The sequence below is a fragment of the Chelonia mydas genome, chromosome 12 (assembly GCF_015237465.2).
Source record: "Chelonia mydas isolate rCheMyd1 chromosome 12, rCheMyd1.pri.v2, whole genome shotgun sequence".
NCBI lineage: Eukaryota > Metazoa > Chordata > Testudines > Cheloniidae > Chelonia > Chelonia mydas.
The window spans coordinates 39487515-39951820 of record NC_051252.2 but is presented as its reverse complement, the minus strand read 5'-3'; the positions used below and the strand labels follow the sequence as shown (position 1 = coordinate 39951820).

General features: G+C 55.4%; 23 protein-coding genes across 73 annotated transcripts; 10 read left to right on the top strand and 13 right to left on the bottom strand.

Annotated features, from left to right (window-relative positions):
- The first annotated feature begins 15466 nt into the window (after window positions 1-15466).
- On the top strand, window positions 15467-27193 carry TERF2 (telomeric repeat binding factor 2). Of its 7 annotated transcripts, none has more exons than XM_037878058.2 (11): window positions 15497-15740; window positions 15917-16012; window positions 17456-17586; window positions 18794-18880; window positions 19206-19352; window positions 20555-20629; window positions 20714-20820; window positions 22216-22614; window positions 24598-24683; window positions 25557-25609; window positions 26244-27193. In XM_037878058.2, exons 1-11 carry the CDS (start codon window positions 15548-15550, stop codon window positions 26400-26402), a joined length of 1533 nt encoding a protein of 510 aa, XP_037733986.1. In that variant the 5' UTR covers window positions 15497-15547; the 3' UTR covers window positions 26403-27193. The 7 variants fall into 7 exon arrangements, with proteins under 7 accessions (XP_037733987.1, XP_037733984.1, XP_043381856.1 ...); XM_037878057.2 differs by having other exon boundaries at window positions 20672-20820; XM_037878059.2 differs by having other exon boundaries at window positions 15467-15740; window positions 20555-20820; window positions 22372-22614.
- Window positions 27194-28170: 977 nt separating this feature from the next.
- On the top strand, window positions 28171-34964 carry TMED6 (transmembrane p24 trafficking protein 6). The gene is made up of 4 exons (XM_007062444.4): window positions 28171-28627; window positions 31822-31948; window positions 32254-32405; window positions 34318-34964. Exons 1-4 carry the CDS (start codon window positions 28367-28369, stop codon window positions 34549-34551), a joined length of 774 nt encoding a protein of 257 aa, XP_007062506.2. The 5' UTR covers window positions 28171-28366; the 3' UTR covers window positions 34552-34964.
- A 467-nt stretch (window positions 34965-35431) lies between these two features.
- Window positions 35432-38687, bottom strand: NIP7 (nucleolar pre-rRNA processing protein NIP7). Its single transcript, XM_037878063.2, has 5 exons — window positions 38550-38687; window positions 38109-38195; window positions 37597-37735; window positions 35933-36073; window positions 35432-35811 (listed from the first exon to the last, which is right to left on the bottom strand). Exons 1-5 carry the CDS (start codon window positions 38603-38605, stop codon window positions 35692-35694), a joined length of 543 nt encoding a protein of 180 aa, XP_037733991.1. The 5' UTR covers window positions 38606-38687; the 3' UTR covers window positions 35432-35691.
- Window positions 38688-38781: 94 nt separating this feature from the next.
- On the top strand, window positions 38782-43040 carry COG8 (component of oligomeric golgi complex 8). Of its 3 annotated transcripts, XM_043525919.1 has the most exons (6): window positions 38782-39274; window positions 40271-40481; window positions 40712-41530; window positions 41890-42058; window positions 42349-42655; window positions 42704-43040. In XM_043525919.1, the coding sequence occupies exons 1-5, from the start codon at window positions 38946-38948 to the stop codon at window positions 42627-42629; spliced, it is 1809 nt and encodes a 602-aa protein (XP_043381854.1). In that variant the 5' UTR covers window positions 38782-38945; the 3' UTR covers window positions 42630-42655; window positions 42704-43040. The 3 variants fall into 3 exon arrangements, with proteins under 3 accessions (XP_043381854.1, XP_037733982.1, XP_037733981.1); XM_037878054.2 differs by having other exon boundaries at window positions 40274-40481; window positions 42349-43040; XM_037878053.2 differs by having other exon boundaries at window positions 42349-43040.
- A 194-nt stretch (window positions 43041-43234) lies between these two features.
- On the top strand, window positions 43235-45659 carry PDF (peptide deformylase, mitochondrial). Its single transcript, XM_043526468.1, is given in 4 exon segments — window positions 43235-43292; window positions 44465-44584; window positions 44587-44670; window positions 45304-45659. Coding segments are annotated over 4 exon segments (420 nt in total). The 3' UTR covers window positions 45462-45659.
- Window positions 45660-49553: 3894 nt separating this feature from the next.
- VPS4A (vacuolar protein sorting 4 homolog A) lies at window positions 49554-56745 on the bottom strand. 4 transcript variants are annotated; one of them, XM_037878062.2, is made up of 11 exons: window positions 56512-56745; window positions 54970-55081; window positions 54345-54492; window positions 53972-54033; window positions 53490-53609; window positions 53071-53227; window positions 52660-52808; window positions 52044-52125; window positions 51268-51487; window positions 50884-51024; window positions 49554-49999 (listed from the first exon to the last, which is right to left on the bottom strand). In XM_037878062.2, the coding sequence occupies exons 1-11, from the start codon at window positions 56530-56532 to the stop codon at window positions 49898-49900; spliced, it is 1314 nt and encodes a 437-aa protein (XP_037733990.1). In that variant the 5' UTR covers window positions 56533-56745; the 3' UTR covers window positions 49554-49897. The 4 variants fall into 4 exon arrangements, with proteins under 4 accessions (XP_037733990.1, XP_043381857.1, XP_043381858.1 ...); XM_043525922.1 differs by having other exon boundaries at window positions 50884-51132; window positions 54970-55114; window positions 56512-56688; XM_043525923.1 differs by having other exon boundaries at window positions 50884-51132; window positions 56512-56687.
- A 1715-nt stretch (window positions 56746-58460) lies between these two features.
- Window positions 58461-106695, bottom strand: SNTB2 (syntrophin beta 2). Its single transcript, XM_037877709.2, has 7 exons — window positions 106217-106695; window positions 82713-82926; window positions 75979-76189; window positions 72463-72605; window positions 70157-70350; window positions 65485-65669; window positions 58461-64761 (listed from the first exon to the last, which is right to left on the bottom strand). Exons 1-7 carry the CDS (start codon window positions 106686-106688, stop codon window positions 64669-64671), a joined length of 1512 nt encoding a protein of 503 aa, XP_037733637.1. The 5' UTR covers window positions 106689-106695; the 3' UTR covers window positions 58461-64668.
- On the top strand, window positions 68325-68740 carry LOC102931539 (cytochrome c oxidase subunit 7A2, mitochondrial-like). Its single transcript, XM_037877711.2, has one exon. The coding sequence runs from the start codon at window positions 68340-68342 to the stop codon at window positions 68634-68636; it is 297 nt and encodes a 98-aa protein (XP_037733639.1). The 5' UTR covers window positions 68325-68339; the 3' UTR covers window positions 68637-68740.
- A 5044-nt stretch (window positions 106696-111739) lies between the features above and the next one.
- UTP4 (UTP4 small subunit processome component) lies at window positions 111740-124480 on the bottom strand. Of its 2 annotated transcripts, none has more exons than XM_043525952.1 (17): window positions 124370-124480; window positions 123825-123990; window positions 122705-122896; window positions 121659-121743; window positions 120898-120987; window positions 120271-120482; window positions 119728-119899; window positions 119534-119625; window positions 119013-119109; window positions 118012-118076; window positions 116958-117080; window positions 116494-116653; window positions 115911-116017; window positions 114890-114985; window positions 114096-114281; window positions 113220-113330; window positions 111740-112385 (listed from the first exon to the last, which is right to left on the bottom strand). In XM_043525952.1, the coding sequence occupies exons 2-17, from the start codon at window positions 123981-123983 to the stop codon at window positions 112272-112274; spliced, it is 2061 nt and encodes a 686-aa protein (XP_043381887.1). In that variant the 5' UTR covers window positions 123984-123990; window positions 124370-124480; the 3' UTR covers window positions 111740-112271. The 2 variants fall into 2 exon arrangements, with proteins under 2 accessions (XP_043381887.1, XP_037733408.1); XM_037877480.2 differs by having other exon boundaries at window positions 111740-111945; window positions 124370-124476.
- Window positions 124429-128250, top strand: CHTF8 (chromosome transmission fidelity factor 8). Of its 4 annotated transcripts, XM_043525962.1 has the most exons (6): window positions 124429-124562; window positions 125550-125651; window positions 126583-126756; window positions 127440-127476; window positions 127737-127854; window positions 128026-128250. In XM_043525962.1, exons 4-6 carry the CDS (start codon window positions 127454-127456, stop codon window positions 128248-128250), a joined length of 366 nt encoding a protein of 121 aa, XP_043381897.1. In that variant the 5' UTR covers window positions 124429-124562; window positions 125550-125651; window positions 126583-126756; window positions 127440-127453. The 4 variants fall into 4 exon arrangements, with proteins under 4 accessions (XP_043381897.1, XP_037733416.1, XP_037733417.1 ...); XM_037877488.2 differs by lacking the exon at window positions 126583-126756 and having other exon boundaries at window positions 127322-127476; XM_037877489.2 differs by lacking the exon at window positions 126583-126756 and having other exon boundaries at window positions 124435-124562.
- On the top strand, window positions 128247-131003 carry DERPC (DERPC proline and glycine rich nuclear protein). Of its 12 annotated transcripts, none has more exons than XM_037877484.2 (2): window positions 128247-128745; window positions 128788-131003. In XM_037877484.2, exons 1-2 carry the CDS (start codon window positions 128247-128249, stop codon window positions 130029-130031), a joined length of 1743 nt encoding a protein of 580 aa, XP_037733412.1. In that variant the 3' UTR covers window positions 130032-131003. The 12 variants fall into 12 exon arrangements, with proteins under 12 accessions (XP_037733412.1, XP_043381890.1, XP_037733413.1 ...); XM_043525955.1 differs by having other exon boundaries at window positions 128247-128824; window positions 128867-131003; XM_037877485.2 differs by having other exon boundaries at window positions 128247-129021; window positions 129106-131003.
- On the bottom strand, window positions 130899-153735 carry HAS3 (hyaluronan synthase 3). 4 transcript variants are annotated; one of them, XM_043525961.1, is made up of 5 exons: window positions 153189-153735; window positions 147801-147860; window positions 140661-141281; window positions 137314-137415; window positions 130899-136389 (listed from the first exon to the last, which is right to left on the bottom strand). In XM_043525961.1, exons 3-5 carry the CDS (start codon window positions 141279-141281, stop codon window positions 135466-135468), a joined length of 1647 nt encoding a protein of 548 aa, XP_043381896.1. In that variant the 5' UTR covers window positions 147801-147860; window positions 153189-153735; the 3' UTR covers window positions 130899-135465. The 4 variants fall into 4 exon arrangements, with proteins under 4 accessions (XP_043381896.1, XP_007062507.1, XP_037733415.1 ...); XM_007062445.4 differs by lacking the exon at window positions 147801-147860; XM_037877487.2 differs by lacking the exons at window positions 147801-147860; window positions 153189-153735 and adding an exon at window positions 145492-145577.
- A 2863-nt stretch (window positions 153736-156598) lies between these two features.
- On the bottom strand, window positions 156599-242848 carry TANGO6 (transport and golgi organization 6 homolog). Of its 6 annotated transcripts, XM_043525949.1 has the most exons (19): window positions 242707-242848; window positions 241033-241685; window positions 235124-235240; window positions 231420-231570; window positions 230313-230449; window positions 230032-230194; window positions 226048-226130; window positions 217106-217218; window positions 215240-215416; window positions 212654-212780; window positions 211134-211325; window positions 208174-208308; window positions 202042-202578; window positions 200904-200984; window positions 200696-200753; window positions 188755-188907; window positions 174338-174489; window positions 166444-166557; window positions 156599-157845 (listed from the first exon to the last, which is right to left on the bottom strand). In XM_043525949.1, exons 1-19 carry the CDS (start codon window positions 242780-242782, stop codon window positions 157669-157671), a joined length of 3396 nt encoding a protein of 1131 aa, XP_043381884.1. In that variant the 5' UTR covers window positions 242783-242848; the 3' UTR covers window positions 156599-157668. The 6 variants fall into 6 exon arrangements, with proteins under 6 accessions (XP_043381884.1, XP_043381885.1, XP_037733710.1 ...); XM_043525950.1 differs by lacking the exon at window positions 211134-211325; XM_037877782.2 differs by lacking the exon at window positions 200904-200984 and having other exon boundaries at window positions 242707-242847.
- A 3016-nt stretch (window positions 242849-245864) lies between these two features.
- CDH1 (cadherin 1) lies at window positions 245865-289134 on the bottom strand. 3 transcript variants are annotated; one of them, XM_043526196.1, is made up of 17 exons: window positions 288970-289112; window positions 288704-288709; window positions 287914-288031; window positions 262609-262832; window positions 260768-260911; window positions 260039-260188; window positions 258886-259030; window positions 257941-258116; window positions 256867-256995; window positions 255869-256054; window positions 254685-254929; window positions 252757-252899; window positions 251233-251457; window positions 250169-250393; window positions 249767-249897; window positions 248714-248857; window positions 245865-247571 (listed from the first exon to the last, which is right to left on the bottom strand). In XM_043526196.1, the coding sequence occupies exons 1-17, from the start codon at window positions 289024-289026 to the stop codon at window positions 247359-247361; spliced, it is 2661 nt and encodes an 886-aa protein (XP_043382131.1). In that variant the 5' UTR covers window positions 289027-289112; the 3' UTR covers window positions 245865-247358. The 3 variants fall into 3 exon arrangements, with proteins under 3 accessions (XP_043382131.1, XP_037733456.1, XP_043382132.1); XM_037877528.2 differs by lacking the exon at window positions 288704-288709 and having other exon boundaries at window positions 287914-288028; window positions 288970-289134; XM_043526197.1 differs by lacking the exon at window positions 288704-288709 and having other exon boundaries at window positions 288976-289116.
- A 13449-nt stretch (window positions 289135-302583) lies between these two features.
- Window positions 302584-324776, bottom strand: CDH3 (cadherin 3). Of its 2 annotated transcripts, none has more exons than XM_037877527.2 (16): window positions 324583-324776; window positions 323783-323897; window positions 315023-315234; window positions 314263-314406; window positions 313568-313723; window positions 313298-313442; window positions 312567-312742; window positions 311924-312052; window positions 311222-311407; window positions 310666-310910; window positions 310040-310182; window positions 309259-309483; window positions 306105-306323; window positions 305555-305685; window positions 305138-305284; window positions 302584-303597 (listed from the first exon to the last, which is right to left on the bottom strand). In XM_037877527.2, the coding sequence occupies exons 1-16, from the start codon at window positions 324670-324672 to the stop codon at window positions 303388-303390; spliced, it is 2673 nt and encodes an 890-aa protein (XP_037733455.1). In that variant the 5' UTR covers window positions 324673-324776; the 3' UTR covers window positions 302584-303387. The 2 variants fall into 2 exon arrangements, with proteins under 2 accessions (XP_037733455.1, XP_043382130.1); XM_043526195.1 differs by having other exon boundaries at window positions 323783-323902; window positions 324585-324707.
- A 19507-nt stretch (window positions 324777-344283) lies between these two features.
- On the top strand, window positions 344284-351313 carry LOC119563718 (B-cadherin-like). Its single transcript, XM_037878100.2, has 8 exons — window positions 344284-344400; window positions 344728-344871; window positions 345689-345838; window positions 346847-346991; window positions 347764-347939; window positions 348885-349013; window positions 349754-349936; window positions 350876-351313. Exons 1-8 carry the CDS (start codon window positions 344284-344286, stop codon window positions 351116-351118), a joined length of 1287 nt encoding a protein of 428 aa, XP_037734028.1. The 3' UTR covers window positions 351119-351313.
- A 1356-nt stretch (window positions 351314-352669) lies between these two features.
- On the top strand, window positions 352670-356093 carry LOC122462597 (5-hydroxyisourate hydrolase-like). The gene is made up of 3 exons (XM_043526431.1): window positions 352670-352959; window positions 354683-354818; window positions 355450-356093. The coding sequence occupies exons 1-3, from the start codon at window positions 352952-352954 to the stop codon at window positions 355537-355539; spliced, it is 234 nt and encodes a 77-aa protein (XP_043382366.1). The 5' UTR covers window positions 352670-352951; the 3' UTR covers window positions 355540-356093.
- Window positions 356094-356175: 82 nt separating this feature from the next.
- On the bottom strand, window positions 356176-369845 carry GAS8 (growth arrest specific 8). Of its 5 annotated transcripts, none has more exons than XM_037878071.2 (11): window positions 369715-369845; window positions 368638-368730; window positions 367072-367269; window positions 366534-366740; window positions 365418-365472; window positions 364403-364608; window positions 363825-363992; window positions 363279-363365; window positions 360326-360535; window positions 357158-357223; window positions 356176-356498 (listed from the first exon to the last, which is right to left on the bottom strand). In XM_037878071.2, exons 1-11 carry the CDS (start codon window positions 369715-369717, stop codon window positions 356349-356351), a joined length of 1443 nt encoding a protein of 480 aa, XP_037733999.1. In that variant the 5' UTR covers window positions 369718-369845; the 3' UTR covers window positions 356176-356348. The 5 variants fall into 5 exon arrangements, with proteins under 5 accessions (XP_037733999.1, XP_043382365.1, XP_007053281.2 ...); XM_043526430.1 differs by lacking the exon at window positions 369715-369845 and adding an exon at window positions 369067-369251; XM_007053219.4 differs by lacking the exon at window positions 369715-369845 and having other exon boundaries at window positions 368638-369039.
- Window positions 369846-372580: 2735 nt separating this feature from the next.
- On the top strand, window positions 372581-387165 carry DBNDD1 (dysbindin domain containing 1). Its single transcript, XM_037877535.2, has 4 exons — window positions 372581-374963; window positions 380711-380857; window positions 381324-381464; window positions 383863-387165. The coding sequence occupies exons 1-4, from the start codon at window positions 374933-374935 to the stop codon at window positions 384024-384026; spliced, it is 483 nt and encodes a 160-aa protein (XP_037733463.1). The 5' UTR covers window positions 372581-374932; the 3' UTR covers window positions 384027-387165.
- Window positions 387166-387888: 723 nt separating this feature from the next.
- LOC102929869 (AFG3-like protein 1) lies at window positions 387889-407710 on the bottom strand. Of its 4 annotated transcripts, none has more exons than XM_037877533.2 (17): window positions 407504-407710; window positions 406690-406777; window positions 405351-405419; window positions 404759-404865; window positions 402761-402910; window positions 400761-400829; window positions 400255-400379; window positions 399880-400150; window positions 398755-398892; window positions 396873-397026; window positions 396349-396456; window positions 395241-395366; window positions 394015-394125; window positions 392615-392730; window positions 391874-392074; window positions 391556-391750; window positions 387889-391309 (listed from the first exon to the last, which is right to left on the bottom strand). In XM_037877533.2, exons 1-17 carry the CDS (start codon window positions 407615-407617, stop codon window positions 391091-391093), a joined length of 2361 nt encoding a protein of 786 aa, XP_037733461.1. In that variant the 5' UTR covers window positions 407618-407710; the 3' UTR covers window positions 387889-391090. The 4 variants fall into 4 exon arrangements, with proteins under 4 accessions (XP_037733461.1, XP_043381861.1, XP_037733462.1 ...); XM_043525926.1 differs by lacking the exon at window positions 407504-407710 and adding an exon at window positions 407107-407343; XM_037877534.2 differs by lacking the exon at window positions 404759-404865 and having other exon boundaries at window positions 407504-407677.
- A 1253-nt stretch (window positions 407711-408963) lies between these two features.
- Window positions 408964-425960, bottom strand: DEF8 (differentially expressed in FDCP 8 homolog). 7 transcript variants are annotated; one of them, XR_005222211.2, is made up of 13 exons: window positions 425407-425960; window positions 421297-421422; window positions 420250-420347; window positions 419878-420027; window positions 419421-419562; window positions 418827-418991; window positions 417870-417997; window positions 417166-417279; window positions 416707-416787; window positions 415624-415764; window positions 414933-415042; window positions 410786-414207; window positions 408964-409204 (listed from the first exon to the last, which is right to left on the bottom strand). XR_005222211.2 is itself a non-coding variant. In XM_007053259.4 (12 exons), the coding sequence occupies exons 1-12, from the start codon at window positions 425441-425443 to the stop codon at window positions 414105-414107; spliced, it is 1395 nt and encodes a 464-aa protein (XP_007053321.3). In that variant the 5' UTR covers window positions 425444-425960; the 3' UTR covers window positions 408964-414104. The 7 variants fall into 7 exon arrangements, 6 of the variants coding, with proteins under 6 accessions (XP_007053321.3, XP_043381863.1, XP_043381862.1 ...); XM_007053259.4 differs by having other exon boundaries at window positions 408964-414207; XM_043525928.1 differs by having other exon boundaries at window positions 408964-410950; window positions 425407-425607.
- A 7057-nt stretch (window positions 425961-433017) lies between these two features.
- Window positions 433018-443137, bottom strand: TUBB3 (tubulin beta 3 class III). Its single transcript, XM_037877982.2, has 4 exons — window positions 442797-443137; window positions 437110-437218; window positions 436004-436114; window positions 433018-434420 (listed from the first exon to the last, which is right to left on the bottom strand). Exons 1-4 carry the CDS (start codon window positions 442851-442853, stop codon window positions 433345-433347), a joined length of 1353 nt encoding a protein of 450 aa, XP_037733910.1. The 5' UTR covers window positions 442854-443137; the 3' UTR covers window positions 433018-433344.
- Window positions 443138-456164: 13027 nt separating this feature from the next.
- MC1R (melanocortin 1 receptor) lies at window positions 456165-457263 on the bottom strand. Its single transcript, XM_037877983.2, has one exon. It carries the CDS (start codon window positions 457150-457152, stop codon window positions 456205-456207), a length of 948 nt encoding a protein of 315 aa, XP_037733911.1. The 5' UTR covers window positions 457153-457263; the 3' UTR covers window positions 456165-456204.
- Window positions 457264-464306: the final 7043 nt, after the last annotated feature.

Sequence of the window (464306 nt, the reverse complement as noted above, 5' to 3'; positions counted from 1 at the left end):
TTGGTATTCAGTTACACTGGTTTATCTTTGCCTCATTTTACTGGTGCTGTCTAAGGAAATTAATCAGGACCAAGAAGCAATCAAAGAATTAGTAAGGAAAGAGATGTTTTAGAATAGCAGCTGTGTTAGTCTGTATTCGCAAAAAGAACAGGAGTACTTGTGGCACCTTAGAGATTAACAAATTTATTTGAGCATAAGTTTTCGGGAGCTACAGCTCACTTCATCAGATGCATACTGTGGAAAATACAGTGAGGAGATTTATATACACACAGAACATGAAAAAATGGGTGTTTACCATGCACACTGTAAGGAGAGTGATCACTTAAGATAAGCTATTACCAGGAGGAGAGTTGTGGGGGAGGGAGAAAACCCTTTGTAGTGATAATCAAGGTGGGCCATTTCCAGTAGTTAACAAGAATGTCTGAGGAACTGTGTGTGGGGGGGAATAAACAAGGGGACATAGTTTTACTTTGTGTAATGACTCAACCACTCCCAGTCTCTATTCAAGCCTAAGTTAATTGTATCCAATTTGCAAATTAATTCCAATTCAGCAGTCTCTCCTTGGAGTCTGTTTCTGAAGTCTTTTTGTTGAAGAATTGCCACTTTTAGGTCAGAAATCCAGTGACCAGAGAGATTGAAGTGTTCTCCGACTGGTTTATGAATGTTGCAAAAAGAAAAGGAGTACTTGTGGCACCGTAGAGACTAACCAATTTATTTGAGCATAAGCTTTCATGAGCTACAGCTCACTTCATTTGAGCTTATGCTCAAATAAATTGGTTAGTCTCTAAGGTGCCACAAGTACTCCTTTTCTTTTTGCAAATACAGACTAACACGGCTGTTACTCTGAAACCTGTCTTCATGAATGTTATAATTCTTGACATCTGATTTGTGTCCATTTATTCTTTTACGTAGAGACTGTCAAGTTTGACCAATGTACATGGCAGAGGGGCCCTGCTGAAACATGATGGCATATGTCACATTGGTAGATGTGCAGGTGAACAAGCCTCTGATAGTGTGGCTGATGTGATTAGGCCCTATGATGGTGTCCCCTGAATAGATATGTCGACACAGTTGACAACGGGCTTTGTTGCAAGGATAGGTTCCTGGGTTAGTGTTTCTGTTGTGTGCTGTGTGGTTGCTGGTGAGTATTTCCTTCAGGTTGCTTCAGTGTCCACTTCCTGGACACTACGGTGCTAATAAGCGATGGTCACATAAACATCACCCTATACTGGAAACTTACTGACTGCTATTCGTACCTACATACCTCCAGCTTTCACCCAGACCACACCACACGATCTATTGTCTACAGCCAAGCTCTTCGATACAACCGCATTTGCTCCAACCCATCAGACAGAGACAAACACCTACAAGATCTCTCTCAAGCATTCTTACAACTACAGTACCCACCTGCTGAAGTGAAGAAACGGATTGACAGAGCCAGAAGAGTACCCAGAAGTCACCTACTACAGGACAGGCCCAACAAAGAAAATAACAGAACGCCACTAGCCGTCACCTTCAGCCCCCAACTAAAACCTCTCCAATGCATCATCAAGGATCTACAACCTATCCTGAAGGACGACCCATTGCTCTCACAAGTCTTGGGAGACAGGCCAGTTCTTGCCTACAGACAACCCCCCAACCTGAAGCAAATACTCACCGGCAACCACACAACAGAAACACTAACCCAGGAACCTATCCTTGCATCAAAGCCCGTTGCCAACTCTGTTAATGATAAACACCCATTTTTTCATGTTCTGTGTGTATATAAATCTCCCCATTGTATTTTCCACTGAATGCATCCGATGAAGTGAGCTGTAGTTCACGAAAGCTTATGCTCAAATTAATTGGTTAGTCTCTAAGGTGCCACAAGTACTCCTTTTTAAGGAAAGAGAGCCATTGTGTGAGATGCACCAGTTGCGATAGGAGTAGGAAAAAACATTCAGCCAAAGAAACATCTCATTCATATTGACTTCAGACCAATTTTGTGCTCTTACAGTGTATCGTCTATCCCTCTACTCCTCCAGAAACAGGGAGTTATATATTAAACTCATTTATACCACTCATCAGAATGGCACATTCTTACTGTCCTTTGATATCCACTGGGGTGGATAAATGTTTTCCTCATGCAAGCTGCATTGCACAGGATGTGATATTTTTCACAGCCCTGAGCTATTCAGCTAGGTTGATCTAATATTTAGGCCTAGACAAGTGCTCAGGTTCTACACTGTATCTATCCAAAGGAAGCTGCTCTCCTGTATTAATGCATCAGATTTCCTTGTGTCTGACAATTACTATATAGACCTTTATCATAATTCTTATTCTATGCTCTGCTGGCACAAACTACTAAGGGCTGTTCTACATGACAAAATTAGGTCAGCTTAACTATATCACTCAGGGCCGTGAAAAATTTCACACTCTGTGCAATGTATTTAAACTGACCTAGCCACTGGTGTAGATGCCACTAGGTGTACGGAATAATTCCTAGTCACCGCCCCGTGGAGAGGTCAATGGAAGAACCCTTTCCATCACTGTGGTAAGTGCCTGCACTACAGGGGCACATTTTTTCCAGAGCTGCTTTGTGGAGACATGTATGTGAGCTCCTGTGTTGTAGTGCAGAGTCCTGGGGAGCAAGCAAGTTACAACTCTATCTTGTCTTCATTTATATACAGAACGAAAACTGTGTTATCGCTTGCAGCCTCTCTAGTCCCCTCTCTCATCATCCTTTCCTGTCCAGTGCAACAAACATCCACCTTTTCCCCTTTCAAACACTTCAGACGTACTCTTAGACAGCCCACCCTAATCAGACACATTGAGTTCTTCCATATTTATTTGCCTAAAATAAAATAGCAAAATAAAGCAATAAACTCATCCTTTGGCCACTATTACTCCTTACCGTTCTTAGACACCAATGGGAGCCTGAACATTATCATTCGTCTGTCTAGATAACAAACATGTTAGTGCAGGGATTATTTTCCTCTGTTTTGTACACACAGCTGGTGCTCAGTAAATGATAAGAGAGAAAGAAGCCTGTGGTGACCAGTATGTTCCTTGTAATTTTCCTGTTTTGTTTCCCGTCCCCTTTACAGTAACTCAGGCAGAAAGGCAGGCATGAGACACCAGCAATGTGCAGGTCTTGGCCTCTGGAATGTTTTCTTTCATCTCTAATCATTGCACTGGGGCTCATAAATCAAGCAGTTGGGACAAAAAGCACAAACATGGCTGTGATTTGTTCCTCCCTGCTGAGGTTGGGTTTTGGGGCCTTTTTGTTTGGGGTTTGTTTTGTTTTTTTCATAGAGAAAACCAAACCTTTCCTTGGTGGGGGATTGCTAATGATTCTGGGCTGTTAAGAGATGTTCTGGAGCAAATAATTTCTTACATTTCTATAGGTCCTTTAAAAATGAGACATTAAGGTGCTTTGCAGACTTTGTGTGAGACTTCGCTGCCCTCTAGGATGCAATGCAGCACAGCGCACACCCTAATTGTTCCTGAGTACTTTGGCTAGCTGAAACTATTAGAGTAAATTAAGTCGGCCAGAGAGTAATTTACCTGAGCTGGAATTTGGCTGGCACACCAAGACTAACATTTCTACCTTGGCAAAAACTGTCAGGGGATTTTTTGTTACCATAAAGTGGCTCAGACCTTCCTCCAGAAATAAGTACTCCAACAGTACTGGGGTCTTTCTTCAACACCAGGCTGAGCCATGAGGTTCAGCTGTCATACAGAGGGAAGAATGTCACGTATTCTATAACCAACACCACTTCTTGAAGCACACTGGGGATTTCTGTGGATATTTCTCATCCACGTGCCAGTCAGGCCCAACACTGCTTAGTTTAGGGATCTGACTAGCAGGGGAGTCATTTGCTATGTGTTGGAGGCGTTGGTATAGACTTTTCATAGGTCTATATGCTCCATTATCTCTTCCACTCCTGCCCTCTGCAACTTTGCAGGATATAATTGTGATGCTGGCAGACCAAGTGCCAGCTCATGGCATGGCCCCAGGCCTCACTGAACACTGACAAATGCGTAGCTGGAAACCAGTCTGACTCTCCTGTCTGTTATATTGTTAAGATAGATATTAGAGTTGTAAGAATGTGTTTGGTGTTTAGGCCTTATGAATAAAGCTACGATTTAGTCTCAGGTACTTTTAGTAAAAGTCCTGGGCAGGTCATGGGCAGTAAACAAAAATTCATGGCCCATGACTTATTCTATAAATACCCCAGACTAAATCTTGGGGTGGCTGCTACTGTGATGTGCACCCCAAGGGGTCACTGCTGCGAGGGGCACACCGCTGCTCGTGGGGGCAGGGCCAGCAGCACCAGCTGCCAGGGGCCGCCAGAGCAGCCGCTGCTCTGGCTGCCCCAGGGACCACTGCTTGGGTGGTCCCCAGGGCCTGCTGCCCTGGGCCACCCAAGCAGCGACTGGTGCAGCTAGCTGTGGGGCTGCCCAAGTGGCTGGCTACAGAGCACTCCAGCAGCAGCCGGTGTGGCTGTCCCTGAGCTGGCTGCTTGGGTGGCACTGGGGGCAGCCATACTGGCCGTTGCAGAAGTCACAGAGGTCTCAGAAAGTGATGGAATCCATGAATTCTGTGACCTCCGTGACAGACCCTGAGCCGTACTTCTGAATAACTTGTAGGATGCTGCATAGTCTCACTCATCTGTACACCATGTTATAAAGCAATAGCAAATGTCTGCAAGGTAAACCTCATCAAACAGGAAAGGAACCATCTGTAATGCAAATGCAAAAGTAAAGTCCTGCCCAACAAGAATGTCTTTGAAACTAAGTGAGCTATTGTGAAACATCAAAAGAACAAAGACTTTGTTAATTGCACTCCTCACTCCTTCCAGGAAGAGGAGACCTGCATATGAACTCATCCCATCAGTTGGGCTCTGGGGAGAAAGAGAGAAAAATCCCTGACACAGAGAAACTTGGTTCTTTTTGCTGCTTGCACTCTGAAGGGGTAAGAATCACTAAGCATAAGCAAAAGCCCCTAGTTGCTTTGCCTGGGTTAGCCCTAATGGACATATGGAGTTTGTTATATTTTGGAATCTAAGACTAACTCATTTGTGTGTCTATGTTACTTGCTTTAACCTTGTAAATAACTCTCATTTCCTTTTCCTAGTTAATACATCTTTAGTTAGTTTATTACAGGATTGGCTACAAGCATTGTCTTCCGTGAGAGAACTGGGATACAATTGACCTGGAATAAGTGGCTGGTCCTTTAGGACTGGGACTAACCTGAATACTCTTGTGATTTTTCATATAAGGGACCATCTGTCAATGAGTCAGGTTTGCCTGGGTGGCAAGATAGACTGGAATGTCCAAGGGGTCCATCTGTGACTCCATGATAAGGCTGTTATAGTGCTTGTTGAGTTCACACTTGTTACTTGGTTGGTGAAATCCAATTATAGAACATATAACCAATTTGGGATTTGTGCCCTATTTCCTGACAGTCTGCCCTGAGGTTGGCACCCGTGTTCGTGAGCCACTCCAGACAGCGTGACAATAATATAATCACATATCATATTATGTGTGCTGACACAATTTTGTCCTCCCCCGCCTGAATTTTTCAGAAATGACATCCCTCCTGACAAGATCCTCATTCAAGGTCGGATATCTACAGGCTGCTAAGAGGACCCACTTCATGGAGTCAAGCTGCATGTCTTCCGTAGGTGCCCAAATCCATGTCTTACAATGTCCTTTATGAGTGTGCTAATTAAATGAACCCATTCTAAATGGCTGGGATTATTAATGGTGCCTAAATAGATCAAACAAAGGTTAAATTAGATTAAACAAAGGTGCCTTCATAACCTGGGAGTGATATCTTGGAGCTTGTTATTCCAGTTTTCTAGTCCACGTTTTGAACACTGTATGGTCCAAATTAGACCGGTTTAACCCGGAGCTGAATTGGGCTCCTTGTGGAACCCCCTAATTCAACCGTTTTCTTGATGCTGATGGTGAGAGTTAATGCCTGACAGGCACTTGAAAGGCGGTCCATGAGTTCTTGTAGTAGATCTTCATTGTGGGCTGTGAGGCATAGGCACCGACCCTGTGGGTGCTCCAGGGCTGGAGCACCCACAGGAAAAAAAATGGTGGGTGCTCAGCACCCACCAGCAGCTCACCTTCCAAAACCTTCCTCTCCCCCCAGCACCTCCTGCCCGCCAGCAGGACCCGACGATCAGCAGCTCCCCCTTCTTCCCAGTGCCTAGTGCCTGCCGCAGATCAGCTGTTTCGCGGCATCAGGAGGCCCATGGGGGAACGGGGGAGGAGCGAGGGCACAGCGTGTTTCGGGGAGGGGGTGGAAATGGGTGGGGAAGGGGTGGGGGTGGGAAGAAGCAGGGCAGAAGCAGGGTGGGGGTGGGGCCTTGGGGAAGGGGTGGAGTGGGGGTGGGGCCTTGGCGGGGCCAGAGGGGAGCCTCCCGTCCCGTCCCCTCCCCTCCCCGTGGCAGATTAGAAACTCGGTGCCTATGCTATGAGGGCAGCATCATCAGCGAATAGAAGTTCCCTGATTAGCACCTTTTTGACTTTGGTCTTTGACTTAAGTCGGGACAGTTTGAAGAGTTTCCCATCTGAACTTGTGTGAAGATATATTCCATCTTTCATGTCCTTAAATGCACAGTTCAAGAGTATTGAGAAGAAGATTCCAAAGAGTGTAGGGGCAAGAACACTTCCTTGCTTTCACTCCGCTTTTCATCCCAAAGCTGTCCGAAGTGGACCCGTCAAACTGGACAGTTGCTCTCATGTTGTTGTGGAATGAACGTATAAGACTTAACGGAGTTGGTGGGCATCCTGTCTTTTCTAGTATTGCAAATAGACCTGCTCTGCTGACAAACCAGCTAGAAGTTGTCCAAAAGTTCAGCTATTTAGGTTCTACGGTGACCATCAACCTCTTATTGGATGAAGAACTAAATGTTCGCATTGGAAAGGCTGCCACCACCTTTACCAGACTAACTAAAAGAGCCTGGAACAACTCAAAGCTTACTATCAAGATCAAAATGCTAGCGTACCAAGCTTGCATCCTCAGCACTCATGTATGGTGGGGAAACATGGACAACTTATGCTCATCATAAGAAAAGATTGAACAGTTTCCACCTACGTTGTTTATGCTGCACACTCAACACCAAATGACAGGATAAAGTCACCAATGCAGAGGTTCTTCAAAGGGCAAATTTACCGAGTGGGACAGCCCTGCCCAAGCAAAGACAACTGCGCTGGCTGGGCCCTCTGAGTAGTTTGGGAGACGGACGCAGACCCAAGGATATGCTCTACGGGGAGCTATCAGAGGGGACAAGAACAACAGGATGGCCCAAGCTTTGCTATAAAGACACATGCAAGCGAGATGTGAAGGAATTTGGAATTGATCCTGACCAACAGGAAATTTTGGCAAGTGATCGTAACAAGTGGCGCCATCATCTCCATCAGGGTATCAAAGTCCATGACAGAAGCTGGCCCCCCAAAGCTTGAAGAGTAAAGAGCCAGTCAGAAGCAAGCAGCTCCCAAGATACAGACATTTGCAATAACAGCCAAAGATCATGCAAATCTCAGATTGGACTATTCAGTCACGAGACATTGCAAACCATCTACATCATAGGCTGCAATTCCCAGTCTCTCACAGACGAAAGGGTGCCAACAACTTGAACTGGGCTCCATAATATAAAAAAGCATTGTTTATTGATGTTATTTATTTTAACCAACTGAACACAGAATAGTAGAAGATAGAAATTGAAAAGACCTATAAGGTCACATGAGTTCTTTCCCTCCTGTTCACCCCCATCCTTGCAGAAGCCATTGCAGGATTGTTCATTACCCTGTAGTCTCCAGAGCTTTGTCCAGTTCAGTTTAAGTGACGCAGATGGTGAGGCTTCCACTATTGCCCTTGGGTAGTCTAATAGATCTCACTTTTCTGATCTTCAAGCTAAAATGAACAAAGAAGCTCAAGCTCCTGAAACCTCTATAGTCTGCTGAATGCAGTTGCATCAACCTTGGCTGAAGCTGCTGCATCTAATAGGAGCAATGTCTCTCAGGAGGGTGAGAAGGCTGCTGTGTTTAACAGATCCTGGATGCTTTAGGATGTCCCAGCCTGAAAATTAAGAATGTATTTAAAAAAGTTAGAGTAACAATCTTACAGATGTTTTCCCTTGCTAATAATGTCTCCCTTGGATCATGAGTAGCCAATACAGCTCACTAATACCAAACTGATCAGCTGTTGGGCCATGGTCTTATGGGTTGAGACCTGAGTCACCTGGCTTGCTCCATTAGCTCTTGCCCATTTTATACGGTAAGGGATCCAAAGCAAACTGTATCATTCTGTCATCCTACCTCACAGAACAGGACACAGTATGGATCTGTAGATTTCTCTGTATCCTTCCTAACCCTTCAGTGCTGCCCTTCGAACCCTTCGAACAAATTAACCTTGTGACAATCAGGTTATAATTAGTTCCATTCTAACTGCCCCATGACTGTGTATACACTGTAGAGGTCACTCAACTCAATCCAGAGGTGAAAACACATCATCCTCATGCTCTTGCAGATTTTAATTATTTTTACTTTCCTTTGTTTGTTTGCCAATAGCATTTCTTTCCCTCCCAGTTTTATTGTTTTCCATTTGACACACATTAATTTTTCTTGTTTGTTTTTCCTCCTCTTTCTCTTCCAGTGAGCCCCTGGAGGGGAGGGAAAGGGTGTGGATGTCCTGAAAGCCAAACAGAACTCCCATTTGTAATGACTTTTCTAACTGACTAGAAATGGATGAACAATCTTTTTTGGAGCCTGTCAGTGCAGTGCTTCAAAGAGGGGTCACTGTTAGGCACTAGGAATCTATGTAGGGTTATTGTTTGCAACAGGAAATGTTTTTATAGGAGGCACACATCAAAGAGATAATTTAGGTCCATTGGGGATTAGAACTGGCATCACATAGGAAAGGAATCTAACAGAAAAAGAATGTTGGGATTGAAAACAAGAAAGGAAATAATGAAGGCAAGGCAGTCATTGGCTGTAATGTTATAAACTAAATCACTCACATAAATTATTTGTCGATGGGAATAAATCCTGCAGTATGTTAACTGGAATATTGAAAGGAAGATGTCTGCAGTTAGGATTTGCATTAGGAACAAAAGAGGGGCAGGACGATTGATCCTCCTAAAGTGAGTTCAGTTTCCAAGATTCCTGGAAGGAGTATTATATGTGAGGGGAAGAAGAAGAGTTGTTGTCAATGAAAGAAGAATTTACAATACCACCAAATATACTAAACTAGAAGAGAACGAGATCTATGAAGAAATTAGGATGAAGCGAGGATATCCTCAGGTCTGGGTAAGCACTATTGTATAGTATGCTAGAGAGTGTTACTCCCTTCTCTCTTTCACATATTCTTAAATGCAAATGAAGAAAGGGTAGTACATAAGAACGGCCCTACTGGGTCAGACCAAAGGTCCATCTAGCCAGTATCCTGTCTACCGACACTGGCCAATGCCAAGTGCCCCAGAGGGAATGAACAGAACAGGTAATCATCGAGTGATCCATCCTGTCACCACTCTGAACTCTAGGGTACAGATGTGGGGACCTGCATGAAAAACCCCCTAAGCTTATTTTTACCAGCTTAGGTTAAAACTTCCCCAAGGTACAAACTACATTACCTTTTGCCCTTGGACTTCATTGCTGCCACCACCAAGTGTCTAACAAATATATAATAGGGAAAGAGCCCGCTTGGAAACATCTTTCTCCCCAGAATCCTCCCAAACCCTACATCCCCTTTCCTGGGGAAGGTTTGATAAAAATCCTCACCAATTTGCATAGGTGAACACAGACCCAAACCCTTGGATCTTAAGAACAATGAAAAAAGCAATCAGGTTCTTAAGAGAAGAATTTTAATTAAAGAAAAAGTAAAAGAATCACCTCTGTAAAATCAGGGTAGTAAATACCTTACAGGGTAATCAGATTCAAAACATAGAGAATCCCGCTCGGCAAAACCTTAAGTTACAAAAAGACACAAAAACCGGAATATACATTCCGTTCAGCACAACTTATTTTATCAGCCATTTAAACAAAACAGAATCTAACGTATATCTAGCTAGATTACTTACAAAGTTCTAAGACTCCATTCCTTTTCTGTTTCTGACAAAAAACAACACACAGACAGAGAGAACCTTTGTTTCTCCCCCACTCTAGCTTTGAAAGTATCTTGTCTCTTCATTGGTCATTTTGGTCAGGTGCCAGCGAGGTTATCCTAGCTTCTTAACCCTTTACAGGTGAAAGGGTTTTGCCTCTGGCCAGGAGGGATTTAAAGGTTTAAAGGATTTAAACCCTTCCCTTTATATTTATGACACATCCCCTGTCACTCATTCCCAGCTTCTGGCAAACAGAGGCTAGGGATACCATTCCTGCCCATCCTGGCTAATAGCCATTGATGGACCTATCCTACATGAATTTATCTAGTTCTTTTTTTAACCCTGTTATGGTCTTGGCCTTCACAACATCCTCTGGCAAGGAGTTCCACAGGTTGACTGTGCGTTGTGTGAAGAAATACTTCCTTTTATTTGTTTTAAACCTGCTACCTATTAATTTCATTTGGTGACCCCTACTTCTTGTTTCAGAGTAACAGCCGTGTTAATCTGTATTCGCAAAAAGAAAAGGAGTACTTGTGGCACCTTAGAGACTAACCAACTTATTTGAGCATGAGCTTTCGTGAGCTACAGCTCACTTCATCGGATGCATACTGTGGAAGCTGCAGAAGACATTATATACACAGAGACCATGAAACAATACCTCCTCCCACCCCACTCTCCTGCTGGTAATAGCTTATCTAAAGTGATCATCAAGTTGGGCCATTTCCAGCACAAAATTTCCAGCTGAAATTGTGGAAAAGCAGCATCACTTGCCCCATAACCTCAGCTGTGCAGAACGCAATGCCATCCACAGCCTCAGAAACAACTCTGACATCATAATCAAAAAGGCTGACAAAGGAGGTGCTGTTGTCATCATGAATAGGTCGGAATATGAACAAGAGGCTGCTCGGCAGCTCTCCAACACCACTTTCTACAAGTCATTACCCTATGATCCCACTGAGAGTTACCAAAAGCAACTACAGCATTTGCTCAAGAAACTTCCCGAAAAAGCACAAGATCAAATCCGCACAGACACACCCCTGGAACCCCGACCTGGGATATTCTATCTACTACCCAAGATCCATAAACCTGGAAATCCTGGGTGCCCCATCATCTCAGGCATGGGCGCCCTGACAGCAGGATTGTCTGGCTATGTAGACTCCCTCCTCAGGCCCTACGCTACCAGCACTCCCAGCTACCTTCAAGACACCACTGACTTCCTGAGGAAACTACAGTCCATCGGTGATCTTCCTGATAACACCATCCTGGCCACTATGGATGTAGAAGCCCTCTACACCAACATTCCTCACAAAGATGGACTACAAGCCGTCAAGAACACTATCCCCGATAATGTCACGGCTAACCTGGTGGCTGAACTTTGTGACTTTGTCCTTACCCATAACTATTTTACATTTGGGGACAATGTATACCTTCAGATCAGCAGCACTGCTATGGGTACCCGCATGGCCCCACAGTATGCCAACATTTTTATGGCTGATTTAGAACAACACTTCCTCAGCTCTCGTCCCCTAACACCCCTACTCTACTTGCGCTATATTGATGACATCTTCATCATCTGGACCCATGGAAAAGAAGCCCTTGAGGAATTCCACCATGATTTCAACAATTTCCATCCCACCATCAACCTCAGCCTGGTCCAGTCCACACAAGAGATCCACTTCCTGGACACTACAGTGCTAATAAACAACGGTCACATCAACACCACCCTATACCGGAAACCTACTGACCGCTATTCCTACCTACATGCCTCCAGCTTTCACCCTGACCACACCACACGATCCATCATCTACAGCCAAGCTCTGCGATACAACCGCATTTGCTCCAACCCCTCAGACAGAGACAAACACCTACAAGATCTCTATCAAGCATTCTTACAACTACAATACCCACCTGTGGAAGTGAAGAAACAGATTGATAGAGCCAGAAGAGTTCCCAGAAGTCACCTTCTACAGGACAGGCCTAACAAAGAAAATAACAGAACGCCACTAGCCGTCATGTTCAGCCCCCAACTAAAACCCCTCCAACGCATTATTAAGGATCTACAACCTATCCTGAAGGATGACCCAACACTCTCACAAATCTTGGGAGACAGGCCAGTCCTTGCCTACAGACAGCCCCCCAACCTGAAGCAAATACTCACCAACAACCACATACCACACAACAGAACCACTAACCCAGGAACCTATCCTTGCAACAAAGCCTGTTGCCAACTTTGCCCACATATCTATTCAGGGGACACCATCACAGGGCCTAATCACATCAGCCACACTATCAGAGGCTCGTTCACCTGCACATCCACCAATGTGATATATGCCATCATGTGCCAGCAATGCCCCTCTGCCATGTACATTGGTCAAACTGGACAGTCTCTACGTAAAAGAATAAATGGACACAAATCAGATGTCAAGAATTATAACATTCATAAACCAGTCGGAGAACACTTCAATCTCTCTGGTCACGCAATCACAGACATGAAGGTCGCTATCTTACAACAAAAAAACTTCAAATCCAGACTCCAGCGAGAAACTGCTGAATTGGAATTCATTTGCAAATTGGATACTATTAATTTAGGCTTAAATAGAGACTGGGAGTGGCTAAGTCATTATGCAAGGTAGCCTATTTCCCCTTGTTTTTTCCTACCCCCCCCCCACCTCAGACGTTCTGGTTAAACTTGGATTTATGCTGGAAATGGCCCAACTTGATTTTCATACACATTGTAGGGAGAGTGGTCACTTTGGATAAGCTATTACCAGCAGGAGAGTGAGTTTGTGTGTGTGGTTTTTGGAGGGGGGTGGGGGGGTGAGAAAACCTGGATTTGTGCTGGAAATGGCGCAACTTGATTATCATACACATTGTAAAGAGAGTGGTCACTTTGGATGGGCTATTACCAGCAGGAGAGTGAGTTTGGGGCGGGGGGGGAGGGTGAGAAAACCTGGATTTGTGCTGGAAATGGCCCAACTTGATGATCACTTTAGATAAGCTATTATCAGCAGGAGAGTGGGGTGGGAGGAGGTATTGTTTCATGGTCTCTGTGTATATAATGTCTTCTGCAGTTTCCACAGTATGCATCCGATGAAGTGAGCTGTAGCTCACGAAAGCTCATGCTCAAATAAATTGGTTAGTCTCTAAGGTGCCACAAGTACTCCTTTTCTTCCTACTTCTCGTGTTATGAGAGGTAGTAAACAACACTTCCTTATCTACTTTCTCCCCACCAGTCATGATTTTATAGATCTCAATCATATCTCCCCTTAGTCGTCTCTTTTCCAAGCTGAAAAGTCCCAGTCTTATTAATCTCTCCTCATACGGAAGCTGTTCCTTACCCCAGTCATTTTTGTGTCCCTTTTCTGAACTTTTTCCAATTCCAATAGATCGTTTTTGAGATGGGGTGACCACATCTGCACGCAGTATTCAAGATGTGGGCGTACCTTAGTAGCACAACTTCAAACTGAGGGTGGTACATAAGCGAGACTCAAACATAGTTCATCCAAGATTATTAATGGGACTCAAAAGGGTGGTGTCAAGGGAAGACAATATTTTCTGGGCCTCTGAGTTTTTGATACTATATTCTGGACAGTTAAGAGAAAGAGGTGGTCACTCAATTCCTGCTTTTATATGTTGAAAAAGCTTTTCAATCGTCATTAATTTGTTACTAGCAATTAGGAGAATGCTTTTAGCCAACTTGTAGTTATGTGTATAAGGAAGCTGGAACCAAGGCGATTACAAAGCGTGGAGCCGCTTTTAATCAGGGCACAGGGACCAGGCAGGGGTCGCGGGTCCCCGTCTTTCACTGCTCGGCTCCACAGGACAGAGGAAAGGAGGGCGGCTGATACTCCCGAGGAGTGGATGGTGGGTGCAATAGGCTGAGTGACCCCCAAAGGACCCCGTGGGTGCAGCACCGGGGAAGGACTTGGGCCGGTCTGTTTGCAGGCAGGGGCTGTTATCACGTGGACCAGGCCTGACAACGGGACGGGGAAGGGCTGGACCAGTGATGAGCTGCCAAAATCTTAACAACGGGTTCCCTCCTCACCCCACGAGGGGGTCGTTGCCCACCCCCGCCCCCCGGGACTTCTGTCCCATCCAACCTACCCGCGTTCCTTGACGCCCCCCCAGGACTCCTGCCCTATCCACCTCCCTCCCCTGACTGCCCCCAGAACTGGGCAGGACGGTCTCGTGGGCCACCATAGTGGGTGCCCACCCCTAAGAGCCAGAGGCACCTGCTGGGGGGCGAGGTGGGGAGTCCTGGAGATGCTTACCTGGGGCAACTCCCAGGAAGCATCCGGCAGGTCCCTCTGGCTTCTAGGGGTGGGGGAGTGTAGCTGGGGGGGAGCAGGGGGAGCAGTCACTCCCCCACTGATCACATCAAAAGTGGTGCCTTAGGCACCAACTCCCTGGGTGCTCCGGGGCTGGAGTCCCCACGGGGAAAATTTGGTGGGTGCAGAGCACCCACCAGCAGCTCCCCAGCCCGCGCTCACCTCCGCTCCTCCCTTGAATACGCTGCCCTGCTCTGCTTCTCCGCCCCCCCCCCCCCCGCTCCCCGTAAATCAGCTGTTTGGCGGGAAGCTGGGGAGGGCTGAGAAGCAGGCAGCGGCTTCCCACTCAGGCCCAGGGAGGTGGAGGTGAGCTGGGGTGGGGAGTGGTTCCCCTGCGCCCCCCCTCCGGGTTATCTGATGTGGCACGGGCAGCCCTCCTTGCGCCCTCCCCAGTTCCCCTCCGCCTCCCTGGGCCTGAGTGCGAAGCCACGTCCTGCTTCTCAGCCTGCCCCAGCTTCCCGCGCGAACAGCTGATTTGCGGGGAGCCGGGGGGTGGGACGGAGAAGCAGAGCGGGGTGTCGCGTTCAGGGGAGGAGGCGGAGCGGAGGTGAGCTGGGGCTGGGCGCAGGGCGGGGAGCTGCCGGTGGGTGCTCTGCAGCCATCAAATTTTCCCGGCGGGTGCTCGAGCCCCGGAGCACCCAGGGAGTCGGCGCCTAAGGCATCACTTATGCCGGTGGTTAAATTTAGAAGCCCTTTTAGAACCGGTTGTCACTCGTGGAACAACCGGGTCCCGCGAACCGGCTCCAGCTCACCACTGGGCTGGACCCACTGGCTAATGTCCAGGCTGCGGGCGGGACCCGGCTCCCCCGCAGAACACGGGCTTAAATCCCCCTCCGCGTGGGCTTTGCACAACCAGCCGGGGACTGCATGGCTCCTCCAGGCCCGCAGGGGGCGCGCAACGCAGGGCAGGCCGGGAGATCCGGGCGGTGGGTTGCGGGGCATGTTGGGAGCCGCCGGCCGCAGTGCATGCCGGTCGTTGTAGTCGTCCGTGGGCCCCCCTTCGCAATAAGAGGAGGAAGTGTAGGGGGCGCTCGCTTTCCCTCAGGAGGGGAGAGGGCAGCGGCGGGATGCCGTCACTTCCGTCGGGCTGTGCGCGTCACTTCCGAATCCTAGCGCGGGATGGCCGGCGGGCGCGGGCGGGTCTCCCGGAGCCGGCGGGGGCCCATGGCGGCTGGGAGGGGCTCGCTGGGGCTCCGCGCCCCCGAGGAGACGGTGAACCGCTGGGTGCTGCAGTTCTACTTCCACCAGGCCGTGGGGGCCTATCGGGCCCGTCGGTACCAGGACTTCCGCGAGTTCCGCGACGTGATGCAGGGTGAGGGGCCCGCCGGGGGAGGGGCCCGCCGGGGGAGGGGCCGCCCGGGGGGGGAGGGGCCGGGCCCCGGCCCGCCCGGGGAGGGGGCTCTGGGGTCTAACGGCGGGGCCGGGGGGCGGGGCGGTGTTTCTGACTGGGGTGTCCCAAGCTCTCTGTCCTCTTCTCTCTCTCTCCAGCTCTGCTGCTGCGGCCCCTGGTTAAGGAGCCTGCAATCTCCCGGCTGCTCCGGATTATGCAGTTTCTTTCAAGAATTGAGGAGGGGGAGAACCTCGGTACGAGAGAGAAGCGCCACAATTCGTCTTACTGGTGCTCAGCCCTGTTCCCAAAAGCGCATTCACCTCACTGTATGGCCCCTGCACAGTGCAGCGTGGGACCGTTCTGTTTAAATCAGTTTTTATCTACTGTTTGGCCGAGGAGAACCATCTACTCTATTTGGATTTTTTAAAATTGGAGTTCAGGTTTGGATAAAGGCCTCTGAAACTTCTGTTGTAATTCCTTGAAGTAATTTGCTTGTGGTTTTTTTATTTATAAGGATCATTTCTCCAAAGGAGAGGGCATGGGCCTGATAATAGTAGGGATAGTGCGTCTGACCAGAACCAAAATAGTCAAAAGTGACTTTTCTCAAAGGTATCAGAGGGGTAGCCGTGTTAGTCTGGATCTGTAAAAGCAGCAGAGTCCTGTGGCGCCTTATAGACTCATAGACGTATTGGACCATAAGCTTTCGTGGCTGAATACTCACTTCTTCAGATGCATGTCTTCTCAAAGGGTAGTTAATGTGGAGAGTAAACAATCTGGGAAATAACGAAGTAATTTTCACTCTTTTCAGTTATAGGAATCGAACACTAATAGGTAGAACTTTCAGACTGAAGTACGATTTCTTTTTTCTTTTTTTTCTTTCTTTTTTTCCTGTTTAGCATTGTCACTTGAAGGCAACATGTGGGGTAAACTTCAAACATTCTGTTATTAAGAGCCTAAAACCCAAACAAAAGTTTTTGTTTAAGAAAAACCTGGCTTCTTTGCAGGGATTCTATGTTTTCTATCTCTGTCATCTGGAACAAAGTCCCTTCCACTTTCTTTTACAAACAATGTATAGGTAAATCAATTTCATTCTTCATTTCTCCTGTAATAGAACAAGAACACAATGTTTGATTGAAAACTCTGTGAAGAAGGCTTTGTTTTTGCTTTCACTTGGAATTAAAACATTAAGTAAAGCAACCACGTATATCAGTCTTAGATCTAGTTGTACTTGAGCAAAACTTAAACTTGGGGATCAAATTTGATCTGACAGCAGTGTCCTTTCAGTATTATGGCAAGAACTTTACTTTTGAATTTCTTGATGTTTGAGCATTTAAAGTGCATTAGTGTAGTCTTATGTAACTTTTATTCAGTGTGTTAATTCCTCATTTTTCTCTTTATAGTATAAAGTAAAGCAAACCTCCACATACTCAGCTCACAATGGTTATTGCTTTTAATTTCAAACTCACCAACTGTCATGTTTCTTTTCGAGGATCTCTCATACCTTCGATAGCCTTTCTTGATCATAATTGTTTTGTTTGTGCTGTTCTCTGCTTGTCCATTACTGCAGCATTAGCGATCTAACTGAGCAAATCCGAGCCTATTTGTTTTGGCTGCTTCCTGTGGAGGATTTCTTGGGCTCAGGTAGATTTGTGTCTGTTTTAAAACCAATAGGAATGAATTGTTTCTTTTAATTGTAGATTGCACCTTTGATACAGAGTCAGAGCTCACCCCTCTTGAATCGGCAATCGGTGTGCTGGAGCTGATTGAAAGAGAATTTCCTGTGTCTGAGGTGGCAATGGAATCTGTTAGAAAAATGGTGAAACAAGCTGTAAGGGTCAAGTTCTTCTTTTTCATTCAAATAATTTAGAGTTTTGTAAGCTTTAATCTAACTAAAAGAAAAAAGCTTCCCTTACACTGAGGGTGGTTGTCCCTTCTCAGGTCTTCCCTCCATCATTTGCCTTACTTCTGGGAGCTTTCCATTGTTAGGAAGATAGTAACCTATCAGGATCTGTAACTCTATTAAAGGTGAACTGAAAAGCAGAACTTTTCTTTTGCTATTACCATTTTCTCTATTGACTATATTAGAAATAATGCATCCTTTCTCATTTCTTTTTACTGGAGGACCTTTTAAATGTAGAACCAGAATGCTCTTAGAGTCTAAGAATCCCTTCTGAAAACTTGCTATTGCAACTAGTCATCCCCTGCAAACTGGTCTGTTCAATTTGCTGGCCTGGGATAAAGTTTGCATGTATGATATATGTAAAATGTAACTATGATGTTTTATTGCATATTATACTACAATAAACAAACCTGAGGCTACAAGACACTTGCTGAGCCTCATCAAAATGTCTTTGGCACATTTTCTCCCGCTTCGTACACCCACATGCTGTCTACTTTCACTTGTAAGCTCTTTGGGGAGGGGCCATGTCAGCTTCTTTTAGTATTGACATGCCGGGTAACTCTGGTCCTGTAGAAGGCTATTTGTTTGTTTAAAATTAAGCCAAGGAAATTTAGTGAGAACTGATGGGTTCTCAAACTTCAGGGGTGTCCAGCAAAATACTTATTGTAAACGCAGATTAATTGAATGGCACCATACAAATGAAAATCAGGTAACGCAATCCTTAATTGTAACCTTGCACTAATGGGATAGTTAGAAGGGTGTAGTAGGATTTCAGGTTAGCAGCTCATTAAGGTGTTTGCAAATAGCGTTATTTCTATGTTACTGGGATAGTGTTTGGAAGGAACATCACAAACTTTGTTTGCATTTTGCTTTTGCTGTTCATAGAATCATAGAATATCAGGGTTGGAAGGGACCTCAGGAGGTCATCTAGTCCAAGCCCCTGCTCAAAGCAGGACCAATCCCCAATATTTGCCCCAGATCCCTAAATGGCCCCCTCAAGGATTGAACTCTCAACGCTGGGTTTAGCAGGCCAATGCTCAAACCACTGAGCTATCCCTCCCCCAACATGTTTGTGAAGCTGATTTAGGTGATGTGGTTGAATTGCTACAACAGAGATCCTTTTTTTCCTCTCTAGGCTGTTACTGTTTGTATTAAAAAGAGAGAATTTGATAAAGCCTCAAAAATTCTGAAAAAAAACATGGCAAAGGATCCCAGCACCCAGGTGAGTTTGATTATGTGAGTGTTTGGGGCGTGAGATGGAGTATCTTGTTGGCTGTGCAATATGTTCCCAAACATGTATTTCCTTTTCTTTGCTTCTGTCTGCTGCTTACCATTGCATAGTCCGGCACTGAAAGCGAGTCTAGTTGGCAATGCTGACACAGACTCCAGACTTTTTGGACTTTTGCTTCCTGATTTAGATCAGTGTAAATTAGTTGGTAATGTTGTAGTGTCAGTGGGGAAGTCCCCTCTCCACCCAAACCCCCAGCTCCTGTGTTTGTAACTTGTATTATTTGTACATATTCAGAATGTTCTTGCCTCTTGACTAGAAACTGAGGACAGAGTTGCTCAGCATTATCCGTGAGAAGAATTTGTCTCATACGATGATCCGAAATTTTTCCTACAAGACTTTTCAGCAGAGTGCGTTCCAGTTCTTGGAGACCTACCTGGAGGATTCAGAGCCCTATCTCTTGACCGTATGTGTCTACCCTGGCTACCCACATTTCAGCCCCACCCAGCTGTCACCCCTTAGGGTCTGCAGAAAAATGGCATGTGATGCATGTCACCTCTAACCCCTCTGTACTCTGTTCAAGGGATACACCCTTAGGTCTCAGGCCTCCAGCTGTCACCTCTCTATAGGCAGAGTCTTGTGACGCTCTCCCTTCTGATCTGGGATTTAGGCTTGCATTTCTCTGACTATCCCAGCAGTCTGACCTAGCTCCCCACCCCTGGTTTCACTCTTTTTCCTGAAGGACAAGGAACCAGCTAGCCTTCACAAAGCAAAGCACATTTATTTAAGAACAAAAGAATTAGAGGAAAATTTGTCATAAAACCGTAAAAAGTCTAAGTGCATATTAAGCTTACCAGAAGCCACTCGTCTTTCGCATGAGGGTCTGGTAAGAGTCAAAGTCCTTCAGACCCTTCCAGCAGGGCTTGCCCTCTTGTTAAAGGTTCAGGTTAGTTTCAGGTCAAGAACAACCCCCCAATCCCCCGCTTTAAGTTCACCTTTTGTACTGAAAGACTTTCTTTGTTTCCTGGGCCTCTGGAAACTGGTCTGATCCACTATTTGTAAAATCCTTTGGGGTTATACTGCACTGGTAGTGTTTACCTGTCCCACCTCCCGTGATTGTAGATCCTTGGGGAAACTTGGTAAATCACCTCTGTGCAGTTAGAATACAATCTCTGGCTCACAGAGGTGAAGATAACTTTTATAATGTTGATACAATGGTCTCAAATTATATGAATTGGAAAGAAGTTACCAATTTGTTTCTTTGTCTTATTGACATGTAATATTTTTGACTTGTACTCAGAAGTCAGATACACATGTCTGGCTCTAAAGTTTTGGGACCAGAGCACCAAGGGAATAAATTTTTAGCATTTAAAATTCAGACCCTCTCTTGAGGTTCCATGCTATAAAATTACTTGGTCATTATTATAGTTCTTAATCAAGGTAACTTAACTCTGCACATATAACTACTGCAGAACACCTGACAAATGACCACAGTTATCTTATCTCCAATATACCAAATAGCACCTTGACCATAGGACAGCAAATAATTGCAGGGAATGTGCACTTAATTAAATTAATTAATGTTCCATGCCTGTGGAATGGGAGTAAAATAAACGCAGTTCCATGGAGTTCTCTTTGTAATTATTATGCGCTTTCTTCCTGTCAAAGATGGCGAAAAACACTTTGAATTCAGAATATATTGATGAAACTAAGCAGCTGGCATTAGCTCCAGACTCTGTGGAAGTAGCTAAGCAACCACCAGCCGCGGCTCCAGACTCTGTGGAAGTAGCTAAGCAACCACCAGCTGCGGCTCCAGACTCTGTGGAAGTAGCTAAGCAACCACCAGCCGCGGCTCCAGACTCTGTGGAAGTAGCTAAGCAACCACCAGCCGCGGCTCCAGACTCTGTGGAAATGTCTTCAAAGGACTCTGGGAGGTGAGCAGCGATGGTGATGCATTCGCAATGTGGAGAGGAAATCTGACCACATGTGGTGAATGAAGTTTGCCAGAATTTTGCTTCTGAACTGTAGCACCCACTGCTTTCACTGTGTGCAGACAGCTGTAATTTTTTGCCATGTGCCAATGCAGTGGTGCTGCCCCAGGGGCTACTACTTTAGGATTTTTCACCAGGCTGTCTATCTCTGAATTAAAATGTTGATCTTTTTTCTGAAGAGTACCCTAGTGAGTGTTTGGACTAAAGGAAGGGAAGGAGTCCCCTTGTGACAGGTGGTGAATGAGAGAGGGTCTTACGTTTACAGAAGGGTTTTGGTGTGTCCATGGTTCAGAGGACATAGGTTTGGTTAATGGCATTTAGTTTGCCATTCTTTGGAGGGATAAAACAGATGGATGCTGTGATCTGAGGTGTCTATAGTAGCCGACGCTGAAAATGCCAAGGTCAGGGCAGGCTGCAAAAGGAGAGCATGTTCTCCCAAAACTGGTGGTTAACACTGAAGTTAGATTCACCAACTAGTCCCAAACTGTGCTCCTGATCTCCCATGTTGGTTATCAAAAAGCTAAAAAAGAAATCACACAGCCCCCTTTATTGTATTCCAGTTCTCTGACTCCCAATCAGCAAATAGTGAGAAGTTTTTTTAAAACTCTGTTCAGCACACAGAATGTTCTTCTGATTCCCCAAAGGGCCAGCCACATTGCCAGATCAGTACTAGTCTGTATCTTACCCAAAATACCACACTGCCAGCGAATCCTTTAGTATCTAAAACTAAAGGTTTTATTATAAAAGAGAAGAACGAGAAGAGAGTTGTTAAATGGTCAAAGCAGTCAAATTTACTGTCCATTTTGATCAATTTCATGGCCAGAAGGTTTTAAAATTAGTCAATTTCATGTTTTTAGATGTTTACACCGAAATTTCATGGTGTTGTAACCATGGGGGCCCTGACCTCAAAGGGGACTGTGGAGGGGGGGGAAGGGAGAGAGAGGATTGCCACCAGCACTTCTGCGCTGCCTTCAGAGCTGGGCTCTGAAGTCAGCAGCCATAGAGCTTCCTGCAGCTGGGAGAGGTACCCAGAGGTGGGTCTGATCTCCCCCTGAAAGTGGCCGTGCTGGGGAAGAGGAAGTCCCATCCCTGATAGGACAGGACTAGCGGCTGGAGCCTGGTGCACGGGAGCAGTCCCTGGTTGGGGTACTCCTAGTCCTGTCTCTCCCCGTCCCCTCCAATAGCTAGATTTCACAGGGGAAGGTCTGATTTCATGGTCTGTGATGTGCTTTTGCATGGATGTGAATTTGGTAGGAGCTTAGCTGTGATTTTAGTGAAGTAGAGCATTGTATTGTTGAAATTGTTGATGTAACCTGCTTAGCTTCATTTATTTTACAGGCAACCGCCTGGAACTGTAACAACATTTGGGATTTCTGCTCTGAGAGAAGCTTTCAAGACCTTGTCAAATTCCCAAGATTCTGATGCAGCCTTTACCAAACTGGATGAAACAGACTTTTCTTTCCCCAAGCAATTGTCCCCTTCTGTATCCCACAGACTCAAGAGGCACAGAGAAGAGGAGAATCCACCCTTGGAGACCTCTGAGACCTCAGACATACCTAAATCACCCCCAAAGAGTAAACGCTTGTTGACTATAAGCAGACTGATTATGGAGCAGGACAGCCAGAGTACTGAGCTGAGTGAGACTCCAGACTCATCCCAGGAGCCGGTGGTATCTTCTGCATTCAGGACTCTTGTTCGAAAGCCACATGTTCAGCGTGTGTCTTCCAGAAGTCCCAAGTATGAAGCATATCTGTGACACTGGGTATTCTAATGCAGACACAATGTTTTGATATCATATAGCTAACATTGCTACATTAAACAATATAATCTTATCGGAGCAAAACTAGAACGTTAAAAATCCCTCCCTTTTGCAAAAATGTGGAAATGGATAGTTTAAAGCAAATGTTCTGTTACTCCTGTAGATCATACATGTGGTTAGCAACGTGGGAAATGGGAAAGCTTACCTCCTACATTCCAATAACCTTAATGCTGACCCTTGACATCCTTGCAAACTGCTTCTCAGTGTATGCATCTGACTATGTAAATCTGCAGTTAGTAATACACAGGTTGGAGTTTGTGGGTATGTTTTGTGGGACAGATTAAGGTAAATTTTCGTGTCAGTGATGAATTTAAACCATGTAGGAATTTTAAGAGTAATAGAATATTGATGCAAGTTACTTTAATTCTTCCACACTTGTTTTGTACCTTGTATATGTATTATATGCAAGTTAGATGGGGGAGTGGATGGATGTGTGGGAACAAAGCGTTCTCTGGAGCCAGGCTTCTGGGATGCATGTTTTCTGCAGGACTTGATGAGGGTGTAGCAGGGTTCCCTTCTAATGCATCTTGGAGGCTGTGCAGACGAGGGCCTCTGCTTTTGCACACGTAAGGCGGTACTGTGGATCTGCAGGAATGAAACAGCAGGGAATTCCCTTTCCTGAGCAATACTTGGGTTCCCCAGGAGAGATGAGGCAAAGGTCCATAAAGTTCTCAGACTTAGGAGCACTTCAGGGTACTGATTGCAGAGTAGACCCTACTGAGCTGCATGAAGTTTCATGCTTGAAAAGAGACGGGTTGAGAGCTTAGCATTTCAGGTTTTATATGCTTAAAATGTTAAGTGCCAAAGCGCTAAAATGCTCGGAAGTTGACCGCCACCAGTGTAAAATGTTCTGTGCAGTTCAGTAGGGTCAGCTGATCCCAGTGCCCTGCGGCGCGCCCAAGATTGGCATGTTTCCAGCGCTCCCAGACTCCCTGGCTCTTGCCTCTCGTTGTTGACGAAGACCCTAGCTCGGTTGCAATGCTTTAAGTGGCAGCGGTGCTGATGGTGATGGCTATTGGTGACAAAGGATGTCAACTTTTGCTTCAGAAGTTTAGCTTCAAACCTTCCCCTGCCCAAACGCTCATATACACCTGTGTGAAAACGCTTGCGTGCTGCCAAGGCGACGGAATGCACAAGCGTACCATTAACAACAGGGAGCGTTTGTCTTCATGTAGTTGCTGTAATATGAAAACTAATCAAATCTATTTGCAACATATTTTAAATACACCTGATTTCAGCTAAATCTTCTGTAAGGAGTTGAGTACATGCATGTGAGCGAGAGAAATAAGGAACATAATTGGTTTGGAACCAGCTGGCCTTGCCTATAGTAAAAATTTCATAGCAGCCTTGTGGAGCGTATGACCCTTGCTAAGTGTTCCTGCCCCATTCCATTGTCTCTCATGCCACATGCACGGCACCTTCTTGGCAGCTCAGGTGTTTGTATCAGTTTGCAGCAACTGCTTAATTCTGACCTAGTTGGCTCTCAGTTGCTTCTTGTGTGTGTTATACAGGGATCTGTTAAGGTCCAAAGAGAACCTCCTGTAGTTATTAAAATGGCACCGAGTGGCTTTGAATGCCAGACATACACATGGCACCCTTTACCTACAAACCAGTCCAATGGCAGCGAACTGAGATGCATGTGTTGTGGAGGTGAAGCAAACATACATAATCCAGCTGTCAGGCAAGCTCCCACGTTTCCCAGTGCTGCACACTGATCTTAGTCTTGACTCATTGGTACCAAGGTGGTCCTGGACCATTTTACCAGTGGCCTATAGGTAATTAGTCAGTGGTCTGTGGTCCTTTTGGATGTTTGATTTCGCTGTCTGCAGTGACTGTCACTTCAGCCCTCATTATTCAGGCTGGCTTGTTGCAATTAAAATGTGTGTGGTGTGTGTTTTCAGGCCACTGAAAGCAAGATGGAACACCTCGAATGGGCAAGAAGAAAAGGACACTTGGAGTGAGGAAGATGAGCTCTTCCTGGACAAGAGTAAGTATGCTATTTTTGCCATGCACACGCTTTAATTGCTGGTCCCCACCATGCTGTTGGCCCTGGGACACTCTGCTGCCTTGAATACTTGACAGAAACCAAAAGACTAGAAATCCCGTAACCCAGGAAAGCTTGGGCCTGTGGTTGCTGTTATAGGACTGCAGCAATGGAGATGATGTCCTTTCTTAGGCAGGCCCAAACAATGGGAAGCTGCTAAATCCATTGTGTACCTGATCGTGGAACATCAAGCAAGTACCCTCTCATTACAGTTTCAGACCTGAGATAAAACTACCTGTCAGTCATTGTCTGCTATTCTAGTTTGAGACCCAGCCCAAAAGCAGTTCCATCCCTTTAACAGCTGTAGGGTGGCAGATCAGCATTTGCTGGCTTTTTTCTAAAGATGTAATTAATTCCACCTCAGACTTTTCTCCTGGATGCTGTTTAACAGCTGGGATCTTCCCTGCTGGGACCTGAACATGGTTCCATTTATGAACAGGGATTTCTATTGAGGAAGCTTTTTGGATCAGGCTGTCTTTTTTTCTTTTTTTCTCCTTAGACACATTTGCTAACCTGAGACAAGTCTAATTCCTTTTGACTCAGTCTTAGTTATTATATTTCTTTAGTTACACTTCTTATGAGGCAACCAGGGCTTGGATCAGAATGGCCAACTGTCCCTTCAATACATGGAATTCTAGCAGCTAGAGGAAGTAAAGGCATTTGTTTCTGTTTTCCATACCCTGGCCAAGGGTGTTCCCCTGGTGGCCATGCCGCTCTCTCCCTGTAATCGAACAGGCTAAAACCAGTTTCTCTGGGAGATGCATGCACAGCAGAAGGTGGATGCTGAAATATGGCTCTTCTTGGTTTATTTTTCAGGGTCCCCTGGGAGAAATAGCCACAGCTCTTCAATCCTCGGTTCCAAGAAGCAGGTAATATGGAGCCCTCCAGCTCTGTTCAGCAGCCCAAAGCAGGGCTCTGCACGGGTAGTGAAGCAATAGCAAAGGTTGGGAGGGGGAAATCCCTTTTGCTGTTCAGAGATTTCTAAGCCTCTGGAATCAGCTCAGTTAGAAGAGTCCAAGTGATTGATGCACACTGAATGGAGAACTCTGACAGATATTTACTCAGGGACTGGAGTACCTTGATCAATGCTTGCGTTATCTAAGCGTTGAACTTACGAGGGGGTGAGTTGGGTTGCACGGATCTTTAAATTGGGAGGGCCTGGCTTAAGTTTGTCCACTAAAAGCCAGGAAAGTGGTAGAGGCCTAAAATACTGTGTGCCGCTTACCCTGGCTGGCGTCTGCTTCCTGAACCGCTCAGCAGGTAAGTGAGCTAAAGAGGCGAAGAACCAGAACACACTCTAGAAACCACATAATTCCTAAATAAGCCTGCAGCTAGTATTGAAAATATAAATACACTTTCAGGAGGTGCCGGGGTTGTAAGAACTATGTTATAAGAAGGTGCTGATAGTATGGATGAAAGGGGGACCAAGGAGGCTAAGAAGCCTTTAGTGCAGAAGTGATAAGACCTGTGCTGTAAGAGTCACTCCTTGTTCTTCTTTTGCAGAGGTGGACTGTGCAGGAAAGCGAGTGGATCAGAGAAGGAGTGAAGAAGTTTGGAGAAGGGAACTGGAAAATCATTTGCAAAAAGTTCCCCTTTGAGAACCGCACCTCGGTGATGATTAAGGATCGCTGGCGGACCATGAAAAAGCTGGGACTCCACTGAAAACAGGAGTTGAGGAACTCTTCGAGTGACAGTTGCTCTCATTTCTCTCCAAAAGATGGACGAAAGCAACACCTGCCATGGGAGGAAGGTTGTAGTCCCCTTCCTAGCAATGTGACAGGAATGATGTGGAGAATTGTTATGGCTGCTTGGCAGAGCTGAATGCTACAGCTGGAAGAAGCAAAGTTTAACTAGAGTTTGGGAAACCTTCCTAGTTCTTGTATTTAGCTGGAGTCACTAAATTTAGATCTTTGTCTGTCAACAGAAGCAAGGCAGCCTGAGTAACTATGGAAATAGTCTTGTAGTAGAAGTGCTACAATACTGACATTTTGTATATGTTCAGAAACAGCAAGGACTCTGGCAGCCTTTGCCCTGTGAGCATTAGAGCTGGAACCTGAGTGGACTGTAACTGGGATCACCGCTTTCTCTACTCAGGTGTTGGTTGAATGGCAGGGTAATCCTGTCACTGACTGTTTTATCTCTATTAATATTCTTAAACCAATTGTGAATCACTTGGCTGATCTCCATTTGCCTGTCAGCCCCTCCGAGAGGGGAAAGCAGTGGTGTAGGAGCTGTTGCTGAGTTGCACCGGCAGAAGTCTGGCGTTTTGGCCAGGGAACTGGCATTTGTTTCCACAATTCTCTGCTTTGTATATTTTTATATTGAGTGGGGATTTCTTCCTCCACATTTTTTTGATGCTTTAAAAATAGATGTTTTGTCTTTGTGCTCATTAGTTTCTAGAATGTTTGGAGCCAGATGTCACCAAGTTAAAAGTTAGTGTTCAGTTGGTTTGACTTTGTGTTTGAGTTGCCTCCTTCTTTGCAAAATTCCCTTCCTTCTGTCTGTTTCCTGGAGTAGTGCATTATCTCTGAAAGGTCTCTGTGGATCTCTGGCAGGCACCAGACATGCCTTGCCTTCTAGTGCGAAGTCTAAACCCATTGTGTAAAATAAAGCAGTTCCTGTGTTGGATATAACAATTGCAACAAATTTGATTTGCATCTCCCCAGCATTCTCTCCTCAGGTAAATAGTCCCCCTTGAAAAGGGAGAAGCTTGGCATATCCCTGGGTCAGTGGCCTAGTGACAGCTTTGTGGGACACCCTGTTAATGACCAGAATTTCATCCTGCATTCACTTCCTGAGCCAGCTGAAGCCGGGAGCATCGCATCAGCAACTAACTGAATTGGAGTGCCAGAAATTGGAGAGCCTATCCAGCGGGATGCTGCTGCTTATTAGGGACAGGTGGATTTCAGAGGCACTTATGTATCATCTTTCCCTCACTTTCACCAACACTCATGCATTTAATTTCCTTTGGTTCTAGCTGCAGAAATACCCCAATAGCAGGGGTCCTGTGAGTTGCTTCTATTGTCACTGGTGCTGGGTAGAAGTCCCCTGCTTGCCTTAGCTGTGTCCTTTGGCACTAGCAGTTGCTGGAACCTTGCCAGAGAAACTCATGGCTGTCTGGATACAAGTGGCTCAAGTAATCTCTTCAACTTCGCTGTTAGCCAGACTCTTTCTCCCTGCCCTTTGCCCTGTCTTCTCTGGCATATTGTTGCTCTGTGATCAGTGTCTATAGTTCTTGTACTAAATAAAGTTTCTAGGAATGTTTTAACACACTAATCACTATAATCAAGTCCTTCAGACCATGGTGTAGGCTGTAGACAGAAGTCTGAGTGCAGGGCACCCAGCCTGCTCCCAGAACAAGCAGTTCCCCAGGAAGGACCGTTTGTGCCTCGTGACGTTTCTGCAAAGTGGACTTCAGGGTTTTACAAAATGTTTCAGACTGTTAAACTCTAATGAGGACAAACTGCGCAGCTGCCTATGCAGGCCTGGTAATTTCACTGAGATTACCTTGAGGAGTTGAACTCCTTCCAAGTGCCCCTGAGGTTTGGATAAGTGCAGCTGTGTTTGGCAAAAGCAGGGGAGTGAGGAGTGAAGTTAATGATTATCCCCCTTGCATCCTGGGACCCATGCTCCTGCTCTGCCCCAGCCACAAGGCAGCCTCACAAGGCAGTATGGTCTCGCTCTTTCCTTTGGCTGTGACTCTGGGGCTGCTTAGTCTGACAGGCCCTGCCAGGAGCCCGAAGACTGAGCCCCTGAGTGGCTCCAGTGAGCAGCCTCTCTTCCGTGGAGCTGATCGCTATGACTTCGCCATTGTTGTCCCTGCGGGTGGCACCGAGTGCTTCTGGCAGTTTGCACATCAGAGTGGCTACTTCTACTTCAGCTATGAGGTGAGTGCTGGGGACCCGAGTGCTGGGGAGGACTCTTGCAAATGGCAGGTTTTCAGCTTAATACAATTTCCTGGTAAAATAAATAACTTCCTGCAGCCAGACAGCTGCGTATCCAACGAGGAATTGCCATAGTGGATCCATCTGTCATGGTCTCTGGCAATGGCCAGTACCAGCTGCTTCATGGGGAAAGTAGAATGGATCCTGTAGTCAACAATTAGGCAATAACCTGCTCTTAGAGAGAGGCTTTCAATCAGTAGCTGGTTTAAGTAGTAAAGCAGGAGGGCTGATAGCTCCCAAAAACAGTTACTTTAAAAAATCCTAGTTAGTGTAACTCTGGATGTTCTCAGTGTTCGCTTAAATCTCCAGCCTTTTTTGAATCCTAAAGTTTGTCTCAGCTCTTACAGATTAACTGTTCATTGTGTAAAATATTGCAGGCAGTTTCTGTACTGTAACATTTGCATCGCATGCACAAAAGATCCCTAAGTGAAAAAAGGACAAACTCCTGAATCTTTCCAGCTATCAGGATGGCCAGCTGTCTGGGGTGCTGGGTTCTTTGGAGCACTCAACTTCCACTGGAATTTGGCAGCTGTTGGTTCTAATTGCACTCAAAACGACTAGCTAAGGATTTTTTTATAAGACTAAATGATCTAATGGTCCCTTCTGGCTTCAGAATCTTTAAAAATGGTATCTTCTATATCAACTTGCTGCCTTTCACTTTCAGTGTCTGCTTGCTGTTGTTTTCTGAGTGGGTGTGAATAGGAGTGCCCCATCTACCTTCTCCACAGCTCTATTTTGTCCCTTCTAACGTCTCCTTTGAACTGAACAGTCCCATTCTTCTTGTCCTCAAAACTTCCATCCCTGTCCCTGGACCCCCTCTATTTTTCCTGTATCCCTTGAAGTAAGGTGATGAGTACTGTGTTCTATCCTGGTAGCACACAGGAGTTGTCCTCTAGTCCAGTGCCCAATCTCTGACAGTGGCCAGAACCAGATACTTCAGAGGAAGGTGGAACCAGCCTTGTATTAGGCAGGTGTGGGGTGATTGGCTTGTCACCTCCCCACACACACATTAGGTGTTTTCCTAATTCCTTAAAGAGATGGGTTTAAATCCTGAAGCATGAGGTTTATTGTCTCTCCCAAAATTTGTTAGCATTAACTATTATAACTCTGGATATTTTTGTTACCCATATAAATGTCCAGTCCCTTTTTGACTCTTGCTAATTCTTGGCCACAGCAACATCCTCTGGCAATGAGTTCCGCAGTCTAATCTCACAGGTGGAAGTGTTTGCTTCCTGTTAGTTTTGCATTTTTCTCTCTCATTTCATTGACTGTCCCCTACGTTATGAGAGGGAGAACAGAAGCCCTGATCTCTCTCTCTCTCTCTTTCTTTTTAGCTGATGGTTTATTAGTGATTCATATAATGGCATCATATTTTTCTCATTCTTTAAAGCTGTTCTTTAAACATCCCCTTTTAACCCACCTGACTTCCATTTTCCCGCTTACTGCCATAGTTTACTCTCCTTTCTATTGGCTTCACTGGAGTTGGATTTCTTTCCCCTGAACAAAAGGGTGGCTCAAATACCTTCTTCCCCTGCCCCCATCTCACCTTCCTGTTTGGTTTGTGAAGGGGAGCGCCTGCCTTCTAGTGACCTCGCTTCAGGCTGAGTCTAAGGACTGTTTTTAGGGCATTTTTGACTAAATTTCTTGTAAACTCCCCCTTACTAAAAGTTAAGGCCCTGCCATGCTGCTCCTGGGGCGCTCCCCTCTGTTGAGGAAACTGGAACTTGATTGTATTGTGGTGACTATTAGAGGCTCAACTAGTGATTACTTCAGGCAACTCCCAGCTTTGGCTTTGACATCAGTGGAGAGAATGTCTCCTTGTTCTGGAGAATGTGCTGTTCCGAAGGTTCCTGGGGAACTTTGCCAAGTTGGTAGCAGAGGGGCGAGTGCTAGTAGCCAGCTTCCAGTGTTGATCGGATCTTCGCTTGGCAGGAGGTTCCATAGTGCATGGACTCAGCTAAGCACTCACAACAGGAGACCTTCCTGTCCCCTGGGGTGCATGTGGAAGGAATATCCCAGGTCTCCTGCTGCATGGTTGTTTATCTGGGCTCCAGCCTGGGATGGAGCCCTCCAGTCCTCTTATCTTAAACCCTGCAACTTCCCAGCTTCTGTTTACACAGGCCCGACTGAAGTAGAGCTGGGAGTTTGTGCCTGGCACTCTTGTCACTATTCGGGTTTATCAGCGGCTCCCTTTATCTGTCTGCGTGTGGAGCAAAGCAGCTGGGCTGTAGGCAGAGGGGCTGGAGCTGTTCCAGGATTCGGGGGACTGAGCTGGTGTTCAAGCCCAAGGTGCTCCCCCACCCTTCTTTTAGCCTGTTCCAAAGCAGGGGAGATGTGCAGCTGGAAGTACTGATTGCTGCATGCGTAAAGGGCAAGGAGGGCTGGGTTGAACCATAACAGCTCCCGCTCGGGGGTGACTGTACATGGAGGGAAGCGAATTCACTGCCCAGTCATGGAATGTGTTTGGGGGCCAGCCCTGTGCTAGCTAGATCTCTACTAGCCGTGGCACGGATCAGTACACAGACTAGGAATGAAAATACCAGGGTTGATGTCAAGGTCCATTGGAAACCCCCAAAGTGGTTGGGGAGAGAGAGGGGATTGCGGGAGAGGAGAATTACTGTCTAGCGCAAAACTGGGCCAAATCCTTGGTGTCCTTGCACTGACTCAGCAGGTTCTCCTTGCCCCAGCCTTCCTTTCTGATCCTGCATCCCCTGGAGCTTGGCCTGAGTGCACTGGGAACCACTTAGTTGCCAGGTGGAAGCTCTTTCACCCTGCAGAGTGGTAGCATTCTCCCCATTTCACTGACAGGAACTGAACCATCCAGCCATACACTGTGTGGAGAGCCAGGACTTTCCCAGTCCTGTGCTTGTTCCTCCAGATGGTGCCTCTGTGTAGCCTGTCTGGTCTGCTCAGGACGCTGTGGCTCCTGTAAACTCACGGGCACCCACTCAAGGTGAGTTTAGCTGTGTAGTAAATGCCACTAAGATCAGTCATGGGCTTTGCTGCCTTTATAAGCAACATGGCCCCATCCATTTCCATGGGAATTCCCAAGGACAGCATCAGTCAGGCTTGTTCTTTGCTAGAACTCAGACCTGCACCCAAAGTTCCCTGTTCTGCTCCATATCTCTTGGCTTCAGGTACAACGAACTTCGGGAATTGGACATGACAGACACGTCTTGGCCACTGCAAACGATCCCAAAGGCCTCCAAATGGGCACTTCCCAGGATGTACGAGGACAGATGAACTTCCCAACCAAAGAGACAGGTTCTTGCCACCCCGCTACTTCCCTGGCCTACATGAGATCTGGACTACTCCAATCCAAGGGCAGCCTGCAGATCATTAATGATCTAAGCCATAGGCCTGTAAAAGTCTTGCTAGACACAGCATGTGTGATACTGAGCTCAGAACTTGACTATACGGGCAGCCAAGCTTTTCTGCAGCTGCTAAGCTCAGAGAGACCATGTCTCTGCTGCAGAGAAGGGGCAAATGGGAGCTAACAGTGGGGTAATGTCTGATTGTCACCGCACCTGTTGCTCTCCTCTGATGCTTGGAACCACTTCTCTCTACAGGTTTTTACCAGCTGTGCTTGAGCAATCGGCTCAACCATTTCGGTTTCCTGCAGGTTTATCTCAGCTTCGGTGTGTTCTATGAAGGCTTTGACCTGCAAAACTTGCCAGACATAGAAAGGAAGAAAATTAATGACACACTGGAGGCAATTGAGGTAATGTTTTATTTGCACTGTCAGCTGCCTTGGAATCAATTGCAGGGCTGAGGCAAGCTCAAACGGGCATCTTGGTTTTGAAAATGAGGCACATGGAAATAAATGGGGAGCTAAGGATAACTACTGCTCCCAGGAAACATACAAGGGGCAGCAACTGGAGTAGTGTTAAACCAGTCAGACACTTGGCTCTGGAGAGAGCCAGGAATGGGGGTGTGTGTCACATTCTGGGGTGCAATCCAGATCAGTGAGTAACTCTGTCATTGCCTGCCTTGTAGCCCTGGGGGCCTCACAATGCTTTGCTGCTGTAGCTCCCAACCTGCAATGACCACAAACAGCATGCAGGTCACACCTTGACTGTCTGTGTATAGCCAACCAGCCCTGCAGCCTGTCAGCAACGCTCGTCACCGTCTGGCTTGGTTACTACCTGCAGGGTGACCCCAACACACTCCCAGTCCTGAATTTTCCCCAAAATGTGTTCTGTGCTGTCCAGCCCTCTGCTGAGTAGTTCAGGTATTAGAAGCCCATTGCCCCTCTAAGGGGTCAATACTCAAGTTTGCTACCTGAACTGGAGTTACCCAAACAGTTCAGTTCAAACACAGCATTGGATTAGTTCTGATTGTAGTTAAAGAAACTCATTTTATTTTTTAAAGACATTTTAGGCGAGTACAAGTATAAGGCATTAAAGTCAGAAGTGGTTACAGGAAAACTAAAGCTAAAGCACTGTCTAGTAGCTAAAACTCAACAAGCTAGACTTGGTTGAAGGTAAAATCCTTAGCAAAATTGCTGACAATTCTCCGATCAGGATCTCTCCTAAAGTCAAAGGACTGGCTCCTTTGTCGTCTTAGGTGAAAGAGAGGCAGCAAGAGCTTTGGGGTGGTTTTGTCCCTCGCTTTTATAGTCCAGCCACCTTCTGAAGTGGATTCTTCTGAGGATTAACCCTCAAAGCAAAGTTTATTCAAACTCTAAAGGCGGCGACATGGAGATTGGTGGTGAAAGTGGCTCCATGATCATTCTTCTCCCCTGTATATGCTGAAATGCGGCTTGTCTCCTGCCACTTCCCCGTTTTGCAGTCTTGAGGACACTGTTCACTCCTTAGATCTAAATTGAGGTGCGCACATTCCTGTGCTAAACAGATCTGTCCTGAACAACTTCTGCCTAGCCAGGGCTGTGCTATCACCACCATACAGGGGGAATTCATAACTCAACAGATCATGTTGCTGCGTACATCTCACCAGGATATTGACAAGCAAGTTATTAGTTTCCAAATGATACCTCACAGGGCCTATGTTCAACACAGATTACAGTAGTGTGTAGCGTGTGAATACAGTGGTGCTTTCGGTCACAGGGGGTTGTGTGAAAAACAGGAAGGGTGGCTGAGGGAGAGGTCTATGTCAATGGGGCATGTGAATTTGGATGGGGCTTGCTGCTGGGGATCTGGATGGAATGTATCACTCAACAGGCTCCTGTTCTGTTCCTGAAACACTCTGCTCTTGTCATTCAATCCCAAATGGTGAAAGATCTGTTCCTGCAGGCTCTGTGGGAGGTCTGGGGGGCTTCCATTCTGCCCCTTACTGGTTCTCACAGGAGCTTAGCAACTGCCAGACCAGATCAGCCCTAAGGTTCATCTACTCCTGTATCCTGCCTGACAGTGGCCAGCACCAGATGCTTCACAGAAATATTCAAGAAACCTGGCAGAAGGCAGATGTGGGATAATGTCCCCATGAAGGTTTCATCCCAACCCCCACTACCAAAGATTGGCTTAAGCCCTGAAGCACATAGTTAAAGCTATTCCAAAACCATTAGCATGAACAATAATATCCATTGGATCTTGCCAAGTTCGTGGCATTGAGTACCACAGTCTAATCAAAGGTTGGGAGAAGTATTTCATTACCTGTCCTTGTGCTCTTTGCAGGAGAGCACCCACAAGCTGCAGGCCCATGTCTTCCACATGTGGCGCTTTTATAACTTTGCCCGGATGAGGAAAGCAGCTGACTATTTCATCCTTCAGTCCAACTATGACTATGTGAACTGGTGGTCACTGGCTCAGAGCCTCGTCATTGTCCTCTCGGGAGTCCTGCAGCTGTATTTCCTGAAGCGGCTCTTCAAGGTGCAGCCCACTACTGCCACCAATAAACCGAGGTGCTAAGGCCCCTAGCTTACACCAGTGCGGGACCCATGCAGCAGGAAGGACCAAAGGGCAGGCCCGTAACACTGCAGAGCACACTGAACTCCATCTCATCCTCCTCTCCCCTTCCCCCCCCCCACCGCCTCCATGGAAGAATGGGAGATCCTACGTGTGGAAGGAGCTGGGCTGTGGGATTTTTCAGGTACAGAATTCCCCGCAATGCCCTAGTGTCCAGCTGGTGCTTTACCTTACCTTTGTTCTCTACTGGGCCTCTAGCACAAGACCCATTTTTGGGGGAGGGAGAGGGGATGGTTCACTGAATTCAGTGCTGGGTGGGGCTAGTTTTGGCCTAATCTACCCAATGGTCTAATAGTGAAATGGCTTGAAAAGCTGTTCACATATTACAAATAAAATAAACAGTTCACACTGTGAAAGTACTGTCCTGTCTGAAACCACCATCTTCCAGGAACCAGGGCTGGTGGTACTGCCCCAGGAATTAGATACCTGCTCCCTACCCTGGAAGCCACTGCTACAGCACCCACCTAAACGGCTTCTGACTAGCCCTGGGTGTGTGGTTATGTGGTCCTCGAGTGGCACAACCCTGTTAGCTCCCCCACCCCCCCTCGCACCCAGGTCTCTGTTGGGGAACAAGGCAGAAATGACCCTGGGGAAGGGGAGGAATCACTTTGTTCCTGTTGACTGAAACAGCTGTGTTCACCTCTGTCTCCTGTGACACAGAAGTTCCAGGTAGCCCTAGCACCCATGGAGGGAGTAGGTGGCTGCATGAAGGTGATCTACCCCCCCTCAGCAGCTACTACAGAGACAACTGCCTTTAGTCTGAGAGCCTAAGAGCCGTCCTGGGCAGGGCCTCGGCCCAAGTAGCTGAGGTCTTTCACTAGGCCACGCCAACATGGGTTTTATTAGATAGAAAACAAGTTTTATGTAATCCCTGTCTCCTCTTCAGGCTGGGACAGGCAGGCCCTAGAGCTCACAACAGTTATGACTAAGTCACGGGTAAATTGGTCTGTAATCCTCCCCAGCAGCCTGCAGAGCCCCATGCCAGGAGAGCTCCCTGCTGCTGCTTTGAGTTCTGATTTCAAACACACTCCATTCTTGCCATGGGCAGCTGAATCCTCAAAGCCTTGTGCTGCTGACTGCCCTTTAAGTCAGTGTCTCCTCGTGCCGCACGTACTCCCCAACATCCGCCTGATGAAATACTACGATTGCCATGGGGTCCACTTTCCGGCAGTCCTGGGTAGACTTGGCCGCGACTCCAAAACCCTGGGGAATTGAGAATAGTGAAAGTCGGGCACCCACTTGTATTAACCCCCCTCTACTCAAAGCAAGTTCATCACAGTTTTCTGAAGAACGGTCCACTCCCCCTACCAGCACTGTTGCTTACCAGAGGAACATCGGCCATGGAATACACCACCACACCCTGGTACTGAGCTGTGTTCTCGGTGATGCGGCCTAGGCCAGATTTCAGCACGTGGTTCCCATAAAGGAAGGACTGCTCTGCTCCAGGTTTCACCCACACTTTATACTGCAAGAGAAAAGCACCCATCCTCAGGAGGCAGAGCAGTTGCTCACCCAGATCTTCACAAGTTAAACTTATTGCTGAACCTGCAAGGTTCCTCCTCATACAACTGGGCACAAGGGAAGAGACACAGGTGATACCCCACTTGAGCCTTACTTCATAAGTTGGTATCTGGGCATGGGAGACAACAGAGAAGACCTGTAACAGTTCACTGTTTCCTTGTGCTCTTCATGCAGCCATGTAAGGGGACCAGAGGCTGAGGCCAGCAGGGGTTTGTGCCAGGGAAACTCACAGAAAGCAGATTACTTTGTAGGTAGAGCCCCAGTATAAGGTAAGCCAGAAAGCAGACAGTTGAGACTGGAGACAGTTCCAGTGCCACAAGGGGGGTAAGTAGGGAGGGAAATATTAGCACTAAGTAGTTAGTAGCACCCGAAGACCCTAAATGGGACCGGGGTCCTGGGCACTGTACAAATCTATTAAAGACACACTCCATGCATCCAATCTAGAGAGACAAAGGGTAGGGGGTATGGGCAATATAAAAGCAAATGAGTATGGGAAAGAATTGGTCTCTATTGTGTAGTTACAGGGTCTGCAGATATATTACACCCTTTTCCCACCCAGGCCCCTCGCACCAGTAATGTTCCCTCTAATTTTTTCCATCTATGCGTGGAATAAATTTTATGATGTGCAGATGTGCACCACCAGTAGAAACAAAAAACCTAGATATATTTTAAAAAAGTTAAATAGGGACAGCAAGGACAGGTTAGGCATTTTAGAACTCACATTTAAATTTAATTCTTTGAGTAGCAAGAGAAAAAAATTATGAAATGCACAAACCAGTCAAAACACTAAAATAACACTTTGAAAGAATAAAATTACAGAGAATATATGTGCATTGCAGGAAGTACCAAGAAGTAACAACAACAATAATACAAGTATATGTTGGGAGGTGCGTGTGACACAGACTGTGTATGCGCTGGCTGCTGGGAAAGTTTTTGAGAGATGCCCCACACTGTCTCTTTAAGGCACTCATAGAAAGCTCTTCTGCTCTGTCCTGAGCCCTGTTGTCTCCCCTCCCCTCCCCTGCTCTGTGGAGATGGGGCACATGGGTGGGGAGAGAGACAGAGACTGTGTGAGCAGGCTGCTGGGGAAATCTCAGAAATAGGCACTCAGTCACTCACCCTTCCCTGCAGAAGTTCCAAGTCCTAAGCCAGGCTGTGTCCCCTCTACCCTGCAGAGATGGGGTACAGGAGCTGGGGAAGGGGGATCAGCACCCTCCTCCCCCACCCCTGGTCTGCACAGCCAGCAGGAGGGTCCCGGGAGCAGCTGCAGAATGGAGCAACATGGGTGGAGGGGGACCTGACCACATGCTGCCACTGTGCACGCTCTGCTAATCAGCTGGGCAGCACTTAAATCTCTCCTGTGCTGCTTAAGCAAGCAGCTTACAGGGAACACAGCACACCAGTATTGCTAAACATGACTAAGGATCAGGTTGCTGCCTGAAAGCTTCTCCTTAGCAAGCCTCTCACCTTGGCATAGGGAGCAAGGTAATCCAGGGCAGTGACATGGAGCCGGAACTTCTGGGTCTTGGTGAACTTCCCAAAGCAGGTGCCCAGTGCCACCAGCTTGTCCCCAGGGATACTGGTCGCCACCTTCAAGATTCTCTCACTAGAAAAGAGCAAATGCAGCAGTGTGATTAGTTCTCAGAGAAGCTCAACACCTAAAAGAGAAGTTATAACCTGCACCAGGCACCCCACTGTCAGCCAGAGGCACGATGGGGCAGGGCAACTTGGCTGGGGACCTGCAGTGCATGAATATCTGCCCTCACAAGAAGCATCAGCCCCTCAATCTCCAGGAAAGGACCAGGAGGCAGAGCGCCCTGGGGGCCAGTCCCTGCCCTGAGCCAGGGGAGCTTGTTAGGAGCCAGGTGGACTCCCACTGAGACAGCAGGGGCCCAGTCTGCAGAACTAGTCACTTCAGTGGCAGCTGCGGAGCCTGCGCTTGTGCCCCAGGGACTCCGCAGCCCGGCTGCGCCACCCACCTGACATAGTAAACCCGGTCCTTGTGCAGGCGGAAACAGTAGGAGCCGTCGGGCCGGTCCACCAGCAGCTGGATGTTCTCGCCGATGCTGTGCGGAGAGAGACCGTAAGCGCTGGGCCCCGGGACGGACCACCTAGGGGCCAGCCCCCGGGCCGCGCCCCACTGCCCAGCCCCAGCCCCCCGGGCCAGGCCCCCACTGCCCAGCCCCACCCCACGGGCCGCCCCCCACTGCCCAGCCCCAGCCCCCCGGGCCAGGCCCCCCCTGCCCAGCCCCAGCCCCCCGGGCCAGGCCCCACTGCCCAGCCCCCCCCCCCCCGACCAGCCCCCTACTGCCCAGCCCCGGACCAACGCCGACCCCCGCCCGGGCCAGGCCCCCACTGCCCTCCCCCCTCCCCCAGACCAGCGCCCCGCCCCCGGGCCAGGCCCCCCGGCCCCGCCTCACTATTTCGCGAGCTTCTCGAACAGGGCCCGGGTCTCCTCCTCCGTGAGGGGCCGCATCGCCGCACCCGGCAGCTCCGGGCTCAGTCAGTGCACGGCTCCACGTGGGGGAGGGGGAAGCCCGGAACCGGAAACAGCTCTGGGCCAGTAGAGCCTGGAACGTAGAGCGGCCTCCTTCCGGAGTGGTGGGGCCGGCGTGCCCCGCTCAGTGCCATAGAGTCCGGGTGTCACCGCAGGCCCGCGCGCCGGGTTTGGGTTCGCGGAGCTGTAGGGGGCGCCAGAGCAAGTGTCTCCAGAGCAGCGGAGTTGCCGGGGTGGCGTGGGTAGAGTGCCCCCCACACCATAGAGTCCTGCACCCTGTGCACAGCGCGTAGCTGCGTGTCGTGGCGCTCTCCCCAAGATGGCGGCGGCCGGCGCGGCGCTGGAGGAGGCCAGCCTGCTGGCCTGGCTGTTCCGCGGGGCGCCGGGGCCGGCGCCGGGGCCGGAGCTGGCCGGGTACCTGGCGGAGCTGGCGGGGCTGGGGCTGGAGGCGCTGGGCCGCGAGCCGGGCCGCCTGGCCGAGGAGCGGGCGCTGGCCGCCGCCCAGACGCGGCACTTGGCCTTCGCCCACTACAAGATCTTCATCCGCTCGGCCGAGTGCACCAGCGAGACGGGCCGCGGCTTCGGGGGCATCGAGCGCGGCCTGGCCCGGCTCCTGGGGCGGCTGCCCGGCTTCCAGGAGAGCTGCAGGTGGGCCCGGGGACGTGGGCCCGGGGCGTTGGGGGGGGCCGGGGGGCACCTGGGCCCGGGGCGTTGGGGGGGGGGCCGGGGGGGGCGGGGGGTTGGGGGGGGCCGGGGGGGGCGGGGCGGGGGGGGGGGGGGCGGGGGGGGCGGGGCGTTGGGGGGGGGCCGGGGGGGGCGGGGCGTTGGGGGGGGCCGGGGGGCACCTGGGCCCGGGGCGTTGGGGGGGGGGCCGGGGGGGCGGGGCGTTGGGGGGGGGCCGGGGGGCACCTGGGCCCGGGGCGTTGGGGGGGGGGCCGGGGGGGGCGGGGCGTTGGGGGGGGGCCGGGGGGCACCTGGGCCCGGGGCGTTGGGGGGGGCCGGGGCGTGGGGGGGGGGGGCCGGGGGGCACCTGGGCCCGGGGGTTGGGGGGGGCGGGGCGTGGGGGGGGGGCCGGGGGGCACCTGGGCCCGGGGGTTGGGGGGGGCGGGGCGTTGGGGGGGGGGCCGGGGGGCACCTGGGCCCGGGGCGTTGGCGGGGGGCGGGGCGTTGGGGGGGGGCCGGGGGGCACCTGGGCCCGGGGCGTTGGCGGGGGGCGGGGCGTTGGGGGGGGCCGGGGGGCACCTGGGCCCGGGGCGTTGGCGGGGGGCGGGGCGTTGGGGGGAGGCCGGGGGGCACCTGGGCCCGGGGCGTTGGCGGGGGGCGGGGCGTTGGGGGGAGGCCGGGGGGCACCTGGGCCCGGGGCGTTGGCGGGGGGCGGGGCGTTGGGGTGAGGCCGGGGGGCACCTGGGCCCGGGGCGTTGGCGGGGGGCGGGGCGTTGGGGGGGGGCCGGGGGGCACCTGGGCCCGGGGCGTTGGCGGGGGGCGGGGCGTTGGGGGGGGGCCGGGGGGCACCTGGGCCCGGGGCGTTGGCGGGGGGCGGGGCGTTGGGGGGGGGCCGGGGGGCACCTGGGCCCGGGGCGTTGGCGGGGGGCGGGGGGCACCTGGGCCCGGGGCGTTGGGGGGCTGAGTTCTCCTTCCCTCCAGCAGGAGCTTCTTGCGGGACGCTGAGGAAATCGCCTCCAGCCGCCGCATGAACAGCCTGACACTGAACCGGCACACAGAGATTTTGGAAATCCTGGAGATCCCGCAGCTGATGGACACCTGCGTCCGCAACGGCTACTACGAGGAGGCGCTGGAGCTCGCTGCCTATGTGCGCCGGCTGGAGAGGAAACACTCCTCCATCCCCGTCATCCAGGTTCGTCCAAACAGCGCTGCCCATGCTGGAGGGGCTGCAGCCCCTGGGCATGGGATGAGCTCCTCAGATGGTGGCTGGCATGGGTCGACTTGCCTCCACGCAGCGGGTGGGGTCTTGCTCTGAGAGGAGTGTGCTTTGCGGGGTGATGTTTGGAGTTCAGGTTTGGGGCATGCCCCTTGAAGCCGTGGTGGGCTCTCTCGTAGCTCCGGTCTCTCTCTCCCTGGCTCTAGGGCATTGTGGACGAAGTGCATCAGTCTTCACAGCTGATGCTGAATCACCTGATCCAGCAGCTGCGCACTAATATCCAGCTGCCGGCTTGCCTGCGTGTCATCGGCTACTTGCGGCGCATGGATGTCTTCACGGAGGCTGAACTGCGCATCAAGTTCCTGCAGGCCCGGGACGCCTGGCTCCACTCCATCCAGGCCTCCATCCCTGATGATGACCCCTACTTCCACATCACCAAGACCATCGAGGCCTGCCGCGTCCATCTCTTTGACATCATCACGCAGTATCGCGCCATCTTCTCGGACGAGGAGCCGTTGCTGCCTCCCGGCGAGCATGCGGTCAACGAGAGTGCCATCTTCCATGGCTGGGTGCTGCAGAAGGTTTCACAATTCCTGCAGGTTCTGGACAATGACCTCCAGCGGGGGGTGGGCAGCCGCTTGGACTCACTGTTGGGTCAATGCATGTACTTTGGCCTGTCCTTCAGCAGGGTGGGGGCTGATTTCCGGGGCCAGCTGGCCCCGGTATTCCAGCAAGTTGCATTTGGCACTTTCAGGAGGGCAGTTCAGGAAGCTGTGGACAAATTCCAAGATGAGATGAACTCCTACACACTGATCTCTGCTCCAGCTGTCCTGGGCAGCACCATCCCTGTAGCAGTGCCAACCACCCAGCCAGGAACCCTGCAGCCTCCCATGGTGCTGCTGGACTTCCCACCTCTTGCCTGCTTCCTGAACAACATTCTGGTTGCCTTCAATGACCTGCGTCTCTGCTGCCCTGTGGCTCTTGCCCAGGATGTGACGACTTCCCTGGAGGCTGCGCTTGGCAAGGTGAGGCAGGCACCTTGACAGGGCATAGCCGTTTCTCTCTATCTCAGCTTTTTGTACTGGGTTGTCAAGGATGGATCTTGCGGTTCCCTTCTGCACCCACTTCCCGCTGACTGAATGAGCACCCTTCCCCTCCCCTGCATTTCCCCTACAATTGGGAAGCTGAATCAGACTCGGGGTCCAGTATCAGAAGATGAATTGTGTAGGGCAAGGTGGTGGGTCAGTGGCTGCTCTCCAGGGCCAGTCCCATCATACTGAGCAGCTTGGGGAATGTGAGGCTGTTTGGTGTAGCTGCCCAGGGTGGAGGTTGCGGGATGAGGAACTGAAGGTGCTTACATGCGCTCTCTCTCTCCTTCCTGCAGGTGACTAAAACAATCCTGGCTTTTCACCGGGCAGAGGAGGCGGCTTTCAGCAACCGGGAGCAGGAGCTTTTTGCTCAGTTCTGTACAGTGTTCCTGGAAGACCTGCTCCCCTACCTTAACCGTTGCCTCCAGGTCCTCTTTCCCCCAGCCCAGATAGCACAGACCCTGGGTAAGAATTCCTTCTTCCCTCAGCAGAGAAGTATGAGGGAAGTGCCTGCTTTCATGCAGAGCCAGGGCGGATCTGCTGAGCAGGTTGGGTCCCAGAGACCCTTATCTTTGATCCCTTCACTGCCCTGCTGTGGTTCCCATGGGACATCTGTTGGCTGAAATGCTCAGAGCTCCCCCAGTGAAGTCCAACAGTCTACAGGGATCCCTGCCTGAGCTGTGTGGTGTTGTCACTGTCCCCATGTCCCTTCCAGTTGGGCTCTGGGTGAGTTAACTCTCTGTTCTCTTGGCCAGGTGTTCCTCCCACTCAGCTGCACAAGTATGGTAGCCTTGGCTGTGTGGACGTGAATGTGATCAAGGAGCCACTCGCTTTCATCCTGCCAAAGAGAGAGGCCATGTTCACTCCAGACGAGGAGAAGGAACTGGCCCAGGAGACCCCAGCACCTGCAACAGAAATTCCAGGGCCAGAGCAGGGAGTAGAACCCAATGCGCAACTGCCTCCCGTGGGTGGAGAGGAGAGCAGCGTGAATGCAATGGCTGTTCTTCAGCCTGATGACCCAGTAGCCACAACCTAACAGAGGGAGGGGACTGCCCCAGCTTGCCCTCCGTGCTGCTTGCATATACTGAGTGATTCTGGCCTTCCGCAGAAGCCTGTGGGAGTCTTGCACGTAGCAAGGTATTGAACAATGGCACTGAGTGTGGGGGTGTAGATAGAGATGAACAGGAGCATTGGCTGCGTCTGCTGATGGGAACTGCACAGAGGATTACAGGCTACATCATCTGTAACTACTTCCTTGGCTTCATTGTAACCATCAAGTGTGGGCAATGGCCCCTGCAGGTTTCCTGGTGCTGTCGGGGTGAAAGGAGGGCTGGGCCCGGGCCCTGTAACATAAAGAGTGAATGCTTTCTGACTTTGAAAGCAGGTTCAATGATGTACATACCTCTGAAAAAGGCTGATCATTGTATAAATAAAGCTCATTAGTGTATTCTATGTGGCACCTGCCTTCCCCCCAGCCCTGGCTGCAAGCAGCTCTCCCCCCGCCTGACAAGCGCTCAGCTGTTGAAGACAGTCACAGCTGCTGACCTACTGCTATTACCCCCTTTGAGCTCAAACGTCTGGTAGCTCAAGAGGCAACCGTCGGAGAAAAATCTGTGTATTTTTCATAACACTGTAGCTTGCATGGAGCGGGAGGAGGTGCAGTGGTGTACAGGCCCATCTCCAGGCATGGCTGAGTGGGGTAGGAGCTGGTGCTGGTCCTTGGAAGGCTCTCAGATGCCTTTGTGTTTCTGGAATCTTCAGCTTGGGGCTTAGTCCAGCACTTCTCACAGTGTGGGGATCCCTACAACACCTAACATCCAAAACCCAGCGGGGACAGCTTGTGCCCCCTATTGTATGGGGGTGGGTTCCAGGTGTACTTTGAGCCCAAGTGGGGAAGGGACTGCTGGCTTAGGGCAGGGCTGGGGGTTGTAGGCAGTTGGAGGGTGAGAGGCAGGGGTAGAGAAGGTATGTTCTGGGGTATGCCCCTTCCCCCTGCCTGTGGTTTCCCTGTGCAGCGAGGGGCCCATGATGCCCTCCTTTGGGAAGTATAGTGCCATGGGCAACATGTGAGGTGGAGAAAGGCCACCCAGCAGCCTCTGTTCAATGTAGCAGATCTATCCCCTATCTTCCGTTGTGCCCAGGGCACCGACACCCCATCTTCGCCATGCTGGGGCTCCTTCCTGGAGGCAGACCTGCGGCATCGGCAGGAAGTGACAGGGAGCGCGTACAGGCCCATCAGCGCGGGGCCTGGATGGAACAGTCTGCATGCAGGCCACTCCGAGGCATAGATCGCCTACAAGTCGTGCAACACTTGTAGGCGATCTATGCCTTGGAGTGGCCTGCATGCAGACTGTTCACGCTGTTTGGGAGAAACCCATATCAGCGATCGTTGCAAGATCTGCAGGCCAGGGTTGTGAGTTCAATGCTTGAGGGGGCCATTTAGGGATCTGGGGCAAAAATTGGGGATTGGCCCTGCTTTGAGCAGGGGGTTGGACTAGATGACCTCCTGAGGTCCCTTCCAACCCTGATAGTCTATGATTCTGTGATCTCCTGGCTGCCCCCGGGGACCAGGGCAGGGGCCGCTCTTGCTCTCCGCGGACGGGTGCTCTGCCTGCCCCGGAGCCCCAGCGAGCGGCAAAGCCCTGCGGCCGCCCGCGCTGGCTTGGAGCCGGTGACGCCGTCCGCGGCCGCCAGGGGCTGCGCTCTCGCCAGGAGACTACAACTCCCGGCATGCTCCGCTCCTTCCGCTTGGGCGGCGGGGTGCCGCCGGCCGCGAGAGGGCCCCGCCGCCGCCCGACCCGCGCGCCTCGCCAGCCCCGAGGGGCAGGGCCGCATCCGGGCGCCGCGGCGGCTGCCCTGCCTGGGGCTGAGCGCCCAGCTCGGGGCCCTGCGGGGCTTCGCGGCTGCTCCTGGCGCACAGGCCGCGCCTGCGGGGGGCCCGGCAGCGGGCCCCGTTCCCGCTCCAAGGGTTCGTCAGCCCGACGCTGAGGGTGCCGGCGCCAGCCTGCTCTCCTTTCCCGAGGGCGGCGCGGGCTTTGCCGCCTGCGCGCCCCGCTGCCGGGCGGTGCCGGTGTCGGGTCGGCTGGCGCCGAGCCAGGAGCCTCCCGGCGAGCAGCGCCCTGCTGGAGCGAGCCTGGCCCGTGGGCCCCGCCCCTCCCCTTCCCAGCCCCTGCCAGCTCCTGCCCCTGCCCCCCCCCCCCCGGCTCCCCCACCCCCCAGCCTGCCCTTCCCATCACCCGCCTCCCTGGCTCAGCCCACCCCACCCATCCCCTTTCCCTCCTCCAGCCAGCCTTGTCCCCTCTCCTGTCCCAGCCCGTCACACCATCCCTGTGGCAACCCCTCGCATTGCCGGGCAGCGCTGGTCTCTCTTCGGCCCCATGGCACCAGCCCACTGGCCATAGACGCAGGCTGCAGGGTGCTGGCGAGTTCGGCGTTCTGGCAGGTCCAGGGGGCAGCAGCCCCCATCACTGAACCAGGCAGCCGGGGATCTTTGATGTGGTAACTGTGCAAGTGGCAGCAACTGCTGCTGGCGTGGGGAGACCCCGGTTCTGCAGTGCTGATCAGAGTGGGAAATGGCCCGGCCTTCATCCCACCCTGCCCCTTGGCAGGGCCCAAACACCTCCCACTCTGCCTGCGAGCAGCTCCTAGACAGGGTGAGGCATGGGGGCCTGATGCTCAGCTTCTCACCTGGGCCATGTTTGCTTCTGCAGGCCTGAATGAGGCAGGAGATGCCGTTTCTTGGCAGGCAAGCGGGTGGGCGGCCCGCATCCTCCAGCATGAGGTGGACCACCTGCAGGGCATCCTGTACATCGACAAAATGGAGAGCCGGACCTTTGTGAACACACGCTGGATGGAGCTGAATGCGTGAGCCCCCTCACGCAGCTGAGGCTGCTGTGCCCAGAGCAGGGGACTGGGTGCTGCATCATGGGCAGCTGGAGTGACCAGCTTGGGTTGTAATGGGGCGAGACTTCTGCTCTGAGTGAGGGCCAGATGGATGCACTCTGGAGGGAGGAGGAAGCTGACTCTGACACTGACAGCAAGGAAAATAAATGTGTTGCACAGCTCAGCTGCAGTCTGAGAGCCTGTGGCCAGGTGGGGGGGCCAACCTTCCCCTTTCCCTCTGACACTATGGCTAACACTTTCTCCCTGCTGGGAGCCGGAGCTGGCAGACTGGTGCATCTCCTGTGCTTCCCTAGCAGCCCCTGCCTAGGGCTGTCACCTGGCTGCACAGGGGAGTCCTGCCATACTGGTTCAGGTTTGCCCATCACTTGGAAGGGTAGTTTTATGATGTGCACCCCCAGGGACCACACTGAGATTAACTTGTTTGCCCATCTGTCAATGCACTGTGTGAAGCTCAGGCCTTAGGGGGAAAGGCCAGTGGATATAGCCTTCCCTCCTGTCAGCGGGAATACTGTCTCCTCCTGCTGGGAGAGGTGGCTAGCAGGTACCACACCAGTGCTGGTCCCTGCAACCGGTTGCTACCCACAGTGCCAGGCCTCTGTAGCAGGGAAGGAACACGATTGCTGAGCCACAGGCCAGGGAGACTCATCCAGCTTTATTACAGCAAATACAGTGAAAATCTTTCACAATTCCAGCCAGGGTTCCTTTCCACCCCACGTGCCTCACCTCCTGCCACCCACTATCCCCTGCAAGCTGGATGAGGGCAGGCCCGCTCCCTGCTCACGGGCTGGGCTCATCCAACTACCTGTGGCAGCCAACATGTAAGAGAAGCCTGACACAGGGCAGCTCCCCTACGAGCCGCAGACTCTTCCTGGCAGAGGGACCCTAGCAGGCAGCTGTCTACCTGGGCAGGGGCTCTCCTGCTGTCAGGCTGCAAGGCCTTCAGCAGGAGTTCTCTTCCCTACTGAGAAGCCAGACAGCAATTGAATGAAACACACATGTGCCAGGAACAGGCCATCTTAGTGCAGAGCAGAGCTCTTCCCAAGAGCCACATCTGCTGCAGAGATTTCATTACAAGATGCTGCACACATTGAAAACAGCCCCCCGGAGTGCTAAGCTCCCATGTAAATCCAGCCCTCAGACGTGGACGGGGTGAGCCCCATTTCCCCAAGGCAGCCAGTGGCCAGCCCAGGGCACAGTGAGCTGGGTGGATGGGTTGGGAATTAAATTCAACTAAAAGGGCAATGTGAGACTATGGTCATGGAGCTAAAAGAAAAACATTCAGGTTACAAGTAGCCTATGGGCAAACACCAGCCGTGACAGCCCTGCTGGGCTAGCCCCTCTGCTGGGCGGCTCAGCAGCTCCGCATTGGGCACTTTCCCTGCCCAATCTGCACCCCTCGCCCCCGCCAGCACCTCTCCTGTAGGCAGCCGTGCAAGCTGATCCACCCCCACAGCAACCTGCCTGGCTGGGGCCTGAGCTGCACCACCCAGGCACATAAGGCAGCAGCTTGGATACTGCAACCCCCTGACTAGGCAGCAGTAGGTGTGGTGGGGGGGTAGATGGAGGTGGGACATTAGTTAAGCACCGGGTGCCTCAAGCTGATGCAGGGGCCTTGCGCCAGGCACCACCCCCCACCTCCAGGCTGGCTACAAGCCTCCGAGAGGGACTGACAGTAAAACTGGCCCCAGAGGGTAGTGGGGTAGGAAGAGCAATTGCTGCTTTTCTCCTCCCCACTCCACCCTTTAGTGGCACCCAAAGCTCTAGGAGACGTGCCAGATTTGGGCAGGGGTGCACCCTGCGTGGCTGAGGGAAGGGCCGGGGGTCAGTGGGGTTTGCTATGGGCCTGGAGTTTGTCCCTGCCCATGCTATAGCCAGCATGAGGTGGCATTAGCAGGACCCAGACCTACATCATGGTGCAGAGGAAAGTGCGTGGGCAGCACCCCAGTGCCTGTGGTGGAGGCCCCTCCCTCCCAAAAGGTTAACAGCCCCTCATCCTTCTCAGTGACTGGTATGGCGGCTCCTCCAGGAACATGACTCCAGGGTCACCCCAGAAACAGCCAACAGCAGCCAAGAACTCATGGCACTGAGATGAGCACAGCCCTCAGGCTGCAGGACCCAGAACATGGCTTGGCCCCAGCAGCGGGCAACATGACTCCAGGGCCCTTACTGGGACAGGCCCGAGGCTTTGGCTCAGAAGCAGCATCACCCTGCCTGCTTTCACCAAGCTCAGCACATGGCAGCCCCTTAAGTCCTGCTCAGCATTGGCAGGAGGTACCAAAGTGCTTTAGAGACTCGTTCCCCCAGCCCTGCATTATCCCTGTTTTACAGAGCAGCAGCCCCAGCGCTCAGTCTAGACTCAGGAGTTCCTGGCTCCCAGTCCTGTGCTCGCTCACTCAGTCCCCAGAGCCTGGGCCCAGCTTCCCGCAGGTGGGGGTTAAAGCTTTCTCATGGCTGTTACCCCAGCCCTAGGCAGAATGGCTGGGGCCTTTCCACTTGCCCCGGCTCACCTGGCCCCGGGAGGGGCAGGGAGTCTCACACTCCAAGGAGCTGGCTGCAGATCTGAGCACTTTGTGAGGACACAAGCTTTTGTGCTCCAGCCAACTGATCTGCCAGGCCCCAGGGCTGTGAAGCAGGCGTCTTGTATGAGTGGTGCTCTGGGATCCTGCACACAAACAGCAGCACAGAGAGAACTGCCCCCATGAGCTCTGGAGCACAACCACCACCCTGTTACTGCCAGCAATGCCGGCTCTTCCAGCCCATCTGGCTCCCACCCAGCGAGTGCAGATGGGGCACTCCCACAAGCAGGCTGCAGCCAGAGCACACAGCAGGTCACTGCAATGGGAGCAGAGATGGCCAGGGGGTTTGCTATACCAGCCAGGGCGTGGAATTAGCTTATTAGGCTAACGAAGCTCCTCAGATCCTGCGCTGGGGCTTGGCACTTGAACACTGCTAGGAGACGAGAATCAGGCGAAGCAGGACAGGGAAGTACAGCAGCCAAGGGGCTGCGGATTGTCACCCCCCTTTGGAGGACGTAGCCCTCAGATCTCCCCCTCCCCTTGACTGTTATGCAGCCACTCTTGCCCCACATCCACCCCTTCAATTCTTATGGGGATCCTCTAATGCCAGCAGGGCGGGAGGGTGAAGCTGAGTAGCCCTGAGCTCTCCGGCAGGGCCTGCCTTTGAGGGGCCTAGGACCCCAGCTCGCAGCAGGAACGAAGCCTTAGTAATCCAGGAATTGATGGGATTGTGGGCTGCAGCACACAGGAAAGCAAAGAGCAAGGCTCACGGAGGGGATGAAATACCAGCCTCCCGGGGCACTGTACAGCAGGCAGGAGAGGTTCCCCAGCCATGGAAAAGCAGCAAGCCGGGGAGGACTCCCTTGGACTTCTGTTGTGCAGAGCAGCTCCTTGCTCCCTGTGTCAGCAGCACTGCAGACGAGAGATCTCCCTGCCATGAAGGGGTGCCAGGAGCAGACACCAGCTACCCAAGGAGAGACACCGCGGCTCTGCCCTGCTACAGCAGGGCCTAGCTCAGGGGTTCTCAAACGGGGTTGCGACCCCCCAGGGAGTCGCAAGGTTATTACATGGAGGGGTCTTGAGCTGTCAACCTTCACCCCAAACTCCGCTTTGCCTCCATCATTTATAAGGATGTTAAATATATAAAAAAGTTTTCTTAATTTATAGGGGGGAGCACATGCAGAGGCTTGCTGTGTGAAAGGGGTCACCAGTAAAAAAGTTTGAGCCACTGGCCTAGCTGGAGACAAGGCAGCCTTCTGACCCCCCATGTGCTGCCGAACCTGACCCAACCGTGCATCCAGATCCATTTCCTGCTCGCAACATAACAGGCTGGGTAACGGGAGGGTGCCTCAGCACCGCTTCAGCGTGGGGCCATTTCAGTGCGGGGAGCCTGGCACATGGGGCCTAGCCCAGGGGCTTTAGTTCTTCTGCTCTTTGAGGCAGAGGAGGGTTACACCCCACACGGCTGGCCTCTTGGTCAGTGCGATCAGTGCATCATCATGTGGGCTCAGCTGCCCCAGGAAAGTCCTGTTTCGGCTGGCGAAGCTTTTGGATCGTTTTTATTTTTGTATAAACAAGACAAAACAAGCAGCATTAATTTAAAAAAATTTAAAAAAAAAGAAAAAAGCGGGAAGGAGAGTCGGGTGCGGGGGGGCTGGATGGCCCCTGGGCTCTGCTCAGCCCCTTCCATAGGCTGGCAGGGCAGTTCTGCTGCGTAACGTGCCAGCTGGGGGCCCACAGAGAGGTGGGTTTGTAGGAGCTGAACATTAGCCTCCCCTTGGCACCGTCCGCCTGCCAGCACGAGGGCTTTGCAAGCGCAAACACTGCCGCTGCAAGGGGTGCCCTGCCAGCCCAGCCACCCCCACACGCCCCATGGCAGAAGCTTTTAACCTTCCTGTCCAAAGTCCTCTGAGAATTTCTTCACCTTCAAGAGGTCCTCGGCGTTCACGGTGGGGCGGGTGGTGGCCAGCGAGCGCAGCATGTCTGACTGCAAACAAGGGGAGAGGGCAACTGAGGCCGAAGTGCAACATCAGAGTCTGCGTTGCTTTTACCTGGACACCCTCGGAAATCCTACCCAAGTTTCTGGTTGTGGGGGAGAATCCCAGGTCTAAACGCCCTAGCCCTAGCCCAGGCAGTGAAGCTAGCACCTTTCTGTCCTGAACAACAGGCATCTCCCTAGAGGGTCCCCCAGGGCAGGCGCGTGGAATGGAGGCCTGGGAGCCAGGACTCAGGTTCGATGCCGTTCCTGGTCTGACCTCCAGCTCCGTGCATTCTCCAGTCTCTCCCTTGGGACGGCCATGCTTACTGACTTCCCAGGGGTCACAGGTGGAGGAGGACGCTTTCCTCTTCCAGCAGGCATAAATCACGAGGAGCCCGTGTCTGCTCTGTGGGTTCCCCTGCCCTCCCCACTCCAGCCCATGACACTGCTGCCCTGGCCACTCTGCTGCCCCAGCTCTCAGCACAATAGAACAGTCAGGGAGAAAGGCCCGGGGCTCTCAGCCAAGCATTCCAGATGGGACAGTTGCAGGAAGGCTGCAGGCAGAAGGAACAAGCAATGGCTCAGGGATGCCCACTGACCCTTTCAGCTACATGGGTTGACTCTGAAGCCTAATGACGACAAGGTGAATATTTTACGCTGATCATTTCACCAGGAACATCCAGCTACTCTGGGACAGTGACTTTGACCAGGATAGCACCTCTTCCCCCAGCCCAGCAGGAAAGTGGGAGGGCAGAGTGAGGCTGTTTGCACCAGCAAGGGCTCTGCTGGCCTGAGGGGTATTGCACGCTGACTTGTGTCACTGGCCAAGTGACAGTCGCTCTCATCCCAGCCATCCTCTGGCCCAGCATGTCTGTTCCTAACGAATTACTTACCATGCAGATCACTGGCTCCAGCAGCTTGTCACTAGGCACCTCCATCCAAGTCATCTCAATGGCCCCAGCGTCTCCAGGCGAGCATGGGGTCAGGAGGTCATCTACGGTTATGCTGGGATTGGTTCGAGACGGGCCTCGCACCTGCAGCATGCCAGAGAGGAGGTGCACTGAGAGGGCAGGTGCCAGGGCTGGCTCCCCTACCAGCCACGGGGGCCTCTGCCAGGGGCCCTCTGAGGCTGACCTGGGGGACTGAGGAAGGATCTCAGTGTGAGGGTGCAGTGCACACCCAGGTGGCCATGGAGCCCCCTCCCTTGCAGGCCAGCGGCCCCAGACTTGGGTGCTGGAGCCCTAGGGGAGCAGCAGGTCCCGCACGCCTGCTCTCACCTTCTTGAAGTGTGTGGCCGACTGCACTTTGCGGACTGGCTGCATGAGGGCATCACGCACGATGATGCTGATGTCGGCTCCCGAGTAGCCATCCGTCCTTCTGGCCAGCTCGTGGATGTTGGCCTCTGTCAGGTGGTGTGGTGTGTTTCCCAGGTGCAGCCTGAACATCTGGGCTCGGGCTGCCTCCTCCGGCAACGGGATGTAGATGCGCTTCTCAAACCTAGGCACCGACAGTGGGCAGAGCAGGTGAGCGGCCGCCCTCGTTCCTGCCAGCAGCATGCGGTGCAGATCACCGCAGCACTGACAGGTTCCAGTAAGAGCTGCAGGCAGGGGGAGGGAGGGGCCTGGGCTGTTGGGTGGGGCTGGGGAGCGCTGAGGCACTCAGTAATGTTGGTTTCAGAGTAACAGCCGTGTTAGTCTGTATTCGCAAAAAGAAAAGGAGTACTTGTGGCACCTTAGAGACTAACCAATTTATTTGAGCATGAGCTTTCGTGAGCTACAGCTCACTTCATCGGATGCCTACTGTGGAAACTGCAGAAGACATTATATACACAGAGACCATGAAACAATACCTCCTCCCACCCCACTCTCCTGCTGGTAATAGCTTATCTAAAGTGTTGGTGACAGACCTAAGCCTGCCCTGGGGCAGGCCACACTGTGTTCTCTGGGCCACTCCCAGAGGGGGGGCAGTGGCTCCTGGCACATTCAGTGTGGCTGCCCTGAGCCAGGCACAGGAGAGCAGCTCTGGCTGCTGGTTTCCAATAGCTCCCACTCACCTTCTCCTAATGGCCGAGTCTAAGACCCAGGGGATATTTGTGGCACCGAGGACCAGGGTCCCATCATTGTTATTACCAACACCTACCAGGAAGAAGAAACAGCGATCAGGGAGCAGGCAGGACTGACTCCTCGGAGGGGCCGGAAGAGTGCTGCGGCTGGAGGGTGACAGTCAGGGCCGGATTAATCACCTGTGGGCCCCGGAGCCTGGACCATGGCCCCATCCCCACGCTCTGCTCTGTCCCCTGAGGCCCCGCCCACCACTCCCACAGGGTGGAGGGGGCAGAGGACAGCAGATGGGACCACAGGAGGAAGAGACAGAGTGTGGGTGGAGCCACTTCTGAGTCTGGGCCCAGCACCATTGCAAACCCAGTACTGCCAAGTCAGCCAGCTGCCAGTCCAAAACACACCCTTCGCCCAAGCACCCATCAAGGCTGCCCTCGGCAAAGGGAACGAGCAAGCTGAGGACTAGAGCAGCTCCTCGTTCTTCACTTCTCCAGGGCTGCTATGGCACCATCTGAGCCAGTCAGCCCCACAGTGAGTGCCAGCCGGGGCCGAGGAAGGGGGTGAGTTCTGGGGGACCGGAGCTCACTCACCCCGAGCCAAGGCCCCACCCACCCTGCATCTGCACCAGGAACTCCGTCTTGATCCTGCGGCCAGCCTCGCTCTCGTTCTCATTGCGGGAGCCGCACAGAGAGTCCACCTCGTCGATGAAGATGATGGAGGGTTTGTGCTGCCTTGCCAGCTCAAAGAGATTCTTCACCAGCCTGGGGCAGAAAGACCTGGGGTCAGCACTAACAGACAGGCAACCTCCCCTCCAGCCCTGACCCTGTAACCCACACGTCCCCCTCAAGCGGGGGAGCGAGGAGCAGCACCCTCGGGCTGCAGGCAGGGAGCTCCCCCCACTGTCACTGCTTAGCTTGTTCTCATTTACCCCACTGCATCTGGAGTCACTTTCCTCGGGAGACACGCTAGTGCCTGTGACAGGTGTGGCAGCCTCTGAGCAGCGCAGTCCAGCCGCTAACTTACTTCTCGCTCTCTCCCAGCCACTTCGACATCAGGTCCGAGGATGACACGGAGAAGAATGTGGAGTTGTTGGCCTCGGTTGCCACGGCCTTGGCCAGGTACGACTTCCCCGTGCCAGGGGGCCCAAAGAGCAGAATCCCACGCCATGGGGTGCGCTTACCTGCAACACAGCACACACTGAGCAGGGGCAGAGCTGGCCCGTTCACATGCACCTTGCTGCTCAGGGCTCTGCTAGGGCTGTTGGCCAAGGAAGTTTCTGGGTTCTGCTCAGGCTGGGGCCCGTAGTACCCCAGATCCCAGGGCGTAGTCTCCGCACGGCACCAGAACTGGTACCACAGGGGCCACGGTCCCTCTCGGAGGGAGCAGCAGCCAATCCACCCTGCCCCAGCCTCACCCCCGAGAGCTACCGCAGCAACCCTCACCTGTGAATAAGTGTGGGAATTTAATGGGTAAAATCACAGCCTCCTTCAGAGCCTCCTTGGCGCCCTCCAGGCCAGCCACATCGTTCCACCGCACGTTGGGCTTCTCCATCACAATGGCACCTGCAAGAGGAAGGCAGCTCTCCCTAGCGGGACAAGAGACGACAGCACTGCCGTCTAGGGGCTCGCCTGAGCCTCCCTCCCCCCACAGCGCCAGCTGCCAAACTCCATCCGCCCCAGCCAGGCTGTCATCACGCATGAGGGACATCTCCTTCTTGCTAGGGCTCACGAGGAGTCTCCAGTGCTGCCCAGCGGCCACAGAGTTAGAGGAGGAGGCAGCCCTGCGGCCCTGCCCTTCATCTATAGCCCCACAGACCCTGCACCAAGCAGCATGCGCCAGCTGCTTCCCAGGTCAGGAACTCCACCTTGCAGCGCAATGCCGTGTTCTCAGCCCCGGCGCTGGACTCTGCGTTCAGGCCTCTTACCCATCAGCTGCTCCTGCAGCTTCTTCTTCTCCGGATTCTCGCCCTCGCTGTCACTGTCGCTCCTGTGGAGAGGATGTAGTCATGGTAAGGCCAGCGAAGCCCCAGGTCCCGCTATTGGGGGGAAGTGAGGATCTGGCCCGGCTGTGCCAGAAGGGTCGAAGCCTCACAGTGCTGGCTCTTGCCAGCCCCAACAGGAGACCCCAACGCTCACTCACAAACTACGCAGTGTGGAGAGGGAGAAGTGCTGGTTTGAAACCCACTGCCAAAGTCACTCCCAGGAGAAGAGGGGGCACCCAGGGGCCTGGGGCTGGACTCTCCCATTGTTACAGGGCATGAGCATGTTTAGGGGGTGCAATGGAGACTGCACACATACCCCTTGCTATCATTTGGAGACTCTTTGACAGGCTTCTTGCTTTGTTTGTCTTTGTTGCGTAGATAATCCTTCAGCTTCTCTGCCCGGTCCAGGTACTGCATGCACTTCGCCCGGATGCTCTCCTTCGCCTTGTCACTGTGAGCCTCATCTGTCAGGGCACCCAAGACACAGTGAGCAGCTCTCCATGGGCATGGAGTGAGGAGAGCCCTACAGCACCCACCCGTTTAGGACCAGCAATGGGAAGAAGAGCTCTCTTCGGGGCCATGAGACACCACCAGCTCCCACCATGTAGGCAGCTGGAGAGAATCCACCAAGAGAAGCTGCCCCTAGAGACAGACGCAGCCAGGGGAAGCCCCACCTCCCTTTGGATAATCCCGCAACTTCAGGGTTTCTGAACCCAGCTCTACAGTTAGATCATTCCCCAGAGAACGCATGCACTCGTGGGAACTCTCAGCCGGCCATCTGGCTCTGCAACAGGTGCAGGCTGATCTCTTTGGGGATATGCTATTCTGGGCAGGCCTGACTCCCAGCAGGGGGAAATGGGAAGAAGGATCCCAAGAGGAATAGCGAGGGAAAGATCTTACACAGGCTGGCCAGCAATGCAGGAGAGACAAGCCAGACTCACATTTGATGGCATGTAGAAAGTACTCCACTGCATGCTGGTACAGCCGCAGAGCCTCCTCATAGTTCTTGGCCTTATCCTCCTCAGTCGCTTTTGTTACCAGATCAATGGCTTTCTGCAAGGAGAGAACACCGCTCCAATGACACAGCTGCCCCAGGGCACAGGAGAAGGAGCTATCAGTGAAAGAATAAAGAGTTTCCCACAGAGGTAACGGGTTTTTGCACACCTCCGAGAAGCAGCAGCTGTGCCCAAAAGCTCCTGGCGCCTAGAGTCATCTCCTCTTTCTCACATGAGCCTTCTGCTCACACACAGCAGACAAAACTCACAAGCAGCTCCTGGGCTGGACAAAGCCACCGATTTCAGAGAGCAAAAACCAAGCCCAGACCCCATCTCCATCTGCAAGGGCAGGGCAGCACGAGGAGGCAGCTCCTGTGCCACTGGGACCTTTAACCAATGCCACCGCCGCTGAGCAAGGGAAGGAGAAAGAGAGGCACCCTGGGGCCTTGCAAGGAAAGCCCTGTCCACATACAGAAGTTGTAGCACCCCTGTTTAGTGAAAGCAAGACAGCTCCCTTATGTGGACAGTTACCCTGGTATAAATGTATTTATACCATAGCCATGCTCGTACAGGAAGGGGGATACGCTGTCCGGTAACAGGCACCTTCACCTCACTATAGGGTTGTCCTGGTCCAAGCGTTTTGGTAGAAAAGAAAGAAAGAAACAGCCCAACTCACACATGATACAAACACGGGGCGCAGCCCTCCCGCTGCCCACAGGCAGAGCGCTCAGTCAGCGAGAGTCACCCCAGAAGGCCAGGGGCCGGGCACCCGCTCTGGGGGAAGCTGAAGAAACAGCCCCTGCCTGCGGCGCCAGCAGGGCGCCCCCGGGCGCTGGGGGAGGCTGGCGGGCCCCAGAGCAGGTGGCCAGGCGGCTCCGCGGAGGGGCGCCGTGCGCCGGGAGAGAGACCCGGTGCCAGGTCCCAGCAGGGCCAACGCCACCCCGGGGCGCGGCTGCGAAAGGGCCCCGGCGCCGGGCCCGGGCCCAGGGCCCCTCACCCAGGGCCAGTCCGCACTGCCCCGGCGCGCCCAAGCCCCACGGGTGCCGGCCAGGGGCATCTGCCCGCGGCCCGCCTCGGAGCCGGAAAAGCCCCCCGCAGCCTGCACCCCACCCCCGGCCCCTGGGGCTGTCGCGTCCCGGGGGCAGGACCCCTCGGCGCCCCCCCGGGCCCCAGGCCCACAGAGCGGGGGGGCAGCCCCCAGGAGCCACAGGTTCTGCCACGTGAGGAAGCCACGGGCCGGCCGGCAGCGGGGGGCCGGGGGGCGCGGGGCGGGAAAGGGCGGGGCGCGGGGGAGGCGGGCCGGGAAGGGGGGGCCGAGGGGGGTCCGGCCGGGCTGGGGAGGCGGCACAGGGCGGGCCGGGGCCGCGCTGGGGCCCGGTCGAGGCTCCCGGGGCCTCCCCGCAGCCGGGCCGGGGCCTCCCCGCAAGGCGCGGCCTGGACACGGCGCGGGGGCCGGATGGCCGGGCCCGGCTCCCCGCCGCCCGCTACCTGCAGGGTTGACGTGGTCATTTCATCGCCGGTGCCGCCCGAGTCCCCGGGGCGCTGCGAGCGGCCTGGATCCGGCTCCGGCGGGCGGCCCCGGGGCGGGCGGGAGGCGGCGGCGGCGGCACCGAACCGGGACCCACCGGCCGCGCAGCTGCGACGCGGGGAGCGAGAGCGGCGGGGCCCCCTGCAGGCCGCGCCGGGAACTGCAGCGAGCGCCGGGCGGGGCCCCGCCCCCCCAGCCCCTGGCACCCCAAAGCCTGCCCCCTCCCAACAGACACCCCACCCCCTCCCCCAGCAGGGAGACACCCGCACACCGCCCCTCGCCCCCCAGCGTCGGGCCCAGTCACGCTCTGCAGGGCTTTGTTTTCTGTAGGTGCCTATGACCCCCTCATCCCCGCCCGCCCCCCCGCACAGAGCCCCCCCCCCGAGGGATGGACACAGCCCCCCCCGCACAGAGCCCCCCCCCGAGGGATGGACACAGCCCCCCCCGCACAGAACCCCCCCCGAGGGATGGACACAGCCCCCCCCCCGCACAGAGCCCCCCCCCCGAGGGATGGACACAGCCCCCCGCCTTCCCCTAGCCTCTCCCAGAGTTTCAACCTACAGGGGCCATTAGCTCATCTCCTCTGATCTCCTGCGTTACAGGGGGCGAGTCACGTTCACACCCAGTTACCCCTGTGCTGAGCCCAGTAACTTGCGGCTGGCTAAAGCCTCCCCCAGAAAGTCGGCCTGGCGGATGCTGGAGATGGAGAACGCACTGCTTCCCTAGGGCGTTTGGTCCGGGGGCTAGTCTCCCTCCCGGCTCATACATCGAGCCTAACTTTTGTTTTCCGCCCGGGGTGTTGTTACAGCTTCCTCTGCTGCACAACACTTCAGGATACAGCATCTTCTCTGGAGAAGAGATCACTGAGCCACGGTTTTTCCTTGGCAGGTCCCTGCGCGGGGAGGGAGGTTACCAGCCTCTTTGCTGACACAAAGAGTCCCAGGCTTTGCACTCCTGTGTCTAAAGTGGCATTGTTACCTCCTCATCGCTATCTGCCTTGAACCAGGAGAGCCCCCTCTAATGGACCGTGCTTCCCCCACTTTGGCATCTGGCCGCTAGAATGCATACATCCATTCACACTCAGTCTTGGGGCTTTAATAACCATGTAGAATCTAATGGACACCACAGTGCCTTACCTTTCCTTTTCCCAGAGACAGAACTGGCCCGCCTTCAGTGGGTGAAACTTGCCTGGTCCCAGGTGATTGTCTGTACACGCAGGCCTTTCCATGGTAGGCAGACTCTTCCATTGTTAAACCCTAAAACTTTTCTGAATACTGTGTTGTCTGGGTGAGATTTCTTACCACCTGGTACATCACAGCAACAAACAGATGCTTATTGGGCCATGGGCCTCTCAATGCAGCCCCATTCATCCAGGGCTGCTTTAAGGCATAGGTTCTGTAGGCCAGTACCTAAGATCCCAGCTCCTCCAATCATGTGCTTATGTGAGAATTTCAGCTTTAACAAAAAACAAAAACACACACACTTTCTTGCCCTCATGGGGGAGAAGAAAAGCTTGATGTAACTGATGCAGGGACAGTTCTCTGAGCCGGCAGAGAGCCCATGTCTCAAATGGGTGAATTGCCCCATGAATCTCCATGGGGCATGAACACCACACATCCACTGTTGTCCTGGGGGTTCTGCCAAGCCCCCTACCTGCCCCTCCAACACAGAACCGTGTGTGGCAGGAAAAGCAGAGTCTCCTGTTCTAGGATCAGGTGGTCTCCCTGGCTGCCAGCTTCCAGGAGTGCTGCACAACTGCATTGCTTGGTGTTTTGGGGTTTTTTTTGTTCGCTCCCCTAACCTTGTGGCAGAGGAGGGTAGGGAGTAATGTTTTCCATCTTGACTGGCAAAACAGCATCTCATATCCCAGACAGAACATGTTCCATAGAGAAAAAGCAACATAAAAATCTAAAAGCATAAAAGCCTTTATTGTTATTTACAGTATAAAGGTTACACTTGCCCTTAAGTTACATTTTCATTGTAATGTACAATACTATACAGTTAACATGCAACTCAAGGGACAATAGGTTGTCTATGCATCTATATTTATAGAGTACACATAAAGCTTTAATGTGATTGTAGAATACACAAACTCCCCTGCTTTTCACCATTGGGTTATTTGGATTTGGTAACTTGGAAGTTCCAAAAGCGTGAGATTAAAAACCTCAAAAAAGGAAGAATCGTATAAATAGTGAACTACAAAGAATACAAAAATAGAAATGATTGCATGTTATTTTAGTTTTTCTATGGGAGTGTTACAGTCTGTGCCTTGACCATATCAAATGGCATAGAGTTTGCACAGGTTAAAAAACAGTTTATTTGTAGTGGTTCTGTGCAATTTATTCTTCAGATGACCTGGGGCCAGTTATACTTACAGGGTTTTTGTCTTTCGCACCTGGGCCTTGTAATGCTCTATTTACCCAAATTGTAAACTTAACACAATACACTGTAGTGAGATCCCCAACACTGGCTGATCCCAGACAGGCAGATATGCTACAAGGAAAATGGAGCTCCACAAACACTGATGTGCCAAAGGATTTTTTTTTTTTTTAAATTTTCTTTGGCAGAGAAGAGATGTCACTGCAAATTAATTTATTTTAAAACCAGGTAGAACTAGCCCTATAGTTCCCCCAAATTCTAGAACATGAAAGTGAAATCAATGTTTTGATGTACTATATTGCAGGCCAGGATACTGTAAGATCAGCAGCAGAAACAGAATTAACTCATGTAGCAAAATCCTGGCAGCATAAAGGCAAAGGCAGAGGTGGGCTGGCTGTAGAGAACGGTTACTTAGCCTTACACCAACCATGGTGCTTCAAGATGCTCTGTACATGTGGATCCCATGAAGCACATGCACATCTGGAGCAGGATCCACAGCCAGACTCAAAGAACATTTGCTTTTACTAGTTTCACATCCGTTTTCTTCATTGCTTATTATCTAATGCAAAGAGGCTACTGGCCTCCTTTTAAAGGAAAGCGTGGCATGGTTTCTACATGTGATCAGTGCTTAGTTTTTGCCAGGGCTGAGCCCCAGCACCTCCGGGCTTGGTGCATCAGTTATGAAAGTAAAAAAATAGCTTGAGCCCTGGCACCTCTTTCATTACAAACTAAGTCCTGCATGCAATGTCTGCTCTCAGTTGTATGAATCAGCCACAGGAATAGAAATGCTGTATTGGGAAAAGCACAAGAATCTGCAAAGATTTTGCAGAGTATTAACTCTGGGAGTCAATCCCACAAGTGCTGTTTGAAGAGGAGTTGGTAGGAGGAATTGATTGACGAGAAGGAAGGGACTTTAAAATGGAATGGAATGGAATTTAAACTGGTCAAAGTCTACACAGTTTGTGTAAGGTTTTGCAAGCACCATTCACTAGTTTAATTACACACCACCATATTGCCATCCAGGCTGACGGCCATATTTAAGACACTTGCCTGCTCTTATTCTGGATAGAAAACACAAGCTCAGCCTAGATATTCTCCTCTCCTCCCTCTGGTTTCCAAGGATAACCTGGGATGCCTCTCAGTAGTGTAGCTTCCATATGGAATGCGGTAACAGAGCTCTCCAGCTGCCGAGGCATGGGGCATTTTCTAGCTTTCCAACACACCGCCTCACTCAAAATCCAGAGGTTTGCATAGATTTGAGACGGGGCAGGAGCAGAGTCTCTTGCAGACATTCTGGAGCCCTTTCCCTCACTTACAGGGAACAGACAGGGCAAGCTCCCAGGAGTTTGTACATTTCTCCATGTCTCTACACAGGCTCTGGGAAGAGGGGAGTCTGCTGCCACCAGAAACAAATGAGGCCAGTTGAGGCACACAGTGGATGCCCACTGCAGATAAATCTGGTAACTCAACGCTGCTGGGGAGGAGCTGGGACACAGTGGGGGCTTGAGCATTAGAAATTCAGTCTGCAGAACAGGCTTTTAATACCAAGTTAAAACATTAAAAACCTTAAAAGCTAAGAGGACCTGAGATTCCAGAGTAAGCGACAGCTCACAGCATTCCAGATGGGCATGCAGCATTCTGTAACAGGGCAGATATTTGGCATGAATGAAAGACAGCCCTGGGGAGAACTAGGCCAAGTGCAAACTGGCAAGTTTCCCCAAGTACCTCTGATCCGCAACAGACCTGAGCTTCCTTTCAGTGGACACTGATGCTCACGTGAATGAGAAGATGGGTCTGGTTTGGACACAGGTTCTCTGGGGACTAGGCTGAGAGATCTCAGGGGCTTCTCTGGTGAAGCAAGTCAGGATCAAATTCAGGCTTTGTGGCAAAAGGCTCAAAAGTGATTGCTTAAACATGACAGAATGTAATTCCTAACACAGCGAAGCCTGGGAAGGAACCTGGGTCTGTTGGGAGACAGTTCCAGGCTGGCAGCAGGAGCCTTTCTGCACATTAACTATACCATGTCTGATGCAAAGGGGAAGACAGACCATACTGTACTTCACTCCAGCTGGCCATGCACAAGGGCACCAACTCAGCCTGTAGTGGGCGGTTATGACAAGGCAGGTACTAAGTACTCCCCCACCTCCCACAAAAATCGAAATCCAATCGAAATGAGTGAAAATAACCTCCTGTTAAGCCAAGCGTCCATCACGTGCAATTTGATTTGGCGTCTACTCTGGACATTTCAGTTGCCACCTCAGCCAGAGCTTTGCTAGTGAGAGGCAATTTGGGAAGAGTTCACCCCACTGACAGCAAGGCATTTACACTGAAGTTTTGCACAGATCATGAGCAGTACTGACAATCAGTGACTACCACCAGAGCTTAAAATAGCAACCACTCAACCTTAAGTGTTAGAGCAAAATAAAAAAGCAGAGAAAGTCTATAAGTCCTTCCCTGAAATTCTCAGGGATAGCTAACCCCTTGAAACCAGCCAGGGCACAACAGAATTTGCATAGCAGCTTATTAGGTAATTTGCAGAACAAAGGAATAATATGGGGAGAAGGGGGAGGCTGTCCCATTTTATGTGATATACTGACACTTCTCACACTTCCAGTAATTATACAACAGGGGTGAATATTCCCCTGCTGATGGACCCCACCTTTACCCTCGGAAACCTGGTTCCTAGCAAGCCATGTTTTCCTGGGAGAAGGAGGGACCTTGTCCAGAATTCCAATTTAAGTTGACTTGTGGCTTTTGGTAAGAGACCAAACTGGCCTAGCCTCTAATTGTAAAAATATTCTAGATGCTTTACAGCCACCAGCGTGGTGAAGCTGCAGATTAAAAAAACCAGGACATTTAGATAAGAAAGTAGTCTAACATGGTAACAGCTTCATCACCTTGTGGAGTTGAGTATTTCTTTATGGGTTGGCTAAGAAACTGAGGCTTCGGTCTACTGTCCCTGCAGTAGATTTTTCAGCATGCAGACTCTGTGCTTTCCAGCACTCGCTGTACTGATGGGACAAACCCCAACCATACTAGAGCTAAAATATCCACTTTAAGAGCAGCTAAAATAGATTGAAGAGCTTAACAGCCTTGCGTGGAAATGACAGCTCTTCAGATTGGTCCACAGAACGGATAACAGTCTGTTGGGTGAACACAAACCTATCCAAACCAGAACTGTGCGGGAACTCACACTTTATATTAACCTTATATTCACTCCATAAACTCCAATCAGCTAAGACACTATTCTAAGTATTTTATAACCTGGCATGATTTGTTGTTTAAACAAACATGTTTCAAATGAATTGTTTTTTGTTGGTTCCTAAAACAGCATTTGGAAATGAGCTGCTAGGCATCGGGCATAGGCCACGTGGTTGTGAGGGGCCTGTGAACCACACTCCCTCCCTAGGGTTTCAGCAGGCTGCTGTGCTGGCAGGACAATCTGGGCAAATCAGCTTTGCTTCACCCCTCACTTAAAGGAAGCGTGCCCTCCAGGATCACTGCTTCACACACTGCGAGCCCGTTCTGGGGAAGGCCAGGCTCGAGGCGGCATCCTCTCGGGTTCATCTTCAAATGTTTTGTGCTGTGAATTCTCACCCTAAGTCAAGCAGTTGATCTGTGCCACTAAGGAGATGGGCTGTAGAAGGGCTACCGTACCGGCCTGCAGATGGAGTGAGTGTCCCACAAGGCTCTGGCCAGTCTCGGAGAGCTCAGCACACTGGTAACTTGACAAGCTGAATCCCAGGAGTTAATCCTGAGCAACCTACACTGGGAATCGAATGCTCACAACCATGAGCGCTAGAGAAGCTCCAAAGAAGCAGGCAGAGCCTCAAAGGACGGTCCAAGCCACCTGTCGTGTGCATAGAGTGGAGCTCCTGGAGTCCCTGCCCCCATCTCTGGGTGTCCCAGCTCTTCCCAAGCATGAGAGAAAACAGGAATCTAGGACGAGAGCTGGCGGGTGCAGGCCCCGCTGAAGGTCTGGGTTACGCAGTGAAATCTGTTTATCAGAGTTTTGAGCCAGGCTGCATTGCCAGGTGCCCTGAGTCCTGTTGGGAAGAGGTCAGTGATGTGCTGGGAGGGGGCTTCCAAAAGCCCTGTGTTAAAATACTGCCACCAGAGTGAAGGAAGCACTGCAATTTCCCTGCCTCTGGTGGATGAGCTGCCTCCCCTCAGCCCTGCAGATGCTTCAGAAGAGCTTCTTTAGGAATGAGATAGGCTGTGCCAACGACAGGTATTGCAAGCATTCACACAGCTGTGTGGCTTGAAAGCTGGTCCCTCTCACTGACAGAAGTAGGTCCAATAAAAGATACTGTCCCCTGACCTTGTCTCCCAGGTATTTCAAAGTCACAGGCCCGTCACCCACCTCTCTGCAGCACACACACCTGGGCACATGGGCTTAGCACAGGCTGAGGGAGACAGGCAGCCCAGCACCAGGAAAGGAGAGAGGGTGCTGCTAGGGTCTCAGAAGAAAGTTACCAGGCCCAGATGCTGTGTGCATCACTATATGGGCATCAGCTGCTTTATGCATTCCAGCTCATTTCAGAACACGCAACCAGCTGGCTTTTCTGTGCCACTGATCCAGCCAAGTGGCATGAGTCCTGTCACATTTGACTATCAGGGGCCTCGGTAAGAAGCATCAATGAAAAGCACCATCTAAGTGCTCTGTAGTCAGGATGTTACCAGGTGCCCAAAGCAAGTCAGAAAAGCGGCTGAAATCTCCCTGATTATCCATCCCACTCAGCAAGGGGGATCTAAACCCACTGGCTAGTGAGAAGGGCAGGCCTCTTCCTTACCAAGGACCTCTGGGAAGGTGGCTTTGTGGCAACAGAGGGAGCTGGATCAGTCCTTCAGAGTTCCCTCCTCTGACTCAGTGACTAGGGTCAGAAGCCCAGGGGAAGGGGCTATGTACTGCATACCGTTCCCCAATATTTATCAACTGCAAAAGGAAGAGGCAGGGATTCACCAGCTCTCAGAAGAGTCCCCCTCCCACCACGAGGAATCCTCACCAAATGCAGCCTCACCTACACAACCCTGTGAGAGCTGCCACACAGCCGCAAGTCCATCTTTGTAATGACTCACTTCTCCCCAGGGGAGGCCAGGCAGCTTGAAACGAGCTGAGAGCAGGGGCTCATGGAGCACTCTTCCAGAGCGAACAGCACTGAACTCCCAGTCTCCTCATCCCCATCTCCAGTAAAGCACCACCCACCTTCCGCCAAAGGCACATTTGGTAAGCAATAAAAATGACTTTGTACGGATTGGCTATAGTTCCAACCCTAACCAGCTCCCCCGCTCACAGCCCCATGACAACGGCTCTCTTCTTGCAGCAGACAAGTGCCAGATGCTGGGCTTTACGTCGAGTCTTCAGGGTGACAATCGAATCCCAGGGGTGTCAGGAAGAAAAGTCTCTGAAATTGCCAGCAGCCAGGAAGTGGCTGGAAAGGGAGAATGCCAGAACTGTGTCTCCTCAGATCTCAGTATTGAGCTACCAGCTGCAGCCTCCTAGGCATCTTCTAGTCAGGTAGAGCAGTTATTCCAGGGGATTGTGGAGAGGCTGGAATTTCTGGCTATGGCTCTAAGGAGGGCAGGAGCTTCCTTCCACACTGTCACGGTTCTGGCATGAGTCAGTCTTTGTCAAGGCACTGGTACTGCAGGAGGACACCGCAAACTAGAGTCTTTTGTGCTTTTCTGCTGCTGGGACAGTAGATGTGTTGTTCAGAACTGTTGGGACCCTCCACCTCTTACACAAGCAGTCCCATACGGGTGACTTTGGCTGACAAGAAAGTGTGCAACACAAAAACAATGGGTTTGGGACAGGAGTGCAGGTCCAGGGTCTGGAGAGAAAGCACAAGAGACTCTGTCAGTCCCACACATAGCACAGGGCTATCCTTGGAGCAGAAGAGACACTATACAGGTTGCAAGCAAACCACCCCAAGACAGAGACAGCAGCCTGGGTGCTCACTGGCAAGGTGTTCAGCTCCCACTCAACAACAGAGACTAATGGTTACAAAGAGCTTCTCACACAGCAGGGAAGAGCAGACCCTGAGCTGAGCTTGCCCCCTGGGAACCGCCAATCCCCACACCCCCAATTCCCAAGGGGTTGGAAAAGCTGGGCCCAAAGCACAGAGGGCCTGTAATCACCATTGAGGCTGCACTGCTCAGTCTGGTTTCAACAAGCAACAGACGACCAATCCACCTGCCCCTTGGGATCTGGGAGTGATGTGTCTGCACAGTAACAATCAGCCACCAGCATGGTTTGGGAAGGACTGGCTCTCCCAGTATGTCTAAGTAGACAGGGATCCTTTGGCCCAATGGTACCCAGCCTTGTGAGAGTGGAATCTCCCAGGGCAGCTCTCTCAGGCCCTGTAAGAGTTCAGCTCATGGAGGTGAGGGCCATAGGGGGTGGATGGGAGTGTCTGGAAGGGAGAGACAGCTGAGACAGGTTTTGAGCACCTGAAATTAACTCAAGTCATACAGTAGTTTGACAATGGACAAACCCGAATCCTTCCCACCCCACAAAATACAGCATCACGCTGCATCCCCAGCCCCGTTCTCACCAGCTCCCCCTCAGGACCACCAAAATCCAGGTAGAGGTTCCTGATGCCATCATCTGCAGACACTCTGAGCTTCTCAAAGGGGTAGAGGAACAGGGTGTGGGTGGAGCATGCCTCCTCCCTGGAGAGTGTGAATCCATTTTCATAATGGACTGTGAGCTTCACCTCCTGGCCATTCAATGTGCAGCCTGCACATAAACAGAGCACAGAACTTCAGGAGCAGCCAGCCAGCTCAGAGAACATGCCCCCAAGCCTTTCCCCACCACTGCAAAGACAGAGCCCGCAACCGCTGCACTGGACACTGTGTCCTAACATTAAGAACATAAGAACGGCCATACTGGGTCAGAGCAAAGGTCTATCTAGCCCAGTACCCTGTCTTCCAACAGTGGCCAATGCCAGGTGCTCCAGAGGAACAGGTAATCATCAAGTGATCTATCCCCTGTCGCCCATTCCCCGCTTCTGGCAAACAGAGGCAAGGGACAACCTCCCTGCCCATCCTGGCTAATAGCCATTGATGGACCTATCCTCCATGAACTTATTAGTTCTTTTTTGAACCCTGTTATAGTCTTGGCCTTCACAACATCCTCTGGAAAGGAGTTCCACAGGCTGACTCTGTGTTGTGTGAAAAAATACTTCCCTCTGTTTGTTTTAAACCTGCTGCCTATTAATTTCATTGGGTGACCCCTAGTTCATGTGTTATGAGAAGGAGTAAACAACACTTCCTTATTCACTTTCTCCACACCAGGCATGATTTTATAGACCTCAATCATATCCCCCCTTAGTCATCTTATTTCCAAGCTGAAAAGTCCCAGTCTTATTAATCTCTCCTCGTTTTGTATGCATAGTTGGGATTATGTTTTCCAATGTGCATTACTTTGCATTTATCAACATTGAATTTCATCGGCCATTTTGTTGCCGAGTCACCCAGTTCTGAGAGATCCTTCTGTAGCTCTTCGCAGTCTGCCTGGGACTTATCTTGAGTAGTTTTGTACCATCTGCAAATTTTGCCACCTCACTGTTTACCCCTTTTTCCAGATCATTTATGAATACGTTAAATAGGACTGGGCCCCAATACAGAACCCTGGGGGACATCACTATTTCCCTCTCTTCATTCTGAAAACTGACCATTTATTCCTACCCTTTGTTTCTTATCTTTTAACCAGTTACCGATCCATTAGAGGACCTTCCCTCTTATCCCATGACAGCTTACTTTGCTTAAGAGCCTTTGGTGAGGGACCTTGTCTAAGGTTTTCTGAAAATCTAAATACACTATATCCACTGGATCACCCTTATCTACATGCTTGTTGACTCCCCCTCAGAGAATTCTAGTAGACTGGTGAGGCATGATTTCCCTTTACAAAAACCATGTTGACTCTTCCCCCAACAAATTACGTTCATCTATGTGTCTGACAATTTTGTTCTTTACTTTAGTTTCAACCAGTTTGCCCAGTACTGAAGTCAGGCTTATTGGCCTGTAGTTGCCGGGGTAGTCTCTGGAGCCCTTTTTAAAAATTGGCATCACATTAGCTATCCTCCAGTCATTTGGTACAGAAGCTAATTTCAATGATAGGTTACCAACTACAGTTAGTTCTGCAATTTCACATTTGAGTTCCTTCAGAACTCTTGGGTGAATACCATCTGGTCCTGGTGACTTATTACCTTTTAGCTGATCAAGTGGAAATTCTTCACCTTCACTACACAATTGTGCACCTAGCCTACAAAAGCAATTGTGTACCTAGCCTACAAAAGCATCACCAAGGGACACCAGGGTGTTTCCTATCTCCTGGGATGAGACTGGCAGTCCCCTTTGCGGAGCCAGGAAATTCACCATGCTGCCGACTGCCCAGAGAGCACACAAATGGAACCACTGCACAGAAAAAGGGAAGAGACTGGGGACCAGGCGGGGTTGAATGGACACGTCTCTGGGACAGGGACGATGTTGCCTGGTACAGCTAAAAACCAGGAGCAGAGACTGGCAGATATCACCAAGAGAAGAAATACCTCTGGAAAGTTAAAGCAGCAGCATGGTGAGGACACTAGCAGAGGAAGCATCTCAGAAAAGCAGAAAGCCTGGGATCTCAATCATGTAACTAGATGGGTGCATGAAGACTAATGTCCTGCTGGAGACTGGGATGGTTTGTCTGTCAGAGCCACTCTGGCTGTGTCCCGGGACAGCTCAACCTGGAACATCCTTGAGGCACCAGCATGACACAGGATCTGCGCCCAGGAAGAGCAGGATTGCTCAGTTTGTGCCTTCACAGCCCGGCGGCGAAAGGGGCGGGGAACATAGGATGAACTAACTCACCAAGAATGCACAGGGCGGTGGCTTAGCCTGTCAGTCTAGGCCTGCCTTCCCCTCTCCAGTCCCTTTCAGAAACCCATCTCATCCAATACTTAAACATGAAAAGAAAGCTCTCTGGGGTTTCTCTGCTCACTGTGGACATAAAGAGCTCACAGTAACGATCAGGGATCAGAGACACCATTAACCTATTCTGAACTCTCCTATCAAGGGGAACCTCCAAAGGACAAGACGTAGGTTTGGGACGTATAAAGACGCCCTGAAAGCATTTTTAAAAGTTGTTTTTTTCTGCTGGTCTTTTACTGTTAGTCATGCTAGTGTGGCTCTCCAATATTTGCTGGAGGACTCAGGATAGAATGTGAGCCTTTCTCAGGACCTAATGTTAGAGCGGGACCTGACTTCACAAAACAGCTTTTCTCCCAACTATCTGCAGGCCTTTGAGTTAACAAATAAAACTCTAACAGTTTCGATAAAAATCTATTCTCCTTGCAGCAATTAAGCTGCTATTGCAGCAGGATGAAAGCTGGCCTGCCACCTCATGTTAGTGCTTCCCAGTAAGATGACCGTGGCAAGCAAGAGGCTCAGCAAAGGGACCAGGGCCAAGATGCTGGGGAACCTGCTGGCTCTTCAGCAAATTTCCCAGAGGACCATAAGCACTGCTTCACGCAGACAAGTTGCGAACACAGTTCCAGAGAAGCAGAAGCTTTTTCAGGAGGATAATGGAATGCCAGTGCATCTTAAGGGTGGACTAGCAGATGGTTTGCTGTATAGAACCGCCATGGCTCTAACGGTTTTTGGAACATGCTACGCTGTTTATGAGCTGTTTGTAGCTGCAATGCCCAAGACAGTGAAATGATTCCAGTTTACAAGATGCCTCCTTAATTAACATCTCTTTATCCAATTTCACGTAATTCTTCGGGGATCTTGCTTGTCCTTGTCATAAATGGTTGATTTCATGTTTGGGATCAATATTTACTGTCACATGTTAACAGCAACCAATAACGCAGTTTTTACATGAAAAAAAACAAGACAAAAACTACAACAATTAAAGCCTTCAAAAGGTAGAAGGACCTGTAGAATGTGTGCTATTCTCTTCAGAACACTAGAGGGAGCTTTTAAGCCATAGGTAACAACAGACCCAACCCCCCCTCTCCTCCCCCTAGAACTTCGTTTTTGGCTGTTTCCATCTCTCTGCTGTTGAGCCCTCTCCTGCCCCAAGCTGGAAGACTCCAGCTAGCAAGGCTGAAACTAGCTTTTCTAGGTGCACAGGGGCTCAGGACTTCAGCAGAATGACTCTGCAGGGACATGCCAATTCACACCCGCACTGGCTGGACTGATTTCCTGCGCCCAGGGCCGTACTGCCCAGCTCCTCTCTGTTCTCAAATTTATAGGCAGCCTCAAGTGTTCAGAATGCAGGAACAAAGCTGGCTTTCCCAGTGCTCAGCTCCAGCTGCATGCCAGAAGCATGTCTCAGAATCACAGATTCTGCCAATCACACTGTAGTCACGGCACCTCCGGATATTAATGACGTTGTCCTTACGCTGGGGAGATGGACTAATGGCCAGAGTCCAGACGGATAAAACTTTCCACTCAGGCTTGTCTGCCTATCAAGAGAGCCACACATTCCATATAACTCAGGAAACCAGCACACACCTGGAAGTGCTGAGGCAATGAAGGTGTGTTGTGCACCACCAGGGGCTGAGAGATAATTGGCTTCCTTTTGATTAGGCTGCTCCATCAACCAATTAGGTGCGAACTTTAATCAACCTTCCAGTTTCACTGCACTATCACCATCACCTCCCACTAGCCTCAGCTCCAGAGGGACACTGGCCATCTCTGAGCACATGAAAGCACTCGGATCTTCCTATGGAAAGAAGTAGAGAAGGGCAAGGGATTCGCTCCAACAGTACCGGGGCTTTGTTAGAGACTAGCAAGAGTCCCTCAGTTATAGCAGAGAACATCCCTCACTCAAGACCCAGAGCTCTGTGCAGTCCACGTGGCCCCACCGTGACCTCCTGTGTCACTATCTCCACCAGAAGCGCAGTCACCGAGCTGAGACTCCAGGCAACGCAGTTTAGCCTGAACAGACTGGGCACCTCAGTGTTAAGTTTCCTACACTTACTTTTCTTGGGTCCCTCTGAGTCTTAATTCCAAACCATGTCCAACAGCTCTCTCTTGCGTGTTTGTGAATGCTAGGCGGCCCCCTATCCAAGCCCTCACAGGCCTGACTCTGCTCAGCTAGGGAGAGCTGCTGGGACCCCAGCCCAGAGGGTAGGTGATCAACTGATTTCTTGGCAGTTGAGCAACTCAGGAGGGAGAAGTGGGGTTCCAGACAGACAGTAACTGCTCCCCGAAACAAGATACCAGCCAGCATACCTAAGGACACCTCCTTTATCAGCTCCGCAGCAGCATGGCAGCCCTGAACTAGCATCCTGGTCCAGGAGGAGAGGTCCCGATGCGTCTCCACCCTGAAAACGTGCATTTCAATGCCCTGGCGAGAGCCTGTCCTTGTTGCAAAGGTGAGCTCGGATCCCGGAGGTGATCTGCGTCCGGAGCCAGAGTGAACCAGCCTGCGGATCACATGGGAGAGCAAGAGGGACGTTACTCAGAGAAGAGGGACACCAGTGTGACTGCACAGTGGCCAGGGAGACATCGTGCAGGGATACTGCTGCTTCCCATCATGGCAGGGAGCAAGCTGTGCTTCATTAATGACCCTCCATCACAGGACAGGGAGGGAGGTCTCCGTGGGAGGTGGCTGCTTTTGTTCGTTCATACAGATTTATTGGCTGGTGAGTGGCCGAGCTGAGACTTATGCTGCTCCTAAGCCACTGTTTGAGCCAACTTGCTCCTGGACAGTGACCTGGGGAAGCCACATGCATGGGTCACACAACACTCGCCTTTCCACGATGCACACATCCAACATCCAGTCATGCGTCACGGGTGAAAAACCCAGCACCAACCAGCAGCCACTCCCAGCTTGATCCCTTGCCGCCTCCCATCACACACAGCCTCCTCTCTGTCGATGTACCGAGGGGCGCCTCAGAAATCTGTCCACCAGAGAGGCAACCAGGCAGTAATGGAGAAGGTCAGAGCACACTAGGGAGACGCTGCTCCCAGACTGAGTGAGGCACATTAGACAGCCGAGGACTGAATTCTCTGTTTAGGAGGCAGTGCCCAGGGGAGGAGGCAGTAACACAATTAACACGCTATTTAAACTGCCCTCCCCTTACATGGGCAGGAGGCTGGCAAAGGCACACTCCTTAGTGCATAGGGCTGGGGGTTCTCTGGGCAGATGCACTCGAGAGATGCAGCTAGCTCCCCTCCGTCCTCCCAGCTGGTGCAGCCAAGGGCTGCCTGGAACCAGACAGCTGGAGCCCAGCCCTGTGGAGGTGACAGGTGACAAGCTGAGCAGCGACATGGGACAATGGGCAAGACGCCCTGCATCTGCAGATGCCAAGCAGGGATCAGCCTGTTCCAGGCCTCAAGCCAGATGTTACAGAAACGCTCAGACTGGAGGAATGTTTCCTCCTATGGTTCTGGCTGCCGAAGGCTTGGCAGGGAACATGAACTGATCCAGCGGCAGGAGCTGCACATGCCCCTATGGGTGTCACCGGGAGGCTTGAGCAAGGGATATGAACATGACACCAAGGCACCATGGAGCCTGCTCAGGCAGGCGGAACCTTTTCTCTGGCAGCATGACAGCACCTCCAGCTCCCAGCAAGGCTGGACTCAGGCTGCTAGCAAAGTAGCACAGCCAGGACGACTCACAGGGAGACGGGGCTAGAAATGAAAAGGTAAGTAGCCAAGAGCCCCCTTCCACCACTCAAGAAGCCCAACACAAGATGCAGGCAGACATCTCACCATGCCGAGAGCCTGCAGCCCCTCCCACGTCAGGGGACCCCTGCTCTGATCACAGCAGCTGCACTCCCTGCTCCAACAATAACAAAACACTCTTGTTTTGGAGGTTGTAAAGGCTGTCTAAAATACAGGCTTGTCAGCACACCATGCCCCACTCCCTTTCACTTGTGGGACTGGCAGCAAGAGTGGGCCTAGGAGGAGAACGCATATGCATCCTGCCCCATAGCTTATCATGGAAGGAGTTAGCAGGGGAGTAATGACACCGAGGTCTCCAGATAGAAGGCTAAAGCCTGGCTTGGACTCCAGAGCCCACACCGCCACCACCCTCTCCCACAGCCCAGTGAAATTGAGTGAGGGTGGGGGAAAGCAAGCAACGAAGGGAGGAGGGATGGAGTGAGCAGGGTGGGGCCCCGGAGCGGGGCAAGGGTGTTTGGGTTTGTGTGGTTAGACAGTTGGCAACCCTAGCCCCAGCAGCCAGGTGAGGAGCTGTTGAGAGGCCTATCAGCAGCACACACGGAAGGACCCAAGCCATGTTATTCCAGTTAATGCCCTGGCTGGAGCTGTGGGCTGAGGCAGCTGTGGTTTAGTGGACTGAAGACTGGGCAAAGGCGAGAGGTCTGATCCTGGCAGTCAGACTCACTGCATGACACTGGGGAAGTCACGTCCCAACTCTGGGCCTCAATTTCCCCTGAAAAGCTGCAGCTTTACAAAGCGCTTGTAGCCTGGTGGGTGAAAAGCGCTAAGTGGGAAAGGCTTTCACTGTATGGGGCAGGGTTTCGTTCAAAGAAATGTCCCCCCAGTCAACTTGGAAGCTTTGATCCTACCTGGTAGCAACAAGAGGGTAGCTGTGGCAAGGTGATGCCCATGCGTCTCTTGTCCAGGGCATGCAATCATAGAGCAGCAAGTCCTTTTCTGTCATAGCCATGAGGATGGGCCGCCACTGTTGCCTTCCTCCATCTAGTCTAGCCTGCAAGAAGTCAAGAGAGCTGTTAACATGCAGTCCAGGAAGCAGTGAGTGCTGCCACAGGGGGCAAAGGATCCTCATTTGGGAGTATCTAAGATCTGCAGTTTGGGGCCAAAGGACATTCCTGATTAGTGCATCTGTTAAAGAATTCACAATGTGCCAGTGGCAGAGGGGAGAGCCAGGCAAGGGGAGAGGAGCCTGAGTAACAGAGCAGACAGGGCGATGCAGACTAAGGAAGGCAGTAGTGAACTGGGTTTGGAGTTTTTCTACTCTCAGTTCCTGCCTCTCTCTCTCTTCCTCCCTCCATCCCTCCCAGCAGCAGAGCCCAGCGCCTTCCCCTCTCCGTGGGGCACACTGGGTTCAGGCAATGTGTTGTAGTGCTCTTGTCTGATCCCATGTGGAATCAATCCAGGACACTTGTGCTCGCCTCCCTCCCTGGGTGAGGCGATCTGCTCAGAGAGATCAACAGCACTAGGGCGAAAAATAAGCTGGAAAACTAACGAGAGTGGATTTCCCTTCATGCCCAGAGCCAAGCCCTGTCTGAAGCAAGCAGCATGCTGTTGCGCCGTACTAATAACCTGCGCCGTACTAATAACTAATAACCGTACTTGCACCCTAAGGAGCAGGCACCAAAGAGTCTAATCTGACCCTGGGTCAAGTGGGCTCTTTATTACTATGCTGTGGGAATATATTAACTCGTCATCTGAGGAATGCCAGCAAGGCACTAATGGGCCCAGCCACCCGGGAGTTCCCATGCCAAGGACGGCTGCAGTCCAGCTCTTATCAGGCCAAGAAAACACTTACGAGGTCAAGGATAAACTACAACTTTGGGATCAGCAAATTCACGTAAGGGCAAGTCTGGGACTATAGTTCTAACTCCTCGGTGACTGGGCAAATCCCATGGTCGAGGGCTCATGCTGCGTGGGCATCAGACTGACACTCAGAACCTGCCACACACATCCCTGCCTGGGGGCACTGCTAGATGCTGTCAGTCAGTCCCGATCACACAGCAACTGAGAGAGCCCAGGCCTATCAATGGGATTCACCACCCTAGCAGAAAGCCACGCAGGGTAAGCGCTGGCTTCCACTCACTCAGACTATGACCCATCACATGGGGGCAGGGAACAGGACAGGAGCACAGCCCAGAGGGGTATAAGCCCAGCTTGCTGTGAACCTGGCCAGCCCTCTCTAGGCTCCTCGGGTGGAACGCTCCACGGGTGGAATGCTTCTGGAGTCACAGACTCCTCTGGTAAAGCCATCCCAACGTTCCAGGCATGGGTACCACGGGCAGCCACAGTGCCTCCTGCAGCAGCGGGACAGTGAGCACAATGGACCCTGACCTGATGTTACAACCAATTCCTTGTTGTCACAGCAACACTTCAAAGGACACAGTCCCACTGGCCTGTGGGGATCGTCCCACTGGAATAGTGCTCTGCCCCGTGTGGAGATAGGCCTACCTTCCTTTAGCTGTTAAAACGCTCACCTGCCTGAATACCTTGAGGGAGACTGTTCCCATTGCTGGGTTTTCTGCACTGTTGCACAACATACAGCCCTTTAACTCTGCAAGGTTGTGGTTTTCATACTGCACACAGGAGGAGTGCATTGCTTTATAATATTTACAATAGAAATTAACCTTTGCAAACCCTTGGAGTTAGGTCAACATGACTCCTACGTCAGACTGGGAAGTGGAGGCAGAGTGTCACTGACTTGCCCAAAGCCATAGTCTGTGGCAGACCCCGGAACAGATTCCAGACCTAACTCTTGGTCATGTGCCTTAGCCACTAGCCCACGCATCCAACAGCTGACATCAAGTGACTGGCTTAAATACACAGGACATTCCACCCCCACAGACACACCTTTGTCTCCTCGTATCTGCAGGAACAAAGGCTCTAGGCCACTCTGAAGAGGATCTAGGAAGCTTGGAGCTGCCAAAGGTTTAACATCTTTAACTGAACACAGCCCCGGGAAGGAAGTGCAGGCTCAGTGAAATGTGAGGGAGTGTCATGTTCACATTGGTTCTCTCACATAACCTTGCCTATATTAGTTTCAGGGCCCAATTGCACAGCAACGTAGCTGGGAGCCCAGCTGAGCATCAGGTACGGGACCTCAGGAAAAGTCCATGGACTTCACAAGACTGCTGGGTCAGAGATTTTCATTGAACCCGAACTGTCCCTCCCACGGGCCTGTGAAGAATGACCTCTGCTTTACCAGGTCTTCCTACTCACAACAATGCTTTGCTTTGCATAGCGCCTTGTACCCAAGGATCTCAAAGCACTTCAGTATAAGCAAGTTATTTCCCCTAGCTCCAAGGAGGGTTCTCAACCCCATTACTAGATGGGCAGAGTGGTCGATTTGCCACAGCCACGTGACTCAGTGACAGGGCTGTGCACAGGCCCCGGGTCTCTGCTTTAACCATTCTTCATCCCCATCAAGATTACGGCATTGCCAACCCTTTCCTGCCAGTCTAGTTACCCAAGGGGTGCATGCACAATGGTGCGCAGATAGCCAAGCATCAGAAGCTAGGGAGTTTTGCTAGCCTAGGGTCAAGTGTGAAACTGGCATGTGGAACACGAACTCCCACCCAGAAAGGAGGCGTTTTATTGCACACAGAGGCCAGTAAGACAACTACATACGCCTAGCGCCTTTAAATAAAGGGGAAGAGCATCAGGTGAGGTTTTGACCAAAGGGGAAATGAATTATTGAGGGAAGGAGAGAGGACAGACACCCTCAGATGAGAAACCCTGGAGCCCTGTGTGCATGCAAAGCTGCTGACTGAAGCACCATCCTAGTGCTGCTAGGAACGAGCTCAGGCTTGCACTGACACTGCTGAGAGTCAGAACAGACAAACCCTGCACACAACAGGGATGGGAAGCCTGTGAGGAGGTTACAGCCCCGTCTGCAACAGGCAAACACTACTACAGCACATGCCCCTGCAGGGTGGGTAGTGGGGCCACACCTCCAGAGGAGAGGAGGGTTACTGGAGCTGTGGCCTGCCGGGCAGAGATGAAAGCTGGCTCTGAAACATTAAATGGGTCAGGATGGTTTTAGGTACAAGTTACATTTCCAAAACTGGATTGGTACAAACCCCTCCCTGGACAGGTCTCTAATATAGCTCCGGCTGCCATTGGATTCCATTACTGAGCTGGCTTCTTGGCTCACAGTAGTAAGTAGAGAAAGGAGAACAGAAAACACACGAGCCACTACCAAAGTGCTGTAATCTCTGCAGTGCTGACCTGTTCCCATGCCTGCCAATGAAAATGAATCTCTTCACAGCTACACCTTAAGCAGAGTGCTAGACTGCACTGCCACCACACCTGTAAAAATGAGTTCTACCCGAATAAGGTCAAGACATCAGGGGCCCTCCATCCCAGCATACCTGTTCCGCCAGCCAAGCGATGTGTTTGACCTCCTTGCTACTTCCTGTGGCATTGTTGGCACCTAGCATGGCATTGAGTTCGGCCAGCACCTGAGGGAGGAGGGCCATGATGTTTGTGTGGATGGCCGTGAACCAGGAATGTGCTGTTGCTGTATCTTTGCACCGCAGGACCAGGGTGTTTCTGCTGTCCGGTGAGTGCAACTCTATCAACCTGAATAGAAAGAGAGAGCGCTAGGCTGAGAAGTGCAGCCAGGGCTAAGGCAGAGGGGGAACGCGGAAGCCCTGCAGCAGACATTCCCTACATCAGTGGGGTTTGGCTCCCCAAGAAAAGTACACATGAAACGCTCAAATGAACCCTCAGCCCTTTGGTGCCTGCTAGGGAGAGCCCCTGGCTGGGGTCAGCTACAAGCAGCCCAGGCAGTGCTCACACAGACTTCACCACAGACGGAGCATAGGGCAAAGTTGGCTCCGTGGCAGGATGGAATTCCAGTGCTGCATGGCAGAGCACTGTCTGGAAACTCATCTGTCCAGATGCTTATGAGACCCACAGCCCTGGAGGCGGTGACGATCCCTGCTCTGATAGGGCAGGGGGATACCTTGTGAATCATCCTCTCCATCAGATGGCTGAAAAGCTGTGCTACTGATTAAAAGATTACAGAGCTTTCTAACCTCAGCTGTCAGGCAACCCTGCCAGGGGCTGATGCAACATCTGAGCGCCCAGGAAGTAAGCGAGCACTCGCCCAGTGCTTGCCGGCTGCTCAGAGAGTTATGGGGGCAGCAAGGGCACCCAGGTTCTGCAAAAACCCTCTTGCGGCAGTTCAGGAGGGGGGGTGCCCAGCCCAGATCCCTACCAAGCTTCTCACCCGATTTTTCAGGCATAGGCTATTAGAGAGACAGAGACCAAAGGACGAGCTGGCATCTCTCCCCTCCAGGAGCCCAGCTGGACCTCGGGGCAATCACCTGGTGACAAGCAGCTACAGGGATGAGATTGTAACCGCAAAACGTTTGAGACTGGCTGTTAAGTGGAGTGGAAGTTGCACGAATGCCACTCAAAGGCAAGCTGCCTACTATCCTCTTAACACAACAGAGAAGCAGGCGTGAGACCACAGAACACACAGAAACGAGTCAGTGTGCTTAAAAGTACATTGGGGCTGGCTAGCTTGAGACAGGAGCGTGTGCACCGCTCCTCGCAAGAAGCCACCAGCGTGCAAAGTCAGTGCAGAAATCCAGCTGCAGAACTCCGGAGAGGCAGCAGATACAGCGTGACAAAAGCCTTTTGCAGCGGCAGCTTATTTCCACCTGGATGAGTGGGGGTTGTGTAATTGGATTTGCATTCTCCAAACACAGGCTACATGCAGTTCTCTCTGATCCCGATGGGAACCCCAGGACAACGCTCTGCCCTTCCCACTTGTCTGTGCTGCAGGACCCTAGACAGGGCATTGGTGCTGCCTTTGTCTAGGTCCAGAGCACAGCTGAGACCTCTGGTCATACAGCTCCTCAGCGGCTCACCTCCTTGTCAAGTTCTGGGAGATGGAGGGACTTTGTGCTCGAGTCTGGCTGCAAAATTCTACTTGCCAGCGTGCTGCTCGCCTGGGAACCCGGGGGTACAGACTGGCTTAGTAACCAGCAGCACTATGCAGTGAATTGTGAATGGTATCAGGGAGCCCAAGATCTCAGTAAAGATTGCCATGGTGCTAGCCCCTTGTGAACTGCTGCTACTTCTACACTTTCCACAGTATGCATCCGATGAAGTGAGTTGTAGCTCACGAAAGCTTATGCTCAAATAAATTGGTTAGTCTCTAAGGTGCCAGAAGTACTCCTTTTCTTTTTGCGAATACAGACTAACATGGCTGTTACTCTGAAACCTGCTACTTTTAGTGCTTTCTTGGTACCAGGCTGTAGCTTTGCGAATGCTCCAGTGCTAGAAATTCAGTCTCGCAAGGACAGAGAAGCAGCACAGCAGATCCAGACACTTGGGGTACACAGACACTGCAATAAAAGTCCTGTGGCACAGCCATGGATGGGCCAGGTGAGCTGACTCGGGCTCGTGGGGCTAAAAATTGCCATGTAGATGGTTGGGCTCAGGCCTGAGGTTAGGCTCTGAGACCCTCCCACCACATGGGGTCTCAGTGTCTACACAAAAAGAACAGGAGTACTTGTGGCACCTTAGAGACTAACCAATTTATTTGAGCATAAGTTTTTGTGAGCTACAGCATCTGATGAAGTGAGCTCACGAAAGCTTACGCTCAAATAAATTGGTTAGTCTCTAAGGTGCCACAAGTACTCCTTTTCTTTTTGCGAATACAGACTAACATGGCTGCTACTCTGAAAAGTGTCCACACTGCAATTCTTAGTGCCATAGTCTGAGCCCCATGAGCCAGAGTCAGTTGCCCCAGGGTCTAGGATTTTGTGCCATGGGTTTTTGATTGAAGCGTAGTGTACCCTTGGACTACGCTCCTCATCCCACACAGAAGCTACAGGGGAGGCATTTCAGCACAGATCATCGAGCCCTGCAGGTCAGCAGTGTGCATGTGTGAGAGCTCATTTGGTTTTCCACAGCTATGCAGACTGGGTTGCTTGCTGGCTCTCCAAGGACAGACAAAGCCATCATTAAGCTCTTGGCCACTGTTATTTACACCGACACTGCATTCTCTCCCAGCTACAGTATTCCACTCCCATTCTTGGCACTGGTGCCAGTGCCAAGGGGCCTTGGCTAGCTCAGCCCCATGAAAACCCCCCAGCATTAGGGCATGCTGAAAACGCCAAGTCTGCACAAGCACCTATGCTGGCACGAACTCCAGCAGCCCCGGAAAGGGTGGCTCACCTTACACCAGACATGTTAGCCTCGTGAGTACGTACTGCTCTGCGGAAGCGGGCTCTCTCAGTTGAGAGCAAATACTGTTCCGAGTTCAGGACATACGAGCAGTTAGCTCTTACTCGCCCATGTACATTTCCAGCAATGTAATTCCATAGGCATTCTAAAAAGACGCTATTTTCCTGGTCCCCGTCATGTTAGTACTGAAGGCATTACGGCTCTTTCACGTGTCCACCCACCAACGCAAAAGTGCGCCAAGTTGTGCAGCTTATAGCAAAGGGGCAGAAGACTTGGAAGAGATGGCGTCATATTCCCCACCACCTCGTTTAAGAGGAGTCTGCGAGGAAGATTCTGCCCTGTTCAAAAAGGGATGCGCCAGCCGGAAACCTTAGTCATTCCCATCGTGAACCAACTCTGTGCCAGGACAGAGACGCTGGTGGGGCAAAGGTACCATGTCAAACGATCTCTGGCCAAGATCTTCTCGTGGGAGCACTGAGGGAGAGTCCTGCAAAAGGCAGCCTGCATGCTGCAAAACCCTGTAGCTTAGCCACAACTGTTCCCAAGCGCTGAGTGGGAGGCAGCCTCCCAGCAGGGGTGTGTGGGGAGCATGGGACGGTGAAGGGACACCACCCTGGAAACTGGTCCTGCAATAAGTGTCAGGCCCAGGAGAACAGGTAATCAGCCCTGCAGCAGTGTACGTGGGGCAGCGCAATCCCCTGAAGATTCAGAGCTTTCTAGCTACAGCAACTTCCCCATCAGTGAGAGCCTGTCAGCATTTCCCTGGTCCCTAGCACCCAGGGGAGGGCTTTGCATAGGTAATGACAGATACAACGAGAACAAGGGGAAGTGATTCATGTCATTTCCTCCCTCTAATGACAAACCCAACTCAGAGCACAGCAATGCAACCCCACTTTGCATGGCAGGGCCCAGCCACCTCCTGGGTAAATGGGGAATCAGTTCACATGCTCAGCAACACGCTGAGAGGAGAAGCAAGTTCCAAGCAGCAAGTTTCCTGCAGCAGAGCCCAGTTTGGGACACCGCTGCTTATCCAGTACCGCCAACCAATGATGCTCATGTGCCCCGCCTCCAGGCCTGAGCCCGCTCACACAGGCCACGCCAACCTGGCTCCAGAGGCTTCATCCGTTTCTACAGAGTTTAACCTTCCTTTTAACAAAACCCAGGTGGTTGAGGAAATCCTTCCAAATGCACCCAACACAATCTGCAGGGATGAACCACAGGTCCAAGGGCCAGTTCAACAGGTTAACTCTGAATCCTGATGACAATCCTGTGTATATGCCAGTACTTAACTCTCTTTTAAACAGGAAGGTGCAGCTGCTTTGGGACCATGGGCTAGGTGTGACATTCCAACTCTGCCCCGGCTGGACCTAGGATACAGCCACTTGGCAGATACAAAGAAGAGGTGCCAAGAGCAGAGAATGAAAAACACACACAACCAAGATTTCCCGCCGCCACCCCACACAAACGGGATCAATAATAGCATCTAACTGCCCCTGGCCACCACTCACTGGCAGGACTACACGCAACACTGCCCCCACCTGACAGGGCAGACAGGCACTACCAGAGCAGGGGAAGGCCTGGGTGAGATTCAGCCCAAATCCATCTGAACTCCGTTTTAGAAGAAGGTTGAAGTGCCAGCAAGGCAATTCAGATGTGGGGGTTTGCATCCTTCCCTGAGCTGGAGCCTTCTACCCCAGGAGGACAGCAAAATACAAACACTGCCTGTCCCACGCAGCAGCCAGCCAGCTCTCGCTGGGGCCTAGGGGGAGGAGGGGCGCTGAGTGGAGAGACCTGGCTGGCAGCCAAACCACTGAGAATTTCCTGCAAGCTGCAGTTATAATTTGATGAGTGAATCAGGAGACTGGCCTCAGGAGCAGCTGTTCCCACCCTAAGTCTCATCTAGTCCATCTTCTGCTGCCTAGCTGAAGCCTGAGCATCGTTTCCAGAGCCGATCCCAGGCACACAGAGCAGCAGAGGAACTGCCATTTCCGCTGGAGTGTGCGTGTGGCACAAGGCCAGGTATCTTCTCCGTGGAGAGAGTTCAACACGCAGATTAGCCAAACATCCTGCGGACACCCAGTCAGCCTGCCTGCACCTCCCAAAAGGCACCAGGAGAGGACACTTTGTCTGCCAACCCAGACGCTAAACACACAGGCGTTACATGTAAGCCTGGCTGCAAGCAGAGACACAGCTGAACTAGATGCCCGGAAGATGGACCACAATCCTCCTTCTCCAGACTCATCTCTGCTCTGACTGCAGAACGAGTGGCAGCGGGGTCTGCAACATCTATCTGCACAGACGGCCCCTGTGGCCATGGACCTCGCTGCTCCCCTCACCTTCCTGCCCCGTGTAGGTCAGGCGCTGGGTCATTTAGCTCCACAGGCATCCTTGTGGGTGTACAGCATCTGGCACAAAGGAGCCCTAACTGTGTTCAGGACCCTGGGTGCAAACTAATACAGCCAAAAGAGGAGCCTGGCACTTATACATCACCTTCGACCCAGGCAGAGCAATAAACTTGGGTCACGTGCACTAGTTAAGGCTCCCAACCCCCGCTATGGCAGATAAGGAATAACCACACCCACCTATAAAACAGCTACTTCTGGGGTGGAACGCAGGCTCCACACTGAACGCTTTGGGGCAGGAAGTCAAAGCTGCCAGATCCTGCTGAAACTTATGAGAAATAATGACCCCTTTATAACACCTTCCAGCTGAGAGCTCAGCTCTCCAAAACCAGGCTGGTTAACCCTCACATCACCCTGTGAGCGCAGTATGGTAAGAACTGCCCCAGGGAAGTGACACACCCTTGCTAGGTCAGAGAACCCTGAGCTGCAGGCAGTGTCAGAACGCAGGTCTCCTGACTCTCAGCTCCATCTTCTAGCCAGGCAGGATCAGCCCCCTTGAGGTGAAGTGACCTGGCAGAGACTGAACCAGCGGCAGGGTTACCACCTCGAATGTCAGCAAGCACCAGTCAGGCCACCAGCTACCCAGCTCGCTCAAGCAGTGTCAGCCTTTTTTGTAGAAAGCCCCATGGCTGCTGCCACAAGGCCAGCTGCAGGGGCATTCGCACTGCTGGGGGACCCAGCGCACACCTGACTCCCACCTGTTCATCACAGGGATGAGCAGAACTGCTCTCCCCAGCTGCCTGAAGGAACAAACCCATGCCATTGGATCTCGCGCATGTAAGGGGGCCTACAAGGGAAGAGAAACATCTGTGCCCTTTCCTGACGTACAGCCAAAGTCTGGTGTGTTTTTCCTGGTTGGTTTTGCATCAGGAATGCAGGTGTCTCATATCTGTCTTTGTTTGCTGGAGGATTCAGAACCAATAGATCTAGCAAGACTAGGGTGACCAGATAGCAAGGGTGAAGAAATCAGGACGGGGGTGGGGGTAATAGGCACCTATATAAGGCAAAGCCCCAAATATCGGGACTATCCCTATAAAATCGGGACATCTGGTCACCCTAAGCAGGACTTTGGCATCACAAGGGCTTGCAAGTGGGGGGGGGGCGGGGGGAAGAGAGGGTTGAAACCCTGTTTGTCTTTGTAAGCACCCATTTAACTCCAGCTCCTATGGGCACCAGGGAGAAAAGGTCTCAAAGACTCAGACACTCCTACCCCCATAACTAGGGCCTGGGACACTGGCCTCCCAAGAGCCCTCCAGGAAAACAGACACGAGGCTCCACATTCCTGACATCCGAATAGAAGCCAAGCAGAAAAAGCAGCTTTTTCAAAGCCTCCCACACGCCTTTACACATTACAAAGCAGGAAAAAAGGGATTATTTCTCACCTTGCATATCCCGCCAGCATGTGTCAGCACTCCTCTCTGCACCCAAAATGCCAGGCAGATCGGCCCAGAGCAGCCTGCTACGCCCCAAGGCCTCTGTCTCCCTAGGCTCCAGCTCACCTGTTCTCCAGATCCGGCATGCTCAAGTTCCTAGCAGCGAAGCACATTTTCAGAGGGATCACCTTCCTGTCTTTGGTGCCACTGTAGTGCTTCGGTGAGCCGGAGTCCTCACTGCCACTCAGGCTCGGTGACTGGGGAGCTGCCCCATCCCACGGGAGGTCTGACACCAGCGATGGCTTCTTAATGTAGGGAGTCACTTCCCGCATGAACTTCACTAAGAACAGGAGGTGGGAGAGGAGAGTGTTAGCACCTGGGCCACCTCAGGAGGGGTGCACAAAACACTGAATGCACCTGCACAGAAAGGTAAGGCAGCACCTGAGGATCTGTGCAGCCCAGGGCAGTGTGCTAACTCCCCCACCAGCAGGGAGCAATGGTCTACACTCACTGTGAGGGCAGTGCCTGCCGGGCAGGGGGGGTGGGGGGCGGCACACTAAGCAGGCCTCAGACCATAGTCTACTGGGAGGACCAGAAGTCGGCTGCTAGGGATCTAGCTTAGACTTAGAGTTAGTTGCTCCCACCTTCCAGAGAGGACAGGTGAGAGAACCTGCCCAGCTAGCCCCTCATACAGATGCGCGCAAGCTTTTGCCCCTCTCCTCTGCAGGTTGGGGCTGGGAGCGCGCAGTGGGGTGCTCTGGGAATCTGGGGAGAATGGTCTATCTGCATGCCAGCTGCACAAGAAATGGAAGCAGGCCTGTTAGCCCGCTGGAAAATGTGACCAGGGCTTTGCAGAGGGAAGGGCTAAGATCAAGCTGTTCCCCTCCCTTCCTATTAACCAAGCAGTGGGGAGGGGGAGCTGGGGCACGGAAAGTTTACAGCTGCAGAAATTTTGGATAAGTATCTGAACCTCTGGATGTGCTTCCCAAAGCAAATGCAGGCTCTGCAGCTGTGGGGCTGTCAATGACTACACTAGCATTCCCCTTATACCGTGTAGGATACTCTCTGAAACTGGGTTCAGCATATGATACAGCATTTAAACAACAAAGTGGTTTAGATTTTTAAAACCACAGGAAATTCATGGTTCAGGCCAATATGGTCCCCAACTCACTCTGTTGAGGAGGAGAACAGAGTCCAGACAGCTGAATGATGGTTCAGAAAAACTGAGCGACCTGGGAAACGCAGCTCTTTGGTATTTAATTGCTTTGTTTATTTCAGGGATGAGTGTGTCAGAGGCTGGAAGGGGTACTGAATTCTGAGGTTTATTGGATTTTTTAAATAATTTAATTGTTTCTGTCTCAGCAGCTTCCTGGACCCCGAGAAGCTGCATGAAGCCACATTTAGTGCACACACCAATTCCTGATATACAACATTCTGGAAAGTTAGGCAGACAGCTGATGTATGCAGTATTTTTGAAGAGGGCTCCATCTTTGGTGACACAGGGATAGCTGCCGAAAGACATTCTCCTGAATGTGAGGACTTTTTAGTCACTACTTTTTGTGCTTCTAAATTGACTTTTGTACATCTTTGCTGCCGGTGCTGTTCCGGTAAGGACCAAACCCTCTGTCCACATTCTAACCAGCAGTGAATTTTTGTGGCATATGGATTTAGAATGGGACTAGCCTCATGAATGGCTCAGGGCTTGTCTATGTAGGGTGGCCAGATGCCTAGTTTTCAACCGGAAATTCCAGTCAAAAAGGGGACCTGACAGTGTCCAATCAGATCTATTGACCGAACACCCAAAGTCCAGTTACTGCAGGATGGGGAGGCTCTGGGTCATCACCCACATCATCCCCTACTCAGCCAGGGCCACCTTCTACCTGCGTTGGGCAGCTGCAGCTCCCAGCCCCGGCTCCGCAGGCAAGTCCCTCCTGACCCAGGCAGGGAGGTGGAAGGGGAAAAGCAGCAAGCAATGGGGAAGGGGGAGTTGAAGGAGGAAGAAGAGTGGATGGGGGCGAGGGGTGGAGCCCCAGGGGAAGATGTGGGGCAGGGGAGGTTTCAGTACTCTGTTGGAGTGTCTAGTTTTTAAATATTACCAAGTTAGCAAACCTATGTCTACGTGAACATTTAGTTTGTGGCAAGCCAGGGTACAAATGTACCCCGCACTACCCTGCCACACACTAAAAGTTCCCGAGTGCACTTTAATGTGCCTGCTTTAAAACAGGGTCAATCAAAATGCACTAGGGAATTTTGAGTGCATTGCAGCAGGGTCCAGATGGACCGTAAGTGCTTGGCAGGCTAGCACAAGTTTGCTTTACACCCGCTTGCCACAAACTAAGCGTTCATATACATACACACAGTTTAAGTGGGGTAGCAGATTGTACTGCGCTACATAGACTAATGCAACGATTGATCTGGATTTAGCCACCATACAAGGCAGACTGTTCCATAAAACACAGCACGCTATATAATTAGCTATTCCACAGGTACAACTGAGACGGTCCCCTCTAGTGCCTCCCCTCCAGATCAGCTAATGCACAGGAAAGAGCAACATGGACCCACCTTCCCCTCAACTTCAGCATTGCATTTCCATGACTAGGCTCAATGAAGCGGGAAGGCTCTCTCTGCCCTGGCCTTCTGTGCGCTAAGCCACCATCCTGGCTGGGCTGAGTAAGTGCTACTCATCTAGACAATGATGGTTATTTATTACAGCCACAAAGCTTTCGTCAGCTGGTTCCCAGAAACCACTAATTTCCTTCTACAACACAATTAGCACTCCATCAATCCTGCATTCATGCTCTTCGATCCTTCAGGAGCGGGTCAGCAATTCCCAGCAGTTCCCAACCAACATCCAATCCAAACTCTGTAAATGCAGCTTCCAGAAGACACCCCAAACTGGCCTGCATGGGCGTGGACCTTGGGGCAAAATTCCAGTCCCTTCCCAAGCTGACTGTACCTATTTATGTTGCCCTGCTCCAGTTCTCTGGCCATCCCTCCCTTCTCAGCATCAGACTTCAGGCTCAAGCCTGAACAAACCAGTTTCAGGCGGGAGTCTTCTAAACCTGCTCCTTGAGGATGGCCAGCTAACCACCCCCCCCTCCCCATTCTGGCTATGAAGAGCTAAGCCTTGCAGCTTCAGGCTGGGATGCGGTCTAATTAAACAGAGGAGCTGACCGAGAGAAGCCCCTGGCACCTGCCCAGAGCACACCAAGATTTAGAATTTGGCTGGACGATCAAAGACTCCACAAAAAACCTTCAAAATCTCAACAGCTTCATTAAGCAGGAAATCTGAATCAAATTCCATTGGAGTGGGAGCCTGTGCCACCAAGGGCTCAGATAGCTCCGCCAAATCAGCCAATGACCGTGCAGGGGACATGCTCTTTATCCTTTATCCCTGGTCAGAAAGAGGAACTTGCCAAAGCTACTAAAAAGGTGGAAAACAGTGTGCAGTATTGTCAGCAAAAAACAGAACGCCCAGAGTTACCACACCGATTAGGGAATTGCTCCACATTGCTGACAGTTGCCTATCCAGTCCAGCTCTTCTCTGCAATGCATTCTGCACCATGTTACAGTGGTGGAAGGTTCTTTCCCTTGCACGTGCTCCCTCTCAAAGAATATTGCACGACTGCCCTAGAGTAATCTCATTACTGATTACAAGACAAGGAGAAAGGGTCTATGATTCCAAGGGCGAGCTGGCTCCAATGGTGCCAACAGTGAACGGTGCAGAGAAGAATGATGATATAACATGCTGCCCCGCAAAGACTCAGATGTGTGGATTGGGACTTCATTTCTGGGAAATTTGAAGCTTCAGAACAGCCTGAGGCAGAATCTCCACAGCAGGCATAGCCTCCTTGCTCCTTCCGCTCCCAGTCAGACAACTGCACTCAAAGAGCAAGAGGTTAATGGCTAGTTGATTGACATCCGCTGTTTTAGCCCTACTGGAGTGAAACAACAGAGCCCCACCATGAGTTCTTCAAAGAGGGAAGGGGAGCAACCAGTCCCTCCTTGTTCAGACTATTACCACTACTAAGGGCAGTGAAGACTTTTCTGACCTGGAGAAACTCCTCCGCATTCAAAACAAGGGCTCTTCATATGAAGTTCAAATGCACAATACCTCCAACCTATGAGTCGTGTCCTTAGAAGGGTGGAGGGACCGGACAGCTCATCTCTAGTTACCGGCAGCACAAGGAACGGAACTAAAGCAGGAAAGAGAATATAAACCAGCACAATGGATGTGACCAAGGGGTCAGCTGCCATCCCATCCTGGATCTCATCTGTAGCCATGACTGCGGAAGGACGACGTTACCCAAGTTTCCAAAGCTTTTGACACTTCACCACTAGCCTAGGATCTGCTGTTCACAGCTGCCAGGATTCTGTCATCTTTGGGGATTTTCTAGCCAAGTTGGCACAGCTCCAAAGGCTTCTCCGGTGTCAGCAGTAGGAAGGAGAAGGGGGAGCCATTTGTACATTTCCCCCTAACCAGATCACCTCCCCACAGAAGACATGACTAAAGTACAGCTGAGAAGGAGCATTTCCACAGTAGGCTAACAGACTCACCACTAGCCTTACCTACACTAAGGACATTTTGGAAAGATTCCTCAATATTGCTAACGTCAGTCCGGAAGAACCAGTGCTAGCAAATCGGTTAGACTTGCTCCCCGCAGGCATGGATGACACAGTGTTGAAAAATGTACTAGCAGCAGGTAGGCTGTCTACATTAGGGTTTCCAATGTCGGTAACTCCAGGGAAGGGGGAAGCAGTGCAAAGGGAAAAAAAATTCACAAGTTTCCTCTAGTACAGATAAGGCCAGTCTCCTGCCAAACATGTAGGGGGAAAAAGCCCTATGAACGAGGGTGGATTAAAACAGATTTTTTTTTTTTTTTTTAAAAAAGGATGTATTTAAATTGGATTTTTCTTTGTAAAATAAACCTATTTAAAATTAAATATTAAATCTGAAAATATGACAACCTAAATTAAGGCCTCAATTTACTATAATATTTTAAAATAATTTAAATAAAAAAAATCAAGCCGTACATTTGCTATTGAAGTTTTAAAGGAAGTGAAGCCACTGAACAAGGGGAAATCACTGGCTAAGCACCTGGGACCAGAGCTCGAAAACACTATGCCAACTTTCTGACAGCAGAGTCACTTCTCTAGGAGGTGGCGGGGGCAGGACAGCTCTTTTTCCTCTTCCAATCTTTGAGTACAAATGAGGTTCAAGAGGATGAGATCTAGTTTAAAATTTTAAAGGACATGGTGACCAGAAACAAATCAGCTCAATTCATTATCTACAGATAATACTTCCTTCTCTGTTAGTTTTAAATGCAAAACCTGTTTTGATAAGAATACGTATGACACATCAACACAAGACAAAGTTGTGGTCAACACTGGTGAAGCCCTTCACTTTTACAGCCTCATGCTGTTCCACTCACCAAAGCAGGAAGCTTGGGTTATTACAGTCTTGTGTGATGTCTGACGGGTTCGGTTACAGAGACCCCCTTGGGACTGTCACCTGATGTGCTGAGAGTACCTCTGAGCCAGTTTTCTCTGCCAGCTTGGGCCTCCAGAACCCTGCCTTATTGAGCCAGACACGCAAGTCTGCTGCAACACAGACCCAGGGTCTGACCCAGGCCCGCAAAGCTGCAGACTTAACTGAAAACGGCTTAGCAAGTGCTCCTGTCTCTAGCACTCAGACACCCAGCTCCCAATGGGATCCAAACCCCAAATGAATCCATTTTACTCTGTATAAAGCTTATACAGAGTAAACTCAAACTGTCCACCCTCTATAACACTGATAGAGAGATATGCACAGCTGTTTGCTCCCCCAGGTATTACTTACTTACTCTGGGTTAATCAATCAGCAAAAGTGATTTTATTAAGCATAAAAAGTAGGATTTAAGTGGGTCCAAGTAATAATAGACAGAACAAAGTAAGTTACCAAGCAAAACAAAACATGCAAGTCTAAGCCTAATACAGTAGGAAACTGAATACAGATAAATCTCACCCTCAGAGATGTTTCAATAAGCTTCTTTCACAGACTAGACTCCTTCATAGTCTGAGCCCAATCCTTTTCAGACCAACGTTGTGGTTTATGGCCTGGGTCCAGCACTCTCTCACCCCCCCGTAGTTACAGTTTTGTCCCAGTTTCTTTCAGGCATCTCTTTGGGGTGGGGAGGCTCTCTCTTGAGCCAGCTGAAGACAAAATGGAGAGGCTTCCAGGGCCTTTTATAGTCTCTCTCTTGTGGGCAGAAACCCCTTTGTTCTTCCGTGCAAAGTCACAGCAACAAGATGGAGTTTGTATCCACCTGGGCAAGTCACATGTCCATGAATGATTCAGCTTTTTGCAGGCTGACACCATTGTTTACATGTTAGTTTGAACATTCCCAGGAAAGCTCAGATGTGGATTGGCACCTCCCAAAGTCCATTGTCAGTTGAGTGTTTCTTGATTGGGCACTTATTCAGAATAGTCCTTTCTCAAGAAGCTGACCAAATGCTTCACTGATGCTACTTAGAATCAAACACACTGAGATACAAGTGCATAGCCAATACACACACACAAACAGCGTAATCATAACCAGCAAACTACCACCTTTCCATAGACACCTTACTTGACCTCCTTTTGTACAAGATTTGATGCAACTATAGGACCTTGGTTGCAACAATGATCTATACAGTCACAGTTCATGTCAATAACGTCACAACGTTCTCCAAAGATCCTGTCCAAATCCTCCAGCAGAGACAGTGAAGGGATGACCCAAAACTTAGAGCAGAAGTAGTCAGAGATCTTTCTGAATCTGGGAGAAGCAGTTTGGTGGGTTTTTTGCCACTTAGACCTCTGTAAGGCCTTTCAGGGATAACCCACTAAGTGCCAACCATTTAACATTAAATATGTTAACTACAACATAGGTGAAGGCTGCCTCACGTAGCAGACATATAGCATGTATCCACCTAAGTAGGCACTGATCTGGCCTCCGCAGGATGGACACACCTAGTCCTGAATTAAGTTAGAAAATGTTGTGCTGCATTTAAGTGCCCAAAATTAGGCACCCTACTAAAATGGTCTGATTTTCCGTGCATGGCCCGCGCCCACTGAAGTGGGAGCTATAGGTGCTCAGTACCTCAGACAAGTGACCCACTGTCAGCAGGGTGCCTACTGTGGCTTTGGGCACCCAGTGTAAGAGTTCTGGCCAGAGCTACTTAGGGCAGGGTTGTTTTGTGTTAGCCTCCTCACTGGTACTGGGCCAAACACATTTTTTTTCTTTCTACAGCCCCGTCAGTTGTAACATACTTTTGTGGTCAGATGAGCCACACTAAGAACACCAGCATTCACACGGCAGCTCCTCTGAAGCTGCCATTAGCAGCGGTCACAAGAGGAGACTCCTGAAGTGGTTCCTGTTTAACAGCTGCATTGTGCAAGACTTCATTGAGGACCTAATCCTGTGCTCACTGAAGTCAGCGGCAAAACTCCTATTGACACTTCAACAGATGCAGGATCAGGTCCTAACACGCCAAGTTCACCTGTGTAGCTATGCACATGCTCTCCCCAGCCCTTCAGAGAGGCTCTCCCTGCATGAACCATTGACCTCAAGGGCTCTGGAAAGGCACAGATGTTTTTGAGGTCAAGAACACTCCTGATGCAAGTAGGCTTGGCACAATTCAATTTTTTTTCAATAACTGAATGATAACATCAATGTTTATATTTAAGCATTTTTTATTTTTATCTACTTTAATTTTCACAGCAGTGGGAAATTAATGACAGTACATGTTGAGATTCAAAAAATTAAAGCCTCAACTTAAAATACATCATCAACCTCACATGCCAAAATACTCAACGTAAATATCCTTAAATCAAACTTTAATGTTTTCAAGCAGCATTTTTCTTACTTTGCCTATGTGGAAATTTCAGTAATTGATGGGAATATTCTTTTTGCTGATCTGCGTATGTATGATGAAATTGACCTTCACTGTTAAAAATCTAATGCTCCCATGCCCACCTAAAAGGCAAGGAAATAGTGAAAACATCTCAGCATTCATATTTTAAATGTCCTAGCTCTGGAGCAGCTAGGGATAAAGCATGTTCGCAGGTAGAGAATTGGAGGAACCCAGATCCTGAAAACAGACAGTTGACAGTGAATCCTAGTTATACATCTTTGAAGAAGGGGAACAAAGCTGAAGGCAATAACTAATGAACTACAAGTCAGCAGAGAAGAAAAAAGCAAACTAGCTATAGCCCACTATGAACTGAAACTGTCTACGGCTTTGGGAAAATATCTGAAAAGCCCTCAAAGTCTTTCTTAGTCCTCTCCACATCAAATATTTGCAACCCAATTCATGAAAGCACCATTAAAACCCAAACAATATGCCATCCTACTCCAACAACACACACACACAGTGGACAATGTGCACTGCTAACATAAAACAGGACGCTCAGGCATTCAGAGCCTCTGAGGCAGAACAATTTGCTTTATTTAGAAGTTCAGGGTTTCAGTAATGAGAGTGGCTTTCCCACAGTCTCGACCACAAGGGGGCATCTGCCCACTACATTTTTGGGGATGTCTCCCCTTTAAATCTCTCCAGAATACAAACAGGAGATAAATCAGTATTACAGCAAAACCTGCACTCCTTGCTCACCCCATTCAACACAGAGAATTCTGTGAACTCTCTTGTTTCTGATAGTTATTTTCCCCAAACAGAGAAATTAGTGCCAAAACCCTTACAGTGGACCCTCAAAGTAACCTAAGCCACAAATGCACCCAACACATATCGCCTCCTTCGCATGTTCCCCCAATAGCTGCACAAGAGCTGCTGACAAAGGCTCACCAGCTTACATTAGTGGCACACTTCTTGAGCTTCTGTATCATGAGAAGTGAAAATTGTGTGGCTATTTGCATCTGACTTTTGTCTGGGTGTGATCCAAATGGGCATCTGCAATTAACCCAATCATGTCAGATAAGAACATAACCAACAGCAGCAAGGCAAGTGCAACGCTCCGTGGTAAGACAGGACGCAGAAAGCAGAGACAATGAGTTGTGATGACAAGCTAGCAGAGGGGCTGAGAGAGAAATAGTAGAGGGATTACACAAGGGCTGTGCAGCCAGCTGATTCCACTAGTTGGGATTCTAAACTACCTACACATTAGCCAGACGGTCTGATCCTCTGATTTAGGCTTATGGCATTTGGTGGAACTGTGTAACAATCAATATAGAATGATCCAATACCAGGCTCTCCTGTAATTTATGCTTAGAAGTGTTACACATTAGATTTCAAATTTGTTTTTGCCTTTTTCCCCTGAGGATAGTAGCATGTTCTCAGAGGGTAAGAACAAGCTTTTGATACCATGCACTCTGCTAAAGGAGCATCCCGATGGGACTGCTTAAGGCAGCAGAGCTGTCCAGCATGGAGGAGAAGCGACAGCATTAAGATGCTAGGGCAGGGATGGGCAAACTTTTTGGCCCGAGGGCCACATCTGGGTATGGAAATTGTATGGTGGGCCATGAATCCTCATGAAACTGGGGGTTGCAGTGTGGGAAGGGGTGAGGGCTCCGTCTGGGGGTGTGGGCCCTGGGTGCAGAAATGAGAAGTTCAGGGTGTGGGAGGGGGCTCCAGGATGAGGCAGGGGGTTGAGGTGCAGGTTGGGGGGAGGTGAGGGCTCCAGCTGGGGGTGCAGGAGGAGTCTCTGGGCTGGGACCAAAGGGTTTGGAGGGCAAAACGGGGATCAGGGCTGGGGTGGAGGAAGGGGTCAGGGGTGCAGACTTCAGGCAGTGCTTACCTCAAGCAGCTCCCAGAAGCAGCGACATGTCCCCCTCTCCGGCTCCTATGCAGAGGTGCGGCCAGGCAGTGCCCCCCCTGCAGCTCCCACTGGTCGCGGTTGCCAGCCAATGGGAGCTGTGGGAGCCACGCAGAGCCACGGCACACGCGGAGCGGGTCAAGCCCCTGACCCCGCTTCCCAACAGGCGCTCAAGGGCCTGATCCTGGGCCGTAGTTTGCCCACCTCCGTGCTAGGGCTTTTCAGTTTCCACTTCCCTGCCTGCCTGCGCAGGTGCAGGAGGCAGCCTTTTAGCAGTAATGCCAGAAGTGGGCATGTCAGGAGAACATGCCACACGTCTTCAGTTCCTTTGCAGAGCAATTCTTTTTTCATGCTCAGGAAAAGGAAGCGATCCCAAACTGGCACAGCTGATTAATAGATTATTTCACCTCTCTGGTCTCAGCCTGTTTCCCAAGTTTCAGTCTCACTCAAAGTGATCAAGTTTCAAATGTCTCAAAGATGGGGTTTTGTAACAGGAACACCAGCAGACAAGGAGACGTCTGGCCTTGGGGCGTGTCACTTACTGGCAATGCTCTGTGCAATGAGTTTTGCAGTAGCCAAAGCCAACTCTTGAGAGGAATTAAGAATCCTCCAACTCAGAACCCCAGCCCCTCTGAGCACCACTGACAAGTCCATTAGCCTTCATGTGTCCTGGCTTAGCACCGCAGCACATTATCTACTTCTCAATCGCATTCCCCAGCGTCCAGGCGGTCTCCAACCTTGGGAAGAGTTTGCCTCAGCATCACTCACACTGCTCCACCCGTCCTTCCAGCTCAAACCCTTGGTCATCACTCCCTCCTCTGCTCTGGCCTCCCCCCCTCCCCTGCCCCATTCCACTCCAGGTGTTGCTGTTAGTCCTACCTATGATGACCAACCACACCCTCTACCACTCCTGTCACTGTCAGAAGTCTGAGCTCATCCCGCTTCCCAAGGCCATACCCACCTCCAGCTATCACATGCACAGTGCAGCCAGTTGTCCGGTGGCTCCATCAGCCTCGGAGGCCGCGGTGGGGAGTTCAGTCACCAAGCCTGGCCATGGGCTCAGAGCGAGCTCTGACACTGCTGAATTCAGTACCAGCAGGTGCTGCTCTATCCAGGCTCCTCAACGGCAAAGGGAACATTAAAGCAAGGCCCCTCCAGCATCTCTCTGGATTCTGCCCAGACACAAGGGGAGTTCTTCAAATACAGGCTGCAGAGTCTTCACAGACTGTTCCAATCTCGGTTCTGATGACAAGGTATGGGCACACTTCTGCTGAAGGCAGCATCCCTCTGCATTACCACTCACTGGATTCCCGGGCTCTAACACATCACCCCAAGGCGGCATGAGACAAAGCCAGGCTCTCACGGTGCTTGATCAGAACTTTGCATTCGGTCACAGCCCCCCAAGCTGCCTTCCAAAAGGCAACATTTTCAACTAACCAGGAAGAAGAGAGTCAGTCACCAGAGGGTTAACGCTGCATTGTAGCATCTCCTTACACAGCCAATGAAGTACCAGGGGCTGGGGGGGGGAGGGAGCAGCACTAATGCAGCCAGCTCCACCTCTGGATTAGATCTCTGTCTGTGACAGGTGCATAGACATGGTTAGCCAGGCCCACCTCCTCAGGACCCATGCTTTGTATCCAGGGGCTGTTGAGCTGTAAGAGCAGTGGGTGTTGAGTGTTAGTATGGCAAAGAGCAAAGGAGCCAAGGCCATGCAGAAAAGTTTCATCTGGTTATATGAGCTTCAAGCCAATAACCCCTGCCCTCTTCCTTCGGCTCTGTGCTCCCATCAGATTGGTTCAGCTGAGCGGCATGGCTGGACCAAGATCCATGCTGTGATGAGAAGCTTGCCCTTGCTGAGGGCAGCAAACTAGAGTTAATATTAACCTCCTGCAAGCAGACAGAGCACTTATCCCAGGATTACACAGCTCCATGCACCTTAATCTTCCCCTCGCTACTGGAGATGGGTGAACCCTGCGAGGTGGAGCACTAATCCAGCACTCTGCAAAGGGGCCTGCTACACAGCTGGCCATCAGATGTGGATGTTGGTGTCTTTGTTCTAAGTTGCTTTCCAATACAGTCAGGAAGTTAAATACCACCAAAGCATAACCCACATGATGGAACGCAGGTGGGTCATTGAAACCCCACCCTGACTTTCAAGGAAGGGCTAAAGGCTTGACTCTTTGAAAAGGAAAATCTGTGAGCTGCTGAGCCTTCAATGATTTTTGAGTGAGTGAAACGAACCTGATCAGATAATGCCAAAGGCTGCTATGAACATGGCAGCAAAGTTTGTGCACAACCAGAACCTCATCACGTCTGACTGTGCCAAATGCAGCTCCAGATGGGGGAGCCTCATTCAGGACTGGCCAGGTACAGGAAGGTGAAGCTGGAACTGTATGGTCTAGAATTGCATTTGGTAACTAAAACCCATGTCAGTGAAGGGCTGGCCTCAGCAACAGGCACAATATCCCCTCTGCACATGGAAACCTGGTGCTTCAATTATTGCAGCTCTCCTCCCAGCTAAAGGTGTGCCAAAGGGGACCAATAAAAGGCAGTGTGACCCGACCAGTTCTTGGAGGGAAGGAGAAGAGTCAGAGCTTGTCACCATCACTTTCAAGAGTTGCATAATGTATTTTAAGATGGGCCAGAGAGGATGCAAGATGCCCAGCAAGGACTCGCAGCTTGGAAGGTCCATCCCTCTCAGGACAGGCCGGAATTCCTTGTTTGTGTCTGCCCATGTCTGCTAACGCTGCTGCTGTCAGGATTACATCTGGGCCTCAACTGTAAGCCACCCTCAGTGACGGATTCTAACGCTGCAGATTAATTTGGTGTTTGAGGAAGAATGCGTTACAGCATTTCACAGCTTAAATTCACAGAAAAGGAAAAAGCCAACACAGCCCTTCGATAGACAGGGACTGCTGTCCTCTAACAGCTAGAGCCCGCAATCCAACAGGGACAAAACTGGGAGCTCGGTTATCATTCAAGTGTGCAAGCTATTGAAGCCAGGGAATTGGCTACGACCTAGCACCCTACTTTCCTGAGGTTAATATGTATTTCACTGGGACATGAAAACAGCCCCAAATCAGTGGTTCCTTCTGGCCTTACAAATCCATTAATTTATGAACTGCATGGATGGAAATACCGAGAAAAAGGAGCTACCAAAAGTGAACACAGAACTTCTAACTGGGAGAGGAAAAATATACAAATAAACATGAAAAAGCTGCCTACACGGCGAACAAGTGAGCTTCAGAGTAAGAGACTAAGGTTGGCCTCTACACTATAAACACAGCCACGATGAAACAATTGTAGCAAAGTCGAAGGCAAGAAGTTTGTCTGCACAACAAGGGCTATGCTGTAACAGTGTTAACCACCTAGGTTTTACCTCTGCTAGGCGACCAAACTACGACACAGTAAGAACAGGCTTTTCCCTAGCCACATAGCCAAGAATACACCATGGAGTAATGTGGTTTGGCCTCAGCAGCTTTTCCACATGGTTATTTTTGCAGCGTACATGAAGGAAGATTTGCCAGGGCTGGTTGGATTTTTAACCCCTTTTAAAAAAGCAGAATCAAGCACTGTGATATACTCTGTGTTGGAGGGAACTCTCAGGTTTTCAGGGAGAACTTTGCACAATGCCACTTTTCTAACTGGGCGGACAATACCAGGTGCTCCATTGACAGCCTTTGGAAAGGGAATTAGCCAAAGGGATAAGGAGAAAAGCAGGAGACCAGCAACCAAGATCCCCCCAGTGACTAAATACCACCCCCCATACAAGCTACTCTGAACCAACCAAAACTTGACGTGGTGCAAGACTTGGTAAACAGCTACCCAACGAACCCATCAAAATCTCTGCTGCATGCCTCAAGCAGTAAAGCCCCAACAGTCAGGCACTAGCCCCAGCTATGGGAATACATGGGACTATTCAAACACTGGAGGTCAGCCTACAGGAACAACAGGGACTGGCTGCATTGTAGGTGGCAAAGGCGACTGTAAACAGGAATGTGTTAACAAGAACCTAGACGGAGGAGCCAAGAATGCAGGAGACATTTTGAGATGGATGCACTTGTGTGGGGGAAGATCAGTCTTCTGCAGACAAGCTGTGCTTCTCTCCCCTGATATGCTGGCTGGACATCTGAACAAAAGATTCTGGACTTCATTTCTGCGTTATGAACAGATGCCATACGCTCTCTCTAATTACAAGAGAGATCATTTTGTCACATATGTGCCCCTTCCCTCCTCCTACTTCTGAGGCCAGTCAAACATTAACCCACTGCTCCCCAGGGAATATCAGGCCTGATGCCTGCATCTGTTCATAAGAAATTAGAGCTTGATCTGGTTCAGCAAGGGTCAGCTCAGTAGTCTGATACCAGCACAGGAAACATCACCAGGGAGGAAGGGTGGGGTGAGCTGGTGATGGTCACAGAAAGACAAGCGCTCTGCATTCCCAGCAGCATTCAATGCAGGTTTGAGTCCAGCACCAACCTGGAAGTGCTGGAGAGCAGCAGACCCCTAGAGCAGGTCGAGAAGGAAGCTGAGAGAGCTTACTGACGTACTAATATAAAACTGCAAAAGCCAGAGGCTGGTCTGCAGTTGTTGCTCACAACAGTTTTGCTGTCTCACTATTGCAGCAGGGCAGGTGGCTGCACTTTCAGGCTTGTGGTTCTGAAGCAGCCTTGGCCATGCACTCCTTAGTGCAATGCTTGGAAGACACCAAAGCCACTCACCTGCTGAACTCCAGTACACAGGCATTCAGCAGTGACTCTGCTGTCAGCTGGGAGCAATAACGACTGGTAGCCCAATGAATCATTCCTCCCTCCTATGCACACTAAAAGCACCTGCACTTCGAGAAACACCTTCTTTGCTTTCAAGTGAACGAGGTAAAAGCAAGGCAAACCCTGCTTCAGAGGATTTCATGCCCTTCTCTCATTTAATCCTCTTCCCCAACCCCATTATCTTCTCTAATTCCAATCTATTGTGAGTGCTGCCGTGTGCCAATTAGTCTGACCCTAGCAAACTGCAGCTGCCATTTTAAAGGTGCATTGTGGTGAGCGTGGCGAGTCAGCTCTGAGCCAGAAATGCAGCCGTATCTGCGAAATGGTTTCAGATAGTTTGGGAAAGGGAAGCAACTCCCAACACTTTACTTCTATGGAATCACAAAGTACATCTAGGGTGCCTGCTGCTGCAGCCTAGCGCCGCGGAACCCAATCCCCGACTGCAGCCTCTGGGTGCTACTGCAATACAAGGAACACACATACCGATCACCTAGTTCTCCTTAACCACCTTGTTCCTGAGCTAGTACATCTATGCACACAGCCCTGCCAGATCTGGCCAGGAAAGTAGAGCACTTACTCATAAGGAATGAGCTAGTGCAGTGACAAAGCCTCACACTCGCTAGTGATATTATACAGAAGAGTCAGTACAAATACAGCCCTCAGAACTTCCCCAGACCCCAGGCTCTTTAAAGCTTGTGGGAGGAGATGGTAGGAAAGTAGGAAGCTGCTATGGTATGGACGTTGCAACAGGACATTGACTTCTCCAAAGTTAAGGCATCCACAGGTGCAGTCTGAACTTCTCAGGAACTTCTGAACTCCTTTAGAAGCATCTGATCCACAGACCCCACCTTACAACAAGAAACCTGATCCTGTAAACCATTAACTGTTTGAGTAAGGGCTCTCAGGCTCTGGCCCCTTGCCGTGAAAAGGACAAAGGAAAGACTGGAGGCTGGAGTTGCTGCAAAGAAAGATATATGGTCTGGGGACATTCTAACTGTGAATTTCTGTACTGGCAAGTGTTTGGGCTTCTTTAAATTGCACCTTAACTCTGAACGTCTTGGGTTTCTGCTGCTTGTCTGGTGTATGGCTACAGCTCTCCTGTAGGGTTCACCACTTGTAAGTTACCAAGGTGTTCTACCAACCTCAACTCCAGCTTAAAGTTCATTGCCTGGGATTTAAGATAAAGTTTAACAAATGAGGAAGTGGTCATGTGTGTTTTGAAACCCAGGTTAGCTCTATGCCCTGATGCAATGGAAGCTGCCTTAGGGCTGAGACTTTCTCCACCAAGTGTACTAGGATCTTAACCCCTTCCCACTCTTGTTCCCTCCCTCTCACACAGCCCTTGATGAGGACTCCTAACTCCACCTGTCACTGCCAGGGGTTGATTCATCCCCAGCTATTCAAACGGCCCTTGGTTACAAGCATAACAGATATTCTGCCCATGCCAGATGTTAGGGAGGGGGGCTGTAAAAGCTGCTGTTGAGCCAGATCTACCTTGGTTAGTTACTTCATTCCAATTACGGAGTCCTGAATTAAATGTTTAAAATAGGCTCTCCTCACCCCGTAAGCTGAACTGCTACCATCACCGCAAGAGTCAGTTGTCTCCCAATGGCTGCTTGGGGAGCAGATTTTCACAAGTCTCATTCATACCGGTAGGCAGTGACATTATAAAACCAGGCCATACTACAGCTTAACGGTGACGCTGCAGGTCGTCCCTAGAACACAGAACGTTACAAATATTCAGACACTAAGTTTATTGTTAACCAGCTTTAGTAAGAAGAATTAGGCCTTTTGCAGACTCACTTGCCAAATCTCGGCAATAACTGGAGTGTTTCAGCATTGGCTATGGGCCAAACATGCATCTGCTGGCAAAGTACATGAGTGGGCATGCCTTCCAGCAGCTAATTAACAAGGTGGCACACAAGCACAAAGACAGCAACAGTTAGCACTAAAGGGAACCAGAAAGGTTTTGATAAGGTGATTAGAACACACCTTTAAATACAATGATGAAGATACTGAGCCTCAGTAGCTAGAAGAACTCTTGTGTGTTTGTGTCCGTCATCAGGGCAGTTTCTTTTAAGCAGTTAGCTAACCAAGCTATCTAAAGCAGTATCAACTGCAGAACCCTGTGGGGAAGACTGTGCAGCACGTTACTCTCTGGGCAACAAGACTAGGGGGCCTCGGCATGTGGCTTTGACAGACAGGAAACATACCTAGGAGATAAAGTGTAGAGAACTCTCAGTGCCACTTTTCAGTACTGCCACAGCCTGCAAGGAGGAGCCTCTGAACTTCACAGCTGGTACGTTAAGATTCCTTAGAACACTTGTCATGCTTGGTTGATTACATACCCTCTTCAGGGCAGTGTTAGCTCAAGTTAGCCCAGCTCACACCACAACACAACCCTGCAGCTCCACAGGGATGAGAGCAGCTGGGTTAGCAGCACAGTGTTTGGATGAGCAGCAGAGTAGCCGAGTCCTGCCCCTGCATTACTGGCTGAGCATCAGCAGCGCCCTGTTGATGGCACAGCTAGCTGGAGTTTAGAGCTCCACTAGAGCTTTGTGTGTGTGCACAGGAGCCTGGTTAGGAGCACTTGCATTATACCATGAGCTAACACCTTAGCGAAGACAAGCCCTTACTCCCCTAGCACCCCTCATGGCCGGAAGTGACTAGAGACATGGGGTTGCCAACATGTCTTAAAAAAGCTGCAGCTCATACCCCACTAGCCCCTCCACAGAGAACCCTCATCCCTGGGGGCTGCCAGCAAAGCAGCAAGACCTGGAGAGGGAAAACTGTGGAACATGCAGAATTTTATCTAGATTGCGGTGGTCTTGCAGCTCTCCTTCCTCTTTGTGAGCCACACAGGCTGAATTTTAACCTGCCCCCTTCCCTGGAAGTTCTGCTCTGAAGTCTCAGGAATCTGCTTTAGAATTAATAAGAGGAAGAGCTTCCCATCCCCCCGCTCAGAAAACCTTCTGATCAAATAGTGCACTAAAACACATTCACACACAGCCTTGATTCAGAGGCAGTCCTGGGAGGGAAACACTCAGCATGGGGTCCACCCCCCAGAAACACAGTCTCTCTAACCGCTCCCGTAGCTAACCAGCAAAGGAGGGGCAAGCACTGGGCTACAGATGAGCCCAGTGCCCTGCAAGCATTGCACTGGCTACCACTCTCAAGCGTGAGAAGCAGCGGACCACCAATACAATTGCTGTGAACCTCTAATTGCTGCCTTCTTGTCCCTGGATGCAGCTACTAGCTCTGGCTTTTCCAAAGCAGTTGGATGGCATTTTCTTCTCCTGGTATGATGGCACTTCTGTGCCGATCTGTAATATGCCAGTCTGAGGTACTCGGTCCATCCAAGGTTAGAGTCCCCAAATAATACTACTGCACAGATTCTATCAGGTCTCTAACCATTATATGACAGGGGCCTTTCTACAGAAGGCCACTCTGGCAGGGCTCAGCACAGATGAGCATGAGCAGCCTACTGACTGGACCAGTTACCCAGTCCTCACGCTAACTGCCCTTTGCCCACACCTCATGAGACCTCCACATAAGAGATGCTGGAATGTAAGAACAGACACACTGGGTCAAGACCATTGGTCCAGCTAGCCCAATATCCTATCTGACAATGGCCAATTCCAGATGCTTCAGAGGGAATGAACAGAACAGAGCAATTTCAAATTATCCATCCTGTCATCCAGTCCCAGCTTCTGGCAGTTAGAGGTTTGGGGACACCCGGAGCATGGGGTTGCCTCCCTGACCCTCTTGGCTATTCTCCAGGAACTTATCTAATTCCTTTGTGGCCTTCATGACATTCCCTGGCAATGAGTTCCACAGCTTGACTGCGTGTTGTGTGAAGAAGTACTTCCTTACGTTTGTTTTAAACCTGCTGCCTATTAATTTCATTGGGTGACCCCTGGTTCTTGTGTTACGTGAATATACAAACCCCAGAAAGACTCTCACTTGAGCCATGTACCAATGGATCACTAGATAACGTACAGCTGATGCACTAGCAGATTTACAATCCCCACTAGAAAGCAAGAAGCATCTTGTAATGCATTCCGGATTGTAAAGTGAGGGAGGCTGACTTCTGAGCTCTGGCATCTCAGAGCCGTCTCTCTTATGACTGAGGTGAAATGTACAGGACAAACTTCTAAAAATGTACAGTCACTTGTTCTTCTGTACAAGAGGCTCAAAAGGAACCTTACAATATGAGACAAGGAGCGAAAGGGGAACAGATGGAGTAGGAGAAATATTAAGTCTGGCACATAAGACCTGAATAGAAACTTTCTCTGCTTCTCATCCAATAATTAGAGACCAGCCTCCAATCCCATCAGCTAAAAGTAATGCCATGGAGAGTGTTTAAGTGACAAGTGCATTTTTTGTTAAAAGCAATAACTGTGATTGGAGCTAGTGAAGTGATGTGAAATCTTTTCCCAGCCACCGCAGAGCAATGCTGACTTCTCTCCAGAGGTCCCAAAGGCTCAAATTATCAGGTTACAGCTGAGCTGGGGGTAAATCAGCATTTTTTGGCAGCTCTAGTCTTCATGCTGGGGTTCACAACAATTGTGCATCAGCTGGAGCCCTTCATGTTATAACTCTAGCAACCCGGCAGCAGCACTACTGAGTCCCTTTGAAATTCAGAAGGGGGTTCAAGGATATGGGTAATGGGCTGCATAGCCTTTTTACTCTAGGTCACCAATTCTAATGCAGTCCAGGCGGAACATGGCCTCATTAGACCCCATATAATGTCTGTTTGGTGCTGTATGTGAAAACGTGTGTTCTCAAGCCAGTTCCACAGCCCAAAAATCAACATAAAGCTGACATTTATGGGCAGCCATAGCAAAACAAACAAATGCCAAGATGGGAATGTGCTGAACTGCACTCTGCTACTGAAGGAGGCATCTACACTGCCAGTGCCCAGAATGTACCCAACTACAGCCTATGGGCAGTTCTTACACATCTCTGTACCCTGATGGGAATCAGTGCATTATGCTCGGCCTGATACTGTAATATATTACTACACTGTGACTTTTGAATGGAATCCCCTTGAACGCAGCAATTTTATCTTGGCAGTCCCAAAGCACTGACCATCCACTGACCTGGAATTACTCGTTCATGCTCTTGGAAGGCTGGGTTATTTTATATTTCTTGTCTGAGCATGTCAAATAATGGTAGTGCTAGAGTCATATTTGCTTTGCATGGCAGAACATTATGCAATCTCTTGTCATGTTGATCACTTTTACACCAATTACTTCCACAAGGACTGAACTCTTAAAGCTCTGTGGCATGATGCTCTGCTACAGAGACAAAGCCAAAGGGAAGTCCTTGTCCCTTATACATGTATCACCAGTCACTGGCTGTGACAGAAAAGCCCAGGAAGTGCTGGAAATCTCCCGGCAAAGTTTCATGAGATTTCTAGCCCAGTTTGCAAACCAGAGGTTCAATGCAGCCAAGCCTTCCACTGCTGACTCAGGACTCTACCACATGTCAGCAACTTTCAGGCTTTACATTTTAAAGGGTTAATGTAATCGTTAGCAGCAATCACTGGAAGAAGGTACCTCAGAATCAGCCACATGAGCACAGGAAGGATTTAGAAAGCTGAACTAGAATTAGAACATCTAGCCTCGGACTCCTGCAGGATTTACTCCGACAGCCTCAGGTCGGCTGCAAGACAGTAGATTCTGGAGGCAGCAGCTACACTTCAAACCCACCCCTGTTCTGGCAGCCATCTGTCAGAGTACAGGAACATAAGAAAGGCCAAGCTGGGTCAGACCAGAAGTCCATCTAGCCCAGCGTCCTGTCTTCCAACAGTGGCCAATGCCAGGTGCTTCAGAGGGAATGAATAGAACAGAGCAATTTCGAGTGACCCATCCCATCATCCAGTCCCAGCTTCAGAAAGTTGGATGTTTAGGGACACCCAGAGCATGGGATTGAATCCCTGACCATCTTGGCTAATAGCCACTGATGGACTTTAAAAGGAAGCTCTATTGGCAGCTTCAGGCATCAGTTCTCACTAGAATCATAAATGTCGTTGAGAAAGGCAGCCCAGGGAAGGCAGTAAAAGAGCAGACTCACTCCCTCTGGCTCTCCAGAGCTCAGAAGCTACCTAAACAGCTCAATGTGGGAACTGTAGGTCTTAAAATGGAATTACCTCTCCAGAAATCAAGGTTTCTCTGTCTGCTTTCCTGATGCATCTGCAAACTAAGATTCATTTTTCTGTTCGGTTTTGAAAAGAAATCGCTCAGTTTCCCCTACTTGCAACCACAGATTACTAATGACAGAGTCACTCCCTAGACCAGCAGATAATTTATGCTCTCAACGCCTTTTAATCACAAAGTTGTATAATAAATAAAAAGACAATCTAAAAATACCAACATCTTCATATCACAGCATGCAGACTTCAAGGAAGCAGCTTCCCAAAGGAATAGCAAACCTGAACCACATTTTACCTTCAGAAAGAATCAAATCTTTTCACAGTATTAACAAATTATGCGTAAACTGCCTTCTGCCTTCCTGATACAGCAGTGCACTGGACGGCTAAGACAGTGAAATAAAATCCACCCCATAATTTACAACCCTTCTGAACATAGCTTTATGGTTTTCTTATTGCTATAATCTTTCAGATAATGCAGTCACCCTCATCACTAACAGTGGGTTAGCTTGCTGCATATTTCAGCTTTCCACAGATAAATTCCTCTTTTAAGACCCTCTGGATCTGCCTCCAATCACCAGCAACTCTCCCATCACATTCTTTGCAACAGTATGTAGAGGCTTTGCTTCAGAAAACAGGTTTGCAAGAACTTTCATAAAAGAAGGCTCTTGACAAATAAGTAGTCTGTCCAAGTCAGGATGTTCAGGGCACAGGAAATGATGCTGTGAAGCCATCCCAACTTCTTTCAGACCAGTTCTCAAACTTTTGCATCGGTGACCCCTTTCACACACAGCAAGCCTTTGAGTGTGCCCCCCCCCTTATAAATTAAAAACACATTTTTTACATTTAACTATTATAAATGCTGGAGGAAAAGCGGGGTGCAGGCAGACAGCTCATGACCATGTAATAACCTGGGTCACGACCCCATTCCAGACCATCCCATCCAACCTACAGTCCCAAGGTGTGAGAACTCAATGTTCTTTGCAGAATGCCACCCACACACAAGCAATCAGAAGTTTGATTCCAGTAACTTTACAGAACAATCTTAAATCCATCACCTAATACTGCAGTTTGCTTTCCTTCATAAAAGTTTTAGGCCACCAATGACTTTCCGTTAGAGAGAAGACTTATTCCCACAAAACGAACACAGCAGCATGGGCCTCTAGTTAAGGGAGGACTGTTTTGAAGAGCCCATAGCATGTGCCTCCACCTTCATGCAAACAGAAAACTTTGGCTGGTTGCTTTGCAGCCCAGTGTTTAAATTTAGTCTGTTCCAGTGGTGTTGGAGTACATCATTCACAAACCTTACTGCTCAAGCACCCACGGACAAGTCTGTACAGCTGCATTTTTAGTTACAGGCCCTCGGCTATAAGGGACTTCCAACCACAAATACTACCTTACGGGTTCAGTTGCAGACGCTAAGCCACTCAGCAACTGCAGAATAGCAGCAGCATCTCTACTGGAGGCAAAGCCACAACAACAGACCTGAGTATCAGAATTGCACTAAAGCTTTCACCATGGGCTGGGGCTTAGCAGCCAGCAGATGCTGCTACTAGCATGTGAGCCAAGCTGTGAACGATCCCCCTCAGAAAGAAAGGGAGGCACCAAATAACATCTTCACTTGCGGTTTGTGGCCCCCAGGCTACTTCTCATGAATTTCCCTAAAACAACAGACAAATCAGGCATGGCCTTACACCCACTACCACATCTTTCAACCATGGGAATGCAAGTACACTTCAATATAGGAGATCCACTACAAGGGCTGGGGTGAGGACATGTCCCCGCTAACACTGGGCTACTTAGAGGTGACAGACTGTGAAAGAGGAGTTTCACTCCAGCAGCCCTACAGACAGCATCTCCAAAGAGGACTCAATGGCTATCCCCACTGCTCTGCTTCTGTATTACAGAGAACCCAACCGGGACAAATGCCACAGAGCAGGAGCTTTGAAATGCAAATGAAGGAAAACTGCATGTGATAGAGCTGTTCAGTTTAGGACCACACACGAAATCAGCAGGAAGGAGCTTGTTTTGAGGCACTAACTTAACCTACAGAGCTGCACCTGTGAACAAAGCTCCCCTGCCCAGGGACGGGGTACGAATGAGCACAGTTGCAGGAAAGCAAGATTCTGCTGGACCAACCCAAAGTAACCAAGTATCTAGTTCAGATGTAAACACTGGGCTGCTGCTGCTCCTCCTACACACATACTCCCGCCCTGCAAGACCCCACCACTGAGGGGATCATACTGCACCATGAGCCAGAAAAGCTCTTAATTTCATCGCCCACCCTTTGCCTGTAGGCCACACACAGGCAACCCTCCATGCCACCAGGAGTTCAGAGCCCGCACGTACGCTAACAGCAACATGACGGGTCTGGACAGGCCAGAGCAGGCGGGGGGCCTCGCGTGCGAGGCGCTGTACGGACACATCGGCCCACGCAAGCCGCGGACCGGCTTCAGGGACTGGCCCGGGGCCACACCGGGGCTGAGCACTCGGCCCGACCCCCGTGTCGCCCAGGGGACCCAGGCCCTGTCCCGGAGCCGGCAGCAGAGCCGGGGGGGTGGGGTTTGTCTCTCACAGACTCCGGCCGGGGGGGGGGGGGGGTTGTCGTCTCTCACAGACTCCGGCCGGGGGGGGGGGGGGGGGGTTGTCGTCTCTCACAGACTCCGGCCGGGGGGGGGGGGGGTGGGTTGTCGTCTCTCACAGACTCCGGCCGGGGGGGGGGGGGGGTTGTCGTCTCTCACAGACCCCGGCCGGGGGGGGGGGGGGTTTGTCTCTCACAGACCCCGGCCGGGGGGGGGGGGGGGGGGTTGTCGTCTCTCACAGACCCCGGCCGGGGGGGGGGGGGGGGGGGTTGTCGTCTCTCACAGACACCGGCCGGGGGGGGGGGGGAAGCTCCGCGCGCCGCCGCGGCCCCCGGTACCTTCCAGCAGCACCTCGCGGCCGGCCCGCTTCAGCGCCTGCACGGCCTGGTCGTGGGTGGCGTCGCGCAGGTCGGTGCCGTTCACGGCGAGGATGGCGTCCCCCAGGCGCAGGGCGCCGCAGCGCTCGGCCGCCAGCCCCGGGAAGATGCGGGAGATGAGCACGGGCATGCGGTTCTCGCGCCCGCCCTTGATGCTGATGCCCAGCCCGCCCGCCTCGGCCTTCACCACCCGCACCCGCCGCACGCCCGGCGGCGCCGGCTCGGCCGGGGGCGGCGAGGGCGGGCGGGGCTCCGGGCCGCCCCGCTCGGCGCCGTGGGGCAGCCCGTTGGGCGGCGCGGCGGGCTCGGGCGGCGGCGGCTCCGAGGTGAGGCTCAGCGCCTCGCCGCTCAGCTCCGCCGCCACCCGCACCCAGCGCTCCCGCAGCAGCAGCTCCAGCAGCCCCGCCTTGGCGGCGCGCGTCCACACCGCCATCCCGCCCGCCCGCCGCGCGCGGCTCCTGCGCCGGCCCGGCCCGCTCGCTCCGGCCCCGCTGAGGAGAGGGCGGGCGCGGCCCGGCCCTGCCATTGGCGGAGGGGCGGGGCTCGCGCTCCCGCCCGGCCTCCTTCCCGCAGCGGGCGGGGGCAGCGCGTCGATGGGAGCACGCGATTGGTGGGGAGCGGGAAGGGGGCGTGCCTCCAGACCTGAGCCCCGCCCCCAGCGAGGGGCGGCAGAGGGCGGGCTGCCCCAGCGCCGGAACGACTGTAAGGGGCGGGGCTTATGCCTCAAGCTCCTCCCCTACAACCGTCACAAAACCGCCAGGTCGCTAGGGGCGGGGCTTCGGCTGCAGGCTCCTCCCCTCTCTGCCCCGGGGCCAAGGGGAGGAGAGCTACAGGCCCCCATCCCAGCAGGGTGCCCAGCCACACTGGGTCCAAGGGCAGCAGCTGCCCCCACGCCGTGGGGCCCGCCCGCAGCTTGGGCTTTCTGCACCATACCCAGCAGGTGGGCACCGGGGGCCCTTCCCATGGCGTAGATCATACCCCCTCCCCCCTGCATAAGATAGGCCTCCCTCATCCTGGCACACCTGAGCCGCCACCCCACTGCCCCCAGCCAGCCGCACTGCCTTCAGCACCCACCTGGGAGTCGCTGCCTCTGTCCTCCCAGCCCTGCCCAAGGTGGACTTGAGTCCAGGGCAGGGGACAGCTATGGCAGAAAACTACCATCTCCCCTGGAGACTGGAGCAGATCAGAGGTGAAGTTGGAGGCCCAGTTGTGGGAGCCCACAGAGCCCTTCTTACCCTGATAGGCGGCTCAGCGTAGCAGTGAGATAAGACCCAGCTGCTAGAGGTCAAAGCTGTAGCGTGGGTTGGAAACAGTTCAGTGCAGCCTACAGTGCAAGGCTAAACAGTATTAATAATAGAGGAAGAGGGGATAGGAGTATGGCCACTAGGTCCTTCCCTCCTGAAGAACCAGAGTGTAGCCAAAGCCTAGAGGGGAACACCTAAGGGTCTTCCAGATCACCTCGCTTTGCTTCAGTTTCTTGCTCAAGGAAAAAGGTAGCCCTGAGCAAGGGGAACATAACCAGGTTTACATAGATGGCATTAGTGTAACAGCAGATCCAATATTAAGATAGAAATTTGGTTACGGGCCTACTTGAGAGTAGTGCAGCCCCATCAGCCTGGAGCTTGCTAACTTCCTGCCTGAGGCTGGGCCTTGGCTGCTGATCCTTCAGAGCAGGAGCACTATTTTTAACTCAAGCATATGTAATCACCAGTGATCCCAGACTCCTGAGGACACCTATTGAGAGAAGGGAAATACAAAAAACTCCTTCCAGCCCTTGGGCACTAAGCGTTCAGGCCCAGTGCACTGTGACTGCAGGGGTCAGGGAAGGTGGTTCAGGAAGCAAGAACCACACTAACTTGACACTCCATTCTTATTCATGAAAATGAAGGGAATTGTGAATTAGAGCAGTTCCAAGGTTTCAGGGGGAGGCAGGATATAGGCATTTTTGCTTTAGAAATCAAGTGGCCAGAGTACTAGGAAAAACTCAGTTAAAGAAGTCATCTATCAAGACTAAGCTACATTTCCCCCCCTGTGTTCTAGCCCTGTCGACTGCTCAAACAGCAGTAGATACAAGTTTTATTCGCACAGTCAGGTGTTTTTGCACATCAGACCTCTACTAAATATTATATGCAACAAACAGCAATAACCCATGCAATGTAAGTTACTAGGATTTGGGAATACTATTTTATAAGACTGGTATCATGTTTAATAGGTGGTTTCTCAAGTGCTTCAGGATGAAGTGATCACAAACAAATGATAAGTATGGGGGGGTATTACTTAGAATGTATCAGGACTGCCTACTCCAGAATTACAAGCACCGCAGGGTTTGAATGTTAACATGATTGCTGTGTAAGACCAAAAAAGCTGGGAAAAGCAACAACTGCCCTTGTATAACTGGAGGCTTGTTTTAGGTATCCTTCCTGTTGATCAGATGTATAAATAGTACCAAAGGGCGGTAGCATACAGTATGGGGAGCGGGGGCTGCTTTCCACTGTAGATGGAACAACCTACTCTACAAAGCAATTCTTTGCAACTGTGGTTTCCTGCTGAAGCGTGTGAGTGGGCAGAGACCTGCTCTGATTCACTATTTAGTATAAATGTTCTCACCACACATGAGCTTTTGCAGATGAATTGAAAGGTCATCTAATTTCACTGGAGCTGCCGAAATCTGCGGAGCTGCTATTCTGTAATTTACCTGCTGAATGAGTTCTGATGGAGAGCTCTTGCCTCCTCCTCTGGACAGACGATGCTGTAACTCAGTCCAAGGGCTGGCCTTTGGTACACCGATGCCAACAGGGCTGCACGATAATCGCAGGTGCTGGAAGGCCAGATGGACTGTTAAAAGGTGACATGCCACACTGAGTTCCAGCGGGAGGGGAATTAAAGTAGCCACAACAAGAGCCTCTGAAAAAGGAGATGAATGGAAATGCCAGCCCAGCGGAGTGGGGATGGCAGCAGTCACATAAATGCAGTCTGGCTAAGTATTATTCCCTTGGGGGAGAAGGGGGCAGTCATGGAGCCCTAAAGATGATGTCCTGTTTGTAACCAGGCTTGGGCTCTGTCTCCCTTCATGGATCAGCAGGGAAACTCAAGCTTACAGTGATCAAGGTTTTGCAAGCCTGAGCATATCTCTATTCATCACATTTTGTGAATTAACCTCCTTTCCTTCTGACACCTACCAAGCTGTAACAAGCTGACAGCCCAGAGGGAGCCACCCACGCAGTCCTTTACTTTGCCTCTCACAAGCCTGTTGCTTTGGCCAGAAAATCCAAATTCAGTTTTGCAGCATCTTAGAATCATGGAAGCGCAGGGCTAGAAGGGGACATTGAGTGGTCATCTAGTCTAGCCCTCTGCGTCAAGACAGCGCCAAGTACATCTCAGGAGAGAACAACTCAATCTCTCTTCTCCTCTCTTTCATTAGCAGTATCCTAAAAGCTAAGGGAACAGTGCCCCCTGCTGGCACCGTGTTAGAGCAGAGCAAACCAGGGTGCTGTTTGATGATATACAAAGGCTGAGTGGTCATCTTCCTGCTTGTTTCTACACCACAGAGTTCAAAATATCACCCTTAAAGGCTAGGAAAATGCATAACAGCAGTTCTCAGACTGGTCAGCAAAGTGCTGGCTGCTCCCATGGGGCTGGCTCTCCAGCCCAGCTGTTAAGTCATATTAAGAGAGACAACCAACATCCCTTAACACTTCCCTGATACTTCTCTTCCATGTAAACATCAGCTGGAGTTGGCACAGGAAGGTTATGGGATGGGAAGTGGGGCTAAATGATGGCAAATGGGGGGGGGGGAGGGGGAGTGGTAAATGGAAGGGAGGCATTCACAGCACAATTTAAGGCACAACCCACACTACGAAAAGAGCCTGAGAACTTTTGGGGTAGAACAGGGGTGTCCAACATGGGGTTCAAGTGGCTCATAATCACTTACTGAGCCAGATACACATCAGATTAGTGTCCAGGTTCTGGGACAAGATGGAAGTCTGTCTATGCTCCTGGAACAGAAGCTACGAGCAGACTGTCCTTTTGAAATGTAGTTAGTAACATTTCAGGCCAGCTCTGCCTCATGCAATGCCCACTGTGGAGAGGACTGGGTCATTTACCACCAGCCAAGGTGCACCTGGCCATGCTGAACTATGTAGGTGCTGGGGCATGCAGAGGAAGGGAGAGGTAAAGTGGGCTTGGAAGAGGAGGTGGGGTGAGAGGCCTGGAGGGGACAAGGAGCTGCCTGCAGCTGCCTTTGCGGTGGTACATGTGAGTGCAGGCAGCAGCAGACAGGTAGCTACAGCATGTACACAACAGCAACAAGTCACTACCTGTATGTGCAGCCCTAACATCTACTCCGGGCCCCCCTCACAGGCCGGGAACGGTTAGCCCAGAGCCACTTAGACAAGCCAGCAGCAGCCAGTCAGTGTCCTTGAGTTACGATTTAACTGCCTGCAGCTCCATCTAGGCCCAGATTTGTACACTTGCCCATAAATAAGCTGCCAACTGGGCTATGTGCACGTGCAAGTTCCACATTCTAAGATGGGTCCCTGCCCAGGTACGCCGCAGTGACTTTCATCATGGCACTCGCAGTGAACTGGACACAAACCAAACCCAAATCAAGCGCCTGCGTTCCACAGAAGAGCCACAGTCACTTGCACATTTCAACCCACGCCCCAGGTACAGGCACCTACTGAAAACAGGTCGCCAGCTAAAAGAACTCCGGCCTGGTCTGCTTCCAATCCCACGGATCTCCTCCCGCCAGAGCTCCCTACAAAGGGAGAACTGAGTGTGAAATTTGGTTGGATGCAGGGTTTTTGGCACCAGCCGAAGTGGCTATATTTGTTGGTATGAATTTGGGCAAGAACTGACTACATCTGGCAGAAGCCACCGCAGCTTCCCTACCCCGCCCTGCATAGCAAGCGGCCCAGCAGCAAGACAGGAGTGGATGGGAAGGTCCAACACGTGCTGAGGTGTCACCAGAATGGATTCTAGCATCTCATTTCGGCTGGAGGTCTTTTGGGACAGGGATCGCATTACCCCCTACATCTGCGCAGAGCCTGGCTCGACAGGCTGCCAGTCCCAAGAGCGACCAGTGGGTGCTGCTGAACATTACACAGCAGTAATGGAGGGTGAGAAGAGTTCCTTTCCAGTCTCAGTTCTGGGATCAGACTGAGACCCACCAGTGCCCACCAACCAGCCCTGCTGCTGGTTGTCAGTGCCGCAGGAAGAGTGCCACCACCTAGAGCAACACAGCCAATGCCGACCGCGAGCCCGGGGTCTGCGATTACCAAAAAGGGGGAGAAATTGCTGGAACCCTCCAGGAAGTGGGGCCTGGGGTCAGGTCCAGCCTCTGCTGGGTGGGAGGGGGATGAGAGAAGCCCCAGGGGCCCATGCCTCCAGCACACATCCCTTCTTTGGAACCTGACCTTAGAGCCATCTCGGTTGCTAGGAAAGCAGGGAGCCCATCTGGTCAGAGGAGATTCGACAGCACAGCCCTACAGAACAGCTGGGATTTATTATTACGAGTGTCCTCAGGGAAGCAAAAGTACAAAGAGTCTCCATGGGCAGAGCACCCAGCTTCGCTCTTAGGTGCCAAACTTCTTCTGTTGGACGGGTGGGGGCAGCTGTATCTTGATGTCCATCAGGGGCCGCTCCACCACCACCAGGGAGCCCTCCTCCAGCAGGTCCACAAACAACAGGGGCTGCAGGGCAGGAAGAGGGAGACAAGACTAAAGCTCTTCTGGGAACAGCATAAGCAGCTCTGACGAGTGCATCCCGGAGCCTCTGCAGTAACATGAATCAACTCTCCAGCAGCCCTGCCAGACCAGTTCCTAGCCACAGAGTTCAGGAACAGCGCGCTCCTCTGCAGCCGTCGGCCTAAGAGCCTCTGAAACCCTGCAGTTCCCTACACCAGGCAGCCCCATAACCTCAAATCAAGTCCTCTCAACCTACTGCTGTGTAAGGTCAAAGGGATGGGCACATATTGCTCCGTAGCGACCAGCCTCCAGCAAGGCAGCTCTGGCTTGGCTCAAGAGGTCTGTGCGATGAGCAGGCAGAAGGGATGCTGCTTCATAGAAATGCACCCCCAGCAGCTGGTAAGCAAGCCTGGGAGATCACAGAGGTCTGTACTGCTGGGGAGGAGCTGAAAGAAGAGGAATACCCCTCCCATACCCCTCCCAAGCATGAGAGATTTCAGGCCACAAACACCTGGGCACAAGAGCGGTCTCAGGCCCTCTCAGCAGGAGGCATCCAGGCAGGCAGAAGAATTGGTCTGGATAAGCTGCAGCAGAGGGGAGGGACTGCTGCTGGGGGGAGTTAAGCCACAACCTTGTCAGAACATCTAACAGAAGCAGCTCCAACACAGTACCAGACCCTGGGGAAGTTGAGCATCTGCCACAACTGCCCAAGACCCTGCAGAAGGGAGGGAGAGTTACACACAACTCCCATGGCTGGGGGGGGGGGGGGGGACGACGGACACGACACTGTCCCATCAGCATCACGGCCCCTGTGAGAACTGACTGACCCTGGGGGAGTTCAGGAACTAGACAGGCCCAGTACTCCTCCAACAACAGATCTCACACCTCCCTCCACAGACTGACAGGGAACAGGTGTATCCAGCCTGCTCCAACCTCCATGTGTCAGCCAGCTGCAGCAGCCCTGATGTCTACCCCAAAACCCATGGGGATCAAGTTCAGCTCTCTGGCACCACCCTGCTGTTTCCCGAGCCATCCAGCTAGCAGGGTACCCAGGGGCTGATCTTGCTAGCCTGGAATCTCAGCTCTGGCATTAGTCCCCCGGGGAGTAAACATCCCACTAGGGAAGAGGTGCAGCGCAGTGCCTCCCAGCACATATGCATGAGCTTCAGTACAAGGAAAAGCTCTCCTGGCTCCCGTACCAGGCTGCAGGGATGAGCTGTGGGCCCAGCAGGCAGCCGTCCATCCCTCGCCACAGGTGGCCCTCACATTCGCACACTCACCTGGTACTTTTTGCAGATCTTGAAGGCGTGAGCATAGCCCCGCCTGGCCTTCTCCGAGAGTTGCTTCAAGGTAGTCTGATTCATCAGGGGGGTTGCATCGTCGGGGAGAGGCTGGGGAGAAAGCCCACACTGTGTGTCTCAGCCTTCCAGGGATTCCACAGAGCCCCCCACCCCTTCGTTTGGTCCATTCCTCCCGCTGCTCCCACCCAACAAAGATCCTCGGGGGGGGGGGGGGGGGGAAATTGCTTTGGTGGGACAGGCCGAGCACACGGACACAGCCACTCTATCAAGATCAAAGCCCCTCGGGGAGCCGTTCATCGGCACAGGCTATGCTAAAGGGAGGCCGCTAACGGGGAGCGCTCCCCATCCTGCGCATGACAGGACAAGCCCCTGTATTGTGCAGGTGCACACTCAGCGCACCACTCCTCAACCTGCTGCCACCCCTCCCAAACCAACTGGCACACTAATGTCCCATGTGACAGCCCCATGCCTGCCAGGGCACGACCTGCCACCCTAAGGCCGAGCACCATCAGCAGCTACAAGAGCCGCTTCAGAAGGTATCAGGAAAGCACACGTGGGGACGCACGCCACATACGCCTCTGCACCCCACCCTGCCGCACTCCCCTTCCTTGACAGCCAGGATGTCCCAGTCGCCATGACAGACTTGGCCATTGCTAACAAAGCAGCTTGTGCAAGTCACAAGAGCTGCCGTGCAGCTGTACACCCACAGGAATGCCCATCCCCTTGCGCTCCAGGGAACGTCCCTTGATCAGACATCCAGTGGGGCAAGGCCCTAACTGGCAGAACTGCTTTCCCTGCTCTCTCCACCTTGTACCACAAGCTGCTTCCCAGAAGTGACCCAGGGCCAGGGCTCACCAGTGACTTGTCGAGGACGCAGAACATGTGTGTGTCATGGAGGAGGATGTGCGCTGGTTGCTTGGGGTTAAAAGTGATATGGGTGATGGGCGTGTCCCGCTCCAGCCAACCCTTATGCAGCCCGTGCTGCTGCACCTTCCTGCTCCACGTGGTGTATTCTCTGTCGGGGATGCTGAACTCAAACACCTGCAGAGCACAAGGGCAGGGCAGGGAGAAGCAGGATTACAGCCACAGAGACAGACGGACATACCCCTGGCCAAGGCTCTCCTCCGCCCTGCCCCTGAGCCCAGATGAGCAGTCAGCACCAACCTCAGTGTAAAAGTACAGGAACCGCGGGCTGCTCCACCTCCCCACAGCCCGGGCTGACCTGACCCAGCATCCCCTGCAGGACCGAGGTGACTGGTGCCCTGTCCCGGCTAGTCCAGCCCCAAACCGCTCTGCTGGCAGTGAGAAGGATGGTGCCCACAATGGGAAGAGTTCCCTGTCACAGGGTTGACATCAGACATTGCCAACTTCACATCCAGGCTGCGGCTGGTAAATACCAACGTCCCTAAACCGGGACTCCAGCGACTGCAACGGCAACCCACAAACCAGTCTAATGGGTGCATTCATTCCTGACAGCCTGGACGCATGGGATGAACTCTGATGGCAGGCACGGCGCCCACCTTCCTGACCCCAGGGCCATGGGGGGATGGAGTCCGTATTACCCAAGCACGGGCAGTTAACAGGAAGCAAAGCGGCAGGCGAGAGTGGGAAGCCTGTGCAGGAGACGAGACCCAGCGGAAAGCTCCTACCTGCTGGTCCGAGTGGGTGATGACGAGGTTATTGGTCACGGGGTGAATGGCCAGGGCAGTCACTGCGCAGTTGTACGCGGGCACTGTGCAGTGGGGCTGAGAAGAGAAAACAGGGTGAGATACGAACATCCGTGGGACTGAAAGGCCAGGCTCGCTGTGTCTGATCAGTCCGAGCTGCAATGCGCACAGGATCGCAGCAGAGACTCCCAGGATTCGGCCCTCTAGAAGGGAGCAATGCAGCTAGAGCAGTGGTTTTCAAACAATGGAAGGCACTGGGTCGCGGCAGCTCTGGTCAGCACCGCCGACCGGGCCATTGAAAGTCCCATCAGTGGTGCTGCCCAGCTAAGGCAGGCTAGTTTCTAACTGTTCTGACATCGCACTGCGCCCCAGAAGCGGCCAGCAGCACAGGTGCGGCTCCTATGTGGGGCGGGCACAGGACTCTGTGCACTGCCCCCGTCCCGAGCACCAGCCAATGGGACCTGGGGGGGTGGGGTGTGCCTGCAAGAGAGAGCTGCACAGAGCCGCTTGTGCACCGCTGCCTAGGAGCTGGACCTAGTGCTGGCCACTTCCAGGGCACAGCGCGGTCCATGGTGCCAGGACGGCTGGGAAGCCTGCCTTAGCACCCCTGCTGCACCGCTGACAGGGAGCCGCCGGAGGTAAGCATGCGCCCCACGACCCCCCCCCCCGTCAAATCCAGAGCCCCCTCCTGCACCCCAAACCCCTCATCCCCGGCCCCACCCCAGAGCCTGCACCCCCAGCCCAGAGTCCTGACCCCCTCCTGCACCCCAAACCCCTCATCCCCAGCTCCGTTGCGACACAGACTTCAACAATTTTCTTCAACTGGGTTGCCATTAAAAAATTTTGAAAACCACTGAGCTAAAGCACCCCAAAGGAGCCCATGCACCAAGCCGGCTGGTCTCCCGGCTACGGCTGACCCCCGTAGGCGATGAACCACATTCAGGTTCACCCTCCCACCACAGGAGGCACCCGTCCCACAGCTCTCAGCAGCCGCTGCCCTCACCTTGAACTGTCTGAGGCTGTAGATGTTGATTTCCCAGTCGCCACCAGCAGCAGCCAGCCAGTCCCCGTCCGCGCTCGCTGCCAGCAGGTACACAGCCTCGGCGCTCCCTGCAGGAGAGTCAGAGCGGCCGCACTGCTCAGCACTGTTTCCTCTCCAGCGCCCATGGAGGTGCAGGGCACTTGAAGGCACCCCAAATCCAACCCCCGTCCAAAGCCATAGGGGATCGCTGCCCCCCACCAGGCTCTTCTGCAGAGGTCACATCAGGGCCCCAGGCTGCACTGGAGGCAGATTGGGGGGCAAACCTGGCAGAGTCCGAGGGAGTGTGGACGAGACACGCTCCATTTCAGGGGCAAGGGGCTCCAGGGCACTCTGGGCATCTCAAATGGGGGGTAGGAGTTCATAGGCTCCCTCGGGGGGAAAAATGCCCCCCACCAGCAGAGCCCCAGGGAAGGCAGTGGGGCTGGAAGGGCTCTGCCCAGGGCTAGCCTCCCCTACTGCCGCAGGCACAGGTTTGGGGAGGGCTGGGGATCCTTTGAAATTTGCTCCAACCTGCAGCCACCCAGGAGCTGCAGGGAGCGCCTACCTGAGTTTGGGCGGAGTGTCTGCAGATGCCCGCAGCTCCCTGGCTCCAGGAGCTTGAGGACATGAACGGCACCCTGATCAGAGGCCACGAACAGACTGGTGGAGTCGGCAGAGCACAGGAGCTGGTGGGCGGAGCTCAGCAGCTTGGGCACCTTGGAGACCTTGGAGAGGGCAGGAGAGCAGAGTCAGCGCTCACCTCCTAGATGCAGATGGCAAGGTCACGCCCATTGCTCAGGGCTCCCTGGCCCTCCAGCTCACTACAAGGGGGCACTGGACTGAGGTCCTTCCCTTCCCATCGCTGTCTCCCCTCCCCCATTCCATCACACACCTCGCAACCCCACAGAACCCACTCTAATGCCACCCCATCATTGGGACACGAGCGACGGTCAGTCAGGGCAGAACGGATCAGAGAGGAACAAGCCCCCACACCCAGGCTTAGCCCTCGACAGCAGGGCCTATACTCACCCGCTTGACGCTGACGCTGCCGTTCTCCCAGTGCACTCTGTGCAGATGAAGCTTGGAGGCCGTGGAATATGCGATCCAGCTGCCGCACAGCGAGATGCAGCTGCAGCAGATGTGCTCGGGGCCCTGGGAACCACACAGAGTGCCGAGGCTGGGTTGGCCAGACCAGCAGGCCACCCTCTGTTTTAGCCCTCATTTTACCTGCACCCCCCGCGCAGATGGGCACCCTCATTTAACAGTTGAGAATGGCTGCCAGCAGAACTGCACTGCGGAGGTCAGAGGGACTCTCCCCACGGGAAGGAGTCCCATAGCAGCCATGCTTTCCCGCACACATCCTGGGGAGCGTGGGGTGCGTCTGCCTTTCACTGTGGGTCTGTCACATGCTGGGTCCCTCTGGGACCAGGACTCACAGTAACCAGACAAATCAGCTGCAGCTTGTCCCACCAAGAGGGAGTAGGCAGGGCCGTCCAGGGAGCGAGAACTGCCAGTGGGATGGCAGGGGCCTGCCTTCCCCATCACACGGGTCTCCCCTTGCTGTCAGAGCCGGATGCGCTGTGCAGAGCGTTCCAGCCCCCAACCTGCCCCCTGCGGCTGAGTCATGGGCACAGCAGGAAGCTCGTTTCCGCACCTCAGTGCGGACAGCCCCCAGCGAGCCTGCAGCAGCCGGGAAAGCCCCCTCTGCGCCCTCTCGCTCCCGCACCCAGTGGGGCTCGACAGCAGACGTGGCCATGAGGGAGCGCAGTGCAGCGGGAGGCAGCGGGGCTCCGAGAGAACAGGCCGGTAGCGCAGGGCTCCTGCCTCACAGCATCCGCCAGCGCCTTGGGCCAGGGAGACCACAGGGCGGGCAAGGCTCACTCAGGGGCCAAGCCGCACTCTTATTTTCTCCGACTCTCCTGTAACTCTCACGCTACCCTGGGCGCCCCTGCACACAGGGATCTGGCCAGGCAGGCACAGCACATGTGAAAACTTATAGCTGGGGACAGCGGGGGCCTAGGCCAGGCCCAGCCACCAGGGCAACAGAGAGGTGGCACCCCTCTGAGAGGCTGCTCAGCCTTACCTTGCTCTTCAGCTGCAGCAAGTGCTCCGGGGCACGGGAAACTGGCAGGATGTCGCCATCCTTCCCTGGGAGAAGAATCAAGAGCACTTAGTGCAGACAATGTTCCAGGAGCTCGGGTAACCCCTGACCCCCCCCACGGCACAGACGGGGAGAGATTGCTGATGATCCGTCCTGGCCTGAACCCAGCACTCCCAGCTCCTCCCACAAGATGCCGGGAACGGATTCCGTAGCAGGAGCGGGGAGCTTCGCCCAGAGAGGTGTCCACCCCATGGCTCAGCTCTCCCACACTGAACTCCACTGAAGCATTCCCAGCACTTGTGCCAACCCCCGTGACACAAGCCAGCACGCCAGGGATTCGGTGTGTCGAGTGACATTGAGTACAGTGGTTTTACATGGGCAGCACATGATTGCTGCTTGGCCATGTGCAGGCAAGAGAGGGGAGTGGCACCAGCCTCCCCGCCTGTGCCCCGAGTGGGGAATGCTTCCGAGTGTCACTTGTCAGGATGCTACCCAGGCCCCTGCACGTGGCTGAAACAGCCGATTCACAGGCAAGAGGTTACGCTGGAGCCAATCCATTCAGGCCCCTCCCAGGCTCTGGGAGTCCCAGCGGGGCCAAGGCAGGGGCTCTTTGACCCTCCAATCACAAAACTACATCTCAACTTCCATGACCAGGAGCATTTTCTTTCTGGAACCCTTTTCAGGCTGGACTCATCTGCTGGAGACTGACATACTCGAGACACAGACAGCGGTGGGCACTTCCTGCGGGCCATGCTGGCATGGCACAGCCATCGTTGCCCTCTCTGCTAAGGCTGCCAAGAGGGGGCCGGTTAGATACCGCAGGGGTGGAGGGGGTTGGTGGCATGGACCTTTGTCCCCTAGGAATTGCACTGGACTCGTTTCATGGATTTTCTAGAAATTCCCTTTTGGGCACTTCACTCTGCCAGATCCCAAGGACAGATTCGGTTTTCAATCAGCACTTGGGAGCCCTCATGTGATCTTACCTGCAGAATTGGTGGCTCCGAGTCTCCAGAGCTCCAGGTGTTGGGGGAACTGGAAGAGGAGGAGCCCAGCCTTCTTAGCGCACGAGACAAGGCGTCGCTGCAACCAACCAACAGTCAGACGGTTATGAGGCCCCTGGGTAACGGGGCAGGGCGAGGCAAGCCAGGCCGGACGGTTAGAGAGACCAGCATGCACAGCTCCTATTTGTGGGTTCAGAACCCCCTGCAGCGATGGGAACCCAGATGCCACAGGATCAGTGCATGGCACGTGGGAAGCCGGCCAGACTGTCACTCAGCACATTCTGATGCCCATTCTCCCCAGCAGCTCAGCAAGAGGCACGGGCCGCCCCCTGCTATGGGACTCCCCAGCCAGCACACGGTGACCCCACTGGAACCAGAAAGGAGTATGAGTGACACAGGCCCGCATTTCTGGGGACCCCAAAGCAAACGGGAGTCGGTGGCTCCAGCAAGGGGACCTGGTGAACGGGGCTACCAAGGCAGAGCTCACAAGGCGTGGCACTTACGTGGGGGAAGGTGAATTTCCGGAGGGCAGCATCATAGCCCTTTCCATGCATCTTCTCCATGAGCGGGCGGATCACCAGCTGGGCATCCAGGCCTGAAAGAGGAGGAGACACCCAGGTGGCTAAACTGTGCTGAGCCAAGCCCAGGAGAGATCAGAGCCCCCCTTCTAGGCTGGTGCAGCTTCCTCGGCCCGTACCTCCAGAGATAAGTGCTGTCGCGCTATGTGCCACGGCCCGCACATCATGGGTGTGATGCTGGAAAGGCTTTGTCCGCACCCACTTGCTCTCAGCACTGCCCCACTTCACTGGCAACAGCTGGAACTGGTACACTGCCCCCTCCGAGGTGCCCACCACGATGCTGTCCTCCTCCTGGGGAAGAAACCAAACAGCCATCACTCGCCGTGCCCACAGCGAAGGGTGGGGATGTGAACCCCCATCTCACTAGGTACTGGACAGAGCCCAACAGCTCCTTCCACGCTGGCCCAAGAGGGTGGGAGATGGGTGAGCTCTCAGCCGCCATCAGCCAGGGCGACATCCACCCCAGCAGCCTGCAGTGCCCTTTAACCAGGTGGGGATGGCTCCTGGCCAAGCCGCTCTGGGTCAGCCAGTGTCACAGAGGATGCTGCAGATAAGGGGTGAGATCCCAGATTGCTAGCGTCCCTGCGCAGAGCCCACATAGTCACCACCCCTCTGCCCAGCCCACGCACAGGGCCACCCAGGAGCCGCCAGACCCCTCCTACCTCTGACACAGCGAGACACAGAACAGCCGAGCTGCTAACCGGGTGGGTCTCCAGGAGGGTTCCTTTCTCTGAGTCCCAGAACTGCACCTTCCCCACTGAATCAGAGCTGACGATGGTGCCGTTGGACAGGAACGCCACACTCCACACGATGCACTCGCGGCTGTAAAGCCCCTGCAGGCGCCGGTCCACCAGGATCCGCTGGATGGCATGGCCTGTGAAAAAGACAACCCCGGATAGCAGAGGTGAGGGGGGATGGGGGGCTTACAGCTCAGGGTGGGGGCAGGGTGCATGAGCTGAGCCCCTCGCTAACATGACAGATATGCCAGGCCCTGAGCCACTCTCCTCCATGGCTCAGAAGCCCCATTCAGCTGCATCAGAAGTGCCCGGTATGTGGACCAGCAACCCCACCTGGCCTGGAGTCCGCAGGGCACAGCTGGCTCCGTCTGCTGCTGTTGGACTCTGCTGGGGGAAGGGAGTCAGCAGCAAGGCCGCAGGAGTTGGAGGGTGAGCACATGGCCCACATGGACAGCAGGTGCTCATGGGACACCCCACCAGCACATCCAGCACTCAGGGGCACCTGGACGCTAACACTCCCCACTTATACCTCTGCTGGGCGCTCCTACTCACCTGATTTGACATCAAAGACTCGGAGAAGGTCAATGGAGCCAACAGCAATGCGGGTCCCGGAGGGATGCCAGGAGAGGGACATGACACGCCCTAGAGAATGATACAGCAGGGAAGGAGACCTCACATGAGCCAACCCAGACCAATGCCCCTCACCCCCAACCTTCACTGCAAGCCTGCGCTCAGCGATTGCCTTGCAGTCTCATGACTCGGAGTGCCGCACAAATAGAAGGCACTGTGCCTTCCCAATGGGGGTGAGTGTACAGGGCTGAGACAACCTAAGCTAGAAGACAGTTCAGAAGCAGGGCCAGATAGACCCAAGGAAGGCTGGCATGTTTCTCTCAGAGAGGTGCGCACCAGCCTCCCCTTCACCACACCCACATCCTGGACTCCTGAGTGACCACACTGTCCCTTCTAACTGCCCTCTGCTCACAAGGCCCCATCCATGGCCACCTGACTGGGGAAAGAGGGCAGGCTGCGACTCCTGCTGCTCAGTGTGGGGCTTCTGGAGGGCTCCCCTGGTGGCAGTGGGTCCCACCTGGAGCAGATTCAACTCATCTAAGGTGCTTCTTTGGAATGCAGAAACACAAGTCCCACGGCTGACCCAGGGCGGGCGGGACAGGCTTCAGAGACAGCTGTGGAGGACCAGGCTTGGGGCATTTAAAGGGAGCAGGAAGTAGATTCTGTAGCCTCCCTTCCACCACTCCCCCCAACCAAAGCTCTCCCCATCAGCCTCTGCCCTGCTCTGTCCCCGTCAAATCTACCTTTCTGCCGGTCCAGGCTCCTCTCAAACTGGATTTTATCAGGCAAGACTTGGAAAAGCTTCACTGACCCGTCCTCACAGCCAACCTATGGAGGGCAGGCAAGCGAGGAGACAACACGAGAGAGATGATTAACACCCTTATTTGGCTCACGTGCCACCTGTCTGCTGCCAAGGGCAGGCAGTGACAGGCTCCCCAGTTGCCTGAACATGGAAGCTCAGAAGCAAATTCAGTTCCAGCTCCCAGCACAATAGAGTGCTTGGCACAGCGACCCAGTAAGGCCAGGACTGCTCCGTACTGCCAGCCCAGCCTGCCCCACTGTCTGGTGAGGAGTATTGCTTAGCGCACCAAACTCCTTTACCTCCATCTCCACAAGGAGAAGAGCTAGGGCTTTACCACAACTCTGCTCCCTGCTTGTCAGAGGTTTACGTTCAGCCCCTTCTGCGTTCTGGAAGAGCCCGGGGCTGGGCAGCCCGGACTCTGCACTGAAGTAGTTCTGAGAGCAAACTGCCCTTGGGCCTCCTGGGCACATCTCACCACAACTCAACTATGATGCCCCCCCACCACTGATGCACTGCTAACAGCCCATCAGCTACCAGCAGTGGGGGGGGGAAGGGAGCCCCACAATCCCTACCCCACACTGGGGTCTGTGGTAGTGGGAAGGGGCTCTGCACACCCACCCATGATAGGGGGAAGAAGATTCTGCAGTCCCTGCTCCATCACCCCCCCCCCACCAATGTGTATGATTCTCCCCCTCCCCTAATCTCAGTACTGTCTGCGGCTTGCACCAAGCAGTCCCATTGCCTGGCACAGACCCAGTCCATCACGCCTCGTGCTGCTGGACAGGAGCGTAGCCACTGAAGACAATCCGAGTACGCACATGGGTTTCAGAACACCAGGGAGCTGGCTAGTTGGGAGCAGCAGCAACGGAGGTAGACCTCATCCGCTCCATAGGCCAGCAGCCCCAGAAGTGACATCCTGGCCCAGTGGCAGAGCCAAGCTACAGAGCTAGCAGGCTTCCCTGGGAGTTTTCAGGCAGAGGTACTCACTGCCAGCTCAGTGCCACTGGGATCAGCCGCCATGCTCCAGATGGGGCCCCCAAAGCCATCCAGGGAGTACTTGACTCGCAGCTTCTCTAAATCATACTCGCTGATGTCTCCACCCAGGCCTGCTCCGAAGAGCCGATCTCCGGCTGCCCAGCACAGCGCCTCTGTGGATCTCGTCTCATGGCCTGGGATACCCTGAAAAGATGCACAGATGAATCACACCATCCTGCTTCCCCTGGAGCCCACCCGGGCTCAGACAGCCCAGGTCTGAGCACCATATAAGGAAAAAGTCTCATTTTGTGTCCCCCACCCTCTGCTCCTATGGATTTCCCCTACCTCAATCCCCAATGGGAGGGCCAGGGCTGAGAACGCCCCCAGTCAGTGCCCGTCCACTGTTCCCTATACACTAGCTAGTAGAGGTTAATCACTCCCAGGCAGCCAGTACAGCTGCACCCTTCCCTATAGTGCTGTCTGCTGGGACGGCCCCAAGCTCCTCCCTCGCCCCTAACGCATGGCGAGATCAGCAAAGCCACTGGGCCCTGGGCCAGCACGTATCGTTGAATCGGCCGCGGCACAGCACCCTGAGCAGCTCCCAGGCCCTCCCTCGGGCACGTATCTGACTTCTCCATTACCCCAAGGGTTTTGCGGGGTCAGGAATGATCCATTCCCATCCCTCTATGAAGTCTCAGCCACTGGAGCGGGGTGCTTGGTTAGCTGAGGAGACCTGCGTTCCATAGCAAGCGAGATGCTGAAGCACAACCAAGCCAGTGACGCTAACCGCTGCTCGGCACTGTGCTACACACTTGGCAATGGTGACAGCTGCCTGCTCAGGCCCCCGGAGCCCAGGCTTCGTCTAGGGGCCAAGCAGGTGAAATCAGAGCAAGCAGTGAAATCCTAGAGCTGCTAGGGGCCGGCATCCTGCTTTGGGGAGGTGTAGGGGGGCCGCAGCCCAGGCCCCTCTCCCAGACCCATGCACGCACCAGTGCGCGCCCAGGCCCCCGATTCTCTCCCCAAGGTACCGGGCTGGAGTCGGGCCGGGATGACAGCTCTGGGTAGGGGCTGCCCGATACTTTCCAGCAGCAGCTGCCCATGGATTTACCGGAGGCTCCGGGTGGCCCGTTACCTTTTCCTGGAAGTAGTTCGCAGCGAAGTTGTAGACCTCGAGGGCGCCGTTCGTGCGGGCCAGGGCGAGGCGGGCGGAGCGGGTGCTGTGGGCCACGCAGCGGATCCCCGCGGGCACGTAGGCGAAGAACCGCACCCGGTGCACCTGGAACTCCCCCATCCCGCCCCTGCGAAGAGGTGGGCAGTGGGTCAGGGCAGGTCCCAGCTCCGGCTCCTCCTCCCCTTGTGACCCCCCCGTCCTGACCTGCCCCCCGTCGGTCCCCTCGCCCCGTCCTGACCCACCCCTGGTCTGCCCCCCCACTAGCCCCCCCCGTCCTGCCCGACCCGCCCCTCGTCTGCCCCCACCCGCTGGTCCCCGCCCCGTCCTGACCTGCCCCCCATCGGTCCCCTCGCCCCGTCCTGACCCACCCCTGGTCTGCCCCCCCGCTAGCTGACCTCCCGCCCCGCCCCTCGTCTGCCCCCCCGGCCTGCCCCCGACCCGGCTCTCGCCCCGCGCGGGAAGGAGAGGTTCCCCCGGCCTCGCTCCCGCCGCCCGCAGCCCCTCACCCGCGGCTCCGGCTCCGGCTCCGCGCCCCGCCTCCTCCAGCTCCTCCCCACGTGCGCGCCCCGGAACCGGAAGCGACGGGAAGGGTCCGGCCGAGCGGAAGTGCGCAGCGGCGGGAGGTTCGGTTGTTGCCGGGAGACCAGGCAGCCCCTGCACCCTCGCCAGGGCCTGCTGCGTCGACGGCCCCTCCTGCAGGTCGGGACGAGGGACCCTGGGGCGAGGGGTGATGGGGGAGGGGCGGGGGTGCAGGGGTGATGGGGGGAGCGGGTACTGAACGGGTGGGGGAAGGGCTGGGGGAGGGGCTCTGGGGAAGGATGAGGTGGGGAGAGGGGCTCTAGGGAGATGGGGAGGGAGGGGCTAGTGAAGGGGCTCTAGGGAAGGATAGGCGGGAAGGCCTGGGGGAGGGGCTCTGGGGAAATGATGGGAGGGGCTAGTGAAGGGGCTCTAGGGAAGGGCTGGGGGAGGGGCTCTGGGGAAGGGCTGGGGGAGGGGTTCTGGGGAAATGATGGGGGAGGGGCTAGTGAAGGGGCTCTGGGGAAGGATAGGCGGGAAGGATGAGGTGGGGAGAGGGGCTCTAGGGAGATGGGGGAGAGGGGCTAGGGAAGGGGCTCTGGGGAAATGGTGGGGGGGGCTAGTGAAGGGGCTCTGGGGAAGGATAGGACGGAAGGGCTGGGGAAGGGGCTCTGGGAAAGGATGAGGTGGAGACAGGGGCTCTGAGGAAAGATGGGGAAGGGCTAGGGGAGCTGGGGCAGGGGGCTGAGCGATGCTGCAGGAAGGAGAGCAGAGGCATGAGGGTACAGCTGGGTAGAACCTCACCGGGGTGTGGCATGAAGAGAATTTCTGCGCAGCCTATGGCCACCATTCCCAGACGGAGGTCTAAAGCTCTCCCTTATCCTGTGTCACACTGAGCCTGTGTACGCCTCAGGACTGTAGCCTGTAGAGCACCCAGCACACTGCTTGGACCCAATAACAATATTGATTGAGTTTTATGGGGCACATCCATTTTTTGTACTGTCCCCACAGGAAGTATCATTTCCCCACACAGCCTTAGTTTCATTGCAGAGACAGTTGGCTCCTGATTAGAATGCCTGTACTGGAGGATTAAATAGGAGGCGGGTCATGAGAGGGTTTGGGAGTCTGATATTTCATGAGCAATTGCAAACAGGGAGTGTTTCTATGCAGGAGTTTCACGTCTGGCTGTAGCAAATGCCAACAAGAGGCAGAGGAAAGGAGGATTATTAGTAACGGAACTCCCTTTCTTGGGAATAAGGATATTCTGTGAAAGTAAGTTACATTTTAGAAAGTAAAGATTTCCACTAATTGAGTCAAACAGCTACATGTTCCACCAAAGAGGTGGCTGTGTTGCAGTGGCCTGTGTTGTGATTCCACTGTGTAAAAATTAAAATTTGTAATACAGGCTGGAATGATTCAGGCTGGAAAGTACTATAAGATCTGTTTAATTTTTTAATAATCATTTTAAAATAGCCCTTTTTCTACACAACTCTGATGCAAGCACCCCTGGAATGTTCCATTCAATTTTGGACACCAAATTGTCAAAAAGATATTAACAAATTACAAGTAATTAGGTGGCTGGAGGGATTAATTTATGAGGAAAGAATGTAAGAACTAACTTCGCTATGTGACAATAAAGGTGAGGGACATAAATCTTCACGTAGCTAAACAGTGTAAACACCAAGGAGGGATAGAAATTGCATAGGAAAGTAAAGTGGATGTACATAGGAGGAATAGGATGAAATTAAGCAAGGGGGAATTTAGGTTGAATGTAAGGAAAGCGCTAATGACAGTGAGATGTATATGGCTGTGGAAGACTCTCAAGGAAGCGGCAGAAACCTCATCATTTGGGAAACTTTAAATTAGATCAGACAAAGCACGAGAAAACGTCCTGCCTGGAGTAGTTCTGCTACGGCTCTTTGGAGATGGACTCAGTTGGAGCAAAAGGAGCTTTTCCAGTTTTAATTTGCAGGAGTCTTTTATTGTTATGAGTTAACCTAATAAATAAATCTCCAAGAAATGATGAATTAGCCTCTGTAGAGATTAATACTTGGAAGTCTGAGATATTAGTGCAAATTTCTTTCCCCTGCAAACTCCCATGGACCTAGCTTTCACTGCTGAATAGTCTGGGGGAGTTCACATCACACACTTCAGGCTGCCTGAATTATTAAATTACAGATAATAAGATAATGTTTAATTCTAGCTTTACAGGGGAATTTTCACAGTCTGGGCTGGTTGGCAGTGGGACCTGGGCTGGTTGAGCTCTGCTTCTGGGGTGTTGGGATCCAGGGCCCACCATACTAACGATAATGAAGTAAAAGACAGGCATCAAACTATTTACAGCCAAGGGAACTACACAATCTTGCTGATCTAGAAGGTACTTGGAGATTGCCTTTTCTAAGCACTTTGGTGACATGACATCAACCATCCAAGCAAACTGGCTTTGAGACAGCGTGGTGTTATGTAAAAGAGAGGGCTGCTGGAGCCACGCGTTAGTCACTAGTCTGCCCTTGTGTTCAAATCCCGTCTGTTGTTGCCAATGAAAATGATCTTGGAACATCCTATCTGGTAGTCCAGCCTCTTCAGTTGTTTGTTACAATCAAACAAACATATTGTGGCTTGGAGTGTAACCTCAAGGGTCAGGTATGTGCCAGTCCCCTGCTAATGTTGCAGTCAGGTCATTAGGCCATGTTCTTGATGACTCTCCCTGCTCCTGGGAGGCTCCCTCTGGCTGTTTTGGGGAGCACAACATTCTGTTGGGCATAACACATCACCCATTGTAGCTGTAAAGGAACATTGTCTGAGTTTGCCAATAGGTGGCAGTAAAATACAAACTAATCGCTACTCAACCCATCAGGGCACCAAGGGAGCCTCTGTGTCAAAGGGTCTCTTGGGGACTGTGCCATAAGTGGTTCAAACAGTGAGACTCCTCCCCTCCCCAGGTCCAGCTGGGTGGTCACTTCTCATCTAATGAGACACTAGTGGCCTAGGAGGTTCAGACCAGGTGCCTGGTCCCTCAGTGCCATTTGCTGATGAATCTGTGTCTCCTTCGCTTTGCAGAGGAGAAGTGGAGCATGGTGCAGATTGTGATTTCCAGGTGAGTTTGGCATGACTCCTTCCTGTGCTAGTATGAGGAAGTGAGGAGTTGTCAGTTTCTTGTGTCTCACTGGGGTCTGAACACGCTTCAGCAAGGCGCTAGGTCAGTGTGTAAACCCAGGTATTGCGCAGAAACCAGAGAGCTAGTGGACCTGGCTTGCAGGCTTGCCACATTTTTCTGTAATGGAGCCTCTGTCTGGACATCCTCCTCCTGGCCCTTTGACCCTTAGGACATTGTAACCCCCAGCCCTTTGCTTTCAGTGATGGGGCTGATGGCCTGGCAGAGTGGGTGCTGATGGAGCTGCAGGGAGAGATTGAGGCTCGCTACAGCACCGGACTGGCTGGAAACCTCCTGGGAGACCTGCATTACACCAGAGAGGTGAGGGAGCTTTCCTTACAGGCTTGGGAGAGCAGCTGCAGGGAGTCCTCTGCCAAGTCAACTCCCACAAAGGCTGCACCTGGTTCTGATGTCCATCTTCTCGTGGAAGGGGTAAGGAGCCAGGTCCCTGCAGGGTTCTCACCCTGTGCCTGTTATCTCTTCTTTCCCAAGGGGGTCCCTGTGCTCATCGTGGGCCATCACATTCTTTATGGGAAGGTAGTGCGCCTGGAGAAGCCCTTCGCCGTCCTCACCAAACGTGGTGCCAGCGAGCACGGCTGTGACCACGGCCCCACGGGGGCAGCTGCCCACTATCTGGTGACCGCTCTGATCAAGACCAAGCTCCTCTTCAAAACCCGCCCCAAGCCCATCATTACCAGCGTGCCCAAAAAAGTATGAAAGAGCCCCGGCCCCATACCAGAGAGCGTCCTGCCCCCTGGACACGAGCCCAGCTTCTGTCCCGAGGGCAGGGGGCTGGGCCCATGGGGGCAAACTCAGCTCCCTTCCCTAGAGCATCCGGACTCCTGGGCGTAAATCCAGCTCCCATCCCAAGAGGAGTTGGACTCCAAAACATGAGCCAGGCTCTCCTCCCAAGGCCTGGTGGCCTCTTGGGTACAACTCCAGCTCCCATGCCAGGTGGGGCCATGTCCTTGGGCCAGAACTGTGCTCCTGGTGTAAGGGGGACCAGACTTCAAGACACAAGTCAAGTTCCCTTCCCCAGGGCAGGTGGCCTCTTGAGCATTAGCCCGACTCCCATCCCAAGGGGCATGGGAGCCCTGGGCCTGAACCCAACTATCCTCCCAAGGGCAGGTGGCCTCCTGAGCACTAGCCCGGCTCCCACCTTTCTGGGAACTGGAGCCATGGGCCCAAGCCCAGCTACCCTACCAAGGGCAGGTGGCCTCCTGGGCCCAAGCCCAGTTCACACCCCAAGGGCAGGTGGCCTCCTGGGCCCAAGCCCAGTTCACACCCCAAGGGCAGGTGGCCTCCTGGGCCCAAGCCCAACTTCCACCCCCAGGGGCATGGGTGCCATGGGCCAGAATCCAGCTACTCTTCCAAGAGCAGGTGGGCTCCTGGGCTCCAGCCCAGCTCCCATCCCTAAAGCAGGTGGCCTCCTAGGCACTAGTCCGGCTTCCATCCCAAGGGGCACTGGAGCCCTGGGCCCCAGAGCAGGTCCTGTCCCGATGGCGCCCGGCGCCCTGGGCCCCAGACCAGGTCCTGTCCCGGTGGCGCCCGGCGCCCTGGGCCCCAGACCAGGTCCTGTCCCGGTGGCGCCCGGCGCCCTGGGCCCCAGACCAGGTCCTGTCCCGGTGGCGCCCGGCGCCCTGGGCCCCAGACCAGGTCTCGTTCCTACAGCAGGTGGCCTCCTGGGCCCTAGCCCAGCTCTTGGCCCAATGGTGACCAGAGCCCTGGGCCCTAGCCCAGGTCCCATCACAAGGGCAGGTGGCCTCCTTGGCACTAGTCCGGCTCCCATCCCACGGGGCACTGGAGCCCTGGGCCCGAGTCCAGCTCCCATCCCAGTGGGGACGGGAGGTCTGGGCCGAAGTCCAGCTCCCATCGTGAGGGCAGGTGGCCTCCTAGGCCCAAGCCCAGCTCCCATGCCGAGGGGGACTGGAGCCCTGGGCCCAAGCCCGGCTCCCATGCTGAGGTCAGCTGGCCTCTTTGCCACTCGACCAGCTGACACCCTACCTATGAATCCATTCTCCTTTCCAAGGGAGGGAGGCCCCTCAAGTGCAACCCCAGCTACCATCACAGGAGTTGGCTTACCCTTGACCATGAACCTGGCTTCCAGCCCAAGGGCTGGTTGCCTCCTAGGCATGAGCCCAGCTCCACTTCCAAGAACAACTAGCTCCCTGGGTATGAGCACAGCTCCCATCACACGGGGGCCTGCCATGCTGGACACTAGACCTGCTGGTCCCCTAGGTCAGTCTCCCTTCCCCAGGGCAGCTGGTCCCCAAAGTGTAAACCTGACTCCCTTCCCCAGGGTGTGTGAGCCCCAGAGCATGAACCCAGTCCCCTTCTCCAAAGCAGCTGGCCCCCTGGGGCCAAACTCAACTCCCTGCCCCAGGCCAGCTGGCCCCCTAGGGCCAAACCCAGCTCCCTGCCCTAGGCCAGCTGTCCTCTTTCCTAATGGGATATTGCCATCTCCCATTAACAACACAGCCAGGCTGCGGTGGTGCTGATTCTCTCCTGTCCCGGGGTCTGTGCGAGATGATCAAGAGTGCAGACATACTCCTGACACCTGCCTTGCCAACAAGCTGGGACCTAGCACAGTCTCAGCTTTTCTCAGAGCCTTGCTCGGTTCTGGACTCCAGGGGGCCATAGGCCAGCAGCCCCTCGTCCTCCTAGATGTGGTGGAGCACTGTGTGTTTGTGACCTACTCCTCAGGGAATGCAGATCTCAGGCCCAGCAACTCCAGCACTGGCCCCTTGCCTGCACAGCAGGGAGTCCAGAAGCCCCCATCTCCTCTGTCTGGTAGTAGTGCTCAGAACTGGATGAGTGAGCCAGAGTAGCCCGTTCTGAAGCATCCCCTTGGCGTAACCCCAGCCACGCAGCTGCTGGTGGACACAGCAGGTGGCATCACCTTTCTTGCTCAGCCAGGAGCCAACTGACTTTTCGTTCTGGTTTTGTGTTCCTTCTTGCTGCCCCTTGAATAAAAGTGACAGGAGGGTCAGTAGGCCTGCACTATCTGTGTTATCCCAGCGCCACAGGGGTGGGGAGAGGAACAACAACCCTGCCGCAGCCAGGAGGGATAGGGCCACTCCAGACACTGAAGCCTCTTTACTGCAGCAGGGGTCAGCTGGTATTCAGCTACTGGAGCAAACCCTTGGGAATGTTTGCCTCCACGGTGAGCCCCCTGCCCCTGCCGGACAACGATATGGGAGGAAGTGGCTCTGCATGGACAGTTGCAGGAGCCTGTGTAGCAGGAGCATAGGCGGCACTCAGTTGCCAAGTCAGGCCCCTGGCAGAGGTGCTAGAGCCATGTGTGGGGACTCATTTATAGGGCCAAGAAGGCAGCTGCCCCCCCAAGACATGCTCCCAAGCCTTCCTGTGTGCAAATCTCTTTATTGTGACAAATCCATTGTGATATAAAAACAGACCTTTTAAAAAAAAATGAAAAAATGACGGTAAAAAATAAATAGATTTACAAACAATGGTAGCAATAAGTGTAAATATCAAAGAGCTAAAAAAGTCTCCTAAAAACCCTGTATTAAATAAACCCCCCCAAACACTCACCTGGAGTAAGGTTTTTGCCCTGAAAAGAGGGCCCAGGGAGACAGCTGTGGTGCAGCCAGGAGCCAGGCTACACACAAGGAATGTGGGGACACTGCTGGAAGGGGCAGGGGTGGAAGCTGCTCTCCCAGGCCCAGAAGGGAGCACATACCTGTAGTCTAGATCCAAAGCCAGGTCCCTGCTCAGGCCTCCACATATGCCAAGGGAGGCCAGGCTCTCCCCCGCTGGCACTTGAGATGAGGGGAGGCTGTAGTGACATGCGGGGAGAGGCACCTGTTCCAGAAGCCCATAGAGTACAATCCCCAGGGCCCTCCCTCCGAAGAAAGCACAGAAGTCTGGGAGCAGAGCTGACTGGACCCAACACAAAAGCAAAGCAGCCGTGATTAGCTCAGGAGGGGTGCAAAGCAAGCAGTGTCTGCTGATTACAGTATTGGGAGCTGGGGGCATCCACTTTCCTGAGGTAACTGCCCACACCTGTGGTCTGTGTCAGACAAGCAGCCTGGCCAGCTGCTGGAATCCCAGCCCTCAGCATTTGCCTTGCCATTAGCAGCCTGGTGCCATGGCAGGTTAGTCTCTGCTGGTGCCTTGTTAGGTACTCTCGTTAACGGTCCCTGGGACCCAGCTGAGCATCCTCTCAGGCACAAGGAACCATACAGCCAACAAGCTTCTACAGCAGCAGCTTGCAGGCTGGATGTGCTGCCCACAGCTAGAGTAACAGCTTTGCTGTGGCACACCAACCGAGAATGTGGGGCAGGGTGGGGGATGTGTTCTCAGCTCAGACTCCTGTCCCTCTTGTATGCGATGGGGGTGATTAGAAGCTAGCTCCTCTCCTAGGCACTGGAACCTCTGCCCTGCAGCTCCTGAGACTAGGGGAACCCCTGGCCCACTAAACCTGGCTCAGGAGCAGCACAGGGACTTGAGCCAACATGCAAAACTATTCCATGGGGCTGGGTCCCCTGCAAGGGCAGTTGGCACCCAGCTTTGTGCCCAGCACAGCACCTTGCATTACTCAGTAGAGGTACTAACTGGCTTGGGTCCTCATGGCAGAGGCTCCTGGAGGACTGATGCAGCATCCAGCTCACCAGGACACAGTGTGAAATACGTTTTTTGGCTACAGCCACCCTTTCAGGCCCTGGAAAAAGCCACCTGAGCACTCCTCAGGCAGAGTAGAGGGTAGGCAAAGAAGCTGCCAGCAGCCATTCTTTGGCAGGCTGCTGCTGACTGTGGCCTCTCACTGCCCTTCTGTTCTTTGGCAAAGGAGGCAGAATTCGCTGCTGCTCTCCCATGGGGCAAACCTCAAACCCTACCAACACCCACCAGGGGCCAGAGAGTGGAAGCTGGAGAGGGGGTTAAGGGGCTTTTGTGGTGTTTCTTCAGCAGAAGGGGCCCTCCCAAACTCCCTTCTGCACAGGCTGGGTGGCTGTTCCCAAAACTCTAGGCCCTGCTTTCCTTCTACCTCAGCCTCCCCTGGCATCGCGGAGTCCCTGCATGAGGCTCCTCAGCCAGGACAACAGGGGCAAACTCTTACTTGCTACATTCCTGCTCTGGCTCTGCTTGCTCCAGGCCTCCCTGAGCATCCCTTTGCCTCTCCACGCTGCCCCTCCCACTGAGCTGTACTGGGCACAGACGCCCTTATGCAGAGCAGCGCTTTGGTTTTGTCTGGCAAGTTATCCTCACACGGGTGCTAGAGCAGCAGCTCAGGGCTGGGCACCAGAGAGGATGTGGGGCTAAAACCACAACCAGCGGCAGACGCTAGCGGGGGCAGGGATTCTGACTGAGGCTCTTGGCGGAGGCTAGCTTAGCAGTGGGGCCCACAGTGAAGATACCAAACGGTGCTAACCCCTGGAATAGACAGAGCACATAATTAACTGCCCTGGGAGAGCACCTGTCTTCCAAGGTGCCCACATACCCCCATCCCCCTCACAGCTGGGGAAGAGACTTGCCCAAGTTTGCCTGCATTGGTGGCAGAGCCAGGAATAGTACCCAGGCTCCCTGGGCGCAGACCATGTGTCTACTTGTGTGCGGACACATGAAAGCAGTGACGACAGGGCAGGGCCGTACTGAGCCGCCCTAAGGATGGCGTTCCCTCACCTTTACGGGACGGGGATCGAGTAGCAGTGCCAGGCTTGGAAGAGAGGGGACCTGGCCCTCCTGCGTGGTCCTAGTGCCTCCCTCAACACAACCAGGAGCCCTGACCTGACAAGCAGGGCGGAGGGGAAGCACTGAGAGGCTAAGTAATAAGCACCGTCTAACTCCATCTTTATGCTGCCCCCTCCCCATTCCTATCGCCAGCCGAGGCAGCCAGCCTTGGCCTAGCTCCATTGCAAAGGTGCTCCCCCTTGTACAGCGGGCCCACGGGAAAAGCTCAAAGCCATGTAACCTTAGTGCAGCCGCTCACCTTTCTGCCTTCGCCTTCAGCTGCTGGCACAGTCTTGCCCACGGGTCACCCGTAAGTGCTGAGTAACACTGACTGGGGGGGCAGAGGCAGGCATCCCAAGAGAGGCCCCAGGTGACCCTACCGCGGGCTTTGGCACCGTAGGACACGAGCTGTACGTGGCACTTTACACACAGGGCCCCAGCAGCAGGCTGGGGAGGGTTACTGCTCTTGTGGCCTTGCTGCTGGTGTGTCAGTCGTATGGACGTTGCTCTGAGCACAGTAAAGGCTAAAGCTGGAGCCATGCTGCCTCAGCCTTTGAGGAACAGACACGCCAGGGCGTGGGCTGGGTGGAGCGCGCACCACTGCCCCCCTGCAGCGACCCCAGGGCACAGCCCCACTGTGTGGAATGGGACGGAAGAGTTGCCTGGGGGTCAGCGGCACAGCGGGCAGAAGGGACAGAGGAGCAGCCATTCATACCACCATCCCCGCCGTGGGCTCACACTGCCACTCAGGCCCAGGGCTTTGGGCCAGAAGGAGCCATGGGAGAGCGCTCAGCCATGCAGCAGATCCCTGCGGGAGGCCAAGATCACTGGAGTTTTCAAGCGGCTCAGGGAAAAGGACGTGGTACCTGACTGAGGAAGCCACTTCAGAACAGCAAAGAATTGTCCAGTCCAGGTCATGTTCAGGTGGCCCAACTGCTGCCAGCTGGGCCCTCACAGGGGAGGCTCCTTCCCCCTGCTTTGGAAAGTCATGTTGTCAAGGTGGAGATCTCTCTTCACCGCATCAGGGAAAGGACCGCAGTGTCCTTAGCAAAGCACCATAGCATTAGGATCCCCCCCTTCCCAGCACAAAGCCTCAGGAGAGAAAGGAGAGCCCCAGGGAACACTCCATAGTTCACAGCATTAAATCCACAGGCAGCCAGTCCTGTGCAGGGAGTGGGGGGCGGGGGAGGGGGAAGATTTCTGCCCTCTTAAATATATTGAATATTTATGGACCACTTTCCTGCCTGGGGAGAATGCCAGACTGCCAGGGAATCCAGTGTCTGGGCTCTAAAGCACAAGGGCGGGAGCTCTTGGCCTGCCAAGCACAGCTTTGCCTGCAGAGACTTTGGGGCACTCCTTCTGGCTGGGGGGAGGGGTTGGGGGGGCGGCCTTCGCCTGCTTGGACCTCGTGAGCCTCGACTCCCATGGGCCAGTTTCCACTGCCAGAGCTCATGGACCAGCACTAGAGGCACAGGGACCTGACTGAGCCTAGCTCGGAGCAGGCCCTGGCTCTGGCTAAGCAGTGCCCCTCTCAGCCTCTTTTGCGGGCCCCAGGCAGGAACCAAGTCCCCGGCCTCCAGGGGCACACATTGCGGCCAGCTTACTGCGTCACCAGCTGTGCTGCCAGTGCAGCTAGACAGCTCCTGATCCACTGGGCAGGACGGAGTGTTGGCAAACTTGGATTCTTTTAAAGTATGAATTCATTTCAGTGAGTACTCCCGTCCCTCGCTGGCTCCTGGGGATCAGGCCTCCCCTGGAGCCTTATTGCTCAGGTTGGAGTCTGCAGGCAATGCCTCCTCTCCCACCTCCGGTCCAGGGCCTCTCCACCAATGGAGCTCAGTGCAGCTCCCACAGCAGGATTTTTTGCCCTGGCAGGTGGCAGACAGGAATCTCCACAGGAGCCATCGCAAATGTTGGAGAGGCCAGAAGCTGCCTCAGGGGATTCCCCACTCCTCCAGCAGTAGAATGGGCCTCAAAACACTGGAGTCACCGCACCTGTGGGTGGGTGTGCGTGGCCCAGGCTACTTGGAGCGTTCTCTGCTGGACAACAGGCAGCTTCTCTTCAGGTGGCATTCAGACTCACTAGCCCAGGAACTCATTCCTTGGACAGCAATTTAAAAACCCACAAATAAAATCCCATCTCCTCCCCCGCCCTCCACCTGGCTGCCCCCAAACAATGCATGGCGGCAGCACTAATCCTTTCCCATTGCACTTTCCCCACTTCATCCAGAGCCCCCCCACCTGTCACACCTCGGCAAAAGCCAGACTGCTCTGCTCCTGCCGCTTCCCACAGCGCCGGGCAATGATGGCCATGTAGAGCATGAGGAGCGCCATCCAGTAGCAGCCGTACAAGATGGCGCCAGAGATGAGGAAGGCCAGGTCCGTCTCGCTGAAGAGGTCCTGGCAGTACGCTGTGTAGGCCAGGCCTCCCAGCAGGACAGCGACCCACACAGAAACGGGGATGAGGCCGATGAAGTTGACCACAATGGTTTTGCGGCCAGAGGTGCCCCAGCCCGACTTGTTGATGGTGGCAATGGCGAACATTTTGGCTGGCAGGAGGCTGGACATATAGAGCAGGGAGTAGAGGGACATAAAGATCATCTCTGCATTGCCCCGGAGGAAGCAGGCGTAGGTGGCCTTGATGATCCCCACCAGCTGCACGGTCAGGAGGAAGAGGAGGATATTCCAGATGCGGCCACGGTAGAACAGCTGGATGACCGTGGCAATGAGGAAGAAGGGGAAGAAGCCAGTCACCACGGACTCATAGGTCATCCAGAGGTGGTGCTTGTGGAACCATAAGGCGTTGTAGAGCCACTCCCTGAAGTAGGACTTGCTCCAGCGCGTCTGCTGGTTGAGCCAGCGGAGGTATTTGGTGGGCGTCTCGGTCAGGCACTTGGAGCGGGCGGTGTACTTAGTCCTATAGCCAAGGCTCAAGACACGATTGGTGAGGTGTCGGTCATCCCCAAAGCTGCACTTGCTGCCAAGAAACTTCTGATTGTACCAGTCCTCCAGGAACTGCTGCAGGAGGGCGTTGCGGTACATGCCCAGGGGGCCGCTGATGCACTGGACGCAGCCGAAGTAGGACTGGCAGGCCCGCTCCACGTTGAAGGCCATCCAGTACCGCACGCTGCTCAGGAAGGAGATCCACGAGTCATACTTGTTCAGGATCTGGGAAGGCAACACGTGTAAGGAGACACCATTAGTAAATAGCCCTGCAGGGCTTCCCTCCCCAGCCGAGGCAAGGAGAGCAGCATCTGCACTGCAGCCCAGTGTCTCCCATCCAGTAGCTCCCACAGTCTGCCCTCACCCCAGGGCTTGCCATTGCAGGGGAGCCCTGCTGCAAGAGGACAGCAGCCCAGGGGGGCAGGTGAGAGGCCCTTGCTCTCAGAGCAACAGCAGTAGCCAGGTTTTCCTGTGCACGCAGCCAGGCCTGCAGGGCAGAGACCAGCACACAGACAGGCACTGTGGCCGTTCTAAGGAGAAATGAGGCTCTTGGGGAGGTGCCTCCAGGACCTCAGCCCTGCTGCCCAGTTATTCAGGGAGGCGGTTCCCTGCCTTTCACTAGGCACTTGCCAGCCTCACACCAGTCACAGAGGAGCCCCACAGCAGTCAGCAGTGCAATGGGGGCAGAGGGACATTGCCCCTCCCCTCCCCAGTGGTTGTGCCTACGGGGTGAGGATAGAACCTGCACTGCCATGCAGAGCCGCCACCCCAGGTGGGCCTCATGATCACTGCCAAAGCATGTGCCAGCAGGCTGGTGCTCTGCCTGGCTCTGAGCCACAGCAAAAGCTGCAGCCACCCTCCAGAGCAGCATTCCTTCCTGGGCTGCTCCAGGATGCTCCCTCTACCCTAGGATTTTATAGAGCCTCTTGCCTTGGCATCCCCATGCCTGGATATGCCCCTCCCTCCCAGTACTGGCACAGGGACTTGTTCCCCACCCACTCAGCAGCAGCACAGCCAGGCTCACTTTGAACCTGGCACCCAACCCCAAGCGATCCCCCCACCCTATCCCCGTTGGCCCAGCATTCCCTGGGATTTCAGGGCAGTCTCACTCAGCTCACGTGCCATTGGCTACAACCCTTGTGTTTGTACCTGAACATCTCCACCAACTGCGCCCACCTGCGGATCCTCCTCCAAAATGCGCAGCATCTCCACTGTGCAGGCCGGGTCCAGGACCGTGTCTGAGTCACACACCTACCGAGCAGAGAGAAATCGTCACGGTCTGCTCAGCCTAACCCTCCTGCTCCCTTCCACGCATGCCAGGGGAGCCCAGCCTCCAGTCCTGCATCCAGCAAAGGCTGCGTCATTTAGAACTAGACCCAAAAGCACCGCAGAACAAGTCCTAGGGGAAGAGACCCATCCTGCCACGGACACGCTGGGGCCTACAGGGACTGCTCCAGGAGTCCATTCTGAGAGGCTGCACAGGGCGTACAGCAGCCAGACAACCTGACTCAGGAGCACGCAACATACAGGCTCCTGCAGGGGAACAGCATGGCACTGCCCAAATCACCTCTCCACCTTGCTCTGGGCTCACAGAACCATGCAGAGCACAGGGGCAACTGGGCCCTAGTTCTGAGCCCCAGGCAGGGGCTGTGCCAGAGGGGGCTGGAGGGAAGAGAGACATGCCTCTATGCTATGAAGTTTTGGCAGCGAAGAGGAGTCTGCCGCTAGGGGGCAGGGGTGCACTATGAGGCAGAGGTGAAGGGTCTCACTAAGGGGTGAGGGGGAGAGGTCATGAGGTAGTTCTGCTTCCAGGAGCTGAAGTGGCAGTGCTAGAGGATCAGTAGGGAGACCTGGCACAGTCCAGGCATTGGGCATTTACTGCAGGGTTAGCATCTCACAGGGCCCAAAGAGCAAATGGCCATGGCTGGGGCATGCGTCCCCAAGCAGGGAACTGCTCGGTGCTTGCCGGGGAACAGCAGTTCCTGCTTGTGGCAGTGCACGGAAATGCCATGCACCTTGGGAGCACAGAGACGGCCTTTCTCCTCTTTTGGCAAAGCGCCCTCCAGCCATTCTGGCTAATGCATGGGTCCCAGAACAGCCAGTACCTGGGAGCCTGCCAAGTCCCCAAACACCTGTGCAGGGATTCCTCAATGGACTGACGCAGTTTTCTCATGCCCGACACCTTGGTAAGAGCCACCTGCACCGTCCTGGAGCAGCGAGGAATGGGCAGAGGCCTGACCTGTGAGGGAGGGCCCCACACATGCAGAGGGGTCTCAGCAGTCAGGCCCTCTCTGTACGGCACTGGGGGGTCAGAGCAGGGATCAATGCCAAAAAAGAGGGTGACAAACTGAAGGGAGGTCAGAGAAGAGCAAGGAGAGGGATTGGTTCGGTCTCACCTAGCTGGGTCTTTGGAGAGCCGGGGCACAGGCCAGCCAGGGGGATTCACTCATAAGGAGATCAGGGAACGCTTCCTAATGGGGGCTGTGGAATCATCTCCCAAGGGAAAGGCCTGCTGCCCCAGCCACTGAACACTGGACTGGACAAAGACCTGGAGCAGAGCCTGGCCCTGGCAGGGAGGGTCTAGGGTAGATGGGCTTTTCCACCTAGGATTCTGTGGCAAGCAGGAAACCATCCTGAGCTCTGCTCTCCTGTACCACGCGGGTTACAGCCCTGTCCTCCTCCAGCCTTGCCCATCCTGCGGTCTCCTCCATCGCCGCCTCTTTCTAGGTGGCCTGTACATCTGTGGCACTACGGACCTGGTGCATGAACACTGGCTCTCCAATGCACCACGTCCAGGGCAGGGTGGCCCTTTGCTAGTGCCTCACTGCCAGGAAAGAGGAGCAGCGATCCCTCCCCAGGGACGATGGCCCTGCACTCCCCAAGTCCCATTCTTGGAGTGGATGTCTCAAGGCAGGAGTGGGAGGGACCCAGTCTGCCTGCTTGGCCACTGCCCACTCAGCGCAGGCTGGCCCAGGCAGGATCCTCTGTGTGACAGCTGCTCTGGACTCTCTCAACCCAGTGGGAAGAGAGGGTTGCACTGCCTTGTGCTTGGCTATCTCAAGGGTTTGCAGAGAGAGCTCCAGCACCCTCCTTCCCCAAAGAGCCAATTTCTGCCTCCCGCATGCAGGGCTCCAAGCGTCTCCTGCTCCTGTGAATACAGCTACTACTCACTGACCCAGCACATGCTCTCACTTTCCTGAGCTGCTGAGTGACCTTGGGGTGCACTTTGGGACTGGGTGTCAGTTTAAGGGATGCTGCCAAATGGGTTAGTCCCACACATGGTATTCCCCCAGGTTGAGTGCTATTCCCCTGGGCAGTTGCGCAAGTTGTTACCTGGCACCTAGTTACCTTGTCACCTAGTCACCTCTTTTCCTTCCCTTAGCTTCTCCCTAACCCTGGCCTAAGGAGCTTGTATTTCCCCCAGGGGCAGGTTGCACAGGCTCACACCTCATAGCTGCTGCTGGGACCCCAATAGGAAGCACGAGGGGCGAGAAAATTCAAATCCTGTTCTTGGGAGAGCTCCAGACCAGACCTGCAACCCAAGAGCATCTGAACTTCTGGGCATCTGTCTATTGGACTAAGCCTTTTGAGCCAGGGTTACCCCTCCAATGGCTCACATTAACGACCCTGGGTAATTCAGTCCTTGCTGGGCGGGGGGATCACTGTGGGAATGAGGTCTTTGTACAGAACAGAGCTGGAGAGAGTCCAGATCAGGAACACATGCCCCGCCAGCAGGCAATAACTGGGTAAGCTGGAGGAGCCCTACGGAGCAGAGCCCCAGGCTCCCTGCACACAGCTGGCCAAGCAGAGGTGGAACTGGCAGTAGGCAGGACACGAATGAGCTGGCAGGGGCTGCACAAAGGAAAGGGACAGGACTGAGGACAGTGACTGTGCCACGGCTGCATCCCCCACGTGCCCTGAGCAGCCTGCCTGAAGCACGGCTACGTACACAGCCACAGTGGGCATGAGCCAGCCCAGACTCCCTGCTCTAGCACTGCCTGTTAGAGGATCTCAAACAAATCCGGTCCCCTCCCTGCCCACAGGAAGGCTGGGCTGGATACGGAGAAGGTGAGTATGGAGCCGGGACTGGACCCTGCCATGAGTCAGCTGGGAGTGCAGCATCCCAACTCTCAGCCTTCGCCACTAACCCATCCTTGCTCTGGCTCTCCAGTCTGCCTGACCCAGCCAATCCCTGGTGCATCAGCTGGGACTCTTGGCCTAGCCTTGTGTTCCCTCCTGCTCAGGCAAGGTACAGCGAAGGCTGTGCTGTCCCTGTCCTGGGGCAGCAGATTCCGTCGCCCCAGCCCCTCCTCACTTAGTATTTCAAAGCAAAGAAAAATGAAACCACTTCCCACTGGTTAGCGTGAGAGCTGCGTGGAAAGCCCAGCCAGCACAGTGTGGTCACCGTTCCTTGCAATGTGCCCTCCAAGGTGGGAGTGTCACCCCTCTCCCGTGCTGTTACACCCTCCAGCTGTCCCCAGGAGCTGGCCACCCACCTGGATGTAGTCCACGGAGTCCCCGAGTGCTTGGAAGGCTGTGTACATCACCTCGCGCTTCCCCCCCCACTTCTGCAAGATGCAGGAGTAGGTGCTGTTCCGCACCAGCTGCTGGATGTGCCCCATGCCCTCTTGGAGGCTGCTCTCCGTCTCGCCCTCTCCCCTCTCATGGAAGTTGCTCTTCCAGACGTAGCAGCCTGTTTTCTCGGAGCCCAGGATCTCATTGAAGATCTCCAGCATGTAGGTGTCATCCTGGCCATTGCCATCCACCACCATCACCACCTGGAGGTCGGGGAAGGAGATGCGCTTCACTGAGCGCAGGCATTTCTTCAGGTAGTCAGGGTCCTCCTGGTAGGCGGCGATGCAGAGCGCCACAGAGCGGTGCAGCTTCAGGGGCCGCCCCTCGAGCCGCATGTGCCGGTGCTCCAGGAAGGCAAAGAGGCTCTGGATGAAGAGGTGAAGGCCCAGGATGGCACCATACAGGCCGAAGGAGAGGTAGTGCTTCTCGGTGTGGATGAACTGGTATCCAGTGATGTAGGCTGCAAGAATGCCTCCCAGCACCACCAAGGCGAAGAGGCTGGTACCAAAAACACGAAGGGCTGTGGTGAAGCTCACTGGCATCTGTCCAAAGAGAAGGTACCAGAGGCTCTGTTAGGGGTGCAACACAAAGCCCACAGAGCAGGCTGAGGTCCAGGACAGCAAGGCCTCGCTCTTCACATCACAGAAGCAAAGGTGCTGCCCAGGGGTTCCAAGCAATCCTTCCTCCAGTCGCCCAGCTGTCAAAGCAGGGGGCCTTCATTCTAGTAGCATGCCAAGTGGGTACTGAAGGCAGGACCAGGGGAGGGTGCTACAGAAGGAGAGGGGGGTCCCATTCCCAGCCAGCTCCAGCTAGGATGAAGCAATAGTCCAGAGCCCTGGGCCAGGCTGAAGTGCATTGGAGACTTCGCAGTCCCTTTCAGGCCAATAGGGATTGCCAAGTCAGCCCCCTAGTGCCCTCCTGCTCTCCAGGTCTCAGACAAGGGCCTGCCATCACTCGGTGCCTCGGTTAGCTGGCAAGCCCAGCCCTTTGCGGCAGCCTCTGTCTGCACTCTGGAAAGTGCCATGCACACGGCTGTCGCCACACCCAGGGCGGCGCTGTTCAAACGCTCAGGACACTCACTTTCCCCAGGAGTGAAGGAGCTGGGGTCTGTTCTAGCAGCTGCCAGAAGTGCTGGCTAACCCCCTCTGCAGGGATCCCAAACTCCCCTCTCCCCCGTGAGATAGGCTAGTGGGTTATGTGGGAGTCACCTTCAGTTCTGAACCACCCAGGAGCAGTTCACAGCCAGCTACTCATGCAGTAACACTCAGTGTTTGGTTGTATCTGCGACTGTTTCTCCTGCTTCACAACCCACGCCACAGGTGACCTTTCAAGGGGAGAGAGAGGTTGGCTACTCTCCCTACAGTTTCTGCATGTGAATCCCAGCCAATCTCAGGTCTCCTCAGAACTAATGCTAGAAATCAAAGCATCCTCTCCCCAGAAGTGGCCAAAGAGTTTTCACAAAGCCAGACTATGACTTGACACTGGTTCTGTATCCCAGAACCAGGCTGGCCCACAGCATTTCAAACACAGGAGGAAAGGATTATTTCCCCTCCCAACACACATCACACACACCCCGCCCCCCATGCATAGAGTTGCGTCTGTTACCCCAGCCAGATGCCCACCTATCGTGTGCTGTTGCTGGCCATTCAAAGGCAGGCCCTTGGAACAGCTCCCCTCTGCAGGGTGTAAAATGCCAGCAGCCAGGAAACCCCCACACAATTTGAACACAGGCTTCAGGTTCTGGGCTCTCAGGGCCAAACACTTCAGAGAGCGGAGCGTGCAACTGCTTGATGGTGCATGACACATGGACTGCATAACAGTGTGCAAAAACAAATAGGCAGCCATTTGCACAAGCAGTCGCAGCAACTGCATGCCCAAGTCAGACACGCAGCATTGCTCCCCAGACCTGCAGCATTGCTCCCCAGACCTGCAGCATTGCTCCCCAGACCTGCAGCAAAGAGGAAGAGGTCTGTCTCTCGGCATCCCTAGTCCCTAGTGAGGAGGGGCTGGGCTATCAGTCCCTTTCCTGATCTAATGCAGCTACCCTGCTCCATCCACGCCCCCTACAATGGGGAAGAGTTGCCTTCCCCAGTCAGCCAGATGACATTCTGTTCCTCTGGGACGGGCCCAGCCAAGGGAACGGGTGGAGCCAGAGAGCCCCGCTCTGCCTTTGGTCCTTCAGGTGCAGCCTCCCCACACTCAGCAGTAGCCCACCTGCTAGTATGGGTCTTGTGACGAGACCAGCTACGGCCTCCTCAGCCACAAGGCTGCTGACCACAACACCGGCCTGGAGGAGGGAGGTTCCCAGGTCTCCATCAGGGACACAGAGACCCTCTGTCACCCAATGGTGGCTGCGGGGCAGGACGCAGGCTCTCACGCTCCCCTGGAGGGTTTGTTTGCTCCTTTCTGAGCACTGTTACTGGAATAAATCCCAAAGCTTAGTACAAAGCCAGTGCAATGGAGGGACTCGGCCCCATATCCTGGGGCCTCAGGCCTGCTTGCATTTGGCTTTGCACTTGCACTTACTACCAAGCAGTGTCAGAGGGACGAAGAATGTCAGCAGCCAGAGACACTGGGAGGCTCTCCCAAGCTACAGGAAACCAGAGCCCCCAAAGCCTGGACAGGGGGGCTGCAGACAGTGGTCTCGCCCTGGGGAGCCAATCACTGGTGGGAAAGCACAGAGCCATGCGTCCCCAGGGGGAAGAGCTGGAGACTTGACCAACAGCCTTTCATTCCCAGTCACACAGGTGAGCGAGGCTATCTGATAACAGAGGGCGTACAAGGGGGGGAAGCCAGAGGGGTTGCTGCAGAGCTGCCAACAGCCATGCAGGCTATGGCACCTGGAGCTTTTCCAGCTGATATCCAGGCTCCTCCCCAGGCGCCTGCACACCCAGGCTGGTGGTGCCAGACCCCACCGGGGCAGAGCTCCTGGGTTTGCTGAAGGACAATGAAGGGCATGAAGGATGCCTTCATCCTGCTCCCAGCTGACCCGCAGCAGGACAGACTGTATGCCATCGGCATTCACTTGTACAAATGGCACCGATAGACCAGCCAGGTGCTCGCTGCCCTTACAGAGGTCCTGGGCCCGGTGGGTGTCTGTGGGGAATAAACACAGGGAGTCCGCTTGGCAATCCCACTCCTAAGAGGAGTCTCTGCTCTTGGCCTCCATGGGCTTACGAGAGAGGAATGACTGACCTCCCACCCAGCTCCAAGCCCTCTCCTGCCAATAGCACTTCACAGCTATCCCAGCGCCCCAGGTCAGGCCAATCCCTGTGTGTGAGGGGTAGGGACCCACCAGCTCTGCTGGCCTGTTTCTGCACCACATGCGAGGTGCCAGAAGGCAGGGGCTAACCTGATGGGTGGAGCAGGCAGGTCCCAGCCCCCCCACCAGCCGGGGAAGGCTCTCTGATAGTCCCTCCCACTGGCCCCTGACCCACCTCGCCCCCAGAGCCTCTCCCCCAAGCCAGGCAGGTTCTCTCTTAGTCCCCCACTTGCTCTCCCATGGGCGATGGGCCCTGGGCCCTGGCTGGGCAGGCTCTCTCTAGTTCCACCCTGTCCCAGATTCCCAACACACACCTTCCTCCCCCGCACGCCAGCCCGGCCAGGCTGTGCTGCAGATTGTTTCTCTCAATGTATTAAAGAAAAACTTTTTAGAAGTTTGCCTTGTACCGGCCCACCCCAGAGCCTCCCCCACCCTGCAACAAGGCTCCTGGGGACTTCCAAGGGAGGGAAGAGGCCTGTTAGGTGCGGTCAGCTCCATCGCTCTAGAGGCCAGGGCAGGACTGGTCCCTGCAGCCCATTGGCTTGTGCTTTCTCCAGCCTGGTGTCCCCTGAGAAGCAGGGAACATGCAGGTCGCGAGGCAGCCGGACTCTCTGTTCGTCCACCTATGTGTTTCCCTTGGCTATGGGTCACGTGCAAGGCCTCAGAGGACGAGGGACCAGGCAGAAAGCTGGGCTACGCAAACCACCAGCCTTGGCACACCAGGGGCTGAAACCCAGTGTAAGGAAGGGTCTATGAGCCCTGTGAGCATCTCCCCAGCACTAGCTCGCATGGGTCCAGGGCACTCCAGGCAACCTACAGAACTGCTGGAGTGCCCGGCCTTTTGCCCCAAGGGCTGTACGGATCTGGGCATGGCTGATGGACAGTGGCTCCCAGGGTGGGAGACCAGCGCTGGGGCCTGGAGCAGCCATTCCCACAGCGGGGATGGGGGGAGCAGGCTCAGCTCAGTTCTCTTGGCTGGGAGAGCACCAGGGAGAAGAGGTCCCCAGGCAGGAGAACCTGGAGGAGGATTTCGGGGGAGCCCCGCGGAGGGCTCCCCTCCCAGGGATGTGCAGCACCCTGCCAGCCTCCCCGCCTGCTGAGGGGTCCCTGGGGGTGAGCTCTGCGCGGCTCAGCAAAGCAGGGCCTGGGGAGGTGGGGCCGAGAGGGGCCCGGGCACCTTCCTGGCGGAGGCTGCCCATTCCAGCTGGCTGCCTCAACTGGGCGGGGGCTGGTGGCCCAGGTACCCGGTGACGGGCACAACGCAGGGACCGGAGAGAGGAGCCGAGCTGGGGCCGGCAGGACCCCGGAGCAGCCTGCGAGGCACAAGGCAGCCGGGGAGCAGGAGGCGCCTCTCACCCTGCAGTGCGGCAGCCCGGTCCGCAGCTCCGGAGCCCCCGGCCGGCTCGGCCAGCCCCCGCCGCTGGGGCACGGACCCGGACCCGGACCCGGACCCCAGGAACCAGCGATCCCGACCGCCCGCCCCCGCTCACCGTGCCGCCGGGCTCCCCGGGACGCGCCACTCCCCGCCGCCTGCACCGGCCTCCGCCTCCCGCGCCGCTCTGAGCCCGGCCCGGCCGAGCCGCCTTTAAAGGAGCGGCTGAGCCGGCACCGCCCGCAGCCCCCGGGGGCTCCGCCTGCCCGGCCGGGAGAGGCGCCCCGAGGCCGGCGGGGGCGCCCCTCTCGCCCGGCTCTCCACGGGCGGGCGCCGCCCTTCAGCCCCCAGCGAGCCGCCCTGCCCGCCCTCCACGTGCTCCTGCCGGCCCGGCCCCCGGGCGCGCTGGGCAGAGCTCCCGCCAAACCAGCGGCCCGGGAGCCCGGCACGTTCCCTGGTGAAGCAACCCCCAGCCCCGTCAGCCAGGCTGGGCTTGTGCCCCGGGCACCGGGCCGGGTTCTGTCCCTGTCTCCGCCAGGCTGCCGCGGGACCCCACTTATTCTCTGGGCCTCAGTACCCCGCTGGCCCTGCCCTGGCCAGAGGCTCCCCTCCTGCAGGGCCAGGGAAGGGCTTGCAGAGATTAAGGATGAAGATGGAGTTTCCCGGACAGCCGGGTACCTGAGAGCCCGGCAGGAGAGGCCCCCAGGAGCTGGTGCCCGAGCAGGACCCGAGGGGCTCAGGAGGGGGTTGAAGGTGCTGCGGGCAAGGGAAGCCCTTCCCAGGGGAGGGGGCGGCATGCAGCGGCGCACAGGCCAGGGGGAGGGGAGGTGGAATGGGAGTGGGGGGAGCATGGTTGCCCCCACACCAGAGTGAGACCTGGAGCCTAGCTTCGGGCTGCAGTTCTGTTTCTTGTGGCCAAATGCATGCAAGCTCTGATCCAGAGCAACCCCGAAGGTTACAGATCTCTGCTGGGTTGGGGCAAGTCCCATTCAGTGCACTGTACCTCTTGGCTGTGTCCCCTTCCCCAGGCCTGGCTCCTGGGCCCGAGCAGCGCGGCGGAGACTGAGCTCCTCATCCTCTGCACACAGCACCCAGACTGGAAAGGGTCTCTCACGTCCCCACGCCAGGGAGGGGCAGGGTGCTCGGGGCCAGCTTCCTGGCACACAGCCGCTCTCCGCCACCGGAGACACAAAGTTAACCGCCCTGGAGCTGGAGCCAGGTGTGTCGGGGGAAGTTACAGAGATAAGCGAGCACCAGGCCCAGCTCTTGGATTAGTGTCGCCTTTCCATGAAAAGGGGCATTGCCCTGAACCAAACTTTGACCCTTTGGGCTGAAATTCTCCGGAACTGGGCTCGGCCTTCGGCTGCATCTATTGGGAACTGGCAGCAGAACCAGTTCCGCCTTTTGGGGTGTGAGAGGGGAACAAGATACACCTCTGGTGCCAGTGCTTCATTTCCCCCCCCAGCCAGCACTCTTTGGGGCACCGCCAGAGGTGCGGGAGGGAGAGTGGAGGTGTGCAGGGGGGTACCTGTGAAATCAAAGTCCAGTGCATTAGTCGCAGCAGAATTCAAGGACAAACACATTAGGCAGGAGTTGGTGCGGCAGGGCGTGTCGGAGAGCTGTGATTGGGGCAGATGTAGCCATGGCTGGCAGGTAACGAGCTTAGGCCCTGGCTACACGACCACCCAGCCAGTGTTTTAAGGAGAGATTGTGCTGGGAGATGACACTTCCTGTGACCTCTGCTGCTAAACTAGAGTGGGGCTTTGGGGGACCTGGCCAGCTGGGAGAATAAAATCATTAAAAGAGCCACCTCCCTCTAAGAAGACAGAAAAGAATCCTGCAGAGGCCTGTGTGCTCCGCTGAGGGTGTTGGGAGGGGTAGGAGCCTCTCTCCTGTTCCCTGCTGGGATTTCATTGGGTTTGACCAGAACCTTGGGCAGACTGAGGGTCCACACACTGCCCCCCGGCACTGCTCTCCCAGCACGGTGCAGAGCGGCAGGGGATCCCTCTCCTCCGACCAGGCAGCTGGAGCCTCCTGCACATGACAGCTGGAGGCGCAGGCAGACAGCGATGGGGCTCACTTTGTACCAAGCAGCTGACTGGAATTCCCAGAGGTGGCAGTTTAATTGACCCATCTGATTGCTCCCATTTTACAGACCTCGCTTTACGTGAGCCTGTAGCAGGACCGGCACAATGGGAGGTTTCCTCTGGCTGACGTCCCCTAAGGATTAGCCAAAATCCACAGTGGAAAGTCCCTGCTCTGGCTGCCAGCAGAGCACCTGGCGCAAACTGCTCTGCAGGTTTATGACTTCACTGGCATCACTGAGACGTGGGGGGGATAAGTCTCCTGACTGGGACATTGGTCTAGGGGGTGCAGCTTGTTCAGGAGGACAAACTGGGGAAAAGGGAGGGGGGTTGCAATACATACCAAGAACTTATACCCCTGTGCTGAGGTCCAGGAGGTGAGAGACAGAGCAGTTGAAAGGCTCTGGGTGAAGATAAAAGGGGGGGAAATAGGGGTGATGTCAGTAGGGACCCAATTAGTAAGAGGAGGTGGGTGAGGCATTTCTAGAACAAATAGCAATATCCCAAACACAAGATCTAGTAGTTAGGGGGCACTTGCCCTGCCCAGACAGCAGCTGGAAATGTAATACAGCAAAACACAAACTGCCCAATAAGTTCTTCAAATGTCCTGGTGATAACTTCTGGTTTCAGGAAGGTGCAGGCTTAGGGTGACCAGATGTCCCAATTTTATAGGGACAGTCCTGATATTTGGGGCTTTTTCTTATATAGACTCCTATTACCCCCCCACCCCCTGTCCCGATTTTTCACACTTGCTGTCTGGTCACCCTATGCAGGATGTAGGCAGGGGGGCCGCCATTTTAGGCTTGATCCTGACCAACAGGGAGGCTTTGGTAGCAAACCTGAAGGTTGAAGGCAATTTGGGTGAAAGTGATCATGAAATGACAGACTTCAGGAGTCTAAGGAAGGTGTGAGAGCAGCAGAATAAGGACAATGGATTACAAAAACACATTTTAACAGACTCTGAGAACTGGTAGGTGAGGTCCCATGGGAAGAAAATAAAAAAAAAAAAAAAAGGGATTCCAGAGAGCTGGCAGTTTCTCAAAGAGACAGTACCAGGTGCAACAACAAACTATCCTGATGCAAAGGAAAGACAGGAAGACTAGTCAGAGGCCAGAATGGCTGCATCAGGAGCTCTTGAATTACCTGGAAATCAAAAATGATCCTACAGAAAGTGGAAACATGGACAAATTGCTAAGGAGGAGCACACAAAAAAGAGCACAAGCATGTAGGGACAACATGAGTTACACCTATCAAGGGACATAAAAGGCAAGGAGAGCTAATAATGGATGACCTCAAGATGCCAGAGGTGTTTACTGACTATTTTGCTTCAGTCTTCATTAAAAAGGTAAATTATGACCAAATACTTAACACAATTAATATTAACAAGGAGGAAGAAACATAAGCCAGAATAGGTTAAAGAATATAAAGATAAGTTAGATGTATTGAAATCGGCAGAACCTGATGGAATTCATCCTAGGGTATTGAAAGAACCAGCAGAAGAAACCATCGAGCTGTTAGCAATTATCTTTGAGAACTCATGGAGGACAGGAGAGGTCCCAGAGGACTGGCGAAGGGCAAACACAGAACTAATCTTTAAAAAGGGGAACAAAGAGGATCCAGGGAATTATAGACCAGTCAGCCTAACTTCAATGCCTGGAACAATACTGGAACAAGTGATGAATCAAACAATTGGTAAATATTAGGGATGTTGATTAATTGCAGTTAACTCACGTGATTAACTCAAAAAAATTAACTGCGATTAAAAAAATTGTGATTAATCAAACTGTTAAACAATAGAAACCAATTGAAATTTATTAAATATTTTTGGCTGTTTCTCTACATTTTCAAATATACTGATTTCTATTCCAACACAGAATACGAAGTGCACAGTGCTCACTTTCTATTATTTTTATTACAAATATTTGCACTGTAAACGTGACAAACAAAGGAAATAGTATTTTTAAATTCACTGCATACAAGTACTGCAGTGCAGTCTCTTTATCGTGAAAGTGCAACTTACAAATATAGATTTTGGGGGGTTCCATAACTGCACTCCATAACAAAACAGTGTGAAACTCTAGAGCCTACAAGTCCACTCAGTCCTACTTCTTGTGCAGCCAACTGCTCAGAGAAACAAGTCTGTTTACATTTGCAGGAGACAGTGCTCCCGCTTCTTCTTTACAATGTCACCGGAAAGTGAGAACAGGCGTTCGCATGGGACTTTTGTAGCCAGCGTAACAAGGTATTTACATGCCAGATACGCTAAACATTCGTATGTCCCTTCATGCTTCGGCCACCAGTCCAGAGGACATGCTTCCATGGATGGTGTTCGTTAAAAAAATTATGCGTTAATTAAATTTGTGACCCAACTCCTTGGGGGAGAATTGTGTGTCCCCGGCTCTGCTTTCCCGCATTCTGCCCTGTATTTCATGCTATTGCACTCTCGGATGATGACCCAGCACCTGTTGTTTGATTTACAAACACTGTCACTGCAGATTTGACAAAACGCAAAGAAGGTACCAATGTGAGATTTCTCAAGATAGCTACACTCAACCCAAGGTTTAAGACTCTGAAGTGCCTTCCAAAACCTGAGAAGGAGGAGGCGTGGAGCTTCCAGAAGTCTTAAAAGAGCAACACTCTGATGCGGAAACTACAGACCCCAAACCACCAAAAAAAATAAATAAATAAAATAAAAAAAAAATCAACCTTCTGCTGGTGGCATCTGACTCAGATGATGAAAATGAACATCCGTCGGTCCGCACTGCTCTGGCTGGCTATCGAGCAGAACCCGTCCTCAGCACGGACGCATGTCCCCTGGAATGGTGGTTGAGGCATGAAGGGAAATATGAATCTTTAGAGCATCTGGCACGTAAATACCTTGCGACACCGGTTACAACAGTCCCATGCGAACGCCTGTTCTCACTTTCCGGTGACATTGTAAAGAAGAAGCGGGCAGCGTGATCTCCCAAATGTAACCAACCTGTTTGTCTGCGCGATTGGCTGAAGTAGGACTGAGTGCACTTGTGGGCTCTAAAGTTTTACATGGTTTTATTTTTGAATGCAGGTTTTTTTGTACATAACTTGACATTTGTAAGTTCAACTTGCATGATAAAGAGATTGCAGGACAGTACTTGGATGAGGTGAATTTGGTGGTTTGGGTTTTGGTTTTTACAGTGCAAATATTTGTATTAAAATAAATAGAAAGTGAGCGGTGTGCGCTGTGTATTCTGTGTTGTAACTGAAATCAGTATATTTGAAAATGTAGAAAACATCCAAAAATATTTAAGTAAATGGTATTCTACTGTTGTTTGACAGTGCAATTAATTGCACAATTAATCATGATTAATTTTTTAATCGCTTGACAGCCCTAGTAACTATCTAGAGGATAGTAGTGTGATAATGAACAGCCAGCTTGGATTTGTCAGGAACAAATCGTGCCAAACCCACTAATTTCCGTCGTTGACAGGGTTACTGGTGGAGTGGGTAGAGGGGAAGCAGCAGAGGTGATAGATCTTGATTTTAGCAAAGCTTTTGACATAGCCCCAAATGACATTATCATAAGCGAACTGGGGAACTGGGATCTAGATGAAATTACTATAAATTGAGAGCAAAACTGGTTGGAAGACTGTACTCAAAGGGTAACTGTCAGTGGTTCAGTCAAACTGGGGGGACGTCTCTATTGGGGTCCCACAAGCAACTGTCCAGGCTCGTTCGCATCAATGATTGGAATAATGGGGTGCACTATATGCTTATAAAATCTGCAGCTGACACCAAGCTGGGAGGGGTTGCAAGCACTTTGGAGGACAGGGTTAGAATTCAAAAGGATCTTGCTACGTTGGAGAACTGGTGTGAAATCATCAAGATGAAATTCAGCACAGGAAAGTGCAACGTGCTGAGCATGGGAAGGAAAAATCAATGGCACAAGGACAAACTGGGACTAAGCGGGTAGGCGGCAGGGCTGCAGGCAGGGATCGGAGGTTAGAGTGGGTCACAGAATGAACGTGTCAGCAGCGTAAGGCCACTGGGAAAAGGCGGACAGGGTCCTGGCGTGTCACAGCAGTGTCGGATGTGAGGGCCGGGAGGCCATTGTCCCGCTCTGCCGGGCACTGGCGCAGCCTCAGCTGGAGTCCCGTGTCCAGTAGTGGGCGCTGCGCTTTGGGAAAGATGGGCACACGTTGGAGGGAGGCCAGAGGAGAGCCACAAAAACGACCAGCCAGGGCCACCAGAACCAACCTGCCCCCCGCCGCCTCTCCCTGGTGCTGTCGGTCGTTGAAGGAGAGGGGAGATACCCAGCTCCCGGGGCAGCCGCCGGGGAAGGGGCACGTTGGGGTTTGTTCTGGGCTGGCTGCTCTAAGGCACAGAGCGCTCAGCTCCGCCCGGGCCGGAGGCGGCCTCCGAGGGAGAGAGAGACCGTGTTTCCTAGCTGACTGCCAGGGGCCTGGGTCAGTCCCAGACCGGGGCTCGGGCGGATGTCGGACGTGCCGGCCTGAGTCCTGTTCCCAGCAGCCCGGCGGAGCAGGCGACGGTCTCCTCGCGTCCCTCTGCTGCGGGCCCGGGCTGCGGGCCCCGGGCTGCGTGGCCAGCCGTCTTGTGGCTGGGCTTGTGCGGGGTGTGCTCGCAGGCCCCAGCGGGACGCCCCCCTGCCTGCACCCGCCTGGGGCAGTGGGCAGCGAGGCCCCTCCTCATTCTGAGGCGCAAAGGGCGAAAAAATCCCCCCCACTTCCCAGCAGCGCCATTTCCCGCAGGCTTCCCCCCACCTTGCCACTCGCACAAAGCCGGAGCTCCAGCCCCAGGCCTTCCCCTCGGGGACCCGGGGCGGAGGGCAATGGGGCGCCGCAGGGACTGTGAACCGGCCGGGGGCTGCGCTCCGTGCCTTGGCGGGTCCCTCCCGCTGCGGAGCCCAGCTTGCCCTGGGGCCGGGGACCCTGGCAGGCGCCGGGGGGTTGGAGCAAGGCGAAGGATGATGGTCGTGACCAGCGTCCTGGCCTCGGGGCCCAGCTCCCCCCAGGAGGCGGAGAGCTTCTCCTGGGGCCCGGCTTCCTCCTGCGGAAGCTGCTGCTTCCGACCGGCAGCAGAGCCCCTGAGGGGAGGCGAGCTCTCCCGGTGCGGGTGGAGGCCGGTCCCCGGCCCCGTCTCCGGCGGCAGGCAGGCCCTTGCCCGCGCCCGTCACGGGCAGAGCGGGCGGCGCTGAGAAAAGACCCGCCGCCCTGAGAACTGCCTGGAGAAATGCCCCCGGGGGCAATTGCTCGGAAGCCCCGGGCAGCCGGTGCCCCGCGCCGGCCGGATGCACCTGTTACACCCCGGCTGCTCGGGGCGCGGGGTCAGCCCGCCGGCCGCTCGGCCAGAAACCCGCAAAGGCCCCGTCGCCGCGCCGCGCCCACGCCCCTGCAGCCGGGTCCGGCGTCGGGCGGCGGCAGGGAGGGTTTACACAGAGAGCCGAGGCTGGAACTGCCCCGCTCCATTGTGTACGGGCCGGGGGGAAGGGCAGGGACTTCTCCCTGCCTCCGCTGTCGGGCACAGGACAAGCGCGGCACCCTCTGGCGCGATGCCCGGGCGCAGGGAGGTGCAGGGGGCCTGGGGGCGGGGAGCGAGGGCGCGTGCACGCACAGACACACACACACACACACACACACACACACGTAACCTTTATGCTCCTTCCCAGGTAGCGTTTGAACAGGTGCGGAACCCCCGGGCCAACTCGCTGTAAAATCGCAGCGCTGCAAGGTCTTACCTTCTGATGCAAACGCGGCTCCCAGACGCCTCACCTTTCTTCCCTTCCCGGGGCTCCCTGCAGAAGCGCTTCCCAAGGTATAAATAAAATTTCCGTCTTCTCCTGCACAGAAACCCCCTTGTCTGCAGCGGGAGAACTGCAGCCAGCAGCCCAGGAAACAACATTAAAAGAGACTTGTCATTCAGAAATCTTCCGCTGGTGCGAGCCCGAGGCGGGGCGAGCTCAGGCATGGACACTGCCGAACGGGCAGGTCCCCGAAGAAGGGGCCTCCCCGGCCAAAGCCGCAGGGCAGCAGAGCCCGGTGGAAGCCGGAGAGGGGCGGCCCAGGCGCGGGCGCTGACCCCGCGGCACCCCGGCGCACTCCCGCAAGCCCGAGGCGCCTGCACCCGGCGGCCGCTTCCCCGCAGTTCAAAGCCAGACCATAAAGCGATTCCTAGACGCCATAAAACCATTTCTCCGGCCCCCGCCGGCGGCGGCAGATCAAGGCGCTGAGCCGAGGGAACGGGCTGGTTGCCGAGGGTGCGGCGGGGAGGCAGCGAGGGCTGCGAATCAGCCCCAACCCTGGGGGTCCTGGCACCCGGCCCGGGATCGCATTTCCCCAGGGCCCGCGCAGAGCACCTGGCCCCGGCCTGCCCCGGGGCTCCCAGGGGCTTTGAGCAGCCCTGGCCCTGCCCGCCGGGGGAGGCCGCTGGCCCAGCAGCTACGCAGCCGTGGCGATGGGCAACGAAAGGGCTCGGTGCTTGCCACAGACCCGGGTGTCCCAAACGCCGCCACTCGCAGGGGCACCCGCGGGAAATCTGCCCTCGTCCATCCGCTGCTGCGACAAGGCGCCCAGCCCCGCTGGGGCAGCGCGCCGGCCCTGTGATCACCCCGGGGGCGAGGAGCGTGGGCCGCGGGCTGAGCTGGGGGCTGCGGTGCAGGTGCCCAAGGGCAGGTGTCCTGGCAGGCTCCGCTCTGAGCCAGCATGGCTGCGGATCACCAGAGGGGCTGGGGACACGGCCGTGCACGCCCCAGCAGCCCTGGGCACCGGGGAATATGGTAAGGTGCTGGGGGTAGCAACTAGCAGGATTGGGTGTGACGGGACATCTAGGGACCTTGTAGCTCACACAAGTGTTCAGCTGGCTCCAGGCAGGGACCCGGGGCCTTGGGCTCACACGGACGAGATGCTGGGTCCAGGCAGGGACCCGGGGCCTTGGGCTCACACGGACGAGATGCTGGGTCCAGGCAGGGACCCGGGGCCTTGGGCTCACACGGACGAGGTGCTGGGTCCAGGCAGGGACCCGGGGCCTTGGGCTCACACGGACGAGGTGCTGGGTCCAGGCAGGGACCCGGGGCCTTGGGCTCACAGGGACGAGATGCTGGGTCCAAGCAGGGACCCGGGGCCTTGGGCTCACACGGACAAGGTGCTGGGTCCAGGCAGGGACCCGGGGCCTTTGGGCTCACACAGATGGGGTGCGGGGTCCAGGCAGGGACCCGGGGGGCTTTGGGCTCACACAGATGGGGTGCGGGGTCCAGGCAGGGACCCGGGGCCTTGGGCTCACACAGATGGGGTGTGGGGTCCAGGCAGGGACCCGGGGCCTTGGGCTCACACGGACGAGGTGCTGGGTCCAGGCAGGGACCCGGGGCCTTGGGCTCACAGGGACGAGATGCTGGGTCCAAGCAGGGACCCGGGGCCTTGGGCTCACACAGATGGGGTGCTGGGTCCAGGCAGAAGCCTCGGGGATCCCAGGTTTTAATGTTTGTTCTCAGGTTATTTCTAAGAGGTCAGTATGCAGCTGCCCCAGCCCCAGCAGTGCCCAGTCCTGCAGAACCTGAGCCAAAGGCAGCTCCTCTCCCTGTAGGGAGCTGGAGACACAGGCAGAACCTCTGCACTGACCCAGTCCATTGCAGAGAGATTTTGGTGCATTTTCTGCCAGCCAGCGTGAGGCTTCCCCAGGGAGCCCTGCAGCACCTTGCCTTTCGGGCTGGAGGGCCAGGCTCTGGCTCAGAGGCGCGAGCAAGGGGCATGTAGCATGGCAGGTAGCTGAGCCTGCCCCAGCTGGCTCAGCAGAGAAATCTCCCATAAACCGGCCGCCCCAGAGCTGATGTCTCCTCCCCACACTGCCCGCAGCCTCAGACCGGCTCCCAAGAGAGCATGGAGAAGAATCCTGCCCGGTCACTGAGTCAGTGAAAGCAGGGCAGCAAGTCATTCTCTCCTGACCCTGGTTTGGTCTCCACCTGTGCTGGAAGCCTGGGCCCCTGGGTCACGCCCAAGCAGGAGGGAGGAATCAGACATGCCACAAGCCCCCACCACATCACTTCCCAATCCAAGGCCCCACTGTTTTTAAGGGAGGCTCCAGGGACCAGTGGAGCTGGATGGAGCTTTAGCCCAGTGCCCACGATGCCGGCCCCTCCCTGGCTCACCCCATGCAGCTGACGTGGAGGACTGGGCTCAGGGCGAAGAGGCATGCAGGGCTTCGCAAGCTTTCCCCACATCTCAGAGAGGTGTCACGGGGGCCTCCCTGCCCCTTCACCAGCCCAGGAACCCCACCTCCTCCTGTGCCCGCCCATTGCCGCCAGGTGGCAACTACAGCCGCTGCCTAAGTGGAGGTGTCCGTTAAGGAAGTGGTCAATGGGTTTGCTCAGTGCCAGGCCCTCAAAAATCACCAGTCAGGCCCCCCCACAACACGAGATAGGCTTCAATTCAGGAGAGTTTGACAAAGACTGAACCTGGCTCTGGTTCTTGGCCTTCTCGCATTTCCAGCTTTTCTTCACCACCACGAGGGCCACAACCCTTCTTTTAAAACGCACAAAGCTGAGAGCCTCCTGTAGGCATATGGCTCCAGGAGCGGGGCTTCAAGAGAGGAGCTGCCAAGGAGGCAGTAGCCCATGAAGCTGCCAGCTCCCTACAGCCCAGCAGCAACCGCCCTCAGCTCGCAGACAGGTCTTCGCACCTGCTGGTCCCAAAGTGCTCAGCAGGTGGCCACTGGAAAGCTGCACCTTCCCGCCCGCAGAGCGCTGACCTGCTCCCAGGCAGGGCGGGAGAACACAGGCCTTGCAGGTCTGACCTGGCTGAGCCTGTCCGACAGATCAGCGCAAGTGCGGTCTGCATCCCCTGACTGCACAGCACCCATCCGCCCGGAGGTGTCAGGTACCAGGCTGCATGGACAGCTCGAGGGGAAGGAGGGGCTGGATCCTACTTTGCATTTCCCAGGGCACTGTCCAGGTCAATTCCCTTCCCTCCCCTCTGCAAGAGAAAACAAACCCATTTCCTCCGATTTCCCTTCCTCGGGCACAGACACCGCAGGGCACTCGCTTGGTCTGGGCTACGCTCTCCAGCATGGTACCGGGGGCCAGCTTCCCCGGGGGAGAGCAAGACAGCATGCTCTGCCGTGCCCCTCCCTCTGCCCAGGAGATAGGGACCACGCAGGTTGACTTTACAGGTCGTGACATTGACAGAGGTCCTTTATAGCCAGCTCAGGGGGCCCTGCCACCACAAGGTTGGCCCACACTTTAGGTATTGTTAAAAACAACGTCAAAGATACCCCACCCGCGCCAGGCACCGCAGCGGGGGCTCATGGGGGAGGTTTTGTAAATAATTCCCCCGGAAAGGTATTTGAAACCCAGCCCTGCAGCACAGTGCTAATGCCGGAGAGCCCCCAGTGAAACGGGAGTGAACAGCAGTGCAGAGCAACACGCACCACGGTGAAATGCAGGGAGGGAACCTGAGAGCGGACTCCCAGTCCCTGCGTTTCACCTCTCGCCGAGGAGCCAGTCCCACGGGCGTGGAGAGGGGCTGTTGTTTGGAATAAGGTCTCTGCATTTTGAGCAGCGAGTCCCCCCAGTCTGAGCACATGGGGGGCAGGGGGGGCTCTGCACCTGGCAGGCCGGTTGAACTCTCTGGGATGTACCTGGGCCAGAGCCACCCCGATGCCAGTGCCTCCTCCCTGTGACGTGCCAGTGGTTTCATTGGCAGCTGTCCCGTTAAACATGAACGGAAGGCAGAGCAAATGGATTCTTCACAGGTGGGGAGCTTTTCCTGCCCTGCCTTTGGGTTCCGTACAAGTTTGGTTTTGGTTTTAAAAGCGACTCCCTGCATGAGTTCCTGGCATGCTCGTCAGTGAGAGAAGCTGCCACGCGTGGCTGTGCCAGCCCTGAGCAATGCTGCACAGGCAGGGAGCCCTCACTGTGACTTTCTGATTTCTTGCAGATTCCATGTGGCCTCATTCATAGCCGAGGCAGACAGGCCAGAACACATACTGGCAGGCCCCAAGTCACACAGGCTGGGGCAGGAGCCTCTGGAGGACTAGCAAATTCTAAGCACATCCTACAGTGTGTTAAATGCTCTCAGCAAACCGGGAGGCAGAAGGGGACGAGAGACGAGGCCGTGAGACGCAGGAATCCGGCCTCTCCTGGCACTGCGTGCTGGCATAGACAAGCAGGTGCGAGTCGGCTTGGAAGTCGTGCTGGGGGCACTCGACCCTGCTGGCCTGTTGTCCTGCTAAGGCAGGACCACGAGCTTCTTTTCTAGCGTTTGGGGGGGAAACAAGACCCTCCTCATGATGTCATCGAGCTCCTCCAAGGCCAGCTGAGCGTGAAGCACGGTGACCTCATCCCGGTCAGAAGCCACCACTGACTTCAGCAGGCGGTAGAGATCCCGCAGCACATCCCTGAGAACCTGGGGAGAGATGGACAGTCAGCACCTCCAAGAGGCTCATTATCTGCCTTCACATTAGGAACAGCCAGCCATAAGCCACCAGTGTGTCCCATCGGGGCAGGGACCTGTTGCCTTCTGTCCAGCACCCCAGCCTCAGCCAAGTCACAGGACACTACAGCAAATCACAGCAGTAGGATCACTTGGACAAATCCCTGCCCCTCTGTGCCTCAGTTTCCCCACATGTCAGAGAGGGACTATGATACAGCCTCTCCTCTGTAAACACTGAGAGCTACAACCGAAAGTGCTCACTCCCCACAGCAGATGCTGAGCCACTGGGTTTTCCCTAAAACAGGCCGATGGTGGCTTTTCTCCCCAGGGCAGGTTTCTAGCTCCTCGGCTCGGGAACTGAAGCATGTACAGATTAGCCACGTTGTCTGGCTGTGCGCGCCCACCCCTTACTAACCCACTTGCCATGTGACCCGCTGCTCCGTAGGAGCATTGGCTGCCCCCACAGGTCAGAGCTGCATGCACAATCCAGCCTGGCTGACGGGGGAGAGAACCAGAGAAGGGTGTGAGCACGTGTGGCGTTCATGGGGAAGGGATGCACAGAACCAGGCTTTCACAGCTTTGGAGCAGGAGGTTCTAGATCTCTGGAATTTGGGCAAAGGCCTTTCTGGACGTGCACATGGGTCAGAAAATCCCATCTCCTAATGGCAGGAGTAGATGAAGTCCAGAGATGCCTGAAAACACAAAGTCCTTCCCTGCCCTGGTAGTGAGCTCGCTAACACCTTGGCGTCCATTCTCATCCTGGAAAGGGCCCTGGGGCAGGGGCTGCCCCCCGGGGTGGGCTGACACACCAGCAGTGGGCTCGGCTGAAGCCCAGGGACACCTTCCTGCAGTGCTGCGTGATGCTCAGCTCCATATCTACAGTGGCACCATCCCGCAGGGAGCAGGGCAGGCTCTGGCCTGACACACCAAGTTGGGGGGGGGGCTCAGGGCTGGGGCAGAGGGTTGGGATACTTGATGGGGTCAGGGCTCTGGGCTGGAGCAGAGGGGTTTGGGGTGAGGAAGGGACTCTGGGTCTGGGGCGTGGTGGCTAGGACAGGGGATTGGGACACGGGATTACCTCGGGCAGCTCCCGGGCAGCCGCACAGCGGGGGTGCTAAGGCAGGCTTCCTGCCTGTCCTGGCACCGTGGACTGAGCTGAGCCCTGGAAGCGGCCAGCAGCAGGTCCGGCTCCTAGGCGGAAGCGCGCAAGTGGCTCCACGCAGCTCTCGCCTGCAGGCACCCCCCCCAGCCCGGCCAATGGGAGTGCAGAGCCAGAGCTCAGGGCAGGGGGAGTGCGTGGAGCCCCATGGCCCCCCTGCCTAGGAGCAGGACCTTCTGCTGGCCATTTCCAGGGTGCAGCACGGTGTCAGAACAGGGAGGGACTAGCCTGCCTTAGCCAGGCAGGGACCGCCAATGGGACTTGTAATGGCCTGGTTGGCAGTGCTGACCAGAGCCGCCGCGAGCCAGTGCCTTCCATTCCATGACCCAGTACTGGGTCACGACCCACAGTTTGAAAACCACTGCCCTAAATGATCCCCCTCCCCTCCTTGGCTTTTGCACCCTTTGGTTATCCAAAGGCTTTGTCCCCTGCACCCCCTCGTCCTCACTGTGTTACCCGATGGCACAGCAATGGGTGGGAGAGAACTCGTCAATGGCATCCACTTCTAGGAGGAGCCGAGCAAGGGCAAAGTGTAGTGCAATCCCAGCCTGTCTCTGGGAATTCCCAAGAGCCAGAGAACTATTTCCTTTAACAAGGGAAAGGTGGCCAAACAAATTCTGCTGCTGGGAACACCAAATAACTGGCAAGGAGAGCGGGAAAAGTCCTTGCCCCTGAATAAAAGGGCCATTCCTCAGTCACTGCATTTACATGAATGCCCCCATGGCAATGCCCACGGCTTTCCGAGATGTAGCATTGACATGTTTTACCTGTGACACAGGAAACTGTCCACAGGGCTCCTGTGCCAAGTTCCCCTTTCCTCAGTCTTACTCCTGAGCAGGGGAATTCCACACCCCCTGGCAGGGTAATCCAGCGATCAGCAGGAGAGGCCAAGGAGAGAGAGACAAGGCTGGATGCCTTCCTTGGAGTGAGAGGCTCACAAGCCCATGACCACCTGAAACCTATCAAAACCTCTCCCTCTGGCTGTATTCCTGTAGGTCACCTGCAACTGGCACAGCACTGCCCAGCCTGGGTTCCCCGGCCACATGGGGCCAGGCATGAGGGGAGCAGACTTTCTGCACAGCCAGCTGAGAACGTGCTACCGGAAGGGTTAGTTTTACACACAGCCCAGGGCACTGCCATTTCCAGCACGAATGACATGGGCCTTCCACCAGCGCCACCTCCCCTTGCTGTGGAGAGGGATGGGCAGGCAGGCCTGATACGGAGGCAGAGTCCCTCATGTTCACAAGCTGAGGGAAGAAGGTGTCCCATGGGGAAGGGAAGAAGCAGGCAAGTCCTTGGGTTCTCACCAGAGCCATTGTCATTCATCCAGAGGCTCAAAGGAGCCAGATACTTTGAATGGCCTGGCCTGGCCCTCCCTTCCCCAGTGCCTGGTGTTTCAGCTGTTGGCTCTGAAGATCAGAGGGAGGGTGTGCGTCTTCCGTGCAAAGGGAAACGGGTGCCAACAAAATGTACCAAAAAGGGGAGACTCCAGGTACCTGCAGCTGCTGTCAGCCCTGCCCAGCAGAGGTGCTGCGAAGGAAGTGAGGGGCAGCTGGAAAGGACATGCACAGCCAGAGGGTGGGTTGGGAAAGGGGATTTTACCAGTCAGGCTCACTAGTGTGCAAGTCCTTGGGCCTTCTCCACTTTGCTCTGCATCCAAGCCTTGAGTTCGGTGTTTGTGGTGTTTCTGTGGGACCACAAGGCTGCTAGTCTTCCCAGTGCAACACGGGGAGCCCCGGAGCATGAAGCCCAAGGGGCTGCTGCTATCGCCAGTCCTGAGCAGCAGAGCTCAGAGCCACTCTCATTCCTCCCCAGGAATACGGCTGCCCACGGACAAGCTGCCAGCATGGCACGGCCAGGAACAGCTTTGCTGGACCCAGGCCATTGCTGGCCCTAGCTCTCTCCCCCCATTATGAAGATCCAGTGTGGTGTGAATGGAACACTGGCCCAGTTATCAACAGGTGAGTCCAACCAGGGGTCCCCAGGGCGCCCTGCCGCTGAAGGGGGAGGAAGCTATTGTGTTGACAGGGCTTCTCCGGGATGCGATAGATTGGAACTCAGTTCATGCCTTATCAAACTGACCCACACGTGTGACAGGGCATCTAATCTTCATCCTGAAGATCCCCTCCCCGTCGCACACCTGACCTCTCCCTCGGCCGTGCATGCGGCGGGCACTTCCGCAACTGCACCACTGATCCAAAGGGCAGCTGGCACCACATGCCTGCATGAGCGCCACCTACTGCTCTTTGGGGGGAAGTTCACCTACTGCACTTTTAATGCCAGACTCGCTCCACTCCCCTTCGCAGCAATAACCGCACATCCTGCACCCGCTGAGCACCGAACGCAGGATTTTTTTTGGGGGGGGGGGGGGGGGGCGGGCTTTCTACATGTGTGTGTTTTGGAGGAAAGTGGGAAAGGGGAGGTTCCAGGAAATTTGCCTATATTGGGATTCTTGAAACAGCAGCTAGGCCTCAGCAGAAACCCCTCAAAACCATAACCAATGCAACACCGCACCTAGCATGCACATTGTCAAACCTCCTATCCCTCCCTAGTACATGCCCAAGGCACTAACTCCATTTCACAGATGGGGAAACAGACAGAGGTCCCAAAGCAAGTCAGGGTCACAACAGGGATTAGAACTCAGGAGTTCCTGACTCCCAATCCTGTGCTCAGTCCACTAGGCCACATGCCTCCCTGAATTCAGCAGGCTACCTCAGTAATTTGTACACCAACCACCACCTAAAGTTAGTCATTCAACAGGCATTGCGCTGCACTGGGATGGTAGCAAAACTCTTCCACCTTAACCAGCAGCTTGTTCAGGTACAGCAACTTCACTGGAATCCTCCTCCTGGTAAACTGCCATATAATAAATTTTATATAGCATGTTGCTCACACAGGAATAAAACCTCACAAGCAGCCAAACAACAGGGAAGAAATGAAAGGCTGCAAGACTGACAAGCACTCCCCCACAGAGAAATTGACACATCTGGCTACACTGGGACAGATAACCAGGACTGGACAAATCCACTTTCCCATGGCAAGTGGGAAGCATTCACTGGAATGTGACTGGGCACAGGTAGGGGTGTGTATGTGAAACTTCAATTTCTTTATAAATTAATATTCCATTGCAAAAGTTGCTAACTCTAACCCTTGGGGGGGGGGGGGGGGGGGAGGGAAAAACCTTGGAAATATGAACTGAATGTAAAGCAATGCAGTGTCAACTTCCTGAGACTGCAGACAGCTCCAGTGCCTCTGCTGTAGATCACAGCTTTCCCATACGGTGGCAGAGGAGATTAACTCCACCCTGGTCAGCTTCATGGCTTCTATCCAGAATTCTGTCCCTAGCAGTGCAAATAAGAATGTCAGTTTCACTCTGCTGCGGGAGAAAACTACATATGGGCACAGCAGAGGCAGGTGCTAGTACGATTCACTCTCCCTGAGTGGAGGCTCAGGGAGGGGGAGAGCTATAGAAATCTGTCCCCGCTTGCAGACACTCTTGAGGGGGTGGAGGGACAAAGAGCAGCTCCTTTTCCCTGTAAGCAGCTAGCAAGAGGAGAAATTATCAGACACCTACTAGGTAGAGGTGGATACAGACAAACCTGCAATAGGAACGCAAGTAAGCATCCCAGTCAGCACCCAGCTCTCTAGCTTCCAGGTTCCAGAGAGAAGCATATTAACCACACACAGCCGAAGCACACTGGAAAACTGCCTATGAGTGACAGGAAGTGGTAAAGCAAATGTAGCTGCTGTAATAGAGCTGAGATTGCGATGCTCTCAATCTCTGGTCAATGGTATCAGCCACAGGAAACCTGCCCCAGCTGCTGAGAGCCCCAGGAGAGACGTTTCAGAGTAGCAGCCATGTTAGTCTGTATCCGCAAAAAGAAAAGGAGGACTTGTGGCACCTTAGAGCCTAACAAATTTATTTGAGCATAAGCTTTCATGAGCTACAGCTCACTTCATTGAATGCATCTGATGAAGTGAGCTGTAGCTCACGAAAGCTTATGCTCAAATAAATTTGTTAGGCTCTAAGGTGCCACAAGTCCTCCTTTTCTTTTTCCAGGAGAGGTGGTGTTCCATTCCCAGCAAGAACTGTGACAATACTCAATGCTCTGAGCCTGGAGCAGAGTGAGCGCCAGCCCCAGGAGGGCAGCTTGCTGATGCCACACGCTGTCTGTTGGAGGTGGGGGAAGCAGAAAGGTTAGAGGCAGGCAGTTAGCGGGGGAGGAGCACCAACAGGCAGTGCCCAGGATGGGGGGGCGTGTTCATTTGTTTTCTGCCTATCAAGGACCTTGATGACTGTTTTTGAAAGTTTGCAAAGGAATAAAATTAACCTGGATGTGAGTCATCCTCATATAAATGTTCTTTTCATTTGTGCACTACAGTGAGCCTCTGTCTATATGTGGAGCACTTACTGTGGGAATAGCTCTGCAGAGGAAACAGTCTGGATCAGCCGATAGCCCATTCTGCAGCCAGTGTCAACACACACTCAAAAAGGTGTTAAACAACTTGTGGGTGGGGGAGACATAAGACAACAAAAGGCAGGAAGCTGCAGGGCAGCTCTCAGCCTGTGCAGGGACCACAAGGAGGTGAAGCTAGGACAGTAGCACAGTCTGAACTCAGAAGTCCTGGCTTTAAGTTTTGTGGCCCATCCAGTGAGCACAGCATGTGCGGGGTGTGACAAGGGGCCAGCCCAGCCCCTTGTGGGGGCTGCCCTGCACTTGGTTTGGATTGCTTTCCCCAGGGGTTGGTTCTCCGGGTGTAAGCTACAGTGACCTGCATTGTAAAAAGAATCTGCAGTGAGACAACCAGGCAGGAAGCTGCTGCTTGGAAAGGCAGAGCCCCTCCAAGCCCCAGCAGCAGCAGCCAAGAAGCAGGCTCTGCACCAGGCCTCAGATCCAGTCACCTGTTGCCAGAGTGCTCTTGGCAGCCATGAGCACGCTTCGCTGACACTAAGGAGCCGTCGTGTTTAGACCCACTGCTGGGCTGGACCTTGGCGTAAGAGCTGTTGCCACCATTGCACGTTGTCCAGCGTGCTGGTGTAAGAGAACAACATGCAGCTTCTCAGATGGGATCTGCTCTTTGACACCAAAACATTCAGCTCTGACGTGGGATTTCTAGTGAACTCAAGAAATCCAGAGAGACACTTCCCAGATTTTACATATTACCGCATCAGCATTTACAGGGAAGCCTTTACAGTGACGCGCTGTTCAATACCCACCCACCCACCACAGCGCCCATGTCTGGGGTGCTCCAACTGCCCCACAAAGGGCTGCACTGACAACGTGCCTGGAGTACCAGCACTGCACCCAACTGGCATGCTATCAGGGTGGTATCAGCTGTCACGCTCTTGAATACAGAAGTGCAGCTGGTGGAAACTACAGATCCCCATGTGCCAGAAGCTGGGACTGGACAACGGGGATGGATCGCTCAAAACTGCCGTGTTCTGTAGATTCCCCCTGAAGCCTCAGGCACTAGACAGGATAACGGGCTAGATGGACCGTTGGCCTGCCCCAGTATGGTGGTTCGTATGTTCTTAATACTCTATTTTGCCTTGTGGAGGCCAGAAGGGCCAGCTCTCAGCACAATAAAGGAGCTGCACTGTAAAACTCTTGGCTGTGCATATTGGCCATGCGTCACCTCTGCCCAAGCCAGTTCTGTTGTATAACAAGCCTACTGCCACTCATACGGGGCTAGCTCGTTCAGCAGGACCGAGTCATTTCTGGCAGCACAACTCCCAAAACCCGCTGTATTGCAGTTCGTTAGCAGGTCCCTCTCACACTGACCCCGTGAGCCCTCCCTATAGGGTCCCACATGCAGGAGGTGGCACAGAGCAGCTTGGCACTACCCAGCAGGATTTTATGGCTAGAAATCCACTGTGAGGGAAGAATCCAAGGGGCCTCAGCAGACAGCAAGGAAGGGCAGCGTAGCCTGAAACCGCATGGCTCTCTGCTGCACACTGAAGTGCCCAAGACGATCGTGTATGTTATTACAGGGGATGGAGCTTGGCTCAGACCAGCTCCTGACTTCACAGAAGCACAGTTCAAAGGGGATAAACTAGCTGAAAGTTCAGCAACACCAGTGAAGAACCAATCCTGTTCTGACATCTTTGGCGGAGTGGCTGGGTCATTCCACACACAGGCTTTACAAATGTGTGATAAAGAGCTGGGCTTTCATCCAGGGACAGACCAAAGGAGAGGCAGTCACCACAGTCTCTCCCATGGGTGAGGGCTCACTGGCGCTTTGCAGACTCCCCAGCTGGCTGGGACCTCCCACTGCATGCAGCCTGCTGCAATAGAGATCCCTGGACAGAGCAGCAAGCCTCAGCTCAGGAAGCAGTGGAGGGATCTGGGGAGCTCATGTGGACAGCAAGTGCTGCCCATTCTGTGCAGTGTCTCCCCTTCTCCAGGTGCTGGGCCTGCTCCTGACCCCAGCCGGACGCTGTAGCTTTGGTGGCTTTGCTCTCTCCCACTCTCTGCAAACACATGGAAGATCGGGAAAAGGAACAGAGCAGCCCGGGGCTAGCAGGATGGCCTGGGTGCTCTCGTATGTCAGAACTAGCATGGATTAGACAGTCAGAGATGGGAGTGAAATCTCTGGTCATGGCAGGAAGACAGCCTTTGCTATAGAAATGCAGGGAGGTTGCTGTGGGGAACAGCTGTGCAAGCGAGGAAGCTGGGATCAGTGTTAGTGCAGAACATTAACAGTGGGTGCTAGGAAGTAGAGGAAGTCTGTGGCTTTTAGGGTAATTACGGTTCTCTTCATATTTCACTATTCATGCTCCTGACTCCTGAACAGGTCTGGGCATTAGGAGCCACGAAACCAGGACAGAGGGCTCACGACTTCTAGAACTCCTGGGTGCTGCAGAGGGGGCACTCCCTGCTGGGGACTGGCACATGCAGACAATAAGAGGAGACACCGTTGTGCACTAATCTTAGAGCTCGGCCCAGGAGCTAGGCAGGAAACCCTGCAGGGGGAATGAATTCCTACTCACCGTTACACTTTCATTAGCTGTTGCCTAGACATGGAAATTTACCTTGTGAGTTATTAGGCTCCCAAGAGCCACACCTTAGGTTTTACTGCCCACAAAGTCTAGAGGAAATGTTTCTCGTAACCCTTCCCAGTGACTCAACTCGCACAATCAGAGCCTGAACGGCTGCTATCTAGAGATTGCTTCAGAGATACCCAGAGAGTTCAGTAAGTTGCTGTATGAGAGCACATTATGCTCACCAGGCTTGGGATGGGTGCAGCGGGCAGGACCCTTGGGTCTGGAGACACTTGGGAGTTTCCTTGCTATGTGGCAGGAACCAGGTGCGTTGACCGTAGGCTCCAGGGAGAATGCGTGAGCAGCATGGTGCCAGGAGTGAGGGTCAGTCTGCCAAGAGGCTGCTCTGGGAGCAGGGATGGAGGCTTACCTCAGTCACTTCCTCACCGAGCCCACGGAGCAGCATCACCACCACATGGACCGCAGCTCTTCGGACTTCAGCCTCGCCATCTGACTTAACTACGGCTGTCAAACAGGAGGTCACCTGGCAGGGCAAACCGGGGTGAGAACTCTGTTAGTGTATGCAGTGCCTTTGCCACGTTCCGTCGTCCCCACCGCAGTGTCTCTGGGCGGGGCGGGGCGGGGGTGCAGTCAGGAACCCGTCAGCACACCCACACATGATGTGGAAAACATATCAGTGACTGTAACATGCAGATCCACAAAGGCATGGCATACACACAGCAGGGAAAACGCCGCAGCAACAGCCCCCAGGGCCTGCCCACCTGCAGCTCCAGAGCGGGCAGGAGAACTCGGCGCAGAAACAAGCCCATGGAAACCAAGGCAGACCTGGCCCAGCAGGCTAGAGAGCACCCCATGACATGGGTCTTTACAGAAGCTGCAGGCAACGGGGGCTGTGTCAGGAGTGGGAAGACTCCTGACACAGACGTTATGCTGCTCTCCTGCCTTTTCTGCCAGCCGAGCTAGGGGGCTGCTCATTCAGCATTCCCTGCTGGTGCGGGGGATGACATCCCACTCCCTGTGATTTCAGGGGATGGGACGGGGGAAATCCTCTTGACAATTTCAGAAGACCTCTGGCCTCTCAAGCTGGCTCCCTACATTTTCAAACCCAGGTGCCTAAAGTTAGAATCCTAAATAAAATGACCGAATTCTCAAAGGTGCTGAGCTCCTGAGACTGCCACTGACTTCAGTGAGAGCTGGGTCATTTAGTACCTTTACACAGATCAATTTAGTGGCCTAAATGTGGATTTGGGCACCTAACTTTAGGCTTCCAGATTTGATTAATTGCGCAGACGCCACTAGGCTCCCCGCAGATTGGGAGAGGCTTTGCTCTGTGTGTTGTCAGGGCAACGGGGGCTGCAAAGCTGAGCTGGGACCCAGGAAAGCAGCGGAGACTGTGCGACGAGAAAGCTATTGTATAACAAAGGATTCTAAGCGTGGCCAGGTCACGTACTCCCACTCCTTAGAAGGTCTGAGAAGGAATGCTACTTGCCTAGGTGTTTATAAGGTACCTCATGGCCTCTGAATTGCTCAGTGGCACAAGACTGGTTTTGGTTCATATATTCCCTTGTTTGGGCATTGGCATCCATGATGTCTGCATTTCTCGGGGCCACTGGATGGTGCTGCGATTCTCTCCCCCAGGAGGCGGGCACTCTCTCAGCAGTGCCAAATGTTGTGGGTCGTAGGGAGACACTGGGTATTTTATTATTTAAAATCCCCTTTCGGATACTGCAGGTGATTTTTATGACCCAGAACAGGTACTGAAGAGTCTGTCATACAGACTGACCAATCCAAAGTGTGTCTCACTGTTATAAAGTAGGTGAAATGGGGGCACAAATTGCTTGAGTGAGACTTCCTGGAACAGCTACATCTAAAAACCTGTGAGGAAAACCTTTTGCCCAAAAGGAAAGTGTCTCATGCAGAGAACATGGGCAGCCCTGGATCACTCCTTTAGTGAGCAAGCGAATCTCCACCTTGAGGAGAGAGACTTCACTTGCACAGGGATTCAGCTATGCAGACTGCGTGTTTCTCTGCTGTTCAGCAGGCAGGCAGAGTTTAAAGAGTCTAATTAGATAATCAGCAACAGCAGGGAGAGTTTGCAGAGCTAGCATGTTCCTGAAATAGCTGACATGCGGTGCATTGGCATCTTGTCAAACGCTATCACTACCAGATTGATGCGTGAGCAGAGGCAGGAGGGAAATATTCATTACATCCTTCTGTCTTGCGGAAAGGCGTGCTCTGCCAGCTGCTTGCGGACACTCTGCTTTGGCATTGCTGCAGACCACACAGCTTCTGACCACACCAGTGCGTCGGCTTGCCTCTGATGCTAGCCGATCCCCCAGAAACGTACGGGCTAAGAAGGGTTTCCCAGAGCAGCCTCTGAACAAGTGGTGGGGAACCAGTCTCAGCAGTTCACGGGCACAGGTAGACCAGCAGAGAGCTGAACAGCAAAGTCCTACAAGTCACATCCCAGCCTGTGACCCGGAGTGTCTCCATGGCCCTGCCTAGATGGGCTCTTTTCTTGAGTCGTGCCTGGGAGCATGACCTGCCTTCCTCCTCACATGTGCTGCCATAGTTCCTGGGAGATTCTAAGCCACCTGTCTCCAGCTTTGGGGCCGAGACAGACCCAAATTCCCAACATCCAGCGCACACTGCACTTGTGCCTAAAGCTGTTCTCTTCCAGTAGATCCCAGCTTTGCAAAGCACTACCTGACATTAACAGACATGCTCCACTTTCTGTGACTGGTTGGTGCATTTCCAGACAGAATGGAAAAAGCATGAGAGTATCAGCAATTTGTTCAAGGACAGTGCATCTCACAGAGGAGCTGGCTGCTGCAATGCCTGCTCAACTCGGCTGGACTCCCGCCTTCCGCAGAGCCAGAAGGGGTTTACACGGCAGCCACAGAGGGGCTGCACCAGATCTGTCCACATACTTATTCATGCCAGAGATTAAGGGCTCAGGGAAGAATGGAGCTGGAGCCAGGGCTTAAAGTGATCTGGAAGCACCCACAACAGACCTGCACTAGTTTCACACAATTGTAGGGATCCGACAGCTTGTTTCAGGCACATTCATAGTGCCCACTCACTCATCAGTGAGTGGGTCACCTTCGGGGGGCGGGGTGGGGGGCTGCGACCCTGCAGGACTCAGCCCTAGGGCAATCTCCGGATGGAGCTCCTCAGTCTTCTCTTTCTGCCAACACACAAGCCCTTCAATCCTTGGACCAGCTTAAACACAAAACTACTGGAGATCTACCTGAACAGTAACAAGATCCCTCCTAGCTTTCCAGCCCAGTGACTATCTGCCCCAGTGATTCTTCTGAGGTTGGCAGGGAGATGGGAGCCCGCTGCCTAGCACTGTGTGGGAAGGCACAGCCCAGGCTTAAGCCAACACAACGTTCATATGGGACCACACAGCTCACAGGATGTATTACTACAGAAACACTGGAAAAGCAGCTTCTTCGGGCACTGTGGGAATGCCCCGGCCCGCAGGCTAAACTTGGCATCTCCACACTGCTGCCAGCCCTTACGCTTACATCCAGAATTCAAGCAGGCTGGGACTAACCCAGCCAATCCCCAGGAAGAGCCCGTGCTGGGAGGCAACTCACAAGCAGAGGGGATTGCAGAGAGCCTCCCATTGCTGCTGCAGCAGTTCTCTCTTCCCTGAAGCACTTCCACCTGCCACAGGGTCTGAAAAGGGATCAGACCAACTGGGCACAGAACAGAGGTGACCTGTTTGTCCTCTGGCATGTGCTCACACTTCTGCCTGCCTCCCAGTGAGCACCTGCCTCAGCCCTATCCTTCTGCTCACTCAGCGGGGATGGCGCTGATCTCAGCATGCCTAATATGTAGATAGCTTTTAAACTCATTAATAGTCTGCTCATTCAAAGGAGCATTACCACAGGCCCCATCTCTGCTCTGTAAACCCGGCGCTGCACTGACACGTCTCTGCGGAAACCCACAGCAGCACGCCACTGACCCGTGTGCGGCTGACGGGCCCTGATAGGTGGGCTCTCTTTTATCAGCATTTCCATAGCACTTGTTGCCATAGTACCGGAGCTCACAAGCGACAATGATACGGCCTCTCCCTGCTCCTGGGGGGGTGCTTATAAATCACATTCATTTCTGTCAGCCCAACACAATGCCTTAGGAGAAGAGGCCCTGAAGACTGCAGTGCACTATTCCAGGCACCTCAGCTTCCGATTAGGAAGCACAGATAAAGTTGTATCAGCACCTGGCACAGGCCATGAGGAGGAGAGATTCCTAGTTCTCAGCACCCTGGGGAGACTAGAGCTCAGTATCATCCCAGACACAGGCCACCAGACTAGGAGTGTCCCTACTTTGCACTGGATGGCGCAGACGCAGGCACCCTGGCCTTTAATATGGAGATGCTGGATGCAAAGAATGTGTGTGAAGAGGAGGAGAGGCTGGAGCATGGCATGGTCTTGATGGGCAACACTTCCATTTCAGCAAAGGCACCAGGGAGCTTCGCTTTTATGCAAATGAGGTTGATCCCTGGGATCCTGGCAGGTTGCCAGGCCCACCCTCACTATCTACTGATGGGCCACACCTCTCTGTGCAGGGCATGGCGTCACTGGGCCGCAAACACACCTGGGCCCTGTGGTCAGAGAGGGCACCGCACAGACACCGCTGAGCAGGCAACAGAACTGCTACAAGCTGCACTCAATGTCGTCATCTATTGTCCACGGCGCTAGTTACGGGGCTCTAAGCTGCGGGAACATTGCTCTGTTATTTATATCCCCACAGTACCTAGGGGCCCAGTCATGGAGAAAGAACCCCTGGTGCTAGGCCCTGTACAAACACACAGTCCCTGCCCCAAAGAGCTTACAGTCTCTAGTGTAGCAGTTCCCAACCTGGGGCAGGGGAAAGGAGTATACAGCTGTCTGGTCACATGGTGCTGGCTCTTCTCCTCCAGCATAATAACGACTAGCAGCTGGATATAGCGAGAAACACACTAGGAAAATATTTAATGTTATTTTCATAACATTACGTTATTAATCTACTAAATTAAACAGTACGTGATTAATCCAGTTGCCACCGAGGTGTGAGAGCACACCTGGAAGGGAGGTGAGGGCTGGTGACTGCAAATGGGAAGGGAAGGGAAGAGGCAGCTTCCCGGATCCTCGTGTGCAAAGAGTGCGAACGTGGAATGACATTTGCCAGTTCACTACTTGATCTACGTGTGAAAGTGCTCTTCACACATGCCTACTGAGAGGCCATTTTTGGTTGGTTTGCTCCTAAACAATTAAAGCCCTGGGCCATGCACACACCTGGGCTGCACATGTCCTCCACAAAAAGGAGTGACGTGTGGGAAGGGAACAACTCTGGGAATGGCCTGTTTGCAGACACACTGGCTGTGCAAGCTCAGAGTCTTCTGGGCCTCAGCAGTGTTCAGGGCTGAGTGAGTGACACGGTGTTCCTGGGGTTAGTGCCAGAGTAGCAGGTTCACTGCCTCCAACGCACCAAACAGTTACAATCAGCCAGGGAAAAACGAGAAACTCACCTCTGGCCCTGAAAAAAATTCAAGGGAGAACAGCAGCTGGGGGAACTCCACCTTTGTTGTGCCTCTGATATAAACGCACCTTGCCTAAAGCCTTTCCTCAAAGTGCTCAGACTGCAGCACCCCAGCCACTAGGATAAAACTGGCACAGAACTCTCCTCTTTTGCAGCAATGAAAAGCATAATGAGATGCTATTAACTGGGACGAGGTGCCTGTAGCAGGTACAAAATATGCTTTAAGATCTTGTACCACAGTGAAATTATTATAGGCAGGGCTGGTAGCCTGACGCTTCCCATTATAAGACCCTGTTTTCCGTTGCCAAACTTTAACTATTTGGGCTGAAATTTTCCGTGCCAAGGGTCTGCCTCAGACTAATTAAAGTACCAACAAAAATTGTTCAACTGATTCAGAGAACAAGAAGAGGGAAAAATACATTGTTCTGCCCATGTTTAAAATATTCTTTCCGTTGTTTAACTGAGAAGCTATAGTGCCTCCACGTCTGACAGCAAGGGCTTGAAATGTGGCACGGATGGTGGCTTCCCCCAGTGTCAGAGCTGTGCATGTTACTGCTCCTGTGAAAACTGCCCAGATTTGGTAAAGTGATAGGCCACTGGAAATGCTCAGTTTGCACATGCTCTGAAGGGACCAACAGGTAAATTCTCTGAAGATTCTGTCTGCACAGAGCATGCTCCAGGCCAGGGCCACAGAGGCTGAACGGGACTTTCCCTGTTCTTGTTCCCAGCTGGCCGGGAGCACTGTGGTGCTGGGTACCGGAACTGACAGGGAGACTCTCTCCTGTGATCCACCTGCCAGCACCCCAGCAGGCTGGAGGAGGAAGCTGCCTGACTTGAATGCAAAGGGGACAAGAGCTGAACATGTGAAAGGGGCAGCAGAGGGGGCAAAGTGCTGGGGACAAGACTGGGAACTGGGGAGTGGGAAAACAGGTGAGCAGAAGACAGATTAGACAAGGAATCTAGGGGCAGGGATGACTAGGACTAGCTAGGTATGGAGTTGTGGGGGGATGGGGGACTGAGGTGAAGAGTCAAGGAAGAGTGACTGGGAGCTGTGGGGGAGACACTGGGAACCAGGAGAGGGGGGAAAGGGGTAGCGAGGAGACTGAAATTAGACAAGACGTCAGGGGTAGGAGACTGGGATGAGGAGCCAAGGGAGGGAGACTGGGAGCTGGGACTCAGATGGTGAGCTGTATTCTGTATCAGAACAGGACTTGACTAGCATGCAGTAAATAAGACCTGGAGTCACACACCAAACAATGAGGATAAAACAAAATATCGAATAGCTGCTCATTCAGCAGGCACCGTCCATCCTGTGCACTGAATGAGGGAGGGGTCCTGAGGGAGGGGGAGCTCAGTGATTTGAGCACTGGCCTGCTAAGCCCAGGGTTGTGAGTTCAATCCTTGAGGGGGCCACTTAGGGATCTGGGGCAAAAATTGGGGATTGGTCCTGCTTCGAGCAGGGGGTTGGACTAGATGACCTCCTGAGGTCCCTTCCAACCCTGATATTCTATGAAACAACAGCATGGGAGCACTTAATTAAAGACTATGTTATAATGCACACACACAAGGGTGCCAAATCAAGGTTACAGGCAACCTTAATTCTGGCATTTCTTAACCAGAGTGCTTGACTCTGCAACCTTTACATTCTTTTGCGTGTTGTGACAGATCCAGACCAGTGGGGTACAGGAGTCTGGTAGAATGCAAATATACTGGCCACTGGATGAATAGTTTTCTGTTCCTTGAGTGACCAGAGCAGGGGCTGTGCTAGAGCAATCAGGAACCTGCTAGAACCAATTAAGACAGACAAGCTAACTAAGACACCTGGAGCCAATTAAGAACATACTAGAATCAATTATGGCAGGCAGGCTAATCAGGACACCTGGTTTAAAAAGGACCTCCCATCAGTTAGTGGAGGGCATGCAAGGAGCAGGGAGCGAGAAGCCATGCTGCTGGAGGGCTGAGGAGTACAAGCGTGATCAGGAGGAAGATCCTGCGGTAAGGATAAAGAAGGTGCTGGGGGGAGGCCATGGGGAAGTAGCCCAGCGAGTTGTAGCTGTAGCTATCACGCAGCTGATACAGGAGACATTGTAGACAGCTGCTATCCACAGGGCCCTGGGCTGGAACCTGGTGTAGAGGGCAGGCCCGGGTTCCCCCCATCCCCTCAACTCCTGATCGGACACAGGAGGAGCTGACCTGGTTTGTGAGCAACACCAGAAGGGAAGGTCTAATCTGGAAAGGGATCTGGCCTGTCCCCGACCCACTAGGTGAGACAACAGAGACTGCGGAGATTGTTCTCCATTTCCCACATGCTGGCCAGTGATGAGGTTAGCTGAGTGAACGGAAGGTTTGAGCCTCTAGCAGAAGCGGCCAAACTGAAGGCTGCCGTGAATCTCTGAGGTGAGCAAATCCGTCAAAAAGTGCAGGACCCACCAAGACAGAGGAGGAACTTTGTCACAGTGTATAATATATAAACAGACAGAAATGGGAGATCCCGAAGACCTGCATTCAAAGGACATACTGCTCTGAGTATAAACAGGCCTCCTCATTCCCATCTCAGCCAGCACGAATGGTTTCTAAGATTAGGAAATTAAAAACGCACCTGCAAGATATGCAGCAGCCCTAGGAATGCTCCTCCTCCACCAATCCCATGCCTCCACTCTGTAGGAGAGGGGTCGGCAGGAAGACACCTGTAACCATGTCATTAAGGCCGCTCTCCAGTGGCAACAGATACAACTAAAGTGCTATTATATAGGGGAGATGTACAGTGTTGATACCTCTTGAATCACGGAGCCCAGCTGGAAGTGAAGTCTCTGGCACAGCTCTCCCAAGTTGGACAGACTGCTAGCCCTCAGGGTGCTATCCGGGTCTCTTGCTCCTCTCAGGAAGGCATGAATCAGAGGAGCTCTGTACTGGCAGCTCATGTCCCCTGCAGGAGAGAGAAGAAGAAAGCACAGGTTTAAAGAGATTTGACAGTCTTCAAAAGCAAATAGTTTAAAGGCCAGGAGATGCTTCCACTAGTGGGAAGGACTTTTCAGAACTCCTTTCCCGCTATGTTGAGCCCATTCCTGGTGCAGTATTGAAAAGCCCTTGCTTCAATTCAGTCGTTTTAGTTGCCAGCATTAGAAATTAGTGGGTCTAGTAGTTTTAACCCCTTCATGACTGTTGGAGCATGGCTGTGTTCCTGTACCATGCTTTCCTGTAGAGTTCCCGGATGTAGCTCTGAAGCAGCTTCTCTCCTAGATAATGCAGGTGAGCCAGTGATCAGCTCTTATTAAATGACTCGTGTTCTCACTAGCAACGCACCACGGTGCGGTCTCTGAGACAGGGACTCCGCAGACCTAGTCTCTAGCAGCAATCCCAGAGGCACACAAGAAAAACAGCCCAAGAGTGGATCATCAGCCTTCTGTGGAATCTGAAACAGAGACCAGTGTCTGGGGCTTTCACTCTGCTGCGCATGTTCTCGCCATTGTCTGTAATTTCTGTCAGCCTTTACAAATTCAACACTTACAACAACAAAACAATTTCAAAATCAGAATGAAGTGCTAAAGGCTAGAGTTTCAGAAAATTCAAAGGTGCACATAATCTATATCTAATTAGCATGTGCCAGTACTGTGGATGTGCAAACTGGGTAACTGTGCACACAAATGTGTCTAATTAGCTACCTGCATGCACAATTATCCAATTTATAGGCATTAGGACATGCATCCTGTGTGACTAAACCGAAAATCAAGCCAAAAGCATTGCGAAAATGGCAGGTGCATTGCCATGCATTCTATTTTCTGAAAATACAGATCCAAACTGTTACACACTACAACTAAAATTAATTTGGGGCACTATTAAAATATAGGTGCAGAGACAACAATGCAGAATACAAACACAGAACAATTACAGACCAACAGGGACAAAAAAAAAAGTGTGATTCCATGAGTACCTGAAGACATTTTTCTCTCTGGCCCACAGGTGGCAAATGAGAGTTGTTCTGGCCTTCAGGTATTTATTACAGTGCGTCTTGTGATGCCAGCTACTAGGAATCCACAGATATTACCGATACAGAGGGACACACACACACATCGGAGCAGAACTGAGGTCCAAGACCTGGGTGAGAGTTTCTCAACCAAATACACTGGCAAAACCACTTGTTAATGGAAGTTCCACACTGTGGTAGGCTAACAAGCTCTCTACACAGGCAGCTACTGCACCGTGGAGTGGGGGAAATTAACACTTTTAGATGGCCAGTGACTTCAAGTGCCTCTCTCGGGGCTTCCTGCCACAGCCCTCCTAGTATCTGCTCCCCGAAAAACTCTAATCTTGGCACCAAAGCCATGAGACCACTGAAGCGAGAGCATGCACTTAATGGGAAGAAGAGAATTCAGCAATATATTTCAATGGAGATGAAGCAACTGTGACATTGTATCAGCACAGGAAAGGGTGAGCCAGTAAAGTGGATGCTTCACTGATTGTTGACACCAGAATCCCTAAAGATGGCATTGAGCAGGGATCATCTCTGAGCAGGCCAAGAGAATCCTTCCATTGCAGCTGGGGAGCAGCTCTCTGTCTTTGATATTTCCTGGGCACCCACTAAATATCAGAGCATCCCTGTGGTGAGCCCTCACTTTGGAGTCACAGATTTTAAAAAGAGAGGTTGGATCTTGATCTTTTCATCTGACCTCCTGCCTTACCTCAGAGCACAGAGGCTGGTGTGACGGCTCTCATCTTGCCTCATTAGGCAGAGAGCTCAGACTCCATGCTCCCAAGGGGCGTTTGCTCACTTCCGGTAGTTTTTCAGGCCCCAGTGATACCGGCTGCACATCCGAGACTATGGGTGTGGGAACACCAGACAGAGCCAACCTGGTCAGGGGCTGTGCCCTTGGACATCAGAGCCATCAGAAAAGGGCAAGCGCTTTCGAGAGAAGAGCGTCGCTCTCACCTGGATCTGAACAAGATGCTAGCACGCTGCCGTGTGCTGCTCTAGGCCTAGCTGATTCTCAGAGCCAGGCAGCCCCTAAACATGCCGCTCTGCTGCTGACCTACTACACGGCCAGATAGCGGAGATGCCTCTCACATGCACTTCTGCTTGATGAGAAGAGGGCATTACTGCACGCACATGCATTTCAATTCAACTACTAAAGCATCACCCAGGGCTTATGGGACAAAGAGGCAGAGTTGCAGTCCTGCTTGTCCTAAACCAGGCCCAGGAGACAGTCCAGAGAGGCACAGGAAGGGATCAAGGGACAGAGAAAGGTAGGGATGCAATTTTGCATAACTGATGAAAATGTGCTAATGAGACGTACAACCCTCTTGTCCAGACACAGAACGTTCAGCGAGTTGTATTAGGGTGGGAGACAGAGTGCTCGAATGGCAGGGGTGTCAGCCCAGCCCAAAGCAGATATACCCCAGTCTCTGTGCAGACAAAGCGGATTCTTTAAGGAGACAAGGCACCCAGGCCACGGGTGTCTCACGTGGGATGCACCCTGCTGGAATCCGCTCATGGCTTCTTGATGGGGGAAACAACCCGTCTGCCGCCGCCTTCTTCTTATGCGACACTAGGGACTGTGAGCGGTGCTGCTTGCTAGCACTGGCTTTATGAGCCAGGGAGTGGTGCAGATGCTCCTTGGAGGAGACCCTTCTCGGTGCCGGGGCATCCCGCACCGAGGCTGCTGGTGCAGCTTCCGGTACTGGCTGAGGGCCGACTCCATCAGGAAGAGCTTCAAACAATAGTCCTGCTCCCTCTTAGTCCTGGGTCTAAAGCTCCTGCAAACGGAGCACTTGTCTGTCTGACCTTCTCCCAGACACTTAAGACAAGCAGCGTCGCCTCTGGGCGTAGGTTTCGTACACCTCTCGCATGACTTAAACCCCTGTGACAGTGGCATGCCCCGGTATCTGGGGAAAACTGGGGGGGACCCCCCCCGAAGTAAGCGTAGCTAACTATGAAATTACAAACTACTGTAACTATCACTCTATGAAACTATTTACAACTAAGAAAAGGGGTAGGTAGGCACTTGTGAATGCAAGAGACTGAGCTGTTCCCACGACTGTCACAGGCTGTAAGAAGGAACTGAGCAGGCGGCAGGGACCGATATACAATGCCATGAAGACGCCACTCCAGGGGACTCCACAGCTGGGTACCACTAGGGGAAAAACCTTCCGCCAATCGTGCACACGGCGCGCACACACCTATTGGAATGGATATGAGCCATCACTTGAAGAATGAATGGTTCAGAGTGGGCAAAGCGGGCACTGTTGTCTAGTCCTTCATACTACGAGAGCAAGGGGACACACACAGCTGAAACACACCAAAATTTAAAGCTGATAAAAAGGGGTTAATAAAAAATGTGCCAAGCAGAGTTATCGTGCAGGACTTGCTGCCACAAGATACCACAAGGCTCAGCAGCAGTCACACAAAGATTTAACATTTCTATGAAGAACAAGAACATCCACTATTACAGTAGGCATGGTAAACTCGGGCTTCTGCTGCCAGACATAAGCCAACCGCATTCTCCAGTTCTGAACAGCAGATGGCTTGTACCAAGGACTGGCTTCCATAACAGGGGACCAGAGGTGAGGTGTTCTCAAGAGCGCGTCTCAATGCATTTCCAAGTCATTGTTAACTTCACCTCTCTTTGAATTCAAAGCGATTCCCTCCCAGTTCAGACAGCAGCGCAGAACATGCAGCGTTGTATCAGCATCACACAGCCCAGACTGCTCATTGGCATCCTCCAGTTCTACACAGACAGACTTCAGCCAGTTACTAGTAGGGCTACCACCACTGCAGAGTTCTGGGAACACCATAAACTAAAGCAATTGTGCCCTCGCACTACATGGCTACCCATCTGTAACATTTCTCTGTCCATTACATTTTCACACCAGACCCTTCGTGCTTCCTCCCATTCTGCCCCTCATATTTTGGAGGAGCTCCCTGGAAACATTGCAAAGCTACCTCATGATCCCCCTTCAAATCTCTCCGTAAAACTCTCCTTTGCCGGCACATCTAAAAACACTTGACAATGGTTCGGCTGCTGGGTGTGCTGAGACGACACCCTGTCATGCTGGCCAGCACTGTTTCCTTGTACTTCCCTGACTCTTGTCTCCATCTGTTTCTCTTGTCTTATAGTTAGGATTGTCAGCTCTTTGAGGGGCAAGGGCCAGCTCTTTGTTCTGTGTCTGTACAGCGCCTAGCACCATGGAGTCTTGGTCCAGGACCGGGGTCCCTAGGCGCTACACTAATATAAATAATAAATAGAAGAATGCTACATTCCTTGTTCTGGAATTCACACACTGTACCATGCAGCAAAGATGTCTATACCCCTGGAGGTAATATTGTAGGGTTTTCTCTGCACTGGTCAGCACTGGTAGGCTAGGACCTCCCCTGCATTGCACTGAAAGGCCCATGCCATTGAGGGAAAGCTAATTACTATGGCTCTCTCTTGCTAAAGTGACAGCACCGGCAGGTTGGTGGATTAGTTACTGAACGAACAAAGCAGCTTCCCCTCCCCCTGCAGAGCAGGGCGGATAATCCCTGACTAACCAGAGGAAATGTCTCCCCTGACATAGCTGTGGCAGATTTAATGTGCCTGTGATGAAGTAAATCCTTCAGGAAACCTCAGAGAGGGAAGGAAAGAGCTTTTTCCCCACTTGCCCCATCCGAAATGAGGCTTGCTGATAAGCAGGGTGCAGCCAGTGATTCAAAGTGACACACACAGCAGCATCAGGTTACACAGATTCTATTTGCTTTTCTAGTACTTTCAGCCAGGTAACAGATCTCAACTTGCCTTGAACTATCTGCTGCCATGGGCCAGAAGCAAAAATCTACTTCATAATAAGGCTGAGACAAAGAGCTAAAGCTGGTGCAAAGCTGGGAAGTTTGTGTGCCACACTGTCACTTACAATAGCCTATAACCAAGGGCTCAGCCCTGTCCTCAGAGAGACAAGCAGCCCAGCGCTGCATCTCCTGTAGAGTCCAGCACCACCGGAGATTTTTCAAGGCAAGCGGTGCCTGCTACCCAAGATGAGAATTCAGCCCTAACCGAGCAGAATATAGCGCGAAAGGTTTCTCCTCCAAGGCAGCTGAGTCTGTCCCACAATTGACACCAGCTGTGTCACAGCAGGAGGGGAAGAGGAGAAATCACCATTTAATTTGTCTGTGCTGCATGTGGATCCACACGATTTCCACCTCCACTGTCTCCAGAGTCAAACAAGGGAGGGTGTAGTATACTACAGAACAGAATGAAGGGCAAGGTCCCTAGAAATAAACCCTGATTTCCAGTCACCAACTGACTGCGTTTCCCGACTGACCCTTCTGTCGGGGCTTGGCTAGCCAGCCAATTACTGAGGAACATTTAATCAGAGTTTCCGCTGCTGTAGAAATCTGGTTGATTCGATTGTCACACACTCGGGGGCTTTTATCCCAGAAACGTACCCTCTCTCTGCACCAGCCAGCTCTTGCCAATCTATCATTGCTACTGCCAGCACCACTGGGAGGGGGAGGGGATGGTTTAAACTGTTTTTTCCTTTTTATAATTTTGCCTCATTGTCCCACTAGTTGTCAGTGATTTTCTGGTACTATCATCACCTAGTGAGGGGCCAGTTATTGGCTGGACAGGGCCACCAGGAGGTGCCCAACAATACTCTGCTGGAGCTCCGTGATTAGCTGAGAGGATCCCAACCTGGAACCCTAGAGCCATCTTAGGCATGGTTACTGAAGCTGCAGCAGAGACATACAGATAATTTATTCGTAACCACTTAGAGCCGACAATTACAGCCATAAATTCAGGGTCTAATATCCTGCTGAAGGCAATGATCAACTGATTGGACTTTTATTCTGTATTGAGGCTCTTGTTCCAGCCCAGATTGCTACAGTTTAACCTGCTATGAAGATTGTTTCCCACTGTCTTGAGGGCAAATGGGAAAGAATGATGCATCCTCCTTTTCCTCTGGAGCAGTTGGGAGGCTGAGATAACTAGCTCCCTGGCCGCCTCCGCACCGTGCACATACTACCAATGTTAAACCACCTGCATGCTGAAGCAAGCTCTCGGTCTTGATGGGACACGTGAGTGCAGCCAGTACAGCATCACTAAAGCACTCACTGGACGGGCAGGCTGCATACGTTTCTACAAAAAGAAGAGGAGTACTTGTGGCACCTTAGAGACTAACCAATTTATTTGAGCATGAGCTTTCGTGAGCTACAGCTCACTTCATCGGATGCATTCAGTGGAAAATACAGTGGGGAGATTTATATACATAGAGAACATGAAAAAATGGGTGTTACCGTACACACTGTAAGAAGCGTGATCACTTAAGATGAGCTATTACCAGCAGGAGAGCAGGGGGGGGGAGGGGGGAGAAAACCTTTTGTAGTGATAATCAAGGTGGGCCATTGTGATCACTCTCCTTAAAGTGTGTATAACAACACCCATTTTTTCATGTTCTGTGTGTATATAAATCTCCTCACTGTATTTTCCTCTGAATGCATCCGATGAAGTGAGCTGTAGCTCGCGAAAGCTTACACTCAAATAAATTGGTTAGTCTCTAAGGTGGCACTAGTATTCCTGTTCTTTTTGCGAATACAGACTAACACGGCTGCTACTCTGAAACCCCCATACATTTCTACAGTCGTCCATAGTTCTGCTTTCCTGGTTTGCGCACTCGCAGCCACCCAAGTCTATATTTCTCAGTGTCCCATGCACTTTGGGGGACATTAGGCCATTACTGTTCTTATCTGAGAGAGTTCAGATCCCTGGTCACCTGGACAAGCACAGCCCGACAGGGGCAGTACAAGCTTCCCACCAGTTGCTCCCCAGACCTGCTCTTACATCTCAAATCTGAACGGAAAGACCTCAGCTAGGGGTAAGAAAGATTCAGTCTTCATGGCTCTCCCGCGCTTGGCTTCTCTGCCAAGGTTGACAACTAATGCCCGTTGTAATGTGGGCACCTGTGCACTGAGACCAACCACCAGTGGGTAACAACTTTTGCTCCCGACCAGCCAAGGAAGGGTATTCTGTTCAGCACTGCAGTGACACAGCCCATTACGGCAGACAGACCGTGCCAAGTATTTCAAAGTTACAGGAGCCAAACATGTACCCATGGCTGCGCTGCTGGAAGGGACAGTTTGTGCCACCAGCCGCACAAGAGCCCCAGGGAGGCAACCGCAAGGCAGTTTTCACCCTCTTAAAGAAACAACGGCCCCAGTCCACGCCATTCGCTTCAGATTAGCAACCACATGGGAGGAGTCAGATACCACTGCGGTGGGCACGGCCTAAGAACCTAAATGGAGTTAATGGCCTTTGGCTAAGCCAAAGTAGTACTACCGAAGAGATCGCTACGACACTGGAAATGCTCTTTGCCAAGGATGTTCCTGCTATAAAAATCAACGTGGAAAGAATTCACGTGTATTTATTTTTGTTGTGAGAGGTTGGGTGTAATCTCAAGCGGCCTGTCCATTTCTACTGGATCATAGAATCATAGAATATCAGGGTTGGAAGGGACCTCAGGAGGTCATCTAGTCCAACCCCCTGCTCAAAGCAGGACCAATCCCCAACTAAATCATCCCAGCCAGGGGATGTAACCATGTACATTAGCTTGGTTACAACAAATGCTTCAAATCAATATTAGGTAAATGAGATGTTAACACAAAAATGTTACCGGCGTTTTGATTTCACATTAAAATACAAAGTTCTTCCAATGGCTAATTTTAGTTCTTGTACGGATTGGCAAACTCCACTCAGCTACAGTCATTTGATGTGATCAGACCATTGCAAGTAGCCTTCCCTCTACTCTGAAGGCGACAAAAGGGCCAGTTGTGCTGCAGGATTGTCTCCCCGGAGGAGATGGAGCTCCAATTCATTGCAAAGTTGAGCAAAAATATAGAGATAAAAAGACGGGTTTAAAATGCTGGATAAACTCTTTAGTGTGTTGCAATATGTACAATTTAAAGACATACAGTTTAATTTAATTTGGTCTATAAATACTCAGGCCAGTCAGCACATGCCAAAGACTAAATGTCTCAGGGACTGTACCGGTAAAAGAGTGTAGTCTGGAGGAGATGGGTGAGAGCTTGGCAACATCACAGCTTGCCCTCCAACCCCCAATGTCAGTAGCCCCTGTGGTGCTCTCCTGACAGTGACACATGATGGCTGAGGCACCCACGTGCCAGTCACAACAGAGCCCCTGTTCTGCCAAGGCTCAACAAGGGGCATCGCAAGGTCGATCTTCTACCCTGGACGAAGGGCTGCAATCGAATGCCAAGCAGCCGATCCCTCCTACATGGCAGGTCCCCGATGGGTAGCAGAGACAGTCACCTACGAATCCCAGCCAAACAACTGAAGTCAGAGTTGAGGCTACAGAGAACTATTGACCAGTTTAAAACATTAGAGGATAATAGTATTGAGGCAAAAGTCAAGACGACCGACCATACCAAGGGCTTGTGTATGCTACAAATGGTTGACAGGTTATGCTGGCAAAGCCCCCTAGTGTAGATGCAGCACACGCCCAGAGAGGGAGTTTTCTGTCAGCATAACATCACCCCCCTCAACATCAGTCAGAAGCACTCTTCTACCAGCAGAGTTGCTTCTCCTCTCGGGGGGGGTTTTGATGGCATAGCTGCGTCAGCTAGGTGGTGTGGTTTTTCACACAGCTGCCCTGACAAAACGTTGTAGTGTAGACCTGGTCTTAGAGTTCAGAAACGCTGACCATCAGAGTCAGGGAATACTTAGCTCCTCTTCCAATGCAAACCTTGCCTCTGTCTAGCTTTGGGATTTAAGGTGCCTGTCACACTGGTATCTAAGTGTACACACGTATCTTAAACCTGACCCCATTTCCTGAGCATCCCTCACTGAATTTTCAAGTATGGACCACAGGCCCCGCCCCTGCTTTTCCCAGACAAAGCTCTCCATGACTGGCTTGTAAACTGCAAACCCCTGTCTCATGAGAGGCTAGAGACAAGACCTTCCCCAGGGCCTTGGAGTATGTGCCAGAGACCACAACATCACACATCTCCCTGTACATAGCATCCACACAAGACCCTGCTCCCCAGCTATTTCTCCATTATTGGCCAAATACCCGATTCTGCCCCCATTCAACCTCCCAAAACTGGTTAGGCCTCTACATTAGCGATACTTGCTAGAGCCTCAGTCCAGAGACTAGGCTGAATGCAGGAAAAGCCCCAGTCTCCCCATCACGCCCTGCCAAGATGGGCCTGGGAGCCTCCTCTACTCAAGAAAGGCTGGAAGAGTAAATGCACACTGTCACTGTACAGCAAAATATCTTGCTGTTGTGATCCAAAGAATTCATTTCATGTTGCCACTAGTGGGCTCTTGCAATCAGTAAGAGGAGGATTAATAAGAGATGAGAGGGCAGAGCCAAAGCTGGAGTGGGAACCTGCCCTTTCGTATTCTTAGCATTGTTGAACACCATGCATGATGTTCAGATCTCCTGACTTTCCAGTCTGGTTTGGTAACTGCAAAGCTCAGGGAACAGTTTCACGAATGGTCTATTTAACACAGCCAGCCCTACATTTTATTTTTTTAAATTCAGCCTCTTGCTCCCTGTTCTCTCAGATCTGGAACACGGCAAAGGCCACCAATCCAAACCAGCTCCCTTGCTTTGGGGAGGAGGAGGAGGAGAGAACTGCAACTGGTTTGTTTTTTTTAAAAAAGGAGAAAAATCGGCAATGAGCAGGATACAGCATTGACACACTGCAGTGTAATTATGTTATTAACTTTAAAAAAAGGGCCCTTTGCCAGTTGCAGCTCGTGTCTACGAGCCAAAAGAATTTTCCTGCAGTTGGTGGTTTTTGGAGAAGGTTTAGGATAGCAGTGTAAAGAAATCCAACCAGCAAGAGGTGTAACTCTACCTTGGAAAACAAAAAGCCCTTCAAATCACCATACGGCTGAGTGGGAAGCTGAGAGTTAAACATTCTAAATGCTGCAGAGACCACACAGCAAGGGGGAGTTTCTGTCAGTGAAAGACAGTGATGGACTGGTCTACACACCTCCCCCAACCACTGTCTACCCACTGAAGGGGAATGGCTGGGAGGGAGGAAGGTAAAGAAAGAGCGTCAGTCATTCAAGAGTTGGATCAACCACTCCCAGTGAGGAGACAGAGTCAGGGTCTGTTTTGCGAAGTAGGGGAACATAACTTATGCTCTGTGCTGAATCTGCAGAATCGCTCCATGGTTTCAAGAATCGCTCATTTGTTCGAGATTCCTGGGCATAAGGATATCGCTCAGGACACTGCATTTGAACAATAAGAGGATGGTGAAAGCACAACACTCCATTCCAGGCAACTTGAGGAGATGGGGGCAATGAGAATGCAAACCTCCAGCTAACCCTTCCCAGTTCCCACCCCAAGAGTGATGAACCTGCAGATCCCACCAAACCAGCATTTCCATGTTTTAAAGGGAAAGGTCTAGGGAAGAACACCGGACCAGGAGAGCAGAGGACTCAGCAGGCTCTCCAGCCTCACTGCAGTCCATCATTCTAACATAGTCCCACAGTTCTTCTGCAGCAATCTGTAGAAGAGAAGTTTTCCCTTCACCAGGGAGAGGTCTGTGCTACAACTCGAGTGCAGAGAACAATAGCCACAAAGGGTGAGTAGTAATGGGGCGGGCTCCCAGAACACAGCACTGCTGATCAGCGTCTTAAGATATTCCATGTCTGTGAGAACACGTCCCCCAGCTACCTTGCCCACACCCGCGCAATCACCAGAACATCCCTGCTGCTGCTAACCCAGGCTCAGGTCCCCCAGTGGGAGCAATTCTGGGAGGCCCAACAGCATTTTAAGTATGCATTGATTAGTATGGCTCTCAGCAGCTAGAGGCCATCGTACTTACAGTGTCAGCAGCACCTGGCAACTCTGGGCTCCCAATGCTAGCATCCGTGGAGCTGGAAGCCTTAGCCACCAGCAGTGCTGGCCAGGGCAGGATTTCTGCCTCCATCACCGCAGCCTAGCAGCAGCCCAAGGCAGTTTTATTAATCACTTTCTGCACCAGGCCAACATGAAGGGGGCACAGATGGGGAAGCATCTGGGACAGCTGATAATGTACAGAGTTAAGTTCAATAAAAGGCTAGAAAGGAATCTAGTCAATGGATGCAGCTGGCTCTGCAGTGAAGGAGGAGGAATACTGTCTGTTCTCTGGGGAGCTCACACCACAGGGCTGGGCAGGGGAAGAGAGAAGGCAAGAGGCAGGTATTATTTCCCCTTATCAGACAAGCAGGTCTCCCAAACATCCAGAGGCACCAGACTGACACATACAAATAACTCCCCTCCCATAAGAGGATTTTTTTTTGTAACAGCAGAACTTGAGGGCACACAGTCACCATCATGCCCAGACAAGCCACAAAGCTTCAGTCCCAGGGGAGCCAGGAAGTGCTGGGCAATACCATTTCGTTTTATAACGCATTGTTAGCCATACAGGAAGCAGGTAGGCAACTCCTGAGCTACCATTGACAGGGAAGTGAAGCAGAGGGAGAGTTTATGGTGCAGTAAATATCACACCTGGATCAAAACATATAGGGAGCTTTGTTGGGCTTCCCAGTGTTTGTTGGGCCAGGGAAAGCGGGTAGAGCTCTCAGAAGCTGGACATTATTGCTGAAAAAACTTTGCTTCTCCTCGCAAGGTTTAGACTAGTTACAACACAACAAGCGCCAAGGCTCCAGTATCCTGAGATGGAAGAGAAGCCAGAGCTGGGTTTATGAGGCAATTGTCTCAGAGAAACTAGAGGGATCACTACTTCTCTAAGGAGCAGAAGGAGATACTAAGCTCCAAGGCACCCTGCTTTGGGACTGGTGCTAGTTACAATGGCATCGGCTGCAGGCCCTGCCCGGCCAAATCCTGAAATCCCACAGAGGGAAGTTGTTTAGATCCACCTGCCAATGGGCATCACGGATTACTCTGCACTCTTCATTCAAGGGCATCACTCCTTCCCGGGAGGATCGGGTTCTGGAGGCTCAGCTGGTTAGCAGGCCTGGGTCTCCAGGTTAGCTCTTGGGTGAACATAAGCGGTGTGGAGGCAGTATGTTGAGCCCTGGACTCCCCTTGCGGTTCCAATACCTCTCCTCTGGGGGAGAGCTGCATCCAGCCCTCCTGATTCACAAAGGGGAAGCCAAAGCCTAAGCACCTTCAGGTCAGGAGAGGAAGGGAAATCCTGGCTCCTTTTCCTTTTGGTTTGTTTAGCTTAGCCTGTGAAGAGGCAGGGCACACTTTTAGGTATTACTTGTTACAGCAGCTGCCAGAAGAGACTTGTCCAGCTTTATTTTATCCCTCCACCCTGTGTGTCTTGGCATCCCACAACACCCGCTCTACAGTGAGACTCTGGCAGCAGCAAGGACAAAAACCACCAGCATCAGCAATGTCTGGACCTTCCTGGGCTGCAAGTTCCTGCCGTTCTGCTCTCTGCTGAGTAACTTATGATTCAGTTGCCAAACTCTATCATCGACTTGAGGTGCAAGACAGGTAGTTGTTTAACATGACAGCACCTCCTGCCCAAACCTTCCCTTCCCTTCCACAGGGAAGGACTGAAGTTTGGAAGAGTCTAATCAACCAACTGCAGCTCACAGGTCACTAGCCCAGCTGATAACTTTCCCCTCTGATTTTGCCTGGGGTAAATACATGAAGAACCATAGAAATGTCAGGCTGGAAGGGACCTGGAGAGGTCATCTAATCCAGCCCCAACACTGAGGCAGGACCAAGTTAAACACTTGTCCGAGATGGTCTAAGTCAGGGGTCCCCAGTGTGGTGCCCGTGGGTGCCATGGCACCCGCCAGGGCATTTCTGTGCGCCCGCAGGACAACCCGCCGCTGAAATGCCGCCAAGAAGCGTTGCCATTTCTCAGTGGCATTTCGGTGGCGGCACTTCTTCCCGTTGCCACTTTTCGGCCACGGCATTTTGGTGGTGGGGTGTTTGGCGCCTGCCACAGTCTTCTAGGAATAGCAATATGCTATTCCCACAAGAAAGGTTGGGGACCACTGGTCTAGGTTGTCTAAACTGTTCTTAAAAACCTCTAGTGATGGGGATTCCACAACCTTCCTTGGAAGGCTGTTCTAGAGTTGAACTACCCTTAAGATTTTCCTAAACTACAACCTAGGATAGAAATCTCAGTTCTTTGTAAAACATGAAATAGGTTAACATTTCTACCAGCAGCTATTTAACTTAAAGGGACAGGCAATCTATTTGGATCATAAAGGGAAGGACATGGAGCCCAATCTATTGAGCATTTCCTTAAAAACGATCATGTTAGTTCTATGTCTCCATGACATGCTGAGAGCACATTACACCAGTGCTCTGTGCTGACATCTTACCCAGGGGACTATCCTTCACCCTCTGCAATACCTGCCACTGCAGTCATAATACGCAGAGGTGCTCAAGCTGAAATCCCATTGGTTTCTGGGTGGTGGGCGGGACATTCTTTACAAAGGCTTCTGGATGCTGGATTTGCTTCCTCCCTTGTTTTGTCAGGGTTGGAATTCATTAGCCTTCTGGACACACTGCCAGGCTCATTACCCCTGTAGATATTTGGGGAAGGAGTGGGTTGGTGTGCCTGCTGGAGCTGTGGGTTGCATCTGGGGCTTTTACACAGCAGTGCGATTCTAATGGTTGAACATTCATTTGGGCATGGCATGTAGTTCTGATAACTATTCTAATGTGCTAAAGGCCTGATTTTAGGGGTGTGCATTGAAGTCAGCAGGAGCTGGAGGTGCTCAGCGCACCTGAAAATCAAGTCACAAATGAGTAGCTTTAAGTCAGGGCGACCAAAGTGCAGCCGTCACACCAAAGAGACGTTCCATCTTGATCCAAGCAGCCTGGCCACGAACAGTAAAAGAGGATGTTGCTTATTGTCTTCTTCATTTTATGCCAGATAGACACTGCCCTCAAATTCCGAGTGTGACCTCAGCTGGATAAAGTCTGGGCACATCTGGTTTAAGTGACCAGTACTAACCCATCAAACTTACAGAAGAGTCACTACTGGAAAGTGCAAACTTTTCACAGTATGTTTTATTTTTGTAGATCTGAAAAAAAAATTCAATAAACTAAAAATCTGCAGTGAAAACTTCAACTTCAAAGTTTTCTACCATCTTCACTGGAACATGGACACACAGACAGCAATAAAAGCCCCTGGCCATACACAAGAGTAATGGTACAAGTGGCTCTGATGCAGTAGTTGGTACACCCTCCAAAAGAGAAACTGCTGTAGACTCACCCAGTGCCCGGGTTACCCGCATCAGCACCTCTCCCACTTTCATCCTGGTCTCTGCAGTCTGGGGTCCTGTGGTGCCTGGTGAAGTGCAGCCATACTGGGCCAGTAGGCAGGGGAGGATTTGCTCTGGGTACACATCTGACAGAAGGGCAACACCTGACGTTCAAAACAAAAAGGGGTACATGATTCAATCTAAAATATAAGGCAGAGGATGGAGAGTACGTAGTATACACAGTTGTTAGGATAACTGAAAAGAGAATAGGTAGGAGCACCTGGACTGTATGGACCCAGGATGTCTAACCATGGAGCACCAAACCACAGTGAACTTACAGAAGAAAATCAATCTCAGGGTCTATTCTGGATTTACTACCTCTCTGCTCAGTGAGCTTCTCTGCCTCAGAGGGCTCTACCCTCCAGGTCAGTCCCTCCCTGGGGCAACAGACTCCCATTCAGCTACACCCAAAACTACCACTTTACTTCTCAGACCAATAAAATGCTAAGAGTATCCGGCCCCAAGGGCTAATCACCTGTGGATCTGTGAATATGGGTGGGGTGGGAAAACTGGTCTTGCAGCTGCAAAATGCACCCTCCCCCTCCCCATCTCAGCTCCATTAGTGACTGAGCAGAGCTGTAAAATACCATGGTTCCCACCTCCCATTAATTGCTGCTGGGCAACTGTTAGCAGTACAGGTTACTGCTCCAGCCCTTTGTGTGGTGGATGTAGCTGTCATCCATGCATCTCAATCATAGCTGTAGGGTACCAGCAGACATGCACTGGGAAACAGAATGAGAAGGAAGAGAGCTTGCAGATGGAGATTTTTACAGTGATTAGAAGAGGCAGGTTGTAGGCAAACCTTTTTATTTGCACAAGGCAGCGTCAGTTGATAGTTTGGGGGATTTTAATGGTCTTTGTTCACTTTGGCATCTCTAGCACACGTCAACACGCTTGCCAAACAGTCTCCGTCTCCTCACACTTGTAAGCCTGAGGATCACGGTATCTTGCTGTATCAACCTGGGAACCTGAAAGGTAGTTCTGCTCCTGAAGGTTCTGGGCCAGCCCATCACTCCCACTGTCACCCAAGAAAAAATGGCACTGACTGTGCCCTTGGAGAGCGGGGCCAGCTAATCAAGCTACAGAGTACTCACTCCTCCCCAGACCTATCTGCAGCGAGTAGGCAGGGGTGACCAGTGCGCAGCCAGACTGACAGGAGATGTTAACCAGGCAAAAACTAGTTACAAAACTGAAGGGAAGGAGAAGGGTCGAAGCATCACTGAAAGCCGCCTGAGCTGGCAAACAGCAGCACTGCGGCACTTAATAGTGCTCAGCTAAGCGCCGGAGACAAATTCACCCTGTAGCCTAAGATGGACTCTCTTTGACCTGCCTTGCAATGGGGATTGTGGGAGAACACTAGGGAGTTTATGACCCAACATAGTGGTCTCCTTTGCACCCCTCACTGCTCTCTCCTCAGACCCTCCCTCAAACACCGTACCTGGGGACTGACAGCATGTGTCCTACCCTGGCCTCAGTACTCCAGTCTCTGGTGAGCCAAAGTTCCAAGGCAGGTCCCCAAAATCATGAGACTGGCTCAAACAAGAATGAAGGTTGGGGATTTATTTGCTATCTACTTTGAGCCTTTGGAGTGTACCTGGGTTACATTACATCTTTTCTCCATGGCCAGGAGGGCTCCAAATGGAGTGAGCCCCTTCTGTAGGCACATGACTGAAGGAGCTGGGGCTTCCAGAACACCCCCAATATTACGAGCCAGGCCCTAGCAGCCCGAGGGTTGGTAGGACTGTCCAGTGCACCATTTTCCAGGGCTCAGTCCTGTCGCCAAAAGCTGACAGCGCTGAACACAATGTTGCGCGTAGCACAGACCAGGACAGGCCATATTCAGCATCCCGTCAGTGAACACAATTGCTGGCATCTGGATTCAGCCCTGGCAAGGTTCTTGCAGCATGGTGCTGGCCTGGAGATCACTGGCAAGGCAAGAGTCACAAACAAACAACAAAGGCTGAAGTTGAACACAAAAAAGGCAAGGCCTCAAGGTGCGCTGTACAACAGACAAGGCATTGGGGCAAGGCCAAGGGTTTTGGCTTTCCCAGCAAAGACCAAAAGGCTGGGATGAGAAAAATCAAGGCATCAGCACCAAGTCACAACAGGAATTCAGCCTGGGTCACATCAATTCAATAAATGAATCAACCTTGGCCCCTACCCCTTTCCTCTCCCTTTGGCCGTACGCCTATGAGCTCTGCAAGGCAGCTCCCACATCCCTATCTCCTCGGACACTTCTGAGCGCTCATAAGAGACCTCAACCCCATCGACATCAACAAGGCAACCCCAGCCAAGCTTCCTCTAAACACAGCCCCTTCGTATCAAATCTCTCTCACGTTCAGCTCATGTGGTCTGCCTGTCGAACCGTTTACTCTCCGGTTCAATATAACTTCCAGCAACCTACTCCCGTACACTAAGGCTTGTCTACACAGTGGGATAGTAGGCTCTACAGGGGGTAGGGTGGGGTTGATTTCTAACGCATAACACTTTAGGGCACTGTAATTGGCCTGCGTAGACCCTGCTGGTGCGCTTTAATGGAGTGCTGTTTGCGTAGAGTGCATTGTCCCACAAGCCCTAACTAGTTCAATGAACTGCTCCTTACATAAGCCCACGGTTGTGGTCCTCTGGCATTGCCGGTCTATTAATAAATAGCTTTTACAGGGGCTGGAAGTTTACTATGTGACAAGTTTCTCTTGAAGATCAGAATGGGCTCGTGTCACATGAGTAACTCATCTTGTACGGCTCCAGGTTGAACACCACAGCAGATGAGAGGAGACAGCTCACGAAATCTGTTTCTAACAGTCTGTGCACTGTGTATCTCTCAGCTCTGGAGTTGCTATTTCACCTTCTTAGTAGAGTACGCCCCCCTCTCCCCAGCAGTCTCCAGATTACATGAAACCCATGCTAACAACCTAAAGATTCCTGGAGAAACTCATTCTAGCAGAAGACTGGAAGTTTTGAGAGTTGGCTGGGTTTAGCTATGAAATGAATGTACATCTTCGCCCACACACGTGGAGTGCTGGAGGTACTGGAGCAGGGGAGGGGAAAGGACACAGTAAGTTAATAGTATTCTGGAATCCTGGTTAAAATTTGGTGTCAGGCCCAGGTGCAGTGTACCTGGAATCTCCATGCAGACCCTGATGGAACTGCAGGTAAAGACCGGGACAGTAGGGCCTGTGCTTTCTGACACTGTGTGATCCTGGCTGCCGAGTTGTAATTCACTGTGATGCCTACAAAAAACTTGACAGCTGTGCGTGGGGGGAAGTCAGGGCTGGGATAATGCAGGGTGCTGCCGACTAGGATGGAGACGCACTGGCACCGCTGGGTGGGAGAGACCCAGACTAGAAGAGCAGAGGGTACTATCGGGCAGGAATGAGTGGCATCGGAGCTACGGCCTTTATTTGAATGAGTAATGAGCTTCATATGGAGTATAAAACTGACATGAAAGTCTTGCTGATATAACTGACATGACTCCTTTTAGCCATACCCTAATTAGGTAGAAAAGAAGAGAAATCCCTACCCAATGCCCTGCAGACAGGAGAAAATGAGGCTGCTGGAGCCGAAGCCTCATCTCAAAGGCCAGGAAGTACATGGATTTTTCCTTTTTAGATCTGTAACCACCTCCGTCACACAACTTCCCCCCTGCCATATAAGTAGATAAATCGCAGCACTGGCAAAACCAATGGGAAACTGTTTCCACTTGCTCTGCAGAGAGGAAAACTAACAGCAGGTTTTGCCCACGCAAAAAAGCTACGCCCAGCATTGCACAGCCCTCCTACCTGCAGCCAGAACAGATTTCTCTAGGATCCATGCCTGGGTCTGAGCTTAGCTCTGAGGAGGCCCTTGAATTCCAGGCCCCTGATCATTCTCCTTGTATGTCTCAGCCCTGCCTAGTTCTGGAAGACCCTTTCTGAGATGGGGTGGCCAGTGCTCCACACGGTGTCCAAGTGAGGCTGCACCACTGATTTACAGGACATCCGTCTGTGTACGCAGTGTTGTAGCTGTGCCGAAAGCTTGTCTCTCGCCAACAGAAGTTGGTCCAATAAAAGATCTGACCTCACCCACCTAGCCTCCATGACCCTTCTCTGTATCATTCACCATCCCATTCCTTATGCTTTCTGACATTGTTTGATCCTGGCTGCTGAGTTGTAATTCACTGTGATGCCTACAAAAAACTTGACGGCAGCTTGATTCCTGGTGTGCTGAGACCAGAGCCTGTCATGCTGACCAGTAGTATCTCCTCGTCTCCTTGTCCTCCACCATCAGGCTGTTTTCTGTTGATTCTTGTCTTACACTGAGAAGGTCAGCTCTTTGGGGCAAGGATTGTCTTTGTTCTGTGTCTGTACAGAGCCTAGCCCCGTGGCATCCTGTTGCGGGACGAGGGATCCTAGGCACTACAGTAATACCCATAATGATTCATAAACTAACTCAGAATTTGAGTTTAATTTTCAGGCTGAGCTAGAGACATGACCTAGCTGGTTACTAAACACACCACACAGCTCCTCTGCTCAGACCCCTGAACAAAGCCAACATGCTATGGTTAGTTAGCATGCTATCAAGCTGGATGCCCATGTTTGAGAGAAATTATTTAACTGTTCAAAGGAGGGGAAACTGAGGCAGACATCCCAGTTCTACAGCTGGTGGAGGGGGGGGGTGCTCCATGTGGAGCCATCCTACAACAAACATACTGAGAACCAACCAGCAGACAACTAGGATGGTAGGAAAGGATGAGTCCATGAAGGGTGTAAGTGCTCTCTCTCAGGACTGAGCCACAGATTGAAAACATTGGAGACTCTCAGAGGCTGAGAAATAGGGAATCTGAACATGCCTGGCCGTTTTGTCTGAACGACCCTGAAGGGAAGCATGACCTTATGGTTAAAGCGCAGTACAGGAGCCAGGAGACCTGACGGTGTTCCGAACTGTCATGCTTCGTCCAGGATTTGCAGTTCTGGAACCGAGCTCAAATGACTGCACTTATTTTGGGTTTGACTGTCAACGTAATAAAAAGCAGATACTAGTCAGTGAAAATTATATAGTGGCACAAAGCTTTCCTGGCCCTGACAAGCACACAGGCAGTGGTGAGGGCTGACAAGCAAGATCTAACTTCCTCCCATCCTCAGAGTAGCAGCCCCCACCCATAGACCCCATATCATAAGTATCAGTGATCTAACACTCCCTGTCAATTACTGGCCACCAGCCTACATAGATACAGTGGGATAGTGCCAGACCCCTCTCCCTTCCTATATCATGCTCTGGGGTGAGACCTGATTTCAGTTCTCAGCAATGCCTACACAGCTTGCAAGTTCCAACACACTTGCAAGAAAGCCCTACCGCAGAAGCAGAATGTGTCGCCCAGAGGAAAAGGGAACCTGCCGAAAGCATCCATCAGCTGCTCTCAACCTATGCCCTACATCCCCGAAGGCCATTTACAGTGTAAGACTGACAATGCTTTCTAATCTTAGCTAACCTGTTACTTCTGTGTATATTTAGTGACTCAACGCCACAAGAAACTGTCACAGTTAATCAGAACCATAAGCGGCTGCTAAACATGTGAGGAACTGCCCACAGTACACGAATCATTCAAACGCTATCTAAGCATGCGTGCGTATTTCACCTGCAGGGCAAGAATAACCTCATCACACTCAAGACTGTACAGGCAGAGAGGAAAGTGTACTGATAAGCTAATCTTCCAGTTGTTTCGGAAGGGTTGCTCTTCCAGTCATCAATTACAAGAAGCAAATATGGTATTTCTTCTCTGGCTCCTACTCCAGCCAGCAAGAGAAGTGGGGACAGACTGGGGTTTGGGAATTTTTCAGGACCCAGTCTTAACCACCCCAGACTGCCTTCATCTCAGATTTCTGCTGCACTGCAGAGGAGGTTCAGAGACAGAGGTAACTAATTGTACGGTCCTGTAGTGGGGCAGCTGCCCCACTCTGATAAGCAGGGGTTAAAAGCAGCCAAGCTAAGCTGATTGGGGAAGCAGCCACAGCTGTGGCCAGCTCAATTAGGGCCCAGCTGGCCCTGATAAGAGGGCTGTGGGCCAGAAGCTGGAGGAGTCTCACTCTAGCCCTGGAGTAGGAAGGGCAAGCTGCCTGAGAGGAAGGTACCTGAAGTGGAGCAGTGCTGGGGAAGGGCAAGGGAGCTGGGGAGCTCCAGCCTGGTAAACCCCCAGGCTGCAGGCCTACCAAAGGTACTGGGGCTGCAGCGGGGCAGCCCGAGGATAGGCAAAGGCAGCAGGTCCTAACCCCTTGCCAATGATGAGTGGCCATTACAGGCTGCAGTCGTCACAGTGAGCGGGGGCTAGATGATGACTGGCAGTAGCCACTGAGGCAAGGTGGGGATAGAGGGTTGGGGCTTCCCCTGGGAGGGGGACCCAGAGTGTGGGGGCACTGCCAGGGGACAGGACCCCAGGTAAAGGGGCACCGGGGTCCAGGAGGAACACACCGGCCAGGAGGAAGCGCTCCATATGCTGGAGAGCCAATTCCTGAGATAACCAGCAGGAGGCGCTGCGCCGGTGAGTCATCGCTTCGCTACAGGTCCGCAGGGGTTTTCTTCCTCCATAGTTATGCGTCTCTTAAGCAATACATTGTTTACCCCTCTAAGAATCTAATTGATCATGTCCCTAAGACTTTCCTTCCAAAGGAACAATGCTACCTTATGCACCCAACCCAGCGATACACAAGAAAGATCTGTCTACTGAGGAGAGAGACCTGGGTCAGAGATGGAAACAATGCACATCTATGAGACTGACTAGGATGCATGGCCTGGTTCCCCATCTGGCTCAACAGTACTAGATTTGTGTGTTTAAGATTTGGAAGGATTAGATGCCGAAAGGTAGAGTTCTAAGGTCTTATTCAAGATTCTATTACAGATACACCCGAAAAGACGGTTGCAGGCAAGTGACAACTCTGTCACACGTCAGCCTTGTCTACACTGGAAAAGTACAGATATACTGGTAGAGCTACCCCAGCAAACCCTCCTAGTGGGGGGACAGTTTATTCTGCCAAGAATGCTTTTGCTAGTTGTGATGAAATGGTAATGTTCTGTAATATTTTTATGAACCCTATGTGTATCTCAGTGTCCCCCTGTACTTAACATTGCTACCAAGTAGGTGAAAAAGGGGTAAGTCTGCTGTTGGGGCAGCTAGAAGGCATGAGGTGTGTGCACCACCCCGCTGCCTGGGTGGAATGAATGGGTCATTAAAGACCTGGTTGAAACCAACCCAAATAAACGGGATCTACACAGACAGTGAGAACCCCCCTCCCCCCACAATGACTGAGCAATCAACGCTTAACAGTGGGAAGCGCTCAGAGGTGGAGTATGTGAATTCAGCATGGCTCTGCCTTAAAACGAAGGACAGAGGTGGCAGGCAGGGATAAAGAGTTCACTTCTGGAAGCGGCTGGACGGCTCTCCCCTGGGACTGACAAAGGGTCAGAGAGAGCCAGAAATGGGGTCCACAGCAGCTTGGATGGCAGATGGCACTATCTTGGCCAGACAGACCATGTCTTAACCTTTATTTCTCTATGCTAACCTGAGGACTTCCAGTGCTGCATTCCAGGTGACTAATAAACCCTGTTCTGTCTGGGAAAGTTTGCCTCATGCAAACACCTGCCGAGGCCCATTAGACTTTTACACTCTTCAGGGACTCTACCAGGTGTCTGTTAGTTGGACGCACAGGGCAGAGCTCACAGTATGAAGCGGGAGCCTAGAGGCTCAAGTCTAGGAGCTGGTGGGATTGTATGGCCAGCCCTGAAGGAAAGAGTGGGACCCACTGAAGGGGTTCCTCCAAGAGCTGGGGTGTAGCACAGATCTTGTGAAGACATGACACGGGGTACAGTTTGTACCCATTCCCCAAGCAGAACAAGTGACACTGGCATAACTTAAGTGTAGACCAAGCCTGAGAAATGGAAGTTTTGGTAACAGCTGTGGCCGCGGACCTGATGACTGCAGGAGATGGTGTGCACGTGTAACCATCTCCCCGGGGTGCCAGTCCAGGGGCCTCGCACTCATCCTGTGGCAAGCGCTGAATCCCATTTTTAATTCTGGCCCATGGACCAAAGTGTCAGTCTTGTGCAGCACACATCTGTCCATCCACAGGGGCACCCCAGCAACATCACAGAGATCCAGGGGAGACTCTGGTCTTTATGTAGCAATGAAACGTTGTACTGCTGTCATTACATGTTTTGTCTGGAACCCAACTGTCTTATTCGGCAGCCTGTAGGGAAATCTGCTCCCCCACAGGATCACCATTATTTCTTCACTGTGTTTCCCTTCCTTGTCTCTCTCTTAACTGCGTCTGTTTTTCTTTCTGCACATCCTTGTCTGCAGCAACTCCCTGTGGCCACCTTCCTCCCCATTCCATGCACTACAGTGATCGTTAATTGAATAGATAATGGTTACATTAAAGTGTCATCACTGGGCTCCAGGGTTAACATATAGAGGAGATTAATAGGGCTTTGGGGAGTTCAGACCTCTCTCTCAGAGCCACTGATTCAGGCTGTCTGCAGAGTCAAGCAATCACTACTACACTGCTTACACTTAGGTCACATTTTGGAAGGGTTTTTATCAACCCTGAGAGCCAGAAACAACAATTTTTTTTTAAAATAATAATGAAAGCTTGTGTTGTGAATGTGTCATTTGGGCCTCATGTCTGACATTGTTCTAGTCACACCTACAAGGCTAGAGATCCGTTAGGGGTAATAGATGACCATCATTCCCAACGGTTATGCTATCTGGCATCCCTCAAGCATCCATTCCCCGTCTATCAGTGGTTTTATTGAGATAGTGTCCCCATTACTAAGTGGTGAATACTAAAATAACCCGCCCAGGTACCCCAATACGAGATTTCCTGGAGTGCCGAATAAGATCTCTCCAGATGATCTCTCTTCCTGTGTCTGTCCTCTTATTGCAGGGACTCGGTCTAAGGTAGAAAGCAAAGTCAGGAATCTTGGCACCATTTTCGGCAGCCATTTCCATGGAACAGAATGCATGGGCAAGCTATTAACCTCTCTTCACATGCGCAGGTTTCTTAGGAAGAGATTTTATTTTCCCCACCATGACCTCCCAGCAGCAAATATACCCAGGGAGCCGTACAGCTTGATTACAGCAATTCCCTCAGCAGGACTGCTCCAGCACTTGCAGCTACTTCAGAGTGCAGCCGCGCAATTCCTTGCTGGATTCAGCAACTAATCCCATCCCTGCCATGGAGCCCCCTTTAAAAGCGCATAGCAGCACTACCCAAGAGTTTGGAACAGACCGAAGAACGGAAACCACAGGGGATTGTTTGGATAGGTAGCACGCAATAGGATTGGAGTCCGGATACCACAGCTTTTCTTCGCAAGTAGCTCTTTATTTGTTCATTGTCCGTAAAGCATGTTGGTACAGCTTTATGCCAGATCACCTTGCAATTCTTTATAAGCAGCTAAACAAACATCTGTGTTCCTCTAGAAATGACAGGTTTCCCCTTTTAGGAGAGCCCAGGTATTTTCACCATGTGGTGGGATGGCTTATGCTTTCATAGTTGGAGAACCAAAGAGCTCAGGAGAGTTTCTGGTGTCAGACTCCCAGTTCCAAATGTGCCAAGAGGCACTTCAGCCTAGTCTACACTACAAAGCTATGTTGACCTAATATCCACAGCTACATATGTCTCTCACTGAGGTAGCCTCCCTGTTACATCGAAACAGTAACACCATCTCCCCACACGACATAAGACCACTGAACTATCTGTGTCACCTCCAACAGTCCCCCAGCAGTTGTCCCACAATGCTACTCTCCCTGGGACAGCAGCTGCTCGGGTCACAATTTTGGAATCCACTGCCCACGGGTCACAGGTACCAGAAGCCTGCCCCCACCCTTCCCTTCTCCTGTGTATTTCAGGAATGCCTTTCCCTGGTGGCCCAGTTTGGGGAGCACACCTACTAGCCAACCTTTGTAAAAATCTAAGAGTGACCTGTGCTCTATTAACAGCTGCATGCACTGAGTAGCACGGAGGTCACCGTCCCCGCATCCTGTGCTACTTCCCTTCATTCTGATGGAGAAGCCTTGTACCATGTCTGTGACAGCAACGAATTGTTTGCCCACTCAGCTGAAGAAAAGGTATTTACCACTGTGAATTCTAACACAGCCACCAACACGCTTTCGTGGACTGTCTAGATTAGCATTTATGATCATGTTAGTTAACGCAAGTTAACTGGCAATCAACTGCCTTGAGTTACAACATGACCAAAGCTCTAGTGTAGACAAAGCCAAAGAGATGTTAGCGCCAGGAGGCCTGCGATCCCAGGAGAAATTCCATACGGATCCAAACTGCTGACTGGGAGGCATAAAGCCTGGATTTCCCAGCCACTGGCTCTCTGGTTTCCAGGGAATTCTTTCCTGCCTTGCCTCTGACTTTCTTGGGAATGTGCAGTGTTTGAGGATGAGACACTCACTAAAGCCACAGCACATCCTCAGCAGGAGAATATAATCAATGGCTTTATTGGTAATGAAACTAAATAAACAAGCCAAACCTTTCAGCTGATGTATGCTAGCAGTTCACAGATAAGAGCATGGGTGGAACACAAAGGACTCATACATATCACAAAACAAATGTTAGTTAACCGTAGTGGGAAAGATGCCCTCCGGTATGGCTTACCAAGGAACGGGGTTTGCCTCATCTGAACAGGGAAACATACAGCACCTGTGCCTCCATGTGCATTAGTGACACCCGAGTGGGTGGCAGGAATCATGAGCTACTAGTTCTATTAGACCAAAAATCTGTTCCCCACTTCCAGACAATTGTACAACCGCGATTTCAACCATGAGATGGTGCTGGGAACAGCTCCCAGGCAGAACCTGAAGCCATGTAAAATGTTTGCTTTTCCTTTTGTTCTAAAAGCAAATCTTTCCCAGCAAGACCCGTTCTGGGAACAGCTGGGCAAAAGATGCAAGGACAGTTGTGTTCTCCTGGCTTAAATGTGTTGGAATTCAATCACCGCTCGTTCATTTCCCTTTGCAGTCATGATGATTTGATCTCCAACTTCAGTTCCGTGAAGCAGCTTTGTTGTACTCTGGGCAAAGTACTGATGGCAGCCAGAGAAAGCTTTACAGCCCAAGCCACAGAGGACACAAAGACAGACCCAGTTGTGAAGAACTTCACAAGAACCGGGCACCTTTCCACCTTTTGGACTATAATGGCCTCTCAGACACTCAGAGAAACTGCCCTGAGAGACACTCCCACAAATTGGCCTAAAGACAGCAAGATGCTGCGGGGAACAAGGCCCTCCCTGACATTACAATAGGGGTTTCAGTACAAATCAATATAAAAAGAGTAGAGAGGTGCAGATGGCACAAACAGGAAATTTCTTTTTTCCTTACCATGCTGCAGACAAGTGACCAGTGTCTGTGTGATTCTGCAGCAAGAGAGGGAGAAAGAGAAGCTAACCCCTCACTGTTAGCAGGTTATCCAGAGACTGGGGTGTTTACTACTGCTGGCAAGGAGGAGACAACAGATTGGGCAGAGAAGTTTCCTACCTAGGCCAGTCTAAAAGTATTGTTCTGCCAAGTGCAGTTCACACATTAACCCTCAAGGAGCCCAGGAGGTAGGAAATATCCCTATTTTGAGAGAGGGAAACAGGCACAGAGGTGAAGGTCACAGAATATGAGAGTGGCATAGCTTGGATTGGAACTCAGCAGTTCCTGGTGCCCGATCCTATGTTCAGATCTTGCCCCACCTATCTCACCCAGGCAGTGATCATTGTGCTACTCTCTTGGTAGCGGTCTTGGCTCAGACACTTCTCGGAACTGAAAGGAGCGAAGGGTTCTGCATGACAGACACAGTGTGCACGTTTAACTAGCAAATCCTTAGAAAAATAACAGACACCAAACTCAGGCAACTTGGGCACTGCACTCACCTTGAATAGCAGAAAGGTACACAAAGGAGTCCTCATGTTCCATATTTTCCAAGAAAACCTGGAGGACAAAGCACACCAGTTACTTTCTTAGGGGTGTGAGACCCATGTTCTCACCTAAGACAGCTCCAGTCCCACACACTTGGGGGTGTTATCCATACTTCCCCATTTCTCTGAGCTGACCGTACCCCTCTGAGTGAAGCCTCTGTACGTTGTGGTCAAGCTGGAGTTGCAAGCAAGGCCCTGTGTGATCTGTGGGGAAGCAGCTTTTCTCTCCATCTTGTAGGCAAGTCTGGAGCAAGAAGAAATTTTGAAATTCTAAACTTTGACAGCAACTAGCTGTTCCACTGCCTCCTGACCCCAACACACGCCTCTGCAGCCAGCAGTGAGGGACCAGTACGTTGTCTGGATGCTTCTGCCAGCAGTGAAATAGTAAATGCTGACAATTTAAATCATCACAACTAGGCTTGAGAGTTAGCACCCTGCTGAGATGAGAATGAAGACATTTACACCTCTCAGAGCTGTCATATGGGTGGATTCCCACAGCATCATGGACTGCACGTGGCCCTGGTTAAAGGGTTTGAGCCTGGGTCATGGTTGCCAGAAAGGTAACACTGATTCATGAAATCTGCCAGTGAGACACTGACTCCTCAGCTGCCCATCACTACAGCAGAGACTTCCAGCTGTGGGGTGGGGAGTGGCTCAGGAATCGCCTCTGAGCCCTGCAATGCATGGAGGACAATTTGTTTCCTTAGCTATTCACAGGGAGGATGCGAGGTTTTCACTTACAGAGATCCGTGGGCATTTTCCTGCTTTAACTCTGGTTCCTCTCCTTTAGCCCGAGAAAAATGGAAGTTACCTCTACTCCACCCTGAACCCAGGAATAAGGGGCAGAGGCGGGGCATGAGAGGCCAACATGGGAATAGTGCCTGGGGACATTAGCCATGCTGGGCCAGAGGAACCTTGTTAATCTCATGTTAGCAGGGTCAATAACTGGGTCTACCAAATCATCACGTTTACCACTTCATGGAGCGGGGAGGAGAGAGAACAAACCCCAACGGTTCAGGGGGAACACAGTAAGAGTTGCTGGGGCCACGAGGAGGACGAAGGCTGAGCTCTTCAGAAAAAAACTGCCAACAAGGGACCTGCATGCTCTTCCCAGACATGTGTACGGCCAGCCTGAGTCACTCCCCCAGCGCCCACATTGTCCCAGGTGTGTTGTCATGTAATAAGTGTGAAGACAAGCCAGTAAGTGTGACACTAGGTTGAGTGTGGCATAGTGTCGAAGGGAATCAGCACATTAAACAAACACGATCTGCAAGCAAGCTTTAGTCCTGAGTTCTGCCTACCTTGAGGAGTTTCTCCTGAGCCTTTAGTCCGTCTGGATCCCTCTGCTCTAACAAACGGGAAAGACGCCGCAGGGCAGCTGCTCGTACTGGGATTTCCGGGTCATAGGCTGATAAGAGGAGCTCCTGAAGCTGTTGTGGGGTGTGGTCTGCTGTAGGAGTCCCAACGGGGCACTCTTTCTGCACAGTGGATTCCCCATTCTTTCCTTTAGGACTGGGGTTACTGGTCAGGCTGTTGTTTGTGTGGCTGCAATTTTCATTACTCTGTGGCTGTCCCAGGATGAGCCCGGCTGTTTTGTCCTCAGGTCTTTCTGTGGGGTTTGTGTGGGTCTGTCCTCCTGACCTGCTTGACCCTATTTTTCCCCCCAGGGTGCTCTGGGCAGCAGTGCCAACAGTTTGGGTGGAGAAGGCTCCATGAGTACAGATGGTGATGCGCAGATCAGCTGCAAGCTCCTGGATGACAGGTTCAGGATGAATGCGGGAGATCTCCTCCAACAGGGGCACCAACTGCTTTAGGATGGCAAAGTCACCCGATTTCAGCTGAAAGAAAAACACAACTGTCACTGGCATGGCCTAAAATGAGAGATGCACACATGGAGTTACAGCAGCTCCTGAGAACACTCCCCTGGGCTGAGGGGCCCAGGAGAGAGCGTGGTGGGAGACAGTCTGATGGAGCTGAATCTAATAAGAAACCTCAGTAACTGCACAGCACGGATGTGAGCCTGATGGATCAGATAATAGTGTGCCCCAAACTGGGAAGTGTGACCATTGGGTGGGGTGGGACAGCAGCTTTTCACATTGCCCTATCCTGTCCGAGATGTGGCTACAGAGGTCCAGAACACCTCGTCCTTGTCTGGTCATGCAGCGTTTCAGACACAGAGATTTTGCGTATGCTGAAAGCGACCGGCAGTAAGCAGTCTGACTGGTTTCTGTAAAGCCTCACTGGCTCCTTCTCCAGCGCATCCTCTACCAACGCCTGCCACAGTCTGCTTGCAGTGCAGTTCAGCCACACGGCACTAGCTCCGCTGAGCGGGGCGCGGGGGGGCACTCCTCCCAAGAGGCATTTACTCAGGCCCCACGTTCACTACAGCACGGACAAAAAGGAGCATGAAATGTGCAGGTGCAGTTGTGTGAGCAGTCACTTGACGAGCGGCACACACAGATCACATGTAAAAGTGTGCACAGGTAATTAATGACCATCACAACACTCTGCAAGGCCCCGTCTTCAGCCTATGCTTCTGAGGACGGAGAGAGACGAGGGCTAGTTTCATGAGTGCAGATGGCGATTGGCAGCACGCTCCAGGTGTAGGGTGAATGCAAGTGATCTCCTGCACTTGTGCTAAGAGGGTATTTGTTCGTGGTTTGAGTTAATCTTTGGTTATTTTTTTCTTGCCTAGAGGCGAGGAGCAGCTGCTGGTTCAACCTTTATGTGACTATTTTATGACAAAGGTGCTCGGAGCCTTTTGTGTATGTTGTAAATCGAAACAAGTGATTGCCTCGCCCTCAGTATCTGCTAGGAGTCATGTGCAGGGAACCAAGGTGCCTGCTAGGACCAGGCAATGAGCCCGATCATTTGACAGTTCTCGAAAGCACAGCAAGTGCGTCACCTGCCCCTGAAGCCTATTCCAGAGATGAACATGAACTAGGACACAAAGCACTTTTCACAGACTGTAGATTCCCAGAGCATACGGCCAAAAGGCACCACTGTGATCATCTCACCTGACCTCCTGTATAACACAGACCATGGCTTCCCTGCATTAATCCCTGTTTGAACTAAAGTGTATCGTTTAGAAAAAGATCCGATCTTGATTTAAAATCTGCTTCCCAGTGGATAGCTTTTTACTTGTTAAATGACACTGACAGGGTGAAAGTGCTGGGTTATTAGGAAATACACATGAGAATTATAACATGTCCCCACTTTGGACCAATTGCCTTTGTAGTAGCCAACACCTCAACAGATCCATTGAATGGAACTCAGCAAAGGGTGAAGATGCTACTTTAGGGAGAAAATTGCTCTGTGCGTGACAAAATAAACCAAGTGGCAATTTCCTGGATTTAGCACACAGCACCGTAAAGCCTAAAAGAAACTCGGAAAGGAGAAGACTTTGGAGGGCAGGAGCAGGGGGGAGGCAGCAAAAGTCTTATATCAATCCCAAAGGATTGCAGCACATCTCCAAGGACGGGGCCAATCTCGTCTCCACCACCAGAGCCAATCCCAGTGCTGCCTCTAGTCTGTCCAGGAGATGTCTGCTTGGCCTTAAAACTTTACTATCAGGTCAGGAATCTTCAAGAGGCTCAAGAAACCGATCACTCCTCAGGAGAGGAAACGTGCCCTTCGAAGACACGTGATTGCACACCCTAATCAACAAGCTAGCAGGAGACAGACCATCTCCAGATCTCCCAAAGAGCCTCTCCCAGCAGAGCCCATGTGCCTGGAATGCCTGTTTGGCAACAGTAACCTTTGAGCTTTAGGACTGACCGGATGAATCAGGCTCCACAGCCCCCTTTGGAGATGGGAAAATAAATATTATCCACTTTCTTCTGGCTGGGAAACTGAGCTCCTGTGCAGTCAGGTCTCGCCCACACCACGCAACAAGAGAACACAGAAATCCAAACTCCCAGGCCCGCCGCTGAAATCACAAGACCTCAACGCCTTCTGAATAAGGCTCCATTGTCAATGCCTGGTATTTTAGCATCTCATATGCTGGGGAGACTCGGGGAGCAGGGCTCTCGCACCTACTCTGGTTTTCACTCTCTGCTGCACCAGCGACATCCTTTCCCATTTGACAAATATTTTCTCTCGAGGTTGCAGTGATTAAGGTGCATTTTTCATTTACTTCCTTGTTTAAGGAGCAGCACTGATTGACCCGCCTAGCTCTGGCAAAGTGCCAGCAGGGGGAGCATAAGAGCTACAACCTCAGAAAGGACGTGCAGGGCAGGGGCAGGGAGGCATGAGAGAACCACAGGGTTCAGCAACACAAGGGTAGATTACAAAGCTGTCCTCTGCACGCTCCTCCCAGGCCCTGTTTTACAGTGGGGGATGCACTGTGCCCAAGCTACTCAAGAGCGTCACTGGGTAGAAGTTCCCTCTGAAGCTGTAGCAACGTGTCATGGATCTGCAAGAGGCACTGCAGGGTTTTGCTAGCAGCATGTATCAGGACGTGGAAGAGGATGGAAAGAAGTTCTTGCACTGCATTTCAAAAATCAGAGACTAGGTGAGTCAGGTAATATATTTTACTAGACCAGCTTTTGTTGGTGAGAGACAAGCATACAAGTTTATACAGAGCTCGAAAGCTTGCCCCCCTCACCAACAGAAGTTGGTCTAATAAAAGATATTACCTTACCCACACTGTCTCTCTAATATCCTGGGACCAACACAGTTTCAAAATTCAATCATTAGATCTGGGAAAGCAAAGACTTGAGTAGTGAAGCTAATGGTTTGCCAGTGGTTTCAGGAGATTTTTTTGCACAATTGTGCAAAACACTTAATTGAAAACCAAGATAGATATCCTCTGTGATGGCCATTTGAGACAATACACTTAGCCCTGCAGGGATACAAAATTTGCAAAAATGGTCTGTGAATGCAGATATTCACAGATATAAAGCAGATATCTGTAGATTCGCAGGGCTCTAAATGTTAACCTAAATGTCTGCTGTCAACCACCATCTGCCCTGGGAAACCTCTCTCGTTCAATTGACTTGGACACATTAAGTTGCTTCCATTAACAATGGCTAACGAGCTGATATGAGCTAGTGAGAATCAGGTCTGGCTTAGGGGCCCATGTACAAGTGTGGAGCCCTGCTCCGCTACCTCATCCACCGTGGGTCAGGGGCACGGACCTACAGTGCACATTCTCTGCGTCTGAGGAGGTGTAGCTCTGCCAGAGAGAGGAGGGTAAGGGGCAGTTGATCAATGAGAAGACACCAAAAGGAAAGCAGAAGTCTAGGTGAGAAAGCAAAACAGAAAGGGCAGAGTCAGCTTCTGCTCTGAATTTACACGGTGTTTGGCTGTTTTAGCTCATAGCTAGTAGAAGGGACAATGGCCCTCAGTGCTTTAGGCTCCCCTGCAACGAGAAGGGAAAGAAATCAACCGTGGCACATGCCCACCTTATGCGAGTGGAGCTCTCCCAGGCAGTGGTTCAGAGGAAGGTAAAACCCTGCCAGGCCCTGGACAAAATTCCTTCCCAGCCTCACATTTAGCTGTCAGTTTAACCCCATGCGTGCAGCCAAAAAGTCAATAGTAACACCCAGTCCTACTTCTTCTTCGTGTACGCACAACATGCCTCAGGTGGCACGTGACCAGGATTCATCACCAAATTTAGTCCACTGGTTGGATCATCTGGGCTGGGCACTGATGGGGAGTGTGACGTGAACACTGATCCATGCCCCTCACCCCAGTCCCACTGACAACCTAAAATGCTGGGATTTGGCAGAGTGGAGAATTGACTTTCTGTCTTCCTCTTGTGCCCATGTATCATGATACAGTCATTAACCACACGACCACAGGCTACTGCTGAACATGCATAGCGTCAGACCAGATTCCCGCTGCTGTACGCAAGTGACACCATGCACCACTTTTTCACACTTACACTAACTTCACTGCCAAGGCTGTCCAGAATGTTTTCACTGAAAGTGTCTCCTCTCCCATTAGTTATTCTAGTAACTTGGTGAGCAAACAGAGACAACAAATTCCCTTTTCCATCAGCAGGTCAGCCTTCCTTTGGTATAATTCGGGAATGAGGCGGTTGACCAGAAAGTGAATTTAGCTGCAAACTTAGGTGCTCAGCAAATGTTCACTATTATTCCCATGCCTGCTTAATAGGTGGGAGGATGTCCTATAAGTTTCATTTATTGTGTACTTTTCATGTAAGTGACTTTCAGGGACTGACAGGCATATACAGAATAATGCACTTACAAGATGCTACACGTGAGCATCTCAGACTAAAAACATGAATATTTAAGGAATACAATGTGATCATGTAGAGACTCAGATCACGCACACCTGCTGGTAGAGTCAGGGTTCTGCATGAAACTAATTGGCACTTCATCACTTCTGAGCACTCAGCTGCACAGAGTTTTTTGTATGCCATTTCCTAGATTTATTTACTTTAGAGAAAAAACACACCTCAGGAAAGGTTGATTCTCCAGGACTTGGAAGCTGCTGGCATGCAAAGTACATGTAAACTCCATAATCTGGAACTAAGTGGCAAAATATCACCAGAACAACCTGTCCCCTGGACCCTAGGAGTCCCAAGACAGGGCCCTATTCTCCCTTATGCTTTAAGAGTTGTGTAGCTAGGGAAAACATTTTCTGCCTTCCCCAGAAGCAGAGCTCCTAAGGTGCACCCCAGAGGGGCTCCCTTCTGTGCACCTTACAAGGCGCATGCAGGATCACTATCCTCTTCATACTTTAGCAGATTTACAGAACTAAACTAAAGGAGAAGTGTAGTAGTTTGACTAAATATGCACCCAGGCCATGCTCCTTCACTGGGTCTGTTCACAGATTTAGGGTTTGGTGGCTTTTTTGTTAGAAACACACCACATTGTAGAGACCTTGGTTAAATGAACAAACTGAAGGAGGAAGAGGCTGAGAAATGAAGTAGGATCCAAACAGTGCAAAGACCTGCGTGATGGCATGAAAATGCTTCCAAAACAGGTACAAGTGTAACCTCTTTAGCAACAGGTAGACAGCTCAATTGTGAATCATCTGGTCCCTTTGTTACAACACAGCTACATCCTTTGCCACATTACACTCTAGGCCACTCCAGTTGATGCAATAGCATGAATCAATTTCTTGGCATCACTCTCAGACAAAAATTAGCAGATGTGGGGGAGAGAAAAGGGACGGGAGCATTGTAGCATCCAAACCACAGCCTAAGAGTCATCCTGGTGAAGGGAAACCATGTCTGCACCAAGGGGCAAGGCACAGGAGTGGGAAGAGTCTCTATTTTCAAAATTTCAAAATAATCTGATCTAAACTAACCATCCAGTTTCAGAAATTCTAGTTTTTCCTCTCAGCCCATGCACAGGCTGCCATGCATGTTCCAGAGTAGCCTGCATTGCTGGTCAGGGGCTCCAGAGGCCCTTTCATGCATTCAGATCACAAGCGCACACCCCATTGTGTTCCTGGCTTACCTGCACTGCCCCTCCTAGCATGGCAGCCACTAGTCCCATGGACATGCTCAAAGTCTGCGCTTCCACAGTGCCCTCTGAACCCTGGGCAAGACTTGCACATGCCCGCTGCAATGTAACTGCCACAAATTCCACCACCTGCCAAAGGAAGGGAGTTTAGGGAACAGAAGAAAAGGAAAGATCACATCATTCCAGTTAGAGACACAATAATCCTTCAGTCCCTAAGCCAAACTCTATCATCACACCCATGGGACTGCACCCCTATGGGCTGGCCCGCAGTTTGGAAGACTGGCTGCCGTGCACTGCACACTACAGGAGCCGTGGTCCTCTACCACGGGAGCCAGAGAAAGACGTATTTACTTGGAAGCGGAACTTCTGATTCTTTGTTTGGCACTCATGCAGTGCTCACTGTTGTACCATAAACAAAAACAGACCGTTCCTGCCCCAAAGAGCTCACGGTGCCGGACAGGCTGGGAGATCCAGGGGAAAAGGAGACAGTGCAGCTTTGCTTAATTTATTTATAAATTCATTTGGTGGGCACCAGGAAGCCATAGGAGTTTGAGAGATACTTTGAGCAAATTAGAAGTGTTTCTGAAGATGTGAATCCCCAGCAGCTGCTCATATATTATGAGCTTGGCCTGTCTAATTTTCTTTGCTATGAAAAGCACCTCAGCAACATTATGCCTCAATGTTCTGGCCATTTTAATTTTAACAAGCAGACCTGGCTGTCAGCACCAGGAATGCAAGGCTGCAGCCAAACCAACAGGCCTTCCCCCTCCCTCCAGTCCTTTAAATTTGAGAAAGAAAACTGATATTTCTGAAGCTTGATACTTAAAATACAACACTCACATCCCCCGCCTGAGTCATACATCGCAGGTTTTAGCCCAAAGCCTAGCTAGAAACTCCTTAAAAAGCGCACACTGACAGACTGGGCTATAAACAGCAACAGTGGCTTGGCTTCTGTCAAGGTTTTCTGAGTCCTTTATTCCAAGGGAAGCAGCATTTTTCTTTGCTTCTTTACTGCAGCCCTTCACAGTCCCTGGATGACTATAATGCAGCTCATTGCATTCATTAGCAGGCCTCTCCGAGGGCAGGAGCCCTGCAAGGTTTCCAGGGATCAGTATGTTAGCAGCCCCCCAGGAACTACCCCTTTCTGACCTTAGCTGAGCAAACTGCCAGTCTCTGCAGGTGACTAGGGGTTTGTGCAGAGCAAAAGGGTAGGAAGTGGGCAAGAACCAAGGAGGTGCTGGGAAACAAAGGGCATTGGACTCATCAGCTGATCACTGTTGGGAGGGATGACAGAGGAGGATTAAGGGTTCAAATACATTAGGAAAAGGCTAGGGCTTGAAATATTAACTAGGTAAATACAGAATGGGTAGGAGTTACACAGTGCAAAATATTAAGAAAGGACCAGGTTTAAAATATCCTGTAAGGAACAAATAGAAAGCTCAGTAAAATAAGGTTAGATTAACACCAGCACAAATCAAAGTCATGCTGGCTAGCTACGGGGTCAAATGGCAAAGCAGGCATTCAGCATGGATCAAATATGGTCATTGAAACAATCCTCCTCTCTCCCCTTTCCTGTAGGCTGTCTTTGACTGTAAGCGCTCTGCAGCACGGACTGTGCCCTTCTCCATAGTCAGCACAGTGCTTGGCATCGTTTGAAGTATTCAGTGCATAAAGAATAATTGGTCTTTTCCAGAAACACACTGCAGGGTTTCCAGCCCCCAACAATTATTCCTTCTCTAGGCACATTTCATCTGTTCAAAGCACTCCCCAATTATGCAGAGTAAGACAAGGCCAGGGGATTAGACCTCACATGCTCCATGCCGAGTCTGCAGTCAAGAATAGGGTCAGACATTTTCCCCCATGGTTCACAACTCTCTGCAAGAAGGTTTAAAAACACACACACATTTCTTGCCCGACTGGTTTTGGCCTTCTCCATTTTGCAGCCCAAACGTTTGATCTTCTCTTAGCTTCCTGCATTTCTAATGGAGCTTGACATTAACATCGCTCTTCTGCTCACTTCTTTATTTGTCCACAAGCAGCACTGATGCAGCCCAACTCTGTGAAGAGGCTCATTTAACTGCTGGTGCAGAGCCAGCACGGAGCACCCGAGCGTTGATTTGTGTTGGGCATGGAAGACTACTGGCTATTCATATGTCATGCAGGGGTTTCAATTCAGAGTAATGTTCTTTGGGGTAGCTCCCATTTTGGGCCCCACGGCAATAAGGCAGAGGGTATCTGGTCACCACATTTCCACCAGCTGGGGGCTCCTTCCACCCACTTGCAGCAGCTCAGGCCACCTCTGCAGCTTGGGTAACATGGGAGCGTCTGAATTCTCCCAGCGTTATTCAAACTGCGAACAGAAGGCCAGCTGGCTCTGGGAACGAGGGGCTGGGGGACAATATTGGCGCTCTTATGAGCCCAGAAGAAGGTGCTGTTGGAAATGCTGCAGGAACACCAAGTACGGCAAGGCCCCTGAGACCAGTGGTTCTCAGCCTGGGGTCCGCAGACGATGGCCAAGATGTCCGAGGGGGCCCACACCTCCAGTCCCAATTTTTTAGGGGTCCACAAATGAAAAAAAGGTTGAGAACCTCTGCTCTCGATACTCAGCCCCTGCCTCTTCCGCCAGGGTGCCCACCCGTGCACGGTGCAGCAGTGCTGGCTGGGGGAAGCTCAGAGCTACTGCGGCCTCCTTTTCCCAAGCCGAAATCTTTGAGGTTTCAGGTGGAGATTCTCCCCTGCAGTCACAGAAGGAAACGCCCCTCCTCACTGCGTGAGATTCAGCCAACGGAAAGGCAGCAGCCATGTCTGACTTCACGTCACACTTGCAGAAGGGATTCAGCCAAGACATATACAGGACCCACCTCACGGTCGTTCTGTGAGCCTCAGGTCGGATGGCATTGGCCATATGCAGTGCTGCTGCCAGTGCCATGCCAATGGGCTCTGCCATGACCTACCTGTACAATGTCTGTGAACACGGTGTCTGAGACGCGCTCACACAGCATGGCCACCAGCTGCAGAACAAGCAGCTGCTTCTTCTGCCCCATGAGATGCTGACTGCGGTATTGCTCCAGCTCCACCAGACTCTCACAGGAGAGGGGATCGTCATCCAAGCCGGCCTCATCGTTTGCAGCCACGTGAGTCAGCTCCTGCCAGGGAGGGGAGTGCACGGCCGTCAGAAAGAAAGCTAAATACAGGAAACTGGTTTGAGGGCCACCGGCAATGACAGCCCCATCCACACAGGTAGGGGCAGCCAGCAGGCAACCTGCCAGCAGCTAACATCCAAGAACAAGGTCAGATTTGAACAGCAGGGCAGTATCACAGAGCAGTCCGTTCTACTAAAGTAGCTGCTAGGCCTCAACCCTGGGCTGCCATCCTCACCCTAGCCCAGAATCTTCACTCCAGGTGCAAGAAGGCAGGGTTGTTCTGCACTGAGGCCTTGGGGGTTCTTCTCCAGCCATTTTCCCAAAGCCCAAGCTTTCCAAAAGGATCTCATGCTGGTTCTGTTTTCCAGGCCTGGGATCTCCCACCCCTCTCCTCATACTGCCACCACCGGCCCCAAATGCTGCAGTTGACCTCCTCACACGTATCAGGTGCAGGAACACTAAAAGCCTCCCTCTAAGGACAGTCGCTTTAGGGCTGTAAATCTGCCAGGGCCTTGCTTGCCCATTTGCTTTGGCACTGGCCTCAGATACACCAGAGACCCTTTGACCTCCAGGCAAACTAGATTTTAACTGTATATTTCCTGATTTATAAAATGAACAGGAGCATCGGCTGAACACATTGAGAAGGGCTTTGTGGTGGTGGGCTGTGGTGCCCAGGCACCCCGCTCGCTTAGCACAGAAGTGCCCCTATGCTGCCAGTGCCCCTTCCCAGCCACACACAGGATGAGCTCTTCTGGGGGCCATTGAAAGAGGCCCAGCAGAGGAGCGCAGCACTCATAACACCATGGCACCAACCCCAAAGGGGGCGAGCAGGACACGGATTATACACTCTGCCTGGCAGCAAAGGAGAGCAAAGCATGGCCCAGGCCTAGCAAACACTGAGGAGGGACCATGGCAGTGGTTAGTCGGATACGAAGCTGCAGGAAGAAAAGGAAACGCGGGGCAGGGAGCTGGGGAAGTGCCTTTCCTTCTCGAAAGCCAAGGAAGTGGCAGTCTGCAAAGGTAGGGATTATTCACAGCTTAAAACCCACCATTAAACTTCAGACATGTTCCCATTGTCAGAACAAGGGTTAACGCTTTCACACAGACTGAGGACTCCATGCACCCCCTCAGGGCTTGGCGCTGGAACTGTCGGCTCTTTACCCACCACTCCCAGGAGATTTAAGTGGCACTTCCCCCTTCTCCCAGTACCCTCCCCACATGCAGCATGGACCCACCAGGCATGTGAAAGTTAACCCTCTGGAAATGCAAGGCACTTCCTGGACCCTTGCACCCGGCAGAGTCCAGGCTGCTAACAGACTGTAGCTTCTTACCTTTAAGCAGCAGATGAAGAAGTCTCCAGCTAAGCCGCTCTTCTGGCAGAGAGTCAACAGGGCCACCAACTGCTCCATCTGCCACTGCTCCGAGGAGACCTTCTGGTAGAGTTCCTCCTCCTCATCGCTGAAATGCAGCCAACATTTCACCCGACAGGAACCCACCCAGAGTCTCTTTGGCACTGGTTTTTGAACTACCCCTGGAAAGAGCATTTCCCTGGCACATTTCATCCCCAAGTGCTGTAGGTATTTCCAGAACACTTCCAAGGGTCTTCCTTTCATGTCCCCATTAAGATGCAGCAGCCAGCACACAGCAGTGCTACACCCCAGTTCGTGACAGGAAGCAGAAAACACCGTATCCAACAGAAACGGCAGGGACACTTTTACAGAGACAATGTTATCTGAAGATGGAATTTGGCCTGGGCACCAGGACTACGGTCCCTATTCATGCAAAAACCATGCAGGGCTCTAATGGTCAATGGTGGCCCCTGCTGCCTAGCCCATTCTTGGTGCTGCTTAAGCTAGTCAGGGGTCAGAAATCTGGTTTTAAGACTCAAACAAGCATGAAAATCACTCCCAACCCCAGTGGGAGAGACCACAGGCGGTTGAAGGTGTGCCAGCAACAGGATGGTCTGTCTGCCTTCTCTTTGGTCAACGGCATTATACGACCTCTCTTCCAGAAGAATCCCTAATCTGTTGCTGTATGCCAGAGCCTTGTCCATGTTCCTGTGAGGGAGAGTGCTGGGGTATGAACCCATGTTCCAGATCCAGCAGGTAACTCCAGCAAGCTAAGCTCTCCTACCGACATCAGGAAGAGTTCTCAGTTGTATTTAGTATCTACCTCAGTATAAGATCCACTCCTTCCCATCCTGAACTGGCACCCTTGCTATCTCATCCAGGTTTATAATGTGGTTTCAAGCTGTAATGAGCCAAGCCTTTGGTGAGGAGTGCTTTCCATGCAACAGAATCAACGTGAAGTCGCAAAAGCACAAGGGACTTCTGGCTTATCTATCCAGCTTTATGTCTCAGTATTTCCCATGCCCTCCCAGCCCACCTGTCACTCCAGGTCAGGGGAAGCTGGGGCAGCGTTTACACTGTTTCATCACTTCCAGGTTACAGCAACACCCTGTGCTGCACTCCCTGAAAGGGGACGGATGGACAGACGGTGGCTGATGAAATATCATTCAGTCTGGGGATGAAGTTGAAATGGCTGAGCATTCAGTTCACTAATTAACCTATATTCATTGCAGGGATGACCAGGGTGGAATCTATGCACACAAAATATTTAGCACATACATAACTCCTCTGTGAAGAGCTGGATGAGCATTAATTAATGAACGCAGCAGCCCTACACTTGTTTTCCCAGCCATAAATGAGGGAAATAGATACACCGAGGGGAAGCGAGGCTGTGTCAACATGCAGAGTTGCACCAGTTTAACTTAAGCAGTGATTTTAAATTGATTTAGTTAAACCAGTGCAAACCCCTGTGTGGCACTTATTTTAATTCTAATTAGGTTCATTCAAGTTGAAAGCACAGGTTTAAACTATACTGGAATAAGAACAGCCACGTGGGGTTCTGCACCAGTTTAACTAAATGGATGCAAATGTCTGTGTGCAGACAACTCCAAACTTGACCACCCAGCAGGCCAGTGACAAAGCAGGAGTTCCTGGCTCAGCCCTGGCGTTTTCCACCAGGTAATGCTGGCTCATCGATACATGCCCCAAGCAAAAACTATTTCTTTTAAAATTGAGTGTACTGCTGGTGACGGGCTCTGTCCGGATAGTGCTGGAGCCTGTAGTCTTCCATTTACCCTCAGAGCAAACAGACCACGGGCAATGGCTGTGTAACGCCAGGCACGAACGTGCCTGACCCCTATCCTGGAGGGACCATCTCCAGGAGCACCGGGGGTGTTCGGTCACTATGGCTCATTCAGTCAGTCTACAGAGGCTGTCAACAAGGGGGTCAGTTAATACCATGCTGATGGTGACAGATGTCCACTCCATGCATTTCACACATGCATCCAATCAGCCATTAGCCGTGATGACGTCAGACACTACCAGTCTGGTCAGAATTTGAACCAGTGGTTCAGGAGTGAAAGACCATTTCCTATTCTCAGTCCCCTGAGCCATCCAGCCTCAAGACAAAGGGTTCCCAAGAAGAAATTAATAATGCTAATAAAAGCCAAACATGAATTTTATTACTGGTTTTGTAGGTGTATCAGGGCTAAAAGTCTGCTCCAGCTTCACACCTCATTGCTCCAGCAATGTTTGGCTCCGTTTGCCTGTAAAGTTCAGGCCATCCATGAAGTTTCACCTGCTAGAGTTTGGCACTCAGCCCAAGCCAACTGTCTATCCCTGTCTAGTGGTGACAATCCACAGGGACTACACCATCCCCCACCACATCTTGAAACCCTCCCCCGTGCCCCGCTTTCATATTCTGCACACGTTGTGGAACTTTGCATGGGCACCCCTTACTGGCTGAGCCATAAAACAGCCCAAGGTGTTGAATGACGACAGTTGTTCACCCACCCCCCAGGCAGTGGGTGTAAGGCTGCTAACACAGGGTGTCATAATGTAGACTCTTACCTGATGGTCTCTTTGACAGTGATCATGGCACCACCTCCACCAGCTACTTGAAACTGGCACAGCGGATGGAGAAACTGCATGGTTCTACCCAGTCCTGTAAACCCTTCCAGCATGGAGAGCGCCACCTCTCTCTCTGACTTCTCCAAGACCCATAATAAAATCTCCTGGCATGGTGAGCTGTCAAGAAAGAGAGGCCATGACAGAGTCCATTTTCTACCATTGGCATGTTGCCTTGTAACAGACACATGGGGCAATGTAACAATGATGTTTTGTGAGCTCCAATACACAAACACCATCAGAGTGAGCTGGTGGCACCGGGAAGATGGCAGGTGACCACAGATACACCTTGGAAGGTTCCCTATGTGCAGTCTCACAGATACAGTAAATCCCAGGGAGGTGACAGTTATTTATGTGAGCTTATAAGGCAGCTGCAATGATTCACTGGGCCTGAAGACTGCCTGCAGTCACACTCCATGCACAGAGCTATTTCTGTGCCAAGGCATCAGAGGAGGAGGAAATTGGGAAGAGAGTGAAGTGACATAGATGAAGTGAGCTGTAGCTCATGAAAGCTTATGCTCAAATAAATTGGTTAGTCTCTAAGGGCCACAAGTACTCCTTTTCTTTTTGCGAATACAGACTAACACGGCTGCTACTCTGAAACCTGTCACATAGCCTATAAACTCAGTAACAATTGGATGAGCTCCAGCAGCTGTTTCATGAAGGTGCCAAATTCTGGAAGATTGACCAGTGCTGGGCAGCTGCAGTTCAGTTACCCTTGCTGAATTCTTGGAAAGATACAGCACCCTGGTAGCCCCACTCTCCCTGCAGCTGGTTTAGTTTGTTGTTTTCATTCTTTTAAGGAGGTTCCCCTGCACCTCTGAAATTATTAATGATGTCTTTCTGATGGCAAAGGCTGTGTCTCCACAGAGCTTTTCGTCAAAGCCCTTGTGCCTCTACTGATATTCGGAATGGTGGAAGGGCTTTGAGTAGACCTCCTGGTAACATCATTATCAAACTGTTGTCCAACCCTTCTCAAAGCAGGCTGGGAGGAAAGTGGCAAAAACACCAACAGCTGGTCTGCACTCGTGCTGCCAGCACATGACTGGTGCTACTCCAGGGGCGGGAGAACTGAACGAAGAGCTCAGTGTAAACAAAGGTTCAATGGCCAGGAGAGGAGCAGGTCCTGTGCACCTCTGGGAAGAAGGGAATCAGCTCAAACGGGAAAGAAATGACCTTTACTTCAAACAGCCAAGGGAGCACAAGGACATTCAGGTCCATATACTGGAATTTATTTAAAGTTTTCCCCCGTCCCTAAGTTCTACTTGCACACAAAACACCCTTCCCCGCCCCCCGGCAAGCCCCTCGCCTCACACGCACACAGGGCTTTCTGCTGTCCCTGGGCAACCATGATCCCTCCTTCCTAGTCAGTTTCACATAGGCCAGACAGTGAACTAATTATACCCCCCAGTAATGGCAGATTCCCAGCACCCTGTAGGTAGACTTGTCACCACCTCAAAGTACTAGTTTCCAACCTACCAGGAACCAAGTCGAGCACTATATCTTACCACACCAAGTTGGGGGGTGGTTCTGGTCTGCTGTGTGAGTCTGACATTCATAGTCAGGGGTGAGTTTGAATCTAAACTCCTTGGGGCTGCAAGCTTTGTCCATACAGTGCCAAATGTAGCACTGGTGCTCGGCACAGGAGCATCTTCTGGACACTTCCATCTCTGCGCAGCATAAGGCACAGATTTCGCTGTCTTTTACAGCTGGGCACCAAGCGGGGAGGATTCCCCCACCCCAGGATACAAAGCTGTGTGCCGGGCTTTACCACTTCACCTAGCAGAAGGGTTTTGCCACATGCCTTACCGTAAGTGTGACACGTTCTGCTTGGTGAAACAATAGAGAGAGAAAATCACTCCCAGAGCTGGCTGCAAGGATTCCAGCAACACGTCAGAGGGCTCATTCCCAACCACATACACCTATGGAGAGAGAAAGGTCAAATGTCTGCCTGGAGTGCAGAGGAAGGGAAGGGTGAAAGGCACATGCATGCCTGGTAGGGACTGACTTCTGAATGTACACTGTGCAGGTTACTGCTCCCAGCCCTTCCAATTCTGAGTCCATATCCCTTGATCACACCAGACTCCTGTTTGCTAATAAGCACGGAAAGCAGCCTTCATCAGCACCATCTTCTCCAGAGTCATCTAGGAACTGCCAGAGCTAGCTACAGTAGGGCTTCATGCTATTTGGATATTACAGCCAGTTACTCAGGACGGCTATCACTCAGGGGTAGGGGATTAAAACTACAGACTGCAGTATTTGAAGAGAGAAGTCTTTATAAACATACTGCACCCAGAGCCAAATTCCCACGGTCAGACAGATCAGTCCCTCGAAAGCGAAGGCTGGAAGACAGCTGGGCTGCTGTGTGCGGAGTGAGATATCCAAGGAGAAGGCAGAGGGCCCCCGACTCAGGCTGCTGACAGGCAGCACTTAGAGGAGACTTCAGAGTGACACTTTCTCCTCCCTCCCTTTATTTCCAAAAGGCACCTACCCAGAGCGCTGTACCCGGATACATTTCAAATACCATCATAACCGCCCTCAGCAACCTCTCCCCACCTCCAGACCAGTTACCAGCCACACAAATCACCCCATATCTCTCTTCCCTGCCCCAAAGCCCAGGGAGAGAAATCCTGAAAAATCTTACACTTTACCGGTTTGTATTGAACTATTTCTCTAAAAACCCTGATAGGATGGCTGCAGTTATATCAACAACTCTACAGACACCCAGTGCAGAAGGCTATAAGAAATAAAAAGCTGATTAGTTACACAGTTACAATTTCAGAGTGTGTGCATTTTTTAAGGTAAATTTCCAATTAACAGGTATGTGGGTTTGTTAAAAATGTTTTTACTGGGAGAGTGCCAGGAAGAGGCAAACAAAATATCGACCCTGTTAGCAAGCTGTTTGAATGATCTTCAACTCAGCAGCTGGGACACTGTGCTGCTTGGAGGACACTGTTCCTTTAAACAAGACTATTCCTTCCAGCTCCAGATTCCCCTTTCAGCTGGAGGGCAAGCAGCAGTTCTTAGGGTTTGATCTAATCTCAGGGCTCACTTCCAAGCGTTGCTATTGCCTGTCAAATGCAACATGCCAGCCCAGAGTGAGAAAGCAGTTTAGGTGAGGAAGGAGATTCTTTTGATAATATTTTGGCCTATTGTTTTGATGCAGAGTGTTTTGCCCATGCTAATGCCTGTGGAGCCGTGCTTCCTAACCAGCATCTTTGGTATACAAAGGAGCATTTCCCACTCTAGCATCAAATGACACTTGCTAGGCAAAAAACCTGCACACTTGCAAGCAGAAGTCTCCATTGTTAATCTCTCTGCTGTCAGGACTAAAGCACGCTGCCATTAATGAGGGACCCACACTCTAGGAGGTTAGTGGATCCCTCATCCCCTGCAGCTAGAATGAAGCTTTAGATGGGAGTCTAAAGTGATTCATTTTCATGTTCTTAGAACTACTTCCTCTGCAGATCTTTTTAAATAGATTTTAAGGCCAGAAGGCAGGGCTGGATTTAGGGGCAGGCAACCCAGGTGACAGCTTGGGGGGTGCTGTTTTTGTCGTTAGTGGCAAAAGGGAAAATAGAACGTTTAAAGTAAAATGTTTCAGGTATTCCATATGTGGCTTCATTGTGGAGGCATTTTCATAATGAACACCAGCCACAGAGCAGCCCCCTGACTGGTCTCTGCCTGCTAGCTAGTTATAACAGATCATTACTACCCAAAACACTACAACAATCACAGCGTTTAAAACAGGGGTAGGCAAACTTTTTGGCCCGAGGGCCACATCTGGGAATAGACATTGTATGGCGGGCCATGAATGCTCACAAAATTGGGGTTGAGGTGCAGGAGGGGGTGATGGCTCTGGTTGGGGGTGCAGGCTCTGGAGTGGGGCCAGAAATGAGTTCAGGGTGTGGGACGGGGCTCCTGGGTGGGGCTGGGGATGAGGGGTTCAGAGGGTGGGCGGGGGATCATGGCTGGGGCAGGAGGTTGGGGCACAGGGAGAGGCTCAGGGGTGCAGGCTCCGGGTGGCACTTTCCACAAGCGGCTCCCGGAAGCAGCGGCATGTCCCCTCTCCGGCTCCTATGTGGAGGCGCGGCCAGGAGGCTTTGCACGCTGCCCCATCCACAGGTGCCACCCTCGCAGCTCCAATTGGCCGTGGTTCTCGGCCAATGGGAGCTGCGGGGGCAGCGTGCAGAGCTGAGCCCCCTGGCTGCCCCTATGTGTAGGAGCCAGGGGCCATGCCGCCGCTTCCGAGAGCCACCGGGAGCGGCCCGCAACCCTGCTCCCCGGCTGGAGCGCCAGAGCAGGGCAAGCCCCAGACCCCGCTCGGCAGCGGGAGCTCAAGGGCCGGATTAAAACGGCTGGCGGGCCAGATCAGGCCTGTAGTTTGCCCACCCCTGGTTTAAAAGCTCAGACTGCCAAGGCTTCTGCAGAAGATCCAATCATTAGCTTCTTGCCGTTAAACTCCATTGCTCCAGATGCTGCCCTTCTAGCCCAGAGCCTGGGACTCACAGCAGAGAGCAAGTTCCCCTGTCAGGACATGTGGCTAAGCCTCAGAGCTGGCTCACTGCAGATGAGTAACAGTCTGAGACTAGTTTGAATCTTGTTTTCTGCTAGACCCAAAGAAGCCACTTGCTGTTGTGGTCACAGCAGAGGATCAAGCTCCAACCTGGGCTGAGCCACTAGGGCTTTTCTGTTCCACACCTTCCTACACCAAGCAGGGTGGCTAAAGGATGCCCGTGGGGCTCTACAATGCAGCCTGCTGCCTCTCCCACCGATTACAGGTCTCAGCATGCAACGCTCCATCTCAATCCAAGCACTGCTCTGCATACCTAGACTTTCCGGGCTGTAATTCAGGGGTCTGGCAACATGGCCATTTACTCCTTTTACCCTCTCTACAGCATTTCATTGGGCAGAAGTGACGTGTGGGAAGAGGGGATGAGGACAGTAAGATACCTGCCCAAGCCTCTCTCACCACATCAGATTTCTGGACATAGTTCGGAGCAAATGGATGCAGAACCTTTAACAACCTAAGAAAACACCACAAGGGAAGGTTAGTTCCTCTCCACAGCCATAGCCCTGGGACCTGCATTCCAGACCACCACACCCAAAGTCACCACTGCTCCAAAGAGCCCATCTGAGTCCCTCGGATAGCATGCATCACACTGGCACTTCAGCTAAGAGGCAATCGATTTAATTGAGATGGAGCAGTTTTCTCACAGCAGCTTCAAGAACAATCAATCATTGTTGGGAGGAGCTCCACATAAAACGCTGAGTCTGCACTATCCTCCCTGCCTGCCGAGATTTCTGCAGTAACATTAAAGACAGTCGGTTATTGGCACAAGCTGACAGTGACAGGCCCATTAGGGTAGTAAGCTCATGTGTCCATCAATTTTCCTGTCCTCTTGAGTTTGTCTGACCACCCCATCTCTTATAACCTGAACAAGAGCGCCCCCTGTGCTTTGGAGCAGGAAAACCATCGTGTTTCAGTGAGCTTTGGTAGCACTTGGCCCAATCACCATAAATCTTGGCCAGCTCATTCTCCTTCTCTTGATCTATACCATACAAGAGCAGGTCTTGAAAGCACACTAGTAAATTACACTGCTTGGTAATGATGCTGAAAAATGGGTGGTGACTGCTGACCAGATTACTTGTCTGCAGTGCTGCAATTACACAACACAGAGGAATCCACATGTTGCAGAGTAAGATGAGGGTCCCTGCCATTGCGCCAAAGCTGAATTTAAATTTAGAATTAAGCTATTACTTTTTCCTTTGCACGTGGTACAGCATCATACTTACACTGAGAATGTTATAGGATTTCTCCAAGGGAATCCAATGGCATCAGGAATCTGGAAAGCACTATACTATTGACCGCCCCTGATTCTCCAACTTCTGTTGTCAGGAGAAAACATACTGACAGTAGCAGAGGTAAAGAGAACTTTGTTTCTTTCTCACTATTCCTTCAGTGTTTTGAGAGGGACTACCCCAGATGGAAGGAATGCATCACGAAAGAGGGGAATTACACCCATACTTGCTTCCTGCCAAGCATTGGGTAAGCACTGATGGTAAAAGCTAGGTTTTGTGGGAATTAAGACATGTTAGCCCTCTTCTGGGAAGGTTAAAACTGGAAAACCCCTGACAAATTGCAGCTTGACAAAGACACAGTATAAATGGAGATGGCTCCCAGCAGCTAGAATGAAGCTTTAGATGGAGTCTAAAGTGATTCACTTCCATGTTCTTGGAACTACTTCCTCTGCAGATCTCTTTTCATAGATTTTAAGGCCAGAAGGCAGGGCTGGATTTAGGGGCAGGCAACCCTGGTGACAGCTTGGGGGCTGCTGTTTTTGTTGTTAGTGGCAAAAGAGAAAATAGAACGTTTAAAGTAAAATGTTTCAGGTATTCCGTATATGGCTTCATTTTTCACTAACCTCCTAGAATGTTCTAGACCTTTATAGAATCTTGTGGAACCTTCCAGACTTTCTGAGAACTAGATTTTGCTTGAACCTCCTAGAATGTTGTCAGCCATGTCCTCATGGGTACATAAGGGGCAGGGCGTCGCCAGTCAGTGAGATATGAGAACAAACTGAAGTGAATTGACAGCCCAGCTGCGATATTGTGATCCTTGTTTTAGTGTGTAATTGTGAAAGTGTACGTGTGTTTTAAGACTTGACAAGTGTAGGCAGCAATTAATAAAGGACATTTAATGAGAAGCCAGAGATATCGATCGAACCCCTATCTATGCAACAAAAAATACGGTTCTTTCTTTTGCCATGCTTAACACGTAATGTTTGATGACTTTCTAAGACTGCTCTCCCTAGTGCTGTTTTCCCCCGTAGAAAATAAAAGATGCCCTCAAAGAAGCCTTCAGGAGCTCAGTATAGGAAGCAAAAAGCTCAATTGCAATATAGTTTGCAGCAAGAAGCAAATCTGATAGGAAAATATCTGAAACAGAACAACACAGGGTTAACATTCTAAGGCGGTCACCTGCTACAACACAATTTAATACTGGTCCACCCAATGTTGGGGCACCGTTCAATCTCTTGATGCGAGTACATTTCCGTTACTCTGAAAATTAAAAAGTTTCTCTAAGCTTAGAGGAAACAATTTTTTTTTATTTGCTTATATATGGCATGAATAAATATAGCTTTACAGATCCTAGCATGCAAATTATCTTATAATGAGAGGGATAAATCATGCATGCAAATAGTGCATCAAAGTTGAGAATTGGGCTACAAATGCAATAAAAAATAAGGTATTCGAAAGTTTAACAAATGGAGGGGAGGCACCGAAAACACTCCTCACCTGGGGCACCATTTGGTCTAGGGCCAGCCCTCCCAGAAGGGACCATTGTGATCATCTAGTCAGACCTCCTGCAGAGCACAGGCATAGAGCCTCACTCAGTGAGCTCTGCATCAAGTCCATGAATTCTGGATGAACTAGAGCATCTCTTCTAAAAAGAGACATCCAATCTAGATATAAAAACTCCCAGCAATGGTGAAACCACCATGTCCCTAGATCAGTTCCAATAGTTAATTACCCTCACTGTAAAATATTGACACTTTTTGAACTACTCAAGTTTAGTTCCAGGGAAAGGTATCAGATAACAGCCCTGGAGACTGAAGTTTCCTGTTTATCCAGGAAGAGGAATGACAGAAACAGCTCAAGTTTCCCCACATTTCACTCCACCCATATGCCTCAGTCCTGATTTGGATGGCAAACGACAGTGAGGAAGGAACTGTCCCCATAGAATGTCTGGTACCACTATTAAGGCTGCCCACACGATCACTGACAGGTGTCAGTTGTGATGTGGACAGCTGCACAGTAAAAACTGGACAGAGAAATTCATTCCACACAGGTCTCCAAACAGCTGCCAGAGGGCAGTGCCCTGGTCACTTCCACCCTATGAGAGATCCTATTAAGCAGCCTGCAGCTGCAAGAATACAGGAAAGCACCTCAGTGCCTTAGTCCTTTTCCAGTTTCCAGAAGCAGTTGATGCTCTAGCCTTCTTTTGCTTTTTCCAGCCTACTCTACCTGGGGCACTTAGACACACATCCCTGGCCAATAAGTCACTCCATGAATTCTTCATCCAAGCCATTTCCTGACTTTGTACACTCTAGTGTAACACTGGGCAGCCAAAAAGAACAGTGTATCCTTTGTGGCTGAGTGGTGACATTTCTTTTCCTCCCACGTCCTAATAGGCTTTACCTCTGTTTTGTAACTGTATTCAGCCTGACAACAGCCTTACAGTAAGTATAACAAATATTTCTGTTCTGTATCTGGGTAAAACAGATGATGTAGTCATTCATATGGTGATGTGAACAATCATTCCATTCCGCCAGTATCCCAGGAGGATGTTAAACTGCAGCTACTAAAGTTAGACATTTTTAAATCAGCAGGCCCAGATAACTTGCATCCAAGAGTTTTACAAGAACTGACTCAGGAGCTTTCTGAACCACTGATGTTGATTTTCAATAAGTCTTGGAGCACTGTGGAAGTTCCAGAAGACTAGAAGAAAGCTAATATTGTGCCAATATTTAAAAAGGGTAAACAGGATGACCTGACTTATTTCAGACATGGCCTGACATAGATCCCAGGCAAAATAATACAGCAGCTGATCCAGGACTTGATTAATAAAGAATTAAAGGAGGGTAATATAATTCATACCACTCAACATGAGTCTATGGAAAACAGATCCGTCAAACTATATTGATATATGTTTTTGATGAGATTACAAGTTTGGTTGATAAAGGTAACAGTGTTGATGTAGTATATTTAGACTCCTGTAAGGCATTTGACTTGGTACAGCACTACATTCTGATAAACTATAGTAATATAAAATTAACATGGCACACATTAAACGGCTTAAAAGCTGGCTGCTAGGAATGCAGAATGGTTAGCTATCCTGTGTAAAGATTTAGATTCTACAATCAGCTCCAAATCACCCAGAGACAGCGTACCCAAAGAAGCAGGGATGCGAGATCAGAATAGTAACTCATTGCCTGCTGCAAGACTCTCCAGAAAGAACAAAGCCTATTTTACCTCAAGTGTGCCTCCAGAGCGACTCTGGCTTCTGGGGAAGGAGCCAAACAGCAAGTTCTCCTATGCTGAATTAGCTCTGTGACCCTTTCCAGTAACACTTCTGGGCGTCGGTGCTTGAAAGGGTCCGGAGGTGTCTCTGAGTCACGTCAGAAAAGTAGCAGTCTCCCCACGGTTGTACTTGATACAGGGTTATTCTATGGATTTGTCTACATGAACATGAGTTCGCAGCAAGCTAAGGTGCAAATCTACCCCGCTGTAGCCTGCTATGGTACACCCACATCTTGATTACTGCATGCAGATGTGGTCGCCCCGTCTCAAAAAAGATCTATTGGAATTGGAAAAGGTTCAGAAAAGGGCAACAAAAATTATTAGAGGTATGGAACGGCTGCCATATGAGGAGAAATTAATAAGACTGGGACTTTTCAGCTTGGAAAAGAGATGACTAAGGGGGAATATGATAGAGGTCTATAAAATCATGATTGGTGTGGAGACAGTAAATAAGGAAGTGTTATTTACTCCTTCTCCTATCACATGAACTAGGGGTCACCAAATGAAATTAATAGACAGCCAGATTTAAAACAAACAAAAGGAAGTATTTTTTCACACAACGCACAGTCAACCTGTGAAACTCCTTGTAAGAGGATGTTGTGAAGGCCAAAACTATAACAGGTTCAAAAAGAACTAGATAACTTAATGGAGGATAGGTCCATTAATGGCTATTAGCCAGGATGGACAGGGATGATGTCCCTTGCCTCTGTTTGCCAGAAGCTGGGAATGGGCAACAGGATGGATCACTTGATGATTACCTGTTCTGTTCATTCCCTCTGGGGCACTTGGCATTGGCTGCTGTCGGACGACAGGATACTGGGATAGACGGACCTTTGGTCTGACTCAGTATGGCCATTCTTATGGACTAACTGTCCACATAGACCCTGAAGCACATAAGCAGTTCGATGATGCACTTTGATCTAGTCCCATTTCAAAGAGGATTAGATCAAAGCACATTAACAAACTGTTAATGTGTGTCAGCAGGATCCACACAGACAGCCTGCTGGAGGCTATGGTGGGGTGGAAGCACACCCCAGCTTGCAACAGACTAATTGTTTACATAGACAAAACCTTACTGACGCGGCCCAGGAGTGCGGGAACCTTGGTAGAAGTGGTGGGGCCACGAGGCCCTGCCCCCGAGCCAGGCCAGAGCTGGAACCGGCTGGCCACTACTAAGAGCCACCCAGGGAACCCGGGCTGCTGTGGGAAGACTTGGACCCTCCATCTGCCCTGGGTGGGGAACCAGGGGGCCCATCTCAGCCCACCCCACCGAGAAGAGGCTGGTGCTGCTGGCAAGGGCTGCGCTTCATGGTGGGAAAGCTGATCACCTTATCTTCCCCACCACAAAGTGCAGCCCCTGCCGGCACCACTCTGTGCCTGCCTGAGGCTTGCAGCTTGGGTGGGGTGACGCAGCCCCCCTCCCTTTAAACTATGCCCACATTAAAAAGTTGGCAGGCATGGCTCCTCTGGTTCTGGCGCTCCTGACTCTGCCTTATTTCAGCATTGAGACTGCACTGGAGATTTTGTTCTCTTTTATAGTTTAGAATATTCATCTTAAGTGGGCTCAGCAGGGTCCCAGACTTGAAGACTGACTTCGGATGTACAGTTTTCTCTTCAATCCTTAGGCAACAGCTACACATACTAGAGATCCAGATGAGATACTGTACCTTGAACACATCTTCCACGCAGCGGCTGAGCTCTGCCTCTTTCACCAGCACAGTCCCTGCTGGTAAGTCTTCCATTGCCATCTCTAAAAAAAACACAGAGCATGAGCATCCAGACTCTGCTGCCACGTGCACCTTCAAAGAGTAGCCTCTGGGAGCAGGAGAGTGACACCATCCTGGCACATGGCTACAGCATCCAAAGCAGTTTAGTAGAGCAACACTGGACCCACATGCAAATAGGTTATAGGATAATAGATGGAGGGAAGTGAAGAGTTAAGGGTGAAATCAGCAGCCCCCAGGTCTACTCTACAAAGTTAGGCTGACATAAGCCACCTTGCGTTGATCTAGTTGCACATGTGTCTACACTTAAATTGGTCTCCAATTCATGCAAGTGCTCCATTACGCTGACATAGTACCACCACCTCCCCGAGTGGCATTGAGCCATGGAGCATGTATTGAGGTTGATTCAGCATGAGTGTAAATGCTGCGCTACCTATATCGACCCTAACAGTCCTCCAGCAGCTGTCCCACAATGCCCAACACTGACCTCTCTGGTCTCCGTTGTGAACTCCACTGCCCAGGGTCAAGCAGACTGGAAGCATGCCAGCCCCATCCCCCCCTCTTTAAAGCCCTACAAATTCTTGAAATGCCTTCTCCTGATTGCCCGGAATGGTGAGCACACCTAGCAGCTCTCCATTATTGCATGCAGCTGCCCAGCTGACCATGAAGGCTACGTGCGCCACACACAGAATCACAGGACTGGAAGGGACTTGAGAGGTCTCTAGTCCAGTCCCCTGCACTCATGGCAGGACTAAGTATTATCTAGACCATCCCTGGGATTCCACAGCCGCCCTAGGCAATTTATTCCAGTACTTAACCACTCTGACAGGAAGTTTTTCCTAATGTTCAATCTAAACCTCCCTTGCTGCAATTTAAGTCCATTCCTTCTTGTCCTATCCTCAGAGGTTAAGGAGGATAACTTTTCTCCCTCCTCCTTGTAACAACCTTTTTCGTACTTGAAAAATGTTATGCCCCCTCTCAGTCTTCTCTTCTCCAGACTAAACAAACCCAATTTTTTCAATCTTCCCTCATACGTCATGTTTTCTAGACCTTTAATCATTTTTGTTGCTCTTCTCTGGACTTTCTCCAATTTGTCCACATCTTTCCTGGAATGTGGCGCCCAGAACTGGACACAATACTCCAGTTGAGGCCTACTCAGTGCGGAGTAGAGCGGGAGAATTACTTCTCGTGTCTTGCTTACATGCTCCAGCCTGGAATAGACAGGAGATATTGGATCCCCTGGGCCTGTGGGGAGAGGAGGCTGTGTAGGCACTGCTATGGACCAGCCATAGAGATATCAACATCTACGAGCAGATTGCACGGGGCTGCAGGACTAGGGACCAGCAGCAGCGCCATATGAAAGCGAAGGCACTGTAGAAGGCATACCAGAAGACCAGGGAGGCCAACAGTAGACCCGGTGTCAAGGTACAGACCTGCCGTTTTACAAAGAGCCGCATGCCATACTTGGTGGAGACACCACCAGCACCCCGCACACCACCATGGATGCTTCCAAGGAGCCAAGCCACAGGCCTCTAGCCTGAAAAGTGAGGAGGAGGAGGGGGAGGAGGAAGGGGAGGAGCTGGGGACATGCGACCAGGGGATTCAGCTATGCTGCAAGTCACGGCCTGTTTGAGACTGCACCACAGTGTAGCCAGGGCAAGGGGGGAGGATGTGTGGGTAAGGACGTACTGTAAATTTATTTCCCATTACAGTGATGGCAATGTTACAAGATAGGTTTCAGAGTAACAGCCGTGTTAGTCTGTATTCGTAAAAAGAAAAGGAGTACTTGTGGTACCTTAGAGACTAACCAGTTTATTTGAGCATGAGCTTTCGTGAGCTATGCATCCGATGAAGTGAGCTGTAGCTCACGAAAGCTCATGCTCAAATAAACTGGTTAGTCTCTAAGGTGCCACAAGTACTCCTTTTAATGTTACAAGAGACATTGACAAAACCACAGCAATTTTGTGCACTCAGCTAACATTAACTGGAAGCGAGAACACCTGATAGTCAGGAATAACTTGGGTGTTGTGTAAGCATACAAAATAGCTGCAGCTGCAGTTCTGCTGATAAGGATAAAAAGTAAAAATTAGAAGAACCAGGAGAAAGGGTTGAAGTGTGGATAGCTGACGTTAGATCTAGGACAGTGGTCACCAACCCCGTCGATCACGATCGACAGGTCGATCCTGGGGACTCTCCCAATCAATTGCTATCTCTGGTGGTGTAGCAGGGCTGCCGCAGCCCCACACTGCTCCCAAAAGTGGTCAGAGTGCCCCAGCGGCCCTGGGTGGGTGGGGGAGCACAAGGGTCTCCGTGCACTGCTCCTGCCAGCAAGCACCACCCCAATTGGCTGGGAACGGGAAACTGTGGCCAATGGGAGCTTTGGGGAGGTGCCTGCAGAGAGGGACAGTGTGCAGAACCAAATCCCCCTACCCCCAAGGGGCCACAGAGGTGCGTTGGCCCCTTCCGGGAGCAGCGTGGGGCCAGGGCAGGCAGGGAGCCTGCCTTAGCCTCGTTGTGCCACCAACCAGGAACTGCCCACGGAAAGTGCCGCCCAGCGGGAGGCCACACTCCAACCCCAGCCCTGAGCCCCCTCCCAGAGCCAACATCCCAAACCCGCTTCTGCACCCCGAACCCCAGCCCTGAGCTCCCTCCCAGAGCCAGCACCCCATACCTCCTCCTGCACCCTGAACCCCCTCCTGCACTCCAAGCCCCTGCCCCATCCCAGAGCTCCTCCTGCACCCAAAAACCCTCCCAGAGCTTGCACCCCTCACCCCCCACCCCAGGCTCAGCCCAGAGCCTCCTTCCACACTGCTAACCTCTTGGCCCCAACCCAGAGCCCGCACGCCCTGCCAAACCCCTTCCCCAGCCCAGTGAAAGTGAGTGAGGGTGGGAGAGAGTGAGCGATGGAGAGAGGGGCGGATGGAGTGAGTGGGGCTTTGGGGAAGGAGCGGGGCAGATCCTGGGTTGCCCTTAAATTTAAAAAGTGGTCTTGGGCATAAAAAGGTTGGAGACCATTGATCTAGGGGTTCCTGATTAGGAGTTTTTGCTAAATTTATGCCTAGGAGCTGCTTGCTGATGACAGGAAAATTGTTCATTTGCAAGGGTTACTATGAGTTATGTGCTTTGTTTTGAACAACCTATAAAAACATAAGTCACAATATGTAAATTGGAGAAGTTTATCTACTTGCTCGGAGGCTGACATCCCACGCCCCAGCAGCTAGGAGGAAGGGTGGCCACTAGAAACCTGCCACTGACCACTCGACACCACCTCAGGCTTTGGAAGTAGCAGAAGCCCTGCCACTTGAGTCATTTAACAGTGTGACAGAGACTGAACAAAGCTCTGAAGAACATAACGTAGCACCTTTGCTGGGTGAGCAAATGGAGCAGGTGACTTAGCACAGGAAGGTATCACCCATCCCACTGCACGCCATACTATAAACAGATTGCGCTCCTCCCACCACTTCCCACAGCAAAAACCAGGCCTCCATGCACGAATGTGACTGATTTCAGAGAACAAAGTCACTCCTCAAACCTCTTTAAGAATGGATCATATGTAGCTATCATGGGGTGGAATCAGAATCTGGGACGTGTCTCAAATTCAACCCACCCAGCTGTTCCTTAAGCAGCACAACCAGAAAGAGGCAAAGGTCACAGCAGGCTATAAAGACAAAGTGTTCCTGGACCAATGTCTCTTTCTACATGTTCCAGTTTGAGCCTAGACACTGAGCAGCCAGACAGACAATCAAGAGGAACCCTTGATGGAAGGACCAGGACCCCGGATCTGCAGAGAGATTACTCCATGGGATTCGTTTCAGGGGGATGAGCCCAAAGATGTATGACAGAAAGAGAACCGATCTTCCCTTCTCAAGTGAGAGGGTTTGCCGGATATGTTATGGGACCACATGACCAAGACAGATGGACCGTTACCTGCCATATCCCAGCATTGGAGAAGCGGCGCTAGCATGGGATGGAGCAAATATTTCCCTGCCAGCTGAGGGCATTCTCTGGCCATAGTGAGAAGGGAAGTGGTGGCAACTCTCTGGAACTGGTGTGCCGTCAGCGTATCCTGAATATGCAACAAGTCTAGAATCTGGAATGGAAATTTCACATACAACACAGGTCAGGAAACAGAGAGAGCATACAGACTATGGGCTAAGCACACAATCCCCTGCTCATGCTCTGGTGAGAACGGGGAAAGAAGGGCATACCTGTGGGCACACCTGCCGGTAGTAATCCTCCAGGGACAGAGACTGCTGAGGACAGGAAGCCAAGATCCTAGCAACCATGTCACACTTTCTCCAGTCTGCAGCTGCTGCTTCAGCGCCACTGCCACCAGCTACCCCGACTGAAAGCAAAGGAGAGCGGGACACAGACCCCATTAGACTCTGGCATTCCAAACAACAGCTCAGTGTTTTCTGAAGCCGCACGTTCAAGGCTAAAAGTTGGATTTTTGTTTTTAACAATCTCCTCAGCCCAGGTGTCTTTCAGATGACTGCCCTGCTGCTTTGGAGGAAGGGAACAAAGTGTTATCAAAGGCCTTGGACTCCAGCAGTCAACTCCAACTCACAAGCATAACAACCAAGCCCTGGAGGCAGGTGGTGATCTCAAGACCCTCTCAGAGAGCCACAGGACAAGACTGACCACCCTGGCCGGGGCTCTGGGAGTGCAGGCTATGGAACACACGTCCCAGGGGTCAGGTTCCCAGAGGTCAGGTCAAGAGGTTAGTCTTGGAGAGAAACCCCTTCCTGGGCTAATTGGCCAGAGGGGGGCAGTGGTAAGCCTTGACATCCCAAACCCTATTGGGTGTGGAATCGATCTCACTCCTCTCCCAGATGATCATCATTTACTAACAGAGAGCACTGTTCCCGTGCACCAATGCCCTTTACAGAAATAGGAGCTAATAAAAAGATCAACAATACAGATCTTTAAAAACAAACTTATTCTTCACAGGAGTGAGGAACTGGCATTTCATATGCACAGGTATTTTTGCCCTAGGTTTTGTCATTTTATTTATATTTTCTCAATAATTGTAGAGGTTTCCAGGCACACAACCCAGAAATGTAACACACCCTGACAAAAGGTGTCTTGAAGTTCAGGAGGTCAGTACTCCCTTTTTAAGATCAGAAGCAAGCATAACCCGTGTGTGTAAGTATTTATAGTCTAAATAAAGAGGAAATCTCTTATGTGAGGGTCCCCATAATGCTATTCCAGCTTGTTATTTCATGGGATGGAAAGATCTCTGACCCACCCTGGGAAGTCTCATTTCATTCATAATCTGTAAAACAGAAATGACAGTGTCTGAGCAAAATACTTACTTCCTGCTCCCTCCATGATGCCCCGGACCACAGCCTGAACCCCACTGGGTTTCATGAGCCTCTCCGAGAGCAGCTGTCCACAGAGACGCCGAAGCCAAGCTGGAGCTTGGGCAAGGGGCTGCTTCACCTCTTGTCCAGGGGACTGCAAGCACTGAAAGGATATGGAGAGGGGGATAGGAAATGTATTTTCTTTAGAGAATGGTGCAAGCTCTCACAGATGTGCAAGACGACATGCTCTCTGCCATGAAGGGCTTTGATGTATGTCATGGCAGGAACACAGCACAGAGGGGAATTTTCTAAAAATCACTTCACCACCCAATGGCACCAAGATAATTAGGGTTTAATTAGGTGGGCTGAGCATCCCAGGAGCCTCTCCTCCATGCAGATATTTCTTTCCCTAAATTACATTCTCCTTGGGTTATGCATCAGCTTTGACTGTCTCACTACCAGTGAGACACACAGGGGGTTCTCAGTATGAATCAGGGCTCATTGCGCTCAAGAGGAGAGCAATTCCAACTCCAGGGCACAGTAATAAAGCACTGTGGTGAGAAGACAGAGAATACAAATCTATAGGTTACGTGGTCAAGAAAGGAAACATCCCGAGTGTGTATCAGTATTAGGACAGGTGCTGTTCCAGTACAAACACCAGTGCCATCTAGAGTTTGCAAACCTAGAAATCATGAAGTCTGCATGGACAGCATTTGCTGTCACCTGTCATACCAACAGTGGAAAAGGTGGGTGCATGTTTGCTTTATTGAGGAAGTAGCTCACGGGATTCTCTCACCTTTTTTCTTTACAAGGCAGCCCTCACTTCCAGGTTAAACAGCTACATTAAATAAAAAGGGTGTTTATGGAGGAAGAAAGATCAAATAAGAACGAATCAGTGCAGATTCAAAGCTACTGGCAACCCAGGTCAAAACTGATCAGAAGTGTCCAGCTGCTTTATTTAATGAGATCTGACACCCCGAATCCTTCAACGGACTGTTCTTTCATGTTGCTTTAACCTAACACTCCAGAGGGAGAGGAGCAACCTCCATCCTAGACAGCAGCTTTCTTTAAAGAGCAGCTGCCCTCCCTTTAAGCCTCCAGTGCTAAGTGAAAACAGTTGCAGCTCAAAATTATCAACTTTGATTGACACCTGCCAGTCCAAACAGATGGATCAGCATAATGCTATACAGTTGGAGCACAAGAATACTGCTGACACTATTCAGATAAGCAATTAGAAAAGGTATTTAAAAGACTATGTATTGAGGATCCATACAAGATTCTCGAAAGGAAAAGCTAATATTCTCCTTGCCAGTAAATCTAGCAGTATAAGCCAAGAGTTTCTGAACACACAATTCCAATTTAGGGGCAATACTGTACTGTGCATTAGGGTTTTAAAACCAAGGCTCAGATTTCTCATTTCACCAGAAGTGGTACACTGAATTCCTGACAGCAACATAGTTCTCAGTGCGCTGAATTCCCCTGGTTCTCCCAGTTTACAGCCCCACAGAGCACCCTGAAACATGGCCTAGTTTAAATTGCTACATGGGAGGAAAGACGTGCATCTAGCTGCAATTCCTCTGTCCATTTAAAGCCAAGTAACAGTCTTTTCTGATGAAGTGAGCTGTAGCTCACGAAAGCTCATGCTCAAATAAATTGGTTAGTCTTTAAGGTGCCACAAGTACTCCTTTTCTTTTTGCGAATACAGACTAACACAGCTGCTACTCTGAAACCAGTCTTTTCCCAGCGGTCCTGTACAGATTGAAATCAGGAATTGTCAATTTCACAGGACAATCCCACATTCCCCATCTCCCTTTTTGTTTTTGAACACATTGCACATAGCCCTGGAAAGTGTGGCCATAATGGATATTTACTCAAGGTAGCGCCTCATAGCCTGAAGATAAATCGATGCCTGTTTTGCCAGAGTGACATAGGAAAGTTACAGGACAAGACACTTCACCAGAAGGACAGCCATGTTGGAAGCTTGACAGAATACAAACTGCTGAACTGATGCTGTACTGGCTTTGACGGAAGCCGACGGTATGTACATACACTCCAGGGAATTCTGGGCAAAGCACAGCTAACCCGATGAACAAAGTATTGCCAGGAATGTCGATTTACTATTCATAGAGCACCCAAAGCGTACAAGGTGTTTCTCAGAACAATTTCTTTGCAAAGAAGAAAAGGTGGAGCTGTAGTCAGCTTGTGGAATTGACAAGCGCTGTATTCTAGCTACACGGGTAAATGCACAAAAATTAACATTCCAAATTATGGCTCTCACAGCAACACTGCTTTATTGCAGGCATCACAAGTAGAATTTTTATTACTATTTTATGCCATAAATATTTATGTTCAGTGTGACAGGGTCACTGTTGCTGTAGGAGCCACAATTTTGCTGATTTTTGTGCATTTATATTCTAATCCATAATGTTTTATTAACATATGTTTGCATTATTCATTACTAGTAAGATAGCCAAGTTTCTAGGACAAATAGCCCAGCCAATCTCAGAGTGGAGGAAGTAGGCAATAATGTGTATTTAGCACAAATTCAGCTGGTTTGTCAGGAAGCATACAAACCAGCCACAACGAGCCAGATTCATCCCTGCTGATACAGCATTATATTTGGTGAAGCAACATAGAAAGGATGGATCCAGAGCATCATCTTCTCTAGGGAAGAAGCTTCTGCGCTTCTATTATCTTTTCAAGAAAATAGATTCACTCCTAGTATGTAGCTTGAATAAAAATAAAACAAAGCTTCCAAATGCAAGTCTCTGCTGCATATTCCAAGCCCCACATCTTCATCCCACTGTTTGGACAGGTAGCTAGGAAATTGCAGTTTAATGCTTTAGCACAGGGGTGGGCAAACTACGGACTGGGGGCCACATCCAGCCCTTCAGACCTTTTAATCCAGCCCTCGAGCTCCTGCCGGGGAGTGGGGTCGGAGGCTTGCCCGACTCCGCACGTTCCGTGGGTCCCAGAAGCAGCGGCATGTCCCGCATCCAGCTCCTATGCGTAGAGGCAGCCAGGGGGCTCCGCACGCTGCCCCCGCCCCAAGTGCTGGCTCTGCAGCTCCCATTGGCCAGGAGCCATGGCCAATGGGAGCTGCAGGGACGGTGCCTGCGGACAGGGCAGCGTGCAGAGTAACCTGGCCATGCCTCCGCATAGGAGCCAGAGGGGGGACATGCCGCTACTTCCAGGAGCTGCTTGAGATAAGCGCCACCCAGAGTCTGCACCCCTGACCTCCTCCCGTGACCCATCCCCCTGCTCCAGCCCTGATCTCTCTCCTCCCTCCAAACCCCTCGGTCCCAGCCTGGACCACCCTCCTGCACCCCAAACCCCTCACCTCCAACCCCACCCCAGAGACCGCACCCCCAGCTGGAGCCCTCTCCCCCCGCCCCCCGCACACCAACCCCCAGCCTCCTCCCGCACCCTGAACTCCTCGTTTCTGGCCCCTCTCCAGAGCCCACACCCCCAGCCGGAGTCCTCATCCCCACCCCCCGCACCTCAACCCCCAGTTTCATGAGCATTCATGGCCCGCCATACAATTTCCATATCCAGATGTGGCCCTCAGGCCAAAAAGTTTGCCCACCCCTGCCCTAGCATATCATATTCCAGCTCCTGTACCACTGGAAGGTGCAGGCACTGGAGACAGCCTCATGAATCAGATTCCCTTCCCTCACCTCCTGACCAGCTACAGAACCAGTTGGCATCCTTGGTACCTGTTTGGATCCACCCTGAAGAACAAGCAGTTCCTGGACTACTAGCGGTTGGTAGACTCGATCCAACACACTCTTCAAGGCCTCCCTGCTACGGGTTCTCTGCTCTTCTGTAAGGCCCTGAAAAACAACAGGTCTCTGTGCTGGAATATGAATACAGCACAGACAAACAGTAAAGCAGCACAGGGCACGTATTTTGCTAGGTCCTGGCTCCCTCTACTGGACCATTAGCAACGTATAAGACATCGACTGGGAAACATCCAGGTGGGTATCTAGAGACCACTCTAAATTCTGTCTGACACAGGATGTTTTTTAGTTAAGGCAAATATAAACAAAAACAGTTCAGGAACAACGGTTACAGGGGAACTGCCACACACACTCAAGGAACAAATGCAAAAAACAACCCTGCAAGAGTAAAAAGAATGCAGGCAAAAGTCCAGCAGCAGAGTGGGGTCCATCCTGTTTATTGCACTGAATGCAGCGATTACTTGCCTTGTGGGCAGGTGGTGTAGGTGCATTCGGTGCAAGCAGCTCGTGGCTCTCAGAGACCGAATATGAGCTATTGAAATGAGAGTTTCCGAACTGGAGGAGCTAAGAGAGACAGCGAGACACACAGATGAGACTTTGCGGGACACAGGTCTGGTCTACACTACAGTTAGGTTGACATAAGACAGTTTTCCTTGGCCTAACTCTAACTGTCTACACTAGAATGGTGCACCCACCAATGGAAGTCGTCCACTACACTGACCTAATAACTCCATCTCTGCGAGAGGCGTAGCACTCAGGGGTTGATGTAGTAGGGCGACACAGTGTCTGTGTAGTAATTGCGTTACTTACATTACCCGTTGGCTGTTGGCCCAGTACGGGACTCACAGCTGGATCCCTGACAGCACAGAGCCCCGTTGTCGGGCAGCTGACAACCGGGAGCCCTGCTGCCACCTCCCAGTGAGGGATTGTCAGGGGAGGAGAGCCCGGGCTTGGGCTCTCCTCTCCGTCGCATCCCGTACTGGGAGGTGGCAGCGGGGCTCCGGGTTGTCAATACCTCTTCTCGGCTGTCAGCCCTGGCAACAGAGCTTACAGTGGGATCCTCCCCATCCCCACCTCAGGGCTGAGAGTCTAAGCTGTGACACCAGCACTGGGCTCATTTACATAGCAAGGAGCCTACCAGCAGTGAAATTGACATTCTTGTCTGTTTCAGGGCTGCTATTATTTCACATTTCCTCTCTGGCTCTGGCTGTCAGCCCCAGGACAGGAGTCCAGCTGTAAGCCCCACCTTGGACCGGCTGACAGCCAGAGAGGAACAGTGAAATAATAGCAGCCATGAAACTGACAAGCATGTCAACTGTGAAATTGAGCCCTGTGCCTGGCTCACAGCTGGGGCTGTCGGCCCTGAGGCAGGAGGAGGGCTCCAGCTGTGAACCCTGTGTGGCTATCAGTGCCCCACACTCCGGCTGTCAGTGTCCCACAATGCCCCACTTCAGTTGGTACAAGCGCTACTGGTGAGGATGCGCAGCACCGGCAGAAGGAGGGTAGTAATGGACACAAACAGCCGATTTAATGACTGTATTGGCTGCAGGTCGACCTAACTTAAGTTGACCTAATTTTGTAGTGTAGACAAGCCCAAAGTAGAGCAGTTCCACCCCCACTATGACAGTCTCTGTGCTGCTGAGGAGGAGGAAAGTCTCAGGGAAGGGGAACATCAAGCTGGAGCGGAGTGAAACAATCCCAAAGTTGGGACCCTCCTTCCAGATGATGTCATAGTATTCTTTCATACTGAGGATACCTTTCTGGGGTAGAGGGCCCCTGTTATTAGGAAGAGACAGGTAACAGTAACGGGGGATTTGATTATTAGAAATATAAATTGTGGGGTTTTGATGACCAGGAGAACCATATGGTGAATTGCCTGCCGGGTGCAAAGGTTGTCAACCTCTCAAGACATTTAGACAGCCTTATGCATAGGATTAGAGAGGAGCTGGTGGTCATGGTACGTGTAGGTAACACTGACATATGGAAAGGTCGAAGAGGGATCCTGGAGACCAAATGTAGTCTGCTAGGTAAGAGATTAAAGTTCAGGACTTCCAGGGCAGCGTTCTCTGAAATGTTTCCAGTTCCACGCGCAGGGCCAGTTAGACAGGCAGAACTACAGGGTCTCAATGCGTGGATGAGACAATGGTGTTCGGAGGAGGGATTTAGGTTTATTAGGAACTGGGGAATCTTTTGGGAAAGAAGAAGCCTATACAGGAAGGATGGGCTCTGCCTAAACCAAAATGGAACCAGATTGCTGGTATGTAAAATTATAAAGGTCACAGAAGAGTTTTTAAACTAAGGAGTGGGGGAAACTGATAGGTACAGAGGAGCACATGGTTCATACATCCCATATGGGAGGATTTATTAAAGGGAATATTCTGTATCCTTGTAACGAGGAGAGGATAGAAGTTGACAAAGTACAGGTAGGAACTGAAGAGAAACAGACAACAAAAAAGAGTCCCCATTCAATTACATCACACGAAGGCAGACTAATTTTATAAGTGCTTGGATACAAATGCAAGAAGTCTAAATAGTAAGATGGGTGAACTTGACTGCCTGGTATTAAATGAGGATACTGATATAATAGGAATCATAGAAACTTGGTAGAATGATGATCAATGGGACCCGGTAATATCAGGGTACAAAATATATAGGAGTGGGTCACACTGGTGGGGGAGTGGCACTGTATGTGAAAGAAAGCATAGAGTCAAATACAGTAAAAGTCTTAAATGAATTAAAACAGTACCATAGAATCTCTATGGATAGAAATTCCAAGCCTGAATAATAAGAGTATAGCAATAGGAATATACTACCAACCACCTGACCAGGATGGTGACAATGATTGTGAAATGCTCAGGGAGATTAGAGAGGCTACGAAAACAGAAGACCCAATAATAATGGGGGATTTCAACTATCCACATATTGACAAGGAACATGTCACCTCAGAAATACAATGTCCAGACACCAGTAATGGCTGCTTCTTGGAGCAGCTAGTCCTGGATCACAGAGGGAGAGAGGCAATTCTTGATTTAGTCCAAAGTGGGGGACAGGATCTGATTCAAGAAATGAATATAGCTGAACCGCGTGGTAATAGTGACCATAATGTAATTAAATTTAACACTCTTGTAGGGGGGAAAATACCAAAGAAACCCACCACAGTAGCATTTAGCTTCAAAAAAGAGACCTACACAAAAATGAGGCGGCTAGTTAAATGGAAATTAAAATGAACAGTCTCAAGAGTGAAATGCCTGTAAGCTGCATAAAAACTTCATAAAAACACAGTAATAGAGACCCAAACGAAATGTATACCCCAAAATGAAAAAAAAAAAAAACAGTAAGAGGACCCAAAAAAATGCCAGCATGGCTAAACAACAGAGTAAAAGAAGTGGTTAGAGACAAAGACATCCTTTAGAAATTTGAAATCAAATCCTGCTGAGGACAATAGAAAGAAACACAAACTCTGGCAAGTCTAGGCAGGCCAAAAAAGAATTTAAAGAACTGCTAACCAAAGACACAAAAGCTAACAACAAACTTTTTAAATTACATCAGAAGCAGGAAGCCTGGCAAACAATCAGTGGGGCCATTGAGCGAGCAAGGCACTGGAGGAGCACTCAAGGAAGACAAGGCTGTTGCTGAGAAACTATGAATTCTTTGCGTGGGTCTTCACTGCAGAGGATGTGAGGGAGATTCCCACACCTGAGTCATTCTTTTTAGGTGACAAATCTGAGGAACTGTCCCAGATTCCGGCGTCAGTAGGGATGTTTTTGGAACAAATTGATAAATTAAACAGTAATAAGTCACCAGGACCAGATGGGATTCACCCAAGAGTTCTGAAGGAATTCAAATATGAAATTGCAGAACCACTAAGTGTGGTGAGTAACATTTCGCTTAAAACAGCCTCTGTACCAGATGACAGGCAAATAGCTAATGTAATGCCTATTTTTTAAAAAGGCTCCAGAGGAGATCCTGGCAATTACAGGCCAGTAAGCTTCACTTCAGTACTGGGCAAACTGGTTGAAATTGAGGACATGGCTACATTTGCAGATGTAGACCACTTTGAGTCAAACCAGCCTTCGTAAAGCGCAATAGGGAAAGCGCTGCAATCTGTCCACATTGACAGCTACAAGCGCACTGGCGTGGACACATTAGTAGCTCTTGCAACGGCCACAGAGAGCAGTGCATTGTAGTAGCTATCTCAGCATGCAAGTGGCTGCAACATGCTTTTCAAATGGGGAGGGTGGGGTGGAGTGTGACAGGGAATGTGTTGTGTGTATGTGGGGGGAGAGAGAGTGGGTTTTTGGTGGGGCTGAGGGCATGTCAGCATGCTGTCTTGTAAGTTCAGACAGCAGCAGACACCCCTTAAGCAAAAGAGGCAGTCACGGAATAAGAAGGAAAGTCCTTTCACAGTTCAGTAAATGGTTAAAAGCTACAGAAAAAAGGGTAGGAATAAATGGTCAGTTTTCCTGGTGTAGAAGAGTAAATAATGGGGTCCCCCAAGGATCTGTACTGGAACCAGTGCTGTTCAACATATTTACAAACAATTTGGAAAAAGGGGGTAAACAGCGAGGTGGCAAAGTTTGCACACGATACAAAAGTAGCAAGATAGTCAAGTCCAAACCAGATTGTGAACAGTTACAAAAGAGTCTCACAAAACTGAGTGACTGGGCAACAAAATGGCAGATGAAATTCAATTTTGATAAATGCAAAGTAATGCACACTGGAAAACTTAATCCCAACTATACATACACATTGATGGGGTCTAAATTAGCTGTTACCACTCAAAGATTTTGGAGTCTTTGTCGATAGTTCTCTGAAAACATTCTGCTCAATGTGCAGCAGCAGTCAAAAAAGCAAACAGAATGGTAGGAAACATTAGGAAAGAGATAGATAAGACAGAAAATATCATATTGCCACTCTATAAATCCATGGTACATCCACACCTTCAATACTGCACACAGTTCAGTTGCCCCATCTAAAAACAGATATATTAGAATTGGAAAAAGTACACAGAAGGGCAACAAAAATTATTAGGAGTACAGAACAGCTTCCATGTGAGAAGAGATTAAAAAGACTGTTCAGTTTAGAAAAGAGACAGCTAAGGTGGGGATAAGATGGAGATCTGTAAAATCATGAATGCTGTGGAGAAAGTGAATCAGGAAGTGTTATTTACCCTTTCACATAAAACAAGAACCAGGGGTCACCCAATAAAATTAATAGGCAATAATTTTAAAACAAACAAAAGTAAGCACTTCTTCACACAACACACAGTCAACCTGTGGAACTTGTTGCCAGGGGATGTTGTGCAGGGCAAAAGAATAACTGGGTTCAAAAAAGAATTAAATAAAGTTCATGAAGGACAGGTCCATCAATGTCTACTAGCCACGATGGTCAGGGATGCAGCCCCATGTCATAGGTGTCCCTAAGTCTTTGACTGCAAGGTGCTGGGACTGGACAACAGTGGATGGATCACTCTATAAACTGCCCTGTTCTGTACACTCCCTCTGAAGCCTCTGCCACTGGCCACTGTCAGAAGACAGGATACTGAGCTCGATGGACCATTGGTCCATCCCAGTGTGGCCATTCTTATGTTCTTATGACAAGATCAGATTTGTGGTTCAGCTAGCCCAGTATCCTGTCTCGGACAGTTGCTGGTATCAGCTGCTTCAAAGGAAGGTGCAAGACACCACACAGAAGGCAGAAATGGGATAATCTTCTCCCCAAGGAAGGTCTCATCTTGCTCTCTAATAGTGAGAGATTGGCTGAAGTCCTGAAGCACAAGGTTTTATGTCTCTTCCAGTTAGCTGTCTTTGCCCCAGAAAAATGGAAGCTATAGGATGGGGTCTATACACAAAATTAAGGCAGGAAATTCTAATCAGAATACACACCTTTAGTTGCTCCAATGGCCTGGCTTGCTCACCCTTTCCTTTGGTCGGGCAGAATCCTAGCTGGCACAGACCTGCTATGAGGTCCCCAAGGTGGCGGGTAAGGATGAGGTTGCCTAAAGATGGGTGCTGTGCAATCTGCAGCAGTGCAGTACAGCTGCCGTAGAGCCTATGCATTGCACTGGGGGAAGCGTTGGGAGATACCACATCTTGAACAACAGCACTGAACTCTGTCCTGTGCTTCAGCGGGATTCCAACCCCAGGCAAGAGATATGGACAAAGGCCCAAGGTAATCACAAACTGCAATGCAGACTGAACAGTCTTCTGCTGGGAGATGCTGAGCGTGTCAGGGCTGAGAGCTGGAGCAGCTTCAGCGGTCCTAGGGTTTGGTTTGGCTGGATGGTAAGCAGCAGCTAAGATGATCATGCGCTTTTTCAGACTCAGCAGTAACAGCAGGACTTGACAAGTAAAACTCCAGGTCACATCTGTAGAGCTTTCTAGCCAAACAGCCTGCTCTCTGACTTCAGCTCTCAAGCTCCACAGTTCATTCCACTGGGGATCCTGACCAAGCTTTTCCTCTAAAGCAGCCAAGTTGGAGTTTAAGGTTTCGAGCAGATCTGCATGTTTTGCCGCCTGGAGAGAACCTGAATCTGTTCCTAAAAGGAAAAACAAATAGGTCACGTACAGTACGAGGACTGCGAGAGCGGTGCACCTGCCCTCCACTAAGCCGTATACTGTCCCTTCATAGCTATTATTATTAGTTTTCTGCTGCGGCAGGCAATGGGGGGCGGGGAGGGGCTGCTGCGGGCAATGCGGGGGTGGGGGGCCCCACACAGGCAATAGGGGGCAGGGGGGCTGCTGCGGGCAATGGGGGGGGCAGGGGGCTCCACACAAGCAATGGGGGGAGGGGAGGGGCTGCTGCGGGCAATGGGGGAGGGGAGGGGCTGCGGAGGGCAATGGGGGGGTCGGGGGGGCCCACACAGGCAATGGAGGTGGGGGGGCTGCTGCGGGCAATGGGGGAGACGGGGGGGCTGCTGCGGGCAATGGGAGGGCGGGGGGCCCCACACAGGCAATGGGGGGCGGGGAGGGGCTGTGGAGGGCAATGGGGGAGGCGGGGGGCCCCACACAGGCAATGGGGGGCAGGGAGGGGCTGCTGCGGGCAATGGGGGAGGCGGGGGGCCCCACACAGGCAATGGGGAGCGGCGGGGGGGCTGCTGCGGGCAATGGGGGCGGGGGGCCCCACACAGGCAATGGCGGGGTCGGGGGGGCCCACACAGGCAATGGGGAGCGGCGGGGGGGCTGCTGCGGGCAATGGGGGGGCGGGGGCCCCACACAGGCAATGGGGGGCGGGGAGGGGCTGCTGCGGGCAATGGGGGGGCGGGGGCCCCACACAGGCAATGGGGGGCGGGGGGGGCTGCTGAGGGCAATGCGGGAGACGGGGGGGCTGCTGCGGGAAATGGGGGGGCGGGGGGCCCACACAGGCAATGGGGGGCGGGGGGGGGCTGCTGAGGGCAATGGGGGGGGCGGGGGCCCCACACAGGCAATGGCGGGCAGGGAGGGGCTGTTGCGGGCAATGGGGGAGGCGGGAGGACTCCTGCGGGGGCGGGGCGGTAGAGACCCCCAGGGCGTGTGGGGGGGACCCCAACATGCGAGCCCCACAGTCCCCGCCCCTCTCACCGGTGCCTCCTCCGGGCCTCCCCATCAGCAGCGCCAGCGCCTCCACCACCCGCTCCAGCTTCAAACTCCCGGCCATAGCGCCCGCGCCCACTGCGCCTGCGCACAATAGCGCACCGAGACGCCATCTTGGGAGGGTCAGACTCGTACCGCCCCCTTGGGGGAGGAGCGGACTGGCCCTGCCGCCATCTTGGGAGGGTCAGACTAACGCAGCCCCACGATTGCAGCCCTGTTCGTCCGAATCCGCCACAGGAGGACTTGGGGCACCTTAGCGACTAACACATTTATTTGAGCATAAGCTTCCGTGAGCTGTCTTCCCGCCATCTTGGGAGGGTCAGACCGTGGGCAGTTAGTCAGCTTGTAGCATGGCTCAGGGCTCGGCCCTTCCGGCCGGGCTCCCGGGGGTCGTTCCTCTGGCTCCTCTGCAGCCGCGCTGCTACACGCCCCGTGTCCCCCCATGCAGCCAGGCTTTGCACCAGGGCCCCCCGGTACAGGGTGCGTGGACAGGGCCTCGCCGCCCTGCAGCCGCCCCGCTGGGCCCTAGCAGACGGGGCAGCCCCGGGCTCGGGGGGCCCCCTCAGCCGCGAGACGCCCAGTTCAGGGACGCAGCAGACCAGTTCCATCTAACCCGTTGTCGCTGCGCCAGTCCCCCGAGCGAGGCCATCCAGGTGCTGCTGGCAGCCCTGGGGAGCGTAGACAGACCCTGGTTTCCCAGCAGCCCAAGTCAGTTCTGTCCCAACAACTCAGGTTTCACTCCTTGCTTACCAGACCCCCTGCACTGACCAGCCTCCAGCCCTCCACCCAGCAGCTGACAGAGGAAGGCTAGCCTCTTGCCTCCATTTCCCATCCCGGCTCAACAAATGGAGGATTGACCCACCCACTTGCTACTTTGCTGGACTCCTGCCTCTTCTAGCTCTGCTCAGCCATATGTGCCCCATATGGCCCTTTGGAGAGCGAATAGGTGGATAGTTACACGTGCACACCTCAGGGCTGGCCGCACAGGGCACCAGTGTCCTTCGGTAGTGTGTACAGTACAAGGAACCTGAGGCTGGAGCCCAGTTCTCCAGTTCAGCCTTGTGTCCAGTGCACCAGATATCATCATGTCCCACGCGGCGCCCGGGGTCTGTCAGGAAGAAGCTGAGAGCAGGGTAAAACTGCGTTCACTCTCAGCAACCATTCAGTTTTCCTTACGATTTCTGCTGCTGAATAGCCAGCATTGATGGTGTGGTTCACTATCATTCAATGGTTATGTCTATACTAGAATCTTTATTTGGTGTAACCATGTCACAGAGGGGGGTGAATTTTGACAACATATCTACACCAGCAAAAGTCCTTGGGTAGATGCAGCTATACCAGCATAACTTATTTCACTTGGAGAACTGGCATGAGTTATACCAGCAAAACAATTCTTGCCAGTGGAAGCTGCCTCTATACTGGGGTGGGGTGGGGTGAGGGGGTTGCTGGTGTACTTGTATAGTTGGACCAGCAAAACTTTCCTGGAGTAGGCTGGGGCTGTCCTATACCATTGCAGGGAAATGAGCTGTTTTGAGTTAGCCCCAAAACTCAATTAGTCTAGTTCTGACCTTTATTGTGCCTTGTTTGTATAAAATGGATCCCAGCCTGACCCCTCCGTTGGTGTATGAAGCAATAGCAGGTGCTTTTCCAGCTGTTTGAATGAGAATGGTTAGCTAGTTCCTGCTCTGCCAGCAGCACTCCAGGTTTCGCCCACAGCGTGCGGCCATTCCGAAAGCCATTTTCATACAGAATAGCCAGAGGCTGAGGAAAGCATTTGTCTTTTGTTCTTTTCCAAAGGAGCCAGCCGAGGTTGATCAGAGACACCACAGCATTGCTCCTTAGGGGACAGGCTTGGACTTCAGCTTTGGAGTTCTAGAGCAGCGGTTCTCAAACAGTGGTCTGCGAGCTCCATTCAGCTGGTCCATGGATCATTCCCTCTCAGGTGCGTGCCTGGGCAGCCACACACGAGAGAATGAAGGGCCACCCACCTAACCAGGGGAACCGCGCCAGCGTGACTCCACTAATTAGGTGCCTGGACCCTGGAGAAGATCCACATGTAAGGTGAGGTGGTGGCCTTGGGGGGAATAAGGGGTAGGTGGGAGGGGGCAGTGGGGTGAGAAGAGGGGGTGGGGGGAATTTGGGATGTGCAGGGCTGGGCGGCCAGAGAAAGAGGTGACTTTCCTGAGCTCCAGCGCTGTGGCTGCTGGGGAGAGATGGCCCTCCTCCCCAGCCCCAGCTCCGTGGCAGGGGAGAGACCCCCCGTCCTTCCCAGCCCCAGCTCGGAGGCTGCTGCAGTGGGGGAGAGAGGCCACATCCATCGCATTAGAAAAGTAAGACTACGGATATTAAAATATGAGTTGTGTGCTTTTATTTGTAGAACCAAAAAACTTGAATTATTATTAAGTTTTCTTATATAGCGCTTTTATCCAAAGCGCTTTACAGTAGTTACCTATGGTACAAACAACATTTGGAAAGATCATTAAGTGGGCTGCTGAGACCCTCAGCAATTTTCAAGTGGTTCGCGGAAAAAAAAAGTTTGAGAACCAGTGTTCTACAGAGTATTCACAATGAGCTACGGGCAGCAAAACCGGTTCGGAGACTTTTAGCCTTGACATTAAAAGAGAAAAGTATTTTTTTAAAACAAATGTATTAAAATGTTATAAAAATGTACTCAGATTAACACGAAGCTATTGCTGTTCTCTGAGCTTCCTTTGTGTCCCACCATTCCCCGTCACAGAAAGGTACAAAGTATTAAGGCAGCCAAATACACAGTTTAGAAACCAAATAAAGCCATTTCCTTTTTCTAAAAGCTCCATTGCACAGTAATTACACTGCACACGCTAGAGATTAGACAACACAATGAAGGAAGTGGCCACAATCTGGCATTATGGAAAAATATAAATCGGCCTATAGCTATTAAATCAAATAAGACATTCTGCTAAATACTACGTGAAAAGAACATGGCATGGTATTGGCTGGTAATTTTATAGATCCTCTCTCCCCTATTCAGAAATATGAATGAACAACTTTATACAAAAATATAGCATCAAACTGGGCTGACAGTCAGGTTTTAGACGTTGCATTTATTTAGACAGAGCCCCAAGTGTACTAGGCACGAATATCATGTGACACACTTCTTCAGAGTCACACCTCCAGTCAGCAGAGGACAGACTACAGCCCTTAGCCGCACAGGCGAGAGGAGGGACTCAGGAGCACTTTACTTAAGAGTTGGTTTATAATCCAGGTTTTTGGAGAGGTAAGGGAGTGCATGGCAAAGTGTAGGGATGGGGAAGAACACTGAACTCTAGGGCAATGGAAAGTCACTACTGCAGCACACAGAGACAAATTATCATCAGGTTCCAAGCATATGAACGCTTGGACAGGGACGAGCTGGGTTCATTAAAACCAGCACGCAAAGGTGAGTCTGGGGTTCTCCAGGAAAGGGTGTGAATCTACTGTCCATTCCCTGAGGATTTCCTGGGGGCTCTCCCCCATATCTCCTGTGCCTGTGATTGCTCAGTAAACGGGCTACCATCATCTTTGGTCTTTGGGTTGGCACAGCGCTAAACGTATCAAAGTGCAGCTCTTGGTTAAGGGTAACAATAATATTAAAAATAAGGGGCATCTGAAAATTCAATAAAAATATCTCTGGCAAAGTCCCCCGCAATCTGGCTGTGTTCCAGACTGGCCCAGCGGTAGCTGGTCTCCACGGTTACTGAGAAAGATGCTACTTCACGCTTGCTCTTCAGCATCTCCTTTGGAGAACATGCCCACTCCTTTGGGCACACGCAGCACCGAACCACACAATGGTTGGCATTAAAAAGTGAACAAATCCCATCTGCTGGTGGAGGGGAGTTTCCCGCTAGGCTTCCTGTATTTGGAATGAGGTATTCTGAGAGCACTGGGGAAATGGTTACCTTTTAATGATGCCGCTGGAGGAGAGGAGCCCCAGAAGTTAGCAGGCCCCTGTCCTGGGAGGCCTGCAGCACGGCAGGTGAAGACATTGCTACACAGCACCAGACTGGTGTGAGTGCGTTCTCCGGGCACCCCTTGCCCAGTGTGCTGCAAAGAGGCAAGACTAGGCCGTTTAGCAGGTGGCTGTGAGTACTCACCAATGTGGGCACAGGGAAGTGGAAGTGGCTGGCCGTCTGGGGAAGTAACAGCAGCCAGGAGCTCCCCAGCCGCACGAGAGGAAACAAAACTGGGGTAACTAAAGGGTGGGGCACGTCTGCCCTCTCCTAGAACCAGTCAGTCTGTGGAGGCTGTAGATCCCAGCGTGCGTTGCTCTGCCTTGAGCACGCCGGGACCTGCAGCCCCTACAGTGAAGCCGTCAAAGTGCAGCGTGTTCTGGGGAGAAGCCTCACACTCTGGGCAGGCTGCCACCAAGGCCCTTGGTTGACCGAAACAGAATCCCCCCACCCCGATTAACCTGGAAAGCCCTGGCTATCCACGGCTGAACAACAGGGGCTGAAGAAACTGAGCCAGGTTCTGTGAGGAGGACAGATTCACGTAGTGCTATTGTCTGCTAAGGAAAGGGAATTTCAGCCATCCAGCCCGCTCGGGAAGACCTTGCTGGTGTGTGTCGAACGGGCCGCAGCGACATTTCTCTCACAGCTGCGGCCAGCACACACTGGTGGCACCTACTCCTCGTCCTCGCCCCCGCCGTACATGTCGGCCAGCTTCCTGAAGCGGCCGCCCCAGTCGTTCAGGTAGTCGTAGTCCTGGTCCTGGTCCGAGGCGGAGGAGTTGAGGGAGCTGAGCGAGGCCGCCTCGGAGCCGTTGCCCTCGTAGTCAAACACCAGCAGGGAGTCGTATGGCGGGGCGGTGGGGTCAGTGTCGGCCGCCTTCAGGTTCTGGGGGTGGGGAGGAGTGTTAAATCATGAGCTAGAGTAACAGCTTCGCCCTGCCCAGAGGTGCCACTCGGGGAATGCCCTCAGGAGAATCTCTGGCAGACTTTAAAAGGAGGAGCAGTACCGTTCTGCTGTCCCAGAATCAGCCCTTCCTGCACACTCTGTATCTGCATCGCAGTTAGCAGCCCATGCAACGGCACCCTGCACCCATGGGAGCTGGCATCTCGTGCTAGAGACTCGGCTTCTCTTTGGAAGAAACTTAAACCTCTAGCTCTCATGACCACAAAGGAACCCTTCACAACACGATCTGACTGTGAAGAGGTGCGGGGGGATCCACCCGGAGCCCTGTCTGCACTGGGGGTATTCTTAGCAGTGCACACCCCAATGTAGATACGCTGCACGTGGGTGCGGCTTATCCCAGTTGACAACAGGGCTATTTCACGGCTGACAGAAGCAGATGAGGAACAAGAGGGCCAACACTACCATGGATGATCTGGGCAGTCTTCTGAAATTGCACCTGGGCCCCACCGAGGGGTCGGGGGGCAATCCAGCAAGGCATGTTAGCTCCCCCAAGGATGCTCAGCAGGAATGCCATCTCCCCCTCCCTTTGTCCCTGTGGGCTTTGCCCCCCAGGCACCCCAGTCCTGACCAGGTGTTTAGATGCCTCTGCAGCACCTGTATCTGGCACACTCTGGTATTGCACACAGCTGCGAGGGGGTCCCAGAGCTGTCACCAAGAGAATTAAAATGCTGAGTTCCAAGCATTATAACGGATGGCAATCGGACTCCTCTCTGCCTTCGCTACTTGGGGGCAGGTTGGGGGGAAGAGAAGGGCTGTGCACCAGGCTCTGAAGGGGGCTAGTCCTGAACTGCAGGAAAGAGCTCCCTAGCCAGGGCCTGACACCTAGAATGCCCTAGCCCCAGTGAGTTTCACATTCTGGATCTTTGGCTTTAGTGTCCCCACTGGGCGCAGAGACGGAGCTTTAGGAATTATGGTGCAGGGTCTAAGGAAGGGCTTTCGCGCAGCCCAGCCCGCAGCAATTGATTCTGCTGCACAGCCCGAGCCAACGGGAAGCCTTGCTAACAGAGTCAGAGCTCTGAGCAACCCACTCCTCTGCCTGCCGGGCAGTGACGAGCCCCACTCACCTCATCGATGAAGTTGCCGATCTCGTCAGGGTTGGTGGGGCGTGGCCGGTACTGCGGGGCTGGCATGAGAGTTGGGACGACATCGTTGCGGGTGACCTCAGGACGAGCATCCAGGCCGCGGTGCAGCTGGCTCAGGTCATAGTCCTATGGAGGAGGGAGAAGAGGTGGGATGTCAGGAAACGAGCAAGAGAAAGCCAGGCTGTTCTGCGAGATGCAGCCAAAGCAAGGTTGTAAAGGGGGGGGCCTCAGACAGGGCCCAACAGCAGGAACTTCCCCCACCACTGCAGTGTCACCCCACAGCAGCGCCTCCCTTGGGGTGCATCCGGCTCTCAGCCCTGCACAGGGGCACTGCAGAGAGCGGCTCTGTACCAAGACCTGCCGGGAAGCGGTAGCTGAAGTGGAGGGAGAGGGGCCAGGGGGTAGGAGCACTGAAGGCCGGGGTGGGTTTTCATGTCTCCTCCTCCTTTTCCGTAACTGGCTCATGTCAGTGCTAGAAGCACAAGCAAATCCAACGTTACTGGCCACGAGAAGCCAAGGGCAGCGTTGTCAGGGCCACACTGGGGAACCGAGCCCCGAGCCCCGTGCATCGGCCGCACGCATTCAACGTGCCGAGCGAGTCATACTCGGGCTGTCTGAACGGCCTGGCCCACGGTGGAGGGGCTGACGTGGGGGGTGTCAGAGATTGGAGGGGGCAGCTGGCGACCAAGACGCAGCGTAACTCCAGGCCCTGGGTGATGGCGACCGCCGCGTTTGGGGAGCGACGTGGGATGCCCGCAGAGCCAATCAGCACAGCAAGCAGCTGGATCGAGAGGATCCTGGTTTCAGAGCTCGGCAGTGCCATTGACCCACTGTGTGACCTCGCCAGGCCACACGAGCCTGGCTGTGAGACTGGGCAAGGCACAAAAAGAGCCCATCCTGCCTGCGTCCAGAGGAGGTCCCCGCGATGCTCTCGCGCTGGAGACTTTCAGCGCAGAGCCCCAGCCGCACGCAGGGGAGCCGCTCTGCCCCGAGAGCGGGGCCTTCCTAGAGCAACGGCTTCCGAGCTCCACCCACCTGGTCTTCCTCCCCGCCGCCCTCCTCGTCGTAGTGATAGATGTTGTCTCGAGTGTCGTCCTCGGGGAGAAGCAAGGGCTCCTTCACCACCTTCCTCTTCCTCACGAAGAGCAGCAGCAGCAGCAGCAGGACTAGAAAGAGGGAGTGAAAGCATTGCCTTTATCTGGGCCAGCAACCTGCACTGCCAGGCCAGGCCGGAGAGCAGCGGGAGCAGTTCCCTCTGGTGCAGTGCTCCAGCCAGGGAGCTCTCAGGCAACAGCGCACGCTGGGGAGTCGTTTCAGCAGCGAGGGGAGTTGCCGTGAGTCTGAGGTTAAGGCCTTTTGCAACAGTAACTCGCTTGGCAGGCACGGGAGGCTCTTTGCTTCTCTCCAGGGTGAGGGGACTCCGTCCGTGGTACTCACTCAGCAAGGCAAGGATTCCTCCGAGAATCCCCAGGATGGTCGGGATCCCCAGACCGCCCGCGATGGCTGCTCTCCTCTCGCAGTTCCTGGCTTCCCCGTCACAGTCGCACACACTGGCTTTGACAGTCGTCACCTGGGATTTACTCTGGTTGTCCACCAGCTGCAGGAAGATGCTGTATTCTCCTGGCTCCAGGTATTTGGTTAGCTTTAAGGCCAGGCTGTCTCCTGGGGGAGAGCAGGATTCAGGGCTCGAGTCAGAAAGTGACGGGATCCTGGAGGCGGGTAGTCTCAGCACTGAGGCCTGGCCATGCCACATCAGCACTGCTGCAGGACCCCGGCACAGTGGGAGGCCAAAGCCGCCAGCCCCTCCAGCTCTATAGCTGGACACACTGCAGAGCAGCCTCCCCGCTGGGAGGGCCTGGCTGTCCGCAAAGCCCAGCTCCTGCAGGGAGGTTTACGGAGCTTGGGGTTCGTAGGGGTGGGGGGAAGCTCGCAACCCTTACAGCTGGCAGTGTGACTGGCATTGGGGGCATTAGGGGGGCGGAGCTGCCACTGGCTACAACCAGCAGGCCCAGCGGGAGTGGGGAAGCCTGAGCCCCCTTCACACGTTCGGGGTCCTTCCTAGGGGGGCTCTACCCTCAGGTACCCGCTGTGGGTTCAGGAGACCGGTAGGGTTGGCTGGCACCTGAAGAGTGGCCTGGCTGCTCCAGAGCTCTCACATTCTCATTCTGAGGAGCGGCGGCTGGGCAGGTTAGTGAGAACGCACCAGGCCCCAGAGGGGGCTGGGGTCCCTGCCCCTCGCTCTGCTGGAGGGCGGAGAGCACAAGCAGTAACTGGAACAGCCTTGTGGCTCCGCAGGCTCTTTTGCAAGTCAAACAAAGCAACAAAGAACCGGCAGATGGGCCCAGTTCTACCCCGCAGCCCCTGGGCCACCAGCCCGAGCGGGAACACCAGCGCGGGGCAGCTCCCCACACAACTGACTGCTCTGGAAGGCTGGGGCGGGGGGACAGCCTGCTTCGCAGCAGAAGAAGCCGAGAGGGGCGCACAGCGGCCCAGCCCCTTACCCTGAGCGTTCACAGTTGCTGTCCAGTTGGAGCCGGAGCCGTGCAGCAGGTCCGCCTTGAAGGGGCTGGTGTTTGGGGGAAGGTCCAGGTCCACAATATTTAACATCTGGACCACTGGGTTCTGATTGCAGATGTAAAATTCCCGTGGATCTGGCACTGGCCCATTGTCATTCACATCCGTGAGGGTCAGCAGCAAGGTCCCTGTGCCCGTGGCGAATGGCTGCCCTAAGGGAGAGCAACACCACGGCTCAGTGCAGGGGACCCTAGAATCCCACACTCTCTGCCGCCCAGCCGACTCCCACACCTGGTACGAGCACTGCATGGGCAGCTGGGGGAGAACCTTGCGATCAGATGGGCCGGGGCGGAGGGGACCTGGGCTGATGGCCCTTAAACCAGGGGTGGGCAAACTTTTTGGCCCAAGGGCCACATCTGGGTATGGAAATTGTATGGCAGATCATGAATGCTCATGAAATTGGGGGTTGTGGTGCAGGAGTGGGTGAGGGCTCCGGATGGGTATGCGGGCTCTGGGGTGGGGCCAGAAATGAGTTCAGGCTGTGGGAAGGGGTTTGGGTGCAGGGGGGGTTGAGGGCTCCAGATGGGGGTGCGGGCTGTGGGGTGGGGGATGAGGGATTTGGGGTGCAGGAGGATTCTCCAGGCTGGGACCAAGGGGTCCAGAGGGCAGGAGAGGGATCAGGGCTGGAGCAGGGGGATGGGTCATGGGAGAATGTCAGGGGTGCAGGCTCCGGGCGGCGCTTACTTCAAGCAGCTCCCAGAAGCAGCGGCATGTCCCCCCTTGGCTGTGGTACCTGCAGAGCTGGCGCTTGGGGTGGGGGCAATGTCCAGAGCCCCCTGGCTGCCCCTATGCGTAGGAGCTGGATGAGAGACATGCCGCTGCTTCCAGGAGCCATGGCACATGCAGAGCAGGGCAAGCCCCCGACCCCACTCTCCAGCAGGAGCTCGAGAACCAGATTAAAAGGCCTTATGGCCCAGATGCAGCCCCTGGGCCATAGTTTGCCCACCCCTGCCTTAAACGGTGCCATGCTTTAGTGAGCATTCCCACAGCACTGATTTAGTCCATCTCTGTCTCTCAGGAAAGTGCAGACCACTTGGGGCCATTACTTTTCCTGTGGCATTAGCCCTGGTGTCTTGGCCACGTCCCAGCTTGGGCAGTCACGTTTTGCCCAAGCAGTGTCCACTGGGCACTATTTTTCCTTTTCCTGTCCCAGAATATTATACAGTGCAGCCAGGGGCTCGTACGCTACTTTCCCCACCGCCGGGGTAGCAGCTATTTGCTCTCTACTCTGTGGAGCAGTGCAGGACTTGGGGGAGGAAAGCCGCCACATAGGCACGAGAAGAGGTTTTATCCCTTTTCTCTTGCCAGGGGCGTCTGTATCCAAACACAGCGTGAAGGCAGCGCTGCTGCCGGAGAGTCGCGAGCAATCGCTGCCTTACTGTACATCACACAGGCAGTTCACTTGGACAGAGAACAGGGGCCCGAAACAAGAGGGAGGCGCGTGTCTTTACCAGAGTCGACAGCCAGGACTGTGGCCTCGTAAACGTTGTGGGCTACGTATTTCGACTCCCTGTCCAGAGGGAGTTTGGCCGTGATGATGCCATTTTCGGCGTCAATAGCCAGCCACCCTGCAGGGTCACTCCCCATGCTGTACCTGGAGGGAAGGGCAAGCAGGTATGAGGAGAAAGGTCCAGCATGGGGGGAGGAGGTGTGCGGGGGCTGAAGGTGGGCGATGCTCTATGGAAACATGAAATGAATTTGCCAGTGAGAGTTTAAGGCTGAAATCTAGCAAGCTAGGTTTGTGAATATGAACAACCGGCCCCTTTCATGCTTACATCCCCTGCAGGCGGGGACCGGTCGCTGCCCTGCCGCGGGCTCTCAGGTGCCTGCTAGGGTTCACTCTCTCTCGCAGACTGCTGGCAGGAATGCAGCTTGTCTCATTTCAGACCAGAGGGGCTGTTTACTTGCCCTCCAGCCAGCCAGAGAGGTGCCGAGAGCACACGGCTAAAGGAACTGAAGGGAAGAGCTCAGGAGAGAGGTGTGGAAGGGTGGATTTGGGCATGCCCACACTACAAAATTACGGTGACGTTCAGGCAGCCCCGTCATTAAAACACTGTTTCCCGTCCACACTTGCTCCTTCTGTCAGCGCCAGAAGCACTTTGACCGACTTCAGTGGGGCACTGACACCTGGAGCCCTGCTGCCCTGGGCCTGACAGCTGGGAGCATAGGCGCCGACTTTAGCCGGTGCTGATGGGTGCTCGCGCCCCCCCCCCCCGCCCCCATTCCAACCCCTTCTCCAAATCCCCTGCCCCACCTCCTCCCCCCCCCGCCTCCCCAGCCCACCACATTTCCCCTCCTCCCCAGCAAGCCAGGGAGGGAGGGTGGGGGGAGAAGCGGAGCGGCGGTGCGCTCAGGGGAGGCGGCGGACAGAGGAGGGGGGGGGCTTAGGAATTAACCTTTGGGGGGGAGCAGAGGAACCGCTCCCTGCCCCTGCTTGAGCGTGCCAGCGCCGCTCCGCTTCTCCCCCCTCCCTTCCGCTCCCGGGCTTGGGGGAAGCGGAGCGGCGCGGCGCACTCGGGAGGAGGCGGTGGCGGAGCGGAGGTGAGCTTGGGGGCCACAGGGAGCTGCCGGTGGGTGCTGAGCACCCACCAATTTTTCCCTGTGGGTGCTCCAGCCCTGGAGCACCCACAGAGTCGGTTCCTATGGCTGGGAGCCCCACTGCCGGGGAGGGGGGTCCAGCTTGGAGCCCCATGCAGAGCTGACAGCCAACAGGCAAGGTCAGTGGCAGGGTGTCTACACGGACACCATCGACGAAGCACTACGCCTCTCGTGGAGGTGGAGTTTTGAAGTCGGTGTAGTGGGTGACTTACATCGGTGGGAGCCACATTTTAGTGTAGACGCTTACCCAGTTAGATGTAAGCTGCCTTACGTCAACCTAACTCTGTAGCGTAAACCAGGCCTTCGTGTCACCAGGCAGCAGCCTGATTTGCCTGGAGCTGCAGGCGGCTTGGCTGTGCTGGACACATAGCTACGCCTCTGATCTGCTTGGTTAGGTGGGCAAACAGCCAGCTCGGTATATTTCCAGTTACGCAGTTTTCAAGCACGAAGGTAGATTGTGCAAAGTTAGGTATGAGTTTTGGCAGGGCAATCGTACCACGGATCTGCCTGGAGAATTTGCCTTTATTTCCTTTCAAGAGAGCAGATGATTGAGATGATTTCCGATGCAGGAAGGAGGAGTTTGCCAACACTCCTTAGTGCCTGGCTTTCCCCTGGGTCCATGGGACACAGAAAGGCCGTGCACAGGCCACATTGTGTTTGCTCCACAGCATTTCTGGACTGATTTGGGGTGGCCTGAGCAGTTGATGCACAAATCGAATGGCTGCTGTGAGCTCAGTCCCAGGGGCCTGCCAAGGCTTATCTGCAGCATTCCTGCCCTTACCTGATTTTCTGCATCTGGCTCTTATCTGGATCCTGGGCCAGGTAGGAGGTGACTTGCTGTCCCACAGGCAAATCCTCTGAGACCACTGCGCTTTTGATAGGTGGATCAAAGACTGGGGCTTCGTTCACATCCTCAACGTTCACAGTAACGGTGGCTGTGGAAGTTGGGAGAGACACGGAGAAGGGAATGTCGTTCACTGCGACAACGCTGAGGATGAACTGGCTTTGCACCTCAAAATCCAGGCCCTGGAAAGGAGGCAAAGGAAGGAGTCAGCTTTCCAAGAGAGACAAAATATAAACCCTGCTAACGCCAGGGAGAATTCCCAGAGAGGAGGGAGCAGGGCTGTGAACGGCTGGGAGGCTATTCATCCTGCCCTTGGAGAGAGGACACACGTTAACCCGGTGGCAGAGGAACTCCGCCCATCAGCAGGCTCGCTTCAGGAAGGTCCCTTGAGCGCGCTGTTCCCTTCCCCGGGTGCCTTCCATCCAAGACCCCACAAGTGCTCCACCCGCATGGGCCCCTCTCCGGGAGGGAGAACCATCCCCACCGCACTGACGGGGATAAGGAAGCACTGAAGTTCTGTGACAGGATTGCTCAACGCTCAGTCCCCTGGTCTAATCCGTTGACCGTGCTCCCTCCGCACTCTTTGGTGCAGTCCCACAGGGCCCGTGGGATCTAGTGCACCGAGCTCTGACCCCTCATGGGCAGGCCCACAGCCCCTAACCAGATCCGGAGGGGGGAGGGAGAAATTTTGGGAACCTAAAGCCCCGAGTCCATCCTACCAGACGGACTCTCCCCCCCGCCCCCCCCGAGCAGTGCTGGGAAGAGATTCAGAAGAGTAAGTCTCAGTAGAGTTGGTTCTGGGGTGGCCGAGGGAAAGCCCCTGCGACCCCAGACAGAGCTGTACCTTCCCGGGGAAGGACCCGCACGCAGCAGGGCTCTGGGGACTGGGACTGGGAGCTCCCCAGGGCACCCTCTGCTGGGGATCGTGCTCCTGCAGCCTGAGAGCAGTGGCGGGCTGAGCCGGGCCGGTTTACGTTCCTGGGGTGAATGTAGGTGCATGCAGGAAGGGGAAGCGGTGCAGCCGAGGACCCCAGGAGCCGTCCCCCTGGACCGTAGCATTTTCAAAGTCACGTCAGAGTGAGGCGCGGGAGCTGAGGCGGCGCTGGGTGGGCACAACTCACCTGGGAAGTCTCCAGGAGCCCGTTGTTGTTGTTGGGATCCGTGGTTATGGCGAAAAAGCCCCCTTCGTTCCCTCTCACAATCTCGTACTTCGCCCGCCAGGCCGGAGAGCCCTGCTTGTCCCTGTCCGACACACTCAGCCTGGCAACCAGCACCCCCACTTTGTTCTCGGGCACCGTGGCTTGGTACTGCAATGGAAGGGACAGGCTGGACTGTAGGGCTACTGCCCAGCCGCTGGAGCACTTCGCGCAGCCCCAGAATCCCACTGATTTTTAAAACAACAAAGCCTAAGCGTCTGCCTTCTGCAGCGGGGCCGGAACCCTCCACACAGGGGCACAGTGCAGCTGCTTCAGCTGCTGGGCTCCAAAGGGAGCCGCAGCTGGAGATCCTGGGCCAGAATCACGGCACCTATTTCCAGGGAGCGCTGGTGGACCCAGAGCTGCTACACTCTCCTCAAGGGGCCCCATACATTGGGGGCGGGGGATGGAAAGTTGCACAGAGTGTTCCAGCGACAGAAGACATCTGTCCCTGCAGCTGCTATTCCATAACTACACACCCAGGGCCAGGATCCACAGCTAGGGGAAATCAGCAATTTCCAACGGCTTCAATGTAGCTATGCCAAGCTAGGATCTGGCTCTCAGCACTCAGGTAGGAACACACACAGCAAGCAGGTCCCCAGCTCCCGCAATGGCTAGCGGTACTTCCGTGAGGTTGCTGTGACGTTTACCTTTCACTCATGTTCCTAAAGGGAGCAAGTTCAGGCAACTTCCAGTTAGAGGCAAATGTTTTTGGCACAGAAGAATTTGATTCTCTAACCCCATGGAATAATTCTGCCCCTTTGATTCTTCACCACATCTGAGGTTTAGTAATTTGACAGTTTTCTCAGGCATCTAATTAACTCTTTGGGCAGCTGTAGCTAATCAAATCCTCTGTGTTGGGAGTGGAGCTCCTGACCCGGGTAGTGCGAACAGAGATAGAAGCAGGCGAGAGGATACGTTACCGTGAGTGGGTCGAACACTGGAGCATTATCGTTGGTGTCTGTGACTTCAATCATTGCTGTGGCTGTGGTAGTAAATCCTTCGCCTTTTAAGTCAGCAGCCTGGACAATCAGCGTGTAATTGGGGGTCATCTGCAAGCCACAAAAGTCACTTTTGGGTTAGCACCTGGAGGACACGTCAGCCTGCCGCCATACTGGCTGGGAATGGGCTTTGCCAGGCCTGGCCTCTCTTCCTCTTGGGGGAACTTGTTATGATTAGTTTCATTGTGGTCAGAGCAGCCAGCAGGTGAGACAGGAGGTGTGAGTGCCTGAACTCAGCTAGCAAGCAACACCACTCTTCTGGCTGCGGGTGCCCGCTCGGGGGAGTTTCATCCACTGAAACCCGGCAGTAACAGGTAAGGAAATCTGCTTCACAATTCAGCAGGCAAGCTGTCATTGTCCCCTCTACTAAAAATTAATATTTCACATTGGTAGCCTAGAGCATTTTAACCATTCACTTTTCTTTTCAGTATCTACAGTGAACAGCTTGGGGGTTTTCTGCACATCTATTCGGGCTTGGACAATTAATCAATGATTCAGTTTCACTTTGTATTTGTTAGAAAGTGGTTTTCCCTTGATCAGTAGAGTTCCCAGGGCAACCCCTCCTGCTGGGTGCAGGCTCAGCAAAACCATGTTTCTACAAAACCCAACATGGGGCTGAGATTTGATGCATTTAAATTAGCTGAATTAACCAATCACGGCCAAACTATCGGGCCTCCCGTGGGGGGTCAGTTTCTAGCGCTGCAGAGATGCCCGTTGAACCCCCCACTGCCTCCCTGCCAAGCACAATTCACTCAGGCCAAGGGCTGGCCGGGCAGGGAAGGTCTAACATGGCATAAGTGCCCAGGAGAAATGGAGACAGCAAAAGTTTGCCAAAGACATCCTGCAGCGTGACACGGATTGCGCCAGGCACCCGCCACTGTCTATGCGTCTTGGTGTGGAACTCGCACTTCAGAGCCTGGGGCCATCCATCCTCTCTGTGCAAACGTAACTATGCCGAGCTAGGATCTGACTCCGACCCAACGCTGCAGCACTCACCTCTCTGTCCAGCCCAGCTGCAATCACACTGATGATGCCATTATCAAAGTCGATGGTGAACATCTGGTTGTGGGGTTTTTCAGGTATCTGCTGCAGGATGGAGTAAGCAATGACCCCATTGTAGGAGTTTACACTGTCGTCTGCATCTGTGGCTGTCACTTGCATCACGGAGGAACCTGGGCACGAGTTTAGAGCAACACTAATTTTCTCATTCTAGGACAAAATGAGGCAGGAGACGATTCTCCAGAACGCACTGCCGGGACCAATCCCGCCCTGGCCCGCCAAGGGGAACGGGGGAAGGTGACTAGATCAACCACCAGGCATTTCCCATCCCTAATGTCTGCCGATTCCTCTCTGCAGTCACCAAAGAAAGGGAATAAGATTGTAAGCGCCTCGGGGCAGGGGCCGGCGGAGTCGTCGGCCCAGAGCCATCGATCTCACTGGGGCAATAGAAAGACTGGAGCCCTAGGGGTGTCTCACAGGTAAACAGATCGCACAGTTTGGAGCCACATTTACTGATACCAAATTAGCTCCCCTGTTCCCTTCCAGTTCTCACACCGCCCCATCAGCGCACCGAGCACCTGCTCCCTGCCAGCCCCAGAGCCTTCTGCGAAGGTAACTGGTCCCCTCCGCAGGTTCTGTAGCGAGGCAGGTGGTCAACCCCAGGATGCCGACTCTCCTGCAGGATTGGGGGAAGGAACTGCTGGGTTGGAAGGGGAGGGAGAGCCTGCTCCAAGCCCAACCATCCGCACTCTGGACAAGGCGCATCTGCTCAGTGGGCAGATTTTAGCCCCTTTGGGTTATTCTGGGATTTAAATTCTTCAAAGCAAAATTAACCCAACACTAAAATAGCCCGTCTCTCTCTCTCCTTGGAGGGAACCCTCCAAAGCCACATCTCATGACCGGTGTGTCTCAGCCCCCAAGTCGGGGGCTCTGCTCACATACCTGGCTTGGCTCCTTCTTCTATGAAGCCTGTGAAGACACTCTGGGTGAACTGGGGTTTGTTGTCATTCTGGTCACTCACAGTGATGATGATCTCCATGGGGTCCTCCACGGGCTTCCCATTTGCAGACACAGCGTGGGAAAAGAGCTGCAAAGCCAGCACGGGGTGTAAGGCACCATTCAAGCCACCCGCGAGGCAACGAGCAGCCAGCAGCGCCCGCCAAACCCAGCCATGGCTCTGAAAGCAGCGGCCATGCTTGGCTTGTGCACGGCGTTCCACGCGTCCCTGCAGAACGGGAGCCCGAGCCTGGCTGGCTTAGCCAGAGGGGACTTGCCTTCGATTCCCCAACTCCAGCTGCTGGCTGACCATCCCCACCAGGGTCTTGAGTTCACATGCAGGCCACACGGAACAGGTCCAGCATGGGGGAATTCTGCCCAGCTCAGCCTAAGCCAAGGGTCCGGACAGCAGCCTTCAAAGGGCCCATCCAGCTCCCCTCCACACTCGGAGGATAATCACTGGCTGCCCATGGACAGTGAGGTCCTGTTACCCAGGGAGGGGCCAGTCTGGGCTGTCCCGACCCGTGTGGATTTATGGTTTCTCCTCCCTGCTGGGCCAAACCCTGACATCGGTAATGGACTCGGAGCCATCGGCCAGCCCTGCTCTGCCCAGCAGAGACCCACGGGCCCGTGACGAAGCATCCAGCCAAGCTTTCGGAGACAGGAGGTGCACGCTGAGCGTGTCTCCAAGCAGCAGGGGCCCTGCTGAGGCAACGAGCCGGTGCTAGGCTGTCAGCGCGCTCCAGGCCCGATTCTCACCCGTGCTGGGCCCCCTCAGCAGCACTCAGCACCTCGGGGAAAGAACCGGGCCTCAGGGCCAAGTGCTGACATGGCCAAGTGACCAGGGCCGGGCACAGATCAGGAGGCAGCGCCCAGCTGGGGTCAGCACCTCCTCTCTGGCTTTACTCTGCCGGGCCTCGGGGAAGAGACCATGACGGGGGAGGAGAGGGCAGCTGCCCTCTGGACCGTGCGGCACAAGAAACGGAGTGAGACCCAGTTCATTGGAGCCTCGGGCCCTGTCCCAGCCGCCTCCAAGCTCCAGGGGCCATCAGCCCCTGAGAACATGCCCCTTCTCCATCATTGGCACCCAGGGACTCACCGTGTAGTTGCTGATGTCTTCTCTGTCCAGCGGCTTCGTCACCTTTAGCCGCCCCGTCTCCCTTTCGATGATGAAGACGCCCTCAGGGGGCTCGTCTGCGCCCTGCCCCGTGATGCTGTAGAAAATGTTGGGGCCCTTGTTGGATTTGATCTGGTGCCAGAGAACGGGGCAGGTCAGCCGGGGGATTCTGAGCACGGGGGCCGCCCCAGCCTGTGCTCCCCTCCCATCTCGCCAGAATCCCTCCAGTCCCCGAGAAGCTGCCCCTCACATTCAGGTTCCTGCTCAGCACCACATGCCACCCCATTTACCCCATTCGGGGATACGGCGGAGGACGACAGGCCTGGAAGGCGGGTTTGGTGCTACACAAGCCCAGTAGCAGACAGAGGGCTTGGGAAGGTTCTGTTTGTGAATGCTGATGGAGCAGCCGTCTGGGGGCAGATGGAGCCTTCCCCACAGCCTGCGCTGCATGGCCGCCCTGTGGCAGCCAGCCTGTGCACAAGACCCAGGCAATGAAATGGCTCCTCGGCCCAGCTGGATGCCCAGCTGAGAGCAAGTGGGAAGGCGGAACCAGGGTATCAGATCCCAAGAGTTCTTCCAAACAAATGCCACCCACCCATCTCTCCACGCTCCCCCTCTGCCTTCTCCCAGCTACCCCCTCCTCCCACCCCAAGAGTGACACACCCAACACACCGCGCCTGGCTGGGATGCCGTGCCAAAGGCCTCCCATACCTGAACCAGCAACTTGGGGAAGGGCCCCCTCTCATTCTCAGGGCAGTTGATTGGAGGGATGACCCAGTCCCTCTTCTGCCTCTTCCGGCTGAGTCGGGACTCTGGGAAGATCAATATGTCTGCCTGAGCATTGGCGGGGGAGTCCTGCAGGGAGAGACACACGGTTCACAGTGAGGTCCCTGCATTAGACACAAGGGGGCTGGAAGTTTTATCAAACCTTCCAAGATTCAGCCACACCCGTTACACAGACAAATCCAGACTCTGGTTCTCCACCTTCTGCTAAGGGCTTGAGGAGCCATTCGCTGCAAGCTCTTACTAATTCACCACTGGGCTGGGCTGGGCTGGGCCGGAACAAGTAACTGGAATTGCACGGAACTTCGGCCTATCCCTTTTATAGCTGGGCATGGCGCTTTGTCACAAGGGACGTAACAGGCCCCAGACCCAGCTCCTTTGGCTGCCGCTGCACATTGAGTGGATGTTTTCAGAGAACTCTCCACAGTGACTCCAAGAGCTCTGTCTTGAGTGGTAACAGCTCGTTTAGACCCCATCATTCTGTATGTATAGTGGGGATGATGTTTTCCAGTGTGCATTACTTTGCACTTATCAGCACTTTCCTATCCACTTTCTCCACCCCAGTCACGAGTGTACAGAGCTCCGTCCTAGCCCCCTTCTCCAAACTGAACAGCCCCAGGCTTTTTACTCTCTCCTCCTGCAGAAGCAGTCCCATCCCCTACTCAGTCTTGCTGCCCTTTTCTGTACCTCTTCCAATTCCAACAGATCTTTTCTGAGATAGGGCGACCAGCACCGCACACAACATTCCAGGTGTGGGCGTACCAGGGATTTATGTAGTGGCCTTAGGGTGTTCTCTGGCTCCTTATCTGGCCCTTTCCTAGTGATCCCCCCACTTTGTTCGCTTGTTTGGCGGCTGCTGCACACTGAACAGATGTGTTCAGACAACCAGCCACAGCGCCAATCCGAGAGCCCCGCTGCAGAGCACAGGAGCCAGAGCTGGAAGAGGTCCAAGCTCCTAACTTAGCGCTAATCCTGCCCGTTGCCGAACGTCCTTAGCTCCCGCTGACGTGGAGTGAAGGATGCTCAGCAGCTCGCAGCACCAGGCGCGTGAAATGTACAGCCTCCCTTTCACCCCACCCCTCTTCCGCTCGAGCACTCCTCCTGGCAGGAGACTCAGCTTTGCTCCGGAGGACAGCGTCCCTGCAGCGCTGTGCTCACTCCTGCTCCTCCGCGGGACCAGAGCCTCCTGCTTCGCTTGGCCTCTCACCGAGCGGTAGCGGCCGGGCACGTGACCTACAGGAGCCCACATGGAGGAGGCGGCAGAACGGAGACACCCAGGGTCAGGGACGCCCCCGCGTGGGTCTCTCCCCAGTATTCAGGAAGGGAAGCCGTGGCCCCTGGTTCCCAGCAGGCTGAAGCTAGCAAAGCCTTGCAGACGGTACCCTAGGACGCTGACTTTCCTTGCCCTCGTTTGTAGAGTGAGCCAGCCCCAGGAGAGAGCCGCGGGCTGAACGGCTGCCAGCAGCTTTATCCTGCCCAATAGCTGACAGCCGCCCCCCTCCCCCAGCGCAGCTGGCAGTGTGCCACCGGACGCCCGGGGGGCTGCCCAGGCTCTGCAAGGCGCAGGCAGCCACGCAGCCAGGCAGTCACGGGACGGGGTGGCTGCAGCTGCACAGAGACCGTTCTGCCGGCAGAGGATGAGCCCAGACTGGCCCAGGGCCAGCGCTGGGGGAACCCTCTGGGCCTGAAGGGACACAATGGCCCGCAGCGGATGCAGAGCCGGGGCAGACGGGTCGCGCGAACCAGGCCCGCTGGGTTTGTCGCCATACCGTGTGCCGGTGGCGGCGGTGCCGGTGCCCCTCTCTCTTCAGGGTAACCTTGGCAGAGTGCTTCTTGCTGGCAGAGTCCCAGGCATGGATGAAAAAGCTCTTTTCGTGCCCGTGGAGCTGGAGGGGACGTTTGACTGAGACGACTCCGTCCGTGTGCACTTTGAAGCGTGTGTCATCCGACAGGTACGCCGTCCGCTTCCTTCCTGCGCAGCTCTCGAAGCTCACTGCGGAGAGAGACAGCAAAGCCCGGCAGGAGAAGGGGGTTAGAAGCGGAGCCACCTGCCCATCTGCATATTCCAGTCCCCGGCAGGCCAGCGAGTGCTACCCCCGCCCCGCCGGATACCGGGACAGCCAGTAGCTGGACGTTCCTCTCTCCGGACCGAGCCCCACCCGCGCTAACCCCGCCAGCCAGGGGCCCAACATGCCCGAGCGTCGAGAACGCGAAAGGGGAGGGAAGGGGCGAACCAGCAGGTCCATGCCTCCTGGAGGGCTGGTGTTAAAGCCTGAGCTTTGCCAGCCTCCTCGCCCGTGACAGTGGGCTGAGGGCAGGAGGTTTCACTGAGCTGCCACCCACCGAGCACAGGCAGAACCCGGCTCCTTTACCGCGGCCAGTGGCATGGCAGTGCCATCCGCGAGTCCGCGAGCAGTTCGGAGGCCAGGCCGCAGCAGTGCAGAACATCCTGGACTCAGGGACAAGGGCCATGCTGAACCCATTCGTCGCTACGCGGCTCCCCAGCCACAAGGCCTTAGCAACTCGGCCTCACTGCTAATTGCTCTTCCGAGGGCAGGGAGAGACGGCTAGCGCCGGGCGGGGGGTTCATTAGCAAGGTTCTCAGACTGCAGGGACATGGTGGTTGAGGAGCTAGGCTGGGCTATCACTTTAAAGGGAGGTTCTGCTGGCAGCAGTGACGGGGCCGTGAACTCCACCCTGGAGTACTGGGGCGGGAAGTGGTGACCTGCGTATTCGCAGAGTCTTCCATATAGACACCATCGGCGAGCTGTGCGGTCGATCACCTCCACTGGGACAGCGCCTCAGCCAGTCCTCAGAGGCAGTGACCGAGCAGGTTCACACTGGAGCTAAAGGTTTCAGAGGGGGAGCCGTGTTAGTCTGTATCAGCAAAAACAACAAGGAGTCCTTAGAATCCTAGAGGATCAGGGTTGGAAGGGACCTCAGGAAGTCATCTAGTCCAACCCCCTGCTCAAAGCAGGACCAATTGCCATTTTTTCCCCCAGATCCTTAAACAGCCCCCCTCAAGGATTGAACTCACAACCCTGGGCTTAGCAGGCCAATGCTCAGAGCACTGAGCTACCCCCCCTTGTGGCACCTTAGAGACTAAACACATTTATTTGCACATAAGCTTTCGTGGGCTACAGCTCACTTCATCAGATGCACCTTCTTGTCAACTGTCTGTAATGGAAAAGGAGGACTTGTGGCACCTTAGAGACTAACAAATTTATTTGAGCATAAGCTTTTGTGAGCTACAGCCCACTTCATTGGATGCATTCAGTGGAAAATACAGTGGGGAAATTTATATACACAGAGAACATGAAACAATGGGTGTTATCATACACACTGTAACGAGAATGATCACTTAAGGTGAGCTATTACCAGCAGGAGAGTGGGGTGGGGGGGACCTTCTGTAGTTATAATCAAGGTGGGCCATTTAACAGTGGGGGGTTGGGGGGGCGGAATAAACAAGGGGAAATAGTTTTACTTTGTGTAATGACCCATCCACTCCCAGTCTCTATTCAAGCCTAAGTTAATTGTATCCAGTGTGCAAATTAATTCCAATTCAGCAGTCTCTCCTTGGAGTCTGTTTATGAAGTTTTTTTTGTTGAAGAATTGCCACTTTTAGGTCTGTAATCGAGTGACCAGAGAGATTGAAGTGTTCTCCAACTGGTTTTTGAATGTTATAATTCTTGACGTCTGATTTGTGTCCATTTATTCTTTTACGTAGAGACTGTCCAGTTTGGCCAATGTACATGGCAGAGGGGCATTGCTGGCACATGATGGCATATATCACATTGGTAGATGTGCAGGTGAACAAGCCTCTGATAGTGTGGCTGATGTGATTAGGCCCTATGATGGTGTCCCCTGAATAGATACGTGGACACAGTTGGCAATGGGCTTTGTTGCAAGGATAGGTTCCTGGGTTAGTGGTTCTGTTGTGTGGTTGCTGGTGAGTATTTGCTTCAGGTTGGGGGGCTGTCTGTAAGCAGTGCTTACATCCGATGAAGTGAGCTGTAGCTCACGAAAGCTTATGCTCAAATAAATTTGTTAGTCTCTAAGGTGCCACAAGTCCTCCTTTTCTTTTGTGAATACAGACTAACACGGCTGCTACTCTGAAACGGTCTGTAATGGGCCACTCTCTTACCACTTCAAAAGTTATTTTTCCTCCCTTGGTATCCTGCTGTTAATTGATTTAACTCGTTAGACTGACCTCACACTTGGTAAAGCAACCCCCATCCTTTCATGTATTTATACCTGCTTCTGTAGTTTCACTCCATGCAGCCGATGAAGTGAGCTGTAGCCCACGAAAGCTTATGCCCAAAATAAATTTGTTAGTCTCTAAGGTGCCACAAGTCCTCCTCGTTGTTTTTACTAGAGCTAAAGCAGATGCTGCCCAAGGGCTGCTTTGGAGCAATGTTGCCCGACCTGAGATCTCAGACGTGACGGACGCCATCGGCACCCTTCTCGAAAGAGAGGCGTCACTCCTGTATTCTTCCAGGCGCCATAACCGCCCACCCAGTCCTAGGCTGCTTCTAATCAAAGCTACAGGCCCCGCTTCCAACAGCCAACCGCCCGCTCCCCCCGCCCCGGGGATGCTGTAGAGGCACAGAACTGAGGGGACTGTGCCAGTGAGTCTCTCAGCCTCCAGCGGAGGTGCCAGTCTCAGCCAGAGGGCGCCCGTGCCCCAGTCTCCTTGGCCCACGTGCCCCGGGCACAGCAGCACCTTTGTCAAAGCAAACAAAGCGACGTTCCCCTGAGTCGGTGCCAGCAATGCAAACCGCAACGCTGGGCTCTGGGAACTGCCCTGGTCTCCTCAGGGTTGGTTTAAAATGGGTTTCACTGGGAGTGAGAGAGTTATGGTGGGTTTCGTGGGGCCCACGCTGGGACTATCTGGTCACGAGCCTGGGTGGGCACGGCCGGGCCGGTCGCTCTGGAGGCCCAGCCATCCCGCGCTGCTGGCACAGGCTGGAAGGGGATTCCTATAGCTCGCAGCCCAGGAGCCGCTGGGGCGGTTTGCTACACCCTCTCCTCGAAATCATACCCTGACCGGGGCACCAGCAACTTTATTTATGGGGAGGGTGGGGGCCGCCAGCTGCTGTTCCAGACTCCACTTATCCCACATTTATTAATGCAAGCCCCAACTTTGGGGAGGGGGGAAGGGAGTGGAGTTGTCTTCCCCATGCCTGGTCAATGCTGAATGCAGGCTTCCCTCCCCTCCGTTCCCCTCCGCCCCCAGCACAGCAGGGAGTCCCAGGTGCTGTCTAAGCCCAGGGCTAATGGCAGCCCCGCTGCTTTGTCCTCACAGCTCCAAGATCAGCAGGAAATGGCTGCGGGACCCCACGCCCTCCCCTCCCCCAGGAAGCCGGGTGATTAACCTGGGAAGGGAAGGTCTGGAATGCGGCTGCTCCCACTCCAGGCAAACATCCCAAGTGGTTACAGTGAACGTAGGTGAGACCCACCTGCCTCTTTCCGGGGGCCAGCCCCCCAGAGCTCCGACTCGGCCGGGGGCTCCTTGGATCTCACCCCGAGGAAATGAAGCATTGTCTAATAAGGACCCCCCCGCAGAGCCCATCCCAGCTAGTGCACTAGGTTATTAATGCTCTGCCCGGTGAGAGCCAGGCGGGGGCGGGTCACTAAAAGCTTTCACAGTACAGCCCTGCTTTAATGGCCTCTCAGGCTCTCCTTGCTAGGCCTGCCAGCACCAAACAGGGAGCAGTTCAGGGGGGCGGGCTCCACAACCCGCAGCCCCCAGCTGGAGAAGGGACAAGCAGGGTGAGCCAGTGCCCCTCTGACTTGGGTCACCTCCCATTGCTGGCCCTGCTCAGCACCGCGTCCGCACAGCTGTACGACGGGGGCGGGAAACGCGTCCTAGCAGGGCCCAGACAATCGATAACGCAGCCTTCAGAGGAACAGCGACATTAAAAGCAAAAGCTGCCAGGGGCGCGGAGTGGGCCGCCGGCTGCCAGGGGCGCGGAGTGGGCCCTGCACATCAGAGCAAGCGCTGCAGGCACGACCGGCACTTTCCAGCCAGCCACGGCTGAGGCTCCCTTCGCTGCCCATCTTGCAGTTACACAGCAGCACAACTCAAGAACTTTTTGCCCGCAGGCTTCTCGGGCTGTGAAGCGTCAGACCCAGAGCAGATCCAATATCCCAAAGTGCTGCACGTGTGCCAGGACAGTAAGGGGGGGAGGGGCGGGGGGAGGAGTGAGGCAGCAAAGTTCATAGGGGGTGGAACTAGGGGTGCGGCCACACCCCCAGCTTGAAGCGGTTTCCATCATACGCAGGGTTTACAGCTTGGTTCAGTGGCTCTCAGCACCCCCACTGTACAAATTATTCCAGCGCCCTGCCAAAGTTATGGGGACAGAAAATCTTTCAGGGGACCCCCTACTCCACTATCCGAACAGGAGATTTTCTCTCTCCCTATTCTCCTGCTGAAAAAGAGGGGTCTTTGTTATCTGCCCTCTTTCCCCCATAAAAGCCATGACTAACAGTCGCCTGCATCTGGGAAGGAAGCCGGGCTGGTTTGAAACAGAACTTTGACCACAGAACCACTCCCAGGGCGGGTAAGAGTGCTACACTCACTGTCCCATCCACCAGCCTGAGGGCTCAGCGGAAACGCATGCAATTCTCTCATCTGTCCGCATTTATGGTAGCATGAGTCCCCCGCCTGTGGAAGTGGTTTTGTTTGCTTCTCATGAGCAATGTACAATGGGAAATGTTTCTCCGTCTCTCAACATCTAACCCATTGGTTCTCAGACTGTGGGTTGGGACCCTGTTTTAATGGGGTGGCTGGGGCTGGCTTAGACTTGACGGGGCTTGGGGCCGAAGCCCTGAGCCCAACTGCCTGGGGCTGAACCCCTTGGGCTTCAGCTTTGGCCCCCCTGCCCAGGTTGGCAGGGCTCAGGTGGGCTCAGGCTCCGGTCCCCGCTCCAGGGTCATGTAGTAATTTTTGTTGTAGAAGGGCTTGCGGTGCAATGAAGTTTGAGAACCCCTCAGCCCTGGAGGGGCTCTCGCCTCCTTAGGTGGCAGATCCCTTAGCAGACGAGCGGCCTCGCTGGCCACCAGCACTGAGGCAGGTCGCCCTCCGTGCATGCTCCCAAAGACCTGTTACAGAGCAGGTGGCAGCTGGCTGGATACATGAATGGAAAGGTGCTTGCACCTAGCTCCCCCCCCCCCCCCCGCCAGCAGGCTACGGTCACTGCTATTTTGCGTAACAGCCTACAGCCAATTCCCTCCCACTAAGTATTAGAAACAAACGAGTGCTGGGAAGTTCAGCATCAGTCCACGTTGCTGGGAACCAAAGAGCTTTGCCATTAGCACCATGACACCCAAGCAAGGGAGCGGGGCGGTTTTGGCAGAAACCAGCGTGGGACGTTCTGATTCCAAGCAAAGAAGGCTTTTGGATGCGTTTTGTGTTGTAAAAGCCTCATTTTGTCATGGAGAAGAGTTAGCTCGATGGCCAGACGCCGACGCCGCCCCCGGGACGAGAACCCCAATCAGGGTTAGAGAGCGTGCAGTTCTTCCATCACAGAGGAACGATGGGTGGAGCAGTTTGCCGCGTACCTGGCTTGTCTACACCCAGACTTCCTAAAAACCTGATTAGTTAAACTGAGGCAAACCCCTGGGGGGAAACTCATCTGGTTTAAAACCGGTGACATTGGGCCCAAGCTCAACCATAGATTTATCACTGAAAGTTACACAGATAAGCCAGATTTAAACCCCATGAGCGTCCACACCTGTTTAACCCATCACACCTTTCCTTAAGCCAGCGCTGGTGCATGAGCAGACCAGCCCATCACCCAAGTGACAGTCTCTGCACACGCTGAATGGACTGACAGCCCCTGAAGGCCTCTGCCACCACCCCTGGACCAGGCTTTCCTCAGCTCACAGGGGAATGGGGCATTTTCCTTCGGGGAGCGGTGGGGCTCTGCCTGACTTTGGCAGGTGCAGATTGATCAGTCAGAATTCTGCACTGGAAGCAGATCAGCTGCAGGGGCAGCACCCAGATCTCAGGGGAGTTCCTGTTACCACTTCTCTACTCCTTGCCATGCCCTGCAAGTCAGTATTCCCAGAATGTCCATTCTGTGGGCTTTCCAGAGTCACTGCACTTGTCTGGAGACAGGCCTAGAAGCTAAAGGAGGCCCAGAACCAAGCGCCCTTAGCACGCAGCTCAGGCTGTCCTGGACTGCACACCATCACTCCGACAAGTGCTTTGTAAGACAAAAAAGATCTAAGCCCCTTATAGCAGGGGCTCAGTTCTCCCACCCTTGCTCTCACTGAGCAGCTCCACTGGCTCACTGAGCAAGGGGAGCAGGATCTGGCCCCTGGCTACTGGGAACCGGGTCAGTCCCCAGCATGACAAAATGCATGAGAATCCAGACTGCAATTTTCAGTATTGATCTTCAGTGAAACCAGGGAGTCCACGGCCACGCACCAAGCCAGCCACTGCAGAGCTTGGTTTCAGCCACATGCTTGCCGTGCTGGACAGAAGAGCCAGGTCCCAGGTTCGGTTGTGCATTTCCCCACCTGTGACCGTTGGGGGAAGAACCCCAGCCCGGGGTGTTTCCAGGGAAGGCTCTGGGGGAGGAAGATGCATTCCACTTCAGTGATGTCACATGAGTGCGGGGGAAGAGGGGGACTGTTAAAAGGTTCTTGGACAAACAGACTTTTGTTTGTGGGATTGTTTCTGCGCTGAGTCTGGGAACAGATATTTACTGTAAATAACGGCCCAGGTATGATTCCACTGCATGGGTTAGAGCCTTCAGAAGTGGCTTTGATCACCTAGTGACACAGCCTGAAAAGTACCTGCTCCTTTCCCACCCAAGCACTGAGACGAAGGGAAGCATCCCTCAGAAAGGCATCCCTTCAGAGTCACTTTGTCACCACCGGGAGCTTCTCTCACAGTAAATTCCGGGATGGGACCCATTTCGGGAGCAGAATGCTGCTTGGGAGCGGTTTGCAGGAGCCAGCACCCCTGAGAGTGGGCTCAGACTCCCCGCGTGCGGCCAGACGGAGCGTGGCCTGCTATGCAGTGGCTCTAAGCAGCAGAGGTATGGAAGGGCTCTGCCTGTTAAGGGCCACTGAGGTAGACCCAGGGAAAACTTCTCCCTAGGAAGAGGGGATGCACTGCCGGCAGCCACCCAGAGGGATTGGGAGATGACTGACCCAGACTCCTCTCAGGAGGCCACGTGGCCCCAGGAGAGGAGCATGTCCAGGTTCAGACACAGGGGCTAAACAACTGCAGCGGGCAAGGACGGAGCAGACTTTGTGAGTCCCTGCAGAGAAGCAGAGGCAAAAACAGCTCACCGGCCCGAGAAAGATTCCCGCCTGTGCGCAGCTTGACCCTGCTGCCACGCAAGGAAACAGGACGGGCCTGCACAGTGTAAAACAAGTTACACGAAGACAATTCCTTGAGTCAGCATCACCGATTTCTCATCCAGACAGAAGCCACCCTGCAGAGCCCCGGATTCTGGCTACCAAAGGGGAACAAGCACCATCACAGCACTCTGGCATACCTGCTTCTGGACAGCCCAAGCCTCTGAGCTCCACACTCCAGGAATCTCTTTATTGAAGCACTCATCCAGCTCTCTCCAGCGGAAGGGGCGGGTTGTCTTTATTACAGAGAAACTGAGCAGCAGCGAGGTTAAGTGACTCATGCAAGGTGTCTCTGCAAGCCAGTGGCAGAGCCAGGAACAAACCCCCAACTCTCCGCCCCCCCAGTCCTGTGCTCTACTCCGGGATACAACGCTGGCCCTTATTTCATGATGGAAGTTTGAGCCTTTCCACTGGAAAGCATGCAACAACATTCTCTAGAGAAGCCAACCAGTGGGGTAGCAAATGTTTCCATTAACCATCAGAGTTGGAAGGCTGGAAGCCCCACCCGTAGTGTACTGGTTTTGAATTTCATCACAGTTAAAGGCTGGGAGGCCAATTAATGCTCGGCATGAGGCATCCTCAGAGATGACTGGCTAATTCAGCCAGGGGAAAACCTTGTGCAGACGCCCTAGGTCCCAGAAGGGCCTTGGAGGACAAAAGGAGAAGAGCTTTATTGTTGTACCCAAAACAAAGAGCGAGCCCCAGCAGGACATAAAGCCTGGAGTTGGAAGAGACCAAGTGGGTCTCCCCCAGGGCTGGTGCAGGATCTCTCCACTGAGCATTCTCTGTCCAGCTTGTTCTAAGAGGTGGCAGATTAGAGTTTTGTGGGGCCCTGGGCTGGGGAAATGGGGTTGGGGCACGGCCTGCTCCACCCACCCAGCGCTCCTGCCGGGGAGCGGGGTCGGTTAGGGTGCCGGGGTGCCCATTTTTCTGGGGCCCCTGGCACAGGCCCCGTTGGCCCAGTGGCTAATCTGCCACTGGTTGTAAGAAGCGTCCCACCAGACAGGCCTCCCTTGCTTTGTTGCGGATAGAAAGAGAGCGGGGTGGGGCGGGAGCCAAAGGGAAGAATACATCTCGTCGTTACGTACGTACGTGTGTGTGTGTAGTGAGTTTGTACAGCACCTAGCACACCAGGGTCCTGATCCATGACTGGAGCCCCTCGGTGCTACCGCAACACAAACAGTGACCCTAATCCCCACTCAGCTGGTGGAGAAGCTGGTCATTCTCCAGATACTCAGCCTGGATTTTTCCTTTCCTTTGCTCTATCTAGCCAGCTCTGGTGTATTCTATGTAGAGGGGAAACACTCCTTCCCAACGCAGAGCCCTGAGCAACGAGATGTGAGAGCTGTTATTAGCTAAGTGCCTGCAGGATGGCCACTGACTCCAATGGAGCAGGATCAAGCCCTTAGTTTTCCTCCTGACAAGTCATTAAAACATCCAGCCCTTGTAAATCGCCAGCCTCAAGAGATAAGGTGGGTGAGATCATATCTTTCACTGGACCAATTTCTGGTGGTGAGAGAGACAAGCTTTCGAGCTTACACACCACCAGAAGTTGGTCCCATAAAAGCTATTTCCTCACCCACCTTGCGTCTCTAATATCCTGGGCCTAACCAGACTACAACAGCAGCCTCTATGCCTGTCTTTTAGCCTCCTGCAGCAGAGAGTTACATAGGTGAACTGTATAAACCACCATCCTTCTATTTGCTCTAGGCTTACTGCTCTTCCAGTTCTTTCGGTGCTCCCCTTTTTCCCCACTGCTCAGACTATGGGACAGAACAAGAGGAGGAAAGGAGCACTTGCCACTGGGTTTTCCATAATTGAATTCCCTAGTCCTCCAAACCCTCCCTTTAGGGCTAAATAACCACATGTCCCTGCTCTCTTCCTTTGCCATCTTGGAACGAAGACTGCAGCAAGATTCTAGACCCTGACAACTGGAAAGCGAAACTGACTGGACGCTATAAACAAAAGCCTGTGTAAGGGACCCGGCAGTTTATCGTCACTGTTTACTCCCCTGCTTTGGGTCATCAGCACAAATGGTGAAAAGTAAGTTTGACTTTTAAATCTCTTTCAGTCCAACAACCTAAGGGAAGGAAATGGGTTTAAAAAATGTTTCAACCTGTGTCCCTAAGGTGAAGGCAGCGCTCCAGACGTGGACAGACTATTGTCTGATGGGACACAGAGAACACTCTATTCGTAGTCTTACAAAAGATAGCACACCCCTCGCATCCCCTTTGCTTTCACGGCTACTGGGCAGCTAGAAAGTCCGTGGAGATGACGGCCGCCATCCTGTCGTAACGGGGCCCTGAGCAGATTTCAAATAGCACAGGCAGCTCAATGTGCATTACGGAAATGGAGGAAGGCAGCTAAACACCTTCTCTAACGTACAATTTACTTCTGCCTTTGCTCATGCACAACTTGCTGATCCACCCTGGAGTCAGAACGCTTACCCGGCAAACCTGTATGTGTAAACAGGAGCCTGCCCTTGTGAAACGCTGACACCTGTCAGAGTAGCAGCCGTGTTCGACTGTATCCGCAAAAAGAACAGGAGGACTTGTGGCACCTTAGAGACTAACCAATTTATTTGAGCATAAGCTTTTGTGAGCTACAGCTCACTTCATCGAATGCATGCAGTGGAAAATACGGTGGGGAGAGCTCTGTAATCACAAAGAACTGCTCAAAGGGATCGAGAGAATAGAGAATTTTCCATGATGCATTAAATGGACAAAGTCACAATTCTGCCTGAACTTAATCACTTCTGTAACAAGTAACCCCTGAGAGCCCATCACTGAAAGATCAGAGCAAAGCACTTGGTTTCCCAGGGTTTTTTTACTTGGTGCATTTAACTGCAGTTTGTACACAGTCAGGTTTATTTCTTCCCCTGTAGATTGTGTTCTTTCCCCTCCCCTCGGGCAGCAGCGGAGAAGAGCGAGCTTGTGTTTGTTTTGTTAGAGAGCAAACTATGGAAAATGCACACGGATCGGTGGGGAACTCTAGGGCAGGTGTACCATTGACGCCACTTTTAACTCATTCTTTGCAGTTGACTTAATTCCCCCGTGATGGGTTCCTTTGAACAAAAGCAAACAATCAGAGGATTAAATCTACACCCTGCCAATTTCACACTGGTCTCTTCTCTCACCCAGAAAGCTGAATTCCACTCAGTATCAATGCGCCATTTGCACTCAGAGGTCAACCCATGCCTACCACCAGGCTAGCTAAAGGAAAACTCTTTGAAGCCATTAGAATAACATCGTTCCAATTCAATCCAAAACACAGGACGTCTCATCATCTCCTCCAGCAGCAATTTGCTGTCAGGTTCCCAAACCCTCTCCTTCCACCCCTGAGCAGCACCATTGGTCTGCACTTTGCAATGGGCTTCTTCCATGGGCCATGGGTGAACCCCTGGCTTGGGGAGGTTAGCCCCGCAGCCATGCCCCTTCCACACCCACCAGAGCCCAGCCCCCACTGTGGCCACTGGCCCCTGCCTCAGGCTAGTGGCCCCAGCCCCCGGTGCGCCAGAGAGCCAGGCAGCACGGCTCCAGCCTCCTCAGGTCGCACCGTCGGGGCTGTGCCACCAAGCCCGACCCATGGCCAGCCACCCCCCTGCCCCTGAAGGCACCTCCTGGCCCAACCCCAGTGTTGAGCAGGCCGGCAAGCAGGCGGCGCGGCCCCAGCGCCAGGAGGACGGGTGACATGGCACGGCCCCGGGGGCGCACTGCGGCCCCCAGGCTGCCTTCCCCAGCCCCTGACACAGAGGGAATAGCAGGCAGGATGGGGCCGGGGGTGGAGCATGGGTGGAGACACGTCAGGCTGTTTGGGACAGCAGATCCTTCCCATGCCTATGATACCCACCGCCTATGGCTTCTTCACTGCAGTGTTGTCAGGGTACAATGTTAAGGACTAGATCAGCGGTTCTCAAACTGTGGGTCGGGACCCCAACGTGGGTCACAAACCTGTTTTAATGCGGTCGCCAGGGATGGTGTTAGACTGGCTGGGGCAAAGCCAAAGACCAAGCTCCACCGCCCGGAGCTGAAGCCAAAGTCCAAGCCCCACCACCTGGGGCCAAAGCCAGAGCCCAAGGGCTTCAGCCCTGGTGGCGGGGCTCAGGTTACAGGCCCCTCACCTGGGGTTGAAGCCCTTGGGCTCTGGCTTTGGCCACCCTGCCCGGGACAGCTGGGCTCGGGCGGGCTCAGGCGCTGGTCCCGCTTCCTGGGGTCGTGTAGTAATTGTTGCTGTCAGAAGGGGGTCGTGGTGCAGTGAGGTTTGAGAACCCCTGGACTAGATCCAGTCTTGCAGCAATGCTCCCTGCCCACAGCTTTTGGGATGTATTCCCAGGGACGTACCAGGGGACGGTAATGCAGGTAACAATTAACACAAACCAAAGGGAAAACATCTCGCACCACACCTAAATGGGGGCGGGGGGGCACAGCCCCATGGCTCACTCAGTCCCACGGCAGGATAGGGCAGGCACCACAGAACAGAACATGTTCAGACCTTCACATTCCTGCATGGCGAGCAAACAGTGGGAAAGGTTTAGAGTTAGTGGTGCTGATTTGCCTGCAACACATGCAGGCTTCCCAGTGACAAGAGCACTGTGAGGACACCCCGCTGCTCTCAGGAAAAGGAAGGTGCCAATTTCTGCATGCCAGTTCGTCCTGGGAATTGCCTGTGCACCCCAGAGGGCAGCCTTGCACCCTGTGGGGCGGGGGGGGAGGTGCCACGAGGGTTCTGGGGTTCACAGCACTTTGAGCCTGGCTGCTGGAGACACTCTCATGGCTAAAGCTGCCTTTGCATCCTCCATAGCCTTGGTGTCTGTTTCCAGGGTGTGGTAAGACACAACCTTTTGTTCCATCAAGGCAATATGCTGACATGGCATTGGCGTGGTTTGCTTAAAGGCTTTAGCAGTCAGCTCTACTTCGTTACAGGGAGCTGCGCTGTGTGTGTGTGTGGGGGGGGGGAAATCTAACGAGGAGGCAGGTTACAGCGGTTGTCACCAGCACACGCGCCTCAGACACCCCCCGCAGCAGCCAGCACTCTCATATTTGTGGGTCTGCATGCTGGCTTGTGCCCCACTCAAAGCGGGGGGGCAGGCACGAATCGCACTCGCAGGTAAGGGGGCTGAGCCAATGGAGAAAGGCTGGCAAATCCCAAACACACACTGTCTGAAGGGACAGGTCACGGTCTTGTGGCCGGCAGGCCAGCTGGCGTTTTGACGACACAAGCAGCAGGGCAAAGGTCCAAATCCCACATAGCCACACAGTGTCCGCTCACTGGGAACCCCGGATCCGCTGAACAGCCCCATCTCCTAGCAGGACTGCGAGGTCCCTTCCACTCCACAGGCTCGTATCGTCTGGGTCTCTTTCTGACGTGCCCAGTGGCGCTCTGGCTTTTGAGCTGCTGGCTGCGAGGGGATCTCCGTCCACACTCCCCGACAGCCAGAAGGGCCCCACTGAGCACAGCCAAAGGACGAACACAGTCCTGCAGCCAGGGGACCTGCCGTCGGGCTCCTGGACAGAGCCGATGTGCCCCTCCAGCTGCGAGCGTTGGTTCTCCCACAGGTCAGGAACACAAGTCACCAGGACAGAGTGCTAACGGGGCAGCCTGTCTCCTTTATTTATGCTAGGCCGTACAGGGAATTAAATCATGCTGGGAGAGAGGCTTTTCCCAGACCTGGATATTACAATAGACCCGACGATGGGAGGGGAAGGCAGGAGTGAGCATGTGGTTACCTTTTCCTACGAGCTGCGGGTCCCTAGGAAGAGCGTGTGCATGGGGTAAGAGACATGGGGCCCAGTGTCTCCAACGCCCTCTGCATTTTTACTGAAGTCAGACAATCCTATGCAGAACCAGCTGTCACAGCCGGCAGCTCCCGATTGGCCAAACGGCTCCTGGAGTTTGGGTGCCCCTAAAGCCGAGGCAGGGTCTCTATGGCAAGAGACCCCCAGGGTTCCCAATATGAAAAGGAGGGCGTCCCATCCTGGGCGCAGTCTGCAGCTGACAGGAGCTGCCTCCTCTGGGTGCCACGCAACTCCCCACCTCTGCGCGGGAGAAACTCTTCCCAGGGACCCGCCGGGGGGCTGCTGCGGGGAAGTGACTTGGCGACTCCCCCGGCCACCCCGCAGCCCAGGGGCATTGGGCTGCTGCAGGAGCAGCCTGTCAGATGGGGCAGAACAAATCCCAGCCACATCCTGCTGATCTCAGCCCCCTCTGCCATTGCGGGATGTCAGACGGGTCTCTCCACACCTGTGCAAGCCGTAGCGGCAGAAAGCTAGGGATTATATGCAAATACAATGCGCTAATATGTATCATTTACATAAATCCCACAGGTCATTAAAGCATTTGCTTCCTTGCCCACCCCCAAGCCAGCCATCATTCCCTCCCAACCACTTCCCTTTCTGTTCCACCCTTTGCTCTCTCCCGCCTCTCGGCCAGGAGCGTGGCCTCCACCAGCCACAGGCAGATCGCTCAAGTGACATCGCCCATCTCCCCTCTCCCTCCCCCCCCCACACTAGTGTCGCTGTATTTGCATCTGCAGGGCCACAGGCAGGGTGGGGGCTATGCTCTAGCAGGAGTCTGGGATTCAGACCCTGGAGGATTCTAGCCATTCGGACTCTCCCCCCAGCATTTTGTAACCACTGAGATGCAGCCCAGATGGGCCTCCCCACTGGGAGAAGAAGTGGCTGGTTGGGCCCCCTGGATGGGGACCCTCCCAGCCAGGCAGGGAGATTTAATGCACTTACTTTTGCATGCTTCCTCCCCTGGCCGTGGCCAGCGTTAATGTGCGTGGCTGGAGTTGCAGCGCCCCACCCCAGAAGTGAGGGGGCTGTTCTTTCAAACCCCAAGCCAGGACGCTGGGTGTGAGCGCTGGGGTTAGGAAAGAGGCTCCAGCAAAGAAGCAATTCGTTCAAACTGTGCGGGTGTCGCCACTGACAGCCTCCCACTCAGCTGCCTCCTGCGTGCGGCTCTCTGAGCAGAGGAACTTTCCCAGTCGCTCAGGGTACGTCTACACTATCCACCGGGCGGGGGGGACAAGGGGCAGGCGGAGTCGACAGGGGAGCGGCAGCAGTCGACTCACGGCGGTGAAGACACCGCGGTGAGTCGGTCTAAGCATGTCGACTTCAGCTACATTATTCACGTAGCTGAAGTTGCGTAACTTCGATCCATCCGCCCCCCAGTTCAGACCAGGGCTAAGTGTCTGAACAGGTTTCTCAGGAAACACAGAACCAGTGGTGTGGCCGTTCGCTCGGCACGAAGGAACAGCCCCAAGAGGCTCTGGGCTCCTTCAGCCTCGCTCTGCACCCCAAACCCTGCTCACCGCACTGAACGCTCATTCTGCGGTGCGGCTTCTTCCTGGCAAACTGAGGAAACTCTGCTGGGTACAGCAGGGTCTTGAACAAACACCAAAACATTTTAATCCAGTGGAAAGTGTGGAGAAGTTCCTGGGATGCCAAGACCTCCTTGAAAGAACTGGGACTGTCTGGTGGTGAGACAAGGACACGGTCACTTTACCCAGAGGTAGCTGCATTCCAGAGACGTGCACAGGGATTCTCTTTCAACTTAGCACACATTTTATTGGGTTTCCATAGCACTGAGATACAAAATGGACCTCAATTTAATACCTTTGTCACTCCTGGGCACAAGAGCTCACACAGTCACTAACTAGGAAGAGTCCAGTCCAGTTCAGAATTTTTCCAATGTGAAAAATAATCATGAGTTTTTGTATTGCCAGCATGTCCCCTAGGTTTTTTTTTAAAACCCCAGATGATGGGGATAAATGATCTCCCAGGCCCCCCACAGTGATCTGGAACAGAGTCTAGTCTCGACTAACAAGCAGGACATTAGTTCTTTAGATTTCAAATACCGATTTTCCAGAGGGAGGCTCAGTAATAGAGCCAGGGAGCCACTGGTAAGTTACAGCCAGCAGAACCTTTCATTTGTTTTCATAGCGGTTTCCAAAGTGTTTCCATTTTAGGGAACACTCATCAAAAATGTATGAAATCCTTCTCAATTCACGCTACAGAGTTTGCAAAGCTCTGGGATCCAGCAACATATAATGCAAGATCATTATAATAATGAGACACTTGCCACTTTCTCTATCACATAATGCAAAGTTGAGTTAGTCTATGGCTGTGTTTAAGGGTGTCTTAAACCCGTAAGAGGGACGGGAGGTGGGCAGCGAAGGATTTCCCCACACAGCAATCACAGGCGAAGTAGGAAAGTCCCTAAATTTCATTTCATTTTCCATTTCAATCCAGTCTCAGAATGACTCCCACATCTGTTCTTCCTGCAATAAACCTTCTGGGTGAGAGTAGATGCTTTGGACAATTAAGGCAACGGCCACATTAGGCAAAGACTCAGAGCTGCCCTCCCGCTCACCATGCGCGGGCAGAAAAGGTTCCTGAAACACCGTCCACGTCCTCACTCTGCCCATTCCTACCCACGTGCCAGCGAGGGGCAGCCTGGTCGCAGGGACAGGGGACGCGAGGTTCCATTCCTGGCTCAGCCAGAGACTCGCTTTGTGACCTCGGCCTGGTCACTCGCTCTCTGGGCACCCGCCCCCCCATCTGCAGACTGGGGAGAGCAATAGTTGCTCTCCTCGGCGGGGGGCCTGGAGGCGAAAAGTGCTCAGGCTCAGAGACCTACAGGCCCAGGCTAAGCACGGAGCGAAGTGGAGGGTTACAGACGCCAACCCCTGAACGGCGCCGAGGCACCGCCTCCAGCCCAGGGGAATGGGGTGGGACGCCCCTTTGGAGGGGGTCAGTGCTGCTCATACTCCTAGAGACAGGGGAGATGAGATGTTCTCCTTCTCCCCTCTGCACACTGGCTCCCTGGCCCCCCTGCTCTGGGCCAGGAGGATGTGCCCAGGGAGCGTGCTGCAGAAAATCTCATGTTGGCCCAAGAGGAGAGAGAGAACCGCCCCTGGCCACTGGGAGCCTCTGAATGGAGGCCGACCGACTTCTTCTTTAAATTGGAGAGAAGCAGCCGCTAAACCTGTTTCTCCAGGAAGCCTGGCTGGAAAGAAAGTGCATTCCTGCCCAGCCACACCCAGACAGCACACAGCAGGGTTCACTTTTACCCTGGTCCCTGGCCAGTCAGATTCCTCCTCCCGCAGGACAGGTGCCCGGAAGCACTACGGAGCGATCCTCGCACAGCACAGGAGCCCAGCCCAGGCAGCGTCAGGGCACTGGATTGAGGTTCATGTGGATTTCCCTCCAACCCTCTTGCTTGCTCTGGTGCCCAGGGAACAAACCGACAGAATTTGCCACAGAACGGAGCCGCTCAATTAGAAACTCCTGTAACTCAGCTCTGCAGAGACGGAGCAGCTGCCGCTAAGAGCAGGGTCTGGAGGGGTTTTGTAGATTTAAAAAAAAAAAAAAAAAAAATTCAAGATACAAGCAAAAGAGTTGATGCGTTAGCCACTCAGACAAATGGCTGCATTAGGCTCCTGCGGGATGCACTAACCCACATTATAATCAACTTTAAACAGCAAAAGGCCAAGATATTAGACACTGAAAAGTGGCTTCTGGCCCACGCAGAACTACTGGCAAATGACGTGCAGTCAGTTATGGGCCTAAAACTCTGCCCTTGCACAATACGGCTCTAGTCCCCTGATCTCCCCCGGACAGGGCAGGAAGAGCCCCGAGCCAGGCAAAGCTACTTATACTTATGATCAGTCAAACCAGGCTCTCTGCCCATGAAAAAGCTGCCCAGTGAGAACACTATGTCTACACTGCACCCAGGCACGCGTCACGAACCACCACACAAGCCTCCAGCGGCCGAGCTTGGGCAGACAGTCCTACTTTGAAAGGGCAGGCGACGGCACAGAGCACCAGCCTAGCACTGAGCGGCGTGCGGCCTTCACACGAGATACTTGCCTGTCCCTACTGCCCTTTAACAAAGTAACGGGGCAGCCTGGAGAGGCCCCTTGTTCTTTCCTCCGTCCGTCACAGCAGCCACATGGTGTCACAATGCGACCTGCCTGCGGGAGCTTTCGACACAGGACGTGATGCCCAGATCCATCGCCGCTCGCTGTGTGACATAGGAAGGAAGGCTGATGCTAGCCTAGATCTGGGAGACCCAGGGTCAATTCCCTGCTCTGCCAGAGATTTCCTGTGTGACCTTGGGCACGGCACTTAGTGCTTCGGTTCCCCCTCTGTACAATGGGGGTAACAGCAGTGCCCTGCCTCACAGGCGTGTGAGGACCCCGAGGCGCACGGATCTGACAGCGATGGAGGCCCCTGAGTACCTAGGCCACAGAGACGGCTCCCGGGGCACTCGAGGCACAAGGGCTATGGGACGTTAAGGGTTTGATGAACAAGGGCTTCAGGATTCCTCCCACTTGTAGAAAACAGATTTTCTGGAGGCTCAGCTAAAAGGAGTCACCGATTCCGGAAGGCTCTGGAATTTTATTGTATGTCGTTTAAGAGCTGGAACTAGGGTTGCCAACTTTCTATTTGCAGAAAACTGAACACCCTTCCCCTGCCCCCTTCCCCAAGGCCCCGCCCTGCCCCTTCTCTGAGGTCCCACCCCACATTAACTCCATGCCCCTCCCTCCATTGCTCGCTCTCCCCCTCCCTCACTTACGTGCTTATTTTCACTGGGCTGGGGCAGGGGGTGGGAGGGGGTATGGGCTCCCGGCTGGGGGTGCGGGCTCTGGGGTGGGGCCAGAAATGAGGGGTTGAGAGTGAGGGAGGGGGCTCCGGGCTGGGGCAGGGGTTGGAGTGCGAGAGGGGGTGAGGGCTCTGACTGGGGGTGCAGGCTCTGGGATGGGGCAGGGATGAGGGTTTGGGGTACAGCAGGGGGCTCCGGGCTGGGGTTATGTGGCGTGGCAGGGAGTGCAGGCTCCGGGTGCAGGTTTACTTCAGGTGGCTCCTGGAAGCAGCAACAGGTCCCTCTGGCTCCTTGGCGCAGGGGTGGCCACGGGGGCTCTGCACGCTGTCCCCGTCCGCAGGCACCACCCCTGCCAATGGGAGCTGCGGAGCCGGTGCTCAGGGTAGGCCCCTGCGCCTAGGAGCTGGAGGGACCTGTTGCTGCTTCCAGGAGCTGCGTGGATCCAGGCAAGGAGCCTGCCTGCACCGCTGCGCCACAACCAGACTTTTAACGGCCTGGTCAGAGAACCACCAGGGTCCCTTTTTGACCGGGCGCTCTGGTCGAAAACCGGGTGCCTGGCAACCCTCACTGGAAGGAGCAAAGGTCTGAATTCAACACGTCTTGTGGCCTGAGCTGGGGGGGAGAAGGGTGGAAAGAGAGGGACAGCCGAATACGCCAGGGTCAGAATTAAACAGAGGGCATGGAAGTCAGTGGCCCACAACAGAGCTGGAGCGAAGCTGTGAGATGTCCTTGTTGGCACCTTGCAGTAGCATAGTCCCCACTTAGCAGCAGCAGACACCCACAGTCACGTTAACCTCGGCTGACGACAAACCAGTGCAGTGATCCCAGAGTGAGGACGCCACGCTAACCTTTAGCGCAGTGCCAAATATGGTCATCTTAAAGGATGGAGCAGACTTTCGCTCCAGCCCAGGCTGGGCCAGGGAACAATGACATCACTCTCAGCCGACTCAGGGCTCCTTCATTCAGGCCCAGCGCAGGTGGAGGTGAGTCATTCACTGGCCGGGAACGCCAGCCCCTCCTTAACAGATAAGAGGCTTAGAGCCGCAGATTAGCAAAACAAGCTCTCGCCTCCCACACTGGAGTCAGGGAGGGGTTCTGGGTTTATTGCCAGTTGTAGATTGTTTTGTCACTGCCTTTGTACGATCAGCCCCTGGGTTTGGGCAAGAACTTGTTTCTCTGTTTACCCAAATCCAGCTGCTCCTCCGCAAAACGCAGACACCTGTCGTAGGAGGAAGTGAGAGTCCAGAGAGACTCATCAGCTTTTTGGACCCCGGGACAAACAGGACAGCAGAACTCCTACCCCGCCTCTCCCCCGGAAATGCCTGCTCCCGGACAGGCCCCTGATGTCATACCGAAGTTTCACCATGATGTCAGGCTCGCGAGACAGAGTTTCTCCCGAAAGGTGATTCAGGGTGAAATCACCGAGTTTCTCCCAAAAGGTGATTCAGGGCGAAATCATGTACAAAGTGAACAATTCACCCAGGCTGCCAAAGGTGACAACCTAAGAGGGATGCTCTTAGCCCTGGGAAGCTGGCCAAAGCCCCAAACCCTACAGTGGCAGCCTTTGCTGCTGATCGGGGACCAGGTCTCTGGATGAGGCAGTCCCAGCGCAACACAAGCGCACAGACAGAGTGCAGGGGATGGGGCAGAACAAGGTGCAGGGAGGTCAGCAAGGGAGTCGCCCGGCTGCTGCCTCCCCAGAAGCCCGTCACTGAGGCGTTCCCTAGAGTTGGACACCAGCAGCCACACGGGACAGCTGAGGCCACGAGCCACAGAGACCCCGAGAAGGGCAGAGGGTGTCACAGGACCCTATTACCAGATAAGCTTAACAAATGAATAAAACAGGAGGGAGAAGCAGCAGCTGCCTTCTCCAGGAGACGTCACCCCGCCCTGGATTCCAGAGGTTGGCCCTTCCTGGCTGCAATCATGGAATGGGCAGGATCAGCCAGAAAAATCTGTTCCAAAGTGCTGCACGAGCCAGTCCCCTCCCTCCACTTGCGGCCACTGTGCCATTTCCTCCTCCGTACCCTGGGGACACAGAGGTGAAGTGACCTGCCACGGTCACCAGTGAGTCAGTGCCAGAGCTAAAAGCTCAGGAATTCCTGGCTCCTAGCCCTAGGCAGCCAGGAACAGCTGCCATCCAAAGAATGGGTAGCAACCTGCCTTTGAATTCAACATCAGATGCTACGGAGATCCTTCAGAAAGAGATGGCTTGCTCCCAGCACCTGCCACCCCTTACGTGAGAGGACAGTTTGATCCCAGCATCTGCCACCAGGCGGGAAGGCCGGCAGACAGGGCGGTTACAAAACGATGCGTAAGGGTTTCTAGCTAATGGCTGCTGAGGGAATAATGCAGCAGGCAGTATCTATTCTTTGCAATTCATTCTTCCTCCATCAAACCCTTTCATTAGCTCTTTAAGGGCCTTATCCTGCAATACCTCTGTAGGGAAGGTTTTGGGTAGGCACCCAACCTCCTCCAGAGAAACACCGAGGAGTCCAGGGGCACCTTACAGACTAACCAATTTATTTGGGCCTCAGCCTTCGTGGGTAAAACCCCACTTCTGCAGATGCATGAGTTGGATGGCCAGTTAAAAACAACCAGCCAGAGGCCTGGGGGCGGCCTCCGGTCAGGATCACAACAGGTGTTTTTCTCTCCTAAGCTCAGTGAGTCCTGAAATCTATCCAAAGCCATCAGCTGGAAAGCGCACACACCCTGAGCTAATCATCCTAATTACAGCCCAACTCATCAGCCTGGGGAAAGCTTCTGTGTTTCAGTCACAGGACCCAGCTGATTCCCTTTGAAGTGTCGTGATTAGCTCTTCTGGAGCATCGGCTCAGTACAACCATCCTCCAGTTCCAGGGGCTGCCTTTTAGATCAAATTTACTGCAATCAAGTTTCTTAAAGATCTACCCCTGTGGCATCTAAGGACCAAGCCCTTAAACCAGAACTTAATGCAGAGTGGACAGTTTAATATAGAACATCAGAAAATACAAGTGATCCCGTTCCTCTCCATGGCACGGGGCTAACCTCTGATCGACCACTGAACTGGGAGAAGCACATGACCCCATTGGGCAGGGACCCCTTCTGTCAGAGGCGCACATCCGAGCTTCCGACAGGATTCAGCAGCAGGGTTACACTGGAGTCACCTCTCCCCGGGAGTCCTACGTTCGCGTTGTGGTCCCTGGAGTCTTTTCCCACCTCGACTGGCTAGGAAGCTGTGGCCATTCCTGTGATGTAGACCTTGCTGCTGGGATCCACTCCTCTCACCTGGAGGACAGATCCCTGCAGAGGGCTCTGCTTGGGCCTCCCAGACACCTCAGCTAGCGCAGAATGGAACGGTTTGCGTCACGTGGCATAAACTGCTATGAGCACGTAGCAGCGGGCTGCATACTCTGCCCCCAGCAGGTGCAGGTCACAGTCCAGAAAGGCCTGAATTGCCTCAGATCCCAGTACGCCCTTCTCCACGTGCCCTGTGATGGGAATTACAACCTGCTGAATTGCTCTTGCTGCCAGGCCCAGACCTGGACTCTGCTCCTTGCCACTGGCTATGGAATCAGCAGAGTGACAACGCCTGCAACATGCTCCCTCTAGCAAGCCCCTAGGCCTGGGGCAAGACCTTCCTGTTTGATCAAACTTTGGACCTCTACTAATAAGCAGAAAGGATGTCAGGCCTTCCGAATGGGTTAGCCAGACACTGGGCCTTGGAGGAGGGGGACACTCCCAGAGCAATTTCTCTCTCCCCTCCCTCCCTCCCCCCCAACCCGGAAGCAGAACGTGCCAGTGACCAAGGGAATTTCCAGCTACCACCAGCTTGAGGGATCGGGGTGGCTTTGCAGAAAGATGACTCAGGCCGCTGAGCGGCAAACCACCCTGTCACGCCAGCACAGACGAGACTAGCAGCAGGGCACTTGGCAGAGGGACCCGGAGCAGGGGACCAGTGAAGCAGTTTTGCTAATGAGCAATGACAGAGGTGCGAAGTCTAACTTCGGTCTGCCAGGCTCCAGGGGCCCAACGGTGCAGGGCCTCTGAAGACCTCACTCAGCAGGAGGAGCTACCAGGAGGTTCTCCCCTGCCCTCAACGACTCACCTACAGGGCTCTGTGCACAGGCACTAGGTCTGAGCCTGCCTGTCTTTCCAAAGACTGCCTACCTACCCTATCAACCATTAACCAGGAGTACACACCATTTCCATAGCAACCCTGTCAAAAATCAACAGAGCAGTCCTGAGAACTGCAGCAGGATCCCAACACCCAGACAGCCACCTGAACACAGGAGCTACCAGCCTTTCTGACAGGGCGCTACCCCGCTGGGCTTGCTGCTCACCTGAGACCCCACCTGCCTTCCTCTGTCTGCTTCACAAACACAAAGAGAAAGATGGAGCATTGCTCCCAGGCCTTCCCTAAGGTATAGGCTCTGCCCCAGCTCCTGCCAACTTTGCCATAACAACTGAAGAGAAACAAGTGCCCCTAGTAGGGGCAGGAACACTTGCTGAAGATATTCAAGAGGGCACCATACAGGTGAGGGGCAAAGGAACGGGGCTTGATTTTACAGCCATGCTGAACAGACAGGCATGTTTGGACCGGGACACACAACAGTCACGTCTTGTTAGCCAACGACGCTGACAGACTAGATCACCACAGCAAAAATCAAGTGGGTCCTAAGCTCTGCCCAACACCAGCTCATTCTTGGGCTCAGTCTACCTCCAGCTGCAAAAGAACTCTGCCCCACACGACATCCAGGACCTTAAAAGTGCAGTAGTCACACTGGCCACCACTGTTCCAAATGCCCCAGCAAAGTCTCCAGTCTGTAGCCTTTCACCATGCTCTTCACAGGGTTTGACCCCCCAGCCTGAGTTGATTCTCCCCCACAACCCACTTCCAAGCATGGCTACACATTGTTCCTCACAAGCCATAAGGAAGCCAGACGCAGGCTAGAGGAGACCCTAGATGGAGTTCTAGGCAAGCACCAGTTTGTCCTCTTGAGAAGAAGTTTAGACAATGGCTTCTCACCAAGCATTCTGCCAGTTATGGAAGAGGCTTTTCCAGGAATGGTGCAGTCACAAGCAAAAGTTGTGACACTAGACACCTCACAACTCTTGGTACCAGTCACACACAAAATCAGCTTTCCTTTGTTCCATAGTAGCCAGCGAAGGAAGCACCAGCCAACTCCAGGACATTGGAACAAAGGCAGCTAAGTACTGATGGTTCCTCTGCACCAGCTCATCCTTCACAGAATGCTGAGCATAGGAATTTCGTCCCCAACGTCACTTAGTAGAAGCTTGAGAAGCCAGATTTAAAGGCTGCCAAATCTTTGATGATGTTAGGGAACGAGCGTCTTGGCTCTTTCACAGACTGCAATGGAAATTGCCATCTGGAAAAACCCTCCTTCAGCTCATCTTTGGGCACTAGTCATCAACACTAGGACATGGGAGTGAGGAAGTGGGTTTAAGTGGGATTGTGTCTTCTGGAGACCCATGAAGAGGAAGTGGAACTTCTGCTCTCCTGCTAATTTGTTCTTTTGATTTTGCAAGTTTCCTGGGATGACACTAAGTCTGAGAGGGCAGCGTTGACTGGGGGAGGTGATGGGTGCAGTGAAGGGTTACGGGGCAGTGGCTAGGTCTACTCCCAAAAGTCAGGTTTGGATGTTTGAGAGGTGCAGCACATTTGTAAAGGAAGTGTGATGTATAGCGAGGGATGGAACCAGATGGAACCACTGACACACCTGCGACCCAAACTCTGCTTTAGCCAGATGGTATTTGGTTTACAGATGTGGACTGGAGGCGCCTCCAGACAGGGCCCCCATCACCTGTGCATTTGTGACGCACCTAGTCTGCTAGTGGGAGCTGTAACGAACAAAGAACTAGTCATTCTGTCCAAGATGGGTCAGAGGCATTGCATGCAGTCGTGACCCCAGAAAGCATGCTCCAGCTTACACTTGCCAACCGAACCACAACCAAAGCTCCATCAGAGGGTGTCTGCACCGGGGGTGCGGGGAGGGCACACTTAACCTATCAACAAGCTCGGAGAGAACAGAGGCACTGCTTTTGCTGGACTTGCTGCCATCCGGAGGCTGGCAATTACTACTTGTCTAGTGCGAGGTGTTTTACACACAGCCGTGGAAGGGTCCCTCCCCTGAAAACGATACAGTTGAAGAGCCCACAGCAATGTAGACAGATTGTCTGCTTTGGTTTTGTTGGTCATGCCTGAGACCCAGCAATTTATAGCCAAACCAGAACTAAGTCCCCCAACGGATGCCATTTAAGTAATTAATTAATAAGTAAGTAATAATACCCTTATTGACACAACATCAAAGGCCAAACAGATGACCCACTCATATTACCAAAACTTCAGTAAGAAGAGCAGGAAATGGGCATTCATGCTGCCGGGCACACAGATGATAGCGAAAAGCTTTGAAGGCAGATTGTCAGTGAGTAAACACAAAGTAAACACCGAAAGACTGCTAGTTTGAACAAGTGTGCTCTCAGCTTGCCTTACCCCTCCCATAGCTAGAGGGGAAAGGGCAGATTTCAGTGATCCTCACTGCTTGTTAACACTTGACTGTCAGTAGCAGGAGACACTGATAAACATTTACTGATCTAGTGAAACTTCTGTCACTGTTACAGCACAGGGAGATGCAAAAGCGTAAAGCAAACTGCGGTCTTGTGACCAGCCATATCTCCACTGCCCAAAGGCGATGGGCTCTCCCTTTTCCCAGCAGCAGTATTTAGAAACACATTAAATCCTTTCCGAACTATACTTGTCCCAATCAGCAGTACCTGCTGTAAGGATGTTATCTGGTGGTTTCTCCAGCTCCAGTAATTTTTACATCCAAATTGGCTGTTTTTCTAGTTCGAACAGGGATTAATTCGAGGCAGTCCCATGGCCCGGGTTATGGAGGTGGGCAGACGGGATGATCACTGTGGTCCCTTCTGGCCGTAAACTCTATGAACCTATGATCAGGAAAGGTCTGCATGATGACGAACACAGCGGCTGAGGGAAACGCTCTCCACGTTAAGGTGTGAGCTGCCCTGAGATCAAGTGGGAGAACACCTGCCTCGCATGGAGCATTCAAGGAGCTGAGAGGTCACCTTACCTTTGCCCAGCACTCGGCCAGTCTCCAGATCCCGCCGGGAGACAGGGAAGATGTAGTTCTCGGAGCCAAAACCTGGCTGGCACTGCGACACCTCCTCGCAAAACCACTGGCCAGCCTGATTCCCGAGAAATAAGCGTTAGTAAGTCGCACGTTCTGGCCTGGCCCTGTCTGCGATTTCCCTTGAACCCCATCGTGCTGACCCCCGAAAATCCTGCCCTGAGAATTCTACTCGGAGGATCCAGAAGGAACGGGTCCCAAAGCTCATGTCCCCCTAGCCCCCAGGGAAGCTGTATCAGGCATCCGGGACAGGTCACAAGCAGTAAGCCTCCCAGAAAATCCCCCCGTTTAGAAGGAAATTCCACCTGCAATTGAGCCCTCCCCTGCCCTCTGCACTGCCAGAATCCAGGCGAGGCAGGAGCACTAGGCTCCAGGGAGAAAGTCTGTGTCACAGACCGGCAGCCTCATGGCAGAGCCTGTCCCATGAGAGTCCCAGCCCTGGATCCGAGACCCTGGAGAGTCCAACGAGCCCTGAACGCTGGAGTCAGCGCCTGGCTACCGCGCACAATGCTGGCCAATGCTGCCCCAGCACACCACAAGTACAGCAACCCACTGCCTAGGCAGGGGTGCCTCAGAGGGCGGGGGGGCACACTGCAGGGGGTGCTGCCCTACGAAGGGGGTGGCAGCAGGGGGCAGCTGGGGGGGGGGGGCTGCCCTTACAAAGTGGGTGTGGGGGCAAGAGGGGGTGGTAGTGGGGCAGCCAGGGCGGGTGCTGCCCTACGAAGGGGGGTGGCAGCAGGGGGCAGCTGGGGGGGGAGAGCTACCCTTACAAAGTGGGTGTGGGGGCAGGAGGGGGTGGTAGTGGGGCAGCCAGGGCGGGTGCTGCCCTACGAAGGGGCGCATGGGAGGCTGAGGGGGTGGCAGCCGGGTGCTCCAGGAAGCGGCTCTGCACACCCCCCCAGAAGTGACACCCGGCCTCGCCCTTGCCGAGCGGAGCTGGGGGGCGCAGTCCAGCCCCAGGAAGGGATCGGCCCAGCGCCCCGGCCCCGGCCCCGTTACCTGCAGCAGCAGCAGCAGCAGGCAGAGCCCGGGCAGGCGGCCCCGCGGCGGCCCCATGGGACAGGAGGCGGCAGGTCGCTGCGGATCGAGGCTTCGCTCTGCTCCGGGCGCGCTGCAGCGCCGAGTGCCGGCCGGGCAGGTGCGGCCGCTCCCAGCGCCGCGCCCCGCCCCGCCCCGCCCCGCAGGTGAGCAGGCTCCGCCCCTGGGCCAGCGGTGGGTGCGCTCCGCTCTGGCGCGGCGCGGCTCGGCTCGGTCCGGTCCGGTCCGGTCCTGTCCGATCCGGGCTCCAGCCTGGACCTGCCTCCCCCGCAGGGCCTGGCTCCCCGGGGCGGCCCTTTGTCTGCCCCAGAGGTGTCTTCCGGCGCCCCCTGCGCGGGGCATCCAGCTCGGAGCCCTGCCTGGTGCCCGGACAGGGGCTCGCAGCAAGGCCTGGGCCGGCCCGAGAAAGGGACCCTGATGGCACCCAGGGCCCTCCGCGCTGGGTGCCCCAGAGAGCCAGTCCCTGCTCGAGAACGCTCCGGGGGAGCCTGGGCTCACGTCCAGCGGAGCTGCCGGGGCAGTGCCCCGCTGGGCCGACAGACCCACCCGGCGCGGATCCGGCCTGCTGGCATTAGGAGCCTGGGCTCCCCAGGAGGTGCCTAGAGCCCCGAGGGGACGTCAGACAAATCTGACAGGGACCGGGGGTGTACACCAATGAGATAACAAATGATCCTCGCTTCTCTCACCCTGGGAACAAGCCCCTCAAAGCTGGCCTCGGCGGTGTCCCCAGGGTGTGTGGCAGTTGTGGAAGGCCGGGCCGCCCTGGGATGCGGGCACAGCTGGGTGCTGCTGGGAGGGGCATGGCGACATGGCTGGAGAGGGCAGTGCAGCCGAAGTCACAGGCACACAAGCAGATCCAGCGTGTTCCTTAGCCCCCTTATTATTCCTCACGTGGGAGAGGGCTGAGGCAGCTCCGGCCTCTGCGGGAAAGAACAGAAATGCACTTCTGCAGCCTCAAGGGAGCCGGCTAAGGCAGAACTGTCCCAGTCCCAGCCCAGCCCCTGAAAGCTGCCACTGCAGTTTCCACGATATGCTATGCATCCGATGAAGTGAGCTGTAGCTCATGAAAGCTCATGCTCAAATAAACTGGTTAGTCTCTAAGGTGCCACAAGTACTCCTTTTCTTTTTACGAATACAGACTAACACGGCTGTTACTCTGAAACCATTCTTTGAGAGGTCTCTCAGGCCATGTCTACACTACAGATTTGGGCTGACACGAGTTATGTGGCATAGAGCTGCAGCGGTTAGTATGTCGCACGCTGGTAGATCACGTTGGGTCCTGGCGTCAGTGCTGCACGTACTCATCAGGCGTGCGTGTGTGGATGCACAGCACAGCGCCCCGCGGGAGGTTTCCCAATGTGCCACTCACCATGGTCCAGCACATTGTCTTCTGGGAAATCTTGGCAATACATGGCAGGGCAGCACTGAGTCACGCAGGGGTGCCTGGGAGCAAGGGGGTCAAGTTCCCAGCATGCAACTTCATCCCGTAGTGGTGCCATCCGTATCCCATCATATGCATGCCTTTTAAAAACATCTCACACACCGGCCTGGCCCTTTTTGCAGTTCATCATCTCTGACAGAAACATGGAGCCTGCGGCCCTGCACAGCTGTGCACCGTTGGCATGAGCGTTACAAACCCAGGCTGAACGATACTCCAGTATTTGCAGAGCTGCACGAAGAACCACAGCACCGGGGAACAGGATGATTTCGTGGAGGACAGATTGCGTGGGACACAGCGCAAACCAGTGCAAGATGTTGGCGGCTTTCAAGGAGTAGCTGCTGAGGGTGGAGCGCGCTTCTCACCCCAAGAAACGAGCACTGACTGATGGATGGTGTCATAGCGCAGGCCCCATTCCTAGCTCTGTGCTCTGAGCTCAGTCCAGCCCTCCAGTGCAGGGACACGAGAAGGAGAAATGTATTCCCAGCTGAGAAGAGAACGGTGATTGAACTGTGAAAGCTTGCAACACCAGCTTGCTGCTCTTCAGTGGGCAATCACTTGGGAGCTGGAAGATCCACAGTGGGGGCCATTGGCAGGCAAGTGTGAAGGCCGCTCCTCGTCTCCTGCTGGGCAGGTCTGTGATTCTCTGTAACGTGCAGGACATAGTGGATGAATTTGCTGCAATGGTGCTCCCAAACTGCCGTGGGGTGATAGATGGCTCGTGTATTCCTCTTTTGGCACCAGCTCACCTTGCAACACCGTACGTCAACAGCAAGGGCTATGTTTCTGCAGTTACGCACACATTGGTGGCTCACCAGGGATGCATCACTGACATCAGTGTGGGCTGGTCAGGGAAGGTGCATGACACACTCATCTTTACGCACACAGGACTGTTCAGAAAGTTACAAGCAGGGGCAGTCTTTGGCAACCAGAGGGTTAACGCTGGTGATGTTGAAATGCCAGTTGTGATCCTGGGGGACCTGGCCTACCCCTGGCTCATGAAGCTGTACACCAGCCCCCTCGACAACATCAAGGGAAGCATCAGCCTCTGGCTCAGCAGGTGCAGAATGAGAGTTGAATGTGCGTTTGGTAGGTTGAAGGGTGGGACGCTGGCTTTGTTCACTCACATGATTGGATCTAAATGAGAAAAATATCCCAATGGTTCTTGTTGCCTGCTGCGTCCTGCATGATGTCTGTGAAGCAAAGGGGGGAAGTTGCTGCTGGGATGGGGGTGGAGCGGCTCTCTGCTGAATTTGAACAGCCCGACACAAGAGCTGTTAGAAGACCTCAGTACAGAGCTCTATGGCTCTGGGAGGCCTTGAAAGAGCCCTTTGACAGTCCGCCCCAGTGATGTGCGGGGTGGGCTGGATGCTCCTTGGCCCTGCAGTTTTGGGGCCTGTTAGGAATCGTGTACATCTGTGACTGTAACCCTGTCTGCTAATGCACCCATTAACTTTTCAGTGCTTGCTGGACATTTCTAATTACTCTGTGTGTCACTGACCCCATGAGTTCTGCTGCCCAGGACAATGCCCATGTCATAAATATACAGGGAAGGGTAAACACCTGTAAAATCCCTCCTGGCCAGAGGCAAAACCCTTTCACCTGTAAAGGGTTAAGAAGCTAGGATAACCTCGCTGGCACCTGACCAAAGTGACCAATGAGGAGACAAGATACTTTCAAAGCTGGAGGGGGGGAGAAACAAAGGTTCTCTGTGTGTGTGTTGTTTTTGCCAGGAACAGAAAAGGAATGGAGTCTTAGAACTTGGTAAGTAATCTAGCTAGATATGCGTTAGATTCTGTTTTGTTTAAATGGCTGATAAAATAAGTTGTGCTGAACGGAATGTATATTCCGGTTTTTGTGTCTTTTTGTAACTTAAGGTTTTGCCGAGAGGGATTCTCTATGTTTTGAATCTGATTACCCTGTAAGGTATTTACTACCCTGATTTTACAGAGGTGATTCTTTTACTTTTTCTTCAATTAAAATTCTTCTTTTAAGAACCTGATTGCTTTTTCATTGTTTTTAAGATCCAAGGGTTTGGGTCTGCGTTCACCTATGCAAATTGGTGAGGATTTTTATCAAGCCTTCCCCAGGAAAAGGGGTGTGGGGAGGATTTTGGGGGGAAAGACGTTTCCAAGTGGGCTCTTTCCCTGTTATATATTTGTTAGACGCTTGGTGGTGGCAGCCATGAAGTCCAAGGGCAAAAAGTAAAATAGTTTGTACCTTGGGGAAGTTTTAACCTAAGCTGGTAAAAATAAGCTTAGGGGGTTTTCATGCAGGTCCCCAGATCTGTACCCTAGAGATCAGAGTGGGGAAGGAACCTTGACAGCCCAGCAGTGGGGTCTTTCACTTGCGCGCCGCATTCTGCAGCACGTGTTGTCAAGTAATAAAGATGAATTCATTTCCAAAACCAGGCTTTTATTGCGAACCAAAACCAGTGCAAAAACCCCACGTGCAACAGAAAAATAAATACAGGAAAAACTTCAGAAAGCAATTAACAGATAGAACTTAACAAGGAAAAGAACATTCCGGGCCGTCACAGACCATTTTGGCTACACAGACAGCAGCATACAGGAGCTCAGCGCAGGTGGAGCTGTGGTTGTCCTTAAGGTCCGCCAATGTGGTGTGGTCAGGAAAGGGATGTAGCCCCTGATGCCATGTGGAACGGTGTTGGGTGTAGGGAGTTCTCCATGTACTGCAAAGGGAGGTGAGCCCAGGTCCACCAGAGTCTGCAGCAGCTGTGTTTGCTGTTGGAGAAGCCCCATTACATCCTGGTGCATCTTCCTCTCCTTTTCCTGCTGGGATTCCTGGGCCCGTCTCCTCTCTGCTTTTTCCTTCTCCAGGCTGTCTGCAGTGTTCACCCTCCTGGCCCTGTGCTCACTGGCTGATGCCGCACTGGCCTGCATTATCTCCGAAAACATGTCCTCTCAAGTGCTCTTCTGCCTCCCCTTTTTCAGGGACAGGCGTTCCACTGGTGTGGAGGGGGACCCTCAGGCGGCCGTGGCAGGTATCAGTTGTATTTAGAGTAACAGCGGAAAGGGAAGGTTCAGAACTCCCTGCCCTCGCTCCCCCAAAGTTTTAAACAAGCCATGCTTATTAACACCCTCTGCCTAGCACTGCTCTGCAGTCCAAGGCCTGGTGAGCGTGGCCCAGCCTGTCAGGGGGGCAGGGGAAGAGGGGAAATCGGGAGGGAATTGTTTGGCTGCATCGAACAATAACATTTTGGCCCCTATTGACATGGGTACGAGTGCAGGACGCTGGCACTATTGCCACAGGCGGGGTGACTGTAGCTGATCTCTCTTGCGTACGGGTGCCGCGCACGGAGAGCACACGGCTGCAGCTGGTGTCCTATAGCTGCCTGGGCCCGTACGCCCACAGCCCGCATACTGCAATGGTGCCGCCAAACAGCGCGGAGTGGCGTGGGGAGGTGTCCTACCATGGAGGACGAAATGAGGCTGCCAGCCTAGATCCCTGTGGGGGAAGGTTACCGATTACTGCCACAGAAGTTGCATGATCTCTCAGGAGGATGCAGGGGCCATCCCCGGGTGCATAAACTAACTGCTCCGCATGCCCTGCCCCCAGCATTACAGGGGAATGAAAAGCAGCTCACAATGCTCCCTCTGTTTGTCGATACCTGTGGCCTGCGACACTGGGGTCAGGCACCATCTGCATGTTTAAACACGGTCCTGGAAAATGCATTCACACGCTTAGCCGAGGTTCCTTTCCCTGCAGCGGGCTTGCTCAGCCTCGGCTGCCGTGGAGTCTCAAACAGGTCCTGGCTCGTGGCATAGCTGGACCCCCCATTGCATGTCCTCCGTCCAGTTCCTGGCAGTGGTCTGTCTCAGGCACTTCAGAGGTAGCCCAGTGCTCTGGGGGTCTCTGCATGCAGCTCGTTATAGAAGGTCTGCAGGTGGGCCCCAGCAGGTGGGCCCCCGGCCCGGCACGCCTGCTGCAGTTCCAACGCTTTCACACTACACTGCTGCTGGCCGCTGTCACCCCCCTTCTGCTGTCCCCCGTGCGATCCTTTCGCAGCTGGCCACGGCTTTACGCCAGCTCCACAGCTGTGACAGCACGGCTGCTTCTACCCACAGGCCCAGGAGACCCAATACCTCTTGTGTGCTCCAGGCAGGAGCGTGGCCTTGGGAGAGCTGCTAGGTGGGGGAGCCGTGCAAAGGCAGTTCAGAAATACGTGGGGTTCCCATCCGTTCTCCGTGACCCCTGGGCAGTGGAGTTTACAATGGTCAGGCTCGGACGTTGGGGGACCGCTGCTGGAGGGCTGTTCGGGTCGACAGAGAGAACCCAGTATCTGCACTGCCCTGTGCCGACCAGGGCTCAGCGCTGTGCGGGGCGGTGGTGTTACTGTGGTGGGAGACGGGCACAGCTACGCCAGGGCAAGGCGGCTTTTGTCAGCCTCGCTCTGTAGCCTCACGCTAACCCCTCAGCTGGATGTACGCCTGCCACCCCAGGAAAGGGGCAGGGAAGAGCCCTGCCAACTGCCTGTGAAAGGGAAGCCTCAGAAAACACCCGGGAGCCTGCCTTGCCCTCTGAGCAGCTGGGGAAGGCAAATATTTGCGCAGTGCAATGAGGCAGCATGCTGGGGGCTGCCCCGAGAGTCCAGGGTCCAAGGTGCTCCCCGCGCCCAGGGCATTCTCGTAGCCTTGTCTCCATCACCCCCCTCGCCTCCCAGCTAGTGAATCCGCTCCAATGTACTCGCACTCTCGCACGCACACGCTGTTTGCTGGCATCACATCGGTCACTTGGCTTTTGTGTCCCACCCCGGGGCTACCTTGACTCTTTAGCCCTTGGGGTAGGGAGCAGCTACTCTGTATTTGTGTAGCGCCGAGCACGGTGCAAACTGCTGTGAGAACCAGGCTTCATTAAAAAACACCCAACCCGATCAAGCCTCCCATGCGCTGGGTTTGCAGGTAACACACTTGCTCGGACAATGGAATGGTTGTGGTGCCAAAAGGTGCAAGCACCCATGGAAAGGCTGGCACAGCTGAGAACCTAGGAATTGCCATAGTGGGTCAGAGCAGGGGTGCATCCCCTCCCCTCCCCCTGCCAATAGCCCGTGCCAGCTGCTCGGGAGGGAGGGCGGGGGATGCAGGAAGGCTGATGATGGACCATGCTGAACCTGACTCATGCTCTTCACACTCCTATTTCCCACATTTTCCTCCCGGCTTCAGTGTCAGAGACACTGAATGAGCCTGGGAGCCGCACTGCTGCTGAGCCCACTCACTGCCTAGCTCTCACTGCGCTAGTGCGGCCACCGTGTTTGAGAACTCTGGCCCTGAACCCTGACTGGCGGGATGAGCCCTGTGTGGCAGACACGAGCCCCGAGCCAGACCTGCAGCCTGGCCGCGCTGGGCATGAGCGGGGCCGGTGCATTTCACTGGTCAGCTGCACTGACTCCACAAGGGAGGAACCGCAGAACCCCTGGCCCTGGTTCATTGCCCAGGGACATTCCCTGGGGGGCTAAGCTCATGGCACAAAGGGTGCCCAGCACATCAGCCAGTCCCCCCCCACTGACTCACAGCAGTCCCAGAGCGCTCATCTCCACAGGCCCTAGGTGCTGCGTGAAGGCACCTGTCAGGGACCAGACCTCTGCTTCTCGCCTACAGACCAGAGCAGCCTGGCTGGAGCTGGGTCTCCGAGTCACTCTCCCTAAGCAGCTGCTTGCTGCACATGCCCTGGGCAGGCGGCGGGCTGAGTGGTGGCCCCTGTCAGCAAGTGTGGGTGTTCACACCCTGCAGGAACGTGCTCCAAGGGGAACGTTTGCCAAGTGCCCAGTAGGCAGGTCACGTGGCTCCTGCCAGCTGATCTGCATTCCCCAGAGAAGCCCACGCAGGCGTCCGAGCAGCACCGAGTCCCTCGTCACTTGTAGGCTGGCCCGCCCCCCTCCCTGGGGTTCTGCTCAGCCCACACACGCAGCCACAGCAAGTCCCATGGGCTTCAGCTTGGGGCGTCCCCTCCCTGCCCCCCAAGCTGACCTGGGGATTTGTAACAGGTACAGAAGGCCCAATGGGTGATAATCCTTCCTTTGGCCCACCGGGGACTGCCTCTCCCCTGTGCAGCGCTGGGCACGGTGGCGCACTGGTCTCCGGTAGGGCCTCTAGGTGCTCCCCTGCTAGCGAATACTAACGAACACTGGGCCCAGACACTGGAGCTCAGGCCTGGGTGCCTGCAAGGCCTTTCTGGTCACTGTGGAGAGCAGGTCACAGCCCTGGCACTGCTGGGTCATGCGGACGCTCTCCTCGGAGCACTGCCCCCTTCCCCGGGGTAGCCGTGGCACTGCCCAAAGGCCAAGGCCTGAGCCGCCGTTCCCCACCCGTGCTGCCTCCCTGCCGTAAGGGACGTGATGGTGCTCACGGCCCGGGGGGCCTGCAGCTGCTGGCAGGCGTGGAGGGGCGAGACGCCAGGGGCAGCGCTGAGCAGAGATGGGCAGGATGCCAAGCTGGGAGCCGGGTGAAGCCAGGCCATAGAGCAGGGGCAGGAAGGAAGAGTGGCGATCATCCAGGGGTCTGGCTGGGGCGGGTGGGCTACAGTGCAAGGTGGTGGCTGAGGGGCAGCAGGGCCGGCAGGGGCAGGGACAGGGGCAGAGCGGAACAGCGGGCTGGCCAGCACCTCCAGGGAGTGCACGGCTAGCTGCAGGGAGATGGTGCAGCTCGGGGAAAGCTGCTGAGCGAGAAACCGGCCGTCAGGGGCTCCCCGCTCAGACAGAGCCCGGCCCCGCCCTCCCATCCAGCTTTGCTCCTCAGCTGCCTGTACGACCCTCCTGTGTGGCCTGAGGCCTCAGCTACCGCTGCACTGGGTGCTGTCCCTTCCTCAGCGCCGGCCCCGTAGGCCCTCCCGCAGTCCCGGGCAGGAGCCCGCCACCCTGGCTCCAGCTGCTCCTGTATGGGTGCCCGGCTGTGCCAGCCAGGCCGTTGCCCATCCTTCGCGCCGATGGCGGGAACCAGAGCCCTGAAGAAACAACGGCCGTCAACGGGGCCTAGTCTGCAGGCCCCAGCTTTCTGAACTCTCTGCTGTTGGGGCAGGGGCAGGAGCTGAGCGCGCCGGGGGGATGCTGAAGGGGCTGCTGCGGTGGAGGTCTTGTTACTAAGAGGCTTTGCAAACCCGCAGAGCGCAGATGCTCGAGGGAAATGCAAACCCAAGGAAGAGTTTGGAATGGACTCTCCCTGCCTGTTAACAACCCAGGGGCCCCTGCCCGCCGCAGCTCGAGCCGGCCCAGCGCACTGCTCCCTGGTGCTGTCCAGGACCTCTGGGAGGTTACGATGTTTGTAGTGCAAAGTGCCTAGTGGCCCCCCCACACACCAGGGCCTCACTGCACTAAGGGCCGTGCACACTGCTAATGAGATGATCCCTGCCCCAAGCCATCAGTCTGGGTCCAAGCGGGTCCAGGCACACAGAGTGCCGCCAGCCGGCTCTGCGTAGCCGAACAAGCAGCAGTCCCGGCCCATCAGCCGCCCGGCGCTGGTGCTGTGGGGGGGAACGACAGGGGTATGGAGCCGAATCTCAGCCTCGAGCTGTGTCTACGCCAGCCCATTGGTTGCAGCCTTGGTGTAGCCGTGCTTGGTCAGGACAGAGAGACAAGCTGGGTGAAGCCCATACACTGGTCCCTCACCCACCTTGTCCATCACCATCCCCCCTTTCAGCTGCTCCCGGTGACAGCCCATGAGAGGAGGAGACACCAACGGGTGCTGGGCCCATGGTACCCTCCAGGCCTGCTTGGAGCAGGGCAAGCTGACTCATTGCGGGGCCCCGGGGCCCGCTGTGTGCCAGGGCCCCTGGTGACCGCAGCGGTGGAGCTGAGCGTGTGCCTGCAGGGGGATGCCAGGCTGGGAAGCTTCTGTTTGGGTCTCAAAAAGTTACTTTGTCCCCACCTTGTTCTGGGGAAGAGTGGGGACCCTGCCCCGAGGCCCCACTAGCCACCGGCGCCGTCCTGCTACAGGCCCCCTGAGCTAGTGCTGGAGGTGGGTTCATGCCTGGCAGCTGGGCAGGGCTGTGCTCTCCAGCTGATGCCTGGCTGAGGTGCCCAGGGTCACTGGCTAGTCCCTGGGGAGCTTGCTCCTGCTCAGTGAGAGCCAAGAGTCACGGGTGGGCACTCAGCATCAGTGAGGCCCTTCTTCCTAGGGCCACCTCCACCAGTGGGTTCCTGCCCATGAGAGCAGCCAAGGTGCCTCCTGGCCAGTATGGGGTGAGAAGCCAATGCCTGCTGCCTTCTGCTGGGGACGGGGGAAGAGGAAGTGAGGGCCCCATCCTGTGCCTTGGGCTGGTTGGTGGGCACAGAGCAGAGCCCTGCGGTGGGGAGACCTCCCTCTGCAAAACACAGGGAAAGGGAACATCTGATGGTGCTGGGATGTGCTGCCTGGGGGGCTGATCGGCACTGAGTACGCTAGGGGTGCCCAGAGCTCCCACAAGCAATGGGATGTTTGTCTTGTTGTCCTGGGAGAGTTCAGCAGAGATCCAGGGCAGCTGCAGGGGGGACCCTGAGAGGAGCGGGGGTCAGGCTCTGGTAGAGAGAGACAGGGAATGTTATTTTCCACTGCAGGCCAACAGCTGTTCTCAGAGACAGACAGCAAAGGCTGCCCCTGGAACCAGGCCCAGGCTTGTGCTTTGGTGCAGGGGGAGGCTGCACCCACATCAGTGGGGTCACATGCTCAGCCACTGCTGGGAACTTCTCGCACTGTCAGCGGGCAGGGCTAGACGGCCCCAGCCAAGCAAATGGGGGCTGGAGCGAGCAGGTGGGGTTAAGTGGAGCGGTCCGGGTCTTGCTGCAGCCCCCCACTTTAGCCACATCGGGGGCAGGCAGAGACCTGCCTGTGTGTGACTGACAGTTGTCAGGCATCCGGGTTTCAGCTGGAACATGCGGCTGGAAAGGGACCCTGGCAGCTCCAGTCAGTACGGCCACTAGAAGTCCCGTTGGCCACAGTGGCTGGCATCTCCCTCTGGCTCCTAGGTGCAAGAGCAGCCAGGGGGGCTCTGCACAGGGCCCCCGCCCTGAGTGCCAGCTCTGCAGCTCCCATTGGCCGGGAAGCATGGCCAATGAGAGCTGCGGGGGCGGTACCAGCAGGTAGGGGTGGCTTGCAGAGACCCCTGGCTGCCCCTGCGCCTAGAAACTGGCGGAACATGACAGCTGCTTATGGGAGCCACCTGAGCCCGCACCCCCTCCCACCCTCCATATCCCTGTCTGCACCCCAGAACCCCCACCCCCAACTGGAGCCCTCACCCCAAACGTCTGCCCCAGTCCTGAGCCCCACCCCTGCCAGCCTGGAGCCCCCGCCTGCACCTCAAACCCATAATCTTTGACCCCACCCCAGAGCCTGCACCCCCACCCCAATCCCCTGCCCCAGCCTGGTGAAAAATGAGCAAGTAAGGGGGGGGGGGGTGAGAGAAGAGGGAGCGAGTGGGGCAGGGCCTTGGAGAAGGGGTGGGACAGGGGTGCTCAGTTTTCTGCAATCAGATAATTGGCAACCCTCATATGGCCCAGCAGGAGGAGCCACTCAGGGTTGTTTGTCAACACTGCAATTAAAACCCCAGAGCAGGCCCATGCCAGCTGAGTTGGACTCATGGGGCTTGGGCTCAGGGGCTGTTTAACTGTGGTGTGACCTTTGGGCTAGGGCTGGAGCTCAGGCTCTGGGATCCTCCCCCTTCCCAGGGCACATGCCGAGCCCAAATGGTGTTTAAAGTAGTGTAGACACCCCCCAGGTGAGCATCAGGCCAGGGGCAGTTGGAGCAGCTCCCACAGTGCTAGGTCCAGGCACAGTCTGCATCCAGCCTCCCCCCACGGAAGGGCACTGTGGGGAGAAGGCAGTTTGTGGCCCCCCCACCACTAAGCAAAGCAAGGAGCCAGGGCCTGGCCTCAGGTTACAGGCAGCTCTCTGGGTTTACAAGTGGCCCCCTCCCCCAGCCTGGGATTTGTCTGGAGCAGGCGGATTATCTCTGGGCAGAAGGAAGGGGCCAGGCCGGAGCAGGGGGTTTCTGCTCCCCGGCAGGGACCTGTTAGGTAAAAGGTGCCCGTGGAGGCTCCCGTGAGCGGCAGGCCCAGACCTGTTCAGTCTGGTGGAGGGTGAAAGCGAGGGCACGTGCTGCGGGAGGGGCTCAGGGCCCAGATACCTCGCTGCCCCCCGACTGGTTGGGTAGCAGGGTTTGAAACTCAGCTGCTTAAGTGACTTCCTGGCATTCATCTCTGCAGCGCTAAGGTCCTTGGGCCTGGTACCAAGCAGGGCCTGGACCTACCCCTACTCATGAGCATAGAGCATGCAAGTTTAATCCCCCAAAACTGCCAGGCACCTCACCCTCCCCCCCCCACCTCTGTAAGAACAGTCACTGGACTCACCCCAGAGCAGCTGCCTCCTCTCGGCTTTTTCACGGCCCACAGCAACAGTTGCCATCAGTGAAGCAAGAGCCAAGCATGCTTCTGTAGGGCAGGACTCCTGGGTTCTCTTCCCAGTTCTACCACTGGCTGGCTACAGGCTAAAATCACGTCACCTGGAAGGGAAAAGTCTCTAAGCAGCTCCCAGCTCAGCAACAACTGCTGGGGAGGGTCGTGCTCACTCCAGAGCTCAGGCACTCGCTGTCAATACAGCGTCTCAATGGGCACATGCACCTGGCAAGCCCAGTTCACCCCTGAACTCCATCCCCTGGAGCGCAGGTGGTCAGGTTAGCTTAGGGCAGTGGGGAGGAAGCCTCACTGGCTCCTTCCTGCCCGTGCGGCCCCGGCCCAGCTCTCACCAGCCTCCATCACACCCTCTGCACAGGCCTCCCCAGCTCCCTGCAGACACAAAGGAAGCTCCCATGGGCAGCGGTGCCACTTGCTCCCCAAAGCCTTTCTGCAGATGACTATTTTGCCACAGCTTGCGGGAGGTACGGTGAAGCCAAGGCCAGAGTGGTCCCAGGAGCCGGACCACTTTAGATGTCATTCATTGTTCTTAACGAGGTCCTAGGCTGGCTCTGGCCCGCTGGCTCCCTGTGGCAGAGGCAAGCAGCCGTAATTAGGGAGATAAGAAGCAACAGCATTCACTCTTGCTAAGTTCTCCTCTGCATGGGATGCTCCTTGCTAGCCAGCTTCCAAGCTCAGCTTCTGCCTAGCTGTGGGAGAGCAACACGCTGCAGCATTGTTTGGAGATCAGTGGCCTTGGCCGATTCTGAGCTCTTGTTTATGGCTCAGGTTTGCAGGAGGGCTGGGACAAGATAAGGGATCAGCAGGGGGCTCCCACCAGCTGCAAGGCACTGATCTGCTCCAAACACCTGGCAGCCCAGCTGTGCACGACAGGCTGTGCATTGACTGGGGCATGGGTGGGGCTAGTGCAGGACAGTTTAGTTGGGCTACCCTGTCCCCTGCAGCCATAAACACTTCCCTGCCCCTGCAAAGTGGGGCTAGTCTCTCTGGCAAATGCTGCAGCTGTTCACCTGCAGAGGGATCACTCTGGACACAGGATGCCATTTCCAGTAGGAGTTTGTCACAACTGGAGGGAAGCAACGGCTGGATTCCCTTCTGATAGTAGCAGCTTGTTGGCTGTTCCCAGTACCCAGATTTTGCTAGAAGCTAAAATCACTCCACTTCCCCCTGGGCACTGGGGCAGTATCTACAGGCCAGAGGGCCACTCAGTCTTGCTGTGTGGTTAACACCTCCCTGCAGGACAAGGGTGCAGCACTGGGTCACTGACCTGTAGACCAACCCCCTCAGCAGCAATGGCTAGGAGTCCTGCTTCCATGGCCCCTTTGCCAGGGGTCATCCAGATGACCAGAGGGGTTGGTGCATACTAAACCCCAGCCTGATCCTGCCTCTATGTTAGGGAAGCCCCTTTCCCCTCCAGTTGTCAGGAGCCCAGCGAGGGCTGGCCTCTCCAGCTAGGGGGTCTCACACAAGAAATGGGTCCCTGCCATCCCCCTCTCACAGGGTGAGGGGAGCCAGTGCAGAGCTCTGCTAGCCAGCATGGCCAGAACCCTTTGGAAGTTGCACCTGCAAACAGGGCAGAGCTCCTGGGGCTCCAGAGTGGGGAGGATCTCTCTCAACTGCCCAAAGGCTAGGGAGCTTGTTACTGCTCAGCCCTCGAGCAATAGCTCGGAGACAGACACCACCACAACCCACAGCACTAACTGGCAAGAGGGACACTAGGAATAAAGAGCCAAGCCTGTAAAAACAAAAATCAAACTTCCTTTATTAAAAAGTTACATCACCCATTGCCCCATGCTTTAGCCTCACACTAACTTACTTTATACACAGTACAAAAGAAAAGAGGGTGGCCTAGGAAGATATAAAAGGCAGTAGTCAAACGTTTTGTACGGAACAGGGCTAGCAGCAGGGCATTAAGAGTCGAGTGGTTGGAGCAGGAAGGCAGTTGCATGGGTAGCTGGCCGGCAGCCTACTGGACTGATTGGGGTACAGCACCTTGCACGGATACTGTTACCCTGGTGCTGGAGTTTGACAAACTTCACACAAGGAGGCAATCCAGCCACGGTTCGGAATCAGGAGCCAGAGGTCTCCAGGCCTTTGGGATATTCTAGGAGTTAAGGATTCATAAGACAGGCTTTTATTTTCCCTGGCAGGCAAGTGTGTCTTAAGATCCAAAAGGCACCAGCAGCTGCGTAAAGGCTTCCAGGCATGGTTGGGTCTGGGTACAAGGCTGTTTGCAAGCCTCCAGGAAAGTCACACTAGGCTCCTCAGCTCCAGGAAGCATCTCACACACATGGTTCAGCCACAAAGGTGGCATGAGAGACAGGTGCCCAACAGGAGCCAGAGCTGGGCCTATTTCCTCTCCAAGAAGCTTGAAGATCTCATGTGAAGGGACCCAGGCCAGAGAGTTTGCCCACTGAGGCTCCAGCCTGCCAGTTGCCCCATGCAAGACAAGCTGCTCTGCGGAGCTTCCCGGAGAGAAATCCGGCATCCCGGCAGAAGCTGCTCTGTGGGTGGGTGGGCACATGGCATCTGGCCACCCCCCTTACTCGTCCTCGCCCCCGCCGTACATGTCGGCCAGCTTCCTGAAGCGGCCGCCCCAGTCCTTCAGGTAGTCGTAGTCCTGGTCCTGGTCCGAGGCGGAGGAGTTGAGGGAGCTGAGCGAGGCCGCCTCGGAGCCGCTGCCCTCGTAGTCAAACACCAGCAGGGAGTCGTATGGCGGGGCGGTGGGGTCAGTGTCGGCCGCCTTCAGGTTCTGGGGGAGGGGAGGAGCGTTCGGTTACGAGTCATCCCAGCATGCGCTCCTGGGGCGCCTCTCCAGTGCAGCGAGCTTGGGGGGAGGGGGAATTAAACAGGGCCACCCCCATCGGGGCTGGCAGGCAGCACTAAGACCAGCGAGTTGTCACCTTGAGGGGGGAGCCAACCTGGGGCCCAGGCTTTGGCAGGGGACAGGACAGGCAGGGAGCTCTCAGATGGGAAGTCAAGAGGCAGGTTTGTATCATGAGACCAGGGCACTGAAGGGCAGTTTTGCTGAGAAGTGAGACTACCCTCAGTGCCTGCATTTGGGCCTGGGGTTCCCAGATCAGTCCTTATGGAGGGTCCCCTGCTACACCCATGAGTCACTCGAGAGTCTTCCCTCCGCTTGAGTCACTGGCAGGGAGATCCTGACCTTAGGTCAGCCCAGAGCAACCCCAGCGCCAGCTGGCTTCCCACCCCAGAGGCTGGAATTTGGTCCCTCAGCTGGACCTGGGGAATTCTCTGGCAGGAGCCAGGTCCTGCCACCCCTGCCTAGGCAGGGCCAGTGCAGGCAGAGGTCCTGAGCAATCCTTGTTCCCACTGAGGTCAGTGGGAGCTGCAGCGCTCGACACCCCTGAGGAACGACAGCCGCTATGACCAGAGGCAGCTGGTCTGAGCAGAGGGCCTGGCACATCACCAGTCTGACAGCATGTGCACTCGGAGGCTGGGGCTGGTCATGCCAAGCACCCTGGCAGAAAGGAAGAGCTCAGACTGATTAACGGGTGCCACAGGCCTTCTCCTGGAGGTTGGCCTCCAGTGTTGGCCAGTGGGCTTTTCTAGACGCAACAGGGGAGAGAAAAAACAGGTCTGTGCTCTGGCCATATTCTCCACCACCCTCAGCCAGTTCCCCTGAAATCTCTACACCAGTTCTCAACCTACAGGCCACTTGCAGCCCAATCAGCACACAGATGAGGCCCAGGTGACATCCTCAGGGCCATATCTCATGGATGTGGCCTGCTAGCAGAGAGCTGCATATGCAGCCCACACCTGGACATATCCACCCACCCTCTCCACCCCCCATAGCTAGGTTACAGCCTTGGGCGAGCTACGTCCCTGACAATGAGGGCAGGGATATCAGAGCCTAGCACAGCCATAAAACCAGGCTTTCCCAGCAGCGAGGTAACTGCACCAGGCCAGGCAGATAACACCCATTGCTGACCTTGGGTGGGCACCTTGGGCCCCCATGGCGACGGGAAGGGGGACCCTGAAGTGCCACCACATAGCCAAGTACATCCTTGGGCAGAACTGGCTGCAAGAACTAGCTGTCCAGGGAATCCCCACAGCAGCAGAGCCGCAGGTGGCTAGCAACTAGCCCTGAGGGTGGTATGTGCCCAATGTATGCACATCCAGCTAGAGTGAGGACCAGATCTTGAGCTCTAGAAAGGAACTGCTGGCCCTGATCAGCCAATGCCCATGTCCAGAGCTGGCTCCAGCTCCTCACTAGGTGTCATCAGCCCAGGCTCACGTGAGTTTAGCAACACTTGCATCCCTGGCCTCACCTCTTCAATGAAGTTTCCGATCTCATCGGGGTTGGCAGGTCGAGGCCGATATTGGGGAGCTGGTAGCAGGGTTGGCACCACATCATTGCGGACGAGGACTTCGGGGCGAGCCTCCAGGCCGCGGTGCAGCTGGCTGAGGTCATAGTCCTTTAGGAGGGAGATGCACAGGGTCAGGGCCCTTCACCCAAGTTTGGCTGATCCAGAACTGGGATGTCTATCTGCCAGGCCACATCTGTCCTGGGGATGGGCACGGGCACCAGAGGGGCTCCAAAGCCATTAGTTTTGAATGCCCATGTTGCCTACTCCTGGAAACATGCAAAGCCAGAGTACGAAGATTGGACCCAGTCAAGCCAGTGCTTTGGGTGTGCTGTTACCCATTCCCCACCCCGCAACATGCCATGGGCCACTAGTGCCCACCTGGTCTTCCTCGCCACCTCCCTCCTCGCCGTAGTAGAAGACGTTGTCCCGGGTGTCGTCCTCGGGGAGCAGCAAGGGTTCCTTCACCACCTTCCTCCGCCGCACGAAGAGCAGCAGCAGCAGCAGGAGGACTGGAAGAGACAAGACAGGTCGGCGTGTGCCATGCAGCCTGCTCCAGGGGCGCTCTCCTCTTCCCCGATGGGGCCCCATGCTGCTCTCCTGGGTGCAGTGACCAGCAAGCTCCCATCTCGGAGCACTTGGCAGGAGGGCAGGCACCAGTTCTAATGGCAGGGAGCCCAGGGCACAGAAGTGAAACAGCAGGTCAGCAGTGGAGCTGGAGCAAGGTCCCAGGTCTGACCATTGGTCCTCTAGCCACTAGGTAAAGCTGCCTCACCACAGGCAGCAGCAGCAGGTCCCATCCTGCACCGCAAGACACCTGCTTCTGCAGCTCACCCTCCATGCAGGCCAGGCTAGCTTAGCTCTGGAAGACCCCACCCTGGCACAAGATGCCCATCAGCCAGGCCTAGAGCAACTCCTCCCAGGCACTCACTCAGTAGGGCCAGAATAGCCCCCAGGATGGCCAGAATGATGGGGACCCCTGGAACAGGCAGCTGCTCCTTGGGGCATGTCTCTGCATGCCCCTCACAGTTGCACACTTCTGCCTTGAGAACAGTCAGCTGGTCTTTGTTCTGGTTGTCAAAGAGCTGCAGGTAAACTTGGTAGACGTCTTTCTTCAACGGCTCCAGCAGCTTCAAGGTGAGCCTCTCCCCTGTGCAGACAGACAGTGGGATCATATGGGTGAGACAGCAGCTTGGATACCAGAGGGGAGGGTCACCAGGGGTCAGAGAACAGGCCCCCCACATCCCCTCTACCTCCCAAGCAGACCAAGACCCTACAGTGCCATGAACATGCTCTACCCAAGACCACTTCATCCCCGGAGTTTGCATCTTCCCTCCCCAATGTTCAACCATGGCATATCTGGGACTAGGATACCCAACACATGACACATGCAGAGAAATCACAAATGTAAGGCTGGAAGGGGCTGAAAGAATCATGGAATATCAGGGTTGGAAGGGACCTCAGGAGGTCATCTAGTCCAACCCCCTGCTCAAAGCAGGACCACCACCAACTAAATCATCCCAGCCAGGGCTTTGTCAAGCCTGACCTTAAAAACCTCGAAGGATGGAGATTCCACCACCTCCCTAGGGAACCCATTCCAGTGCTTCACCACCCTCCTAGTGAAATAGTGTTTCCCCAATATCCAACCTAAACCTCCCCCACTGCAACTTGAGACCATTGCTCCTTGTTCTGTCATCAGCTACCACTGAGAACAGTCTAGAGCCATCCTCTTTGGAACCCCCTTTCAGGTAGCTGAAAGCAGCTATCAAATCCCCCCTCATTCTTCTTCTGCAGACTAAATCCCAGTTGCCTCAGCCTCTCCTCATAAGTCATGTGTTCCAGTCCCCTAATCATTTTTGTTGCCCTCCGCTGGACTTTCCAATTTTTCCACATCCTTCTTATAGTGTGGGGTCCAAAACTGGACACAGTACTCCAGATGAGGCCTCATCAATGCCAAATAGAGGGGAATGATCACGTCCCTCCATCTGCAGGCAATGCCCCTACTTATACAACCCAGAATGCCATTGGCCTTCTTGGCAACGAGGGCCCACTCATATCCAGCTTCTCGTCCACTGTAACCCCTAGGTCCTTTTCTGCAGAACTGCTGCTTAGCCAATCAGTCTCTAGTCTGTAGCAGTGCATGGAATTCTTCCGTCCTAAGTGCAGGACTCTGCACTTGTCCTTGTTGAACCTCAGATTTCTTTTGACCCAATCCTCCAATTTGTCCAGGTCCCTCTGTATCCTATCCCTACCCTCCAGCATATCTACCTCTCCTCCCAGTTTAGTGTCATCTGCAAACTTGCTGAGGGTGCAATCCACACCATCCTCCAGATCATTAATGAAGATATTGAACAAAACCGGCCCCAGGACCGACCCTTGGGGCACTCCACTTGATACCGGCTGCCAACTAGACATGGAGCCATTGGGCTCAACGGGTAGTGATCGACAATCTAGCCAGCTTTCTATCCACCTTATAGTCCATTCATCCATACTTCTTTAACTTGCTGGCAAGAATACTGTGGGAGACAGTGTCAAAAGCTTTGCTAAAGTCAAGGAACACATCATCCACAGCTTTCCCCTCATCCACAGAGCCAGTTATCTCGTCATAGAAGGCAATTAGGTTAGTCAGGCATGATTTGCCCTTGGTAAATCCAGGCTGACTGTTCCTGATCACTGTCCTCTTCTCTAAGTGCTTCAGAATTGATTCCTTGAGGACCTGCTCCATGATTTTTCCAGGGACTGAGGTGAGGCTGACTGGCCTGTAGTTCCCCAGATCCTCCTCCCTTTTATTTTTATATAAAGAAGATGGGCACTACATTAGCCTTTTTCTAGTCATCCGGGACCTTCCCTGATCACCATGAGTTTTCAAAGATAATGGCCAATGGCTCTGCAATCACAGCCACCAACTCCTTTAGCTCTCTCGGATGCAGTGCATCCAGCCCCATGGACTTGTGCTCGTCCAGCTTTTCTAAGTAGTCCTGAACCACTTCTTTCTCCACAGAGGGCTGGTCACCTCCTCCCCATGCTGTGCTGCCCAGTGCAGTAGTCTGGGAGTTCATCTTGTTTGTGAAGACAGAGGCATAAAAAGCATTGAGTACATTAGCTTTTTCCACATCCTCTGTCACTAGGTTGCCTCCCTCATTCAATAAGGGGCCCACACTTTCCTTTACTTTCTTCTTGTTGCTAACATACCTGAAGAAACCCTTCTTGTTACTCTTAACATCTCTTGCTAGCTGCAACTCCAGGTGTGATTTGGCCTTCCTGATTTCACTCCTGCATGCCCAAGCAATATTTCTTATACTCCTCCCTGGTCATTTTACAAGCTTACAAGAAGTGGAAGATTGGACACAGGTCATCTAGCACAACCCCTGTGCTGAGGAAGGGCCAAGTATTCTCTAGTCCAGTGGCTCTCACCCTGCAACCTACAGGCCACTTGCAGCCCGATCAGCACAGAGCTGCAGCTCATGTGACATGCTTAGGGCCATACAGCTAGAATTAGAGGTGGCCCACAATGGTAAATAGCTTGAGAACCACTGCTGTAGACCATCCCTGATAGGTGTTTCTCCAACCTGTTCTTAAAAGCCTCCAACCGTGGAGGTTCTGCAGCCTTCCTAGGTAATTTGTTCCAGTGCGTAACTACCCTGACAGATGGGAAGTTTTTCCTGATGTCCAACCTAAACCTCCCGTGCTGCAATGTAAGCCCACTGCATCTTGTCCGGTCCTCAGTGGTTAAGGAGAACAATTTATCTCCCTCTTCCACATACATAAAAGGTTGTTACAAAATGACTGTTAGACTGGAAGGGGACATGCTGTCTCCAGACTAGACAAACCTAACTTTTTCCAATCTTGCCTGGTAGGTCAAGTGTTCTAGACCTAGTCACATGAGTGACTCCAGGCCAGCACCACCCCACGTTGCATTCTGTGGGCAAGGGCTGCGTCCTGCACTGCCTTGCCTTTGATCCACAGCCACAGTTCAAGGCTTGTTCCTCCTACTGGAGGGAAAGGGAGGAATGGGGAGCGGGCAGGTGAAGGGGAAATGGATGGTCTGAGATCTCAGGTGACCAGCGAATCCCTTCAGCAGTTACCTTTGCTGTCCATTTCAGCAGCCCAGCTCGCACCAGATCCATGGAGGAGCTCTGCTCTGAAGGGGGAGGTGTTTGGGGGCAGGTCCTTGTCGACGATGGTCAGGACCTGTGGCACTGGATTCTGGTTGCAGACAGTGATCTCCCGAGGGTCTGGCTCGGGCCCATGGTCGTTCACATCCAGGAGAGTCAGAAGCAAGGTGCCGGTGCCAGTGGCAGGAGGGGCACCTGTTGGGGACAGAGTGGAGGTTAATTGTGGCAAGTGATTCAGTCTCCTTCCCCTGGCCCAGAAGGGGAGCCCACTGCTCAGCAGGTGGGAGACCCCTGTTCTGTGCCTGACCCAGAACAGAGCTGCCCTGCCAGCCGGGGGCAGCACGTGTCAGCTCTGGAGGTCCCTGGTGCAGTCCCAACAGTGACCACCACCTGGGTCCCCACTCTAGGCTACAGGGCCTGCTTTGCCCATGACTCAGGTGAGGCTCCCAAGCCCTGCACCTTCAGTTCCACCCTAGCACTGGCTGCTTCAGACTGGTACAGTATGATGGAGGGGCCAACAAGCCAGCCTGGGCTGCTTTTAGAAGGACTCCCATCTTCCTGGGAAGGGAGCTGGGTTTTAATTTAGGTATGGTTTCTCGTGACAGCCTCGGAGGGGGCGTGGCCTTAGCACATGTGTCTCACATGGGGAGCCATCACCAGCGCAGGGGAACAAAGATGCTCTTGATCGCAGAACCGCAGCGATCAGACAAGCTCAGCCCTGCCCCCCACATTCCAGCTGCAGAGCTGTTACCATCGTCCACTGCCAGCACGATGGCCGTGTAGGTGTTGTTCTTCACAAACACAGCCTCCCTGTCCAGCTGGGCCTTTGCCGTTATAATGCCGTTTTCTGGGTGAATCTCCAGCCACCCCGCGGGGTCATTCCCAATGCGGTACCTGAAGGGAAAGAGCGTTAGGGGACAGAAGAGGCGCTAGAGCCTGGGGCAGAAGCCAGTTTGTAGGGGGAGGCTGTTCTGGAAGGTGCCTCCCAAGACGCTGAGAGGCCAGAGTCAGCACCACTGACAGCGGGCGGCTTTCGGTGGCACTTGGGCACTGAGCTGGGCAGCTCCTGCCCAAATCACGGCTTCCCTGGGGGCTCCGTACTCCCGCGCAGCAGGCGCTGAACTCCAGAGTGTGGAGCCCAGAGGTTCTGTCCTGCAAGGGCTGCCGCGCCAGCCAGTCTGTTCAGGGACGGGAGCAGTGGCCATGGGATACGGTGTGTTTGACAAGGGCCAGTCCAGAGGCTTCGCTGCCCATGGTTTACAGGTCCAGACTGTATCAGTCTCTGTTTGGCCTTGGTGAGCCTGGCTGTTTAGGCACGAAGCTGGGTTCTGTATGTGGATTACCAGCCCAGGCTCCCAGTCCAACACCACCACTTACCGGATTGTCTGACTCTGCATTTTGTCTGGGTCCTGAGCCATGTAGGAGGTGATTTTCTGCCCAATAGGCACGTCCTCCGAGACCTGGGCTGTCCTGATGGGTGGGTCGAAGACAGGTGCCTCGTTCACATCCTCCACGTTCACCGTGACGGTGGCCGTGGAGGTTGAGAGCTTCACGACAAAGGGCTCCTCATTGGTGGCTGCCACGTAGAGGATGAACTGGCTTCTCACCTCAAAGTCCAAGCCCTGGGAGGGACGAGAAGGAAAGGTGAAGCCAGGCCTCTTGCCTCATGCCCAGGAGGGCGGGCGGGCAATTCCTCCAGCAACGTGGGAGCCGGCTGCTCTAGACTTAGCTACGTGGCAACGCCATGTGCTCAGCTGTGCTGCAGAATGGCCCCAGGTTTTGATGCAGCTACTTCAGTCCGGCAGGACGCTGGCACCGGGGGCAGCCAGCGCTTTGCCCTGCAGCACACCAGCCCAGTTTTAAGGCAGGCAGATGCCCCTCACGCCCAGAGGCGCACTGGTCTAGCTGCCCATGAAACCCAAGCCCACCCTACCTTGGCTGTTCGCAGAATGCCCTCATTGGTCTCGCGATCCGTGGTGACGGTGAAGAAACCTCCTTCGTTGCCTCGCACAATGGTGTACACAGCCCGCCACGCTGCTGTGTTGACCTCGTCTGTGTCTGTCACGGTCAGCCTCTGGACCTCGCGCCCCGCTTCGTTCTCTGGCACCGCCACGGTGTACTGCAACACAGGGGCATGCAGGTCATGGTCAGCCACACGGTCACAGCTCAGAGCAGAGACAGCGCCCCCCTGAGACCTGGGCCTTCTCCACTGGCCAGCAGCACAAAACAGCCAGTGGGGACAGCGATCGCTCCTTGCTCTCCCACCCCGCCCCACTCTTCCTGCTCATGGCATAGGACAAGACAATAGATTGCAGTCCTTGCCTGGAACCACGACCTCACTGTCTGTGCAGCACCTAACAATGGGGCTGATCCAGCTGGAGCCCCTGAAAGGGAGACATCTGGGGCACCCTGGCTGTTTGATCCCCTACAACTGGGGTAGGCTCAGGATAGCAGCAGCCTGTGCAGAGAGCACTTCATGTGGCTCCTAGCCAAGAGATGCTTTGGGTGAAGGAATGGCCCCTTTTCCTTGCAGTCTTCACGGTGCCTGCCATCTCCCCCCACCCGATCCCAGGGAGGTGAATGGGACAGGACACCCCAGCACAGCTGGTACTCATGAGGGTGATGGAGTAGGTACCGTTCTGGGGTCAAACACAGGAGCGTTGTCATTGGTGTCCGCAATCTTGATCACAGCGGATGCAGTGGCTGTTAAGCCTTCCCCATCCAGGTCTGCAGCCTGCAGCGTCAGCGTGTATTCTCTCACTCTCTGGGGGGGAGGCAGACATTCCAGTCAGTGGTAGAGATGGATAGATAAGACATTAGCAGTGCTGCCTCAGATGCCAGTTCCCTGTAACCCTTTCACACAGTCCCCAGCAGCCAGGGCATGTCAAGCTGACTACGAGAGTCCACCATGCTTCAGGACTCCCTGGGCAGGGGTCTGCTCAGATCTCAGAGGCATGCATCAACAGGGAGCCCTTCTCCCCTGCAGCAGCCCACAGTTCTCCAGCCAGGGAGAGCCACTGCAGGAGTCTTCTGGTGTCAAGCCCAGATTTATAAGCCTGGGCATTTCCTGCAGCCCCTTTCAGACCATCGAGAGGCAGGCTGCTAACAAGGAGCCGTCTCCTTCATAGGCTTGTGCCATACAGCTGCCCTTGCTGGCACAAGCTGGAAAAGGACTCCATCCTTGGCACACTTCAGTAACTGAAGATGTTGCCACCCTCCTTCATGGAGCTTTGCTATGGCAACAGCTGCCATGCTTCCAAGCCCACATCTCTGCTCACCTCTCTGTCTAGGCCACTTGCAATCACACTGATGGCTCCAGTGGCTCTGTGGATGGTGAACATCTGGGGATGGGGTTCCTTAGGCTCTTGGTTCAGGATGGAGTATGCAATGACCCCATTGTAGGACTCTATAGCATCATCTGCATCTGTGGCAGTTACTTGCATCACAGAGGTACCTGAGAGAGTGGGGTAGAGTTGGAGGAGGTAGTGGCTTGCTCCTCCCCGATCAGGAGGCAGAACATTTCCCCTGAGGAGCGCTGCAGCTTCATACAAGATGCTTAGAATTTTTAGGAGCTCAGAACAATAGCAGAGACTCTGCCAATGGAGAACGGAGCCAGCGTTGGGCTCATCATCTTCAGTAGGAAGGAGAGCTAACTGCTCTGAGGACATTGGCAAGCCACACAAAAGGGTGTGTAAGTGGGCACCACATTCATGGACCAGTGGCTTGGGGAGCCTGCCTGACCCTTCAGGGCTGCCAGAGACCAGAGGCTTGTAAGAGATTATCAGGGCTTGATTTGTGTTCTGTACTGACAGCACATGGATTGCAGGGGCATGGATGCAGACACTATCAGAGATGTCAAAGGCAGAATCCCACCTGCTAACAGGGACACCCCAGACCCAGCCCATGCTCTGTCCCACTAAGGGCTAATGGAGCAGAGCCCAGGGATGCAGATTTCTGGAGCCTGGATCACTATCAGCAGGACAAAGCTATTTCCACCCATTCCTCCTACCTGGCAGTGCTCCTTCCAGGACTGAGCCTTTGAAGAGCTCCTGGGTGAATTGGGGTTTGTTGTCGTTCTGATCAGTCACGGTGATGATGATCTCCATGGGCTCCTCCACAGGTTTGCCATTCTCAGACACGGCATGAGAGAAGAGCTACAGACAAACGAGAGGGCTCTGAGCTCCACCATGCTCCCTTCCACCAGCGACCGGCTCAGAAACAGGCCCCCTCGTCAGTAGGGCTCTGCCCACCTGCCACACACAGGGCTTGGGTGACTTACGTGGTATTTGTCGATGTCTTCTCTGTCCAAGGGCTGAGTCACCATCATCCAGCCGGTCTTGGCCTCGATGGTGAAGATGCCGTTGGGAGGGGTGTCTGCACCTTGCCCTGTGATGCTGTAGATGATCTTGGACTCTTTATCCCTATTGGATTTGATCTAGGGGGAATCAAAGCATGTACATGGTGTAACGAAGGCGGAATTAGACTAGCACACTGCAAGTCACAGCTCGGTAACTGACGTGAGTAGGGCCAGACTGAAAGATGGATAAACTTGCATTCAGACAAGATCAACAGTGGGAAACCTTCAGGAACCCACTGTGCTCCAGCAAATACAGAAGAATCTGCTGCAACAGCATCTAGGGGAGTGCAAGGATTTTCCTCTACTGTAATTCCTGACAGTGGGATTCTGTAGTTCATTACTATTTTAATAGGGATTAAATTGTTAAAATGCCAATGATAGAACATTCCACAACTAGAATATGGAAGTGTATAAATATGCCGAACATAGCCCTGCCCTCCCAAACTGGCAGAGCCCCACCACCTTTTCAGAAGCACCCACTGGCAAAAAGCAAAGTCAGCACCTGTGCAGTTAGGCACGTGACATGTTTAGGTCCAGCAACAAGAGACCCGGCAGCACCTGCCTGCCCAAGAGGCAGCGTTCAGGCAGGTGAAGGCAGGTTTGAGATGCTTCCCTACCTGAACCAGCTTTTTAGGGAACGGGCCCCTCTCATTTTCAGGAACCCTTATCGGAGGGATCACCCAGTCCCTCTTCTGTCTCTGCAGACCAGGTCTGGCCTGTGGGAACATCAGCACCTCTGCTGGGTGGCCTGGAGCAGATTCCTACAGGGAGAAGGAGACATCCATGTGTACAAGAAACAAGCCCAGGGATCCCAGACCAGCCAGCGTGTAACCCTGGGTTAGCGTGGTGCCAGCCGGCGGCTCCTTTACGCAGAGCGTGCTGTGAGCACAGACCTGGAGTCAGACTTGCTGACCGTTCAGACACGGACGCTGCAGGAGGCCAGACCACATACATGATCCAAGCCAGACACAGAAATAAAGTGCAATGGAGAAGGTTGCACTCTGGGCCCAGTGTGACCAGGGGCCAACTTGGCAGTCCAGGGAGAGCTACAAGTGGCGATTCCCACTGAGCCCCACTCCTGGGCTGCTCTAGCCATGAAAGCAGTTGCTAGACCAGCGTCATTCTCCATGTAACCGACTCCCAGCAAAGCAACAGGCAGTTAGTGGGCTGGGCGCACTGGCAACACTGCAGCGTTAATGGTTGGGGGACTGGCCTTCCCACCCCCGTCTCTCGTAGGGGCCATGATCAGCCAGGGCACCTTGCCATCCCGTGGGGGAACAAGGTTTGCTAGTGCTGTATTCTACCCAAGGCACAAAGGTTGCCATAGAGTCAGCCCTCTGCGCTCCCTACAGGCCTGCCAGCTGGCACGAGCGTTACCTGTGCTGAGCGAGGGCTTTGGTTCTTCACAGTCACTGAAGCAGAGAATTTCTTGCCCGTGGAATCCCAGGCACTCACAGTAAAAGTCTTCCCCTGCCCAGGCAGCTGGGTTTGGTGTCTCACCAGGACCGTCCCATCCGCCAGCACCCGGAAGTCAGCATCATCTGCATCGTACAGCGCTAGCTTCCATCTCGTGCAGTCCTCAAACCTCACTGGGGAGGAAGGGCTCTGTTAACAGGCTCCCGCCACGCACAGGACGGCAGGAGACAGGCTAACTGCAACGGCTTCCAGCTTGAAGGGGTTTGCCTATCTAGTCATTTTCATGTTACCCCTTTCCCAAGCCATTGTGCCCGAGCACACGTCATCGTTCCCTGGAGTGGCCAGCCTGGAGCCGGCCTTCTGAGCTACCCAGCCACATGTGCAAACAAGTTTCTCAATGCCAGAAGGGAGAAGGGAGACAGGAACGTGACTGATCAGATATCTCCAGCGAGACTCTGGGTAACCCGCTAGGAGGCAGTAAGTGTTTAAGCCAGACATGTGACAGCACCCACCATACAGGAAGGGGCAGGGGAAATCTGGACTTATCCTCCAATGTGATCAGCTAAGTCTGCTCTCAGACAACTGGAGCTGCTGACTCAGCTAAGACAGGCTGTGCCTAGTGCAGTCAGCGAGCCCAAACAGAGGCTGGGTTTCTGAAACTGGCCGTAGGAACGGTTATCTCCCTATAGTAATACACCAAGGTCAGAATCCTGATGGGTCTGTCGGCCTGGGCCCCTACCACACAGCACATGGCCTTCCAAGCTTGGGTAAGTGAGGGCGACGGTGCCACTTTAGAGACGCAGCATCGCTTGCTATTACACCTCCAGAACAAGGCAGTAAGTCAGCCGCCTGTCGGTTAGCACCCATGACTGTGCAGTTCCAGACAAGAACTCCACCTCCATGCTGTCTGCAGACAGCCTTGTTAACAGGAGGCAGAGGGATGGAGCAATTAGCAGGAGGGCCAATTCTCCTGCAGTAGGAACTACCTGCCAGAGAAGAGCCTGTGATGGCCTGACTCAGTTTAGAGGTTTAGTTGCATTAGGAGTTGGGAATGCAAGAGGCGGACTGCAGGGCTGAGGGCTTTGGGCAAATCCCACACCAGGTGCATGATACCTTGGCAAAGACTCCAAGAATGAGCCTTTGCACTGCATGCTTCAGTCATATTGTATCCTGGCCACACCCTAACTCCTTGCACAGAGTGCCCACAGGGCACACCATTTCTATCCCAACAACCATGCTGCTAGGCCAGACTTACCCAGTTCACCAGAGCTACCCCAGCCCTGTGTGGCCGAGTGCATTGGGCCAGCAGTTAACGAGAGCACTCTAGGTCTTCTTAGACCTCTCTACCACCAGCTCTTCCACAAGCTAATGCTGCCTAGGAGAGCTGCAGCCAGGACCTCAGTCATAGAATCCTAGAATACCAGGGTTGGAAGGGACCTCAGGAGGTCATCTAGTCCAACCCCCTGCTCAAAGCAGGGCCAACCCCCAATTTTTGCCCCAGATCCCTAAATGGCCCCCCTCAAGGATTGACCTCAACCCTGGTTTAGCAGGCCAATGCTCAAACCACTGAGCTACTCCTCCTTGGGCAGGAAGGCTGTACTCACCTTGTGCTGTAGGCCAGTGGTCCCAAAGCTTTTGCAATGGGATAGTTTACGGATTCTTGCAAACACCCACCCTGCCATTCACTATTGCCTGGGCCCCCATTCCATACCACACCCATGAAATGCATGGCAACTGGTCTGGTAGAAGAGAGACTTCCTGTAAGCCAGGAAAGCCAGCACCCTGTGACAGCCAGCTCTGTAGACTACTGCATGGAAGCCTGTTTGGGGCATGCTCCCCTTTTCTTTGCCATTGCGGGGCTGAGGTCACACTCCGGAACATGGCTTTGGCTGCGACCTGCGTTCTCAGTGCGAATACCCTAGGAGACGAGGGCTCCCATAGCCACGTCACAAGTACGGGCACATGTAGCATGCCAGCAGGTCTACGCTTGGCTGCCAGTTTAGAGGGGCGCCATGCCCTACAGGGGCAGCCAGAGAGCAGGGTAATGGCAGGCAGGCTTGGAACAGTACTCCAGACCCAGGGCTTCCCTATCCCATGCTCTTGTTTAGGAGGGGTTTCTGCCCACGCTCCAGCGGCAGGGAATCCAGGAATCCCTCTGGATAATGCAGAGGCCAGTCACTGGTCTCCAGAAGTCCACATGTGTAAGAGCCTGATGTGAGGCCATGCAACTGCTTGGCCTGTTGGGTAATCTGCCCCCAGCAGTGAGTTACATGCATGTTTCTGGTCTGCTTTCAGACGCTGGGCCCAGGAGGAGTCACTGACTCCCAGGTAGCACTGAGAGGTCTAGCCTCTGCTATGCAGGTATTTAAATGGCCAAGTTATTCAATCAGACCTGTTCCACTTCCTGCTCCTGCCATGCTGATCCAGCCACAGAGCCTCCCTCACCAAGGATGGGGCAGCTGTTGCATGGGGAACACTGTGCAGCTCTGTAGAGTGGCTTTGGAGGTGTGAGACTGGGGGGCAGTTCCTCACAGCTGGAAGGACAGGCCCTCTGCTCCCTGTTTTGCACAGGAAGATGCTCATGCTCTGACCACTGCAGCCAAGAGCAGGTGTCGGGCAGAACACCAAGTAGCCTGTACAGGAGGGGACTGTACCACCCTTAGATCAGGGGCATGGAGTGAAGCCTGGCCCATTCTCCAGTTAAGAGCTTTTAGGGCTGTCAAGAGAAGGCTGCAACTGCCCACCAGCGTGGCTGGTCTTTGAGAAATCCAGGGTCACTGTGCGATCTCCTCCCTTCCAGGGGCAGGAACAGTCAGGGAGCAGCTTGCTGCTCCACTCACTGGAGATCAGGCCCAGCTAGACTGGTCATGTCTTAGCAACTCTGACCTTCCCTGTGACCTGGGAGCAGTTACAAGAAACTGACTCTCCATGGACTGACTCCTCCACAGGTCCCGGACTAGGGCGGCTAGCTCAGTATAGGTACCAGCCTCTCTGGGATGGGTGAGTGGAGGGAGGAGGCTGGTGACAGGAAACCCAGTAACTGCAGCACAGGTGCCTTGAGGCAGCCCATGCCTGGAGGACCCCATGCCTGGAGGATTCCAGGTGCTCTTCAGTCCTGCAATCACCAGTTGGTTCCCTTGCCATGCTAGGAGCCGACAGCAGGTGCCGAAGTCCTCCCACTCTCATGGGATCTAGCCTCCAGCAGGCTGTGGCGTTGCCCGTGCCTGCTCCGAGCAGGGCTAACCAGCACCATGCAAGCCCAGCTGCTGGGCTTCAATAGTGCTCCCTTGTTACTAGCCCTAGTGAACTGCACCGGTGGGAAGGTTTTAGAGTGCCCAGTGCAGACAGAGCCCTTATCACCACACACCATCTGTGGTCTTGGACAAGAATTCCCGAGGGCCATGCACGAAAACCTATCTCCCAGAGACAGCACCAGCCTCAGCCATTACACACTCAAGGGGAGCTGCACTTGCATCCAGGATCACACAAACCCTGCAATAAAAACACAAGCTCTTTCCACACTTAACATGGCCCGGGGGCCCTTAAGGCTTCGGCTCCTTTGTAATTGTCAGCCTGCATGTCCATGAGACTGCCCTGGGCCAGCTCAGCTGCTTTGGCACATTATAAGCCCCAACCTGCAGCAGCAGCCTGGACAGGACCAGGCAGTCTTAGAGTGATACTTTGGGGAACACAGGCCTCCATTTCTCAGAGAAGGGACAGCGTTTGCAACAGACATCTCTGCTCTAGGATGGAGAAAACAGGAAGGCTTCCAGCTCCCCACATCCAGCCAGACCCAGCAGAGGTACTCCGAATGAGCTGCGCACTCGGGTCAGCTCGCCGGCCTTGGCTCGCTGAAAGCACTCACCACTTAGTGGTATTTCGAGTTCTGCAGCCATTAGGTAAGCCCATCACCGAAGCTAGAGTTCTGCACGCAGTTACTGGAAACAGCCTCCTCCCCCAGGACGCTTCAAAACAGAAAGAGTAAACAAGGGCTTGCAATGCTGCCCTGCATCAGACCATGCAGGAGACAGATACAGCCCCTAGAGCTCTGGGACTGCTGGTCACAGTCCCCACCAGAAGCACTGCAGCAGAAAGCTCCCACCACTGCATAGATGGCAGGCGCCAGGAGGTCTATGGAAGCGGTTATTGCTTGCCTTTAACCCTGAGCAGAGCCACTTCATGGCCCCTAGGTCTTGGGCCCCAGCCCAGCAAGCAACTGCCTCCGCCTGGCATTCACCACAAGGATACCCAGCCTTGGTACCAGCTGGGCAGGAAGGCAATGCTTTCACTCAGACAGCAGAGGAAGCCCTGTAATAGGCAAGGCCAATAGGACGCCCTTTGCACGAGCCCTGTAGTACAGGCAAGGACTGCACCTACACCCAGGAGTCTTCTGCATCACTTCCCTGGACAGAGGCTTCAGTGTAATCAGAGCTGACCTGTGTGTCTGAGATGGACTAATAGCAACCCGCCAACTCCTCCTCCACACTGGAGAATTAGCAGTTACACTTCAGAACATTAAGTGCATGTGATTTTTTTAAGATGCATTTTGATCCCTGTGTAATGCTGATTAGAGGACTCAAATAGCTCCGGATATTAAATCTCTCTTAACGGCCTGCTTTTCAGCACCACAGTGCTACTCTAAAGAGTAATTTGTAGCAGGCTTTCCAGCACAAGGGGAATTAGAACAAGCTAGGAGATCAGCACCTCCCCTCTCTCCAGCATGCATGGAATTTTTGCAGCCCCTGTGTTGACATACCAAAGGTCTGTCTCAAGGCCTCTACTTTACAAAGGTCAGGCTGTGTGAGAGGTGAAGGAAGAGCAGAAAGCCTGCTTTGGTTAAATCCTCCCTACGCAAAGCAGTAAACACCACTGTGTGGACGCAGCACCCCCAGGGTCCTCTTACAGCAATCCCTGATCTGAAGCTACTAGTGCAGGGTTTCTAGTCAAGCTCAAAGCACTGGGAAGGCAACATTGCCATGCCAAGGGAACAACTGGCATTTTGAGGAACGTTAATTGGGCTTTGGGCACTAACCAAGTAACTGCTCTGCAGGCTGGATTTGGCTAGTTTTGCAGGCCAGTGAATTACTGAACAGCATGGATCTGGCTTATAATGGGAGAGCTCCCTGGATCCACTGCACATTTCTGTTAGGTATTTTATTTGTTTTTACATCTCCAGACAGAAGAGTGAGCTTTGAGAGCCTACAGCTTGGGCTACGCTAGAAAATTAGGGTAGTTTAACTACATTGTGTGAAAAATCCACACCCCGAGCGGTATAGTTAAGCCGACCTAAGTCCCTGCGTAGATCACACTAGGCTGACGGAAGAATTCCTCAGCCTAGCTACTGCTCGTCAGACGGGATTACCCACATGGGGACAGGAGAACCCCTGCAGTCTACACGGAAGTGCTCCAGCGTGTAGGCAAGCCCTTGTCACACGCAGGTGTAGTCTCTCCTTCCCCTCACTGTGAGGGAGGCTCTGGCCCATGGGGAAGGGAAGTCTTTCTTCCACAGAGCAGGGGGTGACTTTAAATCAACTAAGTTCTGGTGTCCTGAAATCACACCAGCAAGCATGGAGTTAAGTGCATTCCAGTCCCTGGAGGGACGGCGGAGGAGACAGACCAGCCTCTGTTCGGAGTACAATGCGCACATTTCACATCCCCGGAACCATGCCCAGGACTGGCTCGGCTCATCTCAGCACCTGATCCGCACTCCCTGGGCCCACTGCAGGGTGGGCCAGCAGAGGCAGGGAAGAGAGTCCAAAGCTGAGCCATTCCCCGCATTCGGGACCCTGGGGAGGTCACCCCGCAGGTGACTGGAGCATGTCTATTGGGCAATGAAACACCCACCTCACTTCAAGAATTCTGCACTGGCACCCGCTGCCATGCTTGAGCAGGCCTGGAATGCAAGGGCAGGGACAGGCCCACTGACTGCCATTTCAGGCCATCTAACCCAGGCATTGGCTGGGGGTGGGGGATTTAAATGCCACCCTCCAACGCCTGGCACTAGCCATCAGGACATGGGTTCAGGGGTGCTGCCACCAGGATTCTGCCACATGCACAAAGACCAGAGAGATGCAGCCCTGCCAAGCTGAATCATGCCTGGGGCTCCCAGGTCAGTCTCAGGAGCAAGCAAATTTATCTACAGCCCCAGCATGGGGGAGACTCCAGCCCAGAAGCAGCAGCCCTAACTCAACAAGCAGAGCCGCTTTAGCTGGAAGGGAGGGGTTGCTGCAGGGGAAGGCGGGGGAGTATCTGTTAAGACATGACACCAGCCAAAATAAGCTAACAGGCCTGGCAGGGCTGGATTAACCTTTTGTGGGTCCGGCGCCAAACTTATTTGTGGGCCCCCATGGGAGCAGTGGAGCATGGTGCAGGGGGGTCAGTCCCCAGAGCGAGGGGCCAGCCAGGGGCAATGGGGCATGGCAAGGGCAGCCCTGTTCCACACAGCCCAGTGCGAGGCCATTATTTATAAACTGGCAGTTGCCAGACACAGTGGCACGCCTGGCCCTGTGCTGCCAGTGTGCCCCCTGCCCTTGGGGGCAGCCCCAGGCCACACCACACAGCCCGCCCTCCCCCCAAATCCTCCTGACTCTGTATGGCCAGAGCCCCCCCCAGCCCCACTATGCCTAGCACCCCTCCCAGCCCCCTCCACACAAATGCACAGCGCCCTGCACAACACTACCCCTGCCCAGGGCCTCCCAGCCCACAGCCCCACAACTGCCCAGCACCCCACAGAACCCCCACTCCCTAGTGCGCTAACAAACATCCTCCCTGCCCCCTCACAGCTCAGCAGTGCCCCCACAAGAAACCCACTCCCCCACACCCTGCCTCCTGTCCGCACTCACTGGCCCTGCTGGGAGGTGACTGTCTGCCAGGCTGAGCAGCAGCACCGCCAGAGCTGGTCTCGGGGCTCCGGTCCCTCGGGAGTGGTGTGATCTGCCAAGCCAGGACCTGCCCCAGCCTAAGATGCACTTCCCCTGGAGGGGCCCAGCCAAGCTCCCCGCACTGTCCCCTGCCCCCCACCCAGCTGAGACTGGCCAGGCTTCTGCCCCAGTCCCAGGAGAGACAGGTGGGGACCCACAGGCGGTGGGAAGCAGAGGCTGCCCGGAGCCGGAGGTGCACTGAGGTCCGGCCAGGGAGCAGAGAGGAGCAGGGGGATGGGGCCGAGGAGGCAGCAGGCCAAGAGGAGCAAGTGGTGGGGGGTCAGAGTGGTCTCAGGGTGCAGAGCAAGCCAGGTCAGTAACTGCCTCACAGAAAGCTCCCTCCCCACAGCTTCTCCCAGGGTTTGCTCAGAGCCCGGTTCACAGGACGCTCTAGTCCTGCGCCATTGCCCTGGGCGGGTGGGGCTCAACAAGGTGTGGGAGTCTCCAGCCGTTTGGACGTTAGCATTTCAAAGGCTGCATTCCCCAGGACAAAGCCTCCTGCACTCCAGGGGGAGGAGCAGAGATAAAGAGGAGACAGGCCCACTCTTTCTTCAGGGATAGAAGCAGTTTTTATGAAGTGTTGTAGGCCTGGGGGATTTATGACCACGGACGGCCAAGTTCACCAGAACTCAGGGCAAAGTTATAAACACAGAGTGGAAATTTCCCCTACTTTGGGGTGGGACAGACATGAGACAGCCTTTGCAGGCTAAGCCCTAACTACATTAAGGAAGTTTCCACTAAACGTGTAACCCCCCAGTCTGAATTAGGGCTTTAGCAATTCAACTGCCGCAGAAAAGGCCCTTGAGCCGCTCCCCATTTGGAAATAGACTCTCCTCTATAGGGTCTGATCAGATCATCTGCTGACCGCACTTCAGAGGGACAAAGCAGCCAGGGCCTGGCGCTCTCCATTTCCGCTTTCAGAAGTGCCAGCACTGGTCTAACTAACGCCCAGGAAGCCCGGAGGATCGGGGTTTAGGGAAGGAGGCCACAAGACCTCCCAAACTGCACTGGGTGAGAAGAGGGAATCAGAATTAACCCTCCATTCCAGGACAAGTTTTGGAGCCTGCTGGATACTAGAGAATAAGCTAGAATGTCAGGGCAGGTTTTGCGTTAGGAGCAGCCAGGAAGCTGCTGAGCCGTTACATCTCCAGGGAACCTCACTCAGCATGCAGCGTTTCCTCACCTAGGCTGCCTGGGAACCCTCCATTATTTGTGCTCAACGGGAGCCCAGGGAGAGGAGGTCTCTGCCCCGAGGACCTCGCAGTCTGGCAGAGCCGATGAACCAGTGGAGGGGTGGAAGAAGGGAATGGAAGCCAGCTCTTCCTGACAGGACTCAGCGGCATCACAGCAGAGCATTTGGGGCTCCACTTTTCAATGGCTCTCGCGGTGCAAGCCTGGCCAGTGGCCCACCGGAGGCCAGGGAGGGACAAGCAGAGGGGAATGGCCAAGCGCAAAGGGACAGAGCAGGAGCCACACCCCAGAGCATCAAAACCAGTCTCAGCCTGGGGTAACCCAGAACCACGCTGCCCTCGGAGCCCAGGGGAAGGACTAGCACACAAGGCAGAGGCGATCAGCCAACACCACCCACCCCACAGGCAGGGGGCAGACGGGGCTCATGGGGGAGCACCTGGCGGGTGAAGCCAGCCAAGGGCATGTCCCGCAGCTGCTGCAGCATTCAAGTCCCACAGGGCAGCGAGCAGCACCCCGTGGGCATGACCCAGAGCAGCCAAGTGTCTCCGCCCCCCACGGGCTCTGCCCCACTGCCCCCGGCATCCCGACCCCGCCAGGGAGGCAGCCTTACCTTGGCCCAGGACCTGGCCCCGGAGCAGCTGCGCACGGGGCACCACGAACGCGAACCGCTCCAAGGCAAAGCCAGCCCGGCACGGCTCCGCCGGCTCGCCCAGCTGCCAGCCCACCTGCGCCAGGGAGAGCTGGGTTAGCCCCCCACGGCGCGGCCGGCCCCCCTCCAACCCCGCAGCCCCCCCCCCCCCCCCCCGGCGCGGCCGGCCCCCCTCCAACCCCGCAGCCCCCCCCCCCCCCCCCCGGCGCGGCCGGCCCCCCTCCAACCCCGCAGCCCCCCCCCCCCACGGCGCGGCCGGCCCCCCTCCAACCCCGCAGCCCCCCCCCCCCCCACGGCGCGGCCGGCCCCCCTCCAACCCCGCAGCCCCCCCCCCCCCCCCACGGCGCGGCCGGCCCCCCTCCAACCCCGCAGCCCCCCCCACGGCGCGGCCGGCCCCCCTCCAACCCCGCAGCCCCCCCACGGCGCGGCCGGCCCCCCTCCAACCCCGCAGCCCCCCCACGGCGCGGCCGGCCCCCCTCCAACCCCGCAGCCCCCCCCCACGGCGCGGCCGGCCCCCCTCCAACCCCGCAGCCCCCCCCCCCCACGGCGCGGCCGGCCCCCCTCCAACCCCGCAGCCCCCCCCCCCCCACGGCGCGGCCGGCCCCCCTCCAACCCCGCAGCCCCCCCCCACGGCATCCCCCAAAGCCCCGGCCCGCAGCCCCCCTCCGGCCCCGCGGAGGGCTCCCCTCCAGCCCCGGCACACGCGGCCAGAGGGGGTCCGGGGGCCCCTCCCCGGGGTCCGGGCAGCGCGGCGCCGTTACCTGCAGCAGGAGCAGGAGGCAGAGCCCGGGCAGGCGGCCCCGCGGCGGCCCCATCTGTGCGGCGGGGCGAGGGGGACGCGGCGGCTCCATCTCGCCCCGCCTGCCCCGCCCCGCGCCTTTAAAGCGGCGGCTCCAGGTGAGGCGGGACCAGGTGCCGCCCCGTCGGCTCCGCCCCGGGAGGGGCTCAGCCCGTGTGCGCGGCGCGGGGCGGCGCCAGGGCCCGGCCCTTTCCGCCCCGAGAGCCCCCCGGGCCCCATAGCTCCTCCTGCCCCCCACCCCCAGAGCCCCCCCGCACCTCCCCCCGTTATCCAGCCTCCCGCTAGAGCCCCTCTGTCCCTCCCCCACCCTGCCCCAGAGCCCCCCCGCACCTCCCCACATTATCTAATCTCCCCCCCGAGCCCCTCTGTCCCTCCCCCACCCTGCCCCAGAGCCCCCTGCAGTTTAAACCGGGTTCCTGCACAGACTATAACTGCGTCTACACTGGGCCCTTTGCCAACACAGTTGAACCGGTTAGGGAGGCCCAACCCTGTCACAACATACAAAGAGCATTATTTGGATCTGTTTTGTTTAGGCCTAGTAACGAATAGAGACAAAATTGTACATTATTTGTACTGAGTGCAATAAAAGCCTACATAAAAAATTACAATGATTTGGAAAAAAAAAAAAAAAACCGGTTAGGGGGATGGTTTTTTCACACTCCTACTGACATGGCAATGTTAGCAAAACCTTTAAATATGCCTGAGTGATGCTTCTTAAAGGAAGGCCTTTACCAGCAGGGTTGGGCGGTGGGAATTCCCCTGGAGCGGGACTCTGCTGTCAGAAGTTTGGGAAGTGCAGCTTTACAATGCCCTGTTTGGGTATTTGTAACAATGGCAGGTAAAGTCATGCCCAGGCTGAGAGTGTGGGTGAAGCTGAAGGAACCGGTTTGATTATTAATATTTATTATTAATTATCACTGTTTGCTTATTGGGGGGGCACTCTGCAACTGTTACACCTTTTGCTTTCTGTGTATGGCCTCAGTCTGTTTCTCAGGACGGGGTGGGATGTGTGTGTTTTACACACGCATGCAGCGCCCAGCAGCCGCTGTGTTCGTAGAGTTGGTCCTTGGAGGAGACCTGCACGCTGTGCTCTCCCAGGGAGATTTCACTTTCTTGTTCATTCTCCTGAAATCCAAACTAAAAGTGTTTTCAGGCTAAAAGCGTGTGCTTTGGGTGGAAATGAGTCTTCAGCTGTTTGTGAGTTCGACATCTGGGCCTGCTGCAGGAGGAGTGAGATTTTTACCAGGACAGCAGCTTTGCAGAGTGGGGTAGGGAAGCTGTTCCCTAAAGGGGCGAGAGGGAGGAAGGCACAGAGACAGCAGTCTGATGATGAGCAGTGTGGATTTTGGGCCGCGGAAGTGCCAGCGTGACCATGCACAGTATGACAGAGGGGTGCAGCGACAGGCAGCATCCCAGGGATTACACGCTGGGATTTGGAAAGTAACTTGGGTGACAGAAAACTGGACTAAACACAGAGGGCCCGATCCTCAACTGGTGTAAATCAGCATCGCTCTGTTGGGTTCGATGGCGCTATGATGATTTGCACGAGCTGAGGGTTGGGCCCCTGGAGCGGGGGGAAGGGGCGGCTGTGGAGATTTTTTCCAGCAGGATAACTCTGTTCTCATGGGAAGTTCCTGCGGCTTCCCAGGGTGATGCCAAGGCAGCAATCCCAGCCCCGAGCAGGTCTGCAGGGGAGATGGGACAGTGGCCCTGGACATACGTGCCCCAGCTGAGTGTGTCATACTAACAGCAATGCCCCCGGCCCATGGGGAGCGGCCTACAGCCTCTTGTGCCTTGTTACCAGGAGGAGCAAATGCCGGGGAAACGTTTCCAGTCGTGTCACGTCACCGGCAGGCCCCAGCCACTGGCCTCGCGCAGGTGCTGAGGACACAAATTGCCAGCGTCGGAGCGAATGCCGTGCCGGTGAAGGCACTGGCTGCACGGCCTGGAGTATGGAGCCCAGTCACGCGCCCCTGAAGTGGGCAGGGTCGGTGCCCGCTCCCCTCCTCTGGTCCCGCTGCCGGCCTCGCCCAGGCAGCAGTGAGGGGGAAGTTCAGGCTCCTGGCTGAACCCGCCCTTGCCCAGCAGGGTCAGTTGGTGCTAGCCGGGGGCTCTGAGGCGGATACGCCTCCCCCCGGATCCCGCCTGAAAAGCACCAACTCCTTTCACGTTGGTCACTGCAGACGGGCACGACTGACAGCCGAGGCTGAACCAAACCCCATTCCGGAGCCAGCTGCCTGCCTACGCCTGGGGGTCTCACGCGTCTCAGGGGGCCTGATTCCTGAGCTAGTCCAGTTCCCTACAGGGGAAGTCGATTCTAACCCCAGTGATACTTTCCCAGGGCTCGTTGTCCCTGCAGGTACCAGCAATGCCCTTCCACCACGAGAGCCGGGGGGCTGCTTGTTGGCTCCAGCATAATTCTTACATTAAACCATCTCTGCATTTGAAACAAGCTTTTACAATTCCCTCCACTGCGCCCAGGGGACGGATCCTGGGAGGAGCATGAAATACTGGAGGGGTTGGTGTAAATCAATGTTAACTGGCGAGGCTGCTGTTTATCAGCCAGCATTTCATTACACGTGGCAATCCAAGGAGGCAGAGCGCACAGGAGCCCAGCTCACCAGTGCCAGGGCTCTGCTGCCGTTCACGGGCTCCTTGGCTCGCACGCTGGCACCCACGCAGCCTTGTGGCCTGTGAATTACAGCCTTGCGCTCACGCAGGGACCGTCTATCTCACAGGGCGAACAGAAGGGCCCCGTGGGGCTTCTGCTTTCAGATTAAAACCATCCTGCTAACGACACCCAGTCAAAAGCACAGACACCAGCAGCAGCAAGTGCCAGTCACTGGCTCAGATAAGATCCGCCCAACATACGCGCGCGTGTCTGTCTGTCTGTCTGTCTACCTGTGCTGGTGCCCCTCTGGCAGGCCCTTGTGTGGTTTGAGAAGCATCCACTTTGATTGAATTGGCCTCGTTAGCACTACAAAAAGTAATTTGCCCTCTGTTGATACTCACCCCTTCTTGTCAACTGTTGGGAATGGGCCACATCCACCCTGATTGAATTGGCCTCATCAGCGCTGACCCCTCACTGGACAAGGCAACTCCCATCTTTTCATGTGCTGTATATTTATACCTGCTTACTGCATTTTCCACTCCATGCCTCCGATGAAGTGGGTTCTAGCCCACGAAAGCTTATGCCCAGATAAATGTGTTAGTCACTAAGGTGCCACTGGGGCAGATGTGGATGAAAGTACGTGAGGCTCCCCTATTGCTGGTGGGACACTAGGGCAAAATCTTCTAGGGCGAAATTGACCCTGGGTGCACATGGGGCCTCAGCACCGCCCCTGCCCAGCTTGAGCCCCAGCGTGGAGCAGCCCTGAGCACAGCTCAGCTACCCTCGAGGGTCTGGCCCTGTCTTCTGGTTTTGGTGGCTGGTCGCTCAGCCGTGGCTGGGCCGCACCCCTCCGAGCACACCCAGTGGTTGGCCCCCCAAGAGAGAGTTCCCCAGAGGCATGGGGCTCACCCCGTGTCTGTCCAGCCCTGGACACAAGGGGGCCCTGCTCTGGTGGGGTCTGGGCATTACTGCAATGGAGACGTTAAATCCTAGTGCAAACATACTTGGGCCAGGCCACTGAACAATCACTGCTGAGCCTGCTTAGGGAGTGTCCCCAAAGCAGGGGTTTTACAGCCTGCCCCCAGCATGGTGTCACTGCAGGGGTGGGGCCTCTCCCTGCTAAGGGTCCAGTATGGACAGGCCCCACGGGGGACAGCTGGCTTCAGAGAGACTAAGCGTGAGTCACTGAAGCAGAGAGCAAAGTCCTACCAGCCCCAGCCCCACTGAGCTGGCGTGTCCCTCCCCACCGCTGGGATTTCAGGAGTTTCTTCTGCCTCCTGCAGATTGCTGCACAGACGTTATGGTTTGACCCTTTCCCTTGGCGAAAGCCCAGCTGTGGCATGGCCAGATGTGCAGCCACCTGGCAAACCAGCCCGGCTGAAAACTGTCTCCAGCCAAATAACAGTACGGCCCAGGTGTGAACTCCCCATCGGCCAGCCCGTGCACTGCTGGGGGGTTGGCATGCCCCATCGGGCAGCCCATTCACCACGGGGGGGGCACTCCCCATTGGGCAGCCTGTGCACTACAGGAGGGGGCGGCACTCCCCGTTGGGCACCTGTACACCGCGGGGGCGGGGGTGGCAATCCCTATCGGGCAGCCTGGTATTAGATAATTAATAATTAGAGCTGGCAGAACATGGGGAGGAGGAGAGATCCATTCAGTACAAGATTCCCTCTTTACTGAAATTTGGAACTTCAACAGAATGTTTCCTTTGAAGATTTAGACCCACCCTATTCAGACCCAGTATCAGTAAGAGCCTAAAACCTTGGAGATCCCCCTCGGCTGCGCCGGACAACGCCAGAGACACGTGTGTAACTCCATGGAGGGGAGAGGCTCAGCCGCAGACTGAGGGAAGGGAAAATCCCTAAAGGTCTGAAAGTCTCATGGTGTCTAGTTACTTACAGAGCCCAGAGCATGCTGGGTGCTCCGGAGACAGGCAGGAGACCGGTCTGGGCCCCGAAGACCCTGCAATCTAGGCAGAGAGCCGCGGCTGGGCGAGAGGGACGTGATGCACTGAAAGCCAGCCGGAGCAAAGCCTGAAGGTGAGCCCTTAGCTTGTGAGGTGCTGACGCCCCGGGGGTCTGACTCGGGTCTCGCATACTCTGGCCTGGAGATTCAGAGAAACTTGGCCCAAATCGATGAAGTGGCCAGTATAAAGCCAGCGTGAGAGCGACAGCTATTCCTCTGCCCTAGAGCGTCACGCCCAGCAAATAGCCCCTCACCCTCGGCTCTGTCCGAAGCAGCTATTAAAATGCCTGATCTCTGAGGGTTAGCCCCCAGCGTGCCCCTTCTCCGACCCACAGAGCCCTGCTCTGAAGAGCAAACAGTCTCAAAGAAAGGGGTGCGATCTACACGTGGCTAACAGCAAGGCATCTTCCTGCCCAGCGGGCTCATCCGTGCGTGTGTACCGTGCAAGGTGACCCGGGAGAAAGAAGGCTCTCGCCCAGGCTGTGTGTGGAGAATTTGTCTGACAAGTTTCAGCCTGGAGCAGATGTGACTGGCTGAGTTCTGGGACACGGAGCTTTCCAAGGCCATGGCTTAGCGAAGGGGCTGGGATTAAACGAACCGAAACGCAGGCTGATAACCGTGCTGCGGGAGGCAGCAGACACCCATTCCACAGCCAGCAGGAAAGCCAGGCGAAGAGGGGCCTGTTCGTAAGACTTCCCCGAATCCACTTCACTGCGTGACATTCGATGGACTCTGTTCATCCGGCGGCCTGTGTTGTGCAGGTCAGACGAGATGCTCCTGGTGCTCCCCTCTGGCCTTACGCTCTGTGAATGAATGACGTGACCCCACGGGGGGACGAGCAGAGGAGGAAGGGACCTGCGCGGCTCTGGGCCGCGAGCGGGTCGCTGTGCAGGTGGAGTGCAGCCAGGGCCGGGACTGGGAGCTGTGCTGCATTTCAGCTCACTCTGCAAAACACAGCCGCCGCCTGCATGTTCAACACAGCAGGGCCCACCTGGTGAAGTGTTACACCGGGCCAGACCTGGCACCGTGCGAGGGCAGTCCACACGTGGCGCGCACAGCAATGCCCGGTGAGCAGGCAGGTGGGTCATGAATGGTGGTGAGGCACTGGGAAGCCTGTCGGGAGTCAGGTTCAGGGTCCCGACTGGGGCAGGGTGGGCTGTACAGTTACATAGCTCTGCACGGCCAAGCCCGTCTGATGTGTGACTTCACCAGGTAGTGATGACAGGGCCCTGGCTCTGACCTCCAACATGGCAGCGTTGGCCAGGAATGAAAGGCATAAAGGAGCTCTCCCCTGCTCACCTTGTCCCCCCTGCTCCAGTGGCCGGCTTTATCCCTATGAAACCCGGGGCGTTAGACACCAGGTCAGATAACGCCTCCCGCTGGGCCCGTTCCTGTGACACCAGTCACCAGGTGCTAGAACAAGGCTGGGCAAACTTTTTGGCGTGAGGGCCACATCTGGGTATGGAAATTGTATGGCAGGCCATGAATGCTCATGAAATTGGGGGTTGGGGTGCGGGAGGGGGTGAGGGCTCCAGCTGGGGGTGTGGGCTCTGGGGTGGGGCTGGCGATGAGGAGTTTGGGGTGCAGGAGGGTGCGCCAGGCTGGGACCAAGGGGTTTGGAGGGCAGGAGGGGGATCAGGGCTGGAGCAGGGGAATGGGTCGCGGGAGGACATCAGGGGTGCAGGCTCCGGGTGTCGCTTATCTCAAGCAGCTCCTGGAAGAAGCTGCATGTTCCCCCTTGGCCACAGGAGCTGCAGAGTGCACTTGGGGCAGGGGCAGTGTGCAGAGCCCCCTGGCTGCCCCTATGCATAGGAGCTGGATGGGGGATATGCCGCTGCTTCTGGGAGCCACGGCACGTGCAAAGTGGGGCAAGCCCCTGAACCTGCTCCCCGGTGGGAGCTCGAGGGCCAGATTAAAAGGTTTGACGGGCTGGATGCAGCCCCCGGACTGTACTTTGCCCACCCTGTGCTAGAACCTCGGTCGTTGACAGAAATAATCCACGTGGGGCTGAGTTTTGCTGCTTCTTGTGTATATTTCTCTGGGACACCCGATGAAGCAATGCTACCTAGTCCTTCCTCTGGGGCTATGGGCCAGCCTCAAGGGGCAGAGCAACCTGGTCACTGGTCGGTTCAATGTCCAACAACCGCAGCTTGTGCTCGTCATAAAGATCCTCTGTGGGCTCTGGCTGCAGGGCCAGTCTGGCGGAAGGAATTGATTATCTCTTCACTGATTTGATTCCTTTGATTGGTTTAACCCAGAGTGCGTAATTCAGGTGACAGGTGAGAGCCTGAAGTTGATTCACTCACCCTGGAAAAAGGCCAGGGAGCCGGGGTTTTCCCTGCATTTTTCCTGCTTCCTTTAAAGAAGAAACACAAGATGCAGCTAAGATCACTGAATCAAAGCACAATGTGGAAATGTCCCCACAGCGCCCAAACAGGCCGCTGCTCAAGCCCACTGGAAGGAGTGGGACAGAAGTGCAGCTTGGCTTCGAGCTGCCCCAGGGCAGACAGGCAAAGCTGCTGTTTGCACCGGGAAGCTTGCTCTTGCTTGAAGCCAGGCTCAGGTGCCCCAGTTCAACTGGGGGTTTGCAGCAGCCTTGCCTGCCTGGGCTAGAGGTTTGCATGGGTGCCGCTACTCCGAGGGCAGAGGGGCGGGCAAACCTCCACGGGAGGCCAGGCCGCAGTCTGGCTGGGTGAGGCCTCCCCGGGCCAGGGGCCAGCGTGAGGCCTATGTGCCGCCCAAGTCCCACATAAGCCCCGAGGCCTGGAGGGACTCCGGCTCGAGGTTTAGGGGATCGTACAGGGTGCACTGGCCTTGGGGTGGCCCCTGCCGCAGCGGCCTGGTGGCCTGATCCCCGTCAGGCTCAGGTGTGCTCAGCCGGGAGCAAGGCAGAATGAGCCAGGTGGGGGCCTTCATCAGCCTTGGCCCAGCCCGTGTGTTCCTGGAGCCCCCTCTTGTGGCCATAACGTGCGGAGCTTCCTTCCACTTTCCCGCCACGAGCCGAGCGCTCAGACCAGGACTCGGGCAGGCGCCCTGGGCGGGCGCTCAGACCAGGACTCGGGGGTGGGCTCCCCAGGCGGGGTGCTCAGACCAGGACTCGGGGTGCTCCAGGCGGGGTGCTCAGACCAGGACTCGGGCGGGTGCCCCGGGCGGGCGCTCACCTCAGGACTCGGGCAGGTGCCCTGGGCAGGTGCTCAGACCAGGACTCGGGGGCGGGCGCCCCGGGCGGGCGCTCAGACTGTAGCATTGGCCCCATCTCCTGCATCGGCAGGGCAGAAAGAGAGGCACAAACTCAGCCAGGCCTGAGCTCCCTGGGAGATGCGCCCGCCCATTCCTGGAGTCTGATGAGCTCCCCCTGCCCTTGATGAGATGGGCAGATGGTCTCTGCTTGGCGCCAGCTGACTCCCTTCCTGAGGGCAGAGCTGGGAGCTGCGTCTGTGAGCAGGAGGCCTGTGTTACCCCTGCAGGGGATGGGGCAGGGGAGCCCAAGGGCCAGGCTGTGGCTGACCCTCTCATGGTGCCCCCACGGTAAGGTGTACTGGGCATAATTAGGGGGGAGAGCTGTGGGCTGGGGGCCTGCTCATGCCTGTTACCACCCCTGTAATCTGAGCCAGCAGGAGGGCAGCCTTCTCCACCCACAGCAAAGGAACAGGCTAAGTGGGCTGTGGGAATCGTTTACATCCCCTGTGGCTGGTCAGCCGGAGGGACCCGCCGCATTGCACAGGCCATCCCCGCAGCACTAGGAAAGGGTGATGGGCATTAGGGGGCCTTGCCGAGGGCTGCAGCCCAGAGAGCCTGGCGACACGCCCAGTGTGCTGCCGGCTGCTTAGGGGGCTGGTGTTCCCCAGCACTCCCAGACCCGCCCTGCAATGGGGTCAGCTGCCAGACGTCCCTCACACCGGGGTGGCCGGTGGCTCCGGCACTGGGGCTCCAGGCAGCTCCCCAAGTGCACGTTTGCCTGTAGCCCTCTCCAGTGCCAGGCGTCGCGCCCATGAGCAGAGCAGCCCTGCCAGCTGCAGGAGCTGTGCGGGCACCTCCTGCGGCAGCGTGTGCAGGCCAGTGGGCAGCGGGCTCCGAAGCCACAGCAGGACCTGACCAAGCTGCCTGGCAGCCCCTGCAGCGGGTGTGTGCGCTGAGGGTGCCCCGCTGAGAAACGCAGCCCCACCGTGCCCGACTGAGAAACGTAACCCCCCTGTGCCCCGCTGAGAAATGCAGCCACGCCCCCACGTGCCCCGCTGAGAAACGCAGCCCCCCGGTGCCCCGCTGAGAAACGCAGCCCCCCCCCACGTGCCCCTCTGAGAAACGCAGCCCCCCCGTGCCCCACTGAGAAACACAGCCACGCCCCCACATGCCCCGCTGAGAAACGCAGCCCCCCAGTGCCCCGCTGAGAAACGCAGACCCCCACGTGCCCGACTGAGAAACGTAACCCCCCCAGTGCCCTGCTGAGAAACGCAGCCCCCCCCACGTGCCCCTCTGAGAAACGCAGCCCCCCCGTGCCCCACTGAGAAACGCAGCCCCCCCCGTGCCCCACTGAGAAATGCAGCCACGCCCCCACGTGCCCCGCTGAGAAATGCAGCCCCCCCACGTGCCCCACTGAGAAACACAGCTGCCTTGCCAAGTGCCCCGCTGAGAAACGCAGCCCCCCCACACGTGTGCCGGGAAGAGCTGTTGACACGAGGGGTGACAGGGCCTGGGCCCCCTCAAGTGCAGTGAAATGAACAGGGCGCCACAGGGCCCCAGCATTTGGCAAACAGGCCCAGTAACATGCCAGCCACTCCTCTGGGGTGGGGGCCACCCCTCATCCTCTGGGCACTAGGACCAAGGGGGGGCCTTCCTCATCACCTTGGGGGAAAGCTGCAGGGAGGAGCCAGCCAGAGCCTGGAGCAGGGGCAGCGTTGGCCAGAGCAGGGACACTTGCTGCACCTATGGAAGTCCAGGAGGCAGGGGAGGGGAAGGGGGTGCTGCCCTCCCCCAGACTAGGGGAGGAGCTACTGGACCCCGGATTGAAATAAGGACTGGGGCCAACTGATGAATGGGAGGGTCAGGAGTGAGGCTCAGAGCTCCAAAAGCAGGATCCAGAGGGGGACACCGAGCAGAGAACCCCGGACAGCTCCCAGGTGTCTGCAGCTGTGAGCAGACTCTGCCCTGGGCTGACCTCCTAGGCAAAGCCACCCCCCGAACGGGCTCGTGCCCCATCGCGTGGGTCACTCTGCCTGCGGACTGTACCCCTTCCCCCACCCTGTGTCTGGCCAGTGTCGCTTGGAAACCTCAGGGCAGGGCCTGGCGACTGTGTCTGCAGCACCTTGCACAACGGCCCTGGGCACCGCCACAATAAACATGATTGATAATAATTAACTTGGGCTGCCACCCTGCTCCCTCCCAGCTCTTGCTCCAGGCCAGGCTGAGGCTGTTCCCCCAAGCGTGTGTCTGTGTGTGGGGGGGGCGGGGATGGGGCCATTCCCCTGGGCTGGGCAGAGGGGATGGAGGTACGGGGTGGGGAGGGGAAGAGGGCCTTCCTCTGGGCTGGGCAGAGGGGATGGAGGTGCGGGGTGGGGAGGGGAAGAGGGCCATTCCCCTGGGCTGGGCAGAGGGGATGGAGGTGTGGGGTGGGGAGGGGAAGAGGGCCATTCCCCTGGGCTGGGCAGAGGAGATGGAGGTACCGGGTGGGGAGGGGAAGAGGGCCATTCCCCTGGGCTGGGCAGAGGGGATGGAGGTGCGGGGTGGGGAGGGGAAGAGGGCCATTCCCCTGGGCTGGGCAGAGGAGATGGAGGTACCGGGTGGGGAGGGGAAGAGGGCCATTCCTCTGGGCTGGGCAGAGGGGATGGATGTATGGGTGGGGGTGGGGGATTCCTCTGGGCTGGGCAGAGGGGATGGAGGTACAGGGTGGGGAGGGGAAGAGGGCCATTCCTCTGGGCTGGGCAGAGGGGATGGAGGTGCGGGTTGGGGAGGGGAAGAGGGCCATTCCTCTGGGCTGGGCAGAGGGGATGGAGGTACGGGGTGGGGAGGGGAAGAGGGCCATTCCTCTGGGCTGGGCAGAGGGGATGGAGGTACGGGGTGGGGAGGGGAAGAGGGCCATTCCCCTGGGCTGGGCAGAGGGGATGGATGTATGGGTGGGGGTGGGGGATTCCCCTGGGCTGGGCAGAGGAGATGGAGGTGCGGGGTGGGGAGGGGAAGAGGGCCATTCCTCTGGGCTGAGCAGAGGGGATGGAGGTGCGGGGTGGGGAGGGGAAGAGGGCGATTCCCCTGGGCTGGGCAGAGGGGATGGATGTATGGGTGGGGGTGGGGGATTCCCCTGGGCTGGGCAGAGGAGATGGAGGTACGGGGTGGGGAGGGGAAGAGGGCCATTCCCCTGGGCTGGGCAGAGGGGATGGAGGTGCGGGGTGGGGAGGGGAAGAGGGCCATTCCTCTGGGCTGGGCAGAGGGGATGGAGGTGCGGGGTGGGGAGGGGAAGAGGGCCATTCCTCTGGGCTGGGCAGAGGGGATGGAGGTACGGGGTGGGGAGGGGAAGAGGGCCATTCCTCTGGGCTGGGCAGAGGGGATGGAGGTACGGGGTGGGGAGGGGAAGAGGGCCATTCCTCTGGGCTGGGCAGAGGGGATGGATGTATGGGTGGGGGTGGGGGATTCCCCTGGGCTGGGCAGAGGGGATGGAGGTACGGGGTGGGGAGGGGAAGAGGGCCATTCCTCTGGGCTGGGCAGAGGGGATGGATGTATGGGTGGGGAGGGGGGATTCCCCTGGGCTGGGCAGAGGGGATGGAGGTGCGGGGTGGGGAGGGGAAGAGGGCCATTCCCCTGGGCTGGGCAGAGGGGATGGAGGTACGGGGTGGGGAGGGGAAGAGGGCCATTCCCCTGGGCTGGGCAGAGGGGATGGAGGTGCGGGGTGGGGAGGGGAAGAGGGCCATTCCCCTAAATTCTAAATTCTAAATCTTCAAAGGAAACATTCTGTTGAAGTTCCAAATTTCAGTAAAGAGGGAATCTTGTACTGAATGGATCTCTCCTCCTCCCCATGTTCTGCCAGCTCTAATTATTAATTATCTAATACCGGGCTGCCCGATAGGGATTGCCACCCCCCCCCCGCGGTGTACAGGTGCCCAACGGGGAGTGCCGCCCCCTCCTGTAGTGCACAGGCTGCCCAATGGGGAGTGCCCCCCCCGTGGTGAATGGGCTGCCCGATGGGGCATGCCAACCCCCCAGCAGTGCACGGGCTGGCCGATGGGGAGTTCACACCTGGGCCGTACTGTTATTTGGCTGGAGACAGTTTTCAGCCGGGCTGGTTTGCCAGGTGGCTGCACATCTGGCCATGCCACAGCTGGGCTTTCGCCAAGGGAAAGGGTCAAACCATAACGTCTGTGCAGCAATCTGCAGGAGGCAGAAGAAACTCCTGAAATCCCAGCGGTGGGGAGGGACACGCCAGCTCAGTGGGGCTGGGGCTGGTAGGACTTTGCTGCATTTCAGCTCACTCTGCAAAACACAGCCGCCGCCTGCATGTTCAACACAGCAGGGCCCACCTGGTGAAGTGTTACACCGGGCCAGACCTGGCACCGTGCGAGGGCAGTCCACACGTGGCGCGCACAGCAATGCCCGGTGAGCAGGCAGGTGGGTCATGAATGGTGGTGAGGCACTGGGAAGCCTGTCGGGAGTCAGGTTCAGGGTCCCGACTGGGGCAGGGTGGGCTGTACAGTTACATAGCTCTGCACGGCCAAGCCTGTCTGATGTGTGACTTCACCAGGTAGTGATGACAGGGCCCTGGCTCTGACCTCCAACATGGCAGCGTTGGCCAGGAATGAAAGGTACAAAGGAGCTCTCCCCTGCCCACCTTGTCCCCCCTGCTCCAGTGGCCGGCTTTATCCCTATGAAACCCGGGGCGTTAGACACCAGGTCAGATAACGCCTCCCGCTGGGCCCGTTCCTGTGACACCAGTCACCAGGTGCTAGAACAGGGCTGGGCAAACTTTTTGGCGTGAGGGCCACATCTGGGTATGGAAATTGTATGGCAGGCCATGAATGCTCATGAAATTGGGGGTTGGGGTGCGGGAGGGGGTGAGGGCTCCAGCTGGGGGTGTGGGCTCTGGGGTGGGGCTGGCGATGAGGAGTTTGGGGTGCAGGAGGGTGCGCCAGGCTGGGACCAAGGGGTTTGGAGGGCAGGAGGGGGATCAGGGCTGGAGCAGGGGAATGGGTCGTGGGAGGACATCAGGGGTGCAGGCTCCGGGTGTCGCTTATCTCAAGCAGCTCCTGGAAGAAGCTGCATGTTCCCCCTTGGCCACAGGAGCTGCAGAGTGCACTTGGGGCAGGGGCAGTGTGCAGAGCCCCCTGGCTGCCCCTATGCATAGGAGCTGGATGGGGGATATGCCGCTGCTTCTGGGAGCCACGGCACGTGCAAAGTGGGGCAAGCCCCTGAACCTGCTCCCCGGTGGGAGCTCGAGGGCCAGATTAAAAGGTTTGACGGGCTGGATGCAGCCCCCGGACTGTACTTTGCCCACCCTGTGCTAGAACCTCGGTCGTTGACAGAAATAATCCACGTGGGGCTGAGTTTTGCTGCTTCTTGTGTATATTTCTCTGGGACACCCGATGAAGCAATGCTACCTAGTCCTTCCTCTGGGGCTATGGGCCAGCCTCAAGGGGCAGAGCAACCTGGTCACTGGTCGGTTCAATGTCCAACAACCGCAGCTTGTGCTCGTCATAAAGATCCTCTGTGGGCTCTGGCTGCAGGGCCAGTCTGGCGGAAGGAATTGATTATCTCTTCACTGATTTGATTCCTTTGATTGGTTTAACCCAGAGTGGGTAATTCAGGTGACAGGTGAGAGCCTGAAGTTGATTCACTCACCCTGGAAAAAGGCCAGGGAGCCGGGGTTTTCCCTGCATTTTTCCTGCTTCCTTTAAAGAAGAAACACAAGATGCAGCTAAGATCACTGAATCAAAGCACAATGTGGAAATGTCCCCACAGCGCCCAACCAGGCCGCTGCTCAAGCCCACTGGAAGGAGTAGGACAGAAGCGCAGCTTGGCTTCGAGCTGCCCCAGGGCAGACAGGCAAAGCTGCTGTTTGCACCGGGAAGCTTGCTCTTGCTTGAAGCCAGGCTCAGGTGCCCCAGTTCAACTGGGGGTTTGCAGCAGCCTTGCCTGCCTGGGCTAGAGGTTTGCATGGGTGCCGCTACTCCGAGGGCAGAGGGGCGGGCAAACCTCCACGGGAGGCCAGGCCGCAGTCTGGCTGGGTGAGGCCTCCCCGGGCCAGGGGCCAGCGTGAGGCCTATGTGCCGCCCAAGTTCCACATAAGCCCCGAGGCCTGGAGGGACTCCGGCTCGAGGTTTAGGGGATTGTACAGAGTGCACAGGCCTTGGGTTGGCCCCTGCCGCAGCGGCCTGGTGGCCTGATCCCCGTCAGGCTCAGGTGTGCTCAGCCGGGAGCAAGGCAGAATGAGCCAGGTGGGGGCCTTCATCAGCCTTGGCCCAGCCCGTGTGTTCCTGGAGCCCCCTCTTGTGGCCATAACGTGCGGAGCTTCCTTCCACTTTCCCGCCACGAGCCGAGCGCTCAGACCAGGACTCGGGCAGGCGCCCTGGGCGGGCGCTCAGACCAGGACTCGGGGGTGGGCTCCCCAGGCGGGGTGCTCAGACCAGGACTCGGGGTGCTCCAGGCGGGGTGCTCAGACCAGGACTCGGGCGGGTGCCCCGGGCGGGCGCTCACCTCAGGACTCGGGCAGGTGCCCTGGGCAGGTGCTCAGACCAGGACTCGGGGGCGGGCGCCCCGGGCGGGCGCTCAGACTGTAGCATTGGCCCCATCTCCTGCATCGGCAGGGCAGAAAGAGAGGCACAAACTCAGCCAGGCCTGAGCTCCCTGGGAGATGCGCCCGCCCATTCCTGGAGTCTGATGAGCTCCCCCTGCCCTTGATGAGATGGGCAGATGGTCTCTGCTTGGCGCCAGCTGACTCCCTTCCTGAGGGCAGAGCTGGGAGCTGCGTCTGTGAGCAGGAGGCCTGTGTTACCCCTGCAGGGGATGGGGCAGGGGAGCCCAAGGGCCAGGCTGTGGCTGACCCTCTCATGGTGCCCCCACGGTAAGGTGTACTGGGCATAATTAGGGGGGAGAGCTGTGGGCTGGGGGCCTGCTCATGCCTGTTACCACCCCTGTAATCTGAGCCAGCAGGAGGGCAGCCTTCTCCACCCACAGCAAAGGAACAGGCTAAGTGGGCTGTGGGAATCGTTTACATCCCCTGTGGCTGGTCAGCCGGAGGGACCCGCCGCATTGCACAGGCCATCCCCGCAGCACTAGGAAAGGGTGATGGGCATTAGGGGGCCTTGCCGAGGGCTGCAGCCCAGAGAGCCTGGCGACACGCCCAGTGTGCTGCCGGCTGCTTAGGGGGCTGGTGTTCCCCAGCACTCCCAGACCCGCCCTGCAATGGGGTCAGCTGCCAGACGTCCCTCACACCGGGGTGGCCGGTGGCTCCGGCACTGGGGCTCCAGGCAGCTCCCCAAGTGCACGTTTGCCTGTAGCCCTCTCCAGTGCCAGGCGTCGCGCCCATGAGCAGAGCAGCCCTGCCAGCTGCAGGAGCTGTGCGGGCACCTCCTGCGGCAGCGTGTGCAGGCCAGTGGGCAGCGGGCTCCGAAGCCACAGCAGGACCTGACCAAGCTGCCTGGCAGCCCCTGCAGCGGGTGTGTGCGCTGAGGGTGCCCCGCTGAGAAACGCAGCCCCACCGTGCCCGACTGAGAAACGTAACCCCCCTGTGCCCCGCTGAGAAATGCAGCCACGCCCCCACATGCCCCGCTGAGAAACGCAGCCCCCCGGTGCCCCGCTGAGAAACGCAGCCCCCCCCACGTGCCCCTCTGAGAAACGCAGCCCCCCCGTGCCCCACTGAGAAACGCAGCCACGCCCCCACATGCCCCGCTGAGAAACGCAGCCCCCCAGTGCCCCGCTGAGAAACGCAGACCCCCACGTGCCCGACTGAGAAACGTAACCCCCCCAGTGCCCTGCTGAGAAACGCAGCCCCCCCCACGTGCCCCTCTGAGAAACGCAGCCCCCCCGTGCCCCACTGAGAAACGCAGCCCCCCCGTGCCCCACTGAGAAATGCAGCCACGCCCCCACGTGCCCCGCTGAGAAACGCAGCCCCCCCACGTGCCCCACTGAGAAACACAGCTGCCTTGCCAAGTGCCCCGCTGAGAAACGCAGCCCCCCCACACGTGTGCCGGGAAGAGCTGTTGACACGAGGGGTGACAGGGCCTGGGCCCCCTCAAGTGCAGTGAAATGAACAGGGCGCCACAGGGCCCCAGCATTTGGCAAACAGGCCCAGTAACATGCCAGCCACTCCTCTGGGGTGGGGGCCACCCCTCATCCTCTGGGCACTAGGACCAAGGGGGGGCCTTCCTCATCACCTTGGGGGAAAGCTGCAGGGAGGAGCCAGCCAGAGCCTGGAGCAGGGGCAGCGTTGGCCAGAGCAGGGACCTTGGAGCGCTTGCTGCACCTATGGAAGTCCAGGAGGCAGGGGAGGGGAAGGGGGTGCTGCCCTCCCCCAGCCTAGGGGAGGAGCTACTGCACCCCTGATTGAAATAAGGACTGGGGCCAACTGATGAATGGGAGGGTCAGGAGTGAGGCTCAGAGCTCCAAAAGCAGGATCCAGAGGGGGACACCGAGCAGAGAACCCCGGACAGCTCCCAGGTGTCTGCAGCTGTGAGCAGACTCTGCCCTGGGCTGACCTCCTAGGCAAAGCCACCCCCCGAACGGGCTCGTGCCCCATCGCGTGGGTCACTCTGCCTGCGGACTGTACCCCTTCCCCCACCCTGTGTCTGGCCAGTGTCGCTTGGAAACCTCAGGGCAGGGCCTGGCGACTGTGTCTGCAGCACCTTGCACAACGGCCCTGGGCACCGCCACAATAAACATGATTGATAATAATTAACTTGGGCTGCCACCCTGCTCCCTCCCAGCTCTTGCTCCAGGCCAGGCTGAGGCTGTTCCCCCAAGCGTGTGTCTGTGTGTGGGGGGGGCGGGGATGGGGCCATTCCCCTGGGCTGGGCAGAGGGGATGGAGGTACGGGGTGGGGAGGGGAAGAGGGCCTTCCTCTGGGCTGGGCAGAGGGGATGGAGGTGCGGGGTGGGGAGGGGAAGAGGGCCATTCCCCTGGGCTGGGCAGAGGGGATGGAGGTGCGGGGTGGGGAGGGGAAGAGGGCCATTCCCCTGGGCTGGGCAGAGGAGATGGAGGTACCGGGTGGGGAGGGGAAGAGGGCCATTCCTCTGGGCTGGGCAGAGGGGATGGATGTATGGGTGGGGGTGGGGGATTCCTCTGGGCTGGGCAGAGGGGATGGAGGTACAGGGTGGGGAGGGGAAGAGGGCCATTCCTCTGGGCTGGGCAGAGGGGATGGAGGTGCGGGTTGGGGCGGGGAAGAGGGCCATTCCTCTGGGCTGGGCAGAGGGGATGGAGGTACGGGGTGGGGAGGGGAAGAGGGCCATTCCTCTGGGCTGGGCAGAGGGGATGGAGGTACGGGGTGGGGAGGGGAAGAGGGCCATTCCCCTGGGCTGGGCAGAGGGGATGGATGTATGGGTGGGGGTGGGGGATTCCCCTGGGCTGGGCAGAGGGGATGGATGTATGGGTGGGGATGGGGCCATTCCCCTGGGCTGGGCAGAGGGGATGGAGGTGCGGGGTGGGGAGGGGAAGAGGGCCATTCCTCTGGGCTGAGCAGAGGGGATGGAGGTGCGGGGTGGGGAGGGGAAGAGGGCGATTCCCCTGGGCTGGGCAGAGGGGATGGATGTATGGGTGGGGGTGGGGGATTCCCCTGGGCTGGGCAGAGGAGATGGAGGTACAGGGTGGGGAGGGGAAGAGGGCCATTCCCCTGGGCTGGGCAGAGGGGATGGAGGTGCGGGGTGGGGAGGGGAAGAGGGCCATTCCTCTGGGCTGGGCAGAGGGGATGGAGGTGCGGGGTGGGGAGGGGAAGAGGGCCATTCCTCTGGGCTGGGCAGAGGGGATGGAGGTACGGGGTGGGTAGGGGAAGAGGGCCATTCCTCTGGGCTGGGCAGAGGGGATGGAGGTACGGGGTGGGGAGGGGAAGAGGGCCATTCCTCTGGGCTGGGCAGAGGGGATGGAGGTACGGGGTGGGGAGGGGAAGAGGGCCATTCCCCTGGGCTGGGCAGAGGGGATGGAGGTACGGGGTGGGGAGGGGAAGAGGGCCATTCCTCTGGGCTGGGCAGAGGGGATGGAGGTACGGGGTGGGGAGGGGAAGAGGGCCATTCCTCTGGGCTGGGCAGAGGGGATGGATGTATGGGTGGGGGTGGGGGATTCCCCTGGGCTGGGCAGAGGGGGTGGAGGTGCGGGGTGGGGAGGGGAAGAGGGCCATTCCCCTGGGCTGGGCAGAGGGGATGGATGTATGGGTGGGGGTGGGGGATTCCCCTGGGCTGGGCAGAGGGGATGGAGGTACGGGGTGGGGAGGGGAAGAGGGCCATTCCCCTGGGCTGGGCAGAGGGGATGGATGTATGGGTGGGGGTGGGGGATTCCCCTGGGCTGGGCAGAGGAGATGGAGGTGCGGGGTGGGGAGGGGAAGAGGGCCATTCCTCTGGGCTGGGCAGAGGGGATGGAGGTGCGGGGTGGGGAGGGGAAGAGGGCCATTCCTCTGGGCTGGGCAGAGGGGATGGATGTATGGGTGGGGGTGGGGGATTCCCCTGGGCTGGGCAGAGGAGATGGAGGTGCGGGGTGGGGAGGGGAAGAGGGCCATTCCTCTGGGCTGGGCAGAGGGGATGGAGGTACGGGGTGGGGAGGGGAAGAGGGCCATTCCTCTGGGCTGGGCAGAGGGGATGGATGTATGGGTGGGGAGGGGGGATTCCCCTGGGCTGGGCAGAGGGGATGGAGGTGCGGGGTGGGGAGGGGAAGAGGGCCATTCCCCTGGGCTGGGCAGAGGGGATGGAGGTACGGGGTGGGGAGGGGAAGAGGGCCATTCCCCTGGGCTGGGCAGAGGGGATGGAGGTGCGGGGTGGGGAGGGGAAGAGGGCCATTCCCCTGGGCTGGGCAGAGGGGATGGAGGTGCGGGGTGGGGGTGGGGGATTCCCCTGGGCTGGGCAGAGGGGATGGAGGTACGGGGTGGGGAGGGGAAGAGGGCCATTCCCCTGGGCTGGGCAGAGGGGATGGAGGTGCGGGGTGGGGGTGGGGGATTCCCCTGGGCTGGGCAGAGGGGATGGAGGTGCGGGGTGGGGAGGGGAAGAGGGCCATTCCCCTGGGCTGGGCAGAGGGGATGGAGGTGTGGGGGCGGGGGGACGACTGGGTTGGGCAGGACGAGGCTGCCCCAGAGGCCTGCTGGCGCCTGCAGCACAAACTCTTCCCGAAATCCAGCTCACCACGCAGACTTTGCCCCTGCTGAAGGTCGGGGTGGGGGCATGGGGAAGCCGCCCCAGGGCCCAGCCAGCCAGAGGGAGACTCTCACTGGGCCAGCAGACAGCCAGAGCCATGCGCTGCTCCACTCTCAGCCTCCTCTTCCTCCTCACGCAGGTAGGGGGATCCCTCGCCCCCAGGGGCTGGGGGGGGAGGGTCCAACACAGCGAGCGGGGGGGGGAAGGGGAGTGTGGAGGGCAGAGCGGGCAGTGTCCAGACTCCAGCGGGAGCGCGTGGGTCCCGGGGCGGGCAGGGGGAGCACAGGCCCCGGCGGGGCAGGCAGATCTGGGAGGTGCGAAGAGCCTGCAGGCCCTGGGGGGCATGGGATGGGGTGGGCTCGTTGGTGGGGGATGGGGAAGGGGAGCAGATATTGGCAGGGCAGGGGGCAGGGCGTGGGATCAAGGGAAGGTGGCGCAGCCCAGGGGGGTCCGTCCCTCTGCCCACGGCTGCAGCCTGTGCTCTCAGAGAAGCTGTCCATGCCCTTCCTGAGACCCACCTGTCCTGGAAGGGGAGGGAGCATTGGTACCCGGGGTCAGCTGCTTTGGAAGAGGCCTGTCCTGGCCCATGGGTGCCGTTGTGGTGGGCTGGGTGCTGCCGCCCACAGTCGTGGGCCGTGGACGGCCACGGGTTTGTGCTGGGAACCTGCACTGAACAGGCTGCTGCTGGCAGCTCCAGCCCTGCTCCGGAGCGGCCTGTGCCGGGGGCTGGACGTTGCCCTGGCCTCAGTGCGCGCCCAGCCTTCGCTCCTGTGGTATGCCGGGGCGTCTGGTTCCAGGACAGGGCTCTGAGCCCCCTCTCATCGAAGGCGGCACCTGGGCTTTCCGGCCAGTTTCCAGGAGCTGCGAAGGAGAGAGCAGCCGCCGAGGGAGCGTAGGCTGGTGGGAGCCCCGCAGGGAGCCTAGGGCAGCCCTAGGGACACTAACCAGCGTCTCCCACCCACTCAGGCTGGCCCCAGCAGCAGGATGCCCAGGCAAGAGCCTTGCACTGGCTCCAGCAGCCCTGATGGGGCATTTCCACATCCAGTCCCAGGATCCCTGGTCGGGATCAGCAGTGAAAACCCTGCAACCCCTCCAGACACCTAGCAACAGGCACTGGGGCAGCACCACTTCCCAGGCAAAACTCACCTCCTCCTTTGGCTGTCTGGGGTTCCTGGCGCCTCCCCAGTTCCCTGCCTAGCAGCTGTCTCTGCCCCTGCAGGACTTCCTCCCCTGCCTTCAGGCAGATGGGCTGACGGTCCCAAAGGCCAGCCCTGGCCGGAAGAGGCAGAAGAGGGACTGGGTCATCCCTCCAATCAACTGCCCTGAGAATGAGAGGGGGCCCTTCCCCAAGCTGCTGGCTCAGGTATGGGAGGCCTTTGGCAGTGTGGTGGGTGGTGGCCCGGCACTAGCTGCCTGGCAAGGTGTATATGGGGAGCTGTGGGGAATTTATACTGCCAAGTTGAGTGCAGCTCCATGTATAATGTGTTATGCAAATCACTAGTGTGCTAATTTGCATAATATAACCTAATTTGCGTGTATTATAAACAGCACCTTTAGCAGAATTGTGTGCTGATGGCAAAGGCGTCTGCCCATTTGACAGCTCTGATGTAAGATGCCCTGGTTCTCCTTCAGGGTGGCCGCAAGGCGAGCGTCCTCTCCCCATGTTAACTTGCTGACCTGCCTCACCCTAATTGGGGGGAGGGCTTCCTCTGGGGCAACTGGGTAGGGCCTCATTGATGTTTGGGGTGGTAAGTGTCATTTTTCCTCTTCTATGCTCCAGTACATCCCTTTTCAGACCCTGCCCCTTTCTTAACCTTCTATTTATCCCCCACCAGCCCTTACTGCCCCCAACCCGTGTGGCTCAGGCCCTGTGTACATAGTGGCTTCTGGTGGTCCCAACTCAGCCAAAGGTGAGAGATCCCAGCAGAGGCAGCAGGGCTGCCATGGGCGTCCCCCAAGATGCTGGTGCTGCTTGGTGAAAAAGGGGCAGTGTCCAGGAATCTACAAGGGGCAGAAGGGTTTGAGAGGGGAGGGACTTGGGGGGAAGTGAGGCAAGTGGGGAGCAGCCTGGATGGGAGCAGTTCCTTGCAGGTCCTTGACAGACGGGGAGGGGAGCACAGGCTGGGGCGGCCCCTGTGCTCAGAATCCCCCGGCTGACCCGCCCTGTTCTCTGGCACCAGATCAAATCCAACATCCCCACCAACGTTTTCTACAGCATCACGGGGCAGGGCGCAGACGAGCCCCCTGAGGGTGTCTTCATCATTGAAAGGGAGACGGGGCGGCTAAAGGTGACGAAGCCGCTGGACAGAGAAGACATCAGCAACTACACGGTGAGTCCCTGGGTGCCAAGGATGGAGAAGGGGCATGTTCTCAGGGGCTGATGGCCCCTGGAGCTTGGAGGCGGCTGGGACAGGGCCCGAGGCTCCAATGAACTGGGTCTCACTCCGTTTCTTGTGCCGCACGGTCCAGAGGGCAGCTGCCCTCTCCTCCCCCGTCACGGTCTCTTCCCCGAGGCCCGGCAGAGTAAAGCCAGAGAGGAGGTGCTGACCCCAGCTGGGCGCTGCCTCCTGATCTGTGCCCGGCCCTGGTCACTTGGCCACGTCAGCACTTGGCCCTGAGGCCCGGTTCTTTCCCCGAGGTGCTGAGTGCTGTTGAGGGGGCCCAGCACGGGTGAGAATCGGGCCTGGAGCGCGCTGACAGCCTAGCACCGGCTCTTTGCCTCAGCAGGGCCCCTGCTGCTTGGAGACGCGCTCAGCGTGCACCTCCTGTCTCCGAAAGCTTGGCTGGATGCTTCGTCACGGGCCCGTGGGTCTCTGCTGGGCAGAGCAGGGCTGGCCGATGGCTCCGAGTCCATTACCGATGTCAGGGTTTGGCCCAGCAGGGAGGAGAAACCATAAATCCACACGGGTCGGGACAGCCCAGACTGGCCCCTCCCTGGGTAACAGGACCTCACTGTCCATGGGCAGCCAGTGATTATCCTCCGACTGTGGAGGGGAGCTGGATGGGCCCTTTGAAGGCTGCTGTCCGGACCCTTGGCTTAGGCTGAGCTGGGCAGAATTCCCCCATGCTGGACCTGTTCTGTGTGGCCTGCATGTGAACTCAAGACCCTGGTGGGGATGGTCAGCCAGCAGCTGGAGTTGGGGAATCGAAGGCAAGTCCCCTCTGACTAAGCCAGCCAGGCTCGGGCTCCCGTTCTGCAGGGACGCGTGGAACGCCGTGCACAAGCCAAGCATGGCCGCTGCTTTCAGAGCCATGGCTGGGTTTGGCGGGCGCTGCTGGCTGCTCGTGGCCTCGCGGGTGGCTTGAATGGTGCCTTACACCCCGTGCTGGCTTTGCAGCTCTTTTCCCACGCTGTGTCTGCAAATGGGAAGCCTGTGGAGGACCCCATGGAGATCATCATCACTGTGAGTGACCAGAACGATAACAAACCTCAGTTCACCCAGAGTGTCTTCACAGGCTTCATAGAAGAAGGAGCCAAGCCAGGTATGTGAGCAGAGCCCCCGACTTGGGGGCTGAGACACACCGGTCATGAGATGTGGCTTTGGAGGGTTCCCTCCAAGGAGAGAGAGAGACAGGGACTGTTTTAGTGTTGGGTTAATTTTGCTTTGAAGAATTTAAATCCCAGAATAACCCAAAGGGGCTAAAATCTGCCCACTGAGCAGACGCGCCTTGTCCAGAGTGCGGATGGCTGGGCTTGGAGCAGGCTCTCCCTCCCCTTCCAACCCAGCAGTTCCTTCCCCCGATCCTGCAGGAGAGTCGGCATCCTGGGGTTGACCACCTGCCTCGCTACAGAACCCGCGGAGGGGACCAGTTACCTTCACAGAAGGCTCTGGGGCTGGCAGGGAGCAGGCGCTCGGTGCGCTGATGGGGCGGTGTGAGAACTGGAAGGGAACAGGGGAGCTAAATTTGGTATCAGTAAATGTGGCTCCAAACTGTGCCATCTGTTTACCTGTGAGACACTCCTAGGGCTCCAGTATTTCTATCGCCCCAGTGAGATCGATGGCTCTGGGCCGACGACTCCGCCGGCCCCTGCCCCGAGGCGCTTACAATCTTATTCCCTTTCTTTGGTGACTGCAGAGAGGAATCAGCAGACATTAGGGATGGGAAATGCCTGGTGGTTGATCTAGTCACCTTCCCCCGTTCCCCTTGGCGGGCCAGGGCGGGATTGGTCCCGGCAGTGCGTTCTGGAGAATCGTCTCCCGCCTCATTTTGTCCTAGAATGAGAAAATTAGTGTTGCTCTAAACTCGTGCCCAGGTTCATCCGTGATGCAAGTGACAGCCACAGATGCAGACGACAGTGTAAACTCCTACAATGGGGTCATTGCTTACTCCATCCTGCAGCAGATACCTGAAAAACCCCACGACCAGATGTTCACCATCGACTTTGATAATGGCATCATCAGTGTGATTGCAGCTGGGCTGGACAGAGAGGTGAGTGCTGCAGCGTTGGGTCGGAGTCAGATCCTAGCTTGGCATAGTTACGTTTGCACAGAGAGGATGGATGGCCCCAGGCTCTGAAGTGCGAGTTCCGCATCAAGACGCATAGACAGTGGCGGGTGCCTGGCGCAATCCGTGTCACGCTGCAGGATGTCTTTGGCAAACTTTTGCTGTCTCCATTTCTCCTGGGCACTTATGCCATGTTAGACCTTCCCTGCCCGGCCAGCCCTTGGCCTGAGTGAATTGTGCTTGGCAGGGAGGCAGTGGGGGGTTCAACGGGCATCTCTGCAGCGCTAGAAACTGACCCCCCACGGGAGGCCTGATAGTTTGGCCGTGATTGGTTAATTCAGCTAATTTAAATGCATCAAATCTCAGCCCCACGTTGGGTTTTGTAGAAACATGGTTTTGCTGAGCTTGCACCCAGCAGGAGGGGTTGCCCTGGGAACTCTACTGATCAAGGGAAACCCACTTTCTAACAAATACAAAGTGAAACTGAGTTATTGATTAATTGTCCAAGCCCAGATAGATGTGCAGAAAACCCCCAAGCTGTTCACTGTAGATACTGAAAAGAAAAGTGAATGGTTAAAATGCTCTAGGCTACCAATGTGAAATATTAATTTTTAGTAGAGGGGACAATGACAGCTTGCCTGCTGAATTGTGAAGCAGATTTCCTTACCTGTTACTGCCGGGTTTCAGTGGATGAAACTCCCCCGAGCGGGCACCCGCAGCCAGAAGAGTGGTGTTGCTTGCTAGCTGAGTTCAGGCACTCACACCTCCTGTCTCACCTGCTGGCTGCTCTGACCGCAATGAAACTAATCATAACAAGTTCCCCCAAGAGGAAGAGAGGCCAGGCCTGGCAAAGCCCATTCCTAGCCAGTATGGCAGCAGGCTGACGTGTCCTCCAGGTGCTAACCCAAAAGTGACTTTTGTGGCTTGCAGATGACCCCCAATTACACGCTGATCGTCCAGGCTGCCGACTTAAAAGGCGAAGGATATACTACCACAGCCACAGCAATGATTGAAGTCACAGACACCAATGATAATGCTCCAGTGTTCGACCCACTCACGGTAACGTATCCTCTCGCCTGCTTCTATCTCTGTTCGCACTACCCGGGTCAGGAGCTCCACTCCCAACACAGAGGATTTGATTTGAATCAAAGGGGCAGAATTATTCCATGGGGTTAGAGAATCAAATTCTTCTGTGCCAAAAACATTTGCCTCTAACTGGAAGTTGCCTGAACTTGCTCCCTTTAGGAACATGAGTGAAAGGTAAACGTCACAGCAACCTCACGGAAGTACCGCTAGCCATTGCGGGAGCTGGGGACCTGCTTGCTGTGTATGTTCGTACCTGAGTGCTGAGAACCAGATCCTAGCTCGGCATAGCTACATTGAAGCCGGTGGAAATTGATGATTTCCCCTAGCTGTGGATCCTGGCCCTGGGTGTGTAGTTATGGAATAGCAGCTGCAGGGACAGATATCTTCTGTCGCTGGAACACTCCGTGCAACTTTCCATCCCCCGCCCCCAATGTATGGGGCCCCTTGAGGAGAGTGTAGCAGCTCTGGGTCCACCAGCGCTCCCTGGAAATAGGTGCCGTGATTCTGGCCCAGGATCTCCAGCTGCGGCTCCCTTTGGAGCCCAGCAGCTGAAGCAGCTGCACTGTGCCCCTGTGTGGAGGGTTCCGGCCCTGCTGCAGAAGGCAGACGCTTAGGCTTTGTTGTTTTAAAAATCAGTGGGATTCTGGGGCTGCGCGAAGTGCTCCAGCGGCTGGGCAGTAGCCCTACAGTCCAGCCTGTCCCTTCCATTGCAGTACCAAGCCACGGTGCCCGAGAACAAAGTGGGGCTGGTTGCCAGGCTGAGTGTGTCGGACAGGGACAAGCAGGGCTCTCCGGCCTGGCGGGCGAAGTACGAGATTGTGAGAGGGAACGAAGGGTGCTTTTTCACCATAACCACGGATCCCAACAACAACAACGGGCTCCTGGAGACTTCCCAGGTGAGTTGTGCCCACCCAGCGCCGCCTCAGCTCCCGCGCCTCACCCTGACGTGACTTTGAAAATGCTACGGTCCAGGGGGACGGCTCCTGGGGTCCTCAGCTGCACCGCTTCCCCTTCCTGCATGCACCTGCATTCACCCCAGGAACGTAAACCGGCCCGGCTCAGCCCGCCACTGCTCTCAGGCTGCAGGAGCACGATCCCCAGCAGAGGGTGCCCTGGGGAGCTCCCAGTCCCAGTCCCCAGAGCCCTGCTGCGTGCGGGTCCTTCCCCGGGAAGGTACAGCTCTGTCTGGGGTCGCAGGGGCTTTCCCTCGGCCACCCCAGAACCAACTCTACTGAGACTTACTCTTCTGAATCTCTTCCCAGCACTGCTCGGGGAGGGCGGGGGGGAGAGTCCGTCTGGTAGGACGGACTCGGGGCTTTAGGTTCCCAAAATTTCTCCCTCCCCCCTCCGGATCTGGTTAGGGGCTGTGGGCCTGCCCATGAGGGGTCAGAACTCGGTGCACTAGATCCCACGGGCCCTGTGGGACTGCACCAAAGAGTGGGGAGGGAGCACGGTCAACGGATTAGACCAGGGGACTGAGCGTTGAGCAGTCCTGTCACAGAACTTCAGTGCTTCCTTATCCCCGTCAGTGCGGTGGGGATGGTCCTCCCTCCCGGAGAGGGGCCCATGCGGGTGGAGCACTGCGGGGGTCTTGGATGGAAGGCACCCGGGGAAGGGAACAGCGCGCTCAAGGGACCTTCCTGAAGCGAGCCTGCTGATGGGCGGAGTTCCTCTGCCACCGGGTTAACGTGTGTCCTCTCTCCAAGGGCAGGATGAATAGCCTCCCAGCCGTTCACAGCCCTGCTCCCTCCTCTCTGGGAATTCTCCCTGGCGTTAGCAGGGTTTATATTTTGTCTCTCCTGGAAAGCTGACTCCTTCCTTTGCCTCCTTTCCAGGGCCTGGATTTTGAGGTGCAAAGCCAGTTCATCCTCAACGTTGTCGCAGTGAACGACATTCCCTTCTCCGTGTCTCTCCCAACTTCCACAGCCACCGTTACTGTGAACGTTGAGGATGTGAACGAAGCCCCAGTCTTTGATCCACCTATCAAAAGCCTGAGCCCAGCAGGAGAGGTTGCACTGGGAACTGGGCACAGAACACTCCTTGGGGACCCTGGTCCCGCTTGTTGTGGGAATGGCTGACGGGCGAGGGAGGAGCTACAGTTACACTTGGGAGCAGTTACACTTAGGAGGGGAGCCCGTGGAGCACCCCAGACAGGGCTGTAGTAAAGTGGGATGCCCCGATTCCCAGGGAGCTCTGTGCCACAGTGCCCCAGACCAGAGTGTGAGCAGGATGCCTGTTGGCAGTGCAGGCTGTCCGTGGCATGGGATCCTGCCCCTGCTGTGGGACTGCAACCAGCTCACAGAGACCCCCAGCTGAGCTGGCAGGGCGTGGGGTAGTTCCTGCTGGCACACCCCTATTGCAGTCATGAGTCCCTCCCCAGGCCCTGCTCCTCGCCGAGGCCCCAAGGTTACTCACTGGCCTCGCTAGCTCAGCAAGCAGAGCCGGGGCCTGGCTCCCAGAGCTAAGCCCTGGTAATATGCTACAGGGAATGGTACCACAGGGAGGGGACTGCAGGGTGGAGTGGGGCAAATGGCCAATGCTCTGCACTGCCCCGATCCACGTCAGAGCTGCTGGGGCGATGCCCCATGTTCATGAGGTTAGACAACTGCTGGGGGCAGCGGTTCTGCTGTGCGGGCTTCAGAAATCAGGGTTGGGCCCCGCCTCACCCCCCCATCGGCCTGAGCGTGCACCGGGGCCCCGCCTCACCCCCCCATCGGCCTGAGCGTGCACCGGGGCCCCGCCTCACCCCCCCATCGGCCTGAGCGTGCACCGGGGCCCCGCCTCACCCCCCCCATCGGCCTGAGCGTGCGCCGGGGCCCCGCCTCACCCCCCCATCGGCCTGAGCGTGCGCCGGGGCCCCGCCTCACCCCCCCCCATCGGCCTGAGCGTGCACCGGGGGCCCCGCCTCACCCCCCCCATCGGCCTGAGCGTGCACCGGGGCCCCGCCTCACCCCCCCCATCGGCCTGAGCGTGCGCCGGGGCCCCGCCTCACCCCCCCCCATCGGCCTGAGTGTGCGCCGGGGGCCCCGCCGCACCCCCCCCCCCATCGGCCTGAGCGTGCACCGGGGCCCCGCCGCACCCCCCCCCCCATCGGCCTGAGCGTGCACCGGGGCCCCGCCTCACCCCCCCCATCGGCCTGAGCGTGCACCGGGGCCCCGCCTCACCCTCCCATCGGCCTGAGTGTGCGCCGGGGGCCCCGCCTCACCCCCCCCATCGGCCTGAGCGTGCGCCGGGGCCCCGCCTCACCCCCCCCCCCATCGGCCTGAGCGTGCGCCGGGGCCCCGCCTCACCCCCCCCATCGGCCTGAGCGTGCGCCGGGGGGCCCCGCCTCACCCCCCCCATCGGCCTGAGTGTGCGCCAGGGCCCCGCCGCACTCCCCCTACACTGCTACAGGGGGTTTCCATCAGGGTCAGACTCGGATTTCCACGTCCCGAGCGATGGCAGCTGGGCGGATGGAGGCATTGTCCCATTGCCCTCCCTGCCTGTACAGAGGGTGAGGGGGGTCCGGTCAGCAGAGCCAGGGTGCGCAGGGCGGGTGGAGTTTCCCAGCCCGGAGCACCATCGCGATGGAGTGTAGAGCAGGCCCGAGTGCCCTGTGCTCTGCCCTCCGATCCCTTCCCGTTTACCCGCGCGCGCCGAGAGAGATGCTGTTCCCCTGCTGCACGCCCCAGTGTGCGCCCCGCGGGGTGGGCACTGCCGCGGGGCGGGGAAGTGGCTGCGGTGCTTCGGGGGCCCGGCGTGAGGGGCCCCGCTTGGCTCATTAACTTGTGTCCCAGGCCAGAAACGTGCCCGAGGCCCCTAGCACCTCCCTGACCATCCACGTGTTGAACATTCTGACGGGCCAGCCCGCAACAGGCCTGGCAACGCACCTGTCCTGGCTCGAAGGCCCCGGGCTGCAATGGAGGGAGCTGATGACGAGGTAGGTGCGGGGAGGCAGATGGGCTGCCCCTGGAAGGGAAAGGCCACCTGTCACGGAGTCCCCGGGCCATGCTCTGAAACTGCTCCCCATGAAGCCAGGCAGGACTCTGGGGAAGTCTCCTCTCTGGGAGCAGCCTGTCTTCAGGACACAAAGCTCACACAGCTTCCACCTTCCTGGGCCTGACCTTGGAGCATTCAGCATCCTCTGCCCCTCCGTGCGCTTCCCACAGCGAGTCCGCCCAGGCGGGGTCCTGGGGAAGCCAGAGGGTCCTGCCCCCCAACTCTGCAGTCAGACAGGACTCTCAGCCAGCCAGTAAAACAGAAGGTTTATTAGACGACAGGAACATGGTCTAACACAGAGCTTGCAGGTGCAGAGAACAGGACTCCTCAGCTGGGTCCATTTTGGGGGGCAGTGAGCCAGACAACCACGTCTGCCCTTCACTCCATGTCTCCAACCAGCCCCAAACTGAAACTCCCTCCAGCCCCTCCTCCTCTGGGCTTTGTCCCTTTCCAGGGCCAGGAGGTCACCGGATTCCTTTGTTCTCCAACTTTTAGCTCTCACCTTGCAGGGGGGAAGGGCCCAGGCCATCAGTTGCCAGGAAACAGGGTGTCGGCCATTCTCTGTGTCCAGACCCCTGCACCCACCTGCCCTCTAGGGCTCTGCAATGATCATACACCCTTACCCCACCACCTAGATACTTAAGAACTGCCTAGGGGAAACTGAGGCACCCCCACACTATTCAGAGGAAACATTAAGAACCGTCCCGCTTCGTCACACCACCCCACAACCCCCCTAAGTGCAAAGACCTGGGGATCAAGGGGGGGGGGCTGAGCTAAAGCCTGGGGGCAGGACAGGAAAGCATTTTTCCACTTCCTCAGGCTTCCCTCCCTCACCTCACACCTGAGTCTGATCCCAGCCCACAACAGAACAGTTACCTGAGCCCTTCAACCCCCCTCCCCGCCCCCCCGTCGATCAGGCTGCACCTGCCCAGCCCAGCCACCAGGGAGAAGGTGGCCCCGGGGGGTGCAGGCTGTGGGATGGGTTCTGGCAGAGTGGGCTGGGGCCTGCAGCAGGCACAAGTTCCATCTCCCCCCGCCAGCCAGCGTACTGGCACAGACCCAGCCAATGCATAGCCATTTCCCCTGGTGCTCCCTTCCTTGGGTTTGGGAGTCTCTTCCCCTCTGGTTGTGGGGTGGGGGGATTACTCTCTTCTGGTCTCTGGCCTGGCAGCTGCCTCACTGCTCGGCTGGGCCCCCACTCCGCACTCACCTGGCATCATGGGGATGCACTCCAGTGGGGCACTGCCATCCGCTCTGGCTTAGCCTTCCTGGGCTGCAGGCCGGACCGCAGAGGACAGATCCTACGCTCTGACGTGACCCAGAACAGTTCAATCTCCCCATCAACTCCCAGGGTGGTGATGTGCACGCAGCATGAGGTGATGCTGGCCAAAAACCGTCTCCTGGAGTCCCTGGGGGTAGCTCCTGCCGTCTGGAAGGACCTCCCTGCCTGCCCCATCCCCAGGCGCTCTCCCCTGCTGTCACGCCTCTCCTTGCTGTGCCTTCTGCTTCCTGCTCTGCTCATGAGGACCATGCGGGGAGCACGTCATCCCAACAGCTGTGCCTGGCTCAGCCGCACCTGCGACTGGCTCCCAGCAGGGAGGCTCCAGGGGACTAAGGAGGGAGCCGTGGACAGCTTCAGTTTGATACACTTGTTTTGATTTCAGCTCTACCAACGTGGATGGGCACTGCCTGCTCTTCCAGGCTCCTGAGCAGGTGGGGGCTGGCACATACAAGCTGCACTTCGACACTGGGGCTTACTGGCAGCGGCTGGGGTACACTAGCTTCTACCCCTACGTGGAGGTAAATCTACTAACCAGGAGCATGTCTGGGCCCAATTCCTCTCTCACCTGGGTTAAAGCAGGAGCGAGGAGAATCAGCCCTGTCTACAAAGCCAGTGCTAGCGCATGCAGACCCAGGAGGCAGTGAGCACATGGAGTGTCTGAAGCCCAGGACATGGGTTGCTCTGTGACTGCCGCTCCAGAATCTTCTGCTAAGTCAGGGGAAGTTACCACAGATGCTACAAATGCCCTGGAGCCCAAGGGTCAAATTCGTTGATACTCCACCGTAAACTCTGCCTTGTGGCCTAGCAGGGCAGCAGCTCCAGTCTGACAGCAGCGTACAGGAGCAGACTCTGGCCCCATCTCCCTGCTCCCCACCCATCGCCTTTGCCATCTCAGAGTGACTAGGGCTCAGTGCAGCACAGATGCACTTTACACGGCTAAACTGCAGCTCTGTCCCCAGCAAACCCCAGCAGTGCTGGAGCTGCTCAGTGTCAACGGGAAAGGGTTGCATTTCCTGCTGCCCTGGCGCTGCTCCGACATTGCCTTAGGGACCGTCTGCAGACAGATCAAACTGCTGTGGGGCTAAGGCTCTCCCCAGCCAGCACATGCTTTGTCACACATGTAACCGGCTTCTCCCTTGTCTCTGCCAGGTTGTCTTCACAGTCACAGGGCAAACCCGGAAGCTGCACATCCCTCTGCTGATCAGCCCCTTCTCCTATACCACCTACAAGGGGAGCTAGAGCACAAGGGAGAGCAGGTCGGCATGGCGCAGGAACTAGACCCCCACCCCCTGCTGGCCTGGCCTTGGCTCCAGAGATGGGCTGGAGGAAGTGACGCGAGGGAGGGCTCAGGATGGGCTGTGCTATTAAAGGATTCTTGCAGCAGCACTTGCCTTAGCCTGATGCACTCAGCCGCTCGTTAGCGAGCTCTGTGGATCCGAGTGGTAAAACAGCCACGGAGATGAATAGCTCTGCTCTAGGAAGGGCAGCGTGGCTCTGCTGCTCAGGGGCCCAGTTCTCCCTGCTGGTGAGCGCAGTCCCTCCAGAGCCAGCAGGGCTCATCCCTCTTCCTGAGGCCGAGAGCTGTTGGCATATGGAGGAGACCCATGCAGGCCTCTGGGTTCCAGTCCCTGCCCAGCTGGGAGGCCTATGGGTGCAGGACTGGCTGAGAACAGGCTGCATGTGGATGCCATGGGTGTGGGTCTGGAGTGGCGACACTCCTCTGCTTATAGTGCTGCGGTACCCAGGGGCCAGCTACCAGCTGGCTCTGGCTGGCACGTTCTCTAGGCAAGGGAACACTGGGCTGTGAGAGGTCTCCTTCCACGCTGAGGCCCGGCCCTGCCCTGGGAAGCAAAAAACGGTTTCTTTGGAGCCTGCTTAAAAACCTTTCTGGGGTCTGTTTAATGAGGCAGAGCCACCAAACAGCCCTGCTCTCTGCCTGGGACAGCCCAGCCCGCTCCCTGCGGTGCTGGGACAGGAGCACATGGTGAGGCTGCTGACAATATTTAGTGTAACCTGAGAGGGGATGGACAAGCACGTCCCCAGCAGTGTTAGGTGGGGGTAGCAACGAGTCCGGCTGGGCCCTGCCCCAGCAGCTGTCCCATCACTGTGGTCTCCAGTGGTTTGAAGCCCACGTTGTCCAGGGGGATCCCGAAGGCTGTGAGCTTGGCCTCATAGGTGCGCAGCAAGTCGTTGTGTGCCTGAAAGCGAAGCAGAGTGTGAGTCCCAGGGAAGTGCACACCATACACAGCTCTTCACTAGCTAGCTCCTACCCGCACAGACCACCCACTCCTGCACCATCCCCTGTGGTGCCTGGCAGGGGCAAAGGGGGGCTGTCATTATAACTAGGGAAACCAGAACTCGGCCCCCAAGCCATTCTGGGTACTGGGGGTTCCTGGGAAACCTCCCCAGAGAGAGAACCAGCACCGTGTGTCTAATTCCTTCCCGCCATCGAGTTAGCTGCCTAGCAGCGAGGGCTGCACACACAATAGGAGATGCCAACGTGCCAGAGGGCTGAGCTGTCTGGCCAGCTCTTTCTAGCTTTGCCACATAATCAAGAGGATTAAAGGCCTGACACAACAAGGGAAGTGCTGGGCAATGGCTGTGTCTATCTGTGCACACATGTGCAGGAACAGCCCTTCCACTGCCTCCTCTCCTTCAGGAGAGATTATGTCTAACAGAGCCATGTAAGAGCAGTGCCCTGCTCCTCCCAGCAGGCCCTGGAGCTTCCCCTTGATCCCCATTAGGTTTTGCACAGGAGGACTCTCCCTGCAGAGCACAGTAACCATGTGGCATGTCCCAGGGCTGACCCTGCCTGGTTCCACTGGGGCAGGACAGAAGCAGGGTCCCCTCTCCTCACCTTGCAGACTCGGGCCAGTTCGTACTGGAGATCCTTGATGGTGTTGTTCTTGGAATCCAGCACGTCCTGGGAAGGGAGATCAGAGCCTTGTTACTGGTTGGGTCCCCTGGGCATGGACCAGAGCCCAGCTCAGTGTGGTGCCACGGGAAAGCTGCAGAGATTGGCTTGGCAAGGTTCCCACGGTGCTGCCAGAGGAGGTGGTGCCTGCTGGCTGGGGCTAGTCTTTGGGGGGGACTGGAACGTAACCCCAGAACCCTGCTCAGTGTAACTGACCCAGAGACTGAGATGCCTTTAGTGCTGCCTGCCCGCCAGTTTATGTTGCATCTGGTGGGTTAGACATGGCCTGTGCTCCCTTCGGTAACGAACACTGCGGAGAAGCCCATGCCCCTGCACTGCACTCGGAGAGCTCACAGCCCACTTCATCCCACTCCAGCCTGGTTTCCTCCCATCACCAAGCCAAAGATATGACAGAGGGAATCCTCAGGCCACTCAATGGAGTGCGACCTTAGTCCCCAGGGAGGCATTCAGAGTGCTTTGAAACCTTCCATGACAAGCAGTCCCTACCCCTGATCCCACCCTCCTGCCTCACAACCACAGGGTCCGAATCCAGCCCTGCTGGGTGCCCAGTGCCCGTTGACAGCCAGCTGAGCACAGGCCCCGGGCTCTCTCTGCAGTTGGGGAAAGCGGAGACAAGAGGAAATCCACCCACTGGATTGGCTGAGTGGGCCCTCTCTCTGTGGGGGCTGGCTGAGCCCTCTGTCAAACTGCTACACCTGGTCTGACATTCTGGGGTTCAGGAATGTGCTCTCCCTTTGGTTAAGCGGCTGGTTTGCTGCAGAGACTGTGGGATGCGTGAGGGCTACAAATGTGTCTATTAAGCATGAGGTGCCTGACTTGCCAGCAGCCTGTGCTCTGCAGAGGGCAGCAAACGAACAACATGCCCCCACCTGGAACTTCCACTGCATCAGCCTCTCGCTGGAAAAGGCTCCAGTTGCACTGTGACTCTTGTGCCAGGGGCCACTATGGCAGCTTCCAGTGCTCAGGGGCTGGCCCCAGGAACGCAGGGGACTCCCAGTTTTGGGTCATATTATGAAAGGAACCCCTGGGCGGGTATGGAGTTGTGATAAGGCGAGGCGGCTGTGCCTCACATGTGCTGCCTGGCCTTTCCGCTCCAAGAACCCAACCAGGGCCCTCTGGACCTGGGTGCCGCTCGGTGCCTCTGAGAGCTTGTCTACACTAGTTAAATTGGTCCTGAGATGTACCAACGGTGCCACTCCACTAACATTAGCAAGAGGGGAAGGCCAGGTCTGCATTTCTGCCACTCCGTCACCTAACTGCTCAAACGTCAGGGCCTGGGTACATGGCGCCAGTGCAGAGTTACAGACCGGAAGCTTCGCCTGCAGAAGGCAGCTGAGCAAAGGAATTCGGAGACTCCAGCACCGCCAGCAGCTGCTGGAGAGATGTCGCCTTGGTGGTTTCTGAAGAATGTGTTTTGTGATCTGCTCCCCCCAGGCCAGGCAGTGGAGCTCATTCCATCCCCAGTGTCTGAGCACTACAGGGCTGTTCATGGTTCACCCTCACAACACCCCAGGGAGGGAGGGAAATGGTATCTCCATTATAGTGCTGGAAGCTGAGCACAGGGTGGATGAAGTGACTGGCCCCAGGTCACACAGGAACCCAGGTCTCCCGAGTCCTGAGCCCATTTGAGCTGGGCTGGGACAAAGGCAGACAGAAAGTGCTGCTTCTCCTGTCATTGCTGCCACTCGCTTGGAATGTGGAATCACTAAGCCTTTTCTCCCCTCGCCCCAGGAGCTCCCTGCAATGTATTTTTAGCGTGCCAGACATCCCAGAGGCTGCTGTGAGCCACAGAGCAAGGAAGGAAAGCAGGTGATATGGGGGGGAGTGACTAGTGAGATTCATCTTAGTTCTCATTGGTCATTATGTCCCCGCTAGCCCCCCTGGCCACAAAGCCCCTCCAAATCTGGCACATTCTGGGTACGCCTCCACTAGAGCTGGAGGGTGTCATTGCCAGCTCCAGGAGACTACCCGTGCTACTCGCATGGAGCTAGCCTGCTAAAATCCGAGTGTCGCTCTAAAGGTGCAAGCAGCAGGAGAGGCTGGCTGCCCCGAGTATGTCACTTCGAGCTAGGAATCACGCCTTCCAGCTCCAAGTGTTGGCAGAGCCAGAGTGGAGCCTGCTTAGATTGCCGAGGGTGGTGCCAGCCAGGAGAGGGCTGTCTCTGCAGAGCTGGCCGGGGAAGCCTGGGTGAGGCTGCTGCTCAGTGTGCTTCCATCCCTCACCTTTACGGAGTACAGACAAGCAGTGCCTGGCTTGCGGAGCCTGGCACACAAAGGAATCAGCAGCCCCAACAATTCTCCTGTAGGATGGGACTTGGAACCGCCCTTTCCACAGCTGAGGGAGCGAGACTCAGCGCTGAACCTACTGCACCTTAGCCTGCCCCTCATGCAAGGAGCATCCTAGTGCCCCAAGGGGGTTACCCATACAATGGCCTTCATGGGAGTTACAGGAGGCCACTGAAACCCATCCCCTTACCACAGCAGTAGCCTAGGGATTCTAGCAGGACAGTGGACCATGTCAGGGCTTTTCCCTAAGTATGCCAGGGCCCCAGCTCTACACACATCTTAGAGGTGAAATTCTTCCAAGACGAGGGGTGACTCTTTCTGTCCTCCCAGTCCATTGGGCCTCTCCTCCTGCACCACAAGCCTGGGGCTGCGCTAACAGACCAGAAACTCTGACAAAACTACCAAGTTCAGCTAGCCACCAGGCGGGAGTAACAAAGAGTGTGGGGTCCCACAAGGTTGGTCCTCGCTCCTCAGGGGGTGCAGGGAGAAGGAGAGGGCTCCCTCCTGGTCATAAAGGGACCATTCTCTGATGCCTTCTCCAAGCCTGACTGCACCATGAATGTAGCCCCCTGCTGCCTCCAGCAGGATCCCTCTCTAGCTACAGAGACTGCACTCAACTCTTTGGTGCTGAGGTTAAAAGGCCAGGGATTTAGCCCATGTTTAGCCACAGAGCTGGCCCGGCCCCCCCTGTGCAGCCATATCATCCCAAGCCCTAACCCTTGCAGTGGGGAGGGGGCAAGCCCAGCAAGAAGTGACCCTTCTGCTCCCATCTCTCCCCCAAGACCCTGAAGCAGGCTACAATACCTCCAGTTTGCGTGTGACCATGGTGAGGGCGCTGGGGTCAAGATTGGAGGCTGAGAGGATTTCGTTAAGCTGCACCTCCTTCTTCTCCAGTATGTTGGAGAGGCCCTTCAACTTGCGCTCCAGGAGCAGGTTCTTGAAGCCAGTCTTCTGCTGCACCTCACTAATAGCTTTGGTGAACTTCTGATAGAGCTCGTCTCGTTCTGCCTGCACCTGCTCAGGAGAGAACCACACACCCAGGTAGCAAGGAGAGCTCCATGCCGTGCCTTCAAAACCACCTGCTCTGCACTGTGGGAACAGCCACACTGGGACTGACCAATGGAACACCAGGTTGGGTGGCATGCCCCTGACAGTGGGCAACACTGGAAACTTCAGTGGAAGTTAACATACCTGACTCCCAATGGGGAAATCCCTCCCCCTGAAGCAAGAGGAATGAGGAGTCTGGAGCATTTCTTCCCTAGCCAGCACCACTGCATGTGTGTCCTTTAGCACATGCACCCCACAGGCCTGACTTTAATAAACACAGTATACCTGCCAAAGGCAGGAATGTCATAAACTCCCCCCACCAAACAGCTCCCGCCCCAGACGGATTCCCCATAGGAAGGGGGTCTTCCCCCTTAGCCCACTTTAAATTCCTCTGCACTGTACTCCCAGTTCCTGTACCTAGTTTCCACCTCAACTGCTACGTTTTGTGCTTATCCAAAGGGGCCCAAGTGCTCTGTAAACATTAGCCAATCCTCAGGTCATCTCTGAGAGGCAGGTATTACTATCAGCAGTCTCAAGATGGGCTGACTGAGAGACTGTCCCCAGGTCACCCCTTGAATCAACAGCAGATATGGGAAGAGAACCCATGAATCCTGGCTCCTGGAACAGTGGTGCCATGGCAGCATGCTGGGCCCAGAGGCTGATGGATTGAAACCATCCTCTGGTAGCCACAGTCTTCTCCTTTATTAACAGTGAGGGGAATTAATCATTGGATCAGCTGACCTCGGGGCATGATGGATTCTCCATCACTTGGAATCTTTAAACCAAGACAGATGTCTTTCTAAAAGATGTACTATAGCTCAAACCACAATTATGGGCTAAACTGGGAGGAGTGGTAGATACGCTGGAGGGGAGGGATAGGATACAGAAGGACCTAGACAAATTGGAGGATTGGGCCAAAAGAAATCTGATGAGGTTCAATAAGGATAAGTGCAGGGTCCTGCACTTAGGATGGAAGAATCCAATGCACCGCTACAGACTAGGGACCGAATGGCTAGGCAGCAGTTCTGCGGAAAAGGACCTAGGGGTGACAGTGGACGAGAAGCTGGATATGAGTCAGCAGTGTGCCCTTGTTGCCAAGAAGGCCAATGGCATTTTGGGATGTATAAGTAGGGGCATTGCCAGCAGATCGAGGGACGTGATCGTTCCCCTCTATTCGACACTGGTGAGGCCTCATCTGGAGTACTGTGTCCAGTTTTGGGCCCCACACTACAAGAAGGATGTGGATAAATTGGAGAGAGTCCAGCGAAGGGCAACAAAAATGATTAGGGGTCTAGAGCACATGACTTATGAGGAGAGGCTGAGGGAGCTGGGATTGTTTAGTCTGCAGAAGAGAAGAATGAGGGGGGATTTGATAGCTGCTTTCAACTACCTGAAAGGGGGTTCCAAAGAGGATGGCTCTAGACTGTTCTCAATGGTAGCAGATGACAGAACGAGGAGTAATGGTCTCAAGTTGCAATGGGGGAGGTTTAGATTGGATATTAGGAAAAACTTTTTCACTAAGAGGGTGGTGAAACACTGGAATGCGTTACCTAGGGAGGTGGTAGAATCTCCTTCCTTAGAGGTTTTTAAGGTCAGGCTTGACACAGCCCTGGCTGGGATGATTTAACTGGGACTTGGTCCTGCTTCGAGCAGGGGGTTGGACTAGATGACCTTCTGGGGTCCCTTCCAACCCTGATATTCTATGATTCTATGAATGCAGAAATCACTGGGTAAGGTTCTCTGGCCTGGGCTTTGCAGGTCAGATTAGATGGTCACAATTGTCCCTTCTGGCCTTAAAGTCTATGGCTGTGAGACCCCAGGACCCTATTCTGGCCCTCAGAGTGACCCCAAAGCTAAGTGCATGAAGGGATCACTCTCTTGCCTTGCAGCGGGTAGGAATGGCAGATGTTAGCAGCAGAAACTAAGAGAACCTTGGCTCTTATCTAGTTAATGTGTGTCTGAATTAAGACATATCCTCCAAAGCCTACTTCCAAATACACTGAATATGCTGCTGCCTCAATGACAGCTTGTTAATGAGGTCTCATATCAATATTCATATTGCTGGGGAGTCTTCACAAATTGCAGACAAGCTCCATGCTTCCTTAACCCACTCAGCTGGGTGAGCTGGGGAGAAGACCCTCAGGCTGCAAGCACTTAACCTGAAGCATGCTCCCTGAAGGGTGGTGTGCCAGTAACAGACTCTGCCTGGTCAGAGCAGCGATCATCCTAAAGCCAGCGATTATAGGAGAGCCCGAGGATGACCGTTCCAGTGGAAGGGCAGGGGCTCCACAGTGGTAATCTGATGCTATGCTGTATCCAGCACTCCCTCACTATAACAGGGAGACTCTCAGCAACAATCTCTCTTGTCTTCCTCCTGGCCTAATGCTGCAGCCAGGCAGCCCTAGGCCAGGAAGGGACCAGTGGAGCAGGTTTTATTGTTTAGTCAACTACAAAGCTGGGTCTTTCTACTGAGTACAGGAGATGGCAGAGCAGAGAGAGCTCAAAGGAGGCAGCCACTCCTAGGGAACTCAGAGGGTGTCAGAACTCAGGACAACCCCGGCTGAGCTGAGGCCCGTGCAGTTGTCTACATCATTACCATTGTGACATCATCTCATACCCCCGGATCCCAGCTGTTCAGAGTGGGCTGGGGAGGGACGGGACGGGAACTCCCCATGCCCAGGTGCTCTCGCTTCATGTCCATGGCTCTCACCTTGCTGAACCTCTGCTCCAGCACTTCATGTTCCCACTGAAGGTCTTTTAATTCCTTCTGGGTGACTTTCAAACGGGCCTTTGTGTTCTGCAGAGGGGAGGAAAAAGGGAAAGAGATTAGACGCACGCTATGGGTTCCTGGGGTGGGGCAGAGGCAGCACAGGAGAATACCAGACTCTGCTCCCCAAGATGGGCATCATTCACACAGAATCCTCTCTCTCCTAGTAAGATACGTAGGGCTCAGGAGTCAGCCCCGGGGGGCAGGAATCCATTATTCCCCTTCCTCCACTAGAGAGCGGTCCTCTGCACCCCTGAGTTCGGGGATCCCCACCAGATGCTATGCTGAGGACACCAGCGTAAGCCAAGCACGGCTAAAGGGGATTCCATTTTGGAGCCTGTCAGTGTAGTTCCCAGATGACCAGCAGAGGCCACTATTCAAGCCCAATCTGTACCCTGGACACAGCACAAGGAGTGCTCTGAGAAGGAGAGGGGGAGACACTACAGGACATGGGACCTAAACCAGATAGGAGCCGAACAGGTGACTCACAGCCAGTGCCTCCTTGTCCTTCTCGTAGTGGGCTAGCTTCTTCTGCAGCTCGGCCACCTCCTCCCGGGCCCGCTGCAGGGGCTCTGTCTGCCTCTTGTTCTGAAGCAGCACTTCCGCCATCTCCTTCTCCAGATGATCCTCCTTCTTCTTCATCTCCTCCATCTGCTCCTGTTCTCAGGGACAGAGACACAATGACTGAGTCCCTGAGGAGGGCTGCCAGCATGGGGCGTCGTGGCAGGAGACCCCAGGCCTGCCTGACTCCCGAGCACTGCACGTAACACTGCCATAGCAGCTTCCCAGCAGATGGCTTCAAATGGTGATGTTTACAAAGCAGCTGCATAACCTTCATTAGTGTAATTGTGTAAGAGTGTCACTACTCCGTAGGGTTAGAGGGGCTGGTGCTCACACAGCATATGAAGCAGCTGGGAAAACCCCTGCAGTGGAAGGCACTCAGTGGGAAGCCAGTACTGAAATGCATGTAGAGTTAACAGGTAGGAACTGTCACCTCCAAGAGAGCATCAGTCCTCTCCAGCACTGGGCTTCCGACCCAGCTGTGTCCCCACTCCGGTGCCGGTTACCTTGAGAGTGTTGATGAGCGCCAGGTTGTTGAGGGTGACATCGTTGTAGTAGTTCTTGATGTCACTGAAGGCCTTCTCGTGGTTCTTCATCAGTGTGTTGATCTGTCCATTTTTCCTCTCCTCGATCTCGTGGATCTCCGTTTTCCTCCGCAGATCCAGCTCGTCCCGCAGCACGCGCATCTTCTTGTCGTATTTGGCCTCAATCTCTGAAGCGAAACACCCCGCATGGCTGAGTGACCACCACATAGGGCAGGCCAGAGAGGCTGGGACCCAGTGCATGAGCACCCCTTTGCTGCTGCGACAAGCTGCTTGGTCAGTCCACACTATGGGGATGGTACTCTTGGAAAGGGTGCCCATTAATGGTGCCATATCAGCTCCCATTAGTGTAGGGACCAGTTACTGCAGAATCATGGAAGGGAATGCCCAGAAACCCTGGCTGACTGCGGTGCCCAGACACCACAGGCATGGGACCACTAGAAACACTCAGGTAATCAGCCCATGCAAATCGAACCACGCTATAACAAAGAGGGTACTAGCGCAAGACCTAAGCACCTGTAAAGTCTCCTCCAGCCTCAGAGCCCTGCAGCTCCAGAGAGCCAGTGAGTGTCTGTGAAAGGCACTTACTACTGCTTAGTGCCCACTATGGTGCCCACCAGAGCACAGCATTAAACAATTTCCCCCGACACAGATCGAGGGAGCAGGGCTGCACTGCCACATGGAGACAGGCAGTGTAGAGTGAGACCGAGTCCAACCTTGAGTGGCAGCAAAGCACCCGCTGCTGGTGCTGCTCTGATCCATTCTGGAGGCGCGCAGACAAGCTGCTCCTGGGAATTCAAACAAGCCACTCAGCCTTACAGCCCACAAGTGGCAGAAGATGGAAGGAGGAGGAGAATGGCCTTCAGCCAGCTAGGCCCTGTTTTGCTCCAGGGGAGGGAGCCCAGCAGAGGCACAGTGTGATGAGTGCTAAGAGAGCTCTCACTCTGGGTTTCATACAGGAGTCCAAATAGGAACTGACCTTTCACTTGTCTCTCAAAGTCGCTGCGCAGCCGTGTGATCTCCTCCTCTTGTTTCTGCCAGGGAGAAGCTGCACATTAGACCTGGATAGCCAAACAGAGAGAGAAATCCTCCCCTACGCACAGGCTCAGAGTCAAGGCCATCTGCTCACCTGGCTGCAGTGCAAAGCCATCACCGAAAGGCTTGAGGGCTGCTGACCAGCTATGCCAGTAATGCCCCCTCTGCCAAAGGCTGCTGAGTGTGCCCGTGGATGTATGGGCTACATTCAGACACCTGGGACATGCACCGAACCTGCAGATGTGTTTGAGGGGCACACCCCCTGCCTTATGGACAGTATCGCTCTCCAGGAACATTTCTTTCCCTACTGACTTTGGCCATTTCTGCTTGGCAAACACCAATTCCAGCGCCCTCTCCACCATGCCCCAGGGTTCCTTGTGCAGCACACACCAGCTTGGCTCTGCCAACAGTAACCCCCACGTCAGTGCACCAGCACCCAGCATAGCTCTGGGAACAGCACTGTATCTGCCAAATCAAATCAGACCTTTGGTCCATATTACCCAGTATCCTGCCCCAGGAAATGACCAAAATCTGAGGAGGACACAAATTCCCACAATGCACCTGGCCATGCCAGAAATCCTTCCTGACCCCATGGGGATCAGCTGATGCCCTGGAGCACATGGTTTGATTACCCATCCTACTGCAGTTTGCAGAGTGACACATGCAGTTACTGGTCATCAGGTTCTCCAGCCCCATGTTGGATTCTGACTCCCGCACCACTGAACCTACTGGCTGACTCCCAGCCCCAGGAGGACAGACTTCCTTCAATGACTCTAAATAGATCTCCCACACTGGATGACCCCTTAGTTTCACATTATGGGGATGGTGGAAGGATCAGGGACTGATCAGTCTCCATTCAGCCCTTCAGAGCCTGGAAGTCTCAGTCAGGTGCCCCCTCTTGCCTCCTTCTCTGACAAGCTAACCATGGGCTCTCCCTTCTCCGTTGCATGCCAATACCACCCAGGCCTCGGACTCGCTCTGTCGTCTCTGCTGCTCTCTTCTTCCAGGCTGCAGCTAAGGTGTCCCCAGCCCCATGATTATCTGTCTGAGAGCAACGTACCATGCGCAGATTTTTCACCACCACCTCGTTGGCCAGCTCCTGCTCCTTTAGCTCCACTTTCAAAGTGCGCATATCCTTGCGCAGCTCCGTCTCCTGAGTGCGGTGCTCCTTCTGGGCCAGCTTCATGGACACGCTGCCCTCTGCCTTCAGTTCTGTGATGTTGTTCTGGTGCTCATACAACAGGTGCTTCACCTTCTGCTTGTAAACCTGGAAGAAAGGAATTCAGTGGTGTAAAGCCCACAGACAGGGATGGGAGCAGGGGGAGCCCAGCAGTGGGGACCCACCCCTCTGCAGGGGCCTGGGAAGAGGGGCATTAGCAGATGCTGGCAAGAACACATTTGAACTTTAAATACTGCCTGAGATACTCCTTGCTAGTGTCCTGCCCATCTCACCTTTGTCCCCTCCTTTTATCCCGTGCTGCTCAGGGCTCACTCAAAGAACACCCGGGTGCTACTAATTATGGGCACAGCCAAGCATGGAGCTGTGGCACCAGTAACGAGAGCTGGAGTCCACTAACCATCTTCCCTTAGCCTCTCACTTTAATCTCCACTTGATGCCGCTCCTCGGCCTCCTCCATCTCACGGTCCTTGTTGCGCAGCTCTGCCTTCTTCTCATCCAGCTGCCGACGGGTGATCTCCCAGAAGGTGTGGATCTTGTCACGCTCCAGCTGGAAGTAGTTGCGCTCCTCCCGTTCGCGGTCCAGCTCCTCCCGGAGACGCACAATGTGCTCCTCCAGCTGCAGAGCCAACAAGCACAGCGGGTGAAGGCACCGCTGGGGGAATTCTCCTCCCACAAAATTGCTGACCTATGTCTCTCTAGTACCTGTCACGCTCTGGGGGCCCAAAGCTCTTTCCAAACTACCCACAGCAATCCCAACAGCCTCCCCTGGGTGGAGCATGGCAGCTGTTTAACAGGATACAAAAGGTTAGGACGGGAAGTGACGATGCCATATCCAACAGAAACCACAGGCCGTTTAGGGAGGCAGACTGTAATTAGCCATTAAGATATGGATACTGGGACTAACACCCTGACCTCTGGAAAAGGGAGCTAAGGCATCTTTATTGATCGGAAGGGAACAGACCCTATTTGTCATCTGGAAGAGCAGTGCTGCATTCATTAACAACCAATTCTGACTCAGAATTGCAGGCTCCTCTTTTAGACTACAGGGACATTGGGTCAGAGATCATGTCTTCCTATGTGATTGTATAGCAGCCAGCAAAGCAGGGCCTTGATCCTGACTGGGACTTTGGACATTACCATACTAAATAATAATACAAGGGAAGAGGGCTACCTGCTGAATCACTAACTCCCCTTCGCACAGCACCTAGTCCATTCTCTCATTCAAGCACTGGCTTCGCTTAAGATGCGATGAGAGCACAGCAGATAGCATGACTGCAGATCATCAAACCACAGACTGAACAATCATAGAACTGAATCTGAACGCAGTACCACTTGGGGAAATGGTTTGCTTGGGCCCGGAAAGAAGAGGAAGGTGTATTTATGGCATGGGATGTATGAATGCCCTAGCAACAGACATTGATTCCATCAGCAATTCAAGTTCTAAAGGGGTTATACACCTGTATCAGAGTGAGTGGAGGGGGTTGTTTCCAATAGGAAACAAGGACAGAACAAGACATAGTGCTCAGACTGACAGGGAAATGCTAGACTGTGTCACAGAAAACCTTTTATAACTACTAGACAGTGGAACAGGGTGCAGAGGAGGGCACAGAATCCTGGTCATGGGCAATAGAGTGCAGGCTAGATGAGGGACACAGGGAGGTTACGGAAGCTCTGGAGAGGGAGAGATGAGATGGTTAAACCCTTTGGGAACCCAACTACACCTTAAAGCCCATAACGAGCCTGCTCGTGTGACACCCATGCAAATAGTTCAGGCATGTAGGGGATGGTGCAGTTGCTGGTGTGAAAACCCACCTGACTTTTCTACTAATCTTCACCATCTGCCATCTCCATGGGTTGAACCAAACCTTGTGCACTTCGTGCAACCAATAATCCTTACAAATGGGAGCCTCCTCTCGCCAGGAGCTCGTTGGCCATGTGAAGCCCTAGGGCAAAGAGCCCTAGGAGAGATGCTGTGAGTTCTCACCTGATCCTTGTTCATGTCCTCCGGGGGGATAGCATCCACCACCGCTGCAGCTTTGCCCCCCTTGGCTTTTTTGCCACCTTTCTTTTTGGGTGCCTTAGAAAAGAAAACAATATACATGACAGGCTTCCATAGCTCAGAGCTACAGAGGTGCCACTGACCTGGGCTGCTGGGGACCACTTGGTGTGGATGTCATTCTGACCAATGAGATGACACAAGGTGTGATCATCCAGTTTCCCACAGGCCACAGGTGCAGCTTTGAGAGGGCTGGAGGGTCAGTAAAGGTACAAGAAACTCCACACCAAAGCAATCAACTAAGAGTGCATTTTGGAGCAGCCTGAGCCCCCTGTGATGAGTTAGGGGCATGCACTTGAGGGGAAGGCAACAGGTGCCACGGGCTGGTGCAGCCAAGGTCTCAGAATGACCCAGTACCTTCACCCGGAAGGACTGTGCGACTGAGAGCTCAGGGCATTGACCAGCCCAGCTGCTGCTCCAGGAAGGCCACTGCAGCCATCAGTCCAGAGCAAAGTGCCCCAGGCACAGAGGAAACGGGACAAGTCTGCTGCCTGCCCCAGAACCCTGCCCCCCAGCACACCAGGGACTCCCAGGGGACCCCTGAACCCAGTGTTTTCCTCCCAGCCACCCCCAGGGGACCCCTCGAACCCAGGGGGTCCCCCAGAGCCTCGGTCACCCCCCAGGGGACCCCTCGAACCCAGGGGGTCCCTCCAGCTCCCCAGTCACCCCCCAGGGGACCCCTCGAACCCAGGGGATCCACCCCAGAGCCCCGGTCGGCCCCCAGGGGACCCCTCGAACCCAGGGGATCCACCCCAGAGCCCCGGTCGGCCCCCAGGGGACCCCTCGAACCCAGGGGGTCCCTCCAGCTCCCCAGTCACCCCCCAGGGGACCCCTCGAACCCAGGGGATCCACCCCAGAGCCCCGGTCGGCTCCCAGGGGACCCCTCGAACCCAGGGGGTCCCCCCCAGAGCCCCGGTCGCCCCCCAGGGGACCCCTCGAACCCAGGGGGTCCCCCCAGCGCCCCGGTCGCCCCCCAGGGGACCCTCGAACCCAGGCCCCCCCCACCATGGCTCCTGCAGCCGCGGCTCGGGCTCGGCGGAGTCACCGAGTCTCCAGGCAACCGCCGGGGAAGCCTCGCGAGAATCCGGCCCGGCCATAGCAACGCGCGCCCCGGCCCTAGCAACCGCCGGCGGCGCGCGGCCCCAGAGGCTCCCCGCTGCCCGCGCGCGGCTCCGGCCCGGCCCCGCTGCCGCAGGGCCCCTCCCCGGGGCGGTCCGGGCGCTAAGCCCCGGGCGCGGGGCGCAGCCAAGCTCCGTCCTGTCCGCGGGCCGAGCCGTCGGAACTGCCCGAGACTGCGCGGGGCCGGGGCCCGCCGGTCCCCAGCGCCAGCCGGCGGGGGCGCAGCGCCGCTGCCCCGGGCCGGGCCCCGCGGACGGACAGCCAGACTTGAGGCTCAGCCTGGTGCCAGCGGGTCCCCCGGGCATCCAGACTCCGTCCTTGTGCTTCACCCCCCCCGCCCCGGGCTGCCGCGCTCCTGGACAGACACAAGCACCAGCCACAGGAGCGGGCCCAGCCCGACGGGGCCTTGCCCGGTGTCCCCGGGGCTCGGCCCAGGGCACTGCCGCCGGGCCCGGCCTTCCTGGGCTGCGGACGCTGCCCTGAGGCGCTCACAGGCCCCATTGCGTGCTTGCCCCACACGGAGCCTAGCTGTGCTTGGCAAGCTGGGGCCAGGGTCAGGGCTTCCTTCGCTCCGGCCAGCTGCAGGCCGCTGCCCCGCGGAGCAGGACAGAGACCCACCCATGCTGATCTCTGAGGTCTGAGGGGACTCCCTCCTCCTTTGCAGGGATTAGGAACAGGCCGAAGGCCCTCCAAACTCCTGGCACTGGGGCTTCACTGAGTCTCTCAGGGCTTCGCTACAGCCGGGGCAGGAAAGGCCTATAACAAGTGCCCAGATCTGCTCCCTGGGTGTCCAAGCAGCAAATCTGCGGTATTAGGACTAAGGAGCATCTACTCAGACACCCCAGGGCTATGGGAGAGCCAGCTGGAGTCAGGCCCAGCTGTGCAGCCCCACTGTTGGTCAGGGATGTTCTGCAAGCAGAATCTTCCCTATGGGAAGGCAGGGGAGGAGGGCAGAGGCGGAAGGAACAGCTGGATTTTCAGGTCTAGGGTGACCAGATGTCCCAATTTTAGGGTCTTTTTCTTATATAGGCTCCTATTCCCCCCCCCCCCCGCACCTGTCCTGATTCTTCCCACTTGCTGTCTGGTCAGCCTAGGTAGGTTCCAGGGGGAGCTTGCAGTTAATAGTGCAGTGTGGGAGCAATGTGGGGCTGGAAGCCGTAGTAGGAACAGTTACCAGAACTGAGATGCCACTGCACAGGTGTCTTTCTGATGGGACGTTCACCTGATTCAAAGAAACCTGGTCACAGTGCAGGGAGCGTGCAGCATGCGCTCTGCATGGCACTACACCGGGGTGGGCAAACTTTTTAGCCTGAGGGCCACATCTGGGAATAGAAACTGTATGGTGGGCCATGAATGCTCACAAAATTGTGGGGGGGGGGGGGGGTGGCTGAGGGCTCTGGCTGGGGGTGCAGGCTCTGGGATGGGGCTGAGGGGTTTGAGGTGCAGGAGGGTGCTCCAGGCTGGGATCGAGGGATTCAGAGGCCAGGAGGGGGATTAGGGCTGGGTTCGGGGCATGGGGAGAGGCTCAGAGGTACAGGCTCTGGGCAGCGCTTATCTCAAGTGGCTCCCAGAAGCAGCGGCATGTCCCTTCTCCGGCTCCTATGCTGAGGCATAGCCAGGCAGTTCTGCACGCTGTCCGTCCGCAGGCATAGCCCCTGCAGCTCCCATTGGAGTGCTGGAGGGGGCCATTGGAGCACACAGGAGCTGGAGGGGGACCATGCTGCGACTTCCTGGAGCCGCATAGAGCGAGGCAAGCCCCAGACCCTGCTCCCCAGTGGGAGCTCGAGGACTGGCTTAAAACGTCTGGTGGGCGGGATCCAGCCCGCGGGCCATAGTTTGCCCACCCCTGCACTACACCCAAAGGCCACTCATAATCTTCATCAGATGCAGGATGCAGCTGCCTTCTTGCCTAGCAGGGCTTCACACAGGGAGCACACTACGCCAGGGCTTTTAACTAGTTTCCAGATGCAACTAATGGTGTTGCCTCTGCTGTGTAAAGTCCTTTGTGTTTTGGGGTCTGGTCTGCCTCCTTGAGACTGGCATCCCAAGGGTGTTTGCAGTGAGGGAACTGGGACTCACTTGGCCCAAGACCACTCTGCAAGGCTCTCTCCCAGGAGAGGCTGAATTGGAGGGATCTCTGGCAGGGACTCAGTGTTCTTGGGACACGCTGGTAGATAATGCCCTGTGGGTGCATTATACACTGAAAACTTGAACAAAAGTTCTTATGGTAGATGTGCAGGGTTTTCTTGCATGTTGGCCTAGATGAGAGGACCCAGCCCACCCCACTGCAGCACGTGTCTGCCCGCACTGCCCACAGCACTGCCAGCCTTGCTGGCTATTCTGAGCTCTGGCCACTGCTGCGATTTGACCCTGTGCAGGGATGAGCTCAGTGCTCCTGGAGTTAGGCTGGAGCTGTTCTTCTCAGGCAGCATCTCCACGCTGGCCAGGCTGGGGCATTTGTTACTATCGTTCAGAGTTTGCTTGAAGAGGGTCACTAGGTAGGTTGCAGCTACCTGCAGGGCAATTCGTTAGTCAGGCACCATGTTCCGTAAGAATTGAGCAGGAAAAAACAGCAGCTGGTACCTCCACAATAGATGGCTGCAATTTGCACTAATTGCCCAGCAAGGTCTCCAAAGCAAGAATTTTCAAATCCTGGGGCTGGGTTCTGCAGGATACCAAGCCCCACCCCCACAGCTGCCACCGACCCCAGTGTGATTCCCTCAGAGAAACAGACCACCCTGACTTTGGTGCGTGACTGGAATTTATTTCAGTTTAATAATAACTTAAGCTTAGGCACCTGGTTTTGACAAAAGTGGCCTAAACTCCCACCCAGTGAGCTGCCCTGAAGCCCACTGCATCTAGCTCCTGTCGGCACTCCAGAGATGTCACTTCTCTGCAGCCAGCAGGAGGTGCTGCTCTTGGCAGTGTGCGTGGGAGGGACGGAATTGGGGGACACAGTGGGATGCCTTTGAATGTCATGCATAACGGGAATCACAGGGCAGGGGCTCGGGAGATCTGGCCCCTCAGATAGCATGGGAGCCAGAGCACAGCTAGCTTTCATTTGCCAATCCACCGCTCATCCCGGTTAGGACTGTATGAGCACTTTGGCTGTGGGTGAGACGAGTCAAACTGATGGAACACGAACCGCTGCCCTGTCTGGGCTATTGTGCTCTGTTCCATTAGGTCCCTTTTCCAGGACCCCTGAAGGCTGCCCACAGCCCGGGAGCAGGGGAGGTACAAACTGCTTCCCCTTGGTTCCTGTGCTGGCCCCAGACGAAAGGGTCTTCGTGCCCTTCAGGCCCGGGGCTTGGCTTCACGGTAACTCAGCTGATGTCTCCACTACAGCTGTGCCACCGCAGCTCGGGGGCTTTGTACGTTGCCTGAAGGGGTTTTTCTGTCACTATAGTTAATCTACCTCGCGGAGAGGCAGCAGCCAGGTCGACAGAAGAATCCTTCCCGTAGGCCCAGCTGCACCTCTGTGGGGGTCAGGTGGGCCTAACTACATCGCACAGGGCACACACTTGTTCACAGCCCTGAGCCATGTGGCTGGGGCAATCTAATTTTGAGGTGTGGACCAGGCCTCAGAAACAACACACAGCTCAGCCCGAGCTCCCTCCCTGAGCCTGGCATCCCAAAGATTTCCCTCGGGGCACTCCTCTCTGCCAGCCCCTAGTTCCCTCTCCTCAGAGGGCCGCTGTGTTTCCATGGCACCCTGCCTGCCACGGTGCTGCTGCTGGCTCCCAAGCCTGTCTGCGGCTGCAGTATCTTCATGTCCTCTGGGCCACGCTGTCCTGTTCCTTTCCTCTTCGAGCCGTACCAGCAAGGTTCCTCCGAGCCTCATCCGCCACACCTTCCAGCTTCCACCCAGGCCGCACTGCTCCCCGCCTGCCTGTCCTCCAGCGCTCTGCCCCCGGTGATGGGGCCCCCCCTTGCCCAGGGCGCGTGCGCCTGTTCCTGCTGGGGATGGGGGGCTACATGTCACTCGCTGCCCCTCCTGCACCAGGGGCTCCAGACTCTTTGTTTTGAGCAATGACAAGGAGTGTGATGAGCTGCTCGGCTTGGCGAGGGCCGCAGCCCTCTCCAGGGGAGGCGTTGCCCCTTTCTGGCTGTGAGAAAGCATAGGAGGGGACCCCTGGCCTTTCCTGCACACGGTACCTTCAACAGTTTGCAGTTCCAGAAAGGAAGGGGCCAAAACTATGTGGGAGGGGGAGACGGGAAAGTGGGGTAAGGTTGCCGGTGTTGGTAACAGTATTCCTGGAGGTTTCATCACATGACATAATCTTCAATTCCTGGGGGCTGCTGGACAATACTGGAGAGTTGGCCATCCCAAACCGAGGGCAGGGGGGCTGAGGAGGCAGAAAGGATGCAGGGGGCTGCTCCAGAGGCCAGGGTGCAGCCCCCCCCCCGGGGGAGGTTGGAGCAAGGAGGGCAGTTTGGGGGTGGGGACGGGAGTGGCGTGTCCACATGGACCCCACCAGTGTGTCCTTCATCCCCGGAAAAGCGGAGACTCCCGCTTCTGCCCCATCACCTCCGGGGTCCGCCACCACCTCCAAGGCCCGGGACTGTTTTCTTGAGCTGCAGCTTTGCCTGAGCCAAGGACGGGTCGCGCTCGCCCTGCCCCCGCGCCAGCCCCGCCGAGGGAAGCGCATCCGGTGGGCAGGCGGCTTCCAGGAGCACCCCAGGTCCGCTCCGTCTTTCAAACGCTACAGAGCCGGCAGCTCCGTGCAAGCGGAGCCCGGCCCGGCCCAGCCCAGCCCAGGGGTGCAACATCGCGGCGCAGCGCCTAGGGGGCTGGGAAAGGCTCCCGCCGGGGGCGGCCGCTCTGCGCCCAGCTCGCCGGGCTGCACCTGTCTCCGCCGCTCCCCCGTCCCCGGCTGCTGCCGGCGTCTGCATCCCCCGCCCGCTGCGGGCCCCGCCCCGCTCCGCGGCGATGCGGCGCCGGCTGGGCAGCGGGGGGCTCGGCTCCGGGCGCTGATCCCCCAGCTCGGCCACGCGTCGGGCGCCGGGGCGGCTGCGGGCTCCGTGCTGCGGGGACCCGGAGGCTGCGGCTCGGCCTGACGCGACCCCTAGCTCCCCGGCCGCGGGTCCGACGCGGCCCGGCCGGATGGAGGCTCCCGGTGGGGCGGGGACCCCAGGTACGTGGCGGCTTTTGGGGCACTTCCCCGGGTGCTGAGGGACAGCGCCGTGCCGGGCGGGGGCTGGCGGAAGGGGCCGCTCCGCTCCCCGGGGTGGGGTCCGGGGGGGCTCCCACGCCAGAGAAAGTTGGTCCGAGCGCAGGGAACCGCGTCCGTTCCCCGCCCGGGGTCTCGTCCCCACGCCCATCCCCGGCGCCTCCTTCCCCCCGCAGGGCTGGCGGCAGGCCCGGGACCCCTGCCGGGCTCAGCGCGGGGGAGGCGGCTGCTCCCCGCAGTGCTGGGCGCCCGGGCTGCCCCGGGCAGGTTCGCCCCGCGCCCATCACCGCCGCCACCGGCCCCGCTGAGGAAACGCCTCCCCAGGCACGGGAAGGAGCCGCGGCCTCTCCGAGGCGGGTGACCGGCCGGGGCCGGTGCCGGCTCCGCAGCCAGCCCCTGCCGCGCCGCAGGGACCCGCCCCGGTCCGCTGGCCCGACCCGGCGGCTTTCCCGAGCAAAGCCCAGCCGGGGGGTGCGGGGCCGAGCTGCCGGTGCCCCCGGGGCTGGCTCAGCCTCTCGCCCGCGCTGCGTGGGGCCCAGACGGGGCCGCCGGCCCAGGAAGCGCAGCCAGACGTGGGAGTGGCCCGTGGCCGAGCTAAGCGGGGGGAGGGGTAAGTGTGCGGCTGTCTGGCGCGGGGCTGGGGGTGGGGAGGTGTGCTGTGCATGCGGGGGTGTCTGGGGTGTGTGTGCGTGGGGTGCCCAGTGGTGCGGGGGGGGTTGTCTGCATGTGTGTGGTCAGGTGTGCAGGGGTTACACGGCGTCCTGGGGCGTGTGGGGGTTGCAGGAGGGGGTGCGCAGTGGGTGGGTGTGGGCTGCACGTGGACATGGGGTGCCTGCGGGTTTGCACGTGGCTGTGTGTACGCGTTGGTGTGCTTGGGGGTGGGTGGTTTGCACACAACAAACTCTGTATGTGTCTTGGTGTGTGTAATTTACCTTCACGTTCTGGTGCCGCGTTGCCCTGTGTCTCAGGGCCCCAGAATGTCCCAGGCTTTCCCTGTGTCTGGAACAAGGCAGGCCTGAGCCATAAGGGGGCAGCGATGCCTGCAGGGGGCAGCAGGGCGGCTCTGGGGCCGAGAGGAGACAGGGCAAGATGTGGAGGGTTCCAGTGGGGATGACTGGGGGTTGTCTGGAACATCCCTGTGGAGCCAGCCCACGCTGCAGTTTAACATGAGTCAGCAAAGGAGACAGGTTGGAGTAACACTGATCCTAGCCCCCCAGGGTGCAGCTGTGGGGCACCCGCGAAAGGGCAGCGATGGCAAGAGAGTGGAGGACAGAACCCCTTCCTAGAGCTATCCTCAGGGTTCCGCTGGGTTGAGGGTCCAGCCTTTGGCCTCTGGAAACGGGAGCTGAATCCTGATTGTGGCGCAGGGAAAACGAGTCTCAGCCTGGTTCCCAGTTTGATATTCACCCACTTTACAACCCTGCAGCTGTTCTCTGCTCAGAAGTGGCTTCGGGGGGTTGGGGGGGATGGTGTGGATTGGGATTGAGGGGCACTAACCATGCTGCATGGGGACTGCAGGACGGGAGCATCACAAGGTGCTGCAGGTTTGGACTAAGGTGCATTGGCCAAGGTGTGGGGTGAGACTGGGAGAGGGAGGGGCCTGCAGGCCAGGTCAGCTGTGTGTGTGCCGGAGGTTTGCACAGCACCTGTCTGCGCTGGGCCGGGCTGTCCCCATGTTGTGAGCGTCTCTCTGCCGGGAGAGGCATGTGCCTGCAGTGTGAGAGAACAGAACAAAGCCGGAGCAGCTCTGCATGCATTTAATGAGCCATTGGGGCCAGGATTTCTGCTGGTAAATTAGGGGACTGGATCTGGGAGACAGTTTTATGGCTGGAGCTGAGCCAGTTAAACAGGTTCCATTATGCTAGTGCCTGGCTCCCAAAGTGCGGTGTGTTCATCTCTCGTGGCTGAACGTACCGGGGTTATAACGCAGGGTAACCCATGCAGGTGAGGCTCGGGGACGTTACCTGCAGCAGGCAAGGTGTCCAGGCACTGAACTCCGGAACCCCGCCAGCCTAGGGCACCTTACAGCTAGCACAGCAGGCCCCTGCTCTCCAGGGCACATGTCTCCTTCTCAGCAGGGGAACGTGCTCTGAACTCCCCCCCCCAGGGGCAGTGGATCCCCCTTCCACACACCAAGTCTCCTGGGCCGAATCCCAGCCCCGGGTGGTCTGAAATGGGGCATGTAGCATGTTGTGCCCATGTGTGCTAGCCATCCCCCAGGTGCACGGGGCCCTTTCATCACCAGCAGCTCAGGAGCATGCTGTCCTCCCCACCCACACAGGCTCCTACAGCCCTTGTCCAGATTAGGCTGAATCGAGGCCCCCCCCCCCCATTGCTAAGGGAAGTGTTAATCATCTGGTCGCTCTGTGGCAAAGCACCATCCCTCCCCCCAGTTCTCCTGCCTGGATTCTAGGGTGACCAGACAGCAAGTGTGAAAAATCGGGATGGGGTGGGGGGTAATAGGTGCCTATATATATGAAAAAGCCCCAAATATCAGGACTGCCCTGTAAAATGAGGACATCTGGTCACCCTGCTCGATTCAGTCAGGGTGGGAAGGATTTCAGTTCCCCTCCATTGGTCTGGCTAATATATTCCCACTGGAAATCAGTGTGGAGCCCCCCTTGCCCATGAACCCCCATTGTGAGGCCTGCTGGGCAGGAGATGGACAGCAGGGTGGGGCCTTGATCTCAGGAACTGCAGCAATAAGCCCTTCTTTCTAATCTCATCTCCATCCCTCCGTCCTGTGCGACACCGCCCCCCCGGAGCGTCCACATGCTGACAGCCAGGAGAGTTCCCGTGGACTCGGGAAGAGATGGGGTCACAGGACACAGCCCCACCCTGAGCCTGACTGCCTAGCTCTGCCTTCCCACTGGTCTGCTCCCGGCCTGGGCCCCAGTGACCCTCTTTCACCTGCTCTACTGGTTTAGAATTGATTTTCAAGGCTCCCCCTTTGCCTGATGTTTCCTAAAGGGGAGACCTAGGATCTTTCCCCTTGGTGGGGGGAGACCCCATCCCTACAGCAGGAACCTGCAAGCCTCCTCTCAGATACATTCAGCTGGTGCAGATATGCAGCCTCCCATGTGGAGTGGCAGCTAACGGAGACCTGGGGCAAGAACAGGCTTCCTGCACCCGGAGGGCTACTGGCCACCCATCTAATCAGCGGAGTCCTGCACACAGGCAGTGGGAGCAGTCAGGCCTTGTCTGGTGACAGTGAATGTAGCCGGGGTGTCCGCAAGCTCTTTGCATGCGTACAGTGTCTGTTCAGGGTGGCCCAGCGCATGGCCTTTGGGTGCATGGGCAGCTCTAGTGCAGCCGTCCGGCTGCAGCACACGCATGAATGAGCTCCCTTGCATCGAGCTTGTTGGCTAGCTTGGCTCCAGCACATTTCCCTTCAGGCCAAACCACCTCCAGTGCATGCTTTCGAAACCCGCATGGCCAGGCACCATCCTGAGCAGCCAGAGTCCTGTGCTTCCTTTTCCTTGCCTGACCCTGGTAAGGACATTCTGCACCCGGAGCAGAATGACATGCAGAACAGCTGCTCAGACGAGCAAGCAGCTCCTACTTGCTGTGATTCCAGCCCTGAGGGCTGGGGTCTTGGGTCCGCTCAGGAAAGATGGCTGCAGCTCCTGGCCCCAACCCAGTGTCACCTGGTGCCAGCTCAGTGAGCTGCTCTCCTGCCTTGCAGTGAAAACGGGCTTGTGGGCCTGTTTCCTACTGTGGGATGTCCAGACGAGGCCTGACCTGGGGTGTGCCCTGCTTGTTAAGAATACTGTGGCCTCAGGCATGCCCAGCACACTGGTGCCCGACTCTGATAATGACCCTAGCACTGCTGGCACGAGGATACCTAGGTCTCTGGTGCCCCTGGGGTTTGCTGGCACGTGCCGGAGGTCTCAGGGATGTGGCCTGTCAGTGTCCCCCAGGCCTCACTGGGGCGGGGCGGAATCTTTCCCAGTAACAGCTTTTCTCCCAGGGGTTTCTCCAGCAGTGAAATCAAACAGGAGTTAACAAACAGAGCCTGATAACAAATCCTTCCCTCCCATTACCCAGCCTTCCCTGGTGCGCTGCTCCAGTGCCCCGGGGCGCCCAGCTCAGACAGGGGAAAAGCCCCTTCAAACCCCTAAACAGCAGCTCCCTCCTGGTCCCTCTCTCCAGCCCCAGGACGCACAAAGGCCCGAGCCCCCTGTGGGCCCTATTCACAAGGCACCGTGAAAAGCAGTGACCGCTCCACCGCCACTTCCTTGCTTGCCCAGCACAGTGCAGGCCCTGTCCCTGCGCATGCCGCCCCCCGTCCGTGTGCCCATGCCCAGCGTGGCTCCTGTCCCCTCACAAGAGCAGTCCAGAGCGTGCTGCTGTTCACCTTTCCCTGGGCTCCAGGGGGATACCTCTGGCCCCGCGGGCTCCCTGCCTGCCTTTTGATCTCGCTCAGGGCTCCCTGCTCGGAGGAGATGAGCTGGTGGTGGCAGGCCAAGTCACGCCTCCTTGCTGTGGCTTCCCGGCAGCACTGAGGCATCCTGCCCCACAAGTTTGCCTTGGGAAAGCTCCAGCCCCAGCACTCAGGCCAGCCGTCAGTGCAGGGTCTGGCTCAGCACTGTCACCCCTTGGATCTTGCTCCCCCGAAGACCAACCGCCTCTTATCTCGGGCTTCCAGGCTTCCCCAGAACAGGCTTTTGTTTTCACTGACACAAAGGGTCCCTGTGCAGGGCAGGGCGTGTGGAGCTGCTGGTACGGGCACCCAGGCGTCCTGCCAGGTCCATCTGCCCCCTCCCCCAGCCAGGGCAGGGTTCCCACCAGTGCAGTGTCTGGAACTGCCCTTTCCTCCCATTCCCCCCGCGCAGGCTGTTCCCTCGTCTCCCCCAGGGGCTGCGGAGCTGAGCGCGGTGGCTTGCGCTCTCTGAACTGCTCCGTGTGCGTGTCCCTCCTCTCTGGTGTGGAGATGAGGGCAGAGACCAGAGCCTCCCTGACCCCCCCCCCCATCCTGTCATTTCAAAATGGCTTTCCTTGGCTTGGGAAACTGCGCCAGATGAGTGCCCCAGAGCCACCGGAACTGGCAGGGGCAGAGCATCCGAGGGACAGAGGCAGCTGGTAGCCACACATGACTCAGGGAAGAGGCTGAGAGCAAGGGAAGAGGCCTGTCTGTGGCAGGGCGGAAGTGCCCCTCCGAGCCCCTGAGCAAGCAGGCGTGGGGCTGTGGGAAGGGACTAGAGCAAAGCCCTGTGTCCCCAGAGCAGGAGTGGTGCAGGGAGAGAGAGCCAGAGAGAGCCCTGCGAGTGTGCCTACCACCCACCTGGGGGGACTGGGCAGCTCAGCCTCCATGGCCCGTTTGCTGCAGGGGCCCAGCCGAGGCTGGGAGACCCCCAAAGCCATCTCCTGGCTTCGGGCCACTCGCAGCACAGGCTGGAGCAGAGCCAGCGTCCCAATGGGGAGAGGCTCCATCCCGCCGGCCCCTGCCCTGCCAGGCACCCAGCTCTCCCGGGAAGGGGGGCTAGAGGTGCCAGTGCAGGGGTCTCTCTCCCCATCCCCCACCTTGCTGGTGGAAGTCCCAGAGGCAGGAGCGTGCTGGAGCAGCCATGTAGTAAGGCACACAGTGCCTGCCTGCTGGCGGGGGCTGTTTGGGGGCAGAGGAGGCCTCGGCCCTGCACGGGGGGGGAGGTGGGCAGAGCCCAGGGCTCGGTCTCTGGGGGTCTAACACCGGCAGCGCTTTGTGATTGTAGAACGGGTTAAAGAGCCCCAAAGGCTGGAGCGAGCCGCAGGCATCCCGGCACACGGGCCGGTGGAGGAGCCTCCCAGCCCCCCGGCCGAGGAGCAAGGCGGGATCCCCATCCCCAGCTCGGGCCTGCTGCAGGTTGCTGAACGGAGACGTGAGTACAAGGCAGCATCCCGCCCCCCCCCGCTCACAGCTGTGCAGCTGGCCAGGCCTTCCCTGGGGCCCAGCCCAGCCAGGAGCCTGCCCCGGGGCTCCTTTGTCCCTGGGCCTGGCCTGCCCCCAGGGCTCCTTCCTCCCCGGGCCTGGCCTGCCCCCAGGGCTCCTTCCTCCCCCTGCCCTGGTCCCAGCCTGGCCCAGCACAGCCAGGGGCCTGTCCCCCAGGACTGAATCCCTTCCAGCCCTGGGGCCCAGCCTAGCCCTGGGCTTGCCTCCCACCCAGGGCTCCAAGCCAGGGAGAGGTTGTCTTGGTTCCAGGGGCTCATTCCCCCAGGCAGACTCCAGGGGGAGATTCCCCAGTTGTGGATACATGGTGAGAGCGCAGGATCTGCCAGGCGGAAGGAGAGGGAAGCAGGGCCATTACTCTGGCCCCAAATCTCTGAGCTGTCACCTCTGCTCCTCAGAGCCCCTGAGCAGCGTGTCCTCCCTGGAGGTGCACTTCGACCTGCTGGATCTGACCGAGCTGACGGACATGTCGGACCAGGAGCTCGCCGAGGTCTTCGCCGACTCCGACGACGAGAACGTCGCCAGCGAGTCCCCTGCCGGTGAGTGTGCCGAGCCCGGGGGTGGGCAGCCTGGCCTGCCCCCCACACACTGGGACAACTCCACTCACCTGGGTCCCTGTCCCTCCCAGCTCGGGGGCGGGGGTCGAGGCAGCACCCGGTGAGCTCAATGTCTAAACACAACACGGGAGACTATTGACGACGACCGAGGCCTGCCTCAGCTAGGGTGTGGCCCCCTCGCGGCTTCCCCTAGCCACAGGCAGCACGGGATCAGCACATCCTTCCTGTGGTCCGTGCGTCCCCTGAGCTGCCTGCAGTGCGGCTGGCCTCGCTGGGGAAGGCAGCAGAGAGGCAGGGCCAGCCTCGTCTGTTCCTCCAGCGCAGCCTGAGCCCCGGGGCCGCCAGGAGGGGGTTTGGAGCCAGGCCTTTGCAGACAAACCCCACCCAGTGTGGGCCATAGCCTGTGACAGAGTGCAGCAGGGGGCCTCATTAAATGCACCAGCTCTGCCATGCATCTTGAGCAGATCAATACTGCTTGACAGGGGCGTCTCCACGGGGCATCACTGCTCCATGGGAGGCTCTTCCCTTCCATCATGTAACTGTCCGAGGGCTTGGGCCAGCCCCTGCAGCAACCAAGGGCACATGGGCCGGGGCGTGGGGCTGCCGTAGTTCTGGGTGCGAGGGCCTGGGCAGGAGTGTGTGTGTCAGGGGATCGGTGAGCGTGGGGCAGTGAGGGGCGCACATGCTCACCGACACCAGTGGATTGGAGGTTGCACATTGGGGCCTGCCACGCTCTAGCTTGCTGCTCTCTCTGCAGCAGGTGGGGTGCAGTCCCACACCGTCTCACTGCAGGGCTGCTTCCCTGTTTGAGGTACTTGGGTTTCAGGTCAGCCGCAGCCCTTTGTCTGAGGGGATGGCCCCAAAGCAGCTTTGCAGTGCTGGGGTGGAGGGCAGGGCAGAGCACAGGGGATCTGAGCTGGTCAGTCCCAGCTGCTGCGCAAAGGGGAGGCTGGTGCTCTGGGGTGAGGGACTTGGCATTTCCCCACTTGCTTGGGAAGGAAGGGATCTATTGCGCAGGCACTAACATGGATCCGCTGTCTGAGAACACGGGCAGCCCTGGGCATTCGGGGGGCTCCCACCTGTTCTGTCCCCCAGCACCCCATCTGCCTGAGGCTCCTGCTCCGCCAGTCTGTGTCTCAGCGCATGCAGAAACAGCAGCTGCAGCCCGGTGAAACAGATTTAATGAATATGTAAATCAGCCCCTTTAGCATCTTCAGCGGGAACTCGTGACCTGAATCAATTAGCAGAACTCCCCTGCACTCTCACTAGGGAGATGGCTGAAGCCGAAGGTAGCTCCCTGCTGCAGCTTGGTTCCTGCGACACAGCGTGTGGGCACGCACTCGTGGCATGGGCACCAGGGGTGTGTGTAAAACGCTCGTCAAACGCCACCAAGTTCACGCTACCATGCCCCGAAAGGTAGATGAGTCAGCACCTGCCAGACCAGGTGCCCACCCCAGATGGGCGCAAAGAGCTAGTGCAGGGTTTACCTGCAGTTTGCCCACGTAGATACATGGTAATAAATCCTCTCTGAATCTGCGCCGAGTCCCTTAATGCAAAGGCAAGGGGAACATGAACAGCACGTCTGTGGCCTTGAGTGCACATGCAAAATGGCAGGTGTGATTTGCACATGCAGTTACCACAGCAGGACTTGCAACTAGCCAATGCATCTGCCCCATCACTCACCCAGGCAGGTGGGGCAGGGCACAGGACTGGAAGGTTTCTGGTGTAACCTTAGGCAAGACACAGACTCTTTCCTTGCCTCAGTTTCCCCAAAGTTCTTGCATAGCTTACAGGAGGCTATGTGCCACACCCCTGTACAATGGGGCCGAACACCATAGAAACTGGGGACACATGATTCAGAGCACCTCCACTTCTGAAAAGCAGGCCCAGCGCAAATCCCAAACCCCCGTGCCCCTGACTTGACTGCAAATTAGCTTGCTCAGGAATCTGACCCAAAGGAATTAAAGCACGCGGAGGAAGGCACTGAATGGCTCTGGCAATAAGATACAGGCCTCTGCCCTCTCCGCTGCTAGGGGCCCAGCTGGGTGTAAGCAAAGGTGATTAGCGCTTTGGGCTCCTGGCTGTGGAAGGAGCTGTGGGTCTCACTCCACGTCCCTGTGGCTGTAGGGCCCCAGCCCCCTAGCTGCGGCGGGTCTTTAGCAGGCTCACCAGTGATCCTGGGGTTCGGGGCCTGAATGCTGCCTAGAGCTGGTCCCTCAAGAGCGGGGCGGAGACGAGCGCGGGGGGGAGTTTGTGTTGCTGCTCCCCGTTCGGCGGCTGTTGTGGAGCAAGCCCAGCCCAGGCCAGCACCTGCCTGTAATGTTGAAAGGGCTGGCAGGGGCGCGGGAGGTGCCTGCTTAGCATGTCTGTCTCCTCGCAGGGCTGCACCCGCCCCCCCTTCCTCGGGCCGGGTGCCTGCGATCCCCCTCCTGGACAAGGACCAAAGGCGAGCAGGGGCGGGAGAAGAAACACCTCAGTGACTCGGACCTGCAAGCAGGCATCGTAGACACTTTCCTGGCGGTGGAGAGGCCCCAGGAGGACTAGGAGGCTGGGAGCCACGGTGGGATCTGAGCCAAGGTGCCAAGCCGGGGGTGTGCACTCTTGCACTTACCCCCAGTTCCAGACAGTTTGTGACCTTAACAGACCCCTACTCCTAGAGAGACGAGCAAACCCTGCTGGCTCCGTGTAATGCAAAGCTCCCCCCTTAGTGCGGCCGTAGCACGTGGATCAGCTGTGCCAGGGCACTGGCCGTGCTGGGCAGCGAGGAGACAGATCATCAGCACTCTGTCTTAGCACTTTTTTAACCCTTTCTTGCTCACTCTGTACAAAACCTGGCCAGGCCGGCAGCAGCAAGCGCAGGGCCTAGGGCCAGGAGAGAGCCCGGCTGCACGGAAGGGAAAAGCAGGTTTGGGGAGAATTGCGTCTTTTTGGAGAAAAGCCCCCTGGCTGCAGGCGAGTTAGGAGAGGGGGAAAGCCACCGTTCTTCCCCCAGGGCAGGAGGGAGGCAACGTCCAAGGAACCTGGGGGCAAACAGCCACGCTGGTTCTTCCCCAATGAAGTGCTGTAGCTCAGAGCAGAACCCAGCTGCCTGGGGGCCGCCGGCCAAGGTGGGATTTAGCCATCACTTGCTAGAAGCACGTTCTCGTCCCTGTGGCTTTACACCCGTACGGGCTTTAGCTCCGGTGTAAGAGCAGCACTGCTGGATGCCAGCCTGGGAACAGCAGCCCGTGCTCATCTCCCACTGTGAGCCTGCACAGGGAACTCTGCAGTGGGGCTGGCTCGTGTGAACTCACGTGGCTGCGAGGAACCCATGGGTCTGAATTACGACTGCTTTGCCGCTGTTACAAGGAAGCCCAGTTCCATCTCTGGAAGCGGCGTGGGGTCGGGGGCAGTTGGACAGACGTCTTTCTGAGGTCAAACCGGACTAGGCTGAAGCGAGCTGGAGCATGGGAACATGAGCCCGACTGCACAGATCCTGCGGGAGGGGGCCCTGGGGCGAGGCAGGAGGGGCTGTGTTTACTTGATCCTTTCACCATTGACACAAGTTGCTTCGTGCTAAGGAGCAGAACGGAGTCGAGGGGGCCTGGGAGAGGAACGGGACCCGCACTGTGCCCAGAAAACAAGAGGGGCTAAGCTGGACATCCTGTTCCCTTGAAACCTCAGCCCCACTTGAATTGTTGCCACCCTCCTAGCCCCTGCTGTCCACCTGCAATCTGGTGGGTTACCAAACTTTTCCTACCTCCTCCCGGGGGTGGGGTTAGCCTGTTGAATGCCCCTACGGCCGGATCTCGCTAAGCCCAGCTGTTCTGCAGGGGGAGCCGGACGGTGCTAGAATGTCTTCGCAGGCTCCCCTCACAACTGCTGCTGTCCATCCCGCCGAGCCCCCGGGGCAGTCTAGTCTTCATCTCCTCCCTTGTTCAGAGCACCAAATAATGCCAAGGCTGCCTCAGGAGCCATGGCAACTTTCTTAAAAGACAGTTACAAAGGAGGGATGGGGAGGGGGCAGGTCTTCCCCTCCTTCCGCCCTCCCTTGGTTAAACTGGGGAATCCTCATTTTCTGCTATTGTGGAGAAGAAACTCTCCTGCCGAACCAAGGTCTCTTGCCTCACTGTAGCATTGCGTTGGGCGTGCGGCTGCCTTCTGTCCCTGTGGTTCTGTGTGCGCAGTAGTGTCTTGGCCGGGGCTATGTTGTCCTTTCCCGTCTGGGAAGCAGCACGGCTGGCTCTGCTTAGGACCCCTGGCCCTTTGAACCTTGCAGGCTGCAGTTAGTGGCCAGCTGGCAAGGTAGCCTGGCTTGGAGGCTATGTTCACAAGAGGGAAAGGAGACAACACAGAGGTGGCCAGCACAACCAGTCACATACAGCTCTCTGCAAAGCTCATCTTTAGTGCCCAACAGCAGCATTGCCAAGTGAGAATAGTAACAGTTGGGCAGGGGCAGGGCGGACCAGTCTGTCAAGGGATTTGAAATAATTAGGGCCCTTTCAATTTCATGGTCCATTTTGGTCAATTTCAGAGTCAGGACTTAAAAAATAATCAATTTCATGATTTCAGCTATTTAAATCTGAAATTTCAGTGTTGTAACTGCAGGGGTCCTGACCCAAAAAGGAGTTGTGTGTGTGTGTGGGGGGGGTTGCAGTACTGTCACCCTGACTTCTGGGCTGCTGCTGGCAGGGAGCTGCCTTCAGCGCTGGGTGCCCAACCAACAAGTGCCAGTCTCCGGCCACCCAGCGCTGAAGGCAACGTAGAAGTAAGGGTGGCAATACCGTGAACCCCCCCGCAACTCCCTTTTGGGTCAGGACCTCCAATTTGAGAAACGCTGGTCTCCCCCGTGAAATCTGGTCTTTTGTGTGCTTTTACCCTCTGCTATACAGATTTCACGGTCCGTGATGCTTTTTTCATGGCTGAGAATTGGGTAGGGCCCTACAAATAATGCCCCAGTCATTGGACCATGCCGTCTCTCTCCTCTACCAAATTTGGAAAAGAGGGTCAGATCTTTGGGGTTGGAGGAACCACAGCTCTTGTTTCTGCCCTGTGGAGTCCAGCTGCAGTGAAATTCAGATGCAGCATGGAGAACGAGGGTCCAGCAGGCCTTTCTCTGGGCTGCACCCAAATTTCATGGCCTGACAGTGGAGCTGCTCCTGATTGTCATGTAAATCAGGCCAGTTGCCAGCTGGAGCACACCTCATGCTTCAGCTGACACATGAGCCATGAGGGGCTTCTGGAGCAGCTTCCAAAATAAATTCCCTGCTTCGAGCCCAGAGTAGCAGTTTGGGCTGGTTTGCAGCTTTCATTCAGATCCGTGCTGTTGCTATCCCAGCGTCCCACATGTTAGTTATAGAAGTGCCAGCAGCCCCCTGGAAAAGGAAGGCTCCAACTCTGAGGGGTGCAGGGGGCTTGCAAGGGAGGGATTTCTTAAAAACAATCTCCCACCAAAAGCAGGAGCTGGTTAAACTCCTCCCCAGAGCTCCAGCCCGGAGCCACCCGGTCACCAGACTAAAAGAGCAGTTAGGTCGTGCTGCCAGCATGACACAATAAGGATTTAGATTAAAACCACCCAAGTCTTGAGGCAGCTTTAGGACACACACCTGCACCCTCCAGCTGTTGAGCCATTCTGCCCTTGTCCTGTACTTTTCATTGGTTGTGTAGCAGCTTTCTGTACTGTTAAAAAACAAACGTATCCCCACGTGCCCAGCCGGGTGTGTCCAGTGGTTTCCTTGGTCTCCCACCTCGCTCAGCACCAGCGGCGCTGCACCCAGCTCTGCACACCTGAAGTCGACAGGGGTTTGCATGCGAAGGGGACGATCAGAAAAGCACAGCTGCTGGGCCGTGCTCCTGCCCAAGGGGAAGGGGGTGACGTTTGGGAAGGCCTGGCTTTCAGCGTTCAATGCTGTGTCACTCAGCCCAGAGCTGGCATCAGCTCATGGCTGTTCTTTAGTCACGCTCATCACGGACCACAGAGCTGAACCCCTAGACCTGCTTAGGGGACCAGCTGGGAGTAAAAACATCACTCGTCACCCAGGTGGGCTTGAATGGGACTTCCCAGGTCCATCTCCCCCACCCCTCTGCACAGCAAGGGTCAGTCCCCTCAGAGCCCCTCTCCAGGGATAATGCTCCTTTGAGTCAAAAGCAGTGGCTGTTGCAGGCAGATCCCTCAACAAGAACTGTGAACTCTCACTTGGGCGGACATGCGATTTGATGCCTAATTTGGGCATTTATGCAGAGGGTTAAAGCACTGGCCAGAGGTGGGGCAGGAGGGAATTTGCCCTGCATACCCTGGTATTCCAGTCCCTTCCCCAGGGCCTCAGCTCCAGTGCTCCCCTGGGACCTGCTGTGCTAGTCACCTGCAGCCATTCAGCTGGGGCCCAGTCACTCAGGCTTGTGCAGAAAGGAAAGTGCTGACACAGGGAATGATCCCTCACCACAGTGGGGTTGGGTTTATTTGGCACCCTGCATTAGAAATCACAACTCTGCAGTTATCAAAGTGGTAAAGGGGGTCTGGACACGTGGCTGGATCGCCGGAGACAACGACAAAGCTAGTTTTCCTTCGTGCTGCCCTCCCCCTCCCAAGCACACACTGCTACGCCAGCTAGACCATGTGAAAAGAAATACATTATAAATAATACTTATAGTCAGCTCCATCTTCTCCTTCCCTCCTTGCTCCCTACCTGCATGGCACCGCTGGAAAGGAAGGCAGGACAGCCGCAGTGCCGTGGCGATGTCACAAAGGGATTCCATCAGAGTGGCTCGTGTTTATGGGTGGTGAGTCCAGCTGCCAGAGGGCTCCATTTACAAGCAAAGGTCTGATTTGTCTAACTGCCAGTGCCCCAAACTCAGCCTGCCATGTGAACATCAAGCAGGATTCTTCCCTTCGTCAGCCACAGGAATGGTGGGGCTCCAGGGTACATTAACCCCAGGCATGTAATTCCCCCTGCCTTCACATGATGCCCTTTGCGCCATCGGCGCAGGCCTGCTGCTTCCAGTGGCGTAAAGACTGAATTTCGTGCCTAGCACAACGTGGTCCTGGTCCTTCGGGAGTAAAGGGCAGTAAATGCTTTTCTCACCACTAGTCAGCAGATCCGGCTTGGAACAAACAGTGGGCAGCTCTGCTGAGTAAGCCAGGGCCTTTTCCGCAGGCCCTAGTCAGAGGAGAGCTGCAGGGTACCAGCTTCTTGTGCTTTGGAAGCGGCAAATGTCAGAGAACCGCAGAGGACAGCTAGCAGACAAGGGGCGGAAATGACTGACAGTAGCTGCCTAGCCAGCAGAGCACGTCCCTGTCGGAGTGACATGAATGTGAAACGCTTCCAGGAGAGCCTGGCACATCTAGACTGGTAGTTTTAGCTCCATAGCACCAGCCCGAGTCAGTTGACCCGGGCTCTGAGAGTCAGTGCTCCCCTCCACCCCCAACGCAGATATGCCCAGCTCTGCCCCCCAGACAGTGGGTCCTGGAGGCAAGGAGGGAACCGGGCTCTGGAGTATGGACTGCAGTTCCTAAGCCCAAGAAGGCTGGAACATGCTCCCAGGGGTGAGTAGCTGAGCTCAACCCTCCTGCAGCCAGGGGAAGTGACTAGACCAGGCAGAGGGGGATGTCAGCGTAACAGATGGGGGTTATGCTGTCTGCATTTGCCTTCGTGAAATGGAAGTAAAGGGACTCCAAAGCTAAACGCCGATGGCTGCAGGGGAAGGCACTATGGCTGCCATCCAGCGGCCTGGCTGAAGCGGCCTCCTCCAGCAGTGGGAGGTGCTGCAATCTTTCGGTTGTGTTCCTGGCCGAGCGGCAGGTGGGGCAGGAGTGAAGCATGGCACCAGCGCCAGGGAAGCCCAGCCTGCCAGGGAGCACAGGCCATTTGCAAAGCTGCCTCCCACCACGAAAACATCATCTTCTGAACTGCACTGGGGGTGTTGTCTGCGGTTGCTACAGATGCCCCTCCCCTCACAGGCCCCAGCGGCTGGGGCCTGCAGCATGAATGCTGCTCACTCAGGAGCCCATGGTCAGAGGGCTGGGCAGAGAAACGCCCTTTGCAGGGATGCTGCATGCTAACTGCCATGGCACGGGGCCCAAACGCAAAGCTCCGCCATGCCACACCAGTGCCGCACCCAGGCCACATCTATCCCCTGCACGCAAGGTAGGCAGGGCAGGCAAAGCCCACGCCCTGTCAGGGCACAGGCTCGACGCAAGGAAGGAATCCACGTCTCAGCTTTTAGAAGCTAGGCCTCCCTTTCCACCCCATCGGCCTGAGCTAGGAACGCCCCGCCCGGAGAGAGGATCTAGCCCAGGCATGTCTGGGCCAACAGCTACTCTGCTTTGATACATGGCTATAGGTGCCATAAAGACACCCCAGGCCAAGAGACCCGCTGCCAGGCCCCCAGGAACTCACACGGCCAGTCACAACCCCCCAGAACAGGGGTCTGAGCTAGGGAACTTGCGACTACCAGCACCCCACACTGCCAGACAACTCACTGAGTCCTACAGGGCCAGAGTTACTCCTGCCAACGTCCAACAGGGTGGGTGGGCCAGGCTAGGGGGCAGAGCCCACAGCAGCGTCACTTAATTAGCACCATTTTGTTAGCCCATTTCCACGGAGCTCTTGGCTCCCCTGGAGCCGGGTGCCTCGGGTGAAAGGGGGGCCTTTCTCAGCCGAGCCCTGCAGTGACTGCCCACAGGTAGGCTCTTTCTACCAGGCGCGCGTGGCCGCGGCTCTGAAAGGCTCTTTGGACTTGTTCTGGCTCGTCTCCTAGACCTCTGTCCTTGCTCAGTCACTGCCTATGCACAGGGATACGAGGGCAAAGCAGGACTTCACTGGAGTGCGGCTGCAAACCTGCAAAGGCTGCATGGAAGGCACTGAGGACAGGAACTCGCAGGGGAGGATCTTGCCCCGTCTGCGCACCCTCCCCTCTGCTTTGGCGTTGGCTCTTCTAAAGCCCCAGGGAGCCATAGGACATGCCCCGGGATCCTTGGCCTCCCTCATACAGGGCTGGCTGTGCTGGGGGGGGGGGGGGGGTACAGTGGGGGAGGATGCTGTGGTAGCACTAGGGTAACCGCATCCTAGACAGAGTCGCTAATCAGAGGAGAGCTGGCTCCTGGACAGCTCACCCTACTGCTCGCCTGCGCTCCCAGCCTCCGCCCCATGGCTGGGGAGTCCTTCCAGCACCCTCCCGGGGTTGCTGGCTTTGGGACAGCTACTGGGGAGAGGTGGATGCTGGCAGAAGCATGCTCCATCCACCCTGCACAGACTGAACAGGCCCACAGAGACTGGGCCATGAGCACCAAGAAAGCAGCTGCTGTACCGGCCAGTGGGAACGAGCACTTGTCCTGACTGGGTGTCAGCCAGCCAGGCCATAGGATGGCCCCTGGGGAGAGGAGAGGGCGGGACCTGCAGCTTTCAGAGGGAAAGCCAGTGCACCAGCCCTACCACGGCAGTGCAGGGGCCTTGTCTGCTGTTCCTATTTACAGACAGCCTCGCTCCTGCTCCGGCCTCCTGGATGGCTCTGTCCAGTGTCAGCAGTATCACCGGAGACGCACTCAGAAAGGGTCCCTGGAGACCGGGGCCCACCCAGCGGCAAGGGCTGGCAGCAGCTCTGGCACGGTCCTCCCCAGCTGGCTCTCACTGCTAGGAGGTGCTCTCCTGTGCTCTCTCCTCCTGGCTCTCCTCATCTCTCTCGCAGTTCCAGTCCTTCAGGCCCTCTGGGAGGGAGGTGTCTTCATCCAAGCTCCCGGTGCCATCTACAAACTCCTCATAGGTGGATTTCTCTGCAAAGGGCCTGGGGCCAAGCAATTCAACCATGTCCACTTTCTCCAGCACTTCTTTCTCCAAGAGACGCTTTCCTACCTGTGGGGAAAATAAAATCATCACAGCCCGATTCCTCAGCCATCCAGCCTCTGCACTGGGAAGTCGCACACTTCCCTACAGGCAAATGCAGTGCAGCTGCAGCTCCAGCATGCTCTCTCCCTCCCATCAGGGTGTCCCATGCCAGCGTGGGAGGAGCTAACCATCCAGCGGCCGATAGTGCAACCGGCCACCAGAGGCCCCTGTGCTGGCGCCCGCTGGGGCACGGACCAGGGCCCGTTCACGTACCTTCTCCACCTGGTCGTGACACCGCGTCAGTAGCTCCTGGGTCCTTTCGTATGCAGAGTTGATGAGGCTTCGGACCTCCTCGTCTATCAGCTGGGCCGTCGCCTCGCTGTATGGTTTCTCTGCAAGCATCTCGCCCTGCCGCAGGAAGTCGAAGGAGACCTGGCCCAGCTTGTCACTCATCCCAAACTGGACGATCTGGAAGAGAGCAGCCCCGCTAAGCTGGCTAGCTCCACGGGGACGAGCAGAGCCGTTCCCATCCCCCGGGCAGAGACACCTGGCAGCACGGTGCCGCCACACGCTCCTGGCTCTGGGCGTTACCTGGGCGTAGGCGCTCTGCGTCACCTTCCTCAAGTCGTCCTGAGCGCCCGTGGTGATGCGCCCAAAGAACAGCTGCTCAGCCACCCTGCCGCCCAGCATCATGCACATGCGATCGAACAGCTGCTCCTTGGTGTACAGGTACTGCTCCTTGGGCAGGTACTGCGCGTAGCCGAGCCCCTTGCCCCTGGGGATGATGGACACCTGCAAGACACTTGGCACCTGGTGAGACTGGCCCCGCCGCCACGCTCCCGGATTCTAGAATCTGCCTGCGAGAGGGAATGCTGGGGCCACCCCCGCCTCCCCTGCGGGAGCACGCCTTGGGCCCGGCTTTTATCCGGAGACACCAGAGCTGGCCAGAAGGGGACCTGAGAATGAGCATGCTCTTCCCAGAATAGCCCGGCAGACAATGAATGCACTTGACACGGTCAGTGCAAGGGAGGGGTCCGCAATGCTGCCTGCGTGGTGCCCAGCACCCAGGGGCGCTCTCCTCCAGGGGAGGGTGGCCTGAGGCACAACCGAAATGTTCAACAGCCTCCACAGCCGTCTGGCCCTGAGGGTATAATCCAGTCAACAGAGCGGGCCCATCCGTGCTGCCAGCTCCTCGTCCTGACCTGAGCCCCCCGCCGGTCACGCTTGGGGAGGGCGTGTTGTGAAGTTCCAGATCCGCCAGGCTCGAGGCCAGAGCAATGGGAAAGCCCCGTCAGGCTGCCACTGGGAAGCGGGAGCAGGCTAGACACAAACCTTCAGCAGGGGATCAGCATGCTCCAGGAACCACCCCACCACGGCATGTCCAGCTTCGTGATAGGCCACTGTGGTCCTCTCGTTCGGCTGCAGAACCTGGGTCTTCTTCTCGAGACCTACACACAGGTTCGGGAGAGTCAGTGACACTCATGGGTAGACAGGTACCAGGACCCCATAGCTGGGAGCCAGAAAGCCCCCTGCCTCAGTGAAACAAACCCAGCCGTGTCCACAACACCCAGAAGGGAGAACCCCACTCCCCTCCTTTCCGAGCCAGGGACAGCACCTGGGGCCTTGGCTCGCTGGCTAGGGATGATTCCTGAGGCCCAGCCTGCTCTTTAGGCTCAGGGGAGGCACTGGCCCCTCACGTTTCCTCCCTAGAGGGATGTGCCTGGCCATGGGAGCTGCCAGCTCTCTGCGTGGGTTTCTAGAACACAAGCTCAGGGGTTAGGAGCTCACAGCACTGCCGGGAGGTAAGTTGATGCTGTGCTGATTGGAGGGGCCACAGGAGGAAGACAAGGAACCCCTAGACACTCCCGGCTGCATGGGAGGACGGGAAGACGAGAGCGCAGGAAGGGACCCTGAACGTTCGTTCACTCGAGCACCTCTTCTGCGGGGCTGGGCCAAGTTCTGGATGGCTGGAATCGCTGTTCCGAGCCACTGCAGGCCCAGGAGCTGCACGACCGTTAGCTCAGCAGGCTGAGGCTGCAGAGGGCTGGGGGCGGCAGCGCTGGGGTTTGCACATGGCCCAGCAGCCCTGCTGCTTTCCATCCCCTGGGGAAAACTTGGTGCTTTTCATTCCAGCGCCTCAGCCTCCTCCATCAGCTGCAGCCCACGATTCTTCCCCACTTGGCCGAGACTCCCCAGGGAGCACGTGGCTCTTCGTGCCATGCCTGGGAAGCTCTGCAGATGCTACCCTCCCCCTGCAGGGACCCACCCATTGCGTTCCCAGGCTAGCAGGAGTGTGCTCAGCTTAGCTCCTAGGCGGGGGGGGGGGGGGGGGGGGGGGGGGGGGGAGGAGCATCACCCCTAAGCCAAGTACGGGGGACACAGAGTCGACTTCCTGACAGCACCAGAGGTGGCTCCCCGACAGCAACGCCCCCTAAGAGAAGTGCCTGGGCATCTCCCTAGGACTCTTCCTTCCCCTCAGCTGGGAGCAGGGCCCGACCACCAGTTGAGCCTGGGCTGAGCCCCAGGGCCCTGGAGAACCCCACCTTGCCTAGCGCATCGTCTGCCAGGCTCAGCAGAAGCCCCGAACCTTCTGAGTCAGTCTCTGCTCTAGCAGCAGAGCTGTCTGGCTGTGCGCAGGGCCAAAGCAAGCTGCAGCAGCCAGCCACGCCCTGCGTGGTTCCCAGAACCCCCCTGTAGCTGCATCCCCCAGCAGAGCTCCGAGCTGGCCTCACCCCCGATGACTCTCTCGATGGCCTGCTCAAAGTGCTTCTCGGCAACAGAGGGATTCAAGTGGCGAGCGGCAATCAAGGCAGCCTCGTTGCAGACGTTGGAGATGTCAGCACCTATGGACAGGAGGGCCACGCCATCAGCCTAGTCCCCACGCACACGTGAGGAGCCCAGACAAGCCAAGGCAGCTGGAGCGCCCCCCAGCCATGGCTCAGGACAGTCACAGTGAGAAACGGCCAGCAGGGCGAGCGCTACCTCAGCAGCATGGGGCACCACAGGAGCTGACCCGCGTCCCCCAGGCTGCCCGGGCTCTGGGTGTCGAGCAGCAAACCCGGCGCCGGTGCAGCACTTGGGCTCCCAGGCACAGGAGCACTCGGAGCGCAGGGCTTTGCGGGCTGGAACTTGACCGAACCCCCTGCTGGGAGGCTGCTGCTTCACCCCAAGTCCCCTCAGAGGAGGGCGCTGGACTCCTCAGTCACCCTGCCTCACTGGCACCCGCAGAGCTGCGCTCCCCTGCCATTCACACACAGCTAACAGGCTCCTGCCACCCTCCCCTTGGCTAACGCCCCACCACAGCACAATTCCAGCAGCAGGACCGGCCAGGCAGACCAAGGCCCCTCTGCTCAGGTATCCCAGCTCCAATCCCTGGGGCTCCAAGGAAGGTGGAACCCCCACCAAGCACACCTGACTGAGGGGGGCGCTCTGTACAGAGTGGTGCATACGAACACAGCTCAGGAATAGCCGAGGCGAGTCCTCTGGCCTAGCAGCACTGCAGCATTCTCGTCCCCGCCTGTGTGCGCATGTCACACCCCACCGAGGGAGGACCAGTGCATGGGGGATGGTCCCATTCACAGCCGAAACGGGACAGAGACCGAGAGAATGTGGGGCAGCACCGGGATCCCTCTGCCGTACTGCAGAACAGGGCGAGGCCTGGCTCCCTTCTGCCACGGGGGCAGCACGCGGACGCGCTAACTCAGCCCTCTGCAGCAGAGACAGAAGAAAACAGTAACTCCAGTTCACCGTGTATTGAACCCTGCTGGAGCTGGAAGGCTGCAGTGAATATTTACTGTGCAGCTCATGACCATGTCCATAACGGCAGGAGGCTCACAGCTGCTCTGTCTAGGTACTTCCAGAGCCCCTTGGCATCTGTCCTCCCATCACAGCAGATCAGCCAGTTGCTACAGCTCCCTCCCCCACGCCTCCTCCCACTTGGTATTTCCCGGCCACACACCAGTGAATCCTGGAGTCCATGCTGCCAATTTCCGAGCCAGGGCGTCTCTGCTGACGCTTTCCTCCAGTTTCAGGGGCCGGAGGTGGACCTTAAAGATGGATGCTCTGCCTTTGATATCAGGCAGACCTGGGTGAGAACAGAGCCAGAGAGGCTGTTTCAGAACTGAATAATGCAGGGCTCCTACCGCCACACAAGCTCTCCACAGGGACGTCTTCTCCCCACCACCTCGTATCCTCGCCACACTGGACTCACTAGTTCAGGGGCCTTTTCTGCCCCGGGTTGGAAGAGAACACTCACAGCCATCTTTATTTACAGTCAGCTGCCCGGAAGTGTCCCTGTTTCCCTGACACGACAGTGATGCCTGTATCCAGAGCACCTCCAGTCGCCCAACGTACCGAGATCGCTGCAGAGACCCCACGGACTGCATAACAGCCCCACAGCGACACCACGCAGCCAGGATGGTTTGGAAATGGCTGGGGGACTTGAAGGTGCACAGAACGCCCCCAAACTCTGTAACGCCCCCAGTGACACTTGCTGGGCTGGGCTGCCTAGTGGCAAAGGCCTGTTTACAACAGCAGCTGCCCCGAGGACAGCTAGAGCCCCCAGTCCCACAAGCCGCTGTCCAGAGCCCTGTGCAGCGTGAGCCGAGATGGCACCAGTGTTGCTCATGACCCCCTTTGGCACTGGGATCTTGCACACCCCACCACAGGGGCCTGCAGTAACGGATCTACCAGGCCAGGGCTGGTCTTGCTTCCAGCCCTGCCCGTTTTACATTAACCCCCGCTGGGTTCCCCCCACTCCTTGCAACTATCATGGAACTCCATGTTTACACAGAGGCCAGATGATCCTGCAACTTCCAGCCAAGCTGGGGGAAATTCAATCTGCTCCACAGGGCAGCAGGCTCCCCACGCCAGGCAAGGCGAGAACCAGATCTCCCCACCCCACACTCAGTGGCTCAGCAGCTGGTCCCCTGGCTTTGTGAAGGCAGCGTTAGCAGCTGTAGGGCAAGACAGTTCTTTTCTCTACCGCTAATGATCAAGTCTAGGCTGGGGAGCAAGGGAGAAGGGCAGAGCCCGAAGCTGCCTGGGTTAGGCGTGGCAGACATTACCAATGTAAATCTGACGGTCAAAGCGCCCTGGTCTCATCAGCGCAGGGTCCAGAATGTCTGGGCGATTTGTTCCTGCGAGCACCACCACGTTGGTGCTGGAGTTGAACCCTAAACAGAGTGGGAGGAGGTCACACAGATACCGGCAGAGGACAGGGGGGAAGGGAACAAGCAAAATGCACAGGAGACTGGGAGGGCTTGGACTGCCTGGCAGGCTGTGAGGGGCTCACAGCTGTATTGCTGTGTGGGCCCAGTAGGCCAGACAGATTATACTGCTCAAGCCAGACCTTCTGCTTTCACTAGCTTTGAGCATAAGCCACTATCTAGGCTCTGAGCAGCCGTGCAGCGCCCCTCGCCCTGGCATGTCTGGGAGCACCCGGCACTCTGGGCTGGGGCATTACCAGCGACTTTCTAAGGAGCGCCCTGATGCCCTGCCACAGGCTGCTTTAGTTGGGGTTGGTCCTGCTTGGAGCAGGGGGTTGGACTAGATACCTCCTGAGGTCTCTTCCAACCCTAATCTCACTCACCGTCCATTTCGACCAGCAGCTGGTTCAGGGTGTTCTCCTGCTCGCTCTGCCCCCCGAAGTTCCCCCGGCCCCGCTTCCGACCGACAGCGTCGATCTCATCGATGAACAGGATGCAGGGGGCGTGTTTGCGGGCCAAGGCAAACATGTCCCGAACCTGAAACAGCCACATGCAATGGGTCCACTGGGGTTCCAAGGCTCCGGACAGGCGTCCACTGCCTTTCCGCAGGGATGGGATTCAGCAGGGGCTCTGCAGAGCCAGTCACCCTCTCCGCACCATTGTCCCCAGAGACGGAGCGTCCGGAGGCTCCCCAGGCACGGCTCTGACTGGTCTGGGATGCTCCCGCCAGGGCTGAGGTGGGAGAAGGACAACAGCACCAAGCTAACCCCTCCCTGCAGCCCCGGCCCATCAGCCCGTGCAGTGCATGCGCTGTCCCGAAGCACCAACGAGCCAAGGGGGCTTACCTGAGCTGCAGCTAACGCAGCTGCCCTGGGCCTGGAGGAGCCAGGCCCAGCTTTTGCCCGAGACTCCTTTCTCCTTGCAAAGAGCCTTGGGAATAGAACCAGTGGGAATTGATGGCTCGGGCTGAAAGGACCACGCTGCTGGGCTTTCCACTGCAGCAGGAGGCTGGTGGGATGGGACCCAGAGATGCCCCATGGAGCACATATCTTCTCCCCCAACCCTTGAGCCAGCCTTGCACAAGGGGGTGACGATGGGTCAGCAGGAGCAGCTACGCTTGTGGGGGGAGGAAAGTCCCAAGCCATCCCTTCACGGCCTGCTCAGAACCGCCAGTGCCGGCTCCACTGGCTAAAATGTGCCTCCTTCCTGTGCTGTGTACTTGGGCAGCCTCCCCATCACTGCCCCATCCCCTGCTTGCCAGCAGGCCCAGTGTGACGAAGTGGGGCTGTTCTTAACGTTTTCTCTGAATACTGTGGGGGTGCCTCAGTTTCCCCTAGGCAGTTCTTAAGTATCTAGGTGGTGGGATAAGGGTGTATGATCGTTGCAGAGCCCTAGAGGGCAGATGTGTGCAGGGGTCTGGACACAGAGAATGGCCAACACCCTGTTTCCTGGCAACTGATGGCCTGGGCCCTTCCGCCCTGCAAGGTGAGAGCTAAAGGGTTGGAGAACAAAGGAATCCGGTGACCTCCTGACCCGGGAAAGGGACAAAGCCCAGAGGAGGAGGGGCTGGAGGGTGAGTCTGTTTGGGGCTGGCTGGGGAGGAGGAGTGAAGTGCAGACGTGGTTGTCTGGCTCACTGCCCCCAAAATGGACCCGGTTGAGGGGTCCTGTTCTCTGTACCTACAAGCTCTGTTTTAGACCATGTTCCTGTCATCTAATAAACCTCTGTTTTACTGGCTGGCTAAGAGTCATGTGTGACTGTGGAGTTGGGGGGCAGGACCCTCTGGCTTCCCCAGGACCCCGCCTGGGCGGACTCACTGTGAGAAGCACACAGAAGGGCAGAAGATGCTGAATGCTCCGAGGTCAGACCCAGGAAGGTGGAAGCTGTGTGAGCTTTTTGCCCTGCAGACAGTCTGCTCCCAGAGAGGAGACTCCCCCAGAGTCCTGCCTGGCTTTGTAGGGAGCAGTTCCAGAGCATCGCCCATGGACTCTGTGACACGCAGCTGCTGCAAGTGGGAGCCCTGCACCCAGCCAGCCCTTGCCTGCCCAGCCCCAGACAGGAGGCAAAGAGCCAGTACTGGAAGAGAGGCTGGAGCCCAGCTGCCCTCCTGTCCTGCCACCACCCAGGGAGACCCACGCTCCCCAGGCTCTCATGGCAGCTAAGAGCCACCCCCACCATCTAGCTCCAGCACCAGAGATGACCCCTGCAGAAGGGACTTGCGCTTCCTCTGGGGAGCCCTTGTGAGCCGCGCTGCCGCGGACTTACCCGGGCGGGCCCCACACCCACAAACATCTCCAGGAACTCCGAGCCATTCACCGAGATGAAGGGAACGTTGGCTTCTCCCGCCGTTGCTTTGGCCAGGAGGGTTTTTCCGGTGCCCGGTGGGCCCGTGAGCACAGCACCCTGCAGCAGAGACAACAGAGACCAGCGCTAGCGTGGGACCGTCAGCAGGGCTGATGGTCAGAACCCCGTTGGCAGCAACGCTGCCAAGGCTGCTCCAAGCGCCCTGTCAGCTGGTGCCCCGGGGCATGTCTGGGGACTGGTTCCCTCCCAGCAGCCTCCGCTAGAATCACTCGTAGCAGGCCTGGCCCGCAGGACAGGGACAGACCTGGCAGCGTGTCGGCAGAGTCCAGCACAGCTAGCACACAGGGCTCCACAGCAACCAGGATCACCAGACAGCGCCGTGCCACAGGGCCCGAGGGGAACCGGGTCATTGGGCTCCGAGCTGGCTTCCCAGGGCCAGCAAGGGAAGGAAGCTGAGACAGCGTGTCCATGTGCGTGCACAGACACCTGCTCCCCTCCCCTGCCCCACCCCCCCACGCCTTGCACTGCGCACACCCTGGTGCCTCCTACGCCTCAAAACAGCACGTTCACCCGCACTTACAGGTGCCACTAAGCCCCGCCCACACCAATGACATTATCGTCCCCACGGTAACTAACGGGCATCCCAGGGGAAAAGAGAGGCGACTAAACCCAGACGCCAGAGACACCAGCACTGCACGGCCCGGCACTGTGTAGCGCCGGCCGGCCCGGCGGGCGTCCGTGAATCCGAGCGTCCCCGCTGCACAGCTGTGAAAGCTTCAGTGCTCCTCGCGGAGCCGGGCCCTCACAGCACCCCCTCTCCGCACCATGCTGATAAACACTCCGCACCGTCTGCGACAAGGGAACCCATCTGTAGGCCGAGTTACGTGTGCAGCACGGCTCAGGCATGGGACACAGGCCACAGGTCTGGACGAGCTGCCCTCTGCCGTTCCTTGGGCCCACCTTTCCTCACTCTTTTCTCCATTAGTCACAAAGCTCAGCTCAGGGTCCTGGACCCCTTGGAGCCCCCAGGACAGCGCTCCAACAGCTCAGCAGAGGGGACCCAGCCACCCCTCCCTGAGACGGCACCTTTGGGATCTTGGCACCCAGGTCCTGGTATTGTTTGGGGTTTTTCAGGAAGTTCACAAACTCCATGATCTCCAGCTTGGCTTCCTCGCAGCCGGCCACGTCTCGGAACTGCACGTCGACGTTGTCTTTCAGGATCTTGGCCGTGGTCTCGCCAACGCTGAAGAGCCCGCCCCCTCGTCCTCCGCGCCCGGCTCCCATTGGCCCACGTCTCAGAGTGAACAGAAGGAAGCCAACCAGCAGCAGAGTGGGCACCATGCTCATGAGGAATGTGCTGGGAGGGGAGAGAAGCACAAGCCACTGTCACACAGCAACAATGGTGCAGCAGAGCACCCGCAGCCGGCACGGGCTCCAGCCGCTCCCCCGGCTGGCACTCACCCGTCACTCTCCCTGGTGTAAATCACTGCGACCCGCTGAGCACCTTCCATTCCCAGCTCCAGCTGGGCAGTCTCCAGGTTCCGTTCAAAGGCATCGACGCTGCCGATGTTAAACCAGACGTACCTCTGCAGGGACCAGGGACAGACCCGGAGCCAGTCAGTCGCTGCATCGGCCTCCGCCCCCCACCCATGGGCAGGATCCCCGGCTGGGCCCAACAAGCCACCAGCAGGACCAAGCGCTGCCCCCTGCCTGCTGCACTCACTGAGCTATCTGACAGGGCGGCTGCATCAGAGGCCTCTCCACCCTCCCTGGGCACACCAGCAACGTGCAGAGCGCGCACGGCCTCCACTCTGGGGGCAGGGACGCTCTGTGGCCCCAGCAGCCCGGCTTGTGCTGTGGGGCTCTGTACAGGGCATGCTCACCTGGGGGCTTCCCTGTCCTCCCCAGTTCTTTGCGTGCCTGTGCCGAGACCCGCCTCCCCCACACCTAGGAAACAATCCCATTACCTCCGAGGTCACACCCGGCACAAGGACCACACGCACAAACTGTTTGTTCACCACTTCCAGACGGTCCACCTAAGACAGACAGAGACAGACAGGCAGGTGATGAGACAGCCCGTCCCCAGCCCCGGCCTGGCGAGCCATCCCCTGATCGCACCGCCCGTCCCCAGCCCCGGCCCGGCGAGCCATCCCCTGATCGCACCGCCCGTCCCCAGCGCCGGCCTGGCGAGCCATCCCCTGATCGCACCGCCCGTCCCCAGCCCCGGCCTGGCGAGCCATCCCCTGATCGCACCGCCCGTCCCCAGCCCCGGCCCGGCGAGCCAGCCCCTGATCGCACCGCCCGTCCCCAGCGCCGGCCTGGCGAGCCATCCCCTGATCGCACCGCCCGTCCCCAGCCCCGGCCTGGCGAGCCATCCCCTGATCACACCGCCCGTCCCCAGCCCCGGCCTGGCGAGCCAGCCCCTGATGGCACCGCCCGTCCCCAGCCCCGGCCTGGCGAGCCAGCCCACATCACACAGCCCATCCCCCGCCCTGGCGGTACAGCCCCCATCACACCGCCTGTCCCCCGCCCTCGCGGTACAGCCCTTGTTTGTAAAGGGGCAGCTGCTCTCCCGGGAGTAATTACCAGACACCCTGGGGGAGCTGGCAGCCAGAGGCAACAGTCCTTTTAACCCAACCCCACTGGAAAGGGGAGGGTGCAATTAAAGCCTGTCTATGCTCCCCGGATGGCAGAGCCCCTGTGATAAGCTCAGGCCCTCATCCCCCCAGCCATGACAAACTCTGAGCGTTGTCCATCCAGCAGCAATCCCAATAGCGCCTCAGCCGGGACCAGCCGAGTGGCGTCAGCAGCGTGGGGAGCAGGCAGCAAGGGCAGTTACGCAGGCGTGGCGAGGGGCTCCCAGCCCAACAGCAGAGCAGCACCAGGACACAGGTCTGGGGAAGTCTCCACGTGCCGCCTTACTGAGAGAGAGAGCCCCCACTTGGGGCTTCCCATAATTACTGGGGCCCGAGGAAGCAGGGCACAGAGCCAGTCTCCAGGGAACAATTGGGGGGTGTCTGTTCACATAATATGCTAGCTTTAAGGTAGGCTTCACAGGGTGCACACAACAACCCGGAAGCCCCCACTATCCTGATGTAGTCGGTGGCCAGCCTGGAGCACTGACAGCCAGGAGCGCTCTGGGGCTCCCCTGACAACAACAGATCGGAGAAGTGAGCTCAGAATCTCTGCTTCCTTAGACAGACACACGGAGACACTGACACCCTTCCAGACCTCATAGTTGTGGTGAAATGCTGGACAACATGAACCAAGCATAAATGGACACAGAGATGCTTGCCTGACTCTGCAGAAAACCTAAAACAACAACTTGGAAGTTCAAACCGCCCCATTATTAATGAGGTGTTAACTCTGAACCCTAAGGATGGCAACTTGTGCCACACTGAAAACTGAAATTTTGGAGACAGCATAAAATAGACAAAGTCAAAATAAAACAACAGAGGCTCTGGCAGGGACTGCATTATTAATTCAATACATCCCTCTCCTCCAGTTATATGAAGCTACCGCAGAACCTAGGGACCTTGCCCCAGGATTTAGAGGCAGTTGGCACAGGGCACACAAGGCCTTGCAAGTTACATGCTAGAGATAAAGGGCAGCCCAGGGCTAGTGTGGGACCCCTCGCACAGGATCATTTGATGTGTAACACCCAGTCCTCTGGGAACAATTGGCAGGAAGTGAGGAATGGGGGTAAAGGGGTGCCCATGCTCTGATAACGGGGCTCTCCCTGATCAAAACAGAAGTTGCCCCCTGACTCCAGCCTCAGAATGGTGCCTGAATAGTCACTGCTTTCCACGGCCCTCTGGGGGTGGTCTCCCCCAGCCTGAAGTCAGCAGGATTCAGAGGTGAGTTAGTAGCCCAAGCACTGTGCTAGTAACAAGTGGACAAATGGGAAAAACGTGCACAATGAGCCAGGGGAGAGCCATTCTCACTCTCACAGGTGACATTTCCTCACCAGTCCTCTAGCCAAGTAGTAATGGACAAAATGCTTCCAGTTGATTTCTCTGCCAGGATCTCGCCAAAAAAAATAGAGGAATCCCACGGCAGCGCCTGCCCCCATGACAGCCAGGTAGCCGAAGTTCTTGTCATCCCAGGGGAACTCTCCCTGGGGTGGGAGGAAAGGAAAGAACACTAGAAGTCAGCAGCCTGATTCCAACCGGGAAATAAACACCCAGCATTCAGAATTAGCCTGGGAGCAACTGTCAGTTCCTTGCTGCCCCCTGCCCTGACAGCCAGCCCCACAGCGCTGCTGAACGATTCAGAGCAGGCTGCTGGCACACCAGATTCGAAAGGGGTGCACGACTGCTCTAACTGTGAAGAAACAGCCAGTGCATCTGTGCTGCAGCCCCACCCTGGTCTCCGAACACGGAGCCTGTCTACACTGAGCGCTCACACGTAGAGCTGCAGCCCAGTGCATCAGACTGGAGTCAATGCCTCTACTTGTGCACCAGGGTGCAGTTGGGCCTGGGCCCCCATACTCTGCCTGAGAAGGGACGCGCTGGCAGCCTGAGCACCGATCTGACGTGCTGCCCAACCAAACCACAGGAAACATCAACCATTCGCACCTCGAACATGGAGGCGTGGCCTGCAGAGTACAGGTCCCAGGATGCCTTGGCCATCCGACCAAGAAGAAACACACAGTCTTCACTAGCCACACCTCTGGCTCTGGGCTGCGTGTCACATAGCTTTACCCATGCCTCCTTTCCAAGGTAGCCCCCCACCCCACTGTCTCACAGAGCTAATGTTAATCCCGAAAGAAATCTCTTCCCACAGAGAAATTCTGCACCGTTTTTAGTTACTTTAGGCAAAAAGCAAAAGGGTTTGTAATCCAGGTTTGTAACCCTCACAGGAAACTCCAATGACTCTCAAAAAAGGAAGCTGATGCAATTAGTGACTTCTGTCACGTATCTAACTACAGCACTGCCATTAAAATACCCACTTATTAGCGACAGGAAATGACTAGTTCAGATCACTCATGTCAATATTCTATCAATTCATCACTCTCCTGAGGGGAAAGTTCACCCTACACATTCCAACCACCACCTTCGCCCTGCCCTACGGGACAGGCTAAAGAACTCTTTCAATCCAGACGTCCCTCACTTGTGAGTCCGGGCTGTGGGCCAGCACTAAGGTTCCCCCTGGCATTTGTAGAGTTTTCACATGGATACTGTCCTTAGCCAAGGGAACATATCCTGCCATCGCTCATTTCCTGTCTCTTCAGTGCTTGGGTATTTTGACTGGCAATGCTATAGGTAAGCATGGTACCTAAGGGTTATACAGCAATTTCAGCTTCCTTAATGCTGAGTTAATTAAGTTTGTGTTTAGGAGTTTCCTAGTTTTTAAAAACCAAACCCACACAAGGAGCAGTGAGTCTGACTGGCAGGAAAACCTTTACATCACAGATCTCAAACTCAAATGACCACGAGGGGCCAATGTACTAGTCCTCATGTGGCCGAGGGCCGCACCACTGACCACCCGCCTCCCGCTGCCCTGGCCCTGCCCCCACTCCACCCCTTCTGTGAGGCCCCACCCCTTCCCTGCCCCCATTCCAACTAAGCCCTGGCCACTGCAGCCCTGTATGTGATTTGCTGTGGAATATTATATCCGCGGCTTGCGATGGATATTGTATTCCCATGGCTGCTGCTGGGGCACAAACAGAAACGTTTCGGACACAGGGTCCAAAGTGACAGTTATGGTGAGTGACTGTGGTGAACATTATGCTGGAGCGATCTGAAGGAAGAGCCAGACAGCAGATTTACACTGCAAACAGGGAGTCACTTGAACCACTAAACTAATGAAGAGATTTACGTGGGACTTTCCAGGCAATTCAGTCTGCCCTGCAAGAGACAGGGTGATGAACCCTGTGGGGACGGAGACGGATTTTCGGAATGAACAAAGGGACATAATCCTTCTGGAACCTTAACTGTCATTGCCCCGTAACAGAGCTACAGACCTTCCACATGCGCCTCCACCACCCAGAATCCTCCTTCTTCCCTCCTCTCTTGCCACCACCTCCTCCGCCATCTCCCCCATGACCGAGCGCTTTTGGATTAGGGAGGCCTAGGGAAAAGAAAGGTGTGTTAAGACAGACAATGGGCTTTGAGAAGAGACATAAAGAAGCCCAACTTCCTCATCCCGTTCACACGCCGAACAGCCAGCCCATTTATTAAATAAGCCAGCCCTGTTTGGAAGGTCTAATGAAAAAATATTTAAAAAGAGGTTGACAGGGCAAGCGAGATAAAGCCAACTGTACTCAGAAACCTACAGAGCAATGGGGATTTTACAGATCTGAACTGAGGTGCATCAGCAGATCCTATGGAGGTGGGCAGGACTCGAATAGAGAGAGAGTTGGGTATCAAGACAAGGGCTGAATTCTCAGAGAAGTGGTAGTGGGGAAACGTACTGACTCATGGACATGGACTATGGGAGTATTTTACACACATCCACACTGTAGCAATCGCTATCCAGCCCCTCACTAAAACTCCCACTCCTGGGCATCTTTAGAAAACCTAAGGACCAGCCCTGGAGGATTTAGGACTGTTTACCTTTAGTCTCGTGAGCATCCTCTGCTGGGCCGGAACTTCTTCCATTCTTCTTAAAATACTTCTCAAAGCCTTAGAGAGAAAGTGATTGTGTTTTGGTTATTTAAAGGTACAGTGACACTGGACAGACACTGTCCAGTCAAAGAGCCCCCTCTCTTTATAGGGGAAAGATTCTGGGCAAACCAGGAAGACACTAAACCAAAACCAAAAGGTGAGGGGAAATGATTTTGATGACAGCCTTCTGAATGGACTGCAGGGGGCAGATTAGTATCTACACAACTGGAGAGAAGGAGGTTACAACAGTCAATACCAGATATTATTAGAGCACGTAGTTTTACATTTATTTACCAAACAGCATTGTCCAAGAAAGAAGATCTCTCCTTCTGGGATCTAACTTGGACAGATCGATCCAAGGGAAGGAAGAAACACCTGCTAGCTAGTATGTTGCTGCCTCTCTAGAGGGAAGGTCTCTGCACAGAGGAATGCCTTGCATTGCACTCTTTGAAAGTCTACAGACAAAGACATCCTGATCTCTAGTGGGGATCCATCCCCCCATTCTGTGGTTCAAAGGCTGGAATGCAGACTAAGCCAGGAGAGGCACTCACTCAGCTCACATCGGTTACCTTCGACTATCCCACTGCACAGGGGAGTTCTGGAGAAAAGGTGCCCCAACATTCAGGTTTGAGGTGATTTTGTGGGGATATAGATCAGGGCAGCAGGCAAGAGCCCTGCAACACAACACTTATCAAAGGGCCATGAGCTTGAATCTAGGCAGTTGCAGAAAGTGAGTTACAGTGAGGTTTGGGCCCTGCCCGAGTCCCCCTGCCGATTTGTCTGGATTTATAGCCACATGAATCTCAGCTGTTACCTGAAACACACATTAAAAAAACCTACCCTTAAACAGAAGTGTGATTTTTAAGCTGATGACATCCCTTTAACATCACTAGGGGTATTATTATTATTAATGGGCCCAGGGCCTGCCAAGCCTAATGTACACTATTAGGTGTATTATGGTAGCACCTGGGAGCCCTAATCACGGCCCAGGACCCCATGATGTCAGACAAAGTACAAACACAGAACAAAAAATCGATCCCTGACCCAAGGAGTTCAGCCAGATCTCTGTTCCCCATTGTTTTAGATCTTTAATGATCTTTAGACCTGTAGCAGCAGCCCACTTTCTGTGTGTAGTGTTGTTCTGCAATCCATTCCCAAGCCCCTTTCACTCGGGGCTTGCATTCACTCTCTTCTTGTTTAAGGTCTATATCCCTCAGCAAACCACAGCTACACTAAGAAAGCTAGCGAAGTAAAAGGCCCTACAAGTAGCCTTGCTGGAGACACATACCTTTGGGTGGTTTTGAGCAGAGCCAGTGCCAAGAGGATGCTCTGCTCCCTGGGTAGTCCTGCTGCAGGGCGCGGATCCCCTTGAGCCACTAGAACAGTAAAGAGTAGCCTCACGTACACCACTGACACAGGACTGTACTGGCTCTCCGGGGGCAGGCACCCCACAGAACGATCAGAGCGCTGCGGTGCTCCAACTGCCTTCTGGGACGGTAGGCTGCCCACGCGTAAACTAGAGCAGCGCCGAGGCTGCTCTAACTGACAGTAGGCGCCATGCAGACCCAGCATGCCAGGAGGCACAAAGCACCCCTCGCCCCGCCTCCCCAGTCCTGCATGCAGTGCTCCTCAGCTGGACCCCACTTAGCGCCTGGGGGCGGGCTCTGGCAGGGCCCAGGAGACTTGGCGCGGAGCTAGGCCTTGCCTCGGTGCCCGGGCTGGCAGAGGACGGGCCTGGTGTCCATGCAGCTGGGGGTGGGGGCGCCAAGCCTGGGCGGCTCTGTGGGCAGCTGGAGAACTCGGAGCACCCCGGGAGGGGCAGGAGAGGGCCGGGCCCTGCCCCCCAGAGCACCGCGATGGGGGGAGGGGAGGGGCCGAGGGCGCAAGGGGCGGGGCTTTCACACCGTTCACAGCTGTGCACCCCTCCCACCCACAGCCTCGTTCTAACAACCAGACCACGCCCCCTGACCAGCCACAGGGACGTCATCACCGCGCCGAGCGCGCGCCGATGACATCATCGGGGCGACGGTTAGCGCCGTTGCACGGGCATACGGAGCCGTGCGTGTTACGACAATGCCGGAAAAGAAACCGTCGCCTCTCACCTGCCGGATCGGTGCCAGGTCCCTGAGCCCAGCCCCTGCGTGCGTCCGGCAGCCCCCTCGCCACAGGGCAGCGAGAGGCGGCCCCAGAGTCCCCGACGCGAGCCGATGAGCCATTCCCCGCGGGTGCGCTGCGCCTGTAGGCGCATGCGCAGAGTTCACTCCCGCGAAGTCTCTGTGCACATGCGCCTTGCCCCTAGTCCTGGGCCGGGCTTGGGCGGAAGCGCCTGACGCCGGGGGAGGGACAGGAAAGGCGCCCCTGGGGTCCCAGCGAGACATTCCGGGTAGGGACGAGCGCTGGGGCGTTTGGTTCCGGGCTGCCCAGAGCGGACTCCCAGCGCAGGGACAGGAGATGGATACCACCCCCCCCCATGTCTGCACTGCATGGGGTGGGCGGATTGCAGCCCTGGAGACAGACCCCAGCTAGCTCCTACCCCCCATGTCTGCACTGCATGGGGTGGGGGGATTGCAGCCCTGGAGACAGACCCCAGCTAGCTCCTACCCCCCATGTCTGCACTGCATGGGGTGGGGGGATTGCAGCCCTGGAGACAGACCCCAGCTAGCTCCTACCCCCCATGTCTGCACTGCATGGGGTGGGGGGATTGCAGCCCTGGAGACAGACCCCAGCTAGCTCCTACCCCCCATGTCTGCACTGCATGGGGTGGGCGGATTGCAGCCCTGGAGACAGACCCCAGCTAGCTCCTACCCCCCATGTCTGCACTGCATGGGGTGGGGGGATTGCAGCCCTGGAGACAGACCCCAGCTAGCTCCTACCCCCCATGTCTGCACTGCATGGGGTGGGGGGATTGCAGCCCTGGAGACAGACCCCAGCTAGCTCCTACCCCCCATGTCTGCACTGCATGGGGTGGGGGGATTGCAGTCCTGGAGACAGACCCCAGCTAACTCCTACCCCGCCATGTCTGCACTGCATGGGGTGGGGGCATTGCAGCCCTGGAGACAGACCCCAGCTAGCTCCTACCCCCCATGTCTGCACTGCATGGGGTGGGGGGATTGCAGCCCTGGAGACAGACCGCAGCTAGCTCCTGGAGCGCCCCCCTGGCTTCCTTTCAAAGGGACAGCACGACTAGCACACGGAGAGAGAACTGAGCTTCCATTTCTGCTAAAACTAACCACGTAGCTGCAGGGGCCTAGGCTCACCCCACCAGTGCATGCCCAAACTGGGCTTGTACTGGTAGGTAGGTCACCAGAACAAGCCAAGCTGTGCCCCCCGTTGGTCCTGGTCTGGCCAAGGCCCAGATGGGAAGCTCTGTTAATCTGTCTGCCAGCAGATGCTGAGTCATGCTGTAGTCTTTAATCCATTAGCAACTGGACTTTCCTCCCCAGGCTTCTGTGCAACCGGTTAAGTAATGACAGACCCAGCAGCAGCACGTAACCTCAGTGACCCCGTTTGGCCTAATCCCCACCGCCCCATCCTTCAACAAATGAGCAACGACAACACTCCATTAAAATGATCAAATACAGCGGTTTATTGAATCAATACCATTGTACGTTAGATTCCTGTGCTACTATCCCCCATTCCTCCCCCTTCCTACAGTCACCAAGTTGTGGAGTAACCACAGGGAAACTTTCCAGGAGGTTTTGTTTTTGTCATTCACTGTTTCCACTTTTGGATGGCGGAGACATCACTGCTGCAAACTCTTGGTCCTGGTTCTGTCCTCCCTTGCTGTGCAGGTTACAGGGCAGCTGTGTCAACTAACCAGGTTTGTTCTCATTAAGAAGTGAACCCTTGGCAGGAGGGCAGGCATGGCAAGGAATCAGACTGCAGGATACAAGGGTATGTTCACAGTGGAGCTGGAAACATGCCTCCCATGCTCGATATACAGACACACACTAGCTCTGCTTGAGCTTCCGGCTAAAGATAGTAGTGTGGCATGGCCTAGCCCAGGGGTCGGCAACCTTTGATACCTGGCTCGTCAGGGTAAAGCCACTGGCAGGCCAGGCCGGTTTATCTGGAGAGTCCCCAGGCATGGAGCCCCGCAGCTCCCACTGGCCGCGGTTCGTCGTTCCTGGTCGATGAGTGCTGTGGGAAGCCGTGGCCGGCACGTCCCTCGGCCTGCGCCACTTCCCGCAGGAACGGCGAACCGCGGCCAGTGGGAGCTGCGGGGCTCTGTGCCTGCAGACGCTCCAGATAAACAAACTGGCCCACCAGCGGCTTTACCCTGACGGGCCAGGTGCCAAAGGTTGCCAACCCCGGCCTACCCCATGAGCTCAGAGCTGCAAGGAGGGCAGATGGGCTTGTACTCATGTGGCTAGCCCATGCCACAACATTCACACTGCTCTTTTTAGCCTGGTAAGCAGAACTTGAGGTACGCTCCCAGCTGCCATGCAGACATAGCCTCTTCCCCTATCTTTACCCTTCCAGGTACAGGCAGGATCATGCCATCTGTTCTGTCTGTGGTATCTTTCACATTGGTGGTTTATGCTAGCTGAAGCACCCCCGAAGTTACAGACTCCTAGGGTCTGGTAACAATGCATGAACACAGATTTGTCTGGGGCTCAGGTGCAACACAGTAGCTGCTGCATTCACTCTTTCCAAGGTGCATTTAATAAAGACCATGGAGCAGCTGGCCTAGGGACCGAGACTGTCTCTTGTCACAGGTGCAACACCGCTGGGTCTAATAACCCGACTGCCAGAAGTTTATACAAGATACCATGGAAGAACAGGTGGGAATTGCACCCTTCCCCCTGGGCTGCCCATCCTGCCACCGGCTAGCACATGTGGCCACACCTGTGGCATATGCTGCTTGTCAGGCTTCTGCAAGCGTGTGGAACAGCAGGTTCAGCAAGTGTTCTTCCATGCCCCGCTCATTTAAACCCAGGCTCTGGTGACTAGGCAGGAGTAGAAAACAGGCTCGCCCTGCTAGTCCTGCCCCCTGAACTGGGGGAGGGGGCCAGGAGAACACTTTCTTCTTCAGACTTTGTCACTGCAAGATTAGGAACTAAATTTAAAAAAAACCAACCACCTCACCCCAGCTTCACAACCATCATCCCCCCTGCCTGCCTGGAGCCTGCCATCTCACTCTCTCACCCACACAGGCAAAGTGTTTCTAGAAACCAAGAAAAAGATCCACCTGTAAGTCAGGGACTTACAGGGTAAACAAGGATTCTGTAGCAAGGTTTGTTATTTCTACTCAAATAGAACCAACGTACAGGGCTGTACAGGAATTAAAGTGCTCACACTAGTGTTCAAGCCGTGCACACCCTCCCTGGCAGAATCGCCATTAAACAGAAACCCAGTAAGAGAAGGCTGAGGCAGCAGCTCACTTTTCAGTGTCCCAGACATGTAGTGGTTTCTTTTAACGAAGAGACAAGGGCCAGCTTTCTCCGGAGAGGTAGAACTGCTGTCGCAGACCCTTTCTCCAAGCGCTCGCCTCTGGTCAGAGCCCAGGACAGGGACATTTCAGCCTAGCAGGTGAAAGTTAAAAACACCTGAAAAGGGAGTTAGAGTTTAAGGGCTTGGGCCATGACAACTACACCAGACCCCGAGTATCCAACATCCGCACTGCAAAGGGGAACCAGCAGCATCGCACCCAGAGGCTGAGTCCATGCTAGTGTGAAGTGGGAGGGTTTCAATGTGTAACAGCCCTAGGGGCGGGATGCGGGCAGGGGGTAGGAAAAGTTTCATCTGAGGAGAACTATTGGGAAAGAAATGAAATAAGCAAGTGAAAACAGAGTGTGGGGGTTAACAGAAGCCTAGTAATAAACCCAGTGTTTGCTAATAGCAAACACTATGATCCAAGCAGAGGAAGAGGTCAGAGGCACTATGGAAACTGGCAATAATGGCCCTCCACGCACTACACTGGCTAAGGGGGGAAGGGGTGCTACCTTTGGCCCATCTTGGTTCCCAGAGGGGTCTGACTGCTCACACCCCGTTCAGCAGAGGTGGTGTTTCCATTCCAATCCCCTTTGATCAGACTCCAGCTCTAGGCAAGAGTTCAGGGCCTCTGCTAGCTTCAGCTGCCCTTAGCACTGGGACTAGAAGAAAGTCCCTTATCCAAAGGGAGTGGAAATGGCCCAGCAGGTGAAAAGTGTCCTCTGGGAAATCAGGCAAGCGGGTTACAAAGAGATAATGTGTGTTTCACTTGCTATCCAGGGCGTTTCATACACAGCCCCTCCCCCAGGGATGCGAGAGCCCCACGCAGACCAGCTGAGCACAGCACCAGCTGGGGTGGCGGGAGCAGAACCGACAAATTAGAACAAAGCCTGCTAATTCCCACTTCCCCCAGGGACGGGGCGGCTTGGCCCTGCCCGCTAGTTCCCACTTCCCCCAGGGATGGAGGGGCTCGGCCCTGCCCAGAGCCTGCAGCCCTGCTCCCCCTGTTGTCGAAAAAGGAAGACTAAAGGGATCAGTGCTCATCCCTGAGCTGTCACTCACGAGCTCTGTCGGACTGTCACTGCCCAAAGCCTGCGACCCCCCTTGCCGGGCCCAGCAGCCGCAAGTCCTTGGTTCTGCTTGTTCAAAATACCCACTACTGAAACCCCAACGGCTACCCTGCAGTGGGGAGGTGTGACTGCGGCTTGGGGAGACAGACCCCAGCCGGCTCCTAGCCCCCCCCAATCTATCCCAGTAACAGCAGCAACAAGACAGATGAGGCAAGAGGCGGGGGGGGGGGGGGGGGAAAGGCCCTGGTGCTCTGTTTCACCCAAACACCCTGCGTAAAGCAGCAGCAGCAGCCCCCCCTCCGTGCATTGTTTAATTCCAGGACGTACCACTCAAAAGGGGCCCCGGGGGGACGGGGCTGGCTTAGAGTTCAATGCTCAAGGTGCCCATCCCATGTACTTTTTTTATTTAAAGGGATGACTCTGAACATCTCCTGCCTTTCCTGGCCCTGGCAAGGGAGAGCGGCAGCCGCACTGCGGGAGATGGGGGCTGGCAGCCAGTTCAGTTACAGCTACGTGTAAGGGCCAGGTTTGGATCCCTCTGTCTGCCACTGGCCCTGCGGCTCAAGCAAGGTGGTGGGGGAGGCCGGTGCCACTCTTCACTCCTGCAGCAGTCAGTGGTATGGAGCCAGCAGGGTGTCTCCAGTACCACGCAGAGTGCAAGCCCTACGCTCCCAACGCCGAGGAAAGATGCTGATCCTGCTCTGGGCACTGCCGGGCTGGGCACAGAAATAAATACAAGACTAAAGCAGCTAGACTCCAACCTGAGGCCTTGGCCTCTGAACAGCACAGGAGGGTCCATGGAAAGGCCAGGTAATGAGTAGCTTTACATCAGCTCCACACTCATTTCTGCGAGTCTCTCTCTCTGAGAGGTGCCACTCGCATTTGTGGGGAGCTGGAAGGAGCCAGCGCCAGATGCTGGCAGGCTTTGAGCAAGAAGCAACAAGCTCCAGCCTGCAGGCCATAGCATTCGCGTCCTCTCTCAGCAGAGGGTATAGGCTCCAGGGGAGCCAGCGAGTTCAGCCTAGCAAGGCTGAGAACCGAGCACGAACCATTCTACCAGCACGCACCGGTTCCTCCCAGCCTCTGTGCCTCACTTCGGCCCTGCAGAGCCTGGGGACAGGAGAGAGACATGCCAGCTTGATGGCCCAGCCGGGGCTGAGTAATGCCAGTGAGGACAGGGCCATGATGTGGACACTTGTCCCCAAGGGACCAGCCTGAGTCTCACATCCTTGCACACAGGCCCCTCGCCAGCTGGGCCACGGCCAGACACCTGGAGGGGAGGCTCCCTGGGCCCACGCCTGAAGCTAAACCAACGTGGCCCTTTAGACGTGAATGCACCACCCCGAGAGCTCCGAGCAGCTGGCAGAGGGAGCGCTGTGGCGCCAGTGGAGGCTGGCACGCCGACCCATGCCAGGCGGCTTGCTGGGGCGCAGAGGCAGTGTTAGACATGGGCTTCTCCAAAGGAGGGGTTAGAGCCGTGATCAGCGTGGGAGGAGAACTGGCTGCTGCACACAGCGGCTCTTCCCTACCACAGCCACCTCCCTCCTCTCCGCCCTCGGCCCAGGCCAGCAAGCATCAGCAGCAGGGAATGCAACACTCAGCACAGGCCGGGGGCAAATCACCAGCAAGTAGCGGCGCCCTGGAAAGCCCCTGCTCCAGGCTGATCTCTTTCAGGGAGGGTGCACAAGTCCCCCTTTGTTAGTGTCTCGGGGACACCAGGCCCCTCCTTTCACCAGGGATTTGTGCACGGTCACCCCTGGTAACACCTGCCGCATGCCAGGGCATGTGCCCTGCTTCATTGCACAGCTGTAGACAGAGCAGCTAGAGGCAGGGCGGCTGGCAGCGCTGCAGACCCCAGCGCTTGCTGTGGGACAGCGAGAGGCCCCCAGCGGCGCCTGCCACCCCATTGCACACAGCCCCAGCCCCAGCAAGTTGTCAGAGCTGGATTCAGAACCTGCGGAGCTGCCTCCCGGCACCAACTCCCAGCAACAGGCAGCGTGCTGGGCTGGTCCCGGAGTCCCAGGGCAAAGCGCCCGCTCGGGCCTGTGCAACACCTTGTTCCCTGCCTGGGTCCACCCCCGGTGGCAGCTAGTTCAGATCTCGCAGCTACAGGGAGCCCCAGCACTGCAGCTGCGCCCCTCGAACGCCCAGTTCTCGCCAATGTTCTTTGGTGCCAAGGTCTGGGGGGCGCTGGGGGACCCTAGGCCTGCTCCTCTGCACTGGGACCTCGGAAGAGCGACTGCTTCCTCAGGCTGAGCCGGGCACACCTGGGGCACGTGGTCGAATTGTCATAGTAGCAATCCCTGGAAGCAAGGAGGAGGAAGGTTACCCCCATCAGCCCTGCCGTCAGGAGTGTGGAGCTGGGGCTCAGGCGAGCCCTGCAGCCTCGCCGGGCCCTTCTGCTGGCAAAGAGCTGCATGGCCCGCAGAATTCACAGCCAGTGCCCCCCCAGCTCTGGGAGCCACCCGCGGTGCCCTTGCAGAGAGCCTCCTCACCCGGGAGACATGGGTGCCGTGTCCAGGCTAGTGCCCAGCACCAGGGGCGTGGCTGCAGCAGCACCTGAGCCAGCAGGTAGGAGAGGGCAGCATGCCAGGGAGCAAGCCAGCTCCTCCAGCCAGCCCAGCCCGGCGGAGCCCAGCCCCATCCTCTCCCAGCCCAGCACTGGAGAGGTCCCAGGTCCCACGCTCTGGGCCTGCTCCACCCCACTGCACGCGAACAGACTGGCCAGCCACGGTCACCGCTGCGCTGAGTACACACGCAGCATCCCAGGCACTGTCCAGCAGCCTCACCTCCCCAGGGGCCAGGGCCAGGGCATGCCAGGGGCAGGGGCAGCCCAGGGCTGGTTCCTTGCAGTGCCACCTGAGGGCACCGTGGGGTCTGCCTCTGCACCCGGCTCATTTCGCAGCCCTGCATATCTTGGGGCTCCCCCAGCACAGAGATCTCCCTGCTCTCCCTGACTGGGCCCCATGCTCCCAGCCGGGGCTGGCACAGGACGCCACAGGGCAGCCCCAGGCTCCTCCCCACCCACCTGTGGAAGACAGCAGAGCAGTCCCTGCACACCGACGTGTGGCTGTCGAACGGGAAGAGCACGTCCCCTTCTTTGCAGAGCTCACACACAAAGCCCTTTGCCTGGCACCGCTGGAGACAAGAGTGAAGATCACTGAGTCTGGTGCTGCGCATGGGCCCTTCCCCCCTCGGCCCCAGGGCTGTGATCCAGCCCCCCAACCCCCACACACACCATGGAGCTGCTGGCTCCAGCAGATTGCACACTGGGGTGTCAGAGTCCTGGGGTCCAAGTGCTTCCAGGCCCTGCTCCCCCAGTCCTGTCTGCCCATTCCCACCTCCGTGACCTGGGAGGGGCTCAACAAATACAGGAGGACAGTGGCAACGGCGCCTTCACGTCCCACCCTGAGCCTCCCCACAGCCAGCCCCGACTCAAAAAAGAGGAATTCCTCCCACTACACGCCTGCTCGCTACCAGCTTTGTCATCCTAGGGTTGCTACTGGGGGAGGGCGGGGCCTGTGCGCCCCCCCCCACCTCCCTTGTCTGCTATGGGAGGGGTTTAAACACTGAAGCATTTGTCTAGCTATGAAGATGCAGAAATTAGAGTCTTTGCAAACATCTAGGGAGGACAGGCTGGAGCGGGAGTTTCCGGCCCCTCAGACAGCATCTGCCCATCAGTGCTGATCCCCAGGGGACAGGTCAGCCCCCAGCCCCACCTCGCAGTCCAGCTTGATGTGCTTGGCGAAGAGGGTGTGGATCTCCGCTAAGGAGCAGCTGAGGCGCCCAGCCTGGATGTCGACCAGGTCCTGCAGCGAGTACATCTCGTCGTTCTCCACAAAGTGCTGCCGGTCCTGCAGCTGCAGGGGAAGAATCGTCAGATGACGACACTCCCAGGCCGCCTGCCTGCCCCCACCCAGCCTTCCCTGCCCCCACTCGCCAAGGGGCCTTCCCCAGCCAGGGCTCAGACCGGAAGCAGAGTCTAGCTAAGCCCTGGCCAAGAGCTCTCTGGTTTACTCTGTGGCTGGTCCAACATCACGTACTCGGGTTCAACGTGCCCTTCCTCTCTGGCCCAGGGCTCGTCCCCATCAACCCAACGAGTCTCCCAGGGCTTGGGGCAGGCAGGTGCAGGAGCTGAAGTTCCACAGAGGACACAGGGCGATTGGGATACAGGCCACCCAGACCATCGCCTGGGCTAGCGACGGCCATTGGACCCAGTCCCCTCCTCCTCAGCTGGGCTCGCCACAGCCACCAGCGTGGCCCGAACACCTCCCTCGTCCTCCCCCGGCACGTGGCTCCTGTCCCGTAGAGAGTCCACTTAACCCGCTGCTGTGCACAGCCTCGGGGGCGTCGCAGATCCCCACATGGGAGCACGACAGCAAGGCGTGTCTCAGCAGCTGCCCATCTCCGCAGTAGCTAGAGGTTTGGGGCTGGGAGAATCCTGTCCATGGATTCTGGGCTTGGACCGTGTGACGCTGACCCCACAGCGCCTCTACCCTCAGGAGAGCACAAGGCGGAGCTGATCCCAGACAGGGACAGGCTAACGGATCTCTCACCCCCAGCAAGTGGGCAGTGCCATGCACCCTAGCTGCCCCTCCAGTGTCACTTTCTCGGCTGGAGCTGCCCAGGCATGGCCCGTCACCGGACACCAGCTGGGCACAGGTGGAAGGTTTGTACCTTGCCGGGGAGTGGCACAAACAGCTTCATGCTCCCAGCGGTTCAGCTCCCTCCCCATCCCAGCAAACTCGCTCACACACACGGTCCCCGCACAGCAGCTCCTCCCCACGCAGACACCCCCGCACCTGGAGCAGCAGACGAGCCTCCATGGCCTCTTTGCAGGTGATGAAGTAGGGCTTCATGAGCAGGATATCCTGGCGCAGTTTCTGCAGGGAGAGGGGGCAGGCGGGTCTCAGGAAATAGGGCCCGCCCAGCTAGCCCAGCACCCTGCCTGACAGCGACCGGACACCTCCCAGGAAAGCGTAAGGGCCCTGCAGTAGCAGGTGTGGGATAATCTGCCCCCTGGCCCCAGTGTCTAGGGGTGAGAAATCAGGTGAGCATGTACAATTCTGTACAAACACATAGCGAAGGGGGCACGCCTGGGAGCTGCTCCCGGCCCAGCCCAGAGCTGGAAGCCCCATCAAACTCCCCCACACTGGGGGAAGAACACGCTCACAAGTCAGGTCTCGTGATGGGACCCCAGCCCTTAGAACCAGGGGCACGAGCCCCAAGCAGAGCCCAGCCAAGTGGACACAGGCACTTACCCGGATCTCCACCAGCTCCTCCACATAGTTAAAGAGAAGGGGGTTGATTTCCCGCAGCTTGAGCACCGGCCGCGACACCATCAGGGCAAGGTAACGCATGCTGCAGCGGGAGACCTGGGCCCGGAGAATGCAGAGCCCTGTTATGAACCAGGGGCAGGAGGCAGCATCGCCCTGTGCCAGGGTCCCCCAGCTTACTAATCGTGCATCGCCCCACTGAGACAGGTGTAAATGGTAGCACATGGTTCGGGGAGATGGCCCTGCAGGCCCATGTGATTAGCACAGAGGCGGTTAGGGGAGCTGCTGGGCCCCTCCATGCTGACCAGCTGTTCTGGTAAGTAAAGGACGTGTCTGAGGGCCCGGGAGGGGAAGGGCCCTGCTATGCAGACACATCGGAGAAAGCCAGCCCGACTCCTGTGCTGTACACGGACTCCATCTCTCGCCGGTCACCAGGGAACCATCTCCTGGGGCTGTTCCTGTCTTTAAATGAGCCCCTGGGCTCACATCACAGGCCACCAGGTGCAGATAGGAACTAGGTTCGGTCTCCAGCAGCCGGGGCTGGAGCGGATGCCGCTGCCCAAAGGTGAAAGGCTCCGTGTCCCAACCCCCAGCCTATGCCCTGGCTCGGCTCAGGGTAGCTGAGCCTCAGTGTCCCCTAGTGTCACCTCCCATCCCACGCCCCCCACCCACGGGGCCGCCCCGCTCACCTTGCGGGGTTCGAAGTCCCAGTTGTGGATGACACGGGCCGGGATGATGGCCAGATCATTCCAGTGGCAGTTACCGCAGTAGTACAGGCCAGTGTAATCACACTGCCTGGCCTCGCTGGGCACGCCCCCTGCATGGGACACGGGCCATCAGCCCCAGCACGCCAGGAACAGCCCCAGGGCCCCAGCCCTGCCAGGTCCCCCGCCCCAAGCCTTCCCAGACCCAGCAGGATCTCTGCTCTCACCCGCCAGGGCAGGGCCTGCGGGTGGCTTCCCTGTTGCTCCGCTGAGCCCTGAGGCTGCAGACCCTCCCAACACCTCAAGCATGCGCCGAGCCCTGCGCTCGGGGAGGCTGGGTGAGTGTCACCGGCCCTGTTCTGCACTTGGGAAACTGAAGCTCGGAGAGGGGAACTGACTCACCCATGAGCGTACGGTGAGTCAGGGCAGAGCCGGGACCAGACACCACGTGTCCCAATGCCAAGGCCTCTGCCCCCGTTGATGCCTCCTCCCCGTATCTCTGCTGTCATCTCCTCCCACTGCCCCCTTCACTCCATATACCCAGAGCAACCTCCTGACCGGTTCCAGCCATGCCCCTGCAGAACGCCCACCCCAGAGCGCCAGGGATGCCGAGAGTGGGCTGAGCACAGGCCTGGGAGCCAGGAACTCCTGAGATCTAATCCCAACCGAGCGCCGCTCCCCCTGTGGCGCGGCAGGTCCTGCACTGCTCTGTGCTCCAGCCTGCCCACACACCAGCCAGGGCGACCACACTGACATGTTGGCTGTGTGTGCCCAGGCCACAGGGATCGCCCCACTCCCGCTAACAGAGCTGTCCTTCAGGATGAGCAGGAGGGCCCCTGGGACGTGGGTTCTGGTGCATGCAGGCTGGTAACTGTGAGGGTTAACGGCTATTCCCGGGCACTTCTCAGCCCCAGCGTCCCCTCCCGTGCGGGTGGCACTTACGGAGGGAGACGGGCGCCCGGCACTCTGCACAGCGGTAATCCTGGCTGTCCAGGCCTGTCTCGGGGCAGATGCTCAGCTCGTACTCAGCCTGGTGGCTGACCTTGGACCTCACGCAGGGCTTGGTGATAAGGTTCAGGCACTTGCTGTGACACCGATAGTAACAGCCTGGGGAGGACACGGCACAGAGACCCAGGAGTCACCCGCCTGGCCCAGCCTCCCCGCTGCTTCAGCCTGACCCGGCTGGGGAGCACCCAGGCCCCTTGCCAACACTCGGAACTGGCCCAGCCCTGCAGGAGACAGGCGGGGAACAGCTCAGAGCAGAGGGGGTGGCCGCAGAGAAGCAACTGGGGCATTTATGCCATCAGGGGTCTGCACTCCTGTCTGCAGCAGAGCCCAGGTGACCGCAGAGCCACCCACCCAGCCCACCCCATTCCAGGGGTTCTGCTGTCTCCCGCCTGCCCTTCAGCCCAGCGCGAGAGGCAAGCTCTGGCTGAGCTCCAGGGGATCAGCCCTGCCGGGAAGGAGAATGAGCCTTCATCCTGCCCCAGGGCTGGGGAGCAGGGAGGCGCTGCCCTGGCAGGGCTGGCTGCTCACCTGTGCAGGTGTACCAGGTCTGAATCAGGCCCCAGATGATGGCGTTGCACTTGTCACACGTCTGCTTGACGCTCTTACTCTTCTCCTTGTAGAAGCGATGTTCCAGGAGCACCCGGATGTTGGGCTCGTCTTCGCTGGGGTCCTGCAGCACAGACAGACAGACGGCCAGAGCAGGGCTGAGCCTGGGAGACATTCGCCTCCTCTGCACCGAGAGCCAGGCCATCGCGTCCTGCAGGCCCCGCTGCCAGCATAGGGCCTTGCTCTCAGAATCCTGCTCAGCCCTGCCTGGGTCCTGGTTGGCAAGTCAGCAGGGAGGCCAAGGTGCCTGGGACAGAGCAGGGGATCCTGCCCTTTGCTACCTGGGTGGGCTGCTCTGAGCCCACACAGCCGAGGCCTCAGCCAGCAAAGCCACTATCCGGCCGCAGCCCCCACCCCGTCCCCAGCCCCCGGGCCACACCTTCAGCTCCTGGAGTTTCAGGCGCAGGTGGATGAGCCTGACCACAGCGTCTTTCTGCCTCTCCGAGTGCTCAGGGAGCTCCAGGATCACCTGCTTGCACTCCTCGATCGCCTGCCGCAGCTGCTGGATGTCTGAGGCCAGGAACAAGCCCTGCAGGCAAGAGACGGGCAATGCCGGTGAGCAGCGCTGCCCCTGCTGGGCCCAGGCATGGTGCCCTTCCCCACCCCGGGCACAGAGACTTCCCAGGCTGCCCCTGCTGGGCCAATCAACGCCTCATCACACGCCTGCCAGCCCCAAGCTTCACCTAGCCGCCCCCGAGAGACTCCTGCGCCCCCCACCCCCACCCCACACCCCCCCGCCGCAGTCACTCACCACAGGGCGGGAGAAGTGGTCCTCCGCCAGCCCCAGGTCCATCACGCGCTCTGAGCACTGGAACCCGGGGTCCCCGTGGGACAGCCCCAGCAGCGAGTCTGCAACAAGCAGAGACATATGGAGAGGGAAGGGAGACATCTGCCTGGGGAGAGCAGGGAGACAGCCCTGACCACCACCACGAGATGGTCCCAGCCCAGCTGCAAGGCAAGCGCCAGGCTCGCCCCCTGAAGAACATGGGCACCGGTGCCCAGGAATCCCCACAGCACTGAATGGCAAGGGGAACTGGGCATGGGGGCGGCTCTGGGCATCAGGTTCAAGGAGCAGCAGCATTTAGTGGCCCCTCCCAGGAGCACACCCCAAATCCTGGGGACACAGGAGGTGTGTCACTCGAGGGCTGCCCCTGCACAGACCTTCCCAACTGAACCCTCGAGAGCGGGGCACGGGCGGGTTCAGAGACACCCGCTCACCTCTCCCCCACACAGCCCCCACCCTGGGAGGCTCCGCTCCCACACTCAGCCCCCAGAATGCTGGGAAAGTGCTCTCCCGTCTCACTTTGCAGCCTCCCTACACCCCTGCCCCAAAGAGAACGACCAGCTGCGGCACGTGCAAGATCTGTCAATGCTCAGAACCTCACAGCTTCCATGCACAAGTCACCTGGCCAAGCAGCCAGCGGGTGGACGAGCCGGGTTAGAACCAGGAGCCCTGGCTGCCTTTCTGGGAGTCTGTCTGGTGTGGAGAGTCCACCCGGCCCACAATCCCCTTATGCTGGGAGAATCTAGTGTCCTCTCCCGGCTCCTCCAGGCTGTGGGGAAAGCCTCCCAGATAATGGCGCTTAGGTCTCTGGCAGCCCAGGGACTGGGCAGGAGATTGGCTTGCAGGGACCTGGTGGGGGAGGACTGGGGTCAGAGGGGGCCCCCACCCCTTTGGTTGTGGCTCTCAGAGCTCCCTGGGCCAGCGCCAGCCCCTGGTCACTGCATGCTCCCCAGCAGCGGGCAGACATGCACACCCCTCCCCGCCTCAGCCTGGCAGAGGGAACCCCACACTAACCTCGACAAGAAAGGTCGTCCCCAGCCTCCTGGTCATGCTGGCCTTGCCCCGGCTGCTTGTTGAAGGGGTTGAGGTGGGCCTGTCGGAACCGGACCAGCTTCTCATCACATTCCATAGCAGGCCAACCTGCCGGACCACGCAGAGGTGAAGGGAGCAGCGCGCACCAGAGCCCGCGCCGGGGCACGTCACCTGCCCCAGGTGCTCACCCGTCTCTGCCTGTGGCACCAGAGCAGGGGAACGGGCTAGAGCTGGCAATGCCTGATCCTTCCCTCCCACGGCCCAGCCCGGGCAGCTTCCACTTAAAACTGAAGTTGACGGATCATTTTTCCCAGCCGCTTCCGAGCAGTATCACCCCACGCCGCTCACACGCTCCGCGGGGTTTCTGCTCCACCGCAGAGGAGGGAGAAAAACCGGTCTCTCCACCTGCCTATGTCACCAGACCAGCTTCCAGCCAAGTCAGCCAGACACCTGAGAGCCCGGCACGTGGCACCCCATCATTACAGCACGCTCCCCAGCTCTGGCCACCTGGAGTTATTACCACCAATGGCACTCCACAAACGTGTTCTGACAGCGCTTCAAGGTCCCAGCAGAGCTCAGGGCCACGCTGTGCTAGACACCTACCTAGATACCCCTAGCAAGGGCCCCTGCCCTGAGGAGCAGACAGATGTGTTCACCCCCTCTTACAGACGGGGAACTGAGGCACAGAGACATGAAGTGATTGGGCCAGGGTCCAATAGGCCAAGAATTGAACCTGAGGCCCAGTCCAGTGCTCTACCCACAAGGCCAGCCTTCCTCTGGTGGCCAGGGCTACACTCCAAAGGTTGATGTAGCTGGGTCGACCTCTCGGGGGAAAAAAATCCACCCCACTGCGCAACAAAGCTAAGCCAAGCTAGCCTCCGGCATGGAGAGTGCTGGGTTGACAGAAGAATTCTTTCATCGACCTAGCTCCTGCCTCTCGGGGAGGTGGATTGACCCTGCTGACAGGTGAACCCCTCCACTGCTGGAGCGAGCTTTTCGCGTGTAGACAAGCCCTTAGTCACACAGAAAAACTCCACATTTTTGAAGAGAAGCGTCCTTGAGTATCTTCTCCCCGGGCAAGCAGTGGCTTCTGGTGTTCTGGAAGGGTCTTAACCTAGCAACACAATTACAATCGGACACAGCTGGGGAGTGTCGTTAACATCTCAGCGTGCTGCACAGACAGAATGTGCAATCTCTCTCCTCACCGCTGCCACCACCTAGGTGTGTGAAAAATCCAGAGAGCTCCTTGTGCAAGGTGCTGCACAGACACCACGGGAAAGGCACCCACCACCCCGGGGCACACCTGTAATGCAAACACACACCAATGGGGCTCAGCCCCACATTCCATCACTACTCTTGGTGCCCCCCAGCCCAGCGCTGGCCTTTGCATACAATCAGTGTCTACCGGCTAACTCATGTGAAGATTACCAGCTGGCTCATCCGCAGAATTGACCTCGCGTCAGCTAACCCGAGCTACACGCAGGCTCTTTACGGCTAGCGAAGGCAAGGCCGCATGCAGGGAAGGGCCAAGCTGACTCTGAGCGGCACGCCTCGTTCAGTACCAGCTCCTTCCCAGCCCCCTGCTTTACACACCACTGTGCCTCAGTCTGGTAGGGGGTGATTGGTACAGATAGCCCACGAGGGGTTTTACCCGTGTGAGTCTCAGTTCTACTAGCGTAAAGAGCTTACCAGGACAGCTCGTCCCATACGGGAAGGGGAATAAGCTGTAACAGTATAAACAGACTAGCGGCCGTCCCGATTAACTAAACTGACATCGTTATGAGCGATACAATTTTTGGGTTTGCGTTTGTCCTTGTGTCCAGAAACAGAAGGATGCATGTTCCTGCCAGGGATTTCTTTCTTTCAAGAGGTTTATCCAGCGTCATTGTGGATGTTTCCGTACTGGTCTGTATTGAGCCGAGCTCACTGCTGGCGCCACGATCCTAATAATGCTCTTTACCGAGTGAACAGTCTGACCATTCGACAGCAATTCTAGAGTGATCAGTTTTACTTCCTAGTTCTCATGAATTAGCCTGACATCCAAAAGGGAAGTTTAAATGCAGGAGAACTGCCTTCCATGAAATTATGCTGAAACAGCTGCTAAATTTCCAGAAACCATTTCTTATCCCATTTAATAAAGAGACACTGTCAGGATCAGTCTGGCCTCCAATTTTAATGCTGTAAACAAACAGAGACAGCCACACACAAACTTTTCCCAAACCCACGACGCACACAGAAACACATCTCTTTTCAGAACTCCAGAGGGATCAGTTATTTTTCTAAACCATTCCCCTGGCATCTGACACCCAAACAATTCAGCACCCCGAGGGGGACAGTTTCCTTGTGCAATGCCAGAGATGAGCACAGAAAAAGCAGAACCTTGCTAAGGACAAGGATACATTATTTGTCCACTTCCAAAAATCCAAACTTCATTAGCAGTGGGGGAAGGACCTTGGTTTACAACAGGTGTGTTTTTAAGCTGCCATCCCACCCTAGTGAATAGGCAGCTCTGATCCAATGAACGCACCAGCTAGATTTAGGCCCCAAATAAAGCATTTTAGGCCCTTCAATAGATGGCTCTCGAAAAACATCAACAGTGGAGCCTAAAGCTAATTGTCACTCAAGGCCTGGTTGGTAGCCAGAGTGCGATTTCAATGCTGGGCTGGGCTCTTTACTCACAGTGAGCGTAGCTGGGTTTTGACAGTTTCCTGTGTGGGATTTTTAAAAGGATCGCTGTGACAAACCTGGCGCTGTGGTGCAATCCACACCCCCAAATAAAACCACTGCCGAGTTACTGCCCCTCCCCGCACCTGCCCCCCGAGCGCCCATAGCCAGGGCTGATGATAAACACGCACAGTGTTTACATGGGGCTTCACAGCACAAGCACAATAACGCTCTACAGCCTGCCACGCGAAAGGGCACTTTATAGGTGGGAGACCAGAGGGGAAAGGGACCCGCCAGGTGTCACCCGACCAGAGCTAGGGTTACGAGGCAGATTTCTGCAGTGGCCTAGAAACCGTGCAGAACCCGGTGCCCAAGTACCGTGGTGCTGGGCCCCGCGGAATCCCCGGGACCCAGAACGCCCCACCTGGGGCCCCACCGCCTTTCCTGTGGGAAGGGGGCACAGGGCAGCACCCCACATTCCCGGCTGCCTCTCGTCTGGCGGGCAGGCGCGTGAGACGGGTGTCTGGGGCCTGCTGCAGAACCCCCCCAAGTGATGGGCGGCAGGAGGAACCCTCGAGGTCAGGGGGGCTGAGCCCCAGGCCAGAGCCACGCGCGCCTCTCCCCCTCCCCACGGAGGAAAGTGACAAGTGGGTCCCCCGCGGGCCCCCAAACCCCCGCCCCCCACGGGACAGCAGCGACCGCCCCGAGCCGTTCCAGGGCCAGGCCGGCCCCGGCCGCCACAGAAGCCCCCACGGTTGGGGGGCTGCAGCGCTGGGGGGGGAGGCGCTGGGGGGCGAACTCCCCCCCGGCCGGGCCAGACCCCCCAAGCCGCTGCCGGCAGGGCCCGGCCCGGCCCGGCTCGGCTCGGCCCGGCCCTCACCTGCTCATGGCCCGCACGACCCGCCGGGTCCGCAGCGCAGCCCCGCTGCCCCTGCTACATTGTAGCGAGCTCGGGCCGGGGGGCGCAGGCGCAGGCGGCGGCGGAGGGGCCGCTGCTGCCCCCGCTGGCCGGGCGGACCGCGCGCCCCAGCCCCGAGCCGAGCCCGCAGGAGCCGGGGGCCTGGGGGGCTGGCGCGGGGACCCCACGGCCGGGCCCCCCCCCAGCGGCCCTGGCCGAGGCCCCGCAGCCGCCGAGCGTCCCCCAGGGCTGGGCTCAGTGGGGCTGAGAGCCGGAACCCTGCCTCGGGTGGAAACCGCTCCGAGCCGGGGGGCAGCCCCTAGGTCCAGCCTGACCCCATAGGCGCAGCCCCACAGCTGCGGGAGGGCCAGGCCCCATCGCCCCTTGCCAGGGAAACGAGGTACCCGGGGCTCCCGGCCCCGCTGTGCACCTGCCCCGCCCCGAGAGCCCCTCGCGGCCCCGCAGCCTCGGGCGCGGAGTCCCCTGGCAGAGCCGGTAGCAGCCGGCAGAGCCGCTCTCCGAGCTCTCACCCTCCAGCCGGGCGAGGGCTCGGGCCCAGGGCGGCATCCTGCCGCTCCCTGTGGCGGTGGGGCGCAGGCTTTGCGCTGCAGTTAGAAGACGCCGTCAAACCGCAGAGGGTCAGTTCCTAGCCTCGCCCGGGGCTGCTCTGGAGACCTGCAGCCTGGGCATCAGGAGCTAGGGCTGGATAGCAGAGCAGCTGGACAATCTACCCCCACAGCTCCTTCCTCCGCCCCCTTTTCTCTTCCTCCACGCTGTCTCTGCCCCGGCACCTCTCCTCCAGTCTGTGCCAGCGCTCGGGTATCCCTAGTGCCGCTTTCTAGCGCTCTCCCCAGTTCCCCTCTGGATTCTTTCTTTTCTGACTTGCTTTTCCCTTCTGTGTTCTCCCTCCCTCCTTTCCCCATCAGTGTCTCCCTCCACTGCTCCTCCCTCCCTCTAGCCCTTTCAGGATCGGGCCTGCTCCTCAGCCACACCAGCGGGACAGTGTGTTCAGAGGGGGAGAGTGGCTGTGACCTTCCAAATCCAGGTCAACAGGCTAGGCTGGACTGGGCTCTTCCCAGTTCATCCTGCTCACTGCTCATCTGTTTGGGGATATTTAAGGCTCCATAAATTCATGGGTCTAACTGGGCTGCACTCAGACAAAACACCTGCAGCTGCAGTTAGCTGGCTCATGTATTGCAGTGCTGCCCTCTACTGATTATTATCAGAACTGCTCAACTGTGGGTCATAGGCCAGATGTGTTAACAGCACATGAAGATTCCCCTTTAGTGCAAATAGCGTAGGGTTGTGCTTTGGAGGAATAAAGCTCTGAACTCCAGCCCCACTGCTGCCATGATGTCCAGAGATCCCATAGAGAGCAGCCTCGCAACAAAGGAGAAGCCTGTGGATTTGTAGCAGTAACCCAGGCAATCCCACTCCTCGGCTCCCTGCCAGGCATGGACATGTCTCCTTTGGTCCTGTTCGCCCTGGCCCATGCACACAGACACAACAGGCTTGGCTCCTCCTTCACCCCATGCCAGTTCCCGCCAGGCTTCAACTGGCAAAGTGGGCTCCTGGAGGCTTGAGGGCATAGAGATTTCTGGAGAAGAAGAGGCCACTTGGTCAGACAAGCTTTAGGCTTCTCTTCATCCAGTCTCCCCACTCAGCCCCCATCTCTCCAGGGGAGCCAGATGACAGGAATCAGAGGCTAATGGTTAAGACCCAGAACTAAGAGATTTGGGTTCTCTCCAACACTCTGCCACTGACTCACTGGGCAGCCTTGGGAAAATCCAGCTCCAGCGGTAAAGCAGGGTGGCAATACTGCATGAGGGAGCATTGTGGGCTTGACTTCAGGTCTGTAAAATGCTTTGAGGTCAACACTGAAGCAGCACTAGAGAAACGCAAAGCTAATGAATTATTCTTCTGAAGTGCCTGACAGCCTCAGGCTCACCTTCCTGGCCCACTGCTTTGACCATCCCTCACTACCTCTCTCGCTCATACACACACCTTCCAGCTCCCCCGACTGGCTCGCTCTTCCTCATTGCATTAATAACCCAGATTTCTTGGCCTTTCCTTTAAGGCACTTCTCTTCTCACCTGCTCTGGTATCCTCCCCTGGCATCCCTCTCCCACATCCGTGGTGCCAGCCTCTGTCACTCATCTGGCTGCTTCTGCCAGGCCCTGGCACTTTCTGCCCAGCTGCCCCTTGTCCACCGAATGCTCTCCCCAAAGTAACCCCCAAAGTTTCTCCCTTCTCCTCTGTCAAACCCTCCTTAAGATCCGCTGCCCTGTACTGTCTGCAGGAAACAGCAGTTTGCCAGGGCCAGCCCGGAGGCCTCTGGGGAGCATTCAGCCCTCATGTTTATGTGTGTCATTAGAACCCATTTTGACTCTCAGCTTGAAAACCAGGCACCCAGCTAGGCTGTGTCCCCAAAGAGCCTCTCCTCACTGCCCTTCCCCCTCCTGTTTGTTGCAACCCCGTGTCTGTGTTACAACAGGAGTAACCTTGTCTCGGGGGAAGGGACAGGCTCTCACCATGTGTCTGTGCAGCACTGATCCTAGCGGAGGGCTCGCGGCCTCCCATAAACAGGGCCCGATCCCAATGGTAAAGGGGCCCGTATTGCAGGGCTATTCCACCTGAGCTCCTGTCGCCCTTTTAAGACCAGGATGCTCTTGCTGTTCTCGGTGGGGGCCCACCGTCGGCAGCGTTTTCTGGGGCCCGCGGTGAAGGGCATTGAGCGGAGCAGCAGTTTCTCTTCCAGGAGAGTCAGGGCCTCGGCAGCGTTTAGGGTCCGACTTTCACATGAGGCAGGATTTTTGCAGCATCTTGCATGGCTGAGGAAGGGTGGAACAGGTAACGTGGCCCACATGAGCACTGGCCCCCACGCCGCCTCTGTGCTGACCACAGTCACACATGCACTGGTACAGAGGCGGATTAAGGGTTTGTGGGGCCCTGGACCAGAGCAAGTGGGGGCCCCCCTCCCCACCCCTTCCGCCTGCGGTCCTGCCCCATTCCACCCCCCACTGCAGCCCCAGAGCTCCTCCATCCTGGTGCTGCAGCAGGGTCCAGGTGCTGGGGCTTCTCCCGCTGCCCTGCACTGCTGTGGGGGACCAGGGTCAGGGCACTGGGACTTCTCTTGCCCCACTTGCCTGGTGCTGCTGCAGGGGGGGAAGGGGCCGAGTGGGGTCGGGGCATGGAGGCTTCCCCCACCCCAGTGCATGTCTGTGGGGGGCAGGGCACCCATTTTTCCAGGGCCCCTCAATTGGCTGGACCCCCTTGGCCAATGCACATTGCAGTGGTACACACCTCACTTTGAGAGATGTTGGGCCCTTGTTCTGCCCTCTCGGAGCCTAGTGAGAAGGGGGGTCCTGCTGCTGCCTGTGGGCCCAGCTCAGCTGGCCTGACCCCCCTCCAGCAGCTCCCAAGCCCATTCTTCCCCCTTTACAGTTAGACTGGGGACAGCCCAAGGATCCTGCAGCAGGGGGAACAGACCCCAGCATCTATGGGGGCTCTAACCAGGCTCCACAGGGAAAGAAAGAAGCAGACAGTCCCCTTCCTCTGCTGCTAGCGGCCCTCCCAGTGTATCCTCCGGCTGGCAGAGCTACGTGTGCCCAGCAAGGTGGACAAGGAGCCAGGGCAGGTCCTTGTAGAGGCAAGCACTCCTTCAAGGTCTGGCCCTCCTGGGAGCACAAAGCACTGATGCCCTGAGGTCCCTAGGGTTGGGGTTTGCTGCAGACTGGGGGCAGAGAAGGGATGACCTAGATTTTCTTCTTGTTTAAACTTCTTTCAGGTGTAAGCACCAGCTAGCAAAGGCGTGAGCGGGCCCCAGGTGCAGGGCAGGCTGGGACACATCCCGCAGTGCAGGAGAGACTAAAACTCACTCGTGGTGTTGTGCTTCGCTTCCCCCCCCGGGATCACCCTGCACTGCACCCTCTGCAGAGTGGCCATTCGCTGGTGCCTGTGTGGCTGAACAGTGGCCTTGGTGGGTTCAGCGCTAGCCCACCCATTGCCTACGCTGGTGGAATCGGCTCCTGACCAAGGGAGGCTCACCCTGGCCAGCGTGGTGCGTTCCATCTCCCCAAACCAGGGCCGGGCCGTGTTACATGGGGCTCAGCACCGAGTGTGCCCCCCTGCGCTGTGCACCGAGTGACACTTGGGGCTACACTGGGGGAGGCAGCACCTGTTCGCTGTTCCACAAAGACGATGGCTAAAGGAACCTGTTTCTCTGCCCTCCTTGGCGGTTACTAATCCCTTAACTCACAGGCAAAGCAGGTCTGGCACTTCCCAAGAGGATGGTCCCTCTGCCAGCACTGCACGCCCTCCCCCGACACTGCATCCAGCCTGAGCAGAGACAGGTTCCTCCGACAGGGGAAAGGGCTCCCCTGCTCTCTGGCTGCCCCACAGCAGGTAAGAGGATTGTGTTCCCCGGGAGCTCCCCCAGGGAGCAGCTGTGCTGGCCTGGCCTGGCCTGGCCGGGCCGCAGGAGGGGATGCCTCCCCAACTGCGGGCAGACAGGGCAGGGTCAGGGAACAAAGCCAGCTCCTGGCCAACACTCAAAAGGAAACAGGCAGCATGGTGTGTTTAATCCCACGCTCATGAGCTGAGTGGGGAGGCCCCTTCCCAGCCACTTCTGCAGCTGTCCCAGTGCCCAAGTCAGGGATCTGCCCGTGAACAGGGCTAACTAGATTCCTGCATATAGACAGCTCGTGCAGTGCCCAGCCCCTGCTTTACATCTACACCCTCCTCCTGCATGGAGAATCCACCCCAGCACCTCCCGTGCAGTAAGGGCGTTCGCACAATTCAGGGAGAGCTGCTCAGGCCTGCTCAAGGCAGGGCAAAGAGATGCTCTGAAAACCAATAAGTTAATGTGTTTAAAAACCCTGGTGCAGCAGCATCACCCACCCCCCATTCCCTGCTCAGGAGCTGGGATCAATCCCAACCAGCTGGCAGGTTTTTAAAGGGGCTGCCCCCAGCCTGCACTAGGAGGGCCAGGAAGTAGCGTTTAAACACCTGTGTTAAAGGTGGTAACGAGCTTGACCCATCTCTATCCAAGGCTGAGAGGGGACCAGAGGGAAGGAGCAGGATACTTGTGAGCTAGATGATGGCACAAGGAATGGGCTAGCAGCTGGAAGAGAGCATGATGGGACTGACCCGAGAGCTGTCCTGTCCCAAGCACACTGGGGAGTGATACCTGCATTCTGTGGCACTGGAGAGCAGAGGGTTAATACCACAGTACATTGGAAAGAGGGGATAGGACACTGCAATGCGGCTGATAAAATGCACGAGGCCCAGCACACTGATCCTTAGCTGGAGACTCACCCAAGCCAGAGGCAGCAGTGCCCATCTCTCCCCAAGGTGCATGCTGCAGATGGGAACTTGCTCCCTAAGCAAGGAAATAAGAGCCATTAGCCTCCCAGGAAGAGCCCAGAACATCCAGGGCAAGGCCTGCAGGGCAGGGCTAGCTCCCACCTAGGTCAGTGGGGGAGGGGAGGGCTACAGGCAGGAGGCTGAAGTACCCCCTGCCTCTTGCCCCAGACACCAACTGCTCTTCAGCTTTCCCCAGACCAGCCTTATCCCTCCGACCACCAGCAACTCACCCCCTTTACAGAGCACTGGTAAGCCAAGATTCTGTTGTGCTCTCCACCCCCATAGTTCCTCACCTAGGTGGCTGCCTGCTGGAGTATTGTCCCTGTTAGTGTTTGGACCAGAGACTTGATTGTGGTTCTGTGACAAAGTGGGACTGTTCTTAATGTTTCCTCTGAATACTGTGGGGGTGCCTCAGTTTCCCCTATGCAGTTCTTAAGTATCTAGGTGGTGGGATAAGGGTGTATGATCGTTGCAGAGCCCGAGAGGGCAGGTGTGTGCGGGGGTCTGGCTACAGAGAATAGCTGACACCCTGTTTCCTGGCAACTGATGGCCTGGGCCCTTCCCCCTGCAAGGTGAGAGCTAAAGGTTGGAGAACAAAGGAATCCGGTGACCTCCTGGTCCGGGAAAGGGACAAAGCCCAGAGGAGGAGGGGCTGGAGAGAGTTTCAGTTTGGGGCTGCCTGGGGACATGGAGTGAAGTGCAGATGTGGTTGTCTGGCTCACTGCCCCCAAAATGGACCCAGCTGAGGGGTCCTGTTCTCTGCACCTACAAGCTCTGTGTTAGACCACGTTCCTGTCATCTAATAAACGTTCTATTTTCCTGGCTGGCTGAGAGTCCCGTCTGACTGCGGCGTTGGGGTGCAGGACCCTCTGGCTTCCCCAGGACCCCGCCTGGGTGGACTCATTGTGGAAAGCGCGCGGAGGGGCAGAGGATGCTGAATGCTCCGAGGTCAGACCCAGGAAGGTGGAAGCCGTGTGACCTTTTTGCCCTGAAGACAGGCTGCTCCCAGAGAGGAGACTTCCCCAGAGTCCTGCCTGGCTTCGTAGGGAGCAGTTCCAGAGCATCGCCCTGGGACTCCGTGACAGGTTCTACCTTTGGAGGCCACTAAAATCCAAAGAGCTTTCAGTTGAGGGGCAGAGTATGGAGAAGGAAGCTTGAAGCAAGGAAGACACCTGCAGTCCTGGCCCTCCAGCGGGGTGCTCACAGACTTGCAAAGTCATCAATTGTCTACAGGGAAAGCTGGAGCAATGGTGGTAACTCTGCCAACCAACACCTTGCAATGAAGCTCAGAGCCCAGTTGGCTTCCATGAGGCCTCAGCCACCCCTCCCAACCCAAACCATTCTAGAGTTCCCCCCGGAACGGGCAGTTCTATCCTACCCTCAGGGCAGGACCAGCTCATGTGCATTGGGCTGAATTCTAGGGCTTTGACAGGGCTCTTCCACCCTTCCTCAGCCATGGAAGATGCTGCAAAAATCCAGCCATTGCCCCAGACGGTGCTCCAGAACCCAAGTGCCTTCGGGCTGCAAATGGAGGGGCAGGTTGGGCAGCGCTGAGTCTGCAGAGCCTGAAACAGTAGCGGAGATGGGCACTACCTCACTGTTTGTTGTTCCAGCAGTGGTCAGAAGTGGATTTCCCCAGCCCAAAGGTGAGATGAGCACAACTCCAGACAGCCTGCCAGCATGCCATAGGTCCCACGTCACCAGGCCATCACCAGGCCGCCTCCAGCATCTGTCTCCCCCTCTGCAAAGCAGTTATCAACCCAAACAGCCGGAGCGTACTAAGAGTGTAGAGGCAAAGTGAAGCACATGTGGGGGACAGTCAGTCCAGGCTGCATCTGGAAGAGCCTCTGTCGTCTTCTTTACCCCCCCGCTGCTGGAGACTTCCTGTTGTAGAGTTGGGCCCAGCCTGCTGCAGAGCCTGCAGGGCCTGGCTAGCATGGGGCAGGGAACTGAAATCCTGCCAGAAAAGCCTCCTCTGGAGGATTCTGCAAGCCTTTGTCCCACCTCTGTCATTTGGCCCCTCTGCCAACTCAGACCCAGGACGGGCTCTGGGGTGTCAGGACTGAAGGATAAATGCTTCTTACAAGCAGACAGTCGCCCCCTGTTAACTCCAGCAATGCAGTTGCAGGGGTGTTTGTGGAGTGCGTGCAGGCCCACTGATGGGGGGGAGGGGGAGGGAGGAGGAAACTGCCCGGGCAGGCCGCAGGTCTCCTAGGCGCGTGAGACCGCTCTGAGCCCTGCACTTTTGGGGGCCTCCACAGGCAGACCTGGAACTGACAGATTCATCACTTCTGCCCCAGGCTCTGCCCCGCCAGGGACGGCCCTGGCCCTGGCACCCAGAATTCCTGTCGACGGGCCTGAGTGGGAGCGTTGCCTTCACCCAGTTCTGCTCCATGGAGGAACAGACTAAACTGGCAGGGAGTCCTTGGCTGGCACAATACACAGCTGTCCTGTGCGTGACCCTTGTGGACAGTTCTAGGAAGTGAAGTTTGCGGGTGGCTCAGAAGGGTCTGCCTGCTCCGGATTCAGGCTGGCATTTCAAAGCAGCTTAAGACACCCACACAACCCCCACAGACCCTCATTAGGCTCCTCCCAAACCCCTCGCTTTAGCCCCCGGGGAATCGAAGAGATGTGCTGCCTGGGACATGGAGATGGATAGCACCCCCACGCTGCTCACAACTGACAAGCGGCATCACCCTGCTCCCTACCACACCCACCTGTCTGACGCCGCATTGTCAAGTCCTGGGGCTGGAACAAGGACGGTCTCGCACAGGACATACTGGACAGCAACACATTTATTAAGTATTCCAAAAAAATAAAAATCGACAAACCAGTAAAAAAAATCCTCAAACATCAGGGTCATCAACATGATCGGAGTGATGAGGACGGGGTACAGCTGCGCTAACTCAAGGATGGGGAGGGGAGATGGTTAGTAAATACTGAATGATTTAAAATTTGGAACCCTTAATCAGAAGCAACTAAATAGCTGTTGTCTAGTACTCAGCTAACAGGTAGCGAAGATGGAGGACTATGCTGGACAGCAGGGTGCTGGAGAAGCTTGACCTTCATGGTAAGAAACTTGATGCAGGCCAACTCCAGAGGCTTCACTTGGCACCCTGGGCCTCAGATTCCTCCTCATCGTCTTCATACATTTCCCCTTCCTCTTCAGCTGTGGCATCCTGGTACTGCTGGTACTCCGAAACCAGGTCATTCATGTTGCTCTCTGCCTCTGTGAACTCCATCTCGTCCATGCCCTCGCCCGTGTACCAGTGCAAGAAGGCTTTGCGCCGGAACATGGCGGTGAACTGCTCTGAGATGCGCTTGAAGAGCTCCTGGATGGCTGTGCTGTTCCCAATGAAAGTGGAAGACATCTTCAGGCCCCGGGGTGGGATGTCGCAGACTGCCACCTTGACATTGTTGGGGATCCACTCTACGAAGTAGCTGCTGTTCTTGCTCTGGATGGCAAGCATCTGCTCATCCACCTCCTTCATGGACATGCGGCCTCTGAAGACTGTGGCCACAGTTAGGTAGCGGCCATGACGTGGGTCACAGGCAGCCATCATGTTCTTGGCATCAAACATCTGTTGGGTGAGCTCGGGGACGGTTAGGGCTCTGTACTGTTGGCTGCCACGGGCTGTGAGGGGGGCAAAGCCTGGCATGAAGAAGTGGAGGCGAGGAAATGGCACCATGTTGACTGCCAGCTTTCTCAGGTCAGCATTGAGCTGGCCAGGGAATCTCAGGGAGGTGGTGACACCGCTCATGGTGGCGGAGACCAGGTGGTTGAGGTCACCATAGGTGGGTGTGGCCAGTTTAAGGGTTCTGAAGCAGATGTCATAAAGGGCCTCGTTGTCGATGCAGTAGGTCTCATCCGTGTTCTCCACCAGCTGGTGGATGGATAAGGTGGCGTTGTAGGGCTCCACCACCGTGTCGGACACCTTGGGGGAAGGCACCACACTGAAAGTGTTCATGATCCGGTCGGGGTACTCTTCACGGACCTTGCTGATGAGGAGGGTACCCATGCCCGAACCAGTGCCACCGCCCAGGGAGTGGGTGAGCTGAAAGCCCTGCAGACAGTCACAATTCTCGCACTCCTTCCTCACCACGTCCAGGACAGAGTCCACCAGCTCGGCACCCTCTGTGTAGTGCCCCTTTGCCCAGTTGTTGCCAGCACCGCTCTGACCTGTGGGGGAGAAGAGACAGTGGATCGCCTCGCTTCCATCAGTAGGGAGTCTGGTGTGAACAGTGACCAGAGCCTTTTGCTGCAGGAATTTGGTCTCTCCTGGGCGTGCCCAGCCACTGGGTTTAACAGACACGATATGCCAGGGAGGGCTGCTGTGCCACAGAGCTGGGCTATGAGAGAGGCTAGATGTTGCATGAGAACAAAGCCTGGGAGCTGCCTGGATCAACCCTCTCAGGCTGGCACCACCCACCACTGAGAGCAGCCATGTGCCAGTCCGGAGGCACTGGAAGGCAGAGGTGATCAGCCCCCCACGGTGACGCCCATAGCATGAGGCTGCCCTGACCTTTGGGCTTTCCCCAGAGCTGAACTAGCCAGCTTCCAGGCACAGACAGCCCCAGGGACCGGCTTATAGGCTAGTTGTGTAGCAGGGCAGGCACTGGGGAGCCACCAGCTGAGTGCGCGAGATCTCAGAACAGAAGAGAAAGAAAAATTCAGCCTTGCCTAAGGGTAGAGGCCCTGAAGGGAGGGGGACAGGACGGGGAGTGGCAGGGGTGGTTGTGGTGAATTTGGAGATGTTCTTGGAGGTCCTGGACACTCTGCTCGTGTTTCCTGGGCAATGGGAGAGATGGGGCTAAGCTCATGGGCAGGCATCGAGGGCCCGGCAGGACTGTGGATTGCAGCCGAGCTCTTCCTTGCAGCACCTGATCACATGCTCCTCTGGGCAGGTCTCTACGACTGCTTATGTGGCTATAACCTACCTCGCTGGAGCCCCCCACTCCAAGCGACGCAAGTTAGAGACCTCAGCGCTGTCCACCCGGGTGCTATGTGGGCAAGATGCTCTGCCACCCACCCACCCAGCTTCTGCCTCGTGCACAGGTGGAGTAATTTCGGCCAGCAGGAGCGGGCTCCCCCGTCGGCCCGGAGCGTTGGCACCAGCTGCGCTGCAGCAGCGCCGATGTTGCGTGTCTCACGTAGACTGGCCCAGGACAGCAAAGAACAAGGGGCATTTTCCTACGTTCCCCTGCCTTCAGCATCCCTGTTCAGTGACCTTCCCACAGGTTTGGCTAGACTTTCTGCCCTGGGCTGATCAGCTGTTTGCTCCAGCCCTGCCCCTCCATCTCAGCTACCCCCCACCCTCTTCACCCCGTCCCACTCACCCACTTCCCTCCCAGGTCCTCTCTTCCTTCACTTTCCTCCCACTGAGCTTATTCTCTCCTCCCCCCCCCCCCCCCCAAGCTAAATTCGCCTCCCTCCAAGAGATGCGGTTCTAACAGGCCAGTGGCCCCATCACTGGTCACTCTCTGCTAGTCTCCTTCCTCCGCCCCGATCTGGCTACTCTGCTCAGACTAAGCCCTTCTGGGCTGGGACCATCTGCGATGCTGTGCAGCACCTCCTGCTAAGCGGCCCGTAGGCACTGCTGGAATAACAGGGAGGCAGACACGGCCCAGCGAGAAGTGAGTGTGTCGGGGGGAGCAGGGTGAGGGAGCTCCGAGTGGGCAGCTAGGATGGACCAGCTAGCGGCCAAGAGAGCAGTGCCACAGGGCAGGACGGGGTTAGAGCAGCAGCAGGGGGCTGGGACGTACCAAAGATGAAATTGTCAGGTCTAAAGAGATGTCCAAATGCCCCCGATCGAACGCTGTCCATGGTCCCGGGCTCCAGGTCCACCAGGATCGCCCGAGGTACATACTTGTGAGCTGGAAAAGAGACCACATGTTCCCTCTAAACTGGCAGGCTCCATGGGACCAGCTTCCACTGCTTAGCCTTAGAGTCCAGAAGAGCCAGCTCATCTGCTGAGACACCAGCCTCTGCCCTGGGCATTGGCAGCACCCTCTACTCCGTGGTGCTCCAGTCCCCATTAGAACGGGGCCCAGCTCGTTCTGTTCTGCGGGCTGGAGCGCCGGCACAGGGCCGTTTGGGTTTGGGGACAAGCTCAGAACTCCGTGCACTGGGGCAGGGCTGGGAACTTCCCCATTCCTGCACCCCGAAGGCATCTCCTCCCTTCCAATGAGCGGCCACAAAGGGAAGCAGGGGCCCAGGCAGTCGTCATATCCCCTCTGGGCAGATGGGGCATTTCCAGCAACAAGCCAACCACCAACTGAGTCCACTCAGCCCCATGCCAGTGCCCATTCCAGACAGTCGGGGGCCTGCTTTGCCCTCCCGTTAACCCCAGCCGCCAGCCCTGCACCACAGTAACCAGCTGGCATCGCCTTAACCGCCTCTGGCTGGGATGAGGAGAGGGAACTATTCCCAAAACAATCTTGCAAGCCAGGACTGGCCAGAAGAGGGCATGCCAGGAGAGGGGCAAGACTCCCTGGGTGCTGGACACGCCACCTGCCCAGCGTTCCCACACCATGACACCTTGGGGAGCAGGCGGCCATGGAAGGGACCAGCCAGACATCCCAGAAGAGCTCCATTTCAGTCAAACCTCCCTGCCTGCCTGCGGGGAGACAGTGGGGGCTTTTCTGGAAGACGCTGGGAAGTTACAACAGCTCCCCCGGGCTGAGGGGTCAGGGCTTCCCTTTACTGTGGTGGTGGAGGATCAGCCAGAGCACACGGGAGAGGAGGCTCAGGGTAAGTACACGTATCCCTGGGCAGCACTGCTAAGGGCCAGAGAGGAAACCCCGTGACCTCACATACTGCTCCAGTCAGCCCATCCCGGGATGATTGCAGCAGCCAGCTCAGGACTTACAGGAAGCTTCATTGTAGTAGACACTGATCCGCTCCAGCTGTAGGTCGGAGTCTCCCACATAGTTACCGCTGGGGTCTATCCCGTGCTCATCGCTGATCACCTCCCAGAACTGCAGAAAGAGCAGGGGACATTCAGGAGGCAGTTAGCTGTGGGCACCCGGGCAGTGACAGGCTCTGCATTGAGCTAGGAGAGGCACCAGGCCTGTTTCCTTTGTTCTCCACAGAACACAAAGCCAAACCGCTCCACTCCAAATGGCAAGCAACGATTTCAGCTTGACCTGTGTGGAGTGAATCCTGGCACCCAGGAGCAGGACCAGAATCAGATTCTGAAGTGACCTCTGCCCCCCTACACCGCAGTGCAGGGCTGGTCCCTACAATAGCACGGTTCCTAGCATGCTGTCTAGCCTTAAACACTCCACACCACGCTCCCCTGCGAGTGACACCTTGCTGCCAGGAAAACTCTCTGGCAATTTAGATAGAAGGGGTCTCTGGCAATTGATTCCCCTGACCCCTACCTGGAGGCAGAGAGGCAAGTCTGGCTAAGTACTAGCCTGAGGAAGGGATAAGGAGTCAAGGGGCATTGCAAGGCAGAGGCAGGGCACTGGCTTTGGGAAGGGGACAATTGCTCTGCAGTCACAACCTAGCCAAGCCTCCTCTGACACATGGAGAGTCTGAGCTGCTTGTGGTACTAGATGACTGACCCAGAGACATTGATTAGGTGCCACCTGTGAGCTCCACAGTGAGCCAGCAAATGGGACCAACCGTGCCCAGAAGCAAGTCACAGCTCAGGGACAAGGGTAGCTTTGGAGACCAAGGCCTGAATTCTCAGTTATCCACAGACCCACTGTGATCATCCAGTCTGACTTCCTGCACAGCACAGACCAGAGACCTGCCCCCAAGTAATCCCTAGAGCAGAGCTTAGGAAAACATCCCACCCTGATGTACAAGTGGTCAGCGATGGAGAATCCACCATAGCCCTTGCTAAGTTGTGCCAATGGTTAGATATGCTCAGTTAAAAATGTACACCTTCTTTCCAGGCTGAATTTGTGAAGCTTCCCCTTCCAGCCATGGAATGGCATTAGACCTCTCGGTTGGCTGAAGAGCCCACTGTGAAATGTTTGTTCCCCGTGTTGAGGCTCCACACACCAAGTGGGTAAGAACCTGCCAGGATCCAACAAGATGGTCTGTGCTGTGGGCTCTCGTTTGTCATTGGGAGACACAGCGCTTTGCATCAGTAGATTTCAAAGCTTTACATCCAGAGTCCCATTCACAGGTGGGGAAACTGACTTGCCCAAGGCCACTCAGCAGGCCAGTGAGAGCTGGGAATAGAACCCAGGTCTCCTGAACAGTCCAGTGCTCTATCCACCAGGCGACACTGCCCTTATGTTGTGGTGGGGTAAAGGGGCCCTGGTGTAAGTGAGAATCAGGCCCAACTCTTCACTCGAACAGCTCAGAGCTCCTCAGGCCGAGATACCAGGGGAGTCCCCGCCGGGGCTAGAGTTGGCTGCTAAGATGCTGGTATTCAAACCCCCAGCAAGCCGGGGAGCCCTTCATGGAACGGCAACACAGTATAACTGCCCGGTGACCAGCATGTCAGGGAAGCCCAGGTTCGAGTGAGCCCTGGGGCGGGAGCTAAGATCCTGCACAAGCGCTGCGTCAGTGTGACAGCGGCGGGAGCGATCCCGGGGGTGAGATGTTCCTGGAGGTTCAGTGGTTAAGCAACATGCCTTACAAACGGATCAGACTGCAGAACTGGGAGCCCGGGTCCTTTTAGCAGCGCAGGGAACTCCCCACGCCTGCTGTGTGCATCTCAGCCGGGCTCCCGTCGGCCGACGGGGGCCGAGGTCTGCCAGCAGCCAGTCATGTCTACACTGCGGCATTGCCTTGCAGGGCAGCGACAGGCAGCTCTGCACCAGACGGGAGCTAGCCATGGTGCTGCAACACGCTGACCTCCAGTTACCTCCAGAATAGCTGAGCCGCTCGTCTTGGTTCTCCAGGGTTTCATAACAGGCAGCAGTGGCAGCCAAGGAGGACGGACAGGAGGGCGAGTGGCGCCCTGGGAAGGAAGCTTTGGCTTCATGTTCAAAAGATGCCTGAAGCCAGAGAACGCATTTGAATCTGCTGCTCTCAACTCCCTGGGCTTTGGCCAGGTCTTAGCAAGGGCCCAGCACTGCAGGGAGCAACGTGCTGCAGGAGGGGTGGACAGGCTGCTTGCTGCCACTGTGCCTTCACAGGGGGCAAACTAGTCAAATACAAAAGCCGCCATCTGTGCAGAGTCCCCTACCTGGAGAAACACAGGCCAAGACAAGCCTATAGACTGCACTGGCACCATGCAGCCTCTGCACCGCACCCCCCGTGCACAGCACAGAGGCCTTGCATTGATTTCACTTCAGACAGGTCATTCCTCTCCCAGTGCCCTACCTCAGCGGGCTGGGGGCTGCTCCCTCTGGCATGTCTATGTGGGGGGCGCGTTATCCTTGGAAGAGACACTTCCTTCTCCCAGGGGTGTGCTGTTTGTGTGGAGCTTCACCGGGGGGGGGGGGGGGGGGCGACACTCATTGCCAAATGCCTGAGCTAGAACTAAAGCTCGCTCAGCTGAGTATTGGGGAACACGCATTAGACGGGAAGCTGTGTTTGGGGGAGCATCGGGGATGCGTCCTGCATCTGACAATGCTGCCTGTTGTGTGCCAGCCTACAAAACGGAGCTAATTTACAGCAGCAGCCTTGGCTGTAAGAGGACAAATTGGAACTGATTGCAAGGTCAGGGTGATCTTAAAATACACAGCAGTGTCTACCTGCTGTGGGCTGTGTTCAGCTGCTCACTCTGTGCAGAGCTGACCTCGTCTCCCCAGTGACCCTTTGTGAAAGGGACCACACGGAGCTCGGAGCCCACCTCACCTCCAGGGAGTGGAGAGTGCTCGGATCACTCACCACGGACCCAAACATGGCTCCAGCTCACCTCTACACAGGCAGTCTCTATGGAGCTGCCACTCAAAGCAGCTTGCATCCTGCATTGATCAGACATGTCAGTTACAGGGCTTATGAATTCCCCATGAATTCATCATGCTGATTAACATATAAATGAGTCTCCTCAGGTAGCAAATACAGAGGTTCCCCAAACAATGAGCGCTCAGGGAATGACATCTGAAGTGCCGAGTGTGAGACATGCTCTGGAGCAGCAAGGTAAGGATTGCTTAAGCAAGGGTTCTTGCTGCCCCAGCCAGACCTAGGTCAGCTGGAGACTGGGCCTGGACCCAGGCTCAGTCCTTCTTCCTTGCCCTCCTGCACTACCAATCCTGCCCCCTCCTCTCATCCCCTCTGGGGGAATCTAGGGCTCTGTCACGCTGCCGTGTCCCAGCCAGGGGAGACAAGTCATGGGGATGAACCCCCAGCTCAGCAGCCCTGGAGCCTTTTCACTTCCAGCACAGGGTGGGGCTGATCCCCAACACACATGGGGAAATGGGCTGCAAAGATTTCTGCCACAAGCCCTCCTGGAAATGGGCATTGGCAACCTTCCAGGGCTGATTATTCCACTTGGTAGCTGGCCTCCCCTCCTCCAGCCACTTGGCCTATTAGTGGCAGGTGTTCTCCCGGCCACCAAGATAATGACAAGGCTTTCCCCCTTCATCCCTACTGGGCGCACTCAGCCACAGCTGCACAAGGACTCCCGAGCACTGATTTGATTTCAGTCCCCTCTCCCCAGCCCTCCTGGGAGACGCCAGGAAGCAGCCGAGTCTCCTGGCAGACTTGCCTTGTTCTATATTCAGAGCAGGCACAGATGTCCCCCGGAGGCCTGATTGATGATTAGCTGTCTCACACTAAGTCACCGCAGCAGGTGTCTCGAGAAGCGGACAACAAGATCTTTTACACATGCAATTGACATGGAATTGCCAAGCTGGGTTAGCGAGCCTCCCTCCTCCCCCCCATGTCTTTCAGTGTCTGCCTGTAACAAAGACACCTTCCCATGTCCCATAAGCCCCAGCTGTAGCCTGGTTTGCCTACTAGCCTTTCGCCCCTTGGCCACAGGAAGAGGGCTGACAAATGCCCCCCTCTTATTGCTGCATTTCACACCCAGGATGGTGCTAATCTAAGAGGAGAAATCAGTTCCAGATCCCAGAAGACACCCCTGACAAAGAGGGGCCGAACCTCACTGAGGAGGGAGGAGGCTTCTGGTTACATCTGATGTGTCGGGGGGGGCGGGGGCTGAGCACGACTGCTCAATGCTATTGTCCTGCCCCAGAACCGAGGTTGTTTTGTCACCATTTCTCCAGAGCACGAGAAAGCCCAGGCTGCAGCGTCTCCCTCAGACTCCTCTACAAAGCGAGCTGCTATCCAGAGAGGACCCAGCCCAGGGCTCTGGGGTTCTAAAGAGATCACCGGGGCTCCAACCAAGGAGGAGAGTCAGGACAAAGGGGCCTGGTAGCACCGGGCTCCTGACTTCCCTAGAGCAGCTGCCTTTCAGCCCGGCCCTGCTTTCTGCTGCAGAGGTCAAAGAGTTTGCCTGGGCCCACGGCAGGGTTCAGCTCCCAGACCTGGGTTCTAGCCTCCAGCTCACACAGCCTGCAATTACGGAGGGCATCTGGCCAGTGAAACCAGAACAAAGCCAGTCACACGAGCATCCCTGCTGGCGGCTGGGCAGGTTAAACCGCTGCTGGAGACATTCAGGCTTGGCAGCATCCTTCTGCAGGGCGGGCAGGGCAGCTCCTGCCCCTCACCATCTCAGGGAGCTTTGGGGCTTCCTTCATTTCCAGTTTTTCCTCCTAAGAGGCATCAGACAACGGATGCTCAACAAAGGGCCCCACCTCCTTTGCCTTTTTTGATGCTCCTGGCAGGAGCTGCCATGCCTATGCCAGTCACCCCACGGGCAGGCCGGACAGAGCTCAGGTCCTAGCCCCTCAGTTAGCGGGGCTGCGAGGCCCGCTCTGCCCATCAGAGCCCTGGCACTCGGGCTGGGGAACCAGGCTCAGCCCCTCACACAGACGGGGGCAGGGCAGGAGGAAGGGCTAGCAGGGGTTTGTGCAGGGAGCAGTGTCACGTGTCTGTGCCACCCACCCAGCCTGTGCCATCTGCAGCGGGCATCCCGCCCCCCAGAACATCTGGGCCAGCTCCCCCCAGGCAGTGCGCTGCCCTGGCACGATGGGGCTGAGCGGCCACCCAGCCCTGCGGTGGGAGAAGCCCCTGGGAGGGGCTGGGGAAGCGCAGAGAAGCGATGCTGGAGCACCACCCTGTGTCTGCCAGTCTCCCTGCGCCACAGCATCCCCCAGGCCCGGGGCTGCGCCCAGCTAGCCCCCGAGGAGCCCCCGGCCAGGCCCGGGCGGGGGGCCCAGCGAAGGCAGCCGGCCCCGAGCGCCCGGCCGCGGTGGCGCAGCGCTGAGCTCATCCCTTTGTTCCCAGCTCCGCAGTGCCGGGGCGTGGCTCGCTCGCTCCCAGCCGCCGCGCCGAGCGCCCGGAGCCGCCCGCCCCTCTCCCCCGCCGGCCCCTGCCCCGGGGCGGGGCAGGCACCGCCCACCCCTCCAGGCCGGCCGCGGCTCGGCCCCCGCCCCCGCCGCGCCGCGCTGAGGCTGCCGATGCGGGGCCCGTCCCGGCCCAGTGGCCGGCCAGCCCGCCCGGGCGCCCCCGGCAGAAGGCGGAGCCGCAGCCCGGGAAGGGGGCGCCCCCCGGCCCCGCCAGGCGCCCCCCGGGCGGTACCTTGGCTCCGATCTGGTTGCCGCACTGGCCCGCCTGGATGTGCACGATCTCCCTCATGCTGGCCCGGGGCGGCGGCTGTGGCTGGTGCAGGCGGCTGGGGGGCGCAGGCGGCTCGGGGGCGCAGGAGCGGAGCGGGCTGGGGGCTGCGGAAAGCGGCCGGGCGCCTGCCGGAGCCTTTTATAGCCGCCTCCCGCTGCACCGGGCCGGCCGCTGACGTCACCCGGGCCCGGCCCACCAATCAGCAGGCGCCGCCGCAAATGCTGCAACATCCCTGCAGCATCAGCACCAGCGCATCCCTCGCCCGGCGCCGCCTCTCCCCGCCACAATGCAACAGCTGCCGCGCCCCGGAGAGCAGCCGGGGAGCCCCAGATACAGTTAGGGGGAGGGGGCGGAGCCCCTCGGCCTGAGTCCCCCGCTGGGGGGGTAGGAGGGGTGCAGGCCCTGGGCAGTGCTGATGTGGTTCGGGCACTGGGCTAGGACCCACCCAGTCTCCCTGGGTGACCTGCCCAAGTCACGAAGGGGCCCCTGGGAGGGGCTCAGCGCTGGGTTCATGTGGGGTGCTGGCCAGTCTGGATCGTGGCCCCCAGTGTCTCCACACGTGTCTCCATCCTTCCTCCCCAGCCCGTCTGGGCCCTTGCCGTTCTGAGCGCTTTGAAGCAAGGCCTGTCTGTGCAGGGCCTGGCACGGGGGGCCCTGATCTCAGCTGCTGCCCGTATACAACCAATGAAAGCAGGAGCAGCCCCAGCCCGAGCAGAAGGTGGGACCTGCCAGCACAGATCAGCCCAAGAGTGCGTTGTTAGGGTTAATCAGGGTTATTGTGGAGTTGCCCAAGGACTCTCTGAGATGGGGACCGTGTTGTGCCAGGTGCTGGCCTGGGGTGGCGGCTGTGGCTGGTGGAGGTGGCTCCAGGAGCAGCCAGTCCCTATCCTGAAGAGTTCACAGCCTAGACAGACAGACACCAGGGACGCACAGCCCGCGGCAGAGTGAGCAGTGTATGGGGTGGCAAACGGCCTGTCAGTACCAGTCCCTGTGACCAGCACCCCATGCTTCAGAAGGCGGTATGTGGAACCTTGCTGCTCCCTGCCCAGCCCGTCCTGCACCGAACCAGGAGAGGGCGGCTCCTTCCAGAGCTCTAGGTATGTTCTGCTGGGTTTCTAGCCTCACTCTGATGGCTGGAGCTTCTCACTAACCGGTTCTGTTCTGAAAGCTTAATAAGCCCTTGGCCTCCAGGAGCCCGTGTGGCCAGGAGTTCCACAGGCTAGTTGTCCATTGTGTGAATGAGGATTTCCTGTCATCCTGATTTGCAGCTGGCTCCTTTCCCATTCCTTGCATGGCCCCTGTTCCTGCCCAGCCACTGTCTGTATCCCAGCCATTATTCCATGTGACTGAGTCATGGCCCCCCTTATTCATCTCCCCCTGGGAGTCCGCCAGCAGCACCCACTACGCAGGAGGGGCACTGCTCTCCAGCCTCAGAGGCACCCACTATGGGGCAGGTGGGGAGCACAGACTCTGGGACTCAGATCCACCCACTTTAGGGGGCACAGATCCTTTGGGTCACATCCCTCTGGCAGGGACAGAGGCGATGTCCATGCCTCCTGGTGATTCAACCCTCATTGTTGGTGAGTGGAGCCCTGAGGGCTGCCCTCTCTTCTTCTCAGGCTGCCGTGGCCCCAGGGGCCTGGAGGCAGCTGGGAATAGCCAGGACACAGGCTGACCTTGCCCACCTCCCTCCTGCCCCTCCCCAGCCCTGCTCCCTTGTCTCCGGGCTCCGACGGGGGAAGCCCAGAGCTGCTATAACTGGCTCTGTACCTGCCTCAGAGGCCCCTGTGCTGGGGGTATTTTGGGGAGGGGGATTTATGGCCCCTTTTGCAGCCACTTGGCACTGGTGGGTGCAGGGCCAAAGTGAGTTCCACTCTCCCCTGGCCTCGCTGGCTCCTGTCTTGCCCCTTACATAGTCCCTTACCCCTCTGCTGCAGCTAACCAGGCCTCACCATGTCTCTTTGGCCTTGCTTGGCCCTGCACCGGCTGATCCTGTGTGGGGGGCTGGGGGGGTGGCTCTGTCACTGTACCTGCTGGCAAGGACCCCCCATGGGGATATTCCCTGGGCAGGGGGGCCGGACAGGTGCTTTATAGCCCTTTTGCATGGTCCATAAAGCACTGATGAGCCCCAGCCCAGGTGAACATATGGAGAGATTGGGACAGCAGCTTTACTGGCTCCACTGGCCACAGGGTGCAGGGCGGGGGGAGATCTGAGCAGGATATTTGCACAGCGTAAAACTAGCTCTTGCTGGGGCCGCTGGAGGGAGGGGAATTGCCAGCCCCTGCTCGAGGAGGACATGTGGGAGGACCTGCTGCGGCTAGAGTGAAAGAACAAAAACCCCATCAGAGTTGCGGTGTGAGGGGAGAGGCGCTGCAGGCCAGGCCTGCTAGTCACCTCCCTTTGTTCCAGCCACAGCCCTCCAGCTGGAGCAGCCAGGCTGGGCGCAGCCTTCAGGGAGAGATGCTTTTCTGAGCCTGCCCCACAACTGGCCCTGCAAACCCTGGGGGTGCTATTGTACTGGGGTGGTTCCCCCTGGGCAGCCAGGGCTTGGGAGAGAAACTGCTGTGGCCCATCCCCACCCTGCTGGCTCAATGATTCTGGTTGCCCTAGGTATTGCCTACTTCATTGTGTCTGTACAGCCTCAATCCAGCTGCCTCTGGGCAGCAGCTGCCCCTGCAGCATCAGGCTGGGCCCCGTCCATCCTTCCCTTAGGCACCACGTAGCAATTCAGGCCCTGGGTCTGATTCTCCCCGGACTGGCAGCTGCATTGCTCCTGGGTGGTGCCAGTGACCCAGCGAGTCCCATTCACACCAGGGAGGCAGAGCAGAATCAGGCCTGCTGAGCCTACATCCCTGCGACACAGCTTGGGGCCTGGAAAGGGGTAATTGGGACTTGCCTGTCCCAGGTTGGCATGTGGGGGGTGGGGGTGCAGCTGGGAGCATGGGGAGGGGGTTCAGAGATGCAGCAAGTACAATGCTAAGAACTGTAATTCCATTAACAAACCACTGACAAAGGGAAAATGCCAACTCACTAGCAAGGAGAGCTCCCTCGCACTGCACTGTGGGGTACTGCCCAGCCCCCCCGGGGAGTGATGCCCATGCCATGGGGCAAGGCATTAATGGGTACTGGTGGTGCCACCAGAGGTGGGAGCTGCTGGAGAGATGCTCTGAAGCTGGCAGGGGCAGTGGGATGGGGACCCTTCCCCAGCCACACCCCTGGGTTCTGGATTCCCCAGTCCTTCCCCAGGGTTAGGTACTTGCCTTTTGGGGCAGGCTTGCCAGCCCTGGTGGGTCCCCCCCGTGGGACACTGGCAGGAGATGGCAGGAAGGGAAGTGAGCTGGAGGGCAGTTCATTGCTGGGATGCTGCAAGAAACCCTCACACCAAACTGCCCCACTGCAACCGCCCCCCTCCGAATAGCCCCTGGGCCTGGGAACACTGACCTCCAAGCCCTGCACTGCATGAGGCCCCCGGGCCCAGCCTCACCCCTTGCCAGGTGCAGACAGCACAGGGCCCTTGCTCGGTGAATACACCTCGACCCTCCTGCCTGGCAGCCAGGGCCAGCACACGTGCCCAGGGACTGCACCTTGAGCTCATCCCGAAGAGCAGCCGAACTGCCAGCACGCTGAGGGGAGCCGCTCCCCCGGTATGTCCAACCCGGCTGGCTGGGGCAGGAAGCCCTTGGCTGGAGCTCTGGGCTTGGAGATAGAGGCCTGGTATCACCAGCTAGAAAACAGAGCAAGCAGCAAGCTGGGAAGGGACTTGGAGCCACAACAAAACCGGCTAAAAATCCCCTGAGCTGGGTGGAATGGGGGGTCACCACATGATTGTCCCTCCATGGGACCTGTGTTGGTGGCACGGACAAAGGGCACAGGGTCTGGAGGGCGCAGGGCATGGTCCTACGGGTTCTGGGACTGGCAGTGAGCAGGCCCCGCAGCAGTGCCAGTGTCATAGCAGGGCAGTGAATAGGGAACCCACAGACCCCTCTTTGCACCAGGTCTCCCCACGGCTGTTACTGTGGTACAGGCAGCCTGGCCATGTGCCTGGGGGTGGTGTGGGTGCTGGGGGACCCTCTGCCCATTTCCACTGAATGCCCAGGGTCCTCACAACCCTGTGACCTTTTCTCTAGGGCTCTCCAGTGCAGGTTTCCACAGCAGCTTCCCTCGTCCTGTGACTGAGCAGGAACACAAGGGGCCTGGTGCACCCATCCCAGAGGCAGCCCTGGGTCCTGGCTCCCGTACTAGCTTCTCCCCGGGCAGGAGGTGCCTTTGCCTGACATACCCCATCTGCAGAATGATGCACTGGCTGAGCAGGGAGCTGACGTAACTGGGGAGGGAGTTGGCCCCTGGAAAGATGCTACTTCTAATTCTACCAGCAAATCCCAGAGCCTTGACCCGCTGCGGGCATCCGAGCACAGCTGCACCTTTGTGTCTGTGTTGGTAGCTGGGTATAGGCCCTGGCCAGGGGCGCTGTGTCCTGTCCCCCTGCCTCCCCGCCCGCCCGCAATAAGCAGCCTGCCTGGAGCCAGCGCTCTGCACACACTGAGCTCCACGGATGCTGGTGGGAGCTGAGAGGGGCAGTGACTCATTTCTGCTCAGGCTGGTTCCAGCTCCTTGCTTTGGCTAACACCCATTGAACCGCGGCACCCACTGGACTTGGTTACCCGCCGAACCCGCCACCTCTCGGACCGGCTTTTGCTTTCGGTGTAGGCCTGGGGCTCTCCGGGCCCCCCGGGCCTGGCTCCAAAGGCACCAAAGGCTGCAGAGAGCCACCTGGTGGATGGTGCTTTAGTAAATTCCTCATTAAATCCCTCACAGTCCCGCCCTGCTGCTTCCAGTGCCCAACCACATCTGGAGACTTGCCACAAGGCAGATGGGGCCTGCAACCCTGGGCCCCCAAACAGCAAACAGCCCCCCCTTCCAGGGAGCCCTTCAGGCTTTCTTCAGCCCCCGGCAAAGCCAAGAAGACAGAAGGCCAAGCTCCAGCTGGCCAGGTCCTGTGCAGGTCACATTTAACACCTCTGCTGAGAACATGGGCCAGAGGCCAGAGCCCAGCCCGAGTGGTGGAGAGGCGGCTCCCAGCAGGTGCAGCCCAGGGCTCTGCCCAGGAAGGTGAGCGCAACCATGAGGCAGCTGTGCTCATAGGGAATAACAGCCACAGAAGTCAATCCATTGCTCCGGATTCCCTAACGCTGGGACAGGGAGTGTAAATGCCCCTGCCCCAGTGCCCAGCCCCACCACTGCTTCCCACAGGGCTCTGCTGGGGAGGGCTGTTGAGGGCCAATGCTGAGTCAGGGCATTCGGCAGCACCCCCGCACCTGCCTCTTGGCCCCCAGTGCAGAGGAGTCCTTGGGCTCTATGAACACCCTGCTCCAGGCAACTCGGCCTCCTGGGCCCTCCGCTGGTGTGTGGTGGCAGATGCCAATATGATCCTCGTGTGCTGATTGCTACCCCTCGCCTCGCACTGAGCTGCCCCAGAGTCTGGCCCCTATGCTGGGCTGGCCCTAGGGTGCCCATCTAGTGCCAGGGCTCAGCACCCCACAAACCAATGGCTTTAAAGAGAGGCCTTTCCCCTGCTCCTAGTCCCAGCTCGGCACCCAGGCCCCACTGCTTGCTGGCCAGGCCATGGGATTTGGCCTGGGGGGCCACATGGGGGTTAGCCAGGTTTGGAGCAAGACGCCTGCAGAGGGCGACACAGTTGCCTGTACCATGGGGGCAGCGCACATGTGCATAGCCGCGAGGTGTGTGCCCGTGTGTGAGGGCGCGAGGCAGGGCTGGTGTGGCCCTGGATAGGGAATGGAGCATGTGACGAAGTGGGACTGTTCTTAATGTTTCCTCTGAATACTGTAGGGGTGCCTCAGTTTCCCCTAGGCAGTTCTTAAGTCTCTAGGTGGTGGGATAAGGGGGTGTAATTGTTGCAGAGCAAACGGCCAGTGTACATAAATGGCCGACACTCTGTCTGCTGGCAACTGATGGCCTGGGTCCTTCCCTCCTGCCAGGTGAGAGCTAAAGGGTTGGAGGACAAAGGAATCAGGTGACCTCCTGCCCCGGAAGGGACAAAGCCCAGAGGAGGAGGGGCTGGAGGGTGAGTCAGTTGGGGGCTGGCTGGGGATGTGGAGTGAAGGGCAGACTTGGTTGTCTTGCTCACTGCTCCCCAAAATGGATCCGGCTGAGGGGTCCTGTTCTCTGTACCTACAAGCTCTGTTTTAGACCATGTTCCTGTCATCTAATAAACCTTCTGTTTTACTGGCTGGCTGAGAGTCACGTGTGCTGAAGTGGGACTGTTCTTAATGTTTCCTCTGAATCGTGTGGGGGTGCCTCAGTTTCCCCTAGGCAGTTCTTAAGTATCTAGGTGGTGGGGTAAGGGTGTATGATCATTGCAGAGCCCTAGAGGGCAGGTGTGTGCAGGGGTCTGGACACAAAGAATGGCCGACACCCTGTTTCCTGGCAACTGATGGCCTGGGCCCTTCCCCCCTGCAAGGTGAGAGCTAAAGGGTTGGAGAACAAAGGAATCAGGTGACCTCCTGGCCCGGAAAGGGACAAAGCCCAGAGGAGGAGGGGCTGCAGGGTGAGTCTGTTTGGGGCTGGCTGGGGAGGAGGAGTGAAGGGCAGACGTCGTTGTCTGGCTCACTGTCCCCCAAAATGGACCCGGCTGAGGGGTCCTGTTCTCTGCACCTACAAGCTCTGTTTTAGACCATGTTCCTGTCATCTAATAAACCTTCTGTTTTCCTGGCTGGCTGAGAGTCACGTCTGACTGCGGAGTTGGGGGGCAGGACCCTCTGGCTTCCCCAGGACCCCACCTGAGCGGACTCTCTGTGGGAAGCACACGGAGGGGCAGAGGATGCTGAATGCTCCGAGGTCAGGCCCAGGAAGGTGGAAGCTGTGTGAGCTGTGTGTCCTGGAGACAGGCTGCTCCCAGAGAGGAGACTCCCGCAGAGTCCTCTTGGCTTCGTAGAGAGCAGTTCCAGAGCATCGCCCGGGGACTCGGTGACAACTGGTGGCAGAGGTGGGATGTACTGCACCCCGTGGATGGTGCTTCCTGCAGTAAGTGACTGGGGAGCAGTAAAACTAGGGCGGGCTAAGGGGTGCTGAAGGCTCAGAGAGAAGTGGTTTCAGGGGGCGGAGGAGCTACGCTTAACCCCTGGGAGTGTGTGACCAGCGAGAAGGACTGTGCAGTAATGGGGTCCCCCTGGGAACTGCGGTGAGCAGTCTTGGGCGGAGGAGCCTGCAGCTTGACCCTGGCAAAGAGGTGGTGACCTCGAGAAGGGCTGGCGCACTACGGGTTCTCCCTAGAAACCGTGGGGAGCTGAGAGCACAAAGGCCTGTGAGTCCACAACAACTTGGGAAGAGCGAAGTGATGGCCTGTCACCATCTCCTTAAGAAGGACATTGTAACCCTGTGCAGAAAGAGAGGGTTGAGCACTGGAAAGTTCACCAAAGCACAGTTAATCGTGCAGCTGGAGGAGGATGACCGCTCTAAGGGACAGATTCCTGACCCCAAATGGGGCTATAGCAGGATCTGGGAGCAGCTGGAGTGGGAGCCAGGCAACCCGAAGACTCCTGTCCCCAACCAGATGAGGGTCTTCACGATCGGGTGCCCCATCCGGGGATCGGAGACGGACGGGATTGGAGCTGAGTTCGAGAGAGCCAGAGGACTGTGAGAGACAGCGAGAGCCCGAGAAAGAGCTGCAGAAGCAGCAGCAGCATGAACTGGCGGTGGGGGAGCGGAGAGGCCAAGGGGACCTCCCAGGGGTGAGTGGGGATAGATCCCGGGGGGCCAGTTCCGCAGGGAACCTCAAGACTAAATTGCTGCCCCTGGTTAAGGAGGGGGGGGATGTGGATGCCCACCTCACTGCCTTTGAGCAGGCTGGCGATTTGAACCAAGGGGACCCTGTGGAAAAGCCCCGGTGTCTAGCTCCCTTGCTGGGTCCCAAGGCCATAGACTCCGTCAGCCAGATGGGGGGGAGGTGGACAGGCTCCCATTCCTGACCCCAACCTATATGTCTGGGTGGAGTCTCCTGGGGTCAGGCCCCTTGGACCCCCAGTGGGAGCGGAAGGTGATGGTCAATGGGGAGACATTCCTGGGGTGGCGAGATCCTGGGACAGAGAGAACTGTTGTCAGGCCCTGGGTGGTGCAGCCTCAGATGCTGAGGGGCTGTGTGAGCTGGGTGAGGGTCCCAGGGACGAAGCCCCTCGCCCTGCCTATGGCCCAGATCCCTGTGCAGACCCAGGAGGGGTTGAGCTGGCTGGTCGCTGGGGTTCTCCAGGATATCGGCTGTGAGACCCTGTTGGGCGGTGAATGGGTCTCTTTGGGAACGGATCCAGGCCCTGCTCCTGTAACGGCCAAGGGTTTGACTTTGAATCCAGGGAACCAATCGGCGGTGAGGGAAATGGTCAGTGAAAATGCAGATGACCTGGCTGGCAGGAGGGAGGACCTGCTAGGCTTAGGCTACCTGCCTGCCTGTAACCAGACCCCTGGGGCTGGGTGGGACAGAGAGATGCTCCCTGTGCCCCTGCACACCGGAGAGGGGGCTCACGCTGGCTCTGATGCCGTAAGGAGAGCAGAGAGCTCGCTGCCTGCCCCCACTGGGACAGCAAGGGCAACGCTGAGCAAGGGGGGAGATAAGACCCCAGCTAAATGGGGGGACCCACAGGCAGGGCGGGTCAGCTGCCAACCAGGTTCACCTTGTCCAGAGGCGCTGCTGGGAAGTGATCCCACGGCAGGGAGGGAGCGACCCGGGACAGGGCTCAGCGGGGCTGTGACCCCAGGTGCAGTCAGCGAGAGGGAACAGGTCCCACTCCCTCCCCCACCAGCTGAATCCCAGACCGAGCTGCAGAAGGATCCTCCTTGGAGGAGCTGAGGGAGCGTGCTGGGCACAGGCTGCAAACCCCCTTGGGGAAGGCTGCAGGGACAGATTCCAGCGGGAGAAGGGGTTCCAGTACCGGGAATGGGCTCCCCCAGGGGAAGTAGAACAGTGGGGGATCAGGAGGCAGCTGGGGGTGCCCCAGAAGTACCCCCGCAGGCTGTCGTACCTGGCCCACGATGTCCCTCTCTCGGGACACCAGGGGATCCAGCGCCCCAGGGAGCGGCTGCTGCAGAACTGTGCCTGGCCCGGAGTCTGGGATGCGGCCCAGCGGCACGGCAGGTCCTGTGACGCCGGCCAGAGGGTGGGGAAGGCCGGGATAAGGGTGAAGCCCCCTTGAGACCCCTGCCCATCATAGAGGAGCCTTTTCAGAAGGGGGCTATGGACATAGTGGGGCCCCTCAGCAAGGCGACCGGGTCAGGGAAGAAATACGTCCTGGGGGTGCTGGATTTCGCCACCCGCTACCTGGGGTGGGGGCTCTGTCCTCCATCGAGGCAGACACCAGGGCAGACGTGCTGCTGACCATCTTCAGCAGAGTGGGGGTCCTCAGTGAGGTCCTTACAGACCAGGGGTCCAATGTCCTGTCAGCCCTGCTCCGGGGCTGGTGGGAGAAATGGGGGGTCTGGCCCACCTGGGCCTCTGCAGGTCACCCTCCGTCCCACGGGCTGGTGGAGAGAGTTTATGGGGCCCTGGGGATGATGCTGAGGACTTCTATGAATCAGCATCCACAGGACTGGGACAAGCGCGTGGAAGGGCAGAGGATGCTGAATGCTCCGAGGTCAGACCCAGGAAGGTGGAAGCCGGCTGAGCTGTGTGCCCTGCAGACAGTCTGCTCCCAGAGAGGAGACTTCCCCAGAGTCTGCCCGGCTCATAGGGAACAGTGCCCGGGGACACCGTGACAGACCACAAAGGCCTTTGCAATTTCCAGGCGGCAGAGGGCACCGGGCGTCCCAGCACGGCTTCCAGTCGGTGCGTTTCTGTGGGGTAAAACCCCAGCCATGGGGCACGTGGGCGTGTGTGAAGAGGCAGAGGGATACGGTACTGGCTGTGCTTGGGGAGGGGGGTACTACCTCTGGGGTGTGTATAGTGTGGTGTGTCCATCATGTGCCCCAGGGGTATGGGGCTGAGAGTGTCATCGGGGGGGCTGTGGGTGAATGGGCACCACCATGGGGGAGGGGCGCTGGCCAGAGGGGACAGGCTCTGGCATGCGGGGGTCTGTGGTGGGCATGGGGGGAGGGGTGTTAGCATGAAGAGGATGGGGGCTGGCATGGGACGTGTCTCTAGTGTGCATGGCTGGCAGGGGCACTGCCATGGGGGTGTCTTTGGTGGGCATGAGGGGGAGGGGCACTGGCATGGGGTGTCTCTGGTGGGAGGGGCGCTAGCGTGGGGGAGTGTCTCTGGCGAGCAGGGGGGAGGGGCGCTGGCGTGGGGGGTGTCTTTGGCGAGCGGGGGGAGGGGTGCCTTCGTGGGGGGTGTCTTTGGCGAGCGGGGGGAGGGGTGCTGGCGTGGGGGGTGTCTATGGTATGTGCTTTGCTGCCTGACATCCTGGGCTTTTCCCGTCCCTGTTGCCAACCCCTGGGCCTGTCCCGGATTGCAGGGGAGGCCCAGTGTGCTGTTCCTCAGGGAAATGACCTGGCTCCCTCCCCAGGCCCTGCCATTGCTCCCCCCAGGACGCCGCCCGCCGTGGGGCAGCCCCTGTCTCTCAGATGGCCGGGCTGAGGATGCCGCGCCGTGGGGCAGCCCCTGTCTCTCGGAGCAGACGGGCTGAGGACACGTGGCAGGCTGGGCCATTCCTCCCACTCCTGGCAGTTGGGATGGCACAGCAGGGCACTTGGGGGGCACAGGTGTCCCCACTTGCTTCCTGGTCCTTCCCACATGGGGGAGAAGGGCACCTGCCAGGACAGCATGGCATGTCCTGCCTGGGTCTAGCTCCATGGTTGGTCCTGAATGGGCCCTGGCATGGGAGCCAGGACTCCCCCGATCTAGTCTCCGCTCTGGTGCTGACCCACGGTGTAGCCTCTGGCGAGTCACTGCCCCGCGATGTGCCTCAGTTACCCTGTGCCCCCGCCTCCCTCATTGGGGGGACGACAGGGCCAGGGCCAGGGGCGAGGCCAGTGCCAAGGGGGGCAGCCCCTTGCCTCCCCGGTGCTGGGGCCAGCACTGAAGCCCGAGGTTTGCTCAGGCATCAGGAGACCTGGCTGACTGGGGAGGGGCCCATTCCCATCACGCTTCAGCACTGAGCGGTGGGGGAGCAAGGGGGTGACAGCTCCTGGCACTGGGCACAGCAGCCTGCCTCTGCCCCCAGCAGGCCCCGGGAGAAGCATGAGGATTGTCTCTCCTGCAACCTGGGGGTAAGCCTCGATGTTAAGAGCTGGCACCATAGTCCACTGCCCCCCCGCCATTGTCAGGCAGTGCCAGACAGACCGACAGGCTCCCACGTGCCTTGGGAACTCCTGGAGGATGGGAGAGAGCCCAGAGGACGGGAAAGGGCAAATACAACCCCTAGCTATACAAAGGGGAACAAGGACAATCCAGAGGATTACAGACCAGGGAGCTTAACTTTGGGGCCTGGAAACATAATGGAGCAAATAATCAAACAATCCGTTTGTAAACACCTGGAAGAGAAATAAGGGGATAAGTAAGAGACAGCGTGGATTTGTCAAGAACAAATCATGTCAAACCAACCTGACAGCCTTCTTTTAACAAGCCTCAGGGGTGGGGGAGAAGTAAGATGTGATATCTTGACTTCAGTGAGGCCTTTGTTACTGGCTCCACGACCGTCTCATAAACAATCTAGAGAAATACAGCCTATAAGGGGGTGCACAACCGGTTGGAAAAGCGTACTCTAGAGTAGTTACCAATGGTTCACAATCAAGCTGGAACCCGCAGAGATCTGTCTCGGGTCCGGTTCTATTCAATATCTTCATACATTATTTGGCTAATGGCATAGAGAGGATACTGATAAAATTTGCAGATGATACCAAGCTGGGAGGGGTTGCAAGTGCTTTGGAGGACAGGATTAGAATTCAAACTGATCTGGACAAACTAGAGAAATGGTCTGAAGTAAATAGGATGAAATTCAATAAGGACAAATGCAAAGTACTCCACTTAGGAAGGAACAATCAATTGTGCAAATACAGATGGGAAATGCCTACCTAGGAAGGACCACAGAAAAATATCTGGGGGTTATAGTGGATCACAAACTAAATATGAGTCAGCAATATGATCCTGTTGCAAAACAAGTGAACACCATTCTGGGCTGTATTAGCAGGAGCGTTGTAAGCAAGACACCAGATGTAATTCTTCCGCTCTACTCCATGCTGATTAGCCTGCAGCTGGAGCATTGTGTCCAGCTCTGGGTGCCACAAAATGCTGGAAAGTTGTGGACAAATTGGAGAAAGTCCAGAGGAAAACAACAACGACTACAGGCTAGAAAGGCTGACGACCTACGAGGGAAGATTGAAAAAAAAGCTGGATTTGTTTAGTCTGGAGAAGGAGAGACTGGAGGGGGGGAGCTAACAATCTTCAAGTATATAAAAGGGTGTTATAAAGAGGAGGGTGATAAATTGTTCTCCTGAACCACTGAGATCAGGACAAGAAACAATGGGCTTAAATTGCAGTAAGGGAGATTCAGGTTGGACACCAGGAAAACCGTCTTACCTGTCAGAGTGGCTAAGCACTGGAACAAATTGCCTAGGGAGGTTGTGGAAGCTGGAGGTTTTTAAGACCAGGCTGGACACACATCTGTCGGGGATGGTCTCTCCAGGTCCCTTCCAGCCCTGCATGCCATAGTGTCGGAGCAGTGACAATGGGAGCGCTCCCCGCCCTGCCCACCCTCCTGCTGGCTCCTCCACACTCCTTGCCCAGCGACTGGGGGAGTGGGCGGCAGCCAGCAGGAGCGAGCTGTGCAGAAGGGCAGACTCATTGCCTCCCTAGTTCCCAGCCAGCGGGATCTGAGGGCTGTGCGAGATGGAGACCCTGGCCTAGAGTTACCAGCCATTCTGCACGGGAGGGAAGCAGCAGAGGGAGTTACAGGAACCCCTACTTGGGGACAGAACAGAGCAGCAACCCTGGAGCAGCTGGGACTCACTCGCGCGGCTCCAGTGATAGGAGAACCGTGGATTCCGTGCCCTGGGCCCTCACCAGGAAGCTGGCCAGAAACAGCAGCTGCTGTGCCCAAGGCCCTGCCACGTTCTGCACCTGCCCCAGGGTGGGAGGGAGGCTGGAGGGGATGGGCTGACGCAAGCAGTGGCATCCCCTCGGGAAGGCGCTGGGTGCCGTTTAGCAGCTAAACTGTCTCCAACCCCCTAAACAAAACACACACAACAAAACCCCACAGCGGTTTTCCGCTGATGGGAACTGACCCGTGCCCCTTGCAAACGGCTTCTCTGCCTCCCATGCACACTAGGGGGCACTGTACTGCGGGCTGCAAGTTGGCCATGCTGTTACCTCTGAGAGCAGGAACCCCGGCTCCAACAGGCCTCCTCAGCCCCTCGGCCGTGCCTGAGTTACCAGGAACACAGCACCACTTCCTTCAGGGTTTTCCTGAGCTCCTGGCTCCGGAAAGCATAAATGAGCGGGTCTATCACCGAGTTACAGATGATGAGGATGAGGAAGAGGTTGAAGTAGTTGAAGAAGCAGGTGCAGAAGGGGTTCTTGGGGCACGTGACGATCAGCGTCAGGTGCAGGAAGAAGGGGCTCCAGCACATGAAGAAGACCCCCAGCAGGATGGTGAGGGTGACCGCCCCCTTCATGCTGGTCATCTGGTGGATGGTGCGTTTCTTCTGCAGGCTGGAGATGTTCCTGGCATGGTGGTGGGCCAAGGAGAACATGTGGATGTAGAGCCCCACCACGAGGATGAGCATGGAGAGGAAGAAGCCGATGAGGCAGAGGATGACGGCACTGTTTTTGTAGTAGGCGATGAAGAGGCTGCTGGAGATGGTGCTGGCGACCCAGATGCCCACAATGATAACCACCGCCCGCTGCATGGTCATGATGCTGTGGTAGCGCAGGGCGTAGAAGATGGTGAGGTACCGGTCCACGGCGATGGCCCCCAAGAAGGAGAGGGACGACACCACGGAGCTGCAGATCATCATGTCGATGACGTTGTCCACCTGGCGGATGATGCTGGTCTGGAGGAGCAGCATGCCGTGCTCCATCAGCAGCATGAACAAGGTCTCCACCAGGTTGCTGACGCTCACCAGGATGTCGGACACGGCCAGGCAGCAGATGAAGTAGTGCATGGGTGAGTGCAGGTTCCTGTTCTTAATGATGGCCACGACCACCAGCACGTTCTCCACCAGGCTGACGAGGCCCAGCGTCAGGAAGAGCTCGTTGGGGATGAAGACACCCTGGCACCAGGCGCTGCTCCTGTTGGCCGTCTCGTTGGTCCTGTTGCTGGGGGCAGTGGAGTTCAGGGAGTCGATCAGCATCTGCAGAGAAGCCAGCGTTGACATAGCGACAGCTTTGGGGGGGCCCTCAGGAAGGTTTTGCTGCTGGCAAACACGGGCAGGAGCAGGCGTAGCCACCACAGCTGTCGTGGCTCTGGCAAGACCAAAGCCAAGCGTTTCTGCTCCCTCGGAGCGTTCAAGGAACAAGTCTTGGGAGAACAACTCTCCCCAGTACAGCAACCTGGAAAGTGGCGTTTACAGTCTCTGTGCATCGGAGGGCAGAAGATACCCACAGCAGACAGTGGTGGGACTTCAGCAGAGGGAACACACACAGGGCAGGTCCATGGGGCACCCCCAAGGCTGGAGGGAGATGCCCTGGGCTGAGGAATTTCAAGCTGCCTCTGAGACCAACTCCTCGTCACCGACACTTTCTGTCTTCAGAAGAGGAAGAACCCAGAGAAGCACCTGCAGGACTAGGAGGGTGAAATGCTCGTCCACGTTCATGCACTGGATCCCAGGGGCGTCCGGGGCTCTGGACACAGCCACGTGAGGAGCTGGAGAAGTGTGCTTGGGTTCTGTGCGCCTTTGTTTTCGGGGTGCAGGTCCCTCGCTCTCTGCGTCCCCGACTGGAACAGGGGGAGAGCTCCTTTGGTGCCTCAGCCCTTTCCCACTTCCAAACTCTCCCCAACTCCACTTCCTAGCCCAGCCGCTGTATTTATCCCTAGCCCGATGTAATCGATTAGCTGGAGTGCAGGACAAAGAAAGAACCCTTTCTCTTCCCGACTTTAAAGGCAGTTTGCTCAGCTCCTCCTTCAAAGGAGGGTGATCAGCCACATGACAGCATCGCATGCAAGAAGCGTGCTGAAGGGCAGCTACAGGAGGGGTTATGAAACATCCCTGAGAGCCTGCATAATTGTACCCCCTTCATCAAGCCTGGTGGTGCAGGGCCTGGGCCCCAGCCCCACAGGTGCGGACCCCAGCAAGGGGGCTGATGACAAAGTGCTGGCACTTGCCAAGGGGATTTCCACCATGGGCAGGTGGTGGGTATAACAGCTGGAAATGGCCTTCTGGCTGTGCCACCGTTCACGTCCAATGGCTGCTGGTGGGTACCACGCGGGCGCTGTCCTCCGCGGCCTCTCGCTGCAGACACCCGGCGGCTACCACGCGGGCGCTGTCCTCCGGGGCTCTCGCTGCAGACACCCGGCGGGTACCATGCGGGCGCTCTGCTCCAGGGCCTCTCGCTGCAGACACCTGATGGGTACCACGTGGGCGCTGTCCTCCGGGGCCTCTCGCTGCAGCCACCTGACGGGTACCACGCGGGCGCTGTCCTCCGGCGCCTCTCACTGCAGCCACCTGACAGGTACCACACGGGCGCTTTCTCCCAGGGCTGCTCGCTGCAGACACCCGGCGGGTACCACATGGGCTAGAGAAACCCGGCAGGTACCACATGGGCGCTGTCCTCCTGGGCCTCTTGCTGCAGACACCCGGCGGGTACCATGCGGGCGCTGTCCTCCGGGGCCTCTCGCTGCAGACACCTGGCGGGTACCATGTGGGCGCTGTCCTCTGGGGCCTCTCGCTGCAGACACCCGGCGGGTACCATGTGGGCGCTGTCCTCCGGGGCCTCTCGCTGCAGACACCCGGCGGGTACCATGCGGGCGCTCTGCTCCGGGACCTCTCGCTGCAGACACCTGACGGGTACCACGCGGGCGCTCTGCTCCGGGGCCTCTCGCTGCAGACACCTGGCGGGTACCATATGGGCGCTGTCCTCCGGGGCCTCTCGCTGCAGACACCCCGCGGGTACCAGGCGGGTGCTCTGCTCCAGGACCTCTCGCTGCAGACACCTGGCGGGTACCAGGCAGGCGCTCTGCTCTGGGGCCTCTCGCTGCAGACACCTGGTGAGTACCATGCGGGCGCTGTCCTCCGGGGCCTCTCGCTGCAGACACCTGGTGAGTACCACGCGGGCGCTGTCCTCCGGGGCCTCTCGCTGCAGACACCTGGTGAGTACCACGCGGGCGCTGTCCTCCAGGGTCTCTCGCTGCAGACACCCGGTGGGTACTACACGGGCACTGTCCTCCGGGGCCTCTCGCTGCAGAGACCTGGCGGGTACCATGCGGGCTCTCTGCTCCGGGGCCTCTCGCTGTAGACACCCGGCGGGTACCACACGGGCGCTCTGCTCCAGGGCCTCTCGCTGCAGACACCTGACGGGTACCACGCGGGTGCTGTCCTCCGGGGCCTCTCGCTGCAGACACCTGACGGGTACCACGCGGGTGCTGTCCTCCGGGGCCTCTCGCTGCAGACACCTGACGGGTACCACGCGGGTGCTGTCCTCCGGGGCCTCTCGCTGCAGACACCTGACGGGTACCACGCGGGCGCTTTCTCCCAGGGCTGCTCACTGCAGGCACCCGGCGGGTACCACACAGGCTGGAGAAACCCGGCAGGTACCACACGGGCGCTCTGCTCCGGGGCTGCTCGCTGCAGACACCCGGCGGGTACCACACGGGCTGGAGAAACCCGGCAGATACCACACGGGCGCTCTCTCCCGGTGCTGCTCACTGCAGACACCTGCCAGGTACTACACAGGCTGGAGCCACCCGGCGGGTACCACATGGGTGCTCTGCTCCGGGGCCGCTCGCTGCAGACAGCCCCATCTCTGTTCACATGGATACTTTCTTTCTCTGGAGGCACAAGTGCATTCTGTACTGCAGAACAGATGCTGGAAAAGCCGATGGGCCAGATTCCTTCCTGCCCATGTCAGTGGAGTCGTGCCCAGGGCAATCTGTCTGTTGGCTGCTCAGAAGTCAGGGCACTTGGCAACAAGGCTTTGCTCTGCGGCGGTCAGGGCTGGTTAGACCCCTCTGCCCCCGGCCCCCTGCCGCGGAGGTAAGCAGTGTCTGTAAAAAGCTGATTGACTGCCCCAAGCTCCCCAGTGAGGTGTTCGGTCGGGGGTTCAGCCAAGGCCCAGCACGAGCACGGATACTCACTCAGCCCCGTGCTGTGTTGATGTGTGACTCACGTTCACAGCACTGCCCACCCCGGCCCTTCCGCTTTCCAGCCCAGCATCTCCGTGGGCACTGGCAGGGCACAGCTGTGGTGCTGCGGAGCCCCCCAGACAGGGCTAGAGAGTCACGCACCAGGAAGTTATTTACCCCTTCACTTCACACCTGAACCCGGGGTCACCCAGTGCCATTAACAGGCAGCGGGTTGGCCAAAGGCAGCACTTCGCACAACGCACAGTCCGCCTGTGGGCCTCGCTACCAAGGGGTGTTGTGGAGGCCAAAAACACAACTGGGCTCAAAAAAAGAACCAGCTCAGTTCCCGGAGGACAGGTTCATCGATGGCTATTAGCCAGGCTGGGCAGAGACACAGTCCCATGCTCTGGGTGTCCCTAAACCTCTGACTGACAAAAGCGGGGAATGGGCGACAGGGGGTGGATCGCTTGATGATTCTCTGTCCTGTTCACTCCCTCTGGGGCACCTGGCACTGGCCACTGTTGGAAGACAGGTTGCTGGGCCCGATGGACCTTTGGTCTGACCCAGTAGGGCCATTCCTATGTTCTTACCAGCTCCATCCATGCACCCTAACAAAAGGCAGGTGGGATTCATGAAAGGCACCAAGGAGACCAACCTTGAACTGCCTCAGCAAGTCGTGCTGGCGAGGTCTGTAAAGGTATCTGGAGAAACGGTGCAAAGGCCATCCTGCGAAGCACCCACAGGCCCCATCTCTTGGACCATTTGGGCACCAACCTCACTTTTGAATCCACAGCTCGTGAGCTTTCCCGTGACAACCTTCCCAGCCTGGCTGGCTCAGTAGCAAGAAATGTCTTGCCCCTGTACAAGCGGAGAGAGAAGAGCTTTGGATCAGCCCAGCACTGAACTGCAGCAGCCTCAGGACAAAGCAGGAAAAGCCTTTCCTTGAGAGAGGCCTCTGGCAGGTGCGGAAACATTTGCACTGTAGTTGTGAGCAGCAGAAAAATGAGCTGGACCGAAAGGAGCCACGGTGGTGGAGCACTGCGCCTGCTTCTCACCCCCAGGTGGGGCGCAGGGAAGGGTGGGTAAGTGTGACGCATGGTTCCCCCAGATCCACTTCTCCACCCACCCATTCTGACTTTGGGTGCCAAGCACTGTCTCCATTGATGGAAGTCCCCTTGTGATGCTAGGAAAGGCACAGCAGAGACCAGAGCCCTGAGTCCAGGCAGCAGCTGCAGGGCACTGTGGGTATTAGAGAATGCCATGGAGAACCTGGCCAGGGACCCTGTGTGACAAAGTGGGACTGTTCTTGATGTTCTCTCTGGGTGCAGTGTGGGTGCCTCAGTTTCCCCTGTGCATTTCTTAGGTGTCTAGGTGGTGGGATAACCTGAGTGATTGCTGCAGAGCCTTAGAGGGCCAGTGTGAGGCTGTCTAGACAGAGAAAGGTTGACACCCTGTCTCCTGGCAACTGATGGCCTGGGCCCCTCCTCTGCAAAGGTACCAACTGAAGGTGTTGGAGAACAAAGAGATCAGATGACCTCCTGGCCCGGGAAAGAGACAAAGGCCAGAGGAGGGACTGGAGAGTCTCAGTTTGGAGCTGGCTGGGGAATTGCAAATGGGTCTCTGGCCTCCCTACCAGCCCCCCCATCCCCACCCCCACCCCAAGATGGACCCAGCTGAGGGGTCCTGTTCTCTGCACCTACAAGCTCTGTTTTAGATCATGTTCCTGTCGTCTAATAAACCTTCTGTGTTACTGGCTGGCTGAGAGTCCCGTCTGACTGCGAAGTTGGGGGGCAGGACCCTCTGGCTTCCCCAGGACCCCGCCTGGGCGGACTCGCTGTGGGAAGCGCACAGAGGGGCAGAGGATGCTGAATGCTCCGAGGTCAGGCCCAGGAAGGTGGAAGCTGGGTGAGCTTCTTGCCCTGCAGACAGTCCGCTCCCAGAGAGGAGACTCCCCCAGAGTCCTGCCTGGCTTCGTAGGGGAGCAGTTCTAGAGCATCGCCCGGGGACTCCGTGACACCCTGGGACTTCAAGGGAATGGAGAATACGCAGCACTGGATGTGGGCAGCCGTGGTAGATGCTGCCGGCTCATGGAGACCGTGCTGCTGCTGCCAGGTGCCAGCAGTGGGAATTGGGGGGAACAGACAGTCCTAGGGGGCAAGGCCAGAAGGGACTAGCTGATCATCCGACTGTGGGCACAAGACAGGCCAGAGAACTTCCAGGGACCCCCAGCTCAAAGCGAATAACGGCTGGCTGAGCTAATGGGGAAAGACATCCAACCTCCTTTTCAATTCTCCAGGGGACAGAGTCCACCGCAGCCCCAGCTCGCTCGCTCGCTCGCTCCAGGGGCTCATTTCTCTCCCTGTTACAAGTTGGTGCCTTATTTCCCTCGTGTTCTGCCTTTAGCCCACTGGGGTCTGACCCCTTGTCCCCACGCAGGGGCTTGTAGCCCATGAGCCTGTCACCTCTTCATGGCCTCTGCTGCTTGAACCAGCCTCAGGGCAGGCCTGAGCTCTGGGTACCCGCGGGGGAAGCTGCAGGGATGCCAGGCCAGGCCTCAGCTGCAGGAATTTGCTAGAAGGCTGCTGCCCGTTCCCCTGCGCTCAGACTGCGGGTTCCTTCTACCGCGCAGCAAGTCAAGAACCGGAACTGCTCCAGGTGGCGAGTTCAAAGCCCTCCCCTGCCTAAAGCCAGCCCAAGCCGCAGGGGCTGACCTCCGGCCTCCTCCTCCTCGCCCTCTAACTCGTTTTCCTTGCTGTTGCCAGGGGAGCCACCCAGGCCTTTGGCCGGGCATGATCCAGCCCCTGTGCAGGCACTGGCAGGGGCAGGGCGGAGATGGGATCTCTGGCCCCAGGGTTTGGTCTGAGCTTCCAAGTACAGTGCAGGCCACGTGGGGAGCCCAGGGGTCGAGGCGGCACCTCAGCACTGAAATGGCTCATTTCCCATCACTCCCTCCAGCCCAACCGCCCGTCCTCCCAGGAAAGGACCCAATCCTGGAGGACCTCAAGGCGGGAGAAGGCTGTAGCGGCACCAGCCATGGGTTTGGTTAGGGCTCAATAGCGACATGACTGTGACCCTTGGCCCTGCCTTCAGCTCTGAGACTAGTGTCCTCACACACAAACCTCGGCCAGGCCCCCGCGCACTCCAGCCCCCCTGCAGCAGCATGAGACACCCGCTACCACAGGGGTCCCCAACGCTTCTCAGTCCTGACCCACAGCGGCCACCATACCCCACCATCCATCCTGCTCCGTGCTCACTCTGCCGCCACACGTCGCAAGTCCCTCCCTCCAGCCAAACATCACGCTGCTTTACCTGGGCAGGGAATGTGCTCCCGGAGTTAAGATCCATGGCATGATTTACACGCGCCAGGGTGCAGAGTTAAGGTTACACACACACACACACACACACACACACACTCTCTCTCTCTCTCTCTCTGAATGCTGTCATTTCCAGGAACATTATCACTGCCCACCCCCAGGCCTCCCTCCCCCGTACCAAGAGCAGCTTACGGCCTAGCGGAGAAAGTACACACAGGCTCTCTGCTGCCCTTCATTTGCCAAAGCCCACCCCATCTAGGGTGAGAGCTGGAAAAGGACATCAATGAAAATACTGGCCTGGCCCCCCACCTAGCTCTGCTAAGGCTCTGCCCTCCTGTTTCCATTCCCACAGCCCCTTGGTCCACTGCCCTCCAGCTGCCCCCACCCCTCCGCTCGAGTAGCCCCCTATCTACCACCCCAGCTCCTCTCCCCACCTCCCGTGCTAGCCGCCAGGGAAGCTGGAGTCCTGCCCCTGCTCTCCAACACCTCGCTGTGGCCATGCCAGCTTGGTGCTGTTCCTGCTCCAGCGCGCCAGGCAGGAGCTCCCCTTTCACAGGGCCTTTCGCGGCTCTGATTCTCCCAGGGCTGGGGATAAAGGCGAGTGTGTTTGGGCAGGGGAGGGACGTGGCCCAGCTGATTGTCATGTGCCTTCGGGTTCTTGTTGATGCCCAAAGCGGCAAATCTGCCAGAGGAACTGAAATATTATCCAAAGGCTGATTCTGCTGCAGTTTCCAGATCCCAGTGGTGTCCACCTCCTCCTCCTTCCCGACAGCCCTCTCTGGGCACATGGGGGCTTGCAGGCTCCAGACCGGCGCCTAGTGTACCCCTGCTCTAGGCGCAGCTCCGCTGCTGACTCACCGCAGCAGCCTTGCTCAGGCACTGCTCCGTGCCTCAGTTTCCCCCCTAACATGGGGTAATGCTCCATCCGTTAGGGGTT

Coding starts and splice junctions, on each gene's coding strand:
- TERF2 (XM_037878056.2), top strand. CDS start 15,548: ATGGCCGGCGGGCGCGGGCGGGTCTCCCGGAGCCGGCGGGGGCCCATG. Junction 17,587..18,793: donor GAAAAATGGTGAAACAAGCT/GTAAGGGTCAAG, acceptor TTTCCTCTCTAG/GCTGTTACTGTTTGTATTAA. Junction 25,610..26,243: donor TCCTCGGTTCCAAGAAGCAG/GTAATATGGAGC, acceptor CTTCTTTTGCAG/AGGTGGACTGTGCAGGAAAG.
- VPS4A (XM_043525922.1), bottom strand. CDS start 56,532: ATGACCACGTCAACCCTGCAG. Junction 54,034..54,344: donor TCTCCAAATGATAGCAAGGG/GTATGTGTGCAG, acceptor TCCTCTCCACAG/GAGCGACAGTGACAGCGAGG. Junction 51,488..52,043: donor GACTCGGCCATTAGGAGAAG/GTGAGTGGGAGC, acceptor GTCGGTGCCTAG/GTTTGAGAAGCGCATCTACA.
- LOC102931539 (XM_037877711.2), top strand. CDS start 68,340: ATGACCGTGGCAAGCAAGAGGCTCAGCAAAGGGACCAGGGCCAAGATG.
- CHTF8 (XM_037877488.2), top strand. CDS start 127,412: ATGAATCTGTGTCTCCTTCGCTTTGCAGAGGAGAAGTGGAGCATGGTG. Junction 127,477..127,736: donor GTGCAGATTGTGATTTCCAG/GTGAGTTTGGCA, acceptor CTTTGCTTTCAG/TGATGGGGCTGATGGCCTGG. Junction 127,855..128,025: donor ACCTGCATTACACCAGAGAG/GTGAGGGAGCTT, acceptor TTCTTTCCCAAG/GGGGTCCCTGTGCTCATCGT.
- NIP7 (XM_037878063.2), bottom strand. CDS start 38,605: ATGCGGCCCCTCACGGAGGAGGAGACCCGGGCCCTGTTCGAGAAGCTC. Junction 37,736..38,108: donor GACCGGGTTTACTATGTCAG/GTGGGTGGCGCA, acceptor GCTCTTTTCTAG/TGAGAGAATCTTGAAGGTGG. Junction 36,074..37,596: donor ACCTTGCTCCCTATGCCAAG/GTGAGAGGCTTG, acceptor TTTCTCTTGCAG/TATAAAGTGTGGGTGAAACC.
- LOC119563718 (XM_037878100.2), top strand. CDS start 344,284: ATGCCGGGGCGTCTGGTTCCAGGACAGGGCTCTGAGCCCCCTCTCATC. Junction 346,992..347,763: donor AGAAGAAGGAGCCAAGCCAG/GTATGTGAGCAG, acceptor ACTCGTGCCCAG/GTTCATCCGTGATGCAAGTG. Junction 349,937..350,875: donor GGCTCCTGGAGACTTCCCAG/GTGAGTTGTGCC, acceptor CCTCCTTTCCAG/GGCCTGGATTTTGAGGTGCA.
- TANGO6 (XM_043525949.1), bottom strand. CDS start 242,782: ATGGCCGGGAGTTTGAAGCTGGAGCGGGTGGTGGAGGCGCTGGCGCTG. Junction 230,195..230,312: donor ACCGGCAGGTGTGCCCACAG/GTATGCCCTTCT, acceptor TTTCCATTCCAG/ATTCTAGACTTGTTGCATAT. Junction 217,219..226,047: donor GCGTGGAAGATGTGTTCAAG/GTACAGTATCTC, acceptor CTCTCTCCATAG/GTGTATGTGGTTGGGAATGA.
- CDH3 (XM_043526195.1), bottom strand. CDS start 324,672: ATGGAGCCGCCGCGTCCCCCTCGCCCCGCCGCACAGATGGGGCCGCCG. Junction 312,053..312,566: donor CAAGTGGCCTAGACAGAGAG/GTGAGCAGAGAT, acceptor CCTCCCCCCCAG/AGAGTGAGAGAATACACGCT. Junction 309,484..310,039: donor CGTGCTGGCAGTGGACGATG/GTAACAGCTCTG, acceptor TGTCCCCAACAG/GTGCCCCTCCTGCCACTGGC.
- MC1R (XM_037877983.2), bottom strand. CDS start 457,152: ATGTCAACGCTGGCTTCTCTGCAGATGCTGATCGACTCCCTGAACTCC.
- COG8 (XM_043525919.1), top strand. CDS start 38,946: ATGGCGGCGGCCGGCGCGGCGCTGGAGGAGGCCAGCCTGCTGGCCTGG. Junction 40,482..40,711: donor CCTCCATCCCCGTCATCCAG/GTTCGTCCAAAC, acceptor CCCTGGCTCTAG/GGCATTGTGGACGAAGTGCA. Junction 41,531..41,889: donor TGGAGGCTGCGCTTGGCAAG/GTGAGGCAGGCA, acceptor TCCTTCCTGCAG/GTGACTAAAACAATCCTGGC.
- TUBB3 (XM_037877982.2), bottom strand. CDS start 442,853: ATGAGGGAGATCGTGCACATCCAGGCGGGCCAGTGCGGCAACCAGATC. Junction 437,219..442,796: donor GCAACCAGATCGGAGCCAAG/GTACCGCCCGGG, acceptor CTCTTTCTGCAG/TTCTGGGAGGTGATCAGCGA. Junction 436,115..437,109: donor CTACTACAATGAAGCTTCCT/GTAAGTCCTGAG, acceptor TCTCTTTTCCAG/CTCACAAGTATGTACCTCGG.
- DBNDD1 (XM_037877535.2), top strand. CDS start 374,933: ATGGAGGCTCCCGGTGGGGCGGGGACCCCAG. Junction 380,858..381,323: donor GCAGGTTGCTGAACGGAGAC/GTGAGTACAAGG, acceptor TCTGCTCCTCAG/AGCCCCTGAGCAGCGTGTCC. Junction 381,465..383,862: donor CGCCAGCGAGTCCCCTGCCG/GTGAGTGTGCCG, acceptor GTCTCCTCGCAG/GGCTGCACCCGCCCCCCCTT.
- DERPC (XM_037877484.2), top strand. CDS start 128,247: ATGAAAGAGCCCCGGCCCCATACCAGAGAGCGTCCTGCCCCCTGGACA. Junction 128,746..128,787: donor AGCTACCCTACCAAGGGCAG/GTGGCCTCCTGG, acceptor CCCCAAGGGCAG/GTGGCCTCCTGGGCCCAAGC.
- LOC122462597 (XM_043526431.1), top strand. Junction 354,819..355,449: donor GCTTCTACCCCTACGTGGAG/GTAAATCTACTA, acceptor TGTCTCTGCCAG/GTTGTCTTCACAGTCACAGG.
- UTP4 (XM_037877480.2), bottom strand. CDS start 123,983: ATGGGGGAGTTCCAGGTGCACCGGGTGCGGTTCTTCGCCTACGTGCCC. Junction 120,988..121,658: donor GAGCCTGGACCGGCAGAAAG/GTAGATTTGACG, acceptor ATCATTCTCTAG/GGCGTGTCATGTCCCTCTCC. Junction 119,110..119,533: donor GGAAATTCACCTTCCCCCAC/GTAAGTGCCACG, acceptor GGTTGGTTGCAG/CGACGCCTTGTCTCGTGCGC.
- HAS3 (XM_043525961.1), bottom strand. CDS start 141,281: ATGCCAGTGAGCTTCACCACAGCCCTTCGTGTTTTTGGTACCAGCCTC. Junction 137,416..140,660: donor ACTCCGTGGACTACATCCAG/GTGGGTGGCCAG, acceptor TCTGCTCGGTAG/GTGTGTGACTCAGACACGGT. Junction 136,390..137,313: donor CAGTTGGTGGAGATGTTCAG/GTACAAACACAA, acceptor TTGCCTTCCCAG/ATCCTGAACAAGTATGACTC.
- GAS8 (XM_007053219.4), bottom strand. CDS start 368,754: ATGTATATTGTTTTCTTTTCTAAGGCACCCAAAAAGAAAGGTGGCAAA. Junction 366,741..367,071: donor GGCATCAAGTGGAGATTAAA/GTGAGAGGCTAA, acceptor CCTTTCTTCCAG/GTTTACAAGCAGAAGGTGAA. Junction 356,499..357,157: donor AACTGGCCCGAGTCTGCAAG/GTGAGGAGAGGG, acceptor CTTCGCTTTCAG/GCACACAACGACTTGCTGCG.
- CDH1 (XM_043526196.1), bottom strand. CDS start 289,026: ATGGGGCCGCCGCGGGGCCGCCTGCCCGGGCTCTGCCTGCTGCTGCTG. Junction 260,189..260,767: donor TCCCCAAGTTGCTGGTTCAG/GTATGGGAGGCC, acceptor CTCTGGCACCAG/ATCAAATCCAACAAGGGCCC. Junction 249,898..250,168: donor AGGAATCCTTGCCTTGCTGA/GTGAGTACCACG, acceptor CCCTCTTTCTAG/TCCTGCTGCTGCTGCTGCTG.
- SNTB2 (XM_037877709.2), bottom strand. CDS start 106,688: ATGGCGGTGTGGACGCGCGCCGCCAAGGCGGGGCTGCTGGAGCTGCTG. Junction 82,927..106,216: donor CCGCGAGGTGCTGCTGGAAG/GTACCGGGGGCC, acceptor TCCTGTTCTTAG/TGAAGTTCATGCGGGAAGTG. Junction 72,606..75,978: donor TCGCTTGGCTGGCGGAACAG/GTATGCTGGGAT, acceptor GACTTCTTGCAG/GCTAGACTAGATGGAGGAAG.
- DEF8 (XM_007053259.4), bottom strand. CDS start 425,443: ATGCCGCCCTGGGCCCGAGCCCTCGCCCGGCTGGAGG. Junction 415,043..415,623: donor ACATCAAGCTGGACTGCGAG/GTGGGGCTGGGG, acceptor TCTTGTCTCCAG/CGGTGCCAGGCAAAGGGCTT. Junction 414,208..414,932: donor TGCTCTGCTGTCTTCCACAG/GTGGGTGGGGAG, acceptor CCTTGCTTCCAG/GGATTGCTACTATGACAATT.
- TMED6 (XM_007062444.4), top strand. CDS start 28,367: ATGCTCCTGCTCTGCCCCAGCCACAAGGCAGCCTCACAAGGCAGTATG. Junction 31,949..32,253: donor CTTCCCAACCAAAGAGACAG/GTTCTTGCCACC, acceptor TTCTCTCTACAG/GTTTTTACCAGCTGTGCTTG. Junction 32,406..34,317: donor ACACACTGGAGGCAATTGAG/GTAATGTTTTAT, acceptor TGCTCTTTGCAG/GAGAGCACCCACAAGCTGCA.
- LOC102929869 (XM_037877533.2), bottom strand. CDS start 407,617: ATGGCTCATCGGCTCGCGTCGGGGACTCTGGGGCCGCCTCTCGCTGCC. Junction 406,778..407,503: donor ACCTGGCACCGATCCGGCAG/GTGAGAGGCGAC, acceptor TTACTGTTCTAG/TGGCTCAAGGGGATCCGCGC. Junction 397,027..398,754: donor TGGGTGTGGGGCCCGCCCGG/GTAAGTCCGCGG, acceptor TGGCTGTTTCAG/GTTCGGGACATGTTTGCCTT.